Source organism: Homo sapiens, chromosome 12 (assembly GCF_000001405.40).
Source record: "Homo sapiens chromosome 12, GRCh38.p14 Primary Assembly".
Lineage (NCBI taxonomy): Eukaryota > Metazoa > Chordata > Mammalia > Primates > Hominidae > Homo > Homo sapiens.
In genome coordinates this window covers 80,088,303-80,665,018 of record NC_000012.12, presented here as the reverse complement: position 1 = coordinate 80,665,018, position 576,716 = coordinate 80,088,303, and the positions used below count along the sequence as shown (strand labels likewise).

General features: G+C 36.0%; 2 protein-coding genes, 2 long non-coding RNA genes and 3 pseudogenes across 10 annotated transcripts in view, besides 8 other annotated features; 5 read left to right on the top strand and 2 right to left on the bottom strand.

Annotated features, from left to right (window-relative positions):
• LOC105369867 (uncharacterized) overlaps positions 1 to 134,445 on the top strand; it is a 176,665-nt gene extending 42,220 nt beyond the window's left edge. Inside the window, exons 2-5 of the long non-coding RNA XR_007063388.1 lie at positions 84,610 to 84,721; positions 112,756 to 112,855; positions 114,319 to 114,391; positions 132,441 to 134,445. This is a non-coding gene — a long non-coding RNA (uncharacterized LOC105369867). The remainder of the gene's footprint in view (positions 1 to 84,609; positions 84,722 to 112,755; positions 112,856 to 114,318; positions 114,392 to 132,440) is intronic.
• The window catches only part of PTPRQ (protein tyrosine phosphatase receptor type Q), a 236,039-nt gene extending 15,255 nt beyond the window's left edge, over positions 1 to 220,784 (bottom strand). The window contains exons 1-39 of the mRNA NM_001145026.2: positions 220,620 to 220,784; positions 220,170 to 220,278; positions 219,302 to 219,528; positions 207,375 to 207,444; positions 205,536 to 205,735; positions 204,117 to 204,366; positions 196,181 to 196,309; positions 192,768 to 192,914; positions 180,414 to 180,586; positions 171,564 to 171,744; positions 169,925 to 170,086; positions 169,648 to 169,827; positions 168,913 to 169,020; positions 168,488 to 168,769; positions 158,813 to 158,995; positions 158,349 to 158,450; positions 154,576 to 154,696; positions 130,844 to 131,004; positions 129,982 to 130,127; positions 125,075 to 125,243; positions 123,174 to 123,464; positions 122,655 to 122,930; positions 122,138 to 122,289; positions 118,322 to 118,463; positions 115,285 to 115,554; positions 76,567 to 76,890; positions 59,839 to 59,960; positions 54,394 to 54,580; positions 51,183 to 51,427; positions 48,753 to 48,819; positions 45,477 to 45,635; positions 44,643 to 44,865; positions 42,885 to 42,958; positions 32,728 to 32,827; positions 29,946 to 30,074; positions 16,096 to 16,122; positions 15,350 to 15,431; positions 12,185 to 12,275; positions 6,958 to 7,034 (exon numbers count right to left, since the gene is read on the bottom strand). Of these exons, the coding sequence (NP_001138498.1) occupies positions 6,958 to 7,034; positions 12,185 to 12,275; positions 15,350 to 15,431; positions 16,096 to 16,122; positions 29,946 to 30,074; positions 32,728 to 32,827; positions 42,885 to 42,958; positions 44,643 to 44,865; positions 45,477 to 45,635; positions 48,753 to 48,819; positions 51,183 to 51,427; positions 54,394 to 54,580; positions 59,839 to 59,960; positions 76,567 to 76,890; positions 115,285 to 115,554; positions 118,322 to 118,463; positions 122,138 to 122,289; positions 122,655 to 122,930; positions 123,174 to 123,464; positions 125,075 to 125,243; positions 129,982 to 130,127; positions 130,844 to 131,004; positions 154,576 to 154,696; positions 158,349 to 158,450; positions 158,813 to 158,995; positions 168,488 to 168,769; positions 168,913 to 169,020; positions 169,648 to 169,827; positions 169,925 to 170,086; positions 171,564 to 171,744; positions 180,414 to 180,586; positions 192,768 to 192,914; positions 196,181 to 196,309; positions 204,117 to 204,366; positions 205,536 to 205,735; positions 207,375 to 207,444; positions 219,302 to 219,528; positions 220,170 to 220,278; positions 220,620 to 220,673 (6,192 nt within the window). The 5' untranslated portion in view covers positions 220,674 to 220,784. The remainder of the gene's footprint in view (positions 1 to 6,957; positions 7,035 to 12,184; positions 12,276 to 15,349; positions 15,432 to 16,095; positions 16,123 to 29,945; positions 30,075 to 32,727; positions 32,828 to 42,884; positions 42,959 to 44,642; positions 44,866 to 45,476; positions 45,636 to 48,752; positions 48,820 to 51,182; positions 51,428 to 54,393; positions 54,581 to 59,838; positions 59,961 to 76,566; positions 76,891 to 115,284; positions 115,555 to 118,321; positions 118,464 to 122,137; positions 122,290 to 122,654; positions 122,931 to 123,173; positions 123,465 to 125,074; positions 125,244 to 129,981; positions 130,128 to 130,843; positions 131,005 to 154,575; positions 154,697 to 158,348; positions 158,451 to 158,812; positions 158,996 to 168,487; positions 168,770 to 168,912; positions 169,021 to 169,647; positions 169,828 to 169,924; positions 170,087 to 171,563; positions 171,745 to 180,413; positions 180,587 to 192,767; positions 192,915 to 196,180; positions 196,310 to 204,116; positions 204,367 to 205,535; positions 205,736 to 207,374; positions 207,445 to 219,301; positions 219,529 to 220,169; positions 220,279 to 220,619) is intronic.
• Positions 31,778 to 32,340: an enhancer, noted in NCBI's record as "OCT4-NANOG hESC enhancer chr12:81026458-81027020 (GRCh37/hg19 assembly coordinates)". NCBI's record gives its function as "activates a minimal SCP1, AML or CMV promoter by ChIP-STARR-seq in naive H9 embryonic stem cells {active_cell/tissue: H9 hESC(naive)}" and the evidence as "EXISTENCE:reporter gene assay evidence [ECO:0000049][PMID:30033119]".
• Positions 66,735 to 67,029: a silencer, noted in NCBI's record as "tiled region #7448; HepG2 Repressive non-DNase unmatched - State 13:Ctcf". NCBI's record gives its function as "represses a minimal TATA promoter and a strong SV40 promoter by Sharpr-MPRA in HepG2 cells {active_cell/tissue: HepG2}" and the evidence as "EXISTENCE:reporter gene assay evidence [ECO:0000049][PMID:27701403]".
• AKIRIN1P1 (akirin 1 pseudogene 1) lies at positions 103,475 to 104,006 on the top strand (annotated as a pseudogene).
• LOC124902975 (uncharacterized) lies at positions 151,536 to 167,787 on the top strand. The gene is made up of 3 exons (XR_007063389.1): positions 151,536 to 151,685; positions 167,432 to 167,543; positions 167,754 to 167,787. It is a non-coding gene; the product is annotated as an uncharacterized LOC124902975 (long non-coding RNA).
• Positions 194,166 to 194,709: an enhancer, noted in NCBI's record as "OCT4-NANOG hESC enhancer chr12:80864089-80864632 (GRCh37/hg19 assembly coordinates)". NCBI's record gives its function as "activates a minimal SCP1, AML or CMV promoter by ChIP-STARR-seq in primed H9 embryonic stem cells {active_cell/tissue: H9 hESC(primed)}" and the evidence as "EXISTENCE:reporter gene assay evidence [ECO:0000049][PMID:30033119]".
• OTOGL (otogelin like) lies at positions 284,139 to 565,482 on the bottom strand. Of its 7 annotated transcripts, NM_001368062.3 has the most exons (63): positions 565,414 to 565,482; positions 533,884 to 534,026; positions 532,901 to 533,218; positions 532,230 to 532,546; positions 531,397 to 531,519; positions 475,565 to 475,675; positions 455,509 to 455,606; positions 454,133 to 454,172; positions 453,022 to 453,070; positions 447,355 to 447,421; positions 445,107 to 445,205; positions 442,774 to 442,928; positions 435,641 to 435,762; positions 431,922 to 432,127; positions 426,041 to 426,168; positions 425,580 to 425,686; positions 413,220 to 413,326; positions 412,818 to 412,943; positions 411,445 to 411,553; positions 410,449 to 410,495; positions 409,834 to 409,979; positions 408,559 to 408,682; positions 407,017 to 407,194; positions 402,926 to 403,050; positions 399,809 to 400,018; positions 398,403 to 398,568; positions 397,692 to 397,766; positions 394,865 to 394,917; positions 393,209 to 393,371; positions 386,744 to 386,851; positions 385,853 to 385,991; positions 362,236 to 362,385; positions 359,324 to 359,443; positions 354,292 to 354,408; positions 351,387 to 351,543; positions 350,688 to 350,714; positions 346,306 to 346,473; positions 344,319 to 344,597; positions 341,179 to 341,296; positions 336,275 to 336,354; positions 335,900 to 335,968; positions 331,941 to 332,014; positions 328,879 to 329,056; positions 328,464 to 328,606; positions 328,199 to 328,222; positions 328,015 to 328,107; positions 325,755 to 325,944; positions 322,857 to 323,071; positions 312,583 to 312,724; positions 311,509 to 311,694; positions 309,071 to 309,283; positions 308,499 to 308,603; positions 308,105 to 308,212; positions 306,670 to 306,771; positions 306,244 to 306,348; positions 306,119 to 306,159; positions 298,382 to 298,445; positions 297,280 to 297,458; positions 296,710 to 296,814; positions 294,330 to 294,449; positions 292,955 to 293,000; positions 287,817 to 287,896; positions 284,139 to 287,171 (listed from the first exon to the last, which is right to left on the bottom strand). In NM_001368062.3, the coding sequence occupies exons 7-63, from the start codon at positions 455,585 to 455,587 to the stop codon at positions 286,971 to 286,973; spliced, it is 6,927 nt and encodes a 2,308-aa protein (NP_001354991.2). In that variant the 5' UTR covers positions 455,588 to 455,606; positions 475,565 to 475,675; positions 531,397 to 531,519; positions 532,230 to 532,546; positions 532,901 to 533,218; positions 533,884 to 534,026; positions 565,414 to 565,482; the 3' UTR covers positions 284,139 to 286,970. The 7 variants fall into 7 exon arrangements, with proteins under 7 accessions (NP_001354991.2, NP_001365539.2, XP_005268859.1 ...); NM_001378610.3 differs by lacking the exons at positions 531,397 to 531,519; positions 532,230 to 532,546 and adding an exon at positions 368,058 to 368,192; XM_005268802.4 differs by lacking the exons at positions 531,397 to 531,519; positions 532,230 to 532,546; positions 565,414 to 565,482 and adding exons at positions 368,058 to 368,192; positions 534,454 to 534,642.
• On the top strand, positions 321,227 to 321,504 carry RN7SKP261 (RN7SK pseudogene 261; annotated as a pseudogene).
• Positions 344,284 to 344,817: an enhancer, noted in NCBI's record as "OCT4-NANOG hESC enhancer chr12:80713982-80714515 (GRCh37/hg19 assembly coordinates)". NCBI's record gives its function as "activates a minimal SCP1, AML or CMV promoter by ChIP-STARR-seq in naive H9 embryonic stem cells {active_cell/tissue: H9 hESC(naive)}" and the evidence as "EXISTENCE:reporter gene assay evidence [ECO:0000049][PMID:30033119]".
• Positions 414,491 to 415,082: an enhancer, noted in NCBI's record as "H3K27ac-H3K4me1 hESC enhancer chr12:80643717-80644308 (GRCh37/hg19 assembly coordinates)". NCBI's record gives its function as "activates a minimal SCP1, AML or CMV promoter by ChIP-STARR-seq in naive H9 embryonic stem cells {active_cell/tissue: H9 hESC(naive)}" and the evidence as "EXISTENCE:reporter gene assay evidence [ECO:0000049][PMID:30033119]".
• Positions 415,083 to 415,675: an enhancer, noted in NCBI's record as "H3K27ac-H3K4me1 hESC enhancer chr12:80643124-80643716 (GRCh37/hg19 assembly coordinates)". NCBI's record gives its function as "activates a minimal SCP1, AML or CMV promoter by ChIP-STARR-seq in naive H9 embryonic stem cells {active_cell/tissue: H9 hESC(naive)}" and the evidence as "EXISTENCE:reporter gene assay evidence [ECO:0000049][PMID:30033119]".
• Positions 485,901 to 485,960: a silencer, noted in NCBI's record as "silent region_4684". NCBI's record gives its function as "represses an Ori minimal core promoter by ATAC-STARR-seq in GM12878 lymphoblastoid cells {active_cell/tissue: GM12878}" and the evidence as "EXISTENCE:reporter gene assay evidence [ECO:0000049][PMID:35858748]".
• Positions 515,197 to 515,743: an enhancer, noted in NCBI's record as "NANOG-H3K27ac-H3K4me1 hESC enhancer chr12:80543056-80543602 (GRCh37/hg19 assembly coordinates)". NCBI's record gives its function as "activates a minimal SCP1, AML or CMV promoter by ChIP-STARR-seq in primed H9 embryonic stem cells {active_cell/tissue: H9 hESC(primed)}" and the evidence as "EXISTENCE:reporter gene assay evidence [ECO:0000049][PMID:30033119]".
• RPL26P32 (ribosomal protein L26 pseudogene 32) lies at positions 561,662 to 562,160 on the top strand (annotated as a pseudogene).

Below are 576,716 nucleotides of genomic sequence, written 5' to 3'. Positions count from 1 at the left end.
GAGTCAACACTCCTTAATAAACGCCCCTTCATATATACATCTATCCTGTTAGTTCTGTCCCTCTAGAGAACCCTGACTCTTACAATCACCAAGAAAAAGAGTTTAGAAAGAGATAGTAAATTCAAGTACTGAGCTCTAAATTATTTTGTTTGCAGGTCTGGAAGATGAGATAGAACCTATGAGACTAAGATGAAAGAGTCAGAGCTGCTGAAAAGTCAAATAAATTGGAGACTGAGACTTAAGGCTAATTTTCTGAGTAGTTAATTGATGACCTTGAAAATAGCTGATTCAGTGTTGTGCTTGCTTAGTATCCAAGTCTTATTTGAGGGTGCTGAAGAAATAAGAGAAGGGAATTGAAGATAGTAAGTGTTGACAATTCTTCAAGGGGCTATAATGTAAATAAAAAGAACAATAAAGAAGTAGAGAGAAACCTATAATATCAAGATATTTTTATGATGTAAGAAATTACAATAGATTTGTTTAGCTGCTAAAAGAGAAAAAATGATGATGCAGAAGGGAGAATTCCTCAACCCATGTTCTTGAGAGGCAAAGGGAGAGGTCATGTAGTGTCCAAGTGAGAGGGTTGGCTGTTATCAGGGACTAGGACAGTTCATATGCAGCCACAGGAGAAAGACTGAGTATATGGACACAGATGCAGACAAGTAGGGGACCTTGTGAATGTTCTCTTTTAATTGCTTTTGTTTTATCAGTGAAATATAAACAAGGCTATCAGATGTAGGTGAAAATGAGGAATATAGTGTTAGAGGCCAGAGAAGAAAGAAGAAGGAGAAAGAATCTCCTAGAAGAAAGGGAGATTGAATAGATTAGGAGGCTGTGTTTTTGAGGTTAGTGGCCATGAGTTTAAAGTGAGATATTTTGGCGTGATCATGAATTTTTCTCCAATACACTTCTAGTAACACAGAGAAGAATCCATGGAGGGTTTTATTTAGCAAAGTTTGGGGATTTATCAAAAGGTCGAGACTATAAGAGATAAATTTGAGAGTTGAGGATATATACAATAGAGGAAAGGAAACAAATAGGCATGCAGTTCAAGCTGAGCAAGAGAAAAAATGAAGTCTTGATTGGGTTAGGAGAAATGGAAAATTCGATAGAATCAAAGAGCTGTAGGGCAGAGCAGGGTTGAAGAATTATCAGAGTCCAGTGATCTGGAAAGAAGGATTTGGACAGATAGTGAGACATCTGCAATCAAGATTATGGAGAGGCTACAATTCTTGGTGGTGAAAAGGTCTAGGTTGTGAACATGGCAGAAAGTGATGAGGTCATGTGGAAGGCAAGTCACTGCAAGAGAAGAGGTCCAGAAAGTGATGAGCAGGGCTATGGGTCAATATTTTATATGAATTTTGACATCATCAATAATTATGACAGAAGAGTGATGAGAGAGAAGCAGTGATCCCGGAGTGAAATCTTTAAGAAACAAGAGAAAGTGACTTAGGGGATGGTAATTAACTTCCAAAAAGAGCAATGGTGTGTCCTATGCTTGATAGCATGAATTCAAGCTGGCAATTTTAGGGCAGAGGGATAGAGAATGATGTGGAGGTGGCACTGAGGATTGAGGCAACTTGACCCTTCTCTATGCTGAGTACGTACGGGAGGGTATGCAGACCCACTGGTGAGCAAGGCCAGAAAGCCAGTACCTGTAAGGGAGGAGTAGGTTCCACACAGAGTAATATAGACAATATATCACATATTGTATACTAAATATTATACTGTATATTTTATATACATACACATATATAAATAATTGGGATTATTCCTATACAATCTTGTTACAACTTATTTACAAAACTAACATTATATGATCTCAGTTTTCCAGGATTTGAAATATTATTTTATATTTCTTTTTAATACATATATCTATGTATTATCTGTTATTTAAATATATCTTTATATGGTCACATTTCCCCCCTTGATTCTCATGTAAAGAAGCTAAGACACATTTAAGTTTTCTTCCTGTAATGGCTAATTTATTTCAGAAAATGGTAAAGCACCAGGTAAAATGTTTGCCCAAAGGTGTTTTGGAGATATTTCCATTGTATCTTATGAAAATGAAGAAAGTATGTCAATTCTGTTTGCTATTTCTGCTTCTACCTTTGAATATGTGTGTGCAAACTTTTGAGTTTTTCTGAGAGGAAACTTCTTGCCTGGACTTTTGCCCTTTAATTGGAATATAGAGTTTACTGGTTTTTAAAGCTCTGTGATACATGGAACAAAGTGTAAGTTTCATTCCACAGGTCAACTTTCATTATGACCTTTACCCATGGATGCCACTTTTCATTGCAGTCCTTAAATTAGCTCAGAGATTTTCCTCTGGATTATCAGCCAGGAAAATGTAGAATCTACTACCATGAAACATCAACAGCAATAAAAATAACATGTATTTATTAAATGCTTCCAATGTGTAATTCAGTGAATAATTGAAATATGATTTAGCAGCAATGAATAAAGTAGGGTTGATTATTATTCCTACTTTATCAGTGTAGAAACTTCACTCAGAAAGTTTCAGGTCATACAGCTACAAAAATGCAGAGAAGGAATTTGAACTCAGGTCCATTTGAACTCTGAAGCATATGTATTTACCCATCTAAATATAATCCTCCTTTTTATGAACTCAATTATTAAATGCCTACTACATCTCAGGTATTGTGGAACTACATGCTAAAAAAGTAATTTAAATATTGCTTCCAAATCAATATTTTTATGCTTTATTCTAATCTCATACAGCAGTTATTCAGTTATATCCAGTGAATTTGTATATGCAGATACAATTAGTTTTAGAATAGCATATGAGATGGAGAAGGTCAGACCAATCCTTCTTTTCATCCTTTGAGATTTAACTATTGTGAATGTTGAATGGTGCAAACCTAATTATCTGCATACTTTCTCAATAATTCTAGCATTAAGTTTAGTGAAGATAAGGTATTTCATTAAATTTGTATAGAAGAAGGCAGTAAGTTTGAATAATGAAAACAATGTATAGGCCTAGAGACTAGAACACTGGTTTTGACTTTAGTCCTTTCTAATAGTGTACCCTGTAGAGCAGGCTACTTAAATAAGCTAATCTTCAGTTTCCTAATTATAAATTAGAGATAATCATTATTTTCTTGCACACCTCAGAGAGTCATTTTGAATACTATTTGTAAAATAAGGAATGTGAAATTGCTTTGAAAATTTTGAAGTGCTCTATAAATGTAAAGGTTTCCAAAAATTGCAGATTTTTTTATGTTAAAGTTTATCCATATTATACAGGAAATAATGACATTTTAGTGCCTATCAATGTCCTTGAACAGGTTTTCTTTATTTACCCATATAAGCTCTAGGGAAAAAAAATGTAAAATGTGCAGTTTATATTTACTCCTGCAAACACCCTCAATTGCTTTATTATGCTAAAGAAAATGTGTTGGGCATTGATGGTGATATATTTGTATATGCCTATAAGTATATGTGTGTATGTGTACATATATGTGTGTACATATACACATATATGTATATGTTTATATACAAATGTATACATATCGGCATATAAAAATATATCACCATATTCTATATTGTTTGATAATTATTCCAAAATTACAATATATATATTGGGTCCTATTGCTAAAGGAGTGAATAGTGGGAGAATTTATATACATGCATATACATATCTAGATACATACATACAAAATGTATATATGTTTATATTATATATATACATATATAAAATATAGACATATAAAATATAACTGTATATACACATATACAAATATATTTATGTATACACACATATATGTGTTTATATATATATATTTTTTCCTTTTGTATGATTATGATGTCATTAAAAGCAGAGATTCTTCATCTTAATATCCCCCAAACTGTCTAGCAAATCCTTGTAAATGATGTATATAAACATGCATGTGTGTTTGTGTTTTCATATGTATGTGTTTTAGGGGTCCTCAATTCATATTGAAGGATTGATAGTAAGATCATGAAGACTGAATCTCCATCCTTACGTGGTACTAAGATAAGAGGAAATATACATGCTTATCCTCATGTAGTGCCCAGTACCTTATGCTCTTCCTCACACAGAGAAGGCAGTTAATAAATGAGATCACTGTGAGTTAGAATCTGACAAAGGCTATGCTAAATATACAAAGTTTGGAGGGATCAAAGAAGAGAGGACGATCAATATTAATAAATTGATTTTGATTTATAAAATGTATCTCTTGTCATTTTCATTTCACTTTTTCAGGGACACAATATCCTTTAGTATTATAATGCTCTGTCAACATAGGAACAAATCTGATGTTTCTAATGTTACTGCAACCATTTGCATGATAGCCTTTAATCTCTAGTTGTGTTAAAAGCTGTCATCAAATTAAAGTAATTGCAGGCATCTGAAATTGACAGGAGAGATAATTTTGACGAGCCTTCCTCAAAATTAATTATAAGCCTTCCTCTTATACCTAAAATCACAGTATTTTCATTTTTGACTCTCTTGAAAACCTTTCTAAACTCATTTGTACAGTTGGTGGCAGATTATGGGGCTGCAATATCACTTCTTCCTACCTCTTTCACAGTCTATCCTTCATCAAAATCTTCCAGCCTTTCCAAGTCCTAACTCTGGGAGCACCATTCTCGAGAATGGCCAACGGCAGAGGAAAACACACATTGGCATGTTAACCTAGTTATAAACCCTGGGCTGGAGGGTCCCAGTCTTAACATACATCCCTCAGACCATATGCTGGTCCTCCTCTGTCTCTTCCCCAGACTTCAGTTTTTCATGTTTCTATCTGAACACTAGTTATTTTGCTTTCTTTCCTACCTCCCTCTATAGTTCTCTTCCCTTTGCCATAGCTTCCAAAGAAATTGAAACCCGGAATCCATTCATAGATGACCTCTGTCTTTTGCTCCTGGGACAAGTGTTCATAAACTTTCAATTGGAAGTGCTTTCGAATAAAATTTGGGGGTAGGGGGAAATTGATATACCAGACATTCTTTCTAAGGTGAAGATTGTAGGAATACGTAGGTGGAAAGTGAGGGCCACTGCAGTATCATTGCTACATCTGTTCCCATCTGTTCTTGACATCCTGAGCAAAGGAGATTTCTCTGAGTGCTACAGTACACTGCCAGCCCCAATATAGAAATCCGCCTTCTTGTAAAGTGCCTTCCATCTGAGCCTGCTTACCATGCAGCTCAGCAATGATTATGCATATCATTACATTGGGTCATAGTGACGTTGTTGTAAGATTTATTATATTACAACATCACTTGATTACAGCAGAATATATATCTTCAGGCTTCCTAGTTTATTGCTCATACCACGTTATCATTTGCTCATAGTTGTATGCTGACAACCTACCATATTTCAAGGGGACACTGGGGGTTTGCGAAAATTACTTTGCTTACATAATCTGTGTGGTTCAGCTACACCTACTAAAATTGTCTGTTTTTCTTCTTAATTATATTCATATCCTGTACTGTCATGCCTTATGGAACATTAGACAATATGAGCTGTTGATTTGTATCTACTTATTGGTGAATAAAAAATGATACAAATCAATAGGTCACTGATACAACCAGTTGTCCTTGTCCTGCTTGATGGCATTTGATTATCAGAGTAGTGATGAAATGTAAATATCTAAATGCATATATGCATCATTTTGTAAATCCAAGTAAAACTTTAACATGCTGTAGAGTTTAGATTTTAATGGAAATTGTAAGCATAAGATTTCACCAAAATGTTTACATTTTGAATTACATTTTAGAGGGAATCAATCATTTGATAAATGAATAAAATGTTACCATAATAGTAAATTCATGTAATTCTTTAAATACAGATTTAAAGTTCTAGCATTAAAATAGAATGAAATTTAAAGAATACCTTAGCTTCTCTAAACTTTCCTTCACTTCTCTGGTTAAAAAGTCTTAAAGTCTTAAATTCTCCCATTATTCACTCCTTTGACAACAGGACCCAATATATGATTGTAATTTTAGATTAGTTATCAACCAATATCAGATTTAGAACTAATTCGTTTTTTTCCTCCATGACAAAGGCTTGGAGGGAATGAGACACAGCACAAGTATGTTTGACGTTGGAGAAAGGGTGGAACGTCATATAACAAGAGCCTTAATAGAACTGAAGGAAATAGAGGGCATGGATGAGAAGACCTATGGATAAGAAAAAGCCTATGGAGAGTGTGGGCAGCAGAGGAAATCTTCATGTATTTGTAGATTCACCATAATGAAGATGGTTAAGCTTGCTATGCATTAGAATTTAAGTCAGTGGGTAAGAATATAAAGAGACATAACTTGGTTAAAAAAAAACCCAACAACTGTAAAGCAGAGTTGTTTAGAGATAGAATCCCGTCTTAGGAAGAAGTGGATGAATCAATGCCAAAAGAGGCTGACAGGAATTTTTTAGAGTTTCAAGGTGAATGGTCAAATTCAAGGCACTTCCTTCTTTAAGATTCCATGAATTTGCAAACCAAGTGGAGATCTTGAGTGCATATAAGGTTTCAATGTACCTATGATGGTGATGGCATTATTACCCGCTTGAAGGACTGCAGATCTAGAAGGGAAGAGCTGCATAATAAATTTTCATGTTATATGGACATAACTGTCCATTTGATAATTTTTAATTCACAGAGATTGGCAAACTTCATTGCATATGGAGAATACATTAACAAAGCATATGAATTAGTGGAAAGATCAGGGATGTGTAGCCTGAAGTTGAACATCTGCCGCGCACTGGTGAAATAATTTTTGATAAGTTAGTATCTCTGTTAGGCATATCCATATCCACATCTATAAAATAAGGGTACACAATGTGGCTGTAAATAACTAGCATATTAAGATCCATAGGAGTTGTAATAAATTTGTTGTTTTAAGTAATTGGAAAGATAATACAATTTCAGTAATTATGTTTTATACAATTATAAAATATATAAAATAGTAACTTACAGAAATATAGCTGGCATTAATATAATCCGAACCTGGAACACTAGCGTCAGCTATCAGCTTTACTCTGTTATTATTATCTAGAAGAAAATATAAGGAATCAATGTTAATTGGCTTTTTAAATTGTTACTACTTTTTTTACTATAAAAGTAATACAAAGGAGTTCATAATATAACATTCCAATTTCACAGATGGCGGTAAATTTTAAAAAGTTATTTCTTCTCCCATATTTCTACCACCCAGAGACAATGACTATTAATATGTCCTTGTATATATTTCCAGAATTTTCTATACATATTCTTTATATTCTAATTTTCTTTAGCTACAAATGGAGTGATATACAATCTGTTCTGCAAATCGTTTTTTTCATTTACCTATGTCTTTCCGTATCAGCATAAACAAAGATATGTAGTTAATTATTTTTAAAAGCTATACAGTATTTCACTGTTTGAATATATAATAATGTAGTTATTTAACCTTTTATTATTATTTAAATGATTCACTTTGTAATTATAAAATGTTGAATAGATATAATTGAAATTTTTGCATATTGCATATATATAGGAGTGTACTTGTAGAATATACTACCAGCAGTAAAATTTTTAGATTTTATATATATGCATTCCAAATTTTGAAAAACATTTCTCAATTGTTCTCTAACAATTCATACTCTGAACCAAAGTGTTTGAAAAATTCTGTTTTCTCTTACTTTCATTATCACAAGGTATTATTAAACACTTTATGTTCTTTGTACAAATACAAATTGATGTCTCATAATATTTATTTTGATTTCCTTAAATACAAGTGAAACTGAGCTTCTTTCCTTATGTTTACTGACCATTTTAATGCCTTTCCTATTAACTGCCTTTCACATTTTCTCACTTTTATTTAAAAAAAGTATGTTAAAAACAGAAGGCTACATATCGCCTTTTGTCATATTAATTAAAATTTTCTTCTTAGTTTGTCATTTGTCCATGAATTTGTCTATCAATTTTGCCGTACAAAAATTTATATTGTTATGCAATCAAATTTCTCATTATTTTTCACTATGACTTTGTACCATTTGTCAAAGTTGTCATTATAAATTATTATTATTTTACAAATTCTGTTTCTTCTGAAAATTTCATGGATTTTTCTGGTTTTAAGTATTTCAATCTTTGTCCCATTGGGACTTTTTTTTTTTTTTTTGAGGAATGAGGTATAAATATATCTTTTATTGTTTATCTGTTGTCGTTGGAACAACAAATAGTATCAATTTTTTAACATTTCATCTTTTGTCCCTGATTTGGAACACCACTTTGTTTTCTAGGTAGTTAGGTCTATTTCTAGACCATTCATTCTTTTCCATTAATTCATCTGCCTATTCTTTCTTTCAAATTTCTAATTACTACTTTTTAGAATATTTTAAGAGCTAGTAAAACTAGATACCCTGTACTCATTACTTTTCTTCAGAGAAAAATGTCAGAAACTATTTTTCCTGAGAAATTTTACCAAGTTGATATTATAATTGAAACATCCAGTAATGATTTTTAACTAAACATGAAATATCCACTACTTAATTGTTTTGATGGGTTGTTTGTTTTCAAGGAGGAAAAATGGGTAAACAGGATTGGGTCTGAATTCTAGATGATCTGCCTACCATACATATGGGCTTGGGTAAATTGCTAAGCTTCTCTGCTCCTTGGTTACCTCAGCTACAAGATGTCATTATAACACAGATTTTGTATAATCCTCTTGAAGAAAATTTACATGAAAGCTTATAATAGGCACTCAATACATGTTCTTACATTCTTAAAACTTAAGCACATAATATGTTAAAATGAATTAGTTGTATTGTTAGTAATCACAATTACTTGCCCAATGTGGTTATGTTTAGAAATGGGAATGATTAAACACATTTCTGCAAATGATTTATGTCCCAAATATAGAATTTTATATGATCTAGTTTAATGACATTGTAACTAGTCCTGTTACTAAGGAAGAGAATCATTATGTTTCTATTCACTAGATACACCTCCTTATAACTATCTGAGTCAACTACAAGCTAAACTTTTCTTTGTGGTGTTGGAATATTTCTGAAGGTCATAGGTCGTCTGTCAAACGGAGATTTGGAAATCTCTTCTGCAAGTATTTGCTGCTAATTCTAGCATCTTAAAGTGTTTTAAGCTAATGTCTTCTAAAACATGCTGTGATATTTGGCATTCTGCTTCTTACATTACTCAGGGGAGAGAAACAATGGACTTCATTTAGCTGGCTCAAGCTAAAATTCAAATTCTATTAGCTAAAATTCAAATTCTATTAAAATGAAATCAATCTCTGCAGGGAAAATAAATTTTCTTCAGCTTTATGGGTTCTCTGCAAGCACAATAGGATAATCTACTTAGTTTAAACATCTTATTTGCTTGTTCCTAGTGTGTGTGTGTACATGTGTGTGAGAGTGTGTATGGGTGTGTGTGTGTGAGAGAGAGAGAGACAGAGAGAGAGAGAGAGAGACAGAGAGAACCGGGGGTATACTTGCCCATAGAATAGATGTGCCTGTGACTTTACGGCTTGGTTTCTAACCCAGGCTAGAGATTTGGGTTTGTTATCTCCAGACATAGCCTAAATGCCTATGAATTAACCTTATTCACCCAGAAAGTTAGCAGCTCTTAAAAGGAAATGATCTATTAACCAATAAGATAAGAACTAATATTTTGAATGTTTCCTGTGTTCCAATACTGGGCAAAGCGATTTACATGATTATTTCATCTAATTTTTACAATACTCTTATGGGGTAGAGACCACTGAATAAAATGTCCAGAGTCACTAATGTAGTTAGTGGGTAAACAGATATGTAACCCAGGAAACCTGATTAATTTTTTATCTCAGCTTCAGATATGGAAAATTGGGGTAGTCATACTCCTCGGTCCTTTTTATTACTTTAAGATTGTTTATTTAGTCCCATCAACCACTCTTATTCTCTTCTCATCCTATAAGTAATAAGCTAAAATTGTCTAACATTTCTTACAGTCTTAAAGGGAACCCAGATAATAATGCACTGAAATCTTAATAAATGATTGAAAAGTCACACAGCAAAAAAACTTTCTGATCTATCAAATTTTACATATTTCAAATTAGACACTCCTTGGAAGTAAGTTAGACATATTTGAATTACTTACTTTATATATACTGATATATTATAAATTAATTATTATTATTATTTTTTGAGATAGAGTCTCGCTCTGTCACCCAGGATGGAATGCAATGGTGCGATCTCGGCTCACTGCAACCTCTGCCTCCCAGGTTCAAGCAAGTCTCCTGCCTCAGCCTCTCGAGTAGCTGGGATTACAGGCACCTGCCATCACGCCCGGCTAATTTTTTTTTTTTTTTTTGGATTTTTAGTACAGATGGGGTTTCACCACATTTGCCAGGCTAGTCTTGAACTTCTGACCTCAAGTGATCTGCCCGCCTCAGCCTCCCAACGTGCTGGGATTACAGGCGTGAGCCACCGCGCCAGGCCATTAATTCTATACAATTGAAAAAATACTAATTATTCCACAGTTACTGTCCCTTAATCAGATTACAGTATTTATTTTCACAGAATATCACCAAATAAGCATGAAGCAAACAGTCTGGATGAAATTTAGGTGCAGATAAATATAAAGACATGGGAATGTCCATAACTTTTATACTTACATTGCATCCAACCTAGGTTAACTCTCTAAAAGAAAGAATAAAAGGATGCGTTGAAAAATGTCCTGGTCTTAGAAATTTAACCAGCCTGACAAACATGGTGAAAAACCATCTCCACTTAAAATACAAAATTAGCTGGGCATGGCGGCACATGCCTGTAATCCCAGCTACTTGGGAGGCTGAGGCAGGAGATTGCTTGAACCCAGGAGGCAGAAGTTGCAGTGAGCCAAGGTTGCACTACCGCACTCCAGCCTGGACAACAAGATCAAAAGTCCAAAAAGAAAGAAAAGAAAAGAGAAAAGAAAAGAAAGGAAGAGAGATAAGAAAGAGAGAAAGAAAGAAAAGAAAGAAAGAAAAAAAAGAAAGAAAGAAAAAAAGAAAGAAAGAAAAAGAAATTATGAATGTTTATTTCCTCTGACTGAGTCTTGTTATCTTGCTCTTAAAATCATTTACTTATGATTTGTTTTGTTGCAGAAAGGATTTAGGTGGTTAAAGCTATTTGTATTTTCATCCTATTCTACTTCTTAGAAATTAACAGGTTCTAGTAGATTACTACTTCCTATATCATGTTTCCTTACATTTGTTTCCTTCGTGAACTTCATAAGTTATTCCCTAGTTCTAGAATATCAGAATTTGGTCTGTTTCTTCCTATGCATGTCCTTTACAATTCGACATTCTATGATCACATCCTTCTCTAGGTCTACGTCTTTCTAGAAAGAAGAATTCAATTTTTAAGAAGTGTAGCTATTCCCCCAATATACATTTGAAAAAGCATAGACAAAAATATATATATACACACACAGATGTATATTATCTTTAAAATTGGGAACATTTCAAAACTCTAGACTTTGAAACGTTTCAGGACATCACAATGTCACTTTTTAATTTCATAGTGTAAAATGTATTGAATCAGAATATTGAAAATAGGGATATCTGTTCAAAAATATAATAGCAAACATATAGTTATTAGTAACAGAGAAATGTCCTATTTTCCTTTCACATCACTGTTAATTCTTTAAGCAATAACACTGTTTATTTTCTTATTGATTGAAAAATGAAGCTGTATGTACTATGGTGAAGCTCATTCTGCCTCATATGTAAAATGAATTCATGTAAGTGCGCATTTACTCTGGTCTTCAATGAATATTTTACAATGCATTTTTTTTATGTTCCATAGGAAAACACTGCTATGCTGTGAAGGGAAACTAATGCACAAAGCTAAGTGAGAATATTCCCTTTGCATTTGATGCTAGGTCTGTAGGAAGATGTTAAACAGGTTCATTACTTGGGTTTAATTACAAAGCTAAGAAACTATTAGGTCTACAGTTTCTTGCACCTGCATAAGTGAACTTGTGTGAACAAACTGAAAACCACGTATACTAACTTTAGTTAAATATGAACAAAGCAAAAGATATATAATTTGGTAGTCACTGCCAATAAAATACATTATTATAATTCAAACAATATAAAATAAAATATATTAAGGAAACAAAAAAGTTAAGATGGTAGGCATTTAAAAATATTTCCTAGCTAAACCAAAACCAACAAATGCACATACATGGTTTTATGTTTGGGAAGCGGTTTTTTGCTCTATTCCAAGGCAGATCAGCATCAGTTGAAGAAAGATCCTGAAGAAATTTTGGTAATTCCTGTAAAATAAAGTCATTACAAAGTTTACATTTATCAGAGGTAAACAAGAAATTTCACTTATTAAAAGACAGTTATTTGTCCTAAACTTTTTTTTTAATTTTTAAATTAAAAACACCTATCATAACTGTGGAAACAAGGTCAAGTTAACAGTAATGAGTTTACCTAGGCTTTCACCAAAAATATCCTGAATAAAGTTGGTCAGCTGGGTTTTGCTCTTTCGGAGATAATTTCTTTGCACTTTGGGAAGCCTTAAGATGTGGCAACCATGTTAGTGACCATTTTACATATGTTACTAATGGTTTCATCAGGTACACACTATTGTTTAATATTTTAATGTCTACTTAGTAGGAAAAGGGATTTCAATGATTTATTTTTTGTTTTCTCTCCTCAGGCAGTGTGATTTCATGCCTATTAATTGGTACAACATTGGTCAGTTTGAGAAGATGCCAGAGGTCAATTCCTGCTCTTAATAAGCATTGCTAAATCAATAATGGAATGCAAAGGTGCAATTAAGAATTATCAGATATAGATGAAGGGTCAAGAAGATCTATTATTGACATTTGATGAAAATTTATGATATTATCTATCTACCTTGCTCTTGGCAAAGCAAGCATCATTAAAAAGTCTGGCATAAGAAAATATGTTCATTATTTTGTTGAGCTGAAAATTTACATGTGTGAAATTTATAGTTTTCCATTTTAGAAATCTCAACTTGCCAAATTCCATAAAAAGCACTAAAAATATGTGTTTTAACAATTTTTCAACATCAATATAAATTATTTCTTTTAATTGGATAAGTTTCCCTTTCTTATTTTTTTTTCTCAAAATTAAAATCTGGACAATTGTTTACATATGGGTATGTATTAAGGGACAGGAATGGTGTAAGATCTGAATTCTGATGTGTTGGCACCAAAGGCTTACAAAATTTTTTTAACCCAATAAGGAGTCCTAGAACAGCTTCCTTGTGTCAAAGTTTTGGAAATACATAAAGAAGGGAGAAAAAAGGTGAGTTTAAATAGACTGAAAGAGCACTTATATTTTATAATTATTTCACATAAAAGTTTCCATTTCTAGACTTAAGCAGCTCTGGCTTTGGTAAGCAATGCTCAAACACTAGGTTGATTGTTTAGATGGTAATGTTACACTGGGCAGTGTTATCCTTATCAGGGTGCACAAGGCCACAATTCTCCCTATTTAGCTCTTTCTCCTATTGCTTTCTCTCTTTTCAGTGGGACCACAGATGAGTTAGACCGTTTTTGCATTCCTATCCTTTTCCTGTCTCTGGAACACCTTTTTTCCTTTACCTTCTCATTAGACTTCTGCTCATCCTAAAGTTCATCCTGAAAGACACCTTTTTTATAAACTCTTTTCTGGTTGATATACAAACAGATTTGATCCTCAATCTTCATGCATATCTCCATCAAGATACAGTAAATTTGCAATTTTTACACATCTGCAGTTCTTACCATAATATGAGCTTCTTTATGGTAGAATTTATCATCGTAATAGCTAATACTTGTGCCAGCTACTGTTCTTAGTATTGCTTATATTCAATCATTTTATATTCATAATTTAATAAAGTAGATATTATAATTTTACAAATGAAGATATTGAGGCAAAGAGAGTTTAAGAAATTTGCCCAAAGTCACTTAGCTGGTAAGTGCTGATTGTATGTGCCAAATACAATGCCTATCACATAGTAGGAACTTATAAATATTTAAGATATGAGTGAATATGTCCTGAGTTAAAAGGTTTATCAAATATATGCACCAAAAATGTATTTATTAAAACATAATTTAATAATTTGCTTTAGAAATTCTTAACAAAGCATTAGACAAAATGAAATTTTTAAAAAGTTCTTCAAACTATGGTCTTCAAAAAACTTAAACTAGAAACTTTCTCATATATGTGAAAATGTTATTGCTAATAAAACTTTTTATCTACTTGGTCATGCATAATGTAATTACATTCACTCTTATTCTAGGGAAATTACACTTTTGCTCCTGAAAAATTGAGAATTCTTGCTGTCTAAATGCTAGGAAGAATTTTATGGCACTATTGATTTTGTTAAGTCCAGACCAATATTTCTTAAGAAGCATAACCAAAAGGCTGCAGGAAATACCATTAATCTTCTCTCATTTTTGTTATTATTCCCTAAGAGACTGAAATATTATAATTCTGAATTATTTAACCCAATTGTTTTATTCTTTGTTTCAGGAGTTCACACACTGGAAATTTCATGGAAAAAAATAAAATAGAAATAATGTTTTTGGTGACATGTAGAAATCTGTCTTTCTTAATAACAAAATAATCATCTAAGTTAGAAAAGATGCTTATAACTCTTAAAGTAGCTTGAAGATTTGATATCTACCTTATGTTTTTAAATAATTTCAATTTTATAGATATACAAAATGTTAAAAAAAAAACTATTCCCAACTTTTAAGTAGATTTAAAGTGACAAATTCTTAATTTTATACATTTTCATTATATGATACAGCATTTATTCCATAGTAACTTTAAAAAGGCCCCCTGTAAAACGTGGACATTACTTATCTTTTTTTTTATTTTTAGACAGTTCTAGAAATAATTTTCTTATAGTTTCTGGAAGCTTCAAGTTTTGATCTCACATTCATCTATATCACTAATGTAAACCAAGTAGGTAAACGTAAAATGAAATAATTTAGTGTCCAAATGTAAAATAATTACTTAAATATAAAACTACACTTATAGTATGACCTAAACCTTGAATACAAAACAAACTAATGAATATGGCATTCTACATTTGCACCTACATCTGGATGAAAGAGCAGAGAATAGACAAGGTCATGCTGCCAATACAGGGGAGGTCTGAAGAAGACCACCTTTTCCTGACACAGTAGGTGAATAATTCTGATCAGGTTGCACCAGAGGCGGCCCAGTGTAACATTACTATCAAAACAATCAACCTGGTAATTGGGTATTGATTATCAAGGCCAGAGTCCTTCATGGCCTTGCTTGCTTAAAATGGACATGAAATGTGACACATGAAACGACTGGAGGTCTTGCAATGTTGTGACAACTGCTAGTAACATACCGAAAATTCTTCTTGAAACTTTAGGTTGTTGTTTGTGCAAAGCTCTTCAACATGTTGCAGGAAGGATTTCTTGCTTATTGGCCTCCAAGTAAAGAAAGGTATAAAATAGGGTCATGTTAGATTGTATTTGTTCGCGTTAGCATTGGCACTGGCTTCACTTTTAACAAGTTAAAGAACAATGGACATCCCCAAAATCACAAACAACACAGCTTTTTAAAGTCACTCTGTTATACTTATAAAATTAACTTTTCTTCTTTAAGCTCACTTTCTTTGTATTCATGGCACAAAATTCCTTCAATTTTTTAGTGACATTAAATAAAGGATTTAGCATTTTAATGAAGAAAATTTTTCAAGTAAATGTAAGGGCATGAAGTTATCATTGACTCCTAAAGCACATAATACCTCTTTGTCAGACAGAAAACATTTTATACATTACAAGGTTTTAGAAGATATAAAATATTGCAGTGACCTCATTCTCATAATGACATGGTTTTCAAACCCCAAGGAGTTTAAATATCCCCGTATTACTTCCCAAGCTAAAATACAGACATGCAGGCTTCACCCCAGAGAGAGAGAAAGCATTTCTCCAGTTACCATGCAATTAGTCATGCTTTTATGATTTATATCCAGCTTGGAGGTTTTTCCAACAAACATACAAAAAGTGAATCACACATTAAGGTTCTACTGAGTCAGTGCATCTAACTTTGATATTCAAAAAGAAGAAAGAAAATATTTAACAAACTTACTTGATGGATTTTCTATAACTAAGTAACCTGCAATAGAGATTGTGTTAAATGCATTGTGAGTCAGAGTGGACAGCTAATTCTGAAAGAAGTGTAGATTAAAGTCAGAAAATTATAATAAATCAATAATGTAAAATGTGCTATGCCTTTAACTAATATATGATCATTATTTTAAATTTTATTTATTTTTTTGAAATTACATTATTTGGACTCAAACATGGCAAATAATTTACATTCTTTCTCGAGCTGAAAAGATGTTGTTGTTATTATAAATGTCATTATAAATGCTTAAAAATGTTAGGCATTTAGGATACTACATTAAAAATAGATCACTTTTTAATATATTGCATGGTATTTAGTGGTCTAAAAGAGCTAATGTGGATTTTAAAAATATTTCCTCTATATATAGAAAGTGTTGAACCAGACAGAATGAATCCATGAAACATGACATCACATTGGTTAAGTATTGTTTCATGAGTGAGTTTGGATAAATACACAGCAACAACAAATTATAACTATTTCCATTATTTTAGACCTATCTTTTGTGACAGATCATTGGCCAAATTACTTATACTCTGTAAACAAAAATAATTTTAACAGCTAAATAGGCTACACAACATACACAAACTTAGAGAGGGGCGTATCATTAATAACACTTACGTCATGCACAACAAATTAGCACTGCAAAAAACACAAAAGGCACAAAATATAATGAAATGAACTAAGGAACATATGACTTTTTCAAAGTTTTAAATCTAGAATAATATTAGGGATTTTACTATATTCTTTAATTGAAGAATATTTGTAAGAAGATATGTTTTTTGAAGCAAAGAATGAATAAAAGAAAAAAAATGGTTTGAAAAACAGAGCATAATAAATATGAAAATGGTCAAAAAGAGGTGTATTCAATGAAGAAAACAGGATTTAAAAGGAAGTATATTTCATTACAATACAGGAATTGTTGAAAAATATGGGGATGCTGGACCAGGTATTACAAAGTAGAATGTTAGAATTCTCAGTTAATGATGGGTGCCCCCCAAGCAGAAAGAGATGTTGTATCTTCCAGCTTCTCAGGGTAAACATAAAGTGATAGACTATTCCATTGCCAAACAGGGCATCTAAGTGACAAAGTAGCAGTGACTAACAAAGAGTCTTGGTGGATAAGCTTAAGAGTGCCCCACAATACCCTAGAGTGATTTAAAGAAAGCAAGAAAGAATTCCTTATTCTAGATGGATATGGAGATGGCTGAAAGGGCTACCAAATGAGAAGAATCTTTGATTTGGGGAAGGGAAAATAGAATGTCTGAATATTGGAGGCCCTGGAAATATCTCTGACATAGTAACAGTTGCAGTGGGGACTGAAGCCACAATCAATCTTTGTTAAAAATAATTACCCCTCAGCGAAGACCAGCAAGAAAGAAAGATAAACTACAGGCTACATCCACACATACTACCTAGCTCCCTTAAGATAACTTGTTGCCCAGTGCCCCTATGATACCTTGTTCTTCAGAAATAGGAAAGAATAGAAGGTTGTGTTGGGTAAATTCTGATCAACTGAACTTAAGATATAAATGACTGAGATGCTTTGATTACCAAGGTCTATTTCCCTGCTACCACATGGACATAGAAACTCTTGAACTTTGTGGAAATAACTTTTATAATAACAGCAAATATTATTCCATTGTGATTGGCAAAATTTAAGCACAATATATATGATTTAGTGACAGGCTAGTAGTCCACCTATATAAGGACAGTGAGACTGCCACCCATCGCAGAGAGATTCCTTTTTCCTAGAGGATCATTTGAGCCGGTACTGCAAAAGTATTTTTACTGAGATAACTAGAATCTAAAGTAGATGTTGGTTTCTGGGAAAATGTCAATAAACCATTTGAAGCATCAGTATACATTTGTGAAATCCCTAAGAGACATTAAATGTGAATAATCATATTAAAGAAAAGTGAGCAAGAAATAGCTAAAGCAAAATATTATTCATATTATTGCTCTTCTTTAATCATCTCTATTCTTCATTTCAGAAGTTATGATTAATTGAATAAATATACATTTTTTTGTTTTAAGTTCATGTCTTTTCAGTGAAAAACTCTACCAAAAGTTGCTGTTTCACTATTCTTAATTCATTTTGCATTTAAAATCTCTCCCTAAAGATTTTTTTTTTCGCAGAAATACATCATCGTAAATTTATTAAGTGCTGTGAAATTCAGATTTTTAAAAGTTTGTGCAGATGTCATTGGTGCCTAACCCACATCGCCTGGGCACTCAACATTCGCATGCAAGGAGATAGTTTCCTACTACAAGGACCTGCCACTCTCCTCGAGTGTCTCCTGCATCCAGGCTAGAAGCATCGGAGGGTAAATATTCCAAGAAACATCCATCAACCAATGACTAACCAGAGTTGGTGGATAAATACCCCAGCTCCCTCACCCCTCAAGGGGGATAATAAAGATGTGCATTTCATGATGTCCGCCTAAAGATATTTTAAACCATAACTGGCTATAATGGGTTTGGGTGGATATTTGTGAATTATTGCCTTATTAGAAAATATGATGCCTTTATTGGTTTCAAATACCTGCTTGAACAATTACTAGTTATATTATCATGTGCAATACTTAATTTTTCTGTGCCTCAGTTTCCTAGTTTGGGAAATGTATTAAATTAAGTTCATATATTTAAAGGTCTCTGCCTTTAGTAAGCAATACATAAGTATTGGTTACTATCAATAGTATGATAATTACTATTGCTAATTTAGTTTGTTCATCTCAAGCTGCTCCTATCCATACTGTTCTACAATTGATACTGATATAAGGAAGGGATTTTTTCCATTATTTCCAAAAGAATATTCTCTTAATTTTACTCAAAGATGGATAGACTATATTGTGCTAAAATATAGTAGTCACGAATATCTAGCTTTCAAATCCAAGTCTGGATTTCTAGCTCTCAATTCGAGATCCCAAACAAATCTCTAATACAATGACCATAATAATTCAGTTTTCATATAATCATGTAAAACATTTCTAACCATGCCCACATTTCTGACATTATTCCTTGTAACTCCTCTTCATGCATCCTGTTTGCACTCCAGATATTCTCTATATATCCCTCCCTCTCAATTTTATACCATTCCAGGCATTCTTCGTACAACGGAAATTTTACTTATTCTTTAATACCTGATTCAAATGTTAACAACCCTATCGATCTTACTCTGTTCTACTAAAAAGAAAATAATTTCCTTTGCCTGTAAAATCAAATTTCCAAGGACAAATCATCTTCTATGTTGTATTATGGCTATTTAAGTCCCTGCATTAAGGATACAAGTGTTTGGGCTCATATATACTTCAGGGCTGGGGCAGGATTAACACTTGGCTTACTAGATGTCCCTCATAACATTATTCACAGTAAACATTAAATAAAACATATCAAATATAAAATTGTGGATGAATTCAGATTAAGATACACAGAAAGCAAAATATGAATATTCTGGCTTTATTGTGAGGGAATATCTGAATTGAATACATTTTCACACTAAATTATTAAGAAACTGAGAATTCTCAAGAGGTCCTAACTCAAAGCTTTAAATACGTATAATCAATAGATTTATCAACAAAAAGCATGTGAGTCTAAGCAAAAGCCATAGCAGATAACCTAACGTTATAAATTAACAGGTGTACTTTGTTAGGAAGTTAGATAAATGAACAATAAAATTGCTCTTGCCTACTCAAGTGATAAACAAATAGGCACACACTTTAAGAAAAAGAGAGGTGGAATCTGATTTGGCTTTATTTTCTTTTGTATCACTCTTTTTTATCTAAATCCAATCACTTTTTAGAATCTGTTCTTCACATTTATGTTTATATAAGATAAGAAAGCTTCTAGTAGTCCAGTTTTTATGTAATTTTCTAGTCTGTACTTATGTCACAATCATTTGTGAGTTGAAATCTTCAAATACCTATTAGGAATGCTCAAATTGAGAAGACATTTTGAGGTACATTACCTGACTATTTCAAATAAAAGTTAGATATTTCCTTCCTCATTGTTGTCTGTAGTATACTTATCATTGCTTTCGTTCTTAGCCTCATGTTGTATAGGTGTATTTCTCCCTTAGGTGTTGGCTACATTCTAAATTGTATTTTTCTTTGAGGTTTTAAGCTTTAATGTTTATATACAAAAAAATTAATTTGACTGATTTATAGAGAGAATTAGAAAAGAAAATGGGACATACTATAAGGAAAATGCACTAACTTATCACTGAGAGGTATAATTAAATTCCTAATAGGAAAAACTGTTTGCTTAAATAAGCACTAGAAACTCACAGAAATTGATGTGCATGAAAATCAACAATGCTATTTCAGGAGTGCTAGTTTCGAATGAAGTGATCCAAGGAGATACTCAAACATACTCAAATAGAAAACTTTTTATTAACATTTTAAAAACTTAAAAAAAAACTGTTAAATGGAAAGCATTTTTAGACTGGTAGGATATTCATTTATGATAGTGAAGGTTACTGTCAGACTATAATCAGTTCATTACTGGATAAATCAATTTGGGAACTGTCCAGATTTCAATAAGATAACTGACTAATTTCCAATAGAAAGGGCTAAACACTTTTTATTACACGAATCTTAACTGTCTTAAATTCTATATCTTTTGGTTGAAAAGTGTCTTATTTCACGTCTGGACTCATTTCTTTAAAGCCTATCAAAAACTTAAATTCCACTCAGATTACTCTTGATGGATCTAGAAAGGAAGCATTTATTTATGTTGGCAGTGGTGATTGAAGACCATATTGTCACAGAGACTCAGCTTTCCCTCAAGGTCAATTAGTTGAAATCTATAGGGAATTAAAATATAGTCCTAATAGAGAGCCACAGATGATAACCTATAGCTGAGCAGCTTCAACCAGCATTACCAGTGGTATGGGACAAACTGAGAAACTTTTCTTCTACTTAACCAGTGATGTTAAGTTAAAAATAAAAGAATCTCAAATTTGTCAATTGGTGTAAAAATATGTATTTGTATCCCATAGCATGTACTTGCTACTTAGATTAAATTTGTGAAGAATCTATTTCTCTGGTACAATATTAATATTTCCAAGTTTTGTATGATACTGAGTGTGAGTTTTTAGTTTATATATTTCATCAAGTCACTAATGACACATAAATTACATCTACTTCTACAATATTCTATCGCTTATCCAAAGCATCTATTTTAATACTTTTAAAGGTGCCTTAATTTTTGTTATTTCCTATTAGTTTTCTTTATTTTGTTCTTTCACATCCTTCTGCATTCTTTCACATCCTTCTGCATTCTGTCACATCCTTCTGTATTCTTTTACCAAATCATTGATGTTTCCGTGGTGCTCAATATAAATTTAAAATATCCTAACCCATGGTTGGTCCTATACAGCTGATTCTAAAATTTTATAAGAGAAATATACCATAAGTGAGTAATAGAATACTTCCTTTTTTTTTTTTTTGAGATGGGATTTCACGATTGTTGCCCAGGCTGGAGTGCAATGGTGCAAACTCGGCTCATTGCAACCTCTGCCTCCTGGGTTCAAGCGATTCTCCTGCCTCAGCCTCCTGAGTAGCTGGGATTACAGGTGTCTGCCACTATGCCTGGCTAATTTTTGTACTTTTAGTAGAGACGGGATTTTGCCATGTTGGCCAGGCTGGTCTCGAACTCCTGACCTCAGGGGATCTACCCGCCTCGACCTCCCAAAGTGCTGGGATTACAGGCATGAGCCACCGCGCCTGGCCATGTAATACTTTTTTAAATCAGGAAAACAATTAATAGTAAATGATATGTATTACCTTCTCAACATATCTTCTCATATGTGTAGGACAAATCAGTTTAAAAGAAGCATTAAATTTGAAGGATAGCTCTTTGGAGGCAATGTTTCTTCCTTTCTCATCACACTATTCCCAGTGCCTAAAACAGTGCCTAGCACTTGAGAGATACTCAATTGTTTTTTTTTTTTTTTTTTTTTTTTTTTAAGACGGAGTCTCGCTCTGTCGCCCAGGCTGGAGTGCAGTGGCGGGATCTCGGCTCACTGCAAGCTCCGCCTCCCGGGTTCACGCCATTCTCCTGCCTCAGCCTCCCGAGTAGCTGGGACTACAGGCGCCCGCCACTACGCCCGGCTAATTTTTTGTATTTTTAGTAGAGACGGGGTTTCACCGTTTTAGCCGGGATGGTCTCGATCTCCTGACCTCGTGATCCGCCCGCCTCGGCCTCCCAAAGTGCTGGGATTACAGGCGTGAGCCACCGCGCCCGGCCCTCAATTGTTATTTATTTTTATTTAAACAAGATGAAATGGCCTTTTAGATGAGAAGTGAATGCAATATTCTTGCTGATGTCAAAAAGCTCAGAGGTATGATCCCCAGTGTGGCAGAAGTTGAATTTTCCTTATTACTAAGCCTTTCCACATTAGCACATTTGAAGAAATATTCTTGCCAGAAGTCTTCTTTTGTCAACCATGTATTCTAAATGAAAACCATGGGCATTGTTTAGCTACATCCGGGGCAACAGGGTAGAATTTGTAGATAGAGAGGAGAAAGAGACTGATCAAAGTTATGTGAAGAGATGGATGGGGCCCTGAGCAAGGACTCAATGAATAGGAGATACCAGAAGATATTATACCAGCTAAAAATAAGGCCTTACTGCCTGTTAGCCAAGATGACAGGCAGGCAATAACATTTCTCTGTTAGATGTTAGAAGCAACCTCAGAAAACTGGATTTGGAACAAGACAGATCTACTTTAAATAGTATGACGTATGTAGAGGTGTTCTATAAAGGTTCTGACTAACACAAATGATTAAGTTTAGCTGTGTCAGGGTAAGGGCTCTGATTGAGCAGGGTACTAGTCACTGATTCTAGGAAAGAAAATTTGGCGTTAGAGAGAGGAAAGCAAGAAAAAAGAAAGAAGCAAGCAAGCAAGAAAAGAAAGAAAGAAGAAAAAAGAGAAAGAAGAGAAAGAAAATAGAGAGAGAGGGAAGGAGGGAGAGAAAGAGAGAGAGCGAGAGAGAGAGAGCAAGAGAGAGAGAGAGAGAGTGAGAGAGAGAGAAAGAGAGAAGGAGAAAAAGAATAGGAAAAGGATTCTATTTTATGATGATGAAGAAAGACATTCAGCAGAGTTGCTCAACCAAACCGCCTCTGAGTCTGGAATGGCCCAGAGGTTAACTTTGAGTGCTGGTTGAAAATTGATATTTTATGTGTAATGTGATCAATTAAATCTTCAGTTTAACAGTGTCTTACTTTGACAAATGTTTGAACCCCATCAAGCAGGTCCTCTGAAGGAAATGTATTTTCATTAAAGTATTTTAATTCTGTCAATGGGAACTTGGTAACTAGTTAATCTGAAGTTAAAACAAGGTTACTTATGATTCCCAAATGCTAAATGTGATTAGATTAGAAATAGACCGGGCTTCCTTGATTTTAATAATGCAGAGTATTATTCATGGTTAACCAGACTATCAGGAGCTTTGGCCCCATTCAGCCTTATAGCTCATGAAGACGGATTCTTCTTTAGTAAGGCGTGTGATTTTGAAATCAAATGCCTTTTTATTCTCTGCCTCCATTCATATTCCTTCATTTACATTCTTTGCATGAAGAAATTTATTATGTTTGGGACGCTCAATCAGTTACTGGGGTCCCTGCTAGTGCTGATATTCTGCTATGCTACTCTCAGAATGTAACAAAAAATGTTTGTGCCAGGATACAAATGGCATTTCTGAGCATCAGGGGAGTGCCTGGAAGCGTGCACAGTTGGCTACCCATTGGTCAGTGGAGAAATAACGTTTCCATGAAATATGCCATTCTGTGTATGCACTAGAGAGTCAGGGAACAAGAAATGTCATTGTCTTGGTCCTTACAGGTTAACCATCTACAGTTGCAAAAATGAGCTTGTATGAAATGTAAATATAGTTTCCACCCATCAGATGTAGAGCTCAACTCTTGCGTCATGTTGATAACAGAATGAGAAGCCTGTACAGGAATCTAGGTGCAAACTTAATTTGCTATCAAATCTAACACAACATGAGAACACAGCAAATTCTCAGGACATGCACATTATGAGTCAATGTGCATTTTGATAAGATTAACTTGACCATTATCAATAGCATGCAATATTATAAAGGACATGTTGTAAATAGAAATATAGCTTTTGGGGGGAGCTTTGGAAAAAATAGTGCATTAAACAACAAGATGTTCAATATTATGTATTTTAAAATATAGAGCACACCACCTGACAAGATTAAAATAATCACAGCAGAGTTCTGCATTACCACAGTAACTTACTGGATGACAAAAATCTCCTTGCGTCTAAAGAAAAATGAAGAGTATCTGCAAGTAAAGATTCATTATTTAGTATACAAACACACTGAATTATTTTTGATTTGTTATTACAAGAATATGAGCATTAAGTATCTCCAATTTCATTCTAAGCATAGAACATTTCTTGTATTCCGAATTCACAAATTTTTGCCATTGTTTGCAAAGATAGCTTAAGTTTAGAACGGAAGTAAAATATATGAACAGAATTTGTCAAAGAATGATGACACTTAAAATGTGAACTATTAGAATTTCATATATCAGTCAAAAATTATGAGTTATTATTGAAGCCAAAATAAAAATTACACTACTAAAAGTTTTCCAGTTCCTGCAAGTTTGAGTCAACATTAAATGCCATCACTTCTTTGCTTCATATCATGAGACAACAAAGAAATCCAAAGAGGAACCTCTTTCTTTAGACTCATTCTCATCATAGAAAATGCTGCTGAGGAAGAATTCCATGGGTCTTTGTCTATTTAAGAAAGTTTACATTAATCTTCTCTAGTATGCTTCGAAGTTAAACACACACACACACACACACACACACACACACACACACACGTGTATCTTCATACCTCAGAGAAAGACCTGGGCTAGCTTGTAGCTCTCCTGCTTATTAGCTGTATGACCTTAGACATTTACATAAACCTGTCCTATCATCATTTTTTAATCCATCTGTAAAATGGGGATAGGTGTACCTACCACTAAGGTTTGAAAGAGTTAAGTGAAATCACTACATGCAGAGTTTAACACAGGAGTTGCTCATAAACAGTAGCTATTATTTTGTTAGCAAACTCTATATATGAAAGTAGACCGGGGTAGTATTCAATATTACAAATATAAATCACAATAGTAACAATACCAAAGGTATTCTGGTTTACAGTTTACAAAGTACATATGTAGAATTTTTTTAAGCAGTAATCTTCCTGAAGACATAACTGTGTATTTAACAAAAATTCAACATGTACACTTCTGAAGTTACTGAAGAAAGAAAATTATTGAAGAAGACTTCTCTTAAAATAGAAATTTTTCCAACTCATTAGATTGTTTACTTTATCTTGTGAATTTTAATTCTATTCGTGATTATTGGATTGGGCTTTGAGGCTTAAAATAATGTGCCATTACATTCACTCAACTAAAATAGGCAGGGTAATTAATATGAAGTGGTGCATAAAATTTTTGAAAAAAAATTGAGGACTAAAAGAAACTGAGTTTCTGTCAAGTAAGAATATTAGTGACATTGATTAATGTTGTTTTACTATTCTTTTCTGATTTAGTCGGCATAAGAAACAAAACTTCCGTGACTTAAATGCGGAAAGAAGATAGTAAAAAATAAGCTTATTTAGCAAATAGCATTTTTAGCTTACGAAAATTCTGTTGGGTTATTTAATTATAAGTGATGTGACTCTCATGGGAAGGTAATCGTTGTACAGTTAAAGTAGTTAAAGGCAATCCACAAGGTGAGTCAGTCTCAGTGATACAGGTCTGTGTCTTACTGTGCGTGTCTGTGTCTGCTGATCTTGCCAATAAGAGCTCTAAGAAACCTTTCTAACTTCAGTGGGCTAAGTGGTGGTGTTTTGCAGGAGCCATCACAAAATGTTGTTCTGTATGTTTATTAGATAACAAAACCCAAGGATCATTTCCTAATTCGGTAAGTGTGAAACAGATGAGCCCAAAATGTTACATATTCTTCCTAAGAATTATAGTTTGTGTTATCTAAACTTAAACATAAAATGTGAATAATCTTTGTACATAATATAATTATCATTCAAATTGAGAATTTAAAACGTTATTTTAGTATATCCTTGAATGTTTTCATAGAATTAAAGAGTACTACATCTTTATTTGACTCCTGCTCTCATTTGGGAAGAAATAGTATAGAATGATAGAGTGAGAGAAGGCATTTTCAAAAGTTTTGTGAAACAAAGTGGAGCATAATTAAATAATGAGTTTACAAATAACAAAAATTACAGAATGGGTTTTAAAGTGTAAATATACAGGCAGAGAGTATAAAATAGTTAAATAATTTCTAAAATATGAAACCACAAATCATTGAAAGGACTTAGTACCAAGCACCATGTTTGTTTTTTGTTTTATTTTTGCCTAGTTGGTAACTTCCTAAAATTAATATTTTAATTATTGATTAGAGATTCTTCTTTTATCATTTATCTTTTGGACATGGGAAAACATACAGGACTCAGAAAAGTTATGAGCTCAATTTTGCATGAAAAATTTAGCAGGTTGGAATAAAAAGGACATGCCTAAGAATCAAGTAGAGAGAGCGTATGTTAGCTGGGTAGATTTTTTTTTTTTTTTTTTAACGGAGTTTCACTCTTGTTGCCCAGGCTGGAGTGCAATGGTGTGATCTTGGCTCACTGCCACTTTCAGCCTCCTGGGTTCAAGTGATTCTCCTGCCTCAGCCTCCTGAGTAGCTGGGATTACAGGCATGCGCCACCATGCCTGGCTAATTTTTGTATTTTTAGTAGAGATGGGGTTTCACCATGTTGGGCCGGCTGGTCTCAAAATCCTGACCTCAGGTGATCCACCCACCTAGGCCTCCCAAAGTGCTGAGATTACAGGCATGAGCCACTATGCCCAGCCTATTAGCTGGGTAGATTTAAGAGAAATTATGGAAGTTCTTTCCTGCAGATAACAAAGACATATGGTGGAAGTCTGCCAACAATTTAGGGAGCTAAATCAGACTTCTTGATTCTCACTCCTAGAATCTACCATCAGTCTCTGATTGACTTTGAACGGATTTAGATCTTCAAACACCTCAAAACAGATGAAGAGTTTTAGAGCTTCACCAAATGACAGGATCCACTCATATGTACATGCAGCTAATTATATTTGTTATTTTTTCCAGTCTTATTGTCTAATGTTTTAGTGACTTTATTAACATAAAAATATTGCATAAATAGTAAAGCTGGACACAGATCTCTGTACTGAAGAATTAATGCCCAAATCACTTAATTGTTATTTTAATGCATTTCTGTAATAAGTCCAGCAAAGCATGTTATTATGTGCCATTGGAATTACAAACAATTGTGAATACCAGAATCACAACAAACAAGTGAAAAAGTGAAAAGCATGGAAACTAATATTTCCAATTTTGCTATTATCATGGGTAATATATACTAATTCTCTGTGTGTAACAAAATAAAAATTATCTGAAATATTATTTCACTTTTAAACCCTTTTACAAATAATGCAATATGTAAATAAACACAGAAGTGGAAAAATAAATAATGAAGAGTGAAGGTCAAATAAAGTAGACCCTGAATTATAAATAACCAATAGTAAACAATCTGTACATTCCTTGCCCACCTTTTTCATGATCTGAAACTTTTCTGTAGCTGCCATGACAGTCATTCTTAAAAAAAAAAAATCTACTCTTTTTGTTTGACATGGAGTCTCGCTCTGTCACCCAGGCTGGAGTAGCTGGGACTACAGGCACATGCCACCATGCTGGGCTAATTTTATATTTTTAATAGAGATGGGGTTTCACCATGCTAGCCAGGCTGGTTTCAAACTCCTGACCTCAGGTTATTCACCCTCCACAGCCTCCCAAAGTGCTGGGATTACAGGCATGAGTCACCACACCCGACCTTTTCTAATTTTTTTATGATGATGTATTTAGTGTTCAGAAGTAGAGAAAGGGGCAAGCTGTGAAAATATATAGTGCTTAGGGGATTGAATCTCACCACAGTCTGCCTCGAATGTAACCTCTTCGATAAATAATACTTTCTCCAATATTGACTGTTTAAAAACATGACATAATAAACAAAAAGAGTGCTTTTTCACGTTATTACATTTGCTGAAGATATACTTATTCAGGATTTTTCACGGGCTACTAAGTATTCTTTTAACAAAATGAAAATGCCTACCAGTGTTGGGGAGGGGGTCGGTCTTAGAAGTTTACATTTTAGTATGAACAGATTCAACTATATTGTTCAAATAGCTAAAATTAATTGCATTGAGAGATTTGAATTTTTTCCCTTGTGCATTTTCAGTTGTAGAATAAAGGGATGGGCCACACAGGCCTGAGGAGGGGCAAAAGGAACTGACGATGGAGTGCAGGAAGGAGGCTAGGAGGATACCACTAAAATTCATTTGGCCCATAGGGGAAAAGGAGGAAAAACTTTCTTTGATGATGCAGAATGATTCCTTAAGGGCTGAGACACAGTCTAGTAGTAGCAGTGCTTGTGTTCCTATGATATGGTTTTACTTAGATGAGTTACCCTGGGAATCTTTTATTGATTCTTTTTACATATTTGATATTTTGTACATAATATTTCTTATATAGAAAACTATGTCTTGGATAACTTACAATCATCTGACACTTAAATCTTTGGAGTACTATCCATTTGTGGATAGGACCACTGTATTAGAACACAAAGATCAACATCTGAATGTTTAAAAAGTCAGCTGTCATATCCAAGAAAACACATTTCCCTGCAATTTAGTGATAACATTGAATAACCTTCATTTTGTAGCATTTGGAAGGACTTTGCTTATCAGATGACACTTCCCTCTATAGCACATATTAGGTATTTTTAGATATGCTGGAAATATACTTGCAAAGTCCATCTATTAGATAAAGACCAACTTTAACAAGTGACAACTACAAATGAATAACTTTTTGAGTCCAAGACATTTGATGCCATATTTTCAAAATTAATAATAATTTTTTTAATTTTAACAGAGCTGAGCAAATACTTGGTAACAACTACTTTGTGCTTATAAGCATTACATGTTATTGAATCTTATAAAAATGCAAACGTTAAAATAGCCTGATGGTAGTTTTCATTAAGAATTTGATGAATTATCTTAATAGACAAGTTTTTATAATGTGCCAACATTTTGAATAATTGATAATGCTTTTAAAAGGATTTATAATTATTTTTTCTTTAAAATTATGTACTTTACTATTTCCAATAGGTACCAATGAAACATATTTAGTACACATGTTTTTACTTTTCCCTCTGAAGGTAACTTTTTACTTTATATTTAATTTTTAAATACAAAGAAATGTAAAAATGATATCATATACAACTTAGACTTTTATGTACTTTTATACTGAAATAGTTATTAAAAAGCTTTTATAAAAATGGATATAAATAATATCAAGTAGTTATAAATTTAATTAATTTAAACCTGTGATTGAAAATGTGGACACTTCCAGAAAAGTTTAATGTAAAAATCTATCATATGAAATGAATTATTAAACATAATGTCAAAGGTTTAATGTGGAAAAATATTTGTCCCAGGAAAATAATCCTGATTGAACATTATAGTCCAAAGTTCATATTTAACTCAAAATATTAGGAAGATTAAGTGATTCTCTGAACAGCAGTGAGAAGTGTGTAGAAGACGGAGGTCACTCTTTGAAAGAAGATCTCTGTGACCTGTGTAAATTAGAGCCCCACAAACACTTCCAACAAGCATAGGTCAGAATAGGGTCATGGCTCCAGGCCCTCTGGACCACAGTTCACCCAGAGGAGTGTGCTCACCGCGTTAATCTCTCGTCCTTCAGTTCCAGGTCTGCCACTGTGATGAGCTGATCCAGCTTCAATTTAGTGTCAATAATTTCTGCATCCTGAGGAGAGTATGTGCCACCTTCTTTCTGCTTCTGTCGAATTCTAAAACAAGCGGAGTAAAGTCCAAGAAGGGAGTTTCACACAAAGTATATAAAATTAGGTTTAGTTTTCTTTTTAAGTAAAGACATTTAGTCAAATAATTTCCTTGTTAAAATCACCTCTCTGAATATGTTGCAAATTTATAGCTACTCGACTTCTTTTTCTTGTTTTAATTCCATAGAACCTATTCTACTTTCTTTTTTTTCTAATAAGTTATTGGGATGAAGTTCTAAATTTAAGAAGAATTAGTTGACGAAGGCCTGAGCCATTGGTACATTTAAATATAGAGCCAAGAAGACTTACGTTGTGATCTTGTTTCTCTTCTCTCTAGCTATGTCATTGATTTGTCATATAAAGGAACTATGCCAAAGTGAAAATAGTTCAATGCTATCAATAGTATTGCTAACAGATAATGCCCCATTGTGTTCACATATATGAAATATTTTTACATGCATGAAAATACTTAAAAATTATTTTCAAATTATCTTATTGAATTTTTATAAAAATATTGTGAGTAGATATTATCTTTACAATCAGAAAACTTAGGTTCAAAAATAAAAGCCACATGAATCTGAGAATCAAATCAGATTCTTTTCATCTTAAACCCTTTAAATGCTTATTTCTCCATGACACAGTATGGTATATTACAAAGTAATGTTTAGCTATTCTATCTTTCACATTTCAAATATTTAGTATTTATTAAGAGTTGGACATCAAGGATGATATGGAAAGTATAAAACATGTTCCCTACCCTCAAAGACATTACAATTTAGTTGAGAGGCAAGATTTCAATGCAGAAAAAACATGAAAAGAGAAAAAAAGATTCAAATTACAACACATAAGACAGTGCCTGATTAGTTACATAAATAGTTATTATTATTTAGAGGAGGTAAAGAAGTAGAATTTGACTTGGATGTCCCAGGATGAGAAGGAGGAGGAAGCACATTTCAGGGTGACTGAACAAAAGCAGAATGTATAAAAGCCCAAGGAATGTTCAGGTGAGAATAGATCTCTTTAGCTAGTGAGTAGGCAAGTTGTGGGGAATAAGGAGGACCATTTCCTACTCACACAAGGAGTTCATCTTGTAGAGAAATGAGAAGTCAGAAAAGATTTTAGAGCAGGGAAATTACATAAATGTGGCCAGTCCATACTCCTTAGGGAAAGGCCCATATTTTACACATTATAGCATTCAAAGTGCCTCGAATGATAACTCTCTCACTGTCTTCTGGCTAAATCTGCAAATAGTTATGTGGTATAGAGAAAATATCTTTTTCAAGAGCCTTTCAAATTATCTATTAAAATTATGCTTTAAGAGAGTCAAGATGAACCATAATGCATGGCATTTAGAATACAGAACTACATTCTTCAGTTGAAATAAAAATAGTCTATTGAACTATTTAGGAAATTGGTAGAAAGTTTACTTTACAAATGTAAGGTCCCTTTAACTCGGCAATCTGCCTTAAGAAGCTAGATTTTGAGGTCAGAAGTAAGATTTCCAACGAGGCCCTGTAAATAATAAGGGAAGTAGGATGCTGATGCTGAGAATGGAAAGATACACTTGGAAAATTCAGCACAGACATGTTCAGAAAGTAAGCATGAGAAGGGGGTCTACCATATAAGGAAGCTGGATATTTTACAAGTGTTGTTCTAACTATAAAAAAGATCTCTTTCTGTATAAACTTTAATATTTAGACCTGATTGAGATATTTTAAATTAAACCTATAAGAGTTACAAATTACTTTAAAAGATGTAGGTGGCCTGAAAGCTTCTGCTTTTGTGTTTTCACCTTGTTGTCTCTCATCTCCAAACCTCCTTTTTTTTGCTGTGCTCTTTGATATTGGAGCTGGAACCTGCATTTCTCCTTTGCCAGCCGGCCGAAAGTGAGGCTTTGTCAATAGAGGGCACTAGAGTGACCCTGAGAGGCAGTAGGAAGAGGAAAACACTGCCCTTGTGGGATCCAATCCTGCATTATTGTTATTCATTGTGAGAGCCCAGCAGCTCACTTGGATGAGCTCTTGTTGCCTCTGAAGTGAACGTTCTGCCCATGCCATTCGTGAACAGTCTCAAGTAGTACCAGCTCACCTACACCATTCAGCAAGAATGGGATGCTTCTATTACCAATTTCAGCCTGCCTACCATCTAATAATGACGGGTAGCTTCTACGGAACAGCTCCAACCCCTTCCCTCTGTCATATTTCTTTGCTCACTGTTTGGTGATAGGTTGCATGTGCTAGAAGTAGCGATTCCATGTAAGTCTTGGGAGACAACTTCTTTCAGTTCTTAGTTGTTTACTGTCCTCTCTCCTTCAAGTTAAAGAGAGTAGCTGCTTTGTTTTGCTTGCTACTTCTGGACTCTTAGATTTCTCTTTTACTCTCTTTAGTAGTTAGCCATTTCTGCTAGTTAACAATTCTTTACATTAAATGTTTTCTGTTCAAATGGCAGGATTTCTTTCCTTTTATGGCTAGATTTAGTCACTACACAACGCATATACACTTTAAAGTATCATATTGTACATGATAAATACATTTTTATCTGTCTATTAAAAATAAAAATGTTTCCCATTCAAGTAACTGTTGTGGCTTCTGTCTCCTGATTGGACTATGACTGATATAATGCCCATAAAGCATCCTGGAATGTAAGCGCAAATAAATCTTACCTTGCAAATGCAAAAATAGCTGTTCCAAGGAGAATTATTGAAAGGATACACAAAGTGACGGAAAGAATGATCTCTACGGTTCTTTCTGAAAGTCCTTCCCCTGGAGAAGAGGGATAACAGGATCATTAAATATTATTATGGAATCTTATTTTGAATCCCAAACTACCAAAAAATATTATCTTGGCATAAGAAAATATTCTTTGCTGAAGAATACTAGTAAAATGTAGCAGCTTGTTTGTTCCTCTTCTCCTAGATTTTTTAACTTTGGGGCTCAGTCCCGGGTCTTCTTGCTTTTTCTATCTAAACTCACTCCCAGTGTGAGCCCATCTAGCCTCACAGTTTTAATTTCATCTATATGATGATGACTACTTAGTTTTTATCCACCAGACTTCAGACTTATATATCTAACTGCCTACCAGACGTCTTTATTTTGAAGTATACTTAAAATGTTAAATTGATATGTCCAAAACTGAACATGTACACTTCCCTCCTTTCAACTGTATCCTCCCACCTCTCAGTTGATGGACACTCCATTACTGTAGTTGCTAAGGCCAAAACCCTGGAGTCATCTTTGACTCTCTTTCATAGAATACATCCAAAACATGTGAGGAAATCCTGTAGGCTCTATCTTCAACATATTTGTAATTTTCACCAAAGAAACTATGTAACTTTGGAAAGATGGTAATTGCAAAGTGGGAGGAAGGAACTAAACAAATTCAAGACATATAATGGTGCTAGAGATCTAGGAAGCTAACAAAAGGCTACTGGTATAAAAGGAACAAATGATCCTCCTGAAGGGGCTCCTACTGGCCAAAGAGGGAAGAATTCAAGCCTTATATTTAATAAAAATGGAAATTGATCAGAAATAAAAAATAAGATTATTTAATAAAAGAAATACAAATAACAAAAATACTGATTTTTTTTTAAACTTTTATCTTCAATTCGGAGGCCACATGTGAATGTTTGTTATATAAGATAAACTTGTGTCACAGGAGCTTTTTGCACAGATGATTTCATCAACCAGGTATCAAGCCCAGTACCCAATAGTTTAAAAAAAGTACTAATTTGTAAACTCTGGCTATAACTAGACCATCTCCTTGGCCTAAATATTCTTAATTAATTTATAATTGAAATGTATACTTTTCTGGGTTTCTTATCTGAACTACATTTTATGACTTTTTAAAAATAGCCCTAGTTAAGGAGATAAAGCTCATTATTAGAAGATAATTTTGCTGCATAAATGTTAAAGGAGTGACAAAATTAGAAATTAATAAACAGGGCTGGGCACGGTGGCTCATGCCTATAATCCCAGCACTTTGGGAAGCCGAGGCAGGCAGATCCCAAGGTTAGGAGTTCGAGACAACCTGGCCAACATGGTGAAACCCCGTCTCTACTAAAAATACAAAAATTAGCTGGGCGTGGTGGCAGGCGCCTGTAATCCCAGCTACTCGGTAGGCTGAGGCAGGAGAATAGCTTGAAATCGGAAGGTGGAGGTTGCAGTGAGCCGACATCGTGCCACTGCACTCCAGCCTGGGTAACAAGAGCAAAACACCAGCTCAAAATAAAAAAAAATTAATAATCAGTATTTCTAACGAAATAGTTGATTCAGGTAACAAACATAAATGTATTCTAAAATGATTAGGAGGAAAGTTAATGGGGAATTGGACATTTACAGGATGACAAAATATCGCTGTATAGATTATACGCTTGTTATAAGTGGTCAAAACCAACTTTCCAATGAAGGATCATGCTGTTGCTGCCACCAAGCCTACTGATCAATTTTAGCATCACGTGTAACAATCAGATATTCTACACTTCCTGATGGAAGGTATTTTGATCTAGTGAGCAAGACCTATAAAGTACTTCTGACAAAAATGTTGACTGCGAATACTCAAAGCTTTAGATCTTATTTCTAATTTATAAGAAAGTGGTGGAAAGAAAAAAAATTAAAGGACATCAAGAGAAAACCACCAGACAGATCCAAAATATGGGACTTCCTACGTGACAACCTATCTGATTGCTTCAGGGAGTCTATGACATAGGGGGGAAGGAAAGGAGAAAAGAAGGCTCTTTAAAAAAATAATAGAAGAAACAGAACAATCAAAGATAATGTGTAAATTCCTATTTGGATCCTGATTCAAATAAATTAACTTTAAAGAAAAAAATCAAAGACTGATTTGAAAACGTATATACAAGTAGCTTAAATAATATCAATAATTTATTGTTAAGTTTAATCACAGCAATATAATAAAAATGTACTTATTAGAGAAACATACTAAAGTATTTAGGAGTGGAATATGCGTTATGTGACTTACTTTACTTCAGAAATAAGTGAACAATGTCTAAATAAAACAAATGTGGCCAAATGTTAATTATTATTAAATTGAGTTAGTAGGTATTTGGGGGTTCATGACACCATTTTTTCTAGTTTTATGTATGTTCCATTCACTTTGCTCCACCTTTGCTGCTGATAATCTGATCTAGGCCACCATCCTGTCTTGCATGAATTAAAAACTTAGCAAGTCTGCCTGTATCCACCTTTGTCCTTGTTCCACCTATTTTCAACATACAAGCAAGGACAATCGTTTTAAAACATTATTTCTCTGCTTAAAATCCTCCTCATCTCCCACTGAGAAAAGCCCATATCCTTCCAGTGGCATGTGTGATCTGGTCCCTCATTAACTGTCTGGTCCCCTGTTACCCCTCTGATTTCCCTTCCAGTCCCCACCTTGCTTGCTCACTCCTAGGGAGCCAGATTAGCCTCCTTATTGATGAATAACACAAGGCCATTGTTGACACATGGCTTTTGCAGCAGCTTCTTCCTCTGCCTGCAAAGGTGTGTATGCCTTGTATATCTTTCTGGGTAGCCACTTCACTTCCTTTAAAGGTTTGCTGAAATACCTTCTCAATGATCATATATTATGGGCTGAATACATGTGTTTCCCCCAAATTAATATGTTGAAGCCCTAATCCCCAGTGTGGCTGTATTTGGAGTAAGAAAGGAATTACAGTTAAATGAGGCCATAGGGTGAGGCCCCGATCTGATGGGATTAGTGACTTATAAGAAGAGACACAGAGAGCTTGTTCTCCATCTCTCTCTCTCTCTTTCTCTCTCTCTGTGTGTGTGTGTGTGTGTGTGCCACTCACTCCTTTCTCCTCCTCCTCCCCCCACCATATTTTCTCTATCTCCATCCATGCACCAAGGAAAGGCCATGTAAGAACACTGCAAGAAGGCAACCATCTGTAAGCCAGAAAGAGAGCCCTCACCTGATACCAAATGGGCAGGAAACTTGATCCTAGATTTCTAGCCTTCTGGACTGTGAGGAAATAAACTTCTATTGTTTAACACACCCCATCTATGATATTTTGTGATGGCAGCCTGAGCAGACTAACACAGCACACTATTTAAAATTGAAAGACACAACTCCCTGCATTTTCTGCCTCCTCCTCCCCCTCCTTCTTCCCTCTGTTCTACTTTTTTCCTCCATAACTTTATCTTATTTTAACATATAAATCACTTATTTATTATTCTTACTATTTATTCTCTGTCCTTTCCTCCAGAATGTAAGCCCCCTTGAGTACAGGGGTTTTTGTTTTATACAAAACTATTCCACGGTCTGAGAGATGTACTGGGCACAGAGTAAATATTAAATAAATATTTGCTAAATTTACTAATGAACAAATATATTGATTTTGAAAAAGATTAAAAATGTTCGTGTTTGAAGATCAGGCATTGAACCAAATAAGAATATAAAAATTATTAAGCACAACTACTAATTATAATTGTAATCAATTTTAAGTTACATAATTTATAATTTTACTGCACAAAGTATTACAGTCAAGTGACAAAATAGGTTACCAATGTGTAAAATAGGCACGTATTAATGCTTCATCTTTTTGTCCTGTATTGGTACTTATGTAATGTTACCAATATAAAAGAGTTCCTGTGGCTATCCTGCATGGTGGATTTGAATAAATACTGAATTTAAAACAGTTATCAGCACTTCATGGTCTGCTAGAATCTCCTGCTAAATTTAAAAAATGAGAAAGCAGCATGTATCACCTAAAGTATTTTAGGTACATTTTTTTATACATTAAAATACGAACGGTTTGATTTATGAATTTTCACATGGTGACTCTAATTGGATATGCTTGGGAAAGGAGGCATGAAGATGAATAAAGAATCCTCTTTATTAGGTAATAATGAATCACTGGGCCTTAGAACTCAGTGGGAAAAAAATGTTCTCATAGACCACACAAAAAATTTTTTTTAGATTAGATTACCATTTCAAAGCACTGGCCAAATGAGGAAATGACATATAATATATTAATAAACAATATGTAATCCTTTGGGCACATGAATTACAAAAGTGTCACTAAGAGAGGACAAAATGTTCCCTGATTATCAAGTACACTTTCTGATTCACTGTTATGCATGGACCCACAGAGCATTAACAGTAGAGAATGATGTCACTTCTCCAAATCCTTTAATAGAAAATGGAATTCTTTTACTTAAAAATATAAACATGTTTCTTTTTGTAGTAGGTGCAAGTCATTTCTGACTAGACTTAAAATCCTGTGACAAATCACATTAAATTGGTCTGTTTACATAATAAATTGTACTACTATAATTTGGCAAATCATAATTCTAAAGCACTAATTTTTCATAAGTATTATCTTCTGACTGAAGTTATCATTATTTAAATTCAGCATATGTATCCAACTTTTTAAGTCTGTTTTTAAGCCTATTCTCTAAGGAGAAACTTGAATTCAATTAGATATAAAGCTCATAGTACAATGCCTGGCTCCTGATAAAGATGCATATAAAATGGAAAGTCTTTTCCTCCTTATTTCTCCCTCTCCTTCTTCTCCTCCTCCCCTTCCTCCTCCTCCTCCTCTTCCTCCTTCTTTATTATTATTATTATTATTATTATTATTATTATTATAAAAATTGAGTTCTTATAACAGGACTAAAGTATAGGGAGTTCATCTTCTCTTTTGGCCCAGTGCTAGTCACCTAGGGTATTCAAACACTGAGCAAATAATTTACTAAAAGTTACTCAATTCCATAAGTCAAGAAATAGAGTTAGATAGGAGGAATAAATGATAAGTGCTTGAGGTGATGGATTTGTTAATTAACTTGATTCAATAATTGCACATGGTATACATATATCATGGCATCACTCTGTTCCCCATAAATATATACGTGTATAATTTGTCAATATTCAATAAAATTTTAAACATATAGATTAAAACACCCCATTGGGATGAACATCATTTTCATCCATACAGACAGGAAAAAATTTAAAGGTAGCTAATAAAGTGTTTGCTAGGGTGTGAGAAAAGTCACATTATTCGGTGTTAAAAAAATAAAAAGAAACCATATCTCTAAACACAAAAGCAACACATGCTTATCTGTGAACACTAACCTCAAAAGCCAAGACAAAGTGTGAGAAAAGAGAGCTGCTAGAAATAATTAAAACTATCAAGAAGAGAAAATGGTACAGCAAAGATAGGTTGTGGGAGCAGAAACATCACCCATAGTAATGAACTGGGGGCTACTTGGGGACTTAGTGATTTGCAGGTAGTGTGTGCAGTGGTTACAAGTACAGCACTGACTGAGGTCACGCTGCCTGGGTCTGAAAGCAGGTTCTGCCACCACCTTTGGGATGGTTAAAAAGCTTGGTCAAGTTAGTAAAAAACACAATGCTTCAAACTTCTTACCTAGAAATTGGCGCTATGTAAATAGGAGGTGTTGTTACAGAGTTGCAGTGAAGATGCATGAGTTTATATGTAAAACCCCTTAAAGACTTGGTACATAAACAATGACAGGTATCTTTATTAACAAACATTTCATATTTATTCATCCATTTTATTCATCTGATTTAATCTCCTAGTTAGCTTCTAAAATGAGTATTAGTATTCTCATTTTAGAAATAAGATTTCAGAACTTAAAAATAATTTTTTAAGTAACTAACCCACAATCTCATAAATTCAATATATACCAAGCCTGCCTGAAATACGTCTGTCTTGACTACAGAGTATGTGAGGTTCACCACCACATTACCACTGTCTCGTTAACAAAATACAATCTTCCTCTGTTCCTCTGGTGACTTTAGGGAAGTAATCCTTTGGATGCAAAAGATACATAGCAACTCCCTATTTCTGAATCTAAGTGAGCACATTGGAACTTTTCATTGTTAGCATAGTAATTAAATGAGAAGTGTTATGACAAAAGAAAACAATCACAGAGTGCCTTTGCCATGGGGTTTAAGATTTCATCATGTTCAGCTTTAATGAGAGCCCTGTAAGGTACAGAAACGGGTGTCTGGTTTTCAAATCACAGGATCCCTCTATAATTAAACCTTGTAATCAAAACATTGCCTACAAGCACTTTCCATAAACTGATGTGCCTAGGGAAGATTTTTTCAAAAAGTTTAAGAGGGTTTTTTGTGAATTTTGATAATAAAAATGCCAATACTCAATCTTGAGTAAAAACGAAATCAAATAAGTTTCAAGTATTTATTTAGGATTAAAATAATGCATACGTTATCTTCCCTGTTTATCCCTACAGGCCAGAAAGGTTTCCCTAAATGCAAACTGCTCTTCCACAGACTCATACTTATCCATCCAGTGAAGTTCTACCTGGCCATCTCTCACTTGTACTTTCATTAGTCCCTTTCACTAAACTTAAACATTTTTAAGATTATCAGTCTATGGTGATTCTTTTGCCCCTAATTTTAAACTCCAAATAATAACGTCTCTGAGAGGCATAATTACCACTACAATGGTCTGTGGAAACAGAGTCGTGCAAAAGCTCTTAAATCCCAAAGTTTCAACAGACAGGCAACTCGGCTTAGTGCTCATTGCCTGTGGTGTGCAAAATACCAGTGAATGAATGCTTATCCCCTGGTGGGTGGATGACCTTGATGGGACCTAGACTTCTCTCTGTAGTCTGGGATTACATGCACACATATGTCTTCAGCAGCTTACCAGGAATGTTTGAGTCCCTAGCCTGCTGCAAATGATTCATATATCCCAACACATGACATATTTGAGAGAAAAAAAGGACTCAATCACCCTTTGTCATCTTCTGATGACACCAGGGGTATTATATGAATGCACTTTATTATTTGCCTGCCTTCATTCTCACAACCATGAAACCATTCTTGCCACTAACCATTGGAGAATTGATCAACTTTGTTTTCTTTTTGAGTTCTTCTAGAGTTTCTTCCCTGGCAATGTTCTTTTACTAAGAACTCTTTTGAATCTGTGGCGAGCTTGTCCAACTCGCAGCTCATGGGCTGCATGTGGCCCAGGACAACTTTGGACGTGGGCCAACAGAAATTTGTAAACTTTCTTAAAACATTAGGATATGGTTTTACAATTTTTTTTGGTTCATCGGCTATTGTTAGTGTTGATGTATTTTATATGTAGTCCAAGACAATTCTTCTTATTCCAATGTGGCCTAGAAAAGCCAATAGATTGGACACCCCTGATCTACAGCGTTCTATCAATGTCAAATGGACCAGGACCACTTCTAGGGGATGTTGTTTGTTTCTTGACCTATGAAAGTGACTCTAATCTCCATAGAACCACGACACTCAATAGTCTGGTAGAAAGCAAATATGACAACAGTAATTGATGGTGTTAAATCCATTAACCAGAGAAATGGCTGGGCTGCTTTGCTAGTCATTGAGGAATTCTGCTCCAGGGGTGCATTCTCATTTCACTACAACTAACGATTACAAACCAAGCAAGTTCCTTTGATTCCACTTGTCACTGTCTTACTCGCTATAAATGACTATCTAAATAGCAGAACTCCATGTGGTCAATCCAGAATAAGCACTGTAGGGCAAAGGCCAATTAACAAAGCTGCTGTATCTCAGGAGAGAGTCCCTGGAAGATCACTCTAAGGAGCAACCTAAAAGACTGTCATCATGTCACTGGTCTACAAAAAATACACTGAACTCTGAGTAATTTGATCATAGACACATAGGACCCTTCCTTGTCACTATCCCTCAGCAGCCCAGTGCCTTTCTATATATTGTGTCCAGTCTACATTTCACCAGTCCCTCCTTCCTTAGTCTTGGCAGGATCCTGTGCTCTGTCCTTCATTACACATCTTTTACTCACTGTAGACTCCTTCTGTTTCCAGAGCACACAAAGATTCATACCTAGATGATTGGGGTGGCAGTGGTTATACTTCCAAAGAAGGAATCAAAAACCTGACTGTGTATTTCTGCTACATTCCAGGATTAATGGTTGTATTCCACCACCTTGACTGTGAGTGGAAAGAAGAAAGAGAAGACCATTGCTGAGGAGCTCTTTGAGATTACTTATAGTGCTGGATGAGGCCATCATTGGGCAGAGAGAAGCCATTTAGCAGAATCTAAGGAATCATGCTCCTGTGCACTGTGGTTCCTGATGCTTGGCGCTCCCCCCCTTTTATAGCTTTTCTTTCTCATTTCCATTACCCTGAATGTCTCAACTTTGCCTCTCAGATAACTGACGGAACATGTTGCCTTCCCATGAATAATCTGTATGAAACCAGTAAGTTGATGAAAGACAACATCATACAATACAGCAAGGCTAGCTCCTTTCAGCACTGCTCCTATAAAATATTATCTCCTAAGACACATGGGTTATCTATCTTGTCTAGGTCTTTTACCTTCCATTGGCAAATGCACCAGGATCACTACTTAGCTGAAGTAATGGCTTATGAATGCTGTAACCTATAGGAAATTATGCTGATGACAAGAAGACATTTATTTTACTGTGGTGGCATCAGAGTGTGATAGACTCACCTATCAAATGAAGAAACACTTGATACAATTTCAAAACCACAAAACTAATCAGCTAGCTTTAAAATGATGAAATTATTGGGTAAAATTAATCAAACCAATGATTTGTATAAAATTAAACAAACATTTTAGCCAAAGAAATTTGTTATTTCTCTACAAACATCTATGTAGCAAACTACATGCCCCCTCTATTTCTTCAAGATGCAAAGTTTCCTTGACTACATGTAGAGGCTGTGGAGGCTGGCTTTTTATACAATTAGTATTTCCATAACCCAATGAGAATTTCTGGCTAAAAATGGTGGGACAATCCGTCTTTCTCCAGTCATAACTCTCACTGAAGTCTATTAGCAGTTCAAGATACACTGAGCAACAGCTCGCCAGGATCTGGGCAACACATGAAGTCTTACATTTTCAAGTGGTGCCCCAGAAATACCCTGTTCATGCAATTCTTTAAGACGAATAAACTGGGGCTTTTGAGGGCCTGGCACAAACAATGTAGAATGTTGTGATCCTCTCAGTGAAATTCTAGAGAAATAATTTCTCCTAAATAAAAATGTTTCTAAAATATTTTATTATAACCTATCCAAAAAAGCTATTAAACTTTAAAAATTTACTAACTATAAAATATTAATATATTTATATATGTTGTTTTACACAAAACTTCAACAACCCCTCAAGGATGATACTCTTATCAATATTTTCCCAACAAAGGAAACTCAGATTTATAGAAATTAAATTATTTTCTCAAGTGACAGAGCCAAGATTTGAACCCAGGTCTAAATCCCATATTTGTAATGTAATGTTATGAAATCCTGTTCTGTAATGTTGGAATCCTGGCCTAGCCACTTAAATACTGAAAGAATCTGGGTGTTGGTTTCCTCATCTGTAAAATGGAGTCAACATTAGGGCTTAAGTCAGAGTTTCTCATCCTCAGGACCACTGACATTACGGGCTGTTTTGTGCATTGTGGAAATTTAGCAGCATTCCTAATCTTTGCCCACTAGATGCCAGTAGCATGCACCACCACCACTACCATCCTGTTATGGCAGCCAAAAATGGCTCCAGACTTTGCCAAATATCCCCTGGGGTATAAAATCCCTCTGAGAAGCACTGACCTAACTTAAAGGATAGTTAAGATGAGATGACAGATGTTTGTGTAACAAACCTTCACAGGTACTCCTAAACCTAAAAGAAAAAATTTTAAAAACCCACAAATATTACTAGAGAGGCTAATTAACATTTAAATGAGTTTATATTTTAAAACATCTAGACATGGATTAATACATTTACTAATAAATGTTCCAACTTTGATAAATATGTTGAGATTATAAATGAATTACAAAAATGTCTTACCTAAAGTCTTAACAGGGTCAGAATAATCAGAGTCAGTAAATTGTCCCATAATATTTGTAGCTCTAAATTTAAATCTATAAAATAAAAAAAGAAAAATCAACACTTTGCATATCATGTGATTTTTCCTATGAATAACTCAAGAAGTAATTATAAAAACTATTTATTTAATTCAAAAGAAAATGAATTTACAAGATGAAAATTTGGAATGGAATCATCATCAGGAGAAATATATGCTATATTTATATGAGACAAATAATTATCTCGTACTTTGACCCATTGAATTTGATGAGGCAGGGGCTAAAAATTTGGTAAACTCGTGAGCAGTTAGCAGTTTGAACAACTGAATCAGCTCACCTCCTTCAAGGATTTGTTTAGATGGAATGATTTGATATCTGTGAAGGGTGTTACACTAACATAATTTATAAATAAAAGGCATAACTGTTATACCTCAATCACTTTTGCAAATGCTAGTGAATTAGATTAAAATGATGATATAGAACTTGTCTTGTTCACATATAAACACATTAAGAAAATGTTTGTTATTTCTGTGTGTGCACAGTTGCATTTGTATACTTTTTTGCTTCCATAGCATTTGAAGTAAAGGATACAGAAGAAGATCAAGCTTAAAAATTACAAAAAGAATCTAAGATCCTCAGAGACAATTGAAATTTACTTAATTTAAAAATAAAGGCACAAGGGCATTTAAAAACATAAAACCAATACGTTGCAATACATGATTGAACCTCTACCATTATAAAATTCTTATGATTTTATTTGTTATATGAAGAGTCTGTTTCAGGAACAAATATGCAAAATAAATAAACTATAAATATGAATAAACATGATACTTGGTAGTATATCATTTTTATAACTATCATATGTGTATAGCTATTCAGGCAATAACCTAGAATTTGAACCAAAGTAATTGCATTTAATAGAGATGATAAAGCATTATTTTTATTTGCCTAATTTCTCTAATTTTTCCAATGTTAACTTGGCTTAGGATATTTGTAAAGAATTTGATAATGTTTTAACTAACAGGCACAAATGAAAGCACCTGCATTTAAAAAATTACTAGTAAAAATTATATTTTGAAAATCACACAAGGATAAGATGATTCTTTTAAAAATTGTAGTCTTACAATACAAAAATAACATAATCAATTCAAAAGGAAGATAATCAATTTAGCAAATAATTTAATACAGCCAAAATATCAAATTGATTTTAAAATGTTGGGTTTTTAGGGGCTACAAAAAGCTAAATATTAAAGGTGGTATTAAATATTTCTATCACTCATTCATGAGATAAAAAGCAGAGAGTTATTGTTATGAGTGACATAAAGGGAAGCCACTGTTAAATCAAAGGATAGGATAGTGTTTCAAAAATCCTGTACATCAGCATGGATGGTAAAATAATAAGTGAAAAACACATTAGTCACATTGTCCTCTACAGAAAGAATTAAATTCTCCTATATACCTATGTTCTCCAATAGCACATTTTTCATATGGTCTTTATGTAACTTATATCAAATCATAATTACTCTTAGGGTTGCCTGCTTCCCCTATAATACTGTATGTTTATGGAATGTAAGAATAATTTTCAGTTTATCTTTCTATTCCTAGTGCCAGAAAAATCAGGTCACTATACGTGGCGGACATCCAGTGCTTATTGGAAAGATGAAAGGACAGGCAGATGGATGGATGAAAGATACTAACTAGCTTGCTAACAGAATGCATGGTAGATATAACCTATACTTACAAGTATTGCTTTTTTGGTTTCAGTGGTCCATTGCAAATTTTGTCTTCATTGCCAGGAATCATGCATGCATTATCAGCACCTATGATGTAGATTTCTTCATTGCCACTAAACTTTGTCTTTCCTTCTGTACATGGAGGGTTAGGAAAGCCTTCATTTGTAAAATATGGCCTTGCTTTATTAAAATATGCATCATACCACTTTGTTACATTTCCATCATGCTGAGCTGTTTTCAGAAACAAAGAGAACAATAATTCCAAGTAACATATGAATATATTTTTACAATTATAAATAGTGTTTTTATAATTGTATAAGGGGACTCTCGATGCAACATCAGTCACCAGAGATAATTCAAGTGATCCACCTGTATAGGCAGGTAACCCTGTTCTTCTCTGTTACATGTGAATCTACAGGAACTGTTATAAAGGATGATTTATCAGGTAGAGAAAGAGCATCCCTCAATCAAGAGTAACTCACTTGTTCACCCCTCCAAAGAAGCTATCAAGATTCCATCTTACCAAAATCAAAACATGTTTATCTACTAGTATATGGAATTAATAAATCACATATTTTAACTGTGCCTTTCTTGATAGGTAAAAAAGAATAAATAATTGGTATAAATAAATGACATTTATAAAAGTTTTACAAATAAAATAAATAAATAATTTATTTATTTACAAAGAAATGATTGGTATCATTAATAATAATATTGACAATCTATTAATCTCAAGAGGTGTGTGATAACTGGGAGTCAATCTTAATTTGAACTAAATTCTTTTTAGCACTCAGTAATCTACACTCCACAATTTAACAAGATAAATTGACATGTGATGATACCTCCTGTTTCTGTCACAAGCACTTGTACATTTTTTATTGGTCCATGATCATCACTGTAGTAACATATTGGCATTCTGATTGTAATTGTTGTTGAAGTCACAAGCAGTTTTCCTGTGGCATCATAAATAGGGGTTGGTTTGGTTTTTGGTCGTGCTGGAGCTATAAACAAAGAAGAAATATCACTGCAATTGATGTTATTGTTTCATCAACAAAAGAAAAAATCTTTCTCCTTTCATGCAGTTAATTTACAGATAAAGTGATGACAAACATAAATAACAAATTATAGAGAATTGTGCTTGGAGACAGCAGACATTTAGCAATTATTATCTCCTGAAAGCATAATTATACATTTGAGACTTCCCTGAGATAATAGAGCCCAGGTGTGATTTTCAGGCACCTGACTCCTCTTTGCATATTAAAAATTCAATTTATACATGCTCTCACTCATATATATTTTTTATAAATGCATAAACATATTTACTTTTTACTATAATTTTAGTGTAGTTTCTTTTGCTTCTTTTAGCTGGTTTACTAATTTCTGTTCTAGTCATACTAGCACCCCTCCCACAGTTAATCCATGCTAAACATCTAGATGATAGCATCCCATATTTTTTTCCATGTTCACATAATCATATAAAAATACATAAATAGTCATGCACAACACACTCTTCTCACTGTTTGCTTTTTCTAATGGGGCTCTAGTATGTATTATAATTACCCCTCATATTGCTTTTTTTGCTTAAATATAACTTGGTTAAATGTTTCCAAGTGACCAGGTACAGAGCTAACTCATTCTTCTTAATGACTATATTATATATCATGGTGCAGCTGCATCATATTTATTCAACCGTTCATCTGGTGATGGGAATTCACTTTTCCTCCAGTTTTTAAACATGTTTTACAATAATTAGCTTTGTTTTACAATGAGCTTTATTTACTGATCTTTTTGTCTCTATGAAATAGATTCCTAAGAGCAGAATTTCTAGAACAAAAGATATATGTACTTTTAACCTTAACAGATTAACAGAATAACTTCTAGAAGAGCCATGATAATTCATAATTTGTCATCAATGCATACAAATATCTCCAAAATATATGTATAGAAGCTCTGCTTGTTTCATTTGGTCTTATAGCTCACTGTGTGTGTGTGTGTGTGTGTGTGTGTGTGTGTGTGTGTGTGTGAATGTAGTGCTTGAGCATCAGTAAGTTACTTAACCAAATTTCAATTTCCATATTTTTAAGAATCTTTTTTAAAAAGCTTCTCAATAATCCCACAGGATTATCAACATTGTTTTTATTTTGTAGATAGGGAAAAGAGCTTATGTCATACAGTTATCAAAGATAACTATCAACATTTGAATCACATTTTTTTGACTCGGTTCTGTAGTTCACTCTTTTTTGAGCATCAGATTCAAATGCAAATTTCTTACTCAATGTATCAGTTTGGGTACTAAGAGAAATAAAGGCTAAAATGAGACTGGATGTGTAAGAGGTTTTTTGGGGGAATTATCTGTGAAGAATTAAGGGACAGAGGGAAGGAGTAAGTGCCACAGATCACAGGTATGACACCTGTAAAAGGGAAGATGAAAGGCAGGATTCAGTAGGAAGAGGCTCAGGTTTCAGGTAGTTCTGAGATTCTCAGCCAGGCCACTTGGGAGTCCCCAGGAAAAGATTTCCAGTTAGAGGAATCCAGCATTGGACATTACTATCCAACTTCATAATATCTGTCAAATGCAAATTTCATGAGACTACTACCAATTGAATATTCCACATCATTAATAAAATAATGTGTATTAGTAGAGAAAACATAATTTCTCTAGGATCCCACCACTAAGACATTGTTCATATATCTTCTCTAGACTAGAAGTCGTAAGTCTGCCTGCCTTAGGTAAGGAGTAAAAGTCAAGATTAACCAACCTGGCATGGGGATGGGAATAGCATCTGAAATGGGAAGTTTTACTAAAGCATAAAAGTGATGCATGTATTGCTATCTGTACACCTACACGTCTGCCACTGAATAACAAAGATAAATTTAAAAGGTATGACTCATACTATTCTTTGTGAAGTCATTTTGTGAAATAATTGATGTTTTTAAAGACCTTATGCATTTGTACTTCCCAAAGTAAATAATTTATCAATTTAAATCAAACACTTATAAAGAGTATCACAATTATATAAATAATCCATTGACAAAAAGATAAAATTTATCAGTTTCATCTAACAGTGAATATTTTTTATTCTTAATAGTACATGTTTCCAGGCAGGGGTCTTAAGGGTTTTTTCAGATTCTCTTTTAATCCTCAAAGTTAGTAACTTTGAGATAGGAACCAGTATTATCTCCATTTTTCAGGCCTATAGAGGTTAAGAAACTTTCTCAAAGTCAAATAGATATCAAGTGGCTAATCCATGATTCAATCCAGCAGTTTGACCCTAAACCCAGCCTAATGCTGTCACCTTTAATCACTGTGCTCTGCTGTATTTGCCAAAGACTGAAAAAAGTTACTTTTTGCTTTAGAAAGAGACATATCAGGTAGAATTCTACTAAAAGTCCATCCACTTCTGTTTTTAAAACCTCTCTGAAGGTTTTATTACACATTTTTAGAGAGATGGCATAATTATTACCTGCTGGTTTTCACTCTCAAGAAGAGAGGGCACCGTGATCATTCGAATGGCCCTAAATTCCTCTTAATCATCTTTTTTGGGTTTCATGGTTTGTTTGTTTGTTTTATTTTGAAAGGATGACCCAAATTTTAGTTATATTTTCTATAAAAAATACTTGCCAGAATCATGAATTGATAGATTTACTTTACTGTCAGAATCATAAACCAACCTACATGGTAGTTCAAAAAACACTATTTAATTAACTGAAAGAATCTCACTTCCAAAATAAAAATCAGTCAAACAATCTAATAATCTAATTAGACCTAGTCAAAGTCTAATGATAGGCAATTTAAACACACTTTCTTTTCGATAACATTTAAAGAAACATCAAATAACGGACTATAAAATTTGTCTTTAAAAATTTAAACTTAGAAATATAAAATATATTAAAGAAATATAAAATAAAGACATTCTCCTTATTTAACATGGTAATTCACATCATCATTTAAACGTTTTTAACTATAGCTTTAATAACCACACATTTTTACTTAGTATGTGCTTAATATATGCATATTTATCACTTAAAGGCTTGTCTACATCCTTATTTCAAGTATGGAATTTAAATTATAATCACTGATTAATAGCATTTCATAGGAAGGTAGCTCATGTATGTACCTTTGATATCCATGGTTATTCTCATCGGAACCTTTGGACCTGCACCAGCACTATTGACTGCGTAAACCTAAAACAAACAAATATTTGTTACTATTTTCAAGTGATTGCTTATGTATGTGTGTGTATATATATATATATGCATGTATCTATATATGTATGTATATATATAGTTATATATATATATATAAAACTGATTATGGTTACATGTAATTTTAAATAATTCTTTAAAAAACAACTGCATATAGTCTATTAATTGTATTTTCTTGCACTTGAATATAATATATGTAGGAAGAACATTAACAATGAAGTATTTCTAAAAATTGATGTTCTGGTACTAAACGCTGAGAACAAAGGCTGAGTGATCTAAACAGCCCTATCACTGAGACCTGGACTGACCATGATTTTAATGTGAATGTAGGAAGAACAGAGCACTACAGCCACTGTATCTACGCTCTCCCTTCATCTACTCTAACATCTGTTCCTTCTCTCTGTAGCTAGGTAACTCTGGCCTTCTGTAAATCCATATTCAAGATCCTCTTTTTTTCCCTCTCTAAGATGAAATCCTATTCCTTCAGCCTCCCAGTTTTCCTGTATTAAATCATTCCCCTGAAAGATGGCCTTTATGCCCTTCTTCACCCCTGCCCCAAAGTATCTGACGCTATAACCTGCATAATGCAGCATATACACATAAAACATTTCTGTTTGTATACACAGAGGGTGATTTACACAAACGTGAATCCTTTCAATTAACTTTGTGCTAAGGAAGCTGTAGACAGAGAATCTTCTTTTCTTCACTTTATCTTGCTATATTAAACAGAGACTATATTCTTGGCTTATTTCATTGTACTCGATAAACCCAATTCAGTATACGAAATGTTTATTGGAATTACTTAATTTGTTTTATATATTAGTGGCCCACCCTCCCACACTCTAGATACTTTTAAAATGTTTTTATTGAGTTAATATTACAATATACATGTGGTAGATATGATAAATAAACCAAGACCATAAAATGTGGCTTGAAAATGCCTAGAGAAAATATTTGAGTTTGTAAATTCAAAAAAAAAGTATTAAAAATAAAAAACGTATGTTATAGTATGGTCCATTATTTTTATTTCTTTATGGTAGAATCTAACATTTAAGTGAAATAATAAGTGAAAATTTGGGCACTGCCTCTGAAATTGCAGTGTGCAAAGAAGTCATTCGCACACCTTGTTAAATGCAAATATGCAGATTTTGATTCAGTAGGTCAATACAGGTGCTAAAGTTATACATCCTAACAAACTTCAAGGTTTTAAGGATACTGCAAATTGCAGTCTGCAAACAGGATTTTTAAAAATTATTAATTAGTTGCACATTTTTGGTTCCTATTTTCTCTCTTCCAATAGCCAAAATATATGTACCATTCACTACCTACCATAACTATGAATATTTAATCCTCACAAATATCCTATAAAGAAGTTATTATTCCTATTACCAATTTTTCACATAAGAAAACTGGGCTCAGATTTGATAAAGCTGCCCTGGCACAGACGCCAGTATTTGAACCCAGGTTACTTTATTCTCTTAGTCACCGTCTTCCCTCTAATCGATCTTTCACAATGGTGGTCCACTTAATGGGACATGCAAAAAGAATCCCCAAAAGATTTATTTTATAAAGATATAAAGTCAAAGTGACTGAGAGAAGTAGTAAATATATTCATTTTATACACATATACATATACAAATTATTATCAATGACCTGATAATTACATTGATATTAATCAAGAGTTGGTAGGCAGATTACTAAACTACTTGAAGATTTAGAGTAAATTCTGTTTCTTAGAAGATGATTTCTCTGAACCATATAATTTTATTTGAAAATTTCAAGATGATCTAAAAGTAGGCAAGGAATAAAACAAATTGTGTCTGTATATGTCTCTGTGTATGTATATGAACTCATGCATACATTTCTGTCCAAATATAGGGAATTTAGAATTAAGACATAAAATGCTATTAGCTTTTAGTAATACTTGGTTAAAATGCATGAGAATTTTAAACAGGTAAACAATTATTTCTGTCTTTTGTCCTTAAAATTTGCTTTTCCATTTTAAATTCATAATCATATAGCTTTTTTTTAGGCAGAGTTATCTCTTTATATATCACTGTTCTTTTACTTTTAATGTGCATTTTCTTTCTCTTTTATGTCTGAGTTTCTACTATTATTGTGCAAACTTCTTGGTTATTTACATATTTTAATTTAATAGTACTTGTATTATAGCAGAAAATAGGTAATTTCAGTTCTCAAAATTTATTTTTGTTGAGATGTCAAACAATCTCACAAAAAGATATGGGAAATGTCATGTGTACACAAACTGCAATATTTTTAAATGCCAAGTTCATAAACTGACATTGTCATTTGGGTAATTAACTGAAGCTACGGATTCTTACACTGATATTGTATGTATGTCCACCTTTTAGTCCTTCTAGCATTGCAATGACGAATGTGTTGGTTTTCTGTATAATACTGAGGTTGTGAATCTGGACAGCAGTAGGATCATCTTCTCGGTAAACCAGAGCTTGATATACTTGGATATTTCCATTAGGTTGAGAAGGAGGAAGGAACGTTAATTGAAATTTTGTAACTTCATCTGGTATCTTCTGAAATGTCATGTTGTTAGGTGGGTCCTTTGGGGCTAAAATAAAATATTTAACAATTAATTTTTAAAAATATTGTATTCCTTTTTATCTCCACATAAATTTATTTGCTTTGAACTTCTGTTTTTAAAGAGTATTCCACAAATTAAACCATATAAACTGCAAAAACTAGCAAAATGACTGACGCATTATAGAATCATTGACATCTGTAATTCACAGCAACCATAATGGTGATCCAGTTTGTTTGTTTTATATGCACTTATTTTTACACAGAATGTGTTTCTATGACATTTTAATCTTTTGTTTGTTTTCGAGACAGGGTCTCCCTTTGTCACCCTGACTGGAGTGCAATGGCATGACAATTTAGAGTCAAAAGAAGTGGCAAAAACAGGACATACCATTTAACTTTCTCCCAGTTTTCCCCATTGGTAATATCTTATGTAACTGGAGTTTATATGAAACCAGGAAACTGATATTGGTACAATACTGTTAATGCTACAGACTTTATCCCAATTTCACCCCTTTCCATGTTTTGTTATACTTTTATGCAATTTTGTCTTCTGTATAGATTCCTTTAACCACCACCGTAAACAAGATATAAAACTATTACATCACCCTAAAGAAACTCTCTCCTAGTATCCTCTTTTATTTGCAGTATATGCTTCTTCACAACACTAATAACTCTTCCTCTGTATAGTTTTGTCATTTTGAAAATGACAATAGCACAATGGCCTTGAGGTCCATCAAGGTGGATACTACATGTATTAATAGTACATTCTTCTTTTTATTGCCGAGTAGTGTTCCATTTTGTGGATGTAGCAGAGTTTGTTTAATCATGGAAAAACATTTGGGTTGTTTCCAGTTTTCATTATTACTAATAAAACTGCAATCAATCTTGGTGACAGATGTTTGTGTGAGCATAATTTTTCAATTCTCTGTGATCAGTGCCCAAGAGTGTGACTACTGGGTCACACAGTAATTTCATGTTTAGTTTTATAAGTGGCTGCAAAATTATTTTCCATTGTGGCTATTCCATTTTACATTCCTACTAGCAATGTATGAGAGGTCCAGTCTTTCTGCATCCCTTGCCAGCATTGGGTATCATCGCCATATTTTAAATTATTACCTTATCTGTTCTAGTACATAGACAATAATACCTTATTGTGGCTTTAATTTGCATTTTCCGAATGGCTAATGGTATTGAAAACTTATGTTGTCATTTTTTGTTTGTTTGTTTGTTTTACCAACAATGTCTCCTTTGTGGTGAAATGTCTGTTCATGTCTTCTGCCAATTTTCTAATTGGATTTTTTTAAATTGCTGGGTTTTAAGAGTTCTTTATATAGTATAAATATTTTAGTTTATTTTAGATAAATAACAGCTTAACATATGACAAGCTAAGCACCAATACATTATTAAAATATGTATGAGGATAAAAGTTATTTTATGAATAAAGGAGCTACTTCTTGATGCATAACATAATTAGTGTTCTTTATATAAGTGACTGATTGAATGACTATATCTATTTTGTTCAACTTGAAATAGTTATATCCTTCCATACTAAGTAAAGAATTTCCATGAAGAAATGTAATATTTGGCTGTCAACAGTTCAGATATTCAAGCTTCATTATCTTGCAAAAAATGTAAATAAATTAACAGCAAAGAATAAAAGAGAGAGAAGCAGATAAACGTACTATTGTGTCAAATATTTCATTTTAAATGGAAAAATGCAAAGCTAAAATAAAGGTTAAGTTGGTTCAAGAGAGATATTTTTGCATTTGTTACTACACGTTTTTATGCTGTGTCATAAATATATTTTCTTATGAGATGTTTCTCTAAATTTAGGATGTGATTTTAAGTCAGATAAACCAAGGAATTCTCTCAATGTTGTAAAAAATTTCCTAGTACCCAGATTTTTGGTTATACACATAAAATTCTACTCTTAGAGATTTAGTAAAAATGTATTAAATTGTGATATCCTTGAAACAGATAGCACATTAAGATTTGACAAACAATGCTTTATGGTATAAATGTGAGTACATTCATCATATCTTTCCTCACAGGTAGGAGGGATTGAGAAGTAAAAAGCATAATCAGAAAATAGATACCTGTGATACTTGGCAGACGAATAGGAACAAATGGAATTTTAGGATGCTGATAATAAAATTTACCTTTTAATTTAGAACCATAACTTTACAGACAAAATGCATAGAGAATATAATGTAACGAAAAAAACTAGCTGTAAAAAAATTTTACTTCCTATACTTACCTTACAGATAGCAACAAATAAACTATAGCAACATATCCCTTCATCTGCTTTTTCCAATGATATATCTGGTGGCAAAGAACATCAGGAGTCTGAAGGAGGATGGGGCAAGCAAGTTCTGGGATGTTGATTTCCAAATTTATTTCTTATTGGTTACAATCTTATTATTCATTCAGACCCTGTTCATAAGAACTTGAGGAAATCTGTATGTATTCTGACATTTATCAAAGAGTTATATAATAAGACATATATTACTTGACTAAGGGAAGACAACAGCTGTGATAAATGTGAGCTGGATTCTACTTTCGAATTCCAGATTATTTAATACTCACAGAGTATTACAAGTTTAATATTCATTCAAATAATGGGACAGAAATAATTGAAATAGAATTTTAGTTGAAGTGTTATTGGATATAGACAGTTGGAAATATTATCTCTTAGGCAAGCTTACTTAATTTCTGAAACAACTAGCAGATTAAATAAGTGCAAAGAAATACAGCGGATACCTTTAATTGTTGCTGTATTTACAAGGATTGAATATTCTACATAACTCCTCTTTACCTCAAAAATATAAATAGAAATCTTCCTTTTTGTCAGTTGCAGAGAGTCACTAATTTTTTTGTTTATATGCTTTAAAAACTTCTCATAACACATATCCTTTTTTGGTGGAGTATGATGAACTGTAAGAAAGCCAGCTAAATCTCAGTCAATTTTTAGCAAGGTTGAGAAATTCTCCTTACCTGATTCTAAAGTAGTAACAATCATTTCAGCACTTGACTTCCCTTCTACATATGCAGCACTAATGTTCCCAGTAAATGCAGTGATCACTACAGAATACCTTGTGAATATTTCTAAATCTTTAATTTCTATGGTTTTATTTTCTTCATTTGACTTGATGAAGGATATATTAAATTCATCATTATCTACCTATAGGAAAATATAAGTAAAAATTAAGGAAGCAGCACTTGAAATCTGAGTCACCAAAACATAATAATACAAAGCTACGTGAGATGTATTTATCTAGCCAAATTTGTATTTATTTATTTTACAATCAGATTGCTCTGGGAAATCTAAAGTGCTATTATAACAGCTTACTAATTATTAATTATTTTAATAGTTGAAAGTAAAAGAAAAAAGACAAACCAGCCAACCGTGATTAACCAACCCATTAAATAAATAAGCAAAAATCATCTTTGCAGTCAATGAAACTCTACTTTTGACTCCAATATTTTGTAGAAGAAAGCATAGAGGTTTTGGTACCTAATCACACAGGCCTCAAATCCCAAATTGGCCACTTATAGCTCCTGTAGTATTTGAGAAACCACCTACACAGTCTAGTCTTTCAATGCATGTAAAATTGGGCTAATAACAACTATTTACAGTGTTTCACTGAGATTTAGAAAGGACAAATCTAAAGTAGTTGGCACATAGATTTCAATATTTTTTCACCATTACCCACAAAAGGAAACACTCTTTGTAACATAATTCAGAAGATAAGACTGATAGATATAAAATATATACGTATCTTATGACTGTAACACATTTTTCAGAAATACACCATCTTTCTGAAGTACACTTTGATATTTTCTGCTCTTTTTAACTTTATTCCACCTCATTTAAAAATTCTGATGATGGCTGCAGTTTGAAAAACTCTGATTTAGTACTATGTGTAGCACTGGATAGTAATTAATTGTGGATGTCATAATTATTAATGTGCATAAATGAGTGTCTTTAGGCATATGAAATGTAGCTATATGATTTGTTCAAACATAGTCTGTCCTTTATGGAGGTTCTGGCCTATTCACTCCAGATATTAAACATAACTAAACTTGCTAGCACTAAGTAGAAGGGCTTTTCCCAAGATAACCATGAGAAAATTCAAAATCCTATCATACATACTACTTTCAGGTATCTTAATTGAAACACTTAAAACCAGGTTTTATACACAGTGAACACTATTAAGTCCATTTTCAACTTGACCTTCCCTTATAACTTTGAAATATTTTTTGTTTGGTTGGTTGGTTCAATGTATTCTTTTAATGCTCTTTGCTAAGAACATATTTTATTGATAATATGGCGAAACACACATTGATTTGCATATGGTATAACTATATTGTAAATGTTGTCCTGGAAACTCATTTATAGAGATGTTTGCTGAGGTAATGTAAATAAAATTAACTCAATTTTTTTTTAAAAAAAAGATGTTGCTATAAAAAAAGAAAAAAAAGAAACATAGTAAAAGGATGATATAAATAATACTATCGTTGCATACAGTCAAATAGATCATTCCCACCTTAAGACAGAGCAGTGGACAGAAATGCCCCACTTCTCGAAAATGGAAGAAAAACAAATCAGCGTAGAAATCCTATTGATCAGGAATATATGCCACTGGCAGAAAATGTGTATTTAACTAGTTGTTAACATTTGAATATCACATAAAAATATGCTTTTTGTAATTTTCCTTAAGACTAGGCTTAATTTCATGCTGAAAAAATATTATTGAGAGGTGCAGAGATGGGTAACTATTGACCTCTGTAAAGGGGCCTGGGTCCCATTCATTGGAGCCCCACTCAATTGGCTTCACTTTGACTACTGGTTCATGTCACTTGTCTTTTATAGCTATTTGAATTCTGATTTTATAGAGGTAAGGTGACTTCCTCAGGGTTACTTAGTAGCAGAGGAAGGATTTGAGCCCAGGTCTTTCAAGAGTCCATAGAATTCTACACTTCCACAAGGTCACTGGGTTTGATCTTATAAATTTAACTATTTATAATTTATAAATTATAAATTTATAATTTATAAGTATAATTTATAAATTATACTCTTCCAATGCCTTCCATTAAAACAATAGATAACAAATATCAAGTCGCAAAATATGACATGGCACGCATATATTATATCTTTAAAAGTATTTAACAAAATTTGAAAGGAATTCTCGGTCCTCAAATTTGGCAGTACAAAAGATCATCATTACCTTTCTTTATTAAACCTACTACACCTTTGTTGTTGTTAGCTATTACTTGTCCACTTACCCAGGACTGAAATCACATCTTTCTGACTCATTTTCCTTCAATCAATTCCAAGTTTGTTTGCTCATATTGTACTTGATAATCTATTGTTATAAAATGTCTTTCATCATTTTTGAAGTGTTACTTTATATTCATTATCAGCAATTAGACTCTGGTTCTCCTCTTCCTGCCCCACTTCCTATTTTTTTTCTCTTCCTACCCCGCCTCCACCCTTTCCCATCTTGTGTACCCCTATTCATTCGTCAAGTCCTAGAATATATTTAACCTGCTCTATGAAGTCTCCTTTATCTTCTATTCCTCCCATAACAGGAACTTTAATTATTTTGTTACCTTATATTCCCCACAAAACTTCATACCTCAAACTCTATAATTAGCTGTTTCTATTCCAGTGTGTACCACTAGGGTGTGAGCTACCTGACAGCAGAGCTTTATGTTTTTCATCCTTGTCTTGATGCACAGAAGCTACTCATAACAATTTGTTCAGTCAAAGAGTAAAAGGAACAATGAAAATGATCCTAAATGCATTAATTTCCAGCAGAATCATCTAGGATGATATTTACATTTTATTAAGATTGACAATTTTTGTTTACACTTTTAAAGTTAAGAGTTTTATCGGTGTGGCTAGTATTTTGTAGAAGACAGGCTGCACAATAAGTCCCAAGTGCAATGCTATGTATTCTTCCTTAGTCTGGGAACCAGTGATTCTTGAATGTTGATAATTACATATTAATGAAATGAGCTGCAGAAGTGCTTTATCAGAGTTGTTCACTTCTACATATCCAGCACCTAGCACAGTTCTGGTACATTGGAAGTATTTTAAAATGTGTGAGGAAGGAAGGAAGGAAGTAAGGGAAGGAGGGAGGGTGGGAGGGAGGAAGGAAGGAAGGAAGGAAGGAAGGAAGGAAATACCTCTACTTAATTCCAAGAATCCTAAAGAAACTGTGAATTACTAGGTTCTATCTGAATCTGTTCTTGCTATTGTTGATCTAAAGGAGTTTTGGTGAGGCTATATTTATGTTGGCGAATTTTATTTGTTATTTAATGACCTTCCCTTTCTCCTGTCAAACCATTGTTGATCTGTTAGTTTTAGCCAAGTCTTAGCTCTGTGAGAAGTTATTCACCGTCTCTGTTCCTTAGATTTCTTTTATGCAAAATGAAGGTAATAATGTTTATATGAAAATATTGCTGGATAACATATAATAAGATAATGAATAGGAAGAGATGAACATGTAACTTGTAGAAAATAAGCAATTAAAATATTTGTTATCTTCCCATTCTACCCTCTTTCCCTTGCTCACTTTGAAACTCAGCAAGAAGGCTACAAGAATGAGATTACAAAATCACTTCTTAATATGTTTTATTTTTTTTGTTCCTTTAAGCAGAATTTCCAAGGGAGAACTATTTTCATTAATAAAGTGCCTTTCATTTGACAGAGTAAAGCTTTATCATTTTATAATTTGTTTTTAATGCATATTCCCAGGGCATTCATCATTCGTGCTAATTATTTTTGGCTAATTACATACTAAAATCTTCACAAATATGCTCTACAAAAGGAACAGAAAATAGAGACTGAATTGGAGAACAAATACATCAACAATTCTTTCAATTTTATTTTAATGATGACAGGTCTTTTGAGATAGAAGCATTATATCTCCATTTAAGGAATACTACAAAGACATAATAAAATTATAAAGTTGGTCAAGAGACAGAGAGAAAGGAGGAGAAATCACTATGCTATACAATTTAATGCATAAGATGCTATTAGAAAACTGTGTTCATCAGGCCCAGCAAAACCCAAGCAGGGTGCAAAGGAAATACTTCCAGTCTTTATTCTGGCTAACAGTTCTGCATTATTGACATCATTGAGCATCCTATCTTATATGAAGGGTTTGACTTTCATACCTGGATTTCCATCCAAATGGCTATCTACTCCCATTCAGTCTCTTCAATGGCCTCTTATTTAAGTGTTGATAGTCCCCAGGGTGCTGTCCTTAGGTTGTCATCTTACTTTGCACATTCCATAGTGAATCTCATTCACTCTTATAATTTTGACTATCTTCTAAATACTAACATTACCCAAATCTGGAAATCCAGAATTTCTCTCCTGAGCTCCAGATCCATATTTAATACTGCCAATGGGTGTATTGACCTGGAGGACTGCCACATATTTCAAACTCAGTGTGTCTAATACTGAACTCATTCCTTTCCTCTACAGATCTGTTCCTCCTCATAATCTTCTGTCATATAACTTACAATCATCCTTAATTATCCTACTCACTCACCATCATGAGTTAGTTGATTTTTCACCAAATTCTATAGGTTTAGATTATTTTTCATTCGTTCTCTTGCTACATTTCCTCTGTTCTTTTTCCTTGCCCTTTTATAGTTTCCTGTCTCCTTGCCTGATTTTACACCCCCCATACTGCTCTCAATCTATCCTCTACACTGCAACCATGCCTATGTTATACAGTAGAAATCTGTATCACCAACTGGCACCCCACTGCCCTTAACATAAAACCCTAACTCTGTAACTTGTTGTATAGTCAGCCTCTGGATCTAGCCTCATCTCTTAGAACTTATTTTTTTTAATGCTATAGCCTGGGATTGCCAAAAGACTTGATTTTTCTTGAATGAGGCTTACTTTTTTACACCCCTATTCCCATTTACCTTTTATGTTCTGCTTCACTTATTTTTCAAGACTTAGCTCTGATGTTATTTTATCTGGAAGATATTTCTCCTAATGCCTTCTCTCTTCTCATTTTGTATTATGAATTACTTTCTACCGTACTGTAAACCAGATATTTGTATTACTACCAATTTAACCACTTGTATGTGTGTATATATACATACATATATATACACATTCTATACACTGATAAAACATATTATAATAATGTTACTAATATCTTATATTTATTGAGCATTTACCATATCTCAGGGAATGTTCCAAGTTCTTTATGCATGTTAACTGATTCAGTCCTCATACCCTGTTTACTATTATTAATCTTTACAGATGTAGACATTGAAACACAAACAAGTAAAGTAATTTTCCTACTGTCTAACAGAGCCAAAATTCAAATTCAAATAGTCTGGTTCCAAATCTTGTATTATTAACCATTTTATACTGGCTTTTACAGAAGGTAAGACATGCCTTACCGATTTGACATCAATCAGATAACATGTTGGTCCAGTAATGACAGCAGGTTCACTCCAGCTTATGCTGATGCTAAAAGGTGATGTTGCTACTACATGAACATTTTCAGGAGGACCATCTGGAGCTATGACAATAGAAAATTAATTATCTAGCTACATTAGAATTAGTACTTGCTACAGCACAATAATAGAAAAGACCATGAAAAATGGATAGTCATAATAAATTAATTTTAATTTTACATTAATTTATATTTCACAGAGTGCTAAAGGCATTACCAAATAAAAAGATCCAATTCTTTAAAATTAGTTACTCTAGATGAACAACTTCCACATGAAAACTTAATTAATTAAAATCATAAGTTCATTATTTTAAAACTTGAAATAATATTTTGAAAGGAAAGCATTACTATTGCTAAAGTAAACCTTTTTAAGCAAATATTTTTATTTTAAAACAGTTAACCTAGCAATGCTGTTTTAAGAAAACCCTTGCAGAAACGTAGTATTTGACTACAGAGAGATAGAGAAGCACAGCTGAAAATTAAAACTGGTATAATGAAAGTATACATATATTGTTTTACAAATGTAAATTGAGTTGATTTTATTGTTTTCACTGAGGGTGGAGAATATGAAATGGTTATTCAATTGTTCTGATCTATTATTAGAAATGCAATCTTCAAATATTTCTTGAATTCCTTATGACTCCAATTAAATTCTTTAATTTGTTCTACTTTCTTAATTTGTCCTACTTTGTTATTTTTTCAGTAACGCAAAACAAGAGACAATATCTTAAAAATGTTTCTGTTTAAAATCCTTATGTGTACAATTTCAATTTGTGAAGCCACTGGGAATTAGGAGAGATAATAGTATGCAGGGAAAGATTTAGCCACAGTTAATTTCACACAGACATTAACCTAAGAACACTGCTGCACACACCTCTGTCCTCCTGGGGCCCCTAGTCAATTCTAATGATATTAAATATTGAGAGATAAGTATTTCCCAATATTTTCAATTTTTAAATACATATGGGCAAACATTATTGAAAAAGTACTATCCCACAGATCCGGAGAAGATATAATCAGGAAGATGAAATATTCCTTTCCTCAAATAACTCATAATCTAGCAAGAATACAAGTTGTATGATCTTGGTGAAACACCAAAATGTTTGGACCTCAGTTTCCCCATCATATGAATATTTTATAGTGCTTTAAAAGAAATTATGAAAACAAAGTATGTAAAAGTGGCTAGTTCAGTATTTGCCACATTGTTGTCAATTACCAAGGTATCATAAAAGATAAAGATAAGGGATAAATAGAAATAAATAACATATAATCTACAATGAGAGAGCAAAGTGATGATACAGATGGGGCAGGGTTGCAAGGTAAAGATGCACAGTGAAGGTGGGAATTGCACTAGTCTTTGATAGATGAGAAGGATAGAGCAGGGTTAGGGGCACTTCTGTGATAAGGGGAGGATCATAGAAAAGCCACAAAGACATAAACAACAGGACCCACAGACAGATAGAGTTGTATTGCTGTAGAATTGCTTATCTTGGTAATGTTATTATTTTACAAGTAAAAAATAAATTACTCTAGGAAGGAGTCAATAAACTTCACCAGATTTCCAAAGGGATTCATGGTACAAAAAAAGATTCAGAATCCCTAAATCCAAGAAACAGAACTATCACAGAGAGACCAGTATTTATGGAGGAATAAAAATGTACAAGCCCAAGTAGTAATTTAGGAATTAAGCTAGAGAGTACCTGATTGTTACGTTAAAGAATTTGGAGTTTATTCTTTAAATAGTGGGATTCCGCTGAGGTTTTTGAGAAAAGAATTATTTTTCCATTGATTTAGGAAGACAACTCAGGTAACTATGAAAAAGTTAAGTTATTTGAAAAACACTGAGTGTAGATAAGCTCTTTCCAAAAGGCCAAGTAAAACATGAGATCCTAAATAAGAATAGTGACAGAAGGGATAGATAGAAGGAGATGAAACCTAGAGTCACTATAGAAAGATTAATAAAAAGAACTCGGAATAATTTGATGTGGGTGCAAATTGAGATAGAGAAAGTAGTAAAAGCTAACTCATGCATTAATATTAGTGAATTTTGGCAGTTCACAACAGCACATTCAGGAACATACACTGATTTTGGTGGGGTAAGACTATGGTAGGAGATGACAAATTTGGATTCATATTCATTGAGTTTGAGAACCTCCAGAAGTCTGAGAGGCCTATCTGGCAAATGGAAAGATGAGCTTGGAATGAGGCAAATAGGATCAGAATGGAGAAAGTTTCTGTCTTTGTTTTTAAATTGCAGATAATTTCTTGCAAGTTGGGATGGTATAAATATGGGCAGTATATCTGGTTCAAGTGAATCACATGCTCTGAAGAGAGTCAAAAGGTTTATTTCAATACTAGAGAGCTATAAGATGTTACTATCATTTGAACATGTCCCCTCCAAAATTTAGATGTTGAAATACAATGGCCAATGTGATGGTATGAAGAGGTGGGGCCTATAAGAGGTGATTACGTCATGAGAATACCTCCCATGGTGAATGGGATTAAGGTCCTTATAAGACAGGCTTCACTAAGCATTTGGATAGCTTGCTCTTCTGCTTTCCACTGTGTGAGGACACGCGTTCCTCCCCTCCAGAGGGTGCAACCCTCACCAGATAAGCAAATCTGTCTGCACCTTCATCTTGGACCTCCCAGCTTCCAGAACTATAAGAAAACAAATGTCTATTCTTACAAATTACCAAGTCTCTGATACTTTCTTATAGCAACACAAAACAGACTAAGAGATTAATAGTGGTGACAATCTTTAAACTGTGAATAAGTAATTGATATTTAGAATATATTTCTTAGGCATATAACATTATGTCTATGGAATTTAGGTGCACAACTCAATCCAAAAATATTTTAATAATAGCATTGACATATTTTAATAATAGTACTTGAATATAACTATACAGGAATCTAGAAAATACATTTCAGGAACTTTCAGTGAACAAATACCTTTGGAGTGACAAAGATACTCTTCCTATTTGTACTTCTGAAAACTGTACAATAATCTGAACATTGACACCCCGTACTCAAAGATCCAGTTTTACATTGCCAAGAAAACATCCAGGGGAGAGGGTAAAGAAAGAATGCTCCAGGATTCGATTTGATGAGCTAAGAGATGCTAATGATGAAGACAGAATTGGGTACACAGTTTCTGCAACAACTAAGGTATCAAGGAATCATACACATACCCTGCATAAACAGACATTTTCATTCTTTTTACTGCTAGCTTTATGGTCCTAGGAAAACTGCCTCAAATTGTAGCCTAATTCATTTAGGTAATTATACATAACAGATGAGAGCTATAAGAGGTCTCCTGCCATCAGCATAATTAATTGCCTTGAAAAATATAAATATAAGATGCTTTGTGGGTTTCAATGGCCTCTCTTCTGCCTCTGACTCTATAAAAGGGGATGGGATATGACCTCTGTATAAATGTATTAAGGCTCCCTTATTATTAATGTTATTTGAAAAATTTGACTTCCAGCTCTGTAAGAACCAGTGTGGACAGAAACAATTTTCTGATCGGCCACACATTTCAAGTGGTATAAAACAGGAAAATATTTTAGAGTCCCCTTGTCTTTATTATAACCAAATGTTTAGTTGGCCTTGAGAATAAATTTATGCATTCATTGAATGAATAAATATTTATTAAGTGCTTACTATGTGCTAGGCACTAAGAGGACAAAAAGCTCATACAGGTGATCAAGGTAGCTTTGGATCCATCCATAAAGCTTCTACTGTTTAACCCTTTTCATTTAGCAACAGTTTACTGAACACCTATGGCATGCCAGGCACTTTGGAAGTGCTGGAAATATAGAAGAGAACCAAAGAGACAAAGACCATGGAACTTCCATTTTAATGGAGAGAGACAAATAATATATATTAGAAAAATATAAATAAATGAATATATAATACACAAGTAAATTATATACCATGTTAGGAAGTATTATGTACCATGGTGAAAAATGAGACAAGGTCATGGGCATGAAGATGCTTAGGGCGTTACTATTTTAAATATAGTGGTCAGCTCATGCCTCACTAAGCAGATAACATTTAAACAAATATTTGAAGGAGGTAAGGGAATACTGTTTGGCTGTTTGGAGAAAGAGTGTCCAGGAGGAGAATGGCCAGCGTGAAGACCCTGAGGCAGGATTTCGCCTGGTATGTCCTAAGAATAACAAGGACCACAGTGAAGCTGAAGCCCAGTTGAGTTGGAATGAGAGAATCCGAGAGGAAATGGGGGCCAGAAAATGTAAGGCCGTTAAGACCAGCGTTAATGTCTTCTTTTGTTAGGATGGCTATTGTGAACAAAAAGACAAACGCCATGAAGTAGAAGGGGCTGTGATAGACTGTGATCCTTGGTATCTAACTCATACCAGAAAGATGGGCTAAAATTAATTACGTCAAAAAGGAAAGATCATCTCCAACATCTATTTGATTCATGTACCTCTGTAACATATACTACTCGATGCTGTTGGGACTATACTTTTCAACCTAACTCATTCTAGCAAGCAAGTAGAGTGGCACATTATCGTTGCCCAGACATCATGAAAAATGTATTGAGAATTTTCTGCGGCTAAGAAAGTTGTGAGATTTTTCTGCGGTAGCTTGTATCTGGAAAAATTTCTGTATCTCTGCTCTATAATGGCTTCTTCGGGTCTCATTTGAGGACAAAGTGCAAAGTTTTCCCAAGGAAAACTCTGGCTTGTGAGTGTGTCTGTATGCCAGCTCAGAAAGAAATATAGCGCTTTGCTTTCAACTTCTCTTCTTTCACAATAAAATGTCAACCCTGCAATCATTCCTTTAATACTAGCAATCAAATCTCTCATCAGGGAGTGTGTGACCCCAAGCAGAGGTAAGAGAAAAATGACATTCAAAGATCATTCATGACAACACATATAATCACCTATACTACTAAATATTTTAATTTCCTTGCACTGATCAATCATTATAAAAAAGCAAGGTATTTAGCCCCTTGCTGAGCTATGCTTTAATGCCATTTCTTGAACTTTTCCAAAAATCGTTTTCCCTTCTTTCTTCATTTTTTAAAAGAAACAATCACTGTAAACAATGTTTGCATTTTCAGTAAAGTTCTTGATAAAATTGCCTGTCTTGTTACACAAGTTTTCTGTGTTGAATCCTTTGCCAAAAATTTCCTTCAGAATGTATTTTGTCAACTTGTATTCTTGAAGGATTAGAGCTCCTAAATCCAAACTGAAAAATAAAAGTAAACTTATATAACTGAATATATATTAATATATAATATATAACAATATGTGTTTCACCTGTCTGGAGCAATGAAAGGTAACTGTTTGATTAATTCATAGGTAATTTAAGAGAAATATTTAGAACACCAAAATGCCCATCTATTATAAAACAGCACTTAATTATTTTAGTATTGTAGAGTATTATAATATACTTAAATACATATAAAATTATTTTAGGTATCTTTCTTATGAAATTTAACAAAATCCCAAAACATATAATAAAATATATCCAGCATTTTCCCTTTTATCACAGCATATAGTAAACTATTACTAGTGTCACATAAGGGTGGCTACAGAATTACATTTATGAATGTCAGCTACAAAAATAAATGGAGCTGATGGTGGCAAAAGTATGAGGAGTTGAAAATATGCCAGTTTAAAAGCTTAGTAACTTATAAGCATCTTTGGGAGCTTTGTTTGTCTCCCCATAAACTGTCACATTCTGATTTAGGATTGTTTGTGAAATGAATCTAGTCAGTAATGGGCCAAGATATCACTATACCCTTTCTCTTATAAATCACAGCAATTTACTCAGTAGGAATGATCTATCCTTATTCTCTCATTCCCCATAATCCAATCACTTCCTCTCATAAGCACTTTCCCCCTGGTTTTCACCATAATGCATTTTCTGTAACTAACAACCATCATTTCCTGATTATCATGCTTCTATCCTTGCACAGGAATGTGGGTCTTATGTGGGTCAGGGTCATCTTTCCCATCCATCTGTGTCTTGATGCTGAGTGTGTTAGCTCAAAGGTGAGTCTGGATAGACCATCATTTTGCCTAGTCCATATAAAAATTTGAATGCCCCCATCCATGCCACTTTGTTTAAGAATCAACAAGTTTTGTTGTGCCTGATACTATACTTTTAAAATAAGCACATTCAAAGACTTATTTGTAACTTTGCCATCTGCAGATCCCTGTAAGTCTAACTTAATAGTGGAAAATATTCTAGAAAATACTCTATGGTTTTTAGTGTACCTCGTTATGATCACTTTCCTAAAAGAATAAACATAAATGAATATATGGTTTAACATCAACTTACAAAACAGAAAACTTCAGCTCTATATACCTTCAATTTAAATTGTCTGCACAATTATTTGAATTTAAGTTCAGTATAAAGTTTATTAAAAGGGCCTACCACTCAGGGTGTTTTAGTTTCAGAATTTGGTGCACTAGGCCACCAGATTTCTAGTGACTGTCATCACTAAGTGAAGGGCTCTGTCCTTTCTCAGCTATACAAATATTAACAACTTCAAGGACTACAAGTCGACTTTGACTCAGCACACCTGGACAAATTAGCACTGACTGTTAGATGTCTCTCAGGACTAGAAGAAATCCAACTCGCTGGTGGATTCCTGTGTCTTAAGCAATTCAGGGCATCAAGGGCCCTGAAGAAGCTCTGCAATTGGATTCATCTTATTTCCACACAGCAAGAGTATCTCAGGACATATTCCTGTCCACTGGTTAAAACACTTTGATAACTGGCTATCCTTTTGTAGTTTGGATGTTTTCCTAGAGCCCAGTGATTTCGCTGACCAAAACGCATCACCACTGTCAGTGTAGGAAATATTTCCTATCATTTTATGAGATGTTAAGTGTGTTTTCTAATTAGATTTCCTAACCGCAAGGTGGTGCTGCAGAGGGTATAGCACAATAGTGTTACAAATACAGTAAGCCTAAGAATTTGTCAGATTAGATTCATGAATACTAAGAATGATTCATGGATGTTCATAGTATTAGACCTCACTGTATGATCATCTTATTTGATGCTTAAATGAGTTATTTCCTGACTAATTTCAGACTGGCTTAAGCTAGAAAAAAAATACAAAATAGAAAGAAAACCTCTCAGTTTCAATACTGGACATGCCAGGTAAGAATGAAAATATTCTAATTACTACTATTACTTTGGAATCAGAGAATACATATTTTCTGAGAATAGCATCATGTTTATAAAACAACTTTCTACAACAGTGGTCCTCAAAATGTGTCTCCAGGCCAGCAGCATCAACATCACTGGGGAAGCCATAGAAAAGCAGTTTCTGAGGCACTACCCCAGACTTACTGAATCAAAAACCGTGAGTGTGGGGCTTAGTAATTAACAGTCCTCCAGGTGGTTGTAATGACTGTAGTTCAAGTTTAAGAATCACTGCTCTATAACGTCGACATGCCATTTGAAAAAATAGTGACACTGCTCTTCAGATTAGATGACCAATGATTACAACTCTTAGAAATGAGTGGATTGGAAAAGGGGATTGAATTACTCCTTCTGTGAAGACTAGGGAAGTAGATGTAAAGGAAGTTTGGGAGCTGGTAATCAACATGGAAACATGTATCAAGCCATCAAATATTCCACAGACTGGTCTCCTATCTTTCATTCTATTTTAATTCTGGATAAACTATGAAGAGGGTTCTCCCTACTCACTTCCTCCAATTCCCAAAGTTTTTAGAACAACAGGTCAGCGTGTTCCATTAGAGCATAAAATATCACCATTTTCATGCTACCATGAAGCTCTGCATTGGAACAAACTGGAATAATTCAGGTAAGGCCATCGTCATACTGGAGTCTTAGGGCCAGGATAAATCTTGCTATTTTCTTCTCCTGTTCATTTGTATGCAGGCATAATTGGGGTAAAAAATATCTAGGATATCATTAAAGAAAAATGAAAATCAAGGGTATCAGAAACCTCAAAAGTATAATTTTGAGGTGCATGTCAAAATTCTCACTCAATTTGTTTTGGGAGATGATTGGACAGTTGGATAGCTTCTCTATGTCATATCAGTTAGTACCTCTCCATCTCTTGGTACTTTTCTACCACCCTGAGGCTTTGCTCAAGTCCTAGTCAAGATCTAAGAGTGTAGACTCTGTGCTAGAAATAAAGACTTATGAATGAATCAATGTTTTAAGTACTTAGAATAGTACCAGCACATAGCAAACACACAGTAAGGTAAGTCATTGCTAATATTCTTAACTGTGCAGCCTATGGATCTCAATTGATTTACTAGGCATGAACAAAAAGTGACCAAGACACCATACATAGTAATCCCAGGATTTTTCTATAGTTTGGAATTTTCATAGTTAAATCAGAATTCTTTCTTGGTAAATGCAGAAGAAATAGGAGCTGAAATTTTGCTGACCTAGGGCCTAATGCTGAGCTAGAACTTAGAACTGAGGTTAAAGACAAAAATTCACAATGTATTACACCTACTTTACACTTCTTGTTGAATGGACAGAAAGAAGATTCTCAGAAGAGTAAAAGTTAATTCAATTCAATGTGAAATTTAGTCTGAGATCTCAGAGAAAATAGGAGAATTCATTTGAAGTTTAAAAAGATAAAATACAGCTAAGCTATTAATGGGGAGAAAATTTCCTCCCCTTTTTCCTTTATGAAAATCAGACTTTCTAAAATATTGATGATTTAAAAAAAAACAGTGATAATCTTTACACTTTTCTTTGTTTGATTTTTAGTGATTTTGCTACAACTTTCTACTTGCTTATGTAAATAGGATTTCAAAAACAAGTATTTTTATTTAAATTCTAGAATATTTGCATCATAATCTAGCATAAGGTCTTTTGACATTAAATATATAGTTGAATACTTTATTAGATACTTTAATGTTATATGCTTTCTATCATTTCCTTTAAATTATGATTTCACCCATATATCTCCTCTTTGTAATCACACTTAGCACTCTAAATTTAAACATTGTTCTTCCCCTTTGTTCTTTCATGGACCATCAATCTATTATAACTCTGTCTCACTATACATACTTATTACCAGCTAATTATCTCAGTTAATCATTTAGATATTTTTAATGCTTCTCCAATCTATTCTGAAATGGACATTTATTATTTTCCTTCACTGTTTGAAATATTTCTAAATGCAATAATTATTTCCTTTCTATATGCAATAATTCATATTTCTTACATGCAATACAAATATTTCCTATATGCAATAATTTATATTTCTTATGTTAATTAATGAAAAGGAAAATCACAAAATGATCAACAATATAAAATATACTGGTTTTCAAACACCGCATATTCTCTCTCATAGGTAGGAATTGAACAATGCGAACACATGGACACAGGAAGGGGAACATCACACTCTGGGGACTGTTGTGGGATGGGGGGAGGGGGGAGGGATAGCTTTAGGAGATATACCTAATGCTAAATGATGAGTTAATGGGTGCAGCACACCAGCATGGCACATGTATACATATGTAACTAACCTGCACATTGTGCACATGTACCCTAAAACTTAAAGTATAATAATAATAATAAATATATACTGGTTTTGTGAAATAAAAGAAGCTGAATATATCAAACATGAAAAGCTACTGGCCAAGAGAATTTTAATTTTGGCAATAACAATGCAAGCATTTGAAAGACAAGCATTAGACCAAAAAAATTAAAAAATATCAGCATGAACTATTTTAAAATATGGAGAATTTTGACACTGTAACACTTTAACATTAAAGTCAAATGCCTTTCTTCCATATTCATAACAAATCTTAGATTAAAAGTAGGCACAGGGGACAGAAAGGTACATAAGACATGCGCGGCTGGCTATTTATGCTTTTAAGGAACTCAAAGCCCCACTAAAGAAAGAGAGAGAAATAACTATGATGTAATATGCTCACTTGTTGAGAAACAAATTTTGGGAGGTGGGACTGGAAATAAGGATTTCTGAAAGGTTTCTCAAAAGAGATACTTAAAAACATAGCGAAAACAAAGCTGGTCACCAGAAGAGGAGGAAAGAAAGGACAATAAGAAAGAATAGCAAAGATTCTGGATCATAAAGGAGAAAGAACAGTGCATGTGTGAGAAATATAAACCAAATCATAAGTGACCTTGTAGAACTTACTAATGGGCATAGTTTTAACATGCAGGCATGTAGAAAATGATCAAAGATTTTCAGCAGAGGAAATTCATGGTCAGGCAGGTGTATTGAAATGCTGAGTTCAGGTGAATGGTAGAAAATGAGAGCAGAAAGACCATTTAGATCTCTTTTGTAATTATCTAAGAGATAAATGTAAAAGTCTGGATTTAGAGACACTTGAAAAGAAAAATAAACAAATACAAGAGATATTTAGAAGGTAAATACAATAGGACTCAGGTTTTGCCTCGTGGGGGATGAGAGTAGGTAAAAAGAACTAACAATGATTTCTAGATAACTAGTTTGAACAACTAGATGAATAGTGGTGCAGTAAACTGAGACACGGAACACACAGAAAGGAAAAGACTTGCAAGGGAAGGTGGCAATATGGAGTTTGAGATGTCTATGGGAACCTAAGTGGTTATACCAATAACTTCAATATTCGGGCCTAGAGGACAGAAATGTTGTCTTGAATTACCCATTAGGGAGTCCTGTGTAACTAATTTAGAAGATTTTCAACAGCATCTAACTAATTTTGCAGAAGTGCAACCATCATGTCTAGAATAAATGATATTTATTTTCTCTAGTGGCAGCAAGATGGAGCCCATCCTAATACTGCACTGCCACCAAATGAACTTCTAAATGTCTTGAATTATAGACTCCTATTTACTTATGGCTAAAATCACTTCTTACCATTATATAATTGCTTCTTTATAAAAAGGATAATTTCTACCTCTGTTACTATAACACTTATCACATAAGTGTATTACACAGTTTAGAAAAAACTAAGGAAAACAACTGATATTTAGTAACACATTGACAATTTTTAATTTTAAATAATGTTAAAGTGTACTTTGCCCTCTATTTGGTTTTCTTCTTTTTAGATCATAAAGTTGCATTCCTTAGAAACTTCTTTGATGAGGCATGTTTTGTTGAATTTTTTTTAACCTAACAGATGTTTGGGTAGTTAAAATTCCTCATGAGTATGGTATCCTGTGGTTTTCCCAACCTAAGTGTTACCCCAGGAATTTTCCTTTCTTGCTGTCTTCCAGTCTTGGTGGTCTATAGGAGACGCACATTATGAGAGTCCCATTCCATTTCATACTAATTTCACACCCACACTCCTTTAAAGTTGTACATTTCCTCAGCATAAGTATCTATTGTGCACCACAGAAACATTTAACAGCTTGTGACTTTACATCACCACCACATATATACACACACCACTCAAACTGCTTTTGACTTTAAGGATAATCAGAAAAATAGATGAGTAAAATAATTTGCATGACTGTAATGTTTCAAGGTAAATATTTCTGCCATTTTTTAAAATTTTTATGCTTATATTTGTATCTATACACTCTCAGCATGCAGTAGGATTATGGCTATTATACGGATTAGTTGAGAACAAAAGCAATTTGGCTTCAATGATCTAGGTGAGAGCATGTGAGAGAAAGAATGGTTAGCTTGAGTTGGTTGAATATTGTTTCCCTTATTTATTCTGTTTTACAGGTGTACACTCAGATTCACAGGGTAATCCAATTTAAATCTCAGCTTGCATTCTGACTTTTCTTCCTGATCTTCAATTTTGATGCTCTTTGTTATGGGCTCAGATAGTTAATGATAACATGTTTTCTGATTATATAATCCATTGTAGAAACTTTTATAATATTTATTATTAAAACTAGGTGGTCTTTTATTGGAGTTACTCAAATTTTAAACAATTTGATTTCAAACTACCCATTAATCAATAACTCTTTATAGAGAAGATCCAGGTTTTGACAAGATGTTATATTAGTAAGTGCTTGAGTACAACTTTATGTCATTAGGATAAAATGCAGTTCTCTGAGATAGTTATTTTGTACTATTTTATATTGTTGTTTAGTCTTTTCTCTAATTCAGAGAAAGAGTTATTATTTTATTTTATATCATGAAACAACATATTGCATTTTTATTTTATTTTTGAGATGGAGTCTGGCTTTGTAACCCAGGCTAGAGTGCAGTGGCACAATCTTGGCTCATTGCAAGCTCCACCTCCCGGGTCCAAGCAATTCTCCTCCCTCAGCCTCCCAAGGAGTTGGGATTACAGGTGCCCACCACCATGTTCGGATAATTTTTTGTATTTTTAGAAGAGACAGGGTTTCACCATGTTGGAAAGGCTGATTTCAAATTCCTGACCTCAAATGATCCGCCCGCATCAGCCTCCCAAAGTGCTGGGATTACAGGCATGAGCCACCACATGACTCATGCCACATTTTTAAGTGAATTATACATAATACAAAACTTATTAATATTCTTCATCCAAATTATTTTTTGAGTTTGCAACATGGCCATTATATTTTCATCTTTGGTATGCAGAAGCAACATCTATGAATGCCTTATTTTTAATATTAAAAGGATTATTGCTCTTCAAGACTTCCGTTACTTAACTGTTATAATTTCTTTTATTCTTATGTTATTTCACCATATATATTATGTTGCAATAATATATGCAGTTCCCCATATAATCTCAAATTATCTCTTCCTGACTTAATATAATAAATAGAACTTTTATTTTGATGTATAAATTATGAAATTTGGAAATTCAATTGTACAATATTTATCATTAGAAAAATGTCTTCTATTCCATTGGAAGCAAAAATTTCCTCCATTCTTGAAACTAAAAGACGAGTAACCAACTCATCGTCAAAATTTAAAGAATTATCCTCAACCACTTATGACTACTTAGTTGAAAAGCTATGAGTTTTGAGAATGCAATCATATGTTTGTTATCACGAAGTTGAAAAATATAAATCTTTTCATCTTTCTCTCCTAATCACAGTGGTAGAAAGACCATTTCCCCTGTGTCTCCTGGAAATAAAATATGGCCATAGAACTTAAACGGGGGTAAGAAGTGGAGGAAATAGGGTGGAAAGAATGATATTCAAGTGGAAAGACTTGAGAATGTAGGATTATTTAGAAATCCAACTTTTCAGTTTCATTTACCAACTTCTGAACTGATCATGTTATATGTTGTTTTATGCTAATTAAACATCTTGTATAATAGTGTCAAGTGTGCTTGCAAGAGACTGTGCATTTAAAAAGTTCACTTCCTGGCTCAGTGTGGCAATTAGAAGCAGGTACTCCCCAAGTGAGATACTCAGAATAGGAACTCTTAGTGGCAGCAGGCACAAAGGCACAGGCATAATTTAACCAAAGGTTACAAATCAGCTGTCCACAAGCCAGATCTAGGCTACTGATGTATTTGGTTTTGTTCTCTGGGCATTTATTTATTTCTGTTTTCTAGTTATATTAGAATAGCTATTTCTTGACAAAATCAGCAGGTTCAAAATAACCATACCTACTGACTAACCCCAAAGTAAACTGAATTTTTTCTATATTTTTGCTATCTTTGTTATAGTATCGTCATCCTTATCATCACCTGCACTGGAAAACAATCTGTTTTGTCCTACCCACTAGAACTTAATGAATCAAATTTCTCTCATTCAGGGAATATTTATAGAGTATCTACTGGTACTGGGAACTATTCTAGACAATAAGAAAATATGCGTGGGATGGTAGCTCATGCCTGAAATCTCAGCACTGTGGGAGGCCACGGCAGGAGGATCACTTGAGCCCAAGAGTTTAAGACCAGCTTGGGCAATATAGTGAGACCTCATCTCTATCAAAATTGTTTTTAAAATTAGCTGGTCACAGTGGCGTGTGCCTGTAGTCTTAGCTACTTAGGAGGCTGAGGTGGGAGGATTACTTGAGCCCAGGAGGTCGAGGCTGCAGTAAGCTGTGACCGTGCCCCAGCACCCCAGCCTGGGTGAAAGAATGAGATCCTGTCGCAAAAAAAAAAAAAAAAAAAAAAAGCAATGATCAAGGCAGATCCTAAACACAAGCAAATAAAAATGATCGTGTAATTATAAATGTTCATTAAAATAACATGATATTATATAAGATTACTGCATGACTATTTTTAGATTGAGTGGTCAGGGAAATTCATTCTGATCAGGGATCATTTAAGTAAAGATCTACGTTATAAGAAGCTGCTCATGTGAAGAAGGAGGTGGAAGAACATTCTAGTCAAAAGAAACAGGGAATACAAAGATGCAAGTTCTAAGAATTTATTTTGTGTAAGCAACAAAAAATGTCTAGTATGAGTGGAAGACAATGGTATGGGGGAAACATGGCTATAAATAATGTTAAAGTTTAAGGTAAAAGCCAGGTCATATAGGGCTTGTTAACCATGTTAAGAAATGTAAAATTTATTCTAAGAGCCATGGGAGTACATTGGATAGTTTTTTTTTTTTTTTTTTTTTTTTTGAGACGGAGTCTTGCTCTGTGCCCAGGCTGGAGTGCAGTGGTGCGATTTCGGCTCACTGCAAGCTCCGCCTTCCGGGTTCATGCCATTCTCCTGCCTCAGCCTCCCGAGTAGCTGGGACTACAGGCACCTGCCACCATGCCTGGCTAATTTTTTGTATTTTTTAGTAGAGACGGGGTTTCACCATGTTAGCCAGGATAGTCTCGATCTCCTGACCTCGTGATCCACCCGCCTCAGCCTCTCAAAGTGCAGGGATTACAGGCATGAACCACTGCGCCCAGCCCATTGGATAGTTTTAAGCAAGAAAGTGACATCATCTGCTTTAGGTTGAAAAAGACCAGTCTGGCAGTGTAGGAGGCTAGTTAGGCTAGTGCTGTGGGAGCAGTAATGAAGAGTTGTACTAATGTAATAGTAATGCAAATGGAGGAATTTGTTTAGATGGTGTGGTTGAAATGAATCATGGGCAGGATTGAGGAGGAAAGGAACAGTGCCTGGATTTTCATTTGCTGCAAACAGATAAATAATGATATGAGAAGGTTTGGTATTTGATCATGTTAATATAGAGAAGTATATTCAACACACAAGCCCAGTGATTAGTTGATCAGGCAGATATTCTGATCTGGAGTTCTAGGCAGCATTCAGGACTGGAAATAGTATTTGAGAATAGTCAAGATGTAAGCAGACTTCAAAGCTATAGACCAGAATAAGAGCAATTAAGGTAAAATCTCCTTGGGGTTGTGTGCTGATAAAGAAGAGAAAAGGGCCAAGTACAGCTCTCTCATCTCTCCAATGCTTACAGTTAAAAAACAATTATTTGCTGAGAATAATTCAGCAAAGAGGACGGAGACGGAGCTACCAGGAAGGTAGGAGAAAAAACAGAAGGGTAGATCTTACAGAAACCAAGTGTCAAAGTGCCAGAAAGAGAAAAGGTTGGACAATTGTGTCAAAGTCTGAGTTGTCAGGATTCTACCTCAAATGTCAAATTATATTAACAAACATTTATTGAACATTTACTATTACAGACATTATGCCAGATACTCTGGGAAATTGTAACAGGAGACACAATTGGTGGCCTAGAAAATAAAGCCCTCTAGATCAAAGTGTATTTCACTATCTATAAGTACTAACATGGTATTTGTCACTGAAAATCTATGTGTGTGTGTGTAGGTATGTTACTATACTAATAAGTATCAAAAATGTTTAAGAATATGTAATTTGGATTTGAAAGGAATCCCCTTTAAAGAGTCTCAGTCAAGATAGGAAGATGATAACATAAGGCCTATATCTGAAGGATTTATATGGGATGGGTGGCCTGGCAAACCTGAAATTTGCTCTGGAGGGCTGGGGCAGAAATGGCATTTCAGAGAATGCAGCCATTTCCCAGAGCTCTGGCTTGCAGGACTTGATTTGCAACTTATTTATGTTGCATAGTAACCATCACAATTCTATGTAAACAGAGTTCAGGATAAGGAATATACATTTTTTACTTAATTATGGTTAATGATATTCTCCAAGCAAGCAGGGCAACCAGTTAGCTATAAACATAAAACCTAAGTTGCAAGAGCAATCTTTACCTATACATTTAGTGGTTTGTATGGAAAAGCACTTAAAGTCCTGAAAGATGTATAGATGGCAAAACAATTTCAAGTATTTGTGTTTCTTCTCTGTATTTTCTTCTTCCCATCTCAAGCTGGGAGTTGAATGCTTGATATTTCTTTGCCTCAGAATTTTGTGCAGTTGAAAAACACAAGCTGAAAAACGACTTGCAGACAGATCAATCAGGGTTATTGTGGTCACACGTGTGTGTGTGTAAGTTTGAAGTCACTGAAAAGGTTGTAAAGTTGGGCTTAAAAGCAACAGAACCTCTAAATATGAAGGAAAAATGTGGGCCTGGGTCAAGGGCATTAGATAATAATCAGTATGGTTTAATGGTAGCGCATCAGAGTAGCTTCCCACAATGCACTGTTGCAATATGAGACTCTAGGACCTTGGCACAACTTTGGGAGTTTGAGAAAAGCCCTAATAATGACTAACATTGAATTTCTCATTGGGTTTCAACTAAATTAAAACTAAATATGTCGTTATATATGGTAGTGTCCTCAGTTATTTCTATGTTCAGTGATTTTACACACAATTAGATTAAGTATAAAGCATAATATATAGACAGATACAGAATATAACAGAAATCAGTATGTACATGTCAGGACAATACTCACGGCCAGGCAGAGTTTTTGTAGAAATCCAGTTTGAAGCATTGCCATAGCCAGCATTGGTGCTGGCAGCCACTTGGAATCTATACCATCTAAATTTCTTTAATCCATATACTGTCTCTTCAGTTAAGTGAGCTTCATAGAGGTATTGAATTTTTTGATATTCAACACATTCTTCGGATTCCCATTCTTTGCATTTTTGAGCACGAAGTTGAGTGGTAATTTTGTAATTTTGAAAGTAGCCAAGGATAGTGTCAGGTCTTATCCATGTCAATGTTGCACTAGTTGACTGAACATCAGAAAAAGCAATATTTGTGGGAACACTGGGAACTAAAAATTAAAGGGAAAAATTAAAAGCAGTTACAATTACCAAACACTTCATAAAGAGAAGAAAGAATAGAATTCTATTATGGAGGAGCTAGTAGAGATCTGTCAAATTACTATAGCTCTTAGATTAATTATCCCCACACTTAATGAGAAGAACCTTAGAGTGATGCTTCCGGGACCATCATTTTAAAAGGGTAGAGGACAAAATAATTGTAATTTATTAATTCTTGATTTTGCTTCCAAATTCAATCATAAGTGGCTTATATAAACAAACTTTGGCTTCAAATAGAACTATTTCACTGTTACAAAGGAAAACTGTATGCTCATATCATCCTAAGTACTTCCCTAGGTATGGTTTGAGTTTGTAATATTCAGTTCCAAGGGAAGATACTTGTGTATTTAAATGTCTAAATAAACACAAACACATCTTATATCTAGTAAATGTTGATTATAAAACAATTTTAAATAAACAATATTACTGACAGTTTTAATGTATATAATTCATCTATTTTTTTTTATTTTATCTCATGTATATTTAGAATTAACATGTAGTCCTGCTTGGAGTCATTTATTTGCTTCCACACTAACTACAGGTTTGCCAAATGCATACCATGTGTCAGGCTCTGAGCCTGGTGTTAGGGATTCAGGATACAATAAAGCTCATGTCCTGTTTTCAAGAGACAGTTTATTGGGCAAGTAATATACACATGTTATGGTTAGAAATAAGAAAGAGCAATCAATTAAGTGATATTGGAACTCTTCTTAACCATGCCTTTCTTTGTATATCTTCAACGGCCTTTGTTAAGAAGATGGAGATAAAGAGAATCAAAATGATGACATGTGAAAATTACATAATGCGAACTGTATATTAATATTCACATTTTAAAATAAGAAAATTAATAAATATTTAGAAAGCTCATTGATCTCTAAAGATATATTAATTCAACATTCAATAAATATCTAAGAGCATCTAATATGTACAGGTAGGATTATAGGTGCTGAAAATACAATGAACAAAACAGACAAAAATTCCTGCCCCTGAAAATTTACATTCAGGGGAGCTGTAAACAATAAAAGTATCAATAAGTATTGTACATAGTCACCTTTTGTATCCACAGGGTACTGGCTCCCAGACCTTCCACGGAGAACAAAATCAGAAGACGTTCAAATTCCTTATATAAAATGGTGTAGTATCTGCATATAAACTACACACATCTTCTCATATAATTCAAATAATCTCTAGGTTATTTACAATACCTAACACAATGTAAATGCTCTATAAATAGCTGTTGTACTGTTTAGAGATTAATGCCAAGAAATAAAAGTCTGGGCATGTGGGGTACAGACACATTTTGGTTTTGTATATTTTCCAGCTGTAGTTGATTGAATCCACGGATGCAGAACACATGGATTTGGAGGGCCAACTGTAGTGTTTTGGATGATGATCAGAGTTGCGGAGAAAAAGAAGAATGAGAAGAAGGAGAGTTTCAGGGATATTGAAAATTTAAATTAGGTAATCAGAGAAGGGATTAGAAGATACTAAATTCCTTTATAGCAGCATGATTTATAGTCCTTTGGGTATATACCCAGTAATGGGATGGCTGGGTCAAATGGTATTTCCAGTTCTAGATCCCTGAGGAATCGCCACACTGACTTCCACAATGGTTGAACTAGTTTACAGTCCCACCAACAGTGTAAAAGTGTTCCTATTTCTCCACATCCTCTCCAGCACCTGTTGTTTCCTGACTTTTTAATGATTGCCATTCTAACTGGTGTGAGATGGTATCTCATTGTGGTTTTGATTTGCATTTCTCTGATGGCCAGTGATGATGAGCATTTTTTCATGTGTCTTTTGGCTGCATAAATGTCTTCTTTTGAGAAGTGTCTGTTCATGTCCTTCGCCCACTTTTTGATGGGGTTGTTTGTTTTTTTCTTGTGTGTTTATTGCGGCATTATTCACGATAGCAAAGACTTGGAACCAACCCAAATGTCCAACAATGATAGACTGGATTAAGAAAATGTGGCACATATACACCATGGAATACTATGCATCCATAAAAAATGATGAGTTCATGTCCTTTGTAGGGACATGGGTGAAATTGGAAATCATCATTCTCAGTAAACTATCGCAAGAACAAAAAAACCAAACACCACATATTCTCACTCATAGGTGGGAATTGAACAATGAGATCACATGGACACAGGAAGGGGAACATCACACTCTGGGGACTGTTGTGGGGTGGGGGGAGGGGGGAGGGATAGCATTGGGAGATATACCTAATGCTAGATGACGAGTTAGTGGGTGCAGCGCACCAGCATGGCACATGTATACATATGTAACTAACCTGCACAATGTGCACATGTACCCTAAAACTTAAAGTATAATAATAAAAAAAAAAAGAAAAAGAAGATACTAAATTCCATATGTAGGTAGGGGACCTAGCCATGTCAATATTTCAGAAAGAGAAATTTGAAGCAGAGGAAACTGTATAGTTGGAGGCATGCCTGGTATATTTGGAGAATAACAAGAAGGACTGAGTGACTGGTACAAGCTACCAGTACATGACACTAGAGGACATTGTCATGGCTTTCATTTGAGCAGAGAAGTGGCAGGCTCTCTCTTTCACAGAATCACTCTAGCTACTGTGTTGAGAACAGACTAAAGGGTAACAAGGCTGGAGAGTAATTAGCAGGCAACTGCAATGTCAACACAAGAGATCACAGTGGCCTGGTCCAAGGTGGTAGTGGCAGAAGTGAAGAGAAACATTCAGCTCCTGAATATAATGTGAAGGAGAGCTGGCAGGGTTTGCTGATGTGTGGTATGTGAAATATCAGAGAAAGAGAGGAATAAAAAATGCCCTAAGGTTTATGGATTGAGCAAATAAAAAGATGAAGTCACTATTAATCAAGATGTGGGTGACCGTAAGAGGGGTAAGCTTTGGGGAGGAAGATTAACAATTTCTTTTGAGTAGGTTAACTTTGAAATTCCTCTCAGACACCCAGAAGGAGAAATCAAATACTAGATAGAAGCTTGAGTCTGGATTCTGTAGAGAGAGGTCTGGACTTCAGTTAAAATTTTGGATTTCATCTTAAATTTTTATCGAATTATTTACAGATCTATTGCTTATTTACTATATATATATATATATTTACCAAAACTGGCACACTATTTACAACACATTCTGTTTTATCTTTACCTATCATGAAGAAAAGCAATTAGAGAAAACACTATCTTTAGGGAAAAAAAATGTAAATTTATAGAGGAAGAAGTTTTAGAATTTTCATAATTTTTTCAAATGCCTCAGTCACTAAATTTGAACTCAGATCATCTGAACATAAGATACATTTTCAAAATATTCTAATATAAATCAGATGTATTTGATTGACGTGGGTGTTCAGAAAATGTTTTTAGAGAAGAGATGGCACATGAGATGGAATTTCACTGATTGTAAAAGTGGAGATCATGGAAGAGAGGGTGATGTGAGCTAAGACAAGTTTAATTGCAGCTTGTAATTCATGTCGGCAATAACAAACAGCAAGACTGCACAATAGCTTGGGGACTTACTGTGTCAGAGGAAACTATAGATAGCTTGTCAGGCAATTGAAAGCTATAAAAAATGTCACAGTATGTCCAGAGGTACATTTTATCAACTACAGTCTGGTAATTGCAAAACAGGAAAAGGGAGAAATTCAGAGACTACTTGATTTGTCCAGGAAAGACGAAATTAGGTGATAGCAACAGTACAGAAGTCAGTTTTTAAGATATATTTTGGCGACTGAATCCATAAGAACAGGCAAATAAATGAGAAAAATCACGTAATCTCAGAATTTGAAATTGAGAGATCATCTTGGTCATCTTGTCTCTTTGTCTGACCTTTGTGTCTGCAGATATCCCTCAAGATTCCCGGTCCCTGTACAAAAACAGATTCTTCCACTTACTCAACCAAACACTGATCTAGGTACAGATGGAAAGCTATGTTGCTGCTGTAACTAAGAATCTTAATCAGTTTACTTTAAAATAGAGAGCTATCCAGTGGACCTGACCTTATAACCTGAGCCCTCTAAAAGGAGGATAGTATTTTTGGCCGTTTTCAGAAAAGGAAGTCAAAGCTTTAAAGAGATGGATTCAACGTACAAAAATTTCTCTATTGTTGGCTCTCAAGAAGGAGGGAGCTGCATGATAAGGAACACAGAACATCTTTGGGAGCTGAGAGAAGCCCTTAGCTAAAAGCCAGCCAGGGAAGGGGCTCTCAATCCTGTGACTGCAAGGAACTAAATTCTACCACAACCACGTGAACCTGAAAGAGGACCCTGAGTTACACAAGAAAATGTTGACTGACAAGTTGACTTCAGCTTGTGAGAATAAGTAGAAAACCTAGGCACAACACGCCTGGACTTCTGACCTATAGAACTATGAGCTAATAAATGGGTATTGTTTTAAGCCACTAAGTTTGTGATAATTTGTTACACAGCAATAGAAGACCAATACAAACCTCCCCCTACAAAATGAGCAATCACTACTTACCCAGCCTCTGCTTACATACATAGAGCAAGGGAAACTCAACATCTCAAGGGTAGTTTATTTTAAAATTCATTTTCAGATAGCTCTATTAGTTTGTATAGCCTGCATTATTTTGAACTGATATTTACTTTCCTATAAATCTCAGCTCTGCACTGAAAACCCACTCCAAAGAGGCCTAATCTACTTTCACCTCCACATCACCCCAACATTATATATAAAAGATTCAAAAAGATTTTGCTTCCGCATCCATCTCAATAAAAATATTGAAAAAAATCACTCAAAAATAGATGTTTATTTGTAGGTTATAAACACATAAAATGTCAATGTACATAACAGATTTTCTCTCTCAGAGTCTAGACTACTGAATGAAACAAAATGGTGATTCAATAAATGTTTTTTGAATGTGTGAGCAAATGAATCGAGGGTATAACAGGGGACTTTATTTGGCTTTCCTGGTGAAGGATAATTTAATTAGAGACCTGAAGGATAAGAAGAAGCTTCACAGATAAAAAATATCAGGATGTGTGAAGGTGTTAAGACCCTGAAGAAGAAGAGTGTCACACATTGAAAACACTTAATGAAGGCTGCTGGGTCTACAAGGAGATGAATGGGAAGGGGCGAAGTAGGCAATGTAAGTGGAATCACATTAAACTGAGTCCTTAAACCAAATATATGACTTTTAGCTTTATCTGAAGCACAGTGATATACTTGAAAAGTTTTTTTTGTTTTGTTTTTGTTTTTGTTTTTGTTTTGTTTTGACAAGGTCTCACTCTGTTGCACAGGCTGGAGTGCAGCCTTCCCTTTCTTTTCATCTAACCTCATATCCGACTCTCTTCTTCCTCCCAGTCCCTTCTCTCACTTCCAAAGAATATATCTAGAGTGACTGTCTTAGTTTGGCTGCTGTAGCAAGTTACTATAGACTGAGTGATTTACAAACAACAGAAATTTATTTCTCAACGTTCTGGAACTGAAAGTCAGATGAGGGTGCCAGCATGGCAGGTTTCTGGTGAGAACCAGCCTCCTGGTTCCAGACTGCTGGCTTCTTATTGTGTCCTTGTATAGCAGAAAGAGGGCAAAAGAGCTCTCTGCATTCTTTTTATAAGGGCATTAATCCCATTCATGAGGGTTCTACCCTAATGACCTAATTACCTCTGAAAGGCCTCACCTTCTAATAGCATCACACAGGGAGTTAGGACTACAACATATGATTCTAGGGGGGAAATAAACATTCACTCCATTGCAGCAAATTATTTGTTATACAGACAGGTCACTTTTGAGAGTAAAAGGCAATGTCTATTGGATGAAATGCCAGCACAGCAAGCATAAACCCAGACTGCCCTGGAAACTGGGATTTAGGGTCACTATATATATGCTTTGGATATATTTTGCCTTTTTCTTCAGTGTTTGGAGTTGTATGGAGTAAGCACATTGAAATGGATATATCGAATTTGATTTTACCAGCCTCTATGAAATGATATTAAGCTGTGTCCAATATTTGCAGTAAACAAGCTGTAATGTACAAGCCTATGCTTTCATATTCCACACATATGTGTGAGTAAATCTGTAGGATAATCGTTGCTAGGTAAAACATATGCATATTTGTAGCATTGGTAGACATTGCTAAATCACACTCCAGAAAGGTTTTACCAATACCTACTCCTGTCAACATGCATGAGAATGCCTGTTCCCCAAGCCAACAGAGTATGCAATAAAAGTTTCAGAGGGAAAAAATTCTGTTTCAGTGTGAAGCTTATTGCACTTCTCTCTCTTTAATTTCCTTTTTCATAAACTATCATTTGTATTTTTTCTACTTTTTTTTCTATTGGGTGTATGGCTTTGCTATTTATTTATTTAAGCCTTTAATATAACCTTTTTGTGATCCTTGATGAAGATATATTTTCCAAATCTGTTATTTGTCTTTTTATTTTGCTGATGATCGTTTTTATTATGTGGAAATTTTTACTTTTTTTTTCTTGAGACAGAGTCTTACTCTGTTGCTGAGGCTGGAATGCAGTGGCACAATCATGGCTCATTGCAGCCTCAACCTCCCAGGCTCATATGACCCTCCCAACCCAGTCTCTCGGGTAGCTGGAATCACAGGCGTGTGCCATCACACCCAACTAATTTCGTACTTTTTGTAGAGATGGAGTTGCGCCATGTTACCCAGGCTGGTCTTGAACTCCTGGGCTCAACTGATCTGCCCACCTCAGCCTCCCAAAGTGCTAGGATCACAAGCATGCGCCATGGCACCTGGCCTTGAAAATTTTTATATTGACTTTTGTTTTCATTAAAATCTTACACTCTACTCTTTCCTCATAAGAATCAGTGTACAAATGCTTTCCTTCTTTTATTTATTCTTTTTTAGATCTACTACCAGTTACCTTTCCCATGTTTCAATTTTCTCTCCCTAGAGTTTGCTAAACCACTGGAAATGAGAGGGAAATATTCACTAGCTAATGAACTAGAGAAGGCAGAAGAGGCTGCCCTTTGCTAATCCCATCTGGAGGGATGACTAGATGCCCATGCCTCTATGATCAACTATTTTTTCCTCCAATGTTCAGATTTTAGGATAGCTGGTGTTTGTTACTAGCAAATTTTGCTACACAGTAAAAATTTTCAGCAGATCAATATTCGTTCACAGACTCTAGTATTCTCCAATTAAGCTTTCAGAGAAGAAAAGGTCTTAAAAAGAAAAACCACTAAATCCAGGCAAGAGTTATTTGTAACCTGGCTATAGGAAACATAATGACAATTTCAGCCTCCTATTATGTGACAGGCACAGTGATGGGACACTGGAACATACTGGCACTCATAAGTGTTTGTTGACTGTGGAAATAAATGATGGTTCATTGAAACAGCCTTTTGTTTTCATGTGGTACAAAATCTAGTCCACATTTTCACTCAAATGTATTTAGAAAGATAAACCAAAAATGAATCTGATCTGAGGTGAAATATATGGTATAACTTGTAGACAATTTTTTAAACAAGGCTACCTCAGAAGTATTCATAAGTGACCAGCAGTAACCCTCATTTATATCCAGTATCTTCTCTTTGATGAACTGTGTGCTGAACTAGACTATTTCAAGGCAACTGCCCTATTGAATTACAGATAGAAAAAGGATTACACTCATTTCAGCATGGAGAATCAGATTTCCATTCTTTAAGAATGACTAAAAACCTCAAACTTTTTCTATCCACAGATGGTACTAATTTGAACACATCATTCCATGCTTCCTGGAGTAATCACACAGCTTGCTTAGATTTTCTAAACATGACTGAACTGTGATGAAGCGATCAACATTAACTGCCAAGGTATTCACTAAATTACATTTTTATTCATAAATTATTCTTATCACTAAAATACTTTCATCATGGTTGAAATTAGGGTCTGTAGATCTAAATAAGCAAGAATTTGTTATAGGTTTAAATGCATGAGAGTTTTTACTGACCAGTAAATTCTACTTAGAAGATGAATACATGTATAAAATGTAATTATTCTATAAACTTCTGAATATCAGTTATTAGAAATTGCCAAACTCTCCTGATAGGATTGTGAAGGTAGTTTTGTATTGACTTCTCATTGACCTGGATAAGTACACTAAGTTGGATGACCAAGTTTAAATTGTTTATTTATGACTATATATTTTTATTTTTCAGGAACAGATGTACTCTCTTTTAAGCAAAACAGATGTCTGAAAAGTTATATTTGTGAATTATATTTATAAAACATACAAAATTATCAACCCAATCTTCCCAAGTTTAAGAATATTTTTGTCTCTAGAAATTTTAAATAATCTACTATCCTTTTAGAAACACAACATACAGATAGATAATTTAAACATACACAAAGTAAAATTTGCTAACATTAATATAGTATGGATCAATACAAAAATGGAAATACCTTCAAAGTTAAGTTCAAAGCATATTTCAGCATACCAGCTACAAATTTTGCACTAGCTTGAATTTAATCAATAGCATTTATTGAACATTCACATTGAATGATGTGGGCAGGATACAAGTCAATGTATAAGAACCTTTTCATACATAGATGAAAAATATTTTAGTTAATAGAAATAACTACAAAGAGGTAAATGCAACAGGACAGAGAAGAAGATCTGGGAGCTCTAATTTGAAGGAACAACTGAGGATTAGTAAAGATGTGAAAGAAAAAGGATTCAGTGGGTTGAGTACGGGGAGAGATACATAAGTGGCAACAAAATGTTTGTCAAGGGCTGGGAAAAATCTTAGGCTGAAGGAAAATAGTGTAAGGCAGTCATAAGAAAAAAGTGTGGGGGATTATCAGGTTTGGTGTTATTGAAAGGCAGTGAAAGTTTGAAAGCAGTTTAGGTGACTACAGTAGGTGACAGAGAAACAACAGACAGAGATTAATTAGTGACATATAAACTTAAAAGTCTGAGCCTTCATATCACTTGTTATTAGGAATAGGCAAGTTTGATAAAAACTTGTTCGATATTTTACATATAAAGCACAACATAGATTACAATGATCTGGTAGGTTAAAAATAATTAGGAGTAGAGCTAAAGAAAAATGTAAAGAAATATTGACAGGATGTGATGGTATATTGAGCACAGAGAAAATAGGGGTAAAACAAATGGAATGAACCCAGGAATTAGATTAACTGACAAAATACACACTGTAGACTTCCTAGAAGTAAATTATAAATTTGGCTCTTTATAACAAATAAATAAAATAAAGGGAAAAGCAAGATAGTAAATCTTTGTTATCGCAAATAAAGATAAATTAAATGAACAAAAATACAATAATCTCTGATACTGAAACCAAAGATACATTTCTTCTGAAAAAACCCATAAAGAGGGTACCATAATTTAATAAGCAATGTCCTCGACAACATCCATACACAGTAAATACTAAGTATGTTTAATTTTTCCCATTCTTGGCCGGGTGCGGTGGCTCAGGCCTGTAATCCCAGCACTTTGGGAGGCCAAGGCGGGCGGATCACGAGGTCACGAGATCCAGACCATCCTGGCTAACACGGTGGAACCTCGTCTCTACTAAAAATACAACAAAAAATTAGCCGGGCGTAGTGGCAGGCGCCTGCAGCCCCAGCTACTCAGGAGGCTGAGGCAGGAGAATGGCATGAACCCGGGAGGCGGAGCTTGCAGTGAGCCCAGATCGCGCCACTGCACTCCAGCCCGGGCGACAGAGTGAGACTCCATCTCATAAAAAATAAATAAATAAATAAAAATAAAAATTTTTTCCCATTCTGATTTTTTGGGATGGGAAAAAAAATTTATTTTAAAAACCAAACACCCCATGTTCTCACTCATAGGTGGGAACTGAACAATGAGAACACATGGACACAGGAAGCGGAACGTCACACACCGGGGCCTGTTGTGGGGTGGGGGGAGGGGGGAGGGATAGCATTAGGAGATATACCTAATGCTAAATGACAAGTTAATGGGTGCAGCACACCAACATGGCACATGTATACATATGTAACAAACCTGCACGTTGTGCACATGTACCCTAAAACTTAAAGTATAATAAAAAATAAAAATTAAAAAAATCCAAAAAAAAAAATTTCCCATTCTTACAACGTCACTCTGAGTACGTAGGTGGAATAATTCTCAAATATGTTTTATTAAAACTATGTCTTCAGAGATTGTAAGTATACCGTTCATGTGCAACTCTCTCTGGTAGCCTGGCTTAATCCAGAGAAATTTTGGAGTATTTATCAAGTTATGAAACACAAACAGGATTTTGAGTGCTACTACAAAGCTGAGAATATGGACTGACCCATTCATACTAATGTGCCAAATTAGTCTTATAAATGTATTCAATGTGCATGAAATAGGAGTAAGATATTTTAAAATTGTTTTGTATCTGTTCCCATGCATGTATAGTTGGACAATTGGGGCCCCAAATATAAACCATGGCTATAATTTTAGTCTTAAAATTACATACTGTGAAACACTTACCTTTAAAAAATTTCTCAATAAAACTTCCAAAGAAAAAGTCATTTTTTAGGGATCGTTACAAGGAAAGCTAGTTATACATATAGTTATACATATTCTGTTTGGAGGCCAATATGGTTTGGCTGTGTCCCCACCCAAATCTCATCTTGAATTGTAGTTCCCATAATCCCCATATGTCATGGGAGGGACCAGGAAGAGATAATTGAATCATGGGTGTGGTTTCCCCCATCCTGTTCTCATGATAGTGAGTTAGGTCTCACAAGATCTGATAGTTTTATAAGGGGCTCGCCCCTTCAATGGGCACTCATACTTTTCCTTGCTGCTGCCATGTGAAGAAGGAGGTGTTTGGTTCCCTTTTTGCCATGACTGTAAGTTTCCTGAGGCCTCCCCAGTCATGCTGAACTGTGAGTCACTTAAACTTCTTTCCATTATAAATTGCCCAGTCTTAGCTATTTCTTCATAGCAGTGTGAGAACAGACTAATACAAAGGCAAAATGAGCTGGCTTGATTTATAAATTCATTAGTTTTGACAGCTGCATGCAGTAAGTCATCTCATGAGAATATTTATCAAAAATGACAACTTTGATTTTACATAGTTTATCTGAAACAGTTCTTAGAAGACTAATTAGAAAGCCAACTTAATTATCTATTGAGACCACTCCTATAACACCTGGAGACTAAATTGAACCATTGAGAGTGACGAAGAAATTAGAAAGACATACTGGCTTGTGGAGATTTACCCAAGAATGAGTATGAGGAAATAAAATGTTAGCTTCATATCTTGTTAGCAGGATAAACAGAGTTATCACAGGAGAGGTTTGTGTTAGCATAATGGGTCACGTAAAGGAATTTGGGAGAATTCCTGTATCTATAAGTAATTGAAATCATGAGAGTAAATGAACATTTGAAAGGAGTACTCATATTATCAAAACACCAGAGATGAAGAATTGAGTCTATATCAATAGTTAATGTACAGTGAAGTAGAATAGGAAAAAAAAAAAGGTCAGAAGAAACAGATAAGCATATAATGCCTGGCACACATTGATATTTAATAAGTACTTGCTTAGCAAAAATGTGAATCAGTGAACAAATCAACAGACGGATAGATGAATGGATGGATGGACAGATTTCAAAAATACAAGTTCCACCAAATGTTGAATATAATTGAATGTTATTTAAAATATCTTTTTTTTTTTCTTCTAAAAACTGGCTCGCCAGGCATGGGGGCTCACGCCTATAATCCCAACACTTTGGGAGGCAGGGCAGGAAGATCACCTGAGGTCAGGAATTTGAGACTAGCCTAGCCAACATGGTGAAACCCCATCTTTACTAAAAATATAAAAATTAGCTGGGTGTGATGGCACGTGCCTATAGTCCCAGCTACTCAGGAGGCTGAGGCAGGAGAATCTCTTGAACCCAGTAGGTGGAGGTTGCAGTGAGCCGAGATTGTGCCACTGCACTCCCCAGCCTAGGCAACAGAGCAAGACTCCGTCTCAAAAAGAAAAAAAAACCTGTGGCTGTAAAGAAAAACTTTATTGATTAAAATATACACAAGGAGTTCTGACTGTAAGCTTTGGGAAAATATCCATAAGAAAGAATAAAGAAAGAATTGGGATTGTTCAGGAGCCCATATGAGAAAGCGAGAGAGAAGGAAGAGATGGAAGGAGAAACAATGAGAACAAAGGCTCAAAGGATGGTGTGAGGTTGGGGACATGGGCCTCAGTGGTATAAAGCAACCAACAGAAAACTCTCTGATTGCCAAAAGATTTTCTTTTCTTTTTCTTTTTCTTTTTTCTTTTTTTTTTTTTTTTTTGAGATGGGGTTTCGCTCTTGTTGCCCAGGCTGGAGTGCAATGGCATGATCTTGGCTCACTGCAACCTCTGCCTCCTGATTTCAACCAATTGTCCCACCTCACCCTCCTGAGCAGCTGGGATTACAGGCATGTGCCACCACACCTGACTAATTTTGTATTTTTAGTAGAGACAGGGTTTCACCATGTTGGCCAGGCTGGTCTCGAAATCCTGACCTGGAGATCTGCCCACCCTGGCCTCCCAAAGTGCTGGGATTACAGGGATGAGGGTGCCATTTTGTTGCCCAGGCTGGAGTGCAGTGGTACCTTCATAGCTCAGTGTAACCTTAAACATCTGGGCTTAAGCAATCCTCCACCTCAGCCTCCTGAGTAGGTGGAACTACAGGCACACACCACCACTCTAGGCTAATTTTTTTTTTTGTACTAACGGGATCTCGCTACATTGCCAAGGCTGTTCTCAAACTCCTAGGCTCAAAAGATCCTCCCACCTCAGCCTTCCAAAGCTCTGTGATTACAGGTGTGAGCCACCACACTTGGATCAAAAGATTTTTAGAACAAAAATGTCTAATAATCAATTTAAAGCCATATATATTATTGCAATGTAAACTCCTCTTCTATCTACCCATCACCAAGTGACATTAAGGCTATTATACACTAAAGTGTTCAGTGTGACTAGATATTTTAATAAAAACCTTGAAAGGAGCTCAGATTCATATTTTGGGCAAAAATTTTGCAAAAGCAGCTAAGAATTTAAAACAAAATATTCCAACTTGAGGAACTCTGATCTGGTGATAACTTATATCAAACTATTCTGCAGATAACATGTATGAACTTGGAAAAGGAAAAAAAACGCAGCTATTGGCTTGAGGTGTCAGAGAATAAAGTATGAGGCTGCTAAAGTAGTTGGAAACAGAGGAGTTAGATCCAAAGTTTGGGACTAAACTCCCCTTAAATCCTTGCCTAATATTTTAATTATATGTACATGACGGAGAATCCAAGGAGCTCAGTAGAAAGACAGCTGAAAAACCGAGTGTGCATGCACACATACACACGTATATTAATATATATAGCTGACACGTATAACAACCTGACATCTATAAAAGTAAGTACAAAAAATATAACAATAACAGCAGAAACTACAGGGAAGTACATGGGAATACTTCTGCAAAATTCATGTATTTTATTTCCAGTTACATAAATTAAGTAGATATAAGTCAAGTATTCATATTGCAGTCCCTTGAGAAGCCACGAAAAATAATAATACAAAGAAACATAGCTAAAAGTCAAATAGAAGAATTAAAATATAATGCTAAAAATATATAGTTAACCCAGTAGAAGGCAAGAAAGAAAGCAAGAACAGAGGAACTAAAAATGAGATAGGACATATAGAAAACAAAGAAAAAATAGTACATCCAAAGTCAAGTAAATTAATACTAAGTTTAAATCTAAATGAAGTAAATACTCCATTTAAAAGTCAGAGGTTGTCAGACAAGATTAAAGACCTGATTATAGGTTGTTCACAAGAGACGTACTTTGTTGTCCACCAGCCACAGTTTAAATACAATACAAATAATTCACAAGTAAGAATAGAAAAAGATATATGATGCAAACCACGAATAAAAGAACATGTGTTATATTAATAACAGACAAAAAAGCCTTAATACAAGAAGTGTCCCCAAAGATAAAAGGGATAGTTTATAATGATCAAAGGATCAGTTAATTAGGAAAATATAACAATCACAATACGCATGTTTTTGGTAAAAACTTTTTTTTTAACTGAAACTACATGAAGCAAACCTGGACAGAACTGAAAGAAAAAAACCCACAATCGTAGTTAAATATTTTATCATTTCCTTCTCAATAACTGTTAGAACGATTAGGCGGAAAAGTGATAATGATACAGACATTTTGCAAAACACTATTAACCACATGGAACTAATACATAGAACCTTATGGCAAAATATTTAGAAGCAAGAAAATCATAATGATCAGAAATCGATGTAATGGAAAGCACAAAAACAATAGAGAACATTAATTAATATAAAAGTTGGTTATTTGGAAAAATTTATAAATTTCATAAACACTTATTAAGATGTATAAAAAGAAAGTAAACACAATTCACATCATGAATAAAATCAGGAATATCACTGCAGATTACAAAAAACCTTGAGCCAATATTTTCAACATTTTAAATAAAATGGTCAAGTTTCTTGGAAACATAACATATAAAATGATATAGAAATTCTGATGGGTTAATAGGTACAGCAAACCACCATGGCACATGTATACCTGTGTAACAAACCTGCACATTCTGTACATGTATCCCAGAACTTAAAATAATTTTTTTTTTTTTTAAGACGGAGTCTCACTCTGTGGCCCAGGCTGGAGTGCAGTGGCATGATCTCGGCTCACTGCAAGCTCCACCTCCCGGGTTCACGCCATTCTCCTGCCTCAGCCTCCCGAGTAGCTGGGACCACAGGCGCCCGCCACCATGCCCGGCTAATTTTTTCTATTTTTAGTAGAGACGGGGTTTCACTGTGTTAGCCAGGAAGGTCTCGATCTACTGACCTCGTGATCCGCCTGCCTTGGCCTCCCAAAGAGCTGGGATTACAGGCGTGAGCCACCGCGCCCGGCCCTAAAGTAAAATTTTTTAAAAAGAAAGTATGAGTAGTTCTATATTTATTAAAGAAGTCAAAGTAATACAAAATCTGCCACAATAGAAAACTCCAGGTTCAGATGGTTTCACTAGTGAATTCTATCAAATAGTTTAGGATGAAATAATAACTGTGAAAATAAAGGAGGAAAGAACATTCCCCAACTACTGATATTAGGGTAGTATAACTTTGATGTAAATATCTGAGAAAAAATGTTATAATAAAAGAAAATTATAGACCAATACCTATCCTGAACAAAAATACAACAATCTTAAGCAAAATGTTACTAAATCAAATCCAGCAATATATAGTAGAATAACACATCTGATCAAGTGTGTTTTATCCCAGGAATGTAAATATAATTTAACATTCAAAAATAAACCATGTAACTTATCACAGCAAGAGAATAAAAGAGAAAAAGCAAATTATTGCCTTAAATTCAGAATCAAGTGGCAAAATTTAACATCCATTCACAATAAATACTCATAGCAAACTATAAATGAAAGAATCTTCTTCAATTTAATAAGGGGTATCTACAGAAAGTCTACAGCCAATATCATATAAAATGATGAAAAACTAATCCTTCTCCCTGAAATTGGGAACAACACAAGGATATTGGCTTTTATCACCTCTGTTTAACACTGTACTGGAGAGTCAAGCCAGTGCTATAAGGCAAAACAAACAAACAATAAAGTCATGGAGTTAAGAAAGAAAGAAAGAGAGAAAAATACTTTTAATTTTAGAAGACACAATAATTTTAATATAGAATATTATTTAAATTTTTTTAACATTCCAGAACTAAGAAGTAAATTTAACAATGTCATAGGATACAATGTCAATATAAAAATTGATTGTGTTTCTGTATTTTGCATCAAACTAATGACTAAAATCAATTCTATTTAGAATAACATTAAAAAATTAAATACATGCAAATAATTTTAACAAAAGATATGCAAAATCCATTTACTTAAAACCACAAAACATTACTGAAATAAATAATTTTAAAAATGGAGAAATAATAACATATTCATTAGTAACTCATTGCTGAGATGTCAATTCTCCCCATGTATAGATGTATACATGCATGTATATAGATCTGATGCAATCCCAATGAAAATGCCATGGGCATTTTTGTAAAAATTAATAAGATCATTATAATTTAAAAGTTTATATGGACATGCAAAGACCAAAAATAGCCAGAAGAATTTTGAAAAAAGAACACATTTGTAGAACTTACACAAACTGATTTCAAGACTTATAATAAAGCTACAGTTATCAACACAGTGTGGTTTTATTACAATAACAGATAAATAAATCAATGGAATAAAATATATTCCAGAAATAAATTCAAGCACATAGGGTCAAGTGATTGACCTATATCAATTTATTATGACCTATGTTTATTTATTATAAATAAAAGTATCTTTAAAATAGTTATTAAATGTTTTGATAAATGTACAAAAAAAAACTTTGAATCACTTCTCATACTACACACCCAAAATTCAAGATGAATCAAAAATATAAATGTATAAGTTAAAACTATAACATTTCTAGAATAAAACCCAGGATATTATTTTCACAATATTTAATTAGGACACAAAATGTACTGACATGAGATTAAAAGTTGCTAATTTAGATTTCATCAAAATTAAACTCGTCTGATTATGCACAGGTGCCATTAAGAAAACAGAAAGTCAAGCTATTGACTGGAACATAATATTTGTTATACATATCTCTAATAAAGAATTGTAGGCTGGGTGTGGTGGCTCACACCTGTAATCCAGGTACTTTGGGAGTCCAAGGCTGGTAGATCATGAGGTCAGCAGTTCGAGACCAGCCTGACCAACAGGGTGAAACCCTGTCTCTACTAAAAATATAAAAATTAGCCAGGTGGCACATGCCTGTAATCCCAGCTACTCAGGAGGCTGAGGCAGGAGAATCACTTGAACCCGGGAGGCAGAGGTTGCAGTGAGCCAAGATCATGCCATTGCACCCCAGCCTGGGTGACAGAGTGAGACTCCATAATTTATAGATTCAGTGCTATCCCCCTTGAAGCTACCATTGACTTTCTTCACAGAATTAGAAAAAAACCACTTTAAATTTCATATGGAACCAAAAAAGAGCACATAGCAAAGACAATCCTTAGCAAAAAGAACAAAGCTGGAGGCATCATGGTACCTGGCTTCAAACTATATTACAAGGCTACAGTAACCAAAACAGCATGGTACTGGTACCAAACAGATATATAGACCAATGGAACAGAACAGAGGCCTCAGAAATAAAGCCACACATCTAAAACCATCTGATCTTTGACAAAAATGACAGAAACAAGCAATGGGGAAATGATTCCCTATTTAATAAATGGTGTTGGGAAAACTGGCTAGCCATATGCAGAAAACTGAAACTGGACCCCTTCCTTACACCTTATACAAAAATTAACTCAAGATGGATTAAAGACTTAAATGTAAAACCTAAAACCCTAAAAACCCTAGAAGAAAACCTTACACAATACCATTCAGGACATAGGCATGGGCAAAGACTTCATGACTAAAACACCAAAAGCAATGGCAACAGAAGCCAAAATTGACAAATGGGATACAATTAAACTAAAGAGCTTCTGCACAGCAAAAGAAAGTATCATCAGAGTGAACAGGCAAACTATAGAATGGGAGAAAATTTTTGCAATCTATCCACCTGACAAAAAGCTAGCACCCAGAATCTATAAGGAACTTAAACAAATTTACAAGAAAAAAAACAAACAACCCCATCAAAATGTGGGCAAAGGATATGAACAGACATTTATCAAAAGAAGACATTTATGGAGCCAACAAAAATATGAAAGAAAGCTCATCATCACTGGTCATTACAGAAATGCAAATCAAACTACAATGAGATACCATCTCAAGCCAGTTAGAATGGCAATTATTAAAAAGTCAGGAAACAACAGATGCTGGAGAGGATGTGGAGAAACAGGAACACTTTTATACTGTTCGTAGGAGTGTAAATTAGTTCAACCATTGTGGAAGACAGTGTGGTGATTCCTCAAGGATCTAGAACTAGAAATACCATTTGACCCAGCAATCCCATTACTGGGTATATACCCAAAGGATTATAAATCACTCTACTATAAAGACACATGCACATGTATGTTTAGTGCAGCACTATTCACAATAGCAAAGACTTGGAACCAACCCAAATGCACATCAATGATAGACTGGATAAAGAAAATGTGGCACATATACACCATGGAATACTACGCAGCCATAAAAAAGAATGAGTTCATGTCCTTTGCAGGGACATGGATGAAGCTGGAAACCATCATTCTCAGCAAACTAACACAGGAACAGAAAACCAAATATCGTGTGTTCTCATAAGTGGGAGCTGAACAATAAGAACACATGGACACAAGGAGGGGAATATCACACACTGGGGCCTGTCGGGGGTGGGGGGCTAGGGGATGGATAGCATTAGGAGGAGTACCTAATATAGATGACGGTTTGATGGCGGCAGCAAACCACCATGGCTTGCATATACCTATGTAAGAAACCTGCATGTTCTGTGCATGTATCCCAGAACTTAAATTAAAAAAAAAAAATCAAATTTTTTTTGTTTTGTTCTTTTTGTTTTGTTTTGTTTTTAATTTATTATTATTATACTGTAAGTTTTAGGGTACATGTGCACAATGTGCAGGTTAGTTACATATGTATACATGTGCCATGCTGGTGTGCTGCACCCACTAACTCGTCATCTAGCATTAGGTATATCTCCCAATGCTATCCCTCCCCCCTCCCCCCACCCCACAACAGTCCCCAACCCAAATGTCCAACAATGATAGACTGGATTAAGAAAATGGGCACATATACACCATGGAATACTATGCAGCCATAAAAAATGATGAGTTCACGTCCTTTGTAGGGACATGGATGAAATTGGAAATCATCATTCTCAGTAAACTATCGCAAGAACAAAAAACCAAACACCGCATATTCTCACTCATAGGTGGGAATTGAACAATGAGAACACAAATTTTTTAAAAAGTAAAAAAAAAAAAAAAAAAAAGAATTGTATCCAAAATGTATAAAGAACTCCTATAACTCAGTACTAAAAAGACAGACAATTCAGGAGAAAAATGCAGTAATGACTTGAACAGAAACTTCCCTAAAGGAGATAAGTCAGTCCTTTGCACATTCCAATGTGCTTGAATTTTTGTTACTATGGTTTAGTTAAGTAACACCTGTCTTCTCAAAACAGAGTTTGAATTTGTTACTATCATATATTGGGTATGAAAAATTTTATAATATGAAAACTTTGCTTCTAGCTCTTTCATCCATAAAATCATTACATAAATAACAGATGCACATTATAATCAGTGACATCACTTTGTTCAAAATCTGTCATTGATTGGTCATTGTGCATTTGTTCTTCAGTTTATGCACAGGGAGAAAATTGTGTAGTTATGTTGCCTCCTTGTCTCACAGCAATGAACTCGTGTGACACATATTGGCTAACAAAGATGGTAGCAGAGCAACAAAAGTGAGAGTGCTGGAAATGAAATTTGAATATAACATAAACGGAGTTTCAGAACAAAGAGCTGACCATGGGAATGTTAACACTGCTGTTCAAGAAACTTTACATATGCAGCCAAGACAACTTACTGAAGACAAATATGGACAGAAATTAAAGCAAGTGGTTCTGATGAATTCAATGAAGGATGATGTCTTGAAGGAAGTAAAAAACAGCAAAACAAAAATTTCACACCAAGAGAACTCTTGCTGATATTTGACAATATTGAAAGTGCAAAGGATAAAATATTGAAAACTGATCTAAACTTTGAAAGTGTATAACAATTAACTGAAACATAGAAAAGAGGCCCTCTCTGTAACATAAGCTGAACAATGAGAAAAAAAATTCTTGATAAGTTTTTATACAAAAAAATCTCTATGTTTCTAATGTTTTAAATTAGTATACTAAATAATTTTTTGTTTTCACATACATTTATAATTGACACTTGAAGTTTTGAATATTGTAACAAAATTTTTGAAGGTCACAGAACAATCATAATTTTCTACATTGATTATTAGGATTACTTTGCACAAATTCAGTTTCTATAATCATTTTTTAGTCCTATACTACTATGTAAAGCAAAGACTGCCTGTATATGAATGGCCAATAATCATATGAAAGTATCCAACATAATGAATCATCAGAAAAATGTGAATTAAAGTTACAATAAAATATATACTTTTTATGTCACCTCGCAGGGCTAATATTATAACACCAAATTCTGCTGAGAATGAAATGTAATTAGAACTCTCATTCGGTGCTGTTGGGTATGTATTTCATACAGTGCAACTACTTTAGAAAACCATCAGTTTCTTGAACAATTAAATATATACCTACTCTATGACCCTGTAATTACAGAAAAAAGATTTGTACAAAAACATCTAGAGCAGTTTCATTCCTAATAGAAACAATCCATATGTCCATCAAAAGAAAACAGACACACTAATAATAGTATATTCATGTGATGGAAAATGACTCAACACTAACAGAACAAATTAAAAAAACTGTAGCAACAGTTATGTTGAAACAGGCCACCTAGCATAAGAGAACACAGACAGCTTAAGAACAAGTGAAACTAATCTATGTTGATTGAAATCAGGGCAGCAGTTGCCTTCAAGAATGGGTGTAAAAGGGAACTTTCTATGGGGGATGGAAATGCTCTATATGGTGGATGAATGGTGGTTCCATGGGTGTATGCCCTTGTCAAAACTCATTGAATTGTACACAAGTTCTGTACATGTCACTGCATATACATTTCCCATAAGTAGAAAATATTAAAAGCATGAAAAAAGCTTTCCCATAAAAATGTACAAATAATACTCAAAACAAGTCACAGGTTATGCATGTATATAGAAATTAAAAGTACTAGACACTCATACTTTCTAGATAATATTTTGTAAATGTAGATTTTTAATAGAAAAACAATCATGGGCTTTACTATATTTCTCATACATCCATATTAGAAAGGAAGCCTTAGCAATGATTAGCCCAAGTATGTCACCAACTACTTTCAACTATTGTTTGGTACCTGTTTAATCTGCAGTCAAAGTTCCTAATAGTGCTTCTGAGTATGGCATCCTATTTAGCTTTTAAGGTGCACACACAACTTTTAACATGTTTTACACAGTTAACCATTTCTTTGATAACAACCTAAATACAAATTTTGCTTTAAATTTCAAGTCCAAAGTTTAAAAATGCTAGACCTCTCATGCACAACAAATATCATTAATGTAGTGTGTTTAAAAATTACAAAATGTGATCTTGATTTTTAAAAAATATTAAAGTAGGCCAGTCACAGTGTCTCATGCCTGTAATCGCAGCATTTTGTGAGGCCAAGGCAGGAGGATTGATTGAGTTCAGTGGTTTGAGACCAGCCTAGGCAACATAGTGAGATCTTGTCTCAATAAAAATTTTAAAAATTAGCCAGGTGTGGTGGCATGTGCCTGTAGTCCCAGCTACTCGGGAGACTGAGGCAGGATGATCGCTTGAGCCCAAAAGGTTAAAGCTGCAGTGAGCTGTGATGGTGCCACTGCATATCCAGCCTGTGTGACAGAGTGAGATCCTGTCTCAAAAAAATAAAAATGAAAACACAAAAGTAGCGTTATTTTAATTAGTAATGAACCTATTTGGCTATTAATTTTTTTTTTTGAGATGGAGTCTCGCTCTGTCCCCCAGGCTGGAGTGCACTGGTGCAATCTTGGCTCACTGCAACCTCCGCCTCCTGGGTTCAAGCAATTCTCCTGCCTCAGCCTCCCAAGTAGCTGGGACTACAGGCACCTGCCACCATGCCCGGCTAACTTTTGTATTTTTAGTAGAGACGGGGTTTTGCCATGCTGGCCAGGCTGATCTCGAACTCCTGACTTCAAGTGATCCACCTGCCTCGGCCTCCCAAAGTGCTGGGATTACAGGCATGAGCCACCATGCCTGGCTTGGGCTATTAATTTTTAATGTATCTTTTAATAAGTATAGATTTCATTATTGCAATTCATATGGAATAATATTTATTATATTTCTAATATAAGTTGCTTTTAAAATAGTAATTCTGCATAAAAAGGTATCTAGACATAGAAGCAATGGGTGATTTATTCAAGGTTGTAGTGAGTAGGTAGTGAAAATTCAAATTGCAATGATAACTTATTAATATACTAAAAAATGCTACTTTTACCTTATTTGAATTTTGAATGTGTTTAATCTCATAGTGGCTGCAACTTATGCGTGTCTTACATTTATAAAATAGCTCCCTCCTCAAACTTGTATTTTCATATGCCATGAAACTTGTAATATTTGAAATTCAGTAAGCTGAGGTTAGTAGTATTTTGTACAGTCTTCTATCTGTTCAAATCCTTTTCTTTGTATTTACATTGCATTGATTTTAAATTAGGTCTAAATTAATTTCTTAAATGCAACATTGAAGAAATTTTGCTATTATTAAAATTCATGTATTCTACATTTCTGAATGTTTACATCATTAGTAAAAGTTTTTCCATGACGTTTATAATCTCAGACAAACAACAGGCACATTCCTGAAGCTTTCACGTCATATGGTTACCAGAAAGAAAGAAGAGGGCTTTTGCATGCACACACATGCTTAATTTACTTAAAAAGGGAAGTAAAAGAGAATAAGAAAAAAAATAGGGGAGGAGGTTGATATGTAAAGGCTGTTATGAAAAGTATCAACTACAGCTGCATAGGACAGGAATGGAAAATAGGGTAATAAGATATGCACCAGTTCCTAAATAAGTTAATAAAAACACTGCTCAAAGAACAGCTGGCCTTAGCTGGAGCTTGGATAAAGCAAAGAGTGGCTGCCTGGAGTCCACTTAATGAGAGATATTAAAGCATCAGTGGGGTCAAGGAGAATTATGCAGAGTAACCCAAATTCACTTTTTATAAAAGGAATTACATTTAAAGAACTTTTAAATTTATAAGTTGGAATTTGATACCTAAGATAATTTCAAAATAGCAAACATTACACTTTTGGAACTGATCCAAGATAAAAAATGTGATATGAATGTAGGAACTTTAAACATTTCCCATAATGGCCTCAGTATTTTACAGATCTTATTACGTTAACTCACAATATTTTTAGTTTTATAGACTAAGCATGGATTTGATCATAGAAATTTAGTTTTTTTTGAATTTTAAATCCACTTTGGACAAAAGTATGTATATACTCACATTATAAATGTATCTATACATGTTAATGAAGAAAGTTTTATAATGAAAGTAAATTTCCCTACTTCATAATGTCTGTACTTAGACATTGTGAAATAATGGAAGAAAACTCCTGTAATTCCAATGAACACAATGATGTATTGAATTTCTAAGGTAGGGGAGACAATATAGTAGAAAGAATTCTGGACTAGTAATAGTTTTGCAAATAATTAATTGTAGAAAACTCAACAAACACTTCAGTTGTGTGCTTCATTTCCTATGTCTGCAAAATGAAATGACTAAATGAAGTTATCTATGAGATTCAATGAAGATCTAAAATTATATAATTCTAAACTTTAATAGCACAAGAAATATATTCATTTCATTACAGTCATCCCAATACTTTCTACCACAGCACTTAATATGTGTTTAATAACTTGATCTTGAATAGATGGATAAAAAGTATCCTGCTTGATATTCAAAATATACCCATGGATGAACTTCTGCTTCAAGGAAGATGAAGTAGATGTATTCTTTCCACTCCTCCCACTATGTACTTAAAAATCATTAAATTCACAATAAATGAAAGGAGGCTGAAAGGTGGAGTTAGGAAGGTAGACCAGCTAGAGAGTGCAGCACTCAAGTAATAACATAGTGGTGAATTCCTTGGGTTTTCTTTTTGTCTCATATATCCTAGAAGCCAGCAATCTGGAAATACCAACCAACTGACCAAAAAAAGCCCCCATAAAAATCTGCTCTTAATGCTAGATGACGAGATAGTGGGTGCAGCGCACCAGCATGGCACATGTATACATATGTAACTAACCTGCACAATGTGCACGTGTACCCTAAAACTTAAAGTATATTAATAAAAATAAATAAATAAAAGAAAAAAAATCTGCTCTCTCTAGCTAAAAATTTAAAAAGCACACGCACACAAAAAAAACAGTGCAGTCTAGCAAGACAGAAAATTTTCAGACAATAACTGCTAGTCTACTCAAAAAAAAAAGCACAGAAAGAAACTATGATCTCATTCTTTCCCATACTGACAAATGTTGAATACAGAGCCTAGTCTTCTTCTCTCTCTTAGCAGTAATAAGGCACCGAACCATCATACAGTGATGTCAGAGACGGCAAAATAGGGAGCCAAGATTTTCACCCTCTCCAGTAGTAATAAGACCCTTCCACCATAATGTCAATGGAAAACATGTGGACATCAGTGAAAAGGTATCACTACTCCTCCCAACCAGGGTGATCCCAGTGGAGACTTAGTAGGGAGCCAAAAATCCCAAGCTAACCCAGGAGCAAGGAGAAATCCTCTCCTTGGGTATAACAAAGCCCAAGTTGGAAACCCGGATTTCTACCCCTACCTGGCAATAACAGACGTACTCCTCCCTTTCTCTACTAGAGTGGTATAAAAGAAAACTGCTTTGGTCTGAATATTTGCATCACCCCAAAATTCATATGTTGAAACCTAAACAGCAGTGTGATGACATTAGGATATAAGGCCTTTGGGAGGTGATTAGCTCATGAGGGCTCTGCCCTCACGAGTGGGATTAGGGCCCTTATGAGTGGGATTAGCTCATGAGGGCTCTGCCCTCACGAGTGGGATTAGGGCAGTAATCACGAGTGGGATTAGGCTGCAGAGTGCTGCCTCATCCCTTTCACCATATGAGGACACAACAAGAAGGAACCATCTATGAACACGAAAATGGGCCCTCACCAAGCACTGAATCTGCTGGTGCCCTGATGTTGGACTTTCCAGCTTCCAGACTGTAAGAAATAAAGTTTTGTTGTTTATCGGTCATCCAGTTTCTGGTATTATAGCAGCCCAAACAAAGAAACCATTATACACTTAATGTCTTTAATACTTATAGTATTAATTTTATTCAACTGTTCAAAATATTCAAATTACCTATTTCATATTAGGGAGTATAGTGTAGTAGGTGTGTTTCCTGAAGAATCAGTACATTTCATCTCATATATAAAATTTAACTGTGAGAGCTGTTTGTAGTATTCTCTTATTTTTTTTTTATGTCTGCAGTGTCTGCACTTGTTTCATTCTTGAATTTTCTCTTTTTTTCTTTGTCAGGCTTGCTAGAGATTTGTCAATTTTATTTATTTTTTCAAAGAACAAGCTTTTCATTTCATTGATTTTTCCTACTGTTTTTCTGTTTTCAATTTCATTGATTTCTGCATTTTATTATTCCCTGCCTTCTGCATGGTTTGGATTCTCTGCCTTTTCTATCTCTAGGCTTTCTTTTGTGGAGGGAATTTAGATTATTGGTCTATTTTCTCTTTTTAAATATATTCACTTAGTGCTACAAATTTCTTTCTTTTCACTGAGTCTCACAAATTTTGATATGTTGAATTTTCATTTCAATTCAATATATTTTAGCATATTCAGTTTGATGTATTTTAAAAATTATCTTAAGATTTCCTTTGCAATCTATGAATTATCGAGAAGTGTTGCTTTTTCTAACTTGTTTGATAGTATATTTCAGCTCAAACTTTGCATCCTGAGAGCATAAAAATGTAATTTTAAAATTCTCCAAAAAGACATCTCTAAGTTCAGATAGTTTCACTGGAGAACTCTCCCAATTGTTTAAAGATAAATGAATACCATTTCCACACAATCTGTTTTAGAAATTAGAAGAGATTCATTTCACACAGCTAGTATTACTCTTATACAGTAACTAGATAAAGGCAGTGCAAAAAAGCAAACTACTGACCAGTATTTTTCATAAATATAGATGCAAAAATCCTTAACAAAATATCATCAAATAGAAATCAGTTATATATACACATACATCAATGCCAAGTGGGGTAGGAATATGCATATCATGGCCAAGCAGTGTAAGAATCCCAAGGCTGGTTCAATATTAGAAGATCAATCAACATAATCCACCTTATTAACAAGCAAAGATGAAAAATTGCAAGAATACTATCAATCAATGCAAAAAAAAGCATTTGACAAAATTTAACCCCCATTTAAGATAAAAATTCTCAGAAAAATACAAGTAAAGGGTAATTTCCTCAACTCGATAAAGAGGAACCTACAGCTAACATCACAAACAATGGTAAAAGAATTGAATGCTTTCTCTCAAGATCAGGAACAAGGCAAGGGTGTCCTCTTTCATTGCTCTTATTCAACATAGAGCTAAATTTCTAGTCAGTGCAGTAAGACAGAAAAAACAAAAGGCATACAGATGAGAAAGGAAGAAGCAAAACTGACCCTTTTTACAAATGGCATGATTTTCTACGCAGAGAATCTCAAGCAATCTCCAAAAAGTTCCTCAAACTCAAAGAGTATGGGAAAATGGCTTGGCGTTTGAATACCACCGAGAAGCCAGTGGCTGTGCAGGCAGTCATATCAGTGTCTGCTCCAGGTCTCTGCCCCTCAACAGCATGGCATGACCGGTGGGTGACCCTGGAGTGAACCATGGAGATGGAGGTGGCACTGCTAAGCCATGGTTTTCCAAAGGTATGGCACTGTGCCTTCTGCCTTGCCCTAGTCTTCGTAATCCTGCCACCTCTGCTTCAGATATACACCCTACCTTCTCTGTTGAAGCCCATCCCACCTGGCAGTGAGCAGCACCTTCCCAGCCAGAGCAGATTTTTCAGAACGTAAAAGAAGATAATCATTACCAGCAGTGGAGACCATTGTAAATTGTTCTTAATCAGAACAAAGTTAGTGCTTTGGAAAATCAGCCTCACTCTGCAGTACTCACACCACCTAATTTTTCAGGTCTCTCCTGGATAAAGAAGGACCAGCTCAAATTTCCTCTCTGACAAGTTGGGATACTATGTGTTTCTCAAAGGACCAAGAAGATAAAATTAGGGAGGTTTATGAGCAAATTCTCAACGTCAAACTAGCAGAGAAATATGAATCGTTTGTGAAACTTACATGTGATCAGATCATACAGTCAAGTGGCAGAGGGCCAACCAGCAATGTTTCTTGAGGCTTTTCTCCATTTCTGGGTACCAGATTTGACCCAAGAGATAGCTGCAGTACACTTTTTGCAATTGTTTGATATACTATTTCAGCTCCAATTTTGCATCCTGAGGACAATTAACCATGTCCATAGGTCCATTTTTACATAACTTGAAAGCCCTTAAAACTTTTTGGTTATCACAACATATTTTTCTTTTATCTTATGCAATAAACAGGGTATCCTATAGTGATACATTTTCCAAAGAAAAAAACAGCTGGAGCAGCTATTTAGCAAAATATGACTTCTGTGGCTGTCAACAAATGAACAGTTTCACTAAACACATTTCCGTAAAAGATGTTATGTGTAAGAGTATCTGTGTTGTATGTATGTGTATCTTAAACTATTATTTGTGTTGTCCAAATTTTTTTTAATTTTGGGGATTCTGGGTGTGAATTTCTGTGCAAGAACTATAGTTAAAATGTTTTCTTGGCCTTCAGAAGATCATTAATATTTTGTGGCCATATAACAGTGGATTGTTTTGCATCCAGGTATTATTGTTAAACACAGAGACTATTTCCAGGCACAGAAAATAAATCATAAGTTAGTATGGGTAGTAGGTGTTATTATGATTAAATAATGAAGCTTTGCCATGTTAGGTCTACAAGTGATGTGAAGAATTTAAACAAACTAGAAACAGATCATTTGATACATGGACTTTGCTCAGCAGTGTCAGAAAAATACCTTGACACCAAGCCTTAAAATACCCACAGGGAATCTCTGCTCATCTCTTTGACAAAATCAAAGAGCTCCCAAGACACTGAACCTCCAAAGGATAAAGGTCTCTCCTGGAGCAGAGCATCAGGGTTTCCTGGGAAGTATAGCATAGGTAAGCATGTGGCCAGGCCACATCCCAGTGGCACTCTTACTTGGGAAGAGTCACTTCATGTTTGTTATTGTCACTAAAAATCAAACCTGACTTCTTTGGTCTCGTTTCCCCAAATTCTTTTAAGAGGTGTCCACATGTGGCTGCTTGAATCTTGTTTTGGCAATGCCCTGCCCAAATTGCTTACTGTTTTTCACCTTGTTCCCAAGGTTGAGGAACAGAAAGTAGCCTGTGGTTGGAGGAAGTGGAAGTTAAGTGTACATTTATTTTTATATTGTGACTTATTCAGGACCAGATTTTACAAAATGTGGACAGGAGAGGGGAGGGGAGGGAAGAAAATAAAGTTGTATTAAATTATTTTAGTTTCAAGATAGAATATATTTCTCAAATTAGGGGTTATTTGGAAAAACTAAATTTAATTCAAATGTATATCTATACCTTCCAAAGTAAGGTAATATTCACTGATGGTTGTTTTGATTAGAAAGCTAAGAGAAATTCTGGAATATTTATATCTGAAGAGTCCTTATTAATGAACATCATTAACTTAAATCTAACTTAAATTGGAACATTATTCTTTGTACGTTTTCAGTATACAGTATTAACAAGCATAGTTTCAAGCAACATACTAAGCTTCAAAAGAAAAAGCAATTCAATGGAGGAGAGACAGCTCTTTCATCAAGTGGTGCTAGAGCAATTAGACATCCATAGACACAATCCATAAAAGAAAAAATTGATAAATAGGACTTCATCAAAATTAAAAAGTTTTGCTTTGTAAAAGACCCTACTAACAGGATGAAAAGGCACACTACAGGCCGGGCGCGATGGCTGACGCCTGTAATCCCAGCACTTTGGGAGGCCGAGGTGGGCGGATCACGAAATCAGGAGATTGAGACCATCCTGGGTAACACTGCGAAGCTCTGCCTCTACTAAAAATACAAAAAATTAGCCGGGCATGGTGGCACGCGTCTGTAGTCCCAGCTACTCGGGAGGCTGGGGCAGGAGAATTGCTTGAACCCGGGAGGCGGAGGTTCCGGTGAGCTGAGATTGCGCCACTGCACTCCACCCCGGGCGACAGAGCGAGACTCCGTCTCAAAAAAAGAAAAGAAAGAAAAGAAAAGACAAGCTACAGCCTGGCAAAAATCATTTGCAAACCATATATCTAACAAAAACAAGTAGCTAGAATGTATTAAAAATGTCCCCAAACTCAACAATAAAACAAAACAATCCAATGAGGAAATGGGCAAAAGTAATGAACAGCCATTTCATAGAAGAGGATATACAGATGGTACATAAGTACATAAAAAATATATTCAATTAGCTATTGAACGTTAGCCATCAGGGAAACACAAAACCAGAATGATACATCATTATACACCTATGTGTGAACCTGGATGGCTCATACATTGTTGGTGTGAATTTAAAGGGGTACAATTCCTTTGGAAAACAGTTTGTCAGTTTCTTAAAAAAACTTAACATGCAACTACCATATGACTCAGCAATGTGCTCCTCAGTGCATATCCTAGACATAGGAAAATTTATGTTCCTACAAAAATTGTGCACGTGTGTTTATAGAAGCTTTATTTCTAATAGCCACAAAATGGACACAACTCACATGTCCTTCAACTAGTGAATGGTTAAGGGAACTGTGGTACATCCATACCAAAAAGAAAAAAAAAAAAAAAAAAAGGCCAGGTGCAGTGGCTCATGTCTGTAATCCCAGCACTTTGGGAGGCCGAGGTGGGCACATTGCCTGAGCTCAGGAGTTCAAGACCAGCCTGGCCAACATGGTGAAACCTTGTCTCTACTAAAAACACAAAAATTAGTTGGGTGCAGTGGCATGCGCCTGTAGTCCCAGCTACTCGGGAGGCTGAGGCAGAAGAATGACTTGAACCCGGGAGGCAGAGGTTGCAGTGAGTCGAGATCGCACCACTGCACTCCAGACTGGATGACAAAGCAAGACTGTTTCAAAAAGAAAAGAAAAGAAAGAAAAGAAAAGAAAAGAAAAGAAAAGAAAAGAAAAGAAAAGAAAAGAAAGAAAGAAAAGAAAGAAGAAAGGAGGGAGGGAGGGAAGGGGAGGGAAGGGAAGGGAAGGAAGGGAGGAAGGGAGAAAGAGAGAGAGAGGAAGGAAGATTGCTACACAAAAAAACTTGGTTGAATGTCTTTTTCTGGGTAAAAAAGGTTACATACTTTATAATTCCACTTATATAACATTGTTAAAATGAAAAAATTATAGAAAATGGAGAACAGATTAGTGGTGTCCAAGGGGTCAGAATGAGGAGAGATGCCAGGATGGTGGGCAGGAATTGGGTCTGTCTATGCAAAGGCAACTTGAGGGATTATTCTGATGGAAAGGTTTTCCATCTGATATACTATTTGTGTACAGTTTTGCAAGATGTCACTACTTGAGAGATGTTACCACTGGAAGAAAATGGATAAAGGATATGAAGGATTTCTCTGTATTATGTCTCATAACTACATTTGAATCTACAACTATCTTTAAAATGTTTAGTTAGAAAATACATTCATCAAGACATGCCTTTCTCATATGTTTTAATACATAACTGTTTAAAAATTGTTTTGTGACTGCAAGTTTCTACTTAAGACACCCAGCATATGCATACTTGGTGTTTGCTCTATGCCTATCACTCTTCTTGGCCTGTGCATTGATTGATTCATTCATTTATAATATACTTATTATCACGTATGCCAGATACTTTTCTGGACATTGGAAATAGGTTTGAACCAAGAAAAATCTCTGTCCCCATGCAGCATGTGAGAACAGACCCACAGATAATGGTACATATAATATATCCAAAAGAGAAAAGTAAAGCAGGAAAGGAGTATGGAAAATTCTAGCTGGGAGGAAGGACGTTCAAGGGCAAATTAGTCAGAAATCCTTTTTGAAGAGGTAGCATTTGAGCATAAATTTCAAGATAAGGGAAGTGACAGATAACTGGATTGAGAAGAAGGGCTTTATGGGCCATTGAAATGACTGGAGATTTTATTCTGTATTACTTAGGAGGCTCAGTAAATATGTAATGAACAAATCCTCCATCTAAAGAGATTTCTGCAGTGTTCAGGAAAATGGCCAAAAACAATCACTGTTTTTAGAATTACTTATGTTGTTTCCTTCTCTAAATTTAGCACAAGTTCCTGATTTTCTATTATAACAGATTCAAACTTCTGGGACAGTCACATCAAACTAAGAGCAGAGTAAGTAGGGGTCCACTTCAGTTATTCAACCTTCCTGCTTACACTCCTTCTAATAAAATACCCTCCTCTGTAGTCAAGCTTTGGTCTCAGCCTGACCCCTTGTACTGCATTCCTTTCTCCACTATGTGTTTTCTCTTGCTGTATCTTGAAATTCCTATTTATTCTCCTCTAACTACTATTCTCACTATTTTCATGAATAGTGAGGGTGTCGGAGGGCAGCTTACCATGAGTGCTTTAGTCAACCCATAATCTCTTCTGATCTCAACCTAACCATCCAAGATATTTCCAATAAAAGAGGAATGTTCTTTGATATGTACAATTGCCATTTTCTCATAGCATACTGATAAACCAAAAAGAACATTTAGAAAACCTGACTTTTATTGATCTATATCAGATGATCTAAGTAAACATTAGTGTACTTGTCTACGAAATTCAAGGTTCAAGACAAATATGTGCCATATCATCCTTTTCCAATTAGGTTACTGGTTCTTAACTTCCCATAGAAAGCAATTTTGAAACTATCAATAAGCAACATCCAATTCACATTTCACTCTTCAAAAAAGTTTCAATAAAATATTTTTCTCCTGAATATTTATTTAATTAAATCTTCAAGGCCAGGCATGGTGGCTCATGCCTGTAATCCCAGCACTTTGGGAGGCTGAGGTGAGCAGATCACCTGAGGTCAGGAGTTCGAAACCATCTTAGCCAACATGGCAAAACCCCATGTCTACTAAAAATACGAAAAATTAGCTGGGTGTGGTGGCACAGGCCTGTAGTCCCAGCTACTCAGGAGGCTGAGGCATGAGAATCACTTGAACCCAGGAGGCGGAAGTTGCAGTGAGCTGAGATTGTGCCACTGCACTCCAACCTGGACAACAGAGCAAGACTCTGTCTCAAAAAAAAAATCTTCAAGCCACAAAATTGACCAACATATTATGTAGGTTTGTGTTTGTTTTATACATATTAAATATGTTTTTATTATAATAATGGAGTTATTTGGATGTGCAGGGCAAAGATCCCCAATGCCACCTGGCACTCAAACTTGGGTCTTGAACCCCACACCTAGAACCTGAACATAGCAAGCAGTAAATAAGTATATATTGGTCAACTGTCCACTGCACTACAAGAAGTGTAAAAAGAGATTCCTCACCTGATGTTCACACTGAAGAAAAATATTATATTTAATAATTAAGTCTATATAAAAGATACTGTATAAAACACCTGAATTTCAATTAGATATACTAATAGTTATTTCCCTCTGATTTATGATAGGCAACTATAATGTCTTTTGTGCTTCTAGTGATTACCCACCGGTAAGTTGAATGTTTTTATTCACTTGCTTGAGAGCAATCAGAATCATGCAACTTTCCTACATCCTTTATTTCAAATCTTAATTCAGGAGATGGATGAGGAAAGCTATGTAAGTAGGATACAAAGGAAAAGTGAACTTTTGATTTAGTGCACTAATTTGTAGCCATAGAAGGGCAGCAGTTTTACTGCCCACATTCAATCTATTAAATGGTATATAAGAATTTTATAAATTCTTATAAAATATATAAGTAATGTATTTAACAAATAAGCTAGATTGGGTGTGTGGCTCATGCCTGTAATCCCAACACTTTGGGAGGCTGAAGCAGAAGGATTGCTTGAACCAGGAGTTTGAGACCAGCCTGGGCAACATAGTGAGACTATCTCTACAAAAATAAATAAAAAATTAGCTGGGCAGGCTGGGAGCGGTGGCTCACGCCTGTAATACCAGCATTTTGGGAGGCCGAGGCAGGTAGATCACATGAAGTCAGGAGTTCGATACCCAGACTGGCCCACATGGTGAAACCCTGTCTCTACTAAAAATACAAAAATTAGCCAGGTGTGGTGGTGCACACCTATGATCTCAGCTACTTGGGAGTCCTGAGGCACGAGAATTGCTTGAACCTGAGAGGTGGAGGCTGCAGTGAGTCAAGATAGCGCCACTTCACTCCAGCCTGGGCAAGAGAATGAGACCCTGTCTCAAACAAACAAACAAACAAAAAATAAGCTGGTCATGGTGGTGCAAACATGTAGTCCTAGCTACTCAGGAGGCTGAGGTAGAAGGATCACTTGAGCCCAGGAGGTTAAGGCTACAGTGAGCTGAGATAAAGCCACTGCACTCCAGCCTCGGTGACATAGTGCGATATTGTCTCTAAAATGATGATGATGATGATGATGATAATTAAATTGAATACATGCCAAGTCAATCATATTGTAGCATTAATATATTTGCAAGCTCAGTGGATTTCCAGTGGATCACTGCATATGCCTGATATCTTCCACTGGACAAAAAGCTAATAAAGAAATCACTGCAGAAAAGAACACCCCTAAAAACCAGAAATACACATTTTACTTTCCCTAAATTAAATTTTTGCATCTGAGGGAAGTACCTTATTTTTCTCTTTTGATTCTAAATTATGGAGCTTGGAAGAGCTCTGGATAAACCCAAATTATAAAATTATCTTCCACAAAAGACCAAGTTTTTAAAACCAAATATTAAATCCCAACATTTATTAGCTTTGTTTTAACTGGTTTTAAATTTTAAATCTTAAGTTTTTATGGGTACATAGTAGGTGTATGTATTTACAGGGTACACAAGATATTTTGATACAGGAATGCAAAGTATAATAATCACATCAGGGTAAATGAGGTATCCATCACCTCAAGCATTTATCATTTCCTGTGTTACAAAAATTCCAATTATACTATTTTAGCTACTTTTAAATGTAAAAGAAATTATTGACTAGTCACCCTGTTGTGCTATCAAATACTAGACCTTATTCATTCTACCTGCGTTTTTGTATCCTTAACCATCCCCGCTTTTCCTACCCCCCCTGCCCCTCCTACCTTTTCCAGGCTCTGGAAACCATCATTCTACACTCTATCTCCATGAGTTCAATTGTTTTAGTTTTTGGCTGCCACAAATGAGTGAGAACACATGAAGTTTGTCTTTCTGTGCCTGGCTTATTTCACTTAACATAATGTCCTCCAGTTCCATCCACGTTATGCTAAGTTTTGATAGTAAAATGAATAAGTGCATTTTGAATCAATTCAAGGTTCTAAAAATTAAATACCGCATGCACATGGACTTGCTGTATTATTTGTATTGGTTTATATGATATATTTGGGCATAAAATTGCTGTTAAAAATGTAGAACCAAGCTTGGGGGCCTTCATCTTTACTGCCCTGTTCCAACATATCTGACTGTGACAAGGGAACCAGCTTAGACACCAAACACTAATCTCCTCATAAATTCAATCGTCACGATACATGTTTAGCTGCATCCAGATTTGACCAAGTTTACATTAAAAAAATACCCAATAATCCCTGGAAGGTCAGACACTAGGCAGTGAGAGAGTGAGCCAAATTTGATTTCACTTTATGTCAAAAATAAGTACGGAGTCAGTGACTCAGAGCTGGCTATACACTGTGACTAATCTTAGACCACATAAATTAGAAGTATGCAACAGGCTGTAAAATTTTTTCCAATCTGAACAATAAATTCCCAGTTCTTACTAACCTCTTATCAACAAACAATTCATGTGAATCCATAAAAAATCAATTACCTAATAAATATTGTAATCATAAATATAATTACCTACTAGATGCAGAACAATTTTAAAAATAAAAATCAAAATATTTTTGAAGCAGCAATTAATACTCATGCTTTATATAAATGATTCTCCTTAAAGAATTTTTATATTTATATGGGAGAAAATATTTATAATTTTGCCTGATGGGAATGTGGAAATAATATATTGTAATGGAGTAAAAACCTCTATGAAAAATAATGAATTTTAGAAGAAAACAATTCATTTCTTTCTTCTACAACCATTTGAATGCCTACAATGTCCAAGGCTTTCTGTTAGAACTGTGAGTAAATAAAGACAAATAAGACATGGTTCCTACAAGCAAAGAGTTTGCGGTGGAAATGAGTGGTTCCCAAATTCAGCATTGTATTATTCACATGTCTTGTTTAAATGAAGATCTGAGTCCTAATTCCCAAATTCTGACTCCATAAGTCTAGAACCATGCCACAGTGCTGCACATTCTGATGCAGAATTCAAGCTTTGAGAAGCAATGGTACTCAGTAGTAGGAAAGTACATAGTTCATAGTACAATATGTTTAATAACTGCTTAATTCTTTGATTTTGAATCCCCTCAATCTCTACATATGTTGCCTTTTAATCCTGAGTTAAGACGGAATTCAAATTTCCAAATATATATATATATATATATATATATATATATATATATATATATATATAATTTTTTTTTTTTACAAAGACCTGGACCTTAAATTTAGGTGGCTCTACATCAGGTGCACATTGCGATTTGGATTATGAATCACAGTTCTACTAACTGAATTTCTGCTTCATTCCTGTGTCTAAGCTGTCACTTTGAGTACCAGTATACTCAATATTACTTTTAATGGCAAAAACTGCAGTTACTTTTGCACCAACCTAGTATCTCCTGCCTTGTTCCTGAATCTCTCATTTATTTCAGATATGTTGTCCTGTAATTTTATTTGCCAGTTCTCAAAGACTCAGCTCCTGCCCAATGATCAAGACCATTATACCTGGTGCTAGACCACCCTGATGCAGACCACCTACCTGGATTTTGACATTTTGACATTTTTTCTTCCCACAGACTCCACATAGCAATGATGTGCTGGCCACCCACTGGGAAAACACCTGTCACCCCTTGATGGACCTTTCTGACACTGTTTGCCTGTCCTCAAAAGTTCCTGGTAATCTACTCCAGTACTCTCCAATACATACAGAATATCGGAATTACCTAGAGAGATTCTTAAGTGCATGGATTCTTAAGCTTCACTCATTGAGGCTATGAGTCAGCAAGTCTGGGATGAAGTCCAGAAATGCCATTAAAGGCTTTAATAAAGAAGGCACATTTAAGCTGGGCTTTTAAAAATGAATAAAATTTTATGTGTCATAGAAAGGGAAAATAATAATACAGTTAAAGGAAGCAAAGCAATCTGATGATGAAAAATGGTTGGATATGTTTAAAGAAGAGAATCTAGTCAATTATTAGTTCATACTAGATGTTTAATAAATGTTTTCTGAGTTAAAATACTGAAATAGTGAAATAGCATGCTAAATAAATGAAGTTTGGCTGGAGACATCAGCTATATGAGAAGATACAATAAAAGGATATAAGAATAAAAAGCTAGAGAGAAGCCAAATTCTAATTAGCGATGGATTCTGGGATATTTTCTAGACAATGAGAATGAGCAAAATATTTGGAGTATTTTAACCCATCTCCTACACATGGTGCCTTTCATTATTACTTCTGTGCTTCAGGTACCCAACTTGACACGTCTAAACTTTATTGTTCAGATATTACATTTCACCTGCCAATGTATAAATGGTCTAATTGTATGTTAGAACCAATTCAATTAAGTGAGTAGGAGGAAAGATGAGACTTATGGGTAGGCTAAAGTAGTGTGGGTGATAAGGCTAGTTAAGATGTTATTACAGGAAGCAACAAGGTCCCTCTAATATACAATGGTGGTGGCCAAGGTGGAGAAGGGGCAAATTGCAGAGCCCTGATGGAAATTGAATTGATAAGACCTGATTGTATGTAGAAGAGATGGAGTAAGGAATTGTATAAAACTATGAGGCTTGGGGTCCAATGGATTGTCAAGAACAGGCATAGAAAACTAAGAAAAAGACAGTGATTTCATGTAACACAAATTCCATTTCATATATATTTGGAGTTGATACTCCAACTAGGTCTTCAGTTGGGATTTTTCAACAATTTGGGTGAATGTGCAAGAAAAAGAGAAAGAGGATAAATGCAGGAGATATTAGAATAAATTGATGGGGTAATATCCTAGAGAAGACATAAGATTAAAATGAAAATGAACAGCTAGATCCCTGAAAGAGGAAGGCAAGGACTTCCTAAGAGAAGATATCTGGAGGGCATAAATAAAGACATGGATAAATTTTGATGGAAGGAGGGCCTATCAATATATTTGATATTATTAGTAAAATAACAATAAATATGGATGATGGGGGAACAGACTAGGTTCAGAAAGAGAACAATTTTCATATGGAATAGAGAGTATTCCTATGAACATATTTCCTATGAAGAATAAACAAGGGATACATAGAAAATTTTGGAGCAGCTGGGACAATTAAGGACGATGAATTTATAGACAAACAAAGTAGAATCATTTCTATTTTTTCCTAGAAATATTTACCAGTCAGCATCTTGGAAAAAACAAATAATGGGGCCTTCTCAGAGTGAGGAAGCTTCCTGGAGGGTAAGTCACAATGACATGGTATGAGATCTAAGGAGCAAAGAGATGGTGTTGTTGAAATGTAACTATTCCATCCTGGAAAGGGAAACACCGTAGTCTGAAAAAATGTTGCACTGGAAGAATGAGAAGGAAAGGATGTGGAGTTAGATGCTGAAATCAGAGAGAAGGCAGACTATGTCTTGATGTTCTAGGTTTACAGCCTCAAGACGGCTTGAAAGACGTTTCCAAGATAAAGGGTCTGGATGTGCCAGAAGTTAACAATTATTGCCAATATCTACAGTGAAGTGGTGTTATCAGGAAAGAAACAGGTTTTAATTTATATAAGCAGGTAGAATATGGAAGAAAATAGGATGAAGGATATTATGATACAGGACAGAGCACTGCTAGGGAAGGTGAGAATTTCGTCTTGTGGACTAAAGCTTAACGACCCGGATATTTTATTCAAATAACATGAAAGATAAAGGCTGGTATAAAGGGGAGAAAATAGATGAAAATGAGTCTGATACTGCAACCATATAGTTCAGGAAAACATCTAGAATTCCATAAAAACAAGTAAGACTAAAAAGAGATATACATGAAAGGTTTACATGTTTATTTCTTCTTTTAAATCACAATAAAGCATAATTCATTAGGTGGGGGTTTTATATTTGTGGAAATACAGTAAAGAGGATCATCTCTCTTTTTTTCCTCCCTTCAATCTCCCAATGTTTTGGAGAAGGGTCAATGTAGTACACAGCTGGTACTCAAGCAACACGTGGGATAAAAAGCCTGTGTTGTATTTTTTAATATGTGCTTTGTATGTTTAGATAAGTATGCTATAAAGATTGCAGGTGGTATTGACACAATCCCCAAATAGTTAAAGGTTTCATGTTAGTTACCTGTTTCACGTTAGTTACCTGTTTCAGGTAGTGTGCTGACATGGCATGTGCTTTCATCACCTTCACCAGCTGAGGTTGAAGCTCTTACTTTAAAGACATATGAGGTATTGGCAAGAAGCTTTATGAAAGTGTACATGTGATCTTGGGGAGAAACTTTTGTAGAATTCCTTTCAACTGTTACCATATACTGCGTTATTATTCCATTTGCCTTTTTGGGTGGATCCCATTTCACTAAAACTGACTGCCAGCTAGTTGCCATGCACTGCATATTCTGCACGACATCTGGAACTTAAGAGATAAACATATGCCCAAAGTTAAAGTGTATACATATGTAAGTAGATAATTGATTGAATTACGTGATCACTAGATACATCTGTGTTTAGAACTAGAAAAATATTTAATATATCAAATTTTCAATGTGTGCTTAAAAAGTCATTAACATAGACAGAATCAAAAGGCTGTTGACTTGCTTTTTATGCTATTGTATTAATCATTACAGTATTGAACCAGTCACTAAATATCTTCCAGTTCGAAGCACCAATCACATCCTCAAAAGCTCAGAAGCAAATGTGTAGCCTCAAGCCCAGGCCCAGGCAGTGTTTGATAACTGCTCTCTTAATTGGAAAGGAAAAATCTTAGCAATACTTTATTATGGAACATTTTTATGCAAAACATAGATGCAGGTGCCTCCCTGTTGTGACAAATCTGGGCTTCACAGTACTTGGAAACCCCTAACTAATTTAAAGGTACTGGTTTTTACCGGGATGGCTTCTTTGGAAGAATCTTGAGGATTTCATTTTTAAGTACCTTTTGTAGACATCATTGGAAGGAAGATTTAAGGAGTCTCAGTCTTATTTTCTAGAGCTTCTCTGAATTTACTTGAAACTAACCCAGCTTCTCAGAGGTCCTCTATATCTGGTAGGCCTGGTCAAAGAACAATATCCTAGCCCACCAAAGTGACTGCACATTAGAGAAACTGGTTACTTCCCACAGAAATGTCCAATTAGCCAATGTCCCCTAATGGTGGCATTAGTAGAATAACTTTTCTGGTCACAGTAAAAGATAATGGTAGAAGAAAAATTGGGACACAGTCAATTTGTGGATTACAAACAATGAAAATTGAAAGAAAATAACTTGCTGCCATTATGCAAAACATAGTGCTTTAAAGAATACTCAGGTGATCCCTGATCTGCCTACACCGCTCTACCTGGGTCTAAACTGAGCTGTTATAAACTTTTCTTCCTCTGTAAGATAAAGACACCAGTACTAAAGGAGAATATTTAGGGAATATGTGGCATTAAAAAATTTTTTAAAGATAATTTCTGGCTGATCAAGGGATCTGGCAATTAAATGCTATTAACTATTCACTTCCTTGTTTTCAGAATCATATAAGAACATTTTTATAAAATAAGTTAACATAAGATAGTTGACAATTTGCTGAACTTTAGTTTCTAAATCCAGATTTTGTGAATATCCATTTTCCTGATTTTTTGAACCTCAAAAAAAAATTAACCATTGATATTAAAACACTTAAAGGTGAAAATTTTATTTATTTAAATAATCAGAGTATAGAATGTTGGGGTACAATTTTATCTTACTGATAAAAAATATTTATGGGTTTACAGAGCACTTTCTACAAGATTAGCCCTGATTCTTATTGTCCTCATGTACAAATATTATTAAAATATTTTTTTATTTATGGGTTGAACATTTTTATATTCTATCACTCATTCACAACATGCATTTCCTGCAGTCATGTCCACTCTTCACTAGAAGTCAGAAGGCCAATGTTCTAGTTAGGTTCTTCACTAATTTTTTCAAGGTCCTTTTCATCTAATCTAGCTCAATCATGGCTTCTTCATCTGTAACATGGGAATGGGGGCAACAGTAATATTCAGGGGTCATTTACTGTGTGTCCAACACTCTATGAAGTGGGCATTTACTGTGTGTACAACACTCTATAAAGTGCTTTATGTGGATCTTTCCAAATATTTTTGACAACAACATTATGAGATGGCTACTGCTAATATGTGCTTCTTTTCAGTTAAGGTTACAGAGGCTCACAGAGTCATGAGCCTTTGCCAAGATTATACAACTAGTAGGTCATGGGGCTCAAATTCAAATCCAGAAAATGACTTCACAGCATGTACTTTTATCCATTATAAATGCTATTTATTTTGCATTTGTTACAGAAATGCACGAAAAACAGTGTCAGGTAGCCATAAATTTATGCAGAAATGATTAATTTAGTAGTCAGTGGTCTACAATCTCGATTTAAAGATTCACTAACATACCAGGAAGTGCATCCAGAGCTGATAAGAAGAAATGACTAGAACGGGATCTTTTGCTCATTCAATAAACATTGACAGAAGTAAACAAAAAAAAAATTAAGAAGAGGTGCTTTTAAAGGTATGGTGCAGTTGAGAAAAGGAAAAGTACATTTCTAAGCCATCATTAAATAGGTCCCAAATAAAAACTATTCAGTGTGCACACAAAGGCAAGATATGTCATGTATACTACATGTGTGACACAGCAGGTAAGCTGTTGATGAATTAGACCAATGATATTTCAGTGTCCGCCACATGGTAAAGATGGGATGATGGGAACATAGGGGGCTTATGCAATGACTCATGCTCTCCAAATGTCACAACTAATCTTCTTAAAAGAAAATTATAGATATTGTTTCATTAAAAATATAAATCAGCCCGTTAAAAGTGACTGCTAGTTCATTTCCCCCTTTTTCCCCAGCTGTCTCAAAGAGTTCTAAGAATTAGGTAATTTTCACAGATATCTAGAAGGCTATTTTGTTCCCAAACTACTATTTTATTTCAACTTCCTCTGTTCAAAAGGAAAAACCATGTGTGAAAATATATGTATAAACACACATACAGCATATGATTTCACACAAGACCAAGACTAAACGTAAAGCACTGAAATGCAATTTCCCTTTGAGTAGACTCTTAAGTAATGATACTTTATCATATAAACTAAGAAAAGGAAAAGAAAGGTGTTAAATATAAAAAGAAACATTTTAGGCTCAAAAACTGTATCTAACCTGATTCTTGGGTTGTGAATTTTACTACATTACTAAATTGATTGCCATTTCCAACTTTGGTGAACGCAGATACACGGATAGAGTAGGTGCTGACTGGTTCCAGTCCAACAAGTTTGGCTTCAGTTTTAAATCCTGATATATTCTGAAAAACAGAAAAAAAGTTATTAGTTAATGCACTGTCAAAAAATTGTTCATCAATGGAATATTTTCATTGAAGTTATTCCTTTTATATTTAACCTATAGTTTAATAAGCATGGATATTTTAAATTATAATAAAACAAATATTAGCATTTATTTTGTGCCATAGAGTGTGCTCAGTTTATGATACAAGGATGAATTGGGCACCTTCTTTTCCCTGAAGAACCTCATAATTGCCTTTTTTAGACTTTTTTTTTTTCTTGACAGAGTCTCATTTTGTTGCCCAGGTTGGAGTGCAGTGGGAGGTGGACTCCCAGGTTCAAGCCATTCTCCCTGCCTCAGCCTCCCAAGTAGCTGGGATTACAGGCATGTGCCACCACACCCAGCTAATATTTGTAGTTTTTAGTAGAGACAGAGTTTAGCCATGTTGGCCAGGCTGGTCTTGAACTCCTGACCTGAGGTGATCTGCCCACCTCGGCCTCCCAAAGTGCTGGGATTACAGGCGTGAGCCACTGCACCTGGCGTATAATTGCCTTTTTAAAAAACTAGAGTGTTTTATTTTCATGATTTTTACTTGGAATTATATACTCATTTTTTTTAATTTGCATAATTACAGTCTGCAATTTAAATCCAACTTGTGCATGGTCAGAGATACTTGAGTTTTCTGAACTCATCTAAATTCATTTTTAATACCCACAGCATTCCTGTGTAAATTTATTTATTCTTCAGCTACTGTATGTAGACACTGGCAAAACAGTAATAAATAATAATAACATTATTATATATAATAATAATAAATTATTATTATTTTAAAATAATAATTTTAAAATATCTGCTTCCATGAAGCTTAAATTGGGAGTTTTCCCAGCCGATTCCTCTATTTCTAATTTGACACTGTTTTTAGAGATATGAGAAAAGGAACAAAAGAGTATCATAGTTGCCCAAGGAGGAATACGCTTTCTCATAGAAAAAAATTATCATTAAGTACAAAGTTTTCATTCAAAGATAATTGTCCTAACCAAGAAAGCAGCTAAGATTAATCAGCTATCCTCATGGAAAGAGAAGATAATCTCCTATGTGATATAAATGTAGGAATCTTACATTATATCTGACAAAATATAAACCATGTTGATCATTTATCAAACATCACAGTAACAGAAATTTTAACAAGAATATTAATTCTTGGGGAATTTACAATTAGAATCCTATTTTAAAATAATCTCTAGAAATTCACTGAATTTAGGGGCTTACTGAATCTCTTTATTTCAGTCATTCTTTCCTGCTTACTATTTACAAAACATGCCATTAGATAATCTGGAGATTATAGACACATGTAAGGCATGGTCCCTGCCATCAAGGAATTTTTATATTAACTAGAGAAATCTACAATTTCTGAATGAGAAAAAATTAAACACAAAACAAGCAAATTATGATTTTGGTTAGGAAGGGCTAAAAACCAGAGAAACAACTGAACCCAAGAGGGCATAATAATAAGAGAATAGTTTATGGGATAGTGAACAGATTTACACAAGAATATGTTGTCAAAAAGAGAAACATGAGTGATGAATACTTACAAACATATTTTAATAGAACTTTGTACTAAATAAATAATTTCTTTCAGTATGTGTGAGTGACCTAAGTCACCTATTGATTTTATTATCTGTGGACCACAGTGGATTGACTGGGATAGCAGTAACATTTGAAGTGGTTCAAGCATTATTCTACCTCCACAAATGCACACATAATTTAAAAGAAGAAAAAGAATAGAAAAACAGAGAAAATAATATAAATTGATACTGTCAGGATATCAGGGTAGATGAAAGAGAAAGGAAAATAGAACACACTAGGAGAGAAAGCGAAATAGAAAAAGGAAAGCAGATATAGTAACTAGATGCCAAGACAGGGAAAAAGATGGCATGAGAGTACATTTAAAGGAATTTGAAAGCAAATAAGATTATGAAAATTGATGAAAGAGAAAATAGATGTAAAAAGGAGTAACATGACGCAGTAGATTTTAAAACACAAAACTACTGCCCATCCCAAATGATGTATTGAATACTTAATGGTATAAAGATGGTATTTTTGCTACTTCTGAAATATTAAAGATGTGCTTCTATTGAGAAAACCTGTTTACAAATCTTAGAATACAAGTTATTCTCATGTTCACATAATGGCATATTGTCATTTCATGCTTAGTGCTATTACAATGTTGGACAGTTTTTTTGTTCTTTTAAAAACTGTGTACAATTACAGCAACAATAGCTAACATATTTATCACATGCTTGGAATTGTTCAAAATGCTCTATGGAGACTTTCCTTTTTAATCCTCAATTTCGAATGTACACATCTTTGTAACTCCCATTTTGCATTAAGAGGTAAGCAATGTCCCTACTGAAGCACAGTAAGTCTCAAAGGCAGAATCTGAGCCAGGTAATTTGGAGTCAGAGCCCTTGCTTCACCGCTATGCTAAGAGAGCCTATGTTACAGATCACCATTCTGAGGAGACAAGATCCATATATAGACAACCACACTCTAACACACGTACACAATTATCCTAGGAATGCGATTACTCTGAGAAAATGATTCTTTTTTCCTTTTGATATCTATCTCCCAGTGACCCATACAGACAAAGCAAATAAAAAATGGAATAATGTTAAGATTAAACCAGGGATAGATATTAAAGGGCAAGAGGCTTCATGTCATTTAATGTTATTTCACACCTCTGGGAAACAAATTTCACATTTATGGAGTAATAGGATTCAAATTATACTCAGACTATCAAGTTTTAAAGTAATATCTTGGTTTCCAGAAAGAAAGTCATTGTTCCCGATGACATAAAGTTAATGCCTGCTTTTGACTTTTACTATTCAATTTGTAAACTACATATGCTATAACAATGATTTACCATAGTCATAAATTGTAATACTCATAATATTGAGTAAAATATTTACTGCAGATTTTTTGCACTCTTCTTGCTGTAAACTAAATAAGAACATTCCAGGACTTCATTTGCCTTTGGGGAAAAAAATAAGAAACTTTTCTTAAATAAATGCTTGTTAATTACATTTTGGCAATTAAATGCTAGAAATCACAGACATATATTTGAGACTCTTTGTTGCATCAGTTCTGTGGATATTTTTCACTAATTCTGAATTCCAAAAATGGAGGAGGGAAAATGTGGTTAGTGTTGCAAATGAATTACTCTTGAAAATAAAAAAAAAATAAGGATATATCGTAAAAGACCAATTAGTGTAGGATCATATGCTATCTGGAAAGATGACCAGAAGTCCAGAATAAAGATGAATACCTTTCTAAAAGGTTAAAAAGATTCCCTTGGTGCTGCTGTTAACAATAGATAGAAATACATTTTATATTTGTAAGTCAGGAAAAAAGTACTATACACTTTCCAGCATTAACAAAATGATGCAACTGTTTCTTAAATTGTAGATATCTGGAAGTTACAAATCTAAGTACATTGCTCTATGAAGTATTCAGCTTATATATCTGTCAAACGCTTGCTTGTGTTTTCCATAAGCATCCTTAAATTGTAGGAAATAAAGAAGTTTAAAAAAATAGTCATTGTTTAATTTAGTAGTCCATTTTCCTCCTATATGTCAAAAGATTTTAATTCAATTTCTGATTTTTAAAAATAAACATATACTGTTATAATCAACCTACCTTATAATATATAGTGTCAGTTTCATGTTCATGAATTTTAAAACTATATACTTTAACAATACCACCTGGAAGAGGACTTGGGCTCCATTTCAGCCATACAAAGTCTGAAGTACAGTTGATTAAAGTCAAATTTTGTGGAGGTGCTAACGGCACTGTAGGAAAACACATGAAGAAACTTACATTCATAAAACTTTTAACATAAAAATAGCACCGTGACTTACTTTCTTGAAGACACTAGTTTAAAAAGATTTATAAAATGATCATATTTAAATTTCAGAAACAAATATCATAATTAATTATAATTTGTATTTGGACAGAGTAGTTCCAAAGTAGCTTTAAACAGAACAGGAAATTCTGAAGCTCAAATTGCAAAAAAAAATCAACAAAGTAAATATAATGGTAAGGCTGTTACAAATAGACAATCAGATATCCTTTCATATTCCATGCTGTTCCTTAAAAAGAGAGAGCAGGCGCTGCAACAGTGAAATTGTTTGAAGAAATGTGGATTCTGGCTTACCTGACTCATCTGTGTAAAAGAAAAGAATACTGGAAGGACCAAGTCCTTTTCTAGTTCTTGCGGCAGCAAAAAAGCTATATAATGTAAATGGTGAAAGCTCTTCCAATATTATGTAATTATCAGAAGTAATGAAAGAATAATTTTCATTTGGTCCTTGTAAAGTTAAATCATAACTTATTATTGCACCATTTGGCTTTACTGGGGGATCCCATGATAAGAGAACTGAGGTAGAGGAAAGGTTTTTAAAAGTGTTGATTATTGGTGAAGTTTCTGGGACTATAAAAGAAAAAGAGAATATTAAATGAAACAAAAGTGAATCAGCATTAAAAAAAGAGGATTCAATCATAATGGGATTTGATTTTCTTAGCAGATTATTTTAAGAAACACTGTGTTTATTGAAAGGCTAATTACTTGAGATCAAACAGAATCAATATAATTGAAGACTATTTCCTATCAGAAAGCAATGTAAATGAAAAGAACAACAATCTGCTTAACAGACAATAAAAGGGTCTAGCCTACCATCTTCTTCAGTCTTGATGTATAGCTGGGCAGTATAGGTATCAGAGAATCCCTTTTCTGTTGATGGAGTAATTTTTAATATATAATCAGTGTATTTTTCCAGATTATCAAAATATATGCTTCTCTCATATGTAACAAGAGGTGGTCTCACATGGCGAGGAGTCTGCTGTAAGATCAGTGAAACATAGTAGAAGACTAGACCGTTTGGTTGAGCCGGTGGGACCCAGCTTACATTTATTGCAGTTGACGAAATGGATTCGTAAGTCAGGTTTCCAACAAACCCTTCAGGTACTATGATAGGTAATGGGCAAAATACAAAAATCATCAGTTACCCTAAACAGAATCTAAATTCACAAACTGAGTATAATTGTTGAAATGGCAACTATTACATCATCAGCTCTTAAATTATTTAAATGCAGATGTGGCAAACATTCACCTATTATAAAATATCTTCTAAATAATTATTTTAAAAATCATTCAAAATAAACTCTGTCATCTTTAATATGTATGGGAATTGTTTCTATAATATTCTCTTGACTCTTCTTTCCTACTATGTGGAGATTGTGTGTGTGTGCGTGTGTGTGCATAATATGTGTATGTATACTGCCTTATTTAAATATTTTGATAATTTATGTTATTTAAACCATCTTTTTAGCTTATTTCTTCTAAATATTACCCTTGTTGTACATATGAGGAAACTAAAGCTCAGCCATTAAGTTACTTCTCCAAGGTCATGTGGGTAGCCAGAAGAATCAATACTAAAAGCTTTCCCAAGATCTAGTCTCAAAATCTCTCCAGTCACCAGACTACCAACTCACATTTGTACATTACAAAGTTACTCTACTTACACACAAGTTCCAATTCTCAGATATAAGTTGTATTGTGATATTAAACTCTATTAACGTAAATTTGACATCCACCTGGAGTAGTGCATAGTAAGTGCTTATTATCCATGGTGTGGAAATTATAAGTGATAAAATGTCATAGGTTGGCAAAAATCCTGGGAGAGATCTGCATTTAAAGAATGCCTGAAATGGTATTGATCATATATTACAATATAACATTTTTGCTAAAGACTCCCCAAATACATATTTCCCCACATTTATCATTTATTTTTATGTTGACCAACTTGTCAACAATTCAAAAGACTGTTCCAACAACAAATCAAGCATTCACTTCTCATGCTTAAGGAATCTGTCAATTTATGGCTTTCAGATAATAAACATGGAGTTTTACTCCAGAAGTTTAGGTCACTGCCACTTCTCAATAAGGGATTAATCTTTGAAAATAAGCAAATGGATGACAGAAACAACTACAAGAAAAATAGGCAATGATCCACTTATCACTGTATTCTGAAAATTGAAACATAAAAAACATCAAGATCTTCAATCATTATAGTTTTCTGAATACTCGGGATAAATAGGATTCTTCAGAAGATGCATACGAGAAACTTCTGGAGTTAAGGAAAATACTCTGGATATATTAGTCACAAACACAGTGAGAAGAGATGTGCTGCAGAGTCCTGTGTAGATTCAAAGTCTGAAAAGAAAACAAGTTGCTAGAGATTTTTTAAGTCCTTAAGGAAAATGAATAAATAAATTAACTACTGGAAAATTCATCCATGTATGCAGTACTTTTTGTGCCCATAACTGGATGGCCACGACATCTTTTGAAGCAATAAAAAGAACAGAATTTTCATGAACGGATGTTAGCAGTTTTCTTGAACAGAAGAGGCTATTACTGCAATAGTTTTGTAAGTATATTAATTGCATTTTCAAACTCCTATAATGAACGTGTCTAAATAAAAGATGTTATTACAAATTCAAACAAATAGTAAAATTTCCTAAAATAATAAGTTTTAAATTAATCATATTAAAGATTAGTGTTTTTTGTTTACATACTGTCTTGATCTGTGTATACTTCAATGATGTCACTGCTTTTATTCCCATTTCCAACTGAAGTACTTGCTGTTAACCAAAATGTATAGTAGCTGAATATTGTCAGTTTATCTATAATTGTGGATACAGTCATATTGTCAAAGTCATTGGTTACTTCATGGAGTGTAAAATTCTGAAAAATAAACACATTCATTGTTCAGAATGTATTTTTTTAGTATGCATGAACACTTCAAACTAATTGTTATCAATGGATCGATTTTACTATTTATCATTATTTTAATATGTTGTTTTAGGAAAATCGACATAGAACATTTTTTATTGCAACAATTAAACTGGAAATATGTTTGTACTAAAAGAGAAATAGATGGTGGTTTTTATTGCAAAGCCAATACAAAAAAATAGCAAAGAATAAAAACTCCAAGCCAACAATGAAGAATGTCAAGTGGCCAAATGGAAATGCTACAACTGTGCTGATCAGCATCACTTTCCTTATAAAAACATTCAAGTAATTTTCAAAGCATCAGCTAATTTTAAACAAGTTTGGGAGTATTAGAAAACTTTTAATTGTGTTTCTTTCCATTTGTGATGAAGGAATTTCGAATGTGTTTGCCTGTTTCTATGAACTCAAATCGCTATTATTATTCACATTTAGTGGGCTTTCAGACTTTCACATTTCTTTTCAGACTTTACTTCTCACAGTTGTAGCAAAGGGATAGCAGACTGATGTACTCTCTGATGTGTAGAGTAAGAGAAAGTTTTAAATTCTCTTGACTGACTCCTAGTTGCATTTTTCCCCAAGGCTTAAAAAAAAGTATTAGGGTATGTATGTAATCATTTTCTTTCCTATCAAATTTTAAAAATAAAACATATAGCCAAATAAAATTAATTCTAAAATAAAAGGAGACTTAAACACATAGCTAATCAGTATGAATAATTTTATAATTTCCATCTGCAGAGTAACCTGAATCATTCCAATCCACATGAAGCCATTTAAGTCCTATAGACCTGCATTCAAATTCTGTCAGGGTATCCTGGATAAATCATTTAATCTCAAAGCTTTTCTTCCTTCAACTGTAAAATGGAAATAATCATCTCCACTTCACAGACAACTTGTGAGGATTAGATGACATGAAGCACAAAAAGCCATTAATACCATGTCTAGCACACAATTAAAAAAAAACAGTAATTAGTTTCATTTAAATGAATAACATAGGATAAGCAAATTTACCAAATTTATAGTAAGAATGGTTCTGAAATTTATCAACAAATTAAATTAGCAAAATTTTATGGTTCTTTTGCCAGTATTCAGGGAAAAATATAGTGCAATAAAAGATTTACTACAATTTTGTGGTGATTTACATAGAAATAGACAAGTTAAAGTAATATAGCAATCTCACACAAAATATGATCCATGAACTTTAATACCTTCCAATACATCTACTTTACACATGGAACAACTGGCTTATATAAAGCACCACTTAAAAGTATTAACATAGCTTTTTGATGTAAATTTTAATTTTTGTTATAGAATTTATTCTGATTACCTATGACCTTGATGGCTAATACATAACAAATTATCTGAATCACCCAGAAGTCATTCCTGCTGACTGTGTGACTTAATGTGCATAGGCATGTAACAAATTTGTAACATTAAATCAATTATCCAGATGATTATTTTATTCAGCTGTTTATTTTTGCAAAAACAAAATGTCTTTTGGCACAAATTATCTAAGTAAGGCTTATTCTTTTGTTTATATAAATATAGTCAGAAGGTATTTAGTAAAACTTTTTCAAATTTGACCAACCAACTAATATTCATTTAACACTTTTTTTTTCTTTAAAACAGAGTCTCACTCTGTTGCCCAGGCTAGAGGGCAGTGGCACGATCTCGGCTCACTGCAACCTCCACCTCCCAGGTTCACACCATTCTCCTGCCTCAGCCTCCTGAGTACCTGGGACTACAGGAGCCTGCCACCATGCCCGGCTAATTTTTTGTATTTTTAGTAGAGACAGGGTTTCACCTTGTTAGCCAGGATGGTCTCGATCTCCTGACCTCGTGATCCACCTGCTTCAGCCTCCCAAAGTGCTGGGATTACAGGCGTGAGCCACCACACCCGGCCCATTTAACACTTTTTAAAATAGAAGACATTATGCCAGGCACACTAAGGAAACATAAGTGGGTAAAACTTAAAAAGTAGAAAAGTTAATATGCTGTACAAAATACAATGTGCAACAACTGAAGGAAGAACAATATGGATTGCCAAGTAGTAGCAAAGAGGTTAAATTCTCCAAGATAAGAAAAAGGAAAGATGGCTTCGCTACATACTCAAGGGCTCCAAAATTATGACTATGTACTAAAAGTGATGTTGGTCTACTATAATATTTTTTAAATCTTTCAATTAAAATATGTATTGAGCATTAAACCTATGTCTGACATAGTTGCAGAAGACTTTTGGAGATGAAAAAATAAATATTACACAATTCTTTTTCTACAAGATGCTTGTCATGGCATAAGGGAACTAAGAGAAGCAACAGTTATCGGTAATAGGAGGCAGAACATGATATGCCATGCATGACATATTCTACAAAGTTCTGTAGGAAGGGGAAAGATGATAAGGAACAAATAAAAAGGTATACACTTATTCTGCTACATAATTTTCATTTTGAGGCTTTCTTCCACTAATTCAAAATAGAAAATTAGGTAGTGAAGGTATTGATGCTATTTTTAACATTAACTTTAGGAATAAGTTAAAGCACGGATAAACTTCAAGCAATATGAGACTATACTTCTGAAATATTTTAACATCATTAGCCTGTGCCCTCTTGCAGCTGTCACACTTAAAAGCATTCTTAAGATTATTTAATAAAAGATAACATGTTCTAAGGCAGATGAATTGCAAATTAGATCATATTACACACCCAGGTGTGAATAAGTAGGTTTAGAAGATCACGTTGGAACCATAGTTTGATACTTATGCTATATTATTTAGATATGGACAAAGAGAACCAAAATATAAATCACATAGAAGCCATAAGTAAATTGTACAGAGACAAAATGATTGCTAAAATTTAGAACTACTGGAACAATTGTGCAATGTTTTTTAAATGCATAAAAGAAGGAAAATCTCCAATTTGCATATCTTCTATGGGTATAATGACATATTGTTACAATTGTAAACAACATTTTGGTTAAAAAATAAATTGCCTCTCTAGGCCCCATTTCTCTTCCCTACAGAGAACAAAACAAAAAGCAAAAACTGCGTGACATAGAGAGTAGAAAACTAGACCTTCCTTTCTCCTTCTGCTCTTAAGGCATTTGTTCAAAAATGTTGATTTACGATTACATCTGTAACTATATCTACATGTCTTTCATTACAGCTATAATTATATCTACATGTCTTTTATAAAGTAGTTTTCTCTTTGCATCAAGTTTTAAATAGACAGACTTATACAACCCTACTCTTATAGAACAGAATATAAACACTAAACCACCTTCTGGACTTTGTCTTTCTCCCTGCTAGGTTAGTCCTGAGATAGCTTGCAAGTTCTGCTCTTGCCCTCTTCATTAGCCTACATTGCACTATAGCTGCACTAAAGTCTTAATTACAGAGGCTGTTACTCAGTAGAGCTAACTAGTGACTAAACTTGGGCTGTCAGTCACAAATGGGATTAGGTAACTCAGAATTTGTAAGACTTATCTTTCTTCTTCTTTTACTTAAAAGGATAGAAATAATTAAGAATCACCTAAGACACAAACATGTGGTCAATAATTTCTACCACTAAGGGATGTATTCTGTACATTGCAGCATTTCTTCTAAATTCGTGTTTTTCTTTTTCTTTTGAGATGGAGTCTCGCTCTCTCGCCCAGGCTGGAGTGCAGTGGCGGGATCTCAGCTCACTGCAAGCTCCGCCTCCCGGGTTGACGCCATTCTCCTGCCTCAGCCTCCCCAGTAGCTGGGACTACAGGCGCCTGCCACGACGCCTGGCTAATTTTTTGTATTTTTAGTAGAGACGGGGTTTCACCGTGTTAGCCAGGATGATCTCGATCTCCTGACCTTGTGATCCGCCCGCCTCGGCCTCCCAAAGTGCTGGGATTACAGGCGTGAGCCACCACGCCCGGCCGTGTTTTTCTAATTATATTCCAGCTCTCTGCATCTTTGATTCAATCATAATCATTCCAATTATCCTTTTTATATGTTAGAGTTCTGTGAAACATCTAATTTGAAGAAATAATATAATTCTGTTGAAAATTGAAAATATTTTTTCAAAGTAAATGCATGTTAGCTATTTTCATAGCCATCATCATTCACATCCTAGAGAGTGCCCATCTACAAACTGTGCAAGCCTAGAATCTTATCTATGACAAATTAATTAAACACATTCCGAGTGGTCTTCATTTCATCTGACATTAAACATTAACTACTAATATACTATTATTATAATAACCCTTCCTGCTATCAAAAACTTTTTTTAATTAAAGAAAAACAAACACATCCAAACACTAGAACTATTTATATCATATACAAACAAATGAAAAAAAATTTAGCTAATAAATAACTTTGAGGATAAATGATACCATCAGCACTTTAGAGAACACTTATTGGAGGAAGTGTAATTGAGGGCCATCTTTATAAACAGAATTTTCAGTAGGTGGCAGATTCACTATTTTTAATACATGTGAAGCTTATATAGAAGTTGTATGTGTGTGTGTGTGTGTGTGTCTGTAAAGAGAGATTAAATGTATCTGACATTTCTACACCGCATTTTTCTATGTCAATGGGAGTTTTATAAAATACATCTGTGCCTAATTATCAATGTAAGGTAAACAATTTCTTTTACTGTGACAAGTCTGTATTATTAATAAAACTTAAGGATGTTAATAAAGAACTAGAAGAAAATTCAGTTCTTACCTGCATAAAAGTACCTGAAGTATTTCTGTAATAAACAGAGTAATATTGTATAATCCCATTAGGTTTTGAAGGAGGTGTCCAGAAAAGAATTATTGATGAAGAACTGAGGTTTGCATAATAAACATCTTTGGGAGGATCGCTTGGTGCTATAAAACAAATAATTGAACAAATTACTGTATTTGTGTTTACAAGTAATGTCTGAAATGGCCTGAATTTTACCTACAGTTTATAAATTAAAGTGATAAAAAATGTTTTTCAAAAAAGCTTGAATTAGAAATGTCAGAAATGAAATCCATAAAACACATTGGGTCACCCCTCTAATACTTTATTATAGGCATATTCAAGCTGAAGACAGATAGATTTCTTACCCATAAAATACTATCTCCGTTCTAAAACCTGTCCACTGCTCTGGATATGAGAACAATATTATAACAGGTTTCCAATACAAAATACATAATTTGAAATTCTAATATAACTTAGAATTTTTATATTGAATAATAAAAGTCATAGACAAATGATTCATGCATTTTATGTTGTTTCGTTTAATAAACACATAAAATTCTATTTGTCAAGTAACTTCTGTACTAAGTGCTTTTAAAAATATAAACTTATGTAATCTTCATAAGAACCCTGTGAAGTAGAATGATACTGTTTCCACATTACCAATGGGAAATTGAGGCACACAGAGATTAATTTTCCCAACATCACACAGCTAAAAAGTGATCAAAATGCAATTTTTCATCAAACTGATGATGAATATTAGGCTTCATCATACATTTTGATATTTGAATATTTTTCTGGGCAGGATTTTTTTTTTAAAGAAAAAGAACATTCTTTTAATTGGCATACATCCTTAACTCACCTCCCTCTGGTGTTTGAAAGCTAATGATATTGCTTCTTGTTTTCCCATCACCAAATCTGGTGCTAGCTGTTACATAAGCACTGTATTCAACATTATAATCCAAATCTGATAACTCCAATGATGTTTCAGTGACATTAATAGTTTTTAATGATGATCTATTCCTGAGATAAAAAGAATATTATCTGTAGAATTGAATTTTAAAAGTTAACAATACTTTTTGAGCACACTAACATTAAAAGTAAACAACATTAATATATGGAAATTTATTCTAGATTAATAGAAAAAAGATGTTGGTTATCCTGAAATACTGAAAATAGTAAATTTCAGAATTCTTTAGTAAATTAACTTATTTTGCTTTTAATTATATTCAGTAATTAGATCAAATGTTAATATGATGTTCATAATTAGAGTTTGCTTGGACCAATTTTAATGGATATTAAGGAATACTATGTACTAAAGTAATTACAGTATTCCCTTTCATACTGATGTTTTCATTGTCCAAACATTTGTTCATTTCAAATGCTGGCAAAATCTTATTTAAACTATTAATTTATAAAATAAATCTATCCTTCAAATATCGTACAAAAGTAACATTTACTTCAGGCCAACACAAATAAATAAATAACAAATATCTAAATAGTGATATGTAAAATAACAAGGCTGTGGGCTCTCCTATAGTTATTTAATAGAAATGAGATTGGAAACAACGTATGTATATCATACAGGAAAGAAGAAAATATAGCTCACACCTCTCACTCAATCAAAATCTTTAAAGTATTTACAATATCACTCCAGAAAAGAAAACAAATCAAATAAATATTGACTCAAAACTCTCCAAGTACATATCAAAATCTCAGGAAGGGAAAAAAGAGTCTAAAGAACAAAATATAACACTATTTTATTTCAGTCATGTTAGTTCAGTTTCCACAGTTTGAACTGGGTATAGATTAATATCTAAAACCAAAAAATGAACATGTGTATAGTGATGCTGAAAAATGTGCATTATTTTTTATTTATATTTTAGGAATAATAAAGTTAGTTATTAAAGAATTTAGATAAGGGAATATGATCAGTAACACTGAAAAAGTATATGTCTCATGTAATCTCATATTTTTCTACTTTAGACACACAAAGCACTGAAGAAGTAAATGAATATTCCCTCTGAATAGAAAAAGCTCTTTCTTTACCATTGAAATATTTGAAGCCTTGAATCATTAGGAGGAATAATAAATTTTAAATGAAGTAAGGGTTTCCACAGAGATACATTTCAGTCATGGTTTTACTGCCACAGAAGCACCAAGTTATTCCAAATATAAGTTTTGTTTTCTGAAAAATAGTTGGAAAGCTTACCACAGTGAGAAAAATATGGATTCGGAGTATGTGATTGGAGACAGGCAGGATTAGCCAGGCTATTCAGCAATTTGAAACAGTTTCATTTGACATCCTTTTTCAGGAGCAGTCGGGAGAGTTTTCTTTGACTCCATTGAGACCAGAGGAGAGGGGCTTTTAAAACTCTTGATACTGTGGCTATTAGTCGCCAGAAAAGATGCCTTTTCATAGAAACTACCTAATTCCATACTCTTATCATTGGTCACAGGTCATCAGGACACTACAGAAGAGCTAATCCAACATGGATCTCTAAAACTATGCAATTAAGACGAGTGTGGTGGCTCACACCTGTAATGCCGGCACTTCGGGAGACCAAGGCGGTTGGATCACTTGAGACCAGGAGTTTAAGGTCAGCCTGGGCAACATGGCAAAACCCTGTCTCCACTAAAAATAAAAAAATTAGCCCTGCGTGGTGGGCAGACCTGTGGTCCCAGCTTTCAGGAGGCTGAGGCACGAGAATTGCTTGAGCTCAGGAGGCGGAGGCTGAAGTGAGCCAATATCGGCAACTGCACTCCAGCCTGGGCAACAGAGCAAGACTGTGTCTCAAAAAAATAAATAAAATAAAATAAATAAAATAAAATAAAGCTATGCTATTAGCTCAAGTAATCTAATTGCATTACATCAATTTTAAAAATTATTTTCAAAAATGTATTTCAATGTTATCTGCTACCTTGCATCACTACCTTCTTGCCCTGATTTTCACAGCAAAATCTTGTACATAAGTATCTACCAACTGTAAAAAAAAAGCCTCAGATTATGTTCCATAGATAATGCAGAATCAAGGCAATTACCTGGAAATGGATATCAAAAATAAATTTTTATCTCAAATAGATATTTTAGTAAAAAGAAGCTTGTTGTTATAAATTATGTTAATAAAAACATAGTAGTTCACTTCAGTTTGCATATATATAGTTTCAACATCTAGCTTGGTTTACTCCCAAGAGACAAAATTAAGCTAAAAAAATTTTTTTCAGATGCCTCATCTGTTTAGGGTTTATTTTTCTTTTGCAGTTTAGGATTGTGGCTGATATTTTAATAAATAAGTTAGAAAAATAGGGTAGCATGAATATTAATTAAAACAATTCAGAATATATCAAATATGTAAGAGGTTATTTGCTATAAAACTGATAACTAAAAGAAAGAGAAAGGAGACAGAATTGAACTGTCACCAAGGCTCGAACTCCATTTTCCTAGTAGCTGTTACCGAATTGCAGATAACACATAAATCTCTGTGCTGAAGTGTGAGCTCTCTAATCAAAGGAGCAATCTTCTGAGCAATCCTGAAGCTCAAAGTGTTCACTCCCTTTGAGCAAACCCTGTGTAGGAAATTCGTATGTAGGAAATTCATTTTTGACACTGCTATAATAAGTTGTTACTCTTGCTTTCAGCTGGCTTAGTTTTAAAATCTGTTTTATTCTTATTAGCTTAAAAATATTATAATTATTATGTGTTCCATTATGTTTTATTTTCATTTATAAAAAAGCATATGTTCTATATCCTGATTTTTTTCTCTTATCATGTTAACACCAATGATCTATATCATAATGTTTTTGTAGTTGCATAATTTGGATATATCATAGTTATTTAGTCATTCTATGAGTTAACTTTCAGGCTTTTTCTCTTTTTTATTTCTTTAGCTATTATTAACAATGATGCCATAGTTATCCTTAAAGAAGTATCTTTTCATAATAGTACTTTTATTTCTACATATTAAATTGTGATTCCTTTTAAACTTCTTTAAATTTAAATATATATATTTTTTAGCGACAAGGTCTTGTTATGTTGCCTAGGCTGGACTTGAATCCTGGGCTCAAGGTAACCTACCACCTTAGCCTTCCTTCAGAGTAGCTGGTACTACAGGCATGCAACCCTACACCAGGATACAAATTGTGTGTTTCTTGAGTCAAATGGTTTGAATGCTTTTTAAAATTTTAAGATTACTACTCCAAAATGATTACTGTATCAAATTTTAAGTTATAATAATTATAATTATTTAGAATCATACCACCAATGTGTGAGAGTACCCATTTTGACAAACTCACATAAATCTCTGGATATTATAAATATAGTTAGATTTTAGTAGATTTTTAGTTAGATTTTAGTTAGCCATTCCTGGCTGTGAGTGAGACAGAATGTCTTCTTACATGTTTGTTCGTCATTTGTGATCCATTAAAACAAATAATCACAAAAATAAACTTATTTATGGTTTTTTATATTTCATTTTAGTCTTTTAAATGAAAAACATTATTAGTCTGAGCTCTTTAGACACCATTCGTTAGACAGTGCAAGCAAAGTTAACTTTCACACCTTCTGAATTTAGAGATGATATGTACAAAATCAATATTCAACAAAATCCAACAAAATGTAATTAGCATCTACTTTGTGTCGGGCACTACTTTAGGCATAAATATGAGTAAGATACAGCCCCTATCCTCAAAATAGAGAGATAAAGCAGTAAATAATTCTAAAACAATTTGCTAATGACAATGTGACTTCCTTAAGGACAAGGACAATAACTTTTTCCCTTAGTAGCTAAAAGTAAAGAACAAAGAAAGAAATGAGCAAAGAAATTAGTTGTGACCACAGTATAAAAAAAGAGAATAAGGCATGGCCCCAGAGATCCAGGAAATTATTCACTAGAAAGCCAGTTTGTAAAGTTTGAGAGTAGGATAGGGAGTTGAGGGAGGTGGGAGAAGAAGAGAGGAGGCCTACAGGACAAAGCAGGTCTAACTCTTACATATCCAAAGTCATAAACTGTGTACAAAGTGAGGGAATATAAATGTTACACAATAATTATTATCTAAAATATATTACTTTTCAACACTGGCCAAATCTCCCAACCCAGTGACTGTTTTCAAACTGAGATGAAACTTGAGGGAAGTCCTCAGTAAAATGATTTTACTTATTTAACTCTAAACCTATTTTTGAATAGGTTTCGAAGCTTTTTCTAATTTAGGAAATGAAAAAAAAATTTAATTACTTTGAAATTATTCTGTAAAAATACAAGATGTAGTTGTTCTGTCTTTACTCATGGGTAACGCCAAAAAAAGTCTTCAATTGGGATAAATAGTCTCTAAGATGAAGTTATTTCCTAATTAATTTACATTTTTTTTTCAAAAGACATACCACATTTTGACATCTAGTGCATAAAAGAAATTCTAGATCAAAAGAGCAATTAATTTGCTTTACCAATTTCTTTGTTTCTCTCTTACAACACCAAGTCCATGCTAGGCCTATGAAGGAATCCTGAATACCCAAACCACAGTAAATAAATTTCTCTGTTTCCATAAGTATAAATGTGTATGGTTCTCTAGACAAGGTTTGAGACCCTTTGAAAAGTCATAGTCTTAGTTTTAATCTTTATCATTTGATATTTTGTTCCATGTGCATAATCTACCCTGATGATACATCTATCCCTGTTCATTTTTGTGAATTTATTTTCAAAACTTTAATCAGTTATTATCTAAATGTTGTAGATTAATCCTTTCACTCACTAAATAGAACTCCCCAAAATGAAGAATGTGAACACTCACTTACTTGACTCTTTATTAGATTATTTTTTTCCTCATATGAACCAGTGATGTTCATTAATTTTCCCATTATATAAGGAAACTACTCTTCGATGTTGTACTTTAGCATAATTACTCTATACAACTTGCTAGCATCAGTAGGCTAGTGATTATGTATTAAATAATCCCAAACTAGCAAGGCATAAACAGTTGCACATTCCTAAAGCTGTTCTAGCATCTCAGAGACAGTCTGAGTCAAAGCAAGGTATTCATTTGTTGTTATTGTTCCTATTGTCATCATTTGGTTGACTGGCTAACTTGGTTTGGTTTGGTTTGGCTTTGTTTTGCTTGTTTGCTTTTGGTAGGAAAGATACATTTAAAAGATTAAAGGACAAAGCCACTGAAGAGAATGAGTTTGAAGCTGAGGAAGCATACACTAATAATCCATAGATAGCTTTAGAGCAGACACAAGGAATTAGGATCCAGAAGGCAGGAGGAAGGATTGCACTTGAACTGAAAGAGAGAGATTTCATCCTCTGAGAATGGATGTAAATGAGTTGATGGATTCTGGAAGCAGGAATTTGAAATAGTCAAATTTTTGAGATAGTCACCTCAACTTTAAGTTTAGAATGGAAGCTGGGTTTGTCTGCTTTGAATGAGATGAGTGAGATTTAGCAAAGGGCTTGAAAATAGAGATGATTTGGGAAAATTTCTGAGGACAACAGGAGAGGAAACTGATCAAAAACATGAAAAATGACTTCCCAGGGGTGCTCAAAGATTAGTGAGATTAGAAAAAACAAGACTTTTAAATGTACAATACTTCTTTCTTTCATTATTTCAACAAGTATTTATTGAGGGCCTAAAATATAAGTTATTATACTCTGTGATGGAAATATGAAGGTGACAAAGACATAACCTCTGGCTTCAATGGGTTTATAGCCACATATTATCATCCCATTAGGGCTCCAAAATTTGAGTAAAATACTTCAGAAAATGGGCTATTGGAGGAATATACAATTATTAACTACCCGTTTCTCTCCTTTAAAGCTTATAAACTATTCAGATATTTTTATTTTCTTTTACAAAGTGTATAAGTTATATCTTACTAGAAGTTTAAGATTTCATCCATTTGAAATTTATTGTCATAAGGTTATTTTAAATGTCCATTTATTTATTTATTTATTTATGAGACAGAGTCTCACTCTGTGACCCAGGCTGGAGTGCAGTGGTATGATCACAACTCACTGCAGCGTCGATGGCCCCAACCCCAGGCTCAGGTGCTCCTCCCATCTCAGTCTCCTGAATAGCTGGGATACAAGCATATGTTACCATACCTGTTTATTTTTTCTAGAGATGGGGTCTCACCATGGTGCCCAGGCTGATCGCAAACTCCTGGGTTCAAGCCATCTGCCCACCTTGGCCTCCCAAAGTGCTGGGATTACAGATATTTCTTAATTTTTAGATATCTGTAGTTATGGTGCCCACGCTGGTCTCAGACTCCTGGGATCAAGCCATCTGCCCACCTTGGCCTCCCAAAGTGCTGAGATTAAAGATATCTCTTAATTTTTGAGTTATCTGTAGTTATGTCTCCTTTTTCATTCCTAACATTAAATTAAATGTGCTTTTTCTCCTTTTTCTGGATCATCTCCCCATTTCTTTTTTAACTCTGTATTTTAAATTACTTATTAGTTTTGTTTTTCTCTTTTGTAAATTTTTAATTTAGCTTCTATAAGTATGGAATTTATGGATTATATATGATTATTAATGATAATATGGGAATAATTATTCATGTTTCTTCCCTGTCTGCTTGAGAACTTATCAATTTTGTACAAAGGGAGAGCAAAGCATAATATTTAATACTTTAAAGCATCATGAATTAAATGTTAGAACACAATTTTTATTTGGAAAAGGGTCAATTTTTGTGAACAATAATAGTATAGTATAATAATGAATTAAATAACTTTGGTGTAAATTAAATTGTGTTCAGATGAATACAAGGTTAACAATTACTTGACAGGGTTTACATAGTATAAATATTTTTCAAAACATTTTTCTACTGGAAATTTTCAAAAGTTACAGGTTCTATAAATATAATCATAAAATTAATTTTATAAATGAAAGTGTCTTTTAACACATTTAGTCAAGAAATAAGAAAGATGGCCTTTTTACTGAAAGTTTGCCATGTGTTGTAGAAACAAAAATGATTTTTAAAAAAAGCTAAGGTGATGCAAAGTGCTTAATGTATAGCAAGCTTTAAAATATAATCAGTGGTGGAATGTCTTTTAGTAGAGGCTTTTTATTTATAAGCATAAAGCTCTAAAGGTTGGAAAAAATTACTTAAATAATTTTTTTCAGTAAATCAGTGCCCTTCCACTTTACTAAAGATATTTTCTTTCATTTTTTCTTCAATAGTTTCAAATATCTGATCACCACATTAATTTCTCATCATAAGGCTTTAAAAAAACAAAAGCTCATTAATTTTCATTTCTTAGAGAAAGTCCTGGTTAGGACTCTTAAATGTAACCAAATAGTATCAACGTTAGCCCCTGCTTTAAAAAATTTTTAAACACATGGTACTTGCCTTACTACAAATTTATAATATTGTTACTCCTGGCTCTCCCCAAAGAACATAATTTCAAACTGTCTGTTCTTCAGTTCCTCTAAAAAGCTGTGGAAAGTGTTGCTTATGGAAGACTTGGAGGATGGGCAAAACTTTAAATTTACTATTTTGGCCTTTGATCAAGCAGAAGCTACAGAAAGCCATATACATTATACATTTGATCTTAATTGTCTGTGAAATCACCTTCACCTTACTATATATATTTTTTGGGGAAATTCTTATCACTTTCCAATTCTATACCCACATAATTCTATTCACCATACAAAAACCACACTAATAGTCTTTGGACTGATATGTCCAACTGACTCTTCTGAAAGTTTCTGGAATTCCAATGTACAGAACTAGTTCTCCAACTTAGTTTCCTCCAACCAAAGCTTTAGCTCCCAAATCTAGCCTCTCTGCAATCTTCCTTTCTGTAAACACCTGCTTCTCTGAGATGGCCAATTCTGGGTTCCAATTCATACCCTGTCTCCATAGATTTTGATTTTTATGTGAAGATCCATATACCAGAGAAAGCACAGATAGGATGGGGCATAGAACTGTGGAAATCCAGAGCATTAGAGAGGTTAAATTAAAATTGATTGACCACAAACATGCTGAAATATGTCCATGTGGTTTCTCCTCTAGATTTTTGATGCTATCTCTTAAAAATTGTTTAGAATACTTACTGTGTTTCAGGCACTGAGCTAGTGACTTGTGATAAAGTACAGTCACTACACTAGACCTCACCAACTCGCAGGAAGATCCTTATTAAACAAGAAAATACAAATGTTATGAGAATTATAGAAAGGGAACTGAGCTTTTCAATAGGTCAAGTACGTATTATAATAATAATCAGTAGTATACTCCCATTGTTTTTTATAGTATCCACATTATTTAGGGAGGGAGAACTAAGGCAATTCAGTAATAAATTGACTTCTTATAAGTAGAACCACATACACATACACAGAGTAAGAAACCCGAGAGTGACAGAGACAGAGAGAGAGAGAGAGAGAGAGAGAGACAGAGAGAGAGAATATGACTGTTAGTATTACACAGAATTTTAAAATTTTATTTAAACCATGTACCCAAAGATGTATGATCACACTCCTGGAGAAAACATTCCACGGGCTTTCCGCTGCACTCGCAAGAAAATTCAAACTTCTTATTCTGGCTTCAAGACTCAATGTATATGGCCTAACCAGCTCTCCAGCTTTATCTACTCCCACTTTTATCCTGTGCCATTATACACAAGACACAAAGGCCATCTCATTGTTGACCACATCAAGCTTCTTGCTGTTAACCACACCTGATAACATTATCAGGACATTTCAGCTATATGTATCAATATATTCCCATTTTTGCTTAAGCCAATTTGGGATGAGTCCAGTACTTGAAACAAAAAGAATCTTGACTATTAGTAATCTTGACCTGTTCCCTTATTTCAATAGTTCCGCATATGCCTTGATTCTGAGGATTTCCACCATCTTCATCACTTCTCCCTGAACAAGCTCTACTCTGTGTATTCAAACTGTACTAACCAGTAATCCAACTGGTTTGACTCATGAAATAGTGTAATTATCATTCTGTCATAATAGATACAGTCCACCAATGAACACAGACCAATATTAAGCCAATAATTTTTTGGTAGAAATATCCCACATGAGTTGATGCAATAAGCTTACTTAAACTCCCTAAATATTTTTCACACATGCTGTTACCAAATTCAGACTTCTATAATCCTATAAATGCGCTGTTTTATTTTTAGAACAAAGGCCAATTATAACACATATCCCTATTGGTGTAGTAAAAGCATAATTTGAGAGTAACACAGATCTGGGTGTGAATTCTTATTCTGTCATCCTTAGCTCTGTAACCTTACCTGTGTCCTTAATCTCATCAAGAACATTTCCACAACTATAAAATGGGGATAATATTCTTTTCTCTGTGGTATTTTTGAAAAAAGAAAAAAATATGTAAGAAACATTTGTCTCAAAATGGTAACTAGTACACGGTAAGCTAAAAATACAATCCTAAGCCTGTCAACCAACAGAATCTTAAAAACAATGGAGTTTCTGGCCATGACAGGATGGGAGGTCAGACACACCTCAGTATATCCCCCACCACTTACTGTTAGACACAACAGCTGACCTAAATTAATGCTAAAATTGTGCAATATTCTGTTTTTACGCTGCTGATAAAGACATACCTGAGACTGGTAATTCATAAAGAAAAAGAAGTTTAATGGACTCACAGTTCCATGTGGCTTAGGAGGCCTCACAATCATGGCAGCAGGCAAAAGGCATGTCTTAATGGCGACAGGCAAGAAAGGATGAAAGCCAAGCGAAAGGGGAAACCCCTTGTAAAACCATCAGGTCTCATCAGTGTTCTGTATTCAGGAAACCCATATCACATGCAGAGACACACATAGGCTCAAAATAAAGGGATGGAGGAAGATCTACCAAGCAAATGGAAAACAAGAAAAGGCAGGGGTTGCAAACCTAGTCTCTGATAAAACAGACTTTAAACCAACAAAGATCAAAAGAGACAAAGAAGGCCATTACATAATGCTAAAGGAATCAATTCAACAAGAAGAGCTATCGATCCTAAATATATACGCACTCAATACAGGAGCAACCAGATTCATAAACCAAGTCCTTCGAGACCTAGAAAGAGACTTAGACTCCCACACAATAATAATGGGAGACTTTAACACCCCCTGTCAACATTAGACAGATCAATGAGACAGAAAGTTAACAAGGATATCCAGGAATGGAACTCAGCTCTGCACCAAGCAGACCTAATAGACATCTACAGAACTCTCCACCCCAAATCAACAGAATATGCATTCTTTTCAGCACAACACCACACCTATTCCAAAATTGACCACATAGTTGGAAGTAAAGCACTCCTCAGCAAATGTAAAAGAACAGAAATTATAACAAACTATCTCTCAGATCACAGTGCAATCAAACTAGAACTCAGGATTAAGAAACTCTCTCAAAACTGCTCAACTACGTGGAAACTGAACACCCTGCTCCTGAATGACTACTGGGTACATAATGAAATGAAGGCAGAAATAAAGATGTTCTTTGAAACCAATGAGAACAAAGACACAACATACCAGAATATCTGGGACACATTCAAAGCAGTGTGTAGAGGGAAATTTATAGCACTAAATGCCCACAAGAGAAAGCAGGAAAGATCTAAAATTGACACCCTAACATCACAATCAAAAGAACTAGAGAAGCAAGAGCAAACACATTCAAAAGCTAGCAGAAAGCAAGAAATAACTAAGATCAGAGCAGAACTGAAGGAAATAGAAACACAAAAAACCCTTCAAAAAAATCAATGAATCCAGGAGCTGGTTTTTTGAAAAGATCAACAAAATTGATAGACCACTAGCAAGACTAATAAAGAAGGAAAGAGAGAAGAATCAAATAGACGCAATAAAAAATGCTAAAGGGGATATCACCACCGATCCCACAGAAATACAAACTACCATGAGAGAACACTATAAACACCTCTATGCAAATAAACCAGAAAATCTAGAAGAAATGGATAAATTCCTCGACACATACACCCTCCCAAGACTAAACCAGGAAGAAGTTGAATCTCTGAATAGACCAATAACAGGCTCTGAAATTGAGGCAATAATTAATAGCTTACCAACCAAAAAAAGTCCACGACCAGAAAAATTCACAGCCGAATTCTACCAGAGGTACAAGGAGGAGCTGGTACCATTCCTTCTGAAACTATTCCAATTGATAGAAAAAGAGAGAATCCTCCCTAACTCATTTTATGATGCCAGCATCATCCTGATACCAAAGCCTGGCAGAGACACAACAAAAAAAGAGAATTTTACATGAATATCCCTGATGAATATCAATGCAAAAATCCTCAATAAAATACTGGCAAACCAAATCCAGCAGCACATCAAAAAGCTTATCCACCATGATCAAGTGGGCTTCATCCCTGGGATGCAAGGCTGGCTCCACATATGCAAATCAATAAACATAATCCAGCATATAAACAGAACCAAAGACAAAAACCACATGATTATCTCAATAGATGCAGAAAAGGCCTTTGACAAAATTCAACAGCCCTTCACGTTAAAAACTCTCAATAAATTAGGTATTGATGGGACGTATTTCAAAATAATAAGAGCTATCTATGACAAACCCACAGCCAATATCATACTGAATGGGCAAAAACTGGAAGCATTCCCTTTGAAAACTGGCACAAGACAGGGATGCCCTCTCTCACCACTCCTATTCAACATAGTGTTGGAAGTTCTGGCCAGGTCGATTAGGCAGGAGAAGGAAATAAATGGTATTCAATTAGGAAAAGAGGAAGTCAAATTGTCCCTGTTTGCAGATGACATGATTGTATATCTAGAAAACTCCATCGTCTCAGCCCAAAGTCTCCTTAAGCTGATAGGCAACTTCAGCAAAGTCTCAGGATACAAAATCAATGTACAAAAATCACAAGCATTCTTATATACCAATAACAGACAAACAGATAGCCAAATCATGAGTGAACTCCCATTCACAATTGCTTCAAAGAGAATAAAATACCTAGGAATCCAACTTACAAGGGATGTGAAGGACCTCTTCAAGGAGAACTACAAACCACTGCTCAATGAATTAAAAGAGGATACAAACAAATGGAAGAACATCCCATGCTCATGGTAGGAAGAATCAATATCGTGAAAATGGCCACACTGCCCAAGGTAATTTATGGATTCTATGCCATCCCCATCAAGCTAGCAATGACTTTCTTCACAGAATTGGAAAAAACTACTTTAAAGTTCATATGGAACCAAAAAAGAGCCCACATTGCCAAGTCAATCCTAAGCCAAAAGAATGAAGCTGGAGGCATCACGCTACCTGACTTTAAACTATACTACAAGGCTACTGTAACCAAAACAGCATGGTACTGGTACCAAAACAGAGATATAGATCAATGGAACAGAACAGAGCCCTCAGAAATAACGCCTCATATCTACAACTATCTGATCTTTGACAAACCTGACAAAAAAAAGCAATGGGGAAAGGATTCCCTATTTAATAAATGGTGCTGGGAAAACTGGCTAGCCATATGTAGAAAGCTGAAACTGGATCCCTTCCTTACAACTTACACAAAAATTAATTCAAGATGGATTAAAGACTTAAATGTCAGACCTAAAACCATAAAAACTCTAGGAGAAAACCTAAGCAATACCATTCAGGACATAGGCATGGGCAAGGACTTCATGTCTAAAACACAAAAAGCAATGGCAACCAAAGCCAAAATTGACAAATGGGATCTAATTAAACTAAAGAGCTTCTGCACAGCAAAAGAAACTACCATCAGAGTGAACAGGCAACCTTCAGAATGGGAGAAAATTTTTGCAATCTACTCATCTGACAAAGGGCTAATATCCAGAATCTACAAAGAACTCAAACAAAATTTACAAGAAAAAAACAAACAACCCCATCAAAACGTGGGCAAAGGATATGAACAGACACTTCTGAAAAGAAGACATTTATGCAGCCAAAAGACACATGAAAAAATGCTCATCATCACTGGCCATCAGAGAAATGCAAATCAAAACCACAATGAGATACCATCTCACACCAGTTAGAATGGTGATCATTAAAAAGTCAGGAAACAACAGGTGCTGGAGAGGATGTGGAGAAATAGGAACACTTTTACACTGTTGGTGGGACTGTAAACTAGTTCAACCATTGTGGAAGTCAGTGTGGCGATTCCTCAGGGATCTAGAACTAGAAATACCATTTGACCCAGCCATCCCATTACTGGATATATACCCAAAGGATTATAAAACATGCTTCTATAAAGACACATGCACACGTATGTTTATTGTGGCACTATTCACAATAACAAAGACTTGCAACCAACCCAAATGTCCAACAATGATAGACTGGATTAAGAAAATGTGGCACATATACACCACGGAATACTATGCAGCCATAAAAAATGATGAATTCATGTCCTTTGTAGGGACATGGATGAAGCTGGAAACCATCATTCTCAGCAAACTATCACAAGGACAAAAAACCAAACACCGCATGTTCTCACTCATAGGTGGGAATTGAACAATGAGAACACATGGACACAGGAAGGGGAACATCACACACCGGGGCCTGTTGTGGGGTGGGGGGAGGGGGGAGGGATAGCATTAGGAGATACACCTAATGTTAAATGGTGAGTTAATGGGTACAGCACACCAACATGGCACATGTATAGATATGTAACAAACCTGCACGTTGTGCACATGTACCCTAAAACTTAAAGTATAATTTTAAAAAATTGTATTAAAAGTAATATGTGATTAAAGACATAAAATACAAAAAATAAAAAAGCCATCAGGTCTGATGAGACTTATTCACTACTATGAGAACAGTATGGGGGAAACCGCCACAGGATTCAATTATCTCCTACCAGTCCCTCCAACAACATGTGGAAATTATGGGAGATACAATTCAACATGAGATGAGAGTTGGGTGGGGACACAACCAAACCATATGAAATAGAGACCACGAGGCTGAGAGAACAGACTGTTCGTGACAATAAGATACCAAATTATAAACATGACATATGGCCATGTCAGGCAAGGGTTAAGACATGTATCCCCCCCAATCCCCACCCAAAACACACACTTAACCTATGCTCTAACTGCCATAGGTTTTATTTTTCTCTAGCAGTTAAACAAGCACTGGACTCAAGATAAGCAATATTAAAACAATTGTAGCTCACCATCAGACAGAGACTAACTGAGCCCCTGTTCCACAAGCCATAATTACAGCTTTGATTGGACAAGATACTGATTTCAGTAACTTTCTCCTGATAAGACCACTGACCATGGACTGGTTCTGGCTAATTTACAGAGGCTGTGCACTTGAATGACTTTGTGTACTGAAAAAATCATTTGATGTATAGGACCTAATTGTAATACATTTAAATGTGAAGTCTCAACCCCAAAGTGAACATGGATCGTTTGTTACATACATGTTTGTTCAATACACATGTGTCAGGACCACCTTCCTGAATATTCATAGCTCCTCCTGTAGCAGGTTAAATATGTATGTTTAGCTAACCCTTTCCGCATAAAGCTCCTACCCCGATCCCTCCTCCTTCAAAGTGCCCATCTCCGGTCTTTGCTGGAGGCACACTTCCCAGTGTGAGAGATGGCCACTTTGAAGGCTGTCATCCTTTAAAAGAAATAAAGTCTCCTTTCCAAATTTTTAGATTGTGAGATTTTTAAGTTAATAGCACTATTCTTGATTCAGTTCCTTCAGCTTTCTGAGACATTTTGTTCCCTAAGTCTGACATGCAAAGAAATCACAAACTCTCTCAGTGTTCTGCATTTCAAAAACTTGATGAGAAGATTGCCTAAATCAACAGTTAATAACTCAAGATTCAGACAAGTAAAATAAATGACTAAAAAGTTTCGTTTAAAATAAGGTTTGGTGGCAGGAAGTAAAAGTTCTCTATAATAAAAACTATAAAACATTGATGAAAAAAAGTGAAGAGGACACCAAAAAATGGAAAGCTATTCGATGTCATGGGGTGGAAGAATCAATATTATTAAAATATCCTATCTATACTACCCAAAGCAATCTACAGATGCAATGCAATCTCTGTCAAAATATCAAAGACATTCTTCACAGAAATAGAAAAAATATCCTAAAATTTATATGGAACCATGAAAGACCCAGAATAACAAAGCTATCCTAAGCAAAAAGAAAAAACTGGAGGAATCGCATTATCTGACTTCAAATTATACTACAGAGTTATAGTAACCAAAATAGTATGGTACTGGCATAAAAACAGACACATAGACCAATGGAACAGAATAGAGAACGCAGAAACAAGTTCACATACCTACAATGAACTCATTCTTGCTAAAGATGCCAAGAACATACATTGGATAAAGGACAGTCTCTTCAATAAATGGTGCTGGGAAAACTGGATATCCATATGCAGAAGAATGAAACTTGACCTCCATCTTTCACCATATACAAAAATTAAATCAAAATGGATTAAAGACTTAAATCTAAGACCTCAAACTATGAAACTATTGCATTGGGTAAAATCTCCAGGATATTGATCTGGGTGAAAATTTCTTGAGTAATACCCCACAAGCATAGGCAACCAAAGCAAAAACGGACAAACAGGATCACAACTAGTTAAAGAGCTTCTGTACAGCAAAGAAAACAATCAACAAAGAGAAAAGACAACCCACAGAATAGGAGAAAATATTTGCAAACTGTCAATCTGACAAGGGATTAATAACCAGAATGCATAAGCAGCTCAAACAACTCTACAGGAAAAAGAACTAACAATCCAATCAAAAATGGACAAAATATTTGAATAGACATTTCTCAAAAGATAACATACAGATGTCAAGGGGGCTTATGAAAAGGTGCTCAACATCATTGATCATCAGAGAAATGCAAATCAAAACTACAGTGAGATACCATCTCACCCCAGTTAAAATAGCTCTTCTCCAAAAGACAGGCAATAACAAATGTTGGAGAGAATGTGAAGAAAAGGGAACCCTTGTACACTGTTGGTGGGAATACAAATTAGTAAAATCACTACGGAGAACAGTTTGGAAGGTCCTCAAAAAACTAAAAATAGAGCTAATGTAAAATCTAGCAATCCTACTGCTGGGTATATAGCCAAAAGAAAGGAAATCAGTATATGGAAGAGATATCTGCACTTACATGTTTGTTGCAGTACTCTTCACAATAGCCAAGATTTGGAAGCAACCAAAATGTCCATCAATGGTTGACTCGATAAAGAAAATGTGGTACATCTATACGCAATGGAGTACTATGCAGCAATAAAAAAGAATGAGATGCCATCATGGTCATTGTGTTAAGTCAAATAAGTCAGGCACAAATGACAAACTTCACATGTTCTCATTTATTTGTGGATGCTAAATATCAAAACAATTGAATTTATAGAGATAGAGAGTAGAAGCATGGTTACCAGAAGGTGGGAAGGGTAGTGAGGAGGGGTGGGGAAAGTGGGGATGGTTAATGGGTATAAAAAAATAGAAAGAATGAATATGATCTAGTATTTGACAGTGCAACAGGGTGACTACAATAAATAATAATTAATTGTACATTATAAAATAACTAAAAGAGTATAATTGGATTGTTTATAACACTAAGGACAAATGCTTGAGGGGATGGATACCCCATTTTCCATGATGTTATTACTTGTTACACGCTTGTATCAAAGTATCTCATGTACCCCATAAATATATAAACCTACTATGTACCTACAAAATTTTCTTTCAGATAAAATGAAATAAGAGGGTGTGATGGGAATCACGGTAAACAACTAAGCAAATGCTTCAAATAAAAGACAGCCACCATTCAACTCTGCTGATTTTTTTTTGCCACAGGAAATATGGCAAAAGTGTTCTGATTTTTATAAGAAACAAAGGAAATTGAAGTTTTACAAGAGATCTACTCATTTTTTTAACACTGACAATCAATTCTAAATTTATGACCCACTTGCAAATCATGAGTGGCCATGGGCTTGACCTTGGCACTCAAGCTTCAGAGTGATTCAGAAAAATGACTATCAGGAAAGAGTTGAGAGAGAACATTGGTCAGAACATTGGTCATCCCACTAGAAACCTCATATTAAGCCCTAAAGAGCATTCATATGCTCTACCGCTCCATCTATCTGTATTTCTTTCTTTCATCTTCCCAACTTAGCCTCAGTACTCCATGTCTATAATGCTACTTGTCAAACTCTTGACAGTCATTCCTGCTGCCTTCATACACTGCCTCCACTGAGATGCTCTCCTAATTCACAAATCTATCTTTACCACTTTCACTCCAAAATGGATATAACTTCAGAAAATCTGAAATGGCCCCCTTCCCATTCTGATGATTGATCTATATTATATGCAGTAACCATGAGGTCATTTTTAACACGGTGAAAATCTTTTAGAAAACTTGGAGAAACTAGAGTAGGTATACTTTTTTAGGATTCAGAAGTCCATTTACAAAGGTAATCTTTTATGTTACTGAGGGAATTATTTGACCAGTGATATTTAATAAAGAGCTGCATTAGAATTATTTTGACTTCCTAATATATTCTTTGGCAAGTGTTTTTCAATTATTTCACATGGGCATATCTTATCTGCAATAAGTCATCAATCGTTTTAAGGTGCTGTATGTTATATATCTCCCCACAGAGTTTAATAAACATTTGTCAGACTGTTTCAGAATTACCTCTTATAATTACTACTAAGAAAATTGAGAAACATTTCAGAGTCAAGATTTGTATATAAGTTAGAACTTTCAGCATCACTTTCAGTCCTCAGTCTTTTAGCTATAGAGGGTATATTCTCTTAGAAGTTTCCTAAAGAAAGAAGAAAACTACTGTTAAATTTTACTGACACATCTAAAAGTAAAAGTGCTAAACAATTACAAGTTGAATTCAAGAAAATAGTAAATAAATAAGTTCTACTGGAACATCATGCCTCAATTCAAAATGAATTAAAACAATAAGCTTACAGTGCTCCAATAGAAATCCATTTATTTAATGGTGGTTGCCCTAGGAATTCAAGGACTGTGTATCATTTGAAAAATACGTGTTATTTATCAATAACTGCAGGGGGGAAATGCTAGTTTACCATCTTGATGGATGATAAAAGTTATTTTGCAAAGCAAACTTCAGAAGGAAAAATCATTTTAAAATGCAATGGATTAAAACAGATTTCTGAACATACCATCTACAAATCAAATGTGACTCATACAGTAATGGATATAAAATGGTTACACATTAACCCTCATGAGTTATTTTGTCAAGAAATATTCATGATAAAGAAAAAAGTTACCCAATATAATAAATGTCATAGGCAGCCTGCATTTTGAAGACACACTCAAAAAAAAAAAAAAAAGAAATATTCAGTCAGGTGTAGTGGCTCACGCCTGTAATCCCAGCACTTTGGGAGGCTGAGACAGGAGGATCACCTGAGGTCAGGAGTTCAAGACCAGCCTGGCCAACATGGCAAAACCCCATCTCTAGTGAAAAATAAAAAGAAATAAAAATAAATTAGCTAGGTGTGGTAATGGGCACCTGTAATCCCAGCTACTCGGGAGGCTGAGGCAGGAGAATCACTTGAACCCAGGAGGCAGAGGTTGCAGTGAGCCAAGATGGCGCCATTGCTCTCCAGCCTGGGCAACAGAGCGAGACCCCCTCTCAAAAAAAAAAAAAGGAAATATTCAAATAAATGTTTTTTACAAGAATTTGGTAATTATTGGAGCAGCTGAAATAATGGCAACTGAGAATTATGAGAGAACTATGGACTCCTGAAACAGTAATCCTGCTAACAATGATAGCTACCATTTATTAAGTACTTTACAGGAACCAAAGATAACTGAGTGTCAGAGCCAAGATTCAAACCCATGTCTCACTGACTAAAAACCCATGTGTATTACATTATGATACCTGCCTCCTCTCCCCAAAACTGATTATGGTAAGAGTCCCCAAAAAAGATTAGTGATCACTAATGAAGGAATCCAGAATTATGACCATTTCCTTCGCTACACTTACTATACCTTACAGGGCTATTTCCAACTAAGGATGTTAGTAAGACACTAAAGTATGTTAATAAGATACTAAAGCATAAAGCTTCCAGCAAGCATCTTAGTAAGACAATGCTGAAAATTTAAATATATGTGTATATTTAATTATATATATTACATATATATTATAGATAATATTCTTGAATATGTTAAGGTCTATCCTTTTTTGTTCTATCTTTATGTAATCTTACTCTTTTCCACTGAGTCATCCATTATCTGAAAAAGCATCACTATTCTTATTGCAGAAATACAATAAGAAAAAATATATATAACAATTATATATAATAATATGTAATAATTATATAATACCTAATGTAATATAATCATATATAATATATACATATACTTATATTGCATATATATCATATATAAAAATATATATTATACAAATATATATTTTGTATACAAAATATACAAATATATTTAAAAATTTGTATAATATATATACAAATATATTATATATATTATATAATATATATATTTGTATAATATATATTTATATATATATATATACAGTTTCTAACTTAAAACATACTCTTCATTCATTCATCCATTGAACAAATATTAAGTTTCAATTATGTGCCAGGTAATAGTCTCTTTTAAATACCGCAATGAACAAAGTAAATTTTAAAGCAGAGAGAGAGAGAGAGAGTGTGTGTGTGTGTGTGTGTGTGTGTGTGTAAAATAAAGCCAAGTTTTACTGAGGGAAAAGTGTTTTCTACGTTCCATTTACACATCAAGAGTCAATCCTGGATTATTTGCGACCACAGAGTTTTACAATTAGGTAGTTATAATTAAATTAAGACCCTTGAGGTGTAGAAAGGAAAGAGTATACGGAAGAAGGAAATTTCCATCAGTCAAAAGAAAGATAAAAGGAAAAATTTTGCACTACGAAAAAAGAGTGAGAGAAATAAAAGGGCAAAGCCATCACACTGGAGTGTCCCAAGATCTTAGGGTAAGGATTAAGTGGTGACAACACCTGAATAGATTTGGGAGAGAAATCCCAGTGTAAAGAAGACTTTGTTTTTTCTCAGGATGGAGATAAACATGACAAGCCGCTTAGAAAATCTCTGTGTCAAGCAAGATGTAAGGGCTCCTCTAGCAGATCATCCAGAGCTACAGCAGGGTGTGGAAGTACCTTTCTCAAATCCTTCACACTGTAGATTGGTGCAGAGAAATCAGCCGGGAGTATCTAGCTACCTGAGGTTCAACACAGACATGCTAGGGAACCAGGGGACTAGAATAAGCCTTGAGGTTGGACCAAGGATAAAACCGAAAATAGGAACCTTGAAACTGGAAGCCGTGACTGCAAGTTTGTGCCAGAATGATTCCATAAAAAGGTCAGGTGACGTTTCTCACGATATTGATATGGGAGTGGGGGCAGGGAAGTGCGGGGTAGAGAAGGGCGGGTCTCTGCCTAGCGCCCCACACCCGGGCTTGTTTGTGCCCAGGGACCTAGATGAGGACAGGCATTTCTGTTTTCCCGCCTAAATGTTGCATTTCCCAACACCACCCTGGCCCACCACGCCCCCATCCTGTGCCTATAAAAATCCCAAGACCCTAACGGGCACACACACAAGCGGCTGGACGTTGACAGGAACACGTTGGCGTAAGACACAACGGCTGGACATCGAGAGGAATGCAGCGGCCTAACAGCACACACTGACAGACGCCGCAGGCCAGCAGGCCATCAACCAGCGGAACAACGCACAGTTTGGCGGGTGAGGATGGAGGAGAGTCGCTGCTGAGTGGCCCGACTCCAGGGGAAAACCATCTTCCCACTCCATTTCCCTCTGGCTCCCCCCTCTGCTGAGAGTTATCTCCACTCAATAAATCGTGCTCTCCAAGCCCACGTGTGATCCAGTTCTGGTACTCCAAGGCAAGAAACCCCGGGATACAGAAAGCCCTCTGTCCTTGCGATAAGGCAGGGGGTCTAACTGAGCTAACACAAGCCCCCTACGGATGGCTAAACTAAAAGAGCATACTGTAACACACGCCCACTGGGGTTTCAGCTGTAAACATTCACCCCTAGACCCTGCCATGGGGTCGGAGCCCCACAGCCTGCCCGTCTGCATGCTCCCCCTAGAGGTTTGAGCAGGGGGGCACCAGAGAATTGAGACACACCCCGGTCGCACGCCCCGAGAGCAGGACAAGGGAACTTTTTCTGTTTCAATATCACGGATTTGAGATTCCCTCACCCCACTTTCATTGGGCTTCCCCTGTACCCAGACTACCTCAGAAAATGAGATAAGCATACCTCTTGAAGGATGAGAGAAAAAGTACAATTGAAGAGTTAAACTTTGAATTGATTGAATATTTACCCAAAAGAGACCGAATTAAACCCAGAGGGAATGAGAAATGAATAGTTTATCTAAAATCAGTGCTTTCATCAACCCCAGCATCATTGCAAAAAGCAAAAATAACCAGTTACAGAAAATAAAAGGTCATGTTCTATATGACATCAGAATTGTAGCATATAAAATTTGAGCCATGCTATATTCTTAAGAGGTGGTGTAATGTACATTGTCATTACTTATTCCTAACAAATCCTGGTACCTTTAGACATTTTGGAACTATAAATAGACAACTAAAGTTATAGCTAAGTTCCTAGAATAGGAGGCTCCCATTGACATGGAGTTCATACCCAGAGAGAGAAAAACTGGGTGAACAGCATCCCTTAAAATGCTATCCAACCACATGTGTTTCTGTCTAGGTGTGTTATGCATTATGCTAGATATACACGGAAGCTCTAGGAAGGGAAGCATGATCACTGTATAGAAGAAAACAATTATTCTCATAATGCAGGGCTGAAAATCCCAGCCAGAAAAATCTTGATTCTCACTTAATCTGTTTCATTTAAATTTTTTTCTAACTTAATCAATGCCATCAAATTCTAGTAGTAACCACACTTGATTCAAAAATCTAGAAGTCATCTTTGATTCTTCTCTTTTTCTTATCTGCACAGCCAATCCATCACCAAGTCCTGTTAGTTTTTCTTCCCAAATGTAGCTCAAAGCCACCTACTTCTCCCCTCTGTTGCCACTACCATCTCTTTCCCAGACTACTAAAATAGCCTAGCATCCCTGCTAACACTTTTGTCCCTGACAATTCATTCTTTATAAGGAATCTAAAGTGATTTAAATTATCTATGAACTCCCTTTATAGTTAAAATGAAAACAAAATCCTTACCATGGCTTGACTCCTGAACTTTATTTCCTGTCCCCACTGTTACCCTCCTCTGGTTCTCTAATCCCCAGCAACATTGACCTCCTTTCTGGTCTTCAAAGTGACAAGTTTTGTTTCCCCACAGAGCTTGTGCAGTTGGTATTCCCTCCTTCTTGAAAGTTCTGCCCTGTAGATTTTTACATGGCAAGAAGCTCTTTCTTGTCAACTGGATCACAGCTCAATGACACTTCTTCAAAGAGAACTTCCTGAAGCATCCCATCAAAAGTAGACCTCCTTCCCCCAACATTCCCTTGTTTGCTTGTTTATGGGTATATAATCCAGTTATCTCTTGGGAGTGTAAGAGATACAACACTCTTGAGGGCAACGGTCTTATGTGAGTCTTCTTCATGAGTATATAGGTATTCTATCAATATTGTTCAATGAATGAATGAGTGAATAAATAAATAGGGTAATGAAAAGGAATGGTAACCTTCTTCCCTGCTTCCTTTTCGCTAACTGGGAGTCAAGACACTCCCACTTTCGTCACGACTAGGCAAAGTCACTAGGAATCAGGCAACAAAGAAAACAAAAAATATAGTCTTAAAGAGAAATATGTAAAGGGGTTAAAGGGGAATTAGGGAAAGAAAAATCTTAACTTAGGAAAGAGAAGAAGAGGAGACTTCTTTAAAACATCATGGCATCTCCCTCAATGCTGGCCCTTCAAATTCAGAAATATAAAAGGAAATGGCTATGTTTTACGAAGTATTGTGTAAATTGTATTTTCTGAGTTGAAATATATGAAATCCACTAGGTAATGTGTTACCTAATTGGTGAATCTAAAGAGGATTTACATTACATCAAAGTAAAGATTTCAATCTACCAAGTTCTCATGAAGTAGTATAAGCATGCTAACTAACATGAGATACAATGTTGGATTTCATCTTTTTCACAATTGAAGGATAAACAGGCAATCAGGGTAACAGTGATCAGAAACGAAATACATTGTTTACATTTCAAATTAAAAATTGACCTTAAATAACAGATTTCTTTAAAAATAGCTATTTTAAATGTTTATTAAAATTACTCTGCTCAAGGGACACTTGAAAGACAATGACATGAGAGTACTTGTGTAAAACTTCAGAAGTGTAAAAGTATATGCTTACATTCATACAAATTGACTTGTCAATGACTTTTAAGAGTAGGAATTTAGTATAATTATGCGTAACACATAATTTTTTGTTTTAATTGCAAAATTATTTCATTTGACCATGATTGAACCACTACATAATATGGAAAAACTTGTTTCTTAATCAAAACATATTAACTAGCCTATTAATAATCAGGTTCCTAATGTAGCACCACATTCTGAAATCTAAAAGCTACATTCCTATTATGTTACAGATTAATATCTGTTCTCAGAACTATTTCCAAAAAAAAAATTATTACCAGACATAAACTGTGTAATAAAGGATAATTCCATTTGGCTCCAGGGGTGGTTGCCATGACAACTTCACCGTGACACCAGACAACTGTTTTACAGAGAAGTCTTGAGGGGGAGAATCAGGAGCTGTAAAGTTAGGGTATAGAATAATGTGTTTTATTAAACATATATAAGAAAAAGTTAACATGGAAATGCACACAATTTTTATTATAAACTTTCTGGTAAAGGAATTAGGTTCAGTGCTTTTCTCCAGAAGCACAAGAGACTGTTTACTTTCAAAATGAGATGATAAAGGAAGATTTTGCATGGTGGTATTAGAACATCTGTTTCTGTGATTCAATGGAAAAAAATATTTCATGAGAAAGAAGAACAAGGGGTATGTCACAGTGACTCACCTACTGTTCAAGTACATCTTGGTCAACTGTCATCCTCTAATAAAAATAAAAATTTTATTGAGGGTGAATAAATATACAGTAAAAGAGATCCCTAGACAATAAAAAAGAGGTGGGAAAAAAATCACACATCCAAGAAGTTGGGAAAGTGATAAGCATAACATTGAGAAAGCAGTTAAAATGACTGACCTCACAAATGATGAAAACTACATTCCTCAATCTCTGTTGTGTCATTAAAAAGTAAAATAATATCAAACTCTGTTCACTCAGTCTTCAAAATTGAATGGTTTACAAAGGAAATGCCAATGTAGCACGTAAATAAGAAAATAGTTTAGAATCTACTTGTAACTCTGCTGTAATAGTGTAAAATATAAATACATTTGCTATTTGGCATTGAATAAGCAATAAAAACATTACTGCAAAATAGTCAGCCAACTTTATATTTCCATTTAGGTAAAACATTTAGAATGACATTTCTCAGCTGCTGTGTAATAACACAGTAATGTCTTAGAATAATGGAATACAACTTTTTACATGTAAAAAAGGAAAACACTAAAATTTGGTTCATTGTTACAGTTATGCACGGAATGTGAATTCGTAGGTAGCTAACAGAAATTCTGAGAATTTGTTTACATCTTTAAACAATGTCAATTGAAATACAGTTCATATACAGATCACTATTTCCAATAATTTGGACAGAATGCTACCTGACTTACTTCAATATTTTTTCTTTTTTACTTCTCTGAATAATCTCAGCTGTAGTTGTATGTGTTCCCATGTGTGCATGTTTTCATTATTTAACTAACAATAATTTTCCAAAAAAATTTTATTGAGCAGCAGAAAGTTTATGAGACAAGTTATAAGGAATAATAGTGATAGCTGTATTTGGTATTTTCATTCTGTTATTTTCACTGGCACTATAATAATGTTGCTATCAAATATTGATTATCACAGGAATGTATACATCAGTTAGAGATGTCTGTTTCCCAAGATAAGAATTATCTCTGAAAATTCTCTTTCATTTGTCAAAGCAAATACCTATAAATATTTTTCCTAGCATCCTTGTAAAATCTGTTTATTGTTTACAAAAAGGACTTCAATTAAAAATAGCAGTAACTTAGAAACTAATATGTTGCAACTAACCATTTCTACTCTATAATATGCTTTAAGATGCTTATGTGGAATACCAGATAAAGCGTGGTGTCTTTAAAAGCTAACCTTCAGTAGATCTCCGAATATTTTATTCTTAATGTAAAACATTTTATTGCTAAGTAAACGTAATTAACATGTCTATCTAAAAAAATCACTGTACATCCACTGTAGCAGACTAAGTTTTAATCATTTTGGCATATGTATTCTAAAATATTTTGGCACATGTATTCTAAAATACAATCTAACAAAATTGAAACTAGAAAAATTAGAACTTTTGCAGTGCATTCAATTTGTCATCTCAGAGCATCTCAAGGTAGCTGAGAAGAAACTTCACAATCTGTCACTCCTCTACCTGGCATGAGGACTTCACAAATCTCTCACTCCTCTACCTGGCATGATCTTTCCTATTTCTCACCCTCCCTCTTTATTCATTTTCATGTCACAGCTTCGACATAACTTCCACCGCTACGCTTTACCTCACACCCCAGAGTAACTTAGGTCCTTCTTTTGTCCTGGTGAATAATTTGGGGGAACATTTATACCAGTAATTAAAAATCATAAAAATTATTTGTCCACACATTTGTCAAATTTAGGTCTCTTGTTCTAACCGTGAGCTTCATGAGGGCAAGGAGTTCCTAATTCCCAAAGAGGCAAATGTTCTCAGATCTTTATCCATTCTCGATTTTCTGTAATTTTTCAACAAGGGAGTCTTGTTCTTTACCCTGTTCCTTAGAAATCATATGACTTGGCCAAGAATTTAGATGGAACTTTACCTTGAGGAAGCATATTTTTAACAGCCCAGGTAATTCAGATGCACAACATACTTTGGAACTATTGACTTGAGTGGTAAAACGTCTGCCTGCTCAAAATATATGTTCACTACTGGTCTCATTCCATCATATAAGATCTCAAATTCTTACCATTAGGAACTTTTGATTAGATTAGTTATAAAGAAGTGGGTACTATTTTCAAAAAGGCATTGGTAAAATTTTTACTACATATAATCTTAGGTATTACATAAGATAGAAAAGAGCACTAACTTTCTTCCCTAGTTTTTAACCATTGACTCATTTGGAAGGTTTTTTTATTAAGATAATTTTAACTTTCAGAGCAAGGAGAATCTATTTATGAAGAAAAATTGGAATTTGGGCAGGTAAGTTTTGATGGAAAAGCAAGCATTAGTAAGTAGATGCAATGATTAGGGAAAACTGACCCACAGAGGCAGCCCACTTAGAAACTGGGGCAACACAGACAGCCCTAGCCAAGATGCTTTGGTAGAGGTTAAAACATGGAGAGACCTGCAAAAAGAGAAGAGGGATTTGAAGACTTTATTATTTTGAAAAGAAAGAGAGCAATGCAGGGAAAAGTCTCCCTTCCTAGCAGTGTCTAAGCACATTCTGCCCTTAACAGTCACAGGCTATGGCCTAGCTTGAAGATGGGGAAACTTGAAAGAAAGAAAGATGAAAAAGAAAAGATACTCCACAAACACGTATGATACTTCCAGGCCTACCCTTCTTGGAAATAGGAATTCCTTTTACAGAAAAAAATAATAATTTTCTTTAAATATGCAATGTATAAAACATAAAATGCAAATCCTAACCCAAATATATCTTTCAGAAGTTATATTCTTAGCATAATATATGTCTAACTTGGTAAGGTATCAATGTAAAGTGGCCTCAGTAGTAAAGTTGACTTTATTTGGGTTAGGGAAAGGTATGTTTAAATATTCAGTATGAAAGCTACTAACTTTGGGGAATAGCATCTTGTCCAATTATGCAGAAGCCTGTACAATAGCCTGATCTCATTATCAAGTTAATCATTAATATCGTAAAAAAGTGCTGAACATTTACATAAACATAATCTGCTTCAAAGCTCATGTTAATGTCTATTCTTAAAAATGTAAAAGTTGAAAAACTCAGTCATGACATATATCAGTTAACGTTCAAACCAAATTTTAAGCCTTGAAAATCCCCATGGAAAAACATGACTGACTGTTTTTTACAGAGTACTGATGACTTCAGAAAATAAAAAACATTTTATGCCTGATTTCACTGAATGTAAATCTGATGTTGCTAGCTTCTTTTATACCATGACAATGAAATCTCTGTATAACGCTGGTATGGTACACAACTGATACCCATGACTAGAGGAGTTTTTACATTGTTTCATTCTATACGTGTGTTTCTTGGAATGTTATAGAATCAAAGTATATCAATATCCACTATTATATTTACCATCTTCCTCCGTCAGTATACTTATGGGAGCACTCCGAACTCCTTCACCTTTGAGTGTACTAGCAGACACCTCAATGATATATTGGGTATATTTCTTCAGTACTAAAGAGAAATCAAATAGGTAAGTTGAAACTTACAAAATATCATTTAATAATATGCAAGAGGCAAACTATGAAATGGCTGTCAACACAATCTTCCAAAAATAAAAACTAAGTGAAAATGTCATTCTTTGGCAATAGTAGCTCTTATTTATGAAGACAAAATGATATAGGATAATGTGGAAAAGGATGGATCTATAGTATTCTTTCATGTGACCTGCAATAAACTCCTAGCTTATTTAACCAAAAAGACAAAATTGTAATACCCTGCATGAAAATAATCTGAAACTATTAACATTAAACTAATATTTGTGGCTACTCTGTCATTATAAATGCAAATATCCAATATTAGATTTGTTCTTTTACCTTTAATGTTTTGGGTTAAAGAGGTTGTATTTATAGTTCTTTCCTCATTTCCATTACTTCTCTTGAGATAAATTGTATATTTTTGTATGATTCCATTGGGACTACTTGGGGGAAGGAATGATAGCTCAATCTCTCCAGAAGAAATATTTTTGTAAGTGATATTTTCTGGTGCACTATCAGGCACTGAAAGAAACAAAAATATAGATACATAAAACAATTCCATTCTAAAAATCTATTCTGCTGAAATTGTCACTGAAGTGCACTAGGTTATTTACAATTGAACCTTCACTAGAATGTAATCGTAATAAATATCCTGAATGAAGTAAAGTATAAATAAATTACAGTTCTTACAACTGTATAAGAAAAATTTTCATTCAAAAGAAAATGCTACTATGATTCCACAGAATAACAGTTATAAGATGATACGTTTACTAAAATACTTGGAACTATAGGAACATATCTTGCACTGAAGAACACACAGATGCAAGAAAGAGAATTTTAAAACATTTAAAACTTGATTCTACTTCTCATTAATAATAATATGAAAAAAAGATCAGTAGGTTAGTTTTGGTCGACAGCAAGGTCTGTGACAAGGCAAGGAGCCCCTCCTGGATGTGAGGTTGCATATTATGACCTGGCAGCAAAACCATCTCCCAAGAATATGGGATATCATTAAGTAAAACACTAGTTTTCTGTATCTAACAACATTTTTATACTGAATACATTATGCATAAAATGGTTTTCTATGTATATTTGAGTACAAAACTATATACAAGATTCTAATTCCGGTAAAATATTGGAACAGATACCCTAAACTGAGTGAATATCTTACTTAAAATAACTAAAACTCTGTATAACATTAAAATAAATTTTCTTTAAGAAGTTGTGGTGCTGAAAAGAAAGTTAGAATTCAGTGGTGACTGGCCAAAAAAAGTCACAGAAAAACAAACAAGTAAACAAAATGCAAAGACAGAAATCCTGAGAAGGAAGCTGATACTAAAGCCAGTTTTGCCTTGCCATAGATTGGTTAATCCTGGTGCCTTTGCATTTGTATAGTAACATATGTGTAGTGTGTCAGAGAAAGACTATAAAACCCTGGGGCCCGCTGAAAGATGAGTGATATCCCTGCAGAAAGACCTGAAACCCCCAAAGAATGCAACTTTAACCAGGGTTATTATACTGAAAAATTCTAGGGGATACTTCAGATTCTTCTGCATGTACCATAGAAGTCTATGTGAATGGTAACTCCTGGTCTTGTGCAATGTGATGCATTCATTCTCAGGAAATGGGAAGTGAGAAATAAATCTACCATGCAGAGAGGACAGAAAGGAAACCTTCTTTCTCTGTTGCCACTCCTCTGGGTGGAGAGATAGAAAAGAAATAAATAATATGCTGTTTTGGAATTATAAGCCTATTCCTATGATCATATGTTGACTAAATCCATGATATCTATATGTACCCTGAAGAAACCTCCACTTCAGAATTTAAAATAAAACTGTAGTCCTGAGCTGCTATTACTCCTAAGCAACTAGAAGTAAATAAAAATACTTGCTGGAGGAACTCAACTTCAACACAAACCACATAAATTTCTCACAGCTAAAGTTTCAAAGAATATGAGCTCACTGATAAAATCGCTAAACACACAAGCAAATCAGATATCAATAGTGAAAGTCAGCAAAGAAAAGAAAAAGAAAACACACACACACATACACAGTAGTCAGATTTTGAGATTCCAGATATTGAAATAAAATAGAAATGTTTAATGTGTTTCAAGAAATCAAACATATTTTAAAATATGAGCAAATAATTATTTAAATAATGGTAAATAATATTAAATAACCAAGCAAGTTTGAAAGAGAACAAGATAGACCTTCTGGAACAGAACAAAATAACTAAAATTAAAAATCTCTTGAGGTATTAAAGAGCAGATTAGATAAAGAAGAAGAGAACTTTAGTGAAAAGGATGATAGTATTGAAGAAATTATCAAGAATGTAGATCAAAGAAGACAGTTATGGAAAATATAAAATGGCAGTTGAGACATAGATGATATCCGGAGGGGGTCTAAAATAGTAGAGAAAATGAAGAAATATTTAAAGGGATAATGGCTGAGGCTCATCAAAATTATTCAACGACATCAAACATCAGATCAAATAATTTCAGTAAATCTCAAGCAGAAATTTTTAAACCATATTTAGACATATCATTGTGAAAATACAGAATATCAAAAAAGGAACCATCTTAACAGTACCAGAAAAAAAAAATCTTCTACATAGGAATGACAATTAGACTGACAATCAACATCAACTGAAAAACAACTGGAATTCCATACCCAGAAAAATAAAGAGTAGCAAACTAAAAACATATTCAGACAATAAAAAAAATTGAGGGATAATGCTTTCAACACATCCTCAGTAAATGAAATTGTAGACAATGTACTTTAGGTAGAAAACTATTTACCACAGATGAAAGATCAGAGTGGCCAAGATAATGGTTTAAAAATTGAGTACATAGAACAATAACATAAATAATTAACTTGGAGGGTTAAACAATATAAACTAAATAGGTAAATATTATTGCCATTCAAGAGTTCTGTTATAAAACTCTTTTCTTTCAAATGAAAGAAATTAAACTTTTTATTAGTATTCTAAATTGAATGCATATAAAAATTACTAATAATAAATTTAGTAGATAAATAAAATTCAGAAGCCTTAAAAATGTAGATACAGTGTCCCTCCCCTTGATTGTTACCAGTTATTGGGTTATGGTGTCAAGGCACACTTAATAGGAAAAACTAATTTAAGAATATTGATACTTTTAAAACTTTGAGAGGATTGCAATTCAATGCATAGTTCGATTTAGCAATATAATTCCACTATCCTTTCTATCTGAAATGTGCTAAATCTTCTCTAGTGTTTCCCCAGGCCAACCCATTACATTGAGGAAAATCCTCAACAACTACCCTCAATGCTTTCTTAACTTTCTAGCTCTAAGTGAAATCTTGGACCTGCTGAGAAATACTACTACAGTTTAGCCCTCTTGGGTATCATGTTTGTTTTTCTACCATAGTCTCACTAACGATAGGGTGTAGGAGTTGGGTAGTTGCATTTATTACTCCTTTTTTCTTCCTGAAGAACCACAGATCCTTTGAAGCCCCATTCCATTAGATACCATCACGTGCTACCCCTCTTTAAGACAGACAACTGGTAATACCTCTGTCACTTCTCTGAACATCTTAAAGATGCTATCACTTTGATAACTGACTTCTTCCCTACTACTCAGAGAGGCCAACTTCCATGCAAATGATCTATCCAGTTCCCTGGACTCTGTATTTCTTTATCTCTATAATTCCAATAATCTTTTCCCCCACCTTACTTTACCCCACCGTACCTCATTGGCTTTCATGGCAACACCTAAGACTTTGTCATTACCAATAACTGCCAATATTCCTCTCTTTGACAACTGACTCCTATCTTTCCAGTTTACTGACTCTTGTACTTTGAATCCAACAATTCTCTGACCCTCATCAAATCTTCACTGTGCATCACCTCTCTTATGCCTTCATTTCCCTACATGCTCAGGCTAGAGTCCACAGTCACTGTAATCACTTCCTAGCAATATCCATCAGGTCCTTCTGTTTCTATTTTACTTTCCTGGGAAAATTACAATTGGAATTAAACAAAACTCTGCTAGCTTCACATGCCCAGTGTAATAGCTGAAAATGGCTGAATAAAACACCATTCTATGCTGACTAGTTCCACTTAAATTTATAACATCAAATCTCAAATGGATCCTTTTCATTTCCTGATAGCTAATGTTTTTGTTTTAGTTAATTCAGTCTCCCACTCTTTAAAGTATGTTTTCACCATGTTCTCTCTTCACAAACCTCTGATATGCCCTCCCCCTCTTTATTTGAAGCTAATAAACTTGCTTCTCATTCCATAGCAAAAATAAAAACACTGAGAAGAGAGCTACATTATCATCTGACTTCAAATTTTCCCTTAACTGCCTTCCCTCTTTCCTCCTTTCCAAGCTCTATCCCTCCACGTCTGCACTGGATTTCACTCCTTCTGCCTATTCAGAGACTTTACATTTGAAGTTAGTCAGAGATACATGTGAACACACATACACTGTAATATACAGTCTGGGATTTAAAAAGTCTTCTTTTGATTGCACTTGTTCCTTCAGCTATTACTGAAGTCTACTCTCCACTTCTTATCAAAATTCCTCAAAATTTGCCATTCCTCATTTTCTACATTTTTTTTTGCCTATCATACTCTGTTAATCTGACTTCATTTTTCTCCATTATTTTTTCTGTAAAATCTACTCCTGTGAAGTCACCAATGACCTCCCTTCTTGCCAAACACTAATCAATTGTATGCCCCATCTTACTTTACTTGTCAGCAGCATGTGACATAGGGAATAAACTCCTTCTACTTGAAAATCTTTATTCACTTGGCTTTGAAGGCACTATCTTCTTCTGGTTTTCCTTCTATTTCCAGTGACTTCTGCTTTGTCCTTGATTAGCTCTTCTACTTCTCAAAGTCTATGTGTGGTATTGCCCACGACATAGCTGTAAGCTTCTTAACGTCTCCCCCTGTTGTCCAGTGATATGACTTTATCCTCATCCCTTGATTGAATACCAAAGATGTGGTGAGGCTCCAAATTATATATTCAGCTCTGTATCTTTTCCCTGAGCTTTAAACTTATTTATCTAACTGCCTTCATAATGGCACTTGGATATTTCAAACATGTTGCAAACAGAACTCCTGGATGTTCTCCATATTGACCTCTTCCCTGGACTGCCCCATCTAAGTAAATGGCACTACCACTCACCCAGATACTCAGACAAACAATCTAATAGTTTATCTTCATTTTTCTCTTTACTTCAACATTCAACATATTCAGCAGCAATCTTTGAAAACTGTAAATCATATAATGTTCCTATTCCATAATTCTCCAAAAGCTCCTCATTAAAATTAAACTCCAAAGTTCCTAGAATGGCACCTAAGAATCTCAGGATCCACCTCTGCCTCTCGCCTCATCTGTGAATTCTCTACCCCAACTCACACTGTTCAAGTGACAGAAATGCCCTGCTCTGCCCCAACTCCACAATTTTTTTCCTCTATAAGAAGTTGGCAATTGCTGTTCTTCCTCTGGAACACTTTTCATCCTCATCCTCATCTTATTCAATCCTGTACCTCATTAATATCACTGGGCAAATATAACCTCTCAGTGAGGTCTTTCCTCAGTCCTCCATCTCAAATAGCCCACTCACTACTCTTCCTCTCTTCTATCCTTGATATTTTTCACTTAGTAAAACTTACCACTACCAAAAATCACAAATTTGTTTACTGATTTATTTTCTAATGTCTAATTTTCTGATTGTCTAGTGTCAAGTTTCAGGAAGGTAGAGATTTATTGTGTCTTGTTTACTGCTACAGCTACACTACCTAGTACGGTGGTAGAACATAATATGGAACCCATAAAAGCTGTTTAGTGAATGAATCAATATATTTAATATGATACAGAATATATTAAAACAAGAGAGAAACTCACAGGTAAGGAACAGATAGATAAAAGATTGGGTTTAAAAACTCTTTAATTACAAAAAGGGAATTTGTGATGCTATGCTTGAATTTTATAGCTCGGTGTAACTTCTGATTTTGAAAATTTCCCATTAGATTGAAGTTTTCTCTCTGCAGTTGTCTGCCTACCACCAGTAGTCAGTGTGTAAATATGTATTCCTGACCCAAGGCTGATATCCTTTGCATTTTTATTCATTTACCCTTAGGGAATAACTAGTGCTGGATCATCAGGTAGATAAAGCAAGACAGACTCAATGACTTACTGATTTTGAAGAGTAATGACGCATTTAGAATTTTCTGAAATAGCAGAGTGTCCCCGAATTATAGAAATATTTTATAAAGTAGATAACTGATGGATAAAAAGGAATGATTATAATCAGTTGGAATAAGCTGAACCTATTAAAATTCCAAAACAGAAAAAATACATAGTCCATGATGATAGTAAAAAAGGGAAGTTACCTTGAATCTGCCAAAAGACTATTGTTTGGCATATAAAGCTTTAATGTATGCAGACAAATTTTAAAATGTTATTCATTAATACAAATAAATTTATGGGGGTCTACACAAAATTTTGGTCAACATCTAAGTTATTATCCACTCATGGTTGTTGCCCCAAATCAGACAAGGTGTTTTGTTAAAGGCTTACAGTAAAGATGGTTGTGTCTTAAAAAGGAAAGGGAATATGTATAGATCATCAAAAGAGTAATTTGTATGGGAACTTCTCAAAGTTGTATTTATGATTATTACACCCTAAGTATGAGAAAATAAAAACTAATCTTAGGCTTATTGGAAAACTGCACATCTATGATTAAAACACACACAAACACACACAGAGATACACACACACACACACAGAATCAATCTTGTATTGATCTTTCCTGCTTGAACACAAGGGTGTTTTACTTCCAAGCATTAGTAAACTCTATTTCTCTTAAAAAGATAAGGCATTTAACCAAATAACTTACTCCTATTTTTAATTAGTAATATTAACACATCACTGAGTTAACACATCACTCAATTTCTCATGAAACAATATTGAAGAGTGGGCCCATATTTTTTTACATGAATAGAAGGTATAATTACTGTATTTAATAAGATTATTTTGGGCCTAAACCCAGAAAAATAGTTGCTCTTGAGCTCATCTTGCTTCAAATGACACTTGAGACCCTACCTAACATTTTAGCTTCCTCTTTTGCCAAAGGAGCTAAAGTGGGTGGTTTAACAGTAGCAAACATAATCTAGGAAAAGTCACTAATGTAGATTCCATTGTCTTCCATTTTCATCCAGGTGGAAAATGCACAGAACTTGAGACTACCCTAACTTAGGACAGAGAACCAGATATTAGGAAGATGGGCATTAAACCCTATACTCTGATTGTTAGGCCTGGCTAGGAAGCCATGGGATATGTTGGTTTCCCCTTCTCTTTATTTTTTTAGCCATCTCAGGAGCCTATTAAGTGAGGCCTGTAATGGGGGTCAGGAGGCCTATAGTCAAGCCCCAATTTACTTCTCATGTACTATAACTTGTGAGTCCTTTTACCCAAATGGTCCTAGGTCTTCTCACCTAAAAAATAAAGGGCTCTGCATGTTTTCTAAGACACTTTCCAAAATTAAAATTCTCATTTTAAACTAAATCTCAAAATTTATATTCACTTAAAGTTTATTGTCCCTGCCTTTGAATTAAACTCATACAGACAATAAAACAGAAAATAAAATTACATTTTCAATACTAAGTAAAAGATTATGTGCATGTAATAATCAGAAAACAAAAACATTGCTTTATAATTCATCATTAAAATAAGGTGTTCTTGATGCTATGGCCACTTAAACGAAATACTTGATAAGCATTCATAAAAATGGTTATTATTTCATATCACAATAGAATCTTTCAAAGTTATTACTTTCCTCCCCATGCTGAGCAGAAGCCTAATGACAAAATATCAGTGTAACAATGAACAGAGAGATCTTAGATATAGTTTATAATTTACCAGCTTTGTTGATTACTTCAAAAACAGCATGTGCTGTGAAAGGGAAATGGGTTTTACAGTCAGATGGGTTTGGATTCTAATTCCAGCTCATCACTTTCCAGCTGATCACTTTCCAGCTGGTGCCATTAGGCAATGAAACACCCACCAACTAATAAAACTTAAGGAGGGAAGGAAATCCTTTTCTTCTACACTACTTTATCCCCAGTAAGGCCTGGTATATTATAAATATTTTTTGAATGAATGAACCTCTCAAACCCTCCATTTTTCGTTAGACTTAGTTTTCTGTGAAGATAACAATAATGTATTGCTTTAGTTTAGAATTTTTAAAAGACAGTTTCTGTGAAACCTATCAACAGGGCCCGTGACCCTTAATAGGTGCTAAAAATATGCTTGTTTCATTTCCTTAATCCACTGCAAAATAAAACTGAGTCATTAAAGAGCAGACATTTTTCTCAAAAATACTTATTTCAGGTACAATATCTACAAAAGCAATGAAACATGCCAATATATGGATTAATATCAATTAAGTGTCACTTCAAGGCTCTTGATAATGTAAAATGCTCCTTTCATTACTTTCTTATTCCTGCACTTTCAACTACTGCCATTATCTATGGGCTCTTTTGTATCATCTCATTGTATTCATTTCTGTGAATAGTCTCAACAGGATCCTTTTCTACAAAAGTAAGCTACTTTACTAGATTTCTAGATCCTCAAGGTCAAGACAGAAATTCGTATATAGTATCTGGCTGAACTATATGAAATTGCTGATATTTGGCCATTTGTGACCTATAAAAATTATTTCATGTGGTTCCACCAGTATCTAGTCAGTAAATATTTATTGTTTTAAACGTACAATTAAAATAGTAACTTTATATTTAGTTATTAATTCTCAAAATACATTGTAGAATTGGCCTAATAGTTATGCCACCAATATATAATTATAACACAATATAAACAACAAAATAAGATTAACAGACAAACTGTCTTACTCTAGTTTCACCGAAACTAAAACACAAGTAATTCCTTGCTTGTTTTACTTCCTTTAGATGGGATATCCTCTCCCAACCCATCCAGCAACCTCTATAACAGGGGTCCCCAATCCCAGCGCCACGGACTAGTACCAGCTGGTGGCCTGTTAGGAACTGGGCCACACAGCAGGTGAGCATCATAAAGCTTCTGTATTTACAGCCACTCCCTATCGCCTGAATTACTGCCTGAGCTCTGCCTCCTGTCAGATCAGTGTCGACATTAGATTTTCATTGGAGCGCAAACTCTATTGTGAATTGCCCATGCAAGGGATCTATGTTGTGTGCTTCTTATGAGAATTTAATGCCTGATGATCTGTCATTGTCTCCCATTACCCCCCAGATAGGACCATCTAGTTGCAGGAAAACAAGCTCAGGGCTCCCATTGATTCTGCATTATGGTGAGTTGTATAATTATTTCATTATATGTTACAATGTAATAATAATAGAAATAAAGTGCACAACAAACGTAACGTGCTTGAATCATCCAGAAACCAACCTCACTCCCCTCCCTAGTCCGGAGGGAGGGGAAAAATTGTCTTCCATGAAACTGGTCCCCAGTGCCAAAAAGGTTGGGGACCCCTGCTCTATAACATCCTTCTGCCCATTCCAACCTCCTCATTAAGATCCAGGCCAAATGCTGTCTCCTCCATAAGTCTTCTCCAGGCATGCCATTTTTGTGCTCCCACTCTGCATCACTATCTATACACATACCTCATTAGAATCTCAGAATCTATTCCTATGAGTATGTCTCAGTTTTACCTAACTCGAAAGCAAGTAGCCATTCAATCTAAAATTTATAGGTACATTGAAAGAATCCTTGGTTTCTCAAGGTCTTTTCATTTGAAAATTCACAGATTTTGATTAGAAGTTCCCTTATATAAATCAGACTTAAAAATTTGTACAATAAACCTTTTCCTGCACTTTTGCCTGAAAAAGAAAATTAATTTCTGGATTATATAAAACAAAATAATGAGGGATTTTAGGTTATGTAAAATGTAAACAACATGGCGATTATCAGCTTTGCTTACTATATCACTGTGTATTATTAAACAAACAAAGAAAACAAAAGCTCACCAGTCTCCGAAGTCCTTACAGAGAGTAAAGAAGATACCTGATTGCCATGACCAAATCTGGTGTAAGACCTTACAGAAATGTTATAGAGGGTGTGAGGTCTTAAGTTCCTTAATATTATGTCTGTTGTTGATGTGTTCTTCATATATAAAGTATCTATATTTTTATATAGCACTTCATAAGCAATAATGATCCCATTGGGCTTTTCGGGTGGTGACCACTTCAACCTTATTTCATCTGCGGTAACATCAATTACTTCGACATCTTGAGGTGATGATTCCGGTTCTAGGGGAAGAAAAGAACATTTGTAGTACCTATATTTTTATTGATGTTTGTTGCTTTAGACCCTAGAGGTAGCATGAAGTGAAGGCAGTGAGCATTTACAACCACTTTTTTAAAAAAATTAAAGCTGCAATTGATATTCTTACCATCTTCTGAAGTTCTCACAAAGATGTCATTTTCTTCAGACAAAGAACTTTCTCCAACGTGGGTTGAGGCTGCCACTCTCATTTTGTATTTTGTGTATTTCTTTAACCCTATAAGGACAAGAGACAAACTGTTTAATGTCCTTAAAATAATACTCTTGGGATTGGTGCCATTTAATATAAGGCCAGTAAGAAGAATTTATACGGGGGACTAGATATCTATATCGCTTCCAAATAATTGCAGTCTCCTCAAATTCTTGGGCTTATAGGCCTTTCCATGTTGGTGACTTCAAGTTCTCTCCTAAAATATTAAGGCAATAATTTAAAGTTGCAAAAGTAACTTTTTGGCACACTGCAGGGTGTATAGTTGACTTGGCACAAATACCATGTCAGCTGAATTACTTCAGCTGATTTTTGCATTCGTACATTTTAGTCTTCAATAATGAGTTATTTTGATATACCAGATACAGTATTCCTTCAGTTAAGTAAATTTCTATGAAGCTTGTGATCTGATGCTTTTTACTTCATTGTGGGTAAATCTAGTAAAAGAAAAACACATTTAATCGAGTTATGTATGCAGGTATTTTAAAAAGATTCATGGTGACACAAAACAACAAAATATGAAGTGACATAGCATGTGTTCTGTAGTATATAAGGCACAGGGAGATGGGCATATTTTCCACCAGAATAGAAATGTAAAATGAACAACAACAACAACAACAAAACATTGTTTTCTACCTGTTATGAGAAAGCTGTTATCTATGGTAGTTATCTGGAATGCTCTGTTTGTATCCAATTCCATTGCATAAATCGTATAGTGAGTTATTTTTCCATTGGGATATTCTGGAGGATCCCAATATAACAAAATAGATGAAGAACTAATATTTTTATAGTTTATAATTTTAATGGAGCTTGGCACTTAAAAAGAAGAATGAACATATGAATGAAAAAAAAGTATCACAGTGTACAACAGCAATATTTGCAGTTAATTGTTTCAAAGGAAATACATCCTTACCTTGCTGACGTGTCCTAACACTGAGAACTGTTGGTGGTCCTTCTCCCATGATGGTGAAAGCAGATACACTAATCATGTGCTCAGTGAAAGGTACAAGTCTCCTGATAACATAAGACAGCTGTTCAGCTGCAATGTCAGTAATATACTGATTCCTTGTAGTTACTGTTTGAATTCAGTAAAAAGAGAAAAAAAGAAAGGTGTTTGGCTTCACAATCAAAATTATTTTTTTCTTAGACTATAAAATCTTAAACCTGATTTCTCCGTATTCATTAATCTCTCCATGCACACCTCTATTAAAGTTAGGTGTGTAATAATAGTAAACATAAAAATATTAATTTTAGAGATCGTATTGAATATTACTATGAATTTCTGAGTACCTCCCAATAATAACCACAAACATTTTGTGTTCATAATATAATTTTGTTAGTTTTTACACATTACTCTGAAACATGACATTAGTGTTTTTAAGAAAACAACTTTCTTAAAGAGGCTGGTTAGGAATGTTTTCTGAAAAGAAAGAGTAGGCAATAATATATAAATGAAATATTATAAATCAATACCAGGATTTAGTAGAAGAGTTAAAGAAATATATAATTGAGATATTATAAATCAATACCAGGTTTTAGTAAAAGAGTTAAATAAATAAAGAGTTTTATTTGGACTCAAATTTCACCATATGTTCATACATTCAGTAAACCAAATAATTCTTGAAAGCAAGCATGCTTGGATAACTGACAAATAAATATCCCAGAAGAATTTCAAATGTTAGATTTTCGCTTTATTTAGAATTTGTGCTTCTAAAACTCTTAAGTAGCAATTAGGCCAAACTTGAAATATTTAAGGGAATGTCTGCATCAGAAATCATGGGACTCTTAATTTTCAGTGTTGCCCTCCAGTCTTCTTTGCACAAGAAAAATGGATCAGTAAGTGAAATATAAACATCTATTGAATGTAATGTGATTTTTTTTTACTAATTCTACCATAAATAGAATAACACTTTTAATTTTGAATGGGACAAGTACCAAATTAGAGAAAAGGTAATAAAATGTTTTTCTCATTTAACATTTTAGAAAAACTAGAGAGATAATATGTGTCAGGTGAGTATTTTTAATTTGCCACTTATGACATTCTCCTTTTAGAAACTGTAAGAGCCACTGACACTGAAGAGCAAGTGTATACACTAATGACATCACCACATCGTTGGGGTCACCTACACCTGTTTATCACACCATGCACTAGATTTGTAACTTTCTGACCTATTTACCTTTAGTGACACTTGAAAACCTATTAGTCAAAAGCTGTAGAGAATGTGAGGCCTGTAAATGATTTGAAGATATGTTAATCCCTTCCCATCACACCTGCTTTGGCAACTGTAATAACTGATTGTCTATGCAGCTTGGCCAGAGACTCTAGGGTGCTACTTTCTCCAGGAAGAAGGTCAAATGGGTTAGGAGGGGCCAGCTTCTGCCTGTGTGGCATTTCCATTTGTTGCATGAGGTTTTCCGACAGCTAAAAAAAAATCCGACTCCAGCCCAAAGACCATTAATAATATGGCTGAACTCTAAGCTTAGGTTCATTTCTGTGCTAGCTAGCACTGGTGGTTTAAATGAACTTTATAGAAAATCAAAATTCTACCTACCAACTGGTGAAGTCTGGTCTTCAGCTCTATTCCTTGCAGGAAAGTTTTTATCTGGATGGCTGTTATATATAAATGTAGCAAGTGAGTGAAGGTCAGACGACATCTCTGCTGAACCCTCATATAATCCTACCATTGGCTCTACTATGTTCACAATTTCTGGAGCCATGGGGTCATTTATATACTGTAATTAAAAGTAGATATTTTAAAAGACTGTGACAGTTACACTTCATGACTTAAATCAAGTATTAGTTCTAAAAAACCTATAACTTTGGAATCATGCTGTTATAAAAGATAACATATTTCCATGACCACTGTCTTCTTTAGATTCCAAAATTTCATTCTCCGGCTACTAATACCCTGAATCATTGTAACACATTGTGATCATTGTATTTCCTAAGAGAACAATACTGTATTTTGGGAAGAAACAGATTTTGTTCTGACTTGAGTTGGTTTCTTTATGGTAAGATAAGACGTCCTCATGCAAAGGTTTCATGACTGAGATATTGTAACTGATCACCCCCAAATGGTAAGTGTTCTAGGCATACTGATGTATTAGAATGTGTTTTGCTTTTCTAATTACCTGTCCTCATTTGTATACCATACATGAGAGGTCTATATGCCTGCTTGATATACATTAATGATAATAGTTTATAATAGAGTGAAGTTACATACCAGAATAAAACTACATGGTAATATTAATAGTTTTCACACAGGATTCATGGCATACCTGTCAAGACTCTGGACATAAGGAATATTTAAAGTAACTGCAATTGTTCCTAGATCCTATAATGTAATTCACACATGTCAAGTTCACCAAAATGGCAAACACTGAGGTGAAAACATCAGGAACAGATTATGGATGAATACAGTAGAGGTTTTCATTGAGCTAACTAGATGATTCTCATTTCTTCATCCCCACTAGCATAATTGATTGAAACAAAATGGGGAAAAGGTGTTATGGCCAAATAATATTGGATATTTGTGTAGAATGTTGACTTTGGAAATAAGACTACACATTAATCAAAGAAAATGTTGCTTTGTTTGGAGTCTAATTAGAACATACCTAATCAACATAGGATGTGAAGATAATCAAGGAAATCTGAATGTGTTCTAGGTATTAAATGATACCAGGATGGTATTAGTAATTTTGTTCATTGTGGTCATGGCATTATTTTATGGGTGGAAATGTCCATGGTTTTTAGAAATTCGTGCTTAGGCATATAGGAACAAAATGATGTTAAGTCTGGAATTTATTTAAAAACCGGAGGCAAGAATGGCAGCCTATTGATGATTACTGAATCCAGGTGGCAGGTATATGGAGGCTTATTAGACTCTTTTCTGTACTTTTAAACCTGTTCAAAATTTTCCAAAATCAAACAGTTTTGAAAAAAGAATATGCTGAAAAATCTACTCTCTTTTACTAATTTTTTTCAAGTTCTGCTTCAAAACTTACCTCCAAAACCCCTTTTTTTAAAAAAATTCTATTCCTTATCAATTCCATGCTCTTTTACCCTCAGAGTTTATATTAATTCATAATATAGGTTTCAGTTGTTTATAAGTTTTGGTATATCTGTCTTTTAATTATCTTACATGTTTTGGAGTTGTCTTCACTCAGAGAGCCAAAAACAGGTTTTCTAGGCCTTAGGAATATCAAAGCACTTAATACTTTCCAAAAAAGAAAGTAGGTGCTCAGGAAAAAGTTCAGTAAAGCAAGAAATTTTATGGCATTTCAGTTAACTATCTACAATGGCAAGTTACTTAAATATTAATTCTTCTGAAAGATAAAAGAATGGAGAAATGAGTCAAAAAATCTTCATTCCTCCAAATATTTACAAAATGCAATTGTCTAAATCTTGTTACAACTCTACCCAGAAAAGTGCTGTCATGAAAAGCAACAGGTTTCCCATAAAAGCTACTTTTTAAAAGTTGTGATAAAGAACTATGGATAGGGAACTCTATATGGGTTTGTTCCTATGTCCTTGTATGGGACAAAGTAAAGATCTTCTGTCTTACAACAGCTCACTTCAGCACTGCCTCCACAGGGAAATTAGGGAGGGCAGGAATCACAAACACATAACTCAGAGAAGCTCTGGTGTTGCAGTCAATACTTTATGCCCAAACCACACAGCTGTTTCCACTATCAATCAGTCACCCTTTGAAAATCTACTGTGTACAAAGCACTATAGAATGAACTATAGTGAGGTAGCACAAAGAATTTCCCCCTCAACTATGGTTTTGCATTAAATCTCTCAATATTTTCTATCCCATGTCAGACAAATTATGGAGAGTTAAAGCATAACATCCCATCAATTACATATGTTAAGCATCTCTGCTGACAAACTACCATTTCAAAGTGAGAGTTGACCCGAATGCTTTTGACTATGTGAATGACTCTCAAATTCTGATATTCTGACATTAGAAAAACCCTCCATAACTTGGGCAATGATTTGAACATTGGCTTTGTAACAACCCAGAATGTTATCACTAAGTGTGTCATGTTGCAAATATTTCTCACACTTAACCTCTTAAGAAAAGACATTAGGTTAGATGATAGTTAAGTTTTCATAATGAGAAAAAAAGTAATAATATTAAAAGCAAAAATGTTGGGAAAGAATTTGGACTTAAGAGAGTAGTGGGAAGGGGCAGAGAGAAGCAGCAGTAGAAATGAGAGAAATAGGAGGGAAAAAAGTCCATTGCAACACCTAAAAATTCGCAACTCACTGATTTAATACAGGGTTCCCAACCTCAGCACTACTGACATTCTGAATTAGATATTTTTCTGTTGCGGAGGCTGTCCTGTACATTGTAGGATGTTTAGCAGCTTCCCTGGCCCCCAGCTACCTCAGTTGTGACAATGAACATGTCTTCAAAGATTAACACATGTTTCTTGGAGAGCAAAACTGCCGCTGGTTGAGCACCATTGAGTTAGGGAATGTCACAATTTGTCAACATGAAAGGCCTTGCCTATGCTGCCCAGGAATTCTTGGAATTTATGTGAAAGAATTAGGAGTCTTCAGAGATAAATTCCTAATCCACCTGAATAAACCAACTTGATTTTACATGTAGTAATCTTCATTATAGTGAATGTAATTGTATTTTCTAAAAAACCCTATCACATCTATCAGTTTGGGGTCACTGGAGGTCTGCTGAATTGAATTAATGAAATGTTTGACTTATTCTTAAGAAATGCTTCTATATTTTAATGTAGACTAAAACATGATTTGTGCTGTTATCAAGAAGTGGTAAAAAGAAAAATTTTTTTAATTAGCATATGCTGGGAAATTTTCTGAAGGATACCGTATCATTCAACACATTATTCAGGTGAACAGATCTTTAAGTCTTGACTCCGTTTATGTTCCTAATGCTGAATAAAATAAACCTATCTCAAGACATTCCTAAACTACTCTTGGGTTCTGTCCTCAGCCTCATTCCTAGCAACCAGCCAAGCCCTTAGCACAAGACTTTCTTCTTACATTCACCAGTGACAAACGTTGATATTCTCAAGGAATATGTTGGATGAAAAGATGCATCTATATCAATCTCAGAAGTCTGTAATACTAGGCAGCAATATGTCTGTTGGAGAAAAATGTCTCAGGTTTCTAATTGAACAAGTACTGGATGGGATCTGACTGTGAAGTTCAAGCAAAGAGCAGTCCACGGAAATGACTTCAGGGTTTTTTAGACTTCAGTCTCAGTGGAATGAGGCTCCCAATGAAATGATTTTTTTTTATTTCACTGTTTTGAAAGAAGGAAGAAATTTACTTCGAAGGAGAAAATAATTATGCTCAATTTGGCTCCATTCAAACTCCATACAGAATATTGTGTTCAAGTGAGTAAGAGGATCCTTGACAAACTGGAAAATATGCACAGGAATATAATCCATGATATGAAGGACCTAGAAGCCATGACTAATAAAAACTAAGGATATTAAGTCTTCGGAAAACTCTGACCATTATCTTCAATGAGAAAGAGTTAAATCATTGTTTATTATTGTTGTTACTGCAAAGGCTAACATTTTAAGCTACTGTGTGTTACAGAGTGTTAAATACTTTTACTCATGTGATCTTGCTTTATTGTCCCCCCAAAGAGATAGATGATTTTTATCTCCATTTTACAGTCATCTGTTCAAGTTCACAAAACTAGTGACAGCAGAGGTAGGATTGGAACATTTTTCCTGGCTCCAAAGTTCATGTTCATAACCACTGGAATCTACTGTGTTGGTCTAGAGAGGAGACTTAGGACGAACTGATGAAAATTAAAAGACAGGTATTTCAGTTCAAAGTAAAGAACACCGTAGTTTCTTATTCATCTATGGGTTTCTGTACCTAACAGAGTGCCTAAAACCTCATGATTACTTAAGAAATAGATGCTTATGGGACCATAACAAAGAATACTTCAAAGCTTATAGGATAGGAGCTACTTTTGCAGTGGTAGATATCCTATAACAGTTGATCAAATATTTTAGCAGAGGCTGGATTCACCTCATTTATTAGGAATGTTATAGATCAGATACATATATAAGTGTGGAAGTTGAAATAAAAGATCTCAAACCCTGAGACTCATTTTGCTAATGTAATTTTCAAATATTTGTTTAAATATTAACAGTAAAATCTTATACATATTTCAGCTTGTTTAAATAATCCATATTTATTCAGAAACAAATAGATCATGGGATTCACTGGAAAAAAATTCAATAAGGGTAATGAGATCAAATCATGCCTAGCATAGGAGGGTTATATTTTTAAGTTTAATCATCATGTTATATCTACATGGCTACAAAAAAAGATGATGAAGGGTTTATAATGAAAATAACAATTCCCTGTTTATACCCTCCCTACCTCTTACTTCCCAGAAGCAACACTTTAAACCACTCCTGTTTTCAGTTCTTATGGTGTTTACCCCTAAAACACTAAATAATATGCATATACTGCTCTGTTAACACTCATTTTTAGAATCTATTGATTTTCTGCAATGCTAGTGAAGAGTTAGGTTACTTAAACACATATATACCTTCGTCATCTGTTCTCAATTCTTATTAGGTTACTTTCATAATGTAAATAACATACTTAAATCTGGAAGGATTATTCTAATAAGTGTTTGAAATATAAAATAGTAGGCTGGGGGAGTGTAGTGCATGGCCTCTCAGGTAGATACCCACTATACCCACCTCCTGTTGTTCCTGCTTTGTAAAATCTCCTCTTCTTTAGTTAGTTGGGACCTATGATTTGTATCTAACCAATAGAATAAGGCAAAAGGAATAACATGTCTCTCCCATGATCACATTATATAGACCCTTCTTACTAGCTTGATGAAGTAAATGGCCATGTTGAAAAAGGCCACATGGGACAAAAAAAAAAACAACTGTAAGGCACTAAGGGGATTCTCCAGCCAAGAGCCAGCAAGAATCCAGGGCCCTCAGTTCTAAAGCCAAAAGGAAATAAAATCTGCCAAAACCTGAATGAGGCTGCAAGTAGATTCTTCCCTAGTCAAGCCTCCAGATGAGAACACAGCTCAGCTAGTTTCTTACTTGCAGCCTTATGAGACTCTAAGAGGAGAACCAATCTAAGCTGTACCTAGACATCTGACCCAAAGAAACTGCGCGATTATAATTGTTTTAAGCTGCTAAGTTTGTGGAAAATTGTTATGGAACAATGGAAAACTAATATAGTGAGATAACAGTAGTCCAGGCAAGGGACTATGCAATCCTGAGCTGAAGTGGGGGATACAGGAATAAAATAAAGACATATGCAAGTCACATTCTGGATGTAGAAATAACTGACCTTAACATTAAGTGGCTATTGAATGCTAAGTAGGATCTAAGTCAGAAGTGACTCCAAGGTTTCAAGCCTTCATGACAGAGAGGATAATTGTTCCATTATCCAAAAAGACAAACATCAGACATATATCAATGCCATAAATGCTCACTCTTAAAGCCTTCTGGACCATGGTTTCTTAGACAATGACCTTGAGGTCAGAGATTTGTGTTATGTCCAGTCAGAGGGATTAGAAAATTCTAAACCCAGGTACCAAGACTTCAAGTCAGCCGCTCTTTAGGCCTTATTCTTGACACACTGACACTATTAATTGCCTGGACAGACCTTATGGGTGCCCTGTGGGAACCTGCACAGGTCACTATCACTGTCCCAAGATCTCTGTCCTCATTCCAATGTCACATCTTCCCTCCCATCATGAAGCCCCTATTATCTCAGAGAAGATTTCTGTTTTGTTTTATGGGGAGAAATTTATTTAGATGTAATGAGCCCTGGTGGACTCTTCCCACAAATGGCTGCAATTAGGAATCCAGAGCGTCAGAGAGAAGGATCAGAGTAGAAAGTAAGGCAAAAGAGTCAGACAAATAGGAAGCAGTGATTGAAACTGTTAGGTCTTCAAAAGAAAATGTTATGAGATGGCTGAAACCAAAGCTCTGTGGAACATCTTCACTAAAAAGTTAGAAAATAGAGAGAGTTAGCTTTTTGAACTTTCATTTTTAATTGTGCAAGGCCAAAGAATTGCAATGTCACAGTACATAAAATTGCAGAAAGTATTAAGGAACAAATAGTTTCAAAAGCTGAAAAGTGGGGGGACAGAGGGATGGATTTTGAAGGAGATAAGAACACAAGGGTGGTTAAAAATATTTAATTCTTGTGTTGCACACTGGGGAGGTCACTGGTGACTTCTAATAAGATTTCAAGCATTTAAAGAGTTCTTGAGTTGGGGAATGAGGCTACTTTTTCAGAAGATCAATAGAAATGGGAAGAGAGTCCTCATCCTGAGAGAGGTACCAAGGTCAAAGAAAGGAAAAACAAATGAAGAACACACTAAGCCACAAGTTGTATTTCTTATGTCATTTACTCCCAACCCTGTAAGGTGGCTATATAAGCCCCATTATATAAATGAAGGCACCAAGTCTCCAAAAGTTGATTTTTCTAAGGTCATAGACCTAGAACACGGCAGAGTCAGGCCAAGAACCCAGGGCCATTTGGATTTAAAGCTTCTGTCATATCTGTCTCCCCACATCAATCTCCTGAAAGGTAAACCCAAACACCAGCTACATGGGGAAGCAGAAATATCAGAAATGAGTCTGATCTAATAAAGAAAGATATAATCAGAGAAGTAAAGAGAAGCATAATGTCTCCTTTCATTGAGAGAGTATAAGGGAAGTAATATTGGGTAGCAACTAAGGTGGATGATCCTATGCCAAGATTAATGATCACAATAGGTCACAATTATTTAGCACAGCACTTACTATATGCCAGGTACAGTTCTAAGCTCTTTACACACATGAACCCATTAAATTCTCATTATTAACCCTTTGTTATAGGGACTTATAATCACTATCTTAGAGAAGAAGAAACTGATGTTCAGAGAGCTCAGGCCAACTTTTCCAGGGTTAAACAGTTAGTAATGGCAGAACTAGAGTTTAAACCTGGTTTACAGTCTTAACCACTTGCTATATAGCACAGTGAGAGACAAAATCATAATTTAAATCCAAATTTGTACGTCTCCAAAGCTCATGAGCTCTCTACTATGAGACGAGAATTGCAGACCAGATAGAGACAGAATCACAAAAAAAAAGCCTTTCTAGAACCTCTTAGCTTCATGGAAAAACAGGTGTGGCCACCCATTCAACAGATGTCATTAGCAGAAGTGGGAAACCTGTCATCTAGTACTAGGAAAGCTCAGTATCTAATTTAAGACCTTCTCAGCAGGAGCAAAGGGTTAAGCTTTTGCCCTTTGCCTGAGTTGTCAACCAGAGTATCACAGAAAGCATAATTCAACATCTTTTGCACAGAGGAAAGGAATCAACATAGGATTAAAATTTAACCCTGGGTTGAAGATGGTGAGCAACTTGGAGTGATAAGTCCTGGGTGGCCAGAATGCATTGAGCACATGGTGAGGTCAACTGTCACATACAGGTAAGTGCCAGAAATAGAGGAAGGCTGGGACTAGAAATAGAATGAAAGCATGTGTGGGGGAAAATAACAGCACAGGTAGAAGCAGCAGCAATTCTGAAACAACACAGCAGACGCCAGGTGCTGAATAACTATCGTGTTTGTCTTTAAGGCCCAGTGATTGCTGCACTGGTCCTAAGGAAGTTTATTCTTTGAATGCCCCGGGGAGCAGCCAGTATCTGGACATGACTAGCCTGGAGGCTGAAAGAGTCTCACAGGTGAACAGTTGATGAAGTGAGGTGAACAAAGACAGTGGAAAGAAAAATCAGTGTTGCCTGTACTTCCTAACAGAAACAAAAGGAAAAAAATAAGACTTCCAGTGTGAATAGAAGCAAACACATTGCCTAAAGATCCTGGTCCTCTTATTTAAAATCTATGAAACGACTTAAATTTCTTTTATTTAGTAATGTGACTCTTAATCAAATGTACTTTGAAAAAAAAAAAGAGGCAGCTTTGAGAAATTTAGCTTCCCAAGACCAAATAGAACAGAATCATTTGTCAACAACAGCTACTAAAGTTACTGTGCCTTTCACTGGCAACTGTTCCAAATTGCAAGCACAGCCTTTGAAGGAGCACTTAAATCATAACAAGAGTTTCCGAACAATTCATTAACTAATTTAGAAAAATAATATTAACTTATGAAAATACCTTTAGTCCTGTTTAATTGCACAATTAACATTTTTCATATGATGAAAAGGAATAATAGCACTTAACTAATAATATATAACCTAAAATGAAATATGATCTAGCTAGATTATCAACATGCCCCAAATTTACTTTACTTTGTACTAGTAAGTGGTCAAATATTACATGTGTGGGTGCTAGCAAATCTTCCAAGCTATCAGAGCCAGAACCAAGCAGAAAGGGTTCACCAATAAGTGAAATAAAAATGCAATACCTCATTATTTCCAGTGAGCAAAGTATTTTCCAAAATTATTCCTGTCTCTGGAACTAGCACTTTCACTCGGTATTGGTTAATAATTCCATTTGGTTGTCGTGGTTTCTTCCAAGTAATTCTTACTTGCGTGGATTCTACCTCTGCAAGTTGTAAATCAAACACTGCCCCTGGAACTAAGAAAGAAAGAAAGAAAGAAAAGAAAAGGGGGAAATTAAAAATATTTTTTCAAGTGAAAAAAGTGCCTAAATTCTTAGTTCACAATTTAAGATATATAAACAATTCTATTAGAAAACAGACTAGGCTAGGTGCGGTGGCTCATGGCTGTAATCCCAGCACTTTGGGAGGCCAAGGGAGGCCAATCACCTGAGGTAAGGAGTTCGAGACCAGCCTGACCAACATGGTGAAACCCCATCTCTACTAAAAAATACAAAAATAAGCCAGGCATGGTGGTGCGTGCCTGTAATCCCAGCTACTCAGGAGGCTGAGGCAGGAGAATTGCTTGAACCCAAGAGGCGGAGGTTACAGTGAGTGGAGATTGCACCACTGCACTCCAGCCTGGAAGAAAGAGCAAGACTCCATCAAAAAACAAACAAACAAACAAACAAACAAACAAACAAAAAACAAGAAAGAAAGAAAATAGACAAAAACAATTTATTTTGTTAAAAATTAAATAAGTCTTAAAAAAAGGATGAGGTCATGTCCTTTGCAGGGACATGGATAAAGCTGGAAACCATCATTCTCAGCAAACTATCACAAGGACAAAAAACCAAACGCCGCATGTTCACACTCATAAGAGGGAGCTGAACAATGAGAACACATGGACACAGGGAGAGGAACATCATACACCGGGGCCTGTCGGTGGGTGGGGGGCTAGGGGAGGGATAGCATTAGGAGAAGTACCTAATGTAGATGACACTTTGATGGGTGCAGTAAACCACCATGACACATGTATACCTATGTAACAAACCTATACGTTCTGCACATGTACCCCAGAACTGAAAGTATAATAAATTTTTGTTAAATTAAATGTCTTTAAATACATGGATATTTAATACTAAATTTCTTTTTTTTCTTTTATTATTATACTTTAAGTTTTAGGGTACATGTGCACATTGTGCAGGTTAGTTACATATGTATACATGTGCCACGCTGGTGCGCTGCACCCACTAACTCGTCATCTAGCATTAGGTATATCTCCCAATGCTATCCCTCCCCCCTCCCCCCACCCCACAACAGGCCCCAGAGTGTGATGTTCCCCTTCCTGTGTCCATGTGATCTCATTGTTCAATTCCCATCTATGAGTGAGAATATGCGGCGTTTGGTTTTTTGTTCTTGCGATAGTTTACTGAGAATGATGATTTCCAATTTCATCCATGTCCCTACAAAGGACATGAACTCATCATTTTTTATGGCTGCATAGTATTCCATGGTGTATATGTGCCACATTTTCTTAATCCAGTCTATCATTGTTGGACATTTGGATTGGTTCCAAGTCTTTGCTATTGTGAATAGTGCCACAATAAACATACGTGTGCATGTGTCTTTATAGCAGCATGATTTATAGTCCTTTGGGTATATACCCAGTAATGGGATGGCTGGGTCAAATGGTATTTCTAGTTCTAGATCCCTGAGGAATCGCCACACTGACTTCCACAATGGTTGAACTAGTTTACAGTCCCACCAACAGTGTAAAAGTGTTCCTATTTCTCCACATCCTCTCCAGCACCTGTTGTTTCCTGACTTTTTAATGATTGCCATTCTAACTGGTGTGAGATGATATCTCATTGTGGTTTTGATTTGCATTTCTCTGATGGCCAGTGATGATAAGCATTTTTTCATGTGTCTTTTGGCTGCATAAATGTCTTCTTTTGAGAAGTGTCTGTTCATGTCCTTCGCCCACTTTTTGATGGGGTTGTTTGTTTTTCTCTTGTAAATTTGTTTGAGTTCATTGCAGATTCTGGATATTAGCCCTTTGTCAGATGAGTAGGTTGTGACAATTTTCTCCCATTTTGTAGGTTGCCTGTTCGCTCTGATGGTAGTTTCTTTTGCTGTACAGAAGCTCTTTAGTTTAATTAGATCCCATTTGTCAATTTTGTCTTTTGTTGCCATTGCTTTTGGTGTTTTAGACATGAAGTCCTTGCCCATGCCTATGTCCTGAATGGTATTGCCTAGGTTTTCTTCTAGGGTTTTTATGGTTTTAGGTCTGACATTTAAGTCTTTAATCCATCTTGAATTAATTTTTGTATAAGGTGTAAGGAAGGGATCCAGTTTCAGCTTTCTACATATGGCTAGCCAGTTTTCCCAGCACCATTTATTAAATAAGGAATCCTTTCCCCATTGCTTGTTTTTCTCAGGTTTGTCAAAGATCAGATAGTTGTAGATATGCGGCGTTATTTCTGAGGGCTCTGTTCTGTTCCATTGATCTATATCTCTGTTTTGGTACCAGTACCATGCTGTTTTGGTTACTGTAGCCTTGTAGTATAGTTTAAAGTCAGGTAGTGTGATCCTCCAGCTTTGTTCTTTTGGCTTAGGATTGACTTGGCGATGCGGGCTCTTTTTTGGTTCCATATGAACTTTAAAGTAGTTTTTTCCAATTCTGTGAAGAAAGGCATTGGTAGCTTGATGGGGATGGCATTGAATCTGTAAATTACCTTGGGCAGTATGGCCATTTTCACGATATTGATTCTTCCTACCCATGAGCATGGAATGTTCTTCCATTTGTTTGTATCCTCTTTTATTTCATTGAGCAGCGGTTTGTAGTTCTCCTTGAAGACGTCCTTCACATCCCTTGTAAGTTGGATTCCTAGGTATTTTATTCTCTTTGAAGCAACTGTGAATGGGAGTTCACTCATGATTTGGCTCTCTGTTTGTCTGTTGTTGGTGTATAAGAATGCTTGTGATTTTTGTACATTGGTTTTGTATCCTGAGACTTTGCTGAAGTTGCTTATCAGATTAAGGAGATTTTGGGCTGAGACAATGGGGTTTTCTAGATATACAATCATGTCATCTGCAAGCAGGGACAATTTGACTTCCTCTTTTCCTAATTGAATGCCCTTTATTTCCTTCTCCTGCCTAATTGCCCTGGGCAGAACTTCCAACACTATGTTGAATAGGAGTGGTGAGAGGGGGCATCCCTGTCTTGTGCCAGTTTTCAAAGGGAATGCTTCCAGTTTTTGCCCATTCAGTATGATATTGGCTGTGGGTTTGTCATGGATGGCTCTTATTATTTTGAAATACGTCCCATCAATACCTAATTTATTGAGAGTTTTTAGCATGAAGGATTGTTGAATTTTGTCAAAGGCCTTTTCTGCATCTATTGAGATAATCATGTGATTTTTGTCTTTGGTTCTGTTTATATGCTGGATTATGTTTATTGATTTTAATATATTGAACCAGCCTTGCATCCCAGGGATGAAGCCCACTTGATCATGGTGGATAAGCTTTCTGATGTGCTGCTGGATTCGTTTTGCCAGTATTTTACTGAGGATTTTTGCATCAATGTTCATCAAGGATATTGGTCTAAAATTCTCTTTTTTGGTTGTGTCTCTGCCTGGCTTTGGTATCAGAATGATGCTGGCCTCATAAAATGAGTTAGGGAGGATTCCCTCTTTTTCTATTGATTGGAATAGTTTCAGAAGGAATGGTACCAGTTCCTCCTTGTACCTCTGGTAGAATTCGGCTGTGAATCCATCCGGTCCTGGACTCTTTTTGGTTGGTAAGCTATTGCTTATTGCCACAATTTCAGAGCCTGTTATTGGTCTATTCAGAGATTCAACTTCTTCCTGGTTTAGTCTTGGGAGAGTGTATGTGTCGAGGAATTTATTCATTCCTTCTAGATTTTCTAGTTTATTTGCATAGAGGTGTTTGTAGTATTCTCTGATGGTAGTTTGTATTTCTGTGGGATCGGTGGTGATATCCCCTTTATCATTTTGTATTGCGTCTATTTGATTCTTCTCTCTTTTTTTCTTTATTAGTCTTGCTAGTGGTCTATGTATTTTGTTGATCCTTTCAAAAAACCAGCTCCTGGATTCATTGATTTTTTGAAGGGTTTTTTGTGTCTCTGTTTCCTTCAGTTCTGCTCTGATTTTAGTTATTTCTTGCCTTCTGCTAGCTTTTGAATGTGTTTGCTCTTGCTTTTCTAGTTCTTTTAATTGTGATGTTAGGCTGTCAATTTTGGATCTTTCCTGCTTTCTCTTGTGGGCATTTAGTGCTATAAATTTCCCTCTACACACTGCTTTGAATGCGTCCCAGATATTCTGGTATGTTGTGTCTTTGTTCTAGTTGGTTTCAAAGAACATCTTTATTTCTGCCTTCATTTCATTATGTACCCAGTAGTCATTCAGGAGCAGGTTGTTCAGTTTCCATGAAGTTGAGCAGTTTTGAGTGAGATTCTTAATCCTGAGTTCTAGTTTGATTGCACTGTGGTCTCAGAGATAGTTTGTTATAATTTCTGTTCTTTTACATTTGCTGAGGAGAGCTTTACTTCCAAGTATGTAGTCAATTTTGGAATAGGTGTGGTGTGGTGCTGAAAAAAATGTATATTCTCTTGATTTGGGGTGGAGAGTTCTGTAGATGTCTATTAGGTCCACTTGGTGCAGAGCTGAGTTCAATTCCTGGGTATCCTTGTTGACTTTCTGTCTTGTTGATCTGTCTAATGTTGACAGTGGGGTGTTAAAGTCTCCCATTATTAATGTGTGGGAGTCTAAGTCTCTTTGTAGGTCACTCAGGACTTGCTTTATGAATCTGGGTGCTCCTGTATTGGGTGCATATATATTTAGGCTAGCTCTTCTTGTTGAATTGATCCCTTTACCATTATGTAATGGCCTTCTTTGTCTCTTTTGATCTTTATTGGTTTAAAGTCTGTTTTATCAGAGACTAGGATTGCAACCCCTGCCTTTTTTTGTTCTCCATTTGCTTGGTAGATCTTCCTCCATCCTTTTATTTTGAGCCTATGTGTGTCTCTGCACGTGAGATGGGTTTCCTGAATACAGCACACTGATGGGTCTTGACTCTTTATCCAATTTGCCAGTCTGTGTCTTTTAATTGGAGCATTTAGTCCATTTACATTTAAAGTTAATATTGTTATGTGTGAATTTGATCCTGTCATTATGATGTTAGCTGGTTATTTTGCTCATTAGTTGATGCAGTTTCTTCCTAGTCTCGATGGTCTTTACATTTTGGCATGATTTTGCAGTGGCTGGTACCAGTTGTTCCTTTCCATGTTTAGTGCTTCCTTCAGGAGCTCTTTTAGAGCAGGCCTGGTGGTGACAAAATCTCTCAGCATTTGCTTGTCTGTAAAGTATTTTATTTCTCCTTCACTTATGAAGCTTAGTTTGGCTGGATATGAAATTCTGGGTTGAAAATTCTTTTCTTTAAGAATGTTGAATATTGGCCCCCACTCTCTTCTGGCTTGTAGGGTTTCTGCCGAGAGATCTGCTGTTAGTCTGATGGGCTTCCCTTTGAGGGTAACCCGACCTTTCTCTCCGGCTGCCCTTAACATTTTTTCCTTCATTTCAACTTTGGTGAATCTGACAATTATGTGTCTTGGAGTTGCTCTTCTCAAGGAGTATCTTTGTGGTGTTCTCTGTATTTCCTGAATCTGAACGTTGGCCTGCCTTGCTAGATTGGGGAAGTTCTCCTGGATAATATCCTGCAGAGTGTTTTCCAACTTGGTTGCATTCTCCCCGTCACTTTCAGGTACACCAATCAGACGTAGATTTGGTCTTTTCACATAGTCCCATATTTCTTGGAGGCTTTGCTCATTTCTTTTTATTCATTTTTCTCTAAACTTCCCTTCTCGCTTCGTTTCATTCACTTCATCTTCCATTGCTGATACCCTTTCTTCCAGTTGATCGCATCGGCTCCTGAGGCTTCTGCATTCTTCACGTAGTTCTCGAGCCTTGGTTATAAGTTCCATCAGCTCCTTTAAGCACTTCTCTGTATTGGTTATTCTAGTTATACATTCTTCTAAATTTTTTTCACAGTTTTCAACTTCTTTGCCTTTGGTTTGAATGTCCTCCTGTAGCTCAGAGTAATTTGATCGTCTGAAGCTTCTCTCAGCTCGTCAAAGTCGTTCTCCGTCCAGCTTTGTTCCATTGCTGGTGAGGAACTGCATTCCTTTGGAGGAGGAGAGGCGCTCTGCTTTTTAGAGTTTCCAGTTTTTCTGTTCTGTTTTTTCCCCATCTTTGTGGTTTTATCTACTTTTGGTCTTTGATGATGGTGATGTACAGATGGGTTTTTGGTGTGGATGTCCTTTCTGTTTGTTAGTTTTCCTTCTAACAGACAGGACCCTCAGCTGCAGGTCTGTTGGAGTACCTGGCCATGTGAGGTGTCAGTGTGCCCCTGCTGGGGGATGCCTCCCAGTTAGGCTGCTCGGGGGTCAGGGGTCAGGGACCCACTTGAGGAGGCAGTTTCCCCTTTCTCAGATCTCCAGCTGCGTGCTGGGAGAACCACTGCTCTCCTCAAAGCTGTCAGACAGGGACATTTAAGTCTGCAGAGGTTACTGCTGTCTTTTTGTTTGTCTGTGCCCTGCCCCCAGAGGTGGAGCCTACAGAGGCAAGCAGGCCTCCTTGAGCTGTTGTGGGCTCCACCCAGTTGGAGCTTCCAGGCTGCTTTGTTTACCTAAGCAAGCCTGGGCAATGGCGGGCGCCCCTCACCCAGCTTCGCTGCCGCCTTGCAGTTTGATCTCAGACTGCTGTACTAGCAATCAGCGAGACTCCGTGGGCGTAGGACCCTCCGAGCCAGGTGTGGGATATAATCTCGTGGTGCGCCGTTTTTTAAGCCCGTCAGAAAAGCGCAGTATTCGGGTCGGAGTGACCCGATTTTCCAGGTGCCGTCCATCACCCCTTTCTTTGACAAGGGGAAAGGGAACTCCCTGACCCCTTGCGCTTCCCGAGTGAGGCAATGCCTCGCCCTGCTTCGGCTCGCACACGGTGCGCACACCCACTGACCTGCGCCCACTGTCTGGCCCTAGTGAGATGAACCCGGTACCTCAGATGGAAATGCAGAAATCACCCGTCTTCTGCGTCGTTCACGCTGGGAGCTGTAGACTGGAGCTGTTCCTATTCGGCCATCTTGCCTAAATTTCTAAACATTGTTCTCGAAATGTAAGTAAGGAGCAGAATAACAGAATAATTTTCCAAAATAAAAGTCATAACATTTGTTTGAAACAAATTAATTAATAAAAATAATTTTCTTGAGAATCTGCCTATTTGGTGATAATTAATGCCAGTTGAAATCTTGATGGTTTCATAAAAATTATAACAACAGATTGAAAATTAATATCCAGAAGACTCTGAATGCAATTAAATATAGTTGGTAAGTTAAATTAGACTGCGTTTTAATTTATTACATGAAATTGTTTGAAGAGTTGATTGATTTTTTTCTGATATTTTAAAAATAATCATGTTATTTTCAAATTTCAGGTGCCCTCACTCATTGCAATAGTAAATAAAAATAGGAACAAACTAACAATTGGTTTAAAATAAAGTACCAAGAACTTAAAGCAAGTTCTAGTTGTAAAGTCACTAAGAGTGACATCTAGGGAACTTCCCAGTTTCACAGGAGTAACGGGCAAAAAACAAATATCCCCTGGGCTTTTGATCATTTTTATTTACAGTTCAACTTGTGATTATGAATAGCTCATGCATCCCTCCAACCTCTACTTTCCTTATCTATAAAATGGGTGTCATTATAGCTTTCCTATTACTATACAGGTTACTATAAGGAACAAAGAGTTCAAGAAAATTTCTCAAATTTCTAAAACTTTTAAGAAAGAGAAAATGGCATAAAATTATGATCCCTTATTATCAGATTGTTGTTACACTTTCAGTTAATTTCCCTAAACTCTCTGGCAGCGGTACAGGTTTAGCAAATTCTAGTTAGAAGACAGGCATATAGTCTTAAAAGGGAACAAAGGAAAAATGACCCCCTTTCTTTTTAAGACAACAGAAAGGAATTGAAAAATAATTTTATAACTCCCATATATGTTATTTATAATGAGCAAATATAATTATGCTTAAGTTGGCTTTATAGTAACTATGACTATACAAAGTTTTCATCCAATAGATTGAGTTTTTTCCTTTGTCTTCATGAAGTAACCGGTAAAGACTCCCTAGATATTGTGACAATCGTTGGGCCATTCATTCATCATTCAACACACTGAGCATTGATCATATGATCACTGTTCTAGGCACTTGAGGACAGAGGAAGGAATAAGACAGATAAAGCCCTTTGCACAGGTCACCTCTAGTATGAGTTTTATTTCACTAAAATATATTGTACCTAGAGCTCATGTTTGCATCATCATATTTACCAATATGCAATTTACCAATATGCATTTTTCAAGGGTGGAGAAACTTTCCAATTAATTGTGTGGTGTAAAATAACATGGCTATTTAAATAGCAAAGCTCCTATTCCATCTCTTTTTAAAATTTTATTTTGCAGTTTTTATGCAGACAAAACAATAGCCAGTATTGCATAACTTAAGTCAGAGGAGATCTGGCACTTTTTCCATTTATTTTGAACTGATGTAGAATCTCAACTGAAAAAAAAAAAACAGCTAATGACTACATTGATCATATTAATCAGGCAACTAAACCCTGCCTATTGAAAGATAAGTGAAATGATCAGTTCAAGTCAACGCAACACACTAATGTGTTAGATATCAAATATTATGCAGGACAGCAGAAAACTATATATATTTTACTGTCTCTTATTTTGCTAGTGAAACCAAGAGTAGTAGCAGACACTATTTTTTATCTTTTAATTAGCATATATATTTCTATATATTCTATATATTCAATACTTACTTTCTTAGTAAGTGTTGCCCCATGATACTTAATGCCAAAAATTACAATCCAGGTAAAGATTAAGTGGTTCTATATTACCTTAAAATGTACCTCAAACTTGCATAAAAATAATGACTATAAACTTATCTTTTTTTTCCTATTTAAGCTTAGGGGATAAAGGAAATGGAGTCAACAGCATTGTATCTTGTCTTTAAAAAGATACTTGATCTGTTAGACCACAAATTCTTATGGGGAAACTAGAGAAGACTTTAATATTGATACAAAATTACCTAAAGAAAATCAAACACACAACTCAATTATTCATGGTTCAGCATCAGTTTTGAAGGTGATGTCCACAGGAAATACCTAAGAGTCATTCTCAAGTCGATACATTTACAAATTTTACAAATAAATGAGAAATAAGTTAGACATTTGGCCAAAAAAATCTCACATTTTCTTTACCCCAATGCCATTTTCTCCAACTTCAAAATTAATGCTGCTCGATGATGAATTTTCTAGATAATGGCAAAATAATTTTAATTTTGAAGGTGTTATATACATGGACTACCTAAGAATTATTCTCGAGTTAATATATTTATAAATTTTACTAATGCATTAGAAACACAATAGCATATGATTTATTAAAATATATTCCAAATGATTTGAAGTGTTCAAATGAAAAACTATGAGAAGAAATGAAATAGAGACAAACAGCATTGAGGTAAAAGAAAATACATTAAGATCATTTTTGCCATTATCTAGCAAATTAAAGTTTCTTTAGAAGTATATTTTGAAAAACAAGTAGTAAAAATTAAAGCCATTGCAAATCCTGAAAACACAAAGTTGGCAGGCTCTCAGTTATTTTCCTGCAAAGATTTTACTACTATTTGCAGAAAGTAACAAGTTTAAATCACTGAGGACAAACGTCTTCACTGCCATAGTCTGTTTAAGAGGGAGTAAACAAGAATCTCAGAAATTTGTCTGCTTTTAAGAAATGGTCATGCTAAACTACCCTGACAGAAAAGTTGTTAGACAATATTGAAGCATCACAGTCTGCTTATTTTTTTTACCCCTCACACAATTTAGAAGAATGCTGTTGCCTATGTTATATTCATCAGCATTATCTGATTTTGGAATAGGCAACTCTATGACATTTTATAGCTTTGGAGATTATTATCTTTTTTTTCCAAAATCATTTATTTTCATGCCTATGCAGAAATCTACTCATCAAAATATTAAGAGACATATAGAGGGCTTAGGAAATACATAAGAGAACTGCTAAAATAATAGGATGCTGATTTTCTTTCAAAGTAGACTATGGACCGTAACATCCCCAGGGGTAATGAAATCAACTCCACTGTAATGTAATAGCACATAACATTCTCTATAAGAGGTCAATGCAACATTTTTCTATGAGTATCTGGAGATTTATAAGAGCACCAATTGTTTTAAAAGGTAATTTAAAAGAAGCAAACTAGTCCTAATTATTTTTTAAATAGATGATAGACTGGTTTAAAATATGGAGAAGAAATTAAATTAAGTAACTTTAATTAGAATACTAAAAACCCTGTTGTATTAATGAAAAGGATAATATAAAATTAAGAAATCATTTTTAAATTGAAAGATAGTTCTAATGAGTTATCACATTGTTTTCATATAGTTTAAAGATCCATTTATTTCAAAGTTTTAAATACTGAAACCAGGATTAATTAGTGGTGTCAGAAGTAGAAAGCTACATTTACTGCATTTGCCAGAGTATTCCATTGAGGCAGCTCCTGTGGCTGAACTATCCCAAGAGAACTCCATGGATGAAGGCTGACATGAGGATATAAGAACCATGCCAACCCTGCCTTTGGTGGAACCCACCAGTTGCCAGGAGGCCCCTCTAAGACCCACCAGGGTGTGATCTATAGGAGGAGTGACTCAGGAAGATAACAGAATGAAACACAGGACAAATTGCTTTTTATAGAGGGCAAATGGAGTCATCTACTTAAAATGATTTGGTGTGAAAAATAGGCCTTGTGAAATATACTGAACTATGACCTGAAGATTCTACTTCTTTTGTGGATAAAAAATGTAGAAATTAAGGCAAGTAAATTTTAAAATAATCCAAGACAAATAACATGACATTGTACACAGCATATGCATTATCTATTTCCCTATTTTTGTCACATGCTGTAGTCCAAGAATGATGACAATAAAAATATGTTTATTGAGTTGTGGATTCTATTTGGAAGCACCAAAATCAGCTGGTCTTGAAAGAAGACAATAGTTCAGGATGTATTTAATTGTATAACAAGAATAGAAATCAATAGGTACATTGAGTTGGTTGAGAAAACTCTATTAAGACCAAAATCAAGGGCTCTGCTTTATTTGATAGTGTCCATAAATCTGTCTAGTTTCCTAGGACATGCTTAAGAGCAGTTTTTAGGTGGAGATGGAGGAAAACTTAAGATTTAAGGAAGAAGCTACACAATGCTAGGATTCTTCTGATAGAAACACAAAGGTAAAATTTTAATACAAAAAAAGAACATTTTCCTTATGAGTATGTACAACTTTCTTATATGTATTCTAAAACTATATATATGTCAGGATTTTCATCTGAAATAGATAAAACGTAACTTTTATGTTCTTTCAAAAAAATATCAATGGTTGTTTCTTTAAAGGGGAGAAGTACAAAATTTCCTAATAGTTACTGCCCTCTAATGGTCAAACGCTTGAACGATGAATGTATGACCTGTGTGTGTGTGTGTGTGTGTGTGTGTGTGCGTGTGTGTGAGTGTGTGTGTGTGTATACATGTCTACATTTCATTTATAAGTTACTGTATGTTAGCTTCCACACAAACAAAGTCTGGAAACTTTTCCAAGTGTTAATGTGTTATAAGAATTTACTGTTATTTTTGTCCATAATTACAATCCCTAAATAGAAATTAAGACATTTAGCAAGTTCAGTGTGGGCCTGAAAGATATGTTGTGAAATAGTATGGAAACATTCTTTTTAAAGTATAGTTCACCTAAAACAATGATGTTTAATGAATACTTATAAGGAAGTTTCTTGAGGAAAAATAATGTTTTCATAATTTCAGTAAATGCTGGTAAATCTATATCATACATCCACTCAGAATCTTCACTTGCTTAGAATCCCGTTTTGATTATAAACATATTTTGTTGAAAGAATTGGGAGTATAGGAATTCTTCTAAATACTAGTTCTGTGAGAAAAAATAGATTCCACATTTAAAAATGTAGTTAAACCATACTAAATGTGTTTGTTTACCTTATGACTTCTTGAGGTTTTGCTAAATTTTATTGTGAATCTCTAACAGGCCAATACTACATATGATATTTCCTAACCTTACCTGATCTTGGGTCCCTTTTATTATGAAGCATGCTATGAGTTTAACATTCTGGAGAACACATGTTCAGAATGAATTAGGTAGTAATTTAATAAGGAAATAACATGATTTAAGTAAATGTAAAACAAATTGCTTCTAATATCATGTTTTACCAATTCATGAAGTTCATAAGCATACCAAAAATATCTCACTCATTCCCTATGTTCTTACCATCTGGTGGAGTGAATACTGAAATATTTGACTTGGGCCCAGTCCCTGCACTGGTTTCAGCCGCAATATAGACATCATACATTGTAAATGGTGTTAGGTTAGTGAATGCAAACTTGAGGTCTTTTGTGCTGTTATCCAAAATGCGACCTGCAAAAAGTGGAAGATAGCTATGGATTATTTTTTATCAAGCGTGCAATCATGTTCACATTTAAGTACAGAGCCAAAGACAACAATTCAAGTGTTAACCTATGCACTAAAATTTGTTATTATAATATCAAAACTGCATATATTTTAAACATGTGGCTTAGTAGTGCACTGATATCAATTTAATGAAAATAAATGAAAGAACATGAAAATGTTCCAGTGCTTAAAATGACTTTTATTAAATCATAAAGCCTTTTTGAATTACCAGGTTATTTTTGACATATTGAAAAGGGAAGCATCAAATTTTATCAGTTCAAAAAGTGACCAGATTTTATACTCAAATTTATTCAATTAAAATGCTAAATAACTTTGGGAGGCCGAGGCGGGCGGATCACGAGGTCAGGAGATCGAGACCATCCCGGCTAAAACGGTGAAACCCCGTCTCTACTAAAAATACAAAAAATTAGCCGGGCGTAGTGGCGCGCGCCTGTAGTCCCAGCTACTTGGGAGGCTGAGGCAGGAGAATGGCGTGAACCCGGGAGGCGGAGCTTGCAGTGAGCCGAGATCCCGCCACTGCACTCCAGCCTGGGCGACAGAGCGAGACTCTGTCTCAAATAAAAAAAAAAAAAAAAATGCTAAATAATTTCATTATCTTCTATAAGAGGATATATTTAGAAAATATTTCTAGTTTAGCTTCTGAACAAAATTCCTTAGTCTGTCAGCACAATACTTTAAATCTTCGACTTTGCTTTAAATGTTTCCTTTACCTTCTTGCTCTAACTACAAACTGGCTCTTTCCTGAGAACACTGTTTTTGTTCCCCTGCAGCCACCCCAAATGGTGGCAGTCTGTTTTTGCCCCACAGCTCTCAAGTAACCAGGCCTTTAGGTGTGGTAGGTGTTGTCCTTGCTCCTCATTGCTCCACTTTATTTACTATTCTCTCTCCCTCCTTATAAAAGCCCACAGCTTTAAATACTGTATCACCAGTGAAATCCACTAGCCCTCACAGTTGTCGTAATCTACTAACCTGAGGGTCATTTACTCTCATTTACTTTCATGGTCTAGCTTTGGTTCAAGGCTACCATCTTAATTTGTGCTGATTTTAATATCCTGAGACTTAATCCTTAAATTACTTAGATATTTCCTTAAATAATCTAGTTTTTCAGAATTTCAGCCACTCCCTCAAGATCATAACTTGGACATTACTATCACCAATTACTCCGTATCATTAAGAATCTCAATTTCATGCAACTTTTTTCTAACCACTTTTGCTTACTTCCTTTACATTTCCTCTATAATTCTGAACTGATAATTCTTTAAATCCACTGAAATCAACAATCCATTGATTTAATCACCTATTTTATTTTTGTTTTATTTTATTTGGCCCCTCACCACTTGATTTCCACTCTACCCATCTTCAGTGTCAGTTTCAATTATAATCACTGCCTTACACAGGCCTCCAATTCCCTCGCCCTTCTGTTGTTGAAGGCAGCTCATTTACAGCACAAAGCCATTAATTGATGTCACTTTATTCATAGCCAAACCTTGAATGAGCCCTACATGGTGCCTGGAATCTTACTCAACTTACATAGTCAATGGTCCAATCACTCTACTCTTCTAGAAGATTATTTTACACTTACTCTTCTCTGCTCAGACCTCTAATACCTTCTGCCCTATCTTCACTCCCAACTAATAGTCTTGCTTCCCACTACACTGAAAAAGGTAAACCAGTTAGAAAATATTTGCCACAGGCTCCCACCAACACAACTATATATTTACCAGCATCTACACCCATATACTCTGCCTTACAACCTATAAGAACAACTTATGGACAAATTATCTGTTAGTATGGACAAATTATCTGTATTCTTATCTCAAACCAATGGCTACATTTGAGCAAAAGATCTCACCTTCTGCCCACACAGACACCTTTCCAGTAATTCTCGTTTTTCTTATATCATTAACATTTTCCTTATTTTCCTCATTTCCATCAGCAAACAAACATGCTTTATATGTTCTTACTGAAGAGACCTGTTGACTTCACTTATCCCTACCCTTACTCTCTATTCACTGCTTTGCTTTGCAGCTAAACTCAAAAGAATTTCTACACCCATTGTTCCAATGATCTTCTCCCATTCACTCTTAAACTAATTCAATCATGTATTTACCCCACATGTTCCACCATACTGAAAGCATGTGATCACTCCCATGTTGCTAAATGCAATTATTGCTACATGCCTCTCACTTGATTTATCAGCCAGCCTTACAAATGAAAGAGTACTTCAGCCAAGTATTGAACAATAATGTCAGACAGAAAAGATGTAGCTGTGTATCCATGTCTGTTTCTGTGTATCGGATGGGTGAGTGGAGGGAATTATCTTTTTTTAGGAAGTAAAAGTATTTCAGAATTTTAGGAGCATAAGTTACTTAGGGATGAAAGATAAAGGTTACTCATGATGGTGATGAGTGATTCATACCACAGAAATTGCAAAATAAAATGAGTTGGAACTCTGTATCTTTTTTGATGCCCCCAAATAAATGATAATATGTGGCTTTATTATTTATCTCATCATTGTTAGAATTAAACTTCTTTCATAGAATCAGAGGCTCTCAATCAGGAGAGAATTTTAGACTTTACATAATTCACTTCTAATGATATAATACTTGATCCTAATGATATAATACTTGATCCTCTCAAAGTATCTCTGGCAAGTGGATGCCCAGGTCCTGCTTGCTTACAAAGTTGGAGAACTTGCCACTTTATAAAGCTGCCCAAAAATTTTAATAGGTTTTCTTTTTTAAAGCAGTTTTAGGTCCACAGCAAAATAGAGCAGAAGATACAGAGATTTTCCATGTTATTTTTAGAGAGCTCTTTCTAATGATTAAAAACTAGGCTCCTAGCAGTGAATAGAAATCTAATTTAATATAGTCAAAGTCCATTGTTCTTCATGAATGTAAGCCAAGGACTTCTTGTTCAAATATTTGAAGATGTATATCTCCACTAACACTTTTTTCTTGAGGAGTTATCTCTAGTTTTTCACATGCATCACATGAAATGTGGAACATGAATAGTTTTGTCATTCTTATACTCATTTATGGTTTTGAATTAAAAAATCAAAGGACCTCCCCTTCCTTATGACTTTCCTATTGTTTGCTTCAATCTTAGAGTCTTTTAAAAAGAGTCTGATACTTTTAAACAGAGTTTGATATTGGTAACATATTTTATTATTCTCACTCCAAAAGGCAAACACAAAACCAATTAAGGCTTACCTGATGGTCCATATAATTCAACTCTATAACTAAATTTCCCTGTTACTATAGTTGGTGGGTCCCATAAAATTGAAAAGGACTTTCCTGTGATGTTGCCTGTTACGCAGTTTTGTGGTGGTCCTTCAGGCACTAAAATAATTATAGAAAATAAATACATAACATATATTTAAAATGAAAGCGCACCCTATTAAATACACATAATAAAACACAAAGGCAAAGAAGGAAAATAAAATATCGCGCTTAAAAGCAGAGTTTTTTTATCTTAAAAAAGAATAAATGGAATATAATTGAAAATTGTGAATAACACATGCTGGATCATCAGATAAACTTATTTTTAACAATTACTGATTTTATTTAATACTGTTTACTATTGCACTGCGCAAGTTTCATTCTAATATTCATTGTAATACATTTATTGCCAATGTTACATTGTCTTGAAACATTTATACCTGCATATATATACTGCATTCAACAAAGTCTGGATGAACAAAGTCTGGATATCTGGCTTGATAAACATTTTCTCTCTTATTAACACAGGTAGAAGTTTCAAGAAAATGACCCTCAAAATTATGAGCAAATAATTTTTACTTTTTGTATCAATATTTGTATTTATTCTAAGAACAAATTTATAATCTACATTTGGAGGATTCAAATGTAATATTGATAACATGAAAATAATAATGACATTTTAAATTACTCTATTTTTCTTAGATGTTTATTCTTTTAATTGAAATAAAACAATTCCAAATATTTTTCAAAACAAAATTATTGTCTAGCAAATTTCACCTTGTATGACCCTTATGAAATCATTGTTTTAAAAATTTTATTATTATTACACTTTAAGTTTTAGGGTACATGTGCACAACGTGCAGGTTAGTTACATATGTATACATGTGCCATGTTGGTTTGCTGCACCCATTAACTCGTCATTTAGCATTAGGTATAACTCCTAAAGCTATACCTCCCCCCTGCCCCCACCCCACAACAGTCCCCAGAGTGTGATGTTCCCCTTCCTGTGTCCATGTGTTCTCATTGTTCAATTCCCACCTATGAGTGAGAATATGCGGTGTTTGGTTTTTTGTTCTTGTGATAGTTTACTGAGAATGATGATTTCCAATTTCATCCATGTCCCTACAAAGGACATGAACTCATCATTTTTTATGGCTGCATAGTATTCCATGGTGTATATGTGCCACATTTTCTTAATCCAGTCTATCATTGTTGGACATTTGGGTTGGTTGCAAGTCTTTGCTATTGTGAATAATGCCGCAATAAACATATGTGTGCATGTGTCTTTATAGCAGCATGTTTTATAGTCCTTTGGGTATATACCCAGTAATGGGATGGCTGGGTCAAATGGTATTTCTAGTTCTAGATCCCTGAGGAATCGCCACACTGACTTCCACAATGGTTGAACTAGTTTACAGTCCCACCAACAGTGTAAAAATGTTCCTATTTCTCCACATCTTCTCCAGCACCTGTTGTTTCCTGACTTTTTAATGATTGCCATTCTAACTGGTGTGAGATGGTATCTCATTGTGGTTTTGATTTGCATTTATCTGATGGCCAGTGATGGTGAGCATCTTTTCATGTGTTTTTTGGCTGCATAAATGTCTTCTTTTGAGAAGTGTCTGTTCATGTCCTTCGCCCACTTTTTGATGGGGTTCTTTGCTTTTTCTTGTAAATTTGTTTGAGTTCATTGTAGATTCTGGATATTAGCCCTTTGTCAGATGAGTAGGTTGTGAAAATTTTCTCCCATTCTGAAGGTTGCCTGTTCACTCTGATGGTAGTTTCTTTTGCTATGCAGACGCTCTTTAGTTTAATTAGATCCCATTTGTCAATTTTGGCTTTTGTTGCCACTGCTTTTGGTGTTTTAGACATGAAGTCCTTGCCCATGCCTATGTCCTGAATGGTAATGCCTAGGTTTACTTCTAGGGTTTTTATGGTTTTAGGTCTAACATTTAAGTCTTTAATCTATCTTGAATTGATTTTTGTATAAGGTATAAGGAAGGGATCCAGTTTCAGCTTTCTACATATGGCTAGCCAGTTTTCCCAGCACCATTTATTAAATAGGGAATCCTTTCCACATTGCTTGTTTTTCTCAGGTTTGTCAAAGATCAGATAGTTGTAGATATGCAGCGTTATTTCAGAGGGCTCTGTTCTGTTCCACTGATCTATATCTCTGTTTTGGTACCAGTACCATTCTGTTTTGGTTACTGTAGCCTTGTAGTATAGTTTAAAGTCAGGTAGTGTGATGCCTCCAGCTTTGTTCTTTTGGCTTAGGATTGACTTGGCAATGCGGGCTCCTTTTTGGTTCCATATGAACTTTAAAGTAGTTTTTTCCAATTCTGTGAAGAAAGTCATTGGTAGCTTGATGGGGATGGCATAGAATCTATAAATTACCTTGGGCAGTGTGGCCATTTTCATGATATTGATTCTTCCTACCCATGAGCATGGAATGTTCTTTCATTTGTTTGTATCCTCTTTTATTTCATTGAGCACTGGTTTGTACTTCTCCTTGAAGAGGTCCTTCACATCCCTTGTAAGTTGGATTCCTAGGTATTTTATTCTCTTTGAAGCAACTGTGAATGGGAGTTCACTCATGATTTGGCTCTCTGTTTGTCTGTTGTTGGTGTATAAGAATGCCTATGATTTTTGTACATTGATTTTGTATCCTGAGACTTTGCTGAAATTGCTTATCAGCTTAAGGAGATTTTGGGCTGAGACGATGGGGTTTTCTAGATACACAATCATGTCGTCTGCAAACAGGGACATTTTGACTTCCTCTTTTCCTAATTGAATACCGTTTACTTCCTTCTCCTGCCTAATTGCCCTGGCCAGAACTTCCAACACTATGTTGAATAGGAGTGGTGAGAGGGGGCATCCCTGTCTTGTGCCAGTTTTCAAAGGGAATGCTTCCAGTTTTTGCCCATTCAGTATGATATTGGCTGTGGGTTTGTCATAGATAGCTCTTATTATTTTGAGATACGTCCCACCAATTCCTAATTTATTGAGGGTTTTTAGCATGGAGGGTTGTTGAATTTTGTCAAAGGCCTTTTCTGCATCTATTGAGATAATCATGTGGTTTTTGTCTTTGGTTCTGTTTATATGCTGGATTACATTTATTGATTTGTGTATATTGAACCAGCCTTGCATCCCAGGGATGAAGCCCACTTGATCATGGTGGATAAGCTTTTTGGTGTGCTGCTGGATTCCATTTGCCAGTATTTTACTGAGGATTTTTGCATCGATGTTCATCAAGGATATTGGTCTAAAATTCTCTTTTTTGGTTGTGTCTCTACCCGGCTTTGGTATCAGGATGATGCTGGCCTCATAAAATGAGTTAGGGAGGATTCCCTCTTTTTCTATTGATTGGAATAGTTTCAGAAGGAATGGTACCAGTTCCTCCTTGTACCTCTGGTAGAATTCGGCTGTGAATCCATCTGGTCCTGGACTCTTTTTGGTTGGTAAGCTATTGCTTATTGCCACAATTTCAGAGCCTGTTAGTGGTCTATTCAGAGAGTCAACTTCTTCCTGGTTTAGTCTTGGGAGGGTGTATGTGTCGAAAAATTTATCCATTTCTTCTAGATTTTCTAGTTTATTTGCATAGAGGTGTTTGTAGTATTCTCTGATGGTAGTTTGTATTTCTGTGGGATCAGTGGTAATATCCCCTTTATCATTTTTTATTGCATCTATTTGATTCTTCTCTCTTTTCTTCTTTATTAGTCTTGCTAGCGGTCTGTCAATTTTGTTGATCCTTTCAAAAAACCAGCTCCTGGATTCATTAATTTTTTGAAGGGTTTTTTGTGTCTCTATGTCCTTCAGTTCTGCTCTGATTTTAGTTATTTCTTGCCTTCTGCTAGCTTATGAATGTGTTTGCTCTTGCTTTTCTAGTTCTTTTAATTGTGATGTTAGGGTGTCAGTTTTGGATCTTTCCTGCTTTCTCTTGTGGGCATTTAGTGCTATAAATTGCCCTCTACACACTGCTTTGAATGCGTCCCAGTGATACTGGTATGTTGTGTCTTTGTTCTCGTTGGTTTCAAAGAACATCTTTATTTCTGCCTTCATTTTGTTAGGTACCCAGTAGTCATTCGGGAGCCGTTGTTCAGTTTCCATGTAGTTGAGCGGTTTTCAGTGAGTTTCTTAATCCTGAGTTCTAGTTTGATTGCACTGTGGTCTCAGAGACAGTTTGTTATAATTTCTGTTCTTTTACATTTGCTGAGGAGAGCTTTACTTCCAACTATGTGGTCAATTTTGGAATAGGTGTGGTGTGGTGCTGAAAAAATGTATATTCTGTTGATTTGGGGTGGAGAATTCCGTAGATGTCTATTAGGTCCGCTTGGTGCAAAGCTGAGTTCAATTCCTGGGTATCCTTGTTAACTTTCTGTCTAATGTTGACAGTGGGGTGTTAAAGTCTCCCATTATTATTGTATGGGAGTCTAAGTCTCTTTGTAGGTCACTCAGGACTTGCTTTATGAATCTGGGTGCTCCTGTATTGGGTGCATATATATTTAGGATAGTTAGCTCTTCTTGTTGAATTGATCCCTTTACCATTATGTAATGGCCTTCTTTGTCTCTTTTGATCTTTGTTGGTTTAAAGTCTGTTTTATCAGAGACTAGGATTGCAACCCCTGCCTTTGTTTGTTTTCCATTTGCTTGGTAGATCTTCCTCCATCCTTTTATTTTGAGCCTATGTGTGTCTCTGCATGTGAGATGGGTTTCCTGAATACAACACACTGATGGGTCTTGACTCTTTATCTAATTTGCCAGTCTGTGTCTTTTAATTGGAGCATTTAGTCCATTTACATTTAAAGTTAATATTGTTATGTGTGAATTTGAACCTGTCAGTATGATGTTAGCTGGTTTATTTTGCTCGTTAGTTGATGCAGTTTCTTCTTAGTCTCGATGGTCTTTACATTTTGGCATGATTTTGCAGCGGCTGGTACCAGTTGTTCCTTTCCATGTTTAGTGCTTCCTTCAGGAGCTCTTTTAGGGCAGGCCTGGTGGTGACAAAATCTCTCAGCATTTGCTTGTCTGTAAAGTATTTTATTTCTCCTTCACTTATGAAGCTTAGTTTGGCTGGATATGAAATTCTGGATTGAAAATTCTTTTCTTTAAGAATGTTGAATATTGGCCCCCACTCTCTTCTGGCTTCTAGGGTTTCTGCCGAGAGATCCACTGTTAGTCTGATGGGCTTCCCTTTGTGGGTAACCCGACCTTTCTCTCTGGCTGCCCTTAACATTTTTTCCTTCATTTCAACTTTGGTGAATCTGACAATTATGTGTCTTAGAGTTGCTCTTCTCAAGGAGTATCTTTGTGGCATTCTCTGTATTTCCTGAATCTGAATGTTGGCCTGCCTTGCTAGATTGGGGAAGTTCTCCTGGATAACATCCTGCAGAGTGTTTTCCAACTTGATTCCATTCTCGCCATCACTTTCAGGTATACCAATCATACGTAGATTTGGTCTTTTCACATAGTCCCGTATTTCTTGGAGGGTTTGTTCATTTCTTTTTATTCTTTTTTCTCTAAACTTCCCTTCTTGCTTCATTTCATTCATTTCATCTTCCATCGCTGATACCCTTTCTCCCAGTTGATTGCATTGGCTCCTGATGCTTCTGCATTCTTCACGTAGTTCTCGTGCCTTGGCTTTCAGCTCCATCAGCTCCTTTAAGCACTTCTCTGTATTGGTTATTCTAGTTATACATTCATCTACATTTTTTTCAAAGTTTTCAACTTCTTTGCCTTTGGTTTGAATTTCCTCCTGTAGCTCGGAGTAGTTTGATCGTCCGAAGCCTTCTTCTCTCAACTCGTGAAAGTCATTCTCTGTCCAGCTTTGTTCTGTTGCTGGTGAGGAACTGCCATCCTTTGGAGGAGGAGAGGTGCTCTGCTTTTTAGAGTTTCCAGTTTTTCTGCTCTGTTTTTTCCCCATCTTTGTGGTTTTATCTACTTTTGGTCTTTGATGATGGTGATGTACAGATGGGTTTTTGGTGTGGATGTCCTTTCTGTTTGTTAGTTTTCCTCCTAACAGACAGGACCCTCCGCTGCAGGTCTGTTGGAGTTTGCTAGAGGTCTACTCCAGACCCTGTTAGCCTGGGTACCAGCAGCGGTGGCTGCAGAACAGTGGATTTTCGTGAACCGCAAATGCTGCTGTCTGATCATTCCTCTGGAAGTTTTGTCTCAGAGGAGTACCCGGCCTTGTGAGGTGTCAGTCTGCCTCTACTGGGGGGTGCCTCCCAGTTAGGCTGCTCGGCGGTCAGGGGTCAGGGACCCACTTGAGGAGGCAGTCTGCCCGTTCTCAGATCTCCAGCTGTGTGCTGGGAGAACCACTGCTCTCTTCAAAGCTGTCAGACAGGGACATTTAAGTCTGCAGAGGTTACTGCTGTCTTTTTGTTTGTCTGTGCCCTGCCCCCAGAGGTGGAGCCTACAGAGGCAGGCAGGCCTCCTTGAGCTGTGGTGGGCTCCACCCAGTTGGAGCTTCCAGGCTGCTTTGTTTACCTAAGCAAGCCTGGGCAATGGCGGGTGCCCCTCACCCAGCCTCGCTGCCACCTTGCAGTTTGATCTCAGACTGCTGTGCTAGCAATCAGGCAGACTCCGTGGGGGTAGGACCCCCTGAGCCATGTGCAGGATATAATCTCCTGGTGTGCCGTTTTTTAAGCCTGTCGGAAAAGCGCAGTATTCGGGTGGGAGTGACTGGATTTTCCAGGTGCCATCTGTCACCCCTTTCTTTGACTAGGAAAGGGAACTCCCTGACCCCTTGTGCTCCCCAAGTGAGGCAATGCCTCGCCCTGCTTCGGCTCTCTCACGGCGCACTGCACGCACTGACCTGCATCCACTGTCTGGCACTCCCTAGTGAGACGAACGGGTACCTTAGATGAAAATGCGGAAATCACCCGTCTTCTGCATCGCTCATGCTGGGAGCTGTAGACCGGAGCTGTTCCTATTCGGCCATCTTGGCTCCCCCCGAAATCATTTTTTTATTGTATAAAAAGTAAGGAGTATGTAAGAAGAAAATGGTATAATTCAAAGATGGTTATTTAAATGAACAAAAAAACTTCAAACTTATATGAAATGAAAAATAATAGAAGCCAACAGCTATTTTATCAGAAAAAACATGCTTTAGTGAAATTACCCTACCAATAATTTTCAATACCTCAGAAATTAGCAATTACAACCTAATGCCTGATACTATATTATGATATATCTGTCAGCTATATATATTATATATATAATAAATACCTTATGTAATGTGGGACTATATCAATATCCCTTAAATTTTATAAATATATGAAATACATAAATACATGTATTTACATGAATACTGATATAGTACCATAATTAAATATATGAATACCTTACCAAAAATATGTTCTCATAAAATTCAGTAGTAATGATAATATCTAATTATTCTCATTTAATTTTAACACTGGCACCCTAAGGAAGGTACTATTACTGTCTCTATTTTTCAGATGAGGAAACTGCAGTGCAAATGGGATATAAGTAGGTATATATTTTAGCTACTGCTTGTATCTGATAACTAAATGTTGATCACATGCTCGTTCTGCTAGTGCAGGTATTTCTGCTTTTGATGATGGCAATAACAGTGAGAGAAGGGTGTAAATGATTATAAATCATTTAGAACGGCAAAGATGATTACTAAAAATTGCTGACATTATAAAATGATAAAAGCTATATGAGGATCACGGTCAGTGGCTCAAGAATTGTTTTTTGCAAATCTTTCTCCTTTCAAATACTTATTTTGTGCTATAATATAAAAGAGTATAGAAATTCGAAGAAACCCTTGATGGGATGCCTATGGTATATTATTAGGGGAAAAAAGTTACTGAAAGGTAAAGAAGATTAAAATTAAATATCTACATAAATTAAACATTATTCTCTAATCATTTAAATCTTTTTATCTACAAAAAGTGAACCATACCTGATTCTGGTGTTCTGACAATCGTACTATCAATATAACCTGCTTCAGTTGTAGCAGCTGAAACTTCAAAAAGATATGTTGTATAAGGTCTCAAGTGTGTCACTACAAAACTGATAGGCTCTTTCCACACAGAGCTGATCTCATTCTGTGTCAACGTGCTTGATGAATGTGTGGTACGCGATGGAGGTGTAACTCTACCAAGGGTTGGAGAAGGGCTGGCTGTACTCCATAAAAAAGATTCACTATTCTCCTAGTAAATAAAATAAGATCAATAGAGAAATAATGTTGTATCTCTTGGTGAACATAAGAATAAGAACATGTAATTCATTTCTTTTTCTTTTATGCTATACATACACACATAACATGCAAAAGTTATAGACAAATTTGCTAGATTTTAATTGTACCCATTTATGTCTGCAGTTTTAGAAGAGGACATATTTATTGTATTCCTTATACCTTAACCTTTACGAATAGAATTTCAAGTGGCTTAAAATAAAGGTAAAACTACAGCACAATCATCTGTAAGAATTTTTAAGCTTCATGTTAACAGTGCAAGAGCCAAAGAGCTGAAATAATTTTACTCTTGTGTATGTTCAAATGCTGCTTTCTTACTGTTAATGAACTTTTTTTTCTCATAAGTACTAAAAAGTAGTAGTATGCCACTAGCTCACACGTTAGGTGTGTGCGTGTATTAGAACTATATCATAAGTTGAAAAAGAAGATTTTTAGACTTTTATAAAGTATTTACAGCAAAAATAACTGTTTGACTGTGTTTGCATTAATAGTAACACAGAGATTACCAAAATGATTTTAGGAAAAGCATTATTATGCTTATCATATAATTAAAATGACGATGCTTATTCTATAATAAAGCATTACTATTATGAGGTTTATCATCAATGACCAGAGTAACGACAAATTCTTTACCAAAGATATGCACAACAATGACAGTCTACCTCTGCAAATTTAACCTCAACTATTACCCTACATGTACTCTTCCCTCCTGTCATATGGAAGTAAAATATTTTCTCCAATTATATCTTACACTTTTCCACCTCAGGGCTTTATAAAGTATCCTCCACCGGGAATGCCACCATCACAAAATCTCTATCTGTCCTTGCTCCATGGTGTATCACAAATGCTACTCCTTTGATGAAGTCTTTTCAGAATTCCCTAAATGATTTTAATCCCTCACTCTTGAATTCTCAAACCATTCCTGTATTCTACCTGAATGAGGCCAATTGTGTTACATGATACCCTAAGTAATCAAATAATAAAACGTTGTGTATAACATGATACCATAAGTAATCAAATAACTAATAAAACTTTGGTAAAAATATAGTATCTAGATGCTAGAAATATGAAAATTAAATTTATCTAAGATTTTTCAAGACATAGAAAGTGTTCTGTGATACTTACATTGCATTCTGGCAATTTCCCAGTCAAAATGTCCTCTACTCTGATTGAGACATCTTTCACTACTATCCCACTTCTGGCATGCTTGACACTAATCTTGAAGCTGGTAATTTTGCCATTTGGTTGCCGAGGTAAATACCAAATCAGCTTAACTGCTGAAGCGTTGTAGGCCTCAACTGTGAGATTCACCACTTTTCCTGGAGCTGGGGAAGAGAAAGATTGGGAAGGAAAAAACTTTGTTATAAAACTTAGAATTGCATTTATATAATTTCATGGTACATGAAATTAAATATATAATACACTGCATAAAATCTATTTGTGTAAGATTTTTATAAATGTATTTAACTGAACTTTGCCTAAAATAAAAAACTGGAGTTGGGGCAAGTCAACTTTACTTTAGGATAACTGGGCTAATACATGCATTGATGAAACGTTTCAAATAAGTATGAAAAAAATTCAATCAATAGTTGTGAATATACAAACAAGTTGGGATAAATTTCTTATTTCCTTAACTATTTTGGAATATGTAGTTTCATTAGATATGAAAAACATAGCAAACTGAATCAATTATACAACCATTTTCACCAAAAAGCAGATTTCTGGAATGTTTATAAATGTCTAGTGCCTAATATCAAGTGGATACCCTGCAATTGGTTGTAATTATTGTATTTTACATTTTCAAAATCAACTTACTTCAGAATTTCATTATGCTTTTCTATCAATTATTAATTATATAGAGTAATAATAATAATAATCTGAGTTCTATTTGAGTTGGCTTGAAACCAATATGAAGCTAGAATTAGGGGAAATTATTCCCATTAACCTCATGGTAAAGTGTGTAAAACTGATAGAGTAAAACACCAAGATCCTTCAGAATATAAAACAAACATGACAAGTCATTTTTGAAAGAAATCAAAATGAAACAAAACGTCTGAGATAAAAAAAAAATAAGTGATAGTAAAGATGCCTAGTATTAAGATGCCAAATAACTAGAGTTTAGGTTTACATTGTACAAAAGGATGCTAAAATATAATTTATAAGTAATAGCCACATAAATTACATAAGAAAGTTAGATCTTTGGAAGGAGGTCTATATGAATGATATAAGGTAGGAATTAAGGGACTTCAGGACAGCTGCATTCTAATAAAAATAAAATATAATGCAACAATTCTTGGGAATAATGTTGGACAGGATGTCAGCAATGAGTGTGAGATTCAGAATACACTTTGATGATTGTGCTGGTAAGATTTACTGATAGATTAGATGTGTACTGTGAGAGAAAAGAGCCACAGGTGACATCAAGATTTTTCCTCTATGCCCCTGGAAGAATGGAGGTATCTTAAATTGGTTTGGTAATGACTGCATGTTACCCAATAATATAATAACCATTAAAATCCGTGTTTCCAAAAGTCTTATGTTATAACAAGCTTATGACTTCATGTTAAAAAGAAAAGGCAGGATATAAACTTGCATATGTAGCACAAGCTTATTTTCATTAATGTATAGTCATATAGATACATATTAATGGGGGAAATAGACAAGCCAGAAATGCACCAAAATGATAAAAGCATTTTTTATATGATAAGTCTATGGATAATTTTCATTTTTTATTCTTGTTTTTTCAAAGTTTTGTAAGATAACATTTACTGTTCTTATAATCAGAAAGAATAATATATATTTTAAGGAATAAATTAGCTATCCGAAAGAACTCTAAAACTAATTAAGTGGCCATGCTACTGAGAATTATATGTATTTTAGTGTCAGTTTTTATTTATGTTCTTTATTATTTTAAACGACAAACTCATGACTAAGTCAATTTAAAATAAATGACAGGAAAATTACCACTTTCTGCAGTTTGGAAGAGAAATGGATCACTAAACACTCCAATGCCAGCACTGTTTTCAGCAGCAACCTAGAACAGACCAAAAGGATTGTGTTCAAACATTTTACTCCCTGAAAAAAGAGAATCTAAAATTTAAAACAAAACTTTGACTTATCCATAAGATAAATGCCAAAGATACTTTTTTAATACTCTCAAGGAAGAAGGCAAATATGAAGATATCTATACAATCAACAAATAAAGTATTATTGTCAAAATTGTATAGATGAGAAAACTGGCTGAGAGAGGTCAAATACCTTTGCCCAAGGTCACACAGGAATAAATGGTAGAGCAAGAATCCAGTTGCAGTTGGGTTTATTTTGAAAGCTCAGTCTTTCTCTGATATATCCACTACATAAAAGACATTACAATTATTTCTGTAACAAATGCAAGAGACCATGTATATGGTACCTTAATTTAGAGTTCACAATCTAATCAGGCAAACAAATACTCAAAAAACTGTTTTAAAAAAATAAATTAGATAAGTACATTTAATTAATAATTTAAACTAAGAATTCCAGAATTTTAAAGATAAAAAAATTTGATTTGAATAATATCTTCCAATAGACTAGAATAGAAAAAGAAAATGTCATTAATGAGAATAAGACTCAAGCTTTTGCAAATGCCATGACTGGAATCATAACCTTGGCTTAACTGTAGTTCTACCAATTCCCAGATAGTAGCTTTGAGCAATTTACTTAACTGTTGTAAGTAACATTTATCTTGTCTTTAAAATGGGAATAATAATGTATCTATGTTATAGGATTGTGCTGAGGACTAAATGAAATAGCACATGTAAAATACTTAACAGGATTTTTCCTATAACATTACTTACACTGAAGACATCAAATGTATCATGCCAAATACCCTTTGGAATTCTGCAATGGCTAACATTTATTTGAACAGAGTAAAGGTCACAAGAATGATTTATAAAGTGTGAGATGAAACGGAGAGTAAGGGCTTCCCAATAGACCTTAAATAAGAGAATTCACAGGAATAAAAATTCAAGCTCCATAAAAATAGATCTAAGCAGAACTAGGTTGACTAAATCACCTTCCTATCAGCAATAGTTTCTTACAGCACATTAAAAATTTTTAATTATCCCCAATAGCATATATTGACATGTTAATTAATCTGAATGTGTACATATTGACAGAAAATACCTATATTATATAATACTCAGATGTCAGTTAGAAAAAGGTTGCCTATTCTTTAAGCTATGTTTTCTTCATGAAATAGTCATCACAAATCTTTTATTTTGACTTCTACATAGGTAAGAATTTTTTTTCTTTTCTCATTGTAAGACTCACACTATTAGTATTTGCTTTCCAGTTCTGATCGTGTTCTTTAATTCTGCAAATAGGCACACTTCCAGTAAGAAAAAACTTCCTGGCAAAAATCTCTTCCAATATTTCTTATCCTCTAGGAAGAACATCTCATTTATATAAAATCACATATTTACACAGGTTTTATATATTTTCTTCTCTCTATTTAATTATTTTCAAGGTTCAAAGAAGATATTGATGTTATATTGAGGGAGGATCCAGAAGATATCTTTACCCTTTATTATCCCTTGGAAATGTCATACTTATCCCTTAACTGGAAGCATTTTCCTGTGGCCTAATTTAGCACTGCTTTTTATAAGCTCATCTTTCTGTAGTATTCAAATGAGATGATGTTAAATTTTACATATTAACTATGTAAAGGACGGCTGGGCGCGGTGGCTCACACCTGTAATCCCAGCACTTTGGAAGGCAGAAGTGGGCGAATCACGAGGTCAGGAGTTCGAGACCAGTCTGACCAACATAGTGAAACCCGTCTCTGCTAAAAAAAAATAAAATACGAAAAAATTAGCCGGGCATGGTGGCGGGCGCCTCTAGTCCCAGCTATTTGGGAGGCTGAGGCAGGAGAATGGCGTGAACCTGGGAGGCGGAGCTTGCAGTGAGCCGAGATCGGGCCACTGCACTCCAGCCTGGGCGACAGAGCGAGAGTCCATCTCAAAAAAAAAAAAAACAACTATGTAAAGGACGAGACTTTTTTATAAATGCAAAAGAAATAGTAAATGTTCAAGAAATATTTGTTGAAAGTAATTACATTGAGTTCACGATTCTTAGCAAAAGTGGCACTTTAGAAATGTTCAAACCAATATCCAAAATGTCAACAGACATGTAAAAACAAGAAGATTTGGAAGAAAAATGAAAAGCTAACTATAAGTTTTATTTTAAAATGAAATATTTTCAGTTATAAGGGCTAAATTATTTAATTTAAACTTGATTTATTTTTGAAAACGTCACTAAGCTAAAGTTTTTTTAAATAATTAACCAAAGTTATCAATTTCATAAAGTATAAACGATACTCTATAAAGACACTTTATAAAGTACAATGTGCAAAGAGCAAAAGCTATCTGTTTTTTTGTTTGTTTGTTTTGTTTTGTTTGGCGGCGTTTTGTTCTTGTTGTCCAGGCTGGAGTGCAATGGCATGATCTCAGCTCACTGCAACCTCTGCCTCCCGGGTTCAAGTGACTCTCCTGCCTCAACCCCCAGAGTAGCTGGGATTACAGGCACTCGCCACCATGCCCAGCTAATTTCTTGTATTTTGAGTAGAGATGGGATTTCGCCATATTGGCCAGGCTGGTCTTGAACTCCTCAGGTGATCCGCCCGCCTCGGCCTCCCAAAGTGCTGGGATTACAGGCATGAGGCACTGCACCCAGCCGAAGCTATCTGTTTTTAAAAGCTTTAGCTTAGTGACTTTTTTGGAAAATAAATTAAGTTTGAATTAAATAATTTCGCCTTTATAAGTTTTTTAAGTAAAAATATTCTACTTTTTTATTAAACTTAAAGTTTTTTTTTCAATATTTTTCTCCCAGCCCTGTTAGCCATATGATCGTCTCAACAGATGCAGGAAAAGCATTTAATAAAATCCAATATCCCTTCATGATAAAAACCCTCAACAAAGTAGGCATCAAAGGAACATATGTCAAAATAATAAGAGCTATATATGACAAACCACAGCCAACATAATCCTAAACGGAGAAAAGTTTAAAGGATTATCCCTAAGAAATGCAACAAAAGTAGGATGTCTACTCTCACCAATCCTATTGAACACAGTACTGGAAGGCCTAGCCAGAGCGATCAAGCAAGAGAAAGAAATAAAAGGCATCCATTTCTGCATTTCCATCTGAGGTACCGGGTTCATCTCACTAGGGAGTGCCAGACAGTGGGTGCAGGACAGTGGGTGCAGCGCACCGTGCGTGAGCCGAAGCAGGGCGAGGCATTGCCTCACTCGGGAAGTGCAAGGGGTCAGGGAGTTCCCTTTCCTAGTCAAAGAAAGGGGTGACAGATGGCACCTGGAAAATCCAGTCACTCCCACCCGAATACTGCGCTTTTCCGACGGGCTTAAAAAACGGCACACCAGGAGATTATATCCTGCACATGGCTCAGGGGGTCTTACCCCCACGGAGTCTGCCTGATTGCTAGCACAGCAGTCTGAGATCAAACTGCAAGGTGGCAGCGAGGCTGGGTGAGGGGCACCCGCCATTGCCCAGGCTTGCTTAGGTAAACAAAGCAACCTGGAAGCTCCAACTGGGTGGAGCCCACCACAGCTCCAGGAGGCCTGCCTGCCTCTGTAGGCTCCACCTCTGGGGGCAGGGCACAGACAAACAAAAAGACAGCAGTAACCTCTGCAGACTTAAATGTCCCTGTCTGACAGCTTTGAAGAGAGCAGTGGTTCTCCCAGCACACAGCTGGAGATCTGAGAACGGGCAGACTGCCTCCTCAAGTGGGTCCCTGACCCCTGACCGCCGAGCAGCCTAACTGGGAGGCACCCCCCAGTAGAGGCAGACTGACACCTCACAAGGCCGGGTACTCCTCTGAGACAAAACTTCCAGAGGAATGATCAGACAGCAGCATTTGCGGTTCACGAAAATCCACTGTTCTGCAGCCACCGCTGCTGGTACCCAGGCTAACAGGGTCTGGAGTAGACCTCTAGCAAACTCCAACAGACCTGCAGCGGAGGGTCCTGTCTGTTAGGAGGAAAACTAACAAACAGAAAGGACATCCACACCAAAAACCCATCTGTACATCACCATCATCAAAGACCAAAAGTAGATAAAACCACAAAGATGGGGAAAAAACAGAGCAGAAAAACTGGAAACTCTAAAAAGCAGAGCAGCTCTCCTCCTCCAAAGGAACGCAGTTCCTCACCAGCAACAGAACAAAGCTGGACAGAGAATGACTTTCACGAGTTGAGAGAAGAAGGCTTCGGACGATCAAACTACTCCGAGCTACAGGAGGAAATTCAAACCAAAGGCAAAGAAGTTGAAAACTATGAAAAAAATGTAGACGAATGTATAACTAGAATAACGAATATAGAGAAGTGCTTAAAGGAGCTGATGGAGCTGAAAGCCAAGGCTCGAAAACTACGTGAAGAATGCAGAAGCCTCAGGAGCCGATGCGATCAACTGGAAGAAAGGGTATCAGTGATGGAAGATGAAATGAATGAAATGAAGTGAGAAGGGAAGTTTAGAGAAAAAAGAATAAAAAGAAATGAACAAAGCCTCCAAGAAATACGGGACTATGTGAAAAGACCAAATCTACGTATGATTGGTATACCTGAAAGTGATGGGGAGAATGAAACCAAGTTGGAAAACACTGTGCAGGATATTATCCAGGAGAACTTCCCCAATCCAGCAAGGCAGGTCAACATTCACATTCAGGAAATACAGAGAACGCTACAAAGATACTCCTCGAGAAGAGCGACTCCAAGACACATAATTGTCATATTCACCAAAGTTGAAATGAAGGAAAAAATGTTAAGGGCAGCCAGAGAGAAAGGTCGGGTTACCCACAAAGGGAAGCCTATTAGACTAACAGCGGATCTCTCAGTAGAAACTCTAGAAGCCAGAAGAGAGTGGGGGCCAATATTCAACATTCTTAAAGAAAAGAATTTGCAACCCAGAATTTCATATCCAGCCAAACTAAGCTTCATAAGTGAAGGAGAAATAAAAACCATTATAGACAAACAAATGCTGAGAGATTTTGTCACCACCAGGCCTGCCCTAAAAGAGCTCCTGAAGGAAGCACTAAACATGGAAAAGAACAACCGGTACCAGCCACTGAAAAATCATGCCAAATTGTAAAGACCATCAAGGCTAGGAAGAAACTGCATCAACTAACGAGCAAAATAAACCAGCTAACATCATAATGACAGGATCAAATTCACACATAACAATATTGACTTTAAATGTAAATGGACTAAATGCTCCAATTAAAAGACACAGACTGGCAAATTGGATAAAGAGTCAAGACCCATCAGTGTGCTGTATTCAGGAAACCCATCTCACATGCAGAGACACACATAGGCTCAAAATAAAAGGATGGAGGAAGATCTACCAAGCAAATGGAAAACAAACAAAGGCAGGGGTTGCAATCCTAGTCTCTGATAAAACAGACTTTAAACCAACAAAGATCAAAAGAGACAAAGAAGGCCATTACATAATGGTAAAGGGATCAATTCAACAAGAAGAGCTAACTATCCTAAATATATATGCACCCAATACAGGAGCACCCAGATTCATAAAGCAAGTCCTGAGTGACCTACAAAGAGACTTAGACTCCCATACAATAATAATGGGAGACTTTAACACCCCACTGTCAACATTAGACAGAAAGTTAACAAGGATACCCAGGAATTGAACTCAGCTTTGCACCAAGCGGACCTAATAGACATCTACGGAATTCTCCACCCCAAATCAACAGAATATACATTTTTTCAGCACCACACCACACCTATTCCAAAATTGACCACATAGTTGGAAGTAAAGCTCTCCTCAGCAAATGTAAAAGAACAGAAATTATAACAAACTGTCTCTGAGACCACAGTGCAATCAAACTAGAACTCAGGATTAAGAAACTCACTGAAAACCGCTCAACTACATGGAAACTGAACAACGGCTCCCGAATGACTACTGGGTACCTAACAAAATGAAGGCAGAAATAAAGATGTTCTTTGAAACCAACGAGAACAAAGACACAACATACCAGTATCACTGGGACGCATTCAAAGCAGTGTGTAGAGGGCAATTTATAGCACTAAATGCCCACAAGAGAAAGCAGGAAAGATCCAAAACTGACACCCTAACATCACAATTAAAAGAACTAGAAAAGCAAGAGCAAACACATTCATAAGCTAGCAGAAGGCAAGAAATAACTAAAATCAGAGCAGAACTGAAGGACATAGAGACACAAAAAACCCTTCAAAAAATTAATGAATCCAGGAGCTGGTTTTTTGAAAGGATCAACAAAATTGACAGACCGCTAGCAAGACTAATAAAGAAGAAAAGAGAGAAGAATCAAATAGATGCAATAAAAAATGATAAAGGGGATATTACCACTGATCCCACAGAAATACAAACTACCATCAGAGAATACTACAAACACCTCTATGCAAATAAACTAGAAAATCTAGAAGGAATGGATAAATTCCTCGACACATACACCCTCCCAAGACTAAACCAGGAAGAAGTTGACTCTCTGAATAGACCACTAACAGGCTCTGAAATTGTGGCAATAAGCGATAGCTTGCCAACGAAAAAGAGTCCAGGACCAGACGGATTCACAGCCGAATTCTACCAGAGGTACAAGGAGGAACTGGTACTATTCCTTCTGAAACTATTCCAATCAATAGAAAAAGAGGGAATCCTCCCTAACTCATTTTATGAGGCCAGCATCATCCTGATACCAAAGCCAGGCAGAGACACAACCAAAAAAGAGAATTTTAGACCAATATCCTTGATGAACATCGATGCAAAAATCCTCAGTAAAATACTGGCAAATGGAATCCAGCAGCACACCAAAAAGCTTATCCACAATGATCAAGTGGGCTTCATCCCTGGGATGCAAGGCTGGTTCAATATACACAAATCAATAAATGTAATCTAGCACATAAACAAAATCAAAGACAAAAACCGCATGATTATCTCAATAGATGCAGAAAAGGCCTTTGACAAAATTCAACAATGCTTCATGCTAAAAACTCTCAATAAATTAGGTATTGATGGGACGTATCTCAAAATAATAAGAGCTATCTATGACAAACCCACAGCCAATATCATACTGAATGGGCAAAAACCAGAAGCATTCCCTTTGAAAACTGGCACAAGACAGGGATGCCCTCTCTCACCACTCCTATTCAACATAGTGTTGGAAGTTCTGCCCAGGGCAATTAGCCAGGAGAAGGAAATAAAGGGTATTCAATTAGGAAAAGAGGAAGTCAAATTGTCCCTGTTTGAAGATGACATGATTGTATATCTAGAAAACCCCATCGTCTCAGCCCAAAATCTCCTTAAGCTGATAGGCAACTTCAGCAAAGTCTCAGGATACAAAATCAATGTACAAAAATCACAGGCATTCTTATACACCAATAACAGACAAACAGAGAGCCAAATCATGAGTGAACTCCCATTCACAATTGATTCAAAGAGAATAAAATACCTAGGAATCCACCTTACAAGGGACGTGAAGGACCTCTTCAAGGAGAACTACAAACCACTGCTCAATGAAATATAAAAGAGGATACAAACAAAAGAAGAACATTCCATGCTCATGGGTAGGAAGAATGAATATCGTGAAAATGACCATACTGCCCAAGGTAATTTATAGATTCTATGCCATCCCCATCAAGCTACCAATGACTTTCTTCACAGAATTGGAAAAAACTACTTTAAAGTTCATATGGAACCAAAAAAGAGCCCACATCGCCAAGTCAATCCTAAGCCAAAAGAACGAAGCTGGAGGCATCACACTACCTGACTTTAAACTATACTATAAGGCTACAGTAACCAAAACAGCATGGTACTGGTACCAAAACAGAGATATAGATCAATGGAACAGAACAGAGCCCTCCGAAATCATGCCGCATATCTACAACTATCTGATCTTTGACAAACCTGAGAAAAACAAGCAATGGGGAAGGGATTCCCTATTTAATAAATGGTGCTGGGAAAACTGGCTAGCCATATGTAGAAAGCTGAAACTGGATCCCTTCCTTACACCTTATACAAAAATCAATTCAAGATGGATTAAAGACTTAAATGTTAGACCTAAAACCATAAAAACCCTAGAAGTAAACCTAGGCATTACCATTCAGGACATAGGCATGGGCAAGGACTTCACATCTAAAACACCAAAAGCAATGGCAACAAAAGACAAAATTGACAAATGGGATCTCATTAAACTAAAGAGCTTCTGCACAGCAAAAGAAACTACCATCAGAGTGAACAGGCAACCCAAAAAATGGGGGAAAATTTTCACAACCTACTCATCTGACAAAGGGCTAATATCCAGAACCTACAATGAACTCAAACAAATTTACAAGAAAAAAACAAACAACCCCATCAAAAAGTGGGTGAAGGACATGAACAGACACTTCTCAAAAGAAGACATTTATGCAGCCAAAAAACACATGAAAAAATGCTCAGTATCACTGGCCATCAGAGAAATGCAAATCAAAACCACAATGAGATACCATCTCACACCAGTTAGAATGGCAATCATTAAAAAGTCAGGAAAGAACAAGTGCTGGAGAGGATATGGAGAAATAGGAACACTTTTACACTGTTGGTGGGACTGTAAACTAGTTCAACCATTGTGGAAGTCAGTGTGGCGATTCCTCAGGGATCTAGAACTAGAAATACCATTTGACCCAGCCATCCCATTACTGGGTATATACCCAAAGGACTATAAATCATGCTGCTATAAAGACACATGCACACGTATGTTTATTGCGGCACTATTCACAATAGCAAAGACTTGGAACCAACCCAAATGTCCAACAATGATAGACTGGATTAAGAAAAAGTGGCACATATACACCATGGAATACTATGCAGCCATAAAAAATGATGAGTTCATGCCCTTTGTAGGGACATAGATGAAATTGGAAATCATCATTCTCAGTAAACTATCGCAAGAACGAAAAACCAAGTACCGCATATTCTCACTCATAGGTGGGAATTGAACAATGAGAACACATGGACACAGGAAGGGGAACATCACACTCTGGGGACTGTTGTGGGGTGGGGGGAGTGGGGAGGGATAGCATTGGGAGATATACCTAATTCTAGATGACGAGTTAGTGGGTGCAGCACACCAGCATGTCCCATGTATACATATGTAACTAACCTGCACATTGTGCACATGTACCCTAAAACTTAAAGTACAATAATTTTAAAAAGGCATCCAAATTGGAAAACAGGAAGCATACTATCTTTGTTCACTGATGACACAATTGTATATCTAGAAAACTCTAACGACAACTCAAAAATAATAATCCTAGACTTGATAAACAATTTCAATAAAGTTTTGGGATACAAATTCAGTGTACAAAAATAAGTGGAATTTCTATACACCAATAACATTCAGGCTGAGAATGAAATCAAGAATTCAATCCCATTTACGATAGCCACAAAAAAAATAAAATATCTAGGAATACATTTTACAAAGGAGGTGAAAATCTTTACAAGGAGAACTACAAGACACTCATGAAATAAATTAGAGATGACACAAACAAATGGAAAAACATTCCATGCTCTTGGATTGGAAGAATCAACATACCATACCACCCAAAGAAATCTACAGATTCAACACAATTCTTATGAAATTAGCAATGTAATTTTTCACAGAATTAGAACAGCAATCCTAAAGTTCATATGAAACCAAAAAAGAGCCCAAATAATGAAAGCAATCCTAAGCAAAAAGAACAAATCTGGAGGCATCACATTACCTGACTTCGAATTATACTACAAAGCTATAGTAACTAAAATAGCACAGTACTGATAGAAAAATACAGATATACTTTAATGGAAGAGAATAGAAAACCCAGAAATAAAGTCACATACCTACAACCAACTGATTTTTGACAAAGTTGACAAAAATAAACAATGGGGAAAGGATATTCTGTTCAATAAATGGTGCTGGGGAAACTGGCTGGCCATATCCAAGAGAATGAAACTGGATCCTTAGCTCTCAGCATATACAAAAATTAGCACATTCTGGATTAAGGACTTAAATATAAAACCTGAAACTATAAAAATACTAGTAAGAAAAACTAGGTAAAACTCTTCTGGATATTGGACTAGGCAAATAATTTATGACTGAGACATCAAAAGCAAATGCAACAAAAACTAAAATAGACTTAAATGGGACTTAGTTAAACTAAAAAGCTTCTGCACAGCAAAGGAAATAATTAACAGAGTAAACAGAAAACCTACAGAGCTGGAGAAAATATTTGCAAATTATGCTTCCAACAAGGGATGGATATCCAGAATCTACAAGGAATGAAAACAATACAAGGAGAAAAACCCCATTAAAAAGTGGACAAAAAACATAAACAGACATTTCTCAAAAGAAGACACACAAGTGGCCAGTAAGTATATAAAAAATGCTCAACATTAGGAATTATCAAAGAAATGTAAATTAAAACCACAATGAGACATCATCTTATACCAATCAGAATGGCTACTATTAAAAAGTCAAAAAAACAGATGGCAGTGTGGATGCAGAGAAAAGGGAACACTAATACACTGTTGCTAGAAATGTAACCTCTATGAGAAACAGTACGGAGATTTCTCAAAGACCTGAAAATAGATCTACCGTATTCAACCCAGCAATCTCACTGCTATGTATCTATCCAGGAAAAGAAATCATTGTATCACAAAGACACCATCACTCATGTTTATTACAGCATTATTCACAATAGCAAGGTCATGGAATCAACCTAAGTATCTATCATATGGGTAAAGAAAATGTGGTATATATACACCATGGAATACTATGCAGGCATAAAAAATAAAATCATGTTCTTTGCAGCAACATGGATGGAGCTGGAGAACATATCCTAAGTGAAATAATTCAAAAATAGAAAATCAAATACCACACATTCTCACTTACAAGTGGGAGCTATGAGTACACATGGGCATAACAATGGAAATAATAAACACGGGATTTCAAAAATGGGGAGGGTAGGAGAGGGTGAGGATTGAAAAATTACCTATTGGGTACAATGTTTACTATTTGGGTGATGGGTATACTAGAAGCCCAAACCCCACCATTACACAATATACCCACGTAACAAACCTGCACACATGTCCCCTGAATCAAAAATAATTTAAAAAAAAGACATTTCATTGGAGTCTAAATTTTATATACAGAACAAGGCCATGTTCTTAGACCACAATATCTCAAAACCTGGCAAAATTATTTTTACTAAGTATACTTTTATTATTTTACTGTTATGGAAAGAAGTTTACAAAATCCAGTCCTGCAGCTATTAATCCTTCAACGAAGACTTTCTTTCCAGTCTAAAGCACCAAAAAAAAAAAAAACTTGAGCTCCCATATGCAATTATTATACAATTTTCATACGTAAATTGTATAACAGATTTATTGCCCTTTTTACTGTGGTTTCTAGGAATTTGGAGAATAAAGTTTGCAAGTCAATTTTTAATAACTGTGTAACATCCTGTGGTTTACATACCTGCATTCAAACTACCCTGGCCTCTTGTTTGCATTTAAGTTTTCCTTCTTTAACTTTACATAATTTTTATTTCCTAGAGTATTGTATTATATTCATACATGTATATAAATATATGCAAAAATATTCATAGAAAAAATGAAATAGGTAATATATAAATATGCATAAAATTGAAATGAAAAGACACAATAACATTTTACCAAGTTTTAAAATCTCAGGTGGGTGTGAGGCCATGACTGTGAACGTTGTCAGTCACTGACTGTATTCAGCTGTAAAGGCTTGACAAGGTGAGAAAAACCTCCCACACTTTTAAAATGAATGAAATGTTTGAACACTAAGTAGTCATACACAAAATAATTACCTTAATTTCATATGTTGTTCCAGGATTAAGATTAGTAAGAAGAACTTCCAGACTGTCTGGCTTTGATCTGACTTGTGTATATACTGTTTGCATCCACGGACAAACTTCCTTATATTTGACAATGTAAGATATAATCCTTCCATTTGGATTAGGTGGTGTATTCCAAGACAGAAGAATCCCAGCAGATCCGACTCTTTCCCCGGCTAGGAAGACTGGAGGCCCTGGTTCTATTTTTAAAAAATCCATTTTGTTAAAAGGTCAAATAATTATTGCATTTTCACAAAAATACATAATAACAGTATTTATAAATGTAAAATTTGAAATTTCCAAAGAGCAATATGAGTTCACACTCCCTACAGCTCTGTTACTATTAAAAAAATACTATGTGGAATACCAAAAGCATTCCTTTATAAGAATGTGAAAAATGGAATGCTACTAAATAAATACTACATGCCGAATATACTTTTGTTGCCAAATCATTTTTAAAAGAAATTCACTTACGCAAGGCTTACACAGAAAAACTAAGAAAACAAGAAATAATCTTACAAATGGAATAATCCTTCCTGAGCAAATGTAGCCAGTTCATTTTCATGGTTCTGTATTATTTAAATGTTAGCATTAACAGTCTCTCTGATCTATTTCACAAACAAGTATAGAGTAATTATCTTTGCACTTTGAAAGTAAAGGAAGCTGAAGAAACAGCAGAATGCAGGTTCTAAGCAGATCACTTTCTTGTTTCCATTTTGCCTTATTCTACACTGTTTTCATGAATTTAATGTACATGTTGCCAGTATAAGTATTTCCATCCAGTAGAATTATACTGACTCCAAATACTTTACTTACAAAGTAATTTAAAACATATACTCACTTGTTACATTTGTTGTCACTATTCTAGTAACAGGTGAGGTGTATGTTGTAGAAATTGAAGAGATGGTTATATCGTACCTAGTACCAGGAACGACATTGGAAACATCAACCTAGAACACCACAAACAAATAGTTGCATTAAAATTCTTTCTGGAAAGCAAGCAAGCTAAAATAAATCTATCACTATAACAAAAATTAACTCTTCACTATATAACTCTGCACTGTTTATAACATCACAATAAGTTCCATATTATTGTAAGATACAAATATGTTATATAACTTTTTACCAAATGACTTTAAAATAAAAACTTACAAAACGTACTGCGTTATCACAGCCTAAGTCAGCATTTCTATCTATCCTAGTTCACTGTCACAAGGAACAACTATTCAAGTCTTGAGAAATCTACAGCCCATGACTTAGCCCTTGTTTTTAAAGAGTGTATACGAAATACCTGTGTCTCTGAAGTCCCAATAAAAAGTAAAAGAAAAATGATAAGAAAATCCATCTTTATTACATTTTTCAGCCAGTAGAATCACATTGATGGCTCTAGAGAGAAATGTTGCCTGCATTAATGATTTAAAGACAGATCCTTCTGGCAAGTACACAATTAATGAGCCCATATTACTCAATAGCTCTGCCTTTTCTTTGTTAAACTATTCATGAACCCTTGGATGACTGGCTGTAGGTTCAGGGTGAACTTAAAAAAAAAAAAAAAAAAAAAAAGCAGCATAGATGTTGCTAAGGTAACAGTCCACCAATGCTGAAACTTAACACTCATCAGTTTGACATCAACGTTTTTGTCTTCAACTTATGCTTTCAAAAACCCAACAAGGAGTAAGTTTTTGTGGTAGATGGGTTTCATAAAATAAAGAACTTTCCTATTAGGAGCAAAATATAAATACAAGTAGGCTCGGCAAGTACAATAATGAAAACTATACCTGATATTCTCCACCTCCAAGATCTCTGATAGTAACAAAGCCACTGTCAGGAACAAGATCCACTTGATACCTTTCCACATGACCAGAGGGTAGGCTCCAGTGCAGAGAAAAGGAATGTGTGGAAATATTGAAGGCTCTAAGTTTCTCAGGTTGTTCTGGTTCTGATATTGAAAAATAGAGGTTTAAAATAAAGTTATTCTCCTAAAGTTTCAAAAAAATGAAAACAAATAGTATAGGTTCAAGTTCCAAAATAATCATGTTGTTAGAAATCACTGAGTACAATAAATGATCTCTAAGTATACTTGGGTGTTAAACATGTAAATATTTAACAACACCTAGGTTTTAGGTATAACTATCATAAATAATATAACAATTAATTTTCTGTTTCTGAAATATGTCTTATTTGCTAAAAGTCTGCTAGTTGACCAGATTGTTTTTGAAAGCTTATGCTCTAATTGAAAATTTGAGTCATTTTAAAACAAAGTAAATATAAACTATTTATCCAATTACTTGGAAATTTACCAAACAGAAGATAATTGGAAAAATATATAATCAAAATCTTCCAGATTTTTTGAAGGGTGAGCATTTCTGATAAATATTTGTTATTTTATCTTTTTTAATTTTTAATGTCTTTTTCCCTTTACTGTGGTGCTGATCTGATAAATATTTTGTTAGGTGTTTCTTTAAAAGAAAAGATAAGGTTTCATATCAGAAATGAAATATAGTTTTAAAACAAGTACCAATTGTTTTAGCCATTTCAACCATATTTTTCTACCTTTGCTTCCACTTTTTCAAAAATTTTGTTCATGCTGCCTGTACCTCCTCGAAGGGAGTTTTCCACATAAAGTTCTTCTGATTGGTTGCCAATGAGTCAGGTTTGCACTCTGCCTTATCTTTAGTGCAGATTCCAGGCAAACAATATAGGGGGAGGAAGAGAGATTATGAAGCCAAGCATGTGAAAACACGCCTGATGCAGATTCAATCTAACACTGTTTCTAAAAGAAAGGAGGCTGGAATTAATTTTGAACCTCATTTATCATTTTAAAACCCCACTACCAGAAACGATTTGAAAATGGATATAATAAAATGTACATTTTCTAACAAAACTAACAGGGCACATTGCATATAACAAAAATATTAACATAATAGGTCACTTTCTTGGTGTTTCAGGGAAGAGCGTTTCTGAAATAGTTTTTCTTTATCGCCTTTGAAATTTCTTCTAATGATTATAACATAACGTTGTCCTCCATACCCAAAGCTTATATCAATTGATTAATGTCCACCCCAACATTCTCAAAGTTCCAAGCATTCTCTTGGCATCCACCGCTAATTGTCCACTATAGTTTTCTGGTAACTCTAGGAATACTGTAAACCCAAGGCAAAAAATCAGAGAAATACCCAGCCTGTGTTGGGTAGAATTTCATTGTTAGCTGCTGGCATTTTTTACAAGGTAAGCCAGACCTATGCCCTCTGTATTCTCAAGCTTGAGAGAAAAAAAGCTTGAATCTCCTATCTGCTACATTAAAATACACAAAAATCTACCATGACTGATCCGTCTAACCAACTACTACTCACATTTACTGATTTGTGTGAGGGTTAATACTATTGCTTCAGGGACCCCAGAGAGTAACTAGTATCTATGAAGTCTTAGACAAGAAACTAATGAAGATATGGAATAAGACTTTGGAAGAAAAAGGAAGATGTGAGAAGTGAAGCACTAGTTACTGGGATGGCAGTGAAATGGGATGTGGTTTCCTGGACTGAAGAACCCTTGCTTAGGAATGAACTATGTCTCACCAAGACAAAGAAAAATATATTGGTCTGGACAATTGCCAATCTGATCAAGAGGGAAGGCCTGGAATCTTCACAAGAGTTTGGTAAAGGCCTTTCCAAATAGCAAAGTGTATGGAAGTCCTGGAAATGAAAAAGGATTGGAGTAACTGAGGAAAGCCAGACTGAGATTCTGGGATCAAAAAAGAAAGGGGAACAGACTGATGATCATGTAGGTCATACTAGAGATTTTAGGGTTTTTTACCTAAATTCAATGGGAAGCCACTGAAGAATTTTAAGCAGGAAAGCAACAGGGCTTGTTTTTTGTTTAAAAATATAATTTTGAAATATGGGATATAAATTAGAGCAAGGCAAAAATGGCAGCAGGAAGCTAATTAGTAGGAAATCATGGTAGTCTAGGCCGAGAGGAGGAAAGCTTGCACTCAGAAAAAGGTAGAGGATCTACAGCAATGCTTAAATCATTATGAAAGAGTGCAGCTTTCTGGTTAAGAGCTAGAAGGTTCAACTAACTGAAAATAGACTCCATAATAAATATATAATTTATTCTCCATGGAATTTAATCTCTCAAAAAATAGGAAACCAAAAAACAAAAATACTATTCTCAACCTAATTCTTACTAACCAATAAAAATAACATTGGGAAGTTGAAATGTTTGGAGTTTTAAGAGGAAAAAAAACATTTCATATTCAACTTAATTAGGGCAAGCAAAAGGAATTCTAGGTTTATTTACGTGTTTCTTCCAGACTTTAATTTCCTAAAAATTAATCCTCAGAACCTTATATCATTAGAGCTTAATAGATGTTCTGTAATCAAACCACTTTGTCAAATAAGTTCTTTTTAAGTTAAGCAGCTTTCTTTATTGCAGTGTATTTTAAAGCCTCAGATATCCTAATATATCTTGTGATTCTCTAAACCATCAATGTCCAATAAAACTATAACGTGAGCCACACATGCAGTTTTGAATTTTCTAGTAGCCACATTTAAAAAGTAAACAGAAACATGTAAGATAATTTTAATAATGTATTTTATTTAACCCAATATATCAAAAGCATTATTTCACATATAATTACTATAAAATTATTGAAGTGGTTACATTAATTTTTTTCATACTAACTCTTTGAAATTTCACATACATTTTAAATTTACAGTACCTCTGAATTTGGACTGGCCATATTCCAAGATTAAATAGCCACATGCTGCCAAACACTACATATTGGACAGTACAGCTTTAACTACTACAGCATCTCTTAAGTTTTTCCTTGGCATTTCAGTGAATTTACCTAAATTTTATTTTGAGAAGCTGAGAAATAAGATCCCATGGTCTTTGTCTATAAAGGAAACAGCTCAACAGAGTTGGGAAGACATCCAATATATACAAAATCTTACATATCTCAGAACATTAAAAAAGAGTCAGACCTATCAAAATGGTATCAAGAAAGCAAAAGACTACAATGGGCAGATATTTTAAAATAAAATGCTAAGACTTTAAAAGTTTCATCATCATTGTTAACTTTATATTTTCTCTGCACTAACACTGTATCTGATAAGTTTTAAATCTCACATTTTAATTTTTCTGTGATTAAATTATAGATCGGACATAATGTATTCTATGACAGATAATGAGATGTACAAGCAGCAGACTTACAAAATAAAAAGAACTAACTCCTACTAAGTTTATGACACACTATGCACTGTGCTAAGCACTTTCATATATTGTTTTATGTAACACTTGCAACAACACCAGGAATACTATTATTGACATTTAAAAGTGAGGAACAAAGAATTTAAGTAATTCCAACAGGTCCCATAGCTAATGGGTAAATGGTAGAGCCAGGATTTAGACCCAGAGGCAAAGTCTTCAAGTTTTCAATCACTATGATAACTGTGTGCTCCTCTAACTTTCACAAAGTGGCTTACAAATAACAGCTGGTTTAAAAATCCTAAATGAATTAATTAATACTTTAAAATAGATTCAACCACAAAATTAGATGATCTATAATTTTTCTTTCAAGCCTATGATTATTATTTGAAGTGACCTCTAATTTTGGCTTAAGGGATTCAGTCTAAATATGTCCCATACCAGGGCAATGTATACTTATCAAGTGCCTGTAGCTTCCTCATATTTTAGAAATAGGCTATGAATAAATTATAAATAAAATAAACATCCTCTAAAAAGTCAGCATTATATCGGATGTCACCAGGGTGTAAAAATCAATTTTTAATACAGACACTGGGCACAGGCCCTAGAGTTGGATTGCTGGGTTCAAATCCTGACTCTGCCATATAAACAAGACTTTAAGCAAAATACTTAATATCTCCATACCTCACCAGCCTCATCTCTATGGGTATAATAACACCTCACACATTGTTGTGAAAATAAAATAAGTTAATACATGTGAAGTGCTTAGAAGACTGCCTTGAACATAGTAAGAACTAAGTACTAAATGTAAGCTATGATTAATAGTCTCTTGCTATTTCTACTATTTTTCTCTAAAAGCCCTGGTCATCTCTTAGTCAAACCATCATGTTACCTGTTCTTCATTTCTCAGCTTAGCCCCCTCCTCATATCCACTCAATGCTTTGCTCAAAATGGATCCCCAAGCACTGCTCCATCATCACTGCTCTTCTGTTTATAAAAACTAGGACAGCAAGATGTCTTCCTGCTCTGGAGACCTCCACCAGGGAACCCAGATTACCATCTTTTCCCATTTCCTCTTCTTATACTCATCTCTTAAGTCACTGTGCTGTTTTAACAGGGACTTCAATTACTTACCTGCAATCTCTCAAAACCATCACCTAAACCACACTAGGCGACCAGAACATCAAGTTCCTACTATTTTATAAAGCTCTCTTTTCTTTAAGTAAAATGAAAACAAACATTCTGTATCTTTTATGAAACTTTCCTGATATTGATACCACCTTGGTCACTTTTTCCTCTGACAAAATTTTCTCTAAGGGAGCAAATCCTGCCACTCACACTAACTGCACTCTTTCCTTTACCTATGTATAAACAAAATAATTTTTCATATTTTTTCTTCAGTCTTTGCTCAATGATCTATTTGATCTTTGTATCTAACTAAATATATCTGCATTTACCACTAGTTGTGATTTGCCACATAGGGGACTTGCAGCAATTTTCTAACAAAAATTTTGATTGGCTCAATTGGAAAGATCCTACTAGCATCTGGTGAGTAGAGGCCAGGGATGCTGCTAAACATCCTGCAATTAACAAGACACATCCTCACAAAGGAGAATCTCTCAGCCCAAAATATCAATAGTGGTGAGGCTGAGAAACGCTGCCACAGACTAAAACCTCTAGAATGGGTCCCATTTTAGTGTGTTCGATTGTATACATTACCTATCATAATACTCTGTAGTAAAAGACATTTGACACATGATTTAACACATTTGCTTTTTAGAAGTAGATAAGGTATATAGTATCTATTAATATACACAGATACTCCTCAACTTACAATGGGGTTATATCCTGATAACCCATCATAATTGATGTGACATTTTCCACCTATGCTGGGTTTATCAGATGTAACCCCAATGTAAGTTGAGGAGTGTACCGAATGCATATTGCTTCTGCATCATTGTAAAGTAGAAAAATTGTGGCATTGTAAGTCATAGATTATCTGTAGAAATAGAACAAAAATGTGCAAAGTGTTAGGAGAATGTGTATGAGTCAAAAGGAATCTCAGAGGTCATCTAATTTAAATTTCTCAGAAACTTGATACCCAAAGACATCAGGTAACTTGCCCAGTAGTACTCAGCTAACCAGTGTCAAATCCTGGAGTAAAGCTGGTATATGAATTCTAAATTTATTCCTTGTTTTGCATTATCACATATATATCACATTTAGGAGAATAATAGTGTATGTGTTAAGCAGTATAAGTAAGGCCCACCCCCACAAAAGATGCCCAAATGCTAAACCCTGGAACGGTGAATATGTTGTGTTACATGGCAAAAGGCACTTTGCAGATGGAATTAAGATTATAAACTATAAACAGAGATCAAAACTGGATTATCCTGGTAGTCCCGATCTAATCATAACAGCCCATAAAAGTAAAAGAGGAAGTCAGAAGAGTCATATATGATGGGGGGAAAGGGGAGCTTTGAAGCCCGAGTGGCACTCAACCCTCCTTTATTGGGTGTAGGAAGAGGATCACAAGTCGAGGAATGAGCCATCCTCTAAAATCTGGAAACAACTGTCAGCTGACAGCCACCATGGAAATAATGACCTCAGTTCTGCAACCACAAGGAACTGAATTCTGCAAACTACTTGAATGAGCAAGGAACTTATTCTCTCCTAGAATCTCCAAAAAGGAACACAGCCCTACGAGAACCTTGATTCAACCAGAGAGAAGTATGTTGGACTTATGACCTACAGAACTATGAGATAACACATTTGAGTTATTTTAAGCCACTATCTTGTGATAATTTGCTACAGTAAAAATAAGAAACTAAGAAAGTGTTGACAGCCAAATAATAATTACCCATACCCTGAATTACCACCATATGTCTGGGACCTTCGGGTCGGTTGTCCAATCCATAGCTTTCAAGATCACTTAAGAGTAATTCTCATGTGTTACTCTTGCAATCTTGTTCTTTTTTGAAAAATTTAAAATATTCATAGGCTTCACAGCTTCCTTTGGATTTAAAAATTACTCTCTAAATTACTCAGGATAGGATTTTATTCTCTTTATATATTAAAAAACAACAAAATATTTCAATATTGAATTGCTTATAGTTCCACAAATACAGCATATTCATTTACACCTCCATAGTTTTGCATGGGCTGTTCCCTACCTCTGGGAGTCCTCCTTTTCACACACTCCATATGCTCTCTAGTCTGATTAGCAAATTCCTAATCCTTTTACAGACATTACCAGCCCCAAAGAGCTTTCTCTATTGCGTTTGTAGGGCTAATCTTTCCCTCTTCTGTGCAACTACAATAAGTTTGGACATACTTCCATTGCTTCGCCTGTTGCACTGACTTATACTACATGTGTTTCCATACTTGTATTCTTTACTATGCTGTGGATATCATAAGACTATGCTTTTTCATGTGTATAACACATATTAGGATGTCAAAGACAAAGAACACATTTTTAGGAGAATAGATGATCCCAAATATACCACATAATTCCACTGGCTAGATCTCTAATTCGGTGTGAAACTGAATATAATATTAACCTCATTTATTGATCACTGTGTGTCAAATAATGTTTTATTCAATTTATATTTCACATGTTATGTCGAAAATCTGCAGAACAGGCCACGCGCAGTGGTTCATGCCTGTAATCCCAGCACTTTGGGAGGCCAAGGTGGGTGGATCACCTGAGGTCAGGAGTTTGAGACCAGCCTGACCAACATGGTGAAACCCCGTCTCTCCTAAAAATACAAAAATTAGCCAGGTGTGGTAGTGTGTGCCTGTAATCTAGCTACTCAGGAGCCTGAGGCAGGAGAATTGCTTGAATCCGGGAGGCAGAAGTTGCAGTGAGCCGAGATCGCGTCATTGCACTCCAGCCTGGGCAACAAGAGCAAAACTCTGTCTTATTAAAAAAAAAAAAAAATCTGCAGAACAGCCCACTAAAATGAGCATTTTCATCCTCTCAAATAGTCTATAGACTGTAAGTTTTCAAATTTCAAAAAATTCTATTGAAATTTTATCTTGAACAATACAATATATAACAGAAATGTGAATTTCTTAAATATCAAAGAGAATTTGCACACCTGCAACAACCCTGGTAAACATGCCACATCCTCCAAGGTTGCCTCTTATTCTGTGTACCATGATGTTATATATTACACCAGGAGTCACATCTGTAACTGTGTGCTCAGTCACCACTTCCCAAATAAGACAGTCTTTTGCAAATGTTCTATTTGATATATAAATCTTATAATGGGTGAAATTGATCTCTGTTGTATTCCACATTAAATTTGAAGAAATATTCACAGCTTTCAAAATTAAGCCACAAATCCTAGATGGTTCTAATGAAAAGGTAAATTATATATAAATAGAAATTACACATATATTAGTAAAAATAAAGCAATTATGAATATTATAATTTAAATATCTATGTAACAGTCCTTTAATTTACTCATGTATAATGTTCTATATGTTTATCTCTGCAAATAGAAAAATAAGACATTACATATGGGTTTTAATTTAAGTGACACAACAATATTCTCTCTAGTTCCCAAATATCTTTCCTTCATCAGTCATAAATCATTCGTGATAAAGGCATTCCTTTAGCTTTGTGCCTCTTGAGTGCTTGTAGCCATACATATCCTTATATGACATAATCAGAATTTTGTTAGCTACCACCAAGCACATAGCTAGATGCCGAATGAAGATGAAAGAGAATAAGTTAGAGAGGGAGCGAGGGCTAGGAGTAAGGGCATTTCCAAATGTCTTCTTGTTACATCAAAGCTTTTAGCATTCCTATATTGCTGCATTTTTAATCTGTTCATCGATACAACTAATGTTGCTACTTGCATTATCATTTAGTCTCCACTGAGAGGCAACCTCACAAATTTTCATGAGAACTGTTGATAACTAATACTATTATTCCACCTCACCCAAAAACATTACAAACCAATTTATAATAAATTTACAAACTTCAGGAAAGAGAAACAGAATTACTCTGTTTATCAACCCTCAGGTCAGTAGAAAATGAATTGTGCTTATATTATTATGGCATAATATATATACATGTGTATACATATGTATTCCATGTATCTAACATATATAACAATATATACATACACACATATATGCATACTTTTGGCTTCAGATTATTTTTAAAAACTCTGTGTGTAGCTCTCAATATATCTAGACATACAAATAATTTTTTAAATTCACATGTTTTTTGAGTTCTCTTAATCATATTCTTAAGATCATCATTACTTATCAGCTTTTATGTCTTAAAACAACCATAATCATGCTTAGCCAAAATATTTTCAAGTGTTACAGAACTATAAAACTAAATACTACCTATGATCTTTCCTTACTTATAGGCACTTTTTTCATTACAGATACACTGTAACCTTTGCCTTTAACTTTCTTCACTTGAAACATGTAGTCCATGCCCAGAGTCAATTTTTTTACTTTGGCTTTGTTGCCATAAACAATCACTTTAATCAGCTTTTCCTGTCTGGATGGCATGCAGTATGATATCTAGAGAAAGAGAAAAGTAAATTTATATTTTCCAAAGTTTAAAAAGCACTAATTCCGTAATAATCATATTTATAGTAATTACTACTACAAGGTAGAGGTTGTGATCCTTCCTATGTTCACTAAGGAATAATTTTAGGCTAGTAGAGGCAGAATAACTCAGTGAAGTTCACAGAGTGATAAGCATAGTGGATTGTCTTAGAAGTTTATGTAATAAAAGACCAATAGACTCCATGTGTTTTTAAATTTCACATGTATATATACGCATACAAACACAAATACTGATTTTTAAGTGTATATGCATATAATAGATACATTACATAAAGAGTAGGCCTTACTCTTCTGCACACCTGAAACAAAAAAATGTAAAAATGTATTTTAGAGATAGCTAATCATTATGGATAGTACCTACGACCTACTCTCTCAACTCCATGTAAACAGAAGACTATAGGAAGGGAAAGAAGAAAATCAATGGGGTCCCAAGTTTCTGGCCTAGCAGAGAATATCATGGCTTTTCCTTGGCTGCCCACAGAATGGGAAATAAGGTGCTTCTGCACACATTCTGACTCCAGCTAAATGAGGAGGGGCCCATGTGTATCACTACCATACATCTAGAGTGCCTGCTAGAAGGATTGACATCTCTCAATTGGACAGGTACTTAGGCAGCAGACTTCCTGCTCTGCCCCTATTCCTTACTGAGCAGAGCAAAGGGAAACTAGAAACAGAAAGCAGAACAAATAAAGTGTTGCTGTGGAGCAATTTGTACACCCACCTTTGCCTGAACAAAAATGCCAGAGTCTCCCATGGGTCAAGTATGACAACAGAGAGTGATCAGTCTTGGATCATCTTACCATTACCCAACCCAAGATCACTGTCACTGTGCAAGAAGACCTAGCAGCAAAAACCAGTGAGATATGATGCCAGATGAAGGAGCTAATAGGAGTTACAAATGTTGAACCAGAGCTGGGTCTGCCAAGTCAAGGAAATAGGCAATGGAAATAACCTCCAAGGTCCTCCAGAAAACTCACATATGTGCCTCAGGAGACAGCCAGTGTTTGAAGAACTGTTAATCAGATATCAGTGAAAGCCAGTCAGTATAGTCAGGGGAGTAGTAAAAAGCAACGAGAGAGAACTACAATAATAGACACCTGAAATAGAAAAGGCACTCCCAGTTCTTGTTGCATAAATTAGTGAATAAATGATAAATTCACATTTCATTCTGGTCCATCTTTCATCATAACCTAGGCCAAGTCTATGTATTATTCATTAAAGCTCTGAGAGTGAGCATTGCCTTTAGAAATTTTCAGTGGAGTAATCTGATATTTCCAATAACCTGGAGCTTTTTTTAATCCATTAAAAGCTACTTATAACAATCTTTATTCTTCTTCATTCCATACTTCATGTTTGTAGAATGGAAAGAAAGATACGTCAATTTTATAAGTTATTTAAACTTTGTTATGCTTTGAAAAACAGCTATTATATGGTAGAAGTCAAACAAATTTCCTAAGCAGACATAGTTATCACTGTCTTGTGGGAAAAGTGCTTCATTAATGAAGAAGATAATCCTGAGGTCTAGAAGCATACCATTGCTTATTGATTCATAAGGTGTCACTGATAATTACCTTACTTGTCTGACATATGGAGTGAGTAGAATGCTAAGAACTTCTGGTATGAAAAAGGATGGTAGGAGAAAATATCATGCAATTATAGTAGAATATAATCTTAATGAAGTGCTAAGTTCAGGCATAGTCACATTAAGACATTACCGAAGGGTAGAAGGAAAAGAAACTGTAGTGATCTAATGATAATAGTGTTTGACTAATTTTTTAATATGTAATTCAAAAAATAGAGGATTATCCCCTCCAAAAATTATGTAGAATACACATGCCTAATAGAAATGTAATTTGTGTTTTATTTCCACTTTTAAATCATACTTTGGAGGCATGTGATGATTAATTTTAAATGATTAGAGAAATGATCCCAATTATCCAAGTGCGCTTTGCTAAGCAACCAGGATACTGTTACCTAATTCATTAAAATTTAACAAATAATCTAACTGGCCAAGAAAGACTCAGATAACCATTAGTGATATAATGTGGTCAGTAATATTCTGAACCTTAAAGATTAATATGTTTCCTTAAAATCAGTTTCACTTAATAACATACATAATTTATATCGCTGAAAAAATGTGCTCAAATAGAGTAAAAAGTAATCGTATATATATTTAACTGACAAAAAATGGTTTTATGGCCTCAGTTAACCCCATAGAAGATCATTCCATTTGACATTTGCCTTAAGATGTAAGAATTAGAACAAACAGAAAAGGTTAAGAAACATAAATCTTTTACAATTAATATTAAAAATGTGTAAGGTTTTCACTACAGAATACCTATAGTGAATATAGGAATGAATTGAATCATTCTGGAAAGGATGGAATTTTTCATGAGTGATTTATTATTCAGGATGCCCCTATCACTGAATGACATTTACAAATGACAAATAGAATACTAATTCCTGACTTTGTGACCTTGTTAGTGTAGAATATCCTCACCTCTTTTCCATGAGCATGAATCACATCTTTTGGTATGATTTGGTAATCAGGGAAGGGTATAGGGAGATTATATTCGAGCTGAGAACTCAGTGACAGAAAAAGGTTAACCAAAACTGGAGGGAAGATGCACGTACAATGGGAATGTCAAGCATTAAAACCATGTAGGGTGGGTGTGCTTGGCATGTTTGAGGAGGAGAGAGATACATATGATTGAGACATAGTAACTGAGTGAGCTGGATAGTTAGATAAAAATCCAATCAGGTGAGATCTTGGAAACTATGACAAGCATAGATTTTATTTGAAGAGCAATGAAAATCCACTAGAGGATGTTCAACCAATGTTATATGAATTGTAAGGAAATCACAAACGGAAACAGAGAAACCAGTTAAGAGGAGAAATGCTATCATCCATCATCTAGGCTGCTGGTCTTGGTAAGAAAGGATAGTGACTATGGGCCGGGCTTGGTGGCTCATGCCTGTAATCCCAGCACTTTGGGAGGCCAGGGCGGGCGGATCATGAGGTCAGGATTTCGAGACCAGCCTGGCCAACATAGTGAAACCCCATCTCTACTAAAAACACAAAAAATTAGCCGGGTGTGGTGGCACATGCTTGTAGTCCCAGGTACCCGGGAGGCTGAGGCAGGAGAATCACTTGAACCTGGGAGGTGGAGGTTGCAGTGAGCCAAGATGGCACCACTGCACTCCAGCCTGGGTGACAGAGCAAGACTCTGTCTCAAAAAAAAAAAAAAAAAGAAAAAGAAAAAAAAGAAAGGATAGTGACTATGACAAGAGGAATGCAGAGGAGACATAGAAAAGTGAACACATTCAGAAGCTGTTTCAGAGGTAGAAATGGCCAAAATAGCTGAGACATTGATGAATAAGTGAATATGAGGAATCAAAGACAGCTGAGCAAGTGATTGAAGAACAAAGGAAAACTAAAAATTCAACCTATCGTGCACCAAAATATTTATTGACTCCTGCTATGCATCACACATTGGTCTCAGGAATAGTATATAACAATGACCAAAGTACACAAAACATCTGACTACAGCAAATTCGCATGTCAGAGCATTTGCCAAGTGCATTATCTTATGGAATTCTCACAGCAATTTTATAGAGTAATAAAAATAATCTTCATTTGTCAGATGAAGGAATAGAACCAAAGAGGATAAAGATTTGCCCAAGGTCTCAGAGTAGGGAATGAAGTCAGAATTCAAAGCAAGGAATCGCAGGGCCATTGTACTATACTGCCTACCACAACTTGTAAAATTACAGATAAACTGAACGTACACATGTATATAAGATTGCATAGCATTAGAAGGCTACCACATGAGGTCTGGAAGGAAGAAACTGTGGACAAATAAAAGGAAATACTGCTTTATTCAGTACATAGTAACTTTGGAACTCCACTCTTAGGGAAAACTAAAAGATTCCTCGATGAAATGGCATAGGGATGTTAGCACTTGTGCATCATTAATAACAATCAAAGACAGTATGTTAAAAGTAACACAGAAAAAGTTAAAGGGAGGTTTCATAAAAAGCTCTGTGTAAGAAAATGTCATTCCCTGCAGATGGGATCAGAGAGGCATCTAGGAAGAAGTGGGATTTGAGCCGGACACCGATGGGCCAATTTTTGCCATTCTTCCACTTTATCATTTAATCCAGATGACAATAGTCACTCTCTGTAACTATGCTGTCCAATATGATAGCCACTTGCCACCTGTCTCTATTATTTATTTTTTTATTATACTTTAAGTTCTAGGGTACATGTGCACAATGTGCAGGTTTGTTACATATGTATACATGTGCCATGTTGGTGTGCTGCACCCATTAACTCATCATTTACATTAGGTATATCTCCTAATGCTATCCCTCCCCATATTTAAAATGTGTTTAGTCTCAACTGAGATGTGTTCTAAGTATAAAACAGACACTAGATTTTGGAGAATTTGTATGAAAAAGTGATATAAAAATATCTCATTAATGCTTCTTATACTGGTTACATGTTAACATTTTGAATATATTGAGGTAAATAAAATATATTACTAAAATTAATTTCACTTTTTTACTTTTTAAAATATTTCTACTAGAAATTTTAAATTGTACACATATGCTTCACTTTTGTGGTTCCCTTAATACTGTATTTCTATTGGACAGTGCTGCCTATAATAAAAATATACTCAAGGCTCATAAAAAACAGCTGAAAGGTATAAGAAAGAAAATGGCAAACTTTCATAAATATTCTATGTCAACTACCTTATGTTTTCTAAATTCACAATGAATTCTTTTGGGTCTGAAATATGCAAGCCAATGTTTATTTTCATGCTTGGACTAGACTATGCCTTCAGTTCCATTACAATTCTGAGATTCCTTTTTTTTTTTTTTTTTTTTGAAGCGGAGTTTTGCTCTTGTTTCCCAGGCCAAGACTGGAGTGCAGTGGCATGATCTAGGCTCACTGCAAACTCCTCCTCCCAGGTTCAAGCGATTCTCCTGCCTCAGCTTCCTGAGTAGCTGGGATTACAGGCACGTGCTACCATGCCCGGCTTTTTTTTTTTTTTTTTTTTTTTTTTTGCATTTCTGTAGAGATGGGGTTTCACCATGTTAGCCAGGCTGGTCTCGAATTCCTGACCTCAGGTGATCTGCCCACCTCGGCCTCCCAAAGTGTAGGGATTGCAGGCATGAGCTACCACACTCAGCCAGTTCTGAGATTCTTTTAAAGGATATAAATCTCTTGGCACGCGCCTGTAGTCCCAGCTACTCGGGAGGCTGAGGCAGGAGAATGGCGTGAATCCGGGAGGCGGAGCTTACAGTGAGCCGAGATCGCGCCACTGCACTTCAGCCTGGGCGACAGAGCGAGACTCCGTCTCATAAAAAAAAAAAAAAAAAAAAAATCTCCGCACTCCCATCACTCATGAAAAGAAAGCCAGCAATCTAATACTTTCAGGGAATTAATCACTAGAACACATATTTGGTGTTCAAATGAATTTCACATTTGTCCATACTAATAAATGTTCCTTATCTTTTGAACTCTCAGAATGCTGGGCAAAACAAAATAGGATATCTGTTTTGTAAAGAAACTTGTATTATCAAATTTATTACCAGAATATTACATGCAAGTATATCACTAAGAGCTAAATTATTCTCCTGAAAAAAATTGAATTTTTCTTCTCCTGAAAAAACAAAACTGATTGAAGTTAATATATGTGAATCTAGTAAAAATTTAAGATATGTGTGTCCTTATGTTCTCTATAATATAGACTTTAATGACCTTACATGCTGCACAGATGCCATTATTTTACATTGTTAGAGAATTTTTAGAGAGTTTGGTGTTCTGAGGACCCTGCAGAGCCAAATGGAATTTACATTGCAATAGTAGAATTGATAATACTTGGTGACTGAAGAAGGTATTCGTTTAAGATTGTTCCCTTTTGAAATTTACATTGATGAATCAACCAGATCTTTAACAAATAGTACTCCTTCCTTTTGGTTTTAGGGAAAGAGAGTTATCTGCTCTTCCCAAGGATAAAGATATTAAGAGGCTTGATCTAACTTCCTCTAGTTCTTTAGAATATAAGCACAATGAGAACAAGAAATTGTTGAAGGAATGAATTTTTTGAATTTGAATGTTGAATTTTTCAAATGAATAAAACTGTTTTTGTTCTCAAAATCATTCAACTAAGTCTATAGGCATACATAATGCCCTCATTCATTAAAAAAAAATTTCCTGTTGCTTATTTCTTCAAATCTTAAATGGTAAGCATGATAATAGAGGCCAACTCCATTTGTTTTGTTTCACTGGATCTGGATTGGCTTTCTATTCCAACCTGGGATAATTACATTCCCTTCTTTGGGAATTTAGGGAGAAATTATCTTTCTTGGTGCCCATTTGTGCTTGGAAGTTGTGTATGGCATTCTTCTACTCACCACATGGATTGCTCAGCAGACAAAGTTGGTCTTCAGAAAAAAAAAATAATAATAAGGCCAATAAGCAGAAAGAAGTAGCCAGACAAAAAGAAAATAATCCCTGGGTTCTCAATGACCTTGAAATAGCTGATTCCAATTCTTTCCAACATCCGGTTCTATTGGTCTTCATAAGGGACTCTTGTATTAATATTTTTTTCTTTATTGCTTAAACTATTTTAGGTTGTTTTATGTTATTTGCAACTAAAGTTACCATCTCCTACCACTGGAAATGTTTATTGCTCCCACAGACTACCACTGGAAATGTTTATTGCTCCCACAGACTACCAAGCAATAATGCTGTACTAGAAGCATTTCCATTTGCAAACCATAAGATGTAGAGCGAGTATAATTTGTCCTCATGCCCACTGCCAGATTACATTATTAACAAAAAGGCAATGAAAATGTACATATTTACCTGATGAATAACAGACACAGTTGGAAAGTGCTATTTAGGCTAAAAGTCTCCACCCAATTAAATCTCTAGGATGGGACTGAAAGAGCATGTGGCACATCACGTGGCTGTGACTACTGGAGTCTTTTTGCCAGCCAGTGCTGTTACAGGAGCATTATCCTCCAGCACCACCACTCCTTTATTCACTTCCTTGGTACTACATATGTACTTGTTTATGTCCACCAAAAAAACCAACTCATCGAAAATCAGATATCAGTTTTACACATATTTAAATACTTTCCATAACAACTATGTACTTTTAAAGAAGTAAATACAAGAAATACTTGGGGGAGAAATCCTACATTAACAAAGTGGCACAATAATTTCTAAAACCATTAATGTAAAATGAAGGACAAAAAAAAAGGAGTGAAATAAAGACCTGGATAAACATCAAGATGGTATGAGAGCAGCAGTGTTCTTTACCTGAAACTTTTCAAACCCTCCTTCTGATAGTTTCCAAGACAAACATATCGTGTTTTCTTCTTGCCCCCAGATTAGCAAATCTGATGGATCTGGATCTAAAGAAATGAAATAAGACACTGGGACATCTTTTAAAAGACATTTCTACCACTAAGTTATCTAGGCTGAACCAATAACCTTGACTTTGAAGAGTACTAGATATGAGACATAAAACCTAGGCTTATCCAGTCAATTTTAGCACTGTGTGACCATGTGCAAGCTATTTACCCCAAGTCTAGGCTCTCTATATCTACAATGAAAAAGAAAAAAGAATTTCTGGAAAGCCTTTTCCAATAATAAAATTATGGATTTTCACATTTATTTTTCTCACAGCAGAATCCAACTTCAAGTTCTTACAATTGGTATTGTTTACTTGTAATTTATATACTGCATAAAGAAAGAAATATATCTCCCCTCCTTAAGTTCACAAATTCCTTTTCTCTGTAACCACTTTACCTGAGATGGTTCTAGAAGCTTATTTTCCAAATTGGTAACATGCCTCTATTTCAAACCTATATTGCAAATTAAACTATTGTATTGCTTTCCTTTGCTAGAAGAAATGTAATATTAACATTTTATTAAAATAATTTCACCTTAAAAATTCAAATTTTGAATGGGATTTTTTTGCCTCTACTTACATTTACTGATTTAAGTTTATTAGAATTCATCTCTGTGGTAGATTTAACCTGAATCACTGACTCATACTCTTTTATATTCTATTTTTCTATAATGCACATTCCCTTACAACTAGAATTAATTTATTATCCCATAATATATTTTAACTCTATTTTGTACATTTATTAATATTCCATCTACTTCCAAATTGACTTGAGGGGACTTGCAAATAAATGAAGGTAACTAAAAAGATAAAAATATCAATAATATACAATAGAAGACAAAAGACAGATTGCAATATGGAAGACATTAAAAAAAGGTTACCAGTCTTGTTTAAGAAAACACAATCAAAAAGGCAACAACATCACGAACTATGGAAAGCATTATTATTAACCCCAGGTTAGAAATAAGGAACTTGCAGTGCAAACAGAAGACGATTTTCACAAAGTCGCAGAGCTAGAATGGGTAGAGTTAGTCTTTCCTATAACACAGTGGCCTTTCCACTGAAGCACAAGGGTTACAAGGTCAGAATTTGATGTCAGAGAAATGTGAATTCAAATTTCTGTCATCTAGTATAAGTGACTGAAATTCTCTAAGGCTCTGTTGTTTCTTCATTTGAAAAACGTGTAAAAAAATGTACATCTTATTATGATTGGTAGAATAAAGGTTGTCATTCATAATGAAGCAATATAAAGCATAGAAAATGCTTAGCAGAGTACCTGATGAAGGCTCTCAATGTGATGCAATCAATGTGATGATGACAATGGTGATGATGATGGTGACAATGAGAACAACAACACCCAAATCTAAGCAGCAACTAAGCTTTCACTGATATATAATAATGAGCTATCTTTTTTAAAAAATTGAAAACTTTTCTCATCTATTTCTGATATTTCTTCTAATGGTCTTTATGAGAGGCAGCAGGGTCATATCAGCTTTAGATACCCGGGATAAAATCTCACCTTCAACAATGAGTTATGAACACCTCTAAGCCTTAACCTACATTTTGAGTAGCCTGCAGAGAGTTGATGCAGTGACTAAAGCACATAATATCACGCTGGAGTATAATCATACCTCAATTTGTTTAGTTTATTTCAAAGAATTGATTTGACCATTGCTGCATTTTAAGTGCTTCCCTTCCTTTGCACTGCAACTTCTGAGATCAAGCCTCTTCTCATAACTAAGAGAACCTTGGTACTTGAGCACACTTTCATAGGACTGGGCCCCACAAGTGAAAGGACTCTGAAATAGCTACACATGTTCAGAGCAAGCATATATGTCAAGTTACGCTAATAAGGTCAGAAGAGGCAAACAGAACCCAAATAATTCAATCAAAAAGACAGTATTTTTAAATAAAAAAGTCTATTTTTTTCATACCCCAAGTTTATTTTCATAAAATGTTAATATAGCCCAAGTACTAGAGAAATATTATTTCATGACAATAATACCTTAGGGTTTTAGAGTACTTTACACTTTCAGGAAGAGTTTCACATTTCACTTTAGTAACAGGTTATTTTACCTAGGCAGGAATAATTATTCTCATTTCCTAGGTGAGAACACAGTTGTTTTGCCTAAGGTCACATAATTAATAAGTGACAGAGGCAGGAATATATCTCAGACATTCTCCCTGTAAATGCAATGCTCCTTCTCTTCCAGCATATCACAAACCACTTCCTAGTCATTCATTTCTAATTAGGCATTGTCCTTAAATACAACCATTTCTCTCTTCTTTTTACCCATGAAAAGTTAATTAAATATAAAATGAACTTACAAGTGCTAACCATGAGGACAGTAGGATGGCTTCTTTTCAGTCCCTTGTTAGTCATAATACTAATTAAAAAGTCAGTCCCTGGAGAAAGGCTATTAAATGTGAATGTCCTACAGGTTAAACAAAAGTGACACATTAAAACATTTAGCTCAGACACATTTGGAGAACTCCATTTTCTCACCTGCAGAAAAATTTTTATATGCTTCATTTTTAAAGTAACTATCATGGAAATAATTTGCTGCACTTAAGCACAAATGGTCAATTAAAAATCATATCTTCTTACACAGAGACATTTTAAGTCAAAAAAGAATATATCATACATATGATAACATTCTGAATTCATTATTATTTATTTTCAGAAATAATTTGTTACAATATGTCAGACTTAGTTATTCTGATCACACTGTAGTCCAGAAATTATCTTGCAAAATTTTCTCATTTCTGTTTATATTTTCCCATTAAGACAGCTTTCTAAAAACATATATAAAACATTAATTTTGTGTTCCATGTAACTTGACATAATTTCTTTTCAATATTTTCATACCTTTTAGTGGAGGGCAGAATTTCTTCTCTCATTAAGCTTTCACTGGATATTGAAATAATATATCCATCCAGAAGACTTCTAGCTGAAGGCCAGCTAACAGTTACTGCATTTGGGTCTCTGCTATGTTTCATAAATTCAGCTGCACTTGGGGCTATATCATTTAAGACAGACAGTAAGATAACATTTTCCATAGCACAAAGCACCTGCCAGCCCTGAACCGCCCTCAGGAATTGACTCTATGCAAACCCTGAGGGTAACCAAGGCACTCCTTTTTCTTAAAATTTAATTTGATTTAATTTAATTTTAAGTTCCAGGATACAGGGGCAGGACGTGCAGGTTTGTTACATAGGTAAACATGTGTCATGGTGGTTTGCTGCACGTATCAACCCATCACCTAAGTATCAAGCCCCACAAGTATTATTTATCCTGATGCTCTCCCTCCCCGACCTCCGTGACAGGCCCCAGTGTGTGTTGTTCCCCTCCCTGTCTCCATGTGTGCTGATTATTCAGCTCCCACTTATAAGTGAGAACATTCACTGTTTGGTTTTCTGTTGCTGTGTTAGTTTGCTGAGGATAATCGCTTCCTTTTATTCTACCTGCTAGATATGAGAAGTTAAAAGTATTGTTTAAAAACAGCCAGAATTATTTTAAACTTTGAAATAAAATACATGTGTGCTTTAAGTGTACAAAATGTGTCCCAGTAGCATTGTACTCAAAATGTCCCTGGCCTCTAAAATGCAGGAAGTAGATCATACCTTAGTCTTGTGTAACCACTGACTTCAGAAATATTTAATTATTTTTAGGACTCATCCTAATTAAATACCAAGGAGTGCCAAGTCTAATTAGCAGGAAAGTTAATTGCAATCTGAATATGAAATGCCTCCCTTCTTTCCTGAGGAAAAAAAGTTAAATTAAATAGTGTATAATGGGCATATTGTTTTCTCTTTAAAATTCTCCCATATATGAGAAAGGAATCAAATTGTGAAGATATTCTCTCAATCTCATTCTTTCTTATTACATTAAAAGAATACCAGACATGGCCAGGTTCTAAATATATAAATCAATGTACCCATTGCATCAACGTCAAGAATAACTAAAATAGTTTAGTAGAATAGTTGACAATTTTACTTTACTAGATACGACAGCTTATACAGTTGCATGCATCCTTCCCAGTCATCCTTTATTTCATATGATTACCATGGGATATATCACCATCTGCCTTTGGGAATAAAATGTTTACACTGGCAAGGTGGCACTTCATTGGAAAATGGGGTAATTAAATCACAAATGGAAACTCTGGCCAGACCATAAGCAGTTAGCAATGCTACCATCTGACAATACATACTTAAAAGGATGTTGTGATAACCCATACCAAGGAAAAAGAAAAAGATACAAGAGACAATGCCCATAAAGAAAACCTGGGAGGAATGAAGTACTTACTAATCTTCCCTTAAAGGACCAAGGAAATATCTGAACATGAAAGAAACTCCTAAGGTGCCTACATAGGCGGTAACCTGTCTGTATTTCTTTTATGTTAGCAGTAATGTCTTTAAAACCTTCTTTTTCAGCCCGAATAGAAAAGGTGTACACTGTGGCAGGATCCAGGTTAGAGAATATTGCTGTTTCTTGAACTACCTTCTGAACCTATCAATCCAAAAGAATACATTATCAAGTATGTGTTTAAGAAAAGCTCCACAACTGAATACAATTGGGAATTATTTAGTTTCACTACTATCCAATGTAAGAATGCAGTAATGTTGGTTTCAGCATGAAACATTCAAGTTTAATTCCTCTAAGAGCCCTTTATAACGTACCATGAAAGCAGCAGCATAGTTTATGCATGTGATTTCATAATGCTGGAAATTCCCATCAACTCGATTCCAGAGAATGTCTATAGAAGAATCTGTAACTTTGCCTTCATGGATATTCAGTGGTGCTTCCAGACCTATCCAAACACACAACAAACTTAAATTCCTCTTGGAAATTTCCTAATTGTTTTTTTTAACTTATCCCTTAAAAGGGAATAAAAAACATAATAATGTCAAAAAGAACAATAGTTTATTAATTAATCTATGCCTCTATCCTAATTAAAAATAGTTGTTTACACATTCAATGACAGTTTATAAAATACGGTAATCAGTTCCAATACTGAAAGCCATTGCAAACACCATCACATACAGCTAATTTTGGTGCTGCAGCAAAAAACCACACAGGAACAAATTCACTGAAGAAAATACACAATATTCAAGGAAACAAAAAGATTAAAACTATTAGCATAAGCTGAAAAGACAACAGAGAAAGAAATATGAATTTTAGACAAGTAAGTGAAAGAATCCCCTTTGTATCAAATATTTGCTGAAGCTAAAAATAAATTGTATCTGATGAGTGTTAATGTTTCTTTTTCCCATTTTGAAGATTTAATCTAGCATAAGAAAAAATTATTTCAGAAAATGGGGAAAATGGCAGCTTTAAACTATCATCTTATATATTGATTTATTTTGCTGATTGATATCACAATATTGATGTATTTAGATAATCATGTAGTAATTTTGTTTAAAGACAATAACTGCCAAATATAAAGACTGTAGCCCATAATGATTTATAAAGTAATGAAGACAGGCAGAGAATACAGATATAAAAAGTACATAGAAATTGAAAGCAAAAATAAAATATAAATAGGTATTGAAATGATTATAAATATGCTAAAATGCTGTCAAAGTAATGTGATTTCTGACATCAGTTTGAGAGTATTTTATAGACAAGTTGAATTTCAACGGAAATGGAAATGTTACAATTTGTGAGGGAAAAGATACATGGTAGCCTAATGACCTAGGTGGATATATATAGAGACAGGAAGAGCAAATAATGAGGGCACTGGACATGTTATAAGTCAGAATTACGTTTTTAGGACTCCATGTGATTTTGGTTTGTATGGCATTTATTACTCTTCATCATTAATTTCGACATATACTGGATGGATATTTTAGGTAAATTGTATGTGTTCCACATGTTCAATATTAATATATGCAGAATTTTTAAGTGATTTAAAGAGAATATAAAACAATATGAATCTAAAAATGCAACTATTTATATAAACAAACACACAGCACATATATATAATAACAAAAATTAATTTTAAATATTCAAAAAGCTTAGGAAAATATGCACTTTTTTCCAGACAAATGTCAGTATGGGAATAGCAAGCACAGTCTTAGATCACGTGCTCTAAGATATTATCAGGTCTCCTAGGCTCAAAAATAAAATTTTTTTCTCATAATTGGCTTAAAATTAGTCACATTCCTTGCTCTTTGATTAAGTCATTCAAAGTTCTGGTTAAAATGCAAGCATTTCTTTTTGTGAAAGGACAGATAAAAAAAATTCTTCACAGAGTTTCAGCTTCACATAGATTTAGCTCTACCTATACACAGGTAATTAAAGATCTGGCTCAATAGTGAGGCATTTAAAATTACCTTAAAAGATTCTTGAAAATGGTTACATTAAACTAAGTGTGGACACTTATTTGAAATGGTACACAAAATTAAAATCAAGAAAAAGCTTTGCAAGTCTTAAAATACATGTTTTTACTGCAGGCACATAATACCTATCACTTAATTTAGTCCCACTGATAATGGAAACAAAGAAATTATATTCTGTGTCTGGAGCTAAATTGTCAACAGTTATTTTATTACCATGGTGTAAAGCCATGGTCACATTTGCCCCTCCTTCAATTACAATATGTAGTCCATCAAACACTTCAACATTGGGCATTTGAACAAATAAGATTACAGAGGTACTATGACTTTCATAGGGGATAACAATCCAGACTGGTTTGGGTTCTGAAAGATAAAAACAAGATTTATAATTAGTACCTTTTAAAGGTCAATCATATTTCTCTGCATTTTATCTAGCATGTTCCAGAATTTGTGAGAATATAAATGTTTATGCATTAAACTTATGTCTACTGTGTTAGCAATAGACAGAGAAAAAAGGTAGATATTCTGACAGGCTATACATACATATATACTGAAAGTACATAATTAACTTTCATTTATTCATTATCAATAACAATCGCAAGAAACACAAATCTGAGATTTTTTCATTATTTTTTACCTTTTAATCTATTTATTAAGTAAATGTTTTTGAGAACCTATATACAAGGATTAGTGCTCAAATAAAGTAAATAAGGCCAGGTTCTTGCTTTCAAAGAGTTCTCAATCTCAGGAAAGAGATTTATAGATTATTAACTAGAATCTCAAATAGACCTGAGCTAGTGACATGAAAAAAACTTGCTTAGAACAGAGGAGGAAATCACCAATGTCAGCAGAAATAATTGGGGAAGGCTTTCCAGAGTTAAAGATGTTTTATCTGAGTCTTGAAAGAGTACAAGTTTACCAGAAACAGTACATGTGAAGGGGAAAAGGGAGTAATGAAGGAATTCCAGGAAAAAAAGAAAATCAGGGGCAAGGCATAGAAACCAAAAAGCACATTGTCATGTGTTCAAGGAATACCAAGTTCTTTTAGCCCTTTAATAGCAGGGTATTCTTTGGCAAGTTACTTAGCCACTCTGCCTTGGTCTTCTTCTCTAAAATGGGAAGGAGACTAGCATCTACATTGCAGAGTCACTGTGCTGATTACATAAGAAATTGCATTCATATATAAAGTACTTAGAGTAGTGTCAGGCATGCAGCAGGCACTCTGGGTGGTTAAAAGACAGGCTGCATGAGAGGAATGAGACTGGGCATACAAGGGCCACCTCTGAGGCTGAATGTGTCTGTAAGGGGCTTTGCATGCCATGCTATGGAGGTCAGACTGTATCCTGGAGGCAACAGGGATTTTGAGCAGGCATGTAATTTCATTTTTAGAAACACATTTTTGGCAACAGTTTGGAGGAAGGATTCATTTACATTTTACACTCTCCTTGAACTCTGCTAAAGATTTTGATTGTACCTCAATTCTCTACTGTGCTATTTAAAGCAGATTTAAAATTTGAGATGATTTCTAGTAACATTATTTCTTTCTCAGGTCAATTTTAATTTCAATTCGATTTGTGGGTTATGGGGATAGCATCCAATATTTCCTTAAGCCTGCATTTCTCCCAAGCAGATATCTTTTCCTAAAATATACAATCTGAAAATGAATTTTTTCCCTCCAGAGCATAATTAGATGGCCTTTCCTTTTCAGTTTTATTTGTGACATCTGGTTTGATACAATGGAAGTTGTTCCAAGTTACTGTTAAATATTTGATAATGTTATTCTGCTACTTTACCCAGAGCCAGTACTTTAGGAAAGAATGTCCACACACACCTATAATGAGAATTTCAGAACATAAAATCAGTGCATTAGCTCCACAAATTTTTGTGAGCTGGAACTTGCAAACTTTTTGCCTTTTCAATTCTTGCTGGTGATGAGGAAATGTTCAATAAATGAACCATAACCAGTTCCATATGGTGTACTACTGGGTTTCGAGGCAGTTTTATCATAGTTTTCCTTCTCCAGTTATATTATGTTAACTTTTATTTTTCCGTCATCACTAATATTTTCTGTGGGTTTTCTCTTTAAATTCTGCATAGCCCCCTTCAGTTATAAAAGTCCTACAGTAACTATGAGTTTCCCAAGACAAGAGTAACATCCCACACATATCTAATACATCTGAATCTGTGGACAATGATCTATGAAAGCTTCCAAGTATGGCTTAAGCAGGAATTAAAAGATCTTGGGATGGTAAATGAGTGACAAGTATAATCATAGAACCAATTCACTTCCATGTTCTTGGGCACTGAAGACATTTTCTAAAAAGAGAGGTGACTTTAAATAGGCATGGTCTAATGTAGGTTCTAAAAGTATGTAAAAATCAATGTCATCCCCTCTAGTGAGTAAGCATGGGATTTTCGATCATTTCCACCTGTCCTAGAAAATAAGCCAAGCTGTGTCATGCATGACACTATAATCACCAAGGCTGGAAAGGTGTAGAATAGGACAGAGTTCTGTCTTGTCTTAAAAATTATATCCTGATCTGGAAAAATCATATGAGAAAAGATTTCACAAAAAAAAGAATAAAAGAAACATATTGCCACATACTGGCGACTTTCGTCAAGTTTCTACCTCGGACTGTGATTTCTATCCTTATCCGCTCTCCTGTAAAAGCTTTATCAAAAGAAGTGGTAAGATCAGGGGCTATACAAGATTTTTTTTTCAGTATGAGGTGAACTGAACTAGGCCAATTTCAAAGCCTTTTATTATAGGCAAGGTAGAACAAAGTCTGAGGGATGCTCCTATCATAAAATGTATTCTCCTGTGTCAAGAGGGGAAAAAAGGAAATTCAAACACCAACTCTCCAATAGTTCTTTTTCCCTCAAGAAAACCTGGGTATAGTTAATTCCTCCAACAAAGAGAGATCACACAGACTGCTGAAATGGCTTTACTTCCCACTATGCATGGCCATAGCTCCCCAAGGCCACCACTCCACTCCTATTGAGAAATAAAAATCACAACACACACTGTCATAGCACTTATTTGGTGCCAGGCACCAAGTCCTTAAATTACATTACTTTCATAAAACAGATAAGATTATGATTATTATTCCCATTTTAGAGAGAAAGAAGCTGAGGACCCAAAGGGCCTGAGTGACTTTGCAAAGGATGTAAGAAGCTGCTAAATCATGGAGCTGGAATACAAACCCAGGCAATTTGTTTCCATGGTCTGTGCTCATAAGCACTGCCTTCTTCCTAAGGGCACATTTTATGGTTCAGGTGCACAATCATAGCTAGAGATCAAGTTCTGCTGGTTATGTTCAGGACAAATTAGAGAGAGGCACAGACAGATAAGTTTCAAAGGGGAAAGGGAAAAAAAAGTATGTGTAAATTATATTTTCTTCTACATGCCCATAAAAGGCAAATGCCTCTCTTGCTTGACTATTTCAAAGTATATGGCAGAGAGAGAAATACAATGTGGTAAATTATATGTATCAATAAATATCTGTTGAATGAATGCATGCAAAAAAACTTGTTCCTATGCACCTTGGGACAGGTTACTATTTGCTTTAGGATTTTTGAGGCAATACAAATGATGCCTGATAAATAATCTGGTGATGCTAAATCTGATAGCAAGCCTACGAACTGGATAGAACACCCACGAGAAATAGTGGAGTGCTTGAAGGAATTAAAGATAATTACCCACAGGGAAAGAAAATATAGGAACCAGGGACACCATATGAATGTCTCTAAACATTTGCAGCCTGTCGTGTGAACCATAGATTGGGTTTGCTTTGTGATGTTCTAGAGAGTAGACTAGGTCCATGATGGGGAAAATTTTGGAAATGAATTACAGAAGCCCTGAATGACCAGAGACACTGTCCTGGGAATTATATATCATATGAGAGCATTGGCAAGATCTCTGTCCTAACTTCAAACCCCAGAATGCTATTCTTCTTAGGATTTGCATGTTAATATGTGTTTCTGCATCCATGTTGAATACCAGTTTGACAAACAATTGAATTACATAGAGCTAGGAACTCTATTTAGGCTGGAGATACGCAGCTGAACAAGATTTCACAAGAGCTCTAGAAACAGAGGCAAAACAAGTTTACATTTTAGATGGCAGATGGATGAAATATGCTAAGTACCCTGGAGGCAAAGAATTATGAGGCTTTTGATTTTGACCTGGAAGGAAATTTAGAAATAATATATTAAATGTCTCAAGTTTTTGAGAAAGAAAACAGACCCTGGGATAACATGGGGACATTCTCTAACCTCAGACTGCTAAAACATGAACTAAGGAGAAAAATCATTTTCCAACTTCACAGTTTACTCCTACTGCTATGCCAATAATTATTTAGTGGGTTGTTTTATAGGCATTAAATAATTCTTCTTGGTAATATCTCTTTCTTAGTTTTCTCTTTTATAACTACTTCTTATTATAATTATCTTTAGGTAGTTTTCTTAGAAATTTAAGCATGGAAGTTCCAGACATAAATTTAGTTTTAGTCTTTGGATGATAAAATAGGAAGATCTAGCACTGGTTGAGTGTGGACATTATCATTGCATAATTTTTTGGACCAATTTTTTTTTTCAGCTAGAATCACTGTAAGGTCCAATAATTTTCTCTTCTTCAGTGTCATCACCAAGCACCCAAATTACTCAAGTTAAAAGCCTAAGTTTCTCCCTTTCTTCATTCATCGCAAGCAGCCCATCTTGGACTTCCTACTTCCAGGGATTAAATTATCAATCTTGAATCTATTCATGACTTCACTTGGATCTGATATGGATTTAATCTGAATGTAGATCTCATGGCCATCTTGTGAAGGTTCCCACTGAAGAATTATATGGTCTTCTCCCACATCTTCAGGTTTTACATAAACTTTCTGAGGTGGATTAATACCTTAAGTAAACAAATAAATACATACACACATCTTAGCTTATTAGTTAGCATTATTCATGCTATTGAGTGAAAATAATTCAATATTAATGTTCAAAGTAAATTTTACAGTTTGTTATGTCAACATGTCTTGAAAAGCACTCAAGTTTTGAGAAAAGTGTATTCTTATTACTATGCAAAATTTATTAAAATGGTTAAATGTAAAAATTACAAGTCAAGGGGAAACAAATATAATCCTCAAGTGTTTGGCAAATTCTTCATACTTTCAAGAGTGCCATCAGAGTAATGTTCCCATTATTGAGATTATTCATGTTTTAATCAAATATATATGGGCACCTACCAAGTGCCAGGCACTCTTCTAGGCAGGTAGAGTACATCAGTAAAAACTAAAGATCCTTGTCCTTATGGAGTTCATATTCTAATAGGTGGAATAGATAATAGCAATACATAAAATAAGTACGTATGTTATATAGAACTTCAGAGGTGATAAGTGCTGCAGAAAAAGTAAAAAGTAACCAGGGTGAGGGAGATGAAGAGTGTGGTGGCTTTAAGGAGGAAGTTGTGGTATGAAGTAGGGATTTCAGGGCAGATGTTTTTCAAAAGATAGGGTTTTCAGCAAAAAGGTGAAGGAGATTGGAGAGTTAGACATATGGATTTCTGGAAGAAGAGTATTAAAGCTGAAGAAACAGCTAGTAAAATCCCTAAAGTGGGAGCTTATCTGGTGTGTTCAAGGGTGGAAGGAAAGCTAGAATGAATGAAGGAGAGAATAAGATGAGGTCAGAGGCAAATAGAAAGCCAGTTCATGCAAGTTCTCAAAGGCGTTTGCTCCAAGTCAAATGGGTAGCAACTACTGAGTTATATGCAGATGCATGATCATTCCTATTTTTAAAGACTCACTTGGGCCGTGACATTAATAACAGACCACATGGAGGGCCAGTGGTAGAAATAGGGAGCCAGCCCAATAATCCAGGTGAGGTGGAATGGTTGCCTGGATGAAAACAGCACTCAGGGAGGTGGGGAGATATAGTGTGACTCTGGATTTATTTTGAAGACAGAACAAACAAGATTTCTTGACAGGTTGGGAATGGGTTGTGAGAGAAACAGAAGAGTCAAGAACAACTTCAAGGCTTTTGACTAAACAACTGGATGAATAAAATTACCATGAACTGAGAAGGGCTGTGGATAAAGCAGATTTGGGTAGAAACACCTGGAGTTCAGTTTTGGGCATGTTAAATTTAAAACATCTCATAGATAACCAAATGAGCAATAATGCATACGCAGTTAGATGTTTGAATGTGGAGTTTGGGACAAAAGTCTAGGCTTTATATAAAGTTATATAGAGATATAACTTTATGAGTCATTGACATATAGATGTCTTTAAAGTTTCAGAGCTGGTATTTATTATAAAACAGTTGTAACTTTATACTACTTTTCTGATTTTTGAAAGGTGTGATATTTATTAGAAATATAGAGGAAATTAGCAGGTTATGCTCACTGTTCATGCATAATATCATTGGAGAATCTTCTTGATACTTTATAATAATAACTGAAGATGATACTTCAGCCTATTTCCTTGCACCGTTTCCTTGAATACCAAGCCTTCTGATTTTTTTCCTATCATACAGTTTTCTGGAAATTGTAAATGTTTTCCTTATAGTATTGTTTATCCTATAGTATGTTTTTCCTGATCTTTTAATAGTTCTCAGCTACAATAATCATTAGTTCATATCTCTAAGGATAATTATGCAATTTTAAACTTTTTAGTAGTTTTACTTTAAAAATCTTTAAAGAATTCTCTATGATTTTTATAGTTTGCCGAAACTATTATTTGAACTTTTATCCGTTTTAAAGTTGACTTCTTTATCAGTACAATTTAATATCACATTTTAACTTCTCAGGAAAATATTCTGGGTGGAACCCTTAGTCTGCATCCCATATCTTAATTTCACAAAACTGTAGCTGATGTTTAAGTTAATTATTTATGTAAAATTATCAGAAAATGCCAGAGTAATCCAATTAGAAACACTATCCAATAAGATTCCAGGGTGAAACAACTTCAGAAAATTATTCTTATATTCTTGCAAAACCTAAAAATCTATTTAAACATTTACTGCAGTGGAGGACTTAGATGTAATCTACCGAATGCCACATATAAGCAGAGATTGAGGAAACGCTGGGATTTGGTGGGTCTGTGATAGCGCTGAATTTGCTTACAAAATTGTCTGTGCATGTATTTGCATTTTCATAAGAGTTAATTTTTTTTAAATTCTCAAGAGGCTCCATGACCCCAAAAAGGTTCAGTGTTACTAAATAAAATATACTCCAGAGTATGTATCAAGGGTGTTCACATTCTGTGCCTAGCTTACATTTTCTAGACTCTCCCTACGTGCCCCTCTGTTCTCTAGCCATTCCTAATGTTCAAATGTTAGTGTCTTCAAAAAGGCTTCTCTAGCTTTCCTAGGTCAGCTTTGTTGAATGTCTTTTCTCTGTCCTTTGCCTAGGCACATGCTGCTTGCTCTACCTGCAGCATCTTTCTGCCTCCCTACTGTCACCTGCTGGCTAATTTCTACTCCTTCATGATTAAGCCCATCACTTACCCATGACCATCGGCACCCTGAGTTTGGGCTAACTGATCCTTCTCTATGTTCCCATAGTATCCACAGCATAACTACTCTAATGGCAATTATAATGCGGCACTATCACTGTTAACTTATTTGTCTCATTCTTACTGAGACTAGGTCTTCTTCATCTTTGTATCTCTAGTGCCTAGCTCAGTTCCTGATACTGAAAAATAATTCATTGAGTGAATAATGAATGAAAAAAAGAATAATTCCTCAAGCTTTAGAGAGTAAAGGAACACTGGATTACTAAATCCTGGACATGCACTGGTATATCAGCTTACAGTAAAAATACACAGCAAATGACTCCCCAAAAAATTAAAAGTGCTGATTCACATTGTACCTTTTATGAAATAAATAGGTATATTTCCTAGAAGATTTTAAGTCGACTTCAAAATTAATAAATCTGTGAGAAATCCTCCTAGTCCATCTGTCAATTAAAAATGAAAGCACCTTCCTAAAGTGTAAAGGACCCAACAAACCAAGCATTTGCCAATGGAAGGATACTTAGTCTGAGTTTGGAGAAGAGAAAACACCTGCTACTATCCAATTGGAAAAATATTTTTATTAGGATTTGCAATACTGAATACTTGTATGTTAAGCATTGGTTTTTAGTAAGCATTAAATTGTATCTATTATTGTTATTATTTTCAAAGAATCTTAAATATTCCCAATAAGTATAGGAAGGTTAATTAATCTATATCTGTGCACATGCAGGTTTTCCATTCCACCTACTTCAGCTCTAGGGTGTTTAAATTTTAGCTGTTGAAATTCCAAAGAACTTTGCACACTGCATGTCAAATACACAACACACACTACACTTATAAGAATATATTGCCAAAATGTGCTTAATTATGCATTGTTTTGTAAGATAATGTTTTATCTTTTTAAAAATACGTCCTTATATTTTATGGAATAAATAGAATTATTAATTAAAACAATCGATTACTTTAATGATTATGTTCTGGACAAGGATTCAAAAACTGCTATGTGGAGGTTAAGAGGAGGGTAGAAATGCATTTGCCAAAAATGCTAGTATGAGACTGCCCCCTAGAGGTCAATACATTACACAGTGTGAGAAAATAAAGAACCAAGTAAAACTGATTAAAATATGCAGACCTGTTCGTTGGGTCTAGTGTTACTAAAAAAAACTGGGTGAACTAATATTCATGTGATAATTTGTTTATCTTATGATAAATAAAGATAAATTTATTTTCCACCCAAGGCTATGACAAAAAAAGATGTCTTCTAGGGACTTTGGTAGAAAAAAATGCAGATTGGAATAATGTTTAAAGAGCTCATGTAAATCTAAATAAATTTAGTATTTTTGAATACATGCTTAGAATTGTGATTCAACATTCAAAAACATGTTCAACTTATTTGTACTTATGAAGAATCAACATAATTAAATATCAGCAAAATAATATTTTGAAATATGCAGTTAACTATTTCTTTTTATTATTTTAGATTTTGGGATAAGTGTACAGGTTACATTGATATATTGCATAACGGTGAAATTGCACAGAAACAGAAACTATCAGTTTAGAATTTTTTAGTAGAAGGCAATACGCAGCCATGCTTACCTGTAATGACTGAAAGTGGTTTCTCCAAGCAACTTAAAGTTCCTCTTTCTGCTACACTGAATAGATATACCAGATAATGATGAAAAGACTTGAGGTCTCCAACTATGGTTGCTGTGTTGCGTTTTTCAACAAGCACCTCTTCTGATGTATTGTTTTCAACATCCAAAATAGTGATAAGGTAATGATGAAAAAATACAGGATCTGGAGGATCCCAGTGTAAAAATACTTCTGTTATGGTAACATGTGTAACTCTGAAATTTTGGGCTGACAAAGGGCCTGGGAGATAAAGACAACCAAAAAATATGTTGCTTAGTAACATGATTTGGCAGAATACTCTCTCACTTCTCAATATTTCCAAATACTCTAGCTTGGAAAAGAAACAAAAACTGGGGGTGAGTCCTGGCTCTTCCACTTTATAGTTTCACTCCCTGAGAAAATTACCTACCCCCTCTGACTGCAAAATGGGAATTACATTAGTAGGTACCTCATAAAGCTTTTGTGAAGATTAAATGAGATGAAGAACGTAAAACACTTGGCACAGTGTTTGCCACACGCTATTGTTCAATAATTATTTTACTATTCTCACTACCAAAACAGTGTGCATGGCATTTAATGGTCATACATTATATATGTCTCTTACCTCTTCTGCCTTGTCAGACTAGAGGGCAGAGACTTTGTTATTCACTCTTCGTTCTTATTATCACTGCAACACAGGCACTCATCCTTTTACAGAACTGTTTCCCTACTCTAACCATTTCATCCAGTGCCAGTGATTGTCCTAATTAATGCTTCCAGATTAATTTTCTTATTATAGTACCTTGCACATGGCGTCGAAACTATATCCATCCCCCACTCCTCAATATACATGTGCTAACACATTCTTGATTCTTTCTCTAGGAGCAACAGCTCAGGAGTTACAATAAGACCATCTGGGTTCTTGTGTGGCTTGGTTGCTTAACAAAGCATGTTACTCTAGTCAGTTTACTTAACATTCCAGAAGTTCAGTTTTCTCATTTCTATATAGCTACTCCCAGGGTTGAGGCAAGGACCGAATGAGATAATGCATTGAAAGTGCTTTGTAAAATGTAAAACAAGTGCTAGAAACTATAGTCTTAATGGATTTCCATTGCTTCTAAGGTCAAGTCCAAGCATCTGAGACAGATACCCCTGCCACTCCCAAGTCTGGCACCATCTACCTCCCACACTGATTTTACCCTCATGCCCAAGGAAATTATCTTCTCTAGTCAATCTGCACAAGTCTTCTTACACAAATTCTTATGTCTGCACTGCTGCTCCCAACATGCTTTTTCTTCATTCAAATTTCAGTCTAAGCCTCTCCTTTCCATGAGTCTTCTCCTGTCATCTACTGTATGAATTCAAGTTAGCATTTATTAAATGCACCACTGGTTGGATATTTAGGTTATTCTTTTGCTGTATAGTTTTGTTTGCTTTTATTTTTATTCTTTACTAATTGTCTCCAGTGTGAGCCTATTAAAGGCAGGGATGCATAGCTGTCCCTTTCCTGCTCTCAGCACATATCGGAAATACAGCTCCACAAAAATTTATTGATCATCCCCTATGAGGTAGGCACTACTCTAGCTGGTACTGTAAGACAAATAAGACATAGTTCATGTCTTCATGAGGTTTGTAGTTTAACAGAAAAACCAACGCATAAACAGATTGATTACAAAATTATTACTCTTATTATTATTATTATTATTTGAGACAGAGTCTTGCTCTGTCATCCAGGCTGGAGTGCAGTGGCATGATCTCAGCCCACTGCAACTTCTACCTCCTGGGTTCAAGTGATTCTCCTGCCTCAGCCTACCAAGTAGCTGGGACTACAGTTGTGCACCACCATGCCTGGCTAATTTTTGTATTTTTAGTACAGACAGGGTTTCACGGTGTTAGCCAGGCTGGTCTCAAACTCCTGACCTCAGGCAATCCACCCGCCTAGGACTCCCGAAGTGCTGGGCTGACAGGCGTGAGCCACTGCACCCAGCCTAAAATGATTAAATACAGAGGTATCTCCAGAGTTATATGAGAAAATACCAGACCCTCATAAAATATCTGCCAATGACAGTATTAAAAATTTTTTAAATTATATTTTCAGGTGTCTTGTAACTTACGTGTTTCTACAGTGAATATTGGACTTAAAGTAGTTTTTGCCTCCCATTCATTTATTGCGAAGAGTAAAAATCTATAAATATGACCAGGAAACAGTTGGGTAATTGCTTTTTCTGTAGTATTTGGGGGCATGCTTTCAAAATATTGTTCTTCTGTATAATCTAAAGAATATTTAATGATAATCTTATATCCCAATTTCACCCACTTATTCAAATTATTCCAAAAATTCAAATTATTCCAAATAATACAACTTCAGTTGTTCCAACATCCTTTATGTAAAGCAAAAAGCTTTCCTGCAGAGAAGGTACTGAAAAAATAGAAAAGATAATTATTTTTAATTACAAATTATAATTCCATAATGAAATAAATAAATTAAAATTAAATAATAAAAAGCTGCATGAATATAAGAAAGAATAATAAAAATAATTACATTCATATTCGCAAACATATGGCAATGGAACGTAACAGAAAAATCTTGTAAAGAAATAGTTTGATCCAGTTGCATTTTGCTGTAAAATGTAGCAATGTGTTTCATTCTTGGATAGCAATGAAAAAGAAAATATTTCATTTTTCTTAAGGCCAAAAGATGATCCATCTGCCCATGTAAGAAGACCTTCTTTCTGTAATAAGATGAACAAATTAAGCCAATTAAAAGGAAAAGTGTGATATCTTCAGTCACTGCATTTCAAATATGTGTATTTGAAAATTTTAATAATCATAACTTCATTATAAAATTTTCTAAGATTTTAAAATTATCAACCAGTTTAATATTTTTATGTAGATTTCCTTCATGATAAAGCAGCTGGAGCCAGGCCAGTGGCTCATGCCTGTAATCCCAGCTACTTGGAAGGCTGAGGCAGAAGAATCGCTTAAGCCCAGGAGTTTAAGGCTGCAGTGATCTCTGCTTCAGCCACTGCACTTCAGCCTAGGTGACAGAGGAAGACTTATGTCAAAAAAGAAAAAAGAGAAGGAGAAGGAGGAGAAGGAGGAGAAGGTGGAGGAGGAGGTGGAAGAGGAGGAAGGGGAGGAGGAAGAAGAGGAGGAGGAGGAGGAGAAGGAGGAGGCGGTGGAAGAGGAGGAAGAGGAGGAGGAGGAGAAGGAGGAGGAGGAGGAAGCGGAAGAGGAGGAAGAGGAGGAGGAGGAAGAGGAGGAGGAGGAGGAGCAGGAGGAGGAGAAGGAGGAGGAGGAGAAGGAGGAGGAGGAGAAGGAGGAGGAGGAGAAGGAGGAGGAGGAGAAGAGGAGGAGGAGAAGGAAGCAGCAGCAGCAGCAGCAAGAGACAGAGTTGACTTTCATTAACTCATTAGCCATATGTCTTCAGGCGAATTGCAAATCTCGCAATAAGCCTCTATTTTCTCATCTGTAAAATGAGTATAATAATAGAAACTACATCTTAAGGTTGTTGTAATGATTAAAGAGGCAGTACATTCAAAGGCTCAACACAATGAGGCTCAGAGAAAATATTCATTAAATGTTAGTTATTTCATTTGAAATCATCAAATAAATTGCATGCGTCAGGAGAGGTTGTTGATACCTTCCTTCTAAAGGATGTCCTTGGTGAATGTCACCAACCCAATTTTCACAAGTAATAAATATCTGTCATATATCTATCCTTCTTGAAAGGGGTAGTTGAAAAAAAGTATAAGCTTTGACAAAATACTCCTGCATACTAATTATATTTCTGACACTTAACTATCTACTCTTGGGCAACTACTAATCTTAGAAACTAAATGTTCTTGCCTGTGCAATGGAAATAATCATGACTACTTTGCATAGTTGTCAATAGTTTTAGAGAGTATGTTTATAATACAGCGAATACATAACACCTCCTTAAAAAATAAATGTAATACTTACAGAGATAATTAACACTATGAAAACAGATACTATGTCTATATTTTGGTCATCAGACCATCCCCAAAATCAAGCACAGCACCAACCAAGCTGCATGGGTAAGAATTAAAGAGACCTGTTTCCTCTGGACATTTTAAAAAGATTTTAAAACAATGCATTCAAATTCCACCTAACAGAATGAAGAAATACTATTTCCTCAAAAAGTCTGCTTTATTACATATGTATTGTTGTAGTTTTAAAAATAGGCATATGATCAGTGATAGTATTTCAAGTGATTAGGGCATGAGAGTTGGTCAGACAGATATAAATTCAAGGCCTGGAATGGGCATTGATAAGTTATGTGCCCCAGGATCTCTCTAAGATCTATTTTCCTGTATAAAATGGGAATAATGATAGCACCTACTACAACTATAAGGTGAAAACTAAATGAAGGTTACCTATGCAAGCATCCCAAAAGGAAAGAAAGAGACTATTAATCTTTCATTCATTACGTTCCTGTTGAGTACCAAACCCCAGTTTGAAGCCAGGAATGGAATGCTGAATAAGACACACTCTCCATCCTTGAAGTCCAGTAACAATTTTGCACTTATTCAGCACAGATTTACTTAAAGGAGTAATTACTTTCTGAACCTACCATGGGGATTATGATGTAGCAGGTAACTTTGATGTCAACCTCAAAATATCATGGTTAAGGGTAGCATCTGATGCATGTCCATATGGGCAAGTGAATCTCCCTGTGCCCCAATTTCCTAATATATCATGCTAACAGTAGGAAACAACTGTATGTGTGTGTGTGTGTGTGTGTGTGTATATATATATGTGTGTGTGTGTGTATGTATATATATGTGTGTATATGTGTATATATATACACAAATATATACACACACAACTATATATGTATACATATATAGTTGTGTATATACATATATATATATATATACACACACACACATTAACTGGTCTACTTGCTAAGAAGAGACTGGCATGCTGGGAGAGGGAGTCTGAGATGTCTAAGATGAATTGTGATTTAAGGAATCTTTATTAGAATTTCATTCATTGCCTATTAAAAGATAAAGAAAACTCAATAAAATAATAATTTTTAAAATGCAATTAAGGATTCCTAGAGGTTTTCCCAAGCTTATGCAAAGCTCCACAGGAAAGTTGGCATCAAATTGGTAGGATCTGCCTTAGTTCACTATAGATAAGGATATCTCAAGGAGAACATATTTATCTTTGAGTGCCAGGAAATAAAAGTCAGTGGATCATCAAGAAGAAAACACAGACAGACAGAGATGACTATGTTAGGTCTTGAGTTTCTCTACAAAATGCTGACCAAATGAAGTTTCATGAGACTTTCCAAAGTGTTAGGAATGTTGAAGAAAAATGTTACACACTCCTGATTTCACTAGTGTTAAATAAAATCTCCAGATCTTTCTGTATTGCTTTTAGTAAAATTGAGCTTCACAAGACTGATGTGTGGAGTGAAAAGAAGAAAATGGAAAAACACTTTTCATGTTTTGGGGTTCATATTATTGCACTGTTTGCAGAGATGAGGAATAAAGGAAGTGAAACAGGTTTGATTAGAGGGAGAAGGCAAGTTCAGTCTTGGCAATGTTACAGTGTCTGCAAGAAGTGCCAGAGGGATAATCAGAAGAAAATTAGATATATGTCTGGACTCATAAGAGGAAAGTAGACTAGATAAAGAATTTAGGAATAATTGGTGGTTCAGGTGATAAATTGAGTGAAGAAATGGATGAAATCACTCAAATGAACTTAGAAATGGTCTGGGGAATACCAAAATTAAAGGAAAATTAGGTTTTAAAAAAGATGCCTAAAAATATATTAAACTGGGTATCTATAGAAAGAGAAACTGTATTGAATTAATGAAGGAAGAAATCAATGAATAAAGAATGCATGAATGAATATAGATAATAAAGTTTCATTTATCACAATATATGTATTTCTTTACATTTACTGACCTTCATATCATTAAGACCAGTCCATATTATTATTTGATTGTTTGACCTGAGATACGAAAATACAAAACTTTTTTCCTCTTCATTTTTTATATCCACAAGGTGTGCAGAACTTAAGGATAACTTACAATGTTGCTGGGCTATATTCCATGGCTTACTGTCATTGTTAATTCTATAACAGTTATTTTTTAATGCTGCCCATCCTTGTGAACACGATCCTACCAAAAGAAAAATCCCCTGTTAAAGATGAATTCAGTAATATAACATTTCATAATTATATTTCTTAATATGTATACAAGTTAATTATGAAAACCTCATAGTATTAAGTGTGCACCTTCCCTATACTACTTTCAAACCAATAAAAATATTAAAGCTTTGTTTATTAATCAAGGAGCAAATAAACTACCACCAATTAACATGGTTTTTTAAATAGCTGTAAGAATTAGTTATGCAGAATTATTGTCCAATTATAACTTTATTAAAATAAAAAACGATGTTTTTCTTTCTAAAGAAAACCTTACTTTAGATTGCCTTTCTTTTCCCTTACTTTTGTATTGGTAGCAAACTTTTTATCACATTTCAGGTTTCTTTTTATTTTGGAGTACTAGACACAATGCTTGCTAAAAATTTTGCTCTCAGTCACTTGACTTCAAAAGTGTTTACCTTCCAGAAAAAAAGCAGGAATGGCTGCTTAGCGTTATTCTCCAAGATTATGTACCACAGAAAGACTGGAGAAAATAGCAGCCTGTTCAGAGAAAATATTGCACATCAGTTCATGTTAATATTCTACCAGTGCCTCAACTCAACACAGTAGGAATATGTGAGAAAGTTCTGAAGATCTTTTGTCTTTTTTTTTCCCCACAGGAGAAAGGACGCTTAATTACCTTATTTTATTTTTTCTTCCTATTTGAGTGTTTCTATACTTCACTTGTACAATACATGTGTTGTATCTTTTTTATTATTCCTGTAGGGGATATTAAAATGACACTCTCAGACCGTCACAAAGAGTGTCCTGCCCTCATCAGCTATCTATGATTCTGTCCCCTTCTACCTGTTCCCACCTTGTGGAGGAAAGACATGAAACTAGGAAGACCCTAAAATTGAACACATTCACCTTTCCCCTAAACTTTTCCTAATTGTGGTCAGGTCTGATCATAGATGAGTAACAGAGAAGCTTTAAATAGGATGAAAGATCAGTGTGTTTGTAATATATTGTAATGGATCTTGTAATACCTGAAAATGAGACTGTTTGTTGACTCATTAAAGTAACCTAAAACGCTATGGAATTTGTATGACTCTTTGTCAGAGTAAAGAAAAAGAGAACCCACTTGGGTTTAAAGGAAGTGCTGGGAAGAAAATAAAGTTATTAGGTTGGTTTCTACCATTACTCCGCTAAGTCCAGCTTGTTCAATAATCAGTCAGATACCAGAATGATATAGTCAAAAAAGGAGACTATGCTAATTTGATTACAAGCAGCCTGCAGTGATTAATACTTGGCCAGATCACTTTCTTTTGAAATACAATATAACTGCTACATTATCTACAAAATATATAATAAATATATAATGAATGATGAACCAAATGTCTATATACCTGTTTCAACTTGAACATCCAGTCTCTGAAATATATTTATGAAATCCAAGTGTAACTGTTTAAATTCAAATGTGAAAGCATAAAAAGCTGCAGGTTTTAAATTACCCCACTCATAAACCATAACATTATTTTGCATAATTTGTGAATAATTATTGAAAGATATTGACACTGATATATCTTTGGAAGAGGGCACACTCCAGTTAAAAGAAATACTTGTACTTGTTGCTATTGTTTTAATATTGCTAGTTGAGATTCCACCTAAAAAATCAGGGAGAATAATTAGCACAGATTCAAATAAAATTGAATGAAACACAAAGGATATTGAGTTACATGATTCACCATGATGAGAAAACATTATCTACCCATAAAATATTTTCTAGACTATATGGGAGTTTCTTCTATTCTACATAGAATGAATGAATTAGATTACAGAACCACATTATATTTTTTACATAATCTGGATAACACGTAAAATCTCCACTCTACCTATCCATTCACACTAGTACACATAAAATGCCAAAATTTAAAACTATATTCTTACCTCAGTTTATAATTTTCTTTAAATTCTGAGATTTACATTATGTAAAAAATAATACTATTATAATTTTACAGTACCATTTTATACCTGTTAATCATTGTAAAATTTAAATTATCTGGTAATGAAAGTTTACATAGTTGATCAACATATACATTACTTACGAATTTGAAATGACTTTTCACTTAAAATTTGTCCATATCTCATGGACTGTAAAATGATGTGATAATCTTCATTTTCCTTTAGTGTTATTATTAATTTCTGACATCTTTGTGGGTCTGCGAGAATACTTTTTACATTCTGCAAATAATTATATTCATCTGCTTAAGAAATGTTTATTGAACATTATCTCTAAGCCAGGCACATTAATTAAAAATTTGACTTTTGTATATCTCCTTCATAAAAGTAGTTTTTCAATGTGGAATATAAATATATATATGAAATGTTTATTTCTACATAAAAGACATTTTTTAAAGAATTATTCTCCTTTGGTATATAAATTCTAAAAAGACAAATAGTCATTCCTATGAAAAAGTTAAATATTATTTGATCATCTACTTATTAAAGATATTTCAAAAAATGCTAACATTTTATATATTAATAAAATAAGAAACCCTGATAACTATTAGGTTCCTATTTACAATGTGGCACTTGGTAACACCAGATTTACACTATGCTTACTTTTTATCAGAACCAAGAAAAGATTCCTTACTCTTTGAGCAAAATCATTAACAAGTTGATATTTTAAAAAATAAAATTCAGGATTTCCTCCCTTAGGAAATTCATCCCATTCAATAAAAACTTCTGTTGTTTGTTTATTCATTGGTATATAATGAAAATGTTTTGAGATCTAAAATGGAAAAGCGAAGAAACTGTAAAAAACAGTAAAAATGCATTCTTGATTGTTATTTTATAAGCAGATTTATTAAAATGACACCTAAAATACATGAAATTATAATTTTTAAACATTTCAGCAGTATCAGTGTCTACACATGAATTACTCTGTCAGTTACTCTATTTATAAATATAATTTTGAAAATGACTTCAGTAAAGCAAGTAAAATAAGAGCATGGAAATTTAAGATCCATGTCTCTCTAACTAGGAAACATTGTATCCCTGGGGTAAGGGACGAGGCAGAGACTCAAAATCTCAGAGAAAACATGGCAAACCCTCCTGGAGTGCCAATTGTGAACCTTGGGGATAATGTCTACAAAACTGAATTATTTTGCAGACATTCTTGACAACACGTTTGCAAAGAAAATACATTTGGGTACAAAATGTTTGACACTGAGTCATTTTAGACCCTTATTTCATCTATGCATAATGAAAATATTAGCAAACAAAGTAAGATAGACCACAGAATCAGAGACCCTTGATGTTCCCTCAATGACAAAAAAATTTCAACTTTCAAAAGAATATATGTATCAAAATTCCTACCAAAAACAACTCTGAAATGCCTTATTATACTCTGTCTTCTTCCCAAATTCTGATTTATCTCCATGATTATCTCCAACACAATTTTTAAGCTATAAAAATACATATGTGAGTGACACCTAGCAAAGAAAATTTTTTTTCTTAGGTACTAAACCTGATATTTAGCATTATTTCCCTTCAGTATACTCCTTATTTTCCAGAATGATAGATTCAATGCAATCACATCTTGCCCATTAGCTAATTATTCCAAAGAGGGTGCACTCAAAAATGTCTTACCTTAACAACATACTGTAACCAGAGCAGCAGAATAATTAATTTCTCCATCTGCAAAGTAAAGTGTATTCAGTTCAATTAAACATGTATTTTTTAGCTTCAAAACTAAACTATTGGACATCCTTTAAATGGAGTGTGTGTATATCATTTTAATGTCATGAATTTTCAATTTAGAATGACTGCTCATCCAATTGAATGTTAAGGCATTAATAGGTGAGTGCTGCATAATTTTTCCACTAAATAAAATTGGAAACATTAGTACTTTCCAACAAATAACAAAATAACGTATTTCTAGAAACTGCTTTAATTAAGTTTAAAAGAGGTGTTAGAAATAAAATGAATTATCAGGCAATTACACAAAATTACATTGTGTTGTGTGAAATTATTTAACCTCAATTAATGGAAATCTAGAACACCTATGCAACTGCTGCTTCTTTGGAACTAATTCCTCACATTTTAAAATTACACCATCATCATGAAAAATATTTCAAAATACATGAAACTGAAACTTAAATAGAAACAACGTTCAATAGTCGTTTCAACTCAATTTATTTTTAAAATATATTCATCTAAAAAGCTTGCCTAGCCTTTCATAGGAACGTGGAGCCCCCAAGGACCTAAAAACTTTTGTATTCAACTTAAGATACAAAGAAAAAAAACCTGTATTTTGTATATGTTTTTAAAACTGAAAATACCATTTTAATAGTAAACAGTTCCCCAGGATCAAATTTAAAGCTCCTGAAAGCTCACTGTAAAGCAAGTTTATTCCTACAGAATCCTCTTTAGGTCTTCTTAAGCAGGAGTTTAGCTCAGATAAAATGCAACCCAGTCAAAAAGAAATGCCTAATAGTTAAATCCAGACCCTTCCACAAAACTGCAAAGCTTTAACTTTGCCCATTTTCCCAAGCAACCTGATGTAAGTGTTCTAGGGCTATGGTATTAATTTCCCCCCTAAATCTAAGCGTAAACTATAATTTTGAAGGCTGTGTACCATAATACAAATGCGAAAGTGGAAAGCTCCAGGATGCCCGCTCTTTAAGTCCAAACCCCCACTCAAATTCAATTCTGTGAGTCACTGTGTTTGCCCTGGGAGTGTGTAAAGAGCCCCTGTCCTAATGCACACTATTTTAGAGTCAAAAAGCACCAACTTTTGAAACAGGGAGAGAGAGGCAGAGTATAAACGAAAAGATTGAGGTTTAAAGAATGGTTAGACTGGTGGAGAAAGAAGGAAAGAGCTGAGACCTGGAAGACAGTCAAAGTGCAGAGGATGCAAGGCTGAGAAGTCGCAGGAGCCACGGCACCCCTGCAATCCGCCCTGACCCCCATCTGGACCCGGACCCGGACCTGCAGCCGCGCGGCGCCTGTGCTTTGCAAGTTTCGGGTGCCAGGGCAACTGGCCCGGAGGTGCTGGCACTGCTCTGGGTGCGGCGGCCCAAGCTGCCCACGATTCCTGGGTCACAGCCCACCTCGCAGCCTGCCTCCCTTTAGTCTCCTTCTCTCGCTCTGCTCCAGCTCTTGCTGCAGCTGCTCTGGCGGCTTTCATTTGGGCCAGCGATGCCCTCTCCCTGCGTTGGGTTAATTAAGCGAATGTTTCCATGGAGACAGGAAGCCTTGGGAAGGGAGAGGAGTGGGAGGCAAGTCCCAAAACATTGAAATGTGGAGGAGAATTGCATTCTGCATAGAAGAAGGGAGGAAAGGGAAGGGCGATGAAGGAGAACGCGAGGTGGGACACATTGGTATCTCATTTAAAAACAAAACAAAACAAAAAGCAGAAGTCGACTATATGGCTGTGAATAGCCCAGTTTTGGCTTAAGATCAAATATGTGGCTTTGTATGAAGCCACACTCCTTGTTAACGTGTGTGTGTGCCTGTGTGTGTGTGTGTGTTCTCTGCGGCATTTGAGAATGTTGATTGAACCCCGAGATCTCAGCTTCCCTGACATCTCCCTCCCCTCTTGCTTCCATTTGCTTAGTCTGCGTCACTGTGTCCTCCAACACTGCCAACTCAAAAACTGAGTTGACCCGTTGTGCCTTCCTTGACTGTGGAATACTTCATTCACTCTTGTGATTCTACCATATTCAAGATCTTCGATCACTCCATCTTGAATTTCATGTCTTTCCAGGGCTTCAGAGAAGTATTTATAGCTCCAAAATGGGCATCTCCATCTGGATGTCCCTATAAACGATTCAAAACCATATTTTCAAACCTAAATTTATAAACTCCTTTTCCAGCTCTTCCTGAGGAAAAGATCCTTCACCCAAACAACCAAAGGAAAATCACTACCTCTTCATCCTCAGATCCTTTTCTCACCATCCAGTGCCACTTTATCCTGCAAATCCCTTTGATTCCATTCCTAAACTGCCTCTTAAGCTGATTAATTCTTCATTATTACCACTGTTACAGACTTAATTGAAAACTTTAAATCTCTCTCTCTCACACACACACACACACACACACGTGCGCGATCTCACTTTTGCTCTGTCTGGAAAACATGTATCATGTTAAGACTTTGTACCTCAGTGCAGATCCTGTGGCTCCCTTTACTAGCTAAGCAGCTCTTTGAAAATTTGGCTGTGGTGAAGAGTAAGCTTGAAGAGTGCTTAGTAGAGTGTAAAAACTTAATTGAAAGACAACCAACATTAGTTCACTGCAGCTACTGCTAATACACTAACACTTGGATTATGTCTCCATGTTTGATACTCCCAATCTCTCTTACATACTACTAGCCAGTGTGATCTTTCTGAAATACACACATGATACTATATAATCATGCATGGAGGGTACTTAAAAGCCTGTTGTGACTTTTTGTTGTCTATAATGTACCTCTCACCAAATTCACTTTTCAACCTCATCTCTCTCCTCTCCTCCTTGGCACCCTGACTTATATGTACCCTCAATGAAGTAACAGGCCATAAACATTTACATGTCTGTTTTCCTGTAGATCTTTGTTTATACTGTAGCACGAAAATTTACTTTTTATACATTTATGTACTCAGCTAGATTAGGAACTCCATGATGGCAAGGATTCAAGCACAGTTATAGGTGTGAACTATATTTGTTTTGTTTTAATTCCTGGGGATTCTGCATATCTTTTGAGTCTTTAAAAGTAGAAGGTATTGGCCAAGCATGGTGGCTCATGCCTGTAATCCCAGCGCTTTAAGAGGCCAAGAGAGGTGGATTGCTTGAGCCCAGGAGTTGAAGACCAACTTGGGTAACATGGAGAAACTCCGTCTCTACAAACCCATCTCTGTAATTTTAAAACATAAACTTGTGGCATGTGCTTGTGGTCCCAACTACTTGGGAGGCTGAGAGGGGAGGATCACTTGAGCTCAGGAGGTTGAGGCTGCAGTGAGCCATGATCACGCCACTGCACTCCAGCTTGGGTGACAGAGTGAGTTCCTGTCTCAAAAAAATAAATAAAAATAAAATTAGAAGGTGTCAAGGCAATTATACCACAAAATGATCTTATCACCATTGAATTAGCTTCTAGGCTTTGAGAAATATGATCAAATTCAAAATCCATTAAGTAAATTGAATAATGGGTACGTATTTTCAATATGGCCTTCTGACTCCCATTTGCTGTGTAAACAATGTCATTTTAAATAAGTAGCCTTCATAATATTACCATCACCTGTGTTTTACATCAGTCTCTCCATTAGGTCAATAAAGTAGGTAGCAAGCTAATCAATAGGGTTTCCCTAACCAGCAAGCAAAATGTTTTCCTTGCTGAAGGATGTCCTTTGAAATAGTGTGGTTTTGTTCCTGCCTTACCCTTTTATTAGGCCCTAACAAATTAAGTATAGAGAAATTAAGTGAAAGATTTAAGAGAATTATGGGTTTTCACTTTCAAGAGAAAAAAAAGTATAGCTTTAATGATATTTCAACATGATTCCTAAAGAAAATAACTTATTTTTCAGATGGAGAAGCATAGATAAAAGCCATTTAGGCAATGGAGGCAACTACTAACCTATGATGTGATTCTTTCCAATATCCATAGGGATTTTTCTTTCTTGATGCTTTACTCTTTAGAGAAGCCAAAATCCATCACATTCCAGAGTGTGGAAAACTGAACTTTTGTAAGATTAAAATGAAATCATGCTTAAGAATTTAAGACTAGGCCGGGCGCGGTGGCTCACGCCTGTAATCCCAGCACTTTGGGAGGCCGAGACGGGCGGATCACGAGGTCAGGAGATCGAGACCATCTTGGCTAACACGGTGAAACCCCGTTTCTACTAAAAATACAAAAAATTAGCCGGGCGTAGTGGCGGGCGCCTGTAGTCCAAGCTACTTGGGAGGCTGAGGCAGGAGAATGGCGTGAACCCGGGAGGCGGAGCTTGCAGTGAGCCGAGATCGCGCCACCGCACTCCAACCTGGGAGACACAGTGAGACTCCGTCTCAAAAAAAAAAAAAAAAAAAAAAGAATTTAAGACTAATATTAAAACATCCTTCCTTAAACCTGGAAAAAAAAATGACAGTACAGCTTTTTGTTTTTCCTGGTCTCGTTATGTTTCCTGTTCTTTCAAGTCTTTATTACTGTCCTCCTTTAAAGAAGATATTTTACTCAAAATTTGCCACAAAACATTTTCATAAGCTGTAATGTATTTCAAAATTAGCCATATTTCTATCACTATTTAAGGGAAAGCCATTGTTGCTATAAAATTCATAAGCTTTATTTTGGTGGCATGAATTATAAGAGAAAGAAAATAAAAGATGGGTTAGCAGCATTTTTCATCCATTTTGGTTTCTTAAGTGTGATGCCAAAAGGTTTATTTTTTATTATTTTTTTAGTTTTATAACTAGGCTTGGCCTTTTCTACAATGTAAAATTTCCTAAAAATTTGTGGTATTATTTTTCTAGCATGTTCATTTACACAGTATAAAAATAGTTATTGCAACAGTTCTTATATGAAAAGAGATTCAATCAACCAAATTAATCCAAATTAATTTACTTTGAGTGAATATGGCATATTTAATAAAGTGGCTTCACTTCAAAATCCAAGATAAATATTTGGACTTATTGTTGTGGGTTAAAATTCAAATATCATGTTGAAAATTGGGACTAAACAAAAAGAGTTTTTATGTCTGAGTTGGTGGTGGTTGTGAAGTAATTCAGAGCTCTGGTCCGTTTATAGCTTTCCTAATAGATGTTTTTAAGGTGGATGCCAGGACAGGTGGGAATTTATTTCTCAAAGAGATTATCAGCACATTTAACATATTTAATTAATGAATTCAGTTCAGCAAACATTTACTGAGAAATTCTGATGATGAAAGTATCTGGGATTCAGGAACAGGAAAGAAAAGACAGCAAAACCCTGACTGACTGCAAAGGCTTTATATCCAGAGAATAAGATTCATTATCCTTACACTTTGAAATGTCAGAAAAAAAGAAGCAAAGAGTAGAGGATAAGTTAGCTCTGTGAGCTCATAGGAATGGGCTATGACTCTGGCTGGTCCAAGTGCAAATCTCTAGTCCCTACGATAGGCAAAATTCTAGGATGACACCTAAGATTCCCACTCCCTGGTACTTACACTCTATATTATTCTCTTCCTATTGGGGGGGGCGGTGAGACCAGTGAATGTGATGGGATAGTCATTTCCATGATTATATAAGACTTTATTGCAGCAGAACAAGAGAGGGGTTCTCCTGCTGGCTTTGGAGAAGTCAGCTGCCAGGATGTCAGAAGGCCAAGTGGTTAGGACATGAGCATGGCCTTTAGTAGCTGAGAATGCACCCACTCACAAAAAAATGGGGACAAAAAATGGGGATCTCAGTCCTACAATCACAAGGAACTTAATTCTGCCAACAACGTGAATGAGCCTGGAAGAGAAGGACTCCAAACCTCAGATGAAACTACAGAACCAGCCAACAATTCAGTTTCAGGCTGTAAGACATGAGCAGAGAACCCAGCTAACCTACATCCAAACTCCTAAGCCACAGAAACTGAGATCATAAATGTATTTTGTTTAAAGCAACTAAATTTGTGGTATTTGGTTTCACAGCAATGGAAAAGTAATACACGCTCACAGTTACCGTGATTGGCCAGTCATTGCACTGGATTTTATGAAATAAAGCTCAGAGACAGATGTTCTCTCCTTTTTGTTGGCAAATACATAAAGGTTGTTGCCTCAAAGGTAAAGGGCCATGTGCAAAGTTGCAGTTGCCCATGGAGCACCCTGCAATGCAGTAGGAAAGAATGAAACTGGCAGAGCAAGAGAAGCAGAGATTAATGCACTCAAGTCCTGACATTTCATTCTCTCCTGACTATGTTAAGTTTGGTTATTGTTAGAAGGAAATATTTATCTCAAACTCTTTGAAGTACATCTCTTGGAGTGAATTCATACCACAACCACTACCTCCCCTGGGTAAGTAAGTATAATAACATCATTGGGATTTGAACTCAGTCTAGTTCTGGAGGCTGGTCTCCTTACCATTAATCACATAAAGAGCTATAGAATCTCCTTACTGATTAATTAATTTCCTCTTCTTTGATGTAATTAAACCAGCTGCTGTTAGAGCAAGGAAATGAATATAACTATAACTAGATGTATTCTGGCACTACTTTTGGCATATATCTTAATATGTGTATATAGCCTATGTACTTATTCTACAGGTAGAAATCATTTCCTAAACATTGATTTTGCCAGGCATGGTGGCTCACACCTGTAGTCCCAAAACTTTTGGAGTCTGAGGTGGGCAGTTTCCTTGAGTTTGAGATCAGCCTGGGCAATATGGCAAAACCTCATCTCTACAAAAAATACAAAACAATTAGCTGGGCGTGGTAGCATGTGCCTGTGGTCCCAGCTGCTCAGGAGGCTGAGGTGGGAGGATTGCTTGAGCCCAAGAGGTCAAGGCTGCAGTGAGCCATGCAGGCTGCATTCCAGCCTGGGTTATGAAGTAAGACCTTGCCTCAAAAAAAAAGTATAATATATATATATATATATATATATATATATATATATATATATATACACACTTGTGTATGTATATATATGTACACATACACACATATATATACATATATATACACACAAATATGTTGATTTTAATAGACTGATTTTAACAGCAAATAATTCTCATGTATTTGATTACACATTTATTATCTTAATATTACAGTCAGATTATTTCCTTAAGACTCCGTTGCACAATTTTATGGATCTTTTGTACAATGTTGATATTTGATTCTCAAAATTTGTGCTGTTCTAAAATAAAACAAGTGATAAGACTTGGGGCGCAAAAAAAAGTATACTATATGAATTACAATAGTTCTTCTCTTGAAAATAAAATCTACAAAATAAATGTTCATCACAGCTGAGGAGAAAGCACAATATTCCATTTCAATTTGGTATGCCACATAGACATGCAGCACATGCATGTTATTTTAGCCAAAATCAAGCTGCTGAATATGGTCAGGTTTTTACCATGACAGATATAAGCAGTGACCTTTTTCAATATTTTCTAATTCTTAAGTGAAGCAAAACCATTATGATGTTGGCAGATTTTAAAGTGCCAGTGGGAGTTTCTCTTTTAAATACAAACAAACATTATTGTCTTCAAATACGAGTTACAAATTCCACATAAATTACAATGCAGCCTCCTTTGCTCAGCTAGCCAATGTTTTTCTCTTCTGCAAAATGTTAGCAATACTTGTTTGAAGTTAGTATTACTCAAAATGGCTAATACTAAAAAAAAAAATTAAATGAGAATTGTTTACATATTGCTTAAATAGTAAAATTTATGCCTTGGAGTAATTTTGGTTTTTTAACCTTCTGCCAAAATCACTATTTTCTAAGAACCTTGCTATCTCTTTAAAAATAAAACAAAGCAAAACAAAATAAACACTTGCTTATTGAAGGTAACTTCGAATATACATACAAGTAAAAAAAATAGAAATTCACTCAAAATACCACCAGCCCAAGATAACCAATGTTGAATATATACATGTGTTTCTTCCCAAGATATTTTCTGTGCAATGTATATATATATATATATATATATATATATATATATATCTTTTTTTAGCAAGACAGGAATAATCCAGTTATATATGTATCTTGTTTTTTCACAAAATATTTTGTGTCAGTAAAGAATTTTTTAAAATATGATTTTGAATTATGCATAATAATCCAAGTTATGTCACAATTTATATAATAATCAAAAAATAGAATTATAGAATATTTAAGTTGTTTCCAAATTTTTGATATCAGAAAAATGTTCAAATGCATCTTCAAGTGTGCATGACAGTACTCCTTAATGTAAAACTGACTGTTTCTCTAAACATTGAAGAAAAATAGAAAAAACAAAAACAAAAACAAAATCACAACTAAAATTGTGTAACAGTAAAATTGAGTTCAGAAGAAAATCTGTAAAATAGAAAACAAGTCAACCAAGAAAAGTGAAAGGAGATATCTATCATATCTTACATTTCCAGTTCTTCAACTCAGAGTTTTGGGATCTACACCTAACAGGAACTGGTCAGAGACCACATTATTATACAACCGTATATCTAAAAGTAGCTAAAGTTTCTCTCACTCCAACTATCTCCCTGGCTTTCTATTTTTATTCAGAGATAATAGCTCCCAGGAAACAACACATTCTAGCCCACTGTATTTTATTAGTTGGTCACCATGAGGCAAACATGGTAGATTTAGAAAGAGTCAGGAAAAACAAAAACCCAAAACAGTAGTTGTGCATGAAGGGAACTGGAACTTCCCTTATATTTGGACAATTCAGGATATTAGAGAAGCATGAATAGAGTTTGGAAAAGTGGCCACCTCTGCATAATTGAGAATATTAGGAAATGCTAGCTAAAATACGGAAAATGAAATGGGAATCAACTTTATTATCATGCCCTATAGTTGGAAATATGAGAATAAAAAGTTGACAATTCCTCAAGTGGTAATAGAGTATAACCAAGAGTAAACCATATACACTAATCACTAATAAACAGCCAAAATGACATGAAAATAAGCCATAAAACCTATGGAATATTACTACAAAGAAACGGAGAGAGAATAGGATCCTAAAACATCAGAGGAATAACAAATTAATATAAGCACCGTGTTGGGAAATTTGGGAACAAAGTAGAGGAGAGTTTGGTTTTTCTCTAAAGGGTGCAAAAGACATGTAGAAAAATATTTAGAGGAAAAAACAGTCTGGCATAGATATAAAACAACTTGAGGTTAAAAAAATTGGATGATATAAAAATGACATTAGATAAAAAATTAATGCAAGGAAACTAAAAATTCTGCATTCACAGAATTATAATCTACACTGATTGAAGTAAGTAAATTGGTACCGTGGAAGGAAAACTTGAAAACCTCTATAATTATACAGAACAAAAAGATGAAATATGAGAGAAAATGTCAAAAGTATGAAAGATAAACAACATAAATATAATTATAATGTTCCTGTGTATAAAACAAGATTAACTGAAATGAAAGCATACCAAATAAAACATACTAGTAATAGAATACATTTTATGTATTTAGAAAATGACCATGTGAAGATTGAAAGACTTAAAACGTCTTAAGGAATATCAATGGATAGAGAACCATAACCATACACATTTTCACAATATTGTTGAATTCAAACCTTGAAGGAAAATTTCAATAAGCAATAATTTAGGAAACAAAAATAATATATCTATAATGGAAAAAAATATAAGCTAGAACCACTTTTCTTTTGGAATACTAAATATCCAAACACAGTGAAGCAATGTCTGCTTTTTTGAAAGTAACTATGACCTCAAATTTTTATACCCAGCTATTTTATATATATTATATTATATTATATTATATATATGTACGTATCTCAAGTCCTTTCCATGTGCTTAAAGTTCTACTAACTGCTTTACATATGTTATTCTCATTAGCTTGACACTATTTCTATAGGACATTTGAAAAAATATGAAGTGTAAAATTGTTCAATTTACTTAGAGTCACAAATAATTGCATAAAGATTTGACGTTGTACCTACTTGATCTGAGAACTTGAGACCTTAGCTGTCATGCTATGCTATGAATAAAACCTTAGAATATACAATCCATGTGCCTTTCCAGAGAAAAATTACTTGACATTACATGTCAAGCAACCAAGAAATAAAGCAAACAACAATTCAGTAATGGAGACATTAGGCCTGGCAGTAAGGGTTACAGCTAATTCACATATAGAACTATTAGGTTGGGTTACAAAACTGAGCTTATTTATGTCTTTGTGTGTTTATGTGCGTGCATATATGGCTTTTGATAGAAAATATTAATATAGACAGATATAATTAAAAATAATTTTTTATTACACTTTAAGTTCTAGGGTACATGTGCACAACGTGCAGGTTTGTTACATATGTATACATGTACCATGTTGCTGTGCTGCACCCACTAACTCATCATTTACATTAAGTATATCTCCTAATGCTATCCCTCCCCACTCCCCCCACCCCACGACAGGCCCCAGTGTGTGATGTCCCCCTTCCTGTGTACAAGTGTTCTCATTGTCCAATTCCCACCTATGAGTGAGAACATGCGGTGTTTGGTTTTCTCTCCTTGCGATAGTTTGCTCAGAATGATGGTTACCAGCTTCATCCATGTCTCTACAAAGGACATGAACTCATTCTTTTTTGTGGCTGCATAGTATTCCGTGGTGTATATGTGCCACATTTTCTTAATCCAGTCTATCATTGATGGGCATTTGGGTTGGTTTCAAGTTTTTGCTATTGTGAATAGTGCCACAATAAACATACCTGTGCATGTGTCTTTATAGCAGCATGATTTATAATCCTTTGGGTATATACCCAACAATGGGATGGCTGGGTCAAATGGTATTTCTAGTTCTAGATCCTTGAGGAATCGCCACACTGTCTTCCACAATGGTTGAACTAGTTTACAGTCCCACTAACAGTGTAAAAGTGTTCCTATTTCTCCACATCCTCTACAGCACCTGTTATTTCCTGACTTTTTAATGATCACCATTCTAACTGGTGTGAGATGGTATCTCACTGTGGTTTTGATTTGCATTTCTCTGATGGCCAGTGATGATGAGCCGTTTTTCATGTGTCTGTTGGCTGCATAAATGTCTTCTTTTCAGAAGTGTCTGTTCATATCCTTTGCCCACTTTTTGATGGAGTTGTTTGGTTTTTTCTTGTAAATTTGTTTAAGTTCTTTGTAGATTCTGGATATTAGCCCTTTGTCAGATGGGTAGATTGCAAAAATTTTCTCCCATTCTATAGGTTACCTGTTCACTCTGATGGTAGTTTCTTTTGCTGTGCAGAAGCTCTTTAGTTTAATTAGATCCCATTTGTCAATTTTGGCTTTGGTTGCCATTGCTTTTGGTGTTTTAGACATGAAGTCCTTGCCCATGCCTATGTCCTGAATGGTATTGCTTAGGTTTTCTTCTAGGGTTTTTATGGTTTTAGGTCTAACATTTAAGTCTTTAATCCATCTTGAATTAATTTTTGTATAAGGTGTAAGGAAGGGATCCAGTTTCAGCTTTCTACATATGGCTAGCCAGTTTTCCCAGCACCATTTGTTAAATAGGGAATCCTTTCCTCATTTCTTGTTTTTGTCAGGTTTGTCAAAGATCAGATAGTTGTAGATGTGTGGTATTATTTCTGAGGGCTCTGTTCTGTTTCATTGGTCTATATCTCTGTTTTAGTATCAGTACCATGCTGTTTTGGTTACTGTAGCCTTGTAGTATAGTTTGAAGTCAGGTAGCGTGATGCCTCCAGCTTTGTTCTTTTGGCTTAGGATTGCCTTGGCAATGTGAGCTCTTTTTTTGGTTCCATATGAACTTTAAAATAGTTTTTTCCACTTCTGTGAAGAAAGTCATTGCTAGCTTAATGGGGGTGGCATTGAATCTATAAATCACCTTGGGCAGTATGGCCATTTTCACAATATTGATTCTTCCTATCCATGAGCATGGAATGTTCTTCCATTTGTTTGTGTCCTCTTTTATTTCGTTGAGCAGTGGTTTGTAGTTCTCCTTGAAGAGGTCCTTCACATCCCTTGTAAGTTGGATTCCTAGGTATTTTATTCTCTTTGAAGCAATTGTGAATGGGAGTTCACTCATGATTTTGCTCTCTGTTTGTCTGTTATTGGTGTATAAGAATGCTTGTGATTTTTGCACAACAATCTTGTATCCTGACACTTTGCTGAAGTTGCTTATCAGCTTAAGGAGATTTTGGGCTGAGACAATGGGGTTTTCTAAATATACAATCATGTCATCTGCAAACACGGATAATTTGACTTCCTCTTTTCCTAATTGAATACACTTTATTTCTTTCTCCTGCCTGATTGCCTTGGCCAGAACTTCCAACACTATGTTGAATAGAAGTAGTGAGATAGGGCATCCCTGCCTTGTGCCAGTTTTCAAAGGGAATGCTTGCAGTTTTTGCCCATTCAGTATGATATTGACTGTGGGTTTGTCATAAATAGCTCTTATTATTTTGAGATAAGTCCCATCAATACCTAATTTATTGAGAGATTTTAGCATGAAGGCCATTGAATTTTGTCAAAGGCCTTTTCTGCATCTATTGAGATAATCATGTGGTTTTTGTCTTTGGTCCTGTTTATATGATGGATTATGTTTATTGATTTGTGTATGTTGAACCAGCCTTGCATCCTAGGGATGAAGCCCACTTGATCATGTTGGATAAGCTTTTTGATGTGCTGCTGGATTCGGTTTGCCAGTAATTTATTGAGGATTTTTGCATAGATGTTCATCAGGGATATTGGTCTAAAATTCTCTTTTTTTGTTGTGTCTCTGCCAGGCTTTGGTATCAGGATGATGCTGGCCTCATAAAATGAGTTAGGATTCTCTCTTTTTCTATTGATTGGAATAGCTTCAGAAGGAATGGTACCAGCTCCTCCTTGTACCTCTGGTAGAATTTGGCTGTGAATCCATCTGGTCCTGGAGTTTTTTTGGTTGCTAGGCTATTAATTATTGCCTCAATTTCAGAGCCTGTTATTGGTCTATTCAGGGATTCAACTTCTTGCTGATTTAGTCTTGGGAGGGTGTATGTGTCCAGGAATTTATCCATTTCTTCTAGATTTTCTAGTTTATTTGCATAGAGGTGTTTATAGTATTCTCTGATGGTAGTATGTATTTCTGTGGGATCGGTGGTGATATCCCCTTTATCATTTTTTATTGCATCTATTTGATTCTTCTCTCTAGCAGTCTATCAATTTTGTTGATCTTTTCAAAAAACCAGCTCCTGGATTCATTGATTTTTTGAAGGGTTTTTTGTGTCTCTATCTCCTTCAGTTCTGCTCTGATCTTAGTTATTTCTTGCCTTCTGCTAGCTTTTGAATGTGTTTGCTCTTGCTTCTCTAGTTCTTTTAATTGTGATGTTAGGGTGTCAATTTTAGATCTTTCCTGCTTTCTCTTGTGGACATTTAGTGCTATAAATTTCCCTCTACACACTGTTTTAAATGTGTCCCAGAGATTCTGGTATGTTGTGTCTTTGTTCTCATTGGTTTCAAAGAACATCTTTATTTCTGCCTTCATTTTGTTACGTACCCAGTAGTCATTCAGGAGCAGGTTGTTCAGTTTCCATGTAGTTGAGCGGTTTTGAGTGAGTTTCTTAATCCTGAGTTCTAATTTGATTGCACTGTGGTCTGAGAGACAGTTTGTTGTAATTTCTGTTCTTTTACATTGGCTGAGGAGTGCTTTACTTCCAGCTATGTGGTCAATTTTGGAATAGGTGTGGTGTGGTGCTGAAAAGAATGTATATTCTGTTGGAGTGGAGAGTTCTGTAGATGTCTGTTAGGTCCTCATGGTGCAGAGCTGAGTTCCATTCCTGGATATCCTTGTTAACTTTCTGTCTCCTTGATCTACCTAATGTTGACAGAGGGGTGTTAAAATCTCCCATTATTACTGTGTGGGAGTCTAAGTCTCTGTAGGTCTCTAAGGACTTGCTTTATGAATTTGGGTGCTCCTGTATTGGGTGCATATATATTTAGGATAGTTAGCTCTTCTTGTTGAATTGATCCCTTTACCATTTTGTAATGGCCTTCTTTGTCTCTTTTGATCTTTGTTAGTTTAAAGTCTGTTTTATCAGAGACTAGGATTGCAACCCCTGCTTTTTTTGTTTTCCATTTGCTTGGTAGATCTTCCTCCATCCCCTTATTTTGAACCTATGTGTGTCTCTGCATGTGAGATGGGTCTCCTGAATACAGAACACTGATGTGTCTTGATTCTTTATCCAATTTACCAGTCTGCGTCTTTTAATTGAAGCACTTAGCCCATTTACATTTAAGGTTAATATTGTTATGTGTGAATTTGATCCTGTCATTATGATGTTAGCTGGCTATTTTGTTCATTAGTTGGTGCAGTTTCTTCTTAGCATCAATGGTCTTTACAATTTGGCATTCTTTGCAGTGGCTGATACCAGTTGTCCCTTTCCATGTTTAGTGCTTCCTTCAGGAGCTCTTGTAAGGCAGGCCTGGTGGTGACAAAATCTCTCAGCATTTGCTTGTCTATAACGGATTTTATTTCTCCTTCACTTATGAAGCTTAGTTTGGCTGGATATGAAATTCTGGGTTGAAAATCTTTTCTTTAAGAATGTTGAATACTGGCCCCCACTCTCTTCTGGCTTGTAGAGTTTCTGCCATGAGATCCGCTGTTAGCCTGATGGGCTTCCCTTTGTGGGTAACCCGACCTTTCTCTCTGGCTGCCCTTAACATTTTTTCCTTCATTTCAACTTTGGTGAATCTGACAATTATGTGTCTTGAAGTTGCTCTTCTCAAGGTATATCTTTGTGGCGTTCTCTATATTTCCTGAATTTGAATGTTGGCCTGCCTTGGTAGGTTGGGGAACTTCTCCTGGATAATATCCTGAAGAGTGTTTTCCAACTTGGTTCCATTCTCCCCTTCACTTTCAGGTACACCAATCAGACGTCGATTTGGTCTTTTCACATAGTCCCTTATTTCTTGGAGGCTTTGTTCGTTTCTTTTTACTCTTTTTTCTCTAAACTTCTCTTCTTGCTTCATTTCATTCATTTGATCTTCAATCACTGATACCCTTCTTCCAGTTGATCAAATCAGCTACTGAAGCTTGCGCATGCATCACGTAGCTCTCGTGCCATGGTTTTCAGCTCCATCAAGTCATTTAAGGACTTCTCTACACTGTTTATTCTAGTTAGCCATTCGTCTAGTCTTTTTTCAAGGTTTTTAGCTTCTCTGCGATGGGTTCGAACATCCTCCTTTAGCTCAGGTAAGTTTGATCATCTGAAGCCTTCTTCTCTCAACTCATCAAAGTCATTCTCTGTCCAGCTTTGTTCCATTACTGGCAAGGAGCTGCATTCCTTTGGAGGAGAAGAGGCGCTCTGAGTTTTAGAATATTCAGCTTTTCTGCTCTGGTTTCTCCCCATCTTTGTGGTTTTATCTACCTTTCGTCTTTGATGATGGTGACGTACAGATGGGGTTTTGGTGTGGATGTCCTTTCTGTTTGTTAGTTTTCTTTCTAACAGTCAGGACCCTCAGCTGCAGGTCTGTTGGAGTTTGCTGGAGGTCCACTCCAGACGCTGTTTGCCTGGGTATCACCAGCGGAGGCTGCAGAACAGTGAATATTGCAGAACAGCAAATGTTGCTGCCTGATCGTTCCTCTGGAAGCTTCGTCTCAGAGGGGTGCCCGGCCATGTGAGGTGTCAGTCGGCCCCTACTGGGAGGTGCTTCCCAGTTAGGCTACTCGGGGACCCACTTGAGGAGGCAGTCTGTCCGTTTTCGGATCTCAAAGTCCGTGCTGGGAGAACCACTACTCTCTTCACAGCTCAGTTGAAAATTGAGAAATCACCTGTCTTCTGCATCACTCACGCTGGGAGCTGTAGACTGGAGCTGTTCCTATTCAGCCATCTTGGAACCTCAGTGGTATTCTTAATAATAAGGAAGTTGAAAAATAATCCTTATATTTAAAAGAAATATTTGGCAAAATATTTTGAAAATTACTTACTTCAGTGACTTTAATGCTGAGGTTTATTACTTTGCAAAAGAAAAAACTCTTGGGAGGCCAAGGCAGGTGGATCACAAGGTCAGGAGATTGATACCACCCTGGCTAACACGGTGAAACCCTGTCTCTACCAAAAATACAAAAAATTAGCTTAAATATAATTTTGATACAAAATACATATTGTTATGAATGCAGAAAAATTTAAATTACATATTCTTTCATAAAAAACATAGTTTTCTATTTTTTATCCATCCCTAGATTTCTGTAATTGTATTTTTTAAATAGATGATATTTTTATAGCAATATAATTTTGTCTTTAGCTAGACATTTAAAACTTTCTCATTAGCAGCTGTTAGTGAATAAACTCTGAGAAGTTTTTTTCCCTCCGCAAGGATGCAATGAAAATGGAAGTTTCCAAGCACTACATCCATTTATAAGAATTTATTAGAAAAAAAATGAAGGCTAGTAACACAACAGTAGGTAACTTTTGTACAAATTACCACATGGTGTGTCCTTAGATATATTAGGAAAACGCATAATGTCTGGTGGGTGAATTGGAACAAGGCTTCCGCTTCTAACCTCAGGAGTTACAGGAAACAGGCTCCTCCCTCTGGGAAGACGCAGCCCCAAACTTGGGTGTTTGGCTTGATAAGAGGACAGTGCCTTCATCTTCATGCAAAGAAAAAAAGGCATTCCTTCCTCTAGGTAGAAACAGCCCCTTGTCAAGTTACACGTCTTGGCTTGAAGAGCCTGACCTACAATTCAGCACTACCTTTCTTATATAAGATAAGCACTTTTATACAATGCCCAGACTGTACAACCATTCACAGCAACCCTGTCTGGGAATATTAGCACAAATATAAATCCTAACCCACTTGAGCTACAGGCCCTCTGATCAATGATACTTATTATGTATTTTGAAATTATCTGAATCTATATGTTGTAAAACAAAAATAAAATCCTAAGCCACCCCTAAACCAACTAAACAGACCCCCTCTGGGCCAAGAGGACCCCAGAGAAACCTGAAAAACTGAATTCCTGGCACAAGGTGAAAGGAGGTCATACGAGTCTCATTATGTCTCCTCCCTTTTGGACTTTAGGTACAACTGACTAGTATTAACATTGAAATGAAGACCATAAGACTGATAAAACAGACTCTGTGTGGCAATAAGATACCAAATTCCAACCTAAGTCTGGTATAGCATCACATGACAGATAGCAGACCCTAAAGGAAATAAAAGTAAATTTTACCCCAAAATATATCTCTTGGACATATTGTGAAATGGTCCTGCAAATTCTTCTCTTGTGGGGTAAATCTGCATCTATAGAGAATCTCTTTCCCTTTCTAGGTCTTTCCCAGATCTAGGAGACATTAAATGAGAGTATGACGCTTTTTTATTTTATTTTTTGAGTTGGAATCTTGCTCTGTCGCCCAGGCTGGAGTGCAGTGGTGCAATCTTGGCTCACTGCAACCTCTGCCTCCCGGGTTCAAGAGATTCTCCTGCCTCTACAGGCGTGACACCACACCCAGCTAAGTTTTGTATTTTTAGTAGAGACGGGTTTTCAACATATTGGCCAGGATGTTCTCGATCTCTTGACCTTGTGATCTGCCTGCCTCAGCCTCCCAAAGTGCTGGGATTACAGGTGTGAGCCGCTGCACCCAGCCCTGACACTTTTTTAAGGTCTGAAAGAAGACATTTACCATCTACTCTCTCTGAAGGCTATAATCTGGAGGTTTCATCTACCTATCAAGGAGTTGGTCTCTACAACTGCCAATGTATTAACTCAAGCATTTCTTTCTACTGACTTCAAATCTTTAGATAGAACTTAACTCTTTCAACCAACTGCCAATCAGGAAATTTTTGAATCTATCTATGATTTGTAAGCCCCTACCTTCAATTTATCCTGCCTCTGTAGGCCAAACTGACATATACATCCCATATGTTAATTTATGTCTTTGCTTGTAAGTACTATTTCCCTAAAATGTATCACCTCAAACTGTAACCTGACCACCTTAGGCACACTTTCTAAGGACCTCTTGAGACTGTTCCTTGGGCCATAGTCAATTGGCCCAGAACAAACTGAATAAACCTCTTTAAATATTTCACAGTTTTACTGTTTTTGGTCAACAATATAACCACAAATCTTCTCAATATATCAATTTTAATTAGTTGAAATATCTGGATTTCAAAAATTTAGTGTTATTTTCTATGCAACGTGAACATTAAGCTAAAACTTTGCATGGTAATTAATTGCCTGAAAAAAAAACTCAAAAACATTTCAGTTCCTATTAAGAGCCTCTTTTCTGCTGGTAGGCATAGCAACTTAAGAGACTGTCTGTCTCTTCTCCTTTTCAGCTTCACTGAATTGATAAATTAGTAATTAATTTGATTCACCTCTTAAAACTAACATGAATGACAGGTTTTATTTTGTTAATAATTCAACTTTTAAAAACAGGATCAAAATTGCTAGATTACATTCATTGTAATATAACCTTTAAAAGGTAGTGTTAGGTAAGTTAAAGTTTGTAAAATTGTTTGTCCTTATAGGGCATAGTTTGAAATTACCAAGGAAGAAAATAGACACAGGAAAAATAGACAAAAGAACTACAGTAAGTATGTAAAAAGGTTTGAATTCAGTGGCAAGCTCAGATACATATACTAGTATCATATGAGCTGGTGTTTTTTGCTTATTATATCAATTAGTTTATCTGTTACTACATAATATTGATGATGATAAAGGAAACAAACTCATAAATAGTGTTTGTGGGAGCAAACTGGTTGATTCACCAGTTGTGGAAGACAAATTTGGCAATAGGAAAAGAAATTCTTCACATGTTGATACCACTTGATCTTTCAATTCCACTTCATGCTTAAGGATTTATTTAGATAAAAAAAATAGCAATAAATATCCATTAATAGACTGGCTAAGTCAATTGTGATATTCACTTAATGGACTACTATATAGCATATAAAATCTCTGCTGCAGAAAAAATGCATAAGAATATAATAATTTTTACGAACTTAAAAATTACAGAAATATATGTTTAAGATCAGGAGAGGCAGAAAGAAAGGCAAAAATAAATAAACAAATATTCGAAATAAATTATTTGTGTGGCTATTTTGTTTTTACTTTCTACAATCAACACGAGAGTCTGTTTTTTACTCTTCTCCCTCCCAACATGACAGAGTATACAGTTAAAAGTCTTTACTGATTTAATAACAAAACAATTGCATCTTGTAGTTTTAATGTTTATTTCTGAGCCTATCAGGAAGTATATACGTATGTGTATGTATACACAACGTAAACACACACACACACGCAGCATTGAGATCTGTGAACCGCCAAGGAAGGGGACTGACAAAGAATGGCCATAGAGGTTGAAGTAGAGCCTGAGGTGGGGAAGACTGGGAGGAAGTAACTTAAGGAAAGTGAGATGACATAGGAGAGGATCAAAAGCAAGTACAAGGCAGATTGTTGGACAGCAGGACACAACTCACAGAGACGTACCTGGAAAGGCCAAATGGAACGCCTACATCTTGGAAAGATCACTGGGAGTGAGGAGCAACGGTGAGCAATTTACTGGCTGACTCCTGGGCCTGTTACTCCTTGGTCAGAGTTCACCCCATAGGATATTAACTCCTCTGCTCTTTCCAGGTGTATTACTCAGCTCATCAAGGCATTCATGAGGGCACGTGCTTCTTTCCAGAAGTGGTGGTGGAAGCTACAGCTCCCATGGCAGGCACTGGGCAGGGATGGAGTCCTTCCTCCACAGAAGCAGACTGAGCAGTGATCAGAGGAAGGGAAGGAGGCCCATGGTGGGGACTGGGTCGGCTGCGCATGCGCGGTGCTTTTCCAGTGTCCATAGCCTGGTAGGAAGAATCCACCATGAAGGTGCAAGCAGAAGCAGGTCCAGCACCACCAGCTGCAGAACTATGAGCATGTGCCTAAGCGAATCTCTGCATGAGCAGAAGTGGAGTGGTGCATGTATCGAGAAAGATTGATCACCTACCAATCCGCTTTCAACCCACTTCACTATGCTTTTGTCCATAAGAAACACCAATTCTTCTTTCTATACATTCAGTGACTCTTCATCATTTGATAGACCGTAACTCCAGTCCCTTGTATAGCCTTGTATTGCCTTGGTTCTATGACCTCCTTCAAGGTTCCAGGCTTTACTTCAACCTCTATGGCCATTCTTTCTCAGTCCTTTTCCCTGGCCATTCTTTTTCTATACAATCCCTTAGATGTACAAGGTCTTCAAGACTCAGTGTTGGATCCTGTTTTCCTCTCACTATATACTCTTGCCCTAGATAACTTCATTCATTCTCATAGTTTCATACAATTTATATATTAACAAATCCTAAAAATACTTCAACAAAGATTTTTTTGAGCACCAAACCAATAGAGATAGCCACGTTCTGATAACTTCACTCAGTTGTCTAATCAACCATATCAACATGCTCAGAAATGGATTCTAAACGTTGCCATCTCACAGCTAAAATTCACCTTTCTGTCCAAGGTTTCTATCCTCCATTCATCCAGCTGCTGATCAAACTCAGAGGCATTCTCAAAACACTTTTCTGTGTCATAATGATTACCAAGTCCTCGACTTTACCTCTGAAATATATCTTATATATGACAATTTCTCCTATCTGCACTGTCACTGCCATTTCTCACCTGTTCTATAGCAATAGCATCATAACAGCCTTTTTGTTTATTGCTTGGCTTCCCAGTTCATCTCACCAGCCTCATTCTATACCACACTCCCCATTACTCAAAACAAAGAAACAAACAAACAAAATTCTGTTTATCATTTCCCTGGTCAGCCTTTGTCCTTTCCTCTCAAAAGACCTTGATGCATGTTGTTCCCTTCTCTTGGAAATGCTTTATTGTTTGACTCACACTCATCCTTCAGGTCTCAGCTTACACATCATTTTCCCAGAGGCCTCCCTTTACTTTTCACCCAATGCAAATTAGATTTTGCTATGTCACTGTCTCAGCAACCTCTACTCTTCCCTTGCAGCATGTATCATAACTTAGAATTGTTCATTTATTTATATTAGTATATATATATAAAATTTAAATATTTGAAATGCAATACATTCATAATTCAAAACTCAAAATGTATATTAAGATATACATGGAGAAGTCTTGTTTGCATCCCAATCTTCATCTACCCTGATCCACCTCCACCATTGGTTTTTGCCATTTTATTACCTCATTGTTTACTTCCTATGTAAATATGATTATATTTTCTTATTTAGGCCTTTTTAATTTACAACACCTAGAAATCTAATATGCTGTTCTAGATTTCAATACATTATTCAATTTAAAAATGTGTTAGAAATCATCCCACACCAATATATACTTTTCATTCTATTTTCACAGATGTATAGTATTACACATGTGGATTAACGTAGTTTATTCAACTATTGTTGGTTTTTTTCTATTACAAACAATGCTGCAATTAATAACCTTCACAAATACCACTTTGTATTTGTACAGGCGTTTGTACGGCATATATATTCTAGGCAGTTTGGTCAAACCAAAAATCACTTCTAATATTAGTATACATTTCTAGGTTTTCCCTAGGATTTCTACAATTTTGTGTTACCATCAATGACATGTGAGAGTGCTTATCTTCCCAGAGCCTTAAAAAATAAAAGTATCATTAAACTTCTGGTTTTTTACCAGTCTGGTAGGTGAGAAATTGAATTTCTGTAGATTGAATGTGAAATATTTTTTATTAGCTAGAAGTGTGCTCAGTTATCTTTTTTGTTAAAGGATCCACTAGTCTTACTTATTTTTCTTTCAACTATCAGTTTATATCTTTGGCTCATTTTTCTATCAGGTTGTTAATTTTTTCCTTTTGTTATTTTTTTCAAGAGTTCTTTACATACAGGAGGATTAGACTGTGTCACTGATATGTCACAAATATTGTTTCTTTGCTTTTATCTTTTTTTGACTTTTTTCTACCAAGCAGAATTTGTCTGTTTTCAGTTTTCTAACTGTTAAATCTATGAATCATTTATTTGGGGTATCTGGATACTGAGTCACAATTAGAATGGCTCTCCCCAATCTAAGATTTCTTCCCTATTTTCTTTTGTAACTCCTATCTTCTTTTGTTTTTTAACATTTAAATCTCTGATTCATTTGGAGGTTATCCTAATGTCAATGGATGTATGAATTCAAATTTTTCTTTATCTACGTAACCATTCAGTTGTCCCAACACCATTTATTAAGAGCTAATTTGCACTCTTCCACTGATTTCAGAGTCATCTTTATGATATGCCACATTCTAATAAGTTTTGGGATCTCTTTCTGGACATTCTCATATCATATGTATGGCTATTTAAGGCCTGCTTTCTTGCTAGACTCTAAGAATTAAGGGAGTTAGGACTGTGTCTGTTTAGTTTTGCCTGTGTCCCAAGAGTTTATAATAGTGCCTGGCACATGTAGGCCCTAAATGCTTATTTGCTGTATTTGTTGAATGTTTATAAAGTTCTAGGAGAATGTTTCCCATTTCTCCACAAATAGGTTTAAAGATTACTTAATATTTTTAATAATGAATATTTTACAGAAAATGGAAATAAAAATGGGCAATAGATAATATACAACATTAGTTACTTCTATTTGAAATACATAACATTTTCTCTTAAGTGAAATATTAATATATTTTAACCAAAAACATTTAATTTTATATATCTATATGTTAATAGGAATCAGAGAATATTGAAATGTTAACATCTCAGGAACACTTATATTAAGCACAAACAGGATAAATCAATTGCATATACAGTAAACACTGGGATTTGCAGATGCAATGTTGATTTTTTCACACATATTTAAGTAACCCAAGAGATCTAAAATATTCAGTAAGTTGCAATATTTTGGGGACACATGATTTTGAAATGAAAACATTAGTATATGAAAGCAGATAATCTAGTTTAAGCCTAAGCCCACCCTTGAGGCCCAGTATCTGCTTTGCAATGAGACTTTACTGTTCTTTTGTTGATGTTTGACTTCACTTGATACAATTACACTAAGTAGGGCATTCACTCCTTTATACTGAGGAGAAAATTCAGACAATTTTTAATTATAGGTGGCAAAGAATTTGGGCATTTCCAAAGACCTCAATACATTCTTCTTGCAAATGTCAATAATCTACCATATTTTAAAAGTGCAGCATTCCATTTTAAAGTTATTGATACATTCAGATAAATTTATTTCATTCTTCATTGGCAAAGCAGCAGCATTAACAGCAAAACAGCACTCAACTTCAACAGTATGCAAGTACATCCTCAAAATTAAATATTAATGAGACAGTAACTAAATGTTAAATACTGACAACACATTTAATAGCAGTTTTAATTATATAAAAAATAACAGTTCAAGATCTATCTCCTCTATTTAGCAAATGATGCTATATTTCCCTGCTCCTTACTATTGGAATAACAATGTATGGGGGGCATTTTTCAAATATGTTAAACTTAAAATACTTAATTCTATCCAATGCAAACTCTTTAAGAATGAAAGATTCTGTGATATACTCTTACTACATACTGCTCAGGATTTTAAAAGTGATATAGTACTGGAATAAGAGAGAGCTAGGATTTAATCCAACTGTTAACATGAATTTACTATATTATTACACTGAATAAATTTGTACGAGTCACACAGCTTCTCTGGTTATCTGTTACACCTGCAAAATGAGGGGAATTTATAATGACTTCTCTATAAACCATTCAGGTTTTAAATAATCCATTATCTATCTCTAAGCATATCACTCTTTATTGCTATCTAGATGACAATTTTAACTGATCACATTTACCAGATTAAGGAGTACATATTAAAGGGTACCTTAATTTGGATAGCTATAGCAGACTTTGCAAATTAAGAAAAAAAGAGCTACTGAGTGAAATTGAAGGAATTTTGCAAAATAACCTTCCAGTTGATGAGAATATACTGTATCTGCACCAAGTTGTAATTAAATACATAACAGCATTTCAGCTGAACAACTTACAGTCATTTGATTTTCTAAAATAGAGTAAAGCAATAAATTTAATTTTGCTATTGAAACTGTATATATTTTGTACAAATTGCTAAATTTCCACATTCCAAGTCTGAAAAATACAGTATTGTTAAACAGCATAAATCTGCCACATGCCTAAGTAATAGCAATAAAAGTTAATTCTATCTGACGTTATGATGTTGTATAGAGCTCTTGGAACCCAAGGGTTTAATTCCACTGGCACGTACAGTCTATGGGTTCCTGGAGAGTGTACATAATTTCAGTGCCATTTCCTGAGCAATACAGAGGCACAGACAAGTTTCGTACTCCATTTTCACGACAACACTTGCAGAATCTTAGGTGACTTTCAATATTGATGTTATATATGGTAGCTGATGGGCATTTGCCGTCACAAGATGCAACATTTATCTGTAAGAAGTGACAATGAGAAAAAAAGTCTTAAACTTTTAAAAGTACTGGTTATTATTTGATTCCACTAAGAAAATCTGATGAAAATCTTTCTTCCTCATCACTCCAACCCTCAAGCTTCTGCATGTTGCAAGATCGTAAAAAACAATAAATGAAACATCAGTCACATAAGTCAAAGGGACGTTTCATGGCAATGCTCAACATAGCATTCAAAGCATTAAATGTGCACACATAACTCAACATAAATCTATATGGAATATGTTAATCACAATATAGTTAATCTATTGTAACCTGTGTCATATCATGGCTCAAGCACACTGCAGGTCATATTAAAAGGGACAAAGTTAGAAGCAGAACTCTTTTTGCTGAGTAAAATTGCATAGTGAAGACAACATGTAGTCAAATACATTTAGATTCAATTTCTATCCCTCTGGATTGCAACCATCATTCAGAACTGCTGATTATGCTAAGAATAATTCATACTTCTTCACAAACAGAATATTGCAACATTAGAATGTAGGAATAATCTCAGTTAAATATTGTTAAGCGTTGGCAGTTTGTTGGCTTACAAACTTCTTTCTGTAACACACATACTTTCTAAAAAGATGTGTGCATTTATGTAGCAAATGACATTTTTCCACTTACAGGGCTTTGGCTCATACAGTCCTGTTTCCTTATGACCGATTTAATGATCACTTTCTGGCATATTCTTTCTTCTCGTTTGCCTGATAAAATATAAAATGTATTTATTCATCAAAGGCCTACGTTAAATTGTTTCTTAAATTAAATATATGAATATATTTACAGTTGAAAATTGGTGTATTTATATAAAATATATTCCAGTATTGAAAGATATTTAAAACTTCTCTCTTACATTTTTATGTGCAATATTTATTTTCACCTTCTAAATAGATTTTCTTATATTTTCTGGCTTTACACTTATTGATTTCCACTTTATATCTTATTGTCTTAGAATAATTATCACAATCAGAAATCAGAAATATTCCACACATGTAATAATGCTAACATCAACCTGTGTGTGGCATATATGTGTTTAAAATAATTTTTGGAATAAACCATAAAGTGTATAAGTAGATATATGCATATGTAATTAATGCATAACTACATATATACATCAATTTTAAAATAAAAATTGAGAGATTTAAAACCACATTATCTTAATGGACATTAATATAAAATAATGCAAAATTTTAATAGAATCACTTATCAACCATATTGAAGTGTATGGATGAGTCATACTTGATTTTATGGCTCTGAAATGGTCTTTTATAATTTCAAATGAAAACACTTTGTATGCATTCATGATATCTTAATATGTGTCTGTGTGTGTAATGGATTATCACGTGCTATTACATGCAAGCATCTATATTTAATGATGTATAATAGTGGATGTAATCCCTGAATCAAGATACAAAAACCAAGGTTCTCTCTATTCCAACTTGCTTTGTTACTTTAGGAAAATCACTGAATTATCCTGCTGAGTTTCCTTACTTACAAAAGAGTGAACTTATATCCCAATTTTAAAATACATTTAGCCATGAAATCCTAATTTAAAACAATCTCAACATGTAAAATAGATAAAGATTAAGCTACTCTGCTTGAAGGAGAGATGGGTAGCTAAGATTGACTGAAGGGTTACTGTCCTCAAGGTCACTCATGACCTCCAAATTGCTAAATTTCAAGATCATCTCTCAGTTCTCACCCTATCTGACTTCTCAGCAGTATTTGACCCAGTCCATCACTCTGTCCTCTTTTTTTTAAATTTTATTATTATTATACTTTAAGTTTTAGGGTACATGTGCACAACACACTCTTTAATGCACCCTCCATACTTGGCTTCCTGAGCTCACCTGGTTTGGTTTTCATCCTATCTCACTCATGGCTCCTCCTCAGTCTCCTATGCTGGTTCTATCTCTTTTCACTAACCTCTTGCTCATGGTGTGACTCGAGGCTCAGTGCTGTTGGTTGAGTGCAGGCTGTTCTGCCCCTTATGGTGCTTTCACTCAGTGATTATTTCCTTAGCCCTTCCATTCTTACGTAAGTTCAAGAATAAAGAATAGTCAATGAAAAAAATCATCTTTACCATGACCTATAAGATGCCTCACCCTCTTCTTTCTATCACCTTCCTCCTCTCACTTTCCGTGCAATAGCCACATTTTGCTATTTCCTCCACTTTGAACACTCTTCACCATGTGGGTGGCTTCCCAAGGACACTCAGTCTCTACTCAAATGACGCCTCATCACCAAGGCATTTTCTAAGCCCCCGCTTAAGTTAGCAACCCAGCTCCTCTCATTCTCCATTCCTTTTATTCTACATTATTTTTCTTTATACCACTCATCACTAAATGACATATTAGAATATATTTATGGGTTCAGTGTTTCTTCCCCTTCTTGATAATGAGCACACTCCATGCAGACATTGCTTCATTCACTATTATGGTCCCAGTGGCTAAAAAGATGTTTGTCATGTAGGCACCCAGTAAAAACCCAACGAGTTAATTCATTCAGTAAATGAAACCAGGGCAGCAATAATTTATCATTAGCTGAGTTTGTTTGTACCAAGAGTCATTTCTAATTCATTCCTCAAAAACTTTATTGTAACAGATTTTATTCAACACAGAGCCTGCAATAGTATCCAACCTCCACAATCTCTTCAACACAGCCTAGTCTTCAGAAAGCAAAGGCGGCAGGAAAGGGTTTTCTAATATGCCAGCAGAAACTACATTACGAGTCCTTTCACGTCAGATGAGAGAAACTGAAGTGGCTTGTTATTATTCTGCAACTTCAAAGAACTTAGCAGAGTTGAAAGATCCTGGGCCCAGATACTGGACAGGCCTAAATTTATTATTTACTACTATGATCAGCTTCTCTCTGAACCTTCTATTTCTCATCTGTAGGGAAAACATACCTGCCTTCCAGAACTGTTGTGAGGATTAGGTGTGGTCCTGTCAGCAATGTGCTTAATAGAGTGTCAGTGTGTGGCAGGCCATAGTGGTCATTCATATGATTAGTCACAGAGATATTCCCCTGTCTGCCCTGAGATAACATAATTGTACTCACTTCCCTAATAATTAACATGGGGATATAGAAGCCAGGGCCTTAACATTGCCATGTGACTCTATTCCTGCATCTCATACCTAAGGAAGAGTCTAGAATCTGAAGAAGAAGATGGAAAAAAAAAAGTGAAATCTTAAATTTCCTCATATTCTAAAGCTAAATTTCATTCCTTGAGCCCCTGATACAATGACTATTTGATTCATATTAGTTTATATTTGATTTAGAGAATTCTGAATGAAAACGTGCTTATTTCTAATGAACAGAATGTTTTTAATCAGTGTGTATCTAATTAAAGCCTTAGTAATTAAAAATATATAGGTTATATTATACTATCCCTAAAAGTCTTTGCAATATAATTATCATGGGTTGAATTGTGTCTTAAAATGCCTGTGTATCTTAGAATGTGATCTTATTTGGACACAAGATCTTTGCAGGGATAACTGAGCAAAAATGAGATCATTAGGAGGTGCTAATTCAATATTACTGGTGTTCATGTAAAAAGTGGAAATCTGGAGTTAGACACACATACAGGAAAAACAACATGTGAGCATGAAGATGGCCATCTACATGCCAAGGAAAGAGGTTTGGAGCAGATCTCTCTCTCATAATACCTCCAAGGAATGAGCCCTGCTGACATCTTGGTTTTGGAGTCCTAATCTCCATAAATTTCTATTTCCAACCACTTTTTGGTTTGTTACAGCAGCCCTGCAAACTAATATCATAACAAATTAGATGTCAGGCCATCCTGTTGGACTTTTTTGCTTGTTGTCGGTGTGTATGTGTGCATTGAGTTTGGCTTTTTAGACATTATGTAAATAAAAATTCAGTCATTCTAGCCCTGCCACTTCAGCAGAGCTTATCATTCAGCCTCTGCCCTCTCCTAAAACTTGTCCTGGCAATGTTCCAGAATACCATGAAGAGTTAAGAAGCAGGACGGGAAATGAGACCCGCAGTAGATTCCTAGCATTATCACTTACAAGAGGTATGACTTGGACAAATTATTTAACGCCACTAAGTGGAAAATCAAGCTAATGTCAGAACCTATTTCATTGGATTTTGGTGGTAATAAATTATAATATATTACATATTATATATTGTATATAGATAGTATATATTACATAGTATTTGTATTAATATTTTAATACATTCTAATATTCTGTTCAGTATGACTCTACATATCTAAAAATATAAGACTACTCTTACATATTTATGGGATTTAGTCTTTCATGAAAGAAATTCAGAAATCTTCCTCAAGATGTATGTCAGTTCATATCTAAGAATCTGGCCCTATACCACAGTTTGTTTGTTTGTTTGTTTGTTTGTTTGTTTGTTTGTTTTGGAGACAGAGTCTAGCTCTGTCACCAGGCTGGAGTGCAGTGGCGTGATCTTGGCTCACTGTAACCTCCGCCTCTCGGGTTCAAGTGATTCTCCTGCCTCAGCCTCCCAAGTAGCTGGGATCACAGGCACATGCTGCTATGTCCAGCTAATTTTTGTATTTTTAGTAGAGACGGGGTTTCACCATGTTGGCCAGGATGGTCTCGATCTTCTGACCTTGTGATCCACCCAACTTGGCCTCCCAAAGTGCTGTGATTACAGCATGGTATTATTAAACTGAACTTTGTTGTGCCCCTTTCCTAAAAGCTTCTTTAAATTTTAAAATTACTGTCTATGCTAATTTTCTCAAAATTTCTATTTTTATATTGAGATAAATTCACAAACACTTTAAAAAGAAAAAATAAATGTGGTTTCATGGAAAACACTCTATTCTATTTCAGTCCTTAAAATTATTCAAAATTAGTATGAAATAGTAATCCCAGCACTTTGGGAGGCCGAAGTGGGCAGATCACTTGAGGCCAGGAGTTTGAGGCCAACCTGGCCAACACTGAAACCCCATCTCTACTAAAAATATAAAAATTAGCCGGACGTGATGGCGCATGCGTGTAATCCCAGCTACTCAGGAGGCTGAGGCATGAGAATTGCTTGGACCCGGCAGGAAGAGGTTGCAGTGAGCTAAGATCATGCCACTACGCCCCGGCCTGGGCAATAGAGCAAAACTCCGTCTCACTAAAAAAAAAACAATTACTATGAAATAAACCTTATAATCCAAGCTAATAAAAAATATATTGCATTCAGATAGCTTTAATTATGAAAATAATTATGAGAACTTTTATGAAAAGGATATAAATATTATTTACTAAAATATTATCCAAATTTATTGTACAAAACTATATACTTACTCAAACAGGTTTGAAAAATACTGCACCCATATGTTGTTTTTGGAGTCACAATGCCATTCTAACTGTAATCTACTTGTTTAAGTTCAGCATGGTTCAAACAAATATGATCACAAAACATTTTTAAATTTTAAATATACTGAAATCTTATGAAATACCTTTTGTAATATGCCACAATAAAAAAATATTTAAATTAAAATTAATCTAAATGCAAACACTTTCTTTACACTCCAGAAGTTAAAGACTAATTTACAAAATTATTAACCATATGATACAAAAACCTTTAAGTTAAAGACTAAATTACAAAATTATTAACCATATGATACAAAAAACATACGATACAAAAATATTTTATAAAATTTGTTTCTCTCTTTGCATCATAGGAATTGAATTTTGTGAGAAAAACCATAATCACTATGAGCAATTAAAACTAATCTATCAAGTAAATGCATGGAATATGCTCTCACTTACAGATCTTGCAACAGCCTTCATTATAAAGCTTCACAATCCCTTCATTCTAGAAAGAGAAAAAAGCAATAAAGTCAAAGAATATGGTGTTCTTCCATGTTCTCTTGTACTAGAAAAAGAAAACTAACTTTTCTAAAACTTTTATCAAATACCACAAAGCCTTCATAGAAAAATAGTTGGAATTTAACTATTACTAAAAAGAACTTGTTTTTAAAATCTGGAGTAGATATTTTGTTTAAAATTACATTATTTATACATTGGTACTATGGAAAAGAGTGTAAAAGGATTATTCTACTTAAAAGGACACTTTAAATGCCACAAAATATTCTTACTAAAACAAAATAATAACAGCTATTCTAAATAATGACCATTATATATTTTCAACTCCTTGAAATAACCTAAACTACTTCCATTTGACTTGAGTTTCTGAATATAACTGAATGTTAAAATTGTACATCTTTTTCTTTGATAGTTTTTATGAAAAAATATTTCCTTCCTTGGAAGGACTCTTGTCTAAGACTAAATTTTTACAAGAATTACTAATTGCTTTAGCAACCTACTAACTGCAATTGAAATAAGAGAATGATTTACGCTATAAATATTAGTCTGTGAAACAAGATGATGCCCAAGTTTTTTCCAGAGCTGAAATTCTGTGACTTTAGTACGTGTTATATCTAGCTAGCCAGCCAGCCGTCATCATTGAAAAGGTACATCCTGAAAAAAAATCAATGAGACTAGACTGTACTATTTCTCTATACAACGGAACAAAGCCTAGTTTTCATTAGGAATTATTATTGTCTAAATAAATAAAGCTACAAAAATCTTGCAAAATAAAAATTATATTATGTTCACAAATCTACTTTTCCAGTAAACTCTTCTCTGAAAGAATAGGGAAATTGATAGAGCAAAACATAAGAATAGGCAATCCTGTGACTTGTACTAAATTTTTCAGTGACCTGTGACCAGAAAAGCTAGGGCAAACATCATACAGGCCAGCATGCATTACAGTTGAATGACATCAAAAATCTCACTGTTTGTTTAAGAAAGAAAATTGGCCAAGCTCTGATTCCTTAGCTTATTAATCCATATTAAAGGGAAGGCCAAGTCTGCTGACCAAATGATTTTTCTATAATCTTTGGATCTACAGATAAAAACCCAACGATTGCACAGTATCTATTCAAGACAGAATTACCTGGAACGCCGTATATAACTCAAAATTTCAAATGGGAAAAATAGAACAGAGCTTTTATTCATTCATGAAAATAACACATTCGCCATTATGTATAAGCCACAATGAAAGTATGACCTTAGAAAATATCAATGTGTATTTTCTAAATTATATAATAATAAATTTTCTTAGATACAACAAAGTACAAACCATTTTGCATTCAGTCTCATTAAAAGGGGGACAGACCATTGTGTAGTTCAGAATTATTGCTCCTTCATCAGTTTTAACACATTCATATGTGGTGCAATTGTAGTGCCAGGTACTCCCTACCTAAAAATCAAAAAGAAAGTTACTATTTAGCATATTAAAATCTGCTGTATTTATTAAGTACAATATTATTCTATTGAATAAAAAGTCAAATCAAGATGCAAAGGCTTCTTGTGACACAAAATGTTCCATCTGAAAATGACCCTAAGTTTATCTAAAATGATTAAAAATACATACACGTGTATAGTGTATACTTATCTAAAATGATAAAAATACATACATATGTATAGTGTGTTTGTATATGCTAGGTTTCATACTAGAACTGAGAGGTAAATGTGAAATAAAACAATAGAGAGTGAAGAAGCAAATAGGTATCTGTTTCTACTACAAAATTATCTAATTTAACCAAGTGTCAAAGGTCTTGCTCTAATATTTCCTCACTAATTATAAAACAACAAATCATATTACTTATATACCTCCTTCCTTGAGACGTGTTTATTCTTCCTTCTACTCCCTTATTGCCAAAAAGTTTAAAGAAATATTTAAATAACAGTGTTTATTGGCTTGTGATTCTAATTGTGTATACCCTACATTATTTTAAAATTTATCCCTATTCTTTCAAGAAATATTTAAATATAATAACCATTTCATTCCTGATTTCAGAATTTCTATTTAAAAGTCAGTTGAAATAATTGTTAATCTATATTTTTATTTTATAACTCACATTTAAAAAATAAAAGTAGTTAATGTCAGCATTACTTCATCATTTAGGCAAAAAGGAAAATTCATAAAAGAGATGGAAAATTCGTCTCTTTTTCATTTTATTCTACTTTATTTCAAGACGGTTGGCCATGGTGGGGGCATGTTGTTCTAGGCCTTCTCAATTTCTCATAGATTTTACTTTAAATTAATTAAGGCCATTCTCTTAATAAATTTGTACATCAGCCCAGGCCGCAAGCTATGGTGCAGAAGGCTACATTTTTGAATCTCAAGTTACTTTTCGTGCTGCTGGACAAATTGACTTAATTCTGTGCAAGCAAACACTTTGTATCATAAGGCTTTTTATTGCCACTCTATTCTTACTACTATTCATGATTCAAACATCTACCCCTGTTCTGAATCAGGATGTTGACACTTTATGGTTATTTTCAGATGAACAGTAACTGCTACACTCTTAAAAGCACTTAAGGAAAGTGTAAGCATGTCCTAAATAGTCAACCATTTAACCTGGGAAAACACAGGCTTTCCTGTTTAATCAAGTATCAGGCCAATCTATAGATATAATCTTAAAGGATTTTCAGCAGTAATGAAGACAGTTTGGGAAAGGAGAAGGCACTTTAAAGACATGAAACCTTACATTACACGCTCTTAGATATTTTTAAACATAATAAGCTCATTGGATTCAGGTATTTTTGTCTTTGCATTTAAAAAAATATGTGTTTCTAATTTGTTTGCATATTTAATTATGTCAAAGCTGAGAAATTCATGAGTTAAATTTATAAATGTCATTTGCAACCAAATGAAGTATTTATTTTTGAAAAGAAAGGGTGAAGGAACAAATACTGATTTGTACATAATAAAAATATATGTGTGTATTATACATATATATATTTTTTTCCTCCTTGACACTACTTTCTCACCATATCAAGTGTATTTTTGTACTTTATATATAGGTTAGAAAAATGTCAATTGTCTATTCCAAAGAATTCTATCTCTGTAATAGATTATATTTATGCTAATCTGTTGATACCTCTGTTAATTTGCTTTAAGAGATAGAATTATATTTTTGTAAGTTGCAAAAAAAAAAAAAAAATAGTAGTTGTCAAACTTTGGCTTGAAGATTCCTTACAGATCAGTAAAGAATTCTGATGAACCTGACTATTTTCTTGTCTCTAGATTCTAATTTTATGTGTGGCTTAAGGTCTTCCATGAACCTCAATTAGAAAAGATCTGTAAATATTCAAATTCAAGAAACAGTAATATCTAATTTATCTGAAATCAAAAATCAGCTGTCACATAAAAATATTAATTGTTCCTTTCTTTCACGATCAGCATTTCCCAAAGCCTATTTCTTACATCTAGAAAAAAGGAGTGAAGATCTATGATAAAATAAGTTTGAGTCACAAGTTAAGCATTTTTCTTTACAACATAAATTATCAGATACTTCAAAATGTAACAAATGTAACTGTGTCTTGTGTGCTGTAGGTGTACTGTGTTTATTGTATGCAGTGCAGTGTGTGTGGGGGGGGACATTTTCCAAACTTTGACTCAAGAACTCCTCCTTCAGAAAATAGCACAGAGCATTACTCTCCATGAAACATACCGCGTATACAACTGATGTTCCATTTTCCATGTGAAATTTGCAGGATACATTTTTGCAGGTACCACAACAACCATAATCACTTGGGGATGGAGTATATACCTGGTGCTGCATATAATGATATTAGATTAGCGACACCATATCAATATTTTTAATGAATTACTTCTGGAGAGTTATTTCTTCCAAACATAACTACAAGCTCTTTCCAGACAACTGTAAGGATTTCTAAGGTTGAATATGAGAAGCTTCCAATAATAATTGACTTTATATGGTTATATTAGAAGTGAGATAGATGTTAACCTTTACTTCTAACAGCCAAATTCATCAAGCAGGTTTAACAACCTCAGGTAAGGCAACCTGGCAAGCTGTAGATAATAAGACTCCTGAAGTTCAAGGTTATGCACAGGAAAGTGAAAGTCTGTGTTTTATTGATATATTACAAAATAGTAGACTATTGAAGAACTATATAATATATATTTTAAACTAATGGAGTATTCACCATTTCAAATTCTATAACTCTGCCATTTTTGAATGCATTAACTCTCACCAGAATAAATTACAAGGAATACTTACAACATCACATTTTTTTGAACAATTCACCAGTGTAAAATTCAGAGTGTGAAAGCCCGTATGGTTATCTTTTTCTTCCAGACACTCTATAGCATAACAAAAGTCTTCTTCCAAATACTTTATCATGGATTGTCCAGGATTCAATACTGATACTTCTTGAAATACACACACATCATCCTTTTCTAAGAACAGAAAACATAGTCAATAAGAAAATATACTGTTGAGTTTTGTACTAATCCATCGTTGGAACTTATATTTGAGTCTATGTTTTCATTGCGATGTGCCAATTTTTCAAAACTAATGAAGATCTTCATATTTACGTATTTTAATGGCCCAATATTTACTTAAAAATGTAGTACACTATTCCTTAACATAAAATAAAAATTCATCTATAAAATCAACTGCTGTTTAATGATTGAACTTCCTCCAAAAGCTATACTTTATAGCAAGTTTAGAATATGAGCTCTTGGCCAGGCACAGTGGCTCATGCCTATAATCCCAGTACTTTGTGAGGCCAAAGTGAGAGGATTGCTAGAGACCAGAAGTTTGAGACCAGCCTGGGAAACATAGCAAGACCCCATTTCCAAAAAAAAAAAAAAAAAGCTGGGTATGGTGGTGCATGTCTGTAGTACAAGCTACTCAGGCAGTTAAGGTGGAAGGATTGCCTGAGCCCAGAAGTTTGAGGCTGCAGTGGGCTAGGATGGGGCCACTATATTCCAGCCTGGGTAACAGAGCAACTCTGTCTTAATAAAAATACATTAATAATAATAATACTAATATAATGGGCATAACATCATACTTTTTAGATGCCTATATTTTTAAATTAAATGTAGACATATTAAAAAGAGCCTAATGCCCACTGTAAAATTCTCTGAGGCCTCTGAAAAAATATTTATATTTCTGTTCTGTTATTCAGTTCTCAGAACATTTAGAGATATTACAAAAGAAGAAATTGAAACATAATAACACATTTTTATACTCAAATACTGGCAAATGGCTTAAAATGTATGTGTCTCAAAAATGAGATTTTTAACTTATTAATAGTGAAAAAACAGATACTAATGATATTCATTTATAATTTAAAAGTTACAAAAGACATAGTTACCACAGAGATACTGTATGCATCCACAATCACTCTGGAAGTTATGGTCTATTGCAGTAAATTCTCCCTATTGAAAATATACTACTATTACTTATCATTTAGCTTATTTTATATATATATATATATATAACCTATATATATAAAACAATTGATATATATATATACACACACACACACATACTCAGTGATAACATCTAATAAGTCCCTTATCACACAGCCAGACACTTTAAAATCATATTGTTTGATTCTGAGCTTCTGTAGGGCAATCAAAGACAACATTTGCCAACCTTAGGAACTTTGCTTCATGGAAATGTTCTTGATCTGCTCTACCAAGGCAGCCTAGGGTTCTGATGTCTGCATCTGCACAAGGCTGCTATAGTATACACATCAGCAACACAATGAGTATAGTACAGTGGTTAATAGCACAGTCTTAGGAATGGAACTGCCTTTGCACCAATCCTGGCTCCATAACTTACTAACTTTTTGATTTAGGGCACATTACTTAATCAATCTGCTCCTCACTTCCCTTATCTGCAATATGGGGATAATAATACAGCCTGCCTCTTAGGATTGTTGAGAGAAATAAATGGATCAATATATGTAAAGAGTTCAGAATAGGACTGACACACAGAAAGTCCTGTAGAGCATTTTGCTGTTAGTACATTGTTACTATGACAGATGCTCAAACTTTGCCCTATCAGGACTGACAAAGATTCTTCCCACCAAATACAGGACCAGGCTTAAAGTTTCAAGAATTGTGTCTAAAGCATCAACTTTTCCTGGATGCATTTAGTTTTCATATGACATCAGTAATAAAATGAATTTTATTCTTGACATAAATAAATGATTCCAATACATTCACATAAAAGGCATTTTTCCTCATAAGCTAATAATGTCTTGCTTTTTATAGTGCCTTGTAAGTTGTAAAGTAGTCTTATGGACACTAATTCATTTGATATTTCAGGACTTTAGTCATTAGACAATTCCAATGGGACTGGAAATAAATGTTAGAATAATGGAGCTAAAAATAATAATAAATCGAATTCTTCCAGTGCATGACTACTCCAAATACTTTAAAAAGATGGCATTAGGCTTACACTAACTCTTTTAGGTAACATATGTACCTGTTTTTTAATAGTTAAAGCCATAATGTTAACTCTGTTTCCTTGAGCTTAGGCTTAAATCTTCTATCCTTCTCTTCTATGCTCATTTCCTTTCAGATCTTATCCACGTATTCAATTATGCTTTTATTCTAAGTTGCAAATTTGACCAAAAGGAAATACCTCTTTAATTGCTCTACCAATTCTAAATATTTACCTGAAAAAATATGGTAATTTTTACTCCCAAATGAACATCCCTCTCCTGTAAAGTCTGCAACAAAATCACTTTAGGCTGCTTCCACTTTGGGTTATTATGAAGAGTGCTGCTATGAACATTCGAGTATAAGTTTTTATGTGGACATATGTTTTCATTTCTCATCAGTACATATTTAGGAGTGAAATTGTTGTGTTATATAATAACTCCATGTTTACCTTTCTGAGTAATAGCCAAGGTGTTTTCCAAAGCAGCTGCACAATTTTACACTGCCACCAGTAGTGTATAAGGGTTTCCATTTCTCCACAGCCTTGTAAATGTGTTATTTTTTGTCTTTTTAGTGAGTTAATATAATGGGTTAATATACATGGAGGGTTATTTATATTCAGGCAAGATGTGAAGTGGTATCTCACTATAGTTCTGATTTGTATTTAAATGATACTTAACGATGTTAAGCATCTTCTCATGTGCTGTTGGTCATCTTGGATAAATGTCCAAGATAAATATCCAAATGTTGACATTTGGATAAATGTCAAGGTATATCCATACAATGGAATATTATTAACAACAAAGGACTGAAGTAGTGACACATGCAGCAACACGGATTAACCTTCAAAATATTATGCTAAGTAAAAAGAGCCAGACACAAAGACCACATATTATACAATTCTCTTTATAGGAAATACCAAGAACAGAAATACATGGAGAGACAGAAAGTAGAGTAGAGATTTCTGAGGGCTGGAGAGTTTGGAGAGAAATGAGGAACGACTGCAATAGGTACAGGGTTTCTTTTTGGATTGATGAAATTCTTCTAAAATTGATTGTGTTGATGGTTGTGCAACTCAGTGAATATACTAAAAGCCATTGAACTGTACACTTTAAATGGATGTATTGTATGTTATGTGAATTTAATTCAATAAAGTTATTATTTTAAAAAAATGCAAAGGCCTAACATACATTTTTCAGGTTGAAACACATTCGTCTATGTGAACAAACTAATGTGATATTTTTTAAAATCACCTTAGTCACTGAAACAAACATTAGCCACTATTCAGAGTGAGTACTCAGGAACAATGAGTCAGATAAATGCTTGTGTAAAGCCACGAATGTTAAAACTAGATCATCATGGATGAAGGGTTATGTATATTTGGGTAAGATGTTCAAGGATATTAAAGCTACTAGTTACGTTCTGTGTGTCTAGCACAATGCTAATAATATAAAAGTCATTTTAAAATTCTTGGAATACTGAATATCAAAATATGATTCATAATTAATATTCAGACATTGAGGGTTGAGTTGGAAATAAGCTAGATGGGCCAGCATCTAGCACAAATGCTGGGGAGGGAAAACACAAGAAAAGAGAAAGTAGAGACTGGTAGAAATCCACTTGGGAAAAAATAAATAAATAAATAAAAAACAGAGCTAAGGTCACAACCAGACCAAGGTTAATGTATGAACATAGAGACTGCTACTCCAAAAAGCTTCAAAGCATCTAGAACACAGGAAGTATAAAATCCCATAGGAGGAAAGGCTAGGTTTTTCTTGTTACATTGGAAGTTGTTGAAATGACTCAAGATGCTATTTTGCTTTTTCCAGGCCAAAAAAATAAGAGGAGCTCTGAATGAGGCTGGTTACAAGTCAAATACCAGGACCTCTACTCTCAGCTGCTCCACTGGCCATTGTAATGTTTGTCCAAGGACCTAGTAATCTTGGATTCTTGGTGTGCAAGACTTGAAACCTTCAAGTTTTTAAATCAATTTCTCTCTCTCTCTTTCTCTCTCTCTTCCCACTCCCCAACCCCCAACACATTTGTTCAACTTGTTACAAAAGGCCAGTCTTTCATTTTGCCCTCCTAAATTCACACCAACCTCACAATAGTGAAGATGTTCATTCGTAAATGGCTATACCAGTCTCTTTGCTGATCTCCTGCCCTCTAATGTTTTAGTGCTCATATCCTGCTATGCACAAATAGAAACATCTCCCTCAAACACCATTTTCATCATGATTTTCATCCTATACAGGACTCTTTCCATCTCCTATCATATAAAATTTGCACAGAGCTCCTCAGGGTAGGATTGTGTTTTTTCAAGTGTCTGGCATGATGACTGCCCATAACTTATCTTCAACAAATGTTGGTTGAAGAAATAAATGAAAATAATAATTGAATAAATAAAATCTGAATTCCTCAGCCTTGCCTTTAAAGCCCTCTTGGCCAGGTGCAGTGGCTCACACCTCTAATGCTAGCACTTTGGGAGGCCAAGGCGGGAGGATCACTTGAGCCTAGGAGTTCAATGATGCTATGATTGTGCCACTGCATTTCAGTCTAAGCAACAGAGACAGACTCTGTCTCTAGAAAATAAAAATAAAAAATAAAACCCTCCCCAAATATACCAATTTGTATAGATTTTTATATCTCATTCTTCCTTCAGTTAGCTATTTCTCTAGGTGAGAGAGAGGGTTTTATGGTCATTATTTTTCAGCATACATCTATTACCTCATAGCTTTGTGAATTTACTTCCGTTTCTATTAGCCCCTGTCCGAAATAGTTCAACTGCTTTCATCCATTATTGTTAACCTATCACATTCTTCCAAGCTTTTCTTGATGGTTGCCATCTCTGGAAACTTCTTCATAATGATCTCTATAATGTGATTAACATTCTGAGCATCATGTTTAATTTGTAATCAAATATAACAAAATAATTTAAGAAATTAAGTTTTAATGTGCTCCCCAAATTTTATTGTTAAGATATCTATACTACTCAAATTGCTCTACAGATTCAATGCAACCTTGTCAAAATTCCAGTGACATTTTTTACAGAGATAGATAAAACAATCCTCAAATTTGCTTAAAACCACAAAAGACACCAAATAGCCAAAGCAATCTTGAGCAAAAAGAACACAGCTGGCAGCATCATGTTACCTGACTTCAAAATGTACTACAAAGCTGCAGTAATCAAAACAGCATGGTACCAGCATAAAAACAGACACATAGACCAATAAAACAGAATAGAGAATCCAGAAATCAATCCATGAATTATGGCCAATTAATTTTTGACAAAGTTACCAAGAACAAACAACAGGAAAAGGATAGTCTATTCAATAAATGATGTTGGAACAATTGCATTTCCGCATGCAGACAAATTATATTAGACCATTATCTCACACAACATACAAAAATTAACTCCAAGGGGATTAAAGACTTAACTGTAATTCTTGAAACTATAAAACCACTAGAAGAAAATATAGAGGAAAAGCTCCAGGATATTGGTCTCAGCAATGATTTTTTTGGCTGTGAACCCAAATGTAGAGACAACAAAAGAAAAATGGACAAATGGGAGTATAGCAAGCTAATAAGCTTCTGCACAGCAAAGGAAACAATCAACAGAGTGAAGAGACAACCTATAGAGTGAGAGAATATATTTGAAAACTATACATCAAATAATGGGTTAATATCCAAAATATGTAAAGAACTCAAACAACTCAATATCAAGAAAAACAAATAAGCTGATTTTTAAAATGGGCAAAGGGCCTGAATAGGCATTTTACAAAAGAAAACATATAAATGGCCAAGAAGTATATTTTAAAATGCTTAATATTAGTAATCAGGGAAATGCAAATTAAATCCATAATGAAATATCACCTCATACCTGTTAGAATGGTCATTATCAAGAAGACAAAAGATAGCAAGTGTTTGTGAAGATGCAGAAAAAGAAACCCTGCATGCTGTTGGTGGGAATGTAAATTAGCATAGTCATTATGAAAAACAGTATATATGTTCCTCAAAAAATTAAAAATAGAATTACTATATGATCCAGCAATTCCACTACTGGGTATATATCCAAAAGAAATAAAATCACTATATCGTAGAGATATCTGCACTCCCATGTTTACTGCAGCACTATTCACAATAGCCAAGATATGGAATCAACCCAAGTGTCCACCAAAGGATGAATGGATAAAGAAAATGTGGTATATATACACAATGCAATACCATACAGCCTTGAAAAAGAAGAAAGTCCTGTCATTTGAGACAACATGGATGAACCTGGAGGACATTATGTTAAATGGAATAAGCCAAGCCCAGAAAGACAAATACCACATAATCTCATTTATATGCAGAATCTAAAAAAGTTGAACTCACAGAAGGTAGGGAGTATAATGGTGGTTACCAGGGCTGAGGGTGGGGGAGCAGGGTTTGAGGACATGTTGGCCAAAGGATGCAAAATTTCAGTTAGATAGGAGAAATAAGTTCAAGAGATCTATTATAAAACATAATGACAATCATTAGTAACAATGTATTGTATTTTTAAAAATTGTTAAGATAATAGATTCTGTGTTCTCATCACAAAAAAATGATGTCGTGAGGTAATGCATGTGTTAATTAACTCAATTTAGCTATTCCATAATGTATATATATTTTGAATTAACATGTACATAATAAATATATACAATATTTGTCCATTTTAAAAATAAATAAATAAAAAATAAAATTAAACACAAAGATTGTATACTGGTTCTAGTTTGCCTTTAGAAAACCTGTGTGTCCCAGCCAGGCGCGGTGGCTCACACCTGTAATCCCAGCATTTTGGGAGTCCAAGGCGAGCAGATCACGAGGTAAGGAGATTGAAACCATCCTGGCCAACATGGTGAAACCCCGTCTCTACTAAAACACAAAAAATTAGCTGGGCGTGGTGGCACACGCCTGCAGTCCCAGCTACTCAGGAGGCTGAGGCAGGGGAATCACTTGAAGCCGGGAGGCAGAGGTTGCGGTGAGCAGAGATCACACCACTGCACTCCAGCCTGGTGACAGAGCAAGACAAGAAAGAAAGGAGAGTGAGAGGGAGAGAGGGAGAGAGAGGAGAGAGAGGGAAAGAGCGAGGGGGGGGAGGGGGAGAGAGGGGGAGAAAAGGGGAGCGGGGAGAGACAGGGAGAGAGGGGGAGAGAGAGGGGGAGAGAGGGGGAGTGAGAGGGAGAGAGGGAGTGAGAGAAACAAACCAACCTATGTGTCCCAGAAAAAAGATAGAAAGTAGAAAAGGGCTAGGTCAGACTTGTAAAGGGAAAAAAAATTAAGAAATTTACGTTTTAATGTGTCAAAAAAACTAATACTTATAACTAATACTGATTGAGCCCTTTCTATATGTCAGACACTAAGCATTTAAATTATATTAATTTATTTACTGCCTAAGTGAGCCACAGCTAGAGAAAGGTAGAAACAAGGCAGTCTCACATTCTCTTTCATTCTTGTTTCAAGTTGTGCCTTGGCTACATTTTCTAAGGGAAATAAAGAGTTAAGGCAAAGTAGAAAGAATAAGGAATATGCAAACATACACACACAAAAAGCAATCCTTGGTTAGAACCCTGAAAAGCTTAGCCAATAATTTATTCCCTTAGACCTCATCTTTCTCACTTATAAAATGAGCTAAAGTGCTGACTTGGTAAAGATTCAATAAGATAGTATACTGAATATGTTATGTAACTGTGAAGGACTAGAGAAATACATGGCATCATAATTCTACTCTTGTGTAGATGTATATACAGTGTACACACAAAATAATCAAATGACAGAATTATTATGAAAGTTATTTGTAAAGTTTAAACATTCTCTGTAAACCATAGATGAAAGCATCATTAAAGCAAATGTTGGATTAATGCTTTTTAAATAAAACAGTGTCATCCTAGGAAGGGTTCTTTTACTTTAAAAAGTACCTCATTCATTCTTCATAATATAGCTTTGAACTGGAGATTCTGAAAGAATTCTCTAAGTGTACACATTGTTTGAGAAGGAAAAGAAAAGTAAAATGTCTTTGTGAAATAAAACGTTGTCTTCTCTAATAAATAGCGCCAGGAATATATTGTCTTTCTCAAGCCTTATCGGCATATCATGAAGATAGTTAAAGAAAACAAAGACTTGTAAAGTACCACGGGATACATTTAAGGATTAAATAAGTGACACCAGAGTTATCCTAGTTATTTCTAAAAATTAAATATTTGAAATTTCTATAAGGTTTACATGTTCGCAGATAACGCTTAAGAAGAAACAGGCTGTTCCATGTTTATACCCCCTTCTCCTCTACAACAGAGGCATTATTAGCTCACTTTCTTAAAGAATCATTAGCAACACCACTCAATATTAAGATAATTTTTTTCAATATTTTGCTTCATTTTAATACAGGGAACTGAAGTAGATATAAGATTAGCAGATTCTATCAGCAGTTAAAAAATAATGTATTGTACTTTCCTATCTCAACTAAAATATAACTTATTGACTATTTCCTAATATCAGAGCACATTATTTTAATCTACTTTAGTACAATTTAATGTGGGTAATTTTATTAACTCTAAGAAGAATTTAGAAATGAGAGAGATAAAGGAAGAATAAACAGATTTAAATAAATATGACAAGTCAATCAAAATATGTGTTCTTACCACTTCACAAGTTGGCATAATAAGGTTTTCACAGTTACATTCTAAAAGGCAAAAATCAACATATTTACATTGATCAAAATAATTAACTTATTATAATGAAACCTTAAAATATGAAAATTAGTTACCACAGTGCCATGTTGGGCAACATTGACCAGATACATTTTCTTTCACAAGATTCATATCTTCTGCACAGTTGAGTAATGGCATAGGACAAAGGTTTGGTTCACATACTAAAAAGAAAAATTACATGGGTAAAGATGAATTTTATAGAGTTGCCATTTCTCATTACCTACCATTTAGTTCACTGCCATTACAATAATGCATGGATTCATATTTCCCAAGTGCTACCTCTCCCACCGTCAGATTGCCATGTGTTGGTGAAGATAAAACAATTGACATATAAACAGGTACAAAAAGAGTACTGGTGCTAGGATAGCTCATCAAATGAAAAACTTTGAAAAAGGGTCTGATGTAACAGCCAACTAAGATGCACTGGGCTTCTTAAACATTGGACACATCTAAATATTTTAGAATAGTTAATATACACTTACCACAGTAATACTGAGGACAACAGAAGTGTGTGCTATTAAGATCTACTGTGAGAAATTCCCCATCATGACATAGTGGAACAGGTTTGGTGCAAGATTCACAAACTAAGGTAAAACAAGAAGCCAAAAATCACAGCTGAGCTAAAAACCATGAATTATAATATGAGTTTAAATTACCATACACAAATCAAATCAATTTTGTTTAAGAAAATAGTAAAAGAAACATGAGGTATATTTCCTTATTTGGCCATAAAAACAATAATACTGTCTGAGTATATTGCCTTATGCTTTCCAAGCACAGTGACATATAGAACACCATCTTACCAGAAAGGTAGAACATTCAGATTTCCTAGGTAATTTGTTCTCATTAGAATCAAAATGTCACTTGTTTATTTATTATATTTATGTTTTCTTAATTCACTATCATTGATTACTCTCATTTAGGGATGAAAATGTAGTAGGCGTTTGTTCTTTTGGGCTGCTTCAACATGCCGTCCCACCTTTGATAACTAGTCTCTGAATGACCTTGAGGAAATGCACCACCCACACCTTTTTGAGTGACTATCTTTAAAGGTGCCTCAACCAGGCCACTCTGTAGAAACAACCCACATAGGAGTAATCGGAATCCCTTTGGATGGAATTTGAGTCATATATAGAGACATATCAACTGAAGAAAAAAATAAAGTTGGCTCAATCATTAGTGACTTCTACCTAGAACAGCTGGTTTCTCTTCTTCCTAGGGCTTGACTGTTCTGCTTCATTTTGGTCCTACTTCCCCAGATTCTTCCAATAACAGGTTGTGCTAAAGCTAGCCAGAATCCATCAGTTTTGCCACTTGCAGTCAATGAATCTTAACTGATGCAAAGAAATTGTTTTGATTACTTCTGAAACCTACATTAATCACCAAGCAATCTTGGATATAATGATTCATTTGAAAAAAAAAATTAGAGAATTCTTTATATTTCAATATTCAGTTCACCAGGCAGAATATTTAGCTCCAGTCATTTTCCAGTCACTCTTTCTTTCTGCCATTCTTTTTTGAGATCATCATACCTCAAACATGATATACAGGACATGAAGTTTTAAAGACGTCCTATGAAGTCTTAGCAGAGCCCATTATTCAAGTTGGTTCTTCAAGGAAAGCCAGTGCTAAATTTTTCTTCGAAAAAAGGTATTGGCCTTATTTAAAAAGCTTGATTTAAATATCTTGGTCATATTTGGACTGATGTATGTAGTTTTTGTTGATGGGGGAAGGTATTTATTATTATTGTCTAGTCATTTAAAATGTCATACTTTCTTTACAAGAGTTCTCATTCAGTTGAATTCTTATAACATCAGAATATTGCTTGCCATCAGTCTCATAAAATTCACATCAAATAAGAGATTTTTTTCCTAGATCCTTTCTCTTCTTCCAAGAAATTATCTCTACAATACTCACCACAAAAAGGGGAAAAACAACAAGGTTCTTCCTGTCGAACTTGAATCATGAATTGATCTTCTCTGCATTCTGGTGTTGAAATACTGGGGCATTTCAATGGGTCACATTCTGCAGAAACAAAATTACATTAGAAAATTTGTATAGCATAATAAAAAAATGACATAGTGTTTACCTCTCTTTGAATTTAGTAATAAATAACTTATTTTAAAGTTCTTAATCATATATATATATACATATATATGAAAGATATATACCAGGTTTAAAAAATTAGCAAGACAAGTCCGCAATCTTTTATAATAAATCATTCTCTTGGAGACACAATGAATGAGAATCTAATTCACTGTTCTGAATGAACAATGAACCTCACTCTTAATTTTCTATATTGATTACTTACCACATTTGTACTGTGGACAGCAAGAAAGAGGACTGTGGCCAACAATCAATTTTTGACTATTTGTACATGTTGGAATGCTAGTTTCACACAAAGTCGTGTCACATCCTATAAATAAGAAAAACTGTTAAAATATTAGTGAACACAACTAAAATCTGCCAACTCAAAGCAGGGAAATGACTGCCAACTCAAGACAGGAAACTCAAAGACGGGAAATGACTCTCATTATGCATGTTTTTACACTGCAGTTAACCCACTCATCTAACAAAGTGGGCCATATATGAAAATGCAGCAGCTTTGACATTTTTCTATTATTGTCTTTCACCCTTGATTCATACATCAAAGATTTCCAGATCTTTCCTCTTCTCATGTTTTGTTGAGTGTTATTAACTGTGAATAGCCAGAGTTTTTCATGTGTATTCAACAGAATTGTAATGAAACAAAACTTGCTTTGAGAAAATGACATTTATGGCCCTTTTTTAAAAATACAAAGCATTATATATGCTCTGCTTTTTCACAAAGAATATCAACATATTTTGTGGAATCAATTGACTATAAGGCTTCTGCATACATACCACAAACTTCCTTTGAACAGCAGGTCCATTTATCAATGATGCCCATGACAACTTCAGCTTCTCGTTCACAAACTGGCGTGGGCTCTTCATCACAGTCAGGTTCTATAGGGATAATGCTTCCATTCTCCAAACATTTGTATAGAGTGCATTCATCAATGCCCCCATTCCAAATCTCCCCAGCAGTGCGGGGTTGGTCTTCACTATCAGTGCATGCTTAAAAAGATCAACAGTATTATAACACTCAAAACCTGGGCACTAAAATAAATCATGCCACCATGTTTTGGTTTCAGACTGTGACATGGCCCAGTGACATAATGATGTGTCACAAGTCTATTGTTTTTCTCAGATTTCTCTTTCATCACCACTAACTTACATTTTTCTTTAATGAAAGTTTATACTTAGTCCACAGAAAATATTTTTTTCCTGGTCAGATGCAGTGGCTCGTGCCTATAATCCCAGCAGTTTGGGAGGCTGAGGAGGGAGGACTGCTTCAGGCCAGGAGTTTGAGACTAGCCTGGGCAACAGAGTAAGACCTTGTCTCTACCAAAAAGAAAAATAATTAGCGAAGTGTAGTGGCATGCCTGTAGTCCCAGCTACTCAGGAAGCTAAGGTGGGAGGATCACTGGAGGCCCAGAGTTTGAGGTCTCAGTGAGCTATGACCACTGTACTCAAGCCTGTGCAACAGAGTAGATCCTGTCTCAAAAAAAAAAAAAAAAAAAGAAAAGAAAGAAAGAAAGAAAAGAAAAAAGTAAAAGAAAAATTTCTTTCCTTTTACAACCATCTGTAAATCTGTATGTCTTCTTCTATAAATGAAATGATCTATTATTTTTGACACATTTTAAGTCCTGTTAATATAATTTATTTAGCCTAATCAAATTCAATAATATAAATTTAAATTAGTTTGAAAACAGTAACTGTTAAAAATGAGTGGGATGAGAAAACAAGGTAGTCCCTACCTCATATAACATTTACATCATATGAAAATTCAAAATATTTCTGCTTTAAAATCTAAAAGTAAAAAGTAGGCAATCAGGCAAAATATTATGTAGTGACTATTACTTTTAAGTAAAAGTTTTATTTTATGATAAATATGACCATCTAGTAGTTCTTTTAAGGAATAATAATGATAAATGTATTTATCAACCATATCCCCAGCCTCCAGTGAACTCTTATCCTATTTGCTATCAAACCAAATCTCATAGATCTCTAAAGAACAAATATAAGCACATGTGTATATTCTCAAAGTCTTCCACAGATACTTTCTATATTGGCAAACACTGGCTTGTTTCTGAAACTATATATGCATTTCACTTCTCCTTGCCTTTTTCTTTAATTATTAGTCAATTCATTTTCTTTTGATCGTAATGAAGAGGCCTATGACTGACAATTCCTGTGTTGCAATCATCTCAATTTTGCACTTTTTCATCTGCCACCACCATGGAGACAATGCATCAAAATAACATTGTTCGAAAATATAATTACAAATACTAGATGTGTTCCTCCAGTATCTTAGTCCATTTTGTGTTGCTCTAAGAGAATACCTGAAAATGGATAGTTTATAAAGAAAAGAGGTTCATTTAATCACACTTCTGCTGGCTGGGAAGTTCAAGGGGCATGGCGCCAGCATCTACTGAGCTTCCAGTGAGGGTTTTTCTCCTGCCTTGTACTATGGCAGAAGGTCAAAGAAGTGGACAGATGTGAAGAGGAATAAAATATGAAGAGGAAACTCCCTTTATAACAATCTGTACTTTAGGGAAAGATTCCATTTCTGCTAGAACTAATCTAGTCTCACAAGAGCAATAACTCACTCACAACCTTGAGAAGGCATTATCTATTGATGAGGGCAGTGGCCCCATGATCCAGACACCTCCCACTAGGCCACACCTCCCAGCACTGCCACACGGAGGATCGAACCTCAACATGAGTTTTGGTGGGAACAAATCACATCCAAATCATAGTACCCAGATAATAGTACCATCTGCCATTTCTTACATGCTTACTTTCTCAAGGCACCATGTCAAATGCAAAATGCTTTCTACTAAATTATGTAGCCCCACACTAACCTTATAAGTACTATTATTTTCCTCACTTTCCAGATGCATAACCTGAGACTCATAGGAGTAAAAATGAACAACTAATACATGAATTAAGTTGATTTTGAGTTCAGTCCATAATCCACACTCTTAATTCTTGATTTCCCATGCTTTTTCTCAGTTACTATGGGCAGATATAAAGATTAAAACATATTACCACTGAAGCTTTTGTAACAATTAACTTCTCTTGAAATCATATTAAAATCAAACTACAAACAAACTCATTTCCTTTCCAACAGAGGCTGTCTTTGATAAACCTTTGTTAGCACATCTCTGCAATATCTAAAAAATGTTTTTGTTTGTTTGCCGGATTCCTGAGAAGTCATTTTGTACTTTGTGTCTTACCACACTCTTTCTCTGGAATGCACTGGGCTGAATGTGGCCTGTGAAGAATAGTTCCAACTTTGCACACACAGTCTTCTCTTAGATTCAAACAGGAAGTGTGTCCATAGAACCATTGGTTCAGGCATGTTCTTGCTTCACAAGGTCGCACACAGGGTTGATATTCCTTCCCCTCTGGGCAACTCAGGGCTTTGAAGAATAGGAGACAAAATTTGCTAATGATAAAAGTAACTTATTTAAATTCTAGTAAAAGAAAGAAATGTCAGATTTCTTTTAGAAAATATATTTTGCAAATTTTAGTCTCTTCAAAGTCCATTTTTCACTTACTCTGTAACCATAAATCAGAAACAAAGGCATCAATGTGTTTGTTTTTTGCATTTTTTGTAATTTTTAAACATTTTCTAAGGGTCTGCTAGGATTAGCTGTTATGGTAGGAAACGCTTATCAGATGTATAACAAATAAATATCACCAACAGGCAGCCCAAGTCTGGTTGGCATAAATATACAATCAACTATTATGATAACAGTCTACTCAGAATTATAACCAAAATACACTTTCAGTATATAACTCAACCAAATCATAAAAAAGAAAAATGTTGTATATTTAGGTTTGATCCTTCACTGTCAAAAGAAATTACTATTGGTGAGCAGTTTATAAATGATGTTTTAGAAAATCCTTGTGGATTGTCAATGAATGTAAAAAGTCATACTATTAAAAATTAAATGCTCAGATGGTGGGGTTATAAATGGTATAATCTCAGTGGAGAACAATTTGACAGTGTCTAGTGAAATTGGAGATGACACACATTCCCGATGAATCAGCAATGCCCCTCTTGAATAGTGATTACCTCTCAGGGAAAAGAGAAAGGGAAGGGCTGGAGAAGGCACAAAGGGAGCTTCATGTGTGACTGTTTTATTTCTGAAATCAAGTGATGTAACTTGTGTTTGTCATAGCTTCTTCTGTGCATTTTATGCTTACTAAATTAGTTCATGATAAAAAAGAAAAAGAAGGAAAGAAGTGATTGCAAAAGTGAAATTTATTTATGATGGAAAAATATTCAGTTAACAGTTACTCACAGCAGTAATCAGGTGTTCTCCACTGAATACAGATATCAAACTTGTTGCACAGAGCCACATATGCAGAAAGTGCATCACATTCATAGTTCCAAAAATAGGTATAATTGATCCACATCTTTTCACAAAAGTCTTCCGGTGAAACCTAGAGAAACATTTTGCCTTGAAATAAGTTATATTGTTTTATTTCTCTGAAAGCCCTAAGCTAGACTAAGATTATTTGGAGAATCAAAGGGTAGCAAGTTAATATTCATTATACTTCATCATAGACTTTACATTTTCAAAAATTCTTAATATTAAACATCACTCTAAACACACTTAAATAAGACAAATACCATCTGCACTAATCTACACAAATCTTTCTTATAAAGATGGAAAAGAAAACAGAGTATGTGGAGCCAAGCAAAAATTTATTTCTAATATCCACTGTGGGCTACAATTGCCTTTTCCATATACTGAATAAGAGTTTGAAAAATTATAGATTAAATTGGAAGCTCACAAAGCATTCTCTAATGGTATACAGCATTGCTTATTAAGTAAAGTTACAAATGCTTCTCAAAACTTTTATTAATATTCAATATTAGTTACATAATTTATAAACATTTGGCACACCTCAATTTAATTACTCATTTTTTTCCTATAGAATATGTTCCATTTTGATCTAGAGACACCTGAAATATAAATAATGCAGCATGTGACAATATTTATTCCATTTTTCTCTCAACTCATTATTCAACAGGCTCATACTAAGTATCTAAATTCAGATGCCAAATTCTGACACAGGCCAAAGTATCCGATAAAAATAGTATTTTTTCATAGTCCATCTATTTTTCTTCAGGGTCTGTATCTATAAAAACCAATGGCTTGGGAGGCTGAGGCAGGTGGATCACGAGGTCAAGAGATTGACACCATCCTGGCCAACATGGTGAAACTCCGTCTCTACTAAAAATACAAAAATTAGCCAGGTGTGGTGGCGCGTGCCTGTAATCCCAGCTACTCCAGAGGCTGAGGCAGGAGAATCTCTTGAACCCGGGAGGCAGAGCTTGCAGTGAGCCGAGATCGCACCACTGTGCTCCAGCCTGGCAACAGAGTGAGACTGTATCTCAAACACAAACAAACAAAACAACAACAACAAAAAAAAAAAAAAAACACAATGGCAAGAAAACAGACATTTAGGCCTATGGGACACAGAACAGAGACCCAGAAATAAATCCACACATTTACAGCCAGCCAACTGATTTTTGACAAAGGTGCCAAGAGTACACAATGGGGAAAGAAAAGTATCTCCAATAAATAGTGCTGAGAAAACTGAATATCCACTAGCAGTTGAATGACATTAGATCCTTAATTCACATCATATACAAAAAATCAACTCAAAAGAGACTATAAGACTTAACTGTAGGACCTGAAACTACAAAACCACTAGACAAAAACAGAGGAAAAGCTCTAGGACACTGGTTTGAGCAGTAATTTTCTGCCTATGAACCCCAAAGTACAGAAAACAAAAGAAAAAATCGACACATGGGATTGCATCAAAATAAAAGTTTCTGCACAGCAAAGTAAACAATCAATGTAGTAAAGAGACGACCTATAGAATGCGAGAAAATATTTGCAAACTATACATCTAATAATGGGTTAATATCCAAAATACATAAGGAATTCAAACAACTCAATAACAAGGAAACAAATAACCCAATTTAAAAATGGTCAAAGGAACTGAATAGATACTTCTCAAAAAAAGATGTGCAAATGTCCAACAAGTACATGAGAAATGTTTATTATCATTAATCATCAGAAAAGTACAAATTAAAACCACAATGTGATATTTCCTCCCACTCGTTAGAATGGGTATTATCAAAAAGACAGAAAATAACGATCATTGGCGAGGATGTAGGGAAAAGATAACCCTTGCACACTGTTGGTGGAATGTAAATTAGTACAGCCATTGTGGAAAACAATATGGAGGTTTCTCAAAAAATTAAAGATTGTAATATTATATAACTGAGCTACCCTACTACTACGTACATATCCAAAGGAAATGAAATCAGTATGTCACAGAGATGTCTGCACATCCATGTTTACTGCAGCATTATTCACAATAGCCAAAATATAGAATCAACCTACAGGTCTGCCAATGAATGAATGAAGAAAGAAAATTTGGTAAATATACACAATGGAATATTATTTATACTTTAAAAAGAATGAAATCCTGTAATTTGTGACAACATGAATGAACCCAGAGAACATGATGTTAAGTGAAATAAGCCAGGCACAGGAAAACAAATACTACATGATCTCACTCACATGTGAAAACTAAAAAAGTTGATCTTATAGAATTGAGCAAGGAATTATGGTTACCAGGGACTGAAGTGATGGGAAGATGTTGTTAAAGGGTACAGAATTTCAGTTTGATGGGCAGAAGTCCAAGAGATCTATTGTACAGCATGTTGACTATAATATTATATTATTGAAAAATGCTGAGAGTGGATGTAAAGTGTTATCATCACACAAGTGATAATCACATGAGGTAATGCATTTGTTGATTAGCTAGATTTCATCATTCCACAATGTATAGACACTTCAAAACACCACGTTGTACACAGTAAACACATACAATTTTATCTGTCAATATAAAAATAAAATTAAATATTTTTGAAGATGCAGAAAAAAACCCTAAGATTTGACTTTCTTTTCAATGTCTTTGGGAAATCCTCCCAGTTTCCAACCACCTTACTTTGCACAGAATACTTGCTTTAGTCATTAATAGCCTTCTTTTAATCAAATGCAATGAAATTGATATTCTAAACCCTCCGCGATCTCTCAGAAGCCTATATTGCCATTAGCACGTCCACTTGCTTAAAATGTTCTCTCCTTGAACTTCAAAGGTACCGCGCTCCATTGCCTTTCTATCTACTTGGTCATTGTTTCTTCTACCTGCCTCTCATTCTGTTTTACTAGATCCCATCCTCAATGGTCATGTTCTCTCACTGAAAATGCTCTCCCCAAGCTCATCCATTCCCATGGTTTCTATCACCATCTGGGGCATTTAAACCTTCTTTGTCTTGGTTTCTTCATATGTGAAATAGCGTTAATAGTAACAACTACTACTACTTAAGACTGCTGTGAAAATTAAATGAGCTAATATATGGAAAATGTACAGAAAAAAACCTGGCACATCATAAATTATCATTATTTTAAAAATCCATATACTAATAACTCTTCCAACCTGATCTCTGGCCTCAACTTATCTCCTCTGAGCTCCCGAATTACACTCCAGAGTTTCTGCTCGATGTTTTTACTCTGATGATGCACACGATTTAATCTGTCCAAAATAAAAAAAAAAGTATCCCTTCTCTACTTAGCCCACAAAAGCTGATTCTTCTGTATCCTCTACTTACTTATTAACTGATGAACACTTTTATCATTTATTGGGAACCTAACTACATATCAGGCACTGTACTATGCATAAGAATAAAGACAAATAAAACAGACCTGTTCTCTGCTTGTGGATCTCAACAACTACAAAAACAAAGCCTTTGAGTAAGATGAAGAGAAGCCACCATGCTAAAAAGGATTGAAAGAAAAAAGTATTCCAGCTGGGGAAACAGCAAGAAGAAGAGCATTTTGGCAGAAAAAACTCTTGGAATATTAAGAGAGCTTGTAATATTAAGGGAGGCAACAATGGTTGGAGCTTAGCAAACAAGAAGAGTGTAGCACAAGACGTGGCTGGAGAAATAGGTGGGCCAGATTATAGAGGACATTGACAGCCCTGGTAAGAACTTTGGAATGTACTCTAAGTGAAATACAGTGAAGGATTTTAGGTAGAGAAATCACACATTCTGTTTATAATTTTAAGATACTATTCTGCCTGCTTTGTAGAGATTTGCAAACAAGGATGAAGCTCAGTGGTAGAAGACTACAGTAACCAAAACAGCATGGTACTGGTACCAAAACAGACATATAGACCAATGGAACAGAACAGAGGACTCAGGAATAATGCCACACAATCACAACTATCTGATCTTTCACAAACCTGACAAAAACAAGCAATGGGGAAATGATTCCCTATTTAATAAATAGTGTTGGGAAAACTGGCTAGCCATATGCAGAAAACTGAAACTGGATCCCCTCCTTACACCTTATATAAAAATTAACTCAAGATAGATTAAAGAACTTAAATGTAAGACCTAAAACCATAAAAACCCTAGAGGAAAACCTAGGCAATATCATTCAGGACAGTCATGGGCAAAGACTTCATGACCAAAACACCAAAAACAATGGCAACAAAAGCCAAAGTTGACAAATGGGATCTAATTAAACTAAACAGCTTCTGCACAGCAAAAGAAACTATCGTCAGAGTGAACAGGCAACCTATAGAATGGGAGAAAATTTTTGCAATCTATCCATCTGACAAAGGGCTAATATCCAGACTCTACAAAGAACTTCAACAAATTTACAAGAAAAAAACAAACAACCCCATCAAAAAGTGGGTGAAGGATAGGAACAGACACTTCTCAAAAGAAGACATTTATGCGGCCAACAAACATATGAAAAAAAGGTTCAGCACCACTGGTCATTAGAGAAATGCAAAACAAAATCACAATGAGATACCATCTCACACCAGTTAGAATGGCAATCATTAAAAAGTCAGGAAACAGATGCTGGAGAGGATGTGGAGAAAGAGGAACATGTTTACACTGTCGGTGGGAGTGTAAATTAGTTCAATAATTATGGAAGACAGTGTGGCAATTCCTCAAGGATCTAGAACCAGAAATACCATTTGACCCAGCAATCCCATTACTGGGTATCTACCCAAAGGATTATAAATCATTCTACATATGTTTATTGCAGCACTGTTCATAATAGCAAAGACTTGGAACCAACCCAAATGCCCATCAATAATAGACTAGATAAAGAAAATGTGGCACATATACACCATGGAATACTATGCAGCCATAAAAAAGGATGAATTCATGTCTTTGCAGGGACATGGATGAAGCTGGAAACAATCATTCTCAGCAAACTAACACAGGAACGGAAAACCAAACACCGCATGTTCTCACTCATAAGTGGGAGTTAAACAATAAGAACACATGGACACAGGGAGGGGAACATCATACAACCCGTCGGGGGGTGGGGGACTAGGGGAGGGAGAGCATTAGGAGAAATACCCAATGTAGATGACGGGTTGATGGGTTGTTGGGTGCAGCAAACCACCGTGGCGCTTGTATACCTATATAACAAACCTGCACGTTCTGCACATGTGTCCCTGAATATAAATTATAATTTAAAAAAAAAAGATGTAAGTCAAGAGAAGCATCTATTAAACTGTCTGATGTTCTGTTAAAAAAATTCAAATTATAAAGCTTTGTCATTGGACCAGGCAAGAGATGATGGTTGTCTGGATTCAAATGGTGGTGGGAAGAAATGCATGGATATTGAATATATTTTGGAAGTGGAATCAACATGACTTAGTGATAGCTTGGATGGAACAGATTGAGTATCAACAAGCCATCAAGAATTTCTTTATCTCGATATGTTACCCTGTTTAAGCTAGAAAGTTGAAGTCATCTACAAATGCTCACCCTCCCTTAGCACTAACATCTAATTGGTCCTTAAATCCTACCCCTTCCACATCCCAAATGTCTCCCAAATGCCATCTTTCTTTTCTGAACGTGCTGCTGTCCTCACTTGCTTCCCACTGACCAGCAGAATCCATCATCATTTTCCCAAAGTAGATTTGCTTTAAAATAATTCAACAGGGGCGGGGTGTGGGCAGAAGGAGTGAAAAAGATAGGCAGAAAAAAAGAGGCAATTTTTAAATGGTTTTTTAATCTGGATGACGGACACTGAAAGGTTCTTATACTGTTCCCACCACTTTTGTGAATATGTAAACATTACCACAATAAAAGGTTAAAACAAGCAAATAAATAAAAACTACTCAGAGACCTTTTAATTAGCTACCTTACTATACCTGCCTAGCCTATCTTCTTCAGACCTTCATACAGATCTATTGAGCAAATTGTCATGACCCTCCCTTTTTTTTTAGTTCTTAACTTTCTTTTTTTTCTTGCAACAGGACTTTAATCAAAGTAACTTTTAGAAGCAGAAGGTAGAGAAAGGGAAACTTTATCTCAAGGTTGATTAGAGTTCAGCCCAAAGAAGTCACTATAAACTCAAAATTTCTTTGAAGTATTTTTTTGAGGTCATGCAAGTTTTACATTCTGGTGCTTAATAGTCTGTGTCTTTTAAATAAAAATAATGTCTTAAGACTTGAGGCTTTGAGAGAAAAAGAAATACACCCTGCCTATCTCATGGATTAATGGGCACTTTGGTATTGCATTCATTCCCTTAATATCCACGTAAGAAATCTGCAGTGAATTGAGGAGGTTCGATGCCAAATATCGAGTTCAGCATGATGGTAATACTGTGTCTTCTCTACCTCCGTTTTGCAATATCCAAGAACTATGTGGGTAAAAAGAAAATGCATTTTCCACTATTGTATGGACTGTGCCAGAGTTATCACTGAATCATCATGACCAGAATGCAGCTAAAGATGTTGTCTGAAGACACAGGCTACTGTGTATAGAATCCTCATAAGCTTTGTAAGGGTCTCTTTTAGTTTCTCAAGGAAACACATCTAGAGGCTTTGAGTACTTGAGAGTCTGAAAGTACTAGTAGGTCCTACAGTCAATTATCTCTATCTTATTCTCAAACTTTTTTATAGTATTTTTAATTCGTCACTCTTGAAAAAAATCTGCAAAATAAGCCAATTTTGTGAGTTCTTCTTGACCATTACTGTTAAAATAATCCATTTACATTATTTAGGTTTTACTTTTTATCTTTTCTTTCCATGATGAAAAATTATATTTTCAACTCTGACTGTAAAAATATTATAGCCATGGTCAGGTGTGATGGCTCACACCTGTAATCCCAACACTTTGGGAGGCCAAGGCAGGTGGATCACTTGAGGTCAGGAGTGTGAGACCAGCCTGGCCAACGTGGTGAAACTCCATCTCTATTAAAAATACAAAAAATTAGCCAGACCTGGTGGCACATGCCTGTAATCCCAGCTACTCAGGAGGCTGAGGCAGGAGAATCACTTGAATCTGAGAGGTGGAGGCTTCAGTGAGCCGAGATCATGCCACTGTACTGGATGACATCAGTGCCTGGATGACAGAGCAAGACTCTTCAAAAAAATATATATATATAATATATATATATTTTATACATAATATATAATATACATTATAAATATAAAATATATTATATATCATAATATATAATATAACATATAATATATATTATAATATATAACATAATAATATATATTATAATATATAAAATATAACATATAATAATATATATTATAATATATAAAATATAACATATAATAATATATGTTATAATATATAAAATATAATATATAATAATATATAAAATATAATATATAATATATAGCCAATGCCTTCTTTAAATTGATTTATATCTATGTAGCAGATAAAATGGCAAATTAACTTTCTTTTGTTGAAAGATATTCAAACTATAACACTTAAAAAAATTATAAAAATTTATCCCATCATTGAACAGCCTAAGAAAATATAAAAGCAAGATGTTCCTTGTGAAGAGAGTGATGGGTTTAATGAGGATCTTGATGGACAAGCCTGACTTTCCAAATGATTCTAAAACTAGTTCTGAAGAAACCTCTTGAGCCAAGATTACTTGTTATTTATAAAAATAAACAATAAAGCAAAATATTCTAGTAATTATCCTTAAATTCTGCATGATTGGTTTTTAGATGTTACCATAGGAATAGTTTTATGTGGTTGTTGATTTAGATTTTCCAGCATAAGACACAACATAATTTGATGCCCATTTACGTTTCTACAATAAACAAAACCCACACACTTTAAGTAAGCATTAAGGCTGGAGTGCAATGGCGCGATCTCGGCTCACTGCAGCCTCCACCTCCCAGGTTCAAGCAATTCTCCTGCCTCAGCCTCCCGAATAACTGGGATTACAGATGTGTGCCACCACACCCAGCTGATTTTTGTATACTGGAAGATTATAAGGGAAAAGTGGAAGCTATCACAGACTAAATGGTATCCTGTATTGCTTCATTATGCCTTGAATAGTCAAGCTGAAAGTTTCCTGATATAACCAACCTTTCAAGTTCCCAGTTAAAAACGCAATTTTAAAAAATCATGATGCTTTAAAAAGACAGACTAAAGTGGTACTGAATGAGTTTTAAAGTGTTTGCTATTTCTTCATGTTTATGTGCATGCATTTTAAAAATGTGAACATTTAAAACTTATTTTTATCCAAATCTCCATGTAAAACTGAAGTTCCACAAAGATATGTCATTTTTATCCCATGACTTCATACTTTCGTCTTTTCCCTCAGGGAACGCGTAGGGCAGCATCAAAAGTCATTCACAGTGAGCTCCTTCCTGACTTGACAATTCCCTTGCTTTCCTTCCCTGACTCTTCCCTTCATAGATGTTGCACCAAACTCTTTTAATGTTTTCCTCACATGGCCTTTAAACCAAACTTTCTCTTGCATATACAGTCAGCCCCCCTTACCCAGGGTTTCCGGTTTCCACATCCATAGATTCAACCAACCACGGATGAAAAATATTCAGAAAAACCGATGTGAGAGAGATCTCGCTGTGACATCTGTCATCCTACTGACGGCCAGGGTTGATTCGGCTGATCTGGCTCGCTAAGCAAGTGTCCCTTCCTCCCTCATTGCTCCATTTACGTCCCTCCTGAAGGTGTACATTTGGTTGAAAGGACGACTATCCACGACAGAGGACCGGCCTTTGGTCAAGGGTATACGAGTAGCAGCACTCCCCTGCTAGAACCTCCAAAGAAGCTCTCAAAAATATTCAGGAAAAGAAAGTTAAAAAAAAAAAAAAAAAAAAAAAAAAACAAGAATAAAAAATAATAAAAATGTAAAAAATAATAAAAATGTAAAAAATAATACAGTGTAAAAACTATTCATATAGCATTTACCTTGCATTAGGTATTATAAGTAATCTAGAGATGATTTAACATATATGGGAGAATTGTGTAGGTTATATGCAAATACTATACTATATTTTATAAAGGGACTTGGGCATCCAAGGATTTTGATATCTGTGAAGGTCCTGGAACTAACCTCCCACTGAGGGACCATTGCATTGTTATCTCTGCCTGGAACTCCATCCCTCCCTCTTCTCTCCTAGCAAACTCATACTTTTAAACAATTCAAAGATCTAAAACTCTGGGCCGGGCACGGTGGCTCACTCCTGTAATCCCAGCACTTTGGGAGGCTGAGGTGGGTGATCACGAGGTCAGGAGATCGAGACCATCCTGGCTAACACGGTGAAATCCCGCCTGTACTAAAAATATCAGCTGGGCGTGGTCGCCGGCACCTGCAGTCCCAGCTACTCGGGAGGCTGAGGCAGGAGAATCACTTGAACCTGGGAGGCAGAGGTTGCAGTGAGCCGAGATCGTGCCACTACACTCCAGCCTAGGCGACCAAGTGAGACTGTCTCAAAGAAAAGAAAAGAAAAGAAAAATCTAAAACTCCATAAAGTCTTCTCCAAACCTGGGATCCTGTGTACCTCTATAATGTACACTTTAATGTATCTGCTCGCAGACTTCCCTTCCTACTAGGCTCCTTGAGGGCAAGGAGAGCGCCCTATTCATTTTCTATCACAGGAATCTAACACAGTGATTTCTATGTACTAGATGCTCACTAAATTATAGTTAAGTGATCATGAAATACTGTATTTGTCATTTGTCTTTAATAATGGATTTTTTAAACAATATAGATTATTTAAAATGCCTACTAATCACTTAAACTCAGAAAGTTAGAGACTAATAAAGACCAAGTAAATTGAGTAAGTGACAGATTCTATTACAAGTATGTGCCTAAGAAGCCAGGATCATAAGGAATTGATTAAAGCCTCACTGTCTTGGTCTTAATACTGGGTTATCAAATGTCATTGATCTCTGTCTCCTGGAGACATTTATTCATAGGACAAACTTTCATTTTTTTTCTGAAAGCTGTAGATATAATTCTAACGAAGCATAAAGAAAAGAAATAAAATTATCCTTCTTGTGTTTGTAAGCCTGTAAACAATAAGTGATTCTGAATTCCAAAGCATACTGACAGAAGGTTGGGGGTTTTGTTCTCAGTAGAAGAACATTATAGCAAGAACAGTAACGTATTGGCTTTTACTCTCAACATATCTAACATGAAAGTATTATTTATGGTTGCTTCCAACTTACTTTATCATGACATGGAATGAAAATTCTTCTATTTAATAAATCAATGCACTGGCTGCAATCATGCTCAGTACAATTCCTAACAGGTCTTCTCATTGTTACTTCAAATGATTTCTCAATTTCCCAGCTCTCAATAAATAATCCTATGTCTTCCATATTTGTAATAATTGTGCCATTTTGCATCCTTAGATCATCATCCGGATCTTCATTGCAAATTCCTTGAAAGAATATATGACAGTTAGAAGAAAAAAACTTAAACTAATGTAGACAGCACAACTAAATCAGTTAAATAATTGATTTTAAATGAACAAATGATTTACCATATAAGGTACCAAGTTTATGTATCCTTGAACTTTTACATTGAAATAACTTTTTAAATTATGTTCTAATTTTTTGATAAAATAGTGTAGAACTAACTGCCTTAACCCAGTAAGAAAGAAATCAAAAGCCTAGAAGTCAAGATACATGAAGAGATCAGAGAAGATTAAGAAAGAAGACATTAATTCTGTTCCTATACTCTTCCATTACTACCACCATCTTCTAACTTAGTAACTAGTGGCCTGGCAAGGTACTTTCCACAGTAATGGACATTTGGTGACTGGCTCCCAGGCTTCCACTTCCCTGTGAAAACTCTGCCTGAAAATATTAAATATTTTTCTTTCAGGAACTATCACTACTCCATCACCTAGTGCATGACATCATTCCAGGTGAGGGCTCTGATTGGCATAAAGGTAATCTTCATTCCCTTGCATTAGCAACTGTTCCAGGTAATCCAGGCATAAACCAGCAAGCATGTAGCAGTCACCTAGGCACATGAATTTATTCAACATAGGGACAACTATTGTCAAGCTCAAGACTTGAACTGGGAATTCTAGGACACAGGCAATTTCCCTTCCTTGGGATGCCTTGACCTGCTGCAGCCTCTATTTACCTTGAGAAAAGCCAAACTGAGGATGAGCTTACTCTTCACCAAATGCAGTGCAGAGCCAAGGAAAGTAATGAGACCAGGCCTACAATCATACCTTACCCAAATCCCACCCGACTTTAAGACATATTTTTTCTTAATTCCCAAGACTCTGGGCTATAAAATATATGAATAAAAATTTTCTTCAAACATCAAATCTTAATTCCCAAGGAGATATATCAGGATGAATAAAGGTTGCAATGCCTCACCTTTGTAAATACACAGGGTACTACGTGCAATTAAACATTAAAAAAAAAAAAAAAAACCTAAGTGGACTACATTGTAAAGGAGCTACTATTTTTTAAGTCTAAACTTTTCTAGAGAAAGGTAATTTCTAGTAAAAATATGTTTGCACTGCAACTTCAGTCACCACTCCAGACTTCATAGTGCTGTGTAGAATAAGATGTCAATATAAGCCTCTCATTCCAGTGTTCAGACCCTGTTTGGATAACAGTCTTACTCACTAGAAGCTTTTCAGCCAGCACCTAGTCTAGTGATCCTGACAGTACCCAGATTTCCCTTTAATGAAGTATACTTCTCTCATTGTGGAGGTCAAGGAATTTAGGGCATGAGCCCTGGTTAGCATAAAGGTGATCCTAGCCCTCTCTCTGCAGCGCTTAGTTAAGAATCCAGCTAGCAGAGTGGCTGTCTACATGAAAGCAAGAGCTAATAGTAGAGAAGGATAAAAAACATAAAAATAAAACTGAAATAATACCCTTCAAAAGTGATAAGTTATAGGAGAAAATATGCATTTCCAGTCTCAGTTATTACTCAATAATAACTATTGATTTAGTACATATACTCAATAATGCCTATTTCCAAATCATAACCTTAAGTCACCATAGAAATTTATGCTATGTTTAGCATACTCTAAACAAGTGAGGAACCATGAAAACCATTTTAGCAAAAATTTCCAAAAATGTTCAAATTTTTAAACAGGAAATTTGGATATTTTGTGTAATTTATTGAGGGCAAGGACTTAGCCACTCATTTTTGAGTTGTCAGCCTCAAGCATAATGTCAGACACACAATAGGTGATCCATAAACTTTTATTTAATTAATATTTACTGAGATTAAAAATAGATATATTTGTACTAAACCAACATTTATTGACTGTGTGTATTTATGTGTTGTGTTTACATTAACTTTCACATGTAATCCAAACAATCTTGAAAATGGATATTACTGTCCACTTTTAAAGATGAGGAAACTGACATTCTCTTCAGAGCACACAACTGTAAAGAGAATAACCTGTGTTCAAATTTCTAGCAGACACCAGAGCCAGTATTCTTTTTATTTCATTATGTACCTACAGATATTTCTAATTTGTTTTCTTTGACTTAAAACTCTTCATATATCTGTGTAATACATTGCAATATTAAACCTAGATGTAATGGTATATCTAAGCTTTACATTTCATAATAAAACTAGGACAAATATCCTGAATGGTATGTTCTTTCAAGATGACTTAAACAAGTTTTCCCTGATTTCAAGCTTTTAAAAAAATTAAGAGGAAACAAAGATATGTAAGCCTTTAAACTTTCTATGCCTCATTTGTATCACTTATAAATTGAGATAACACTATTATCTACTTACTAGATCTTAAAATTAAGTGAATTAAAATGTGTAAAATAATGCCTGATGCTTCATTAATGCCTAATAAAGATGAGCTAGTGGAAATACAAACAGCATCGTAGTAACAGCAGTAAGCATATATTTTCATAAAATACCCAAATTGAAGTGTTATTTCCTGCTTCTTAGCACATTTATGGAAAAATCATTGCTTCCTTCCGTATTTACATGGGAACTGAAAGTTAATATCACATCTCAAATCTGAAAAATGGGGCAACAGGGTCCAAAATGGCATAGCGTGAATAGAAAAAAAAAAAAAAAAAAAAAAAAACAGACGAAATCAAGATTTGAAGGGCAGCGCTCACCACAGAGTCCTTCTGTGTAGGATGACAAGTTAAATCGGAAGCCAAAATGAATGTCTATGATTCCTGTAAGATGAGACCACTTTATGATTAGTCCAGCTGGAGTAGTAATTACATACATTGAACCAGAATCCTCTATGGACAGTTCCTGACTTGAAAAGGGCAAAGGCACAACAATGGAATCCACTTCTACCTAGAATAACATAAATACACCTGTTAAGAAATATTTACTTAAATATACAAATTAGGAGAATACAGATTATTCCTTTATTCTGATTTAATGTAAACTATTTTTTAATTTTTTTAAGAAATGTATTTCTTACTGCTGCCACAGCTTCTCAGAACCTTTAAGCTATTTTATTGTTCCTTTGCTGTGCCTTGCTCTAGTCAATATGTGTTCTAACGTCATTGCCTTTCATTTTCCTCAAAATTTAACTTTCTTCTATGTTATGTACACTTCTATGTCTGTTTCCTTCAATCTATGTTTATATTGATAACACAATCCTTCTAATATGAATTTAAGATAATAATGTTATTTTCTGGATGTTTTCCTTAATCTGGATTCTTTCCTTGATCTTCTAAATCATTGTTTGCTTAACTGCAATGTTCATAACAATCATCTGTCAGGCTTGTTAAAGATCAAGATTCCCAGTGATTCTACTTTGCAGGTTTGCATTGGATTATAGACTGTATTTTTAGCATGTACTAAATAAATATATACAGTCTATACAGGTATTTGGTAATACTAATGTAGGCAATCCAAGGATTGTACTTTGAAAAACGGTGCTTTAAATAATGGCAATGACATGAAGCCATGAGCTGTAACTAGCAGCAAATTTCTCGAAGTTATGCCTCACCAACCATTCAATGTCTCATTTTTATATCTTGTTCATAAATGCTGTCCTTGAGCTGAAACATACTTTCTCTTTCTCTTCCTTCTTTCTACTTATTCTTTAAGATTCATCTTAAGTGTGACCTCCCCCAGAAAAGACCTGTTTGATCCGACTACAAACTATAAGACATTAAGTTACTCTTCTCTTTATTTCTATGATATCTTGGTCATAATTCTATCACTGTTCCTCCTATTGCTTTCTAATCAGCAGGTAATTACATTATGCAAATCATGCACAAGTATAAGTTACTTGAGATCAGGACCTATGTTGTTTTATCATGTTAAACTCTCACTAAGTCATTTTACAAAATAACTTGTTATTAGCTGAATACAGTGCCTGACCAGTGAATGATCAGTGATGAGTTCATCTGGGGCCAAAAATAAGTCCTTCCACCCAAATGCTCCAAATAATGACACTGACCAGCTTTGTGTTTACTTCTCACCCACTTCCTGTAAGTATATCAACCTCATCGAACTCAAAGGTATATGCAAATGCTATCATTCAAAAAAAGTACCTCTTTTATATATTTTGTTTTACTTAATTAAACCTTTTAAATATCTTCTTACATTTTTAGGCTCATTTTAATATTCTTTTCAGTCTAGAATCTATGGACCTATGCTAACAAATGGAGTTATTTCCAGAAAGTACATAGTACTTCAGCCATTTTAAGAAAAAATCTTTACACATTTTTTTTTCATATTTTACAGAGAATAACTTAGAACTGAGTGAAGCACTGAGTTCATAAGGCACTCCTGTTTGGCAAACACATATTCCTTGGGATAAGAGTTTTTCCTGTAAAACCAAAAGGCTCCTTTCATTTTTTATAATGCATTGCTTTTTTATAATACATTGCGCTTCTTCAATTTATTTCAAAAAAGTTAAATATTTTTTCATATTTTTCTTATGTTAGCTATCATTTATTCACCAAAAACTTAATTATGTCAACACTTCAAACCCACTCCTTCTATCTGTTCTTCTCTTAACGGTCTTTATTCCGGTGTTCTTGGCTACTATGCTTTTCCACATCATCATCCCTCTCCTTCATAGCATTTCCACTCTGTCTGATTTGGAACGTGATATTAACTCTGACACAAAGAAGACTGGCCAATCACACTATCTCAGAGGTCGCTAGTGTATTTAACATGGTCCCTGCAGTTAACCTCACAGGGGAAAATATTTGCAATAATTGGCACATTATTGAGAGACAAATATAATATTAAGAAACACATTTTATATTGTCTATGAAATGATTACTATATATAACAATTAAATTCCATTGATATGCTTAATTTTCCCTCTTATTGGAAATAACTGTTTGTATAATTTATTTTCATCTAATGTGAGAAAAAATTTTAACTTTGTATTCTTACCTTTCTTGCCAACCGATTGACAATTATTTTATGTATGGGTGTTGTCACATTTAACTTCTTAAAACAAAGTCCAGAGATTCTTCCAGAGGGAGCCTTAATTTGAAAAAAATTAAAACTTTACGGAGTTAAACACAATTGTAGTGATAAACAGAATGAATGTACTAAACACTTTGCAAATACTCACTAGCTTTTTTAAGGAGTTTCCATTCTGGAAAAAAAAAAAGAAATACTTTTAAATGCATTATTTGACTTTTTAAAACATTATTCGGATTTATATGCCTCTAAATAGATTGATAAGAAAGGTTTTCAGAAATGTTTCTGAAACATTATCAGAAGACCGATCTCAGTGAGTTCTTGAGCTCCCTCCTCCTGTGAGAATCCCTGATGTTGCAATAGACATTAGCTATAGATTTATGATGAAATGACTGCAAAAATAAATTATGACCCACCTGATTCATGGAACATTTTTCGATATGAGCAACTATAATTTCACCAGGAATTCTTACTAAGATATAAGAAGCCATGCTATATAATGCTGCGTTGTTTCCATCAAATGTAATAATGCTCAGTTCTGACAACATGGAACACCGACCTATAAAAATGGTGGAAAGTGGATTTAGTCTATTAACTATCTGCATTTTCAGTAATAATTGCTCTTTTAAAAAAATCTGTTAAATTAGCCTTATTATGTCTGACAAGAAGCAACTCTAAAAGTTATATACTGTGAGCCAAAATCATAAATCAAATCATGAAAACTCAAAAACAGTAACTTTGGCTTGATGAGGTGAAAGGTTCAAAAAAGTAACAATCTCTCCAGATTAAAAAAAAAAAAAAAAGATCACCGCTTAAGAAATGCAAACTTACAAGGACATTCCCACTCAGGGCAGCAGATATCACTGTTCACTTGAACTGGCCTTCCTCGGAAACCACAGTCAGGCATTTCCACGTCCTTTGGGCAATTAAGGGACCAGTTGTATAACTGCCATTCCATATTAAGGCATATGTATTGGCTACAATCATAAACAGGATCAAATTTCTGAGGCTGTTAATAAAAAAAGATTAGTGGGTTTTTTCATTCTCAGCTAATGTTTTTAATTGATTTTTAAATTCCACATTCATATTGCCCATGGTGTACATTTATTGAATACAAAAACTTTTGAAAGATAAAGAATTAAAATTATGCTGCAACTTTTTATTGATGTACCCTTTCTATAATATTCAATGTATATTTAATTTAAGCTTTAACTTAATATTGATTGGACATTAGATTGCCCATATATTCAAACATCTGAAGAAAACAGTGTTCTCCTGAATTCCCTAGTTTTTTTGCAAGCAAATTTATAAAATGACAGCTGACCCTTCACATTATATTGTGCAAAGCTAGTATATCAATATAACTTCATGTGTCATAATGTCAACTTAAAAATCACAACTTAATGCTATTTAAATACTTTATTAAAATTTTATATATAACATCAGTTTCACAGCACCTAGAGTGTATAATCATAAATTAATTTTATATGTAACTCACAATGTCTAGGTAAACAAATAATAAATAAATAAGTGGTAGATTTTTCAAAATTTATAAATCACATTCCATTTAAATTATGGTAATAATTATAGCAATGCTAAACTAGACATTTTCTAATTAACCCATTTCATTCTCTTAACCCTCTAAGGTAGATACTATTATTTCATATTTATTTTATAGATAAGTAAACAGTGTGGGGGTTAAAGTAATTTGCCCAAGGTCCCACAGATAGAAGATAGTAGAGTCAGCATCTAAGTCCAGGCACTGTTACTCGGGAATCTATGCTCTTGACCACTACTCTCTACTGCATGTCTAGGGATTTCAGAATAAAAATTAACAACTATTTAGCACCTATTACATACCATACACTAATAAAGTATCTTTTTTCATTTGTTTCTCCCTAAATCTTTTGGATCAGTTTCTATCATTCCAATATAATATATGATTTTTAAAATAAGGTTTAGAGAAATTACTAATTTTCTAAATAGTAAGACTCTTAAGTGAGCACTTCAAAATTTAAGAGTCCAATTTTCCAAAATTTTCTGTGTAAAAGTTGTACCACTTCTCAGGTATTGACCTTGCTTTTCATTTAGCCAGAAAAATGAAAGCAATTACAAGAGAACTATAGACCTCACAGACATCTGAACCACCCAGAGGATTTTAGACCTACCACTCTACTGAAACTCTTTTTAACAAGGTCACCAGCAACTCACATTGCTAAATCCAGTGATCAATTCTCAGACCTCATCTCAGACCTATTAATATATTCAGTATAGCTTATTACTCCACATTCCTTATAATATTCTTTTCCTTAGATTTCAGATCACCTGCAGCCTCCTACATTTTCTCCTATTTCTCTGGTTAACATTATTTGCATGTCTGTCATCTTCTCTCAACCTATGAAAGTTGTAGTGGCCCTTTTCACTTCTCTATCTGTACTCACTCCCTTTACTATCTCACCCAGTCTCATACCATTTATCCGCTGAGAATTCCCAAATTTTTTCTTAGCATGACCTATATATACTCCATGTATGTCTGCCAAATCTATATGTCCACAGCTTTTTGCTGTCTGTGAGGAATCTCAAGCTTCACATGGCAAAACTGAACTCATGATTATACCCATCCCAGACATGCACTCCCCAAGATTTCTCCATCCTGGTTGACACCAGCCCTTTAGTTGCTGAAGGCAAAAGTTTTAGAATCTTTGTTGCTTCCCTTTTACTCACACTTCACATGTAATCTTTCTACCTTCAAAATATATCCAGGATCCAGGTACTTTTCACCATCTTCACTGCTATCACCTGAACCAGGTGATAGATCATCATCTCTGGCCTAAATTCCTACAATAGCCTCCTAAACAGTTCTATTCCCTCCTTACACCTTACCCACAATATACCAGCCAAAATGATCTTGAAGCTACTCAGATGGTGTAATTCCTTGACTCAAAAATACACAGCACCTTCCCAAGTCATTTAGAACAGAAGCCACAGTCTTTACAACACAAGGTCTAACATAATCTACTTTATTGTCTACTATTTTATTCCTTTATTACTTACAGGTCTCCTTGTCATTCTTTTAATACATTAGGTACATTCTTGCCTCAAGGCCTTTGCACTTGCTGGTCCCTCTGCCTGGAACTTTGTTGACCCAGTCCTCTACATTGGTTCACTCTCTTAACATTTGCAGATCATTTGCTTAGAGGTTGCCTTATCAGTGAAGATTTTCAAATCATCTTATTAAAAACAGTATTATTTTTCTCCTGACCAGCACCTCTGACATTTTATATAACTTCATTTATTTTGCTTATTGGCTATCTCAGAAACTCCAATAGAACGTAAACTCTGGAAAGGCAGAAATATTTGCCTACTTTTATATTTTTTCCATAGGATCTGAATAGTGCCTGGCCAGAAATGGTGCTAAATAAATATTGGTTGAATAAATAGTTTATCAGAGCAAATGGTATATTTGATATAAGAAGATCTCTGCCCAACTCTTAGGAGAGAAAACTACTAGTTCTAGGAGACAATGACTTTTATCTTTTTTGCTTCCAGTGTATGTTTAACATCTTACACAGTGGCTGACATCAAGTAGATGCTTAATAATATTTTATGAATGCCTGATTCACAGATAAATCCATACTAGATAACTCTTTATTAAGGAATCACACTTAAGATCTTATTTCAATTTTGTTTTTCTTAGTGTGACTAGAAGCTAATTAATAAGAAATATCAGTTACAATTGTTCCAATGAAATGCATATTTCTTAATATCTTTTAGCAAGGCTAGACTAGAGAACATATCAAAAAAAGTTTAGTAGCATTTGGATATTGACACAGAAATTTGAATGGATGATATATGGAAATGACAAAGAGCTGGAAGATATTGCTCAGTCATACCTCACATTCCAAGCCTGTAGTTGGTGTTAGCATATCAAACACAGTGATGTCTGATGGAGTAATCATTTCCCAAACTGTCAGAAATGAAAAAGTAATCCTCATTAGTGGAATGCATTTATCTTGCATGGAATTGATATGTGACAGAAACTGTGCTAAGAAATTTTGTATAGATTATTTCACATATTCCTTCCTAGAATCCTGTGATGTTGGTAATAATAGTATCGACATTTTACAGAAGATGAGGAAACTAAGCTGTAGAGAAGTAAGGCTGTTAAGTGGCAGAGGCAGAATTTGAACTTGGAAATGAATTCTGATTCCAGAAATTTGGCTTTTAATCACCATTCTTTAAACACCTTCACTTTCTTAATGGTGTCAACACAATTGCGTGAACAGGTAAAAAAAATATTAATAGTATCACTAACCATTCCTCAGAAGTTAAAAATCTTCTTACATTTTGAAAATAAGTAATAAGGCTGACCCCTTGATTTTGGTGAACCTTGAGAATGTGTTCCTTGTGAGCAGAATAAATGTTGATGTGGACCATGTGGAAGCCCTAGTTGATGGGTGTGGTTTAGGAGTGACCCATAGAAAAGGGAGATGTGATTGGTAAACACATCTGTGAGGCACCTTCTAAAGGTGTCAATATTGGAGGTATCTCTAAAATATTCAGTCTGAAAGATTACAGAAGAGCCACAATAAATGGCTGAAATTATTCTCAGCCATAATCGCAGTGCCCGTAGTTGACAGTGTTTAAAAATAACCTCATTAGTTTCCTATTGCTGCTGTAATGAATTACCACAAATTTAGTGGCTTAAAACAACACCAGTGTATTAGCTGTTTTGGAGCTCAATGTAGCCATTTCACAATGTACACATATTTCAAAACAACATGTATACAATAAATATATACAATTTTTCTTTGTCAATTTTCAAAATTAATTAATTAATTTTTAAACAAAAGAAGCCCTAAAATCAAGCTATTAGTAGGACTGCATTCCTTCTGGAGGCTCTAAGGGAGACTCTGTTTCCTGGTCTCTTCCAGCTTCTATGAACTATCTGGACTTGGCTCATGGTCCCTTCCTTTAACTTCGGAACCACAGCACGAAATCTTCAAATCAATCTCTCTCTCTTCCCCTTCTTCCTTCCCTTCCTTTTCCCTTCTTTCCTCTGATTCTATTGTCACATCACCTTCCCTGACTCCAACTCTCTTGCCTCTCTCTTTTAAGGAAATTTGTGATTACATTGGTGCCACATGAATATTCCAGGATAATTTCCCCATCTCATGATCCAGGCATAAGCCAGTCATCATCTTAATTTAGTCACATGAATGGCCATATAAGGTCATATATTCATAAATTCTGGGGACTTAAGACAGTGACATCTTTGGAGGACCATTATTCAGCATACCACAACGACATTTTAAAAACTTTTAATATTTCTGGCCGGGCACGGTGGCTGTCATCTGTAATCCCAGCACTTTGGGAGGCCGAGGAGAGAAGATCATTTGAGGCCCGGAGTTCAAGACCAGCCTGGCCAACATGGCGAAACCCCGCCTCTACTAAAAATACAAAAATTAGCCGGGCATGTGGTGCATGCCTGTAGTTCCAGCTACTTGGGAGGATGAGGCAGGAGAGTTGCTTGAACTTGGGAGTTGGAGGTTGCAGTGAGCCAAGATCATGCCACTGCACTCCAGCCTGAGTGACAGAGCAAGACTCCACCTCAAAAAAAAAAAAAAAAAAAAAAAAATTCTAATGACTGGGAAGTTCAGTGGTCTTAACAGTTCACTGTTATCTAAAATCATCAAAGGCTTATAAACATTATCTGGGTGTGGATTTACAATGGCCAAACTGTCTTGATAACTACAGCTTTGTGATATGTCTTGAAACTGAGAAGTATGAGTACTCCAAATTAGTTATTTTTCAAGACTGTTTTGGCTATTCTAGGTTCCTTGTACTTCCATATGAATTTAGGGTTAACTTATCAATTTCTGCAAAGCAGTAGCTGGGATTTTGATAGGGATTGTATTGTGTCTATAAATACAATTTGGGAGTATTGCTATCTTAACAACTCTACCAATCCATGAATATGGAATTTCTTCAGCTTCTTAATTCTATCAACAATGTTTCATAGCTTTTATGGTACAAATTTTACACTTCTTTTGCTACATATATTCTAAGCATTTTATTCTTTTTTGATACTACTATAAATGCAATTGTTTTCTTTATTTCATTTTCAGATTGTTCATGGCTAGTATACAGAAATACAATCGATTTTTGTGTATTGCTCTTGCATTCTGCAACCTTGCTGAACTCATATGATATTGCTAATAGGTTTCAGTAGATCCCTTAGAATAACCTAAGATCATGACATCTGCAAATAGAAATAGAAATAGCTTTATTTTTTTATCTTTGAGAGTAATGAAATATAGTTTGTATTCTCTGCAAAGAGATTATGGTTGTTTAAATCATTTTACACATTTGAGATAATGTTGAATATTAATTTGGGGGATATAAGAGAACTCAAAGTAGAGAGCAATACTTAGAATAATTAACAGTCTATGCCCCAGATGTTAAAACATGCAATCTTATTTCATAGACTTATTCCCCTTATAAATTGAATGATGTAGGCGAAGTACCTCCACCTTCTCCCAAAGCATGCTTTAAACTATACTAAATTCACTGATGCCTAAAATTTCACAACAGTATAGTAATTCCTCATCTCTAGAAGGGTAAACCTCTCTCGTAGGGCTCTTATTAAGATTAAAAGTATGACAAATGCTTAATCCTATACCTGGCATATAATTAGTACTCAAATGGTAGCTAACCAGAGAAGCAGTCTTACTAGTGATGGTTTTAGTGAAGCTATTAATGCCTTTTTAAAAATCCTGTTTCTTACCATGAGTCCTTTGTGACCTGCCCCCGATAATCTCTTCCACTCCACCTTTCGGCACAATTCCCCTCAAACTGCACATTCAAGATACACTGACCTGCTTAAGATTCCTTCATGTGACATATTCTCTCTCACTTCCAGACTTTGCACATGCTGTCCTTCTAATAGGAACATATTTCCCTCTTCTCTTAGCCTACCCAACTTCTGTCTTCGATTAACCTCTGACACCACACCTCCAAAATAAATATGATGGTCCTAGTGTGGGCTGCTTGTATTTACCCCTGTTGTAAGATTGCAACAGCCTCTGGTCTATCAGCAGTTTTAGGGTAGGGGCTGTGACTTGTTTATCATATCTCCTCACTGAGGGCAAGGACAGTACCAGGTAGAGTTGGTGCTCAATTAAAGCTTGTCAAATAAATGGAAAGAATAAATATCTGAACTTGACCTACATTATACTACCTTGAGGAATAATGCCTTAAGTTTGTTGAGCCTCACTGTGAGTGGATTTATTAAATCCTTCCCTGAGGCAAGCTTCACAGGGCGGGAGGAAAGCAAGGGTAGGAGCCCAGAATGCCTCCTCCAGAGCCAGAGACAGAATGCAAACATGGAAATGGAAGCAATAAAGAAAACCCTGATTTATGTCTGTTTCATTAGAGCCAATTTAATCACTGTGAAAATCTAAGTGGGATTTAATCAAACCTAAAAGTAGAATTTAGGTTTTTAGATGTGAGGGAAGTCCAAGGAATCTACACGAACTGAAATGAAGAACGAGGTGGACCAAATGCAGAAGCCACTCAGAAAATGAGGCACGTAGCCCAGTGCAGTGTGGCTCATGCCTGTAATCTCAGCACTTGGGGGTCTCAGGCAGAAGAATCCTTTGAGGCCAGAAGTTCTAGAAAACATGGCATGTTGAGCCAATGGACAAGCTTAATGAAGCAAAAGTGACTGCTGGGTTTCCTAGCCCATAGGTAGTATTAATGATAGCAGCTATAGTAACACCTAAATTACATAAATTAAGCCAACACTTAAACTACATAGTGCTACTTTTGTTGTCTAAAATTATAACAATACCTGTAAACATGGGCACAGTTGGCTTAGCTGGTGGCATTAATGTTGGTTCTGTGGGAATCACAGGTATACCTACAAAGAAACAAAGGTGCTCTTTATAAAACTGTATTTGCATAAAATTAGACCCACATATTTCATAGAGGACTCTTTAGCTTCAAGGAAAATGTTTTGGGAAAAAGAATGCAGGAGAGATGTTAGTGGAAGATCTACATGATTTAAAAAGTAATTAGGGAAAAAAAGCTATGTAAGAGACATTGAAGAATAATCTTATGAGAGTTGATTGTCTGTTTAAAACTTCTGTTTACAACCACTTGCCTCGGAAAAAACATATGCAAGCGTATAATTTTTCAGAGTAAATTAAGCAACGTTCACACTTACAGTCTCGTGGATAAACACACTTGAGGGTGACCTCATCAAGGATCATATTTTTAGGGCAGTAGGGCAAGCATCCTTCAACCCTTTACATGGAAAAAAGAGTAAATCAAAGTGAAGAAAAGTTTGAAATACAAAAAAAAAAGGACTACATTTAACATATGCGACTAAGATATATTCTTCCTAAAATGCTTCTATATACCCTTGTCAAGCACTAACAACTGCTCCATCTGCTACTTCGTTTTATAAAATCACAAGCTAGAGGATGATAAGAGAATAGGATTAAAATTAAGGCAGAACTTGGACACAGAATATTAGAACCATACACTTATATTTGGGGCACACTAAGTCCCTGTTCCATAAGTCAGTGGAAATGTGGAAGAATAATTTATTAAGGTGTTGTTGTTGTTGTTGTTGTTGTTGTTGTTGTTTGTGACAGGGTCTCACTCTGTCACCCAGGCTGCAGTGTAGTGACGCGACCTTGGTTCACTGCAGCCTCATCCTCCTGGACCCAGGTGGTCTTCCCACCTCAGCCTCCTGAGTAGCTTGGACTACAGGCATGTGTCATCATGCCTGGCTAATTTTTTCTATTTTTTTGTAGAGATGAGGTTTCGTCATGTTGCCCAGGCTGATCTTGAATTCCTGGGCTCAAGCAATCAGCCCACCTCAGCCTCCCAAAGCTCTGGGATTACAGGCATTAGCCCTGGCACCTGGCCAATTTATTGAGATTTTAATCTGTATTGATTGTACTGTTGCTTTCCACTCTTTTTTTTTTTTTTTTTTTTTTTTTTTGAGACAGAGTCTCGCTCTGTCACCCAGGCTGGAGTGCAGTGGCGCGATCTCGGCTCACTGCAATCTCCGCCTCCCGGATTCATGCCATTCTCCTGCCTCAGCCTCCCAAGTAGCTGGGACTACAGGCACCCGCCACCACACCCGGCTAATTTTTTGTATTTTTAGTAGAGATGGGGTTTCACCATGTTAGCCAGGATGGTCTCGATCTCCTGACCTCATGATCCACCCGTCTCAGCTTCCCAAAGTGCTGGGATTACAGGCGTGAACCACCGTGCCCGGCCCGCTTTCCACTCTTATACTCCCCTCACATCCAAGCAGATTGGCATGCTCTTTGACACTATCATTGCCTTGACGGTGTTTGTAGAACAAATACAGAATCTTCAGTGGCTCTCCCTGCCTGTTATTAATCCTAAACTCACTGAAAAGATATTAGTGATCTCTAGGTGGAAGGGATGATCATGGTTGCAGTTCTTTTGAGAACAGGGAGAGGAAGGAGCAGAAGCTATCGTTTTCAAGAAAATTAGGACCTGTGCCCAAATCTGGGGCAGTGCCCTGGAAGGACATGGTTGTATGACAGCCTGAAAAGATTCTATTTCAAGCCCTAGGATGTCTGGACTTGGTAAGAATCCCTGGTCCTTGTTTGGAGCACAGAAGACAAGGGAAAGTCTCAAATTTCAAGAGGCCATGTTGTGGGCCAAAGACAGGAGGGAACATGAGAATGCTTTTCTTCTAAAGGAATGGAGACAAAATAATGACTGAGAGTACATTTTTCTATGTCCATTTAAGGCTCAGAGTTCAATTTATTCTAAATCAAAGGAAAAAAATATAATCCTTCAGGTGCAACCAACTCTAATTATTATATTACTACATACTACAGAGAATTCATGCAGATATTGTTATAAAAAGGCTTGCTCATCTGCCTCTAGAATATACTAGCAGTTTTAAATAATATATTTACAAATTTTAAAAACATTTCCATTGCCTCATCTGTAAAGAATTTGAATTAAAGTGTTGAAGGCCTCGTTTCATTCCAGATGGAAACAAACTAACTCGGCACTAAAGGTAAATGCTGCTCAGAAGACCCTTGTTCTTGGAGGCAAATCCAGGCAACACTTTTTAAAGACAAGAAAAGTTAACTTCTGTCTTAATGAGGTTTAATGAAACACATTTAGCCATCTCTTGGATACCTCCTTCACAATTGATTTTTTAAAAACATAAACAACTTAGCTTATATAACTAATTATTTATTTCATAAAATGAAGTTGAGTAATAAAACTTTAACTAGCATATGACATTCTTATTTTAAACTTTGTGAAGTGGAAGAAAAAAGAAAAAGGAAAGTTACTGGATCACTGACAGACAAGGGCTAGTTAGTTATTATTTAATTGGGTCAAAATCAATTTTTATGCAAACAATTATTTTGCAGTTGTTTTATGCAAGTCAAAACCACAGCCATCCTTGTACAATACTTTTTAAAAAACTATTAACCTGTTCCTTAAAATGTCTTTATCATCAACATAGCAGGTTTGCTTTCTTTTATCATACAATTGGTATTCTACTCAACTTCTAACTGATAAGTTTAATGCCTCAGATGCAGAATGGTTCTCATAATAGGCATATTAGATAATAGGAATAACAGTATTTACATATGTGCTCTATGGTATGTTACTTGGCAGCTTTTCTCGTAAAAGCTCTAATTTTCATGAAACATTTTTATCTAAACACTTGCTATGTGCCAGAAACTGCAATCACCTAGAACAAGAGTGCTGGTTATGTCGCGGACTTGGAGGAGGGGGCACAGGGGCATACTGAAACCCCAGCTCAGTATTTGAGTCCTTCCTCAAGTACTGCAGGTATAAGGAGCAATAATTAGCCACTTTGGCACAACGAAAGCAAAAAGGAGAAAGAAATGGAGGTAGAGATGAGAATCAGTTTGGCAGGGGCGAAGTTTCATCGTGAGTCTCTTCTCTGCATCCCAAACATACAGAAAGAGAAACTTATGGACAGCTACAGCCCAATACACTGGAAGCATTAAGGATCTGGGTTCCACCACCCCAGAGACTGATCATCCCACGTCATCCCATAAGAAGTCATAAACTAGCCAAATGCCATTTCAAAATATGGCTCAATGTCCTCCCCAGTGCCCTGCCAGCTGTGCCTGCTGCTGTCTTCCTTCCTTCCCCACATGCCCTTCGCATTGCTTAGCCTCACTCCAGGGCCACTGTTACATGCTGTCATCCTGATGGCTACCAGAAGAGGCAGGAAATAGATTTGTGAGTGGGAGAAGCTCAAATGAATGAAGACTTCTTTTCAGAAGAAAATGAGTGATTGTTTTTATTTTTAAGACACTAAACAGTAATATCATTTTCTTCCCTCTGATCTCACAGCACTTGACAAACAACAGGGTGTAGCAGTCCAAACCCTGGCACTAATGCTTACAAACTGTGTGACCAGGGCAAACTGTGTAGCTTCTCTGTGCCTCGGTTGGTTTTCTCCTCTGGGAATAGGAATACTGAGATTAACCATTTTACAGCACTTGGCACAGTTCATGTTTATTGTAAATACTTAAATGTGTTAGCTGTTGTTTTTACCCCTCAAGGCCTCCCTAGGCCATTTCCCAATGTATTAAGATTGTTTTCTTTTGTTTCTGTTTCCTTCCAAAGACTGTGCACTCCTCGAGAGAGGGGCTGGATCTTACAGAGGGGCTGGATCTTACCTATTGGCAACATTTGCCATAGATCTCACAGATCTTACAGAGGGGCTGGATCTTACAGAGGGGCTGGATCTTACCTATTGGCAACATTTGCCATAGAATAGAACCTCATAATTGTTCAATCAATTGTAAAATGATTCTCATAAAAATATTCTCTCCTACTATTGATCCATATCTCCTTTATGGAAAATTCTTATATTATTAAAAAAAAAAAGCTGTTTATACTCTCTGTCTCTGTTTTGTCTCTTCCTATTTTCTGACTTGCTAAATCCAATGAACAATTTTCCATATCAAACTCCAGATCCTGAAAACCAAATTCCTGACCTTTCCTCCGAACTGTTTCTTCTAACATCTTCCTTATCTCATTAAATGCAGTTCTATTAGATCAAATCATTTGAAATTACTGCTATTTGACCAATTTGGCTACCAAAAATGGCAAAACTTCATAGTATTTCACCTAATAACTGCTGAGGCCAAAACTTGATTCTTTAACTCTTCCTTCTCTCATAAATGATATTAAATCTGTTTGTTCCTCATAACCTCTCGGGCCACCAACCTGGTCAAATCCCCTTCATTTCTTGTCTGTATCACCGATCAAGTCTGCCCTGTCCTCCTCTCCTCCAACAGCCCATTCTCAATACAACAGGCAAAGTACACCTTTTAAAACATAAATCAGATCATGCCACTCAGCTGCCTAAAATGCAGCCAGGTCTCCTATCTTACAGTAAAAGACAAAGTCCTTACAACAGGCTACAAAGCCTTATATGATTTGCCCACTAATATGATTCTCTGGTCTCATCTCCCACTTCTCTCCATTTTGCTCACTTTGTTCTAACTTATGACCTCCTTGCTGATCCTCGAACACACCAAACACATTCCCACTCCAAGACCTTTGCACTGTTCTCAAATTAAAGATTCTTCCCCAGATATCCACCTGGCCAGTGCCTTCACTACATTTAGATCTCTGACCAGATGTCACCTTGTCAGGGTGCTCTTCACTGACCACCAACATTAATTGGCAAACACACACACATGCCTTATGCTCTCTGTCTCCCTTACCTTCCTTTATTTTTCTCTGTAACACATATCCGCCATAACAATATGTTGCATTATATATTTACATTTTTGTTTGGTTATTTTCTGCTCAATCCAACAATATGTAAGCTTCATGAGGGCAAGTACTTGTCTATTTTGTTCAGTACTGTCTCCCCAGCAGCAAGAAGATTGCCTGCCACATAGTAGGCTCTCAATAACTACTTCTTGATTTAAGCGAAATTAATATCATGAAAGAATATATAGCATATACAACTTGAGAATGGCTGTTTTTAAAATCTTGAAAAAAATCAACTGAAAACAGAATTTGCTAAGGCTGGACTTTGATCACTTATTGGTAAACGTTACTTACGGTGGAAGAAATTTACATGCTAGTGCTTCAGGGTCACTACATGTTTTAAAACAGGGTGTAGCACAAGGTTCATATCTCCATTCACACATCTTCCTGTAAGGCACTGCTGCCTGGATTTCTGGGAAAAAATAAAGTTTAGATTGTGTGCATATTTAATACATAGCTTGAAAACTAACAATTCCCTTTTCTTTCTTGAGACAGTCTCGCTCTGTCACTCAGGCTCGAGCGCAGTGGCACTATTTCGATTCACCACAACCTCTGCCTCCTGGGTTCAAGTGACTGTCGTGCCTCAGCCTCCCAAGTAGGTGATACTACAAGCACATGCCACCACACCCAGTTAATTTTTATATTTTTAATAGAGACGGGGTTTTGCCTTGTTGACCAGAATGGTCTCGAATTCCTAACCTCAGGTGATCCACCCGCTTTAGTCTCCCAAAGTGCTGGGATTACAGGTGTGAGCCACTGCACCTGGCCAAAAACTAACAGTTTCTTATATGAACCCTCCTAGGGTTTGACCCTTCTTTGACTACAATGCTACAGGAAAGACAGAACTGAAGAAAAAACACTGTAATTGCTTGGTGACCAAAGCATTTCATGCTCAGATTAAATATCTACATGTACACCTATCTTCCAAAGATTTAAAAAAGCAAGTGGTTGGAGGAGGCTGAGGAAAATTCAAAATATTTTATATATGTGTGTGTGTGTGTGTGTGTGTGTGTGTGTGTGTGTGTGTGTGTGTGTGTAGTGGGTTTTCATCTGTCTTCACATCATAATACCAAACACTTGTTTAGAATTTTACTTTCTGCAAAGTAATTGTCCATCCATTATTCTATTTTATCCTGCAACAACCCTATTAAGTAGATATTATTTCTAATTTATAAATGAGGAAATTGAGACTCACAGCAGCCAAGAAACTTGCCAAGTTCAAACAATTAGAAAAATGGCAAGACCAAATACATTTCATGAACTCAAATCTAGGAAGAATATTCTGTTGCTGTTCTCAGAAAACTTAGCACGTTGCCTTGTACCAGATAAGTATTGTTTGAATACAACAAAATATATGGGCGGATTTGAAAAATACATGCATACAGTTCTAAAACCTCCCTTGATTGAAGTTTTTCTCCTGCAAGGTCTGCTAATACTCTCACCTTCCCACAGCATAGAGAAGTCCTTTTGTAGCAGTTCAAAGCTATCTCTGAACAAGAGAACCTCTTAAGAAAGAAAATTCAGGAAGCAGGTATGTTTCTTGGACTCTGGACACAGAATTCAATTCCAAATTACAGCAAGGAAAATAAGTCTTTTTGGAAAGCATCTATACATCTAAAGACTTAAGTAATTGCTGAACTTGAGTTACTCGTCTCACGCATCCTGAAAGAGGACTGGTTCCAAGACTACAATAGGCTCCTGGAGTTTCCTAGGTTTCAGAAGCCCACAAAGATCAGCTTCTGATATTCTGATGATGCCATGTGCTGCAGTTCTCTAAGCCTCAAATGGGGCTACTAGGTCTGGTTCTAAGGGCACAGATTTCTAGAGCAGAGGGGAAATAGAGGCCTGTAAAGGTCAACGGTAGGTAAACTGAAGTAAGCAAATCACATCCACTGTATGGAATGCTATATAGATATGTCAGTGGTTCCTTTTCTCAAGAGCACAGTGTAGGAGGACAGCTCTCCCCTTGGTTCTCCTTGCTTTCTCTCTCCCACTTGCAGATCTCAAAACAACTGCAAAATGTTCTGAGGGTTATCCTGAGGTAAGGAGGAATCTTCTGAAACAATCCAGGCTCTGTTGCCATTCCCAACAGGATGTCCTGCAAAGTGTGTGCTCGGTGATTCCAGTTGCACCTGAAGTATCAAATCCAGGGCAGAGTGCTTTCAGGGTCCCTCAGCTGCAGTGCAACCTGGAGCATGTGCAGACAAGATTCAGTTCACCCTGGGCTTTTCTGAGCCTAGAGGACTGGCTCACCATGAATCCTAGGCTTCTGTTGATTCTTGCTGCCTGTCTGTTAAGTAATAAAATTCCTTTGCCTGACTTGTTTTGTGAGTATGTCACCACACTAAAGAATGTATGTCACCACACCTAAGAATGCAAATGGTAGAGATATTAGAGCTTCTTTTTCTTTGTTCTGAGCTCGTTGCCAGAGTAAGAACCCTTGCAGAATTCTGGCATCTGGGTTTGCACAAAACCTCCTGCCAGACTTAGGAATCTTTGCATAGAAGAACTGTATTCAATAGGTAAAATTTTTTTTTATTTTTTATTTTTTTATTTTTTATTATACTTTCAGTTTTAGGGTACATGTGCACAACGTGCATATTTGTTACATATGTATACATGTGCGATGTTGGTGTGCTGCACCCATTAACTTGTCATTTAACATTAGGTATTTTGAAGCTCAATTTGTACTGTTTAAAATCTATTATTAGAAGGGCTTGCAGAAATATATTCTCAACAGAAAAGGCAAATTAGTTGCTGTCTTGAACTCCTTTAGGAGGGTTCACAAGGATGAAACGATTTCTTGAGGAGACTCAAGATAGATATCAAGCTTCTGGATTTTGAAAAGAAAGCATGACTTTTAAACACTGCATAAAGGAGTGAAGCTTGCTGCAGAAAATTCAATAGCTATAGACCTCAAAGGCTCTCTAGAAGTAAGATTAGGTTTCTGCTGAACTAGAGAAATCTTCTAGAGGTCAATGGAAACAGACACCTTGTATTCAAATGACAGAAGTAAATATATTGTCCTTATCACTAAGAATCAGATAAATTAGAGTTGCCTTCTAGGAAAGAAAAAGGAGATATAAACATTAGACAACTAAGCCACATGAGTGAGCCCTGATTCCAATGTCCAGACAGCACTGGTAGTAATAATTGGGGTAATAATAATAAAAAATCAGGTTATTTAGGATTGTTCTAAGTAATTTACATCAACTTATTCAATACTCACCATAACCCGATAAAGTACATATTATTATTTCTCCAATACGTATATTGGAGATATAGAGGGGTATAGAGGTTAAGACACTTACTTAAGGTCATAAAAGTCTATCTGCTTATATGCAGTAAGAATGGTTTTTAAATTAAAGACATAAATATTCTGCCTAATATAAATTACCTATTTGTTCTCTTTTTGGAGATCTCAGGAAACATACCTTCTATGCTGAAGCTACTTGAATGTTTAAATTCTTCAGAATCATCATATTTTGATGCTTTGACACTAGAATCTGTGAATATGATGAAAAAGCCTTTCTTGCTGTATAACTCAAATGCACTGTAACCAGGAATCCAGAGGCCCTGATGGTGGAAAAATGTTGCTCTCCGATGAAAGGCTGAATTCGCCTCCCACAGCTCCAAGCTAAGAGTATCATTGTCATGGACATAGAGAAAGTAGTTTGGCCTTTCAGCAGATTCCAAGGAAACAAGTGCTAATGCTGTAAAATATAGAGCAGTGTGGATTCTCAGGAGAAGGAAGATCATCAACATTGGCATCACAAAATGTACTTATAAAGTAAACAAAATAGTACTGCACAATTGCCAAACATAATTAGTGCCAATAACTAAGATTTCACAAATAAACTAGGAGATGCTTGAAAGAAGAAAAAAAAAAGTAGTACTTTAAATTCAGTGAATAACAGTGATATCACTAAAAAAAAAAATCAGTCTTTGGTAACTTCTATTTTTTTAATAATTTATTTTGTCCTTGGGGGAAAAAAGGAAATGTCAATGAGGACTCCAGAATGTACAATTTCATACAAGAAATTGAATGATTAATTGGACATATATTTGCGTTTGCAAGCTTTAACATTTACAAATGTACAAAACCTACTAATGGCTAAACTTGATGATAGAAAAGAGAATACAGAAATAGATCAATTTAGGGATGTAACTGCATTTCAGTATCACAGGGCTCTTTTAATGAGCAAATGTTCTTGAAAGAGATCTTACTGCACCAAGAAGAGACTATTTATCCAACATTATTGTCCATTTCCCAAAAGATGACCAAATGGCTAATGAGCTTTACAAAGCATTGAAAAATTATCACCCTTTTTCAGCTAGAGCTTTTAACATTTACCTTATATTTGTAAAACTCATGAAATAAAAGTTTTTAAATTGAGATTATTTTAGGTTGATTTTCTTCAATAAACATTATTTGGATTTTTTCTAGTAAAATCATTAGTTATTACTAATCGTAAAATCAAGAGCTCTCCCAAATTCAATATTATTTCAAAGGCATTTATCATGTTGTAAAATTTAAGTTCTTCTGCTGAGCACCAAAAGATGCCAAGAATAATAAATTTTTACATGAGAAAAAAATGTAACCAGCGTAATTTAGAACTTGATGGTGATAGGTGTTTTCAGAACTAAGAGAGTTCTTTTTACAGGAAATATATAATTTATTCTAACTGGAGAATTGTGAGCATTCTCAGAATAAGCGAAAGTTAAGTCTGATTGATTCATCCAACAAATAAATTCCTAAGCTTATACAACATGTCATGCATGGTTCCAGGTAGACTTATGTAGACATGAGGTAGCCTGAACATCACTGGATCAGAAGGGAAACTACCACCAATCAGAACAGGTGCCAGGTGGATACAACCAGTACAGACCTGCAGGTGCAAACCAGTAAATGTAGAGCTAGGTTCAGGGCACTGAGGACATGTCCAGGAACTAGGACAGACAAGGCAGGTAAGGATAACAGAATAACAGACTGTCACAATGACTGTCTACACTCTGATTTATGCTCTTCATGTAGAACTTCTTTGGTATCAATTCACAATTTGCTTTTACTTTTGGGGGCATAAAACCTTTCAAATATTAAGAATCAGTGGATGGTTTTTCAAAAACATCAAATTAAGTTCTGTGATTAATACTATGAAAATTTTAGCTATATTTTATTTAAAACCAAAAACTCAAACATTTGCAATTCTAATATATATATGCCAATAAATAAACAAAGAAATGATTTTGTATACAAAAGAGAAAGCTGGCTGATATGCCAATGTTATATTTTATTTCATATGCTTTAGAGCACTTTTAAAAAATACCATAAACATATTAGATTCTCAATTAATATTTACTGAGTGGCTAAATTTTAAAATGTAATTGGAAAGCTAAACTCTTATTTTCAATTATACTTACATGATACCTTCTCTTTGAAAAGGCCTGGAGTGATCATAAAATAAAAAAATAAACTGGTATGAACACTGCTTCTCGGCAAACAGAAAACGCTTCTGCTGGTCATATTGGCCCCCAGAACAAGGCCACTCTGCCCATAGCTTGCCAGCATATATGGTCCTTCTCCAAGTCCTAGTTAAATATAAATATTAGAATTATAAATTGGCATAGATTTTTAAAATTTCAATCTGTCATTTCAAAGAAATGTTTTAATAACAAAATACTTCAAAAATTGAGCAATTAAAAATTTATCACTAATAAAATAACTGAATTCTTCAAAAATAATGATTTATATATATAATGATGTATATGTAGATGTTCGTGTTGTAGGTTATGCAAAATGTTGATATACACGTGATCAGTTGTTTCATAAAGGTTTAATCTTACTGCACTCAGTGTATTTTACTTTCCCTCTTCTCCCAGTTTTACCTCAAAGCCAATTTAACTCAATACATGCTGAAGAAGGAGAAAAAAGATTCAAAGAATATAAGGGCAAGACTTTTTTCCCCTTAAGGACTTAAGACCGGGCCTAAATAAAGGGGAAAGGATAATTGGATTGGAGGGATAAGAAGTCTTCCAATTAGGAAAGGGGAAGGAGAACCAAAATTTCCATCACAAGGACAAGGAGAAGAACAAAAAGACTGAGAGGATACATTATTTTCAAGTGTAATCTCCTCACTGACCCATCATCTGGGACACAGCACCATTGAGCAGCTGGGGACCCTTATAAACTATGAGAAAAAGAGCTTCACTAGGGACTTTGGTACCCTGTAGAGAGATAGAAACCTGAAACAGCTTTGCCCCCACATCAAGGTGGAGCTGAGCAGAAACAGTGGACAATTTTTCTTAGCCTGGCTGCAGGAGACTCACCACCATGGTTACAAATGTTACAAATGCAGTGTTTCTCCATGAGCCAAAATACAGGAGGACCAAAGAAAATTATAGCAATAGTCTCTACCTGGTAATGGCTAATTTTCTAGCATGGACAAGAGGAAAGTGACAAAAACCTCCAAGATGCAAATATACTTCAAAGTATAAATATGTAGATTTGTACAAATATGTGAATAATATACAAATAATAAGTGAATTATAATGAGATACAATTCAGAATGGAGAAGATGTGTATGCAACTACAACTTGAGGACTTGAAGCACCCTCATGAATATTCAACATAAGAATGAGAAAGGAGACAGAGAAACAAAATCTCTCCCCTGCTGCACACACCCCTTAATACAGCAACCTGAAGAGACAATTGCCAACAAGAAATCTGTTTGTATAAAAACCTAAAGCTTTTGAATTGACTCTCAGTTAATTGGTAGCTTGATTCTGGACTATTTTCACCAGCAACTGGGAGACAAAAGTCATTGATCTTATCATTAATTTTCTGCATGGAGAAGTATAATTTCACCATCTACTGAAAGCAATCATTTCCTGCAGTGATTCTTTAAAAACAGAAATAAGCATATCCTATCTAATAAAATTACCCTGAACTTAAAACTCACATAACAATTTTTAGTAGGAAACTGAAGTTCTCCCTCACCTACAGAAATAGCATTTCAAATGCAAGCTTTACATTTTTAGTAAAAGTCATATAAATGAACACAAACATATTATATAGAATCATTGTGCTAAAGATTATTGAAATAATCTCAGCAATAACCTTTGAATTCTTCTACTACTTTTTAAAATTCTTCCTACAGAATCACAATTACTTATTTATGTATGTGCTTTAAATATTATAAGTATCTTAATAACATAGTGTCTGGCATGTAACAAATAAAGACAGGTAGAAATATGCCAGCTATAAATGCCCAAAAAGGACTAGGTAAATTTATGATAGCTGTGAAATTTATTTGGGATGAAACAAATTAAGAATAACCATTTAGAATTATTTTCTATTTATTATCACTTTCCACAATCATCACAGTTTTATATTCCCCTTCAACGTCTATCACTGTTGCATTGCTTTTACAAATTCTGACGCCCCTTGGCACATTGATGCGTTTCTCCATTACTTTGATCATAGTAAATTTATTTGCCTGCCACTCCATGGAGCCAAACAGTGTCTCACAAAGGCCAAATGCCCCATGTTCATGCTCTGATATTATCAATACGGTATTACAAATGAAACTAGAAGAACAGGTTTGAAGGATTCTGTAACACATTAGAAGAATGAACCATCACTAGAAGCTCAGCAGACTTGTTAACAGAGAGCAAAATGTAGCAAGTAGCAAGAGGTAGAGAGATTCAATATGCATAGAAAATTCTGCTTCTGGGTCCACAAGTCTGCAGGAGAAATGCCAGAAAATACAAAGGCACAGATGGAGATTGTCATAACAGAACTGGGTGTGACAGGAATTTTTGAGTGAGGAAGTTATTGGAGCATTTTCTCAGATTGTTGTCTGTGCACATTATGTAGAACCTGTGATGACAATGTGCGGTGATCATCCCTACACTAGGATGTATTAACCATACAGTAGGCCACGTAGCATGGAGGTCATGCTCACTGGCCCTGAAGCCAAATTGTTCACAAATCCCAGTTTGCCACATTTTGGCCAAGTGAATTTGGCAAAGCTATTTAATCTCTCTCTGCTTCAATTTCCTCTGAAAGTGTTGATAATAGCAAAATGCAGATAATAAAATAAAATAATGACATATTTTGAAGTTTAAATTATATGATCTAGAGAAAGCAGTTAACACAACAAAAGCTACTGTTGTTATTATTAGACAATAAATCACATTTTAATTATGGAATCCAAAGATTGATGTGAAGTGTGTGTTTGTGTGTGCGTGTATGCATGCACGTGTGTGGCAGTCTCTTTAAAATCTTGAACAGGACATAATTTTAGTTCGATTTTCTTTAACTACCACAGATATTTTTTAATGTTGAATTTTCCTCCTCTATCAAACTTCTATAAATGTAACAAATACAACTAAAATCAAAAATGCCCATTTTCTTTTTAATTCATTATCTCTTTTTCTCTAAAATTATCTAGCTGACAAATTTCTCCAACAAGCCACCTGAAGTGCCTCAGATTGGTTGCTTGGCCAAGATTTCCTGTAACTATTATTCTAACTGACACATCCATCATGGATCCAGAGTTCACCCATTTACTGACAAAATGGATACTTCCCTAGATCACCTTACTTGTCTGAATTAGGTTTTGAGGCCTGCGCCTTCCTCATTAAATAGATTTGCAAAAAGACTCCAATTCTGCTATCTTCAAGTAATTTCACTAAAAATGTAATTCTCTGTCTCTTCTTACATCTATACCTTAGTTTTAGACAGCAGCACCTCTCAGATTTCTTATTGCAAATCTGGATGTTTGCTGAGATTAGAAGATTTTCATTATTATTGTATCAATAAGTTCTTATCCTGGTAATATGTAAGAATGACTTTTGCCTACAATGATGGCAAAATAAATTCCTTACATTATTTCTTATGTCACTGCATTTATACTTTGTTTCTTTGATTTCCACAACATAAGAAAATTGTGAATATAGTCACCACGCTGTGTAATAGATACCAGAACTTATTCCTCCTACCTAGCTGAAACTTTGTGCCCTTTGACCAACATCTGCCCTTTCCCTGCCCACTTCCCAACCACTAGCCTCCAGTAACCACCATTCTATTCTCTACTTCTAAAAATTCAACTTTTTTGGATTTTGCAAATAAGTGAAATCATATGGTATTTGTCTCACTGTGCCTGACTTACTTCACTTAGCATAATGTTCTCTAGGTTCATCCGTGTTGTTGCAAATGATAGAATTTCTTGGTTTTTAAAGAATGAATAGCTAAAAGAAAGAATTTCAAATGTTCTTACCACAAAGCAATGGTAAATATTTGAGGTGATGGATATGCTAATTGGCCTGATTTGATCATTCCACAATGTGTACATGTATCAAAACACTACATTGTACCCCATAAATATATACAATTATATTTGTCAATTTAAAAATAAGATAAAATTTTAAAAAACATTTGAACAATGTTTACATTTATAAATAATGGTAAAGGTATGCATTTGTTATAGATCTTTCATCCTTTTTATCTAAAAAATTAACTAACTTCACCCACCCATTCATTCATGTCATTCCAAAACTGTACTGAGGGCCTCTTAAATTCTGAGAACTTAAGTTACACACTATTTTAGTTTTCAGGAAATAAATCTTAACACAAATACTGAGAAATTTTTGAAAATTTTAAAAATTAAAAGCTTTTATGGAGTTATATAGTTATGAACTATTTATAGTTTGTTCACAGCATAAGTTGTTCAAAAATTTTTAATATGAAAATACACCTAATAGAATACTATAGTGATATTTTTAATTTGAATGTCACATACCTTCATTGTAGTATTCACAATCAAGTGCTAAAAGAAAAAAAGAATAAATATTAAACTATGTAAGAAGTCAATCACTTATCTGAATGTGGGCAAGATATGGCCACATATTTATCAATAACTATGTGAAAGAATATAAAATGGTATTATTTAGGAACTTTTTCTGAGCAAAGAAGATTCTTTAAGCGATATGCTGTAATTAATTAAATTTCATATAATTGTTTTAAAGTAGGAAAATATATTGCCAATTTAGAAACCTCAGCTGAAAGTGTTCAAATTGTAAGTTTGTTCAGATATCTTACCACCTACACAAGTAAATTAAAAGCTTAAAGAGTCAAATCTGAAAGCAAATTCAAGGTGATTTTTTTAAAATATATTTATCATCAGAACGATGAAACTTCATAGGCATAAAAGAAATAAAGTCATAAACAATTTCTCTAAGGATGGTATTTAAATAATTTATATTTCAAATGGTACAATGACAGCAATAAAACACAGAACAAAATATTATCTCACAATTTATTTTTATAAGTCCTTTCGGTATTCTATAATTTATGATTGTCAAAGGAATATAAAATTTAGTCATTTTAATTTAATTCTATTCCCATGAGTCTCCTGGCATTATTTCTAAGCTAAATCAACAATTAATATGTATCTCTTTATCAGTTCTCTACATAATGATGTTCTAAGTAGGGTACTTACAACAAACAGTAGATGATCTCCAATGAATTGATATTCCTTCCTGACAACACTTGTATGCATATGCAGCTATACTAGTGCACAAACACTCACAGTCGCCACCAAGATTGCAGTTACATGTATCTTCATGACAATTTTTGGCAAAAGAAGTAACGTCAATCTGAAAAATGAGGTGAAAGATTACTTAATTTCAATAGATACTGATTATGATTTAAAGTCAACCGTCTAAAAAACTATGTGTTTTCAAAGTTTGATATTATCAGCTTAACACTGCCACCTAGAGAGTTCTCTTTATTTAAAGCCTCTTTATTGCCCAAAGGAGAAAGAAATGTATTAGGAAAATGTCACATCAAAGAACTAGCAAAAGAAATAATAAGATTAATAAATATATATGACTTCAACATCTGCAATATAACAGATTAATTTTTGGAAGCTTCTGTCATTATTGATGTAATCACATGACATTAAAATAAGGGCACCTTCTGCTTCCAATTGTAATTTTATATAATTTCGTATCTTTCTTCCTTCTTTCCTTTCTTTTTTGCCCCTGCTCATGCAACATCCTAATGGCTATTAATGGTAATAGCAATCTTTAAAAACAACTTATTCTATTTACTTAATTTATTTATTTGCATTACATTTAAGTAGCTGACAAAATTTAATATATTGACAGTGCATTAAAAAAGGAGCAAGGGACTCAAGAGGCTGAGGCAGGAGAATCACTTGAACCCGGGAGGCGGAGGTTGCAGTGAGCTGAGATCGCACCACTGCACTCCAGCCTGAGCGACAGAGACTCTGTCTCAAATAAAAAAAAAGAAGAAGAAGAAGAAAAGAAGCAGGATTTGCTGTCACTGAGCTGTATTTTATTTTTTAGGTCAGTTCATGGGTTAATTTTTCTTTTCAAGTGGAAAAGAACCAGCAGGCTCTGTGGTTCAGGACTCCAGACTTGACACAATATTCCTTGTCAAGCAGGTGTGGTCCTTGGAAACTCTGAAAAGTCTCAAAAGCAACCCTTTTTATAAACAAGACTTTAGTCTACCTATGTGGCTCTAATATGGCAGTCCTCAAACTTTTCTGTCTCAGAATCCCTTTACACTCTTAAAAAATCACTGAGATCCCCAAAGAGGTTTTGTTTATGGGATTATATCTACCAATATTTACTCTATTAGACATTAAAAATGAGACATTTAAAAATAACAATAAACCCTATATGTTTACATGAATAACATGATTTTATTGAAAAATATTTATATATGCTAAGAAATAGTGAAAAGAGTGCACTGTTTTACATTTTTGCAAATCTCTTTAATGTGTGGCTTAATAGCACACTGGGGGATTCTCATATCTGCTTCTTCATCCGGTCTATCGTAATGTTTTTGTCTTGTTTGGGTTTGGATTGACATAGATGAAGAAAATTCGGTTCCATGCATATATTTAGTTGGAAAGGAAGGAGTACTTTAATATCTTTTTCAGGTAATTGTGATATTCTTTGACACTATATCAAAACTCAAAAAATATCATTTTTTAAAAAGTTCTTTGCAATGTGAAATCTAAAAACACATCAATTAACTTTATATTTTGCTATATTAAAATTGTTTTTTATTTCGCCCTTTGAATGAATTTTTTACTTCTGCATGATTTTGTAACATCATGCATTGGTCATGTGGAAAATTTATGGACCCGTGCAGATCTTCGAAATGTTGACACACTTGATTATATACAATAGCTACAAGTCACATTTGTTAATATCACCATCTAGATCAACAAAAAACTCATTAAGTATCAAAAACCTTATAAGCTCGCAGGGGTGGATCTAACTTTTACAAAACTCTAATTTTCCCTTGAAAGTAAATTTTATCAAAGACAACAGACACCATCAGGTGTTTCCTTAAAGACACGGACTCATTTCACACATTTTAATAAAATATCTGCCGGGCGCAGTGGTTCACGCCTGTAATCCCAGCCTTTTGGGAGGCAGAGGTGGGCAGATCATCTGAGGTCAGGAGTTCCAGACCAGCCTGGCCAACATGGCGAGACCCGGTCTCTACTAAAAATAGAAAAATTTGCCGTCTACAATCCCAGCTACTCGGGAGGCTGAGGCAGGAGAATCGCTTGAATCCAGGAGGCAGAGGTTGTAGTGAGCCAACATCATGCCACTGCACTCCAGCCTGGATGACAGAGCAAGACTCCATCTCATAAAAAGAAAGAAAGAAAGAAAATATCTGCCAAATATCCCTGTCTGAATGTCTGAATAACCATATATCATTTGTTCTTTGAAACAGAATGGTATTCCAAGAGAAAAACAACATCTTAGCTCACAAGTCAAACAATCATACAAGTGAGTTCCCTCAAGACCACTGGCATAGCTTTGTATGCAGCAGAAATATTACTTAATTCTTACCAATACATTGAAATATTGCTTAAACTTCTATTGGGACCTAAAATAATCATGCTAGGAAGGAATTTTGAAAACGAAATTTCTAAATAAGTACATTCCATCTTGGGATGTGCTTCTAAAAACATTTCAAATGTGCTACAAGCAATACTTTTAAACTGCACTTTGAGTTGAGAAGAATACCCATTTGACAATGTTCTCTAAAGAAAAGTAAACATTTATGCTCTTAATCATAAAATGATGTATGTAAATAATGTTCCATAAACTAGAACAAATTATTACAAATACGTACAAAGGTACACTGTTAAATTAGATGTAGTAAGGGAGAAAGTAAATCAACTAAATGTGCCACTTCTACAGAAAAACAAACTAACACATATGCCCCCCTAACAATAGTTAGGTGGTATATCTAAAAAGCCAGTGGATCACCCAGTTACGTGTCGTGTTCACCTCAGTATTATAGACACAGTAGAACATATTGAAACTCGAGAGTTCATTAAAGTATTCATTTACCACATTGCGACAAGAAGCAAAAATATCACTGTACAAAATGGAGCATTCTTTCTTGGCATAAGGAAATTTGTTTTGATGTGCCTCACAGGGTTTAATTGTTTCATCTGGACTTTCACACTGTTGAAAAAATTTAAGAGAGAAAAGAAGTTTTCAAAGGGACAATTTCTCAAACAGAGTAACCTACCCAACTTCACTCATTACAATTGCGCCTAATATATTCTCATCCTTTTAGATAGGATTTGCGTAAAGCACCTGCTCACATCCTATTCAATGTTAATTGCATATATTATTTTTGAAAGCAACTAAACAGAATATTAAAATCATAGCAATATTAGAGATAGAGTGGTGATGAATGATTTTTAAATTGTCTTAAACACAGCATTTGCATGACTTAAAAAATTACATGAGCATGACCTGTTTCTTTCATCTTCATCTTCTTCATTTCTGTCACAAATCATCTGAGAGGTTATATGCACCCAAGTCTCTGCAGACTCAATTCCCACACATGCAGCAATTTGGCCTCTTCCTCCCCTAATACCCTTCCCTGAAACTGCCCTGAAAAATGTCATCCATGACCTCTTCATTGTTAAATATAAAGGCAATTTTTCAGTCTTCCATTTTGCTTGACTTTTGCTGCCTCTGATTCTATTTAATACTTTACCCTTCTTAAATGTCTCTCCTCATTTGGTTTTGGTGACACAATTTTCTGCTGGGTTTCCTCTTGCTACATTGGCTGCTGTTCCCTAATCTCGTTCTCCCTCCTCTCTTTGCAAAGCTTAATCCTCAAACCTCTATTTTTCTCATTCGGTACACGCGTCCTGGCTTCAACGCCCTGAATATACTAGTCACTGCCATATCCCTATGTCCATCCCACATCTCCTTCCTGAATTTCAGAACTAACATTTCCACCTAAATATATCTGTCATTTCTCTCTCAGCAGATCCTAATCATCCCTACCTCTACACCATTGTCCTTCCCCGACTATCCACATTCATTTCCTCCTCTTTGCCCTGCCTCAGGAAGGAACACCAGTATCCACCCAGGAAGCCAGGAAAGTAGGAGACCTTCTTGGAACCTCCAAATTCATCCTTCCTAATACAGTCTTAAATCTCTACTGACTTAATATTTCTAGCTGGATTATAAGAGCCTCTTGGCCCTTGTATCTTGCAGATCTATACTTTGCACTTCAGCTATTCTGTATTTCAGACCTTACACCACAACCAAAATTAACTTTTTGAAATTCACTTTGTGCACCACACTCTCTCCAGCCTCTTGACATCTTCTAGGTGGCTGCTCCCTCCTTTCCCTGTTAAATTCTTTCCCATAAATTTCACTTTCTTAGCTCCTATAAATCTTATAAGATTCACCTGCAGGGTACCTTCTCCAGGAACCTTTCTTGGACCATCACAATCCCCACTTTGTGTGCACTTCTATCAAAGCAACTATCTTACTATGTTCCGACTGTTAATTTTTCCACCTCGAAATTTTCCACCTCTAGACTCTAAATTCCTTAAAGGCAAAGACTGTGATTTATCCATATTATGTGTCTGTATGTAATGGAAAACATTAAGTGCTAAATAAAAATTAGTGAATTTTTTAAATGACCTGAATTTTAGCCTTGTCTATCAGGTATGAATAAAAAATTTATTTTGAGGCGGTTTAAAATTATTTGACTACTCCAGATATTTAAGTACCATTAGAAATAGTTACTTCTTCTCTCCCTCTCCCTCTCCCTCTCCCTCTCCCCACGGTCTCCCTCTCCCTCTCTTTCCACGGTCTCCCTCTGATGCCGAGCCGAAGCTGGACGGTACTGCTGCCATCTCGGCTCACTGCAACCTCCCTGCCTGATTCTCCTGCCTCAGCTTGCCGAGTGCCTGCGATTGCAGGCGCGCGCCGCCACACCTGACTGGTTTTTGTATTTTTTTGGTGGAGACGGGGATTCGCTGTGTTGGCCGGGCTGGTCTCCAGCTCCTAACCGCGAGTGATCCGCCAGCCTCGGCCTCCCAAGGTGCCGGGATTGCAGACGGAGTCTCGTTCACTCAGTGCTCAATGGTGCCCAGGCTGGAGTGCAGTGGCCTGATCTCGGCTCGCTACAACCTCCACCTCCCAGCAGCCTGCCTTGGCCTCCCAAAGTGCCGAGATTGCAGCCTCTGCCCGGCCGCCACCCCGTCTGGGAAGTGAGGAGCGTCTCCGCCTGGCCGCCCATCGTCTGGGATGTGAGGAGCCCCTCTGCCTGGCTGCCCAGTCTGGAAAGTGAGGAGCGTCTCTTCCCGGCCGCCATCACATCTGGGAAGTGAGGAGCATCTCTGCCCGGCCGCCCATCGTCTGAGATGTGGGGAGCACCTCTGCCCTGCCGCCCCGTCCGGGATGTGAGGAGCGTCTCTGCCCGGACGCCCCGTCTGAGAAGTGAGGAGACCCTCTGCCTGGCAACCGCCCGGTCTGAGAAGTGAGGAGCCCCTCCGCCCGGCAGCCGCCCCGTCTGAGAAGTGAGGAGCCCCTCCACCCAGCAGCCACCCCGTCTGGGAAGTGAGGAGTGTCTCCGCCCGGCAGCCACCTCGTCCGGGAGGGAGGTGGGGGTGTCAGCCCCCCGCCCGGCCAGCCGCCCCGTCCGGGAGGGAGGTGGGGGGGTCAGCCCCCCACCCGGCCAGCCGCCCCGTCCGGGAGGGAGGTGGGGGGATCAGCCCCCCGCGCGGCCAGCCGCCCCGTCCGGCAGGTGAGGGGCGCCTCTGCCCGGCCGCCCCTACTGGGAACTGAGGAGCCCCTCTGCCCGGCCAGCCGCTCCGTCCGGGAGGGAGGTGGGGGGGTCAGCCCCCGCCCGGCCAGCCGCCCCGTCCGGGAGGGAGGGAGGTGGGGGGGTCAGCCCCCCGCCCGGCCAGCCGCCCTGTCCGGGAGGTGAGGGGTGCCTCTGCCCGGCCGCCCCTACTGGGAAGTGAGGAGCCCCTCTGCCCGGCCAGCCACCCCGTCCGGGAGGGAGGTGGCGGGGTCTGCCCCCCGCTCGGCCAGCCGCCCCGTCCGGGAAGTGAGGGGCGCCTCTGCCTGGCCGCCCCTACTGGGAAGTGAGGAGCCACTCTGCCCGGCCAGCCGTCCCATCCAGGAGGGAGGTGGGGGGGTCAGCCCCCCGCCCAGCCAGCCGCCCCGTCCAGGAGGGAGGTTGGGGGGTCAGCCCCCCACCCGGCCAGCTGCCCCGTCCCGGAGGTGAGGGGCGCCTCCGCCCGGCCGCCCCTACTGGGAAGTGAGGAGCCCCTCTGCCCGGCCAGCCACCCCGTCCAGGAGGGAGGTGGGGGGGGTCAGCCCCCCGTCTGGCCAGCCGCCCCGTCCGGGAGGTGAGGGGTGCCTCTGCCCGGCCGCGCCTACTGGGAAGTGAGGAGCCCCTCTGCCCGGCCACCACCCCGTCTGGGAGGTGTACCCAACAGCTCATTGAGAACGGGCCATGATGACAATGGCGGTTTTGTAGAATAGAAAGGGGGGAAAGGTGGGGAAAAGATTGAGAAATCGGATGGTTGCCGTGTCTGTGTAGAAAGAGGTAGACATGGGAGACTTTTCATTTTGTTCTGTACTAAGAAAAATTCTTCTGCCTTGGGATCCTGTTGATCGGTGACCTTACCCCCAACCCTGTGCTCTCTGAAACATGTGCTGTATCCACTCAGGGTTGAATGGATTAAGGGCGGTGCAAGATGTGCTTTGTTAAACAGATGCTTGAAGGCAGCATGCTCGTTAAGAGTCATCACCACTCCCTAATCTCAAGTAATCAGGGACACAAACACTGCGGAAAGGCCGCAGGGTCCTCTGCCTAGGAAAACCAGAGACCTTTGTTCACTTGTTTATCTGCTGACCTTCCCTCCACTATTGTCCTGTGATCCTGCCAAATCCCCCTCTGCGAGAAACACCCAAGAATGATCAATTAAAAAATAATAATAATAATAATAATAATAAAATAAAATTTAAAAAAAAAAAAGAAATAGTTACTTCTTAATTCATTTGCAGAGAGAAGAATGTAAAACGATTTTTTTCAAAACTTCTAAAGGTAACAAGATGTAAGATAGCCACAGTTAAAAGGATTTTGTCTCTCTCAATATAGTGGATATTTTAGATATTAAAAGGTACACTTTCATACTCTTAAGCTTAGACCACACTCAAAAATTACTGACTGGAATAAATGTTTTACCCCATCCCTTCTTTATTCTTTAAAGAGATTTAGACATATTAGTAAACTAGGCAAAGTAGAGAAGTAACTAACCAAATGGTAACCAATCAGGAAATTGTGGTTTCAAACACTCTTATCAATTGAAAAGAACAACAGGCTAAAAAGAAAGTAGAGGAAAGAATAGAACCAATTTCCAATTTGACTCTGTTTTCTGAGTTCAGCATTTTTCAAAATGTGTTTCATATAACACTACTTCCTTGAGAATTAATAAATAAAAATATATATTATGTCAGTAAGTTTGGAAAATCCTTCAGACATGTCCCTTCTTTATAGGCTTATAATGCCTCAAGAAACCTTTGAAAGAGAAATATGCAAAAATTAATTTAGCCAACTGCTGCCAAAGGTAGTTGACCACAATCCACCCACCCACACACATATACACGTGTCTCCCTTTATTTCATGTAATACAGTAACATGGCTGTTAAGAAATTTTGTCTTCATTTATTTATTGCTTTGAACTGGCAAAAGTTCCATCATCCTTCGAAATGCAGATACATTGATTGGCATTTTGCTATGGTGAGGAAAACATGAGGGTGAAGAGATGAATTTGAATGTCACCTCTGCTACTTTCTAACCATATAATATTAGACAACTCATTTAACCTCCCTGAGCCTCAATTTCTTCATCTATACTAAGGAGAAAACATCCTTTATATGATAAGGTAATCAGAAAAATTACATGAGAAGATAAATATGAATGTTTATCAGCTATAAATTACTATGAAAATAGTATGTAAAATAATATTACCTAAATAAGAATAAAATGTTCTAGTGAAAAAATATTCTTAAAAATTTTTGTTGACTTCTAAAATACATTTATGTAACTTACCTGTCCTAATGCCCAACTATCTCCAAATACCCGAGCATTTCTCACTTCCAAGTTATTAGATGTGGTCATATCATTTGAAGTGCATTTGTCAAAGTTTCCACACAATCCTGATAGCTTGTTCTAAAGTAAGAGAAAATCACCAGGAAATATTCTGTTTTCACTTTAACATTTAAAGACTCATATTCATTAAAACTTTTGAGACATTTCAAATATATATTTAAGCATTTTCACAGCAATCATTTTTAAAAATTAACTTGAAGAAAGTGGATTTTCTCATACCAATTTAATTATATTTTGTGATTATTTTAAATTTGCAAAAATATTTTACCTGATTTCAAGTCCTATTTATCCACACTTACCAGTGTCTTAGCATTAATACAACTAATAACATAAATAACTTTGAAAAGTATAATTCAAACAAGACAGTACATATGAGAGTGTATGTGTATGCAAATGTATATGTGTGTATACACAGAATTCATGTGTATATATATATACATATGTAATTCATAATTATATATATTCCCATCCTTGTTAGAAACAAGGATATGGATGAAGAATGGCAGATATATTCCCTACTTGTTGGAATATATCATATTGCCTGCCTGTTAGAAACAAGTTAACCATTTGTTTTTCCACATCCCCCTTCCTGATGCCTCAGCTTTAGGATAACTACTGTTAGTAGTGGCCTCTGTCTGAACAGATATGATTTCTGAAAACAGAGGTCCCATGGTAATAAGTGGCTATGGCAGATGTAATTCTAAGGTTATTGTCTGCTTTGCCAGAGACATAGGCAGCCTACTTCTCCATTAAGGGATAGATTCCATTCTTCAATATTGAAGAGAGCATTCAGCATGTCTAAATTCAAGGTTTTAAGGAGTAGTTCTACTGCTTCTAGAAAATCATCACTGCAAGTTCTCCCCCTTCATCTAGTAGTAAAATATATTGCTATTCTTGCTGGAAACAAGGATATCAGATGAAGAATGGCAGAGAATATTCATTGAAGAAAGACAGCAATGACTGAAGGTTATTTTGGATTCATCAGAGAAATTCAAGATGCCAACAAACCTAAGAATAGATCTTTGGGCTTTATCCTCCTTAAGACTGAAAGACTATAACTTCAATATACAATCATATTTCACATTTATGACATATTAAAATCTTTTTTAAAAATGTATCTTTTCTGTATTTTTGAGAAGATATTGTTGCTATTCCAATTTTTCTTTGACAAAAATTATATCCATGAGTCTCAGTCTCAATTTCAGGTAAACTAAATTTTAAAAAAATACATCAATGTTTTTGCAAACAACTTTAAAACATGAATTTAAAATGTTCAAATAAATATTCAAAATAATCAAATTTTAAATATTTTAAATAGTAAACTAACAATATTTAATAAAAATATTTAGCAGGGAATAGTATATAAAATAATTTATAATTGCCAAAAATTATAAACAACTCAGATTGGATATTCAACCATGAATGGATAAATAAATTGTGTGGTACATCCACACAACAGAATACTACTCAACAGTATAGAATTCACACAACAATTTGTATGAATCTTAAATATACTTTGCCAAGTCAAAGAAGCCAGACCCAAAAGACTACAGATTGTACAATTCCATTTATATGATATCTGAGAAAGACAAAACTATAGCAGTGGAAAATATAATCAGTGGTTGTCTGAGGTTAGGAGGTAAAGGTAGGGGTTGACAATAAAGAAGCAACATGAAGTATATTTGGAGGTTGACAGGTATGTTCTATGTAGAACTGTTGTGATGGATACAAGGCTCCATGCATAACATGGCTTGGCTCTGTGTCCCCACCCAAATCTCACCTCGAATTACAATCCCCATATGTTGAGGGAAGGACCTGGTGAGAGGTGATTGGATCATGGGGGTGGTTTCTCCCAAGCTGTTCTTGTGATAGTGAGGGAGTTCTCATGACACCTGATGGTTAAAAAGTGTGGCATTTCCCCCTCATTCTTTCTGTCTTTCCAGCCACCTTTTGAAGAAGTTGATTGCTTCCCCTTTGCCTTCCACAATGATTGTACATTCCCTGAGGCCTTCCCAGGCATGCAGAACTGTGAGTCAATTAAACCTCTTTTCTTTATAAATTACCCAGTGTCAGGTAGTTCTTTATAGCAGTGTGAAAATGGACTAATACAATGCATTTGTCAAAATCTATAGACCTAGACACAATAAGAGTAACATTTTTTACATTTAAAAAATAATTTTAGGCTGGGCACAATGGCTCACGCCTGTAATCCCAGCACTTTGGGAGGCCGAGGCGGGTGGATCATGAGGTCAGGAGATCAAGACCACCCTGGCTAACACGGTGAAACCTGTTCTCTACTAAAAATACAAAAAATTAGCCCTGCATAGTGGCTGGCGCCTGTAGTCCCAGCTACTCCGGAGGCTGAGGCAGGAGAATGGCGTGAACCCGGGAGGCGGAGCTTGCAGTGAGCTGAGATTGCGCCACTGCACTCCAGCCTGGGCGACAGAGCCAGACTCCGTCTCAAAAAAAAAAAATAATAATAATTTTACTGCATGTAAACTTAAAAATATATATATCCAGAATGTGGAGGAAAACATGGAACGCAGTTTGTAAGAACTGAATCTAATTGCATTATGAACAGATCACATAATTAAGCTGAAGAAAAAGAGAAGAAGAAAGCTGGCTTAAGTAATCTTGGAAAACTGGATACTGCAAGGTTAAAGTCAAAAAGAACTGTACACAAACACTGTACTTAGTTGGTGAAGTTCTTTTTCACAAGGGTATGAGTTAGTAATTCTGGAAATATAACCTAGTTCTTAAAGGAAAACATTAATCATTTTATTTTCATCAAACATCAAAAACTAAATGTGATTTTATTCATTACATCTCATTTGGAGCTTAGGTTGACCTACCTTCCACTGTGGCCCAACTTTGATATGAATAGTTGTCTTCCTATCCCAAAGAATAGTGATATCTTTCTCTGGAAAGTATACTACTATATAGTAACCAGCCTTCCAAAGCTGGTAGGTAGATTTGTTTTCCAGAAAAAAACCTGATTGTTTCTTAAAAACAAAAAAGAAAATAAACAAAGTGAGTAGTAAGTTCTCTAACCAAAATATATCAAATTAGTTTAGTTAACATTTACCAACAACTATTTATGTACTAATATTGTTGCATGGTCATGCCTTTTCTGAATTCTGTAAGAAAAGACAAAACAATTGCACAAAATAGGAAATACATAAATATTGATTACCAGACACGAACTAGCAGATGGACCCCACATGGATAAATGGGAAAAGGGAAAAGATATTTCAGTTACATGTGGGGAAGAGCAAAACAAGGGAATGGACACAGAAGACATTAAGTGATATCCCTGCCAAATCAGAAATTTTACATCTGTGATGAATAAATATGACAGAACTAAAAAAGGTATGGCCTTGCCCGCAAAAGAGAGAAATTTGTTCCTGCGCATGTTTCTGAGTAGTTTATGATAGCATGGAAATAGTCTACTGACTTCATTAAATATGTCTTGAAAATCAGAATCATTAAGTTTGGTAGGAGACATTGCCTTTCCAATTCAGGCAAAAAGAAGCTGTGAAGTACTTCCTTTAAGTGAAAAGGGGAAAGTTCTCAACTTAACAAGAAAGAAAAAAAAAATTGTATGCTGCAGTTGCTAAGATCTATGGTAAGAAGGAATCTTCTATCTGTGAAATTGTGAAGAAGGGAAAAGAAATTCAGCTAGTTTTGCTGCTGCACATTAAACTGCAAAACTGACAGCCACAGCACATGGTAAGTGCTTAGTTAAGACGGAAAAGGCATTAAATTTGTGAGTAAAAGGCATGAACAGAAATATGTTCTGATTGATGGCAATTGGGTCTGCTACTATCTATGGTTTCAGGCTTCCACTGGAGGTCTTGGGACCTAACCCTCATGGATAAGGGGGAACTACTGTATGTGTGTAGGGGGGCAGGAAGCAGTGAATTACCATCAAAGGTACTCCATAAGGCTTCTTGCAAGGGGTGGGTGTGAACTGATCTGCAAGAGGTTATGCACAGCAAGGTATAGGGTTTGGGAATGAGAATGGAGAAGAAATCCTTCCAAACAAAAGAAATGGCTTGAATCAAGACTTAGGGACAAGAAAGTCAAAGATTTATTCAGAACTAAGGAGAGTACCAAAAGGCTAGAGCATGAATTACATGATGGATCATAGCCTGAGACGTTTGCAACCAAGTTATCCAGAGTAATTATCACATGTGCAAAATGTAGTCAATAAAAGCTTTCAAACAGGGAAGTATTAGACCATGGTTGTATAGTAAAAGAAGATAATTTAGGCAGGAGAAAGGATAAAGCAGAGAGAAATGAGAGATGGAACTTTATTGTAAAGTAGGAATATACAATATTCTTTATAAGCAAGGGCAACACATGGCTATATTGAATCTGACCTTGAAATTAACTCATATAATAACTTCAAAAATGCACAGTTAACATCAAAGTAAGTAAGACAAATTTAGCCAGAGGCAAAATAAAATTATGAAGGAGATATGAAATTCTTTGGTTACTTTTCTCCTTCAAGTAATAACAAAAGCGTAGTTTGAAAATACTATACTACAGTAGACTTTTTAATCAATATTTCAAAGGGGAAATGAAATAAATTTAGTCATATCCATAAGGAGTTTTCAGTCTCCTAGACCAAGGTCATACTTAAAACAGGTGCACAATATATTGTATAGAACAGTATATATTGTATATAACCATATGTGTTGTTAACTGGCTCTCTCTGATCTCATATCCTTCCACTTCCCAATCCCCACCCTCACTGACTAAGCTTCAGCTATGCTGGCTCTCTTTCTGTTCTTCAAATTTAACTAAGCTTTTACCCATCTCAAGTCCTGTGCGCTTGGTGTTCCTCCTGCTAGGAACTCTGTTCTCCAGATCTTGGCGTAATGGCCTCATTCCCATCAATTGTGACCCATATGCTCCCTCCTCTGTGAGGCCTTCCCTGATTGCCCCAGTAGAACTTTCATCCTCAAGATGGGCCAGATTGGTAGGCATTTAAGACAGCACAATGCTCTTCTGAGCAAGGACGGTTCCTTGCTCAGAAGTGGGCCCCCTCTTGGGGTTTAATGCTCTGTAATTGCCATCTTGAAATTCTAATTTTACCTGTGAATTCGTGTTTTGTCAGTGAAGTTCAATGAGACAAAGAATCATGTGTCTGGGCCTTGAAGCCTTGGCTCACATCTCCTGCTGTCCGCCCAATCTCCCTGGATTGATTCTCAGATGCCTGCTTCTCTGCAGCCACCCAGAGACCACTGCTACGCTCCACTTGCAGCACACAGGCAGGATGAGTTGGACTTAGGCAAGCATACCCAAGTGCCAAGTTGGAGTTATGAGGCAAGGAAGGCCCTCAGCACTGACAGGGTGTGCTCTCACCCCAGGACTATCCCTATGCTTGAGTCAGCATAGCATTAAATGATGATTAAAAAAAAAAAAAACCACGACACATCGAGACAGAACATGAAACAAGAAAATGAAACTTTTTCCCTGTTTTGACCAAATTACGTAGCTTGCCCTGCCCCCAAGTCAGTCTCTGCCACAGAAACTAATTCTATTGTTTTCACTGCACTTTTTAGCATCTTTCTATCACCTTGTTTGTCTTTGACTTGTTTCTCTTTTGCTCAGTTTGGTTTTGCATCAGTTATCCTGATACAAAAGCACATCTTTTCTACTTGTCTTTAGACATAAAATCCTTCATTTTCATTAGATAGGGCAGTTTACTACAAGAAAATCCTCTATGGTCAAAGGGAGTTGCCATACGCCTTACTTTTCAGATTCTTAAATAATGCTTCTCATTAGAACAGTGAGGTATTACAAATTGTCCAAAATAGAGATCTCCACTTCAGATGAGAATTAGAGCACTTTAAACAAACTCTAGTGATGTTAGCAAGATATGTTAGAACTATGGAGAATTAAAATATTTAAAGTACAGCTTAAATAAATTAATAAAATATTTATATCTTATACATTTGATAAAATTAGAATTGTGCATTTACATATAAAAATAACAGAGGTGGTTTTTTTTTTTTTTCTTCCCCTGGATGGATGGTCCATCTACCATAAAATAAATAGTGCTTATTTTTCACTTTCAATGTTTGAGAAAAAATATTGCAGGGGATTTCTTTAGGGTCAAACTATTTTTATGACTTTTCTTAATCTTATGTCATACAGTTTATATAAAGGAGATTCATTAACACCTACATACAAGTGAAAATTGGAAGTCGAAAGTTATGTGGAGTTGCAATCACCACTTCAAAGATGTGTCATACTGTCTTTATAAGACCATTTACTATTTTCTCTTGTTTCTTTTTTAACATCCTTGTTCTTAGAAATAACCTTCACCTATAAATGAATATCTGGTTGGTGCTTATGACAAACTGCTGTAATTACTTTAAAAACATGTCAACATGATTGTAGAAACTCTGTTTTGCCCAAAGGTTGATTGCTACCCAGTTAGTTTCAATGTTTCTGACTGAAACATAGTTATGTTTTAAGGTAACTGTTCTCAAACTTTAGTGTGCACAAGAATTTCAAGTACCATTGAAAATGTCAATTTTGTTTTCAGCATCAGCCGTTCCAATTACTGAAGTAGGGCCCAGAAACCAGCACTTACAAGAAAAATTCCACATGATTTTAATGAATGTTTGGAGACCAAACTGAGAGAAACACTGCTCTAAAAATCTCAGAATATAGGTCAGTTTTTAAAGCCCATTTGTCAAATTAGTACTTTCTAACTCTAAAATTTCTTGCCTGTAAAATGAGGTTCAAATATCTTGTACCATTCAAGAGCCTCCATAGTCTGGACTCAGCCCCCTCATCTATTGCCTTTACCCCATGCTCCCTGAATGGCAGCTGATCAGGACACTCCTCCCTGAGTCACTTTGCCACTCCCTCCATCCACTGTCCCATATATTGTGCTTCCACCAATCTAAACCACCTGCAGTTATACAAACATGCCATTTCATCTCTCAGCTCTGCTCTACTGAGTGGGTTTATTCGTCTGTACTGATTGCCACCCTACTCCCTCTCTTCACCTGGCTAATGCCTACTCATCCTTTAAGACTCAGTGCAAATCATTTCCTCCAGAGCATGTCTTCTGAGCCTTCAGAAATAGGGAGGGTAAGAAGAATCATTTCTTCAAATCCATTAATTTATATTTGCATTTCAATCCTCACACAAACTAAAGAAGTAGGTTCTAAAATCTTCCCAAATTTACAGATGTAAAAGCTGCAGCTTGGAGAGGTTAAGTAAACCTGCCCAAAGTTACAGAGCAAGCAGGTAATGGAACAGAGGTTCCGAGTTAGTACTGAGTGACTCTAAAGTCTATGCTCTTAACAATCACCCTAAGCACCCCAGGTTTCTTTAGGTGCTCTTCCCAGGAGTTCCCATATTATCCTACATAAATTCCTACCATAGGACACCATGCTTCCTTATTTACCATGTGCATCCTTATTTACCTGAATGTATCCCTCACCTGAGCAGAAACTTCTTAAAGGCAAGCACAGTGTTATTTCACTGTTGTAGCCCCAATAATTAGCACATTTTGATATTCAGTAAACATTATTTAAAAAGTATGAGATGAATGAATGAATGAAATGTATTCATTCTTTTAAATTGGGCAGGCTCCAAGGATACAATAAACAAGAACTTGGAGACAATTGGGGAAGACAAGCTCACAAGTAGTTTCATTAAACTTTGATACACATTCTAACAGGGTGCTTAAGGGTATGAGGAGGAGCTCCCTGGAGGAAGTATGATAAGACATATTGCATAAGAATAAGTTAAATTGAAAGACAGATCCAGGAAGAAGCGATAATAGTAATGAAGGACTAATAAGATGCTCCACCTTCTGGAATGTGGGCTTGAAGCAGAAAGTAATGAAAGAGCAGGCAGCAGAGGTGGGTAACAGCCAGACTGGCAAGGCCTTGGGGGAGCAGTGGGAAGGCATCTCAAAGTCTTGAAGAACCAGAGTGACATATTAGATTTCCATCAAAAATGTACATATACAAGGCTGGACACGGTGGCTCATGCCTGTAATCCCAGCACTTTGGGAGGCCAAGACAGGTGGATCACCTGAGGTCAGGAGTTTGAGACCAGCCTAACCAAGATGGTGAAATCCCGTCTCTACTGAAAATACAAAAATTAGCCAGGCGTGGTGGCGTGCATATGTTAATCCCAGTTACTCAGGAGGCTGAGGCAAGAGAATCGCTGGAACCCAGGAGGCGGAGGTTGAGGTGAGCCGAGATCGTGCCACTGCACTCCAGCCTGGGCAACAGAGTGAGACTCTGTCTCAAAAAAAAAAAAAAAAAAGACATATACAAATAAAACTACCTATGCTGCAGTATGTGAGGATGAATAAGAGGGGAAAGACTAAAACTAGAAGCCAAGAGTCTAGCCTGGAAGCCACTGAAGTAATTAAGGCAATAGGTGGGGGTTGCAAGGGCCCAAATGGCAACTATGGGAATGAAAGCAAGAGGAGCGAATTGGAAGATGGAGAAGGGAAGTAAGAAGTAAGAAGAGAGAAGTCAAGCACAATGTACTGAAGCCACGCAAAATGAAAACAAAACACAACATAGATCTCATGACCATTTACAGAGAGGAGTAGACCAAATCATTTCTATTCTATTTTCAGTATCCTCAGGACAAGTTCAAATGATCCTGAAAGAAATAATTCACTAACCTGTTTGTAAGGAGTATCATTCAGGTAAATTTCAGTGTCCCCAACTGAAATCAAAACACTTTTAGAACAAACAATATCGTTGTCAAAGCATTTCTTGTTCTGGGCAATGACAGATATATCTGAATCATCTGCACTCTGAAATGTCACAAATATTTTATTAATACAAATATATACAACCTATATTATTTTTAGTTATTTTTATTAAGAAATCTTAAATATTGACAATGGATTGCATTAGAACTGAAAAACAACTTACCTCTAAAATAAAAAGTCATTTTTAACTAACAATGTGAAGAAGTCTATAGAAATATAGTAGGATAGCTCAATCTTTAAACACCTATAATATCTGTTAAAATTTTGTTCCAGCCAAGTTTACCATTTTATTTCTATAGCTCAAATGTACCAACCATTATCATTTTATTTATCAATAAATAATCAACAAAACAATATGTCACTTAGGGAAATCTTTAAAAAATATTCATTTGAGATATGTCTTTTGTTTTATTTAAACGATATTTCTGGCTGAATAATTATTTGTCTATAAGTTAGAATTCAAATAGATACAAAACTTTGGTATTTGTTAGTAAATAAAATAATGTGTATTATTTGAGAGCTTGGTTTGAATTTTACATGTATTATCCAATTTAGTTCTCATGAAAACTTTTTGAATTGGGTATTATTTCCATTTTACAGATGAGGAAACTGAGATTAAGAGGAATTAACTGATTATCTAAGGTCGCTTTGTTAATTAAGAGGAGGATCAGAGTTCAAATTCCTAATCTGTTTTGTTTGTCTTGATGCCACTTGTAAAGAAATTAGGAAGGGTCTAGAAATGGTTGAGGAGAAAAGACAACTTTAGATGATAGGGAATCCCTAAATTCAAGGAACACTATTTAGTCTCTCTACTCTAAATGACACACTTCCACCTCCAGGTAGACCCCTTTCCTTGGCAACTCCCCACTGCATCCACTAAGTCACTCTTTAGAATCAAAGTTTCTAACTTTCTCCCCCAGTTTAATGGATAGGTTTCTTCAGTTGTACTGACTCTGGAAATTTCATTATAAAATATTGTTTACATCTGGTTCCTTAAAAGTTTTAATTGGCAAGTTATAATTGCATATATTTATGAGATACAATGGGATGTTATATGTATATAATGTGAAATAATTAAATAAAACGAACATACTCATCAACTCATATACTTACCATTTTTCTAGGAAGAAAGTACATGGCTTCTTGTCAAATTCTCAAAGTGGTCCTAATCTCCCCCAAAGTTAAAAGCTACTGCTCTAAGAGCCCATTCACTGATTGTGGACAGTAGAGACTTCATTAAAAGGAAAGGAAGAACTGTGACATTTCTCTTTGGATTCAATGTTCAATTTTCAAAGGCCCACACACACTTCCTGAATCTTTTCCATTTTGAGACACATGGGTCAGCATTTATTTTCATAGTAAGAAAAAGTCATTAAATGTTTGGCAATCATAGGCCAGACGCGGTGGCTCACGCCTGTAATCCCAGCACTTTGGGAGGCCGAGGCAGGCAGATCACTTGAGATCAGGAGTTCAAGACCAGCCTGGCCAACATGGCAAAACCCAGTCTCTACTAAAAATGCAAAAATTAGCCAGGCATGGTGGCACGCACCTGTAGTCCCAGCTACTCGGGAGGCTGAGGCAAGAGAATTGCTTGAACCTGGGAGGCTGAAGTTGCAGTAAGCTGAGACCACGCCACTGCACTCCAGCACTCCAGTCTGGGTGACAGATTGAGACTCTGTCTTAAAAAAAAAAAAAAAAAAAAAAAAAAAAAGTTCGGCAATCATACAGTTTGTGTTTTGTTTTTTTGGTGGTGGTGTTGTTGTTGTTTTTCAGATGGGGTCTTGCCCTGTCACCCAGGCTGCTGGAGCGCAGTGGCATGATCATGAGTCACTGCAGCCTCAACTTTCCAGGCTCAAACAGTTCTTCCACCTTGGCCTCCTGAGTAGCTGGGAGAGAGACTACAGCTGTGTGCCACCACACCTGACCAATTTTTAAAATTTTTTTGTAGAGGCAGGGTGTCACTATGTTTACCCAGGCCGGTCTCAAACTACTGGGCTCAAGCGAGCCATTCATTTTAGCCTCCCAAAGTGCTGGGATTAGAGGTGTAAGCCACCTTGCCTAATGATCATAGAGGTCTTGATGTAAATTCTTCACACTTAGTTTTTCACAACACTGGCAATATGAAAACTAACTCATTTCATCTCTTACTTTGGCTAAATTCTTTCTGCCTTGTTAATAAGTATTATAGTGTCTAGAGGATAGGTTTTTAATGAATGGTATAGATGGAGTAATTAATATATCCCTCTGTAACCCATTTTTCCTTCATAGATGCTGGGAGCTTTTGCTGCTTTTTAAACAATCCTTTTGAGAAATAATAAGGGTCATTAAGATGATTATGGCATTGTACTACTCAAAAAATTAATGTCATACTTTTCTGCCTTTCAGCATAATTTTCAAAGAGAAAAATACATAATTTAGGGTTTTGTTTTGCTCTTCATCTTGGGAAAAGTTATTTAGACTAAGGGATGTGAAAAGCTGATTGAAAGGCTTTTTATTGCCATTATATTTTATTGCTATTAATTAAAATGCCTCAATGTTAGTTTCATCCTTTATATTAAATCTGAAATGTCAAGAAATATTCTATCTTGTATGCTTTGTCTTACAATTTCATGCTATGCTCACAGTAATTTGTAACAATAGCAATACACCTAAAAGTCACATTTCTATACTTTCCATTTCTAATGTATTTCAAGTTAATATTAGGTTTAAAAATAATGCCACAGAGTTGTTAAGCAACATAGTAATAATGACAACAAAGCTGGAGGAAAAAGGTCAACATCAATGTGTCACCTGGGCTCCTCAAAACCCTTTATTCTCAGGTACTAAAAGCTTTAATACAGAATATGCCCCAAAATGACTCTGAAACAGAAACTGTCAGCACCTTTCAAGGAAGTATATAATTATACTTTACATGTCAGTCTCAGCACCTGTCATAGCCCCAGCCCCTTTTAAGGGTAATTATCCCACACAAAATCTCTGCTGATACCATAGCCTTAGGCAGCCATGGTTTCTGCCCCAAAGCAGTGCATTCATTTATGGGCAAAGGGACTTCAATGTTGCAGAAAAAACGAACTATATTCTAGTCAATTCTCTCTCAAATTTGAACCAGAAAATACTGATTTTTTTTAATGTTTTGCAGGAAGATCTGAGGGTGAATAAACATGTAAAGGATATAAGGAAGAGTAGGAGCTGACCAGGTAAAAAAAAAAAAGCTGAACATATGAGGAAGTAGAAATGATGACTGAACTGACGAAAAAGTAGAGAAAAGACAGAGAAAAGAAAGTTAGACATGCTAGCCTGAGTAGCAGAAAATAGAGCAGTCACACAGAGATTGTCCAAGTTACAAGAATGACATCAGGTCATCCATGACTCTGCTGCCTGGGGCCAAAACCACCCTTCAGTTGACACCTTCATAAGGTTCTTGTAAGAAGACATAAAAAGTTGGGAAAAAGAATGGTAAATATTGTAAAAGGTTACAAAAAGTTTATGAAGATCTTATCTTGTGATCAAACTAATTAAAATTGGATGTATTTCTTAAAATTAACTTTAGTGTTAATAATGCACAATGCAAAGGTAAAATTTGGTTTTCTCTTTTGAACAAGCTTTTTGTGTAATATTAAGAGATAGTAAAAGATTTTTATTTACCTTTTGAGTATACGGCAAGAAAAAAAGGGAAGAGAGAGACAGATTAAATTTACCTTTTTAGCTATCTTTATTAAGTTTTAAGATTATTTGGGAAACTGAGTCTCCTGTCTACCAAAGAGTAAAGGTTTTAGCTTTTTAAAATATTTGAATTATCACTTTGATTAAATGACTAATTTTGCAGTTACCTGTGACTCTTATTTTGCAATATCAAGTGTTTTAAGCCTTTGATATTTGATAACCTTTCCAAATTCTAAATTCAGTCTTTTGGCCTCAAACTAACTTTTTGGGTATTAGGGCTCCTGAAGTCCGAGACAGACATATTCATCTTCGTTGGTATGTTAAAATTACACCAGAATCATTGTCAAATATGAAATGGTGTTTAACTTTCTTTGAGTTATTTTTATATGAATGTGTCATTAATATATGTTCCAAAATTATATAAGATTCATATAGTTCTGGTATGTCTTAATCTATGTTATCAGGAATAATTATGACTATTACATTAAATTATTGTATGCCACAGAAATAATCAAATTTCCTTGTCTATTGTGTCTTTAACCGTGGCTAGTCTAAGACTTTTGTCATGCACAGACAATTATTGTTTTACTTTTATTCTTCTCAAAAAGCACTTTATAATCAGCTGCAGTCCACAACTTGCTTCCTTAAGGAAGTTTGTGGAAAGGACTCTGACAGGTGCTCTTGAAGGCAGGTTTCTGATTACTTTGGAGATTGTGCCATCAGACTAGAGAGAAAACTTCTGGGATTCTCACTGGAGGGCAGATGTGTTCATGAGGATTGCTGGCCCAATACTGGGCAGAACAAGAGTTAACTGCATGGGACTGAACTAACAGAAGGCTGAAATGTTTTCTTATGACTTGTTTGTTTGAAACATTGGGCTTCTTTACGTTTTGTTTTCTAAAGTCAAGAAAACATTTCTGCTGGGCGTAGTGGCTCATGCCTGTAATCTCAGCAATTTGGGAGGCCGAGGCAGGCTGATCTCCTGAGGTCAGGAATTCAAGACCAGCCTGACCAACATGGAGAAACCCCGTCTCTACTAAAAATACAAAATTAGCCAGGTGTGGTGGCGCATGCCTGTAATCCCAGCTACTTGGGAGGTTGAAGCAGGATAATTGCTTGAACCTAGAAGGTGGAGGTTGTGGTGAGCCAAGATTGCACCACTGCACTCCAGCCTGGGCAATAAGAGTGAAACTCCATCTCAAAAAAACAAAAAAAGAAAAAGAAAAGAAAAGAAAAAGAAAAAAAAGAAAAGAAAATATTTCTTTCTTTTGAGCTATTTATAGCTTACAACAAATTGAGTAAAGTATGCTCTTGTGAGCAAAATTTGAGGCATATTTCTTTCTATCTGATTTCTCCAGAATTTAAAAATCATTTGTGAGTATTCTTAAATTATGGCAATATAGCTATTTGCATAAGTTCAATAAGAATCTATTTTCTGTTGTAACAGGAAACAGTTGGAGACGCTGGTTATTTTACCACAGCTTTGACTAGGATGGAATATTTACAGATATGACTGGACTGCTTTGGGGAATTTAAGTTGACATTATAGAGCTGACCAAAGCCTCTCGTACAGACTGGCCTGACACCTTGTTTATGCAATTCCTTTACAATGTTTGTGACCTGTAGTAAGTAAAGCACATCACTTTCTGACAGGCTTAGGAACCCCAAGTTATTTTAGAACCTCAAGAAGAGAGAAATTAACCCAATTCATATAGGTATTTGCAGGCACATATAAATCCTTAGCTGGCTAACCTCAAGAGGCTTTTAAAAGGTCTAATCTGAGATTATGAAAAAGTTACAACAAAGCCAACGTAAAAGAGCCTATATGAACAATAATTATTCTTGCTGCATTTTATGCAAATAATCAAGCCAAATATACTACGATTAAAACTTATTTTGCAAGTACATTGGTCCTGTTATGATTTGTCTTTCATAGAAATGAGGAACTGAGAGAGAGAAAAATATCATTTGAAAAGAAACTATGGTACGTCTTTTATTAGTTTCTGGCCTTGTCCATTATTTATTAGTTGATATTATTTCTCTACAATTAAACATAAACACAAGATTATAGTTTCCTCTTGCCAGGACTCAGAGTTAAGACAAATACTCTACTTGAAATATTTTCTGCACAATCAGTATTTGAAATGACAATGATAAATGCTACATTTTCTCTACTAAAAAAAGAAAATGAGAGTAACAGGAGAAAATACTAACAAGTAGTTATTGAGTTCACCAAATGCCCAGCATTCTGCAAAATGACTTAGAAAGAATAACAAGAAATATAAGGCATTGTCCCCACCATCAAAACCTTAGAATTTTCTTAGAGAAATCTGTCTTAATATGGAGTATAAATAGTAGATATGTCTTTACTGGCATGCTTTACATTTAATAGGCCCCTAAAATTGTTTTATTAAATGAATGAAATAATAATGTGAACAAAGATCACCACCATACATTGGAAAATATTTGTAGAGATGCTGAAACATGAACAAGATTTTTAATGCTTTTGGTAGAAATGTGCAAATATTTTTTCCATATACAAAATGAAAAATAAAGCTTCACAGAATCTTTGTGTTACTACTTAAAATGATACCATAAACAAACATCTTTAACAGTAATGATATATCCAATGGGAACATGTCATGTTTGACATTATATTGTCAGCAAAACTTTCTTTTTTCTGAATGTAACTTAAATTTGACTATGCAGAAGAAGAGAAATAATTTCAAAAATAATTAAAATCAGGTTGTTAAAGAAAGTAAAATGTTCTACATCCTTACTACTCAAAATATGGTCCATAGACATGGAGCATCAGCACTATCTAGTAGCTTATTGAAAAGGCAGAACCTGGGGGACTTGGCAAGATGGCCGAATAGGAACAGTTCTGGTCTGCAGCTCCCACCGAGACCAATGCAGAAGGTGGGTGATTTCTGCATTTCCAACTGAGTTACCCAGTTCATCTCTCTAGGACTGGTTAGAGAGTGGGTGCAGCCCAAGGAGGGTGAGCAGAAGCAGGGCGGGGTGTCACCTCACCCACGAAGTGCAAGGGGCCAGGGAACCAGGGAAACCCCTCCCCTAGCCAAGGGAAGCCATGAAGGGCTGTGCTATCCAGCCCAGATACTACGATTTTCTCATGGTTTTTGCAACCCACAAACCAGGAGATTCCCTTGTGTGCCTACGACACCAGGGCCCCAGGTTTCAAGCACAAAACTGGGCAGCTGTTTGGGCAGACTCCAAGCTAGCTGCAGAAGTTTTTTTTTTCATACCCCAGAGGCACCTGGAACCCCAGCAAGACAAAACCGTTCACTTCTCTGGAAAGGGGGTTGAAGCCAGGAAGCCAAGTGGTCTCACTCAGCGGGTCCCACCCCCATGGAGCCCAGCAAGCTAAGAACCACTGGCTTGAAATTCTCGCTGCCAGCACAGCAGTCTGAAGTTAACCTGGGACGATTGACCTTGGTTGGGGGAGGGGCGTCCGCCATTACTGAGGCTTGAGTAGATGGTTTTCCCCTCACAGTGTTAAAGAAGCCACTGGGAAGTTTGGACTGGGCGGAACACATCACAGCGTGGCAAAGTGGCTGTGGCCAGACTACCTCTCTGGATTCCTCCTCACTGGGCAGGACATCTCTGAAAGAAATGCAGCAGCCACAGTCAGGGGCTTATAGACAAAACTCCCATCTCCCTGGACAGAGCACCTGCGGGAAGGGTCAGCTGTGGGCACAGCTTCAGCAGACTTCAATGTTTGTGCCTGCTGGCTCTGACGAGAGCAGCGGATCTCACAGCAGAATGCTCAAGCTCCACTAAGGGACAGACTGCCTCCTCAAGTGGGTCCCTGACCCCTGTGCCTCCTGACTGGGAGACACTTCCTAGTAGGGGTCGACAGACACTTCATACAGGAGAGCTCTGGCTGGCATCAGATGCGTGCCCCTCTGGGATGAAGCTTCCAGAGGAAGGAGCAGGCAGCAATCTTTGCTGTTCTGCAGCCTCCGCAGGTAACACCCAGGCAAGCAGGGTTTGGAGTAAACCTCCAGCAAATGCCAACAGACCTGCAGAAGAGAGCCCTGACTGTTAGAAGGAAAACTAACAAAAAGAAAGTGATAACATCAACAAAAAAGACTTCCATACAAAATCCCCATCCAAAGGCCATCAGCATCAAAGATCAAAGGTAGATAAATCCACGAAGAAGAGCAAAAACGGCACAAAAATGCTGAAAATTCCAAAAACCAGAATGCCTCTTCTCCTCCAAATGATCACAGCTCCTTTCAGGCAAGGGCACAAAACTGGACAGAGAATGAGTTTGATGAATTGACAGAAGTAGGCTTCAGGAAGTGGGTAGTAACAAACTCTTCAGAGCTAAAAGAGTATGTTCTAACCCAATCAATGCAAAGAAGCTAAGAACCTTGATAAAAGGTTACAGGAACTGCTAACTAAAATAACCAGTTTAGAGAAGAACATAAATGACCTGGTGGAGTTGAAAGACACAACATGAGAACTTCGTGAAGCATACAAAAGGATCAATAGCCAAATGAATCAAGCAGAAGAAAGGATATCAGAGACTGATTATCAACTTAATGAAACAAAGTGTGAAGACAAGATCAGAGAAAACAGAATGAAAAGGAACAAAGCCTACAAGAAATATGGGACTATGTGAAAAGACCAAGCCTATGATTGATTGGTGTAGCTGAAAGTGACAGGGAGAATGGAACCATGCTGGAAAACACACCTCAGGATATTATCCAGGAGAACTTCCCCAACCTAGCAGGACAGGTCAACATTCAAATTCAGGAAATACGAGAACACCACTAAGATACTCTTCGAGAAGAGTAACCCCAAGACACATAATCCTCAGATTCTCCAAGGTTGAAATGAAAGAAAAAATATTAAGGGCAGCCAGAGAGAAAGGTCAGGTTACCTACAAACGGAAACTCATCAGAATAACAGCAGATCTTCCTGCAGAAACCCTATAAGCCAGAAGACAGTGGGGGCCAATATTCAACATTCTTAAAGAAAAGAATTTTCAATCCAGAATTTCATATCCAGCCAAACTAGGCTTCATAAGCAAAGGAGAATTAAAATCCTTTACAGACAAGCAAATTCTGAGGGATTTTGTCACCACCAGGCCTGTCATACATGAGCTCCTGAAGGAAGCACTAAATATGGAAAGGAAAAACAAGTACCAGCCACTGCAAAAACATATCAAAATATAAAGACCAATGACACGATGAAGAAACTGCATCAACTAATGTGCAGAATAACCAGCTAGCATCATGATGACAGGATCAAATTCACACCTAAAAATATTAACCTTAAATGGAAATGCACTAAATGCCCCAATTAAGATACACAGACTGGCAAATTGGACAAGGAGTCAAGACCCATTGCTGTGCTATATTCAGGAGACCCATCTCATGTGTAAAGACACACATAGGCTCAAAATAAAGGAATGGAAGAATATTTATCAAGCAAATGGAAAGCAAAAAAAAAGCAGAAGTTGTAATCCTAATCTCTGATAAAACAGACTCTAAACCAACAAAGATCAAAAAAGACAAAGAAAGATATACTTAATGGTAAAGGGATCAATGCAACAAGAAGAGCTAATGATCCTAAATACATACGCACCCAATACTGGAGCACTCAGATTCATAAAGCAAGTTCTTAGAGACGAACAAAGAGACTTAGACTCTCACACAATAATAGTGGGAGACTTTAACACCCCACTGTCAATATGAGACATATCAACAAGACAGAAAATTAACAAGGATATTCAGGACTGGAACTCAGCTCTGGACCAGGCAGACCTAATAGACACTTACAGAACTCTCCACCCCAAATCAACAGAATATACATTCTTCTTAGCACCACATCACACTTATTCTAAAATTGACCACGTAATTGGAAGTAAAACACTCCTCAGCAAATGCAAAAGAATGGAATTCATAACAAACAGTCTCTCAGACCACACTGCAATCAAATTAGAACTCAGGATTAAGAAACCCACTCAAAACTGCACAACTACATGGAAACTGAACAACGTGCTCCTGAATGACTACTAGGTAAATAACTAAATTAAGACAGAAATAAATAAGTTCTTTGAAACCAGTGAGAACAAAGACACAACGTACCAGAATCTCTGGGACACAGCTAAAGCAGTGTTTAGAGGCAAATTTATAAATGTCCCTATAAATCTAAATGCCCACATCAGAAGGCGGGAATGATCTACAATTGATACCCTAACATCACAATTGAGAGAACTAGAGAAGCAAGCGCAAACAAATTCAAAAGCTAGCAGAAGACAAGAAATAACTAAGAACAGAGCAGAACTCAGGGAGATAGAGACACGAAAAATCCTTCAAAAAATCAATGAATCCAGGAGCTGGTTTTTTGAAAAGATTAACAAAACAGACCACTAGCCAGACTAATAAAGAAGAAAAGAGAGAAGATTTTCTAGTTTATTTGCATAGAGACACAATAAAAAAAATGACAAAGGGGAGATCACCACTGATCACACAGAAATACAAACTACCTTCAGAGAATACTTTAAACACTTCTACCAAATAAACTAGAAAATCTAGAATAAATGGATAAATTCCTGGACACATACACCCTCCCAAGACTAAGGCAGGAAGAAGTCAAATCCCTGAATAGACCAATAACAAGTTCTGAAATTGAGGCAGTAATTAATAGCCTACCAACCAAAAAAAGCCCAGGACCAGATGGATTCACAGCCAAATTCTACCAGAGTTACAAAAAGGAGCTGGTACCATTCCTTCTGAAACTATTCCAAACAACAGAAGAAGAGGGACTACTCCCTAACTCATTTTATGTGGACAGCATCATCCTGATACCAAAACCCGGCAGAAACACAACAAAATAAGAAAATTTCAAGCCAACATCCCCGATGTACATCAATGCGAAAATCCTCAGTAGAATACTGGCAAACTGAACCCAGCAGCATATCAAAAAGCTTATCCACCACGATCAAGGTGGCTTCATCCCTGAGATGCAAAGCTGGTTCAACATACACAAATCAATAAATCTAATCCATCACAGAAAACAGAACCAATGACAAAAACCACATGATTATTTCAATAGATGCAGAAAAGGCCTTCAATAAAATTAAACATCCCTTTATGCTAAAAACACTCAATAAATCAGGTATTGATGGAACATATGTTAAAATAATAAATGCTATTTATGACAAACCCATAGCCAATATCATACTGAATGGGCAAAAACTGGAAGCATTCCCTTTGAAAACCGGCACAAGACAAGGATGCCCCCTCTTACCACTCTTATTCAACATAGTGTTGGAAGTTCTGGCCAGGGCAATTAGGCAAGAGAAAGAAATAAAGGTATTCAAATAGGAAGAGAGAACATCAAATTGTCTCGGTTTGCAGATGACATAATTGTATATTTAGAAAATCCCATCATCTCAGCCCAAAAACTCCTTAAGCTGATAAGCAACTTCAGCAAAGTCTCAGGATGCAAAATCAATGTGCAAAAATCACAAGCATTCTTATACACCAAAAATAAACAGAGAACCAAATTATGAGTGGACTCCCATTCATAATTGCTATAAAGAAAATAAAATACCTAGGAATACAACTTACAATGTATGTGAAGGATCTCTTCAAGAACTACAAACCATTGCTCAAAGAAATAAGAGAGGACACAAGCAAATGGAAAAAAGATTCTATGCTCACAGATACAGTGAATCAATATCGTGAAAATGGCCATACTGCCCAAAGTAATTTATAGATTCAATGCTATTCCCATCAAGCTACCATTAACTTTCTTCGCAGAATTAGAAAAAACTACTTTAAATTTCATATGGAATCAAAAAAGAGCCCATATAGCCAAGATAATACTAAGCAAAAGGAACAAAGCTGGAGACATCATGCTACCTGACTGCAAACTATACTACAAGGCTATAGTAACCAAAACAGCAAGCTACTGGTATCAAAACAGGTATATAGACCAATGGAACCTAACAGAGGCCTCGGAAATAATGCCACATATCTACAACCACCTGATCTTTGACAAATCTGACAAAAACAAGCAATAGGGAAAGGATTCCCTATTAAATAAATGGTATTGGGAAAACAAGTTAACCATATGCGGAAAACTGAAACTGGACCCCTTCCTTACACCTTATACAAAAATTAATTCAAGATGGATTAAAGACTTAAGCATAAGACCTAAAACCATAAAAACCCTAGAAAAAAACCTAGGTAATACCATTCAGGACATGGGCATGAGCAAAGCCTTCATGACTAAAACACCAAAAGCAATTGCAACAAAAGCCAAAATTGACAAATGGGATCTAATTAAACTAAAGAGTTCTGCACAGTAAAAGAAACTAGCATCAGAGTGAACAGGCATCCTACCAAATGGGAAAAATTTTTGCAATCTATCCATCTGACAAAGGTCTAATATCCAGAATCTACAAGGAACTTAAACAAATTTACTAGGAAAAGACAAACAACCCCATCAAAAAGTGGCCAAAGGATATGAACAGACACTTCTCAAAAGAAGACATTTATACAGCCAACAAACATATGAAAAAAAGCTCATCATCGCTGGTCATTAGAGAAATGCAAATCAAAACCACAATGAGATATCATCTCACACCAGTTAGAATGGTGATCATTAAAAAGTCAGAAAACAACAGATGCTGGAGAGGATGTGGAGAAATAGGAACACTTTTACACTGCTGGTGGGAGTGTAAATTAGTTCAACCATTGTGGAAGACAGTGTAGCAATTCCTCAAGGATCTAGAACCAGAAATACCACTTGACCCAGCAATCTCATTACTGAGTATATACCCAAAGATTTATAAATTATTCTACTATAAACACACATGCACACGTATGTTTATTGCAGCACTATTCACAATAGAAAAGACTTGGAGCCAACCCAAATGCCCATCAATGACAGACTGGACAAGGAAAATGTGGCACATATACACCATCGGATACTATGTAGCCATAAAAAAGAATGAGTTCATGTGCTTTGCAGGGACATGGATGAAGCTGGATACCATCATTCTCAGCAAACTAATGCAGGAACAGAAAACCAAACACCACATGTTCTCGCTCATAAGTGGGAGTTGAACAATGAGAACACATGGACACAGGGAGGGGAACATCATACACTGGGGTCTGTCAGGGGATGGGGAAGCAAAGGGAGGGAGAGCATTAGGACAAATACCTAATGTGTGGGGGGATTAAAACCTAGATGACAGGTTGATGGGTGTAGCAAACCACCATGGCACACGTATACCTATGTAACAAACCTGCACGTTCTGCACATGTACCCCAGAACTTAAAGTATAATTTAAAAAAAGAAAAGGCAGAGCCCAAAACCCTACTACAGTCCTATGAAAACAGAATTCATATTTTAACAATATTCCTAGGTGATCTGCATGCACACTAAGGTTTAAGAAGTGCTGCTCTAAAAACTTCACATTGAAAGCTCGTGTATGCATTTATCACAAGTGTTAGATTGCTAGAACTAAAAATTCATGTTTAAGCTTGTGGTCTCTATTCTCAAGTGGAGACTGTTGAAAAAAGTCAAACAAGTAATTTTTTAGCTTCATAATTCAGCCATAATTGTGCTAGCTCCCATGAGGAACCCAGAAGAAGTGTACCAAATAGTTCTGACATAAAATGATACACAATCTAGATGAGTATATAAAAATAATCAGAATATAATGAGCTGCTTAATTTTGATGTTATGACTATAAACACAATAGGATATAAGAACAGGACAGATAACTGTGAGCTGAACACATGACTTTGAGGGAGCAGAGGAAATCAGACACAGAAAGTACACTGAGAAAAGACATAGATGAGGGATGGAGCTGACAGAACCCTTGGAAAGACTGGAGTAGGAGGTTTGACTTTATGACGCTATTGGAAGCCACTGGAGGCCATTGGAAGTCACTGTAGTTCTTAAGAAGCAATTACATGATAACAATATGAGTCTCAGAAAGATAAATAGAAAGAAATAGTATATTATTGTAAGGATGAACTTGAGTCAGAAATATAGTCAAGAAATTGAGTGTCAGAGCTCTACACATCAATTTGGAACTCATCAGTGTGTAGCTGTAGCTAAGATTTTAGAAGTGGATGAACACACCAAGCACTAGGAAAAAGGGGTAAAGAACCACAAACAGATGTCCACTTCAATAAACATTCAGTGAGAAACTATGTTCCCAGCATGGTGCTCCTCCCTTGTGAAACAATGATGAGCAAGACTTGGTCCTTGCTCTGAAGGAACCAAATCAGTCATCTCTGAGTGGGGGCTTATGTAAGAGGAAAAGGCAACACAAGACAAAGAAGAAACCAGAGAGAAAGAATCATAATATCCAGAAAGTCAAGGGTGGAGGTAACTTAAAGGAGTGTCAGAGGCACCTAAATATCAAGGAAAGTGAGGATTTTATATAAAATCAACCTGAAAAGTATATTTGTTTATGTGTTCAAATTTCTAAACTGTTATCTACTTTTCTAAGCCTCTAAATTTATACTCTAAACCTCAGGGGATGAAAGGATTCTAATATAAAATTGTTTGCTAAAACAGGCTTGTTCAAAGAAGATACTTAGAGAATGTATTCTTTAGTGTGCCTTCCGTAGGCTCCGAAAATAATCCAAACAACACAAGACAAAAAAAAAAATACCCTATAGGCAACTTACCATCCGTTATAATTATATGACTGCCAAATCCATTCCTAGGTATTTATTCTTTAAGAAACTTAAAACCATTCATAAAGGAAGACAAGACAAGTACCAACAGGAAAATCCAATGACGTAAAACATAAGCAAGAACCTTCCTTAAGTTTAAAAGGCTATAGATTTTACTATTCATTTTTTATGTAACAGAACTAATATAAAATAGAAGATAGTCTGTTTTCTTGACTTAGGCTTAAATAACAGAATCACACACAAACCTCTAATAATATAAAAGTCACATCCAGAAAAAAATGCATTAATCATAGGTTAGTTTGCTGGAGGAAAAGATGTTATTTTGTTTATTCTTGTGTGACTTCTTTCTAAAGCTCACATTTTTCATTTAGAAATGTAAATCTGTGATCAGTAATGCCTAAAATTTGAGTATACAGGTAATTCAAATGCATTCAATGTAAGAAATTTTAAGGATTTTATCAGATATATAAAGCCTGGAGTTTACCAAAGCATATCATCAAAATAGCATTTCTAGAATTGAGCATAATATCTTTTTATTGTCATAACCATAAAAAATGTATAACCCAATTATGGTTTAATGTGTTATATTTATATTCACCAAACCAAGTTAATAACAATAAAAATGGCTAACATTTATTGAACTCTCACTTTATATCAAATACTATCTAAGCCTTTTATATATATTTATCTATTCAATCCTCAGAACTTCTTTCACAATTATTTTTCTCATTTTATAGATGAGGAAACAGAGGCACAGAATGTTTAAGAACTAGCCCATTACCTATAAATAATAAAAGTTAAGAATGAATTAAAGAAATACCAAAACCTGGCAGAGATACAATGAAAAAAGAAAACTTCAGGCCAATATCCCTGATTAACATAGACACAGAAATCCTCAACAAAATACTAGCAAACTGAATCTAGCAGCACATCAAAAAGCTAATCCACCACAATCAAGTAGACTTTATTCCTGGAATGACAGTTTGGTGCAACATACACAAATCAATAAATGTGATTCATCACACAAACAGAACTAAAAACAAAAACCACATGATCATCTTAACAGATGCAGGAAAAAGCTTTGGATAAAATTCAACATCCTTCATATTAAAAATCCTCTAAAAACTAGGCATTAGAGGAACATACCTCAAAATATTAACAGCCTTCTATGACAAACCCACAACCAACATCATTCCAAATGGGCAAAAGCTGGACCCAATTCCACTGAGAAGTGGAACAAGACAAGGATGCCCACTCTCATCACTCTCATTCAACATAGTACTGGAAGTCCTAGCCAAAGCAATCAGGCAAAAGAAATAAATAAAAGGCATCCAAATAGGAAGAGGAAGTCAAAGTATCTCTCTTCACAGACAATATGATTCTACACCTGGAAAACCTCATAGCCTCTGCCCAAAGGCTCCTAGAACTGATAAACAACTTCAGTAAAGTTTCAGGATACAAAACCAATGTAGAAAAATCAGCAGCATTTCTATACACCAATAGTGTTCAAGCTGAGAGCAAAATCCAGAATGTAATTCCATTCACAATAGCCATACACACAAAAAAAAAATACCTAGGTATACAGCTAACCAGGAAAATGAAAGATCTCTACAACAAGAATTACAAAACACTGCTGAAAGAAATCAAGACGACACAAACAAATGGAAATACATTTTATGCTCATGAGTAGGAAGAATCGATATTGTTAAAATGGCCATACTTCCCAAAGCTATCTACAAATTCAATGCCATTCCTAAGCAGAAAGAACAAAGCTGGAAGCATCAAACTACCCAACTCCAAACTATACTACAAGACTACAACAACCAAAACAGCATGGTACTGGCACAAAAACAGACACAATGGAACAGGTTAGAGAACCCAAAAACATAGCCACATACCTACAACCATCTGATCTTTGACAAAGCTGACAATAATAAGCAATGAGGAAAGGATTCTCCATTCAATAAATGCTGCTGGGATAACCAGCTAGCCATATGCAGAAGGTTGAAACTGGAACATTTCCTTGCATTAAATACAAAAATCAACCAAAGATGGATTAAAGACTTAAAAGTAAGACCTAAGATCATAAAAAACCTAGAAGAAAACCTAGGGAATGCTATTCTGGATGTAGGCCTTGTCAAAGATTTCATAACAAAGACACCTAAAGCAATTGCAACAAAAACAAAAATTGACAAGTGGGGCCTAATTAAACTAAAGAGCTTCAGCACACCCAAAGAAATGTCCACAAAATAAACAGAAAACCTACAGAATGGGAGAAAATATTTGCAAATTATGCACCCTACAAAGGCCTAATAACCAGAATCTACAAGGAACTTAAACAAGTCAATAAGTACAAAACAACCCCATTAGAAATGGGCAAAGGACATGAACAGACACATCTCAAAAGAATACATACATGCAGCCAACAAGCATATGAAAAAATGCTCAACATCATTAATTATTAGAGAAATGCAAATCAAAACCATAATAAGATATCATCTCACAGCAGTCAAAATGGCTATTATTAAAAAGTCAAAAAAAAACAGATGTTGGCAAGGTTGCGAAGAACAGGGAATGCTTATACACTGCTATATGCTGCTGGTGAGAATGTAAATTAGTTTAGCCACTGTAGAAAGCAGTGTGGCAATTTCTTAAAAAACTTAAAACAGAATTACCAGTCAACCCAGCAATCCCATTATTGTGTATATACCCAAAGGAATATAAATCATTCTACCGTAAAGACACATGTATGCATACATTCATTGCAGCACTACTCACAATAGCAAAGACATGGAATCAACCTAAATGCCCATCAACAGTGGAAAGGATAAAGAAAATGTGGTACATATACACCATGGAATATTACATGGCCATAAGAAAGAAATGTCTTTTGCAGCAACATGGATGCAGCTGGAGACCATTATCATAAGTGAATTAACACAGGAACAGAAAACCAAATACCGCATGTTCTCACTTATAAGTGGGAGCTAAACATTGGGTATATATGGAAACAAAGAGGGGAATAATAGACATTGGGGCCTACTACTTAAGGGTGAAGGATGGGAGGAGGGTAAGGGTCAAAAAACTATCTATTGGGTACTATGCTACTACCTGCATGATGAAATTCTTTGTACACCAAACCCCAGCAACATGTAATATACCCACATTAACAGACCTTCCCAAGTACCCCCGAACCTGAAATAAAAGTTGAAAATATATATAATTGTTTTATAGGTTTTATAAATAACACATGAATTTGATATATCAGGGACCAGCATACTTGTTTTTTACATTAAATCTTTACACGAATGCAAATAAAAATGTGTAACTGTGACCTACCTTTATCAAAAACACCTGGCAATCACTGATATAGTCATATTCTAGTCCATCAAAAGAATAATAATGTCGGTCCCCGTATATTGTGCACACTGCTGGGCATGGATAATATGTGCAATTGAACATTCCTCGTCGACAAACGCTATTAAAAAATAACAAAAGTTACCTTTCTAAAGAAACGACTCTAACTAGTGATTTCAAGTGACAGCAACATTGGAATGTCTGTATTCAAGAGAATTCATGAGTCAATATCCCTTACGAATATTGCCAGTTCATTCTGATACCACCTATTACATTGACAAATTAGGCATACGTTTTTCACTTCCTTTAAATAAATTATCAGACACCAAAACCGAGCCTAGGAATTGTGCATAGGTCACACAGAAAGTAGATGATAGAATGAAAAACTGAACACAGGTCTGCTGGTAGCTGAAAAAGCACAATGCCATCTCCCATATTTGAGTAAATTTAAATGCATTAGACATGACATTGCTCATGAGTTTAGAATCTTTGTCCATATTTTAGGGAAATTATATTTCAAATTTTATTTTATGGTATTCTTTTGACTTACCTTGAAACAGAAAACCTTCCATTAAATACGGTCTTTTCTTTGTAACATTTAGCACTTTCTTATAAACATGAGATATTTTTTCCTATTAAAATTTTAGATTGTTGTGTTTCACAGTTTTCTTCTGGGCTGAACAAATATGCATAAAAATAATGATATAGTCCCCTGCAGATAGTAACTGTCCACCAACTCCTGCAGGCCTTTAAATTATTTGCTGAGGCTTGATTTACTTTTTGCTGATGTCAGTCTCATTAAATAAATAAAAGATGATTGAAATTTACACAATTACTTAGGAAAATATTTGTGAAATAAATGGATCTCCTTACCAGGTGTAACACGGTGTAGCAATCACTTCTCCTGAGAGATACTCCCAATCTTTCCAAATACATGGGCAGCTTTCAGGAACATAACACTTTCCTCTGTGCTCTGCCATTCTTCCAAATGAAGAATAAAATGCTATTTAGTATGAACTACAGTTTTCAGTTTTAAAATATCAGTAATCTTAGCATATTAACACTGTCATCTATATTTATTAGAGCTGTCTAAGGCACTCTATCTAACCTACTGAGGAGATGAATCCAGTCTTTCTCCTCGCTTTTTCCACATAGTACCTTACATATCGCAGTACTAAATGCCAGGCAAATGACTAGATGTGATATGTTGACCTTTTTGCTATTCACTAAGTGCATGAAAGGAAGACAGAAGCCTAAATTTCTAATAAAGTGAGTCATCCCGAAAAAAAATTTATAGAGGAAATGAGAGTCCCGTTCTTCAATATCTGCTACTTAAAAGAGTCTATAGGGCCTACAATTTTCTGATGAAATAGTAAATTATTAAATGGTTAACATTTTTGTTACAAGATATAGAGAGTAATCAAAAGCTTCTTTCTGAGTGTTTAAAGTTGAAAGCAGGAGAGTTTAACTTAGGTGTGTGTGGAACTAAAAAACATATTAAGTGTTTCACATTGTTTCTTATTTATTTAATGTGATAACTTTTGAATGTTGGTTTTCCTTCAAGTGTTATTTTCTTCTTGAAAGATTATACGCTGAAAGTGTCTAAAAATGTCTATGGCTATAAAAGTTAAACACATACAAATGTTATATATTAATATATCATTTAAATATATATAATTAAGTATAAAGTTTTAATATAAAAATTGAACTAATCTCGGGTAAGAATTAATTTTGGTGTGTTATCTAAATATTTGATATGAAGATTAAATATATATTACATATAACATCAAATCATTTAATATAAATATATATTTCAATATTCTTACAATTTTTTCTAAAAGTTTTAATAAAGATTTTTTTCTAGAAGTGTTAACAAAATAATAATAGAACAATAATTTTGTAATTAATTATAAATATAATAAATATATAAAATAAAGATAAAAACATTAAATTTGAAAATTAGTTGTCATTATTTAAATAATTTTTTATTATGAATTAATCTATAATTTAATTTACTTAAATAACAAATAATAAATAATAAATAAATAAAAATTAAAAGCTCCTAAAATAGATAAGGTATAAAACTTTTTTTACATTTTGCTTTAAAATATAAAAATTCAAGATTATAAAAATTCAAGATTATAAAAATTAACATGGAATTCAGGAACCCTGAATTCTTGCCTCTTCTCTAAAACAGAAATAATTTCTCATGTTGTTTTAGCTCTCTGCTTTCTCTCTCATGGCTGTTCGTACACAGTACTGTAATTCCTTATTCAGTGTATATGCTGTCCACTAGACTTTCAGCTTCACTTGAGAGGACCATAAATATCTTGTTTATGTTCATGTCACACAATATGTAGCGCATAGAAGACAACTGAAGAAACGTATTTATATAAATGATGCATTATCTCACTTAGATTTCTTTCTTTCCGACCAACAATGACCTCGATTCTACAGTCTGTCACCTTGGCCCTCCCAAACTTCTAGCTATGCATCCTGAGCTTTGAATTTTTCTTCTTCCTAGAAAATTTTTCTCCTATGTTCTCTCTGGCAAACTTATCACTTACAACTCAATTCGATGCAATCTTTTATGTCCCCAGCTCCTTCACATACTCCCTATACTTAGCAACTTTATAAACTTTTATTGGAGGATTTATCACAATGAACTGTTAAGTACTTCATTAAATAGCTTATAGTGACAATAACTATAAGAACAATAAGAACTATAAGAACAATAACAAAACTAATATTCTTGACTGCTTACTATGGCAAGGCACTATTCTAACCATTTTAACTATGCCCCTAACTGATCTTATCCTAGTGACAGTCCCCTAAGGTAGATTCTATTATTATCTAATAAATGTATTTTAGTACCCCCCATTCCTATAGCTTAACACAATGCCTCAAACATTAGACTCTTCATAAACTTTAATTGTTCAGTTGTTTAAGTGAGGGAAACCTCACCAAAATGAACCACAATTCTTATATCCCCAGCCAAAGTCATGGTTTTAACTGGCATTGCTAATTAATGACTGATGAGTTTTTCATAACTACTCAAAACTGGAAGAAGGAAAAGGAAAACTTTAAATCACTGTAAATTATAGGTGTATTTCAGAGATATTGTTAATTTGGTTCTAGACCACAGCAATAAAGTTAATATCACAATAAAGCAAGTCAATAAAGCAGATTTTTTGGTTCCTAGTACACATAAAAGTTATATTTACAGCATAGTCTATTAAATGCATAATAGCATTATATCTAAAAAATATACATACCTTAATTTAAAAATACTTTATTGCAAAAAAAAAAAGTTAATGATCATCTGAGCCTTCAAGGAGCCATAATCTTTTTGCTGAAGGAGGGTTTTGCTTCAATGTTGATGGCTGCTGACTAATCAGGGTGGTGGTTGCTGAAGGCTGGGATATCTGTGGCAATTTCTTGAAATAAGACACAGTGAAGTTTGCCACATTGATTGACTCCCCCTTTCACAAAAGATTTCTCTGTAGTGTTCAATGCATTTGATAGTGTTTTACCTAAAATTTTCTTTCAAAATTGCAGTCAGTCGTCTTAAACCCTACCACTGCTTTATCAACTAAGTTTATGCAATATTCTAAATCTTTTATTATCATTCTGACAATGTTCACAGCATCTTCACCAAGTATAGATCACATCTCAAGAAACCACTTTTTTTGCTCATCTATAAGAAGCAACTCCTCGTCCATTCAAGTTTTATCATGAGATTGAAGCAAATCAGTCATATCTTCAGGCTTCACTTCTAATTCTAGTTCTCTTGCTATTTCCTTTGCATCTGCAGTTACTTCCTCCACTGACATCTTAAAACCCTCAAAGTTATCCGTGAGGGTTAGAATAAACTTTTTTCAAACTCCTGTTCGTGTTGATATTTTGACCTCTACCCATGAATCACTAATGTTCTTAATGGTATTTAGAATAGTGAATACTCTCCAAAATATTTTCAATTTTCTTTTCCCAGATCCATCAGAGAAATCACTATCTATGGCAGGTATAGCCCTGTGAAATGTATTTCCTAAATAATAAGACTTTAAAGTTGAAATTACTACTTGATCAATGGCTGCAAAATAAATGTGTTAGCAAGCATGAAAACAACATTAATATATCCTTCTGCATCTCCACTGGAACTCCTAGGTGCCAGGTGCACTGCCAATAGGTAGTAATATTTTAAAAGGAATTTTTTTTCTAGGCATCAGGTCTCAACAGTGGGCTGAAAATATTCAGTAAACCATGCTGTAAACAGACGTGCTGCCACCCAGGCTTTGTTGTTCCATTTACAGAGCACAGGTAGAGTAGACTTAGCATAATTCTTAAGGGCCCTAGGATTTTTTGAATGGTAAATGAGCATTGGCTTCAACTTAAAGTCACAAGCTGCCTTAGCCCCTAACAAGAGAGTCAGCCTGTCCGTGGAAACTTTGAAGCCAAGCATTGTCTTCTCTCTAGCTAAGAAAGTCCTAGATGGCACTTTATTCCTATATAAATCTGTTTCATCTACATTGAAAATCTATTGTTTAGTGTAGCCACCTTCATCAATTATCTTAGTTGCATTTTCTGGATAACTTGCTGCAGCTTCTCCATCAGCACTTGCACTTTTATGTTATGGAGATAGTTTCTTTTCTTAAACTCCATAAGCCAACCTCTGCTGGCTTCAAACTTTTCTTCTGCAGCTTTGTCACCTCCCTCAGCCATTATAGAATTGAAAAGAGTTAAAGCCTTGCTATGGATTAAGCCTTTGCAGAAGTGAATGTTGCAGCTGATTTGATCTATCCAGACTACTAAAACTTTCTCCATAACAGCTAGCTGCTTTGCTTTCTTACCACTTGTGGGTTCACTGGAGTAGTAGCACTTTTCATTTCTTTCATGAACTTTTCCTTTGCATTCACAATTTGGCTAACTGTTGCAAAAGGACTAGCTTGTAGCCCATCTCAGCTTTCAATATGCCTTCCTCACTAAATCTAATCATTTCTAGCTTTTGATTTAAGGTGACAGATGTGTGACTCTTCCTTTCCCTTGAACTTTTGGTGACTATTGTAGAGTTATTAATTGGCCTAATTTCAGTATTGTGTCTCAGGGAATAGAGAGACCTGAGAAGAGCAAGAGAGATGGTGGAATGGCCTATACATGGAGAAATCGGAACACACACAACATTCATCAATTAATTTTTCCATCTTATATGGGCACCATTTGTGGAACCCTGAAATAATTACATAATAATCAAAGTTCACTGTTTACAGATTACCATAACAGATATAATGATAATGAAAAAGTTCTGAAATATTGCAAAAATTACCAAAATGCAACACAGAGACACCAAGTAAGCACATGCTGTTGGAAAATGGCACCAACAGACTTGCTTGATGCAGGGTTGCCACACACCTTCAATTTGTAAAAAATGCAACACCTGTGAAGTGCAATAAAGCAAAACACACAATGAAACAAAGTATGCTTGTATCTGCTTTAAGCAAGTTTGGGCAGTGGGATAAGAAATAAACATTTGCTGAGCTCTTACTATATAACTGGTGTGCAGCATATACTCAATCATCCAAGAAGTAAATATAGTGTTATATCCATTATTAAAAGAGAAACTTGAGATTTCAAGTGGTTAAGTAACTTGCCATGAGGTACTTCGGCTTATAAGGAGGGCCAGCATAGAAGCCATTTCCATCTGACTTTTCCTCTATACTATTCTCCATTTCTTCAATCCACAGTGATTTCTCAATTAGGGTTATGTGGTCCTTTTACAGTCAATAAACTGCTGGCACTGTTAGGAGCCACATGAAACAAGTCACACTGGACTATTTTGCCAAAATGAGCCAGACAAGGTCACATAGAAGACAGGGCAAATCACATTACCATAAACAATATTGTAGGAGAAGGCTATCTTAATAAAATATTTCCAAATCTGTCAGAGGCCTCTAAGTCAATTCCACCCACATTTATTTCAATACAGTCAGAGAAGGTAGGAGGAAATCTCCTTAACGTTTTGTAATGAGATTTAGCCAGTAAATAAATCACTGTCCAACTAAATATCAAAGGTGACAGTAAATATATTTTAAAAGATAATAGCTCAAGCACAGCATATAAAACAAAATTAGGATATGGCTTTAATTAGCCATGCATTCCTAAGAGTCACAATCAAATCAAATAAATCAAGCAATGTTGTGGGTTTTAATTATTCTATTTCCCTTCTCCTTTTTACTAAAATGTCTTTCTTGCTTATCTGCTCTATGGCCTTATTTCTACCTGTCTTTATTTTCCCAGCCACAGGCACTTGTTCTTTTGTGACCTTCTTGTCTCTGCCTCCTATGTCCTTTCTTTCTAAAGAGATTAATGCCAGTTCCAAGTTACTTGGCTCTTCAACCTATTCCAGATGGGGGCCATTTAGACAAATGCGATTCTCCTGGGAAACAAACCACAAGACCTCGCTCTTCTTTGCCCCTGGTTTATATGAGCTGATCCCAGGAATCCCTTTGTGTGAACATGTTCATTGAGGAAGAATGGGTGACCTGTTTGCCTTAGATGGCACTCCCTCTGCACAGCCTCTATTTCATTACCAGAAGAGGGAGGGCCAGGGAGGCCAGATTATATGTGTGCCTGTGAGGAAGCCAATAGCCACAAGATTCTGTGTTTGTCTTTCACGTGCACTAGGCATTTCTGCAATGGAAGAATATTTATGAAGATAGGAGTAGAATATATGCTGCCACAAAATAGTGGCTCATATTTTTAAATACACACACACACACACACACACACACACACACACACACACACACACATCACAATGCCTAATTGAGGCTTAAAAAGAACTTGCAGAAAAATCACTCCACTAACAGTGTCAGGGCTGGGATTTGAGCAGTGGTGTGTCTGATGCCAGAGCTCCCACTCTTACCCACTGCCCTTTGTAGCCTCAATACACTATTTTCTTTAAGATAAAACAGTTGGCATCACTATTACAACTTCACATCAATACCAGTAACTGCACAACAGAATATTTAAAAATGCACTTGAAGAGTGTTTTGAATGAAGAGTGATTAATTGTGTCACTTTCTCAAAATTGCAGTTTCATCAGGGGAGAAATTCCAGCTTCATCCAGAAATGAGTTTTCTCCTCAATTCAGTGTATTACATTAATAATATTTCACAATGTCACATGAGCCAAGCAAAACAATCACAATAGTCTTCTAGCTACCAACCCAGTTAACCACTAGTCAGAACAACAATTCTGGCTATTTCTATAAAGAATGTTTTCAGGAGATATTGTGCTTTCAGGCAAATCCTGAATGTTCTGTATTATGAAGAAGAGGCTTACCCTGGAGCACAAACACAGCCACTTATACAGGGTGAGGATGGGGTGCAGGTGAAGTTCATGGCTAGGTTTGCACATGTAGTCTCACAATTAACACCACCAGCTGGTAATTCAGGGTCAGGAAACCTGCAGTCGAAATACTCTTTTCCCTCTGGGCAGATGTGAACTTCAGATATAAGCACAGACAAAATGTCCTTAACTTTTTGTCATGGCATGGGAGATATGAACACCAAAATTCATAAAATAGGTTTATTCTAAACCTATTTTGAGTTTGAGAATGTTAGCTGCCTTCCATAAGACAGTAACTAACTAGAATATAATTTTCTGAAGTCAAAAAACAAGATATTTTTATTAATTCATACATATATTATCAATTTTTCAGCATATGTTATCAATTTTTAAGCATAATGTAAAAGCATTGTGGCTTTTACAAAGCTACAATGAACACACGATTATTCTAAATCTTGCTTCACCTCAAGTCATTGTTTATATCAGTTCTCACTATACCACAGAAGTGCAGAAGTAGACATAACTATAGTCAGGACAGGGGCTCCATATTCTTCCAGAAAGCTTTTGGGCTCTTAGAGATCAAATAAATTGCCTCAAGTGGGGCCAAAGGGATAAAATCCCGTGGGTTCCTCTGTGAGAAGGCTAGCCACCTGGGCTTCCCTTCATTGAATCAAATGGGGGCGAGTCACCCTGAAAGAAATGGGGCAGAGTCAGGATGGCCCTGTAGCTACCGAATGTGTGTGGTCCATAAACATGTCTTGTAAAGAAGCCCTAGGCTTGTCTGAATCCTTGTAAAGTAAATTCAGGGCATGTAATTCAAAGCTCTTTAATAATAATATATACCAGGCCATTCAAATACATAACAAAGCAATAATAGCTTACAATTACTTTTATTAGCCTACACTCTTCCTGCCCATTAAAATCTATGAAAGCAAGTATTGTTTATTATGTGCCTAGAATTTGCCCATAGTAACTGAGAATTTGAGGCTCTTTATATGATGAAAATAAATAATATATATGGTCCTAATACATAAGATCTTAGGAAAGGTATTTAAAATGACATTCTGAAGGGATAACAGTGGATGTCATTTTACATGCATTGTTAAATTTATTGCTACTAGTCCCAGAGCCATGCTACTCATAATGCAGCCCAGGAACCAGAAGTATTAATGTTATCTTGGTCACTGATAGAAATGTAGAATTTCAGGTATCACCCCTGACCTAATGAATCAGAATCTGCATTTTAACAAGATCCCCATATGTGCACACTAAAATCTGAGAAGTGAAGGTCTAAAATAGATTTTCCCAATTTCTGTCCCACAAATGGGTTACAACACTTGCCTAGATACATATCCCTAAAGTCCTTGGGATGCCTGAGGTGGTCCTGTGGTAGGCAGCATCTAGGCAGCATCCCTGGGTTGACCTGCTCCGCCCCTGAGCTGACTTATATGTTCAACCCAGACTGTCCTAAAAATATTATAATTTTCAATGTGGAAAAAGTTAAGAAGCACTGGAACACCATGTTGAAGAACATTCCCAAGGCTATAGCCATGCACATTGGGAAGAAGAGGTGATTGATGACTTCTGCCAGGAGTGGAGGTGGTATCAGAGCTGAACCCTCATTCAGGAAAACATCTTTTAAGATCTTACCAGCAGAGGGCGTTGCTAATTCATCACATTTCACAGTCCCATTTGAACACTGGCTAGAAGTAAATAAATAGTTAATTTATGGAACCAAATCTGTTGTTTTTTTTTTTTTCCCTGAATTTCGACAACAATCTAACGTACAAGAATTGATTGAGTACATTATACAAATGTTATTTTTCCCACAGAAGTTTTTACAAGCTGTTGGGTTAGGTCCAATTTCAGGAACGCTATTTCAACACAACACTTTTTATCAAACACCTATAAGTGTGGAGCATTGGGATAGGCATGGGAGACATGAACATCAAAATTCATAGTTCTTACCATAATTTGTCTCACAGAAGGGGAAGACACACAAATAAATAATGTATGCAGTGTGACACATGCAACATAGAAATATGTTAAGAGATAGAAGTAAAACAAAGAAAAAATGTTTTTAAAATCTGTTGGCAACCAACATCAGGGAATCAAAGGAAGTAAAGTCTGAACAGTTTTGAAGAGTGGATGGAGGTTATGGCACACCTAAGGTAGGAAGGCTATAACACTCAGTGGAAACACATAAACCATGAAGAAGTAAAGCAGCATTCTACATAGCAAAGTGCAATGCAGGAAGGGACAGGCTGTGAGAATGCCAAAAGAGGCAGAGGCTAGCTCCTAGAAGATGCTAAGATTTTACCCCTGAGGTGAGCCATTGAAGACCTAAGCAGAAAAGTGATATGGTTGCTTTGAATCATTTTGGCAGCAGCATTGAAGATAGGGTGGAGTCACAGCTTCCTTGCAACTTACATTCTAAAGTCAGAGTATAAGGCAAGAGCCACATATAGGAAAAATTAGCCTTGAAAATCCCTGAAGAAGATAACATGATGGAAAACAACACATTAGTTCTCAATAACTCCAATACAGTTTTTCTTTCAGCTTTGGACCAGATCATATGTTCTATATTTAAGCCCAGATGAAGAAGCTGAATCACATATACAGTCCACATCACATAAAAAATATGCAATGCATAGTTGAACACTAGAATAACACTCAGAGGTGTGATTCACCACTGAGTGAGTCACTTCTGATTGAATTTGCTCACACTTTGAATAGCACAGAGGAACTGAGACAGACAGGTCTCAGATCACATATCCAGGTCTTCCATATCATACTTATTCTGGGACAAAGGCTTTTAAAAAGGAATGGCTAACAAAGTCACTATATTAAGTGAATTTTGATTTTTTTTCATTGAGGAGGGATGGTTACTTTTTTTTTTTTTTGCTAAGTTTACATACATTAATCATGTTAAATCCAAAAAGACAGGACACCTCGGCAGAATGAAAGAGGGGAAAAACTAGAGGCAAGAACACCAGAGAGGAAGGTCCAGGGAAGAGAAAATGAGACACACTGATTGCTAAAGCAGTGATGATGGAAAGGAAGAAATGGCTTTTGACTACGCGTAGAAAGTAAAATCAAGTAAAATCCAAAGTTGCTGGGTATTTACTGATTAGGTGTTTTGAGCAAGAGGAAAGAGTCGAAAATGATTCCTGGAGCTCTGGCTTGGGAAACTGTGTGAATAATAGTACTGCGTACCACAGAAAGATCCAAGAGCTAGTTGCCACTGTGTCTTGATGTGGATAGGAAAAAAGGTGGAGATAAAGACAAAGGTAAATTGAGCATAATCAATATTCTGCTGTGAATACAAAAATCAGCTGCAGAGCAAAGTAGGCAGGAGACAAGCACTGCCGAGCCAGGTTGCCTGGGACTAACTCCCAGCTTTAGTATCAGGTTCCTTAGCCACCTGTATCCCATTTTCCTCACCTGTAAATCAGGATAAAACAACATTGCCTATCTCTTAGGGTTATGGTGATGAGTAAGTATTTTAATAATAGATATTAAACACTTAGAATGGTGCCAGCACAAAACAAGGTACACAGTAATGGTTAGAAATGATTATTATTGTTATTATCTACTGTCTATTATTATCTGTTGGTACCTATGGGGCAACTAAAAAGGGGAGGTTAGGAATTATATGTAAGTATGGACTGCTGCATGGACGTGCCTAGATTTTCAACAGAAAATTTATAACCAGAATGAGTGTTATCCTATGATTAAGTGTTATCTTTCTAGTATTGATGGGCCTGGGGAGGAGGCACACTTACTACTGTGCAGGACATTTTTCAAATCTATTTTGAAATTGCTTTTTTTTTTGAGCCTATTCAGTAATACTGTTGTATTTAAACACGTACTTCACCCCTAACTTCTATCTAATAACAAAAAATGATCAAAGGACTTTCATTTCACTGTGAGGTACTTAAATTCATAACTCCTTTCTGCAGTTATGAGTACAAAACTTGGTTATTTCACTTTGAAATGTCATATATGCATGTATTATGTATATATGTGTTTGTACATATATATACAATCACATGATTATAATATATTTAAAGATTACATTGTTATCTTTATTTTTTAATTACAGAAGTCATATTTCAACTTACAGTTTGGGTTAAAAAAACCAAACACTGCATGTTCTCACTCATAAGTGGGAATTGAACAATGAGAACACTTGGACACAGGAAGGGGAACATCATACACCGGGGCCTGTTGTGGGGTGGGGGGAGGGGGGAGGGATAGCATTAGGAGATATACTCAATGTAATGTAAATGACGAGTTAATGGGTGCAGCACACCAACATGGCACACATGTATACATACGTAACAAACCTGCACGTTGTACACATATACCCTAGAACTTAAAGTATAATAAAAAAATATATATATATATATAAAAGAAAGAATTATATTAGAACATACATCATTTGTCAAACACAATCCCCATCATTGAAACCTACCATAAGCCCGAGGGTGTGGGGATGAGCTCTCCAGGTTGATAAACACTGCCCCTATAATGACAACGGCAGTGGAATCTATACGAAGAAAAAGTAAAGTAAATAGGATACAATTTTTTTCAAAAACCACTAAAATTCAAGCTGACCTTGTGCTCTCCATTGGTCATTGTAAGGTACACTCTAAGGTCTGCATTATTCTACAAGACTGCATGCAATCCTATTACACAAATGGCAAAAGCTGCTTAGACATGAAGTTTTGCATAGCTCCAAATTTTGTTTTCTAAAATACAACTCACAAACTGTGTTGTTTTAGTCACAAGAAAAATCACTGAATGCAATTCAGAGAAACATAACTGATATATCATTTAACACTATATATAAGACAAAGGGCTTTACTTCGTGTGTAAATTGAGAAATTTGTGAGTGCTGAGATATTAAAGTCCTGCTACTAAAGTTTGCCATGTGACAGTGAAGCACAAACCTTGTTATTGATTTGACTATGGTAAAAGCAAGCAGGAATACACTTCAAGATCAACCATCAGAGATTCCTTAGCTATTTCTGTAACTGTTGATGAACATTTGCAGGGTTTTTTAAAAAAAAAAGTAAAGACAATAAGAAATATTTTTTTCAAAAACTTCCATGAAAGCTCATTTAGCCCGTAAGGAGAAAAAGAGATTAAAACAGGATGCTGCCAACCTGTTTCTACGACTTACATGGGTACACAAAAGTTAAGAGTGTCTTCATAGAATTTGCCTTCCGGACAATTACAGCCTTCAGCACAGTCATCACTGCACTGCTCCGGGGAAGAGAGAGAAATGCAGGAATGGAGGCAGAACGAGGAACAGTGATGGTACAGCATGCCCTTCTGGCACACCACAGCTAAGGACAAAGAAGTATCACTTGAGAAAGATTGCCATGGCACATAGAAACATTTTATGCCTCCTTAGAGGTCTATGATAGAAAATGAAAGCTGGCCTGTTACAAGGCAAGGAATTGGGAGACCCTTAACTTGGATGCTCAAAGAGCAACATCCTCAGTGGAAATGAAGGACTAAAGCAAGGGTTGGAAACCTTTTTCTGCAAAGGGCCAAATGGTAAGTATTTTCAGCTTCGCAAATGGTAAATATTTTCAGCTTTGCAGAACTATATATGTTGAATTGAGTGACAACTACTCAATTCTGCCCTTGTAGTATAGAAGCAGCCATAGACAACACACAGACAAATGGGCATGACTATATTTCAATAAATTTTATTCACAAAAATGCAGGAGACCCAGTGGTTGTAACTTGTCAACCCCCAGACTAGAAGAAACTGGCTCATAGTATAGAAAGGTGATAGAAAAGCTTCTCTAACTGCTGGGTCTGTGATTAAAAAGTTACCTCTAAGAAATTAAAATCCTAGGTTGATATCTTAAACAAATTTGGTATATGAATTTACATTACTTTTATATTTACACTATTTTTGTCTTAGAAAGCCAAAATTGAGCAATTAACGTCAACACCAGCCAATGATACCCCTGGAATAACTGGAAAAATCCAATGAAGGAATGAAGAGGTGGAGAGAGTGGTACCCCCAAAACCTAAGTCACAAAAGATTCTAATGGGTCTGGAGGGGTGCTGGTAAAAATAAGCTGATTAAAAAAAATTATAAAACACACAAGGAAACAATCTACCATGAATGAAAATGGCAGACAACATAAGTGTGAAAATTAGAGCCCCAATAACTTGATAATAATTGCCTGTTGCATAACATCTATTTAAATACAAATCAACTGCGTCACTGTATTACATAATCTGTTCCATACTTTCCAATATTTAGATATGATATTTCCACGATAAGAATTTTTCAAATGTTTTAAATTATTTCTGTTGCGTATTTCAAAACATAGTTACAATAATTTCGTTTATTACAAAACTAGTCAAAAGTTATTGGTCTTATCCAACATATCTCCAATCTTAAGATATTATTTCATTTGCTTTTCATGTTTGTACATTATGAGAATATTTCAAATAACTTACATGCAATATTGACATTTCATTTAAAAAATAAAAGCAGTCATTACAAACATAGAGGTCTCTAAGGTATTATCTGATAGTCTTTATCTGTGCCATTGTACTCACCACAGAAAGAAATCTGAGTTCTGAAATCAATGGGAACACCGTGCTGGCCGCAGAGGTAGGCATAGTGGGCAAGAGCATTGCACAGGCAGGAGCTTCCACACTTGCATGCATCGTGGCGGCATAGCTGATAGTACAGCCCAGGGCTAATATAGATGTGGCAAGGAGCAAAGAGCTCCTGGTGGATGACATCACAGTGTGCTGCATACCCAACTAACAAAGAGCCCAATTAGCATCTTATTTAACAGTTCAGATCTTACCCCAGAATTATCCAAGCATTTCACGTTCTTAGAAATACACTGTAGTGCATATTACTTTTAATACAAGAGTGAACAATTTCAGCTTATACAGTTTTTGTTTTTTTTATATAATATTGGTAACAGCACTTAATCCACATTCAACAGACTTTTAGGAAAAAAAATAGTGTATTGTACCTGAATAACATGAGTAATAGAAGGGTTGAGAGAAGCAGTGGCCTCAACCATCCCATTGCATGAGGATCATCTTAGGAAACCTACTATAAAGAATTGGAGAGTATTGGGAGGCTTATTTCCAGACATCCACATATAACAAAGTGGTTCCAGATTGTGGATATTATGGCAACCCTGTGTAATACACAATTGTCTAGGAAGAATTGGGAATGATCTCATTTCAATGGAGTCTCTGAAATGAATGGTAATGTGTCAGATGCCACATAGTTGTTGAACTCAATGTCTGCACAATGCACAGTGTACAATGTCTGGCAGATATTAGGAGCTCAATAATGTTTGATAAATAAATCTATAAATGCATGAATAAGTGAATAATGAGTAGAAATTGGGGATTAGGGTATATGCTGAAGGCCATGAGATGTAACTATAAAATCACCTGGGGAGGGGAGGACATCTGTGTAATCATTTCCTGAAATCTGTTGATTTTTCCCTTGAGAATGACTGATCAGATATAATTCTTTATAGAAGTAACCAAGTTTGACAAAACAATTCAGATTCCATCTTTCTGAAAGAGGGTAGGTTTGTGGTTTCTTGATATCGTGGACCTAGTTTTCCTTGGTTTCCTAACAGATAAAATTAATCAATCTTTTCATTGTCATTGTCTTTTACAGACCAGATAAGCTGTTGGAGATCAGTTTTTTCACTACTAAGGAATTATACTGAACTTATTTTGTTGAGTATATTACATATATTTATTATTGGTAAGAAAACATGATAATTGCTCAAGTATGATATTTTTGCATTCAGAATGTATATGTATATAAAAACAAATGACTTAAACTATAGCAGTATACTGTTTACATATATATTCTTAATGCCAAGGATCCTGAAAGAGCAAAGTAATACACCAAAGAGGCTAACAATTTGTAGATCAAAGTATATTCCCACTGACATTAAGTTAAGGATAACTAAAGAAGATCCTCATGAAAAAAAATCCTTTAGAATCTAGATCAGAGTTATTGACTTTTGTCTACTTATTTTCCTTTCTTTGAGGATCTTCCTGAATTTACCTATTTGAATTTTTTTAAAAAAAAATCACAGTTCATGGCAAAGCTAAAAAAAAGTTAATATCAAATATATGTATGCATGTACATAGCATGTGTGTGGTTTAGGGTCCATGTGGGGAAATTAATGTGGGTAGTTCACAGGCTTATTTTCAAAGACAAGGCAAATATCTCAAAATATAAATAGTTTATATATCCAGTTTAATATTTCAATTTCGTGTATGTATATATTTAAAAGACATGGGATATGGGAAGAAAAGTGATAGAAAATAGAGCAAAATAGCATATAATAAAGGAGGTAACTAAAGAAATGACCACAGGGAAACTGAATTTATCAATTGAACTCTACTTCAACTTTAACATGTTATTAAAAAATAAAAAGTAAAGTTGCTACAATATCCAGGAGGAAACCAAGAAAGAAACAAACCAAACAAGAGTAGTTGAAGGAGGAGGAGTAGATTAGTTGAAAGTTGGGGACAGAATGGAGGAAGGTATTGTTAAATGGGAGTGAGATTAAAAGTAGTCATTCATGAAACTAAAAAACTCTAGTCTAGCCGTGTTATTATAGATAAGAAAAATGATCAAAGAGGTTAAGAAACGTTTTCAAGTTTAAAAGCTGGCTTAGATTTAAAAAAGACAGAAAGCACAAAGAGCAAAAGTATCTTCTGCTCTTTCCAGCATACCAGAATCCTATGTTAATAATAAAAACAATATGGCAATCAACAGAATCCTCCCAACAACCACCGCATGATCCGTAAACTGTGCTGGCTTCTTATGAAAGCTCAACCAATATGAGTAATGTATTTTTAAAAACTACATCCAAATAGTGAACTAGCCAAGATGATTAAAGGAAAAAATAAACTTATAAGAATATTTAAGCATGTACATTAATTTTTTCACAATTATATATATACATGTGTATGTCTTGTATATATCTTCTATCTGAATATATACATGTGTATCTTCTATCTGAATATATACATGTATATCTTTTTTATTGCAAAGTGAACTGGACTTTAACATGGTTTGCTGGGGCTTTAGTTTTAAAAAATGCAGCCAAAAATTCTTAGCATGTGAGTTGTCCTGTCATTGCAAATTGGAACTCTGGAGCATGACCATCTCAAATTGTTGCCCACTCAATGGCACAAAGCCTCTTTGGATCACTGGCTTCCTGCTTATAAAGCCATAATATATGCTATGAGTAGGGCTCATGAGCAATGAGTAATGAGATGGTAATAACTGACATCGAACATCCCTGGACTATCACAGCATTCTCAGAGGATTCCTAGAGGCTTTTCTTTAGTATTTAAAGACTCTGAAAACTCCCAAATGCTAGTCCACATCTGCAAACAAGGGATTTCTAAACATCTAAAATAAGAAAATTTATGAAATAAAAATAGGAAATAAAAGCCACTGTCAGGTTTTTAAAAAACAACCTAGATTACATGAAAAGACATATGTAAAGGCATAATATTAAGCAAAAAAAAAATACACGAGGAATGGCATTGATTTTACCATAATGGAGAAAATTAGAATTTAAACTATCTAATTTTATAAAATTATAGTAATACATAGAACTTTTCCCTAAGTTTACAGCAGAAAGGAAGTTTACATGCAAAACTTACTGTTTTGTTGATTGATGTTACAGGGGTCCACCACTGGGACATGAACAGGTGCAAAACAGGTAGAAGAAACTCTCCACGCATTTGCGTGAAGTTGTGGTGTACCTTCTATCATGCCTGATGGAGAACTAGAAAGCAAAGACAATGCTCATCTTCATGTATCTCTCATTCATTTGTTCATAACCTTCAGATATTTAAATAAGAGAATACTATTTTTCATAATGTACAAGGAAATCTTACAGCTTGAAATTTTCTACCAGTTTAAAAAAAAGTACAACGATATTAAGCTCCATATTACTGACATTTTGCAATGTGCCAAATTGTAGACATACATGATTTTATTTAATCTTCATCTCAAACTTATAAGAAAAACATCTTTTATCCCCATTTTACAGAGAAAGCAAAGCAGAATCTCCGAGAAATATTAAATTACACTAAGCTGCTAAGTATCAAAGCCACGATTCACAGTTCTCCCTGACTTAACCACATACACTCACACAACCAAAACTTTAGCATGTGTGTGGTTGAGGGTGCATGTGGGGAAGTTAGTATGGGCATTTCACATGATTTTTTTCAAAGTAAAGACAAATATCTCAAAATATAAATAGTCTATATATCCAGTTCAATATTTCAATTTCCATTATGAGATCCGAAATATCAAGATTCCATTATGAAGTGGGCAAACCAAATGAAAAACATCTATCTTAAAACTACAACAGTGTTTAGGAAACAAACACTGCAATTCCACCCCCAGCAGCCATTCAGATGTATTCATTCATCAACCAACATTTATTAAGTGACAACCCCTATTGGACAATGTGCCAGACACTATCAAAACTTCTTAGGAATCAGGTTGAACTAGATCTCCTGCAGGAAGTTTTTGACCACACCACAATCCTGACTGTGTTAACTCCTCCAATATGGCTAAGTAGAAGAGTAGGCATTATCTCAGCTTTCTCTAGTGTCCTTATAGATTAACTATTTTCACTGGAGCTGCTCAGCAGAGTGACCGAGAGAGGACAAAAAAAGGGAGCAACGCAAGCCATTTCCTTGTCCCCACCCTTTCGTCCTTCTCTCCTTTTCCTATTCCTCAAAATCAAACTAGCCCATAACTGTAAAGAACTGCAACAAACACCCTAGTACAAAATCTCATTTTGTTTATTTAAGAACAGTGAGACTCAAAGTAATTGCATGGTTTGTGCTACTTCATTTCTTCTCATTCTTTCCCCTTCCTTCTCTCTTCACTCCTCTGAAGGATAATAAAATAGGTCAGGGTGACAGGTCAAGGTTTCCAGGTGGAACTGACTTAGAGCTTGGCTCTCTTATTTCATTTAGTTTACCTTAAAACAATAAATTTTAAAAATAGAGCTAAAATGTGGACTTATTTATTGTCTTTCATTTTATAAAATAACGTTTCAGCTCACCATAGTCAACTTATTATAATAAGGCATACAAAATATGTTTTCAAGTAATTAATATTTTCTATTCCGCAATGTCTGCATATTCACATTAACCTTTGTGAAGAAAGAGTTTTAACTACTTAAGTTGGAAAGCTAAACACTGTTCACAAGTTATCTCTGACTCTGAAGTATCATCTTGCACTCTTATCACACCTAAATGTTTACACGTGGCGGGGACTGGTGCCTTAGAAAGAGGCAGACAGATCTGCCGACTCTTAAACATTGACTGCTGACCCATTGTGACAAACAAAGAAGAGAAAACAGGATTAATGTCTTTTCTGAACATCATAGCCAAGCCACTTAATGTAATTTCTGCTTCTCAAGTGTGGTGAAGATATCAATATTTTGACCTACAAATAAATAAAACAAAAAACTGAATTACCTAAAAACAAGGTACAGGAAGACAAGGAGACAAGATAGAAGAAATTAAAATTTTTTAAATTTTAAATGCCAGTTCCCCTTGCCCATTCAAACTATCTTCCTGATGCCCCACTAAACATTCTACCTCAGTTCAATTAACTGTCCACTATATGTGAGGTTCTATGCTAGTTCCTAAGAATACAAAGACCAAGGACACAACTCTTAGTCTCAAAGCCCTAACAGATAAACAAGACAAGAAACCAGACAGATAAACAATAAATTTTCATAGATAATGCATTGTCAGATTTAACTTTGAATGCTCAGCTTTTTGAGGCAAATAATGTCTGAATTGGGGTGAACAATAAATGGGAGGTCACAAGAAAGATGAGGAGCAGGAGAGAACCCAAGCAGGAAGGAGGGTATGGGCAAGAATGTTTTTTAAAAAGCACATATATTTTATTACAGCACTATTTACAATAGCAAAGACTTGGAACCAACGCAAATGCCCATCAATGATAGACTGGATAAAGAAAATGTGGTACTATGCAGCCATGAAAAAGAATGAGTTCCTGTCTTTTGCAGGGACGTAGATGAAGCTGGAAACCATCATCCTCAGCAAACTATAACAGGAACGGAAAACCAATCACCGCATGTTCTCACTCATAAGTGGGAGTTGAGCAATGAGTACACATGGACACAGAGAGGGGAGTATCACACACTGGGGCCTGTCTGGGGGTGTGGGGCTAGGGGAGGAAGAGCATTAAGACAAATACCTAATGCATGCGGGGCTTAAAACCTAGATGACGGGTTGATAGGTGCAGCAAACCACCATGGCACATGTATGTCTATGTAACAAACCTGCACATTCAGCATATGTATCCTAGAACTTAATATAAAATAAAAATAATAATAATAAATTAAATAAAATGTTTTAAAAAAGAAATGAAACAGTATTTGGAGAGTAGCTTCTCCATGAAATGTCCCCTGGCTGCCCAGCCCACAGTGAACCCCCTATTGTTCTTCTAGCCATAATCACAAAGCCCAACACTTAATTTTTAGAATCACCTCAGCATTTATATATATAGTTGATTTTTATATATAATAGTTGATTTATTTATATATATATATAGTTGATTGATCCTTGCCTAACACTAAATATTCATTTTTTATTTTTAAAATTAAGGTATAGCTAAAAAAAATTATATACATTTACAGAGTACAACATGATGTTCCGAGGTATACATTGTGAAATGGTTAAATCAAGCTAATGAACATGTGCATCACCTCACATTCTTATTTTTTGCTGTGAGAACTTTTAATATCTACTCTCTTAGCAATTTTCAAGTACACATTAATTATAGTCATTATATAATTAATTGATCTCAAAACATCTCCCAAGCTTATGCACCCTGTCTAGCTGAAACTTTGTACCCTTTGACCAACATCTTCCCACACTCCCACCCCGACCCTTATCCTCTGGCAAACACCATTCTATAATACTTTGCTTCTGTGATTTCAACTATTTTAGATTCCAGATATATTTCTTAAAGGTTGTTATCCTCTCCTGATCTGCAACACAAAGCTCCATGAGGATGAGAACCATGGTCTACTGCTTAAATTGCTCCCATTGTGCTTTTAGCATGATAACAAGTGCACAAAGCATTTACACTAAATTATAAACTGCTTCTTTTCACACGTAGGTGAAAAGTACCTGGTCAATACAAGGGGTACAAATATGTGTTATTGCTTCTTTTCCAATGAAACACCAACAATCACAGTATCTAGCAAGATAATAAAATGTTGCTTTTTAGGTATTAATAATACCAAATGATATCAATATTTATAGAGTATTTACTACCACTAATGCATACTGATATTGAGGGTTTTTTGTTTGTTTATTTGTTTGGTTTTTTTAGGCAGCTATGTTTCAAAAATAAAATACTGTTAAGGTTGGTAGATGGCAGAGAAGAGAATAGCTGGAACAGTGAGCATAGCTGAGCCACACTGTCTAAATCCAAAGCCTAGCTCCACTACATGTGAGCTAAGTGACCTTGAATGATTTATTTGCCACTTTGAGGACTTGATTAGTTTCCTTATCTACAAAATAAACATATTTATCAGAGATTGCTATACATTTTAAATACGATGATCCATGTAAATCTCTTGGGATAATGACAGCTAAGCAATTATTAGTTAAGTAAACATTTTTAATGAATTTATATCCTTTAAATGACCAGTCATTAAGTATGTTAACTATGCAGAAATCATACTTACAGAAAATCATCCCTTATGTTGCCATTAAAAGTGCCACACAGACCTAATGTTCTTCTTTTCCATGCGCTAGTAAGCTGAATATAAATTCTTTCCCCATCTATAGCAAACAGAATCTTTAAACCAAATGTGGTTTTTAGAAGTATAAATAAGGATGACAGAGTTTGAATTTCAACAATACCTGCAGGAAAAGAACATACGTAAATCAGCTTTGACATTCATAGACGGTGTTCTGAAATGCTAGGGTACACCACCAGGACTCTCTTCCCCAGATACCAGGGAAGGAGGAGAGGCAGGCTAGTGGTTCCTGTCTGTGCTTCAGGGCCAAATTTTTGCCACCTATGGCTGCCTTTTTTCCCTCCTATTCCTCTCCTTTTCTCCCTCCTTCCTGGTCTTCAGCAGCCATTTTTAGTAGTTGTTCAGGTCAATACATACTTTCAGTTTGCAAGCATCTCACAAGGAAGGAGGAAGTCCTTAGACATTTGAAATCCATTACCAAGTTCAGACTTTTGTCCTAAATGTTTTTTCAATCTGTCTTCTTCTCTCCATCTCTATCATCACTGCCTTAGATGACCTCCTCCTCATTCCTCACATGCCCTACTTTTATAACATCCTAACTCTTGTCCATATTTCCTGTCTAGCAACTCTCAAAGTCACTTCTACACTGTTGTCATAGTCATGTACCAAAAAAAAAAAAACTTCACCTTAAAACCTCCTTAAAAACTCACCATTTATTTGGTTGAACCGTGAGATTGCCCTCTTTGTACATAAAAATGGTCAAAAATGATAATTTCATATTTGATTCGTATCAAGTTCAACTTCCCTAGCCTGACACCTGTGTAGCGTGAGCATGTGATTTGTAAGATAAATCAAGACATTTTTGAGAGTGAGAGTGTTATTAACAGCTATGCTGGAATGCAGGCATGAACAGGACCTGCCCCAGAAATCCACAATGTAAAATGCCTCCTACATAAGCCCTTCTCATCCTTACCTACATCCAGACATTCTCCTTTACCCTCTCTCTGCTGTAGCAAAACCAATTTAGTTCTGGTTCCCCCTAAATATGCTGCAAAATTCGACACCTCCTTGATCTGCATGAAACACTTTCCCCATCCCCTTCAACCCAGCAATTCCTCATCCTTAAATGCTCAATGAGACAATCATTGTATAATCACCCACCTCTTTCAGAAAACACTCCTGACCATTTCAGTACACCCCTCTCCAGAGCTGAGTGAGCTGCACCTCATTTAGACTCCCCAAAGTCTTTATGTATGTCTTTGAGTCTATCACATTTTATTGTAAGTGGCTGCTTGCTTGTCTCTCTTCCCTTCCAAAGTCTAGATCACTTGAGGTAATCACTAGGTCCCATAAACATAATCATCATCACTATCTGTAGCTGATGGCCTGATGACACATACAAACTCTATAAATGCTAGGTAGTCAGCCTAACATTAGGAAAAGATCCCATTTTGTTTGCGTGTGTTGTTTGTTTGTTTGTTTGTTTGTTTGATGTAAAGAAAGTACACCATTAGCACTGTTTCTTACCATTCAGGTTGAAGCCTTGGTTAGGACTAGTGAGAATTTGTCCTCCCCTACCAAGGGTCACTTGTTTGTTAAAATCATCCTCCAGAATCAGAGTTATAGACTGAAGGCAGACCAAGCCAAGATTCTGCGTAAAAATCAAATTATCAATGCAAGGAATGGGAGAGAGAGAGAGCCATAGAAAGAGACAGGAAGGTGGAGATGGGAGAAAGGGAGAAGGGGAGAAAGAGAGAGGAGAGAACAAAAAAGAAAGAGAGTGCATATAAATTAGAATTTCTAATATATAAAAGCCTTGAGTATAAGTAATGTAATAAAGTAGCTGATATATAACCCATTTTATGTAGCCCCATTCCTAATAAAATATAACTTTATATAGTACATTAAATATATCAGATGTATACATACATTTTACTTAGAACATTAAAGTCTTTCAGTAAAGTACCAATAGTTATGTTTTCCATGGCATATAAAGTACCTCTCTAAATTCATTTAACTGGCGTATTAGACAAAAAAAGTCAATAAAGCAAAGAACCAAGAGAATTAGACTTCTACACAGAAAGTTAATTCAGACTCTAATATATTACATAGAAAAAATAAAACTGGAAAAAAAACAAATAAAGCAGTTCAGAATTTTTGTTGGAAATAATTATTTTCTATTAGAATAGAACTAAAAAATTAAATATTTTGGCAAAATTTTGACTACCTGCTTTAGAGAGATGAATGAAAGACCTAGATTTCTTTATTTAGAAATTATTGATGAGTTTACTATTTCAAGAAAAGATCTAAATAAATATTCCAATATGTTAAGAAATTCATCATATCTGTTTAGAATGCTATGAAACCAGTTCAAAACTGTCAAAAATAGTCTCTTTAAAATAGCTAGGTTGAAGCAAACAAAAAACTTAGATCCATTGTACAATCATGCATAAAATGTTCAAAAAACTATACGTACAAAACTATATGTACAAAAAACTATACGTACTACTTTTTAAAAAAGAAAATGCAATTAAATATATAGTATTTAATCTAAGACATACTTGTTTTCACAGCTTAATATCTCTGAGATCAAGATGCGTCATGTAACCAATGGTATGTCATAGAATAATTATCAACACTTCTTTCTAATATGTAGAATAATGATGTATCTTAATAATCAATGTCATCTTAGTGTTAAGGAAAATAGCTATATCCACTCATGTTATCATTCTTAGTCTGAAATGAAGTTTAAGCAAAAATCAGTGAATCCATATTCCTCTGGTCATTTTGAAATGTTCTTACCTGCTCACAGGGAGCTTTCTGTAAAGTAATCGTGAATTTATCTTTTCCAGTTCCTTTCACGAGGATGTATTGGCACATGCCAATAAAAGAATAATGTCGACCATCAAAAGTTGTAAAGTGAGAATCACCTACAACTGAGCATTGAACTGCCAAAAAAAAAAAGAAAACAAAGAAAAAGAAAAGGAGGTGGAGATAGAGGAGGAGAGAGAGGAGGATGATACCATTAGGTTAATCCTTTAAAAGCAGATCAACTTAGGGTAAATAATCATGCATCAAAACTTTGAAAATCTACTGTGTTGTATTTAAAATTTACTGGTTTGACAAACTTACTAGACTAAATTATATTATCCCATTTAATTTAATGTTTATAAAATGATATTTATTCCACATTTTTTAGGTTTTATAACATTTACACTATTTTAATAAAGTTTTACCAAAGTTGCCCACTCAATGCTATCACTTGTTCAATTTTCCATGTATCCTCTGAGTAATTGCATTTACAGATTATTGTAGCCCTTGGTATATATGAGATGTCTTCATAAAGATCAGTGCTATCTTTCTCCCCAGTCTAAAGAAATTTGAAACATTCTCTATAAAAACATTTTAAAAAATTACCTGGACAGTCTTGCTCAGTGCAGTTCCAAACTCCACCAACACACACACTAAAAGAAATTATAAAAATATTAATCTATTGGCATAGAGAAACTGTATTAATGTTTGCATCAATGTATTGATTAATGGACCAAAATATATCATGTTTATAGGTTCAGAATAATCTGACTTAAAAAAATCTCTGCAAAAAATAAAATAAAATAAATAAAATCAATAAATAATAATAAAAAAATCATCTCTGCATAAGTTCAATTGACTGGTAATTTTGAGCTGGCTGGCACCTAAATTATTATCTCTTGTGTGTCATATGTAAAAATCACTGACTATGATGAAGATCAACAGGTATTAAAAAGAGAGAAGAGATCTCCTCTTATGTCAGATAAATTCTACCTTCCACCCTGACAAAGGTGTGAGTTTTAGAGGACAAAAGCAGAGTACCTGTAAAACGGAAACAGAATCAGCATCTGAGAATGTGGTTAGTTATCCTATTACATTTCAATTATATACACAGACACCAAAGGGAAAAGTATCCGACAACATTTAGACCTCTGTTTCTTTTTAGGACTGTCCTGCAGGGATTTCATATTTGACAACAGTGTTAGTTAGCAAATTTAATATGGAATTCTAAATGTTTCTAATCATGGACCAAAAATTGGTGATCTGGAGAGGCATGTTTTATAGTATGTAACAGAGAAGCCCAGAAGCACCATCAAGTTCTAACAGTATGTGCAAATTAGTGATTACAAACGATAAGAAAATGCAACAGACTCATTATGTGGATATAAGATGTTATAGAATTACCAAGGTAAGTGATAAGAATTACATCATAAAAGGAAATACAGATGTCCCTTCCCCCAAGGAGTTTAAATAAAATGCAAGTTTTGTGTTGGAATTTGGGAAGTAAATTAGTAATGAGTATATTCCTTTAAACATCTGTCATGGTAAAGTTGTCAACTAGCCAAGTACCCAGAAATAATTGGCTGCACACTGATCACATACCATTCAGTACATTCTTGTTCAATTTTTGAACCAACTGAATAAGCTAATCCATGAAAACCGCATGGGCAATTTTCCAAGGAGATGCAAGTCCCATTGTCCATTACGAGGCCTAATTGAGAAGAAATACACATCAAAATTTCAAAAGAAATAATAAAGATTGTATTTCTGGAATATAATAATTCAACCAACTTCTGTTGAATACCTACGCATGATGCTGGAAATACAAATTTCTTTACTTTCAGTGGGATTACTGACAACCTGACTCTCAGGCAGTAGCTACCTTAAAGGATCTATTTCAGTAGTTTTCAATTTTCTTATCCCATGACTTGCCATCAAAAACTCAAGGTTCACCATACAGAATAAAGGAAACAAAACAATGTTTCCTTGCATTTGAGGGAGGAAGGGAGAGAAGGAGGGAGAAAGTACATTTTTAGTTTAGTTTCTGTTCATTCCAAGATGAGAAAGATTTACACTGTCACACAGAATCATAAAGAGCTAGGTACTGCTACTCAAATGTCCAAGACCATGCGACTGCATTTGTTACTGCTGTCTGACAGGTAAAGGAGGTTGAGCCAGAATTTAAATCAGCCATGTTACTAAGCACAGTGTTTCATTCAGCTGACCTTTTCATGGTAAGACTGTAGGAGAAAGCACTGACTTTATTTTGGTGCTTGGGCTTACATTCTGGTGCAAATGCCTTATCTTGTCATTGACAGGTCACAAACAGCTCAGACTAGCACTGGTCCGCCATACTTTGAGTAGCACTAACAGAACAATGAGCAGAGGCCAAACAGATCTGGTTCCAAGTAATCCTCACTCAGTTAATGAGGATATTGGGAAAATCACTTATCTCTGTGATTCTATTTTTTTAATCTGTAAAAATAAAAAGGGTTTGAGTAAATCCTCAGTGTTCTTTAGAAACAGCTATCAGTATAGCAGATTCATTCCTAATTTTAAATCCTACCTCTCTCACTTGCTAAGTTACTTTTAATTTCAAATATTAAAACTACATCAGTACTAGATTGTGCCAGAAAAATGTGAAACCTTTCTCTCAAACTTCCTTTCCTTTTTTAAAAAGTGAAGATATATAAATTGTTAAATACCATTAAATATTGATCGAACAAAAGATTTCTCATGGGTAACTTCAGGACTATAGATTCCAAATTTCCTGGAAACTTTACAAAGTAATGAGCCTTTTATCAATGAAAAGTAGCCATTCCTCCTTGTCACTTCAAGGACCAACTTCTACAAGAACAGAAAATTGCAATAGGTCCAATGTACTGGGAAAGGACAGCAAAACGAAGATGTGATCCTTAGATCACTGGGTACTAGTTTCCATGAGTGCAGACATGGTTTCTTCATGAAGCACTTACCATCTGGGCAGTAACATCCATCAAGACAATGGAGATTGCTCCCAAGACATTGCTTCTCAAATGTGCAGGTTGGTGGACAACAACTGATACAGTCCCGATGGACAAAGCTATCATCACATTTATCAGCTAAAACAGACAAACAGGGGAGCTTAAGTCAATTTTATTAGCCTCTATTTCTTTTTTAAAATTATAATTTTATTTTTTACAAAAAATAATTTGCAAAAAATAACTTTTAATTGCAAAAAAATTGCATACTTGTTTCAAAAAGTATGCAAGTTCATGGATATCTCAATAACAAATCCTTGCAATTCATTAGTATTGAGTAGTACAGTAAGTTTTGAGTTCTAGGTTTAACCCAAAATTGGCAAAAGTACACAGGGCTTGGAAAATAAAAAAACATACTGCATGCTGGAAAGTCATCTCTCCAGTCTTGAATAGGGTAGCCAGCATGAGAGCAGGCTCTAGCATACTCAGTGGCTGCTCGGCAATAGGTTTCATCATCATCAGTTCTAGAAAGTGAAAAGACAGAGCCAGAATCACATAGGAAATATTGACAGAAACCATACCATTGAGGTCCTGATCCCTAGAAATGCTGAGTGCATGATGAATACTCCGATGTTAATTGATGTCAGCATATGTGTCACTCATAATATATCTTATTAAGTACAACAATGCAGAAAACACATGAGCATGGGTCCCCAGCTAATTAGGCCTAGATAAATAATCTTCATCAAAGCATTTTAATAATTTTATCACTTTTCTTTTGAGTCAAAGGAATACTATAATGAAAAAGATTTATATTTTAATTATAACATTTTCCCCATAATCCGTGTATTTTTTCACTCACACACAAAACATTCCAGGCCTTTTAGAATTTAATAAGTCCTGTTAAAACAGATAAAATTCTATCACCACAAAAACAATAAATATGAAAGCTGTTTCCAAAAGATCATACTCTTGATTATCCACATACTGGAATAAAACCAATACCAATAATCTATAGTAATCAAAAGTATTTTAATGGTTCCTCAGCAGTTCTTGCAATAAGAATCCAAAACGTAGTTATTCCATGATGTATATGTGCCACATTTTCTTTATCCAGTCTATCACTGATGGGCAATTGGGTTGTTTGAAAGATTGAATAAATGGCATTTAAGATTTAAAAGAGGATTTTGAATTCTTTCAAGTTTAAATTACTAAAGCTAATTATTTTTATAACATTGCCAAGACTAAATAATCTTTAATTATTTTCTTATAATCACTTCAGGAGCTTCCCCCCAAAATAATTTCCTATTAGAGCTCTGAAAATTCCCAAAGCAGATTAACAAGGCACTTATCAAGTAAGCAGATTTACACCAAGGTAGAGGGCTTGTTTTTCAACCTAATCCAAACTCAAAATTGAATAGTTAAATATCTTAGGAGATAATGGTCTTAAGAATGCTGCATTTTGTGAGGCTTAACATTTTCAGTGTCACTATTGTAAAAGCCACCATCTCAAATTGCCCTTATCCTGTGCTACTGTAATGGGAGTCCTGCAGCTTATCTAGTCCAATCAACTGAACTTTAGAACGAAAAAAGGACTGAGCATATAAACTCTAGAGGCTCAGAAAATATTCTAAACCTACAAATAAGAAAAGTCTTTTCAAAACAGTTTAGGCTAAAATTGCTAAATTCCTGGAAAGACATTACATTTATGATTTACCTTCTAATATGTGCATTCTTTCCTACATTAACGGTGGTTTTAAAAGTTAGCAAAGCAACTGAATATTGGTTTTCCAGCCCAATGCAACTATTACTATAATACTCACCATTTGTTGTTTATGTTATTCTAGGAACCATGACAGGCACATTAATATGTGACACCTCATGAAAACTCACAATAATTGGGCAAGAAAGAAATTATTATCAAGAAAAAAATTATAATTTACTAAGGGGAAAATAAGTTTATTTTTTCCATTTTGAATGATAACTTTAATAGGAAAAATGGGTATTAAAGAATCTTGGTTTTCAGACTCTCGAGCCAAGATGGCCGAATAGGAACAGCTCCGGTCTACAGCTCCCAGCGTGAGCGACACAGAAGACAGGTGATTTCTGCATTTCCATCTGAGGTACCGGGTTCATCTCACTAGGGAGTGCCAGACAGTGGGCGCAGGTCAGTGGGTGCGCGCACCGTGCGCGAGCCGAAGCAGGGCGAGGCATTGCCTCACCTGGGAAGCGCAAGGGGTCAGGGAGTTCCCTTTCCGAGTCAAAGAAAGGGCTGACGGACGCACCTGGAAAATCGGGTCACTCCCACCCGAATATTGCGCATTTCAGACCGGCTTAAAAAACGGCGCACCACGAGACTATATCCCACACCTGCCTCGGAGGGTCCTACGCCCACGGAGTCTCACTGATTGCTAGTACAGCAGTCTGAGATCAAACTGCAAGGCGGCAGCGAGGCTGGGGGAGGGGCGCCCGCCATCGCCCAGGCTTCCTTAGGTAAACAAAGCAGCCGGGAAGCTCGAACTGGGTGGAGCCCACCACAGCTCAAGGAGGCCTACCTGCCTCTGTAGGCTCCACCTATGGTGGCAGGGCACAGACAAACAAAAAGACAGCAGTAACCTCTGCAGACTTAAATGTCCCTGTCTGACAGCTTTGAAGAGAGCAGTGGTTCTCCCAGCACGCAGCTGGAGATCTGAGAACAGGCAGACTGCCTCCTCAAGTGGGTCCCTGACCCCTGACCCCCGAGCAGCCTAACTGGGAGGCACCCCCCAGCAGGGGCACACTGACACCTCACACGGCAGGGTATTCCAACAGACCTTCAGCTGAGGGTCCTGTCTGTTAGAAGGGAAACTAACAAACAGAAAGGACATCCACACCGAAAACCCATCTGTATATCACCATCATCAAAGACCAAAAGTAGATAAAACCACAAAGATGGGGAAAAAACACAACAGAAAAACTGGAAACTCTAAAACGCAGAGCGCCTCTCCTCCTCCAAAGGAACGCAGTTCCTCACCAGCAACGGAACAAAGCTGGATGGAGAATGATTTTGACGAGCTGAGAGAAGAAGGCTTCAGACGATCAAATTACTCTGAGCTACGGGAGGACATTCAAACCAAAGGCAAACAAGTTGAAAACTTTGAAAAAAATTTAGAAGAATGTATAACTAGAATAACCAATACAGAGAAGTGCTTAAAGGAGCTGATGGAGCTGAAAACCAAGGCTCGAGAACTACGTGAAGAATGCAGAAGCCTCAGGAGCCGATGCGATCAAATGGAAGAAAGGGTATCAGCAATGGAAGATGAAATGAATGAAATGAAGTGAGAAGGGAAGTTTAGAGAAAAAAGAATAAAAAGAAATGAGCAAAGCCTCCAAGAAATATGGGACTATGTGAAAAGACCAAATCTACATCTGATTCGTGTACCTGAAAGTGATGGGGAGAATGGAACCAAGTTGGAAAACACTCTGCAGGATATTATCCAGGAGAACTTCCCCAATCTAGCAAGGCAGGCCAACGTTCAGATTCAGGAAATACAGAGAACACCACAAAGATACTCCTCGAGAAGAGCAACTCCAAGACACATAATTGTCAGATTCACCAAAGTTGAAATGAAGGAAAAAATGTTAAGGGCAGCCAGAGAGAAAGGTCGGGTTACCCTCAAAGGGAAGCCCATCAGACTAACAGCGGATCTCTCGGCAGAAACCCTACAAGCCAGAAGAGAGTGGGGGCCAATATTCAACATTCTTAAAGAAAAGAATTTGCAACCCAGAATTTCATATCCAGCCAAACTAAGCTTCATAAGTGAAGGAGAAATAAAATACTTTATAGACAAGCAAATGCTGAGAGATTTTGTCACCACCAGGCCTGCCCTAAAAGAGCTCCTGAAGGAAGCACTAAACATGGAAAGGAACAACTGGTACCAGCCGCTGCAAAATCATGCCAAAATGTAAAGACCATCGAGACTAGGAAGAAACTGCATCAACTAACGAGCAAAATGACCAGCTAACATCATAATGACAGGATCAAATTCACACATAACAATATTAACTTTAAATGTAAATGGACTAAATGCTCCAATTAAAAGACACAGACTGGCAAGTTGGATAAAGAGTCAAGACCCATCAGTGTGCTGTATTCAGGAAACCCATCTCACGTGCAGAGACACACATAGGCTCAAAATAAAAGGATGGAGGAAGATCTACCAAGCAAATGGAAAACAAAAAAAGGCAGGGGTTGCAATCCTAGTCTCTGATAAAACAGACTTTAAACCAACAAAGATCAAAAGAGACAAACAAGGCCATTACATAATGGTAAAGGGATCAATTCAACAAGAGGAGCTAACTATCCTAAATATATATGCACCCAATACAGGAGCACCCAGATTCATAAAGCAAGTCCTGAGTGACCTACAAAGAGACTTAGACTCCCACACATTAATAATGGGAGACTTTAACACCCCACTGTCAACATTACACAGATCAACGAGACAGAAAGTCAACAAGGATACCCAGGAATTGAACTCAGCTCTGCACCAAGCAGACCTAATAGACATCTACAGAACTCTCCACCCCAAATCAACAGAATATACATTTTTTTCAGCACCACACCACACCTATTCCAAAATTGACCACATAGTTGGAAGTAAAGCACTCCTCAGCAAATGTAAAAGAACAGAAATTATAACAAACTATCTCTCAGACCACAGTGCAATCAAACTAGAACTCAGGATTAAGAATCTCACTCAAAGCCGCTCAACTACATGGAAACTGAACAACCTGCTCCTGAATGACTACTGGGTACATAACGAAATGAAGGCAGAAATAAAGATGTTCTTTGAAACCAACGAGAACAAAGACACAACATACCAGAATCTCTGGGACGCATTCAAAGCAGTGTGTAGAGGGAAATTTATAGCACTAAATGTCCACAAGAGAAAGCAGGAAAGATCCAAAATTGACAGCCTAACATCACAATTAAAAGAACTAGAAAAGCAAGAGCAAACACATTCAAAAGCTAACAGAAGGCAAGAAATAACTAAAATCAGAGCAGAACTGAAGGAAACAGAGACACAAAAAACCCTTCAAAAAATCAATGAATCCAGGAGCTGGTTTTTTGAAAGGATCAACAAAATTGATAGACTGCTAGCAAGACTAATAAAGAAAAAAAGAGAGAAGAATCAAATAGACACAATAAAAAATGATAAAGGGGATATCACCACCGATCCCACAGAAATACAAACTACCATCAGAGAATACTACAAACACCTCTACGCAAATAAACTAGAAAATCTAGAAGAAATGGATACATTCCTCGACACATACACTCTCCCAAGACTAAACCAGGAAGAAGTTGAATCTCTGAATAGACCAATAACAGGATCTGAAATTGTGGCAATAATCAATAGTTTACCAACCAAAAAGAGTCCAGGACCAGATGGATTCACAGCCGAATTCTACCAGAGGTACAAGGAGGAACTGGTACCATTCCTTCTGAAACTATTCCAATCAATAGAAAAAGAGGGAATCCTCCCTAACTCATTTTATGAGGCCAGCATCATTCTGATACCAAAGCCGGGAAGAGACACAACCAAAAAAGAGAATTTTAGACCAATATCCTTGATGAACATTGATGCAAAAATCCTCAATAAAATACTGGCAAACCGAATCCAGCAGCACATCAAAAAGCTTATCCACCATGATCAAGTGGGCTTCATCCCTGGGATGCAAGGCTGGTTCAATATACGCAAATCAATAAATGTAATCCAGCATATAAGCAGAGCCAAAGACAAAAACCACATGATTATCTCAATAGATGCAGAAAAAGCCTTTGACAAAATTCAACAACCCTTCATGCTAAAAACTCTCAATAAATTAGGTATTGATGGGACGTATTTCAAAATAATAAGAGCTATCTATGACAAACCCACAGCCAATATCATTCTGAATGGGCAAGAACTGGAAGCATTCCCTTTGAAAACCGGCACAAGACAGGGATGCTCTCTCTCACCGCTCCTATTCAACATAGTGTTGGAAGTTCTGGCCAGGGCAATCAGGCAGGAGAAGGAAATAAAGGGTATTCAATTAGGAAAAGAGGAAGTAAAATTGTCCCTGTTTGCAGATGACATGATTGTGTATCTAGAAAACCCCATTGTCTCAGCCCAAAATCTCCTTAAGCTGGTAAGCAACTTCAGCAAAGTCTCAGGATACAAAATCAATGTACAAAAATCACAAGCATTCTTATACACCAACAACAGACAAACAGAGAGCCAAATCATGAGTGAACTCCCATTCACAATTGCTTCAAAGAGAATAAAATACCTAGGAATCCAACTTACAAGGGATGTGAAGGACCTCTTCAAGGAGAACTACAAACCACTGCTCAAGGAAATAAAAGAGGATACAAACAAATGGAAGAACATTCCATGCTCATGGGTAGGAAGAATCAATATCGTGAAAATGGCCATACTGCCCAAGGTAATTTACAGATTCAATGCCATCCCCATCAAGCTACCAATGACTTTCTTCACAGAATTGGAAAAAACTACTTTAAAGTTCATATGGAACCAAAAAAGAGCCCGCATCGCCAAGTCAATCCTAAGCCAAAAGAACAAAGCTGGAGGCATCACACTACCTGACTTCAAACTATACTACAAGGCTACAGTAACCAAAACAGCATGGTACTGGTACCAAAACAGAGATATAGATCAATGGAACAGAACAGAGCCCTCAGAAATAACGCCGCATACCTACAACTATCTGATCTTTGACAAACCTGAGAAAAACAAGCAATGGGGAAAGGATTCCCTATTTAATAAATGGTGCTGGGAAAACTGGCTAGCCATATGTAGAAAGCTGAAACTGGATCCCTTCCTTACACCTTATACAAAAATCAATTCAAGATGGATTACAGATTTAAACGTTAGACCTAAAACCATAAAAACCCTAGAAGAAAACCTAGGCATTACCATTCAGGACATAGGCGTGGGCAAGGACTTCATGTCCAAAACACCAAAAGCAATGGCAACAAAAGCCAAAATTGACAAATGGGATCTAATTAAACTAAAGAGCTTCTGCACAGCAAAAGAAACTACCATCAGAGTGAACAGGCAACCTACAACATGGGAGAAAATTTTTGCAACCTACTCATCTGACAAAGGGCTAATATCCAGAATCTACAATGAACTCAAACAAATTTACAAGAAAAAAACAAACAACCCCATCAAAAAGTGGGCAAAGAACAGACACTTCTCAAAAGAAGACATTTATGCAGCCAAAAAACACATGAAAAAATGCTCATCATCACTGGCCATCAGAGAAATGCAAATCAAAACCACTATGAGATATCATCTCACACCAGTTAGAATGGCAATCATTAAAAAGTCAGGAAACAACAGGTGCTGGAGAGGATGTGGAGAAATAGGAACACTTTTACACTGTTGGTGGGACTGTAAACTAGTTCAACCATTGTGGAAGTCATTGTGGTGATTCCTCAGGGATCTAGAACTAGAAATACCATTGGACCCAGCCATCCCATTACTGGGTATATACCCAAAGGTATATCATGCTGCTATAAAGACACATGCACACATATGTTTATTGCAGCATTATTCACAATAGCAAAGACTTGGAACCAACCCAAATGTCCAACAATGATAGACTGGATTAAGAAAATGTGGCACATATACACCATGGAATACTATGCAGCCATAAAGAATGATGAGTTCATGTCCTTTGTAGGGACATGGATGAAATTGGAAATCATCATTCTCAGTAAACTATCGCAAGAACAAAAAACCAAACACGGCATATTCTCACTCATAGGTGGGAATTGAACAATGAGATCACATGGACACAGGAAGGGGAATATCACACTCTGGGGACTGTGGTGGGGTGGGGGGAGGGGGGAGGGATAGCATTGGGAGATATACCTAATGCTAGATGATGAGTTAGTGGGTGCAGCGCACCAGCACAGCACATGTATACATATGTAACTAACCTGCACAATGTGCACATGTACCCTAAAACTTAAAGTATAAAAAAAAAAAAAGAAAAAAAGAAAAAATAGGACTTTCGTCCTTCTTCCATAGCTTCTTAGATACCATCATTAGTGGCACAGACTAGCATGGAGAAACTGCACAGGAATGAATTCCATGCTCAATGTTGTGGTTTTAGCCAAGATATTCTGAGTTGGAATTCTCTTCCTGGGTGCCATGATGAAGAAGGGAGGATTTCTGCGCCTAGTTTGTACTGGTGGAATGTTGAAGCCTTTAGACTAAAGGAAATGTAAACCGGCTCCATCTCAGAGAAGGAGGATCAAATTTCTGCAATGCAGAAATCAATAATGGAATCGTATATATATATATATATGTATATATGATTATATTATATATAGAATTGCATTATATATGGAAATATATATTTTATATATAAAATGTGTTTATTATATATTTGTTATATATATAATTCTATAGTCTAAGGGCTTCGACATTTTGTCATTTCAAATTAGGTGTAGAAACTTTCCTTTATTTAGCATATTTTTTATCCTTTCCAGTTTATGATTATATCAATTATTTTCTCAACATACATTGAGAACAATATCAGAGTGTCAGAATTTTTGCTCCAATATCACACGTAATTTGGAAAACTCAAGAGGAGGAGGAAATTCTATTGTATTCACCATATTTTTACTCTCCCCATTCACCTTTTTTTTAATGTTTCAAGATTTCTTATTTTTATCATATCCTTTATATTGAGAGAATGTCCGTTACCCATACTTTTAGGGTAGGAGTATTGGTAAAAATTTTGCTTAGTTTTTACTTCATCTGAGAATGATGATTTCTGAAATTCATCTGAGAATGATTGATTTTCCTTTCATCCCCATAAAATATTTTCATTGGATACTGAATGCTTATTGGTAGGGTTTCTTTTCCCAGTACTTTAAAGAAAATTTAAGCCACTTCCTTCTGGTCTCCATGGTTTCTGATGAGATATTATCTTTCATTTAAATGACTTTTCCTCTGTAGGTTAAGGTGTCATTCTCTCACACTGCTTTCAAGAATTTTTCTTTGTTTAGGTTCTAGAAATTTGACTACAATGTGTCTTGGTATGGATTTTTTAGATTTGTTCTATTTGGATTTGCTCAATAATTTCCACTCTTTCATTTTTAATAAACAATTAAAGAGCAAAAAAAAAAATCTTGGTTTTCACATCAATTGGCTTTGGCATCGCAAAATTAAAATCATTTCCTTGCTGCTGGGTTTGGCATTCTTAGAAGCAGAAACAGGACGGCATAATTCAAGGATTGGTGGAGTATCACACAAGTTCCAAGTCAAATGTTATCTCTTCCGTGGAGCCTGTGTAGGCACTCTCTGATAAAGTTAATAGTTCTGTCCTCTACATTTAAAGCACTTTGAATTTAGGGCGTTGTGTCATTGTTAGAGACCTGTTTCTCTGCCCTATTAGAATATGAGTTCCTAGGACAGAGATCATGTCTAAATTTTTTCTCTTTCTCCAAGGAGTGACAAAATACTCAGCTCAGAATAGATACTCAAAAGATGTGTGTTGAATTGAATTCAATACACTATCATAACCCAAGCAGGAAATTAATCTGTGTTCAACCAATTCACATTTTCATTCTCATAGTATGGGACCCTTGTGATGCAGTCCCCTAATACAGGAAATGAAGAGAATCACTCATTTCCTACAGAATGGAAGAAAGAATGTAAATAGGTCTAGCCCTGAATGAAATATTGAGGGGAGTGAAAGGCTGGCTCTGGCAGCTTCTCACTTCCATTTTATCAACGTCCACTTAATTATAATGTCCTTCCTTTGTTATTACATGCCTGCTTTGTCCCTAAACCCAGCCTCTCTACCACAAAGGTATCTCTTAAGGTGTCAGCTGATTTCAGCCAGCACAAGTTGCTTCTCTATCCTGCTATTTTTGTTTTCCCTGGAGAAAGCATCAAAGTTTCAAAAGTCAAAGTCTAAAAACTATCAACATTTCAAAAGACAAAAATGTTAATTTCTCAATGATGAAATTTCAGATGAAGTGGGTGTAGCAGAGACTGATTTTTATCTCCAGTTCCCCCTTCTCCTTTTTAGTATCAGAACATCCAAGTTTTTGCCAGGTAGATGGCTGCCAGCCAAAGACAACATGTTTCGGCTTCTCTTGCACCTAGGTGTGGCCATGTATCCAAGTTCTGGCCAAAAGGTTAAAAGTGGAAGCATGCATGAAACTTCCAGATCAAAAGATGCCAGTCCTTTTGGTTTTTTTTCTCCCTTTTTAAGGGCTAAAATGTGGACATGATAGTGGTGATGCAGTTTGGGCCATGAAATTGAAAATAATAACCTCGACAAAAGGAAAAATGTAGCAACAAGATCATTCAGTCACTGGAAAACTCATGGAGCAGAGCCACGATGCCAATCCAAGACCACTAACCGGCATGGATTTTTATGTAAGAGAAATATAAACATTCCATTTAATTTAAGTCACAGTCATTTTAGCTGTTGAAGCGGCTAAACAACATCCTGAACTAAAAAATGCAGAATGATTTTCCTGGACCTACAAAACAATATTTTATCTCAGACTACTTGACAAATGGGTGCTAAAGATATTAAAGATAAGGCAATTGAAAAGATGACTGGAGAATAGTCCAAGACTGAGACACTGTGGAATAAGAACAATTTTAATTCCATATATGTGACTAAATAAGGACTATGGCCTACCTACAGCCATCCTTAAAAAAGAGAAAAAAAACAACAACAAAGAGCTATAGCAAGTAGCTCTTAAATTAAAAATGAAACCAAATAGGGAATAGAATTTTAAAAAATATATAGTAAGGTCACTAGCCAATATTTTAGGCAGAGTGGGGGTTCTTTCAAGGCTCCTGCATTAGTTCAGGAATCCTTGCAATTTAGAGACTATACATATAAATCTAGGTATAACTGCACTCTATTCAAAAGTAAGAGATGTCACAAATAAGCTTATTTTAGTATCTGGAAAATATTACATTTGTTATTTTTGTAATAATTTCAATTTAATTAGAGAGGAGTAGTTATAAACAACACAATTTCATACTACCTCAACCTTTCCTCTTTGTTCTCACCTTTGATAAACCTCTTAATGAGCTACTCAAGACGTCATTTAAGTGGTTTTACTAAACTAAAAACTAGTCTGGTTTTTTATTTTAAAAGTTTCTATGTATCACTTATACTTCTTGGGATTCATAAAATATACAGACATATTAAAATTTCTTTAGCTACTCTTGAAGGTTCAAGATGAGTAATCACATATACTTGGTGATGTTTTGAAAGAAAAATAATTTTAAAAAACTTTAATTATGAGTAATTTATGGTAGGTTCTACAATGAACTACCATTCATGAACATAGTATGATGAGTCTCACTAAATTTGTTGCTTATGCAACCACCTATCCTAGATGTTCACAACCTGAGATAGAATGCAGGAATCTGTGACCTTAGGTAGAAGAAAATTACATGTTTATTTTCATTAATTTCCAATGGAAACTTAGCATTTCCTTCAATTGTGCCTATAGGCAACACATCACAATATTCTTAGTGATATCAGTGACTTTGTCACATGTCTCATATGTCCTTTTTTCATATTTTTATATTTTCATTTTCCATTGTTACAGACTCACAAAGCACTGTTTACACTAATCACTATGTCAAACTGCAGTAGTTATTAGATTTGAAATGCGTGTTAAAAGCATATATATCAGAAATTCATTTTTTAATTATTTTGATAACTACTTTATTAGAATTAGTTTTGTTTGGTATCTTATGTGTTTTATTTTGTGCATTTCAAACATTGTTTTTGAAAAGGGTCTATGAATTTCTCTAGACTCCCAAAAGGGATTCACGGCATAAAAATGCTTAAGAGCCACAGTATTTGTTCATGCTAGTTAGGTAAAACATTTATAACTACCATTCATATATAATCTAGCAATCCACTAAGGAGTATATATCCCCCAAAAAACAAAATCAACATATGGAAGAGATATTTGCACTCCTGTGTTTATTGTAGAAGTATTCACAATAGACAAAATATGGAATCAACCTGTGTCCATCAGTGGATGAATGGATAAAAAAAATTGTGGTATATATACACAATGGAATATTATTCAGCCATAAAAAAGAATGAAATCCTGTAATTTGCAACAACATGGATGAAACTGGAGGTCACTATGTTAAGTGAAATAAGCCAAACAGAAAGACAAATATCACACATTCTCACTCATATGTGGGAACTAAAACAGTGAATCTCATGAAGATAGAGTGTAGATTGGTGGTTACCAGAGTCCAGGAAGGGTAGGAGAGAGGTGGGGGTGAAGAAAGATTACTTATGGGTACAATGTACATGTAGAAGAAATAAGACCTGGTGTTGGATAGAAAAGTAGGGGGGACTATAGCTAACATTAATCAATTGTATATTTCAGAATAGCAAGAAGATAATAATTTGAATGTTCCTAGCATAAAGAAAACTGTTTAAGGTGACAGGTACCCAATTCCCTTTATTTGATTACACGAATGTATTAAATTATCACACATACCCTGAAAATATGTACATCTACTATGTATCAATAAAAAAAATTAGACGGTGACTGTTATATAGCAAACTTTTAATAGCTGTTTGCAGTTTATATTTTACATTTCCCATAATATTTTGTGAACAGCTGAAATGGTTAAGTAACAGAAGTAGTTGTGGGTCTTCTTTTTGCATAAAGAAAATTTTATTACAACTACAAGTCATTTCACTTACTTGCAAAGATCATTAACACAGCTGGCAATATATAAGTATGGATCGATATACTCATGGCAGCTCAGAAAAGGAAACTGCAACAGTATCTGACACTTGAAGAAGATTGCCTGTGCAAAAAAAGATGGCAGTCACTAGACTATGTTTCATGGTATGTGTATAGTCTTCTATTATTTTTACAGATCTATTTGCAAGATTTTCAGTTCTCACAAGGAAAAAGATGGTAACTTATACATTTTAACTAACATTTTTCTGACTACATTATTTTCATGAGTACTGCATTTATGAAATTCACTACATTCACTATTTCTAAAATTAAGGTGATTTCCTATTGCAATTACATTTCCTGGATATAATATTTTTAAATTATGTTGTGTTTACACTAAAAAATGCTTAGTTAATTATACAAATAAGATATATGTGTATTCTGTCTGACATGCCCACATTTCTCACATCAAATTTACCTCAAATGCTGGCATTCCACTGGAGCACGGATTTGGAAAATCTGAGGGTGTGAGTACACATTTGGTGTCATCTGGAGTTTGCACCGACCAACTATTTGCAAACATAGCGATGTCTTCTGTATAGTCCTCTATTTCACACAGGCACACACACACACACACACAAATAGGTGTAATCATATCATTTTCCACAAACAGACATGGTTCTTCAACACAAACTTCCTGGTCAAAACATTAAACTCAGTAACATTATAATTACCAATGTGATATTAGATAATAACATTACTTTATCATAATAAAAACAAATTGAACAAAATGTGGGTACCAAATAAAAGTTAGTTCCATTGGAAAGAAAAAGCAAACTGCATTCAAACAACATGGGGAAGGATTGAAGGTGAGTGAGTACAACGTACACACCAGTGAAGCATTTATCGCCAATGTTCAATCAGTGCTGTTGAAAGGAGAAAAAATATGCGTAAAACGAAAAAATATAAACGTTTAGTGTAAAAATTATCAGGCAGCTCTCTCATTATATTTAATATTAGTAAGAACCTTATTAAAATTGCAGTTATATTTGGTGGACAGGGTCCACACAAAAAAAAACTTGTCAAATTCTTTGGGACATTTCAGAGGACAGTCACATAGGCAATGAAAGACTGGAAAACACATCAATAGAAGAGAAGACTAAGAAGTGTATCTATTTCATCTAAATATGATGAACAGTGTTTTGAAACATGCTCAGGAAAGACATCCCTACTGAGAACCCTAAAGCTAATCCAGCATTAATCTCAGGCAAGATTCAGGAGTTAATGTGTGGGCAACAACAAACAGATATTTGGTAGTGAGTGCTCTGACTCAACAGAGTGCTCTCTGTTCTAAATCAAGTTTTTAAGTTGTCTCTCTACCTGATCTGAGAACAAGTTCAGGGAATGATGCAAAAATTAATCCTTCCCCTCCTCCATTCAGACAAAGGCTGAATCTCAAAGCTCAAAGACTTGGCAAAATCAAACAAGATGACATCTCAAAGTTCCATGTAAGACAGACTTCAGATTTGAGGTTGGAGTTCTCCACCACCCAGATTTGCATGGTCAGAAGTCAACAACTGATGACAATCTATTGCACCACTAGAGTCAGAAATCTCCAGCCAAATGTTTGCCACTCTCTCTGAATATCTTCAAAGTAGAAAAATAATGTGTGCATTCCACTATCAAACGCCGGGAAGATGAGAGACTTTATTATCTGTAAGAATGCTTTGCTCTCTTGGAGTAAAATCCTAAACTTTACCATAGCCTAGCAGACTTTGCATGAGCTGGGCCCTGTTCTCCCCTTACTCCCAACCCGCTCTGCCCCTCATATATCTTCTGCACCTTTTCTTGCTCAACCTACTCCAGTCATATTAACTTTGTGCTGTTCTTCAAACACTCAAACTCATTCCCACCTCAGAACACTTGCTCTTGTTCTTCCTCCTTCAAAACCACTCTTTCCTAAAATCTTCTCACTGTTGCCTCCCTTACTTCATATAGGCCTGTTTAATGTATGCCTCAGAGAGCCCTTCTCTGACATGTGATCTAGACTAGCACCAATCACACACTTGCTCCATCACTCTTTACCTTCTTTCTCTACCTTTTTCTTTAATGGCTGCTATTGCTCACAAAAATTATATTTTGCTCTGTTTATTTTATTTTCCATTACAATACATACTATATGAAGGCAGAGAGCTTGTTTCAGCTGTTCTATTGCTGTATCCCTAGTGTAGTATCTGGCATATAGTAGGTACTCAAAATATATTTGCTAAATAAGTGAATGAATACATATAGGGGAATTTGTGAAATTTATTAAAGAGATTATTAGAATCCCAGGGCTTTCAGGCTGGGTGCGGTGACTCACGCCTGTAATCCCAGCACTCTGGGAGGCTGAGGTGGGTGGATCACAGGAGGCCAGGAGTACGAGACTGGCCTGGCCAACACGGTGAAACCCCATCTCTAATAAGAATACAAAAATTAGCCAGGCATGGTGGTGCACGCCTGTAATCCCAGCTACTCAGGAGGCTGAGGCACGAGACTTGTTTGAACCCGGGAGGAGGAGGTTACAGTGAGCCAAGATCGCGCCACTGCACTCCAGCCTGTGCGACAGAGAAAGACCCTGTCTCAAACAAAAAAAAAAAAGAAAAGAAAAAGAAAAAAAGAAAAACAAAAACAAAAACGAAAAGAATCCTAGGGCTTTCTAATTTGTCTGGCCTGCTGCTTTGTCTCTGATATCACTGAAATGTTGCACACTGAGGAAAGTATGGGCCTGCTGTAATATACTTTTTAAAAATGGAAAAACTGATGTCCTTTTTAAGTACACTTATAGTTACATTTCCTTTCAAAACATTTTTTAGAGGTCTAAAGAAACAAAAACATTTTCTAGAAACCCACTTATTTCAATACTTACACACGAATTTTAATGTGACTAAACAACCTGGCCAATCCCTTAGAGTTCACTTTAATTGCAGCTTTTGAACCAAGTATTTAGCTATTTTATACTGCATCAAGGGTCCTAAAAGTTGTTTATCAGGAGATTTTTCAATCCATATCTAATGGTGGTGTGGGAGCCTGCTAAACTAAAATTAAAATGCTTTGTATAAAATATGCTCTAAGTAGAGTAATTTACTGTCCATATTGGGACATTTTTGAGAGAGAAAGGCAGGCATTATTAATTATTATGCTGGGAAAAAAATGAAAGTAGACCAGGACTTCTATGTTGTCACATAGCTAGATGTAGACATGAATTATGGAAACAGAATTCTCAACTAGACAACAAATTATATTTCTTCCTATGTGTACAGAAATTCTGACAAGTCTAATTTCTTTGTGAAGTCATCCCTGAAGGATGAGTTGGAATGCAGAGAGAAATGCAATTTTAATCACCATTAAGAAACTATGCATTCACTGGCATTCAATCAAACTCACTCTCTCTAAAGATTTTTCTAATCAGCAAAATACAGGTTGAGTTTCAAGAAAATATCAGGCTTCTTAAAGCTAAAGGTAATACTGCTCATCTATAGACATTTTCTTGCATTATTATACTATGGGAGGAAATAGAAAGGCAGTTTCTTGTCAAAGTTGTTTTAAGTTAGGTTTTTTTAAAAAATTACTCTGCCTTATACTGTGAAGCAAATAACATTGTGAAGAAGCTGAAATATTTCCTTAGGTCTTTCCCATATACTTTCCGGAATCCTTCTTGCCTTCTGCCAGTTCAGCTATAATTCCGTTCAATTGCCTTCTGCCAGTCTTCCTCTGGCAGACTGACACCCTTGTGCATGCTGCCCCAGTTGGCTCACTATGAACAACCATTTTATGTTCCAGGTTATCTGGAACATATAAGTCTGTCTGGCCCTTAACTCAAATCTAAGTCTTCCTGCCTCTAACTAGAGCAGATGTTATTTTCTATCCTGACCTCCATACCATGTTCCCTGGGCATCCCAGGAGAAGTTGCCCAAAGCAGTCTTTCTTTTTTTTTTTTTTTTTTTTTTGAGACAGAGTCTTGCTCTGTTGTCCAGGCTGGAGTGCAGTGGCATGATGGTCTCTGCTCACTGCAGCCTCCACCTCCCATGTTCAAGCAATTCTCCTGCCTCAGCATCCTAAGTAGCTGGGATTATAGGTGTCTGCCACCACGCCTGGCTAATTTTTGTATTTTTAGTAGAGACAGGGTTTCACCATGTTGGCTGGGCTGGTCTTGAACTCCTGACCTCAGGTGATCCACCTGCCTCGGCCTTCCAAAGTGCTGGGATTACAGAAGTGAGCCACCACACCTGGCCTACCCCAAAGCAGTCTTTTCTAACTCTACCACAGAGAACTGGACTAAGGATTATTTTTTTTTCGTGAAGCTTTGATACAGAAGAAAAATAAATCAGCAATTACCATCTGACTCATTCTGCCTGCATCCAAAACCCTGCTTCCTAATACAGTCTCAAGATTCCAGATTTGTGACCCCTCTCATTGCAAATGCCAACTGGGTGCAAAACACCATTTCGAGATGATCCCAGTACTATACATTTGTATTGTGCTCAGAAACTTTTAAACACTTTCATTTACATTTTCTCATTCAATATTCACTGGCTGGGAAGCTCCCAGAGTCATTATCATTATCTCTATTTTACATATGAGGAAATTGACTTTTTGGAGCCCTGCTCTCTACTCTAGCTACTAGTAAACTAATCCTGACGATGCATTATCTATCTTGAGCAAAACATTTGCATTTTAATAAAGGCTTCTCAAAGCAATGTAGAGACATTTTCACACGTTTTTATTTCAGCCCCATTATAGGCTTATGGAGAAATACTTGGAGATGACTATAAATTAAATTAAATGTATTGAGTATTACTATGTGCCAGGTACTGTACTGTTTTACACGAATTGTCTCATTTAATCCTTGCAACCCTTATGAAGTATATGCTCTTATTATATCTTTAAACTTATAAAATTTAATAATTGATAAAGCTGAATTTGAATCACACAGTCTGACTCCAGAGCCCATGCTCTAAGTAGTCCTTTCACCATCCTTTAAAACATAACATAGGGGCAAATCATCTCTATTAATTTTATAATATAAAACGGAAGTATTATATAGCACTTTACAGCTTCAATGGCAATTACTCAAACACTTATCTAAGCACAGGGAGCCTGTCAGGTCTGTAATCCAACCCTGACAGTATCAGTTACAAGCTGTGTTACATTGGACACATCACCTTGTGCTCTCATCATAAAATTCAGAAAATAATACTGGCTGAGTGCAAGGGTGCACCTGTAGTCCCAGCTACTTGAGAGGCTGAGACCAGAGGATGACTTGAGCCCAGGAGTTCAAGACCAGCCTGGGCAACATAGCAAGACCCCATCTTAATGAAAAGAAATAGCAAGACCTCATCTTGAACAGAAGAAAAGAAAAGAAAGGAGAGGAAAGGAGAGGAAAGAAAAGACTACTCACCTTACAGGATGTTGTGAGGATTGGGAATAACATAGCTATGTGCTCAAACTATTGTTATAAATATTATCAAAGTATATTATTATTATTACTGACTACTCTGTGAGTTCCAAATTAGCATAGCCCCATTTTACAGCTGAAGAAACTAAGCATAAAAGTGATTAAATGAGTTTCCTCAAATTACAGAACTTATAAAAGTTGAAAGGAGATTCAAACCCAAGTTCACTGGTACTAAGAACAGTATTCTCTTCTTATTGCACTTCCTTGTATGGACCTAAGTCATGATTATGGTTTGTGATTCTCTTATTCTATCACCATTGCACACTAGTATCTGAATTGATACAAAACCTATTTCTTATAACTCACTTTTAGTTTCATAACTTAGATTTAATACATGATCTGGTAGGTATATAAAACCTTTCCAAGTTACTATTCAACTTTCCTGCTCACAGTTGATTATTTTTGCAAAACTATTATTTGTCAATTATTCAACTTATTCCTATCAAGAAGGGATACAAAAATAGTTTTTGACCTAACATAGACATATCTGACCCAAATGGGTTTGAACCACTAGAATATAAACTTGAAGATGTGAAAGGCTTTGTTCACTGATGTATTCCAGGTTCCTAAAGCAGTGGATACAGAGGTATCCCGACCTTCTGACCCAAAGCAAATGCTCTATTAAAATGTGTTATGTGAGTAAGTGCTTCATGCTAATTTAGCAAAGGTAAACTAGTTCATGGTTTTCAAGAATTACACCAAAATATTTTCCTATTCAACCTTTACTTAAAATCACTAAAGCAGGCAAGTGACAGCCACAAATTTTCCCAAAGCTATGACAAGTCTTCTGGGTACAAACAACTTGGTCAGGGGAAGAAGAAGGCTTTAGAAGGTACCCACACATTTATTCTGCTTCACTTACCTTGCAGAATTATGAAATCATCAGATTGAATGTCATTGTAGTTTCCACATAGGCCACATGATTTCCCCTTATGGTCCTCAGACAGCTTGAGGTAGATCCCAGATATCCCGTCCCAAGCCAATGAAAAGCCAAAGGTTGTTTTCACAAGAATGTAGTCAGCTAGTTTCTCAATGAAAATCTGTCCAATTGTCTGAGGCAATGTTAAACTTGAAAAACAGAACAAAAGCTATCTAAGAATGATGATAAAGTCTCAATTACAGATGACATATTTTTAAGTGACTGAGATACAATTAAAAGAAAATGATTACTTGAAATTATTGAATAAGCTGTGCAGCAAGAGCTCCAAAGCAACCATCCTCTGGAAAATCTCAACATTTTTGAAAACTTCAGTATTGAAATAAAGACACAACAAAAATGATGCTGCTTTCTTATACTGATTTAGATTTTGTACTTACAATTAGATGCTTCTTTGAACCAACCAAAAACACACAGCTGCTAAATACTGGTGATTTGTTAAACCTGGAAAATAACCTTGCCTATTTAGTATACTTAGAGCTTAAACATGTTTATTATTTTTTATCTAGAGAGTTAAAGTGATCTAAAAATGCTGCTCAACAATTTTGAAGCAAAGACAATCATCAAAATATACAAACATGATGCTTGAGTTTTCTGATTTTGTTTAATTTTATTTTAAACGTGGCTATAAGGAAATATGAGTTTCTATCTTTAAAATGACACCTTGACATAAGTCATTGTTTTCTAAAAAAAATCAAAGGATGACGTATTATAACTTACATATTTAATGCCACAAAGTACAATATTAGGGATATAATGTACTTTGTCATACAGTATTGCATAGAGGTGATACTCAAAATTTTTAAATTGGATACCTTTTGGGCTATTTAAACAAGGGTCACATAAAATATTTAAGCTCCTGATACAAAGTCTAATTTTTCCATTTTTCACAAGCATATGCACATATAAAGGAAGTGGGTGACATAAGGTAACTGAAGAGAACTAAACAATTGAATATTTTAAAAGCACCTAGAATACTTTTGAAAGAACACAATTATCCTTTCATCCATCAGTACTGCCAAAAAGAGTAAGTACTAATAATTACAGAAATTGGAAAAAACTCATTTCTATTAAGATAGTCATGTCAGCTGGGCTCGGTGGCTCACGCCTGTAATTCCAGTGCTTTGGGAGGCCAAGGTGGGTGGATCACAAGGTCAGGAGTTCGAGACCAGACTGGCCAACACAGTGAAACCCCGTCTCTACTTCAAAAAAAAAAAAAAAATTAGTTGGTCATGGTGCACGTGCCTGTAGTCCCAGCTCCTTGGGAGGCTGAGGCAGGAGAATCGCTTGAACCTGGGAGGCAGAGGTTGTGGTGAGCTGAAATCATGTCGCTGCACTCCAGACTGGGCAACAGAGTGAGACTCTGTTTAAAAATAATAAAAATAAAAATATTTTTTAAAAAGGTAGCCATGTCAAATAAAAATTATATACCATAATGTGAATAATATGGGTAGTTAATAGGTATATTCATACATTTCTCTCAAAAATTGCAAATTAGTGAGTTCCTTTCCAGGAAGAGCATGGCTTAATGGACCAAAAACTACAAAACTGAGCATACTAATTAACAAAGGGATAATCCCCAAAGAAACAATTCAAAATATCTGTAGCCATTTGCACAAAAAATTTTTTACAGATACTTATTTACAGAAAATTATTTACAAAACTAGAAAAATAGCTAAATGTTTAAATTGGAGAATACATAAAAAAGACTCTAGCTAACTACTGCCATAATGCATTCTTATTAAAAATTATAAATATGAGGAATTCATAGTAAAAGTCAATATGAAATAACATTAAAGAAATACCAATTGTTTTAAGTTTCTAAGTTTATAAAAACTATACTTAAAAGAAGTGAATCTTGTTTATAAATATATTTCAGAGTAATGGAAAGCTAATCTTATGGAAGTATAGTTGTACTATTATGCGTATTTTTTGCTTGGTCATTTGACACTTGGTCATTTGGTCTCTTTAACAGTAAATTTAATTAAATACTCAGTTTTTGAAAATAAAGGTGGAAAACTGTGATTATCCTGAAGTTTATAACACAGAAGGATGCCAGTGGAGATGGGAAATAATAGTTTAAACTAGACAATATTCAATAGGTCAAAGAAAAGCATGCAACCTAGGCAGGAAACATTAAAATGTAAACCTAAATGAATGCAGAACTGAATGCTGAAAAGTATTCAGGGATTCATTTGTACTGAAACCCCTTATTTCACAGGTGAAAGAACTGAAATCCAGAGAAGTAAAGCTTCATGCACAGAGCCACATGTTTGATTTTATTATGGCAAATATTTCTGTAGCATTTGCTATGAGTTAGGCCCCAAGCCAGGAACAGCATTTGTGTAAGCAATATTGCTGAATAAGAAGACCACCCTTTTTCTATCACACAATCTGAAATCCTCATAGAAATGCTTTCTCTGAGTTAAAATTAAATATTATGTTTCTCCTTTAATAAAGAAATAATATTCTTGAAAATCAATCTGAATGGCAAGTCTGTTTTACAAAACATGATAATTTTTTAAATGCCCATTGTATTACCCAAAATTCCATATAGAGAATCCTAAATGACTATCTAAATTCAGCTCTAGGAAATACACGTGTAACTGCATTATCTTCTTACTCAAATGCCTAAACTTTCTTTTATGGGAAAATGAGAAGTACAGAACCCAACTGACCAAGAAAATAAGCCTCAGACAAGGGGAGAAGCTGCTCTGGGTTGTCTGGCTGTTTCAAGGCTCCCCTGGTGCTCTTTCCACTGCCCTTTCTGCTACCACCTGCTGCCTTTTGAGGAATCTAAGCCCAGAAAAAGCAACACGGGTTGATAAAGCCATTGCGCTGGAAAGAATTCCTATGGTTCAAACACTTGTTAGTGAATTCTGAATGAATAGAATTGTTCCAGCCCACAATTTACTTGTTCTGGCATAATCCAGCCAGGAAATAATAAAAACTGAGTCTCTCTATAATTATTTAGATTGGAAGGTAGATTATTCCACAGTATTTCTAGGTTAAAACATAAAAAAAAAAAAACCTTCCACCAAATACGAAAACATCCCCTGCCCCAAAATTCTCATGTCATATTTTTGGCAGATAGGAAACTAGAAGTTGACTTCTCTCTGATCTATTCGAGGCCAGGCAGTTGTTGGCTCTCAGTCTGTCAGAACTTCCGTGGAAAATCTCAAGTGACACCCAAAACCCATTCACACAAACTTGGAAAGAACTTCCAGAATCCTTTCCAAATAAAAGAAAATAGATTTTTAAGTTTCTGCTTCAAAGAAAGAAGAAAATATTTAAGAAAGAGGGCAAAAAGAATCAAGAGTTGAACTCTTAAGATACTCTTAAGGTATCTCTTGAATCTCTCAGAAAAAAAAAAAGAGAGAGAGAGACTCTCATCTCCACCCATGTAAACATACTATGTTTATATTCTGCACACAAGCATTAGGAAGGGTAAACTTACTGTACTCTTGACCACCTGGCTGGCCTCAGAGCCTACCGAAGTTTTGATGTCTGTATGTTATAGCTTTAAGAGTATTGTTGAAGAAATCCTCTCTTCCTACTCTCCACAGTTCACTTCCAGCATGTGATGTTTGGAAATTCTATTAATTTGTGGTGTTACTGACATTTCACTGTTTCCCATATCCTACCTGATTCCATTCTTTTTTATTTCATGACCATAAATTCGAATTTCCTCTTGGTTTGAAAAGAACAAGCTGATTGACCGATAACAAGAATACACCGAACCAAGGCATTTAGGGCTGTTATGAACCTTAAAGGGAGAAAAACAAAAAGAAAGCATAGGAACAAACAATAAATCTGAGTTATTAAAACCACAATGTATGTTTACAATCATATAGTTTCATTAGTCCCATGACACTTTACAACGTTATAACTACATTTGGGATTTCTGAGAGAAAAGAAATATTTACCTCAGAAATTGGGCAACAAAATTAACTTCCTAAAATACAAGTTAATCAGCATATTTTTGAACGATTTGAATCTTCGCATGTTGGATGTTAATATTCTCAAGGTACATGGTATGCTTTGGGAGAAATTAGTTCTAATAGTAAAACTCTGGAGTGCCACAAAGAAGCACATTTGTCATCCGTATTTTTTACCTATTAGAGAATCATAAAACAGAGCTTTGAATGGAGCACTACACAAAGCAATATTTAAAGGTTGAAAAGTGACCATGAACTCACTAAAAATAAAATTGATTTTATTTTTATTTATTGCCAGACACATTAGGGAAGAGAGAGATTATTTTTCAAAAAATTAATAGGAAAATTAGTTTAAAAAAAAAGAATGAAAGGAAGAAAAGAAGAAAGGAAGAAAAGAGAAGAGGAAGCTTAGATTATTTTACCCTATACCAAAATTAATTTCAAAAGGTCCAAAAAGTAAAGTATAAATGTCTAAACCATGACATAACTGAAAGAAAACAGAGATTACAACTATAGAGGTGGAAAAGAACTTTCTAAGCCTAAAAGTGACTTTTAAAATTGTCAATAATATACGGGTTTTTTGTTTGGTTTGGTTTTGTTTTGGGGTTTTTTTTGTTTGTTTTTGTTTGTTTGTTTGTTTTTTGAGATAGAGCCTCTCTCTGTCACCCACGCTGGAGTGCAGTGGTGTGATTGCAGCTCCCTGAAACCTCTGCCTCCTAGGTTCAAGTGATTCTCGTGCCTCAGCCTCCCAAGTAGCTGGGGCTATAGGCGTGTACCACCAAACCGGCTAATTTTTCTATTTTTTTGGTAGAGATGGGGTTTCACTATGTTAGCCAGGCTGGTCTCAAACTCCTGACCTCAAGTGATCCAACCACCTCAGCCTCCCAAAGTGCTGGGATTACAGGTGTGAGTCACTACGCCCAGCCTCAATAATATAGTTTTAATATTGTAGTAATTTAATGTATATTAGTTTTATGCTTAATCAGCAAATTGTATTGATCATTTATTATGTACCAGGCACTGTTCTAGGTACTGGGGATAGAGCAGTCAACAGAGCGGACAAAACTATCTGCCCTCATGAAACTTGTATTCTATTAGAGGAAAACGGCTAATAGAAAATATAGCTATGTGAAGCTAAAATATATACTATGTTAAATGATATTAAGGAGAAATATTAAGCAGGGAAAGGGGATAGGGTATGTGTCAAGGTCTGGGGGCAATTTCAGAGTGAGTGGTCAAAGAAGGCCTTGCTGAAAAGATGAACTTCTAGTAAAGATGGAGCGTGAGAGAGAGAAAGCCATATGGGATATCTGGAATACCATTCTAGGCAAAGGAAATAGCAAGTATAAAAGTCTGAGGGAAGAGTAGGCCTAAAATGTTCTCAGGATCCATGAATCCAAGCGTCTGATGCCAGACTAGATGTTGGAGGATTCTTCTTTCGGGAAACAAAATGGAAAAAAAGACATATAGATCCTAATATTTGGGGGTTTATCTAATGAAACAAGCAGATCCTTGCTCACTCTCACAGTAGTCCAACAAGCTCCCATGCATATATCCAGAGTTTCCAATTCGCTTTTAGAGCCTTATTCTCTAATGTGAACAAATATTCATGAATCATTAGTCATTTGATGAAAGTCTGCGACATGAAAGACATCAAATAAACAAAAGAAAGGGAATCAAAGAAATAAAAAACAATTTAGAAAAACCCAAAAACTTTAAAAATACATAGTTGATATCTTCTGAGAGAAAAATTATATATGCCATCCTTGACCTGAGAATAAAATGTTGCTGAAAACGAAATTCAAAGAATAAAAACAAATAATTGAATACTGACAATATAAAAGGAGAAATGTATAACTGAAGTAGAAAGGTGAGAAGATAAACATCTCAGAATTGGACAGAAATATCCCGAAATGTAGAACAAAAAAGGAAAAAAGTGGAAAATAGGCAAGAATCAGTGAGAAAATTAAGGGATCACTCCACCCCAGAGCTCCAATATATTAGCTCCAATATAAAAGCCCATCAAGTGCCCAGCACAAAAGAATGGGAAAGGAAATTCACATAATTACAAAATCTCAGAACTCTGGGAATTAAAAGATCTAAAAACTTCTGGAGGTTGAGTAAGGTTATATGTAAAATGATCAGAAATGAGAGTGAATTGAAATTTAAAATTCTGAAAGTGATTTTTAAATTAAAATCAAGGCTTCAAAAATTCTCTTCCCATGCACACTTTCCAGGAAAGTATCTTCCCTTTCCAGGAACCAACTTAGTCAATTAAAATAAGTGACTAAACAAAGAGGAAATGGGTTCTTGCTTAATCACCACTACAAACACTGGCCACACATTCAGAGCATCCAATAAGCTTTTCAGAACCTATCTCTCTAGTATGAACAAAGTTAAAGGACCACTAGACATCGGTGGGAACCAAGAAAGAGGAAAACTGGTGAGAGAGAAGAATAAAATTCTCCAGTAGGATGACAAAAAGAAAACCCAAGTGATAGGTGTACAGTAGACTTCAAAAGCAACTAGTCTGGATTGAAAGATGGGAAGGAAAACTGAGGAAGGATTGTCTCATGAGGGAAAAGAGAAGCTGATAACTTGCTTAATGCATCTGACCATATTGAAGAGTTTTATAGAGGTAGAGAGTTAGGAAAAATATTAGTGACTGGAGTAAAGAGAATACAGCAAAGAAAAAATGGGATAACTGTTTACTCTAGAAAAATATACAAGTAGAGACAGAAAATCATCATAACCTATTGGGATCAGCTCTAAACAATATTTACATAGTGACAATAATATAAAAAATATAAATTATTTAACCAAAAATGGTGACATAACTCTATTAGGAGGAGTGAAGGGAAGTGTGTGTGTGTGTGTGTGTGTGTGTGTGTGTGTGTGTGTGTGTGTTAGGAGCAGGAAGGGTGGCATAACTAAGATAATTTCTCATTTTCCGTAACAGGAAGTGAAGGAATAAGGCCTAACTTTGAAAAATAAAGAGATAATGGCATATTTTGATGTGTAAGATAAAAACCAGAAGAAACAGCTAAATTAGTTGAAGTAATTGTCTCTTGTGAGCCAGGCTTCTGCTAGGGTGGAGGATGAAGGAAGGCAGAGGCTATTTTTTGCCATATATTCTGGGATGAAATCTTTCACCATACACATATATTATTTTCATAAAAATAAAATAGAATTTAAAGATGGAAAAAATAGTCGGGGGTATAGATAAGGATATCTGTATGATAATGTTTATCAACATATCCTTTGAAATTCTATTTTAAAAAAATCTAAATTTCCAATATAGGACATCATTAACTTATTTGAGTATTACAGAAGTTGGAAAAAATACAGCTAACTGTATTTGGATGTATCAAGAATATTTAACATTGAAGGAAGTTGAAGACATAATATTAATTGAAAGTGTAGGACAGAAAACTATAATTTAAATTTTATAAGTATGTATAAAATTCAGAGCAAAATGTTGAGAAGGAAATAGGTGAAGCTGTTAACCAATGGTAACTCTTAAGTGATAATTTTAACATTTTTCAGACTTCTCTGAATTTTCCAAATTTTCTACAAAAGAAATGAACTGCTTTTATAATCAAGGGGAAAGTGACATTTCAAGTAAATTGATGTATTTATTTGAAAGAAAATTTTACTACTCAAAACAAGGCCAAGTAGAAACAATATCTACTAACTCCAGAGGCATAGTTCAGCATTGTGTGTTACTAACAAAGGACAGGTTATCTCGTTGACACCTCAGTCCTCAAAAGAGTGGGACACTGAACAAGAACATTTTAAAGAGAAGGTCAAAGGGTATTCAAGTGAGAAAACAAGTGAGGGGTGGGGGAGTAGTAGACAATGAGAGAACTGAGAACAGGAGACCTGCAAGCACAGAAGATGCATTTCACCAACTGCCCTATCTAAAGAGACCTCTAAATTTTTATTCTTATGCCCCATAAGTGAACTTTCAATATATCTCATTTCTTTTTTTTTACTTTAAATACATTTGTTATTTTGTTTAGTTTTTTATTTTTGATTTTTGTGGTTACATAGTAGGTGTATATACATATATATATGGGGTACAGGAGATGTTTTGATATAGGCATGCAATGTTACATAATCACATCATGGAGAAAGACATATGCATCCCCTCAAACATTTATCCTTTGTGTTACAAACAATCCAATTACACTTTTTAAGTTATTTAAAAATGTACAATTAAGATATTATTGACTATAGTCACCCAGTTGTGCTTCTTCTCTGGGTCACGAAGATTTGTAGCCTTAAAAAGTTTCAGGGTCTAAAAGTTTCAGGATACAAAATTAATCTACACAAATCAGTAGCCCTACTATACACCAACAGTGGCCAAGCTGAGAATCAAATCAAGAACTCAACCCCTTTTACAATAGCTGCAAAAAACATTAAAATACTTAAGAATATATTTAATCAAGGAGGTGAAAGACCTCTACAAGGAAAACTACAAAACACTGCTGAAAGAAATCATAGACAACACAAACAAATAGAAACACATCCCATGCTCGTTGATGGGTAGAATCAATATTGTGAAAATGACCACACTGCCAAAAGCAATCTACAAATTCAATGCAATTCCCATGAAAATACCACCATCATTCTTCACAGAACTAGAAAAAACAATCATAAAATTCATATGGAACCAAAAAAGCCACATAGCCAAAGCAAGACTAAGCAAAAAGAACAAAGTTTGAGGCATTACATTACCCGACTTCAAACTATAGTATAAGGCCATAGTCACCAAAACAGCATGGTACTGGTATTAAAACAGTCATATAGAACAACAGAGAATCCAGAAATAAAGCCAGATGCTTACAGCCAACTAATTTTTGACAAAGTAAACAAAAACATAAAGTGGGGAAAGGACATCCTATTCAACAAATGGTGCTGGGATAATTGGCTAGCCACATGCAGAAGAATGAAACTGGATCCTCATCTCTCACTTTATACAAAAATCAACTCAAGATGGATAAAATACTTAAATCTAGACGTGAAACCATACAAATTCTAGAATATAACATTGGAAAAGCTTTCTAGACATTGGCTTAGGCAAAGCATTCATGACCAAGAACCCAAAAGCAAATACAGCAGAAACAAATATAAACAGACAAGACTTAATTAAACTAAAAAGCTTTTATGCAGCAAAAGAAATAATCAACAGAGTAAACAGACAAGTCACAGAGTGGAAGAAAATCTTTGCAATCTATACATCCAACAATGGACTAATATACAGAATCTACAAGGAACTCAAACAAATTAGCAAGAAAAAAACAAACAATTCCATCAAAAAGTGAGCTAAGGACATGAATAGACAATTCTCAAAAGAAGGTATACAAATGGCCAACAAACATGAAAAAATTATCAACATCACTAATTATCAGAGAAAAACAAATGAAAACCACAATACAATACCACTTTATTCCTGCAAGAATTACCATAATTTAAAAATCAAAAAATAATAGATGTTGGTATGGATGTGGTGAAAAGGGAACACTTTCACACGGTTGTTGGTAATTTAAACTAGTACAACTACTATGAAAAAGAGTATAGAGATTCCTGAAAGAACTAAAAGTAGATCTACCATTTGACCCAGCAATCCTACTCCTAGGTATCTCCCCAGAAGAAAAGAAGTCATTATACAAAAAAAGATACCTGCATACACATGTTTATAGCAGTACAATTCACAATTGCAAAAACATGGAACCAGCCCAAATGCCCATCAATCAATGAGTGGATAAAGAAAATATGATATATATACATATATGCCATATATATATACATATATATACATACACACACACACACCATGGAATACTACTCAGCCATAAAAAGGAACAAAATAATGGCATTTCCAGCAACCTGGGTGGAATTGGAAAGCATTAGCCTAAGTGAAGTAACTTGGGAATAGAAAACCAAACATCATATGTTCTCACTCGTAAGTGGGAACTAAGCTATGAGAATGCAAAGGGATAAGAATTACACAATGGACTTTGGGGACCAAGGGGAAAGGCTGGGGGGTGATGAGGGGTAAAAGACTACACATTGGGTACAATGTACACTGCTCAGGGGATAGTGGACTAAAATCTCAGAAATCAACATGTAACCAAACACCATCTCTTCCCCCAAAAACCTATGAAAAAAAAGAAGTTTCAGGGCCTACTTTTAATATTTGCATCACCTTAGAAAGGAGGAGAATGTAGGCAGCCCCAACGTAAGTAAAAAGGGAAAGCATAACAGAGATTCAAATATGTTTTGACTATGGAGAGTTGTAGCTTTTAAATCCAACAACATAGCAGTTTCCTGGTAGTGATTGAAATACCTAGAAATTCAGAAGATAGTAGGCAAAGAAAGAGGTCCCTGACATCCTTATTCAACTAGAGCCACTCTGAAGCTTATATTTTCGAGAGGTCTCCTAAGAATTCATTTGAATCAAGAATTCTGCAACTAAGAATTAATTCTCTGAGTTCAGTCATATAGTATCAAACTACCTAGCAATTAGCTGTCAGTCTTCACATCCGATAGCCTGTGCTTATGTAACTCATACACTCCATTTTATAAATGTTAGCCTCTGGTTCATACTGAGGGTGTCATTTCAAAAAACTAAACCAGCTGGACATATCTCACTGGAAGTATCAGGAAGGAAGGAAGTGTGAGTAATATGGTTCGTAACTGAACCCAGACCCTCTTCAAAATAAGTATTCATTCTATTATTAGTATATATTTTGCATCATTTTCCCAGTACTTTAAAAATACATACTTTTCCAGAGATAATATTTTTAAGTTAATCATGTCCTACAATCACCTACCCATACAGTGTACCGAGGCTCCAAATCACCACAGTCCTTTGCAAAAATGTAAGAACAGTTTCCTGGGAAGTAATAGTAGATGCCATCGAATGTTTCAAAATGATACTGTCCCCAGGTTTTACAAATCCCATCTCTGCCGTTGCCCATGTTTGGGACTGAAAAGAAACAGGATAATATTTTGTAGGCAAAATAAATTACACGTTTCTAGCAATGTTCAGTCAGTCATGGTAAATGATTCTAATTTTCATTCAAATTTCCTTCCTTGGTCTATAACACAGGAAGAAATAACTAACATAAAATTAACAGTTGCTCTCAAAACTATCAAACTCCCCTGAAGAAAAACAGGGTCTCCAAGTAGTTATGAAGAAAAGATTTATGTTAGAAAGTTTCTTAACTTTTGTTTTCAAAGAAAGATTCTAGAAGAAAAAAAGGAGTATGGAAAATAATTCAGTAAAAGGTGATAGTAATAAAGCAAGTAAGATGGCTCAGAAAAAAGAGAAATGTCACCACTGAGTGTCCTAAAGATTAGCATATACAGCATCAGAGTGTTCTAGTCTTTCAAAAACGTCTTTTTATGGTATCCACAGAGAAAAATAACTATTGACCAAAAAAAGTCATATTTACGTGTCTGGGACCTGGATGTGGGGAGCATTAGTCATTCAAAGTATGCTGGAATTTGGCTGGTGTGGTGGCTTGTACCTGTAATCCTAGCAATTTGGTAGGCCAAGGTGGGCAGGTTACCTGAGCTCAAGAGTTTGAGACCAGCCTGGGTAACATGGTGAAACTCCGTCTCTACTAAAATACAAAAAATTAGCCAGCATGGTGGGGTGGCACGCATCTGTAATCCCAGCTACCCAGGAGGCTGAGACACAAGAATTGCTTGAACCCAGGAGGCGGAGGTTGCAGTGAGCCAAGATTGCGCCACTGTACTCCAGCCTTGGTGACAGTAAGACTCTGTCTCCAAAAAAAAAAAAAAAGGTATGCTGGAATTTAATAATTCATGACCTCAAACTGGCCAAATTTCAAGCAATATTTATCTTAAATCATGCAACTGTATCTCCTATTGTCATGCCTACCTTTTTTTCTTACCCTTGTAGATAATCTTCTATTCAATTTTTGTTTTCTAAATTCTTCTCTTTAGAATAATATGAAAACCAGTAACATTCACTGAGCACTCAATACATGTAAAACATTTTGATACACTCTGGGTGGGGGGCATAAAGGTAAGGGTGACTCTTTACATCTTGTATTTTTGTGATTCCCACCTAAATTTATTAGCCTTGGACAACTGTGGCCTTTTCAGGAAAAAACATAGAATTATTCATTATTCAGGCAGTCTTCCCTGACAGTATGCCCCACCTCTGCTTCATTTTTTCATAGCATCTTGTACTTTACAGCACCTGTAACAAGTTTAATTATTGTGTATCTGTTGTGTATTTATCACCTTCTCTAGACTGCAGCCTCCAAGAGGACAGGAACATGTTTCTATTATTCACCGTTGCATCCCCAATGCCTAGCCTGGGATCTAGATGCCAGTAAACATCGATTAAACAAATGAATATTTATTGATTATTATTGACATAGAATCCTATCTTAGACACTGTGGATAAAAGATTTAAAAAAAAAAAAAAAAGCCCTTGCCCTCGAAGAAGTCTCAGTACTATTTTTTTACATACAAAGTGTCCAGTTAATTAAAGGTCCAAAAGAATGACTGGCTCCAAATAATAAATCTGTTTTATAAAGCAAAAGAGAGATGAATGAGAACCTGGTTTTAATAGGCTATTACTGGCCAGGCACAGTGGCTCATGCCTGTAATCCCAGCACTTTGGGAGGTCAAGATGGGAGGATCACCTGAGTTCAGGAGTTCAAGAGCATCCTGGCCAACATGGTGAAACCCCATCTCCACAAAAATACCAAAATTAGCCAGACATGATGGTGGGTACCTGTAGTCCCAGCTACTAGGGAGGCTGAGGTGGGAGAATCGCTTGAGGTTGGGAGGCAGAGATTGCAGTCAGCCAAGATCGTGCCATTGCACTCCAGCCTGAGTGACAGAGTGAGACTCTGTCTCAAAAAATAATAATAATAATAATAGGCTATTACTATAGAAAGTAGAAAAAATACTTGAAGCAATAAGAGAGCTCAATGAGAAGGGAAAGTGGCCCTATCTACTTTTGTTTTACTTTGTTTCTAAATTACATCAAATTACTGAGAATGAATTGTGGGCTCTCTAGTTAATATACAACTCCCAATGGATGAACATTATTATAGCAAATTATGCCTTAATTTTCTCCTTGGTATCTCATAATTATCTCACAAGCATCCCTGAAACTTACTGATCTGGCATCTTGTCCCAAGAGCCTGAAATATTTGACAGTCACATGTTCCAGTCTTAGAACAGAAAGCTCCATTAAGGCATTCATAAGGACAAGAACCTGAGGGGGAAAAAAAAAAAAAAGTTATCTTCTGGCATCCATTTGTTCTTTTAAGCATAATATGTCAAGATATAGCTTGGACAAATTGTAATCACTATTAACTTAAACAGAACTCTCAGCCTCTTGCCTTGCTAAGCTAAAGAACTAAACCCAACAAGTCTCTATCTAGTTCATTTTATTATGTGTGCTGTGAAGCAAGAAAGGCAGGCTTTCACATCTCAGACTACCCTGAGAGCAAAGGTTAGCTCCTTTCAAGCAATTCAAAGGTCAAGTTCCCATGTAAGGAATCTCTGTCCCAGATGATGAGAACCAGAAATACACAAGCTGCAGATGATTCCGTTGACAGAGTTTGGCGCTGGCTGCACATCCCATCAGCTCCTCTTCCAGGAGCAAACACTCTATTAAAGAATAGGGTCTCTCATGCCTGTAATCCCAGCACTCTGGGAAGCCAAGGCAGGCAGATCATTTGAGGTCAGGAGTTCGAGACCAGCCTGGCCAACGTGGTGAAACTCCATCTCTACTAAAAACACAAAAATTAGCTGGGTGTGGTGGTGCATGCCTGTAGTCCCAGCTACATGGGAGGCTGAGGCAGGAGAATCACTTGAACCCGGGCAGTGGTGGTTGCAGTGAGCCGAGATCACGCCATTGCACTCCAGGCTGGGTAACAGAGCTAGACTCTGTCTCAACAACAACAAAAAAAGAATCGGGTCAATCATTAACTTGAGGGATCAGGCAAAGCATAAAACTCAAAGGGAGACTCCTGCTTTTGAAGAGAATGATTAAACATTTCATTTGAGGTTTGTATATTAATCCTCAGGCTCAATTACAAATGACACATTCTTTGAAACCTTTGCTGCCAGGCATGGTGGTAGACACCTGTAATCCCTGCTACTCAGGAGGCTGAGGCAGGAGAATCGCTTGAATCCAGGAGGCAGAAGTTGCAGTGAGCCGAGATCGCGCCACTGCACTCCAGCCTGGGTGACAGAGCAAGACTGTCTCAAAAAAAAAAAAAAAAAAAGAAAGAAAAAGAAAAAAAAAGAAATCTATACTTAAATTTTGATGAAGCAGAAGCCAAAGTCACTGCTGTCACCAAAAATATTCTTTCTTTCATAGAAAGAAAAGTTATAAAATTGTTCCAACAGATTATGTTAAAAAGAGAAAGCAAGTAACTGTGAGCTCTAACCCTAATTTTACCATCATCTCCTGAGTGAGTTTTAAAAATGCAAATGAATCAGTGAAAAAATTTCCTCTAATAAGGAGAGGACAAGAGGCAACTGGCAAAACTCAAGCAGGAAGAATTTAACACATGAGGAGAACCACAGAACATCTTAATTCCCAGAAGATAGTTATATAATTGATCATTTGACCACAGTTCTGCCGAAGGCAAGAATTCAAAAACCTTTATGATTCCTCTCCACCTTAAGATCCACTGATCTAAAATGTCTCTTTACTTTTCAAAATGCACAAATCTCCAACTATATCTTCAGTGAGGAAAAAATATGCTGTTTTAACTTAGTCCATAAATACGGGTAGAAAAAAAATGATGTTTTTCATAAATTTAAATGCAGTTTTTTCCACTAGGTGCACATCTGTATTTGCACTTTATCTTAGATCAACAGTCTTGCATTTTTCTGATGAAGAGATGTTAAATATTTAGATAAACAAATGTATTGCCTTTAAAAATGTATTTACAGTCCTGCTTATTCTCCTGAAAACAAATATCAAATGAAAACTAGTGAGGATCATTGTTATTTTAAACACAACAGTGATAGTTTCTATTTCATAGTTACCACTCAAATTAAATTTCAAACTACCATCAGCATTCTGCTTAATGGAAATGGGGAATTGGTAACAAAAAACAGGGATCAAAGAGCAAGTAATTTATTCACAAAAAAATAGTTTCTTACATCCAGTGACATCTTCCCTGGTCATGCAGTTATCAGGTTTGTCTAAATGTTTGGCCCTGGTTATTCTCAGAAACAATTCAAATTTCTCTAAGAAGTGAACTTAAATTATTACTAAGTATTACTACCATCCTGGCTCACTTTCCTTCATGTGGTATACGGAAACAATAAATACTTGATTCAATATATCCCCCAAAGGGATTTTCTGAGAAAGCAAATATGAAAACCTAAGTATAAACACTGACCTTTTATTTTGCTCTCACCCCAATTAATAGCATCATGGAAAAAGTATCTCGGAGAAGTAGCTTCAAACTTTGAAAGAAAGAAATGAGAATGCAATACAGTTAAATTATTTAATTCAAGCCAAACATGCAAATTGGCAAATCTAGAAAATAACTACAAATACAGAAATGATAAAGTGCTGACTTTATATTTTCTGGGGTTATTGAGGCTTATCATCTCCATGAGGCAGAAAGGGTTCCTCTGAGGTTGTGGTTAGAAGACCTGATTCAAGTCTTGGTTTTGCCTCTTACATGACTTTGACAAGTCTATATTTACTTTGTCTGCTCTCTGTTCTGTTCTCACTTCCCATCCTCCCTCCCCTTCCCATCATCCAGTCTTCCCCCCAGCCCCCGATCCCTCCACCCACCTCGCAACCTCATGAAAGGAGCCTGGTTGGAGTCTAACCTTTGGAATAATTGACTGCTTTGCCTGCAGAAATAGCAATTCTCTGACACTTCCAGGCGCAGATAGGTTTGGAAAAAAAAAATGCATGGGGCTGACAGACCAACAGATGGTGATGTCCTGCCTGCCTGCACACCAATCGGTAAAGAAAACATCCACAGAAGCATCTGCTGTTTCGGTGCCAGTGTGTCACCTTCAGGCTCCAAAGAGCTGACTGACACTGTAAAGTTCATAGAACATTTTTTTTTCTTTCTTTCTTTTTCTTTTCTTTTATTATTATTATACTTTAAGTTTTAGGGTACATGTGCACAACGTGCAGGTTTGTTACATATGTATACATGTGCCATGTTGGTGTGCTGCACCCATTAACTCGTCATTTAGCATTTAAATATATCTTTTTATAGAGCCCAAGGTAGTTCAGAGTAGTGGTAAACAGCATGAATTTTGAATCAAACAAAGCTGGATTAGAATCCTGACTCCGTAATTACTTACCCTTAGGCAAGTTTCCTAACCTCTTAGTGCCTCTATTTACTCATCTGTAAAAGGGGAACAACAATGGCACTTCCCTCGTTGTATAGTTAGGATAATGAATTAAAGCCATGTACGTGAAGCTTACATACATAGTGCCTCACACAGAAAATTAGCAAAAAAGAGATTTATGTCAATCAATCTAAGCAATCCAGATGAAATTTTAAGGTTTTTAAAAGATCTATATGGCTAAGTAGCAAATAGTTGTGGCTTACTAAAACTAATCAATTGTGGATTATTATTCCAACTCCATACCAATTGAGTGTATGGGCTGGGGCAATATTCTTTCCAATAGCACTTATATTTCACCAGAATAAACACACCCAAACTTGCCAAATAATTGTCAAATTAAGTAGCAGATGATATTAGAAAAACTGAAGAAGGGGGAAAGATAAGAAGGATGGGAAAATGAGCCATGTGACTTCAGGAACAGAGTTGTTTCTCAGCAGATTCTAGTCTCCCTTACGTGAAGTTTTATTTTGACATTTTCCATCTCAGCACTTTTTACTTCAACAGGAAAATCTACCCGTGCTATATCATTTTTTTTAAGAGATGGGGTCTCGCTGTGTTTCCTGGGCTGGGCTTAACTCCTGGACTCAAAGTGATCCTCCTGCCTCGGCCTCCTGAGTAGCTGGGACTGCAGGCGCATGCCATCATGTCAGCCCATGCTATATAAAAGACACACTCTCTCACTATTTGAAGATTTCTTTCTAATCTCTTTGCCCCACACAATGGTTTCAAGTTCATTGTCTCCTGTTCTCAATACTCCCAGGTCTTATCCTCACTGTTCAATCTCCCCTTTTTGTTCTTGCCTCTGCCTTCAAACTAAATTAGATGCAACAACAGTCTATGACCTCAATTCCCTCAAGATGGCAAGTCTTATTCTCTCTTCAGCCACATTGCTTCTGGCTGCCTAAATCTAACACAGCCCTGGATATTACTGGACACCAAAACCTTCTTCCTTTGGCTCCAAAATGATTTATGTCTATCCCTTTAATGGAAGCCAATCATCTCTGATACTCACTAAAAGTGTATAATGACTTCTACTCTATAATGACTTCTACCTTATAGGGCCTATCGCCTTGAACAAATTATTCAACCCGCTCAGGTTCAGTTTCCCAATCTATAAAATAAAAGTTCCTGCCTCACAGAATCGTGAGGATTCAGTGAAATTATGTGAGTGACACACCAAGAATAGTGCCAGGCACATAATAAGAGTTGTAAACATGCAGGCCGGGCGCGGTGGCTCACACCTATAATCCCAGCACTTTGGGAGGCCGTGGTGGGTGGATCTCCTGAGGTCAGGAGTTCAAGACCAGCCTGACCAACATGGTGAAACCCCATCTCTACTAAAAATACAGAAAATTAGCCAGGGTTTGTGGTATGTGCCTATAATCCCAGTACTCAGGAGGCTAAGGCAGGAGAATAGCTTGAACCCAGGAGGCAGAGGTTGCAGTGAGCGGAGATCAGGCCATTCACTCCAGCCTGGGCAAGAAGAGCAAAACTCTCTCTCAAAAAAAAAAAAAAAAAAGACTTGTAAACATGCTACCTGTTTTTATTGTTAGGCAAAAACTGAAAACATTGGATAACACAAGCAAGATAAAAATATATAATTTGTTTCTTGCTCCATATCCTTTGACCTAACTCAATCCACATCTCCTTTATGGAAATTAGAATGACTCCCTAGCACACCACCTCTCTGGCTACAACAACATCCTATTTATCCAGCATCCCATACATCATAATACATTTCACCAAGGCTAAGGTGTGACATGCAGATTTTATTTATTTATTTATTGACATATTTGAACTCAGAATGGCATCTTACATTTATAATTGGAGCATATTTATTTTTTATGTCATATAAATAATGGTAAATGATTGAGGTTGTCTTGGATTCAATGAACCAATTGCACAGAAATGACTTCTTCATAAGCCTACCTCCGTAACAGATGGAGTTTCTAGATAACAGGCACTGCTATTCTTGTTTATATCTCACTGTCCTTGGTATGTCATCAACAAATACCAACTGAACTGAAAAAAGAGACATGGTTCAAATGGGAATCTGTCTCCCAAGGGTGTTTAGAGCCACGACTGCAGCAGACTTTGTTGATGCCTCTCCCCACATCCTCTCAGCCCACCTCTGAATTCACCTTGGAATTCATCTGGATTTCTGTGCACACTGAAAGCCTGCAACTTCAGCACTAGCTTCTTTCTGTCTTTGCCTGAGGGCAGAGTCCAAGCAGAAAAGACTATAGAAAGTGCCTTCCTGGAGATTTTAGGCTCTCCAGAGGTTTCCCTCAACCTAGAAATTATTCTAGGACGCATTCTACATGGTTCTTCAGAAAGTCTCCAATAAGACTGAGCTCCAGCTGCCTACAGCAGAAAGCCCCTCATTAATGCACCCCATATTTTATTTTCTCCCTTCTTCACATCATTTTCCTTTCTCCTTTATTTGTACACTTTCCAAATAAATGACCTGCACCTAAGTCTATGTCTTAGGGCCTGCTTTCAGGAAAGGAACTTTTGGAATGTAATGCCAATGCAAAAAAGTCCCAGGCAGTAGGTGCATGTATTCACATGACTGATAAGAGGACAGCCCACCCTTCCTCCTTCCTGATTACATCTCCACAGGACGGAGAGAGGCCCAGGGAAATACAGTCTTTAGATGGGAAATCACTGCAGCACACAAATACACTATTTACAGAAGTCTGCGTTTACCCTTTCTTGCTCACCTCATTGCCAACATATTTCTGAGTCCTTATTTGCGCACTTATCTACCCATTGGTGCTCTGTTTTCCTAGAGCAGAAGAGTGAATGTATGGATAAGAATGGCCTTGTAACACATGAAATTCCAATTCTAAACAGCTCAGTGCAAGATTATGACCTCATTGCCCGCTCTTCTTTTAAAAATTGTTCAGAAAATAAGTGATTTTGACACATGTTTTCTAGCCTTAGGAAGTAGTACAAGTCTCCTGCTCTTCATTCTCACTAAAAGGGAGTAAAGTATACAAATGCTGAAAACATCTAAATGGACAACAGTATAACCCCAATTTGACACTTAAGTATATCAGTACACAAAACACTCTTTTTAAGAAAAATAAAATGTATTTCCATTCCATAGACAACCCTTTGCCTATTCTGGCGTCAGAGGTGCTCCAACCAGAGTGGTTCCACCTTGAATAGGGGCTGGGTAAAATGAGTCTGAGATCTGCTGGGCTGCATTCCCAAGAGGTTAGGCATTCTTCGTCACAGGATGAGATAAGAGGTCAGCAGGACTGGCATCACAAGATACAGGTCATAAAGACCCTGCAGTAAAGAAACCGGCCCAATCCTGCCAAAACCAAGATGGCAATGAAAGTAACCTCTGGTTGTCCTCACTGCTCATTATACTCTAGTTATAATGCATTAACATGCTAAAAGACACTCCCACCAACGCCATGACAGTTTACAAATGCCCTGGCAACATCCAGAAGTTACCCTATATAGTCTAAAAGAAGAGGAACTCTTATTTCTGGGAAATTCCTGTCCCTTTCCTGGAAAACTCATGAATAATTCACCTCTTGTTTAGCATATGGTCAGAAATAACTACAAGTATACTCAGTCAAGCAGCTTATGCTGCTGCTCTGCCTATGGAGTAGCCATTCTTTCATTCCTTTACCTTCTTAATAAACTTGCTTTCACTTTACTCTGTGGACTTGCCCCAAATTCTTTCTTGCATGAGAACCAAGAACCCTCTCTTGGGATCTGGGTCAGGACCCCTTTCCAGTAACAATGGAACAAAAAAAAGGTCTCTACTCTTGATAAGAATAAATCAGTTCTGTCTTCTAACCAGACACAACAGCATATCAGATCTGTCTTCTATTTAACTACTAATTATCTTCAATTAACACTATAAAATACACAAATTCAGACATCTATCACAAAACGCTAATAAAAACTATTTGCAATTCAACATTTAACAAAGGCTTCCTTGAATATTCAAGCTGTCTGCTACATAAATACTCAAATCATATTCCTTTTCAAAGAAATGCCTTTACTAAGTTAGGATTCTGTATTTTACCATCCATCTTTTATAGAGAAATATTTTTAAACCCATCCATTTGAGCATTCCAACCAGTTTGAAGAAATTGCAATTATCCTTCATATAAAGGCACCCGGGCAAGAAGGTCTCCTCAAATGCAGTGCTACGCTGCCCCTCCAAAAAAAAGTTACCTATTCAGAGACACCCACAATTTAGATTTATCAGACATTATAAAAACTTTCTGTCAGGACATTAGGACATATCTGATGCCCTTTTGCAGTATTTAACTCATATTATTTACACATTTTTCGGCCCCTTTTTCCATGTACATTATACTGTTGTCATTGTCCTAACTGATATTGTGCTTAATTTTTAAACTACTTCTAATTTTCTGGCAAGTGCATGGAATTAAATGCCTCAAGCCTATTAGTAGGTAACTGAGCTGAATAGCAAAAAAAAAATGTGTATTTTATTCCAAACAAGTCGATGTGACCTAAGCATGAATTCGATGGTCGTAGAAAAGCAATAGAGGTTACTTTGCTTCTTCCTCCTCCTTCCTGTCTTGTTCTTAGCATTTTATTCCCCTCCACAAAGGTCTCATTGTTGAAGTGACAGCAGAGTCCAAAACAGAATGGATTATTTCTCTGCCTCTCTCTCCACCTGAAGCATAACCTACCTGTGCTGCTAAAAGAGCTCTTTTCTGTCGATTTTCATTAAACCCGTTTCTGGAAGAAAACAAAAAGAACTTGTACAGTCAAAGGCCCCTAGGCAACCTGAACAAGCCTTTCCCAAGAGAGAGCTGGTGTTTTCCTCCTGATTTCCATCACTTTATCAAAGAGGTCTTTCTTGGTTTAACATTTAAAAAGTCCTCCCTCCCCTTTCTGGAGGGGTTAGATTTGGGTGGTGGTGCTGTCTCATTTTACAAAATTCAGAAGTGTCCCCAAATTTCTCCAGTCTTTGATGTGAACTGAATATTAGGAAGGAACTTTGAGATGGAAAAATAAACAAAATAGTGTAACATTGTAGCACCAACCCTTGCAATATTTTCCCCACATGACTTTGCAAATCTAGTGAGGTCAGTATTTGTACCTTCCCTTTGTTCAAACAGTACTTAATTCTCTCCTGTGCTATGTCATAAAGGGCAAGTTAACATTAATGTAAGTAAAAACATCAAATTGCAATTTATCAAAATCAAATGGCTAATAATTCACTAAGGCATATATTTGCTTTATAATGTTTTCTGTTTTTGTGTTATATTTATCAATAAACATTTTATTTTTAAAAAATCAAATGGTGAATAGAATTCTGCTTTTCATTAAGCAGATCAGTTTAGTCCAAAAAATGATTTTCTTTATTTACTGCTAAAACAATTTTTTATTTTTATCATTAAAAAATGTTACTCTGCTAAAAATGAACATAATACATTTGTTATCAATAATGTATATTAATAATAATGTAAAGGATAATATTATGGAATATAACTTATTTTACAAACTTTTGAAATGAAAGTAATATCTTTTTAGTACCAACAGTCATCAAAGACTCCTTTTATAATTAAAAGGAAAAGAAATACTTTGTAATTAAAAGGAAAGGAAATATTTTCATAAATAAGGAAATGAATGCTAGATCATTTTTAATCTGCAGAAATGTTTTTTAAAGTATATTTCATGCTTTTTTGTAAAACATTTCACTTATTTTTTTCAAAAGCAGATATAGTTGCCTGCTGAGGTTTGCTCATTCCCATTAACTTTATGTTTTAGAGGACACGAAGAACAAGAAATACTCACTTTGATGTTCCCATCAATATAGACGATGCACAAATATATTCTGCCAGAGACAAATATATAAGAATGAAAAAAAATTATCCAAATATATTGGCTACATGTTCCAGTTGTTTAAAAGAACATTTTAACCTAAATTCTAAAATTCTGATTGAAGTTTGCTGTTAGTTTTGCATTTTTTAGAGGGATTTGACCAGCAAATTTCCTGTGAGACACTGAATGACTGATAAGCTAAAAAGAAAGGGCAGTGTACATGGATTTACACAGAGACACCATGCAACTGAACAGACACTAGCCTTGGAATCAGAGTTCCAAGTTTTAGTTCTAGTCCTACCACTTACTATATGCCAAGCTTAAACAAAATGCCAAGCACACCATAAAATGATGGTGTTGGACAAGTTATCTGCAAAGTCTCCTCAGCTCTCAAGATTCTGTGACATCGTTCTCCTTGGGGTTTCAGTCACAACTGGAATTGGAAAATAGCACCTTTGACCTCTGTGGTCTTTTATACTTAAGCAATTTCTCCAATTTCCCCTACAAGCTCCAAAGCATACAGACCTTTACAGGGATTAAAAATCAACAACTGAAAATAAATCAATTCTTTGCCCATTTTGTTAGGTGTGATAAAGTGCTTATCTATTAAAAATATATAATATGTATTTCATGAATTTAAAATACTCCAAGAAAAAATGTGTAACAGGGTAAAACTAGTTCCACAAAATGCTGATAGTTATGGAACTGGGTGAAGGCACGTGAAGGTGTGTTATGTCATTTTAATTTTGTGTGTGTTTATAAGCTTTCCATAATAAAAAAAATCAAATAGCAAGAAAATTTATTAATAAAATTACCATAAAAATAATTAAAATCAATTTTTAGCCCCAGATGTTAGTTATTTTTAAACATTTTTTTACTATTCTTTGGGTTGATGGCATGAAGAAAGTTTAAGTACTCAATTGCTGTTTATTATAAAATTTCAAATGTTTAAATTGCAAATAGACAATTATTTTAAATCATCTTTTAGAAGAAAAAAGTTAGAATCACAGCTTCTTCTAATACAATTGCATATCATGATAAAAGCATGATTTTTAACCAGTCATTTAAAAAAGATTCAAGAAATGAAAACTAAAAGGTTCTAGTACAATTGCATATCATAATAAAAGCATGATTTTTAACTAGCCATTTTGCAAAGAGTCAAAAAATGAAAACCAAAAGGTCCAAATTATCTACATTATTAAGAATTTTTTAAAAGGTGATCTGAGTATCATTTAGTACAATTCATTCTAATGACTTCAAAGTGCTTTATAAGGGAAAACTATTTGTATAAATTGTAAGAGAAACAAAAATACAATAAATTAACATAAAAATTTAATCTGAGTTCTTACCTTGTAATGAAAACAGCAGTACATGAAGCAAGAATATACTCCAAGGTATCATTAAATTGAGTTTTCTTACAATGTTCATTTCAGTGTAGCCTTTCCCCCTGAAATGTAACCAAATTGATGGTCTTTATTATGATGGCATCTTAGAAGTATGCATATTTGTAGGGTACTCAAATTCTAATAAATATAGCTATGTAATAAAGTAATTCAAAAAGGAATTCCAGGCTTTCCAACTACATACAGCATCTGAAGCTTTAGAACTTGCAGACAACCCTTTGGCTGAGTCTCTCATTAGTGATGCATGGCAGCTTCTTACCTGAGCCCGTATTAGTTACACCCACACCTGCACATCATAGGCCTTTTTAGCCTATATCAACCTTTTACCTTCTCAAGACAGCAGCATTAAAATAAAAAGAAATATCTCTTGATATCTCCTGAAGCCACAAGAGATAACCATTATTCCTAATGGTTGATCTAATCTTTGCATTTTAGAATTTTATTCATAAAATAATTACTGTCCTTTGAAAAAGGGTGAAATAAAACCCTGTCAATCTTTCCTAGGATGTCTACATGTTCTTGAATAATTAAAAGTTTTCTTTAGGAATTAAAAAGTACACTAAAACTATGTGCATCTATTTTTAAGTCCCATTACAGTATAGTTTAACTTGACATGTTCATGGGCCCACAGATATTTCTGTTAAACATCCTGCAACAAAAGTAGCAATTTTTAAAAAAAGATAATATTCTATACTTGACTTTGAAAAGAAAATAAAGTAACTCACCCAGCCCTGAAAACTTTCCCTTCACACCCTGTTTTTCCATCCTCTGTGACAAATACCCAATTAAACAACAGACTTATTACTTCAGCAATAGGGGCACTATTCTTTAACAGGGATTGACTGCTTACATTGGCATGAGAAAAGAGCTCTAATATGTCATAATGAAATTTATAGATCTGAGCCCCACACCTTAGTGAAAACCATGCTTATATAGTGGGTGCACATTTCTACAGCAGATCCCATGAGTTAACTGCACTATTATCAAAGTCATTTAACAGACCAGTGTGCAGTAGTAAGGAATGTCTAGCCACACAGAAGTACTTTATGAAACAAAAAGGCACAGCAGTTGTTAATATCCTGTTGTACCCAGACAACTCTTCTGCAATGACTTCTGAGTCTTTTCTATTAAGTATTCTTGACATCCTAACTAATGTTACATGGTCCAACATTCATTATATAAACAGTTTCCTGTTTGTGTTCCAAATCCAATAATCATTTACTCTTGCTCTAGATAACCATAATTCCTTTCCATTGCCGAAATAATAGCTAATTCCATGAGCCAACAGATGTTTGTCTATAAAGGAAAAAGCTTAAGCATGAAAATACATCCAAATTTCACTAAAATTATAAAGTAGTTATGTGACTGTCCCCCCTCCAGCACACACACATGTACACACACATTCACACTCATTTTGAATTTTTAATGAATAGGTTTAATTAATTGAAGTACAGTATGTGTTTAATATTATTTATTAAAAGGTTACTAGTCTCTTACTCTTGAACTAATTAGACAATCATATAAATCTAACATAATTAACTTATGTATAATTACATTCCAAATATTAGTTCAAAAATATATATTTACTCAACCACAGGCAAAACTATAAAATATTTTAGATTCTTAAGAATATGTGACTACAAAGTAAATTAAAAGACTAAGGTTGAAATCTGTTTAGAAGACAATACTTTTCCCCAACAAAATATTTTTAATTAAGGGAATTAGTTTATGCAGAATGTTTATTGACTTTTTCTGGAAAGAGTTGAAATGTATATAACCAATATGCATTACTAAGTCCACTCCTCATTTTACAATAGTTTCTCTTGCCTTCACAGTTTCCCATATAACTTAACCTACACTATGAAAAATCTATAAATCATACTTCAGGATTATTTTTCCTAATCTAGTAACTGTTTGACTTTTTGCTTGACTTAAAAATTTCCAAAAGTCAGGGCTGGGCGTGGTGGCTCAGGCCTGTAATCCCAGCACTTTGGGAGGCCGAGCCAGGGGGATCACCTGAGGTCGGGAGTTTGAGACCAGCCTGACCAACATGGAAAAACCCCGTCTCTACTAAAAATACAAAACAAAATAGCTGGGAGTGGTGGCGCATACCTGTAATACCAGCTACTTAGGAGGCTGAGGCAGGAGAATCACTTGAACCTGGGAGGCGGAGCTTGTGGTGAGCAGAGATCGTGCCATTGCACTCCAGCCTGGGCAACAAGAGTAAAACTCCATATCAAAGAAAAAAAAATTCCAAAAATAACAGCCATATGGAAAAATCTCAAGCATAAACCAAAGTTAAATTTTACAGTTCAATAAAATAAACATTTTATAATAGTTATTTCTAACACTACTAGAACTTGGTAAAAAAAGTTAGTAAGCAGCAATGTAAAGTCATGTGAAAATTATGTGTTTCTGATACAAACTTTGGTATTCGTATGTACTTAATTAAAATGTAGTAACTCTGAACTTTTCATCTCAAGTTTCATATAGTATCTTTAAAGTTTTTATTCAAAAGCATCACAGTCATTTTCACTGAATAAAGTTGAAAAGTTCAAGCCTGTATTATTTGATGTTTTTATGACTATTTTTCTATTTTGAACTATATGTATTTAAAAACTGTTAAGTGGTTTTGTCTGGTAGAATTTGACCAGGCACAGTGGCTCACGCCTGTAGTCCCAGCACTTTGGGAGGGAGCACTTCAGCTCAGAAGTTTAAGATTAGCCTGGACAACATGATGAAACTCTGCCTCTACAAAAAAAAAAAAAAATACAAAACAATTAGCTGGGCATGGTAGCATGCTCCTGTAGTCCCAGCTACTATGGAGGCTGAGGTGGAAGGATCGTTTGAGCCCAGGAGGTCAAGGTTGCCGTGAACTGAGGTCACACCACTGCACTCCAGCCTGGCAACAGAGCAAGACCCTGTCTCAAAAAATAAAGAAAAAAATAGTAGAATTTGTAAGAGGAAGCCTCAGGGTTGTTACTATTTTATAGATAGAGCAAGCTTTGGTGTATGTCTTCTCTCTGCTCCTCTTCCATCCAGGCTCATAGTAGGAAAAATGTTAGAAAAGGAGAATGAACAATGGCAAAGAGAACAATAACAAAAATCCCAAGTCCTTTTTCAACTAACTACATTATGAACTCGATATATGAAATGGTAGCCTGCATGAAAATAAGCAAAACAGACTTCCTTAAATAGCTGCAATAGAAGAGAGTTTAGATGAAAGATTAGACTCAGAGCCACAAAACACAGAATTTATGACTGTTGCTACATGTAATTATTACTGTCAAAATGTAATTGACAGCTTTTATATTTCATTCCACCCTGACAAAAGAACTTTGGCAAAAAGTAAGCCAGCCACCAGCTTGTGAAGTGATATTAAGTTCATAAGAAGTCTGAGACAACTACATAATACAAGCAATAAACAGTTCCCTTTCTGCTACAAAAGCACTGCACATTTTCCCACATGGAATATGATCTTTAGAAAGTGACACCTGACAGCCTATTGGCCTCAACCCAACACATTAAAACAACTGGCAAGAATGGGAAAATTTTTATTGAGGAGTATATATGTCAATGATAATAATGGGATATTTGTAATGAAGCTCATCATTTTTGAGGAAAGTTAATTTCTTTGGTGATTTACATAACACTCATTTTTCATCAATTGACAACAAATTTAAAGTAGATAACATTTGACTCCCGTAATATCACATTCTGCTAGTGAAATGCAAATACTCTTTACTTGTGTTACTAAACCTAACACATTTCAAGTTCATAGATTTTATCCAGAATTTATGTTATCATTTGAGCCAGCAAATAGAATCTTGTATCTTTAAAATGATGTTTGCCACTCTGAATGTAACTGTCTTATTACAAGATAGTTTGTAGTATTCTATTTGTGCTTTCTGGATGTGTGTTGCTTGGCAGTTTCTGGGATGTTTCATATAATTTTAGAAGTAGCATCTATCTTACCTTTTCTGAGTAAGGATATGATTATATTTCATAAGCAGTATCTGTGTTGGTCATGATTTCAATTTAACACTCATCCCCAGAAGTTAATGTGTTATGTTTTATAGCGACATTTGTTTTTCAACTTGCTGTGATGCCGTTGATTTGTAATATCTAATTGATACCTTGAAAGAAGTAATGTTTCTTCAACTAAAGTTTTCTCTTGTCAACATTTTAGCATCGAGTTCAGTTTCTGCAGCTATCTTCATTCTCTGAACTACTACAACACTTTGCACTTGTACCATATAGTGAAAATATTAATGTAAGGCACTATTTAATACCATAAAGTTGGTTTCTCATGCTTTGAATTCCTTTATATCTTCAATAATTTTTATGTACTTACTTTAGAGTTGTTGAGAAAGAATGTTATTTCAATTTTTTAGTGGCAGTAGGGGTGGTTCTAATCTTGTTGTTTGTTGTTCGTTTCTCTCACTTAGGATAGATGACTTCATGGATTTTGTAATTTTGAATTTGGGGTCCATGTCTGGCAGGGCATTTTATATGGGAATCCTTTACCACCAAAGTTGAGTATGTTCCCCTCCAAAAAAGATTTTGTACCAACTTCTGCCAAGTGCTCCAGGAAGCTTCATGTTAATTTCTCAGCTTAAGGGTTCACAGACCACAGAATATAAATTCAAATCCCAAACATAAAGTAAAGTAAACCAAGTCCAGTTTCTGTTTTGTTTCTGGTCTCTGGTAATATTCCTTACATTCTAGTGAACTTATTCAACCATTTACATGGTTGACTATTTTATTAAATTCCGTACTTCCAAGTACTTTATACTTGGAAGATTTTTATATCATGTAATCTGCCATATTATTAAAACCAAACCACCAAGCATCAAAAATTACACGCTTTTATTTTCTAGGTTACTTTATATATTTTCTTTCTTACTTTTTCAACTTAATTACAACTTACTTAGCTTACTTACAAACAAACGTTCTTCAAAATAAATAACTGTAAATTTGTAAAGAAAGCGTGCTATACTTGGATCCAATTATTTAAACTATAAAACAAAACCTGTCAAATCCCAAAATGTCGTGATTGGATGACTTCATACAACACCAAGGTTCCAAATCAGACACCTGGCAATCTGATTTATGACAAGAGCCACTGGAGTGTCAAACGTTAGCCTATCATCTTCTGCTTCCCCTATATTGGCAAGATTGATATGGAAAACTGCTTTTGGAGATATGGCATTACTGTGATATTCAACACAGCACAAATCAGTATGAAAACATAACTTAGAAGGAATTATGCCCTTCGTTTGAATTGAGAGTCAAAAAAAGCTTGATCAGCCCACAAAAAAGGTTTCCCCTTTATCTTGACATGACCTCTTCCCATACCCCCAGCGTGAATTAGAGTCTTACTGAGTTACATGCAAAATTGTTATCATTATCTCCCAAAAGCTGCAGTGAAAATATACTAGTTCCCTTGGAAGGTTTTCTTCAGTCTTCTCTTCTAACAAGATAAACTTATCAGCTTTACTGAGAATGCAGAGGTGATTCTTAAACTTTGGTGTGTGTAAGAATTACCTAGCGAACCTATTAGAAGCACAGATTCCCAAACCATCCTTCACGGCATCTCATATTTTCTCATCAAGTCTAAGGGGTTTAGGCATCTGCATTATGATAAAAAGAGAATCTAGCTTCTTGAGAAAATTAAATACTAGTTCATTCTAGTAAGAAAAAGAAGTCCAGGCAAATTACAAATGTGAGAGTGCTGACAGATTCCACTGGAGGGGAAAGAAACAGAGGATGGAAAAATCTCACTACCCGCTACTGAGCAGTTTGCTGTTCAGGAAAATGAAGTAGATGTGTTATTTAATTTTGGTACTCTTACCTCGCTCTTTATGCAAAGAAACTCCTCCCACTCACAGCTTCTGTTCCATTGGCAACACATCTTTATGACCCTCACTATGATTGGTGGAATAATGGTGCTGCCCTCCACCCCCTCAACAAAGATGTCTGTGTCTTAATTTCCAGAATCTGTGAATTTTACTTAACATAACAAAACAGCCTTTACAGATATGATTAAGGATTTCAAGATGGGGAGATTATCCTGGATTATAAGTGTGGGCCAGATAAAGGGTCCTTATAAGTGAAAAAAAAAAAATTTGAAGATGGAAAAAGCAGTCAGAAATGAGGCATACACCTTCTAGAAGCTAGAAAAGGCAAAAACAGATTCTCCACTACAGCTTCCAGACAAATACAGTCCTGCCAACCTCTTGATGTTAGCCCAGTGAAACCTATTTCAGCCTCCTGGTATCCAGATCTATAAGATAATTTTCCATTGTTTTAAGCTATTAAATTTGTGGTAATTTGTTACAGCAGTAAAGAAAATGAATGCATTCACACTCTGGCCACCAGGAATAGGCACTTGATGCTAAGCAAAATAACATATTAGTAGTCCTAACACTTATCTAATTCTCATTCTCAGGTATTGAAATGTAAATCACAGGGATAAAGGTCATGTGTTGACATAAGGTTGTGGGCCCTGGAGCTTTGTGGTCCAGCAGAAGTGGAGATGGCAACTATTTTTTAGTCATGTGCATGCTATTAAATAACCAAAAAAAGAGCTATTCTGCAGAAAGAAGTAGGAGAATGGAGCAGATGTTCAGAAGGAAGCAAAGACAAGCGGTGGTTCCCATGACTACCTCTATCCAGTAACTCTTGGTTCTGTTTCTCTGGAGAACCCTGACTAATAACATGTCCTTCTGCTGAGGGGTACTATGAATTAGATGGGGGTCTACTAATCCAAGGTTCCCAAATCATCCATTTAGACATAGAAAAAAATGGAGAATTGGAATGCATACATGCAAAAAAATAAAGGTACATTTTCCCAGAAAAACCTCCTTGAAAGATACCAGACAGGCTGGGCGCGGTGGCTCAGGCCTGTAATCCCAGCACTTTGGGAGGCCAAGGCAGGCGGATCACCTGTGGTCAGGAGTTTGAGACCTGTCTGGCCAACATGGTGAAACCCAGTCTCTACTAAAAATACAAAAAAATTAGCCAGGCGTGGTGTCGAGTGCCTGTAATCCCAGCTACTCGGGAGGCTGAGGCACGAGAATTGCTTGAACCTGGGAGGTGGAGGTTGCAGTGAGCTGAGATCACACCATTGCACTCCAGCCTGGGCAACAGAGTGAGACTCCTTCTCAAAAAAAAAAAAAAAAAATTAAAGAAAAGATACTAGACAAGAGGACAGATAAAGGTTGTAAGTGAAAACCCGAACGGGAACAGAAATGAAGTGCTGTGAAGTGATCTCAATACCACCAAGCCTTCTGCTGAGTCCAGCTCACTCTTCTGCTATGAGGAGTCAGAACTAAGAGAACCTGTGAGTTAGATTTCTATTAAGTGCTCTATTGGTGGGAGTCAGGGAAACTTCAATGACACAGGGAAGTTCTGACAGGATTGGAGATCTGTCAGGCTCTTTTTGGCACTGAGTGGCTTCAGGATAAAAGCATTCATTTAAGAATCAGATGGTAGAATGCAGACAGCAGCAGGCAGGAATGCTTTTGGATTGATTAGGTTATTATTCCCAGTTCTTCATTCATTGCCTCCCTGACATAGAATTATAGATATGCCTTTGCTCTTCTAGGTACCTTTATTATACCTCCTAGTGAGGTAGAAAAATTATATTTTCCCTGCTTGTTGATGTTTGAATTGGCCAACTGACTTTCTCTGGCCAGTGTAATGATAGCAGGCATAACTTCTGCAGAGGCTTGCTATGTGATTGAGAGTTTTGGATGGTTCTCTTTCATTTATGAAATCCATTAGAAGTATATGTCCTGGGTAGCCACTAGTCCAAGAGAATGAGGAAACATGTGGAGAGGACTCTAATGGGGTTTGGATGTTTGTCCCCTCCAAAATCATGTTTAAATGTGACCTCCAATGTTGGATGCAGGGCCTAGTCAGAATTGTTTGGGTCATGGGGAACAGACCCTTCATGAATCACTTTGTGCCCTCCCTGTGGTAATGAGTTACCATGAGATCTGGTTGCTAAAAGGTGTCTCGCATCTCCCCACCTCGCTCTCTTGCTCCCTCTCTCGCTATGTGACAGTCCTGCTCCCCCTACACCTTCCACCATGATTGGAAGCTTCCTGAGGCCCTCACCAGAAGCAGATACTGGCACCACACTTCTTGTACAGCCTGAAAAACCAAGAGCGAAATAAGCCTCTTTTCTTTGTAAATTGCCCAGTCTCAGGTATTCCTTTATAAAAATGCAAAACAGACCAACACAGACTCCAACCAGAAACAACCTCAAAGAGGTTTCTTTGGCAAGAAAAATAATTCCCCAGGCCTAGAAGAAAGCATCCAGTTCCACTTGCCTCCATAGGTTATGCCTAAGGGCTACTACCTCTGGGAAAACAGATGGGAGGTGCCACAGGGTTGTGGCATCTCTGTAGGCAAAGGGGCACCAATACCTACTGTATTTTTCCACCAGAGCAAAGCTATTTCTTGCTTCTCTTCTAGATTAAATTTAAACATTATCCTTTTGGTGTAGGCGTCCTCCATTGCCAAAGTGTTCAGCCTTCTCTGTGATGTAGATCATTCATACCACTGCCATTTTTCTCATCATAGTATATTATATATTTATTTCTGTATGAGTCCATCTTACCTGCTATGAATTTTTGAGGGCATGACACACATTATAATATCTTCTTTTCCTCATTACTGAACACAGTATTTCAAAAATATTTGTTGACTGAACAAATTAATGTATGCCTCTGCTGTAAGACCCTGGGGAAAGCAGAGTTACCAAAGCCTCTTCTTGCTCAGTGTTTTTGTGCATGTCCTCAATCCAATAGACGAAGCTAACTCCTCCATGTGGATGAATCTAAGCATTGCCCTCCACAGGTCAAGCTAATATATTTGAGCTTGTAAAATGACATCTCCCAAGTTCACAAGCCAAGGGCTCAAGGAGTCTTGGATGAGGGTTCTCAATCATTGAAAAATATCTATTCATTTGTATTATGAATTCAGGTTGCAGTTACAATAGCTTTGAAGATGAAGGAGAAGGGGAGTACAAAAGCAATGGACAAAATCACAGGAATTGCTTCATAGAGAAAAGTGGAACATTAAATATCCCCTCCTTACCTTTCCTTGTTTCTCCATAGTCACATTTATTTGTGGACACATAAACCTAAGGCAGAGCACTATTTCACATCTTAGGAAATTGTGCTCCCACTCTTAACTACTCCTTGGCACTTACAATTTAATTAATTTATATTCCTATTTATCTTTCATGTGTATACCTGTCACTTCTACTAGGTTTATAGGTGATTAAGAGCTGGGATCTTGATTTATGCATCTTTATATTTCCCCACAGGCTCACATGCAGTATTTGACCTAGATTAATGCTTAGTAAATATTGTTAGTGACAATGATGATAATGATGATGCCAATGGTCATCTCCTTTTCCTGATGTGCTTATAGAGCTCAGTGGGAAGGATTGGAACATGGGGTGAAGTGTAATGGGAAATGAGATTAGAAAGGGAGGAAAAGTTCAGATGATACAAAGCCCTATGTTTCAACTAATTTGTATGGACTTGATCCTGTAAGCAATTGAGATTCATTAAGTTTCCAGTGTCATTTTGTTTAAAGCTATCTGATAGTAATGTGCTGCAATTCAGCATCCAGCATCTGGCTTTCCTCCTGGTTTGAGCTACATTGCATGCAGCTGCACACAAATATCTCACAAAGATCTCTTTTCATATAGACAAGAGAGAACAGAGACTCCTAGAAGCAGGCAGAGAGAAAAAGACAAGTGATCATGAAAATTATTAATAATTATTAATATAAGTTCTGAGATATTTATTATGAGTAAAACCATACATTAGATGGTATGAATTCTATACAAATAAAACTTACACAAATCATCTATTAAACTAATTCAATGGGCACTATTATTCCATTGATAAGCAGAAGAAATAGCTCAATGAATAAGATGGCCTCTCTCTTCAAAGATTACAATTCAGTGAGGAAAACAACATTAAAATCATGATAAAAATAATCATTCAACTGCAATTGTGTGTTATTAAAGAAAAATACAAGATGCCCTGAAAGGGCCTTGCAGGAAAGGGGAGGATCTAGAAGGTCTTCTAGGAAAGGGTTTTAAACTGAGAACTGGAGTTAGCCAGAGAACCAAGATTCTACTAAGCAGAGAAAATAGCTTATGTCAATGTTTTAAGAAGGAAAAAGCATGGTAGGTTTGAGGAAATAGAAGACCTACTGTGACTGGAGCAAAGTAAGCTAGGGAGAGAATTGCACAAGGCTGGGATGTGGGTATAGCAAAGTGAGGTCATTCAAGTGCTTTGGGCCATTGTAAGATTTTGAACTTCATCCCAATAACAGAAGCTAAAGGCAAGTTTGAAGCAAAGGAGTAATATAAACAGGATTGTGTGCATGCATATATGTACACATATACAAATATATTGCACATAAATATGCACACGCATATTACAGGTTATGTATATTTTAATTTCAAGATCACTCAGTATTCAAGGAGAACAAGGCTAAATGGAGGAAAACAGCCACAGGAAACCACTGTAGTTCACAAGAGATGATAGCTATTTGGTCTAGGATGGAAGGTATGGAATTGAGAAAAGAAACTAATTCAAAACAGATTTCAGAAACAGAGTAATAGAATTTGCTAGTTAATCAGGCATGGGGCATGAGGTGAAAGAAGATGTAAAGGATAATGTTTTCTGGCACAACTAATTAAGTTGATGGTGATGTCATTTACTGAGATAGGAAACATCAGAGAAGATTCAGGTTTGGATAGATGTGAAGTCCATGGAGAGTTGTTTTGTTTATTTATTTAGAAGGATACAGGTTGTTATTATTATTATTATTATTATTTGGAGATGGAGTCTTGCTCTGTCGCCAAGCTGGAATGCAGTAGCATGATCTCGGCTCACTGCAGCCTCCAATTCCTGGGTTCAAGCCATTCTCCTGCCTCAGCCTCCCAGGTAGCTGGGATTACAGGCACGTGCCACCATGCCCAGCTAATTTTTGTATTTTATTAGAGATGGGGTTTCACCATGTTGGCCAGGATGGTCTCAATCTCCTGACCTCATGATCCGCCTGCCTCGGCCCCCCAAATGCTGGGATTACAGGCATGAGCCACCGCACCCAGCCAGGTAATTATTTTTAAACTGATAGGAAGCTTACCACAAATAGGGAGATATTGAAGACACAGATAAAAGAGGATACTCAAAAGAGAACCATTCTTGAACAGCAGAAGAGACTTCTCTGAAAAAGCTTCTACTCCAGGGGGTGAGAGAAGTTAAGCATATGTAACGGGGAGAATATTTTAAGTATATCAATATGTCCTTCTCTTTTGCAATTTCTTGTGGCCTGCTCCCACAAATCTTCCTTGGGGATTTAGATGATTTTGGCCAGAAAACAAAGAGGAAGAAAGGAATATATAATAATCAGCTTCAAACATACAAAATGAAGTATTTTACCTGTAAAAAAAAAATAGAAAGTTTGAAAGCCAAAGAAAGAAATTTTTATACTACTTATGTCCCCCTTGTACATATTAAGAGGAAAGATTGAGGGACTAGATCTTAGGGTTTCATACGATAGAGTCCCCAGTGAGGAAAGAGGAGAATGGAGTTCAACCCCATCGCTCACATCCAGAGGGACTGTGGGAAGGAGAAAGATGCCACCACACGCCTCTGCGGGCTGCCTTGGAGAGCTGAACTCGACTCATCTCTTTGCTTATCCATACTTTGTTTCTGCCATTAGAGTGCCTTTTGTGGAATCGGCTTTCCTGCCTCTGCTTCAGAGCTGTAAGAGGGCCTCTGAATTAAGAATCACCTCGGTAGCAGAAGTCTGCAGGCTGAATAGCATGGTCAGGGATTCATAGACAGATTTCAGTGGTGTTGACAAAAATAGCCGAACTCTATAAATTATTTAAAAAGATTTATTCTGGCCAGGCACGGTGGCTCATACCTGTAATCTCAGCACTTTGGGAGACTTGAGGTCGGGAGTTCAAGACCAGCCTGGCCAACATGGTGAAACCCTGTCTCTACTAAAATGCAAAAATTAGCCGGGCATGGTGGCAGGTGCCTGTAGTCCCAGCCACTTGGGAGGCTGGGCCAAATATGAGTGACCATGGCCATGACACAGCCCTCAGGAGACCCTGAGAACAGGTACACAAGGTGGTTGAGACAAAGCTTGGTTTTATACATTTTAGGGAGACATGAGCCATCAATCAAATACATTTAAGATATACATTGGTGCAGTCCAGAAAGGTGGGACAACTTGAAATGGCGGGCTACCAAGTTATAGGTAGATTTAAAATTTTTCTGATTGGCAATTGGCTGAAAGAGTTATTATCAATAGAAAGGAATGCCCAGATTACATAAGAGGTTGTGGACACCAAAGTTGTATCATGCCAATGAAGCCTCCAGGTAGCAGGCTTCAGAGAAAATAGATTGTAAATGTTTCTTATCAGACTTAAGGTGTGTATTGATGTTAAGTACTGGTTGGCTTTTCCTGAATTATAAAATGGAGGAGGGCATAATGAGGCATGTCCGACCACCCCCTTCCCCTCATGGCCTTAACCAGTCTCAGGTTAAATTTGGAAGGCCCTGGCCTAGAGGAGGAAATCCAGTTAGACTTCTCACAAAGCCAGTAAGAGCTGATATAGAGCCCTAAATCATCAGAGAAAATAACTGGAACAAAGCAGGGGTTACAGTGGCTTTCATCAGCAGCTGCAGATATCAGCAGAGCCCTAGGGAGAAGACCATTTGTATAGCAAAGGTCCTCAGCCTAAGGAGAAGCCCAGAGCAGACACCTGCAGCAGAGACCAACATGCCTCCGGGGAACGATGTCCAGGTGGAAGAACCAGTCTCCCTAAGACAGACAAGAACAAGTGAAACCCCCTCCACTTCCCACACCTAGGGGCCAGCAGGCAAAGGACTGGAATTCTGAAAGACATTTACCTAAGTCATCCAAACAGAGCAGTGAATGACAGTCATAAGGTCAACTACAGAAAAATAAAAATAAAAACCTAATTGTTCATTGTACATCTTAGTGTAGCGTTAATAAATCTGAGACCCCGTCTACATTTATAAATAACAATATTATCACATCAACAATGATAGATGTCATGTAAGGTGCATAGTTGAAAGGCTGTAGATAGGATAACTGTCCCTGGGAAAAATTGCATTGACTGCATTTTAAACAGAGGGTACAAATTAAGCAATGGAGAAAAGGAGGGGGACTGTAGCTCAATGTTCATGGATACACCAAGGCTCACAGACACACCAAGATGCTCCCCATCTCATCCACCTGCACAGCAAACACTAGTGGCTCCAGAATCCACCTCCAGACCCCACTCACTTATTAGTAGAGAAAGAGCCAGATTGAACTCCCAATATTTGAAAGATGAAATCAAACCTTCAAGGATGATTTTTTGCATACCAGCTGGGCTGGACAAGACAGGCATGAACAGGCATGAGAATGTATTCATGATTTTAGATGACACAGTTCTCAAGAAAATCCCCTTTTTTGTTATGTTCAGTGATATTCTGGTAACCGTTTAACAACCTCCACTGGGGAAAGGGGAGGACCCTACTTTGTAGTGTTTGCAGATGTCCATGGTATAAATACTCCCACTATGGCCAATTTTAAGCTACTAATGTGATTTCAACCGGCTCACAAAATTCCTCCAAATTTAATAATGGGCATTCAGGAGCCACCAGGAGCTGGCTCCAGCACACCACTGTGACCCTTAAAGAGCCATGATAGGGCATTGTCTATATCAAAATCTAACTTGAGTGGGCCCCACAGACTGATAAGTTTTTACCTGGACTTCTATCTGAGTAATACACATTGTGATCTTCAAAAAGATGGCTCATTAATAAGTCAAATATTAGGCTGAATTAAATCATATAAGCTTCATTCTACTAACCAGCCTATTTTAACTCCTTGTCTGCCTTCATTCTACTAACCAGCCTATTTTATTTTTATTTACCTTGTGTATAGGAAATTGATTTCCCTTTAGCATGACCTTATATTCCATAAAGTAATCATTCTTCAATTGAGCTAGGAATCTGCCATTAACAAGTTGCTTTTTGCAAGTACAGAAAAGCCCTCTGCTGGCTCACTACTGAACGTCAGTGTGCATGCTCTCAGGCTGTTAACCATTCTTTTCCCTGCCTTGCTAAGCTGAGCCAAACTGCAAATTCTGTCTTAAAATGCTATTAAGATAAGAATGGCCTGTTTCTAGTAGATTTCATTGTTGACATATGAGACTTTTCAGTTTATAAATCACATAATGTTGAATCATTCCAAAGATTAGTTATAATAGCCTAAAGAAACTTATAAACATCAAGCTCCCTTTTAAAAATTGTATTCTGAGATATTAAAAAGGGAGAGAGGGAGGGAGGGTCCACTTGCTGGGTACATTAAAAGGAATTACATTTTTTTAAAATGAGGCTTTTGCAACACTTTTTCTAAGTAATAGGGTTAAGTCAAATGCTTTTTGAGAAGGAATTTGAAAGGGAAAAAAATTGTAAAGAACTCATTATTCCACTGTTATTTTAGTCTGATTCAAATATCATATGGCTTGTGGCTTGTACAATGTTTCCAGTTTGGTATTTATTTGCCCCTTTTCTGATTTCTAATAGGAAAACAAGCGAAAGTTTATTTTTTTAAATTTTAATATTTAAGATAAATCTGGGCAAAATAAATCAGTATTACTTTTATAATCAGAAAAAATAAATGTAAGTGCTACATTAAATATATTTTAGAGCGCTCTCTAGTATAATGTTATATAATGGAAAACTTTTTCTCATTTAGTCAACAAATGTTTATTACAGCAGTATTGTCAGATTCTTCTTTCTATAATTGAAAATTTGTCATGACTCAAAAGAATTAGAGCATAATATTCTGATTATGTTTTTGGTTATGGGATTAGAGTGTGTTTATTTTCCCTATATGAATAAGTCTTATATTACTCTTGGTGACTTATGGTGATTCTGTTGGGTGATTTAAATTTGCAATTAGAAGGTCTTGCTTCATTGATGGGCTAGGGAGTTTCTCAAGGTTCTTTGGTTGCAAGTATCGGAAGAAACTAACTCTGCCCAAGCATTAAGCAAAAAGGGGAATTATTGGGTTATTGGAGATCCCACAGAACTAGCAGGAAGGTTGAAGAATCATACTTAGTAAAATGAATATTAGGCTATCATCTAAAATAAATGAATTCCAACTGTTTCATATTTCCTTATAAAAACTCTGCTGAAGATCTGAAGTCCCTCGAGTGCCTGACTAGGTCACATGCCTAACGTTTGGCTATACAGGAGTATCTAGGGACCCCTCGGCTTCCTTTATTAGCTTTCCAAGATTCCATACACTTGGAGGAGTATAATTCCCAAAAGAAAATCAGTGTTGTTAGTCAGAGGCAGCTAAAACAACAAAGGTCCACTACACTGCTTATCCAATTTTGTTCTGTGCCATCACTAACTCCACTGATACAACAGAATGACAGCTACTTCTCTGGGTCTTGGCATCTTCTTTTGTAAAATGAGGCGGATGTGTCAGATGACTTCAAGCTTTCTATATTTCACATTCACAAATCCAATTTAGGCAGACACTGAAACCATCTTTGGAAAATGTTTCTGTCTAAACAAAAGGACTTTCCTTAACCCTTGTCATTCTCAGTCCTCACCATTCCTCCCTCTCAGTTATACTCACATCTTTAAAGAACATCCATAGCTTCCTGGCTCTTGCACATGTACCGCAAGCCTCCAAAACTCAGTGAATCTCACTTGGAAAACTTTTAAATCAAATGCATTTTACTCCAGCATATATGAGGATAAGTTACATTGTCTGAAATATAACATTTCCTTCATCAAAGAATGGATATTCCCAATAATATATGCTAACCTTATTATTATTATTATTATTATTACTTTTAGATGAAGTCTCACTCTGACACCCAGGGTGGAGTGCAGTGGCACAATCTTGGCTCACTGCAACCTCCAACTCCCAGGTTCAAGTGATTCTCTTGCCTCAGCCTCCCGAGTAACTGGGACTACAGGCATGCACCACCATGCCCAGCTAACTTTTGTATTTTTAGTACAGATGGGGTTTCACCATGTTGGCCAGACTGGTCTCGAACTCCTGACCTTGTGATCTGCCCACCACAGCCTCCCAAAGTGCTGGGATTACAGGTGTGAGCCACTATACCTGGCCTGCTTACCTTATTCTTAAGAATAAGGTTCTTTAAATTATGTTCTGTTTAAAATGAAGTTCTGAAGTTCCTTTCACAAAAATAAGAATTCTTTGTCTTAAAGAAAAAGCCTGCTGCTCCATCTAGAGGACATTTTATATTGTCCAATTGAAGGGACTTAGGGAGCCTAATCTAGATGTTCAATGTTCCAAATCTTGCTAAAAAATTCCACAATTTTCTCAAATTCAACTGATTCGGTTTTTTTTTTAGTATTTTCAATGAGCCCATACTATGTAAGAATGAAGAGGATATTTCCCTCATCTCTTAGTTTCAGCCAAAGATTATCTGAGTAGTAACCTTTATTTTTTCATGAAATATTTGGGTACATACTATATACTCACGGTACTTACTTCTGGGATTTTTATGATTTAAAAAATGATTTCTAACAACCACTTACTAGGTCTTAATCATTTTCATCAATTATCAGAATTTTTTTAATTTGACGGTATTTCCCCTAAATATACGAAGACATTGGACAAAAATACTCATGTTCTTTTTCACTTAGAATTACACAGCATTTTTCTCCAAAAAGACTTGCCTGTTAAGAGAGCATGCTATTTTTATTTTTAGTGACCAGAGTGGCAGTTGGGTAATGCTTCACAGCATCTTGGAGAAAATTCCTTTTTTTATGTAAAATCTAGGACCTTATTTTAGTGAAGCAATGTTTCCAGCATGGAAATTCACTTTTAACCACATGGAGGGCAAACATAGCCTCTATTTTCCCACAAACTTCTGTGAGAAAGTCAGATCACACGGTGAGAGCAAAGAAAGGGGGCTAGGAATAAGAAGCTGGAAGAGAATTCCATGGGGAGGAGGGGTCCCTGCCTGATCTTAGGCTATGGCCATCTCAGTCAGGGCAGGGTAGTTGACCATGACCGGACCAGCAGGCGGGGCCCCTCCTAGAACTGCACTGGTTTTGTCAGAGTTAGAAAATCAACCACACAGCAAAGTGTATGAGAACAGAAACAACTGCTGAGCAGAAAGTTTTGCTCTGAGGTCTGACTTGTCCTACTGATCTCATCAAAAAGTTTGCCATATGTCCTGTAGGTATTCAAGAGTGACAAAACAATGTATCCAAACATGGAAGTTACACAAGTCAGGGAAAGAAGAGGAGGAAAACAACAACAGTGGTTAGGATCAGTCTTGATACCTCTTTCACAATGTTCTACATATTCTTGAGATGAAAATACGATTCTTCTAAGGGATAGCTAATGTAATAACTTATAAGTGAATATGGATTTCTTGAAAGCAAAATTGAATGAAATATCGCTTAGAATTCTAAGTGATATTTCAATAAAATATAAATCTCATCTAATGCACCACAGTATGTAAAGCTGGTACAGCAGTCTCTAGTTCCTCTCTTGCCATTCACAAGAGAGCGAGATGATTTGTCCAAAGTCAGAGAGCTAGTGAGCAGCAAAGCTGAGCCCAGGACTGCCTTACGCTTGCTGATCCCCAGCCATCATTCTTTCTGTTACAATGTAATTGGTATAACACTAGTTTAACACCACCTGTTGTCAATAAATTCTCAATATTCTGTCCCAGTAAGAGGCCAACTGTTTAAATATTGCATTCTTATTTTAAAGGACAAATAACAGAATAAAACTTTATAAAATGTAATCATATTTGGTTATTTTGAGTAAATGTGAATATATTAAGAAATACAGTATATGGTTTATAAAAATTCACTTAGCTCGTCTCTGCCTTGTTCCAAAACATTATCTGGACAGTATTCAATAATTTTATTTTTTTTATTTATTTATTTTGAGGCCTTGCTCTGTCACCCAGGCTGGAGTGCAGTGGCACGATCTTGGCTCACTGCAACCTCCGCCTCCTGGGTTCAAGCGATTCTCCTGTCTCAGCCTCCCGAGTAGCTGGGATTACAGCTGCCCACCCCCGCGCCTGGCTAATTTTTGTGTTTTTAGTAGAGACGGGGTTTGGCCATATTGGCCAGGCTGGTCTTGAACTCCTGACTTCAGGTGATCTGCCCGCCTCAGCCTCCCAAAATGCTGGGATTATAGGCATGAACCACTGCTCCCAGCCAGTATCCAATAATTTTAAAGTCACAATATGAAAAATAAATTTGAAGATGTCATATGGCCAGGTTTGATCTATCCTAGAAGGTAAAGAGAAGGTGGTCTAAGGCCTATGGGTTACACTACTCCTGTCTGTTCCCATCCCACTCCTCTGCAATAACAGAAAGCCTAATCAGTGAATTCGCCTGCCTGAGGTGGAAAGGTTGGCCTTTCCCTGTTAGCTGCAACATTATTTAAATTCCTCTGTACCACTCTGGGAAAAGCATGAACTACAAAGTAAAGGAAGAACTATTTTTAAAAAGAAACCACTAAGGATGCTAACATGAAACAAAACTTGGATTCACTCTTTTTTTTTTTTTTTTTTTTTTTTTTTTTTGAGACGGAGTCTCACTCTTTCGCCCAAGCTGGACTGCAGTGGCGCTATCCCGGCTCACTGCAAGCTCCGCCTCTTGGGTTCACGCCATTCTCCTGCCTCAGCCTTCCGAGTAGCTGGGATTACAGGCGCCCACCACCACGCCCGGCTAATTTTTTGTATTTTTAGTAGAGACGGGGTTTCACCGTGTTAGCCAGGATGGTCTCGATCTCCTGACCTCGTGATCCACCCGCCTCAGCCTCCCAAAGTGCTGGGATTACAGGCGTGAGCCACCGCGCCCGGCCTGGATTCACTCTTAAACTGAGATGTCAGTGTTCACTTTGCCCACGGTTTTGGCAAAAGATAAAGCTGTGAATAGGTTCTTCCCAAATGGCAAACAGTGATTTGATACCAGTGATATCTTGGTGTCCAAAAGAAAAGGTAGAACTCAGCTTTAATTATTTTGTTGTGCTTCTTTGAATTTATTTTATGGCTTCTAAGCATTAAAATATTTTAAAATTGTGCTAATTAAAATCTGCGTTTTACCGGACTGGGGAAGCTCTTTCATCTATCAGTTAAGATGCACAGCACATCCTGTTCCCAAACAAATGACTCAGCAAGTATCAGTGATAAGCATGCATAAAGCAGCCTAAAAGTCACATCCAAATACAATTTGCTATTAATGCCATCATGTGCCAAAATAAATCATAAAAACTACTGCATTGCTATGTATCCTAATTAAAATGCAATATCTGTAATATTTCAGCCGGCTACAAAAATGGGGCCGGAGATGCTGTGGTCAGGGTCAGGAGATCCTGTCAACCTATGTCTCCCACTTCCAGTCACCCAAGCTACCATGGAGGTCTAGTCAAGTCTGACAAAGTAGAAACCAGTTTGGAGTGAGTCTTCTTATTACATCCAGCTGTTTTCTGTCCCTCCAGAGCTTCCTCCCGTATAGCTAACTGATTTCTTGGTTTCACTTCAAATTACTCCTGCGCAAAGAAGACCACCCTAGGAGAAAGATGAGAATCTGTAGACCTGCTGTCCTTGTGAATGATATGCTCCAGGTGCATCAAATAGTCATTCTCAAACTTAGCCTGCATATTTCGATTTATCTTGGAGAGCCCCATCTAGGCCAATGAAATTCTACTTTCTAGGTATGGGGCTCAGGCATTAGTGTTAAACTGCCCCAACATTCAGTAATATGAGTTTTGCAATCTATCTCTTTTGGTCTTTCAGATAACTATATTGTCATTTCAGAAGCTTCCTAGAAATTCACTTCTTCCAAGAAATGAATTAGTACTAAACAATTTTTGCTAAAGGGGGCAGGAGAAGTTAAAGAAAAAAAAATCCAACCTCATTCTTATGAGACTTGACAAACTTCCCAGCTGCTTGGGTCTTGTTTGGTCAATTGGTCAAAGACTGGATTCTCTTTGTTTTACTCAGAGGCATGCTTGATATCCATGCCTAAAAGAAAATAAACATTAAGTTAAAGACAATGTTGAGTAAAAGATTATTCAACTGGGATTCACAAAATCTGGATTATGTTTAGCAGTTAATAGTTGTGGGACATGGGACCTTGAACTTAGCTCTCCATGTTTCATTTTCCCATCAGAAAAATGGAATCCTATACTTCCTTCTTCCAAACTCTATTAATCTGAGTATCTATTTATGATACATTAACCAAAAAGCCTTAAAGGATGCACTGTTCTTCACATTGCCAAAAAATGGTGGAGTAGACTTTCTCCCTATGCACTCACACAAAGACATTAAATTAGAGGGAAACATGGACAGGAAAATAATACAAGAGACATCTGAGAAGTAATGAAGATCTAAACCAAAGGGAGGACAGAGAGAACGGGAGGATGACACCTGAAGGGAGAGACATGGCTAATTATAAATTATAAAATCCTTAGAAGATTAAAAACAGATAAAATAATTAAAGCAGAGCTGTGGGAAACTTTACTCAAACAAAAATACTGAAAGGTCTGTGGAGGATCGATTGTTTATGATCCTATTCTCTAGAGACTGAAATTCTTTGGATATACCAGATGGCTTTATTTATATAACAAAAGCTCAGCTCTAGTGAGGTGCTGCTTGCAAATTCACATACAAATAAAAGAAACTGTGTTTATGTTTGTACATATCCTTGCACATAAGAGGGAGTTTCCTTTGTTTTTTATGGACATTTGAACAAATTTTATGCTTATAATGCTAAAGAGAAGGCTCACCTTTTTATATTTATTTATTATTATTATTATTATTTTTTTTTTGAGACAGAGTCTCACTCTGTCGCCCAGGCTGGAATGCAGTGGTGTGATCTCAGCTCACTGCAACCTCTGTCTCCCAGGTTCAAGTGATTATCCTGCCTCAGCCTCCTGAGTAGCTGGGATTACAGGCGCATGCCACCACACCCGGCTAATTTTTGTATTTTTAGTAGAGATGGGGTTTCACCATGTTGGTCAGGCTGGTCTCGAACTCCTGACCTCGTGATCTGCCCGCCTCGGCCTCTCAAAGTGCTGGGATTACAGGCATGAACCACCGCTCACCTCTTTTTAAAAGGAACAGCAGCCTCCCAGTATAGCCAAGTAATCCCCAGAACATAAAATTTAACACAGAAAATTTTCTGACCTTTGTGGATCTTCTCTATCCAAGTGCATGACAAATATTTATTTCACTCCTCAGTGTTCATATTCAATCCTATCTCTTCAAATAACATCATTGACAATTAAAAAGAAATCTCAACCCTCTCCCCAAGTGAATATTTCAAGCTGCATCCTGTGTCAACTCCTGGCACTGAGTCAGCCTTGTCAGCCCAATTTAGAGCACATGGCAGTAATCCAATTCATTGTGGCTGTTTGTGGTCCCCAGATCAGGTTTCAAAAACGAAGGGGCAGCAATCCGGTGACCTTCTCAAGATAGTAGAAAACAACTCTGGTCATGACTGACACTTGATCTTTCTGCTAACATTAGCTCCTAATCAAAGATGGTGCCAAGCTTGTATCTGACACCAGCCCACAAACCTTTCTGTCCTCCTCCAAGAGGTGTGGGCATCCTGTCACCCACTGAGTTTCAGTTTTGGAATGACTGTCCCTTTCAGATCCAAGGAAGTCTGATTTTATTGACACTTGAGATAAAGCTCAAGGCCTGTCTTAATTGAGCTTTCCAGTTATTTATAATGCATACATATTTACTATTCATTGTCTTTATACTTAGTGAGGTTCAATGTGATTAGTAATAAAGATGTGGTTATAACTTTATAAAATTAACAACCCCAGAATATTCATATTGTAATCAGGAGATGGCATCCACTCGGAAGCTTTTTTCTGTGCACCTCTCATCCTGTCGTCCTTTCTTAAAAATGTATTACTCTTCCTGGGCTTCGTGTCATCCTTCCTCCATATTTCTGCTGGATCTTCAGGACTGGCTCAGGTATGGCCACAGATTGGCCCCAGCAGGGTCTGCAGAAGTAAACTTTACCTCCTAGGCCAGGCCCTATTTTTCTTACTTCACCAAATACTAAGTATCGGTATAAAAAAAAAAAACAAAAACAACCTGGCCACTTGCCTAAGTCGTCCCTAAATCAGGAAGCTGTTCTTAATGTGAAGAGGCCTTTAGGGAACCCTGTTGTTTTCTCATCCCTTACCTCTTATATAAAAGTCCGTGTTGAGGCCTGAAGATTCTTGGAGCTCTGGATGTGTTCAAAGTAACTACTGGCTTTGCCCCAGCTCTGAGTTTACACATAATATATTATCTGAATTAGTCGAGTTCCAAGTTTTCTATACAGAATTTTATCTTCTTTCTATCTCCATAAACAAACAATCTTTGAAGCTAGATAATATGGGAAAAGAGGATGGAATCATTTCACCCTGCCTTGTTTGTTTCCATGAGGATTCTAACCCAAAGGAAAAGATGAGTCATTCAGCATCATTTCCTATGTGGTGCTTTGGACTCTGTGCTATCTTAGCCAAAAGAGGGCAGCACTCCATGGGTTTTGAATTCACAGGAAGCAAAACTTCAAACAGTTTTTAACTGAACTCTTAAGCAAGGCACTGTACTCTATTACATGGGATAACACAGATTAATAAGACCTCCCCAAACAAGCAGGAACAGGAAAGGAGAGAAGAGTTGGGGAGAGCAGTTAAAACATTGCCATGTGTTTGGGAGTGGTGAGCGATACGTCTGAAAATAAAGAATGGATGAGATCGTGAGGGTCCCTTGACGATTAGGCATTTATTCTTTATTTGAAATGCAGTGAGGAGCCTCTCAAAGTTTTTCAACAAGTGAATCATATGATTAGAACTCTGTTTGGGGAAGATACATGTGTTAGGGATGCATTAGAGAGATTGAAACAGGGAGACCAAAGAGCAGAGGGAAACATGGACAGGAAAATAATACAAGAGACATCCGAGAGGTAATGAAGATCTAAGCCAGAGGGATGGCAGAGAGAAAGGGAAGATGACACCTGATGGGAGAGACGCGGCTAAGTAGGAAAGATGGACTTTAATGGACTTGATATAGGGAGAAAGGGACCAAGATAAACCCAGAGTTTCACATCTCAGACCTGGGCATATGGTAGAGCCTTTAACCAAAATTAGGAAGAAAGAAAAAAACAACTGTTTTGAAGCAAACATAATGAATTTGGTTTTGAACACATTTTCCCTTCAGAGAGCGTGAGATGTGACTAAGTTGCCAAGATATAAGGGGTAAAAGATAAAAATATAGGAAGGGTATGACTTTAAGGACACCCTTGGAAAAGAAGCCCTAAATGCTTACCTGAAAGCCCAGTGCTGAATATATGGCCCACTTGCAGGTGCAGTGTTGGGCCTTAGTGGCCTGTGTTTCTATATCTTCTTGATCTCATCTAACTCTTCTTATTTGTCCCTTTTTTCTAATATTTTTATATTTGTATCTTATGTAGTGCCACCTCAAATCCTTTTGTGAATAAATTAGAATAAGCAGCAATTAATCAATCCTGATAATTACATTTTTCTATATAGACTTTAAGATACAGCCATCTTCAGTAAGCACATAGGACCCATGTGTAAAATGCAGATCACTAATATTTACTGAAAACTAATATGCTAGGCAGTAAAGTAAAAGTTTTATACACATCATTTCATTTTATATTATGATTAACAAAACAAGATTATGAAGCAATGCCATTATTATCCCTTTTTACAGATGAGGACACTGAAACACAATGACATTAACACTAATTTGGCCGGGTGCAGTGGCTCACACCTGTAATACCAGTACTTTCGGAGGCCAAGGTGAGTGGGTCACTTGAGATCAGGAGTTCAAGACCAGCCTGGCCAACATGGCAAAACCCTGTCTCTACTAAAAATATAAAAATTAGCCAGGCGTGGCAGTGCACACTTGTGATCCCAGCTACTTGGGAGGCTGAGGCAGGGGAATCGGAATCACTTGAACCCAGGAGGCAGAGGTTGCAGTGAGCCAAGATTGCACCACTGCACTCCAGACTGGGCAACAGAGGGAGACTCCTTCTCAAAAAAAAAATTAATTTATAATATAGCAGAACTTACATTATAACCCAGGCAGCCTGACCTCAGAGCCAGTGTACCTAACCACTATGCCTACTTCCTCTCTGTTCACATTGCCTGTCTCATTATACCAGCCCATTTTCCTGATTCCTCTCTATATGTCTCATGCTCCACTTTAGGATGCCATTTACATGTGTTAACAGAGCATTGGCATCCGGGGCAGTGTCTTGAATCAGGAAACTGTGTTGCCTCCATATATAGAGGATAAATTAGTAGGTTGAAGAAAAGATATACTACTTCGTTTTTCTAAAATTAAATTAAATCTATCTCTGAACCCCTACACATCAAGGCAGATGAGTAACAGTCCAATACTTGTCATATGGGAGATGCAGTTCCTCCTCCCATGACATCATACAAGAATACTGACTTATAAGATGCCAGAAAATAAATGGGAGGGAGAAGCCAAGGAGCCACGTTTATTTTTGACCCTTTTTGTCATCCAATTTGCCTGGTATTAGGCAGCCTCAAAGGGGCTCCTCCTTTTGTCTGTTCATGAACTCAACCAATGAAATCCTCAACACCGATTCAGTGGCACAGTTATTGGAGTCCAGCCTTCCTGGACACTCAACAATTACATGACTCCAGCACTATGGGCAACAGGGGCCCACTCAGATTATCTCAATTTTAGGAATGCTCATTACTCTCTCCCCTAAATAGGGCCATTATCTTCCTCCTCCCAGCCTTAAGAATCTTCCCTTTCCTAGAAAGTCTAGCTTCAGACTTTAGAAAACAATTTTTGTCTATTAAATTGTCAATGAGGCTAATGAAACCCAGATCTCTAAGACGTAAAACCTTCTCAGTATGGGAGAGAAAAAAATACGTCTTTTACTATCAACTCCTTTACATTAGCTAGAATGAAAAATATTAAGATATATATTATTCTGCCACTTAACTATAGTGGAAAAGGAAAAAATTAAAGTGATGTGTTAACACTAAAAGTGTCTTGTCTTCTTATATAGCCAGAAGTTAAGCCTGGTGTGGCTAATGTGTTTCATCTAGCCTGATAACTCATTGCTTAGTAGAATCTGCCTGAAGCAGAGCATTGAGAAATAGTTTAAGGTCATGACTGGGTTGAACAGAAAAGGGCTTGCCGTTAGTATAGGAAACGGAAATGCAAGGCCACATGCTACATATTTTCCATTCCTAGTTTAAACATAAACTACAGTTTTGCTTACTAAGCAAATTGATCTAGTCTCAAGTACCATAACTATGGGAAAAAGGGACCTATTTGAAGAGAGAACACTCTAATATACATAATAATCACCCATAAAGAGTTTCTATAAAAGAGTCCCACATCCAGATATTATAATTCAACAGCACTAGTAGCCAGGAATATATACTATTAATGAAATGTCCCTAGGGAATCACGATGCCACTTGTCCAATGACTACAATTTGAGAAACACTCCTATGGAGCAAGGGTCCTATTTGTTCATCTCCATCTGCCCTAATGCCTCCCAACAGCCAGCTGAAGACCTCCAACCTGCAGCCCTAACCTCATTCATCCCTCGGCCTATCCTAACCTATTTGGTAGGATGGTGCCAAGCATCAATCTTGATGCTCTAAAGCTCATGGAATCTTACACATTCCTGTGTCTTTTACAACTACCAATGTGTTGGTGACTATGAAGTCTATGGCTTTGGCCCATTCTCTTTCTTGAGCTCCAGATCAACACATTTAATTGCCTATAGGTAAGTCCACAAAGACTACAAACTTAGCATGTCAGAAACTAAATTGAACTCATCATTTCCTAATATACTCCTCCCAAAAACATCCTGATTCTATCTCTATTATCCATTTTAGTAGGTGATAGACGTAATTATCCACCTGATTTCTCAAGACCAAAAGAAACAAAAAGCCAAAAGAACTTGGAGTCATCTTAAGAGTCCTACTACTTCAAATCTTATATCTATTGTTTCAAATCTGAGGAAACATAAATCACAAGCCCTTGAATTATTGCTGCTATTTGCTGAGAGAGAGAGAAAGGGAGTGAGAGAGAGAACATACTACCTCAGTAGGACTGTCATCTCCAATCTAAGCTATTGCAGTAATTACCTAGTTGGTCTCCACAGTTCAGTGATACATGTTTATGCAGTGTGTGCTCTGCACAGTCCCTACACTTGACTGTTGATGAAGGCACCAATTGTATTGTAAGCATTATATATTTTTATAAAAATTTTCTCACTTTTCAGTAAAATGTCTGTTGTAAGGTAATTATTGATATAAACATTTTCCAAAAAATGAAGTAAAAAGTAACTTGAGAGAGGGTACTCTTTTCTAATTTGTACAAAAGTTCCACATGGGCTATCAGCAGCCTTGGGTTTCCCTGATTCTAGACTTTCTCTCTAAGCTATTCATGCATTTCTGCCGTGGTGATCTTTCCAAGTGCAAACTTTATTGTGGTTTTCCTTCAATAAAGTACAAACATCTACATATCTGCTTCAGCCTACCTGCTGATGTGTACTCCCTATGCTTCAGCCATCCTGAGCTTCTTACATTACTCAAATGTATCATTGCACATATTTCACATGTGCAATTCTCTCAGCTATTGATTCCAATCCACTCCATCCCTACTGCATTCTATCTGAAAAATTCATAATCTTCCTTCTAGACCAGCACAAGTGTTTCTTTCTTTGAAGGCTCTCTGCTACCTCCTTCTCTACCCTGGAAAAGCCACCTATTCTCATTTATGCCTTCAACCAACCTCTATGTCAATTGATCACACTGCATTACAATTATTTTTTTAATTCATCTCTTATAGTAAGCCAGGAGCTCCTTGGTTTAGTATAATCATGCACTATTTAACTTTTCATTTCCTATGGTGATGCAAATTGGTATAGATATTTTAAAGGAAACTTATTGGGTCAGTTGGATTTAACTGGCTCTATTGCCTGCTGTCTAGCATGCTGGCAAGTTTTCACTTTGAGCTGTGATGCTTTCTGCTGCATTTGCTGAGTCGTACCAAGCCTCTGTTATAGATTTCACTGACATGAGTAGGAAGTTTTGATAACATTTAGGGGCAAGAATATGTGATTGGAGCTCATTTAAAGTATACGTCTCTTTAATTTTTTTACCCCCTTTTTAAAAATTGCTTTTGAGACAAGGTTTCACTCTGTTGCCCAGACTGGAGTGCAGTGGCGTGATCATGGCTCACTGTAGTCTCAACCTCTGGGCTCAAGCAACCTCCTGAGTAGCTGGGACTACAGGTCTATGCCACCACACCTGGCTACTTGTTTTTTATCTTTTTGTAGAGGCAATGTTTCACTATGTTGCCTAGACTGGTCTTTACCTCCCGGACTCAAGCAATGCTCCTGCCTCAGCCTCCCAAAGTGCTAGGATTACAGATGTAAGCCACCATGCCCAGCCTATGTAAAGTATATGTCTCAATCAGGCATTGGCCCTAATTCTATAGAATGCTCAGGAGAAAGAGAACCTATGATATATACAAGCCTACTTACATTGTATACAAACCATTTATATTTGGTCAGTTATGCAAGGAAGAGTAGTCACCATGTGGCATGCTGCAGTCATACCCCTAAAGCAGATAGGCTCACTAGGACCCTACGAAATGCCTTTGCTGATGCTGTTGCCTATGACTTTACAGCCAAAAAAAAAAATCTTGATCCTCAGGGTTATGTAGAAAACACCTATGATACTCCAACGGTACAACCAGGGATTAATTCAAACCCAACTTAAACCTCGAGTCTCTAAACTCTATAAAGCAAACATTGCCATGCAGGAGGACCCTAATCCTGATGACAATGATTGGAGACTCCCTAGGGGAAGAAACTTACAATACCAGCATAATAGAAAAGAGAACACTTCACCCCCACCAAAGTATATTCAATAACCACCAAAGGGGGTGGGCCAGTCTGCTGTAAGGTAATTATTACAGAGAGAGAGAGAGAGAGAGAGAAGTAAATTTAAAAAGAAAAATCTAAATACAGGGGTAAGGGGAGGAAACAAAAAACTGAAACACAGGCCCACAATTGGACCCAATTGGAAATTGAAGCCCCAAACTAAAATAATTTATACAATAAATAAAAAAAAGTATGCTAATTGGTTTTTATGCTTCTACAACAAAGGATCTAAACTAATTGTAATATCTGCTGAAATGTACCAATTGACAAACCTTCATGCTCATAATAATGGAGCTCAAACTAGTTATACCTGGACATACTGCTAAATTTGAACAAGATAACCTCTTTGCCCTAAGGGAAGCTATTGAACATGGACTAGAGGTCAAACCCATATGCCTCACCTTAACCACCAGAACTACTGCCTTGTCTAAATTCCCCATAGTTACAGCATACTGATAACTCTTCCTCCAAGGGCATTCATTTGACACACTCATTCAGGAAATACAGATCCTCACAAAGAGGTTCACAAAAAGGGGATGGATCATTGACCCATACATAACCTTATACAAGCTCATGGCACCTTGGTTTAATTCCTGAAAATTATTTGGTAAACTACCCCCTCCTTGACACTGTCAGGGCCACTCCATCCTTGACACTGGCAAAAAAAACATTATTGGCCCTCTCAGTACCTACAACACTAAAACAAGCTGAACACCTTTTAGGTCTTTTGGATTTTGAAGGTAATATATTCCTCATTTTAAAATTTAAGCCCATTTACACGATTTCTCACAAACTGACCCACCTTAAATGGGGCTTCCACAACAAAAGGCTCCTTTCTCTGTTTAAGTACAATAGCACTGCCCTTAGTGTTCCCCCACAGACTCCTTCACTGCAGAGGCCTTTGCAAACTCCTCTCATACCTGTTAGAGTTTATGGACCACATATGACATGATGGCCAAAAGTTGCCCATGGGCTTTTGATATTAAAAATTGCTCTCCTCAGCTACATGCTAAATACCACTGGAGGGGAAGTCACTTGCCACATACTAGGTCATCCTAGGCCCAGAGCCTATGATCCTCCATATCCAGATGGCCATTATGCCTTGGAATATGAAAGTAGCAACCTGCAGATTCATCTAGGCCCAGAGCCTATGACCCTCCATATCCAGATGGCCATTATGCCTTGGAATATGAAAGTAGCAACCTGCAGATTCATCTAGGCCCAGAGCCTATGACCCTCCATATCCAGATGGCCATTATGCCTTGGAATATGAAAGTAGCAATCTGCAGGTTCATCGTGGCCACCAAGGCCTCCTTACTAAAATAGTAATAGCACTTGTAGGATAAAACCAAACCTTGATACAGCTTAGACTACATCTTCTGGCATATCCCACCTGCAGGATACAGTGGCTTCTTTTGTCTTCGATCTTTGTCAAACTCCATAGTTCTGGAGGAGGTCACTCCTCCTCTCACGGAGTGTTTGGCTACCTATGGGTCCCCTTGAGAACAACTGAGTGAACAGCAAAAGGAGTTTGTATATTTCATGGATAGCAGCACCACCAATACATGATGGATGCTCACTGTAGAGCTGCTGCTTCAACCAGGATGTCCCAAGTCAAGGACAGGCAAAATTGTCCAAGAGTGAGCAAAACTGGCCAAACTTCATGCAGTCATCTAAGCACTGAATGCCCTGGCCACATTTTTTCAGGCTCTCAAGCCAACACCAATGGTCTGTCCAACTAGTCCATCAATGATTCCTTATTCAAAGATGCCTCCATTAGGGTAAAGAACCCTGGGAATCTCTTGCCTTAAAGGTCTTACATGTCTCTGCACATACTAAAGCCATGACATAAGTCCTCATTATAACACTCTTTATCCCCTTTGGAGTTTGAAACATTACTTGAAGTGACCAAGGCGTTTAATTTTAGGTTCCTTATTTTTTTTAAAAGGTATTTAAGAAGTTTTCACCTCCATTAGTGCCCTCAGGCTACAGGCCTTATAGAAAGCCATAATGACTGATTTACATAAGATCAAATTCAGTTTAATGAAGCATGGCCCATTTTCTTTCATCAGTCAACATCAGGAGTGAGTTATAATTAAGAGCCTGACTCTATTTCTAATGTTTGTCTGCTGATGACTTTCAAGTGTCACCATTTGCCCTTCTCCTGTCCCACATGTGAGCACACTAATAAGAAAGCTCGAGTATTCCTTCCTTTGGCCCCAGCAGGAAGTTCAGACCACATAAGCCTGCTCCAGTGAGATGTCACTTTACCCCAGCCCCCACCGCCCCCATCACAATAAAAACCAAGCCAGTCTCCTTTCCCCTGCTTTCACAAACTATTTTCAGACCTGCCTGAGAGCCTGCCTTACTCTTCTTAGAAAGCTTCAATGTGTCAGTAATAAACCACAACAGTTTCAATATTATATTCCGATTCTCTACTGAGCTTGGAGTCTTACCTAAAACTTCTACCTCAAAAGCAATAATTAAAATGAAAGAGTCCTTAATTTCCACACTAGGCAGTGAGAAGTAGCTTTCAAAATACAAATGTACAAATGGCAAAAGATAAGGATAAAAGAACGATTTATAAAGTTAAATATTCCTTCTGGCTCTGGTAGTTAGGGTACCAGAGACCAGATTTAACTCCCCAGTTGGAACAACTAAAAACCTGTACAAAATATATGAAACATACTCAGATACTGTACATCAGGCAACACAGGACAGTGATAACTGAGAGAGGACAAACTGTGTGGTAAGCATTTTGATTGTCCCAGCTTACTGCTTGTGTAGGGAGAGAGCACCCAGGTATAGCCCGTAATCTCTCTAAGTTAAGGAGACAGGACTGAGAGGCAGGGAAGGCCAAGGCATCTAGAGTTTATATGGAAAAGTACTAAAAAATAGAGAACTACAGAAAGATCTGCAAAAGGTGCCTCTTGAGTATTCATTTGAGTATTGATTTGTGCATGTTTGGAAGTACATAATACCTGAGGTTGGCCAAAACAAAAGCAAAACCAAAAATACCATATAAAAGGCTGGGCACAGTGGCTCATGCCTGTAATCCCAGCACTTTGGGAGGTCGAGGCAGGCGGATCACTTGAGGTCAGGAGTTTGAGACCAGCCTAGCCAACATGGTGAAACCCCATCTCTACTAAAAATACAAAAATTAGCCGGGCATGGTGGTAGGTGTCTGTAATCCCAGCTACTTGGGTGGCTGAGGCAGGAGAATCACTTGAACCCAGGAGGCAGAGGCTGCAGCGAGCCGAGATCACACCACTGCACTCCAGCCTGGATGACAGAGACTCTGTCTCAAAAAAAAAAAAAAAAAAAAAGAAAGAAAGAAAGAAAGAAAAGAATAGAATAGAAAAAACAGAAAAAAACTAAAAGAATTGAGAGAACAATCTCCAAAACTCATATAAGGCTAGAAATAACTCATGTTTCTGTAAGACACAATGAAAAATCTTGTAATTCATAGGGCATCAGCTGGAATATTCAGAAGAGTATTACTGCAGTAGTGGAGAAAATTAGCCCTAGACTAAAGGTTGCTCTGATTCATCCTAACAAGCTTAAAAGCAACCTCAAAAGGACAAATATAATATGTGTAAGACCTGTACACTGAAAACTTCAAAACATTGTTGTAAAAAAATTAAAGACCTAAAGAAATGGAGGTATATACCATATTCTTGGATCAGAAGACTGAATATTGTTTAGATATAATTTCCCCCAAAATTGATCTATAGATTAAATGTCATCCCAAACACAATCTTACTGGCTTTTTTGTAGAAATGCAAAAGACATAAGATCACCAAAACAACTTTCATTTAAAAAAAAGGATAAAGTTAAAGATTTGCAATCTTGATTTCAAGATTTATTATAAAGTTAAAATCATTCACACAGTATGGTATTTGTGTTAAGGCAGACAATGAGATCAATAAAATGAAATAAAGAATCAAGAGATATATCATACATATATGGTCTATTAGTTTTCAAAAAAGGTGCTGAGGCAATTCAATGGGGCAAGGATAATCTCTTTAACAAATGGTGTTGTAGCAACTGGATAGCCATGTGATTAAGAAATGACAACCACCCCCTTACAACCTATACAAATGTTAACTTGAAACGGGTCGTGGACCTTAAATTAATAGCTAAAATTTCTAGAACACTTAGGAGAAAATCTTCATTCCCTTGGTTTTTGCAAAGATTTCTTAAATATAAAAAGACATGAACTATAAAATTATATTTTATTTCATCAAATTTTAATACTCTTTAACATTGAGAGGAAACATTTGAAAAACATTTCTGAAAAAGGCCTTTGATCTATATAAACAATATATATAAACAATTTTTACAACTCAATAAGATAAACAACCCAGTTTTTAAAATAGGAAAAACAAAAGAAGATAAATGGATGACAAGCACATGAACAGATGCTTAACATCATTAGTCATTAGAAAAATATGGGTTAAAATCAAAATTACCAATCATACGAATTGTTGGCAATGATGGAGAACAACAGGAATTTTCACACAGTGCTTATAAGAACGTAAAATGGTACAACCCCTTTGGAAAAGAGTTTGACAATTTTTTTAAAAAAAATTAAATATGCAGCTACTATATGACCCAATGATTCTATACCCAAGTTTTTACCCAAGAGAAATGAAAGCATCTAACTACACAAAATATATACATTGATGCTTACAGAAATTTACTGTAATAGCCAGAAACTGAAAACAACCCAAATGTCCAAATATGTGACTGGATCAACAAATTGAAGTATATCCATACAATGGAATACTACTTAGCAATAAAAAATAATTGGTACATGCAAGGATATGAATAGATCTCAAAAAAATATATTGAGTGAAAAAAGACAAAAAAGAGAACACACTGTATATATTCCATTTTTATAAAATCCTAGAAAATGCAAACTAATCTATAGACACAGAAAGTAGATCAGTGGTTGCCTAGGGAGGAGGAATGATTTTCTAAAGGGAATGGGAAAGAGAGATTACGAAGAGACACAAGGAAACATATGGAAATGATGGAAATGTTCATTATTTTGTTGTGGTGATGGCTTAATAAGTTGTACAGATGTTAAATTTGTACACCTTAAATACATGCAGTTTAACATATGTAAATTATATCTCAATAAAACTGTTTGAAAAATAAGACCAGAGTTTGGCAGAAAGTATCATATACGTGAAATGGACATCAGCAAATGCAGTAAAGCCTGAAAACTTCTGCGACTAGAACTCTTTGAATATTCCTATTAGAAGATGAATACTAGTTGTTCAACTTGGGCAAAAATTATAGCAGAGTAGAAAACTGAGACTCCTACTTCTTTGCTAGCCATCCATAGCTGAAATGGTTTTATCTCCTTTAACGAAGAGTAGTTAGTGATTAGATTTTATAATCAGTCACTGACATGCCTATATTTACTGTTTAAAATCCTATCTGTGCATCACTAATAGCTTTGTTTTCTGTCTTCAAGTCAACCTCAATTCTTCCAAAGTCTCATTTTAAAGAACTTCCTTCAACCATTGTTCAAATAGATATCTAAATCTAAGCAGTCACATTGAAACCTCAACCTTCATATTGGTATAGACAAGAGCTACTTCTAAGTGAATCAGGCAGGATGCCAGTAACCTTGATACTGGTTTCATCACCAGGCCCCAGACAAGAACCACACCTGAAGTGCATAGAGTTGCCAAGTCACTCAGTCTGACACAGGTTACTGGGGAAAAAAAAGAGCTCAGTGTGGGAAAAGCTTATATAGAACCTGAGGATGCATGAAAAGAAGAATTTGCTTTCCTAGATAAAAGAACACACATTCCCCTGTATAAAAATGCGAGTCATGCTTATTCCTTTTATGCTCTGTAATATCTAAGAGTCTTTATCTGCAAGTTTTCTCATAGAGCAAGGCAATGCTACAAGTGACTTCAGTAAATTCACTTGGACCAACACTGATTCACCCTTAGAAACACAGTTCAGCACATTTTTCTGAATAAGAAGTTTTTGCTTTATATTATGTAATTTCGAGTCATCTTAATATGCCACTATTATTTTCAATGTGTGTTCATCTGAGAGCTTCACACCTAAGGATGAGAAATTTGTATAGAACTCTTTGATGATAGGGATCATTTAAAAGCCTTAATTTTTATAAATAGATACTAAATTAAACACTACATTATTTAATTCTAAATAGATGACTCAGACACATCCTTGTTTTTATTTCCATTAAGAGTGTATTTAGCGAAGAGATGATAGACTTACCATCTCTGTGTCTCTGTGGAAAACTGTACTGTTGTGCCTTTGTGTGTTCTATGCTTTTGCAGCCAAATATGTGTTTTTGATAAGACACCCTTCTGCATTCTTTGCCTCTCAGATTGGCAAACACTCATTAAGTTTTTTTTTATTTTAAAAACTTTCCCAGGTATTTTACTCAGTTTTTTTTTGTTTGTTTACCATGTTTTAGCCCTCGCCACTTATTGAAGATAAATGAAATGTTCAGCACCTCGATGGTAATGAGAAGTGGGCAACACATGTATTAAAAAGATTAATTAAGCCACACCTTCAAGGAATATTCTAATCTACATGCATTAAATAATGTCATGTGTGGTGAGGTGCCTTTTCTTCTGCTCACTGGGGAGAAGAATAAAAAGCACAATTTTGGAAAGATGATTAGATATGATATCTTCCAAGATTAAGCTAATACTGTTGGGAGATACATAAAATAAAGCAATAATACCCCTCTGAACTTTAGCCAATATGTTCTCACACAGAATTTCTTTTACAATATTAAATTTTCACAAACCTTCCACAACTTGCTCAAACCTTCAGATTTATTCTAACTTAAAACAATCCTTTAACTCTCTAAACTAGTTCCATCAAAGCCAATTTAAAAAAGATCCTATGTCCCAAGTAATTGTTCTTGCTGCCCTTTATACAAATAATCAGGCCAAGTATAAGACTAAAGCTTGTTTTTGCAAACAAATCAGTCCCATTATGATTTGTCTTTAGTAAAAATGGGAGACTGGCGAGAGAAAAATTCTGTTTCGAAAACTATGGTACACCTGTTATTAGATTCTAGTCATCAGTTGTTTTTAAGGTTTCTTTCCTGTAATTTAGACTAACCCTGCTTATTCCTGTGAATCAACCAGTGAATCTCTGACTCCAGCTCAGAAGAAACAAGAGGGATGGGTAATGTAAAAATCTGGATCAGTATTCTAATTCTGGGCATATGTTGGAATCAGCTAGAGACTCCAAATCAGCATGGTTTAAACAATTGCCCAGTTCGTGGAAAGCCTTCTAATTTGTTTACTTGGGATAATTTTGCTTATTTTGCTTTACTGTTGTGGAATCTATTGCTGTTGTACTCTTCATATAGGAATACAGGATGAGCTTTCTCAATGTTTTCTTAAATTGAACAATTACTAATCTTCCAGATAACACCTTCTGTCAGAACTCAGAGTTATAAATGGCCCTCAGCATACTGACGCTTTCTGACTGAGCTCCTCTTTACCCTGGCTACAAGATGCCCTAATAGTTAGGCAGGAATATCACCGCCCCTATTCAGCGTGAAGAAATTACAGAAGATGGATCTTCATCCCTCTACAACCCTTAGGATTAAGGGTACCCTTGTGAAACAGAAATATGTCAAAGGCATTTGAACCAGAGCAACTCCATCTTGAATAGGGACTGGGAAAAATAAGGCTGAGACCTATTGGGCTGCATTCCCAGGAGGTCAGGCATTCTTAGCCATGGAATGAGATAGGATGTCAGCACAATTTACAAGTCACAAAGATCCTGCTGATAAAACAGCATGAGGTAAAGAACCTGGCCAAAACCTACCAAAACCAAGATGGCGATGAAAGTGACCTCCAGTCATCCTCACTGCTCATTATAAGCTAATTATTAATATAAGCATTAGCATGCTAAAAGACACTCCCACCACCACCACGGCAGTTTACAAATGCCATGGCAACATCAGGAAGTTACCCTATGTGATCTAAAAAAGGGAGGAACCCTCATTTCTGGGAATTGCCCACCCTTTTCCCAGAAAACTCATGAATAATCCATCCCTTGTTTATCATATAATCAAGAAATAACTATAAGTATATTCAGTAGAGCAGCCCAGGCCACTGCTCCGTCTGTGGAGTAGCCATTCCTTTATCTCCTTACTTTCTTAATAAACTTGCTCTCCCTTTATAAAAAAAAAAAAGGCATATGAATCTTATAAAGTAAATATTGATAGGAGCTTAATCAGGACAGTATAACATGACTGACTTTTTGTTCCCCAACTTTTAAGTTCAGGGGTACATGTTCCGAATGTGCAGGTTTGTTACATATGTAAACATGTGCCATGGTGGTTTGCTGCACAGAACATCCCATCACTCAGGTATTAAGCCCAGCATCTGTTAGCTATTCTTCCTGATGTGCTCCCTCCTCCCACACCCCCACAACAAGCCCCAGTGTGTGTTGTTCTCCACCATGTGTCCTTGTGTTTTCATCATTCAGCTCCCACTTATAAGTGAGAACATGCAGTGTTTGGTTTTTTGTTCCTGTGTTAGTTTGCTGAGGATAATGGCTTCCAGGTCCATTCATGGCAGGAGTATCGCTTGAACCCAAGAGGCAGAGGCTGCGGTGAGCCGAGATCGTGCCTGCAAAGGATATGATCTCGTTCTTTTTATGGCTGCAAAGTATTCCATGGTGTATATGTACCACATTTTCTTTATCCAGATGACACCTTTTTAAATACATAGAAAACATAAGATAGGAAAAAAAAAACATAGAAAAAAATCAGATAGAAAAAGGAAAGCAAGCCAATTGTAGGAGGCAATCCCGATGCTCTTCCCCATTGCCCTCCTGACCTGCAGGACTTACCACACCCACCTCTCCAGAACCAACCTATGAGAAGACCAATGACGCACATTACCAAACTTCACTCATGTGATTTACAAAATATAAGGCAAGGGCCTTGTTAACTGCTAGGAGAAGAGCTCTGACTTGGGGCAGGAGGGACATCAAGGACTTGGAGCTGGAACAATAGAAGGAATGAAATGACATAAGAGAAGTATAACATACTCTAGGGGCTCAAAGGAGGTATCACTTCCTATTATGGTGATCTAGGAAACCTTCACAAAGAATATGACATTTGAGGAGGGTCAGACTGATAAACTAGGAAGAAAGGCATTTCAAGTAAAGAAAACAGCCAAAGAAAAGGAACAAAAGCAGGAAATCATACAAGTATGGCTAGAACACAGGGTACATAAGGAAAGTCTTTAAAGATGAGATTGCAAAGGGAGATTGGATTAGAAAATATTTTTCACTAAATAAAAATAAAATATATCAAAATTTGTGAGAAGCAGTTAAAGCAGTACCTAGATAAAAACTTATAGCATTATATGTCTATCTTGGAAAAGAAGAAAGGTCTAATTTTCACCGTAAGATACTAGAAGAGCAAACTAAATCCAAAGCAAGCAGAAAAACAAAAATAATACAGATTAAAACAGAAAACAATGAAACTAAGAAGAATAATAGAGAATATTTATAGAATCAAAAGATAGTTAGTTGAAAAGATCTATAAAATTGAGAGATATCTAGTGTTCATGGACTAGAAACTGAATATTGTTAACAAATCAATTCTCCCCAAATTGATCTGTAGATTTAATCAACTCCCAATAAAAAACCCAGGAGAAGTTTGGTAGATATAAACAAGCTGATGGTAAAATTTATATGGAATAGCCAAAACAATTCAAAACCAAAGGAAGATGAAATTTGGAGGGTTCACAGAACCTGATTTTTCAGACTTACTATAAAACTACAGTGATCAAAACAGTATGGTATTAGTGAAAAGATAAATATCAATGAAACAAAATAAAAAATCAAAAAGAATACCAACACAAACATAGTCAATTGATATTTGGCAATGGTGCAAATGCTGTTCTTTTCAACAAATGGTGCTAGGACAATTGGACTTCCACGTGCAAAACAAAAAAACAAACAAAGAACCTCATCCAGGAGTGGTAGCTCATGTCTGTAATCCCAGAACTTTGGGAGGCTGAGGTGGGAGGATTGCTTGAGGCCAGGAGTTTGAGACCAGCCTGGGCAACATAGTGAGACTCCATCTCTACAAAAAAATACAAAAAAAAATTTAGATGGGCATGGTGGTGCATTCTTGTAAGTCCCATCTACTTGAGAGACTAAGGCGTGAGGATCACTTGAGCCAGGAGGTCAAGGCTGCAGTGAGCTCTGATCATGCCCTGCACTGCAGCCTGGGCAACAGGATGAGATTCTGACTCAAAAAACGAAATTAATCCTAACCTATGACTCACAGTTTATACACATACACATACAAACTCAAAATGGATTATAGACCTAAATGTAAGATGTGAAACTATAAAAATTGTGGAAGAAAACAAGAGAGAAAATCTCCATGCATTTGTATTAGACAAAGAAATCTGAGGTATGCCACCAAATGCATGATCCATAAAAGAAAAATTGATAAATTAAACTTCAGCTAAATTAAAATATTTTGTTCTATAAAAAACACTGTTCAGAGACTAAAAGGACAAGCTTTTGACTGGGAGAAAAATATATATAACTGACAGAGTATACAAAATAAAAAAGAAACTCTCAAAACTCAGTAATAAGAAAAGAAGGCTGGGCACAGTGGCTCACGCCTGTAATCCCTGCGCTTTGGGAGGCCGAGGCGGGAAGATCACCTGAGGTCAAGAGTTCAAGACCAGCCTGGGCAACATGGTGAAACCCCATCTCTTCTAAAAATACAAAAATTATACGGGCATGGTGGCAAGCACCTGTAATCTCAGATACTCAGGAGGCTGAGGCAGGAGAATCACTTGAACTCAGGAGACAGAGGTTGCAGTGAGCCAAGATCGCGCCACTGTACTCCAGCCTGGGCAACAGAGTGAGACTCCATCTCAAAAAAAAAGAAAAAGGAAAAGAAAAAACCAACAAACTATGAGTAGAAAATATCAAGACACTGCACCAAAAAAATATACCAATGGCACATAATCACATAAAAATATTTTCACCATCAATAGTCATTAGAGCCATGCAAATTAAAGTCACAAGGAGATATCAGTATACATGGACTGGAATAGCTAAAAAACAACACACATACACACACACATACATACATACACACACACACATACATACACACACACACACACACACACACACACACACACACCCCTGACAAAGTGAGCACTGGCAAGGATGCAGAGCAACTGGAATACCCATACATTCCTGTTGGAAATGTAATGGTATAACCACTCTGGAAAATTGTTTGACAGTTCCTTACAAAGATAAACATCCACTTACCATATGACCCACTCATTTACTCCTAGGTATTTACTCAAAAGAAATGAAAGGATATATTCACATAAAAATCTACATGTGAATGTTGATAGTAGCATTATTCATAATTTCCAAATTGCAAATAACTCAAATGTCCTTTAATGAATGGATAAGAAAATTTTGGTGATCCATACAATGGAATACTACTCAGCAATTACAAGGAATGAACTATCGATATATGCAATAAGGACAGATGTGTCCTGCTAAGTGATAGAATCTAGATCCAAATATTACATACTGTATGATTGCATGTAGGTCATGTTCTGGAAAAGGCAAAGCTATAAGGACAGAAAAAAGATCAATTATGGCCAAGGCTCAGGGACAGAAGAAGAGTTTGACTACAAAGGAACATCAAAAGGAAAGATTTGGGGGTGACAAAACCGATTTATTGTGATTGTGGTGATGGTGACATGACATTATTCATTCTCACAACTCATAAAACTGCATAGCAAAAAAAATTGTGTCACACTATGTAAATTTAAAAATAAAACAATAGCTAAATGCAATTAAATAGATAGGTTAGGACTATAGAATGTGTGACCTTAATTAGTAAACGAGAAGGAGCAAACAGTGAGTTTTGAGCAGGATGTGACACAATCAATCCCAAAGTTCAAATTCCCGGATTAAATTAGAATTTGGAGGAGAGGGGACAAGAATGCTAAACACAAAGGAAGGAAGACCAGGCAGCAGCTACTGCAATGGTCTAGTCATGTCATAATGAATGACATACTGTGAGGATGGAAATGGAGGGATGAAAGAGGAGGTGCTGAAAATATCAAGAAGATAAGGTTCTAGGAAAAGGAAAACATGAAAAAAATGAAAGGTTATTCACAGGTTTCAAATTGAGTTGACTAAGCCAATAGTAGTATCTTCTGCAAAGGCAGGGCAATCTGAAATATTACACTGTACACTGTTAGAAACTGAGCTATTCTAAGAAAAAAAAATCTAGAAGGCAAACAAGACTATAGCTCTAGATATCTGAAGTACAGAATGAGTTGAGGAGATTGAGCCACCAGTCTAGAGAAGATATGTGAAACTTTGGGGATGAATAAATGCCCAAGTTAGCAGAAAGAAAAGGAATGGAAATAACGGAGAAGCAAGGAAAGGGAAAGATGATTACAGAACCCTAATTAACATCTGCTACAGATACATACTCATTTTCCTAATTGCTTAGAGAAGGTTCTGTTCACCAAACTAGAAACTAGTTTCTCAACTCCTATTTCTCTGTCCCCTGAAAGAAGATATCATAACTTACAAGATAAGACACTTGGCATTGAGGTTCATGATGAAGATGCCCTATTAGGAAAACAGTCAGAAAAATCTATTAAACAATATCTTCCACGTCTGCCAACAATGACTGCCAAAATAAAGTTACTTATTACTTCACAAAGTAACTCATATTTTTCCAGGACAAACTTATTACAGCCTTTTCTTCATTCTTTTTAATTTCATACTTTCTTGCTGATGATACGGTGCAAAGTGATGAGGAACATGAAATCCATCAGCAGTTGACTTTTATCATTTTCATATCTTAATTCCCCAGTATGGTTATTCTGTGATCCCCCCAAAAAATAGCATGATTTAAATAATGAAATATGACATAACCCTGGTTGAACTATACGTGGACAAATTGTTCTCTTATAGGCTATATTTTTTAAAAATATCTTATAGAGTGAAAGAATGTTGCTAGGTAAACAAATGAAAAAACATTAGGATGAGTTGAGCATTTTGTAGTGGAGGAACTTTCTCCTTATTAGGGTTGAAAAAGTTTGTAGCCTGAAATCCCAGCACTTTGGGAGGCTGAGGCAGCCAGACCACTTTGAGCTCAGGAGTTCAAGACCAGCCTGGACAACATGGCAAAACATCATCTCTACAAAAAATACAAAAATAGCCAGGTGTGGTGGCGTGCGCCTGGAGTCTCAGCTACTTGGGAAGCTGAGATGGGAACATCTCTTGAGTCTGAGAGGTTGAGGCTGCAGTGAGCCGAGATCACTGCACTCCAAAAAAAAAGAAGAGAAGAGAAGAGAGGAGAAGAGAGGAGAGGAGAGGAGAGGCAAGGAGAGGAGAGGAGAAAAGAAAAAAGAAAAGAAGAGAAAAGAAAAGTTTGTAAAGGATTATGAGAGATAATTCTCAAGTGACTAGAGTGTACTTTCAATTTCTCAGGCTTTTTGCACTTATTTTCCATTTTTTTCCGCTATGTGGTAAGAGGCTAAACAAAATCAACTCTGAGGTTTCCTGCTGTTGATTTTCTTGAGAACGAGAAAAACAGTGTTTATCAGATAAATTAGATGTGTGAAGTTATGCTTCACCATTATTTTATAGCTTAACTAGAGACAAGTGAAATATTAAAAGGTAGAAAATCAGATGATGACATTTTCAAAATAATTTTTGGCCAGATGAACATTCCTAGAAGAAAAAAATTAAAATTCTATAATTAGCATAAAATATTTTAATTATAAGATTATATTACCCAAATTAATATCTATCTCACTTTTATTTAGGTTCTCAATAGTTCTTACTTTGTTTAATGAAACTAACTCAGTTTATTGCCTTGCTTCAAGTCTTGCACTGATTCACTCAGTCCTCTATAAAGGATTCTTCCAAAAATAAAATCTGATGATATTATTCTTGATTTTTAAAAAAGCCTTCCAATTACTCTTTTAAAAAATCAAAACCAAAATTTTTAGCCTATTACACAGTCGCCTCACAATTCAGCCCTCAACTGTCTTTGGAGAATCTCCACCTCCCCACCACTCCCACGGACTTGCACCCTTCACTCTACTAAGGCTGAATTGTTCGCCATTTGCTGGTAAATCTGTTTCTTTTCCAACTCCGTGACTGTTCCCAGGGAAAAGACTAGAGCTAGAAGAACAGGGCATTTGCTTCAGCACAAAGTTTAAAGGGATGCCAAAAAAACTCAGTCATCAAGGGAAATATTTTATGCAATATTTTAAAAAATCAATGCAAAAAAAGATAAAATATCAAAATTTAAAATAAAGGCAATATCAGTTATTCCTCCCCGAAATTCATTCTGCCTAGGAAAGTCTTACTTAAATATGATGACTTGACTTAAATATTTCTTCTCTGAGGAGTCTCTCCTACCTTCCCAGAGCACAGCATTTTTTTCTGCCCTCTGACTCTGTTGCCATAAGTCTCCAATTCGTGCTTTATTTATCTCACCATGTACTCCTCTGAACTGTGAGAATTTTTAAACCATCTCTGCATCCCAGTGATTGATATACATTAGGAATTCCACTACTATCTGCTATTATATATGAACAAATAATAGGTTACAGTAAATATAGTGAGATATATGGAATTTGGAATCAGAAACAGAAATTCCAATTCCTTATCTACAATTTATATATTTGTTAATTTTATGGAGCAGAGTAAATCTCTGAGCCTGTTTATCTTTGGAATGGAAATGAACTTACTTCTTTGGGGCTTTCAGAAGTTAGGTATTTATCAAATCTTTTGAAAGAGAGGCCAAATAGAATAGACATTTATTCATTCACGTGAATTCCAGTGAAGAAGGTGAAAAGAGAGAAAGGACAATATGGTTTACTTGGCAAAAAGAGCTACATCTTTGAAAATAAGAGCAAGACTTAGATTTATGACTTAGATTACACAAATGAAAATAATTTGTGAAAAATCAGCATTTAGAGGAAGAGCTTGTCTAATAATGTAGAAGGTGAATTTTAAATATGTATGCATGTGTGTATGTATATTGTCATATTTAAAATAAAATATGTAGAAACAAAGAAAGAATGAAAGAAAGGGAAGAGAGGGAGGAAAGGAGGGAGAGAGAGAGAGAGAGGAAGAAGGGAGGGAGAGAGGAAAGGAAAAGCTACTATACTACACTGTACATGCTATCTTTAATATCTCAGAGAAGACAAATAGCAACAATAAAAAGCATCTTGCAAACAAAAAGGAAAATGTATGAAAATATATATTTAAAAATTGGGTATCACTAATCCAGCAAATCTTGTACTCAGAAGGAAAGCACATTACCACCATCTGTCTCTCAATTCACATATTGGCTTTACAGCAGGAAGGTGTATCAGCCAGGGTCCTGACAGAACACAGATGGCACAATCAGAAGGAGTAACTGAAGAAGGATTAGTGAAGGGACTATGTACAAATGTATGGATGGGATTAAGGGAAACCAACAACTATTGATGAAGCACCTCAGGACTGGCAACAGTGGAAGCTATTACTACATTTAGGCCTAAAGGGGTAAGAGAAGGAGCAGTTACCAGAACTCAGGGCAGCTGTAGCTGTAGCTGTAGGAAAGGTCTGGGTGCTGGATGGGATCTGTGACTTGTATAAATCCAGCCACTGCCAAACCTCAGGCCCGCAGGGCAGGAATCAAACTCTCTTCCCCCTTACTGGTGCATCCAATCAACTAAACTCAAATGGAAGACAGAAGAAACAGAGCTCAGTTGATCCTTTTCATAGAGGTCAGCCTGAGATAAAAAGCAAAGTAGATAGTGCAAGAAAGAAGAATGTAAATTACTGCAGGTGGGTGGAAGGAACAACTTGAGAATATCCAGTTTCCAGACAGCAGAAACCTTTGTCATATATCTCTGTACACACATCCCACAACCACTAACTCATCACCTCAAATCAGATATAATACTTTGCACATAGTTGGCCCATGATAAATGCTTAATGAATAAAGAACACAATGGTATATATGTCCACAGCAAAGATTAGAATAAATGGAAAAGATCAGAAAATAGGAGAGAAGCAAAGCACATGTCATTTCAATCTCTTTAGATCTTCTTTCCAGTTTTACAAATCTCTAAAGAATCCTAGGAGAAGAAAAAGTACTGGACAGACATAAGACAAGAAATATCTTGCAAATTTTTTCAAGACCCATTTAGCACATGCCTCCTACTCTAGTATCCCACACAGGGAGAAAGCGCTATCATGAGACTATTTTCTGATTTTATTTATTTCAACACCATTTCCTCATTTTATTTTATGCCAGTCCCCTTCTATCCTTGGAATACCCTCTCTATTCCTGTCCATTCATCTTTGTTGAATATCCTCTTCATACCAAGAAATTTCCCCTTTTTTCCTCCTCTACATTAATGCACAATCAGTAATGCACAATAAATCATTATGTATATATTTGCAGAACCATGAGCCAATTAAACCTCTTTTCTTTATAAATTACCAAGCATCAGGTATGTCTTTATAGCAGTGTGAGAATGAACTAGTACACTGGGTCATCTCAGTGTCTCACAGATCAAAGACGCTGCCATGGGCTCATGAAGTGGTGTCACCCAGATACAGGAGCCAGCCTGACAGTCTCACTGAACAGGGATGCGTTAATACAACATCAACAAGGATAATGACTGCAATGGATTAGAAGACTCAGGGTACATCAAAAGCCATGAAACAGTCAGAAATGAACATGTGGCCATTATTACCTACCTTAGAGAAATAAAAGGATTATAAGACAATACTATGAGCAATTATATGTCAACAAATTCAGAAGCTTAGATGAAACAAATTCCTAGTAAAACACAAACTACAATAACTGACACAAGAAGAAATAGAACATTTGAACAGACTTATAACAAGGAAAGAGACTGAATTCTAATCAGAACCTCCCACCAAAGAAGACTAGAGGACAAGGTGGCTTCACTGGTAAACAGCACAAACATTTAAACAAACACCCAAAATTATTTGCTTTGTAATGGTCTTCTAGTTTTTTAGGTATGTATACCCTGAAATAGTACCTTGAAGGAGAAGAGGAAAGGAATCTAACAAATTCAAAATATACTACATGATGAAGTTTTATAACTAACATCTCCATATTCTTCACAATTATACAACAATATAGATATCGTTAATCTCTGCTTATAGGTGAAGAAACTGAAGCTAGATAGCCAATTTTCACAAAGTTACACAGTAGAGCCAAGATTTTGGGTACCCTATTCTTGAGGGGAAAAGCACACATCTTATAAATTCCCACCTTCTATCTCTCAGTCCCCATCTTTCATCATTTGTGGTAGATTATTGGCCTCAATTCTTCATAGCCTCCCCTTTTATCTGTGGCCTTTGTCATGTGACTTCATTGTTTCTCCCATTGAAGAATGAGAGTATATCCTTCTCCTTTACCTTGGGCTCAGCCCTTTGACTTTACCAATGGAATATTAGCAACATAGCATAACTAAAAGCTTGGAAAATGCTTGCAACAGTTGGGCTTGCTCTCTTGCTCCTCTGTCATTGCCATAAAAACATACCCAACTGGGCCCATTGATCCCAAAAGAAAAATGAAAGACATGAAGGACAAAGCCAAATCACCCCAGCCAAGGCCAGCCTAGATCAACTGAGAGGACACGAGAGAGCCTAGATGACATTAACAGTCACCCAGCTGAGCCCAGCTGAGATCAGCCAATCCTTAATTGACCTGCAGATCTAAATAATGCCTGTATAAAAAATGGCAGCAATAAAAACTCTGATTTCAAAGTGCCTCCACTATGCCATATTATTCCTAAGCCTGATACTAACTACCCCTATGATCTCAGAAACGTTGATCTGCTTGAACATCAATTCTCCATTGTGAAAAGGGAGACTGAATTTCTCCTACAATGGTCTCCAAATTCTGATATTCTATAATTTTTATTTTTATTTTATTTACAGAGAGGATTCTGTCATTCCACTATTTGTTTCCTCTTTCTCTTTCTTCTCTCCAAATGATAATGCAATGGTATACAACAGAATCTCATAAACTATTTGTTCATTATTTCACTTATTTAATAAACTTACAATATGTTGGGCATAAGAACAACTGTATGTTGGGCATAAGACAATGCCCTATCATCAGCAACTTATAATTAAGTTAAATAAAAGTTAATTATGACAAATAAATAAAATAAAAACTCTCCTGGAATTTTTTTTAAAAAGTTATTGCTTTTACTGACAGATAGATAATTATGATGTATCCAGGCTCCATTTTTTTGGAAAGAATATCTTTAGTCTAATAGTAAAGAGGACCCAGTGAACAAATCATCATCTTTCCATTGATTATTAATTTTCCTCCTTGAAAGAACTGTCTGTGTCAGCCTATCATCCAGGAGTTCCATCCCACATTCTCAGCAGTGGGGGCAAGGGGTGCATGAGTCATATGAACACACCTATAATGATTGTGTCCACCCCACCCCCCACAAGAAAAAACCCATATTGGAGTTCTACGCCAAGTACCTCAGAAAGTAACATTATTTGAAGGTATAGTCTTTACAGACCTGATTAAATTAAAATGGGACCAGGAGGGTGGGCCCTCATCCAATATGATTGTGTCCTCACAAAAGGGAAAATTTGGACAGAGACAGACATGTACCCAGGGATGACTATGTGAAGAGACAGGGGGAGATGACGGCCATCTACAAGCCAAGCAGAAAGGCCTGGAACAAATCCTACCCCCACAGCCCTCAAAAGGAACCCACCCTGCTGACACGTTGCTTTCAAGCTTCTAGCCTCCAAAACCCAGACAATAAATTTGTTTTTTTTAAAGTCACTCAGTTTGTGGTATTTTCTTAAGGCAGCCCTAGTGAACTAATACAGGTGTCCTTGTGTATACTTATGAGAGCTAACTTCACTCTAGCCACAGGAGACCCACTTAATAAAAAGGAACTAGTTGTACATTTGAAAACTGCATTTGCCTATAAACAAAGTCACCATCTCTATAATTAGAGAAGTGCATCTGTTTCTATGATACTGCAATTTCGATGGTACTTGAGCAATGACAAAAATATGACTGTGGTTTTGTGATTGCCATTTCTCAAAGGAAAAGGATAGATGTCTATTTAATAAACTACTTTTGAGGAATAAGAATTTTCAGATCACCTTAGAATGATAATTCCAAACTCACAAGGAATCAAAACCATAAAATCACTTTAGAATTTCTTTTCATAACTGTGTATTCATTCAATTTGTAATTCTGGAACTGTGGCATATGTGCTGGGGAAGTGAATTTGTTAATATGAAAATAGCAGTTTCTGTTCTTAGTTATAGGAATTTATTTAAATCCAAACATTGGCAAAGCTTTTGTTTTGAAGAGCTTTACCAAAGCAAACCTATCAGTTCTGAAGTCTGATTTCTATATGCTAATTTCAAATGAAGAACATACTTGGAAACGCTTTTCTCACAACCTTATGACTCCATAAATGACTGTAAGAAAGCAGATATTCACATGCTGTCTTCATAACATTCCATCATTTCCAGATGGCTTTAATATTTGAGCTCCCCCGTATGTCCTAGCTTAAAAATGTCCTCTTATCCCAAACCTTGCTCCTCCCACTATCTTGTATATTTCTACTAACGGTAGCACCGTTCTTTCAGTGCCATGAGAACTTAGTTATCTAAGATACCCTTCCCTTCCCCTATATTCAGTTAATTACCAAATACTATAGATTCTATATTTGTACTTTATTTGCCGTACCACCAACCCATTTCAATTTTATTTGCCCATTCTATTAAAGCAGCCTGTTGAATGTATCCCATCTCCAAAATTTGTCTTATCAAGCCAGCCTACTTAGTTTAATGTTCTTTTAGCACAATGTCATTTAAGTTACTCTTCTACTCAAAATTTATGAAAGGTTCTCAATTTCTTATCAATATTATTCAACATTAGGTAATTTTTTATAATTTATATCCTACTTATTCTCATTTATCTCCTCCTCCTAGTTACAGTTTTTCCACGTCTCTCATTTTTCCCTTTTTCTACATTTTTATTTATACCTTTCTCTTTTTAAAAATTTTTTTATTTCCACAGGTTTTGGGGGAACAAGTGGCATTTGGTTACATGACTAAGTTCTTTAGTGGTAATTTGTGAGATTCTGGTATACCCATCACCCAAGCAGTATACCCTGAACGCAATTTGTAGTCTTTTATCCCTCACCCCCTTCCCAGCCTTTCCCCCGAGTCCCCAAAGTCCATTATGTCATTCTTATGCCTTTGAATCTTCATAGCTTAACTCCCACTTATGAATAAGAGCACACAATGTTTGGTTTTTCATTCCTGAGTTACTTCACTTAGAATAATAGCCTCCAGTTCCATTCACGTTGCTGGGAATGCCATTAATTTGTTCCTTTTTGGGGCTGAGTAGTATTCCATTGTATATATACCACAATTTCTTTATCCACTAGTTGATTGATGGGCATTTGGCCTGGTTCCATACTTCTGCAATTGTGAACTGTGCTGCTGTAAACATGCATATGCAAATATCTTTTTCATATAATGACTTCTTTTCCTCTGGGTAAATATTCAGTAGTGGGATTGCTGGATCAAATGGTAGTTCTACTTTTAGTTCTTGAAAGAATCTCCACACGGTTTTTCATAGTGGCTGCACTACTTTACATTCCCACCAGCAGTGTAGAAGTGTTCCCTTTTCACCACATCCACACCAACACCTATGATTTTGGTTATTTTTTGATTATGGCTATTCATGCAGGAGTAAGGTGGTATTGCATTGTGGTTTTGATTTGCATTTCCATGTTAATTAGTGATGTTGAGCATTTTTTCATATGTTTGTTGGCCATTTGTATATCTTGAGAATTGCTTATTCATGTCCTTAGTCCACTTTTTGATGGGATTGTTTTTTTCTTGCTAATTTGTTTGAGTTCCTTGCAGATTCTGGATATTAGTCCTTTGTTGGATGTATAAATTGTGAAGATTTTCTTCCACTCTTTGGGTTGTCTATTTACTCTGCTGACTGTTCCTTTTGCTGTGAAGAAGCTTTTTAGTTTAATTAAGTCCCACCTATTTACTTTTGTTGCATTTGCTTTGGGTTCTTGGTCATAAAGTCTTTGCCGAAGCCAATGTCTAGAAGGGTTTTTCCTACGTTATCTTCTAGAATTTTTATATTTTCAGGTCTTAGATTTAAGTCCCAGATCCATCTCAGATTGATTTTTGTATAAAATGAGAGATGAGAATCCAGTTTCTTTCTCTTACATGTGACTTGCCAATTATCCCAGCACCATTTGTTGAATAGGGTGTCCTTTCCCCACTTTATGCCATTGGCTTTGTCAAAAATCATTTGGCTGTGAGTATGTGACTTTATTTCTGGGTTCTCTATTCTATTCCATTGGTTTATGTGCCTATTTTTATACAAGTACCACGCTGTTTTGGTGACTATGGCCTTATAGTATAGTTTGAAGTCAGGTAATGTGATGTCTGTAGATTTGTTCTTTTTGCTTAGTCTTGCTTTGGCTATGTGGGCTTTTGTTTGGTTCCATATGAATTTTAGGATTTTTTTTCTAGTTCTGTGAAGAATGATGTTGGCAATTTGATGGAAATTGCATTGAATTTGTAGATTGCTTTTGGTAGTACGGTCATTTTCACAATATTGATTCTACCCATCCAGGAGCATGGAATGTGTGTCCATTTGTTTGTGCCATCTATGATTTCTTTCAGCAGTGTTTTGTAGTTTTTCTTGTAGAGTTCTTTCACCTCCTTGGTTAGGTATATTCCTTGAACAATATAACAAGCAGTAAGATTGAAATGGTAATAAAAAAAAGACCAACCAAAAAAAGTCCAGGACTGGACATATTCACAGCTGAATTCTATCAGACATTCAAAGAGAATTTGTACCGTCCTATTGACACTATTCTGCAAGATAGAGAAAGAGGGAATCCTCCCTAAATGATTCTATGAAGCCAGTATCACTCTAATATCTAAACCAGCAAAGGACATAACAAAAAATCAAAACTACAGACCAGTATCCCTGATGAACATAGATGTAAAAATCCTTAACAAAATACTAGGCTAACTGAATCCAACAGCATATCAAAAAGATAATCCACCATGATCAAGTGAGTTTCATACTAGGGTTGCAGGGATGGTTTAACATACACAAGTCAATAAATGTGATACAGCACATAAACAGAATTAAAAACAAAAATACATGATCATCTCAATCATCACAGAAAAAGCATTTGACAAAATCCAGCATTGCTTTATGATTAAAACCCTCAGCAAAATCAGCATAAAAGAGACATACCTCAATGTAATAAAAGCTATCTATGACAAACCCACAGCTAACATAATACTGAACAGGGAAAAGTTTAAAGCATTCCCTCTGAGAACTGAAACAGGATAAGGATGCCCACTCTCACCCCGTCTATTCAACACAGTACTGGAAGTCCTAGCCAGAGCAATCAGACAAGAGAAAGAAATAAAGAGCATCCAAATCAGTAAAGAGGAAGTCAAACTCTCACTGTTTGCTGATGATATGATCGTATACTTAGAAAACCCTAAAGATTCCTCTGAAAAGCTCCTAGAACTGATAAATGAATTCAGAAAAGTTTCAGGATACAAAATTAATGTACACAAATCAGCAGCTCTGCAATACATTAACAGTGACCAAGCTGAGAATCAAATCAAGAACTCTACCCATTTTACAAAAGCTTATACATATATATGTATATATAATGTACATATAAATATGTACATATAAATATGACTTTATTTATACTCAGAATGCCTTTACCTCCTATCTCTGCCATTCTACCAATTCTGCAAGGCCATTTCAGAGATAACCTTTCCTTTTTCTGAAATCTGTATGACCACACAATCCCTTACTCTAAACCCTTGGGTGCAATGGATTTCTAAATTCAGAATCTTTTGGAATTTATATACACACATTTCATTTATGACATAACATCCCCAGTGGAGCCTGATAAGTCTCCTGGAGTTAAATATATTAAATTTTCTGCAAAGAAACTTATAAATAAAGTCACACAGAATAAGGTATATAAATGTTATAAATAGCTTCATGTCAGTTCAAGTCAGAATTTGCAATCAAACAAGTTTGCCACAAACTGTTTTTAAAACACTGTTGTTTTTTTAAAAACAAAACTCAGTTTTCTGAGCTTTATAGATTTTAGAGTTGTGAATAAAGGTTTATAAGCTTGTGGCATTTTTCTCATACTTAAAATGCTTAGGATTTACTAATTTCTACTTAGTTTATATTTATTTAAACCCACCATATAAGAAGAAATTATTACTAACCAGGTACTAGATTAAAAATTTTTTTCACATAAATCAATAAAGAACCCACCAGGAAAGTAGAAACCACTTCAGGAATTTACAACAGAAATTGATTCAAGGAATTAGTCACACGAGTGACTGGAAGAACTGAGAGCCAACATAGAAGAGTGAGATAAGCCAGAGAGCAGCAAGAAACCACTGTCACCCTTATGATACACAGACACACAGACCAATAGAACAGAATAGAGAACCCAGAAACAAATCCACACACCTACAGCGAACTGATTTTTCACAAAGGTGCCAAGAACAAGCACTGGGGTAAAAATGGTCTCTTCAATAAATGGTGCTGGGAAAACTGGATATCCATATGAAGAAAAATGAAACTAAACCCCTATCTCTCACCATATACAAAAATTAAACAAAATAGATGTAACACTTAAATCTAAGACCTCAAACTATGAAACTACTACAAGAAAACATTTGGAAAACTCTCCAGGACTTTGGTCTCGGCAAAAATGTCTTGAGTAGTACTCTATAAGTACAGGCGACCAAAGCAAAAGTGGACAAATGGGATCATCTCGAGTTAAAAAGCTTCTGCACAGCAAAGTGAAGAGACAACACATAGAATGGGAGAAAATATTTTCAAACCACCCATCTGACAAGGGATTAAAAACCAGAATATATAAGGATTTCAAACAAACTCTATGGGGAAAAAAATCTAATAATCTCATTAAAAACGGGCAAAAGATTTGAATAGACAGTTCTCAAAAGAAGACATACAAATGGCAAGCAGACATATGAAAAGGTGTTCAATATCATTGATCATCAGAGGAATGCAAATCAAAACTACAATGAGATATCACCTCACCTCAATTAAATGGCTTATATCCAAAAAACAAGCAATAACAAATGCTGGCGAGGATGTGGAGAAAAGGGAACCCTTGCACACTGTTGGTGAGAATGTAAATCAGTACAACCACTATGGAGAACAGTTTGGAGGTTCCTTGAAAAACTAAAAATTGAGCTACCCTATGATCCAGCAATTCCACTGCTGGGTATATACCCAAAAGAAAGGAAATCAGTATATGGAAGAGATACCTGCACTCCCATAATTTTTGCAGCACTCTTCACAATAGACAAGATTTGGATGCAATCTAAGTGTCTCTATGAGTCCATTTTCATGCTGCTGATAAAGACATACCCAAGACTGGGCAATTTACAGAAAAAAAGAGGTTTATTGGACTTAACAGTTCCACATGCCTGGGGAGGCCTTACAATCATGGAGGAAGGCAAGCAGGAGCAAGTCACTTCATACATGAATGGCAGCAGGCAAAGAGGGAATTTGTGCTGGGGAACTCCTCGTTATAAAATGATCAGATCTCATGAGACTTGTTCACTATCACTAGAACAGCATGGGAAAGACTTCTCCTCATGACTCAATTATCTCCCACCGGGTCCCTTCCACAACACATGGGAATTCAAGATGAGACCTGTATGGGGGACGCAGCCAAACCATATCAGTGTCCATCAACAGATGAATGGTGTATTAGTCAGGGTTCTCTAGAGGGACAGAACTAATAGGATAGATGTATATATAAACGGGAGTTTATTAAGGAGTATTGACTCACGTGACCACAAGGTGAGGTCCCACAATAGGCTGTCTGTAAGCTGAGAAGCAAGGAAGCCAGTCTGAGTTCCAAAGCTGAAGAACTTGGAGTCTGATGTTCAAGGGCAGGAAGCATTCAGCAAGGGAGAAAGATGTAGACGAGAAAACTAAACCATTCTAGTCATTTCACGTTCTTCTGCCTGCTTCCATTCTGGCCACGCTGGCAGCTAATTAGATTGTGCCCATCCAGATTGAGGATAGGGTCTGCCTTTCGCAGTCCACGGACTCAAATGTTAATCTCCTTTGGCAACACCTTCACAGGCACACCCAGGAAAAATATTTTGCATCCTTCAATCCAATCAAGTTGACACTCAGTATTAGCCATCACAAGTGGATAAAGAAAATATGGTACATATACATAATGGAGTACTATTCAGACATAAAAATGAATGAGATCCAGTCATTTGCCACAACGTGGACGTAACTGGAGGTCATCATGCTAAGTGAAATAAGCCAGGCACAGAAAGACAAATATCACACGTTCTCACTTATCTGTGGTATTTAAAAATCAACACAATTGAACTCATGGAGATAGAGAGTAGAAGGATGGTTACCAAAGGCTGAGAAAATGAGTGGAGAGGGTGGGAGGTGGGGATGATTAATGGGTATAAAAAATAGTCAGAAAGAATAAATAACACCTAGTATGTGATAGCACAACAGGGTGACTATAGTCAATAATAATTTAATTGTACATTTAAAAATAACTAAGATTATAATTAGATTGTTTGTAACACAAAGGATAAGTGTTTGAGGGGATGGATACCCCATATTACTTGATGTGATTATTATGCATTGCATGCCTGCATCAAAACATCTCATGTACCCTATCTCTTGCAATATGTAATATATACACCATGTACCCACAAAAATTAAAAATTAAAAAAATTAACTCAAAGTTGATAATAGACCTGATTGTAAAATGGGAAACCATAAAACCCCTAGAATATAACATATATAACATAGGAGAAAACCCAGATAGCCTTGAATAGGGTGATGACTTTTTTAGATACAACATCAAAGGCATGATCCATGCAAGAAAGAATTGATAAGCTGTACTTCATTAAAATTTAAAACTTCTACTCTGTGAAAGACAAGGTAAAGAGAATGAGAAGACAAACCACAGACTGAGAGGAAATCATTGCAAAAGATATATCTGATAAAGAATTGTTATCCAAAATATACAAAGAACTCTTAAAACTCAACAAGAAAACAAACAACTCAATTATAAATGCGCCAAAGACCTTAAGGAACACCTCACCAAAGAAGATATACAGATGGAAAATAAGCATATGAAAAAATGCTCCACATCTTACATCATCAGGAAAATGCCAATTAAAACAATAATGTGATACCACTACATATCTATTAAAATGGTCAAAATCCAGAACACTGACAATATCAAATGCTGGCAAGGATGTGTAGCAACAGGAACTTTCATTCACTGGTGGTGGGAATGCAAAATGGTACAGCCATTTGCAAGACAGTTTGGCAGTTTCTTACAAACAAAACATATTCTTACTATATGATCCAGCAATCACACTCCTTAGCACTTAACTATAGGAGCTGAAAACTGTCCACACAAAAACCTGTACACAGATGTTTATAGCAGCTTTATTTTTGCCAAAACCTGGAAGCAATTAAGATATCCTTCAGTAGGTGAATGAATTAATATAGTATATCCAGACAATGGAATATCACTCAACATTGTTAAAAGGTAAACTGAAGCACATTTAATTTTTTTTAATGTATTTGAGCAAACAATGATTCATTAAATGGTCAGCTCCAAACTACAACTAGTTTGGGGAGTTCAAAGAGGGAGTGCAAAGGGGAGGTTTTATAGGACGAACATGGAAGTAAAGCAAAGAAAATATTTGATTGATTGTGCAGCTGCCTTATTTGGTGCAGGCTCCTGGAAAGTCCCCAGTTACACAACTATAACAGTTGGTGGTTTCTGATTAGTTGAGCTTAAGTTTTCTTTTTCTTTCATATGGGCATTTACAAGAAATAGTCCAAGCTTTCTTTTTCCCCCCCTTTTTAACTGAGTCTTGCTCTGTTGCCCAGGCTGGAGTGCAGTGGCATGATCTCAGCTCACTGCAACCTCCACCTCCCGGGTTCAAAAGATTCTCCTGCCCCAGTCTCCCGAGTAGCTGGGACTACAGGCGTGAGCCACCATGCCTGGCTAATTTTTGTATTTTTAGTAGAAACGGAATTTTGCCATGTTGGCCAGGCTGGTCTTGAACTCCTGACCTCAAGTGATCCACCCACCTCGGCCTCCCAAAGTGCTGGGATTACAGGCATGAGCCACTGTGTCCAGCTTCAAGTTAAGTTTTGATTATGTTTGCAAATAAAATAAGGTTAAAGTCATATATGAGACCTAACTGACTTTGTCCACTTACAGATTCTTCAAGCCTGGTCTCTATTTTATTTTAGTTTAACAGCATTAAGAAGAAATGATCTATCAAGACATGAAAAGATATGGAGGAAATTTAAATGCATATTACTAAGTGAAAAAAGCCAATCTGAAATGTCTACATATGTATGATTCCAACTATGTGACATTCTGGGAAAGGCAAAACTATGGAGACAATAAAAAATATCTGTGGTTGCCAGGATTTGGAGGGGTATAGAGGAGGGATGCAGAGGCGGAGCACAGAGGATTTTTAGGGCAGTGACAATACTCTATATGATACTACAATGGTGAAAATATATCATTATATATTTGTACAAACCCATAGAGTGTATAACACCAAGAATGAACTCTAATGTAAATTATGGACTTTGGGTGATTATGATGTGTCAATGTAGGTTCATCAGTTTTAACAAATGTGCCACTCTGGTGGGGGATGTTGATAATGAGAGAGGCTATACATGAGTGAAGACAGAGAAGGTATAGATTAAATGTGTCTCCCACAAATTCTTATGTTGAAAACTTAATCCCCAATGTGATGGTCTCAGGAGGTGGAGCCTTTGAGGGGGTGATTAGGTCATGAGGCTGGAACCCTTGTGGATGGGATTAATGCCCTTATAAAAGAGACTCCAAAGAACTCCCTTGCTCCTTCCACCATCTGAGGACATAATGAAAAGATGGCTGTCTATGAACCAGAAAACGTGCCCTCATCAGACACCAAATCTGCTGGTGTGTTACTCTTGAACTTCCCAACTTCCAGAATAAGAAATAAATTTCCATTGTTGATAAGGCCGTACTATAGGACTTTGCTACAGCAGTCCAAAAGGGTTAATACAGGGAATATATGGGAAATCTCTGTATCTTTCTCTCAATTTTGCTATGAAACTAAAATTGCTATTTAAAAAATAAAGTACTTATTTCATTTAAAAAATTGATGACACGGCCAGGGTGCGGTTGCTCATGCCTGTAATCCCAGCACTTTGGGAGGCCGAGGCAGGTGGACCACCTGAGGTTACGAAATTGGCACCTGCCTGGCCAACATGGTGAAACCCTGTCTCTACTAAAAATACAAAAATTAGCCAGGTGTGGTGGTGCATACCACCAGCTGGGTGGTAATCCCAGCTGAGGCTGAGGCAGGAGAATCTTTTAAACCCGGGAGGTGGAGGTTGCAGTGAGCTGAGATTGTGCCACGGCACTCCAGCCTTGGTGACAAAGTGACACTCTGTCTCAAAAAAATAAATAAATAAATAAAATTTAAAAATTGATGACAAAGGTTGGATTTTTGCAACAGGCGATTGGATTTGTTACCCATCCTCAAATTCTAGGAATACTCAAAGGTCATTGGTGACTATAAATTACCTTACATCCATAGACTGTTTTACTCTTGAGTTCCTACAGCACTGTGGGATGAGTGCCCTCCAAGTTATTATTTCCATCTATTTTGTCATTAGGTTTATAACATACCATGCTTCTGTCACTATTAGTTTTAGTACCTCTGACCTTTCAGCTTCGAGCTGAAATTTGGGAGGGAAGATCTCAGCATCTTCCTTAGCAAAGAATGAAGCATAAAACTGATTGGGCCTCTGCTTTCTCTTCTTATGCCTCAAGACCTCTTTCAACTCATTGAACAGTGCTACTCTGGATTGGGCTCCAACAGAACTGTGAAGTAGGAATCTGTTTTCTCTGTTCTTCACTATTAAACTCCCAACCACCAAGAGCCAGTATTTTATCACCCCTCCTTTCAGTGCTCCTCTCTGACACAGAGCCTAACATGCTCATGTGACCCCATTCCTTCTTGCCCTAGGAGACACCAGTCTAATTTCTCAAATTCTTGCTGATAGTGCCAGATGACTCTAAGATGGAATGTACTGTTCTCAATTGAGTAGAAAGAGGCCTCAGATCTATCATAACTTAAATTTGGGGGACAGTTATTTGACTTCTCTGACCTTAATTTCCTTGTCCGAAAAACAATAATGGTAAAAATAAATACCACCAACTGATAATACCTGTAAAGTGAACTGCAAAGCACAGACAAGTGAATGATTAGATATTCTTGTTAGATTCTATAGGCACAGAAGTCAATGCTGCTTTTGATTCATTGTAACTTTTAAATGTCTTCTAAGTTAAAGGGCCATTCACGTTCACAGTGACATTAGTTGACTAGTCTATTAGTGACTAGTGACTCTTCAGTAACTAGTTGACTCTTCCTTTGCCTCTCACCACCATCATTCCCTCTGTTCTAGAGTATTTACAAGCCACAAGGTGTCTATCTAAAGGAGACAGCTAATATCTAAAGGTATAATTCTATGCTCCAAAACAGCAATACTAATTCAAGTGTGAATAACATGACCCTATTCCCACAGATCCTTTTTTTGGATAGAACTCTGCTTTTAATGTCTCCAGATAAACTGATTATTTTATTTTATTTATTTTTTTTAGAGAGAGCTTACATTTTAATAGGGGAAGTTGACCATGAGCTTGTAAGTATGTGAATAAGCAAAATAATTTCAGAATGTTTTAAGTGCTAAGAAAGAAAGAAGCAGGTAATGGAGTGAAAAGTACTTTAGATTGTGTGGTTAAAGCATACCTGTTTGAGCTGTGACTCTGCGGCTAACCATGGGATACTTTAGGCTCGTCTTGCCTTTTCTAGTTTCTATCAAATCTTAGTTTGCCTCTTAGTCTCTGCTTCCTATCCTAAATCTTATTATTCCTTTGAATTTAGAGTTGCTTTTTGTACATGTTGGATTAACTATGTAGGATGGCTTATTCAATTAGAAACTCATCCTAAATTCCTAGCTCTAGGCATTTGGCCAAATTTCCTCCTAGGAAAATTTTTGACTGGGGAAATCCATCCATAAGCTGACATTTTAGACTTTAGAGAAATCTCAAAAAGGTTTTTTACCTACCCTTTCTCACAAGGATTTCAAAATTAATTTTATTGTGATTCCTATTATCTATAATTTCTTCCATGAACAAATTGCCAAAATCAAATATTATTTTGTCCTTTTTCCATTGTAATTTATTTAAACTATAAATACTAGCATAATTTTTCAGAAATTGCTTTTAAAAGTAAATAAAAAGCATCTATTTCTACTTGTTTTCTATGCCTTTCTTTTTCTAGACTTACAGTAGGGTACAGAAATGAGCTTCAGAGAATCTGCACACTACCATCAATTATATAAAACAGTTATGGGTGGATACATCTTCCTGGGGAAAGGGCTCTTGCCCTTCAGTCATGATCCATGACTCACCAAAGGTGAACAATAACTATAAGGCCCTTATTGAGACAATCACAATGAATGTCTGTGAATTTAAGACCTACTTTTGAGTTTTCTTTGCTCCACTAACAAGGCTGCAGGTCTTCCCTTCTCCAGTAATTGTAGATTTGTTCACTGTCTTAGAAACAGCAAAAATCCCATGATTGGTCCATCGCTCACTGCCTAGATAAAAGATAAATGCGATGGATGAGTCCTTAACATTCCCCTTTGATCTCCCAGACTACTGGGGTAACTCTCTGGAGTTTCCTTTCCAGGTCAGTTTGGAAGTTTCTTTTGAACAGCTTTATCTTTTCATTTTTATTGAATAAGAAATTACATTATGTTCAGCAAGAAACACATTATTCTGTTGTAGCTGCATAGAAAGAAAACCATTTTCAAAATGAATATCACATAGAGGACAAATATAATTCTTGAAAGAAGTTTGGCTCAATGAGGTAAAGAGAAAAAAAATATTCTAGAGAGATTTCCAGGGAACAGGACCTTTGGTCACACAGTACTCTATTTGAGAGAGAGCAAAGTCCTTTCTATAATTATTGGCATTCATTTTTTTGGTTTGCACCAGACACTATATAAAGAAAAGCGAGAAGCCAAGATGGCCGAATAGGAACAGCTCCGGTCTACAGCTCCCAGCGTGAGCGACGCAGAAGATGGGTGATTTCTGCATTTCCATCTGAGGTACCGGGTTCATCTCACTAGGGAGTGCCAGACAGTGGGCGCAGGTCAGTGGGTGCGCGCACCGTGCATGAGCCGAAGCAGGGTGAGGCATTGCCTCACTCGGGAAGTGCAAGGGGTCAGGGAGCTCCCTTTCCTAGTCAGCCGGCACCTGGAAAATCAGGTCACTCCCACCCGAATACTGCGCTTTTCCGACGGGCTTAAAAAACGGTGCACCACAAGATTATATCCCACACCTGGCTTGGAGGGTCCTACGCCCATGGAGTCTCGATGATTGCTAGCACAGCAGTCTGAGATCAAACTGCAAGGCGGCAGCGAGGCTGGGGGAGGGGCGCCCGCCATTGCCCAGGCTTGCTTAGGTAAACAAAGCAGCCAGGAAGCTCGAACTGGGTGGAGCCCACCACAGCTCAAGGAGGCCTGCCTGCCTCTGTAGGCTCCACCTCTGGGGGCAGGGCACAGACAAACAAAAAGACAGCAGTAACCTCTGCAGACTTAAATGTCCCTGTCTGACAGCTTTGAAGAGAGCAGTGGTTCTCCCAGTACGCAACTGGAGATCTGAGAACGGGCAGACTGCCTCCTCAAGTGGGTCCCTGACCCCTGACCCCTGGCCCCCGACCCCCGAGCAGCCTAACTGGGAGGCACCCCCCAGCAGGGGCACACTGACACCTCACACCGCAGGGTACTCCAACAGACCTGCAGCTGAGGGTCCTGTCTGTTAGAAGGAAAACTAACAAACAGAAAGGACATCCACACCAAAAACCCATCTGTACATCACCATTACCAAAGACCAAAAGTAGATAAAACCACAAAGATGGGGAAAAAACACAACAGAAAAACTGGAAACTCTAAAAAGCAGAGCGCCTCTCCTCCTCCAAAGGAACGCAGTTCCTCACCAGCAATGGAACAAAGCTGGACGGAGAACGACTTTGACGAGCTGAGAGAAGAAGGCTTCAGACGATCAAATTACTCTGAGCTACAGGAGGACATTCAAACCAAAGGCAAACAAGTTGAAAACTTTGAAAAAAAATTAGAATAATGTATAACTAGAATAATCAATACAGAGAAGTGCTTAAAGGAGCTGATGGAGCTGAAAACCAAGGCTCGAGAACTACGTGAAGAATGCAGAAGCCTCAGGAGCTGATGCGATCAACTGGAAGAAAGGGTATCAGCAACAGAAGATGAAATGAATGAAATGAAGTGAGAAGGGAAGTTTAGAGAAAACAGAATAAAAACAAATGAGCAAAGCCTCCAAGAAATATGGGACTATGTGAAAAAACCAAATCTACATCTGATTCGTGTACCTGAAAGTGACGAGGAGAATGGAACCAAGTTGAAAAACACTCTGCAGGATATTATGCAGGAGAATTTCCCCAATCTAGCAAGGCAGGCCAACATTCAGATTCAGGAAATACAGAGAACACCACAAAGATACTCCTCGAGAAGAGCAACTCCAAGACACATAATTGTCAGATTCACCAAAGTTGAAATGAAGGAAAAAATGTTAAGGGCAGCCAGAGAGAAAGGTCGGGTTACCCTCAAAGGGAAGCCCATCAGACTAACAGCGGATCTCTCGGCAGAAACCCTACAAGCCAGAAGAGAGTGGGGGCCAATATTCAACATTCTTAAAGAAAAGAATTTGCAACCCAGAATTTCATATCCAGCCAAACTAAGCTTCATAAGTGAAGGAGAAATAAAATACTTTACAGACAAGCAAATGCTGAGAGATTTTGTCACCACCGGACCTGCCCTACAAGAGCTCCTGAAGGAAGCACTAAATGTGGACAGGAACAACCGGTACCAGCCGCTGCAAAATCATGCCAAAATGTAAAGACCATCGAGACTAGGAAGAAACTGCATCAACTAACGAGCAAAATCACCAGCTAACATCATCATGACAGGATCAAATTCACACATAACAATATTAACTTTAAATGTAAATGGACTAAATGCTCCAATTAAGACACAGACTGGGAAATTGGATAAAGAGTCAAGACCCATCAGTGTGCTGTATTCAGGAAACCCATCTCACGTGCAGAGACACACATAGGCTCAAAATAAAAGGATGGAGGAAGATCTACCAAGCAAATGGAGAACAAAAAAAGGCAGGGGTTGCAATCCTAGTCTCTGATAAAACAGACTTTAAACCAATAAAGATCAAAAGAGACAAACAAGGCCATTATATAATGGTAAAGGGATCAATTCAACAAGAAGAGCTAACTATCCTAAATATATATGCACCCAATACAGGAGCACCCAGATTCATAAAGCAGGTCCTGAGTGACCTACAAAGAGACTTAGACTCCCACACATTAACAATGGGAGACTTTAACACCCCACTGTCAACATTAGACAGATCAAGGAGACAGAAAGTCAACAAGAATACCCAGGAATTAAACTCAGCTCTGCACCAAGCAGACCTAATAGACATCTACAGAACTCTCCACCCCAAATCACCAGAATATACATTTTTTTCAGCACCACACCACACCTATTCCAAAATTGACCACATACTTGGAAGTAAAGCTCTCCTCAGCAAATGTAAAAGAACAGAGATTATAACAAACTGTCTCTCAGACCACAGTGCAATCAAACTAGAACTCAGGATTAAGAGTCTCACTCAAAACCGCTCAACTACATGGAAACTGAACAACCTGCTCCTGAATGACTACTGGGTACATAACGAAATGAAGGCAGAAATAAAGATGTTCTTTGAAACCAACGAGAACAAAGACACAACATACCAGAATCTCTGGGACGCATTCAAAGCAGTGTGTAGAGGGAAATTTATAGCACTAAATGCCCACAGGAGAAAGCAGGAAAGATCCAAAATTGACATCCTAACATCACAATTAAAACAACTAGAAAAGCAAGAGCAAACACATTCAAAAGCTAGCAGAAGGCAAGAAATAACTAAAATCAGAGCAGAACTGAAGGAAATAGAGACACAAAAAACCCTTCAAAAAATTAATGAATCCAGGAGCTGGTTTTTTGAAAGGATCAACAAAATAGACAACTAGCAAGACTAATAAAGAAAAAAAGAGAGAAGAATCAAATAGATACAATAAAAAATGATAAAAGGGATATCACCACCAATCCCACAGAAATACAAACTACCATCAGAGAATACTACAAACACCTCTATGCAAATAAACTAGAAAATCTAGAAGAAATGGATAAATTCCTCGACACATACACTCTCCCAAGACTAAACCAGGAAGAAGTTGAATCTCTGAATAGACCAATAACAGGAGCTGAAATTGTGGCAATAATCAATAGCTTACCAACCAAAAAGAGTCCAGGACCAGATGGATTCACAGCTGAATTCTAGCAGAGGTACAAGGAGGAACTGATACCATTCCTTCTGAAACTATTCCAATCAATAGAAAAAGAGGGAATCCTCCCTAACTCATTTTATGAGGCCAGCATCATTCTGATACCAAAGCCTGGCAGAGACACAACCAAAAAAGAGAATTTTAGACCAATATCCTTGATGAATATTGATGCAAAAATCCTCAATAAAATACTGGCAAAACGAATCCAGCAGCACATCAAAAAGCTTATCCACCATGATCAAGAGGGCTTCATCCCTGGGATGCAAGGCTGGTTCAATATACGCAAATCAATAAATGTAATCCAGCATATAAACCGAGCCAAAGACAAAAACCACATGATTATCTCAATAGATGCAGAAAAAGCCTTTGACAAAATTCAACAACCCTTCATGCTAAAAACTCTCAATAAATTAGATATTGATGGGACATATCTCAAAATAATAAGAGCTATCTATGACAAACCCACAGCCAATATCATACTGAATGGGCAAAAACTGGAAGCATTCCCTTTGAAAACTGGCACAAGACAGGGATGCCCTCTCTCACCGCTCCTATTCAACAGGGTGTTGGAAGTTCTGGCCAGGGCAATTAGGCAGGAGAAGGAAATAAAGGGTATTCAAATAGGAAAAGAGGAAGTCAAATTGTCCCTGCTTACAGATGACATGATTGTATATCTAGAAAACCCCATTGTTCAGCCCAAAATCTCCTTCAGCTGATAAGCAATTTCAGCAAAGTCTCAGGATACAAAATCAATGTACAAAAATCACAAGCATTCTTATACACCAACAACAGACAAACAGAGAGCCAAATCATGAGTGAACTCCCATTCACAACTGCTTCAAAGAGAATAAAATACCTAGGAATCCAACTTACAAAGGATGTGAAGGACTTCTTCAAGGAGAACTACAAACCACTGCTCAATGAAATAAAAGAGGATACAAACAAATGGAAGAACATTCCATGCTCATGGGTAGGAAGAATCAATATCGTGAAAATGGCCATACTGCCCAAGGTAATTTATAGATTCAATGCCATCCCCATCAAGCTACCAATGCCTTTCTTCACGGAATTGGAAAAAACTACTTTAAAGTTCATATGGCACCAAAAAAGAGCCCGCATCGCCAAGTCAATCCTAAGCCAAAAGAACAAAGCTGGAGGCATCACACTACCTGACTTCAAACTATACTAGAAGGCTACAGTAACCAAAACAGCATGGTACTGGTACCAAAACAGAGATATAGATCAATGGAACAGAACAGAGCCCTCAGAAATAACGCCGCATATCTACAACTATCTGATCTTTGACAAACCTGAGAAAAAACAAGCAACGGGGAAAGGATTCCCTATTTAATAAATGGTGCTGGGAAAACTGGCTAGCCATATGTAGAAAGCTGATACTGGATCCCTTCCTTACACCTTACACAAAAGTCAATTCAAGATGGATTAAAGACTTAAACGTTAGACCTAAAACCATAAAAACCCTAGAAGAAAACCTAGGCAATACCATTCAGGACATAGGCATGGGCAAGGACTTCATGTCTAAAACACCAAAAGCAATGGCAACAAAAGACAAAATTGACAAATGGGATCTAATTAAACTAAAGAGCTTCTGTACAGCAAAAGAAACTACCATCAGAGTGAACAGGCAACCTACAACATGGGAGAAAATTTTTGCAACCTACTCATCTGACAAAGGGCTAATATCCAGAATCTACAATGAACTCAAACAAATTTACAAGAAAAAAACAAACAACCCCATCAAAAAGTGGGTGAAGGACATGAACAGACACTTCTCAAAAGAAGACATTTATGCAGCCAAAAAACATATGAAAAAATGCTCATCATCACTGGCCATCAGAGAAATGCAAATCAAAACCACAATGAGATACCATCTCACACTAGTTAGAATGGCAATCATTATAAAGTCAGGAAACAACAGGTGCTGGAGAGGATGTGGAGAAATAGGAACACTTTTACACTGTTGGTGGGACTGTAAACTAGTTCAACCATTGTGGAAGTCATTGTGGTGATTCCTCAGGGATCTAGAACTAGAAATACCATTTGACCCAGCCATCCCATTACTGGATATATACCCAAAGGACTATAAGTCATGCTGCTATAAAGACACATGCACACGTATGTTTATTGCGGCACTATTCACAATAGCAAAGACTTGGAACCAACCCAAATGTCCAACAATGATAGACCGGATTAAGAAAATGTGGCACATATACACCACGGAATACTATGCAGCCATAAAAAATGATGAGTTCATGTCCTTTGTAGGGACATGGATGAAATTGGAAATCATCATTCTCAGTAAACTATCGCAAGAACAAAAAACCAAACACCGCATATTCTCACTCATAGGTGGGAATTGAACAATGAGATCACATGGACACAGAAGGGGAACATCACACTCTGGGGACTGTTGTGGGGTGGGGGGAGTGGGAAGGGATAGCATTGGGAGATACACCTAATGCTAGATGACGAGTTAGTGGGTGCAGCGCACCAGCGTGGCACATGTTTACATATGTAACTAACCTGCACAATGTGCACAAGTACCCTAAAACTTAAAGTATAATAATAAAAGAAAAAAAAAAAAAGAAAAGCACAAAACGACAGAGCATTTTCAATGCCTTTGAATACATAGAAGAATATACATATATCTCTCTGGCCAAATAAGTTATTTTCTGAGTGTAAATTAGTCCCTTTTAGAATACCATTAACTCTTTTAGCATGGAAGAACTAGATATAAAAACAGTACACCTGAATAGCATACTACATGAGCAGTTTATCATTCCAATAAGATCAAAATCACTATTCTATAAATAAAATAGTGACTGACGCAACATTGAGCACATTATTTACTGTCCATGTTCTGTTAGTTACTCCTGATGGCCTCCTTTATGCCATCATGAGAAACTAACACACTCTATCAAATGTGACAGACCTGCGTCAAACGTCTTCTTCTGCTCCAAAACAAACACCTCTGAAATGAACCTCTGACTTGAGCACTCCACAGCCTGGGGCTCAAGTTTCTCAGCCCCAGCACTCAGCAATGCAAGAATTTTGTGCAGGGAACTATACACGACTCCACAGGGTTCCAGGAGGTAGAAAACAAACCATGAAAAATGGGAGAAATTAAGGCTGGTAAGGGAAAGAGAGGAAGAACACTTTCCAATTAATGGGAAAGAAGGTGTGTCTATCACCAGGGATCACTTTGAACACAGGCAGGTCAAGCAGTGACATTTAGGCTGTGATTTGAGGGGTTCAAAAAAAGCTTTTCCTATTCATCCCCATCCCCTAACCAAATTCAGATCCATAGTCCCTTATTGGAAACCCAAGAAGTCAATTTGGAATTCTAAACTTTAGGGACTTCAGAAAGTTAACAGGGTGCATCTACTTTATGTTATTATGTAACACTCTATAGTGGGGTATGGGGTAGCACCCTATTATCAAATACATTAATACTTCTGCTGCAAAATGTATATTTCCATTACATATGACAATGAAGACTATAAAAAGCCTCATGTCAATTCATGATAGGTTTGTACCTAATTAGGTCAGGTCAGCCTTTGCCACCCAACTATTTTCCCAGAGTGGAATACTGCTATGTTACTTCATCCCAGCCCATCTTTCCCACCTCTTGCACATATGCCTTCCCATAAAAATGCCAGTTGCCTGAGTGGTCCCAAGTCCTCCAGATTTAATTTTATATTTAAATCAAAATGAGTCCAGTTCCCATCCAATGTAGCATGGGAAAGCCCCTCTTCTGCCACCCCTGCTGTATCTCTACATCTTCCCTGACTCATCCTTTCTGCTGGATTCCCCTCCTCATTCACCTCTAGCTTCTGGTGCCTGTTTCATTTTCTCTGCCTCGTTTGGCCCAACCACAGAACACAATCCCTTTTCCTAAGACTATCTAATGCAACCAAAGCAGTGGGGATAGACAGAAGGGAACAGACACAGGCAGTGTTAAGGGGCCGTCAAATGAATGAGAGTTGGCTTTCCTAGGCTGCAAGCAGTGAGGGACAGACATTATCTCCTGGCCTTGGGATAGTGGTGAAGGAATAGTGGTTCCTGCCAATACAGATGCAAAGTAGTTCCACTGAAGATATCTTACATTAAACAACAGAATTTAACTGAAGATATAGAGAAAATGGGGAGGAGTTTATATCTTGGCACAACACAGAAAATGAATGAAAAGTTTTAATTGAAGAATTCACCTCCTTTCCCACCACTCAGAACTTTCACTATGTTTCTTCAAAGGACTCCAGATTCTGGCCATGATCCTGGGCTCCTTTCTATACATCTGTGCCACCCAGTACAATAACCGCTAGACACGTGGCCACTGAGTGCTTGAAATTTAGCTAATCCAAATTGGGATGTGCTGTCAATCTATGATATATTACTAAAAGTAATTTTACCTGTTTATATTTTGTTTTAGCTAGAAAACTTAAAATTATATATGACTCACATTGTGTTTTTATTGGACAATGCTGATCTAAGTTTTTCTCTAACCTTCTCCTTCACAGGAGTCTCTCTCCTCCTCTCTCTTTGTCTTCTTTCAGAAACTCAAAAGTTCTCCCATTTGGTACACTAAGCAAGCAATACAGCTCCCTCCTGATCTCAGACTATCCTATCTTGGCCAAGCCCAGGAGGACAAGAAAGGAAGGTTGAGGATGGAGTGTAGGGGCCAGTTTCTTTCTCATTTCATTCTCAGAGTGGCCATGAGGGTACTCTCTTAAATAGTCTTTCCTCTCCCAAAAACGAATTCTGCTGCTAATTTTAAAATATAAAAATACTCTTTCTACTACATACCTATATAGAAAATCATACTTATCAATCATGAACTTTGCAGACTCCCTGTAAAATATAAGCAACTTGAAATTCTTGACTTTTTGACTTTCTGTTGAACTAATACAAAAAGTCTTGAATGGTGGCTGATTCTTTATTTGAGTCTCAGAGATCCCAGGAACAAGACTGGGAAGGAAAGCAAAATGAGGCTGACACCCTTTAGGGAGATTTTAATCAAGGTACAGCAAGGGCTGATGAAACAAGTCTGCCTGTTGTTAGAGAACACCTTTTTATTTACTCATTGCATGTGTATTGAGCTCTTCTGGGATTGAGCAGTATGGTGCTGAACGATAAGTGCTCAGAATACTCAAGTTCTCTGGAGGCAGCATCCTCCTCCTGGACACCAGGCACCAAGAAATAAAAGTGCTTGCTTTTCTATATTCCATACCTAAAAATTGTCACCTTCTGGTGATATATCTTGATGGTTGAAAAATGATTCTTATTAATAGTCACCTTTCAATTAGGAGAGAAAAATAAAGATAAGACACTGCAGATATTAAAGTTACACAAATGAGGCTAAAAGATAAGAAAAACAGAAAGATAATGCCACGGCTTACTTTTATCTCTAGAGTTAATAAAAAAAATCTTGCCTTTTTCCCTTGAAACCACCACCCTACTTTACATAACTTAAGAACTCGGGGAATGTGACAGAGTATAATTACCAGCCCTTTCCTTTAAAAATAAAGGTACAAGAATAAAAAGATCACCATGCTTCAATAAACACCTGCAAGAGCTACAGAAATATCATTGTTTCTTTATAAGTCTTGTGGAGCAAACTATTTTTAACAATATCAGGATTTAATTTAATCTTTGTTCACTACTTTTCTGAAGGTATATTTGGTAAGTTAGTTGAACATAAAGAAGTTATTCTATGTACACTTATTTCATAAATGTGGGAAAAAATCACTTAATTACTAAAAATTACTGATGTCCGTATATATTTACAAAGATACCAGTTCTTCTCTCTTAGTCAGAAATTCACATTTAATACTTAAAATGATCAAGTTCACATTACATAAATAGTAATGATACTAACTGACAATACATATTTTCTATGAGCTAGGTGCCAATCTAAGGACTTTACATATGCTGACATTCAATTCTTACCACAATAGTAAGAGGTAGGTATACTTAGTAGGCACATTTTATATATGAGGAGACTGAAGCACAGAGAGATGAAGTAACTTGCCCAAGATCATCAGGTAGTTAATGGCAGAGCCATGGGGACATTAACCCAGTTACTCTAATTCCAGAGTCCTCACTTTTTAACACTGTGCTCTACTTCTTAAGAAAGTAATAAAGAAATTCATAACATTTGATGTGTTCCTTTATTTACTTAAGGATGGTAAGACTGTCTGAAATCTTATGTCACCTGACAAAGCTGAACACAAATAGTTAACAAAGCAGACATCAAAAGCAATCTGTTTCAAAAGTAAACTCCAGGCACAGTCCCAAATGACCCAAAGAAGCCAATAATTTACCTCTGAACATCACATGCAGTTGCATTGACCCTAAAGTTGAAATAAAGGCGGTTGTTGGTAAAACGAAAAACAACTCAAACCATGTGATAGAGACGCTCCCAGAAGACATCTGTGGTATGAAGGAGATCAGTGCTAGAATCCACATGAGAAATGAGGTAGACTCGAAATGTCATCAATAGAGAGAACAAAGTAAAGGGGAGAGGCAAGGCAGGTGGAACTGGAGTGAATGTGACTTGATTATTTGTTGAATGTAACAAGAGAAGAATACAGTAGTTGGGATTCTTGCCCAGGGCTTAAATAGCATGGTAAGAGAATGATGATGTCTTTAACATGCATTCATAGGAAACTGGAAAGGAAAATCTGAGGGTATAGGTCATGAAAATCAGTTTAGGGAATAGTCAGTGTAGGATGTTAGTAGAACATTCAGATGGAAATATTTTGGAAATGGTGGGAAGAGATTGAGCAGTTATCAACACGTATATGATAGTTTAAACTACAGCACACTACTCCTAGGCATAATGTTTCTAAAGGCAGCCTTCCTAAAGTGATTTTGTTGTATTCAAATTCCTCTAATATTCATTAAGCACCTACTGTCTTTAAGGCACTATGATAAGCACAGTGGGAATTCAAAAAGGCCTTTAAATATATTTTAATTTTATAATCCCTCAAAGAGCTTGAATTTGAATAAAGTAAGAGTAACTTGAAATCAAAGCAGAATATGACAAAAACCATCAAACAAACAAACAACAAAAACTTAGTGGATCAAAGAAAAGAGAGTGCACATTAGCTAGGGAAATCAGGAAATATTTAAGGAGGGAAGTGGCATGTGGCCAACACAAGATACAGAAAAGATGCAAAAAATGAAGTTGTGCCATGGAATTTCAACACTGAACGTTGTAACTGGGAGAAACCAATGTGTAAGTTAAGGCTCAGTTATAAAGGATAAAATTCATATTGACTTATTTAAATGAAAATGGATTGCTACAGTTCCCAGGTATTTAAAAAAGGCTTACAGAGTAATTAGGACAGCTAACTTAGTAAACTTTGCACAGAGGGTCCAGGAATAACTCCCAAGATCCTACCGCAGAAATGCACTTCCAAAGCAGCTGCTTCACCCGCCATGATCAAGGAGCTGCCATCTCCAAGGTCAGCCTTTATGCCATCCTCCTCACCAGCAATCTGCACCACCAAAACGGATATTTCTTATTCTTTCTCTCTTAACTGCATAATTCGAGTCCTATATGAATTCATCTGATTGGCCACATATAGGACCCTCGCTATAAGGGAGTGTGGGATACGTGAGTTTTAGCTTCCCAATCTCTGCAGTACAAAAGGACACAGTAAAAGGTAGTTGGAAGAGACGGTGAGAAAGATAGTCTAAATGTTTACCACACTGGACATGTTCAGAGACTTTTGCTTAGGATAGAAACCAACCATCCATCCACCAATTCATTTATTCATTCACTCAAAAAACATTTTAGTGTTAAAGATGTATCAGTAATCAATATTAATTTTACCCCTCTGACTTTAACTTCTATTCTCTGTGAACACATTGATTCACTATTCAGCTACAGTCTGTTATTATACTCTTGTCATTTTTTAATTAAAAAATTAGACTTTATATTTTCTTGACATTGGCCTTTTTTGCTTCAAAGTGCTAATGTAGCTATTGGCTTTCAGTGTTGGAATCATTTGACCACTAAAGTAATTGATGTTCTTATCTTGCAACTGGCAGTAAAAGCTCTCATAACTAGTCTTTGAAATATAGGGGATGAAAAAAATCCCTCACTCTCCCCATTCCTATTAACCTGGAGAACACATGTTCTCATCATCATTTACTAATGATAATAATATGACAGAGGAAGAAGAGTGATAACACTGATAGTTACGTTGTACTTACCATTTGCCAAGAACTGTGCTAAAATCAGCTTAGATTATTCCATTTAATTCTTACAACAGCTTTATTAGAGATATTATGATCACTATTTTATAGATGAGGAAACTAAGAATATGAAAGAATAAGAAAATTATCGTATCAACCAATTGGAACTTTTTACCAAGTATAATTATACTTCTAAGCCTTTCTTTCTAACAGAAAGAAAGGAGCCTTTGCCCTAAGGAAAGATTTAGTAAGAATCCCCTATACTCTGTTGGGAACTCGTTCATTCTGATTCAAAAGCTACTTCCCATCTGTATAATTGCATGTGTGATTGTCTAAAAAAAGACATCTAACTTAATTATACCATCTCTGAGAAGGAAAGTCTAACCCCAGATTTATTTATAAACCATAATACTTATTTGTACTAACATCAGAACATACAGTAATCTTAATTTTTCTGTTAAGTCTATTTTTTTAGCTCCTCTATCTAAAAGGCTAGGAGACTCCAAAGTGATACTTCTTCCCAAAGAACAGAAACACGGGTTAGAGCTCCATTTTTATCAACGTGAACCAGGTCTCATTTGCGTCCCTGATTTTTAATAGAGAAGTCTCCAGTCATCACAGCTGCATCCTAAAAGATCAATTATGTTCCCCAAGACTGGTTTCCAGTAATTACCCTGGCATCAGAACATGACACTAATAAACCTAGAAACATGAGGCAAGAGTGCCTTACATAGAGTTCCAGCTTGCTGTTAATTTGTGATGGGGCTTTAAATAAGCCATTTAACTTCTTCCCATTTGCTTCCTCATCTGTAAAATTAGGATTAAAAATAAATTCTTAGAATCTGGTAGGCATTAATTATTGTTTTGAAAGCATGTTAAGGTCTGGGCACTGAGCAGAAAAATGATAAAACATCCAAATTAGTGTCCTGATTTGTCTTGGGTCAAACATCTAATTTGGCAAGAGGTTTTGGTCAATTCCATTTCTCAGCAAGTTCATCAAAGTACTGTCTAGGCAGGTTAAAGTGATCCTTTTGAAACACCATACCAATGTCTTTTATTGTAAACAGAAAATAAGTGTTCACAATTGATTGTGCCAGAAGTTTAGACAACTAGATGACAACTGAATATTCACTAAAATAGCAATTCAGTGACATGGTTTTTTTCTTTGCTACCGAGATACTATTATATAACATGAAATTATAGTAACCACTGGCATTTTTGTATAAATACCACATAGAGCTTTTGGATAGCTACAACTGACTTAATAGAATAAAATTTGAGAGATTAAATATTTCCTGTTGATTATATTTTAAACAGCTCTGTCTTGTTGTTGGAGAGGAAAATAGTCCTTCTACATTAGTAAAATCTCGTTTCTGAAACCGATCAGAAAACAATGCACTTTTTTTTCTGTGACTGACAGCATTAATCCAGCCAACAAACACTTATTTAACACTATCATGTGCTAAGTAATATTCTAATTATGGGGAATACCATAGCAAACAAAATAGATAAAAACTTCTACCCATGTGGAGTTTACATTCTAATAGAATGGGAAGAGACACTGAAAAATAAGAAATAAATATAAATAAACAAAGTACATAATATATCAGATGCTGACAAATACTATTTTAAAAAAAATAGAGAAAAAAACAGAGAATGAAGAGATAGCTGGAAGGGTTGGAATAGGATGAAGATAGCAATTTTAGACAAGGTGGTCAGGAAAGCCCTCCCTGGTAGGAGACATTTGAAAAAGACCTATACCGTTGTTCACAGCTGCCTAGAGAAATTATGGTCCAGGTAGAAGGAAGAACAAGTCCAAAAGCCTGAGACTTTCCTGGAAGGTTTGAAAACCAGCAAAGAAGCTAGGGTGGTAAGAACAGAGAGAACTAGAAACAGAGTAGTACAAGAGGTGAAAATATATCATAAGGTGTACTTCACGAAGTCAAAAAAGGTATCCTACTACTACATGGACAGTAAATTCTATGAGGACCAGGGGATGGCAGGGAGACCTGGCAAGAGGCTATTTTACTATTGACATGAAAGGTGATGCTGGCTGTGACCAGAATAGCGGAGCAAAGGTGGTTGGACTCTCAATACAGTTTCAATCAGTAAAATGAGGACTAAGAATTGAAACATTGAATTTACCACTGGGTAGATCACTAGAGAACTTGAGAAGAGTGGTTTTGAGGAAATGGTGAGAGTGAAAGCCTGATTCTAGTGGGACCAAGAGAGAAAGAAGGGAGAGAAATTGAAGATAGTGAGTACAGACATTTCCACAAAAAAAGCAAGTCCAGAAACTGTGAGAATGAGAAGGATATTGTATTCATCAAGGTTTTCCAGAGAAACAAAACCAATAGGAAAAAGATAGACAGCTATAGACAGACATGAAGAGGTTTATTATAAGGAATCGGTTCACATGATTATGAAGGTTGGCGAGCTCAAAATCTGCACAGCCAATATCCCAGTTTGAGTCCAAAGACCAGCAGTCTGCTATAGAATCAGGAAGAACTAATGTCCCAGTTCAAAGGCCATCAGGCAGGAGAATTCTCTCTCACTCAGGTGAGAGTCGGCCTTTCTGTTCTACTCAGACCTTCAACTGATTGGATGAGACCCACCCACCTTATGGAAGGCAATCTGCTTTACTTAAGTTTACCAGTTTAAATATCAATCTCATCCAAGAATACCCTCACAAAAACACTCACAATGTTTGACCAGTTATCTAGATATCCCATGGCCTAGTCAAGTTGAGAAATAAAATTAACCATTACAGATATTGAAATAGAAAATATTAAAATCACCAAGACTTCTTATTAGTGCTAAAGAGTATGACTGTCATTCAGAAATGAAAGTATTCGATAGGCCAGGCATGATGGCTCATGCCTATAATCCCAGTGCTTTGGGAGGCCAAGGCAGGCAGATCACCTGAGGGCAGGAGTTCGAGACCAGCCTGACAAACGTGGTGAAACTCTGTTTCTACTAAAAATACAAAAATTAGCCAGGCATGGTGGTAGGCACCTGTAATCCCAGCTACTCAGGAGGCTGAGGCAGGATAACTGCTTGAACCTGGGAAGCAGAGGTTACAATGAGCTGAGATCATGCCACTGCACTGTAGCCTGGGTGATAGAGCAAGACTCCATCAAGGGAAGGGAAGGGGAGGGGAGGGGAGGGGAGGGGAGGGGAGGGGCTCAAGAAATAAAAAATGACCCAGAGATTTGTAATGGACTACAAGAAAGGGTAATAAGTAGTATAACCTAGTGATATGAGATGAAAGCAGGGACAGAGGGGAGGAAAACTGTGTTGAAAGAAGCAAGGAAGACTATGAGAGGTAACTACACCATCTGTGGTCCAAGTGATAACAGGAATGTGAGAAAAAAATAAAACAGAATCAGAGATGATGTAGAAGTGATGTCTTCATGGGAGAGCCATGTTTTAGCTAGAGAAAGGTCAACTGAACATTCAGAGATTAGAAGACGCCCAAGATATTGCTGAAGACTACCTGTAAATTCCAGAGACACATGAATAAGGTTTCAGGACTTGGAAAACTGTTGGGGATGCACCAGAAAAATCTGATATGCAGAGATATGAGGGGATGGAAAACAGCAGTGAGAATTGCCTATGGGTCCTGGGCTTCTTGTGATTACTGACATAAACATAGACAAAGAGCATAATGAGAATAATTTGATCTTAAGGCAGATAGCAGTGAAGATGCTGTAAGCTTTGGTGGGAAAGGGGGAGGATTGTTGCCAAGAAGCAGAATGCAGGTCCTCACTTCACTGCTGCCAATAATGATATGAAGACCCAGGGAATAGGAGTCTTATGTGGCATGAGAGTTTCATGAGTAGTGGACTACCAATTCAATTAAACAATATTTATTAGAAGACATATTTTGTGCAAAAACATAAAACTGTGAGTGGAGGATACCAAAATCACATGTCATTCCTTCAGAGAGGTAATCATATTCCAAAGTTTAGAATAAAATAGCCTACTTAAAAACCATAATTCAGGGCTGAATCTGACAAGTGTCATGAAATTTGTGGGTGTTATAGAAGTCCATAAGAAAAGGAAAGCCTCATCAGTTGGGAGAATGATAGCAGGTCCCTAAAGAAGTGCCCTTTAAGATAGACATCAAAGGATGCATAGAATTTTGCTAAATGGAAATAGAATTCTTATCCAGACTTCATTTGGAAAATAATACAAAATCATTAAATGTTTTAGAACAGGAAGATGAATCTGGTGTGGTGCATAAAATGGGGAGAGAGGAAAATAATCTAAAGGTTGAAAGACTTCTCAGCTGTCTAGCAATAGTCTAAATGAATAATAGGATGGTAACATTAAGAATGGAAAGGAAATGAAAACCTGATTGTATCATTCAGTCATTGCTGGAATAATGCTATTTAACAAACAATGCTGAAATTCAGTGACTCTACTTTTTTTTTTATTTTAGCTTTTAATTTTGTTTGTTTGGGTTTTTTGTTTTTGTTTTTGTTTTTGTTTTTGAGACAGAGTCTCACTATGTTGCCCAGGCCAGAGTGCAGTGGCACAGTCTCAGCTCACTGCACCCTCTACCTCCCATCTTAGCCTCCCGAGTAGCTGGACTACAGGTGTGCACCACAAAAGCCAGCTAATTTTTTGTATTTTTGTAGAGATAGGGTGTTGCCATGTTGCTTAAACTGGTCTCGAACTCCTGAGCTCAAGGAATCCACCCACCTCTGCCTACCAAAGTGCTGATATTACAGGCACGAGCCACCACACCCAGCCTTTTTTTTTTCTTGATCACACATTTGTGCATTGTCTAGGGGTTAGCTGACCTAGTCTGGGCTTGAATGAGTTTAGCTCTAAGCTGTAGGTTGTATCCTGGGCTGCTCCATGTTTCTCTTATCTTCCTTAGGCCAATGGATAAGAAAAAACACCAGAATGCTAAACATTTTACCCTGAGTAACAAAAAATAAAGAAGAAAGAAACATTTGAAAAGTTAATGAATGATTAGACTGTAGAGAGACCAAGTGCAGGTGATCAGAGTTTCTGTGCAGCTCCATTAATTTTCAAGTAAATTTCATATATAAGCATCTCTAATATATATCTCAAAAATTTTAAAGTTCAGGAGACATATAATAATAGTTCATTTATTTAGAAGACACTTTCAATCCCATATTCAATAATCATTGCCTAAAAAAACACTGCCTAAATAGGTGCTAGCATAGGCACTTAATATAACAAAATAATAAGGTAATGAGCCCTCTTTTTTTTCAAGGAAATTTTAAATACAGAAGAAAGATCCTAGTGATAAACATTCAGATTGTTTTCCTTAAAGATAACAAGAAGAAGTAACTAGACCTAATCTTGGCAATTAAAAATAATTAAATTTAGTTACTTCATTTGTATTTTAAACTTAAAATAAGTTAATGGAATTAAAGAGTTAAATAAAATGCACTTTTTAAACAAAAGTAACAGGAGAGATGCACAAAGAAGGAAAAGCTAAGTATTCATCTTGCCCTTCCCAACTCATGTCCCTGCTGAAAATGGGGGAAGACATTCATAAATTCTAGCATTATCTTCAAAACCACCTTCATAATGTTCAACCTGCTTGACATGCAGGTGAGAGGAACAGGGCAGAGAATCTTCGTTCATTTAGAATATTTACCTGGTCTTGAAAAGTGTTGTGGCCCAAGTGATCAGCAGACAATCTTTACATTTTAGAGCACAGATGATGAATATTTAATTTGTAAGTGGTCGAATCTTGATTACCTGGGCAGATTCTCAATGAATCCAAGGCAAATTTTGCAAAATATATAATCATAATTAATAGTTTAATACCTTCATTGAGACTCCAGCAAGAGATGAAAGAGAAGGTAATATAAAGTCACTGTCTAAAACATTTAGCTCCTCTAGGGAAGGGTATGAAGTAGCAGAGATGAGTCTTAGCTGCATGGATTAAGTTTCATTTCTCATTCTGTTTACCTCCCGGCAGATAAAACATTTTCAGAGAAAAAAAAGGAGAAAAATAGTTCAGTACACTAGGCAAATAGATATGAAGCCTATATGTACAGTCCACACATATTTTTATATTTTTGTCATATATGTGAGACTTCAGTAAGAGTAGCCTATAAGACTACATCTGATAAATAAATTAAAAATCAAAATTGGAAAATAAAAAATACAAATAAAGTTTAAATGATGGCATATAAAATAATACAATAATCAGACTATAAAGGTTCAGCACAACTTATATAGGTGTGGTGCCACATAAAGATACAAACAGTGAGAAGGGAGGTAGGTCAGTACTTCTCAAACCCTAGCATACATCAGACTCACCTGGAAAGTATGCCAAAAGACAGATTTCTGGGCCTGACCTCCAGAGTTTTTGATTCAGTAGGTCTGTTGAGGGGGCAGAGAATGTACATTCCAAGTAAGTTCCCGGTTGATACTAACTGGAGTAGTTAATGATGAAGGACATGAAACATTTATTGATATTGTATGTTCTTACAAACTCTATTCTTGCTACTTAAGCAATACAAAATATTAAAAGGGCTTTGGAATCAGACAGAAATAGTTTTGAGTTCCCACTCTATACTTATCTTCTGTAAAACTTCAGGAAAGTTACTAAACTTCTCTAGCCAATAGTACTCATATCTGCAAGAAAAGAAAAAAGACAATAAGATCTATCTTGAATGATTCTTACAGGGATTAAATGAACTAATGTATCTAAATCAATGAGTTTCATGCATAGGTTATAATAATAATAAAGCTAAATAAATGCCATTTGTTGTTATTATCATTATTATTACAAGAGAAAATTGTATGGTACCTAGCACACAGTAAATATGCAGTAAATGTCAGTCACCCTCCTTTGATTCATCCCATATTAAACTAAATAAAACATGCAGGTGATTCTCATAGGACATAATTCACTGAAAATGGAACAGTTGGTCAATATCATCTTTCATAAAAATTATTTTGTACAGGCTGTGTGCAAAGTCCTTTTTGGAGTATTAGAATACAAAAATAAAGTTCCTGCCCTCAGGGCCTCTGACTCTCCTCTTCCTAACAATATTCTATTCTCCCTTTTGGGAAAGCCTCCAGCATGTATACTCTTGGTTGGAGCTATTGTTCTCTATGCACTATGGAAGCAGAGATCTCTTCCACAAACTGGACCAGACAAGGGATGGACATGTGACTTAATCTGGGCTAACCAGATTTTCTATGGGTAGGACTTTGAATTCAAGGAGGATGCAAAGACAGGGGGTAGTTGGAGGTCAAGGTCATGGCAGCGGTAGTGGTAGTGACCAAGTCCTTACCAAGCTCTTCTTGCCGTGAGACTTGCTGTGCCTCCTACTTCTTAAGTTTCCAGAGCTTCCTTGGTTCCGACTGTCTCAACCCTGATCTTCCAGCCTTCTGGGGATTCCATGAATCCTTCCTGTAACCTCTGACTCCCCAAACCCTTTGGGGGGAATGAATAGGTAAAGGGGAATTAAGTTAGCCAGTGTTTGCTTCCATTGTTTTAAATCAAAAATTAAATGATACAGATAGAATATGAGCTGAATTTTAAAAGAAAGGTTGAACTCATGAAAGCAGAGAAGAAAGATCATAGCATGATAGGAAATATGGCAGATATGTGGGAATGGTTGAAGAAAAATTGTTAGATTCATGTGATGAAAACAACATGTTCATATAAATGAATTCAAAGAAGAACTGCTCTCTGGCAAATCAGCCTAGAAAATTATTTGCCCCCCTCTTTGGTGTTCATAAGCTCAGTCAGCATACCTTTATTCCTAAGGCAAAAATCACAGCATATACTGTAGAACTTAGCTTCGCCACTCCCTTCTCATCCCCACACCCTCTCTAGTTTATCAACCAAAATTGCTCACCCTAGTCCCCTGACTTCCATTTCCTTTGAGAACTTGTATAACATCTTCCCTTGTCTGTTCTCACACTGGCCTGCTCTTTCTGGTTTAGAGCCTCTTATATTCTTCAACACATTCTTTCATTGGCTCCATTCCAACCTCCAACTCTTCAAGTTGTCATTGAAAGCATAGTTCTGACCTTTAGCTCATGCAATCTAATCAACATTTCAGACTAAATTGGCCTCAGCATCTATATCCAAGACAAATGCTGATGTGTTTTCTCTGCATCTTTGCTGGAACAATTTGTCTGTCTAATTTAGGGGAAATATATTATCAGAAGAGATGCATTCCCAACTGGCTTGAATCCAGCCTCTTCCAAACACAGGGCATGATGGAATGACTTGTTCAATAAAAATTGTTTTGGGGAAAAAATTGGCAGTAGTTTTATAATGATTGGAATGAGGAAAAAACTGAATACAAAGAAACCAGTTAAGAACAAGTATGACATAGACTTGGACAAGGGTGGTAATAGGATATTTCAGAAGAAAAAAAAGGAGATAGAAAATTACAGAGGAAAAATAGGCAAGACTTGGAGGAAAAGAATGGAGATAAATCAAAAATAAGTTCATGGTTTTTAGCCATGACCAAAACAGAGAAATTGAAAGGATATGCTGCTGGTTGTAAGAATCAGTTTTATATGGGGTCATGGAAGTTAAGGGAACAAAGAAGAGTTTCAAAGCAATGAGGGCAGTCAATAAAGCAAATGCTATAAAGAGGTCAAAAAAATGACTGAGTTAAAAAAAAGTTTTTAGATTTGTTTTCTAAAAGGTCACAGGTGACTATGAATAAAATTTCAGGAAAGTGATGGGGCTGAATTCAGACCACAGGGAAATTAAGAATGAGTAGGCAGTGAAGAAACAGAGGTAACAAAGTATTTTAGGAAAGTTCAGAAGTGAAGAAAATGTAAAAGAAAAAAAAAATGAGATAGTGATTCAAGGTATCAAGAGGAAGGGTTGTACCACCCTCATTACAAAACAAAAAGTAAACTGTAAAATGGTGTTTCTTCTTAGTAGTATTAGTTGATATTTTTGACATTAAAAGCCAACTTATTGTAAAAGAGACTGGGACAATTTCCTTCTGTTAACACCTGTTGGCTTGACAAGTTATGACATAATAGTTGATTAGATAGATGCTGTCTCATAAACATAGAAAAATATGACTAAAACACAAAAAGGCCAAAGTATTGACAAGTCTTATTCACACCTTTCTACTCTCTAAAAGAAGTTGGTTTTGTTCAATATGGAAGCAAGACACAGAGAAAACGGTTTTTAATTCAAATCTTACACTCTCTCTTCCAAGAGCATATTTAAAACTAATTGCTTTATAAAATCCAGAGTGCAGGTGGGTGGAGCCAAGATGGCCGAATAGGAACAGCTCCGGTCTACAGCTCCCAGCATGAGCGACGCAGAAGTCGAATGACTTCTGCATTTCCAAGTGAGGTACTGGGTTCATCTCACTGGGGATTGTCAGACAGTGGGTGCAGGACAGTGGGTGCAGTGCACCGAGCGTGAGCCAAAGCAGGGCGAGGCATCACCTCACCCAGGAAGCACAAGGGGTCAGGGAATTCCCTTTCCTAGCCAAGGAAAGGGGTGACAGATGGCACCTGGAAAATCAGGTCACTCCCACCCTAATACTGTGCTTTTCCAATGGTCTTAGCAAACGGCACACCAGGAGATTGTATCCCGCACCTGGCTCAGAGGGTCCTATGCCTACGAAGCCTCGCTCATTGCTAGCACAGCAGTCTGAGATCAAACGGCAAGGCGGCAGCGAGGCTGGGGGACGGGTGCCCGACATTGCCAAAGCTTGACTAGGTAAACAAAGCAGCCAGGAAGCTCGAACTAGGTGGAGCCTACCACAGCTCATGGAGGCCTGCCTGCCTCTGTAGACTCCACCTCTGTGGGCAGGGCATAGCCAAACAAAAGACAGCAGAAACCTCTGCAGACTTAAATGTCCCTGTCTGACAGCTTTGAAGAGAGTAGTGGTTCTCCCAGCACGCAGCTGGAGATCTGAGAACAGGCAGACTGCCTCCTCAAGTGGGTCCCTGACCCCCGAGTACCCTAACTGGGAGGCATCTCCCAGTAGGGGCAGACTGACACCTCACATAGCCGGGTACTCCTCTGAGACAAAACTTCCAGAGGAACGATCAGGCAGCAACATTTGCTGTTCACCAATATCCACTGTTCTGCAGCCTCCGCTGCTGAAACCCAGGCAAACAGGGTCTGGAGTGGACCTCCAGCAAACTCCAGCAGACCTGCAGCTGAGGGTCCTGACTGTTAGAAGGAAAACTAACAAACAGAAAGGACATCCACACCAAAACCCCATCTGTACATCACCATCATCAAAGACAAAAGGTAGATAAAACCACAAAGATGGGGAAAAAACAGAGCAGAAAAACTGAAAATTCTAAAAATCAGAGCTCCTCTCCTCCTCCAAAGGAACACAGGTCCTCACCAGCAACGGAACAAAGCTGGATGGAAAATGACTTTGACAAGTTGATAGAAGAAGGCTTCAGACGATCAAACTACTCCAAGCTAAAGGAGGAAGTTTGAACCCATGGCAAAGAAGTCAAAAACCTTGAAAAAAGATTAGATGAATGGCTAACTAGAATAACCAATGCAGAGAAGTCCTTAAAGGACCTGATGGAGCTAAAAACCATGGCACGAGAACTACGTGATGCATGCACAAGCCTCAGTAGCTGACTCTATCAACTGGAAGAAAGGGTATCAGTGATGGAAGATCAAATAAATGAAATGAAGCAAATAAAGAAGTTTAGAGAAAAAAGAATAAAAAGAAATGAGCAAAGCCTCCAAGAAATATGGGACTATGTGAAAAGACCAAATCTACATCTGATTGGTGTACCTGAAAATGACGGAGAGAATGGAACCAAGTTGGAAAACACTCTGCAGGATATTATGCAGGAGAACTTCCCCAATCTAGCAAGGCAGGCCAACATTCAGATTCAGGAAATACAGAGAATGCCACAAAGATACTCCTCGAGAAGAGCAACTCCAAGACACACAATTGTCAGATTCACCAAAGTTGAAATGAAGGAAAAATGTTAAGGGCAGCCAGAGAGAAAGGTGGGTTACCCACAAAGGGAAGCCCATCAGACTAACAGCGGATCTCTCGGCAGAAACTCTACAAGACAGAAGAGAGTGGGGGCCAATATTCAACATTCTTAAAGAAAAGAATTTGCAACCCAGAATTTCATATCCAGCCAAACTAAGCTTCATAAGTGAAGGAGAAATAAAATACTTTACAGACAAGCAAATGTTGAGAGATTTTGTCACCACCAGGCCTGCCCTAAAAGAGCTCCTGAAGGAAGCACTAAACATGGAAAGGAAAAACCGGTACCAGCCACTGCAAAAACATGCCAAATTGTAAAGACCATCAAGGCTAGGAAGAAACTGCATCAACTAACGTGCAAAATAACCAGCTAACATCACAATGACAGGATCAAATTCACACATAACAATATCAACCTTAAATGTAAATAGGCTAAATGCTCCAATTAAAAGACACGGACTGGCAAATTGGATAAAGAGTCAAGACCCATCAGTGTGCTGTATTCAGGAAACCCATCTCATGTGCAGAGACACACGTAGGCTCAAAATAAAAGGGTGGAGGAAGATCTACCAAGCAAATGGAAAACAAAAAAAGGCAGGGGTTGCAATCCTAGTTCTCTGATAAAACAGACTTTAAACCAACAAAGATCAAAAGAGACAAAGAAGGCCATTACATAATGGTAAAGGGATCAATTCAACAAGAAGAGCTAACTATCCTAAATATATATGCACCCAATACAAGAGCACCCAGATTCATAAAGCAAGTCCTTAGAGACCTACAAAGAGGCTTAGACTCCCACACAATAATAACGGGAGATGTTAACACCCCACTGTCAATATTAGACAGATCAATGAGACAGAAAGTTAACAAGGATACCCAGGAATTGAACTCAGCTCTGCACCAAGCGGACCCAATAGACATCTACAGAACTCTCCACCCCAAATCAACAGAATATACATTCTTTTCAGCACCACACCACACCTATTCCAAAATTGACCACATAGTTGGAAGTAAAGCACTCCTCAGCAAATGTAAAAGAAGAGAGATTATAACAAACTGTCTCTTAGACCACAGTGCAATCAAACTAGAATTCAGGATTAAGAAACTCACTCAAAACCGCTCAACTACATGGAAACTGAACAACCTGCTCCTGAATGACTACTGGGTACATAATGAAATGAAGGCAGAAATAAAGATGTTCTTTGAAACCAACGAGAACAAAGACACAATATACCAGAATCTCTAGGACACATTCAAAGCAGTGTGTAGAGGGAAATTTACAGCACTAAATGCCCACAAGAGAAAGCAGGAAAGATCTAAAACTGATAGCCTAACATCACAATTAAAAGAACTAGAGAAGCAAGAGCAAACACACTCAAAAGCTAGCAGAAGGCAAGAAATAACTAAGATCAGAGCAGAACTGAAGGAAATAGGGACACAAAAAACCCTTCAAAAAATCAATGATTCCAGGAGCTTGTTTTTTGAAAAGATCAACAAAATTGATAGACTGCTAGCAAGACTAATTAAGAAGAAAAGAGAGAAGAATCAAATAGATGTAATAAAAAAATGATAAAGGGGATATCACCACCGATCCCACAGAAATAAAAACTACCATCAGAGAATACTATAAACACCTTTACACAAATAAACTAGAAAATCTAGAAGAAACGGATAAATTCCTCAACACATACACCCTCCGAAGACTAAACCAGGAAGAAGTTGAATCTCTGAATAGACCAATAACAGGCTCTGAAATTGAGGCAATAATTAATAGCTTACCAACCAAAAAAAGTCCAGGACCAGATGGATTCACAGCCGAATTCTACCAGAGGTACAAGGAGGAGCTGGTACCATTCCTTCTGAAACTATTCCAAACAATAGAAAAAGAGAGAATCCTCCTTAACTCATTTTATGAGGCCAGCATCATCCTGATACCAAAGCCTGGCAGAGACACAATCAAAAAAGAGAATTTTAGACCAATATCCCTGATGAACATCGATGCAAAAATCCTCAATAAAATACTGGCAAACTGAATCCAGCAGCACATCAAAAAGCTTATCCACCATGATCAAGTGGGCTTCATCCCTGGGATGCAAGGCTGATTCAACATATGCAAATCAATAAACGTAATCCAGCATATAAACAGAACCAATGACAAAAGCCACATGATTATCTCAATAGATGCAGAAAAGGCCTTTGACAAAATTCAACAACCCTTCATGCTAAAAACTCTCAATAAATTAGGTATTGATGGGACATATCTCAAAATAATAAGAGCTATCTATGACAAACCCACAGCCAATATCATACTGAATGGGCAGAACCTGGAAGCATTCCCTTTGAAAACCAGCACAAGACAGGGATGCCCTCCCTCACCACTCCTATTCAATATACTATTGGAAGTCTGGCCAGGGCCATTAGGCAGGAGAAGGGAATAAAGGGTATTCAATTAGGAAAAGAGGAAGTCAAATTGTCCCTGTTTGCAGATGACATGATTGTGTATCTAGAAAACCCCATTGTCTCAGCCCAAAATCTCCTTCAGCTGATAAGCAACTTCAGCAAAGTCTCAGGATACAAAATCAATGTACGAAAATCACAAGCATTCTTATACACCAATAACAGACAAACAGAGAGCCAAATCATGAGTGAACTCCCATTCACAATTGCTTCAAAGAGAATAAAATACCTAGGAATCCAACTTACAAGGGATGTGAAGGACCTCTTCAAGGAGAACTACAAACCACTGCTCAAGGAAATAAAAGAGGATACAAACAAATGGAAGAACATTCTATGCTCATGGGTAGGGAGAATCAATATCATGAAAATGGCCGTATTGCCCAAGGTAATTTATAGATTCAATGCCATCCCCATCAAGCTACCAATGCCTTTCTTCACAGAATTGGAAAAAACTACTTTAAAGTTCATATAGAACCAAAAAAGAGCCCACATCACCAAGTCAATCCTAAGCCAAAAGAACAAAGCTGGAGGCATCATGCTACCTGACTTCAAACCATACTACAAGGCTACAGTAACCAAAACAGCATGGTACTGGTACCAAAACAGAGATATAGACCAATGGAACAGAACAGAGCCCTCAGAATTAATACCGCATATCTACAACTATCTGATCTTCGACAAACCTCACAAAAACAAGCAATGGGGAAAGGATTCCCTATTTAATAAATGGTGCTGGGAAAACTGGCTAGACATATGCAGAAAGCTGAAACTGGATCCCTTCCTTACACCTTATACAAAAATTAATTCAAGATGGATTAAAGACTTAAATGTTAGACATAAAACCATAAAAACCCTAGAAGAAAACCTAGGCAACACCATTCGGGACATAGGCATGGGCAAGGACTTCATGTCTAAAACACCAAAAGCGATGGCAATAAAAGCCAAATTGACAAATGGGATCTAGTTAAATGAAATAGCTTCTGCACAGCGAAAGAAACTACCATCAGAGGGAGCAGGCAACCTACAGAATGGGAGAAAATTTTTGCAATCTACTCATCTGACAAAGAGCTAATATCCAGAATCTACAATGAACTCAAACAAATTTACAAGAAAAAAACAAACAACCCCATCAAAAAGTGGGCGAAGGATATGAACAGATACTTCTCAAAAGAAGACATTTATGTAGCCAAAAGACACATGAAAAAATGCTCATCATCACTGGCCATCAGAGAAATGCAAATCAAAACCACAATGAGATACCATCTCACACCAGTTAGAATGGCAATCATTAAAAAGTCAGGAAACAACAGGTGCTGGAGAGGATGTGGAGAAATGGGAACACTTTTACACTGTTGGTGGGACTATAAACTAGTTCAACCATTGTGGAAGTCAGTGGGGCGATTCCTCAGGGATCTAGAACTAGAAATACCATTTGACCCAGCCATGCCATTACTGACTGGGTATATACCCAAAGGATTATAAATCATGCTGCTATAAAGGCACATGCACACGTATGTTTATTGCAGCACTATTCACAATAGCAAAGACTTGGAACCAACCCAAATGTCCAACAATGATAGACTGGATTAAGAAAATGTGGCACATATACACCATAGAATACTACACAGCCTTAAAAAATGATGAGTTCATGTCCTTTGTACAAACATGGATGATGCTGGAAACCATCATTCTCAGCAAACTATCGCAAGGACAAAAACCCAAACACCACATGTTCTCACTCATAGGTGGGAATTGAACAAGGAGAACACATGGACACAGGAAGGGGAATATCACACACTGGGGCCTGTTGTGGGGTGGGGGAAGGGGGAGGGATAGCATTAGGAGATATACCTAATGTTAAATGATGAGTTATTGGGTGCAGCACACCAGCATGGCACATGTATACATATGTAACAAATCTGCACGTTGTGCACATGTACCCTAAAACTTAAAGTATAATTAAAAAAAAAAAGAAAAGAAATCACCAGGTGAAGGAAAATGTTAATGAAACAAAAGGCATTCACTCTGTCCTCTTACCTGGAGCCTGGTTCAGGCTCTGGACTCCAGGGAAAGTGAGCAAGAGGGAGAAAAAATAAAAAATAAAAATAAAAAAATAAAAATAAAATCCAGAGTGCAAGCAAGGACTCAACTTGCAGAGCAACTGCATAGATTTCTGCATTTGGAAACTTGGTCTTTCCAAGTCATAGAAATGAAAACAAAGCATATATGAAAAATGACTATCCTGCTGTTATTTGAGTGTTTGCATACTGTTTCCATAAAGAAGCAGAAACCCAGTGTCAGACTCGTGCATACTCAGAAAGGTAAAAGACAGCATCTGGGGAATGACACTAGAGAAATGTGCCTCATTTCTTTTGCTTCTTGCCAAGCTTACCTTGACATTTACTTCTATAAACATAGTCAGTAAAGACTATGAAAAGAAATTATCTTCTGAATTTACATCTGGATTTTTTCTCAGCTGCCACAACTTAACCAGATAAGAGTTTTCCTCTTCATTTCTATAATAATACTAATAATTAATGATACAAAGTATCTTGTATTGCATCTTATTCCTAACTTCTTCCCTGACTGCTAGTCTCATTTTCTTTTTGCCATAGCACAGTTAAATGAAAAAGAACAATTATTTTTGTCTTTCATTGATTATTCCAGTATGTCATAATGGTTGCATAAAGGAAACACAGGGACACTTAAAATTATTTTGATCTTGATGTGACAGTGTATTTATTTCTTTTTTTGCTTATACATTGGAATTTTATCCTAGAACTAAGTTCAGAAGGTAGAGGTATATATGTATATTAATTCTAACTGTGATCTCAAGTACTTTTTTTTCTTTTTAGTTAGTTAAACAACTCAAAGTTTTGAAAAGGATGGATTTGGCAATTGTTCATTTTTTGTGGTATTTTTCTTAATCAAAAATGATTCAAATGAGACAGTTTGAGCCTCAGATGGATTTGGTGCTTGAATTATTTATATTGGCCATATGATGATTTTGCACTCATCTCTTTCTCGTGTTTACAACATCATGTTCTGAAATAAAGTACAAATTATAAGTGTGTGTCACTGTGCATTTCTCTGTGCATTTCTTGCATTCTTACTCCTCAGCAACTCAGGCACACCTCCAATTACTGGAACTCAATACAAATTGTTCCTGCTTAAGATTACTAAAGGATAAAAGGATTGGCCAGTAGTCCCACATAAACCCACGAAGAACCTCCCACTATGGGTTTAAATGATTCTACCATCCTCATAATGTCAGTTAAGCTGTGTTAGCCTAAATATTACATTTTAATTTTAGACAATCTACATGATACGAAGAGAAGTGTTTTAGTGTCAATTTTTCTATTTACTTGGCCAATTAGAAAACCAAACAAGATAATCAAAACTGCTATTATGGTTTGGTTTTTTATTTTGTTTTGTTTCGTGGGGTGGTTGATTTTGTCTAAACTGTATGAATCCAGTTTGTGTTATATAGACTCTCTGCTCTAGGGAGGGATTAGAGACTTCTATATAATGGTGTCTAAGGATGAGGAAGTTGTTGCAGATACTTAATGTCTATACTTGCAGTGTGTTAGAGTCAAAAGTTCTTGTGTTTTTTCTCCAAAATATCTGAAGGAGGAGCTGAGGAGGCAACGGTCTGCTTGAAAGGTAGCCTTTGTAGTCTTGTCTTAAGCTGCATACACATAGAAATCGTTCTGTTTTTATTTAGTGTTTCCTTGAGGTGGCTTTAGAGATTGTCATGAGTCTCCTTGTTCCTGAGCCAGATATTCACAAACAGGTGGTTTATTATGAAGTATTCTCAGCAATAATGCTTGTAAAGGAGTGAGGAAAGCAGGACAGGGCAGAGGGAGAGGTTGACCTCCAAGGCAGTTGTAACAGAGGCCTCAGCCCTTCTCACACAGTTCTCTGAAGCTTGAATATCCCCTCAGACCTGAGCTGAATTGAAGCAAGGAGCTCGGCCTTTGTCCCTCCACACACCCTACCCTAAATAACTAGTCATAGGAAATATGCTGCCTCCAAGAATGGGTTATAAACTTGCTCAGCCAAAAGAATTTCTTGGGGAAGGAATCAGTTGTGAACTCTCAGCACTGGACACTTCTGGTTCTCAGGGGAATAAGGGTCTTTGTTCTGAAAGCAGGATCTGGACTATGCTCCATAGTGTCTACTACAGGGGTAGAGATAGTCCCTGGGTTCTGTCACTGCCTATAAACCCAACTCTGCAGACAAATTCATGAAGAGGTGAGATTTGTATAGTTTGTGTTTTTATATCGAGGGAATCTTTTAACAAGTCAGCTTACCGCATTAAAAATCTAAAACTTCTCTTGTGTAGCAATATTCATATTGAAAGGCATTTCCATAGGTTAAAACTTTAATTTCTTAAATCAGTATTTCTCATACTTGGATTTTTGGAGAGATCCTCCAATGAGAGAGAATCCTTAGGATTTTTTTTCAAGAAGTTTGCACATTATTCAAGTATAGGAAATACTGGAAGTAGTGGAAAAATCTGGGCTCAAGAATCAGAGTTGAGTTTAAATCTTTTATGTGTTGCTGCTTGCTAATTATATAACAACAGGTATGTAACTTTTTTTTAATCCTTTATGCTGTCATTCACAAGGTGAATGTGATGAATATTAAATAAAATAACCCAGCTAGGATTCAGCATAGTGCCTGGCATACTTAGAAACTCTAATTAAATGATATTTGTTGTCATTATGTCAGTAAATCTTGCAGTTGCTTTGATATAACTTGGCACACATCTTTTTGCATTATCTGAAAAAAGATGTTAAGAAGAAGAAAATTAGAAATCTATCACCCCAGCTACCCCATCCTATGATTGGCCAAATGTTGTGGTGAAATAATCAAGCTAAAGACACAAGCTCAAAGATAACCAGCATATTCAAACTCTGCTACTCCAGAAAAAAAAAATGGTAAAAAGTCTAAAGAGCTTCATTTAATAAGATCAAAAGAATTGAACTATTGCTTTCTAAGAGAAGAGAAACTATTTTAAAAGGAAAACAAACACAAATCAACCTCAGTCTCTAAAGACAACTGATGAAAAAATTATTAATTCCATAAAATCATGAATCTAAGAAAGTTTTTGAAACATAAAAGGTATTCAGTAGTCCCTGAATTGAATTACATCATATGAGTAGAGTGAACATAATCTGGTTTACCATGTAGTATTTTAAAATTGAAGAATTTAATGAATACCTACCATGTACAAAAAAATTGTATTAAAGGATGAAAGCACACAGATAACTAAGACATAGTATCTGCCTTTATGAAACTCACTGGGTAAGTGTGAGAATGCCATGTCAACAAATCAGCATAATACAGTAACAGAGTACATGGGGGAAGGGGCCACTAACTCTGATGGGAAAGGTCAAGTTAAGGGCATTAGGCACTTTCCTATAAACAACAGCAAGACAACAAAGGTTTATAAGCAGAGGGTTCACATTATTGCACCCTGCGGTCTGCTGCTAGTGTTGTAATCACAACGGCCGACATTGTGATTATATTATATACAATCTCTATTATAGACAATCTCTGCCATTGCAATTATAACACTAGCAGCAGACTGCAGGGTGAACTGAAGCCAGGCTGAATTTAGGGGCAAGGAGACCAGCTAACAAGCTGTGCCATTTACCCTTCTGACTGTGAACTATTGACTGCTTCTGACTGCTTACAGAGTAAGAAGTAAGAGAAATGATAAAGAGAACAGGCTCAAGAGATAGTCAAGAGAGAGTCTTGCATTCTTCATAGAACTCAGAATCGTATTTCACTGGCCTTAGGAAGATGCACTCCCAATGCCCTGCAATTCTAATTCTAAAATCTTGGATTCAGTAGCTGTCAGCTGGGTCAAAAGGTCAGCCCCTTGATGCTGTTTCCTCTCTTCTTCCCACTGTCTTTTCTAGAATATAAACAATCATGCTCCTCAAATTCCCATCAGATAGGAAATTGTGATTCCAGGGAAATAGGCCAAAATTAGCCAGCTTCCTCTCTATGAGCAGGCCTCTTCTCGATAAATAAAATCCTATTTCCTTTGAAACCAGAAACCTTGCTTAATATCCAATATCAATATCAAAGAGCAATTCTTCTCCTTCTTATGACCAAAAAAAAAAAAAAACAGATCTAAGATTAAACATTTCTTAAGACAAGAGTTTTAGGACCTCTCTCAGTCAGAATATGCTTGATAAAATGACTTTTCCAGTATACTATTTTTAGCTTTCATCTTTTTCCTACCAAAATATGTTCTCACTGGTACAAAATGTTAGCTTACATGCAATAAGAGTCATTTTTCTCCAACTCTGTTATTAGTAGGAAAAAAACTCCACCCAAATAAAGCAAATGCTGTTTGAAATGGTGTCAATTAAACCATATTTCACATTACTCTAGAGGATAATTATGTCAAATGACTGGTAGAGATTTACTGATTGAGCTCTTGTTTACTACATTTTGTAAGTATATTGAATTTAGAGCTCATTTACAAGTAAACACTTTGGGCACATGAGAGTCAGGGTCCACTTCACCTTCCTAAGCCATCGGGGTTGGGAAGAAAACGTTACACTCCTTCTATCCCCCTCCTAGCGCTGTGAGATCATCCAAATCAGCAAATAATGTAGTTTACCCATCATTGCAAAATCAGCCAGCATCTATCTCAGGCACGCTTCACAGCCGATGGCAGCAGAGAAAGACCTTTCCATAGATTTGTATGATCAAAGAGCTCAATCTAGGAGCACAAAACATGGTTATCTTGGCAGCATAATTTCCTCCAATTTCCCTCATCAGAGGCTGCCAAACTCACCTCTTCCCTGCCTTGGGCCAATCTCCTAAATTAGACAGTGACTTGGGGTGTTCCTATAGTTCTGAGAATAGAGAAGCTGCATGATCCCCCACCTCTTTAAGGGAAGGTAAAAAATAGTCTACATTAGAAGTGAAGACACCCAGGCAAGAGACTCATCACTGGCAGTGATGAGACAACAGGCGTGATGGGACAGTCCAGGCTTCCTGAAGGAGATAGTTTTAAAGATGTGCTTTGAAGAAAGGAGAATATGTGTTTTTGATAAGGAAGCATGTGCAGGAAGGGCATTTTAAGATGTGCTTTTGAAGAAGAAAAAAGCAGTAGCAGGAAGGGCATTTTAAGATTGCAGGAAAATATGAACAAGAAATAAAGTTAAGAAAGCAAAGCTTGTATCCAAGGAAACCTGTGAAATCCAGTTTGGCTGCAATTAGGTATACGGATGCTAACAAAACAGAACTAGGTAGAAAAGGCAGGTTTAATTGATTTGAGGATTCTTCTAGGTCGTACATAATGAAGGTTGGATTTAATTTAATGGACTCTTGGAAGTGAATGATGTTTTGAAGAAGAAAAAATAGGATCAGATGCTTTAAGGAGATTATTCTGGCAAGAGAAAGGAGAGGCAGGAGGTACGGAAAACATCAGGTGGCTATTTCAGGCAAAATGTACTCAAAGCCTGAGTTAACGTGATGGTAATGGGAAAGAAATGAGTTAGAAGATTCAAGGGGCATTGTGGAGCTAGGTTCTACATGTCTAGGCTTCTGACTGTGATTGCAGAGTAAGAAATAGGAGTCAAAGTTTACTACAAGGTCTCTAACTTAAATGAATTGAATAATTACTGCCATTAATGGAAAAATAATTAATGACATTAATAAAAAAAGTCTTGTTTTAAAGAACACGATGAGTTCCATTTTATATATATATATTTTTTTAAGTCACCCAGAGATAGCTTATCGCCTCTATTTTATAGATGGTAGTTAACATGGTAACTAAGATTCAAAGGTAAAAGTGATTATGTCAGATATAACTTACATGACACCCCTGATACTCCAGGCCCCATTTGTCTCTTGAGCCATTATCCAATTGAGACAGTTGAATCTTCACTTTGATGACCAACTCCATATGGGCTCCAGTAGGCTTTCCCAACAGCACAGACTTCATGCCAATGGATCACCTTGCATCTCCTGTCCTATGGCTTTCCTGTTGCCACTGGAGCATAGAGCCCCACCTCACTTGCTCACAGTGTACAGAAGCACAAGGAAAACAAAACCAAAGTTCAGGGAAGCTGACACACTTTATGGAATTATTTGAGCAATGACAGATGAGAGTTCATTGATAAATTCTTTTTCCCAAGATGGGCCATCCAGAGATGTGGTAGTTTAATATGTTCTCTTGGAAGGAGAGGATTAAGAGTGAGTAATCAGTTGCATTTGATACCAGGTGGTAAAAGATTCACTCAGAATATATCCTCATTTGGCTTTCCTTTCTTCCTCGTCTCATTCTCCTTTTACCCACACCAGCTTTCCTGGGATTGCATTCCCTAATAAAAAATTTCATCTAAGCTTTTGCCTCACTTTTTGTTTTCTGGGGGACCTAGACTAAGAGAGTGATTAAAGCCTCAACAAAGGTTGGTTGTAAATTGTATAAGCATCATTGGTCATTAAGATTAATGCAGTGGATGACTGGGGCAAGATGGCTAAATAGGAACAGCTCCTATATGCAGTTCCCAGGGATACCAATGTAGAAGGCAGGTGATTTCTGCATTTCCAACTGAGGTACCCAGTTCATCTCACTGGGACTTGTTAGACAGTGGATGCAGCCCACAGAGGGCAAGCAGAAGCAGGATGGGGCACGACCTCACCTGGGAAGTACAAGGGGTCGGGGAACTCTCTCCCCTATCCAAGGGAAACTGTGAGGGACTGTGCCATGAGGGATGGTGCTATCCGGCCCAGATACTACACCTCTCCCACAGTCTTCGTAACCCACAGACCAGGAGATTCCCTCAGGTGCCTACACCACCAAGGCCTTGGGTTTCAAGCACAAAACTGGGCGGCCATTTGGGCAGATACCGAGCTAGCTGCAGGAGTTTCTTTGCACATCCCAGTGGCACCTGTAATGCCAGCAAGACAGAACCATTCACTCCCCTGGAAAGGGGGCAGAAGCCAGGGAACCAAGTGGTCTTCTCGTCAAATCCCAGTCCCACAGAGCCCAGGAAGCTAAGATCCACTGGCTTGAAATTCTCGCTGCCAGCACAGCAGTCTGAAGTCAACTTGGGACACTGAAGCTTGGTGGGGGGAGGGGTGTCCACCATTACTGAGGCTTGAGTAGGCAGTTTTCCCCTCACAGTGTAAACAAAGCCACCAGGAAGTTCAAACTGGGCAGAGCCCACCACTGCTCAGCAAAGGCCCGGTAGATAGATTGCCTCTCTAGATTCCTTTTCTCTGGGAAGGGCATCTCTGAAAAAGAAAGGCAGCAGCCCCAGTCAGGGGTTTATACATAAAACTCCCATCTCCCTGGGACAGAGCACCTGGGGGGAAGCAACGGCTGTAGGAACAGCTTCAGCAGACTTAAATGTTCTTGACTGCTGGCTCTGGAGAGAGCAATGGATTTCCCAGCACAGTGCTTGAGCTCTGCTAAGGGACAGACTGCCTCCTTAAGTGGGTCCCTGACCCCCATGCCTACTGATGGGGAGACACTTCCCAGACACTTCCTCTGCTCCAGAGGAAGCAGAGGAAAGAGGAGAGAGCAATCTTTGCTGTTATGCAGCCTCAGCGGGTGATACCCAGGCAAACAGGGTCTGGTGTGGACCTCCAGCAAACTCCAGCAGACCTGCAGAAGAGGGACCTGACTGTTAGAAGGAAAAATTACAAAGAGAAAGCAATAGCATCAACATCAACAAAAAGGAAGACCACACAAAAACTCCATCCAAAGTTCACCAAGAGCAAAGACCAAAGGTAGATAAAACCACGAAGATGAGGAAAAACCAGGGCAAAAAGGCTGAAAATTACAAAAACCAGAATGCCTCTTCTCCAAAGGATAACAACTCCTCACCATCAAGGGAACAAAACTGGACAGAGAATGAGTTTGACGAATTGACAGAAGTAGCCTTCAGAAGGTGGGTCATAAACTTCTCTGAGCTTGCATGTTCTAACCCAATGCAAGGAAGCTAAGAACCTTGATAAAAGGTTAGAGGAATTACTAACTTTAGAGAAGAACATAAATGACCTGATGGAGCTGAAAAACACAGCACAAGAACTTCATGAAGTATACACAAGTATCAATAGCTGAATTGATCAAGCAGAAGAAAGGATATAAGAGATTGAAGATCAACTTAATGAAATAAAGTGTAAAGACAAGATTAGAGAAAAAAAAATGAAAAGGAACAAACAAAGCCTCCAACAAATATGGGACTACGTGAAAAGACCAAACCTACATTTGATTGGTATACATGAAAGTGATGGGGAGAATGGAACCAAGTTGAAAAAACACACTTCAGGATATTATCCAGGAGAACTTCCCCAACCTAGCAATACCAGCCAACACTCAAATTCAGGAAATACAGAGAACACCACAAAGACACTCCTCGAGAAGAGCAACCCCAGGACACATAATTGTCAGATTCACCAAGGTTGAAATGGTGGAAAAAAACGTTAAGGGCAGCCAGAGAGAAAGGTCAGGTTACCCACAAAGGGAAGCCCATCAGACTAATGCAGATCTCTTGGCAGAAACCCTACAAGCCAGAAAAGTGTAGGGGCTAATATGCAACGTTCTTAAAGAAAAGAATTTTCAACCCAGAATTTCATATCCAGCCAAACTAAGCTTCATAAGAGAAGAAGAAATAAAATCCTTTACAGACAAGCAAATGCTGAGGGATTTTGTCACCACCAGACCTGCCTAACAAGAGCTCCTGAAGGAAGCACTAAATATGGAAAGGAAAAACTGGTACCAGCCACTGCAAAAACAAACCAAAATGTAAAGGCCATTGACACTATGAAGAAACTACATCAACTAACGGGCACAATAACCAGCTAACATCATAATCACAGGATCAAATTCACACATAACAATATTAAAATTAAAGGTAAATGGGTAAATTCCCCAATTAAAAGACATAGACTGGCAAATTGGATAAAGAGTCAAGACCCATCGGTGTGCTGTATTCAGGAGACCCATCTCACGTGCAAAGACACACATAGGCTCAAAATAAACAGATGGAGGAAGATTTACCAAGAAAGTGAAAGGAAAAAAAAAGCAGGTGTTGCAATCCTAGTCTCATAAAACAGACTTTAAACCAAAAAAGATGAAAAAAGGCAAAGGGCATCACATTGTGGTAAAGGAATCAATGCAACAAGAAGAGCTAACTATCCTAAATATATATATGCACCCAATACAGGAGCACCCAGATTCATAAAGCAAGTTCTTAGAGACCTACAAAGAGACTTAGACTCCCACACAATAATAGTACTCCCACACTGTCAATATTAGATCAGTGAGACAAAAAATTAACAAGGATATTCAGGACTTGAACTCAGCTCTGGACAAAACAACCTAATAGACATCTATGAAATCATAACAGTCTCTCAGACCACAGTGCAATCAAATTAGAACTCAGGATTAAGAAACTCAATCAAAACCACACAATTACATGGAAACTGAACAACCTGTTTCTGAATGACTACTGGGTAAATAATGAAATTAAGGCAGAAATAAATAAGTTACTTGAAACCAATGAGAAAAAAGACACAACGTACCAGAATCTCTGGAACACAGCTAAAGCAGTGTTTAGAGGGAAATTTATAGCACTAAATGCCCACAGGAGAAAGCAGGAAAGATCTAAAATTGACACCCTAACATCATAATTAAAAGAACTAAAGAAGCAAGAGCAAACAAATTCAAAAGCTAGAAGAAGACAAGAAATAACTAAAATCAGAGCAGAACTGAAGGAGATAGAGACATGAAAACCCTTCAAAAAAATCAATCGAATCCCAGAGATGGTTTTTTGAAAAGATTAACAAAATACATAGACCACTAGCCAGACTAATAAAGAAAGAAAGAAGAATCAAATAGACACAATAAAAAATGATAAAGGGGAGATCACCTCTGATCCCACAGAAATACAAACTACCATCAGGGAATACTATAGACACCTCTACACAAATAAACTGGAAAATCTACAAGAAGTGGATAAATTCCTGACACATACACCTTCCCAAGACTAAACCAGGAAGAAGTCAAATCCCTGAATAGACCAATAACAAGTTCTGAAATTGAGACAGTAATTAATAGCCTACCAACCAAAAAAAGTCCAGGACCAGACAGATTCACAGCTGAATTCCACCAGAGGTCCAAAGAGGAGCTGGTACCATTCCTTCTGAAACTATTCCAAACAATAGAAAAAGAGGAAATCCTCCATAACTCATGTTATGAGGCCAGCATCATCCTGATACCAAAGCCTGGCAGAGACACAACAAAAAAAAAAAAAAGAAAGAAAATTTCAGGCAAATATCCCTAATGAACATCAGTGCAAAAATCCTCAATAAAATACTGGCAAACTGAATCCAGCAACACATCAAAAAGCTTATCCACCACAATAAAGTTGGCTTCACCCCTGGGATACAAGGCTGGTTCAACATGCACAAATCAATAAACGTAATCCATCACATAAACAGAAACAATGATAAAAACCACATGATTATCTCGATAGATGCAGAAAAGGCCTTCAATAAAATTCAACACCCCTTCATGCTAAAAACACTCAATAAACTAGCTATTGATGGAAGACATCTGAACATAATAAAAGCTCTTTATGACAAACCCACAGCCAATACCATACCGAATGGGCAAAAGCTGGAAGCATTCTGTTTGAAAACTGGCACAAGACAAGAATGCCCTCTCTCACAACTTCTATTTCACATAGTACTGGAAGTTCTGGCTAGGGCAATCAGGCAACAGAAAATAAAAGGTATTCAAATAGGAAGAGATGACATCAAATTACCTCTGTTTTAGATGACATGATTGTATATTTAGAAAATCCCATAGTCTCAGCCCCAAAACTCCTTAAACTGATAAGGAACTTTAGTAAAGTCTCAGAATACAAAATCAATGTGCAAAAATCACAAGCATTCCTATACACCAATTATAGACAAACAGAGAGCCAAATAATGAGCAAACTCCCATTCACAATTGCTACATAGAGAATAAAATAACTAGGAATACAACTTACAAGGGATGTGAAGGACCTCTTCAAGGAGAACTACAAACCACTGCTCAAGGAAATAAGAGAGGACACAAACAAATGGAAAAACATTCCATGCTCATGGATAGAAAGAATCAATATAGTGAAAATGGCCATACTGCCCAGAGTAATTTATAGATTCAATGTTATCTCCATCAAGCTACCATTGACTATCTTCACAGAATTAGAAGCAACTACTTAAATTTCATATGGAACCAAAAAACAGCCTGTATAGCCAAGACAATCCTAAGCAAAAAGAACAAAGCTGGAGGCATCACGCTACCTGACTTCAAACTACACTACAAGGCTGCAGTAACCAAAACAGCATAGTACTGATACCAAAACAGATATATAGACCAATGGAACAGAACAGAGGCCTCACAAATAACACCACACATCTACATCCATCTGATCTTTGACAAACCTGACAAAAACAAGCAATGGGGAAAGGATTCTCTATTTAATAAATGGTGTTGGGAAAACTAGCCAGCCATATGCAGAAAACTGAAACTGGACCCCTTCCTTACACCTTATACAAAAATCAACTCAAGCCAGAAAAAAGATTTAAATGTAAGACCTAAAACCATAAAAACTTTAGAAGAAAACCTAAGCAATACCATTCAGGATACAGGCATGGGCAAAGACTTCATGACTAAAACACCAAAAGCAATGGCAACAAGAGCCAAGATTGACAAATGGGATCTAATTAAACTAGAGAGCTTCTGCAAAAGAAACTATCATTGGAGTGAACAGGCAACCTACAGAATGCGAGAAAATTTTTGCAATCTATCCATCTGACAAAAGTCTAATAACCAGAATCCACAAGGAACTTAAACAAATTTACAAGAAAAATAACCCCATCAAATAGTGGGCAAAGGATATGAAGAGACACTTCTCAAAAGCACACATTTATGCAGCCATGCAGCCAACAAACGTATGAAAAAAAGCTCATCATCACTGGTCATTAGAGAAATGTAAATTAAAACCACAATGAGATATCATTTCACACCAGTTAGAATGGCAATCATTAAAAAGCCTGGAAACAGATGCTGGAGAGGATGTGGAGAAATAGGAACACTTTTACACTGTTGGTGGGAGTGTAAATTAGTTCAACCATTGTGGAAGACAGTGTGGCGATTCCTCAAAGATCTAGAACTAGAAATACCATTTGACCCAGCAATCCCATTACTGGGGATATACCCAAAGGATTATAAATCATTCTACTATAAAGACACATGCACACGTATGTTTATCACAGCACTATTCACAATAGCAGAGACTTGGAACTAACCCAAATGTCCATCAATGATAGACTGGATAAAGAAAATGTGGCACAAATACACCATGGAATACTATGCAGCCATAAAAAAGAATGAATTCATGTCCTTTGCAGGGACATGGATGAAGCTGGAAACCATCATTCTCAGCAAACTAACACAGGAACAGAAAACCAAAAACCGCATGTTCTCACTCATAAGTGGGTGTCGAAAATGAGAACACATGGGCACAGGGAGGAGAACATCACACACCGGGGCCTTTCAGGTGATGGGGAGCAAGGGGAGGGATAGCATTAGGAGAAATACCTAATGTAGGCTGGATGCAGTGGCTGACACCCGTAATCCCAGCACTTTGGGAGGCCAAGGCAGGCGGAGCCTGAGGTCAGGAGATCGAGACCATCCTGGCTAACACGGTGAAACCCCATCTCGACTAAAAATACAAAAAATTAGCCGGGTGTGGTGGCGGGCGCCTGTAGTCCCAGCTACTCGGGAGGCTGAGGCAGGAGAATGGCGTGAACCTGGGAGACGAAGCTTGTAGTGAGCCGAGATGGTGCCACTGCACTCCAGCCTGGGCACAGAGTGAGACTCCGTCTCAAAAAAAAAAAAAAAAAAAGAAAGAAAGAAAAAAAAACTAATGTAGATGACAGGTTGATGGGTGCAGCAAACTACCATTGCACATGTATACCTATGTAACAAACCTGCATGTTCTGCACATGTATCCCAGAACTTAAGGTATAATTTAAAAAATTTAAGTATTATAAGAGTGTGTAAGGGAATTTACTAGATTTTGTGATGTTTGTGATAATTGTCAGCTTTAAAAAAATTTTATATTTTGTTGTAATTTCTTTTCTTATTCTAAATACATATTCACTTTCATATCTAAAAGAAAAAAAAGAATAAAGACTAATGTGGTGGTCATCAGTCATCAGTGCTATTCCAGTTATCCTTCTAGGCATGTGGTACATTTGCACTTCTCTCATCCTTTGATATTGGATCTGGCCAATCAGGTGTTACTCTGGCCAATAATGAAATAAATTGAAGAGACATGGATCCCTTTGAGCTCTAAAAGCTTTGAAAGCTAGTGTTAAAGTGTTCTGTGTCCCCCCTAAATAATGAAATCCTCTTTCATCCAAACCCGTATAAATATCCTTCAAACAAATCACATGGATCAACAACAATGGCAGAGAAAATTTCTGGCAATGCATAGATACAACATAACTCAGAGACAAAGTAAAATAAGATACTATGAGTTTCAAATGGCATGATAAAGTAAATGAGTAAAGATATTAATGTTTGGGAAACCACATTTCTCCCCGAATGAAAAAGAAGATACAATAACAAATAGAGAAAGAACCCTGTGTTGTTTGATTTAAAATAGAATTCATGTCAATACAAACTCATATTTTATTGTGATACATTTTGAGCTCTGACCTTAGCAAGGGCCTGGAAGTAACAATAGCTTCATAGCAATAAAAACATTTAGTTTCAGATTTTTGTTTCTAAATATCATTCCATACTCAGTCTTCTTAAAGAAATTAATGATTCTAAAGTTGGGGCATAAGAAGCACAAGATGAACCTAGAGCATATTTTTTCCATGTGTCATAAAAGAGAAAAGAGGTTAAAGACTGGAGACGAGTCAGAAAGATATAAGAGCTGTCTTAAAGCCAAATCTGGAATAATTTGAGCAAAGAATAATGATAACCGTAAATTATATATGTGTGTGTGTATATATATATATATATACACACACATATATATATACACATATATATACACATATATATACACATATATATACACATATATACACATATATATACACATATATATACACATATATATACAATATATATACATATATATACACATATATATATACATATATATATATACATATATATATATATACGTGTATATATATATATTTTTTTAAATACATGTGTCCAGAGTGTTACTAAAGAAAGGAGGTGGGGGAGAACGTCTTTATAGAAGAATGTCAGCTAACAAATGTTAGAATTAGAAAACCACCAATTTAATAATTGATTCAAGCAAAAGTCATCAATGGATGCTAAAAGCATTGGGTGAAAATTTAAGATACAGGATACTGACACATTCTCAAAGTATCTCCCACATAGATTGCCATAAATTGCAAAGAGAAAAAAAAGTAACAATGAAAAATATCTAGCAAGTGTCACTTTAGCCAACTAATCAAATTTCACGTCACCAATTTGGGACAAATGCCTCTTGATATGATTCAAGTGCTTAGCATCGTTTGTGTTTAAAAATAAAAAAACTAGAAATGTATTCCACCCACTTACCACTACAGAAAGAACAATTATTCAGAATTATAATTGTTATAATTATAACAATTATATTATAACAGAATAATTAATCAGAATTACTGCAAAATTCAAATGACATAATCCATTTGAAAAGGAAGCAAGTCAATATGACAAAAATCCAATGTTCTAAAGCCAGTTCACAGAAAATCAATTAGATTAATGACTAAATGTAAAAATAAATCTATTTGCCAACTTCCTGATATTAGCAACTTACAAAAGTCTTATTTCTTTTTAACTTTTATTTTAGTTTTGGGGTACATGTGCAGGTTTGTTAAATAGGTAAACTGCGTGTCATGGGGTTTGGTGTACAGATCATTTCATCATGTGGGTAATAAACATAGTACCCAATAGATAGTTTTTTGATCCTGTCCCTCCTCCCACCCTCCACTCTCAAATAGGCCCCAGTGTCTGTTATTTCCCTCTTCGTGTCCATGTATTCTTGTTACTTAGCTCCCATTTATAAATGAGAACATGTGGTATTTGGTTTTCTGTTCCTGCATTAGTTTACTTGGGATAATGGCCTCCAGCTCCATCATGTTGCTGCAAAGGTCATGATCTTCCTCTTTTATGGCTATGTAGTATTCCATGGTGTATATGTATCATATTTTCTTTATCTAGTCTACCACTGATGGGCCTTTAGGTTGATTCCATGTCTTTGTTTTTGTAAACAGCGCTGCAATGAACGTATGTGTACATGTGTCTTTATGGTAGAATGATTCATATTCTTTCGGGTGTATACCCAATAAGGGGCTTGCTAGGTCGAACGGTAATTCTGTTTTAAGTTCTTTGAGAAACCACCACACTGCTTTCTACAATGGCTAAACTAATTTACATCCCCACCAGCAGTGTATAAGCATTTCCTCTTCTCCGCAACCTCACTAGCATCTGTCATTTTTTCACTTTTTCACTTTAATTTTTTCACTTTAATAATAGCCAAAAATTCTGACTGATGTGAGATGGTATCCCATTGTGGTTTTGATTTGCATTTCTCTAATGATTAGTCATGTTGAGCATTTTTTCATATGCTTGTTAGCCACATGTATGCCTTCTTTTGAAAAATGTCCGTTATGTCCTTTGCCCACCTTTTAATGGGGTTGCTTTTTGCTTGTAAATTTAAGTTCCAAAAGGCTTGTTGCTTTTAACTCTTTGAATAACATTTCATGAAGTGTGAGATAATTTGTTACAGCAGAAATAGGAAACTAATATAGCCATTCTAGGCCAGTCAGTTTACAACTAATTTGCCAGCTGATCCTAGACACCTGAGCAAGCCCAGTCAATATCAGGCAGATGATAAATCATTCTATTCAATATAAATTACTATAAAATTTATAAATGGTTAGAAGACACACATTTTTGGTACATGTAAACTCTTTGTAAATTTGTCAAATTGGTAATTCATTAAAATTTTTAGCAAATTAACCAAAGTAAAAAAAAATGCTTCAAAAACATAGTACTAATTTAAAAAAAAAAGAAAAAAACATAGTACTAATAAATATTGTCATGCATTTCACTGCTGAATTGATAAAACTAAGTAGGATAGGCATAACAAATAAAAGAATTTAATGGCCACTGTTGCATTGCTTTCTATACAGTATGATTAATTAAATATAGCTGAAGCAGTTATAAAAGATGGAAGAATGCAATCCAGAGAATCATACATTACGAGTACTAGTAAGGCAAAGGATATAGGATTGTGTGCATGTGCACACACTTGTGTATGTGTGTGCGTATGTTTCATGAGATGGCTGCAAAAGTCTTCAACTCCTGTTATAATATGTGCCAGTTGCCTGAAAATCTAATAATCAGTTTAGGAAACATATGGAGAAGAACAGAAAAGGAATTACCAAAAAATATATCAAGAAAAAAAGAGGAACAGGAAAGAAGAAAAGTGGACATTCAATCTCTGGAGAGATAAAACAAATACACAGGTGATTGTCAAACCATTGAGAAATAACCCTAAAACAGATTACCAGTCTAGTGACTTGGGACCCTGGACATAGTCTGTGAAGACTGAAATATAACAGCATCAGCATGAGGTAGTTTCTGGTAGTGTGAAAGCCACCCTCTCCCAAATGAAGGCAGGAAAAAATGATTTCAAGAGAAGATAAATCTGCTAAGAGCTGACGAATCTTCCTTCATCATTTCATGCATAAATGTGTCCACGCACAAATACCAAATGGTAACATCTGAGTATAATATCCAAATGGGGCACAATGGCTTTGGAGTCAACAAATGTTTTAGTGGATATACTGCAGCAGTTGTGATTTGTGCCCACTCATCCTTGTAGATCTTGGAATTATTCCTTTTTGTTTTTAGTGATGTCATATGACATTTGGTCTCACAATTAAATCTGAACAGATCCAAAAAATAGTTTGCTCATGTTTTTATGGAAACGTTTTTATCCGTAAATGGTTGATGTTTTTTCCCAGTATCTGTTGGAATGAAGCCTTTGATGATTTCCAGTGGGTACACTGTCAGGTATTGACAGCAAAGTTCCAGTGCTTTGTAAACTTTTCCATAAAACAATCTTCAGATATAGTTATTTAAATGTAGTCATGCCGGGGATACCAATTTACCACTTCTTATCCAAAATCAAAAAGTCTGAATGGGTAAAGGGGAGTATGATGGGGAAAGGCAAGAGTTGGGAAGCAGAGAGGAAAAATGTTATTGTATTAACATTAAGGTTCATGATACTTATAATTCTTGATATATATTTAAACATTTATATAGACTGGGCTAAAAGCATCAATAATTTTCACTCTTCAGGTGAAAAGGGTCTTAATTAGAACAATTTAGATACTGCCCAAGAACAATAATAATATATGGTACAAAGATAAAAATCTGCAGGTTATCCTGAAATAACATCTTCTAAATTGATATTACTATTTCCTTTTATTTCAGAAATGTAGCTAGGATATGAGAAACTTTCTCAAAATAGCTAGCTGTGTGACCTTAGGCAGGCAATCTAACTTCTTTGGGCCTTAATTTTAAAATAAAGAATGAACCATAGGTTCCCTTCTACCCATACCATTTTATAATTGAGTGATGACTGAATTTATTTTGATGCGACTTTTTCTCCACATATGTTTTAAACTCACACTTACTGCTATTGTTTATGTTCTTAGAATAGTTTTAAATGAATTTTACCCAAAGATAGGAAATTGCTAATTTAGTCATGTTTTTTTTTCTCAGCATACTTTCTTAATTTCAGTTTTGTTCGTTTGTTTTGTTTTTGAGACGGAGTTTTGCTCTTGTTGCCCAGGCTGGAGTGCAGAGTGCAATGGTGCAATCTCGGCTCACTGCAACCCCCACCTCCCTGGTTCAAGCGATTCTCCTGCCTCAGCCTCCCAAGTAGCTGGGATTACAGGCATGCACCACCACGTCTGGCTAATCTGTTGAATTTTTAGTAGAGACAGGGTTTCTTCATGTTGGTCAGGCAGGTGTCGAACTCCCGAACTCAGGTGATCTGCCCGGCTCAGCCTTCCAAAGTGCTGTGATTACAGGCATGAGCCACCGTGCCAGGCCAGTTTTTATTTTCGAGTATGTTTTGGTTCATAATAAAAATTATGAATTTACCAGATTTCTTTAAAAGATTGATGATACACAATCCTTACTAAATCTTTTGTGTGACAATCTATAGATACCTACAATAATGCCTTGCACTTAAACTGTGCCCAACTAGGCAGCTCTCTCCCACCCCTACAACACTGCTCTCACCCCCCTGACATGCTCTCACCCCTCCAACGTATGCCTTCTTGAGAAAATAAGGAAGACAATGACGAACTAAGGCACTGTATCCACTCAATTATTAAGTGTATCCTTGGCACTAGCTAGCTAAGTGAGTTGGGTCCTTCCCCAAGTTAGGTAAGTGCTTGCTACCATACACAGGAAAGAACACGCCTCTCTTGGCAATTTAATTCGTCTGAGGCAGGGCCTAAGTATCCATTTTTTAAAGCTCCCCCAGTGATTCTAATGAGCAATAAGGGTTGAGAAATGGAAAAGCTTGAGGTATGTGGCTTTTCTAAGCATTCAATCTTCCCAGCAATCTGGATATGGGAGAGATGTGAGATTGGGATGTTTCTCACTGGATCCTGGCCCCATCACAAGTCTACTGCATTTTGGGTATTCAAATCCCAAAGTACTCCTATCTCCTGTACTAGCTTGTAAGCTGCTTTCAGAGTAGGTTCCTTGCCTCATACCTCACTGAATCCCTTACAGCATCTAGCACATGGCTTAACACCTTCATGCTTCATTAATCATCTTCAGGTTAAAATAGAAATGAATATTGGGAATTCTGATCTTTTCAGCCCAACTTCTGTAGGTGTTGGGATTAAGTCAACAGGGAAAAGATCAAGTTATTTTCTGTATGAAATAAATTATATTTTGACCCCTGGCCACAAAAGATCAATCACATTTTAAAAAGTACTGATGAATCTTCAGAAACAAGGCAAAAGTTATCAGTTCTCAGGTGTCTAGAATATATTATCTTAAAAACAATTACATCATTACAGGCCCATTTTTCTTTTTCAAATAGTTGTGTGAATGTTTGCAAAGGTATAGGCATTTTTAGAATAATACTAGCGGTATTTCCATATTATTCAGCTATTACTATGTTCCTAAATGGAGAAAGTCATGCAATAAATATTGAATGCCAACTATGTGCAAGGCACTCTGCTAGGTGGTACGTATACAGCAGTGACAGGACAGCTTTTATGGAACCTGCATTCTAACACACAACATAACTAATTATTCAATTACATTTTAAATGAGTGCTATGAAAGAGAAGTAGAGTGATTTGAATATATAACAGATCCAATTTAGCCATGGGGTCAAGAAAGTGATATTTGAGCTGACTGTTGAAGAATTCATAAGAATTAACTATGGGAAGAGAAGGGACAACATTCTGGCATAGGGACAGCAAGTGAGAAGATGCCACAGTCAAAAGGAATGTGAAGCCTGCAAGAAAAGAAAAGAAGATCGATCACCGAAGCGGGAGCGGCCAAAATGAAGTTTAATCCCTTTGTGACTTCCGACCGAAGCAAGAATCGCAAAAGGCATTTCAACGCACCTTCCCACATTCGAAGGAAGATTATGTCTTCCCTTCTTTCCAAAGAGCTGAGACAGAAGTACAACGAGCGATCCATGCCCATCCGAAAGGACGATGAAGTTCAGGTTGTACGAGGACACTACGAAGGTCAGCAAATTGGCAAAGTGGTCCAGGTTTACAGGAAGAAATATGTTATCTACATTGAATGGGTGCAGCGGGAAAAGGCTAATGGCACAACTGTCCACATAGGCATTCACTCCAGCAAGGTGGTTATCACTAGGCTAAAACTGGACAAAGACAGCAAAAAGATCCTTGAACGGAAAGCCAAATCTCGCCAAGTAGGAAAGGAAAAGGGCAAATACAAGGAAGAAACAATTGAGAAGATGGAGGAATAATCTTATATACAAGCTTTGATTAAAACTTGAAACAAAGGAGAAAAAAAAGAAGAGCCTTATGACTAGAGCTCCGAGAGTAAAGAGTTGGTAAGAGACAACTCTGGGAAACTAGTCCATCCATCAGTAGGACTTTATTAAAGTTTTAGGATATACCTCAAGAAATAACAGGAAACCTTAAAAGCTAAGGAAGAACACAGTCTGACATATTTTTCAAACACCCTGACTACAGTGAGGGGGATAGATACAATTGGGAGTGGGGGAAAATTGAAGGGAAGAGACCATCAGGAAGGATGTTTAAGTAATCAAGATAAAGAGATTGTATCTACAACTAGAGGGGTGACAGTGGAGATGTAGAGAAGTAGCCGGTTCAAGAAATACTTAAAGCTAAAATCAACGGGACTTGGTAATCAAGTGGACATAGGAGTGAAGGAGGAAAAGGAATAAAAGCTGATGCCCAGTCCCCTGGCTTGGACTACTAGGCAATTGCATGCTGGTGCAGTTCATACAAGGAACACATGAAAAGGTCTACCATTGAGGGAAAAGCCACAAGGACATTTAATTGATGATAATATATAGCAATGGCTCTGTTCCTGGCACTGTTCTAGGTGCAATGGATATATCAACGGTAAGTAAGATAGATAGATAAATAAGCTGATTGATAGATCGTAGCAAGTATGTGAGATAGATTCTATACATTCCCTAGTTTACTTAGGGTCCCAGGGAGTTAAGTAAGTTGCTCAGTCACACAGTTAGTAAGTGCACAGTCCCTCAACCACTGCATTCTGCATCCTACTTGTATTGAGTTTGAGTGGATTTATCAACTAGTGGATTCATAGGTCTGGAATTAATAGAAGCCTGGATTGGAAAAATTGTTGCATAAGAGAACATAAGGTTACATTTCAGAATTAAGAACATTTCTTGATTCAATTGATCCTTGGAGACCAAACACTCTTTCTCCGGAATAAAAAATGTGAAATGGAACAGATTAATATTGGAGCTCTTCCCAAAGTATTTTCCGTTTAATTACAATGAGGACATCAATACCACAACACTTCACCTACAGCAATTTCCCCCCTTTACAGGTATGGTGTGGGCTCAAGTAAACAGATCCCAATCTCAAGTTTCTCTTATAATTAGTTCTGTGCCCTTGGAAAAGTTGCTTTAGCAGTGTGAGACTCAGTTTCTTCATCTATTAAATGAGGATTTTTTTAAAAAAAACTGCTTTTACACTTACTGTGATGATTATATGATATAACATAGATACTGGACTAGGCACTATATTTAAAAACTGTTCCCTATTATGCTATTGCTCTACATGATGAATATGTTATAACAAGGCTATCATATAATTATTTGTCTTATTTTACATTAATTGAATTATAATGCAGTTGTGATAGAACATAGGCTGAAAAGAGATAAAACAGTCTCCACTCAACCTTCCATTTTTGGCACCTATCCAAGAGCCATAAAGCCAGAAAGGAGGATGTTCAGGAGAATGAGGAAGTGTGTGTGACTACCTTAATTCTTACACTCAAATATTAAGAGCATTTAAAATTCTTTGTACTAAAAAACTGGATACATATTCCACCCACTTACCACCACAAAAAGAACTTAGAGCCATGAGGCCTGTACTAACTTGTACCACACCATTGTATTTGAACTCTTGCGGAAACATCAACCTTTCACGTAGGAGGAGCAAGCAGGATTTGTTAAAGAGAAAAAGCAAGAGATTCTGCAGGAACATCTTAAGTGCTTTTAAAGCAAACATTTGAATCACAGCAACAGAAGCTCACTTTTTTAAATTGAGGCTTTTCATTTTACCTTTCATTGCATGGTTATTCACCAGCATGCTGGAATTACAAAATTTTCAAGTTCTTATTTAAATGCTTGATCAGTACTATGAACCCAGTGCTATAAGAATACAGGCTTTTAAAAAATAGAATAAATTCCTTAATATACTAAGCCTTGACAACTGCAAAGAATTTTGTTAAAATGTACTAGCATTTTCTCCATTTGAAATGGGAAACACATGGGAAAAAAAAAGTGAAAGTTGAGGAACTGGAAAAACAAAAGTAGGAAAGGATTTATTCATTAAGATGAATAAATCTTAGCACAATGTCTACAGCCAGTCTGAATCATTCTTCCTTTGCATAAACATTCTGGAGTTGTAATAATGTCTCCCACCCCCAATACCAGCTTGAAAGAAAAGGAAAAGAGGTTAACTTCTATAAAGTACTGACCTTGTGGCCAGTTTCTCGTAACACCTAAACACAGATTAACAGAGTGAATTCATGTAATACTTTCTAGCGGTTTGAAAAACAATGTGTTTTATAAAGTTGAAATCAATTATATGGGTTTATATGAGCCTCCACTATTAATAAGCTTTGTATAAACTACATTTTTAAAAATTTTTTAATTTTTGATTATTATGGATACATAATAGTTATACATATTTATGGGGTACATATGATATTTAGATAAAAAGATATAATGTATAATGATCAAATTGAAGTAGTTGGGGTATCCATCACTTCAAGCATTTATCATATTTTTGTTGTTGTTAGGAGAAGTAAGATCTAGTGTTCGGTGGCTTAATAGGGCAACCATAGTTAACAATAATTTACTGTATATTTTAAAATAACTAAAAGAGTAGAATTGGAATAAACTACACTTTAAAGTAACAATACTTGCCACTAGTTGGGCAACTGAAAGTCCTGAGTTCTTGAGCAAATTTCCATTGTCTGAAACCATAGGTTTCAACCTATAAAACCTGCCAATTATGGATAGAAGGGATTTCTGCCTTCCAGACCATGAGGAAGCGGGAGAACTTAGCCCAAGAGTAACAGAAAATGGGCAGGAGCCATGTGTGTAATTGATCCTTTTAGAGCTGACTTTCAGTTAATGAATTATTTCCATTAACGTGAAGCAACAGTAATAACAGCCACAGAACACGGGACCAGGAGTGGAACCATCCAAATCACCAGTTTCCTCTCTTCAAAGTGATTGGAACTAAACCATTGATTTTTCCAACTGAGTGAACATCCAGGGGTTCTTAGATTTATCAAAGGAAGCATTATGCTACAGAGAGAAAATACAGGTCATTCTTGAGCTGTTTAATTTTAATTATAATTTTTAAATGTTTTCTATGCCAACCTTGTATTGCAGGTTATATTGTAAATGCTTCATCACCTCTCATTTCCATTAAACCATTTTCAGTAGAACAGCCAACTGCCCTTACTTCTCGATTTGCTTTCTTATGACTGCTGCCACTTCCATCCCCCAAAACTTACCAGGGAAGCACTGGCTATGGCTTTATTCCTTATGGGTTGTATTTCGAGAGCTCCTTTATCTGAAGGTCTGAAAGCCCTACCAGAAAAACATCCTTATATACTTTCTACAGAAAAGGAAAAGAGCAGTGGTGAAGCACTTAAAATATCAAACAGTGGGTATAAATCACTCAGTACCTCATCCCCTTTTTGCTGATGTAAAGTCCATAACCATGGCAACAGGGATTAGAAATAGCAACCTATGAAAAACACTGGGTTTATTGGAGCACATGGAAGTTTTAGTTTGGTTTTCAGCTAAATCTTGAAAAAACAAATCTTTGACTAATACCTACATGCTATTTTTATCACTTTTGAGAAGTAATGTTTAAATTATGGATTAAGGGGAAGTCGTTTTTTTCCCCTTAATAAAGATAATCAAAAATATCATAAGCTAATATTGCAGGTAGGGAACGTTAAAAGGCTCTCCTTGTTTGTCCCCCAGTCTTCTAACTCTAGTCTCCCTAATGTAGGTGTTTGACAACAAAATAATATCAATTATCTGTCCTGATTTGTAGATTTAGTTGCAGGTTGAACTCTGGTTTTTTAATTGATATCTCTCTCCAACATAAAATTTTCAGACTTTTTTTATTCACAGACAAAAGAAGTTTTCCTTAGATATGAAGAGAGGCCTAATGATCATTTAATCTATAAATTAGATGCTTCCCTATGTTTATTAAGCTCCTTCTTTAATAAGCAGTAAATTGTAAAGCTCAAGGATTCAGCTTCAAAGATAGTATACTAGAGGAAGAAAGGGTCTGTGATCAGGAAGGTATGAGTGTGATGAGACTAGAACCCATTAGGGGCTGACATCTGTCCCCACTCATCATTCCCATCTTCATTTACTCATCCTTCAAGGCCTCACTCAAAACACATCTCTTCTATGAATCCCTCCAGGTTTACACTTTGCAGTTGATCCTCATCATTCACAGATTCAGTATGTGCGAATTCACCTAGCAGCTAACGTTCATTTGTAACCCCAAAATCAATACTCACTATGCTTCTGAGGTTATTCACAGAAATGTGCACAATGGCACGTTCTTAGCTGAAGTCAAACAAGGCAACATTGCCTTCTTGTTTTAGCTCTCATATTATAAACAAGTACCCTTTTTGTGATCTATGTAATGGCATGTTTTTTGCATGTTTGTCCTTTTCTTGGTGATTTTGTTGTTTAAAGGAAGCCCAAAGCACAGTGCAGAAGTGCTATCTAATGATCCTGAGCACAAGGAGGCTGTAATGTGCCTTACAGGGAAAATATGTGTTCGATAAACTCCAGACATGAGTTGCAGTGCTGCTGGCTGTGAGTGCAATGTTAACGAATCTACAATGTATATTAAATATGGTGTTTTTAAACAGAAATACACATAGAACAAGGTTATTAATTGATCAGTTGATCAGTTGACAAAAATGTTGTAATCAGAGGATCACAGGAACCTAACCCTGCATTTCCCCTAGGAGCAATGCTTAATTGCTGAAGCAATTAGCTTCAGTATTCCCTAATTCATTGATTCTGACAACTTTGTAGAACAGAACTACTGAAAATAACAAGACTCAACTGTGGCTTAAACTCAGATTGCTCTCATTTAAAACTTGTCTCTAACTCCTAATTAGCCCCTTATTATACACAGCTTTATATTCTAACTGTTGGTATTATACTGCCTAGGTCTTTGTTATGTGCTTTTTTTTTTTTTTTTTTTTTTTTTTTGGTGAAACAGAGTCTCGCTGTGTCACCCAGGCTGGAGTGCAGAGGTGCCATCACGGCTCACTGCAACCTCCGCCTCCCAGTTGAAGCGATTCTCCTGCCCCAGCCTCCTAAGTAGTGGGGATTACAGGCACCCACCACTATGCCCAGATAATTTTTGTATTTTTAGTATAGACGGTGTTTTGCCATGTTGGCCAGACTGTCTCAAACTCCTGACCTCAAATGATCCTCCTGCCTCGGCCTCCCAAAGCGCTGGGATTACAGGCATGAGCCCCCATGCTCAGCCTGTTATGTGCTTTTTTTATAAATAATAAAATAATAATAATACCAGCTCTTGATGATGGAGCTCCCACTATGTCAGGGTACTGACAGCTTTACAAACATGCCGTTTGTGGGTGATTCATCTCCCAAATTAAATGGCAAGCTCCTTTTCTTCAGGGACCTCATCATTTTTAATGCATAATATTGTTTAGCACAGAGGCAGGACCATAAAACTTGCTGAAAAATTGAGGTGGTTTTGTTTTCATTCTTGTCACACATTTCATTAGGTATTTTTGAAAAGTGACATTGTCCAAGTAAATTTTCTATCATGGTTAATGATGAAACTGATAATCGTATTTTTCATCCCTATTATGTATTGACCACTTATGATTTTTAAACAGTGTTTAGTGCTTTATATACAGAATCTCATTTTAATCATTAAAACCACACTATTAAAAAACTAATACACAGAAAATTTAAATAGCTTTCTAAAGTCATAGCTCCTGAGGGATAAAATTGGACTTCAATGCAGAGGTTCTTACCCGTTTCAGGTAAAGGCCCTTTTAAAATAAAAAATTTCTTAAATTTCCTGTAAAAGCCCAGTTATAATAATAATTAAAACTTAAAAGTGCTTACTCTGGGCCAAGTGCTATCTTAGCAACTTTCAGAGATCAATTTATTTAATCTTCACAACAGCTTATAAAATCAATATTATTATCTTCCTTTTACAGGTAAAGACCCTGAACCCTGAAAAATTGAAGTCTGCTCAAGGTCACACAGCTAGACAGTAAGTTGCCAAGCCAGGATTCAAACACAAAATACTCTGTCTCCAGAATCTGGCCCTTAACCATTTCACAACACTGCTTTCAACCCATGGATATACGTTCTGACTGTTACCATATAATGACAAAAATAAACTAAATTTATTAAACATATTAGGTAAATTTACATCTCATTTACCATAAAAGCAGCCATATATGTTTGAAATATCAGAGTAAGTGAATATGAGAGAGTTGTTTATTCTACAGACTATGGTCACTGAACCTGTGATTAAACACAGTTTGGGTCCCTCTACCATTGGCAGAGATGTACTTCCAACTGAAATAACTTCCCAGCATCAGAACCGCTGGCACGGTTATTGCCACTTTCATAATTCTGAGGTTAGAGAGGCCCAAACTGTACTCAACTCCATCATTTACTGCTATAGGATGCTAGGCAACTAGCTCACCTTCTGAAGTCTCATTTTTCCATCCCTCTCTTCAAAGTGATATAATACTATCCAGCTCATAGACTTGTTGTGAGAAATAAGATGAACTATATAAAGAACCCAGCACAACAAATAGTAAACAATCAATAAACATAAGTTCTGACCCCAAGAGACACTTACTCCTCCTCCACCAGATTAGGGCACTTGGAGATCAAGATTAACTCAAATCAAAGAGAAGCTCACCCTTTGAACCCTGAGATTTGGACTGCTAGCCACTGACGTATTTCCACAGGAACAGCTCCTGCCCGACTAGAGAAAGAAAGCACTACCCAGAAAACCAGGACCAATAACCCAATGAAGTAGCATATTGTGGTGGTTAACCATCTAATTTTGGAGTTGAAACAGCTGAGTTTTCATCCAAGCCATGATTCTAGCTGCTTTATGGCCTTCTGTAAATTACATAATTGATCTAATCCTTGTGTTGGTTTTTTTTTTGTCTGTAAAACAGAGTTCCTGTAATGATTATCAAGCTAATATTTCTACAATCCTGGAACATGGTAGGTGATCATGTTGAGGAACAGGGTCTGTGTGTCAGCCATTGTCTGTATTCTGTCCACTTTCACCTTCAACAGGGAGCTAGGTTCCCCCTTTGCACCTACAACCACATGCACCTGAATCCCCCACCTCTCTCAGGACTGTTGGATGATAGGATGTCCACAGGTGATCCAGGCTTGAGGAAATCAGCACTCTGTGTCCCTTCCCCATCTGTTCCTGGTCCTCACCTACCATGAGAACTTCTTCTTCCCCTTCCTATCTTTATAATTCCACTCCCTTCACACCTCCCTCTCTCCAGCTTCTTCTGCATGCCTCTACTCTCTTCCCCCCACCTCAAGTCTAATTTTTGGATGTGAAATTATGATCTTTAAAAAGGCAGCAAAATCTTTCTGTCCCACACTTAGGCTAGAGATTTCTTTGAGCATTTGTTTCTGCTTCCACTGCAAACTAAGGGTGTTCTTAGGGTACCAATAAGAAACTAAAGAAGATCAATTAACAGGAAACAAACATATATATCCCTACCTCCCACATATATGTATAGCTATAGGGTAAATGCGTCTAATAGCAATATCTTAAGCATACCCTGAGAATGACCATGTATGGCAGATGCACCTGAATGTGTTCTAAGCTAAGGGATCCGTGAGTGGCCAACCCAGAGATTCCTTCTTTGTCTGTGAGGAACATCTGAGCCCCATCCCATCCTGTAAAACACCAGCCATACAGCAATTCGAGGCCCGTGTTTTGGGTTGCATTAAGGTTGCCAGGTGAAGGTTGTTAGGGAAAGAGTGCTAAGTGAAAATGCTGTATGATCTGTAAGCAGTTGCAGTTCTTCTGCCCAGCCTGCCACCACTGGACTCTCTCCACTGTATGAAAGTCTCCAATAAAATCCCATGACTCATTTGCTGGCTCTGGGTCTCTTCTTCTGTCTGTTGAACCTGGTGCCATCTCCACTGGAGTCAATAGGATTTTGGCATGACAATATCTAATCACATATATTCTATAAGAGCCTGCTACATGCTGGCTGCAATTCTAAATGCTGGGATATAGTCCCCACCTTCAAAGAGCTTATATTCTCTTTTTTCTTTTTCTTTTTTTCTTTTTTAAGAGACAGGGTCCTATTCTGTTCACCCAGGCTGGAGTGCAGTGGTGTAATCACAGCTCACTGCAGCCTTGAATTTCTGGGCACAAGCGATCCTCCTGCCTCAGCCTTCCAAGTAGCTAGGACTACAGGCATGTGCCATCACACCCAGCTAATTAAAAAAAAAAAAAATTGTAGAGACGTGTTCTGGCGATGTTGCCTAGACTGGTCTTGAACTCCTGGCCTCAAGCAATCCTCCTTTGTCGGCCTCCCAAAGTGTTGGGATTAAAGGTATGAGTCACCAAACCCACAAAGAATAGACGGTAAACAAGGAAACAATTTAATGTATTTATTTACCTGTTTGTTGTTCCTCGTTCCTCTTCCCTACAAGAATAAATAATGTAATGTGTAGATAATATACAAGTTACTTTTATAGAGATTAATATGACCATTTTCCCTAACAAAAAAAAGCTAATATTTATATAGTGCTAACTGCAGTGCTCAGCACTGTTTTAAGTACTTTATATGCATTAATTAACTGAGGATTCACAATGACTCCCTGAAGTAGATATTCTCCCTAACTTACAGTTGAGTAAACTGAAGTATAGAGAGTTTATAAGACTTGCCCATGGGATGGAATAGATCATGTTCACTAGATCTATGGCTAGATACTCTGCACCTGGATTTGTGTTAATATGCTCCCATTGAGATACCACTTCCATCAAAGCTACAGAAACTGGAGCTACTTCTTGGTCGGGTTTGTGGGAATTCAGAATCATCTTCCAGGATCCATCTGATTTTTGTAGGGCTCAGACTGGTGATTTAAATGAAGACATGATGGAGACCATGATCTCTGCATCTTTTGAGTCTTTAAGAATGGCCTTTATCTCTGCCATCCTCTCCCCTTGATTCTTCAATATTATTTCATATTTATTATTTGGCTAGGGTGGAGGTGTGATTTCATAGGCTTTCAAGTGGCCTTCCTCATGATGATAGAGCTTACTGCACAGGTCAAGGATCAATGTGTGCCTTCTGCCAATTTTCAAGTATGTGCAATCCAGTTATACATTTAAGTATCAGGGAAATTACTAGCAAGTGGGTTTATGGATATAGCTGATTCATTGTGAGTTGAATCTGAGCCACAATTGCATTTATTACCTGCTCCCTATATACTCCACTCCAACAGGGAGCCCAGGATAATTCTTTAGGTCCTTAAGTATCAATGTCAATCAGACCCATATTTAATAATTCAGAAACCCTCAAAATGTTTTGAGTGTTCTCCTTTTACCAGTATAGAGTTATTACCCAACTACGTGGCCATAGGTCTTTTCAGGGATAAATTGGAAGAAACTTTACTGAATACACTTGCTATAGGGTATAGAATCCATTCTTGTAAAGGACCCTGACTCTCCTTCAGTCAACGGGTTGCAGATATGCAAACTGGGTCAGGTTCGGAAATCGACTTTTTGTTGGGGCAGCTGTTCTCTGTCCTTAGACCACTTATCCTTGATTGTATAGATCGGGAAATGCCCCTGTTGGATGTCTACCTGTCTTTCCCCTAAGGATGCCCTATCCTATTAGTCATCTCCGTAGTTCTTCATGAGCCTGGATCCCATGGTTGCCATTCCAAAAACTTGTTGCTCATTATGATAGTTAATCCTATCTTGCATCTGGCAGTTAAGTGATACCACCTGGCCTCTACTAGTTTGGTATTTTCTCATGCCAACTGCTATCAGTGAGATAGAACAGCATCTCCTGGAGTAAAGAAGAGAACCACCGGCCGGGCCCGGTGGCTCAAGCCTGTAATCCCAGCACTTTGGGAGGCTGAGGCGGGTGGATCACGAGGTCAGGAGATCGAGACCATCCTGGCTAACATGGTGAAACCTCGTCTCTACTAAATATACAAAAAAAAATTAGCCGGGCGTTGTGGCGGGCGCCTGTAGTCCCAGATACTCGGGAGGCTGAAACAGGAGAATGGCGTGAACCCAGGGGGCGGAGCTTGCAGTGAGCCAAGATCGCGCCATTTGCACTCCAGCCTGGGGGAGAGAGCGAGACTCCGTCTCAAAAAAAAAAAAAGAAGAGAACCACCAATGCGCTTCTCAATGGCGTGGGTGCCCCCTTCACTAGCACATTTCTCATCCCGTTGGTAAACACAAAGGTGTTTCTGCAGAAAAATGTCAGCTGGTGTGTTTTCCAGCCCTATTTAGTGTCATTCCCTATGATATGCTTACTTACCTAAGCCTTTTGATCTCCACTTCATGTTCTGCCATGGTAGTTCTGAGGTTTCTACTTCACTTGGTGTTGACCATCGCTTTTTCTAAGAAAACAGTGTTTGGCATAATCTCCTTGGGTTCTTGCCAAGGTATAAAATCCAGTATCACAGAAGGGTGATCCCATATAATAAAACCTTAAATGTTCTTTCCCTGCTTTTCTAGCATTTATGCACTACTGATGATCATGTGACTAGTGTTTGTCTCTTGCTACTTAGCTCTTTTCCTCCCTTAGCAGGCCCAGTACTTTCCCAGCTGCAATATGTTTTAAGTCGATTCTAGTTATCACTTTGGAGGTCAGGAGGGAGGTGAGGATTGACTGGGGGAGGCGAGGAGAGCTTAACATGTTACATGGGCAGAGACTTCATTATCGTCTAGTTGGGCAGGGGACAAAAGTCAGTGGGGAGGAGAACAGTTTCTAACAAAGAAAAGTGAGCCACTTCTGCAGGACCACAGGGTTCAAGATGATCCGGGGTTTCAAGAATTTCAAGTGCATCAACTCAAATGTCCCAATCGTGTGTCTCAGAGTCTCATTCCTTCCCAACCAGAGCCCTAACTTTGGCATCACAGACTTGCTGGAGGGAGTTTATGATGGAAATGTAGATTGTAACCATACTACTATTGGCCTTGTAGATCACAATCAAAACTTTTGACTCAGTTCTAAGAGCAATAGGAAACTCAAATGGTTTTATTTGGGGAGGGAGGGAGACTGTTTTCATTTTTCTTTAATTTTTACATATTTAGGGAGTACAAGTGCAGATTTCTTACATCCGTATATTGCATCATGGTGAAGTCTGGGCTTTTTTTTAATTTTTTTTTTTTGAGACGTAGTCTCACTTTGTCGCCCGGGCTGGAGTGCAGGGGCGTAATCTCGGCTCACTGCAACCTCTGCCTCCCGGGTTCAAACGATTCTCCTGCCTCAGCCTCCTGAGGAGCTGGTACTACAGGCGTGTGCCACCACGCTCGGCTAATTATTTGTATTTTGTTGTAGAGACGGGGTTTCACCGTGTTAGCCAGGATGGTCTCAATCTCCTGACCTCGTGATCTGCCCGCCTCGGCCTCCCAAAGTGCTGGGATTATAGGCGTGAGCCACCACGCACGGCAGAAGTCTGGGCTTTTGGCGTAACTATCACCTGAACAGTGAACATTGTACCCAATAAGTAATCCTTCAACCGTCACCCGCTTCCCACCCTCCTACCCTTTGTAGTCTCTAATGTCTATTATATTCTGTAAGTTCATGTGGAACCATTGTCTAGCTCGCACTTATAAGTGAGAATATGTGGTATTTGTCTGTCTCTGAGTTGTTTCACTTAAAATAATAGCCTCCAGTTCCATCCATATTGTTGCAAAAGATATGACTATTCTTTTTTTAAAATGGCTGAGTAGTATTTCATTGTATGTATATATATATGACATTTTCTTTATCCAATCATCCACTGATAGACACTTGAGTTGACTCCTTATCTTTGCTATTGTGAATAGTGCTGTAATAAGCATTATGAGTGCAGATATCTTTTTTATATAATGAATTATTTCCCTTTTGGTATATAACCAGTAGCGGGATTGCTATTTTTAGTTCTTTGAGAAATCTCCATACTGTTTTCCATAAAGGTTATACTAATTTACATCCCCAGCAACAGTATATAAGCATTACTTTCTCCAACATCTGGCTGGTTTTAGATATTTTAATAATAAAAAATAAAATCCTGACTAATATAAGATGATCTCATTGTGGTTTTCATTTCCATTTCTCTGATTAGCGATGTTGAGTATTCTTTCATATGATTGTTGGCTGTGTGTATGCCTTCTGAAAACTGTTAATGTCCTTTGCCCACTTTTTCCCCTGTCGAATTGATACTTGTAGATTCTGCATATTAGCTCTTTGTCAGATACATAGTTTCCAAATATTTTTTCTCATTCTGTAGTTGTCTGCTTACTCTGTTAATTGTTTCTTTTGCTGTGCAGAAGCTTTTTAGTTTAAGTCCCATTTGTCTATTTTTGTTTTTATCATGTTTACTTCTGAGAACTTGGTCATAAATTCTTTGCCTAAGCCAAAGTCCAGAAGAGTTTTTTCTTGGTTTTCCTCTAGTATTTTTATAGTTTCAGGTTTTATGTTTAGTTCTTTTATCCTTCTTGAGTTGATTTTTATATACGGTGAGAGATAGGGGACCAGTTTCATTCTCCTTCATATGGCAAATGAATTTTCCTAGCACCATTTATTGAAAAGGGAGTCCTTTCCCCAGTGTATATTCTTGTTGACTTTGCAGAGATGAATTGGCTCTAGATATGCATCTTTATTTCTGGGTTCTGTATTCCATTCCACTGATCTATATTTCTATTTTTATACCAGTACCGTGCTGTTCTGGTTATTATAGCCTTGTAGTATAATTTGAAGTCAGGAAATGTGATGTCTCCAGCTTTGTTCTTTTTGCTTAGGATTGCTTAGGCTATTCAGGCTCCTTTTTTATACCATGTGAATTTTAGAATTGTTTTTTCTAATTCTGTGAAAAATGACATTGGTATTTTGATAAAAATTGCATTGAATCTGTAGATTGCTTTTGGAAGCATGGTCATGTTAACAATATTAGTTCTTCCAATCCATAAGCATGGGATGTTTTTCCATTGGTTTGCATCATTTACAATTTATTTCATCAGTATTTTGTAGGGTTCCTTGTAGAGATCTTTTACCCTCCTGGTTAAATATATTCCTACATGTTTTTATTTATTTATTGTAGCTATTGCAATGGGATTTCCTTCTTGATTTGTCCTTGGCTAGATTGTTATTGACATATAGAAGCACTACTCATTTCTGTATGTTAATTTTGTATCCTGAAACTTTATTGAATTCATTTATCAAATCTAAGTTTTTTGGTGGAGTCTTTCAGGTTTCCTAGATATAAGATTATATCAGTGAACAGAGATAATTTGACATCCTTTTATTCAATTTGGATGACTTTTCTTTCTTTCTCTTGTCTGATTGCTCTGGCTAAGAATTCTAGTACTACGTTGAATAGGACTGGTGTAGGCACTCTTGTTCCAGTTCTTGGAATGCTTTCAACTTTTCCCCATTAAGTATGATGTTGGCTGTGAGTTTGTCACATATGGCCTTTATTATTTTGAGATATGTTCCTTATATGCCTACTTTGTTGAGAATTTTTATCATGAAGGAATGCTGAATTTTATTGAGGGCCTTTTTTCTATCTATTGAGATGATCATATGGTTTTTTAAAAATTCTATTTGTAATGTATCAAGTTTATTGATTTGCATGTATCAAACCATTCTTATATCCCTGGGATAAATTTCACCTGATTATGTTGTGTTATCTTTTTGCTGTGCCAATATTTTGTTGAGGATTTTTGCATCTATGTTTGTCAGGGATATTAGTCTATAATTTTCTCTTTTTGAAAACTGTTGAATAGTTTTAAACAAGGGATAGGAGTGGATCTTTCTAACTAGGGCTACAGTATGAGTAATAAATTGGAGACAGCCAGAGTAGCTGAAGATAGAGCAATTAAGAAAGCCTAACATAAACCCAGGATGTGGGTGATGCCAGCTTAAGCTAGGGTATTGACATTAATATAGAGAAAAAAATAACAGTTTTAAGAGATATTTAGCAGCTACGATTTGCAAGACTTGATGAGGACTGCTTGTAGGAAGTAAGGGAAGAGAAGTGAGCCAAGAATGATGCTGAGATTTCTGGCTTGCCCAACTGATGAAGGAGGTTGTCATTCCAAATATGAAACAATAGAAAAAGACTGATAGGAGAAAGGAGAGAGATTATGTGTTTATTCTTAGATTAATTTTAAGTTGTGTTTGAGAAGTAACAAATTGTCCATTAGATAAACATGTTTAGAGCACAGAGGACTGATCTGAGCTGGAAATGAAAATTTGAGCGCCATCTGCTTACTGATAGTAGTATAAGACATGGGCATTAAAACAAAATGTAGACTGAGAGGAGGAGAAAGCTGGGAGCAAGTCTTAAGGAACTCCACAACTTGTTAACCTATAGAACAAAACGAACTGCAAAGAGACAGAAATAACCAGAGGAAAAAAGAAGAAAACCAGGAATTTGTTCAGGCCTTGAAACTATGAAAATAAAATATTCTAGAAAGAAGAATCAACCGTATCAAATTTGCTAAAAGATCTAGTAAGGTAATAACTGAATATATCCTTTAGATTAGAGACATGTACCACAC

What these genes read in the sequence shown, in the direction of transcription:
- OTOGL (XM_005268802.4), bottom strand. An exon ending in TGATTTCATAATTCTGCAAG is followed by an intron (nt 426,169 to 431,921) that starts GTAAGTGAAGCA and finishes TGTGTGAAATAG; the next exon opens with AGGACTATACAGAAGACATC. An exon ending in TTGTTTTTCCCCTTTTTGTG is followed by an intron (nt 306,772 to 308,104) that starts GTGAGTATTGTA and finishes GTTTTACCTTAG; the next exon opens with TTTGTGAATCTTGCACCAAA.